General features: G+C 48.7%; 16 protein-coding genes, 1 long non-coding RNA gene and 1 pseudogene across 36 annotated transcripts; 7 read left to right on the top strand and 11 right to left on the bottom strand.

Moving 5' to 3' along the window:
* Positions 1-19,297: 19,297 nt before the first annotated feature.
* On the bottom strand, positions 19,298-25,508 carry Gins3 (GINS complex subunit 3). 2 transcript variants are annotated; one of them, XM_042672854.1, is made up of 3 exons: positions 25,247-25,508; positions 23,125-23,358; positions 19,298-20,377 (listed from the first exon to the last, which is right to left on the bottom strand). In XM_042672854.1, exons 1-3 carry the CDS (start codon positions 25,424-25,426, stop codon positions 20,147-20,149), a joined length of 645 nt encoding a protein of 214 aa, XP_042528788.1. In that variant the 5' UTR covers positions 25,427-25,508; the 3' UTR covers positions 19,298-20,146. The 2 variants fall into 2 exon arrangements, with proteins under 2 accessions (XP_042528788.1, XP_042528789.1); XM_042672855.1 differs by lacking the exon at positions 23,125-23,358.
* A 9,711-nt stretch (positions 25,509-35,219) lies between these two features.
* LOC122102246 (ATP synthase subunit g, mitochondrial-like) lies at positions 35,220-38,901 on the bottom strand. Its single transcript, XM_042672863.1, is given in 3 exon segments — positions 35,220-35,263; positions 35,266-35,520; positions 38,847-38,901. Coding segments are annotated over 3 exon segments (354 nt in total).
* A 21,384-nt stretch (positions 38,902-60,285) lies between these two features.
* Positions 60,286-60,985, bottom strand: LOC122102242 (annotated as a pseudogene).
* A 7,035-nt stretch (positions 60,986-68,020) lies between these two features.
* Prss54 (serine protease 54) lies at positions 68,021-84,173 on the top strand. The gene is made up of 5 exons (XM_042672857.1): positions 68,021-68,078; positions 70,324-70,495; positions 75,850-76,108; positions 77,034-77,165; positions 83,511-84,173. Exons 1-5 carry the CDS (start codon positions 68,021-68,023, stop codon positions 84,042-84,044), a joined length of 1,155 nt encoding a protein of 384 aa, XP_042528791.1. The 3' UTR covers positions 84,045-84,173.
* A 350-nt stretch (positions 84,174-84,523) lies between these two features.
* Positions 84,524-104,178, bottom strand: Ccdc113 (coiled-coil domain containing 113). The gene is made up of 9 exons (XM_042672858.1): positions 104,043-104,178; positions 101,332-101,458; positions 98,757-98,912; positions 96,554-96,709; positions 95,819-95,899; positions 94,333-94,488; positions 87,457-87,564; positions 85,832-85,987; positions 84,524-84,610 (listed from the first exon to the last, which is right to left on the bottom strand). The coding sequence occupies exons 1-9, from the start codon at positions 104,144-104,146 to the stop codon at positions 84,524-84,526; spliced, it is 1,131 nt and encodes a 376-aa protein (XP_042528792.1). The 5' UTR covers positions 104,147-104,178.
* Positions 104,179-136,397: 32,219 nt separating this feature from the next.
* Positions 136,398-179,254, top strand: Csnk2a2 (casein kinase 2 alpha 2). Its single transcript, XM_042672844.1, has 12 exons — positions 136,398-136,512; positions 137,425-137,536; positions 148,237-148,338; positions 150,818-150,868; positions 162,834-162,893; positions 166,031-166,114; positions 166,775-166,885; positions 167,153-167,254; positions 167,853-167,953; positions 170,481-170,629; positions 173,322-173,415; positions 178,817-179,254. The coding sequence occupies exons 1-11, from the start codon at positions 136,409-136,411 to the stop codon at positions 173,396-173,398; spliced, it is 1,053 nt and encodes a 350-aa protein (XP_042528778.1). The 5' UTR covers positions 136,398-136,408; the 3' UTR covers positions 173,399-173,415; positions 178,817-179,254.
* Positions 179,255-190,444: 11,190 nt separating this feature from the next.
* Positions 190,445-204,125, top strand: Cfap20 (cilia and flagella associated protein 20). The gene is made up of 6 exons (XM_042672840.1): positions 190,445-190,775; positions 200,155-200,234; positions 200,937-201,048; positions 202,138-202,326; positions 202,935-203,045; positions 203,698-204,125. Exons 1-6 carry the CDS (start codon positions 190,692-190,694, stop codon positions 203,701-203,703), a joined length of 582 nt encoding a protein of 193 aa, XP_042528774.1. The 5' UTR covers positions 190,445-190,691; the 3' UTR covers positions 203,704-204,125.
* A 29,239-nt stretch (positions 204,126-233,364) lies between these two features.
* Mmp15 (matrix metallopeptidase 15) lies at positions 233,365-252,372 on the bottom strand. Its single transcript, XM_042672822.1, has 10 exons — positions 252,185-252,372; positions 241,852-242,000; positions 241,125-241,253; positions 239,700-240,007; positions 239,217-239,378; positions 238,387-238,640; positions 237,901-238,039; positions 236,124-236,274; positions 235,874-235,989; positions 233,365-234,367 (listed from the first exon to the last, which is right to left on the bottom strand). The coding sequence occupies exons 1-10, from the start codon at positions 252,335-252,337 to the stop codon at positions 233,919-233,921; spliced, it is 2,010 nt and encodes a 669-aa protein (XP_042528756.1). The 5' UTR covers positions 252,338-252,372; the 3' UTR covers positions 233,365-233,918.
* A 4,657-nt stretch (positions 252,373-257,029) lies between these two features.
* Usb1 (U6 snRNA biogenesis phosphodiesterase 1) lies at positions 257,030-266,381 on the bottom strand. Of its 3 annotated transcripts, none has more exons than XM_042672827.1 (7): positions 266,173-266,377; positions 265,215-265,381; positions 262,321-262,504; positions 261,078-261,131; positions 260,116-260,221; positions 258,643-258,726; positions 257,030-258,157 (listed from the first exon to the last, which is right to left on the bottom strand). In XM_042672827.1, exons 1-7 carry the CDS (start codon positions 266,292-266,294, stop codon positions 258,053-258,055), a joined length of 822 nt encoding a protein of 273 aa, XP_042528761.1. In that variant the 5' UTR covers positions 266,295-266,377; the 3' UTR covers positions 257,030-258,052. The 3 variants fall into 3 exon arrangements, with proteins under 3 accessions (XP_042528761.1, XP_042528763.1, XP_042528762.1); XM_042672829.1 differs by having other exon boundaries at positions 266,243-266,331; XM_042672828.1 differs by having other exon boundaries at positions 258,145-258,204; positions 266,173-266,381.
* Positions 266,382-266,464: 83 nt separating this feature from the next.
* Cngb1 (cyclic nucleotide gated channel subunit beta 1) lies at positions 266,465-350,911 on the top strand. Its single transcript, XM_042672862.1, has 37 exons — positions 266,465-266,537; positions 287,845-288,058; positions 290,195-290,252; positions 290,507-290,579; positions 291,415-291,523; positions 291,609-291,651; positions 292,311-292,338; positions 293,467-293,542; positions 293,802-293,841; positions 294,285-294,432; positions 295,673-295,748; positions 296,148-296,184; positions 301,808-301,952; positions 302,577-302,666; positions 307,618-307,705; positions 308,180-308,216; positions 310,147-310,356; positions 314,009-314,171; positions 314,728-314,835; positions 317,253-317,410; positions 318,203-318,361; positions 320,109-320,317; positions 321,020-321,070; positions 321,416-321,502; positions 322,205-322,269; positions 323,410-323,532; positions 336,398-336,539; positions 337,239-337,398; positions 338,756-338,853; positions 338,953-339,036; positions 341,007-341,125; positions 341,332-341,478; positions 344,172-344,394; positions 346,946-347,163; positions 349,902-350,014; positions 350,114-350,181; positions 350,846-350,911. Exons 2-37 carry the CDS (start codon positions 287,855-287,857, stop codon positions 350,909-350,911), a joined length of 4,023 nt encoding a protein of 1,340 aa, XP_042528796.1. The 5' UTR covers positions 266,465-266,537; positions 287,845-287,854.
* Znf319 (zinc finger protein 319) lies at positions 266,878-272,528 on the top strand. 3 transcript variants are annotated; one of them, XM_042672823.1, is made up of 3 exons: positions 266,878-267,132; positions 267,730-267,905; positions 268,832-272,528. In XM_042672823.1, the coding sequence occupies exon 3, from the start codon at positions 269,086-269,088 to the stop codon at positions 270,841-270,843; it is 1,758 nt and encodes a 585-aa protein (XP_042528757.1). In that variant the 5' UTR covers positions 266,878-267,132; positions 267,730-267,905; positions 268,832-269,085; the 3' UTR covers positions 270,844-272,528. The 3 variants fall into 3 exon arrangements, with proteins under 3 accessions (XP_042528757.1, XP_042528759.1, XP_042528758.1); XM_042672824.1 differs by lacking the exon at positions 266,878-267,132 and adding an exon at positions 267,378-267,415; XM_042672825.1 differs by lacking the exon at positions 267,730-267,905.
* LOC122102227 (testis, prostate and placenta expressed) lies at positions 275,316-281,758 on the bottom strand. Of its 2 annotated transcripts, XM_042672830.1 has the most exons (8): positions 281,552-281,758; positions 277,959-278,020; positions 277,516-277,690; positions 276,803-276,888; positions 276,716-276,758; positions 276,564-276,651; positions 276,188-276,220; positions 275,316-275,386 (listed from the first exon to the last, which is right to left on the bottom strand). In XM_042672830.1, the coding sequence occupies exons 1-8, from the start codon at positions 281,754-281,756 to the stop codon at positions 275,356-275,358; spliced, it is 723 nt and encodes a 240-aa protein (XP_042528764.1). In that variant the 5' UTR covers positions 281,757-281,758; the 3' UTR covers positions 275,316-275,355. The 2 variants fall into 2 exon arrangements, with proteins under 2 accessions (XP_042528764.1, XP_042528765.1); XM_042672831.1 differs by lacking the exon at positions 276,716-276,758 and having other exon boundaries at positions 276,564-276,628; positions 276,827-276,888.
* Positions 350,912-359,579: 8,668 nt separating the features above from the next.
* On the top strand, positions 359,580-432,632 carry Kifc3 (kinesin family member C3). Of its 8 annotated transcripts, XM_042672814.1 has the most exons (22): positions 359,580-359,678; positions 404,333-404,537; positions 407,021-407,163; positions 411,122-411,263; positions 413,873-414,075; positions 422,820-422,885; positions 423,299-423,421; positions 423,524-423,763; positions 424,151-424,324; positions 424,757-424,904; positions 424,987-425,117; positions 426,686-426,797; positions 427,774-427,955; positions 428,552-428,656; positions 429,332-429,462; positions 429,767-429,890; positions 430,118-430,247; positions 430,345-430,574; positions 430,705-430,839; positions 431,217-431,325; positions 431,880-431,906; positions 432,118-432,632. In XM_042672814.1, exons 1-21 carry the CDS (start codon positions 359,580-359,582, stop codon positions 431,882-431,884), a joined length of 2,937 nt encoding a protein of 978 aa, XP_042528748.1. In that variant the 3' UTR covers positions 431,885-431,906; positions 432,118-432,632. The 8 variants fall into 8 exon arrangements, with proteins under 8 accessions (XP_042528748.1, XP_042528747.1, XP_042528746.1 ...); XM_042672813.1 differs by lacking the exon at positions 431,880-431,906 and having other exon boundaries at positions 411,122-411,254; XM_042672812.1 differs by lacking the exon at positions 431,880-431,906.
* Positions 432,633-433,260: 628 nt separating this feature from the next.
* On the bottom strand, positions 433,261-449,914 carry Katnb1 (katanin regulatory subunit B1). Its single transcript, XM_042672821.1, has 20 exons — positions 449,810-449,914; positions 448,602-448,916; positions 445,947-446,077; positions 443,537-443,654; positions 438,419-438,519; positions 438,138-438,179; positions 437,600-437,683; positions 437,374-437,489; positions 436,898-436,969; positions 436,544-436,694; positions 436,234-436,424; positions 435,993-436,123; positions 435,625-435,675; positions 435,057-435,124; positions 434,826-434,945; positions 434,594-434,743; positions 434,287-434,363; positions 434,141-434,215; positions 433,874-433,990; positions 433,261-433,687 (listed from the first exon to the last, which is right to left on the bottom strand). The coding sequence occupies exons 2-20, from the start codon at positions 448,639-448,641 to the stop codon at positions 433,555-433,557; spliced, it is 1,968 nt and encodes a 655-aa protein (XP_042528755.1). The 5' UTR covers positions 448,642-448,916; positions 449,810-449,914; the 3' UTR covers positions 433,261-433,554.
* A 2,969-nt stretch (positions 449,915-452,883) lies between these two features.
* On the bottom strand, positions 452,884-472,859 carry Drc7 (dynein regulatory complex subunit 7). Of its 2 annotated transcripts, XM_042672860.1 has the most exons (17): positions 472,657-472,859; positions 471,720-471,894; positions 470,589-470,714; positions 469,468-469,662; positions 468,468-468,626; positions 467,774-467,992; positions 463,325-463,453; positions 459,243-459,315; positions 458,999-459,127; positions 458,679-458,807; positions 458,246-458,466; positions 456,143-456,358; positions 455,278-455,388; positions 455,075-455,185; positions 453,982-454,176; positions 453,074-453,213; positions 452,884-452,987 (listed from the first exon to the last, which is right to left on the bottom strand). In XM_042672860.1, exons 1-17 carry the CDS (start codon positions 472,857-472,859, stop codon positions 452,894-452,896), a joined length of 2,625 nt encoding a protein of 874 aa, XP_042528794.1. In that variant the 3' UTR covers positions 452,884-452,893. The 2 variants fall into 2 exon arrangements, with proteins under 2 accessions (XP_042528794.1, XP_042528795.1); XM_042672861.1 differs by lacking the exon at positions 469,468-469,662.
* Positions 472,860-476,336: 3,477 nt separating this feature from the next.
* Positions 476,337-500,009, bottom strand: Adgrg3 (adhesion G protein-coupled receptor G3). The gene is made up of 12 exons (XM_042672856.1): positions 499,867-500,009; positions 497,920-498,070; positions 492,264-492,402; positions 483,289-483,435; positions 482,489-482,623; positions 481,828-481,867; positions 481,582-481,673; positions 481,336-481,448; positions 480,122-480,402; positions 479,767-479,860; positions 478,495-478,769; positions 476,337-477,186 (listed from the first exon to the last, which is right to left on the bottom strand). Exons 1-12 carry the CDS (start codon positions 499,946-499,948, stop codon positions 477,074-477,076), a joined length of 1,662 nt encoding a protein of 553 aa, XP_042528790.1. The 5' UTR covers positions 499,949-500,009; the 3' UTR covers positions 476,337-477,073.
* A 5,217-nt stretch (positions 500,010-505,226) lies between these two features.
* Adgrg1 (adhesion G protein-coupled receptor G1) lies at positions 505,227-547,701 on the bottom strand. Of its 6 annotated transcripts, XM_042672838.1 has the most exons (16): positions 547,391-547,701; positions 546,810-546,991; positions 540,618-540,667; positions 514,915-515,002; positions 513,958-514,377; positions 513,520-513,655; positions 513,174-513,321; positions 512,745-512,876; positions 512,014-512,130; positions 511,683-511,728; positions 511,374-511,477; positions 510,210-510,328; positions 509,600-509,871; positions 508,805-508,913; positions 507,848-508,116; positions 505,227-506,723 (listed from the first exon to the last, which is right to left on the bottom strand). In XM_042672838.1, exons 4-16 carry the CDS (start codon positions 514,976-514,978, stop codon positions 506,593-506,595), a joined length of 2,067 nt encoding a protein of 688 aa, XP_042528772.1. In that variant the 5' UTR covers positions 514,979-515,002; positions 540,618-540,667; positions 546,810-546,991; positions 547,391-547,701; the 3' UTR covers positions 505,227-506,592. The 6 variants fall into 6 exon arrangements, with proteins under 6 accessions (XP_042528772.1, XP_042528768.1, XP_042528771.1 ...); XM_042672834.1 differs by lacking the exon at positions 540,618-540,667; XM_042672837.1 differs by lacking the exon at positions 540,618-540,667 and having other exon boundaries at positions 546,810-546,983.
* Positions 515,449-522,441, top strand: LOC122102229. Its single transcript, XR_006146473.1, has 2 exons — positions 515,449-515,691; positions 521,352-522,441. It is a non-coding gene; the product is annotated as an uncharacterized LOC122102229 (long non-coding RNA).
* Positions 547,702-555,513: the final 7,812 nt, after the last annotated feature.

The raw sequence follows: 555,513 nt of genomic DNA, 5'->3' as shown, positions 1-555,513 counted from the left end.
GAGGGAGGGGAGGAGTATGGGAAGGGATGGGAAGGGGAAACGAGGAAGCAACAATGCTTGATAAGAAATGTACTCGTTAGCTTGCCCTTGTAATTGTAACTCCTCTGTACAGCATTCTCACATTAAAAAAAAAAAAATTGTTTACTATGGTGCTGTAGGCCTCACTACGCAGGAGGCTGCAATACAGAGGATCATGGTTTGAAACCAGCCCAGTCAGAGAAGTCTGTGAGACTCCATCTCCAAAATAACTAGCAAAAATCAGGCCTGGAGGCATGGTTCAAGTAATAGAGCACTAGCTGAGCAAGTAAGCTGAGCTAGTGTAAGGCACAGAGTTCAAACCCTAGTGCTAGAAAACAAAAGCTTAACAAGTTCATAAAAGCCAGGCTTATCTGAGATTTTGCCGGAAGGATTAGTTTCTTTTTATTGAACTGAAATAAGACTTCAGTTCTAGCTGGATGCTGGTGTCTCACAACTGTAATCCTAGCTACTCAGGAGGCTGAGGTCTGAGGATCATGGTTCAAAGACTGCCTAGGTAGGAAAGTCCATGACACTCTTATCTCCAATTAACCACTAAAAAATCTGGAAATGGCACTTTGGCTCAAAATGGCATAGCACTAGCCTTGAGCAGAAGAGCTCAGGGAGTGCCCAGGCCCTGAGATCAAGTCCCATGACCTACAAAAAAAAAAAAAAAAAGACTTCAGTTCTTTTACAAAGATAGGATGATGGGCCATTTCCCATCCCCTCAAGATAGGAGTAGATCAATATGCGAACTAGCATTTAGTCCTCCCCACACTATTTTTTAGAGAAGGTTTCACTATGTGGCCTCGGCTGGGCTCACAGTCACCATTCTCCTGCCTTAACCTCCTGAGTGCTGGGATTACCCCTGGCTCTGGTTCAGTTTTAGTTTTAAGTTTAGCTTTTCTGGAGAAGGTATATTAGCAGTTGTGCATTTAGCTTTTCTGGAAAGGTCTACTAGCAGTTTTGCATTTAGCTTTTCTGGAGAAGGTATATTAGCGGTTTTGCATTTATAGTTTAAATGCACATTTCTGTTGAATGATTATTTGTCCATAATGGCTGTGCATAGATTTTCATTTTTCTTTTCTTTTCTTTTTGTCAGCCATGGGGCTTGAACCCTGGGCACTGTCCCTCAACTCTTCAGCTCAAGGCTCTACCACTTGAGCCACAGCACCACTTCCAGTTTTCTGAGTGGTTTATTGGAGATAAGAGTCTCACAGACTTTCCTTCCCAGCCTGGCTTTGAACTGTGGTCCTCAGATCTCAGCCTGAGTAGCTAGGATTACAGGTGAGAGCCACCAGCACCCGGCTGCATAGATTTTCTTTTACAACTCTTCTATTCAAATCTTTGACTCATTTTTCATTGGAGAAGGTCAGCAGCATCTAGGCTTCCATTTTGTACAGTGTGGTCATTCCAACACTAATAAAATAAAATTTCCAACATGAGTTCAGGCCTTGTTCTGAGCTGTGAGGCTTTCTGTCTGCTATGAATCATTTCTTAGGCATTAAAGACCCTGAGGTTGAGCTATTTCTGATGTGGAGGCTTTTTGCCCAGTGCATTATTTATGACAATGTCAGTCTACTTCCATTCTCTCAGTATTTAAGAGGACAACTCCACCTGCTCTTTCCAGTCTCCAAAAGCACATGAGGCTGAATAGCCATGAAGAACCAGTCAGTAGCTTGATGTCCAAGGGTCTAATCTCACCATTTCCTTAGTCGAAGTGAAAGTCATCAGGGAGAAAAGGAAATAAAGCCCAAGATAAAAAATGAACCAATAGCACCAGAACGAGTCACAAGGTTATAGGCCTAAAACCGGGGCGCCGGTGGCTCATGCCTGTAATCCTAGCTACTCTGGAGGCTGAGTTCTGAGGATCACAGTCAAAGCCCGGGCAGGAAAGTCCATGAGACTCTTATCTCCAATAAACCACTAGAAAACTGGAAATGGCGCTGTGGCTTAAGCAGTAGAGCGCTTGCCTTGAGCTGAAGAGCATAGGGACAGTGCCCAAGCCCAGAGTTCAAGCCCCACGACCGACCAAAAAAAAAAAAAAGGTTATAGGCCTATAGAAGTCATGAGGGGGTAGGTAGGAGTGAATGACCACAGCAGATGCAGCCAGTGAATAGGGAAAACAAGTCCCCATTACCACCCCCTCCTTTCCCAGTGTCCATATTTTGAAAGCTACTCACCAAGATGATGGCATTAGAGGTAGAGCCTCTGAGGATGTGGTTTGGTTCTGAGAACAGAGCCTTACAATTGGGAACAGTGCCTACCAAAGAGACCTCAAGGCGCCAACTCACCCCTTTCAACATGCAAACAGACAGCGAGAAGGCACCGTCCATGAACCAGGACATGTGCCCTTAGCAGACAACACAGCCACACCTTGACCTTGGACTTCTTAGTTCCCAGAACGGGAAAAAAGTAGATTTCTCCCCCCTGCCCTCCCCTCCCCTGCCCCCACTGCCCCCTGCCATACTGTCATTTGTAAGCGCCTTACTTTTCAGTATTTTGTTATAGCAGCCTGAATGGAGTTAGATAACTAGCAATTAATTTATTTAATTTTTTTTTAGCTAGTAATGAGGCTTGAACTCAGAGCTTTGAGCACTTGCTCAGCTTTCTTGCTTGTGACTTGAGCCACACCTCTAGTCCAGCACTTCTCTGGTTAAATGGAGATGAAATTTTGAGGAATTTTCTGCTTCAGCTGACTTCAAACTGGGATCCTCCACTTCTCAGTATCTGGAGTTGCTGGAAGCCACCATCACCTGGCTGATAACCAGCCATTTTATCTTTAGGCTTTTGCTGTTCTTATTGTTTGTTCTTATTGCTGTTGTAAGCATATATATATATATATATATATATATATATATATATAAATGTATATATACATACACATATATGTTGTTTATATATATATATATATACATACATATATATGTTGTGTATATATATGAAAAACTAGTAACAACAGTATGTCTTGCATCTACATATTTCCCAGGTTCTGTAGTCATCTGAACAAAAACCTAGAGACAGCATATTCCATTCCAAAGAGAAAAAAGTAAATGTAACAAAATCTTGGAAACAGCAAAATTCCCTTACAGTTTTGGTACTTGGCACGATTAAAAATAAATAAATTAGCTTCTCAATTGCAATCTAAAAAGAAACCACTTTATTTATTTATTTATTTATTGGGTCCGGTCATGGGGCCTGAACTCTGGGCCTGGGCACTGTCCCTCAGCTCTTCAGCTCAAGGCTAGCACTCTTACCACTTAAGCCACAGCGCCACTTCTGGCTTTTTTTCTTTTTTGCTTATGTGGTACTGAGGAATCAAATCCAGGGCCTCAGGCATGCAAGGCAAGCGCTCTACCACTGAGCCACCTTCCCAGCCCCAAGAAACCACTTTAGAGTAACATCATAAAACCAGTCTAAGTGCAGTCACTATTGTGTGTGATAAAGCAGGTGCAAGGCACTCAGAGGTGCACCACAGCGCTCCCTGTACCTATACACTAGAGGATTCTGTGAGAACACTCGGTCAGACTTGATTCTGTTTTCCAGCAGAAAGCCCAAAGGACAGTATGACATACGAGCCTTAATTGAATCACAGCTGCAGCCCCCTCTGCCAAAAAATCAAGAAATTGACGGGTTCTTAGGATTAGGAATTGGGTGCCTGGGAGAGGCCACTAACACATCTACACACTTGCCTACAGAAATACATATATATGCTAGTATGCAGATATGGGAGCATAAAGACGGCAATAAGGCAGATGCTCTGTGGAATGGGACTCAGCCTTAGCAAGAGTGAAGTAGATGAGGAGGAGGATGTCTGCGCCTTGGTTTTTATGAGAGTCAAATTTCAGAAACTCACAATCATTTGTTCAACAAGTATCTTCCATGCATACATGGGCCAGGCCCAGGGAACACAGCAGAAAGCTAGACAGCTCATATTCTCTTCCTGTCTATAAAGACTACAGAAATTCATGCATGAAAAATGTCTTACCTGGAAAGGAAAAAGAAACTCAGTAGTGACAGAAGAAGAGCAGGAACAAAAGTGATGAGGACGTGCCCTTTCTGTTTGGATGTTTTCATATTGTCTTTACCTTTTCAACAAGCATTTACTGTTCCTGAAAAAAATGAAAACAAATTAGGATCCAGTGCCTAGGAAGAATGATATATTTATGTCAACTCCGGATCATAGTGAGAAAACTAGATAGAAAGAAGGAAAGGGGGGGGGGAGGGAAGAGGGGAAAGAGGGAGGGATGGAGAGAGGGAGGGAAGCAGAAAGGATGGAAGGAAGGAAGGAAGAAAGAAAGAAAGAAAGGAGGAAAAGATGAAAGAAGAGAAGGAAGGAAGGAAGGAAGGAAGGAAGGAAGGGGGAGAGAAAAAGAGGGGAAAATGAAATGAAGAAAGGACAGAGTAGAATGAGCTGACAAACATTCACTGGGAGGCAGGAAGGCCAAGGGGACTAAGCCAAGGTTCTCTCTGTATGAAATGTCCCTTCCTCCCCCACAGGAACTGGTAGCTCCTCCACGCACTTGGCCCAGTGCCTGTACACAGGAGGTGACTAGTGACATATTACTGATAAGCAAAGCATAAATGGGAGCTCAGAGCCAGGTGTAGATGACTCCATGGCGCCAGGGTTCATCTCTGACCCCGTGTCAACTACTAGCCTCCATTACATGCCTAGATTTGCCTCCACTCATGGGTAACTGTACACAGCCCAGGTCTGCTCCTTGCCTGGCTCCTGGCATGATCCAGTCTATTCCAGGTCCAGGTTCTCCAGTTGGAGAAGCAGGTGAAAGTTCCATACCACCTACCATGGTGGTCCCTGAGGACAATGTGCTATACTACAGGGAGCCTCCGTGTGTATCTCAGACTGGGGACCCCTACCCTGGGCCCTGTCATCTCAGACCTAAATTCCTCTCAAAGTCACTGTCTCAAGTTGCTGTCTAGGAACAAGATTCAGTAACCCCCACAAGGTCACACCTCATTTTACCCTTGCTTTACTGTTGTAGGAAAAATAACTGGTTTGATTTTCCTGCAATAGTACTCTCACTTCCTCTGGGTGGGGTGTGTGTGTGTGTGTGTGTGTGTGTGTGTGTGTGTGTGTGTGTGTGTGTGTGTGTGTGTGTGTGTGTGTGTGTGTGTTGTTTTTATTTTTGTGCCAGGGCGTTGGCACTGTCCCTGATCTTTTGTGCTCAAGGCTAGCACTCTACCATTTGAGCCACAGCTCTACTTTTGGCTTTTTTGGGGGTAGTTAATTGAAGATAAGTCTCACAGACTTTCCTGCCCAGACTGGCCTTGAACCATAATCCTCCGATCTCAGCTTCTGAGTAGCTAGTATTACAGGTGAGCCACCATGGCCTGGCTCTTCCTGGTTCTTTTAAATGTAGGTTAAACAAGGAAAACACATTTTAAGTTTGTTTTACTTGTCTCCCTTAATTTCTACTTCATCCTCTCCAGACTTGAACTTACAAAAATTAAAACTGCACCCAAAGCATAGTTTGATTCAGCCTGCCAATCCTTGATGGCATGCTTCCGTCCCCTTACTGACTCATCTGCCTTTCTCTGCTGTAACATCCTCCTCAAACTCCAGGCAAGTCTCTGCCTACCTAGAATATCTTTCCCAGGTGTGTATGTTCCCTTCTTGACGTGTTCACTATAATGCTATTTCCTTGAGGAGTTCTCCTCTCCTTAGAACTGCATGTTGTTCATGCTGTCCTAGTATTCCCAACCCCATCCCTTTTAGTTTCTTTCTTTTTTTGTTTTTGTTTTTCTGTAGCACTGGCCACTTCTGCATAGATCACTTGTTAATTTAGCTTACACTCTACTCCTTTCCAATGAAAACCCTGTGAGGGGGCTGGGGATGGAATTCAGTGGGGAATAGTAGATGTGAGGCCCTGGGTTTTGTCCTGAGCCCTGGAAAAATGCCACCACCAGCAAAACCAAAATGCTACCTGCCTTGAACGCCGTGAGTGGAAAGATTTGTGTTCCTTTTGTTTACCCCTAAAAACCAGTCCTGGGGCAGCTATTGAGTGTGAATCTTCAGAAAGGAGTTTTATACTATGCATTCAAAATCTTATAAATATGCTAATGACTCAACGTTGCTATTCCACCTCTAGGAATTTATCCCTCAGAAGTAATCACAGATGTGTGCAAAGAGATGGTTAGGGATGTTACAAAAGCCAAATACTGGAAATAATAAGAGCTGACATTTAATTACCACCTACCCCATGCCAGACCCAGTTCTAAACAGTTTATGCATGTGAATTCATTTAATCTAACAACAACCTAAAACCTACTTATTCGTCTCCCTTTGCAAGCCAGGAAACAGGCAGAAGGACAGGAGAAGACAAGAAGACATACTAGAGCCAGGATTTGAAGTTGTGGGTCTGAACCAGGAACCCAGGCTTAAACTGTTCTGTGTGTTCAACACTCCATGCTATAGTCACACAAAGGCCTTTGGCGTGACCGTGGTGTAGACAAGGGACTTTTGCACTTGAACATCTTTGTGGTACTGTGGGGTTGAATTCAGGGCTTTGCATTTGCTAGGAAGTGCTCTACCACATCTCCAGCTCTTCTTGTGTTGGGTTCATTTTTAGATAAGGTCCCGTGATTTTTTGCCTGGCTGGCCTTGGACCTTAATCCCCCAACCTATGCCTCCCACTGGGATTATTGGCAGGTGCCACACCCTGCAGTAACTCATATTCTTACAAATATACAAGGAAAACAAACAAGTTGGGTGTAGTGGCATCAGATGTAGCAGCTGTCAGATGAAGGTAGGAAGACTGAGTATTGGAGGTCAGCCTGAGCTATACGGTGAGACTTAATCCTAAACACACATATGCACATGCACACACTATTGACTATGAATTACCTTTGTACTTATCTATTTTTTAAAAAGGAAAAATGCAGCCCTTTGGAAACATAATTTGACAGTAGCATTTAAAAATTTTCAATGCACATTGCCTTTGAGACATTGATTCTACTCCAGGAGTCCTGCAGAAAATGCTTGCAGTCCAGCCACAGCCACTGTGGCAGCAGTTCCCAGGGCAAGCAGCAAGGCGCAGGAGGTTGCTCCATACCATGACAAATCCTGCCACCAATGGAAACCAGACCAAAGCAGGTGGCCAGGCCCCTGAGAAGACACTTTGTGAGGCCCCAGAACAGAACAAATACAAGATACAACGCAAGTTAGCCTATGTGTATGAGCAGAATGGTAGGGCAGGACTTCAAGGAAGCCACCTGCTGATGGGCATGTTACCTCCATGAGGGGGTGAGGGATGAGAAAAATCTGGAGGAGGAGGGGGAAAGGGAAAGGAAGAAATAATATGTGTGCTCCAAGGACTGAACTCTATTTCTAGTTAGCAACATCCAAAGTGTGATTTGGGAACACCTGGGTATTGCCCAAGCCTTTCTGCAAGCTCATCCTCTCACAGGGTGCTGGTGGTTTTCTAGAGGCTACAGGACATGTGAAAACACACTTGAATGAACACAGCTATCTTATGTGTGCTGGTGTTGTCCTTGAGCTTTATCTGCTTAAGGCCAGCACTCTACTACTTGATCCACAGCTCCACTTCTGGCATTTTGGGTAGTTAATTGGAGATAAGAGTCTCATGGACTTTCCTGCCCTGGGCTGGCTTTGAACCACAATCCTCAGATCTCAGCCTCCTGGGATTATAAGTGTGAGCCACAGGCACCCCACCCACAGCTATCTATTCACACTCACACGTGACACACATGAGCACCCACACATACATGTACACATGTCACTCACACTTGTATAACCAATCATACTTTCATTACCTCACACAACCACATCCACATTGACATACTTTCACAAACACACACTCATATACAATCATATACACTCAAACACACAGTCTCGCAGCTTCCAAACTCTGACATCCCTTGGCAAATTGACAGAAAATCTTGACCACTTGTCAGGATTACAAACAGGCTCAGTCCTCAGTGTGTAGATAAATGATATGTAAATAGCAATTTGATCTTCTGGAACATTCTACCTTATTTCTCAAGCAAGAACAATAATGTGAAGATCTTGGAGCAATGTGGAAGGTAGATGACAAAAGTAGAGTTGGATGTAGTGGCACACCCTATAATCCCAGCCTCTGAGGGGCTGAAACAGGAGGATCTTGAATTTGAGGTGGGCCTGGGCTACATGAAGACAACTCTGTCTCAAAAAAAAAGGAAGGGCTGGGAATGTGGCTTAGTGGTAGAGTGCTTGCCTAGCATGCATGAAGCCTTGAGTTGATTCCTCAGTACCACATAAACAGAAAAAGCTGGAAGTGGCACTGTGGCTCAACTGGTAGAGTGCTAGCCTTGAGCAAAAGAAGCTCAAGGACAGTGCCTAGGCCCTGAGTTCAATCCCCAGGACTGGCAAAAAAAAAAAACAAAAAAAAAGCAAAACAAACCCTGAGGATGAAGCTTGGTGGTAAGCACTTACCTAGAATACATGAAGGGGCTTGGGTTCAATCCCCAGCAGGGCCAAAAAAAGTCAAGTGGAAAACTGATCATACTTCTCTGGGCTAGCAGCCAGAGGGACCCCAGTGCAGCCAGAACACATGTGGGAGGGCCAGAGTGGCTCTATTAACCAGCTAGGATTTTATGACATTGGCCAAGACCTGCTCCTCTTTCTGCAGTTCCTATTCCACTTCTAAAGGCATTAGTAGTCCTCCAAGCTCTACAAAAGCACTGCAGTTCCAACTCCCACTTCTCAAATAAGGAGAATGAGACACAGAGGGATAATGCCAGCCCTCAGGTCACATGACTAATAAACAGGCAAAGCTGGGATTTGAACCCATGTACTCTCAGCCCCAAACCTGAGCCTTTAACTATGAACTGATTCTGCCTGGAACAACTAATGCACTAAAAAAAAAAATGACACCTTATTTACTGTCAAAGATTTAAGTTGGCTTGAGAAGCAGCAATGGACCCATCTCTCACACCAGGTATGGGAGCAGGGCCCAAAGGACCCTCTCCCCAAGTTTTACTGCCTGCTGTGACTAGAGCTGTTTTCTCCTGGCCCCACCACTGGCCAGCCTATAACTGATGGCAGTCTAATGCCTTCTGCCCCTTGGGCTCTGAATCCTTAAGCTCCCTTCAAAGTCATTCCCAGATGTACCAAGAGACCATCCTACCACCTGTGGAACTCAAACTCTACCAGGTCCTCTGGGTTGCAAAAAATAGGGGACTCAACGCCTATTTGGGTTCTATTTTTATTAAAACCCCATTAACTTGTTTCTAGCAGAGCAATTAAAGTGTCAGGCCTGCTGCTCTGCAGGCTGTGGAGGCAGCTGGATTGTGGGCTGTTCTCAGGGAGAACTTTCTATGTAGAAGGACCCCTGAGGCTGGAGTATTGGCTTATTCTCAGCACCAAGGTGCTGTTTTCTTAGCAGGTGATTGGCTAACACCCACAGCAGCTGGACTAAATTTACTGCGGTTGAAGATAACCTAACTCCACTCACCTTGTCTTTTTTTTTTTTTGTCAGTCGTGGGGCTTGACCTCAGGACCTAAGCGCTCTCCCTGAGCTTTTTTTTTGCTCAAGGCTAGCACTCTACCCCTTTGAGCCACAGCACCACTTCCAGTTTTCTGGTGGTTACCTGGAGATAAGAGTCTCATGAACTTTACTGCCCAGGCTTGCTGTGATACTCAGATCTCAGCCTCCTGAGTAGCTAGGAATACAGGTGTGAGCTGTTCATCAGTGCTGCTGGTTGTCTTTTTTGCTTAATTCATAACCATATTCAAGGTTTCTAACCTGCTGCAGGGAATATAAATTCCTTTCACACCTTGCCTAGAGCACGCAGGGCCCAGTGAAGTTTCACCATTTCTGCCTCTCCTTTCCCACCTTGAAATCAGCTCTTCCAGGTCCTCGATCTATGCCAGGGTGGGTGTGGTGTTCGGGTGTTGTCATACCCCACCACACATCTCTTCCTCTTGACACTGAGGCACATTCTGGAATGGGACAGCTAACAACTGGAGGCTCTGTGCTTGGTGCTCTGGGGACTCTGCAGGGCAGGCGTACAGTACTGGAAGTTGTGGTTCTAATAAATTCATAAATGGTGCCTTTCTGGGGGCCATATGATTGGAAGATGTTGTGTACAAGCATAGAAATGTCACAAAATGAAACCTCCCTGGTATAACTAATCTGTACTAATAACTAAAATAAGTCACTCCTCTGGCCATCCTCTTTAGATTGAAGGGTGAACTTGCCTTGGGCCAAGAGCTTGCCTGGGCTCCTGCCTTTCAGTCTCCTTAGATCTCTTCTGTCACCTCCTCTCCCTGATCGCCAGCTCCATCAGCTTTTCACCCCTCAAAGGATCTGGTCCCTACTTCCTTTCCCCTACCTCACCTGCCACTCTTGTACACACTCCTGCCAACCAGGCCTGCCATGTCACCAACTTCTCACATGCTAGGGCCTTGGCACGTGCTATCTTCCCTACCTGGAATGATGTCCTTCCTTGGGCTCTTCACCCAGCCAGCTCCTCACCCTTCCTTGGAGAACCCTTTCCTGAATTCATCACCTAAAGAAGCCCGTAGCTGCTGCTTTTCACAGTGTCTTTATTTAAATCACTGCCTGTTACATCTTGTTACAGTCCATTACCATCCATACTTAACAGTCGTTCCTTTCCCCACCTAGAACCGTGCACCCACCCCTGGCACTAGGCAGGCCTCACTGGGGGGTGGGGAGTGGGGGGGCAGATAGCTGTGGAAGTTGTTTCTGAACAGAAGAGGCCAGGAGTCAGCCAGTCATGCCTGCAGGAGCTAGTTGAGCCTTGCATGTTCTTCTTTCTACAAACAACCTGGAGACTTTTCTCAGAGGCCAACTATCAGGCAATCCTTATTTTGTTTTGTTCAAGGGACTGGAGGTGGAAGCAGAGGGAGGTGGAGGAGTTCTGGTAAAAGCCAGATTAGACACACACACACACACACACACACATACACACACAATCAAACCCAGAGGCCACTCAGTGTTCTGCCAATTGAGATACCCAGATTAAACAAGCCTGGGCCCCGGAGGCATGCCAAATAACTTTTCAAAAATAGCAACTTGCAATCTCAGGAATGAGCATGAATTGTCAATGACTTGAGCTGTGTTTTGAAATAAAAGACGAGTCCTAGTTACATTACAGACAATGGTTATGGGACATGGGTATTGCTTGGGCCACATTTGCCAAAGGAAACACACAGGAGAGGTGGCTGTGGTACTTCCAGTAGAAGTTGCCATGGAGGATTAAGACTGTGGCAAGATATGCCTTGTGGGTCATGGCATTGTGGGACAGGGCTTCCCTGGCCTGGCTCTGTGGCTAACTATCCAGTCAGTACAGGGACAGGTTAGGAACCTGACCCTCAGAATTGGCCCAATCTGGGTTCCAGGCCTGGCCAACTCTGGCTGATGTGTGACTGGACATTTTCCTAAACCCACTAAACCTTCCTTCTTTCTTTCTTTTACTCTTTTCTTTTTGTGCAAGTACTAGGGCTTAAACTCGGGGTCTGTGTGCTGTCGTTTAGCTTTTTCACTCAAGGTTGGCACTCTATCACTTAAGCCAGAGCCCTCCTTCTGGCTTTGTAGTGGTTAATTGGAGATAAGCGTCTCATGGTTTTTCCTGCCATGACTGGCTTCGAACCACAATCCTCAGGTCTCAGTCTCCTGAGTGTTTGGTGTTTTGGTTTGGTTAAGGGTTTGAGTTCACTTGACCCTTACCCTTCCACCAAGCTTACTGCTCCTCCACTCATTTATTCTAACGTCCCTTGCTAACAAGTTGCTGTCTCTCTTCACAGGCCCTGGAGATCTGACCATCTAGTATGTTTTGTTAGCAAAGATGTCTAAACATATTGTTTGTTGTCAAAAATTTTGGGTTTTGAGTTTAGCCTTTTTTTGTTTGGTGTTGTCTATTCTAGCACTGACCATGCAGTTCTAAAAATTGGGCAAAATAGTGTCATCTTACTGCTGGAATTCCAAAAGAGTTTACAGCCATCATTCATCTTTGCTCTCTATAAAATTTATGTGCATAGTGTAGGTATGTGTGTGTGCATGCACACCTACATGTGTGTATGTCTGTGTCTGTGTAAACTTGTTATCTGGCATTGTAATCAAGTTATTTGACTTAGCAAAATATAAGTTTCTTGAAGACTTAGGGGTTTTCTAATTTCAATCCTCCCCACTATTGAAGGTTTATTTTTGTCAAAAAAAAAGTTACCCAGGTGCCAGTAGCTCATGCCTGTAATGCTAGCTACTCAGGAGGCTGAGCTCTGAGGATCGCAGTTCAAAGCCAGCCTGGGCAGAAAAGTCCATGAGACTCTTATCTCCAATAAACCACCAGAAAACCAGAAGTGGTGCTGTGACTCAAGTGGTAGAGTGCTACTAGCCTTGAGCTGAAGAGCTAAGGGACAGCACCAAGGCCCAGAGTTCAAGCCCCACGACCGACAAAAAAAATAAATAAAAAAATAAAATAAAATTAATCTCTCTGTAATTTAACTTGGTATCAATGTAAGTTAGTATGTGTACCATGGCCTGAAATGGAACTTTAAATTTCAATACTATTTTTGCAATTACAGGTGTTATGTAAAAGAGAAAAAAAGGTCTGAGGGGCTAGGAATGTGGCTTAGTGGTAGAGTGCTTGCCTAGCAGACATGAAGCCCTTGGTTTGATTCCTCAGCAACACATAAACAGAAGAAGCCGGAAGTTATACTGTGGCTCAAGTGGTAGAGCGCTAGCCTTGAGCACAGAGAGGCTCAGGGACAGCACCTAGGTCCTCAGTTCAAGTCCCAAGACTGGCAAGAAAAATAAAAAGGTTTGAGATTGCTCAAATTTGCTCAGTTTGGTTAGTTCAGTGCTAGCCAGTCTACATGTGATGTTCCTGTTCTCCCTATTCTAAAACCAAATGGGAAATATTGGCTTGCAAAAATGTGTCTAATAATGGCAATAACCCATTACCCTACACTGAGTAACTAAGATTACAAGTAGGAGCCACCAGTACTTGGTCTGAGCCTTTTTCCTCTGTAAAATGCAGGTACCAGTAGTTTACTTCTTAGAGATCTTGTAAAGAGTAAATGATGCTGGTAACAAAGGTACTCTTTTAATAGTCTGGATGAGCTCATCTTTATGGGTCTCTCTGTTTATGATTTCTGAGATTGTATGTAGCAGCTATCTGTTTTAAAAGATCTAATAAACCATAACTCCACCATCTGGCTCTCAATACATTAGTTTTCTGATTTCTCAGCATTCATGGCCATCCTGAGGCACTGCAGCAGAACCTGGACGATCTGTTCATCAGCATGGATCCCCAAGGGATTTGGCCATCAGACAGACAACAGGGAGGGATCTTGGTTAGAAGCCAGCCTGGGCAGGAAAGTGCATGAGGCTCTTATCTCCATTAACAACCAAAAAGCCTGAAGTGGAGCTGTGGCTCAAGTGGTAGCATACCTGCCTTGAGTGAAAGAGCTAAGAGACTATGCTCAGGCCCCAATTTCAAGCCTCAATTCACAGCCCCCCCCCCCCCCCACACACACACCAGTGTGGCATTTGCCTGTAATACTAGCTACTCAAGAGGCTGTAACCCTGAGGAATTTGGAGACAGCCAGGGGGAAATTTTTTTGAGTGTCTCGATTACCAACTAACCAGCAAAAACTGGCCTGAAGTCACTAGGTGCCAATGGCTCATGCCTGTAATCCTAGCTACTCATAAGAGTGAAATCTGAGGATCTCAATTTGAAGTAAGACCTGACAGAAAGGTCTGTGAAACTCTTATCTCCAATTAACAATCCCAAAAAAGCTGGAAGTGGAACTGTGGCTCAAGTGTAGAGTGTGTGCTAACCTTGAGCACAAAAGCTCAGGGACAGTGCCCAGGCCCTGAGTTCAAGCCCCAGAACTGGCACACACACACACACAGAAAGAAAACCAGGCTGGAAGAGTGGCTCAAGTTGTAGAGTGCCAGCCATGAATTAGAGCTCTAAAGCCCTAGTACTGCCAAAAAGAAAAGAAAAAAAAAAATGAGAGCAAACAAAGAAGTGCTAAATTAGGAAATGAAGGTGTCCTTTTCAAACTTTTTTTTTTTTTTTTTTGGGTCCGGTCGTGGGGCCTGAACTCTGGGCTTGGGCACTGTCCCTCAGCTCTTCAGCTCAAGGCTAGCGCTCTACCACTTGAGCCACAGTGCCACTTCCGGCTTTTTTCTTTTTGCTTCTGTGGTGCTGAGGAATCGAACCCAGGGCCTCATGCATGCAAGGCAAACACTCTACCACTGAGCCACCTTCCCAGCCCCATCAAACTTTTTTTCAAATGTTCTGCTTCTGAACAGCGATAAGTGCCAGGCCCTCTTGGTTGCATTAAGATAAGGCCACACCGGAGTGATCATTGTCATTTTCTCCTTGGATCCTACTGCAAGAGATTTTCTGTCTCCAGTCTTTCTTCAAGCTTCAAAACAATCCTGCCACACTTTTCCTTCAGAGATCACAATATCCTTCACTCACCACCACTTGGGCTATATTCCTTAGCTAGTTATTTGCTTTTTTTGTGTGTCCAAAGGAGGGGGGAAAAGTTCTTAAGTAAGATTTTTAGTTGTGCAAAGTGAGACATGCAAATCATGTGGCAATCAGGCAAACTCTTTCAAGGGTGATATGGGAGCAGAAAATGTTCTAAGCCTTGTAAGGCTGGCTTGCTGTTGTAATTAGCCATGGTGGGAGTTTGCAAGATGAGCTGTGTCTGGGCTCCTTTATGAATTCTAAAACACGAGAGTCCCAGGCACTATTTTCAGAGCTGTGCTGACACTTGTTAATAATGTTGGTGTATAAAGTGGTGCTCGTTTTAAACTAATTTAGACACAAGGAAAATTAGCTCAAGGGTGTTGGGAGAGAAAGGGGGAGACAATCACGTTTCTGATTGTCAGAGAGAATAGTTTTAAGTTGAGCCACAGAGGCCTCTTTCTGTCAAATGCAGGTCCTAGGGAAAAAGTAAAAAATCTAGGGGAAAAGCACATTGTACCTTCTCTTCCTTCCTTATGAATCTGCTTGACTAAGCTGATTTTTCCTGGAATACAGCAATGACCTCAATGCTGGGCTTTAGTTATTTTTTGTTTTTTTTATTAGTACTGGGGATTTGAACTCAGGGCCTTATAAGTGCTAGGCAAGTGCTCTACCACTTGCGCTATGCCTCTAGCTCTTAGATGGTGTTTTACTTTAAAAAACGATTGTCTTCTAAATGCATTGTGGGACTTTGAAGCAAGAGAGGACATTAGTGGAAAATCTGGTAAAGTCTACATGAGTCTAAGTTGATGTATGTCATTGTTACAGTGCGTATGTACATGCCAGTTTTGGGGCTTGAACTCAGGACCTGGGTGCTGTTCCTTAGCTTTTTTTTTTTTTTTTTTCGTGCCAGTAATGGGACTTGAACTCAGAGCCTGGGCATTGTCCTTGAGCTTTTTTTGCTCAAGGCAAAAAAGCCACAGCACCACTTTCAGCTTTTTGTTTACGTTGTACTGAGGAATCAAATCCAGGGCTTCATGCATGCTAGGCAAGCACTCTACCATTAAGCCACATTCCCAGCCTTCCTTTAGCATTTTTGCTCGTCTACTGCCCTACCACTTGAGCCATAGCTCCACTTCCAGCTTTTTGGTAGTTAATTGGAGATACTTTCCTGTACATGCTGGCTTTGAACCATGATCCTCCAGAACTCAGCCTCCTAAATAGCTAGGATTACAGGCACCTGGCATAGAGTAATCCTTATATATGTATTATATGTGTAATGCATTTTGTTCGATCAGATCCTTGAAGTACAGACTTTCCTCTTGAACACAAAAACATCTACTTTCAGGAACATACATACATGACCTTGCACTTTGTTTTTTCACTGAAGGCAGTCTTGGTACAATTACAGCCCGTTGTTTCAACATAAAGATAACCGGTTCTAAGGGGTTTCTTGAAGGATGGTAAAATAAAAAAGATATGAAATAGCTTTTTTTTTAAAACAGTGCTTGGGATTGAACCTAGGGCCTCACCTCTGCTAGGCAAGTGCTCTAGCTATGCCTGCACCCTAGAAATGACCTCAGTATAGTTTGAATGAGTCGATTAACACTTCTTTATTACAGTTTACTTCAGAGCAATCTGGGCCTGTGGTGCCAAGTGCTTCAAGTCACTTTGTGAGGTGCTCAGAATTCTCTTAGGGAGAAGGTAGAATATTGATTCTGCTAAAGCAGATGAATGGATCAATGGAATAAAGTCACTTAAAAAAATAGGGCTACATATCTCTGTGAGCCCTCTTCTCAGAGATGGGAGGGCTTTGAGCAGAATGGACAACTTTCTTTTCTTGAAGTACCTGCATTTGAATACAGGGCCTTGTGCTTACTAGTTGGCACTATACCAGGAGCCAGCCCTCCAGCTGTTTTATAAGATTTTTAAAAATTATCTTTAATAGTTGTAAAAAGGAGTTTCAATTCAATTTATGAGTACAATCCATCTTGATCAGTGTCACCCCTTCCATAATTCTCCCCCCTGCCTATCCCTTCACTTGTTATTTTGAGAAAGGGGTGTTCATCTGAGCCTCAATCCTTTTAGGTTCTGGTTGTTGTTGGGGTCACCTACACACACCACCCTACTTCCCATGGACTCTTGTAGACTTTTCTACCTGGGCTGATCTGGAACAATTTTCTTGTTCTCAGTTTCCTACACCTGTTGGTGCACCTTTGCCCCCAGCTATGGGTTGAGAAAGGGTCTCATGAACTATTCTGCCTGGGCTGACATCAAACTGTGATCCTTTTCCTCCCAAGTAGCTAGGATTACAGGCATGAACCACCAGTGCCCAGCAAGATTTGATTTCTGCCCTAGCTTCATCTAAGCTAGCATGGTAACAATATGAAGGAGGGCTGGAGAGTAGATGTGGAGAGACAGATGATATCAGCAGTCCAGAAAGGAGCCTGGACCCACATGACAGCACTGGAGGGAATAAAAGATTGAGAGTCTATAAAGGATTTAAAGGTAAAATCCAAGAGAGGGAGTGAGAAGGTAGGTCTGGCAGGATGCTAAGGCTGTATGAGCAGAAGGAAAAATGGAGTTGTGAATGGAGGTGGTAACAATCAAAATGGCATACCCAAAAAACAAGAGAGCAATTATTAAAACAAGGATTTATTTGGGTATTATTGTCACAGGATCAAAGACAAAATTTTTGGATGGTTTGCAGAACACTTGCAGTCCTGGAGCTAGAAACAGTACTTGTATAGAATGAATTTGTAGGAAAACCTGATCATCTAAGCCCTAAAATTAAATCATAAAAACAACTTTATCCTAAAACAGGCATTTTAAACATGTCTGTCATTCTAAGCTTACATCTGTATGATCTAAATGCCTAAATCCTTGTAAAATTTCCAACAAAAGCAATTTCCTCCAAGTTGTAGCTATCAGGAGAGGGGGCACAGTAGTGTGGAGAAAGGGTCCACTGTTCAATATATCCCAGGAAATCCTGTTTCTTAGCCGGAAGCATTTGGTTTGGCTTAAACAGATTCCCAGTAAATGGTCAGGGTCCTCTATGCAGCAATATGCAGAACCTGGGGAACCTGTGCTTTTCCAGACACCTGGAACCCCAGCCAGCTGCAGGTTATCAAAGAGCAATGCTAACATGGTGAAGGGCAAAGAACCTGGAATGAAACTGGACACGACTTCTGGTATTGTTTATAACCAGTAGTGTGACATGCAGTGCTGATTGCTCTTCAATTTGGTTATTTGTTGTAGAATCTTCAACATGCAGACCTCTAGCTCTAGGTCTGTGCATCTGAGTGAATGGCAGAATTACTTTACAGTTACATCTGGTACTTGTACATCAAAACAGGTGCATACTATGTACAAGTGCTGCACATTCAATGTGCTTGGGCAAACTGAGATCTCCCAGGTCTGTGCTACTGAACTGTTCAAGTATGCCAAGAAATATTCTGCAATACTGATTCTGACAATGCTGAAACTGGCCTGAATAACTAGGCAGAAAACATCTTAGCTTTGGCAAGATCTCAGCAGACTAACAGTGAGAAGTGGCGACCTGGATTGTCAATAAATAATGGTGAATGTACAAGATATGCAAGCGGGCAAGAAAATGAAGGATTCGCTTCTGGACCCTGCTAAGGCTTCAATAGTACTCCATAAGGAGGCTGCTGTCTTTGATTTTCCCCAAGTTTAGTGTTTGTAGAGGTTCTAGAGGAGTTGACTTTTTATTCAGCTCAAGTCCTGACAGAAATTGGACCCAAGATAGTGCAGGAAGCAACTTTGGATGTATCCTGCCTAAGAATGCCCCACTGTCCAACACCACTAAGACTTGCTTACCTCCTGGCCATCCTTAGGTGAGTCCACCACTGCAAAATTCCACACCATGCCATTATTCAGAAACACCAAAAGCAAAATCACAACTCTCCTAAAGCCAATATAGGACTAAATATGTTCTTAATAGGTCTTTCTATGGTTCTGGTACTGTCGATGCCTTCTCTAATCCACCACTGAATAAGGCTTTTAGTAAAACGGAAGACAATGGCCATTACCTAAAAGCCTTATTCAGTGGTAGATTAGAGGAGCTTCAGCCAGGAAACAGATGGTAACCAGTCTGATGTTCAAGGAGCAGTGCTGCCTCAGTGAGGATAAAGTTGTACAGGTAGGCCAGCAGTTGGAAGGGTTCTCTGGAGCAGGCATGACTCAGCTTTGCTGGGAGGCTTCCCTGGGTCCCATTTAGTTTACACATGGCTGACATTGCTACCATGACACTAGATCAACTTTGACCCACAGCTTATGTGATTTTGAAAATACCTTTAGAACTGTGTATCCTTCTAGAGCTTTATGATAACTGGAACAAAACAATTGGCTGTGGAAAATGAGTGAGACACTTGAAAAGATGTTTTCCTTTAACTTAGGAAACTGGGGTTGTGTTAGTGACCATTTTTGGAATCTATTCTGAATTCCATAATGGACCTCAAACGAGTTGTTCAAAATAACAACTGTTTGACATATTAATATGTTGGATTTGCTTTCCAGTTATGATATACATAAGCCTATTTAAATGCAGAGAAAACAAAAAAAAATAATGCAGAACTTTCTGCAGGAAAAATATACCATCAAGGTCTCTTCCCTTATTCACTTAACATCTACCATACTAGGTTTCTCTTTTTTTTTTTTTTTTTTGGGTCCAGTCGTGGGGCTTGAACGGCCTGGGCACTGTCCCTCAGCTCTTCAGCTCAAGGCTAGCGCTCTACCACTGGAGCCACAGCGCCACTTCTGGCTTTTTTCTTTTTGCTTATGTGGTGCTGAGGAATTGAACCCAGGGCCTCATGCATGCAAGGCAAGCACTCTACCACTGAGCCACCTTCCCAGCCCCCGTACTAGGTTTCTCAAACAGGACTCTTCATAACCCATAACCTTCCAGTCCTGACTCGATGCAATTAACACCCTTTAATAAACTACTTTGAAATTCCAAATGATGGCCTGACAGTTTTTCTAGTCAGGGAATGGAATGTGTGGTGCCCCCAAGATCCTGGCGACAGCAGGGGCTGTTTCACAAGTCCCCCCTGGGTTGGTTGCAGCTGACTATAGACTCCAGGACCTGAGAGCAACATATTCTTTCCTGCCATGCCATTCATCTGTCTTTCCTTTGTCCTCCTTCATCCTGGGACTGTTTTGGAAACTGGGTAACTCCCCACTGGCAGGTTGCAGGAAATATTTTCAAGGCAGGACAGCATGCCAGGGATGCTATCCTTTGTTCGACCATGAGGAGGATGAACAAGCTCAAGAGAACATTTTGTGAACAGGTGAAAGCGACCCACTTTGTTTATGTCTACTGTAGCCAATGAAAGTGGCGTCTGAGGCTGTCCTACTTCCACACACAGGAAGCCCAGTTACAACTTGACTGGATTATTACTTAAGACAAATGGATTTCTCCTGGGTCCAAAGGTCTGGGCAGTGGGTCCAGTGGTATGAAAATCCTGGAAGACTTACAGGATCAGGGCACCCTTTAGATCATCCTCTTCCCACCAGACAATCCCAACTCTGGAGATTGCTGCAGGTTAGAAACTATAAAATGGAACATGATTTGATCTCAAGGTCATTCAAGTCTTATCACCCAAGGGATAAATCCCCTAAGAACAATTCTGTGCTCTTTAGATTTTCAGTCTTCCATGTCAGTGAATTTTCTCTTCTTGTAATTCTGAACAAGGTTGGAAGCTGTGATTTGAGAAGCCTGACCCTTTTCCCAACACTGAAAGTCATTTAGTCCTTTCTGTCCTATGTGAAATAAGCCCCTTTCCATCTCATCCAGCCTGGCTACCAGTGCTGAAGTATCTTCATTGTAGGCATTCTGCGAGGAGTCCATGATGCGGCGGAAACGTCCAATAAAAGTCTGAAGGGAAAGGCAGCGAGACAAATCAGGGTTGTTTTCCCATCTCATACAGACAAACCCATATATATGTTGGAACAGTTGCTACACACGCATTCTACCACTTGAGCCCTCTCCAGCCCATTATGCTGGCTCACTGAAATGGCACAAAGCAATCTAGTAGGAGGCCTAGATGCCCTTTACCATTCAGGAACATTCTCATACATTGCCAGGCCTTGGTATCCTTGACTCTGAAATGGGATTACTGAGGAGATCCAATGGGTGATAAGAAAACCAATGAATAGAAAACTAATGAATAGCACCTAGCAAATGGCTGACCCAAAGGAAGCTCCTCAAAAAGCATTATTCATTATCATTATTGGGGTTAGCAGCCATAATATTGTCCCATGATCACAGGCTGAAAGCTTCCAATCAGAATGGACTTCTGATTTAACTGAATGAAGTGTCTAGTTAGTCCAAGAGCAGGAAGGAGACACAAGACCCAGTGAGGTGATTTTATGAATACAAGCCCCTGCTGTACATTCTTCAACTGTCTCATGGAGATATCACCTTACCTGTGTCGGTTATGGGGCCTGAACTCTGGGCTTGAGCACTGTCTCTCAGCAATTCAGCTCAAGGCTAGCAATCTACCACTTGAGCCATAGTGCCACTTCCGGCTTTTTCTGCTTATGTGGTGCTGAGGAATTGAACCCAGGGCCTCATGCATGCAGGCAAATGCTCTACCACTGAGACACCTTCCCAGCCCCACCTGTGAGTACCTTTAAAGCACTTCAGAGCAATGACAAGAAAACATACAACTCATTAAAAGGCAGGACTCTAATTCAAGAACACGTCCTGGGGACATTGTAAGACAGATGGAATTTTGTTTTAGCTTCTGCTCCAGAGTTACATAAACTTGAATTTAAGCTTGTTGTCCATGTAGTTTGTGTCTGTAGTCTATAGTTGTGTCTGTAGTGACTTCTTTTCCTAAATGGAAAGCAATGTTGCTCCTTACCACCTACATCAAAAGCAGCAGCACTAGGAAAAGAGGAGACTGGAAGGGTCAGAGGGGGGAGAGCAAGAGATAAACCCTAATCTGATGGAGGATGCAGCCCAAGAGGAAATATGCATCCAGAGTCAACAGTTCTTATAAACTAACAATGAGGAAGTAAGCCTTGACTGTTTACATCCCAGGAGGCAAAGAGGATGGTTAGTTCTATTATGAACAGAACAAAAGATACATATGCATACTTCAAATAAGGTTCTACCCACAAAGGACAGTGATGGACAGCACTGTTTTATCCATGGAAAGAACAAGTACAGTGCTGGATGCAGCTCAGTGGTAGAACACTTACCTAGAAATTCAAAGCCCTAGGTTCCAGCCTGAGCACTTCAAAATTAAATGGCTTCCCCCACGGTATAACCCATTTTCACTGTATTTATTGTTGGTATAATTTGTGGAGGGGAAGGGAAAAAACAAATGGTTTAAATAGGGATGCAGGTAGATCCATTGCAACAATGAGATATACAAGACGTTATGTCGAAAAACGAACTTTATAACTTTGGAGGGGGCGGGGCACAGAAGGGGGGAGATGGGAAGGGACGGGAAGGAGAAACAAAGGAGGCAACAATGCTTGATAAGAAATGTACTCATTACCTTGCCCGTGTAATTGTAACCCCTCTGCACGGTATTTTCACAATTAAAAAAAGAAAAAAAAGAAAAAATATTAAATGGCTGTTTGTTTTTATGCTGGTCCTGGGGCTTGAACTCAGGGCTTGAGTGCTGTCCCTGAGTGTTTTCGTTCAAGGCTAGTGCTCTACTGCTTGAGTTACAATTCCGCTTCCAGCTTTTCAGTGGTTACCTGGAGATGAGTCTCAAGTATATTACAGCCCAGGCTGGTTTTGAACCTTGATCCTCAGATCTAATCCTCTTGAGTAGTAAGGATTAAGTGTGAGCCACCAGTGCCTGGCTTCTGCATGTTTTTTTTTATCTAACTCTGAAATTCTGACTCGATCATTATTTGACACCCAGCAAGGTCACAGTGCTTGAGCCAGTCATGTAGCTACTCATAGGGAGCCAAGTCAGCCCCAGAAGGAACAGACCAGATCATGAGTAATGACATAGTTTCCAACAGGAACTCTTGTGTAGGCCTGTGACAGGCTAGGACTGTGTATATATGTGCCTGTCACCTGTAGCCCACCATTTCTTGATCTGCCTGCTAGTCCCAATTCTCAGGAAGCAAACAGAGCAGCAGACAATCATATTAAACACATATTACACTCAGGAGGAAGACAGCTAAACAGGGTGACAATAATGACCCTGACAGTTAAAAAGGTAGTATTTAAAAAAAAAATTCACTGTAAAGAAATGGTTCACATTTGAGAAGAATGCAGTTCAATTGGACAAGAACAGAACACATATTTGCATGTATAGAAACATCACACAGCATCCTATGAATATGTACAACTTCCAAGTTTTTTGTTTTGTTTCATTATTTCTGTGGTGCTGGAGCTGGCTCAAACTTGGGGCTTCAAATGTGCCAGGCAAGCGATCTACTACTAATCTACATCCTCAGTTGAACTTTTATGTCTTCATATATCGGTTAAAAACTAAAGGAAATTTAAATTTAAAAAAAATCTAACTGGCAGACATAGTGTAATCAGACAGCAACTTAAATGAATGACAAACTAAGTTCATATGCTTCCCTAGAGAAAAGTGACGGTGGTGGCCAAACATGTTCAACGGCACCCATCCTTAGGGAAGTTCTTACCTGCAGCAGGGACTGGGAAATGTCCGGGTTCTCTGCACCATCAAAGTGCAGGAGCTGTGAACCGAATGCATAGAAATACGGCCCCATCTTGTGCAGGTCCACCACGTTGGCATCTGCACTGAACACAGTCCTCCAGCCTTCCTGATAGATCTTGGGAAGCTCCACAGAAAGGATGCGTCGTTTGTTGTCAAAAAGTCCCTTTGCCAGCCACAAGGGGAGTTCAAGCTTCGAGCCCTGCAGCACACAGGAATGCAGTTTCTATTTTTATTTCTTGTGCCATTACTGGGGCTTGAACTCAAGGCCTGAGCACTGTTCCTGAGCTTCTTCACTCAAGGATGGCGTTCCACTACTTAAGTCATAACTCTACTTTTTGCTGGTTAACTGGAGATAAGAGTCTCAATAGCTTTCCTGCTCAAGTTGCCTTCAGACCTTGATCCTCAAATCTCATCCTCCTGAGTAGCTAGGATTATAGGCATAAAATACCAATACCAGGCAGAATGGTGCTCTTATTATATTATGGCAGTATTGGGTTGGAACTCAAACCTCACACTTGCTGGGCAGGCGTTCTGCCAGTTGAGTCACACTTCCAGACCCCCTAACTTCTCAATAGAAACTCAGAATCCCCAAAACAACAGAAATGGAAAGACAACTTTTTCTTAAATGCTGAAAGAAAAATGCTAATGTAAAGCTTCTCACACCTTAAAAGCAAGGTGAACGGGCTGGGAAAGTGGTTCAGCAGTAGAGCGCTTGCCTTGTATGCATGAGGCCCTGGGTTCGATTCTTCAGCACCACATAAGCAAAAAAAGCTGCAACTGGTGCTGTGGCTCAAGTGGCAGAGCGCTAGCCTTAAGCTGAAGAGCTGAGGGACAGTGCCCAGGCCCAGAGTTCAGGCCCCAGGACAAACAAAAAAACAAAAAGGCAAAGGTGAACGAAAGGCATTTCCAGGGAGAAGGGTGAGGAAAAGTGTAGGTCTGACATGGTATCCTCGCCAGGCTGGGAACCTGGATGGATTTTGGAGGGCTTCTACCTGTCCTGGAACTGCTGACAGTACCGTACCGAACGAGATACAGAAACCGTGTGGTTGGCCCTCAGCCCCAGCTTTCCTGGGCTAGAAGGCGGGCAGTGCCTGGGTCTCCCCCACGTTTCACCCCACGCCTCCTTTCCCTCGCGGACATTGCTCAGCACACGATCATCCCGCACGAGAGATGCCTGTGTTACCCACGTTGATGCAAACGCTGTTGGTTAACAGACAAAGTGGGCAGCGGCTGAGGCGCGTGGACGAACGCAGCGAACACGCGCCAACCTCTATCCCTGCAAACCCACAACGCTGGCTTCTGCCCCTGCGTGGAATGGGGGCTGTGAAGATGACCGTGGGGCTGTTAGTTTTGGGGGAAGGGGAGAGGGACGAGAGGGCGGCGGAGAGGACGAGGGCCGAAGGGTGGAGGAGGACCACGCGGGACACGGCGTGTCAGGGGTGGCGATGGCACGCGGAGCCGCACCGAGGCCGCGAGGCAATGGCGGGGTGGCGGGGGAAGCAGGGGCTGCGGTAACGAGATGGGGTCCTCTACGCGAGTGTGGCCACCCGGACGCCAGGGGTGGAGACGGCGGAGCGAGCCCGCGGGGGGGGGGGGGGGGGGGGGGGGCGCCGGGGCCCGCAGCCCGCGGGGACGCGCGCCGCCCCGCCCGGGCCTCACCTGCGGGGGCGCGCGCCGGGGCCCACAGCCCGCGGGGACGCGCGCCGCCCCGCCCGGGCCTCACCTGCGGGGGCGCGCGCCAGGGCCCACAGCCCGCGGGGGAGGGGGGCGCGCGCCGGGGCCCGCAGCTCGCGGGGGCGCGCGCCGCCCCGCCCGGGCCTCACCTGCGGGGGCGCGCGCCGGGGCCCACAGCCCGCGGGGACGCGCGCCGCCCCGCCCGGGCCTCACCTGCGGGGGCGCGCGCCGGGGCCCACAGCCCGCGGGGACGCGCGCCGCCCCGCCCGGGCCTCACCTGCGGGGGCGCGCGCCGGGGCCCACAGCCCGCGGGGGAGGGGGACGCGCGCCGGGGCCCGCAGCCCGCGGGGGGGGGGGGCGCGCGCCGGGGCCCGCAGCCCGCGGGGACGCGCGCCGCCCCGCCAGGGCCTCACCTGCGGGAGCGCGCGCTCGGGCTCGGCGCCCCGGTCCAGGAAGAAGGCGCCCAGGCGCGGCAGCGGGGCCTCCGTCAGCACCGGCAGCTTCTCCTGGGACATGAGGATGTCGTCTAAGGATAGAAAGTTCTCCTCGGAGCTCAGCGCGCCCGACTCCACACGGAAATAAGCCTCGGACATGGCGGCGGGACGAGGGCCTCCGCTCCGGGAGACTCCGCCGAGGAAAAGCCCGAGCCCCCGCCCGACCGCGGCAAACGCATTTTCCCGCGCTCTGGGAAGGGCTAGGCCCGAGCAGTCGATCGGTCGGGGGCTGGCCTTGCCGTGGGCCCAGGCAGAAGCAATCGATCGCGTCTGCCGATCTGGTTCGGCGGGAGCGCGGACGCGGTGGCTCTGCGGAGTCGGAGGGAAAGTTTTCCGTGGAGCGGGGAGGGTGGCGCCGTGCCGCCGCTTCCCCGGGAGCTGCACCTGTTCTGGGTTCTATTCGTGCGCTCGTTGAAATGTCACACACACACCCGCACATTTAGGGGCTTCACATACAGTCATCATGTTCCACACCCGCTCTCGGCCTGTCTAGAAGTCACTTTTGACCCGTTTTCACAGTATTTCTGTCAATCTTGGTCCTTGGAAAAAATTAACAAACAACCCCCGTCAGGCAGCCCCGCCCCGCCCTCTCACATTTCCCACTTTTTGTTCTCTCTCTTCATTTTATTTTTCTGGCAGGGGCTTGGGTCTTGCGTTTGCAAATGCAATCCCTGAGCCGAGATCCTCCACATCTCCACCCCCTGACGAGCTGGGATTACAACTGTGAGCCACAGGGCCTGGCCTGAGAGTTTGTTTTGAAAGGTGCCTACAACCAGTGGCAGAAATCGCAGAACTCCGGACGATCTCGAGTCGGAGGCCAGCCTGGATTACATTAGGGAGGCCCTATCTCAAAATGAGAAAACAAATGAGATACCCAGAATGTCTTTGGTGACGTAAATCATAGAGCTAGAAGCACAGCCAGAGTGAGCTAGGCGTGTCAACTTCCTTTATGTGTGTCCCCAGCTAATGTATAAATGGTTCCCAATTTACAGCACATCACTTGTGATTTCTCACTGTGGCTCAAAAGCACACCAATACAAGCATTCTGTTTTACACTTTCAGTACAGTATTTAATAAATTACATGAGGTATCTAACCTTTTAAGATAACACGTTAAGGTATATTAGATGCTTTGCCCACATAGGCTAATGGATTCTGAGGATTATTTAAGGTGGGCTAGGCTAAACTAGGATATCCTATAGGTTAATTTCTATTAAATGTGTATTAAATGCATTTTTACTGGTAACCCCACTGTAAACTGAAGAGCATCTGTATTTAGTGAAAGGTTGTTTAGAGACAGAAGTGATGAAATGGTTGCCATTCATTTTGTAACTCGTTTTCAAGCAGTGATTTAGAATAGCTTACCACGTTTTAAATACCAGAATTCTCTTTACCCTTGGTAATGGAAAACCAAGGAAATTAAAACCTCACAGTCATCCCTCCCCCCCTCAAGAGCTATAAAAGTACATTTTTTTCCTTGTGCAAAAATTACATAAAATTTTGGGCTGGGAATGTTTGATTCCTCAGTACCACACAAGCAGAAAAAAGCTGGAAATGGTGCTGTGGCTCAAGTGGTAGAGCACTAGCCTTAAGCACAGAGAGGCTCAGGGACAGAGCCCAGGCCTTGAGCTCAAGACCCAGGACCAGCAATAATAATAATATAAAATCTGGATTACAGAACTGCTTAAAATTTAATACAATGTCCATAGAGCTATAGATGTTCTTTACCAATAAGGTCACAGCTGGTGTAATCACTTTGTCCCTATGACTGAAGTCCATGGACTGAAATATTGTTGAGGTCTTCAAAGAAAGAACAGAACCTGCCAGTTTCTGTGAGTTTTACTTGTGGTACTGGGGTTTGAACTCAGGGTCTTGCAGTTACTCAGCTGGTGCTCTACCACTTGAACCATATCTGTAGCCCTGGTGTTTGCTGGTTATTGGGGATAGAATCTAGCAAACTTTTCTGTTTGGGCTAGTTTCAAACCTGGATCCTCCAGATCTCAGCTTTCTGATTAGCCAAGATTATAGACCAAAAGTTCCAAGCTGTGAATTCTTTTGTAAAACAAAGACTCAAGGTCACAGAAATGAAAACTAGTCAATTTTTAGGGCTACCTACTTCACTGTGAAATCTAAGCACCCATAGCTAGTTAACAGCAGCTTCCTTTTCTCTCTGAATGTGGTCCTTAGAGTTTGAAGTCCTCACCACAAGACAGTTTCAATGAATTGAATAAGTTGGATGAACTTTTTCAACTAATTGCTTTTCATGGTGTATTTTTGCTCTGATCTCCATAAAAATTGTGTCATTATGGCTATGTTGCCCTGCAGATGTCAGAATCTCCCTTAAATCTCACTGTAATTTCTCCTATATTCCTTAATTGCCAGGTACAATATTAGACAGGCCATGTTGTCCAAGCTCTTTTACCCAATCTTTTCATGTTGGAAATGTCTCTCCTTTAGTAAAATCATAAACAAGTAAAACTGCAGGTTTACATTGGTGCCAAAGCACAAACAATCCTGGTCTAGCTACATTCCAGATTAGGAAATTATGACCTCATTTTGGCACAAGGCAATCTTGGTAGAAAAGATGCCTTATTGTGGAGCTGTGTGGCTCCAGTGGTAGAGCATCAACCTTGAGTAAAAAAATCCAAGGGACAACACTCAAGGGATAAGGATAGTAGCTCCTGGAAAGGTTGTGTGGGTGGAATAATCAACCGGTTTGCACAGAGCTCTGAGCTCAGCACTGGCCCACAGCAAGCACTCAATAAGTACACCTTCATCATCATCATTTATTTATTGAACTCAGTATCTTCAGCATCTCAAAGGAAACCTGTCTTATGGCAAGCACCCAATGAACAGTTAAGTGTCCTACATCGTTCATTATCATCATTAGTCTGGGCTTGGCATACCTATATTTTTCTTCAAGTTTCGAAATGAACTTGAAGGTGATAAATTCTTCCTTTGCAATTGAACTTATTCTTGCAAAAACATCAGAGAGGATTTATCACCTCTGAGATCTAATTACTGTATTGTATTTTGAAATTACAGTACTATGTTTAAAAATCCTATTATGTAAGGTTAATGGATTAAAATGACTGGGGTTCATTTTTACATAATTAGAATGTTCTTTTGGTTGAGCTATTTCTTGAGCCCTGCTCCAAAACGCCTTCCACGAGATCAGAATAATTTGATGGGCATAATTCGACCTTATATGTAGGCAGTGCTGATTTTAGACTCTTCCCACAGGCCTCAGCAGTGTAACAAATTTGTAAAGCCATCTTATTTATTCAGAGAGATCCTGTGTGTCACACTCTTAACTTGGCAAAGCAGCCACCAGTGCATTATTATAATAGAGGTACTTGTTAATCCAACTCTTCTTTTTCTGTGATCCCAGCTCCACAAAAATCCCTTTTTCTATCATTCTTATACTTTTCCCTTTGAGTGGTAATTTATTATGTGGTGGTTTGGTGACCAGGGCAGCTCTCAGTCCAAAGTTGGTGGAGTAATGAGCAGGTTCATTCATCTGAAAAGAAAATGATGGAGAAGAACTATCTTTTGCTCAATTGTTCAAGTGCTTGTTACATGTCCTGAGATTTATAGATGTGGGCACAAAGATGGATGGGACAAATTCTGGACTTTGGAGGAATTTTTCAGCTTTCTATTACTATAAAATAAAAATCATAAGCTATGAACAAATGCAGTAGGGGAACTCGCTAGACACGATGTTGAAAATGGACTATACAACTTATGAGTGAGGACAGGAGACAAAAACTGGGAGAGAGTGAGGGAAGGGTGACATTGTCCAAAAAGAAATGTACTCTTTACGATGTAACTATAAGCCCTCTGAACATCACCTTTAAATAATAATAAAAAGTTAAAAAGTGAACATAAAAATCAATTTAAAATCCTGAGATAGCCAGATGCTGGTGGCTCACGCCTGTAATCCTAGCTATTCAGGAAGTTGAGATCTGAGAATCACAGTTCAAAACCAGCTTTGGGCAGGAAAGTCCATGAGACTCTTATCTCCAATAAACCAACAGAAATAAGAAGTGGTGGGGCTGGGAAGGTGGCTCAGTGGTAGAGCGCTTGCCTTGCATGCCTGAGGCCCTGGGTTCGATTCCTCAGCACCACATAAGCAAAAAGAAAAAAGCTGGAAGTGGCGCTGTGGCTCAAGTGGTAGAGCGCTAGCCTTGAGCTGAAGAGCTGAGGGACAGCGCCCAGGCCCAGAGTTCAGGCCCCACGACCGGACCAAAAAAAAAACAAAAAAAAAGTGGCGCTGTGGCTCAAGTGGTAGAGCTCTAGCCTTGAGCTGAAGAGCTGAGGGACAATGCCCAGGCCCAGAGTTCAAGCCCCACAACTGACAAAAAAAAAAATCTTGAGATAATCAAGTTAGAACAAGATGAAGGTTTCAGCTTATAACTAGTAGGCCCCAGTGATTTGGGCTTGTTGTGGCAACGCAAAATAAATGTAGCATGTAATAGAGGAAAGCTGCTCACCTCGTGACCAGGACATGAAAGAGAGGAAGAGGAAGGGTCTGAGGTCCCACTGTTTCCTCAAGGGAACGCCCCAGTAATTTTCCACTAGGTCCTACCTAGATAAGTACCATAACTTCTTAATAGTGTGAAGGCCTTTGAGAGACACATCCAGACTATATCAAAGAGTCTTAGGAAAAGGTGGTTATTTTGCACATGAGTGAAAGGCATATTATTTGTGGACAGAGTTGGGCCATAGTAGTTTAAAGATGATAGCTGTGCCAGGTGCCAGTGGCTCATGCCTGTATTCCTAGCTACTTAGGAGACTGAGATCTGAGGATTGTGGTTGAAAGACATCCTGGACAACAAAGTCCTTGAGACTCTTATCTCCAATTAACCACCAGAAAATTGGAAGTGGCGCTGTGGCTCAAGTGGTAGAATGCTAGCCTTGAACTGAAGAGCTGAGGGACAGTACCCAGGCCCAGAGTTCAAGCTCTATGACTACCCCCCCCCCCCCAAAAAAAAAGCTGCAAATTCTGTGACGTTGGGGTGAGGTGTGTTTTTATGACCATTTCAAGCAATGGACATGATGCTGTGTGACTTTTTTTTTCAGGTAAGGAGTAGGTTTATTCATTGTTCCGGCTGGCACCAGGCCATCCTGGTCCTCCACGCGGTGGAGAAAGGCCTGGGAAAGAGAGCTGGGAGATCTGGGAAAGAGAAGGAGCTGGGAAAGAGAGAGCTGGGAAAGAGAGAGAAAAGAGCTAGAAAAGAGAGCATCTGGGAAAGAGGTGGGAAAGAGCAAGCTAGGAAAGAGAAGAGAGCTGGGAAAGAGAAGAGAAGGAAAGAGCTGAGAAAGAGCTAGAAAAGAGAAGAGCTAGAAAAGAGCTGAGCTAGAAAAGAGCTAGAGAAGAGCAGAGAGAGCATAAAGAGAGCTGCTGTGTGACTTTTGAAGCAAGATCAGAAAAAGTAAGCAGGCCAGCACCAGTAACTCATCCCTGTAGTCCTACCTACGCAGGCAATTGAGATCTGATGATCAATATTCAAAGCCAGGCTAGGCAGGAAAGTTCACGAGACTCTTAACTCCAATTAAGTACCAAAAAGGTGGAAGAGAAGTTGTGACTCATGTGGTAGAGGACCAACGTCGAGTGAAAATGCTAAGGGACAGTGCCCAGGCCCTGAGTTCAAGTCCCAGGACTAGCAAGAGAAAAAAGAAAAAAAAAAGAGAGAAAGAAACCTGGCTACTCTGAGGCTGCCAGAATATAGGGTATGCTCTGGTGGGCAGGCCCAGCTCATCCAGGCCTTTCAACCATCCCTGTCTAATGTGACAGGGAAACCATCTTGGACTCTGACAGCTCAACCACACGGTCTGTGTCAATGTCTTGTGACACAGACAATTGTTTGACGTGGCCATGCCAGAATTTGTGATTCACCAAATTAGAAAATGCTGTTTAAAGCCACTAAAGTTTTGGAAGATTAAAAAAAAAAAATGTTTCGGTAGAGAACTGGAATAGACCTTGGCTCTTCAAAAGGTTAGTCTTGGGTAGAGAGGGGGTTGTTTAAAGGGCTATAATAGGGCTGGGAAGGTGGCTCAGTGGTAGAGCGCTTGCCTTGCAAGCATGAGGCCCTGGGTTCGATTCCTCAGCACCATATAAGCAAAAAGAAAAAAGCTGGAAGTGGCGCTGTGGCTCAAGTGGTAGAGCACTAGCCTTGAGCTGAAGAGCTGAGGGACAGCGCCCAGGCCCAGAGTTCAGGCCCCACGACCGGACCCAAAAAAAAAAAAAAAAAAAAAAAAAAATAAAGGGCTATAATAATCAGATGCAATGAGCCAGGCTTCTTTGATTCTGGCTCAAAAAGGGGGCATTATAAGTACTTTGGGGATAAATGGAGCTATTTGAGAATAGATTATTAGATGATATCTTTAGGAAATCACTAATTTTGTTAGCTATGACCATGATTTTGAGGTTTTTGTATTGAAGACATACTTCCCTTGAGTTGAACATCATTATGATTAAAACTTAGCTACCAATGGGCCGGTAGAATATTTACACACACACACACACACACACACACACACACACACACACACACAAACACAAATACACACATGCACACTGTAAATAAAGGGGGGAAAAGTTAAGTAGTATTTGAATCTAGATACTGGGTAGATGATGCTCATTATGTAACCTTTTCAACTTTTCTGTATGTAAGAATCTTCACAATAAAAAACAGAGAAAAAAAAAAAAAAGAGATCAAAGCTGGGCACCTGTGGCTCATGCCTGTAATCTTAGCTACTCAGGAGGCTTGGATCTGAGGATCGCTGTTCAAAGCCAGCCCGGGCAGAAAAGTCTGTGAGACTCTGATCTCCAATAAACCACCAGAAAACCAGAAGTGGTGCTGTGGCTCAAGAGGTAGCGCGCTCTCCTTGAGCTGAAGAGCTCAGGGACAGAGCCCAGGCCCAGAGTTCAGGCCCCACGACCCACTAAAATAAAATAAAAATAAAAAAGAGATCAGGGACAAATAACTTACCAAAACATTTCTAACATCATTAGTCATCAAGAAAATACGAATTAAAGCTAACATGCTAGGCCAGGGATGTAGTGCTTGCCTGGCTTGTGTGAGGCCCTGGTCTTGGGCCTCAGCACTGAAAAGGAAAAAGGAACAAAAGGCAATACCACTCACAAGAAGGACAAAGGTGAAGAAGACAGAAAAGGACTGGCAAAGACCAAAGAAGCATAGGTCCCATGGTTTCCCTTATTTGCAATAACAAGTATACATCTAGGATAATCCTACCAGACAAGCAGAAAAGGTCAAAAGCTATGTACATATGACCATATAAGATGATGCTAAGCAAAATGAACCCCAAGACATGGACACAAGAGCTTTTTATATTTGTTGCTGTTGTCTTCAATGTACTAGGTGATTTTTTTTGTTTCTTTTGTATGTTCTTCCCCTGTGTTATCGCCCCTATTGTCACTGTATTTGATTCTGGTGCCCTGCATCTTGTATACATTTTTCTGATTTGGGGAGGGGAAGGGGAATAACAAAATGCTTGAAACAAGGATACAGGTTGACCCATTGTAACAATGAGATGTACAAGACACTATGTTGAAAACAAACTTTACAACTTGGTAAGGGGGTGGTGGTGGTGTTGGGGAGATGGGGATGGAAGGGATAGTAGGGGAAAAACAAAGGAGGGGGTAACAATGCCCAATAAGAAATGTACTCATTACCTTACTTATGTAACTGTAACTCCTCTGTAGAGTATCTTCACAATAAAAAATATTTTTAAAAAAGAAAATAATTAGCAAAGCTTTGAGGCAAGTAGAACTACCTCACAGCCTGCTGGAGAAAGTATACGATGAGCCAATCACTTTAGAAAGCCATTGGGGTATCTGTAAAGCCAACGTACTGATGAGCTTCAGCAAATCCTTTCCCTGGAGCCACCACAAATGTACCTATCCATCAAAAGATATGTGTAAGCACTGCTGCAAATGGCTTCAACCTGAAAGCCATAAAAAGATGTGCAGAGAAATCTATATTTGTAATAAGGTGGACAAATTGCATTGATGTCACTATGCTGTTTCTAATATTATTCAAAAGTTTTGCACAATAGTTACCATTGGGAGAAACTGGGTAAAGGGTATAGAAATCTCTTTGCATTATTTCTTAGGAATGTGTATAAGCCAATAAATATCTTTCAAAAAAGTTTAATTAAAGCCAGCGTTGGTGGCTCATGCCTGTAATCGCTACTCAGGAGGCTGAGATCTGAGGATCATGGTTCAAAGCCAGCCCAGGCAGGAAAGTCCATGAGACTCCAATTAACCACCAGAAAATCAGAAGTGGTGCTGTGGCTCAAGTGGTAGAGCACTTGACTTCAGCTGAAGAGCTCAAGGACAGCGCACAGGCCCAGAGTTCAAGCCCCATGACTGACAAAAAAAAAAAAAAATATGAAGAAGAAGTTTAGTTAAAAAAAAAAAAAAAAAGAGCTGGGCACTAGTGGCTCATGCCTGTAATCCTAGTTACACAGGAGGCTGAGATCTGAGGATTATGGTTCAAAACCAGCCCAGGCAAATAAGTCCCTGAGACTCTTATGCCCAATTAACTAAAAAAGAAAAAAAGCCAGAAGTGGAGCTGTGGCTCAAGTGAAGACAGCCATCCTTGAGCAAAAAAAACAAAAAACAAAACAACAACAACAAAAACCCTCAGGGATAGTGTCCAGGCCCTGAGCTCAAGCCCCAGAACAGGTAAAAAACAAAAACAAAAAAAACCCCAAAACCAAAACCAGCAAGATACAGTGGAGCATGCTGCCACTTTTTTTTTTTAAAGGGGTTTATAATTTATAAATATGCTTGGTTTTGCATAGGATATTTCTAGGAAGATATGAATAGACACAAGACCAGTGGATTTTCTCAGAGAGAAGTAGAAGTCAGGAGATCAAAAGAGATCGCGATTTACTTTTCACTGTGTGTCTTCTCTTTTGCTTTTTCTTTTCTTTTTTCTTTCTTTTTCCTTTTTCTTTTTTCTTTTGGTTGGTTGTGGGGCTTGAACTCTGGGCCTGGGCACTATCCCTCAATTCTTCAGCTCTAGGTGAGCACTCTACTACTTGAGCCACAGCGTCACTTCCAGTTTTCTTAATGGTTTATTGGAGATAAGAGTCTCACAGACTTTCTGCCTGGGCTGGCTTTGAACTGTGATCCTCAGATCTCAGCCTCCTGATTAGCTAGGATTACAGGCGTGAGCTACCGACTCCTGACTGTGTGTCTTTTCATATGGTTTGAAGTTTTGTATCTGTATTACTTTCACATTAAAAACCCCTAAGAAATGGGCCAGGTGCTGATGGTTGACAATTGTAATCCTAGCTTCTCTGAGGCTGAGAGTTGAGAATTAACTTTCAACCCAGCCTAGACGGACAAATTCTTGAGACTCTTACCTCCAATTAACCAGCATAAAGTAAAAGTGGAACTGTGGCTCAAGTGATAATGCTCCTTAAGTGGAAAAAAAAAAAAAAGAAAACCTAAATGAGGGCAAGAAGACTTGAGTTAAAGAGCCAGTACCTGCTCACATAAAATAAACAATCCCTAAGAAATTTAAAAATAAAACAAGTGTGAAATTGAAACAATTTTAGGCTCATTTTATTCAGATAACACTTTTATTTTTATTTTGTCAGTCATGGGGCTTGAACTCTGGGCCTGGGCGCTGTCCCTCAGTTATTCAGCTCAAGGCTAGAGCTCTACCACGTGAGTCACAGCGCCACTTCTGGTTTTTTCTGCTTATGTGGTGCTAAGACTCGAACCCAGGCCCTCATGCATGCAAAGCAAGCGCTCTACCACTGAGCCACATTCCCAGTCTCAGATAACACTCTTAACACATGTCCAAAAACACTCAAGTAATGAATCAGATAAAATCAGACATTAAGATTGGTCTTCAAACATCATGACCAATGATGCTATGTTTGCCTATGATCTCTTGATATGAAACCACATCTACACCTCAGTGGCTACCAGACCATTCAGCATAGCTTCCTGAACTGTGAGCTGTTTGAAGCTACCAGTCTGAGCACTATGAATTATTTTTCCCAGGCTCTGAATAGCTGTAGGGATTTCATCAGGGGTTGGAGGAACCAGCTCAACCCTAGTGTAGTGCCAAAATGGTTCCAATTGTGTTTTGGAGTAAGTCAGAGCAGCATTTACCAGCATCAGGGTCTTCTCCACAGGTTTCAGATGAACTAGGCCATGGCCAGTATGGTTTGTCCCTCTCCATTGATGGTCCGTTGAATATCACTCTACAATATTCTTATAGTGAAAGCAATGATGGCTTACAAACCATCAATTTATTTGCCATAAGAATTCTATACTCAAGTTGGTGCCAGTGGCTCATGCCTGTAATCCTAGCTACTCAAGAGGCTGAGATCTGAGGATCACGGTTCAAAGCCAGCCTGGGCAGGAAAGTCTGTGAGACTCCAAGAAATCACTGGGAAACTGGAAGTGGTTCTGTGACTCAAGTGGTAGAGCATTAGCCTAGGGCTGAAGAGCTGAGGGACAGTGCCCAGATTCAAGCCCCATGACTGACAAAACAACAACAACAAAATAATTCTATACTCCTTTCATTGGGGGAAATGGACTGTGAGCAAATCTTATCTAATGCATGCCCCCTTGGAAAGCTACCCAAGTCTCCTGACTTACAAGTCTGGGGTAAATTCTTTTTTTTGTTGTTTTTTTTTTTGGTCCGGTCATGGGGCATGAACTCTGGGCCTGGGCGCTGTCCCTCAGCTCTTCAGCTCAAGGCTAGCGCTCTACCACTTGAGCCACAGGGCCACTTCCAGCTTTTTTTCTTTTTGCTTATGTGGTGTTGAGGAATTGAACCCAGGGCCTCAGGCATGCAAGGCAAATGCTCTACCACTGAGCCACCTTCCCAGCCCCAGGTCTGGGGTAAATTCTAACTTCACTGCACCCTGTGAACTGACAAGACACTGCTTCCCAGCCTTGAGCTGTTAGGTGTGTAGACAACCTGTAACTTGCTTGAAGCTACCTTGATTCTGTCTCAGGGGAGTTTTTATCTTCTGAAACATCATTACACATAATTTGAACTTTTAAATCATTCATTACTCCCCGCCAGGTGGGTGTTCCCATGTGTTAGCATACTGATTTGGAAGGATTGCCAAAAGTAAAGTCGACTCACACTGCAGAGGGAACCAGGAACACCAATTCTTACCTGCCCACAGAATGGAGCCACCTAGAGCTGTTCAATCTTTGGGAACTGGAACCCCACTACCTGTTTAGTTTGTTTACAAAGATCAATATCATAGTATCACTATGGAGTTCTTCTAACATCCTTAGAACTTATCTGTTCTCCTATACTTGTAGGAAAAGTCACTTGGGAGGAGATAAAGATGATTATGTAATGAAAATAGATGAACTGAAGTGTCTGGAAAAATGCACGTTTTAAACTCCTATATCCCCAAGAAATGGGAACAAGAGGTTTTAACTTGTCCTGCTTGCGGTTCTTTTTTTTTTTCCTGTCCCCCTCCCCCATTTTGTTGCTGGTTTTTTTTTTTTTTTTAAGGAAGTAGTATTTTTTTATTCCTATCTTTTTTTAACAAGTTTTTTTTTTATTGTGAAAATACTGTACAGAGGGGTTACAATTACATGAGCAAGGTAATGAGTATATTTCTTATCAGTTGTTGCTGTTTTTTTTTTTTATTTCTGTACCCTTTATCTTGTATGTAAGTTTATCTGATTTGGGGAGTGGAAGGAGAGGCAAAGAAACACTGGAACAAAGGGCAAACCAATTCAGCAATGATACCCACTAGACACTATGTTGGAAATGAGCTACAACTTGTTGGAAGGAAAAAAAAACTGGAGAAAATGAGGGAGGGAGTGACACTGTTCAAAAAGAAATATACTCCTTACCTGACTTATGTAACTGTAACCCTCTGTACATCATCTTTACAATAAAAAAATTTAAACACACACAGCTCCATACAACCAGTTCACAAAAGGACAGTATCACACAGTTGAAATTTAAAAGCTGAGATCTAAGCCAGGTGCTGGTGCCTCGTGACTATAATCCTAGCTACTCAGAAGGTTGAGATCTGAGGATCATGGTTTGAAGCCAGCCTGGGCAGGAAAGTCTGTGAGATTCTTATATCCAATAAACTATTAAAAAAGCTAGAAGTAGAGCTGTGGCTCCAATGGTAGAGCACTATCCTTGAGCACAAAGAGGCTCAGAGACAGTGTCCATGCCCTGAGTTGAATCCCCAGGACCATCAAAAGTAAAATGAAATGAAATGAAATAAAATAAAAGCTGAGATCTAAAAAGCAAAAGTCACACTGTAATTCCAAGACAAACAGATTATGTACTTAAAAAAATCCCTTCTCTCCACCCATCTCCAACACCACCAAAGATCTAAAATATTTCAGGCCTGAAAGTTGTTCAAATCTGTCAGCACTAGCAGTTGGTAAACCAATGCAAATAGAACATTACACCTCCCCAAAACCTACTGTTCCTGATCTTACCACACAACAAGCCACATTACAGACTGAGAGAAACAGAAGCCTGGCCCATTAGACTGACAGCAAAACCAAAACCTCACGTTGAATGCCAGAAACTGAGCATTCTGTTTTCTTGCAAGTAATGCAGTGTGAATATATAAAAGTAGAACCTTTGGCAACTAGCATAGTTTAGAAATAATGCACAAAAGCATGAGGAAAGAAACCTCTTAGACATAGTACTGCATGTTTTGTAAAATTAAGTTTCATGTTAATGAAAAACCCCTTCAGTTTTGTAGGAGTCAGATTTTTTGATGAAATTAGTATTTATGAATAAGGAGGTTTGGGCAAAAATAAATTGTGTGTGTGTGTGTGTCTGTGTGTGTGTGGTGGGAGGGGGGGGAATGGGACAGGGAGATCTTCAGTGTCTTGGGCAATGGATTCTGTCACTGAGACCCGGGGACCACTGAAACCATCTTTCTTCAGCCTGCTCTGTCCTCAGTGGCTATGCAGAAAGAGGCACCCTTCTTGGGTCAACGAGACATACTTTGTGCAGGAAGAACTCCTCTGGTGGTAATTGTTCCTGCTTGTTTGGATGTGCTAGTGGTCTATGTTTCAGATGGCCAACTGTCCCAGTTTTCCCAGGACTTAATGTCACTTGAGACACAGGTCTTTCAGTGTTAAAAATAAATCAAGCATGAGGCCCTGAGTTCAAATCCAACTATGCTAAAAATAAGAAAATAAAAAAAGAAAGCCATGGAGGAAGAGGAGGGAGGGAAAAAGGGAGGGAGGGAGGGAAGGAGGAGGAAAGAAGGAAGGAAGGAAGGAAGGAAGGAAGGAAGGCAGGAAGGAAGGAAAGAAGAAAGGAATGAAAGGATTTTTATATATCTACAGGAGCCAGAATCAACACAAGTGTACATTGACAAATGGATAAACAAAATAAAATATGAAGTATTATTCTGCGCTCAAAAAGAATGACACTCTGACACATGTTTCAGTAAGAGTGGACCTTGAAGCCATTTGTGCTTAGTCAAAGAAGACACACACTATGAGAGCTACTTACCAGTCATCAGATTTCTAGACAGGAAAGTGGGCTGGTTGCTATGGGCCAGAGCCATGCTGGGGGGGGGGGGGGAGGGGAGAGAAGAGGGAGTTGTTTAATGTGTGGGAACCTTCAATTTGAGAGAATGAAAACGTTCTGGGGCTGGGAACACATCAATATCATGGAACTGTCTGATTAAAAACAATTAAAATGGCAAAAATTTGATGAGTGAATTATATAACACTTTTTTAAAAAATTTTTTTTGGGGTCTGGTCATGGGGTCTGAACTCTGGGCCTGGGTACTGTCCCTCAGCTCTTCAGCTCAAGGCTAGCACTCTACCACTTGAGCCACAGCGCCACTTCCGGCTTTTTTCTTTTTGCTTATGTGGTGCTGAGGAATTGAACCCAGGGCCTCAGGCATGTAAGGAATGCGCTCTACCACTGAGCCACCTTCCAAGCCCCTATATAACACTTTTATACTGGCATATTTTACTAGTATACAAACAAAAAAAAATGCAAGGCAGGGGTGTAGCTCAGTGGGATAGCCCTTGCCTTGCACTCACAGGATTCTGGATTAGATCCTCTGATAACACAAAAACTAAATTAAATTTCAAAATAAACCCCCAAATCCATAGGACTTAGTGACATTCAAACCCCTTCTGCTCCTCCATTGTGTAGATGTACCTTAGGACTCCTGTGCACTCACAACGAGGTCCCAGTTGTGAAAGAACCCCTGGTTTTGTAGTTAAGGCTTCAGAGATTTTTTTTTACTCCGGGGTGGGGGGTGGGGGACGTATTATCATTCCTCTCCATCCTCCATTTGAAGAGCTGAGTAATGGCGGAGGGTAGAGAAAGGAGGTTTATACCACAGGAAGAGGGAGAATAAGCATCTCAGCCCACCTGGAGGCTGCAGACTGTGAGCTGTATTTAAATAGGGAAAGAATCGGGACAGGATGTCCAGGTCTGCATAATGAATCAGTCCTGGTCAAACTGTGGTCCTGTGGATTATTATCTCAGTTCTGGTCTTAAAAGTGGCTCTTTACTGCTTGAGGGGGACAATCTGGTCCCCAGAGGATGATTGATCCTGTTTTCTAGGCTGCAGCCTCATCAATATAGGTAATTGCCCTCATTTGCTTGGGGAGGGGGGGGGCATAGTTTTACTCCATCATCATAAAAGATAGATGTTGTCTGTCAATCCTGTCTTCTCAGGATCCAAGGTGACTGCAGGAGAAAATGACAGAGCAAAGCAGAGTTAGAAGCTGGCATGCCAGACTTTTTTCCTGCTTTTAGTTAACTTGTGGACCCAAGTGAGGAATTAATGCTTCTTACTGACATGATTTGGAAAGATGAGCTGGACCATACAAACTTCTTCTCTTCAATATTTGCACAAGTTGCAGCTGGCCCTGGACATAGAGTGGAGAAACAGAAACAGAGAGGTGGTTGACAGGGACCCTTTCTGGGACCTGTCTGTCAGACATTCTCCGGATTGCACAGGGACTTGGTGCATTTATGACCTTTCATGTGAGCTACTTTGAAGAATTTCTTTCTCTACTCCCCAAAAGCAGCTCTATCGCTGAAACCTTTTCATGGTTAGAATCACTTGATAAAACTTGATTCTACATGCATAACTACAAAAAAAGAACCCAACACCCAATCACCTAACTTCCTAACTTAAAAAAAGCCAACACCCAACACCCAAACATCTAACTTAAGCAGATGCTTTTCAACCACCGTAGGAGTGACTTGGTTCCCCAAAAGGGAGACTTTTTGGCCACCAAGCCCTGGGAGAAGGTTGAAGCAAGGTTGATGCTAAAGAGCAGAAGGGGCCCTGGACTGTTGGTTGACACAGGGAATTAATTACTCATCATAAGCTGAGAATTAAGTTGAGTTTGAAAATCCTATTCTGGGGGAATTGAGGGCTTTAAAACCCTCACCATAATAATTTATTCAGACTCTGGAGACAGAGGTGATGGCTCATGCCTGAGATCCCAAGAGAAAGCTGGAGTGGAAGCAAGAGGAGCAGGAGTCTCTACCAGCCTGGACTCCATAGTGGCCAGAGATGGTGGTGAACACCTTTAATCCTACCTAGTTATGAGTTGAGGTGAAGATAGTAGGATGGTCTGAGGCTAGTCCAGGCAAAAGCTGGAGATTCTGTCTGGAAAAAAAAGAAAAGAAAAAGAACTTCCAGGGCATGGCCCTGGAATTGGTAGAGTGCTAGCAAGCACAAGGCCCTGAATTCAGCCCCAGTTCTACCAGAAAAAAATAAATAAAAATTTATTCAGATACTTACTTTTTAAAATCTAAAATTGTTTCCAAGATAGGTGATGAAGGACATGAGTAGCTCTGCTTGATCAGGATCTCTTCACAATTTATTATTTTTTTCCTTAGGGGAAACACTCCTCCTCCATTCTTAGTCCACATGGATTCTGAGAGGCTGAGCCTCCTAACCAATCACAATACAGCACCTCTCCTGTCAGTCATGATGGAGGACAGGAGATGGGTAGGAGATCGAAACTCTACATGATTGGGATGGGGAGGTCATTGTGAAGGTCACAGGGTAGCTGAGCTGCTGGCCACACACAAGGAAGCCCAGGCCTAACCTGGGAGCCTGCAGAGATACACAATGGGGCTAATGATGCCGGGTTGGGGTTCTCGTGAAGACCCAGGATCCAGCCATGTCAAAGCCTTTCCTTTAGTTTTCACGGAGGTGAGTGAATACATTCCAATTGTGGCTTAAAATTAAGTTTCTGTCATTTGATATTGAGTGACATGGTGCTTTCATAATATTTCTGTCATAGGTTTGGCAAAGCCTAAGAAAGACTCCAGTGGAAATATAGCATATGTGTGCATATATATATATATATATATATATACATACACACTTATATTCAGATATATAACCTCATATGTATTCCTGTGTGTTTATAGGAAACAGTACTATTTAGGGTCTTATTTCTCCTACCCTCTCTATCTTACTTCCTGTTGGGACGTGATGCCATCTCTCCAAATGGGTCTCCATCATTATTATTATCATTAGCATCCTTTTTCACAGCTGGTGCTCTCTCACTTGAGCCACACATCCAGTCTGGCTTTTTGCTGATTACTTTGGAGATGAGTCTCTTGGACTGTTCCTCCTGGTCTTGAACCTCAATCCTCAGATCTCAGCCTCCTGAGAGGCTGAGATGCCAGGTGTGAACCACCAGTACCTGTCAAGTCTCAGCTGTTTGTGCCTATGGCTCCCTTCTGACTGGAGTCTACCAGAACCAGAGATCGGCGCATGCTTACCAAACTCTTACCAGGTTTCCTGGCCTGTGCGAAGCACTACATACTCATGGCCTCACTTCACCTGACAGCAACCATACACCCCTCCATAGAAGGTCCTATTCTCATTTTATGAGTTAGGTACTTAGCTAAGATCGCAAAGCTCATAAGAGGTTAGCATAGTATTCAAAAAACAAACTGCTCTTAAATACTACAGCACATCACCATCTGTTTTGCTTTTCTTTTTTTCTTTTAGAAAAAATAATTACTCAAGCCAGAAAGAGATTATGAAGAATTGAATCAATACATATCTGAGTGATTTTCTCCTATAGAGATTTAAATATGAAGAAAGCTGTATACATTTTTATATCTACTGATTAGAGTTTATAATCGCAAAGTATTTTTTAATCAAGTATAGATTCTCCGAAGTTCCACCAAGGGAAATATAAGTCCTATAGTTCTAGGCTATTCTGCCAGCAGTATATGCCTACTGTGTAATCTAATTCTTTAATTTTTTTTTTTTAAAGACAGAGTCAGGCTAGCCTTGAAATCATGTAGCTTGGGCTGGTTTCAAATTTGCAATCTTCCTGCCTCCACCACCCAGCCCCCTGTGCTATGATTACAGGCATTTGCAACCATATTCAGCTATAATCTTTTAAATCACGGCTTGACAATGCATAGGTCTGCTTAGAAATATATAGCAACACATAGCTCTTTGTCAGCATTTCTGAGTCATGGCTGGCTACCTATAACTGCCACGTAACGTATGCACTAATGGGGTCTGACTCATTGTGGAAACTCCATTAACTCAACAAGCTTGATATTACAGAACTCTCTGAACCTTTGAGTTTGTCTCTTCACATAACAGTGATACAAGTTTAAAATTATTCCTGTGACTCCAGATGGCCTTAAGTGTTGCTCATTCCTCTCCTTTGCCTTGAGTGAAATGCCTCTGAAGTTCATCCTGGCTGGATCTGCCTTGGGCTCCATACCCAACTTTCTGTTCCTTCCAGCCTGCTCTCCCACCTCTATACCTCTATACCTTTGCTACCATTAAACTTACCCAAGACCTCTCCAGCAGTCCCAAAGGCTGGCTCCCAGCAGCATTTGATGCTATTTGCCGCTCCATTTTCCATTCTACTGCTTCTCTTCCTGAGTTCTAGGATGGCATTTTCCCCTGGGCTTGCTTTCCCTGTCTACTAAAAGTGTGGAGACTCCTTGTTGGTCCCATTTCCTCTTCTCTTTCCATGGGCATATTCTGTCCTTGCTCATCCTGCCTTTCTAGTCATCCCATCATCCTTGGATGAACTTGTCCACTGCTGTAGACTCCAAGAGGTGGTTGATGTCTGCTGAGTTCCAACTCTAATCTGTGGAACTCTACTAGGAGGTAATGACCGGGATCCAAAATTGAGTGCAACATCTTTCTTTATTCTTGGCTCCATGAGTGGAGCCTCCTTAGAATAATTTCAACAGGGGCTGGGACTGTGGCTTAGTGGTAGAGTGTTTGCCCTGGGTAGAGTAAAGCCCTGGGTTCAATACCTCAGCACCACATAAACTGAAAAAGCCGGAAGTGGCGCTGTGGCTCAAGGGGTAGGGTGCTAGCCTTGAGTAAAAAGCAGCTCAGGAACAGTATTCAGGCCCTGAGTTCAAGCCCAGGACTGGCAAAAAAAAGAATTTCAACAGATTTCAATGTTCTAGTTTCATGTACCATCATTCATAGTCACTCCATTCGTTCTGTCCACTCATGTTCCCATCCCTCTTGTACCTACCCCTGCACACACACAAAAAGACTTCTGATATTCATTTTTTAGAGTTTATGTATATATAGTGCTAAGATGATTTGCTATGATATTTCACAGGTGTGTATGGCACATTTAAATCAGGATAACCCCTTTCTTGCTCTCGTTTATCCCTCCTCTAGTGTTCAACAGCTTTCAGTAGGGTTTCTTGTGGGATCTTCACACATGCACATACTGTATATTCCCCACTATTCCCTGCATTCTTCACCTCCACCATTGTCTTCCCCAACCTTCCTCCTCCTCATCTCCCCAAACAGTTGCAACATTGTGTGTGTGTGTGTGTGTGTGTGTGTGTGTGTGTGTGTGTGTGTGTGTGTATGTCTTTCAGGTCTATATTCCATAAATGGGATATTTGTCTTTTTGTCCTTGGCTTTTCTCATGCAGCATAATGATCTCCAGCTTTTTAGTTGAAGAAAAATATGTTTGTTACATACAGCCTTTATTATATTCAGATAATTTCTTCTATTGCTAGTTTCTTCATAGCTTTTATCATAAAAAGATGTCATATTTTGTCAAATAATTTTCCTGTAGTCAATTGAGATGGTCATGTGATTTGTTGTTGTTGTTGTTGTTTTTGTTGGTCGTGGGGCCTGAACTCTGGGCCTGGGTGCAGTCCCTCAGCTCTTCAGCTCAAGGCTAGAGCTCTACCACTTGAGCCACAGCACCACTTCTAGCTTTTTCTGCTTATGTGGTGCTGAGGAATCGAACCCAGGGCCTCATGCATGCAAGGCAAGCGCTCTACCACTGAGCCACCTTCCCAACCTGGTCATGTGCTGTATCTCACTTACTTGATTTATGAATGTATGAATGTTGAACCATTCTTGAATCCCTGGAATGAAACTAACTTGATTATGGTATCTGATCTTTTTAATGTGTTGCTGAATGTGGTTTGCAATTCTTTGATTGAGAACTTTTTAACATCTATGTTCATCAAAAAGATTGGTCTAATTCTCTCTCTCTCTCTCTCTCTCTCCTTTTGTTTTGGTCATTCATGGGGTTTGAACCCAAGGCCTAGGCATGATCCCTGAACTTTTTTGCTCAAGGCTAGCATTGTACCATTTTGAGCTATAGCTCTACTTCCAGTTTTTAGATAGTTAATTTGAGATGAGTCTCATAGACATTCCTGCCACAACTGGTTTCAAACGGTGATCCTTAGGTCTTAGCCTTCTGATTAGCTAGGATTACAACTGTGAGCCACCAATGCTCTGCTATAACTCTCTCTCTCTCTCTCTCTCTCTCTTTTGGGTCCGGTCGTGGGGCCTGAACTCTGGGCCTGGGCACTGTCCCTCAGCTCTTCAGCTCAAGGCTAGCACTCTACCAACTTGAGCCACAGCACCACTTCCGGCTTTTTTTCTTTTTGCTTATGTGGTGCTTGGGAATCGAACCCAGGGCCTCAGGCATGCAAGGCAAGCGCTCTACCACTGAGCCACCTTCCCAGCCCCTCTCGCTCTCTCTTGAATGAGTGTAATACTAGCTTCACAGAATGAGTTTGGTAATATTGCTTCCCTTTCTATTTATTTTCTGTTCTATTTTTGTCAGTCAAAGGGCTTGGACTTAGGGCTGGGCGCTGTCCCTGAACCTCTTTGTGCTCAAGGTTAGTGCACTACCACTTGAGCCACAACACCAGTTCTGGATTTTTCTGAGCCCTTTGCTGGAGATAAGAGTCTCATGGACTTTCCTGCCTGGGCTGGCTTCAAACTGCTATCTCAGATCTCAGCCTCCTGAGTAGCTAGGTTTACAGGTATAAGCCACCAGTGCCTGGCTCCCTTTCTGTTTCATAATGGAGTCTGAGGAGTGTTGTTGCTAATTCTTCTATAAAGTTATGATAGAACTGGGTAGCACATCTGTGGGTCTTGAGCTTTTCCTTGTTGGGAGACTCTTCATTACTGCTTCAATCACATTGCTTGTCACAGATCTATTTAATTGCTTTGTATCTTCTTGGTTCAATTTTTGTAGATCAAATACCTCTAGAAATTAATCCATTTCTTCAAGATTTCCTAATTTATTGAATATAGGTTCTCAAAGTATTCCCTCAGGATCCTCTAGATTTCATTCTAAAATAAAAAATTTTAATTCTAAGTTCATCCAGGCATGGTATCACGCCTGTAATCCTAACCCTTGGGAGGAGGAGGCAGGAGGATTGAATCTCAGGCTAGACTAGGCTACATAGTGAGATCCTGTCTCAAGAAATAAAAATCTAAGTACAGATGATCCCTGACTTAAAATGCATATCTATCTATCTTTATTTATTATTTATTTTTGTACCTGTCCTTAGGCTTGAACTCAGGGTCTGGGCACTGTCCCTGAGTTTCTTGTGCTCAAGGCAAAAGACTCTACCATTTGAGCTACAGCTATACTTCCAGGTTTTGCAGCGGGTGGGGGTGGGGCATGGGGGTTGGTAGTATATTGGAGATGAGTCTCACAGACTTTCCTGCCCCGGCTGGCTTTGAACTGCAATCCTCATATCTCAGCCTCCTGAGTAGCTAGGATTACAGGTATGAGCCACCAGTACCTGGCACAATTTTCACTTAAGACAAGGTTTTTCTATGAAGCCCAGGCAGGACTTGAACTTTCAGTCTTCCTATCTCAGCCTCAAGTACCAAGATTATAGGTATACATCACCACATCTGACTGATGCATGTTTTTGTGTTTTTTGTTTTTTTTGGTCAGTTGTGAGGCTTGAACTTGGGGCCTGGGCACTGTCTCTGAGCTCTTCTCTGAAGGCTAGTGTTCTATCACTTGAGCCATAGCACCACTTCCAGTTTTTTGGTGGTTAATCGAGAGTCCCACAGGACTTTCTTGCTCGGGCTGTCTTTGAACCACAATCCTCACATCTCAGCTTCCTGAGTAGCTGGGATTACAGGAGTGAGCTACTAGCACCCAGCTGATGCATGTCTTTTTAGTTTGCAATGGTGCCAAATGGATTCACATTCAGTAGAAACCACATACAAAGTTTTGAATTTGAATGTTTTCTTGGGCTTCTGATAGGCAACATGACCCCGTGATGCTGTGAGTTTCACCCTAGTCATCCCATACACTAGGGGAGCTTCCTGTACTGCTAAACTCAGCATTAGGTTTGGTAGGGTCAGTGTAATCGATGGATTTTTGACCGTGATTGTTTCTATTAATAATGGCTCATCAGAATATAACCCCATTACTGTGTCTCTGATTTTCTAGAAGAAGAAGTAAAATGGGGCTTTTACATATTACTGAAGAGTTCTGACTTAGCACTAAACAAGACTAGCCCCCAGACTCTATGGGCCAATCTGTGACAAAATGAATCCTTAAATGTGAGTGGAATGCTTTGTGATACTTAGCACCATGTCCTCAGTCACTGAGTGTCTTTCAGTGGGATTCTTGCTTTCCTATTTCACAACACCGAGCTTCCAGTGGCTTAAAGAAACAGGAATGACCCCCCCCAGCCTCCCCAGAGGGAGCTGGATATGGGGCAGAGAACATACTAGAAACCAAGTCTTGGGGTCTTAAAGTTGCCTAAGTAGCTGGGCATCAGTGGCTCATGCGTATAATCCTAGCTACTCAGGAGGCTGAGATCTGAGGATCCTGGTTCAAAGCCAGCCCTGCCAGGAAAGTCTGTGAAACTTTTTTGTTTAAATTCCAGCAACGTATTTATTTTTTATATATAAGTTTTTTTAATTGTGAAAATGCTGTACAGAGGGGTTACAGTCACATGAGCAAGGTAATAAGTACATTTCTTATCAAGCATTGTTGCCTCCTCCTTTATTTTTCCCCTACCATCCCTGTTTTTCCCTCCCATCTCCACAACTACATTCCACCCTCCCCCTGCCCCTGCCAAAGTCTGTGAAACTCTTATCTCCAATAAACCACCAGAAAACTGGAAATGGTGCTGTGGCTCAAGTTGTAGAGTGCTTGCCTTGAGCTGAAGAGCTGAGGGTGAGCTCCCAGGCCCAGAGTTCAAGTCCCATGACCAACCAAAAAAAAAAAGTTGCCTATGTACAAAACTGCTCTGTTAAACATCATAGTGTGGTGTTTCTTTTCTTTCTTTCTTTCTTCCTTCCTTCCTTCCTTCCTTTCTTCTTTCTTTCTTCTTCTCCTCCTCCTTCTCCTCCTCCTCCTCCTCCTTCTTCTTTTTTTAGTAGCTGGCTAAGATAGGTAAAAAGGCACCTATTACCCAACCACCTAAAGTATCCAACCTTTTCTGTGTCATCAGGATGCTAGAATTTCTCAGATCTAGGTAAAACACACTGCACTTCTGAATTGTCCATGAACATACATCTTTAAAGAATTGCACATCACTGCCCTTGGCTCTCACGTGAGCTGTTGTTCAAGGGCAGCCCTCTAGAGAACCGCAGCTCTGGTCTCAAGGCCTGCAAGTCTGGGAGAATGAACAGCTGCCAGCTGATGGCCTGACAGTAGCTGGCTTTGTCTCCTGTAGGGGTGAACGTGGCTCTGAAAGGTGCTGGGTGAACTGAGCCTTTGTGATTTGTTTGGTGGCGCTCTGAAAATTTCTTGTCTCTGTTCCTAATTTTAGAGCCAGCAGCTGTCTCTGCTTTGTTCACCAAGTCGGTAATTTTCCATTCTCCTTTTGACGTTTACTCCCTCATGCTGCAAAAACTTCCAACTTGATCTTAATTCTTTTAACTCCAGGGACAGATGTGCATGTCATGTAATGATTGTGGATGCAATGTAGCAATCACTTTAAAAATTAAAACAACCACTTTTATTTTACCTGTGCACAGTCTACTAAAATCTTCTGACGTTATGTGATCTATGATGATGTGGCTTTCAATGCTTTTCAATTCCTTCCCTTAGCCCCCTTGCTTCCTTCCATTTTCCTTTCCTCCCTCCCTTCCTTTCCTTTCTTTCCTTTCTTCCTTTGTGCTGGTACTAGGACTTGAACTCAGGGCCTTAGTGTTGTCCCTTGCTCAAGGCTGGCTCTCTACCACTTGATCCACAGCTCTACTTCTAGCTTTTTGCTAATTAACTGGAGATAAGAGTCTCATTAACTTTCCTGCCAGGTTGGCTTGGAACCTCAACCCTTAGCTCTCAGCCACCTGAATAGCTATGATTACAGATGTGAGCCACAGCCACCCAAGCTTTACGTTTCTTGTTTTTATTTTTTTCTAAATTTAATTTTATTATTATTAAAGTGTTGTACCACTTCATAAGGCAGATCAGGAAAACATTTATTTTTGTGGATAATGTCACCCATTCCTTTACTTCTTCCCAGGTTCCCCTTCCTTTATATATTTTTTTAAGATTCCAGTGGTATCATCATACTTTCCGTTTAAATTTTGTAGTAATCTGGGATTTGTTTCAAAATAATCAGAGGGATGGAGGGGAACTGGGGTTGACAAGATTGTGACCCAACTCTGGACGTGGCTGGTGGCAACAACGGTGATTCCTTACCAGAGTCTTCCTACCTTGTGTACAACATTCCACAATGAGAAATTTTAGAAGGGTTTGCACGAGGATTGCTTCCAATAATCTCCTTTAGGTAAAGATGGTGTTGGTTATACAGAGATTGCCACCTATGGGTGGGAAATCTGTCACGCCTGTGGTTTTGTTTATAAGTTGCAACATACGGCGACAATTTTGTTTTCTCTCTAAATTTTCCTCTCCAATCTCTTAAGTTCCAACTCTGAAACATTTGTTATTATCATTGTGATAGTCTCAGAACTTTACTACGAATTTCTGGGTGTAATGGATATAAATTATATTACAATCTCTACATGCCAGGAAAACTTGAAAAAGGTCAAGTTGCATTTTATTTGACTCATGATTTTTCAAAGTTTCAAAGTTCTGAATCAGTATATAATTAAAATGTATTTCTAGCCCTTTTGATGATTTGAGAATGTGTCTCTATTTTAAGTGTTTGTGTTCACATGTGCCTGACATTTTCACACGAGCCCACAAAGAATAGAAAAGTACTGCTTTCAGATTTGGGGAAATCATAAGAGAGACTGCTTTAAATCATCTGGAGACTGAGGCCAGGCATTGTGGTGCACTCTTAGAATCCCCCAACTTGGGAGAGTGAGGTAGGAAGACTTACTTTGAAGTGAGTCTGGTCTACATCACAAAACCCTGTCTTTAAAAAAATTAATAATCGGGGCTGGGAAGGTGGCTCAGTGGTAGAGCACTTGTCTAGCATGCATGAGGCCCTGGGTTCGATTCCTCAGCACCACATAAGCAAAAAAGAGAAAAAAGCCGGAAGTGACGCTGTGGCTCAAGTGGTAGAGAGCTAGCCTTGAGCTGAAGAGCTGAGAGACAGAGCCCAGGCCCAGAGTTCAGGTCCCACGACTGGACCCCCAAAAAAGAAACTGGTAGTCACAGCAGCTGGCTAAAGCCAGAGTTGTCACAAGTTTTCAAGCCAGTTTGGGGGTGTGGGGGGGTGGGATCTGGAGTGGCAGGGAGCATTGGAGCAGGAGGACATATTGTCACTTGCCATATCCTAGATACATCAGATGGTATCTTGAGAAGAGGCCTATTGTTTGAGACTGAGTTACTCTGAACAAGGACCCATCGTAAGTTGTGGGACCTGGGGGCACCCTCTCTCAGTGTCTGGGTGGGAGAGCCATGAGAGGCGGTTGTGCGAGGGAGAGGGTTGCGTGTGGACCACTGAGAAGTTGAAGCAGCAGGGAGCTCAGGCTGTGGAGGGGGGCATGGCCGGGGGGCCTTCCCTCTGTCCTGAAGAGTGGGCCTCAGCACTGAGGAGCTAGCTCCCCTTACCACAGACAGGCAGTCGGAGCTTGAGCCCATGGCTGGTGGATTGCGCTGTTTCCAGAGCTGCCTCCCTGCCGCCAGTCTGCGATTTGCTGTGGGTGGGGCTGAGAGTTCTGAGTCCAGATCCAGGCGCCTCCGGCTCACAGGAGGTTTAGTACTGGGCTGAGTATGGAGTTCCCCTCTGCGTTCCCACTCTAGTGCTGATCTCAGCATCCTGTGTTGACCTCCCCCCCCCCAAACTTCTGCCCCTCTGATGCATTTGTGGGCACCCTAGGCTACAAGGACACTGATTTTGAAAGACAAGGATTCTCTGCAATAGGAGGAAGACAGTGGTGTCCCCCCCCATTAGTGGGGGGAGGTGTCGTGGGGAATGAGACATAGAACTGAGCCTGAAAACAAAACAAAACAAAACAAAACAAAAGAACATTTATTCAAACACTGAAATGGTGGCCGGACTGGTGGCAGAAAAGCCCATGAGACTCTATCCAGCAAAATGTCAGACTGGGGGTGTGGCTCAGGCTCAAGTGGTAAAGCACCAGTCCTGAGCATGAAAGCCACAGAACAGGAGGCCCTAAATTCAAGCCCCAGTGCTGGGGGAAGGGGAGGGGGGGGCTGGGGGGGATACAGCCAAGGAACTTCCAAAATTGAAACAATGTCTAACCTAAACAGTATATTTACCAACTGGATCAGACTACAATATTAAAAGGGTCTCATCAATTGGATTATGTCCATGAGGTTAAAAAACTCAGGATGTTCTCAAAATACCCTGTGGCCCATCAGAACAAGTTCAAGGCCACTGCCGACATGCCCTGTCCCACTGGCCCTCTGCTTCAGTAAAGATGCTGTGGGAAAACTAACTACACATCGCACCTGCCCCTCTTAGTCCCAATGTGGCTACCAAGGGCGGTGACATAGGTAAGTCACTAACCCTGCTTCCAGAAACCCAGGGTTGGACTCTAAGCACTGACCTTTCATTACCCACTACCCTACCAGAATACACAGTCTAAAACACCTGAACTCGATTGGTGACATTAATTTCCACCTTCCCAAACAGAAAAAGTCTGGAAAACCCAAAGAGACATGTGTCAGTCCTCTTTCAAAACTGTTGTGATTACAGTTTTCTACTCTGACGTTTCAATCTGTTGAACTTTCCACTTAGAATCCAGACTCACGAATACTGGCTTTTGAGAACACATTCAAGTTAATCACAACAAGGCTTTATCTTCCCTTATTTCTCTGGTGGGGACTTGGAATCTATCCCAGCTGCCTCTCTGTGCTATTTGACACCTCCAGGTGATTATAATGTGTGGAGAGTGCGTTAGTTTTTATACTAGTAGAGAATTTCCATCAAGTGAAATCTTACTGTTGAGCGGCAATGCAAAAACAGGGGCTGGGGCTGACAGGGGTTCCACTTAGATTTTGGGGTTCCTTTGATCTCAAAGATGCTGCAAACCCTAGGTGTCCAGCAGAAATAATATTCTAAGCACCACAGGATAACAGCCATGAATACTTTTTTTTACCAGGCAATCTGCTTTTGTGCTGAGACACAGGGCAGAGACATGCCATCTCACTGGCCTGTGAACGAGCCAGGAGACACCAATGAAGAGAGAAAAACACCTGCATTGTAACTAAAGTGTTGACATTTTCAGCACTTTTAACAAAACATGTCTTCCCCCCTCTCCACCCCCAAGCAGTTTCCCCTGAAAAAAAAAACAAACAGTGATCACAAATTAGAGGAAGCTTTGTTTGCTTTTGAGCATGTTTCTTTGTTTACAAACCGCAGCTTCTCTGGCAACAAGAATCACCAGGGCTGTAACCTTTTACCTTCCTTTTCTGGTCATTCTCCACTGCCCTTTGGAGGTTTGAGTGGGGCATGTTGCAGGCAAGATCACCACCTACTGGCTGCAATGATCATTGCACTAAACTGGAAAGGCTTTGCTTGTAGCAGCTGAACAACAGGATGAATGAATGAATGATATGAATGATAAAGTGTGTGAATGGATGGATGAGTGAGTGAGTGTGACGTTCACCTGTCCCTCATAGTGCTTTGTGCATGTACAAAGCAGGAATTGGAAATATCATTTGAAGGGCTCCTTTGGAACAGGACATGCAGTCCCCCTTGCAGTTTCTTCTTTGCTAATGTTTCCTATGCCAGCACCAGCCCAGCCCAGCCTCGGAAGGTGGAGGCCACTTGGGGAATTAGAAAGTCATAATCAGGCCAGACTCACATTGGTCTGGTGGTACCTGGAGTGTTTTTTTAAACCCAAGACCATGTGAAGACTCCAGACGACTCACATGCCAAGCCTTAATGCTTGCTTAGTTGCTATATTCTTGAATCTTTGGACTTTTAAACGCTGAAGCTGCTCCAGTGTTTCCTTACTTGGACACACTGGATGTTTACACGAGCCAGAGTGGCCTGTGGAATGGCTCTGGAGTTTGATATTACTTCTGGGGTGTTACCAACCCCACAGTGGAGACCATTTGCCCTGGCTGAAGGAGGCAGGGGGTCAAAAATTCAGCTGTACCCCAAAGCTGTTACATGCTCAACAGCCTCTGGATGTAGTCCAGTGTGCCCAAGAGAGATGTTTTAAGGACTTGAGAAGGCTGAACTATTATCATTATTTTCTTGTCTATAAATACATAAAAGGAGCATGGTAAAGCCAGCCTCAGGTCCCCTCCCACCCAGCCTCCCCATGTCATCCAATTTATTAAAGGGGTGCTTTCTCCAAACAAATATCCTGGACATTGCATTGTACCTGCATGTGGGTTCTCTGTTTGGGTATGGTTTGATTATTTGTAGTGCTAGGAATTGAACCTATGGCATTGCACATGCTAGGCAAACATTTCCCCACTGAGCTACAGTCCTAGCCTTTGACTTCTGGTTTAGCTACATTACAAGTGTGCATCATTGGGCTGGGAAGGTGGCTCAGTGGTAGAGAGCTTGCCTTGCATGCATGAGGCCCTGGGTTCGATTCTTCAGCACCACATAAGCAAAAAGAAAAAAAGCCAGAAGGGGCACTGTGGCTCAAGTGGTAGAGCGCTAGCCTTTATCTGAAGAGCTGAGGGACAGCGCTCAGGCCCAGAGTTCAAGCCCCAAGACCAGCAAAAAAAAAAAAAAAAAAAGTGTGCATCATCATGCTTAGTCTGTGTGTGTGTGTGTGTGTGTGTGTTTGTCTTCAAAATTAAAAAAGCAAGCTGCCCTGGCAAAGATTTTATTTGGTTCATACATCTAGAGATGGGTCAGCATATGGCAGTTGCTCAATAAACATGTGCTGAATGAAAGAAAACACGAATGTTTGTGGATGCTAGTGCCTAGCTAAATGTTCTCTAAGCCCCTCCAAAAGACTATCTTCTTCTTGCTCTCCCTATGCCCATTCCTTTTCTCTGTTCCTGCCTTGTACTTTTGTGCAATGTCTTGGGTTTGACCTTGAGAATGTAAAGGCAAACAGACACACAGCCCTCCCCTTCTTCCTCCTTCCTTCTCTCCCTCCCTTCAGGACCCTCCTGGTTTAGCACAGAGCAGCAGCTACACAGAAGTTCTACTGGCAGTTCAGTGGATCAGCACACAGACTGGAAGACTTGGAGTGACAGAGACCTGGGTTCAGTGCTTGGCTCTTCTCCTTTCTGAGCCTCCTTTGCAAAGTAGCAACAATAATAACACTATCATCCCTCAGGTTTGCTAAATCCATATCAGGATGGGTGACTGAGGCGAAGAAGGACTGAGATGCTAGACAGGCTGGCAGGAACTGGATGGCAGCAAACTTTGTGCCAAGGTGCTGAGGGCCTCCTGCCTGCAGTTGCACAGGTCAAATGCCCAGAAGCAGCAGGGAGAAAGGTGGCTGGAAGATACAGGACTCTCCCAGGGTGGCATAGGAAGGGCAGGGGTGGGAGAGCAGCTGAGAAGGCTGGAGCTCAAGCAGCAGGCTGAGGGCCAGCTACCTCGGGTCTCTCTTTGCCTTCCCCTATTGCCTGTGGAAGTGTTGCTGCTGGACTTTTCTTTCCCTCCGCCTGTCTCAGTAGGGCCACGTGGGTCCCCGTGAGGTCTATTTCTGCAAGGAGACAGAAAATCTTAGCAGCTAGACTGACAGATGGGTCCTTGGCCTCCTACATTGCTTTGTTCTGTAGTGAGGGACAGAGGAGGGACACGTGATGTCTGTCCTTCCTCAGCGGATCGGGTTAGATATCACGTTTCGTTCCCCACCCCCTCCCCAATGCCTCTCATTCTTGCTCTTTATCAGGAAGGGCTTGTTGGCTGATGAATGTTAAAGGCATCATGTATGTTTTGGAACACGATCAGCTCAATTGCTAGTTGTTTCTAGTAGAATGTTCTTTGAGCTGCTGTGAATACTGCAGGGTGGCTGCAGGATGGTGCCATCCCCATGTCCCTCACCAAGATAAAAAAGAACACTAGCTTATTAAAGAAAAAGTGCCCCCCTCATGAAATACAGCCCCAAGAAAAATCTCTATCTCTCCAGACCACCCCCGCACAGTAACCCATTCCTCAGAGGTGCGGATGTAACTGGTCAGACGGTCTTTTTATAATACATACTTTTACCATCCAGGATGGAGCACGCTTTGTTTCGCAGCTTGCTTTTCTCTACAGTACATGGCCCTCTAGAGGTGCACTTGTGAATTGCACCCCATTCTGTGTGTTGGCTGCAGAAGTGTCTTGAAGCTCAACAGCTGGAGGGAGCAGTAGAGATTGTTCCTAGGTTGGATTCTAATGTGGGAGATCGAGAGGGCCCCCACAGAATGTTTTCCACATCGTCCAGAGGTATGCTCATTGCCACGAGAAATGTAATGGCAAGCGGATTGACGGCCAGGGCGAGTTCCTCCAAAAGCTACAGGGTAGCCTTGAAACCATTGCAGCTGTGACAAGAGGGCGATTTAGGGACAGAAGCTGTCCAATAACTTGAAATTCTATTTATTAGATGTAAGGAAAAGGACACGAACAGAAGCAAAACAAACTTTCCCACACGCAGAGCTTTCTGGGGGCAGGAGGCTTACCGTGGAGTAGTGCCGTGTGTGAAGCCGGCGGAAGATGAAATGGCTGCCAGCAGCCTGTTTGGAAGCAGAAGAAGAGAAAAGGTGGGTCTGGACAAACTCAGCGCTTGGGAGAAACAAGGACTTCAGAGCTCAGATAGGAGCCATGACTCCCAACTGAGCCAGGAGAAAGCTTCATGAAAAAGGTGGCCTTGGACATGAACTTGAGGACTGAGTGGAACAGTTTGAGAAAAAAACATTTCTGTCTGGAGATGGCCAAGGGTGGGCAAACATAACAGCAGCTCAGTGGAGATATGTTCACCACAGGGTTCATGGAGCAAAAGGAAGAGAGAAACTTTGAAGGGGATTTTACTGAGACAGAGCGAGGTTGTCTGAGGCTTTGCTCACACAGAGCCTGTGAAAGAGGTTCTAACTCATTCTTCCATCAAAGCATTTAAACATGAATTGTAAGTGGGTGGATGTGCAAAATAATTGAAATGAGGAATCTGGACAGATAATTGTGCACCAAGGCTTATAGCAATATTTGCCACAACTCAGAAGGTGGAAAAGGCCCAAATGTATATCCCAAATGTATGTGTGTGTATATGTGTGTGTGTGTGTGTGTGTGTGTGTGTGTGTGTGTGTGTGTGTGTGTGTGTGTAGTTGTTGTTGGTCGTGGGGCCTAAACTCTGGGCCTGGGCGCTGTCCCTAAGCTCTAAAGCTCAAGGCTAGAGCTTTACCGCTTGAGCCACAGCGCCACTTCCAGCTTTTTTCCCCTGCTTATGTGGTGCTGAGGAATTGAACCCAGGGCCTCACGCATGCAAGGCAAGCACTCTACCACTGAGCCACCTTCCCAGCCCTGTACATGTATTTTTGTAAAATGGTGTGCTATTTAACTTTAAAAAGCAATGTATCTCTGCCACATGCCACAATGTTGTTGAACATTAGACAATATGCTAGCTGGGTGCTGGTGGCTCACATCTGTAATCCTAAGCTAATCAAGAGGCTTACATTTGGAAGACTGTAGTTTGAAGCTAAGCCTTGGCAGGAGAAAAAAGAAAAAGAAAAAGAAACATTCTTATCTCTAATTAACTAGCAAAGAGCTAGAAGCAGAAGTGTGCCCCAAGTGGTAGAATACCAGCCTGGAGTGAAAAAAGCTAAACCCCAGTACCAGCACATACACACAGACTTTTTCTCTAGCCCTGTCATTGGTGTTTAACACACACACATACACAGACACACACACACACACACACACACAGTTTTGCTCTCTCTCTATATATAATATATATTTCTATAATTGTCATTAGCCACTGTAGGGTATTTTATATTAAGTACTATCGTTTATATAACTGATGCCCTATTAATGGAACTATTAATGCTTATCAGTGGGTCATCCCCAATTTATTCCAATTTGTGATCAGATATTGTGGTCACATGCCTAAGAGGTGTTCCTGTCACCTTGGAACACAAAAGCTGTCCTACCTGACCTGTCTTGGTGTGGAGTGGCCCTAGGTTGGAGACTTGAGCTGATTGTCTATCAATATGGATAGGTAAACATTTACACTGGACTGCTGATACCAGGGAATTTGCTTTTGATTCAAACAGTATCATTTTGCTCAAACTCCATAGCAATAAAGAATGTTTGTATATTTGCCCAGACGAAAAATCCCATGGGGTTTTCATGATGCTGAGGAGCAAGAGGCTTCAGGTGGGTGCCATGGTGACGCTCTCATCTCCTTCATAGACCAGGCTTGGCATGGCACCAACCAGCCGGCTGGGTTCTTTTGCTCTACCCAGTTAGCACTTGTGGGTAGATGAGAAGCAACTCTAGTTATTCCAGGCCCTTGCAGGTGGTAGAGAGAACAGCAGTGGGTAGTGGCAGTCAGCCCTGGGGCCTTTGACAGGTAAGATGGCTCATGGGGCTCTAGGTCCTAGGTAGTGGGAAGGGCCTGCCAATCCCCTTCCCATCCTCCCCCCCTACCCCCAGTCAGTTTTCTCGGAGACCTCACAGCTTTCTGGCCTTACTGCCACCCTGATGCCTGGGTGGCTTCTGCTCTACCACCACCACATCTGCTGCTTTTTCTTCATGTTAACACTTCGCAAAGGTAGGCAAGACAACTTGAAAAACTTTCCTGGGACCTGATGTTATAAGACCAGAAGAGCAGCAAGGAGAACGACTCCCAACCACTCCCAAAGTGAATTGATCAGCCTGCCTATTATAGAGCCAGAAGAGGAGGGAGGTACAAAGGGGTCTGCACCAATAACAGCAGTCCCCTCTGTTTCCACCAGTTATGATACACTGTTATGCAAATGAAGGATTGAGTTTGGACCAATTGTAGGTCTACTAATGGGTCCCTCTGACCTTCCCCAGCTCCCTTGTGAAAGTGGCAGTTGTGATGGTCGGTTTTGTTTTGGGCTCTCAAGTCTTTGAACTCCTATTTCTGGAACACTGCAAGCCATATTTTGGGTATTGTCATGAGAACAGTCCTACCACCTTTGCTCACGCTGAGACCCTGGAAGAGGGTATAACAGATGTCAGTTGGAGAATTAAGTCTCCCTAACCCCCATCATCTCAACACATTTAAAGGAAAAATATAATGTTCTAGAAGTGTACTTAAAGGCTTGCCAGTAATGGTGTTTTAACAATGTTTAACAGTGCTCTAACAATGTTTACCTTCTGTCTCAGTGTTCCACAGAGACAGGCCCGTGGGTACCTCAGCATGCTATTATTTTTTTTATGTTGTATAAGAATATATTTTCTACTGACAGAGCAAAACATCTGGGCTGGGAAACTTGGCAGGTGCATTGTATTTGGCTCACCAGTTCAGAGGATGAGGCCCCACAGCATGTGTAAGCTCATCGCCCCCATGTCATCATGGTGTGTCATGAGAGAGATCACATGGAGACCAGAAGAAGCCAGAGACAGCACAAGAGCCAGTCTTGCTCTTTTATGTCAACCCCTCTCTCAAGAGCTGAGGTTCCACAAGAACTATATTAACCCTTGTCTGAAGACAATGCCCCACCCCTAAGGGTTCTGCCAGCTCCCAACATGGCCATACGGAAGGACCAAACTGTCAGCATATGTTCCAGGAGGACACGCTCAACCCATAGCCAGACCACAGCTTGTTGTCACAAAAAAATATATCATTCTGTATGAAGGAAATAGTTTTTTGCCAGGCACCATGGCTCACCTCTGTAATCCTGGCTCTTCAGGAGACTGCAAGGCAAGAGCTCTACCACTGAGCCACCTTCCCAGCCCTCTTCAGGAGACTGAAATCTGGGGATTACAGTTTGAAGCCAGCCTCAGCAAGAAAGACCATGACTCTTTTTTTTCTTTTCTTCTCTTCCTTCCTTCCTTCCTTCCTTCCTTCCTCCCTCCCTCCCTCCCCCCTCTCTTTCCTTCCTTTCTTTCATTCTCTTTCTTTCTTTCTTTCTTTCTTTCTTTCTTTCTTTCTTTCTTTCTTTCTTTCTTTCTTTCTTTCTTTCTTTCTTTCTTTCTTTCTTTCTTTCTTTCTTTCTTTCTTTCTTTCTTTCTTTCTTTCTTTCTTTTCTAGTCCTCAGGCTTTAACTCAAGGCCTGGGCACTGTCCCTGAGCTTCTTTTGCTAAAGGCTAGAACTCTACCACTTGAGCCATACAATACCACTTCCAGCTTTTTCTGTTTATGTGATACTGAGAAATTGAACCAGGGCTTCACGCATGCTAGACAAGAACTCTACCACTAAGTTACATTCCCAGCTCACATGAGACTCTTATTTCCAACTAACCACCAAAAACAAGGAGTGGAGCTGTGGCTCAAGTGGTAGAGTGCTAGCCTTAAGTGAAAAAACAGGGACAGCACTCAGGCACTGAGTTCAAACCCCAGTATCAGTGCATGTGCATGCTCACACACGTGTACACACACACACACACACACACACACACACACACACACTGATGAAAAATAAAAGCATAAATACTGTAACTTAGAAAAAATAGCTAGGGGGCTGGGAAGTTGGCTCAGTGGTAGAGCACTTGCCTTGCATGCATGAGGCCCTGGGTTCTATTCCTCAGCACCACATAAGCAAAAAGAAAAATGTTGGAAGTGGCACTGTGGCTCAAGTGGTATAGAGTGCTAGCCTTGAGCTGAAGAGCTGAGGGACAGCGCCCAGGCCCAGAGTTCAGGCCCCACAACCGGACCCCCCCCCCCAAAAAAAAGAAAAAATAGCTAGCACTCAAATGTGATTCATTTGTACTGAGACACATGAATCCAAGTGTATGATGAGTTCAAGCAAGTAGCCAAAAACTTGAGTGAAGAAGAACAAACTCTAGAAACCCCTAATCTTTTTTTTTGTTTTGTTTTTGGTTCAGTCGTGGGGCCTGAACTCTGAGCCTGGGCTCTGTCCCTTTTCAGCTCAAGGCTAGCACTCTACCACTTGAGCCACAGCCCCGCTTCCAGCTTTTTTCTTTTTGCTTATGTGGTGCTGAGGAATCGAACCCAGGGCCTCAGGCATGCAAGGCAAGCGCTCTACCACTGAGCCACCTTCCCAGCCCCTAGAAACACTAATCTAAAAATGTGAATTGGAGCTAGGAGACTGCCTGGTCTAGTGGGAGGCCATTAGTCCAGCTTCTGATGCATGGTTGCAAACTCAGGGTTGTTGTTGTTGTTGTTGTTTTTGTAAAAAACCATCAATTTATTCAATATTATAGTTTGAGAAGTGGAATATTTTTTCCCTTAAGAAATGAAAAACTAAGAAAATGCCACTTGACATGGTTGGGATATCAGAATAGTCAGCAGTGAAAAAATACCGCTATAACCTTGTCTCTGATACCAAGAAATTCTAGTCTGGGCTTTAATGGGCTTCCCAGGTTTTCATTCAGGCTTATTTTCCTGCTGTTCTTTGTTCTTTTCCACATTTCATAGAGGATTGGTACAAACTTTCAAATTCCATTCACAGGATTAAGTCCGGAGTTCACTGATTTCTTCTCAAAAGACCCTCTATCCCATCAGATAACCTGGCAGTTTCATTCTTATGAATAATAGAGCCATGAAAAAGCTCAACAGGACACAGACAAATCCAATGAATAACAGAAGAAATCTATTGAGTTTGGTGCATTGGATTGGTCCAGGATTATAAAACCTAAAGTGTCCATTGTAAACAGGAAGCTGGATGTGAGGCCTTCCATAATGTACTGTCTATTTATTCTGTAGACCAAGGCTACTGACCTCTGGTGTCCCTGTTCATCAGTCATAGAGCCAATACTTGGAGGTCCAACAATAACATCATACATTATTCCTCCAGTAATGAGGAAGTAGGCATGACCACCAGTGCATACACCATCATGGCCGACCGCATGTGTACCCAGGGCAGGTTCTTCAGCTTCAGGTTGGGACATTCGAGCACCAAGAACAGGACCTGGTACAAGGTTTCCATGTTGGTGGCAGCAGGACCAGCTGGAGGTCATTGCTTCTTGACCTTGAGCATCACCACGGACCAAGTAGTCTGAGAAGTCTTCTCATGCAAAGCAGACACCAAGTACAAAACACATGTGAAGTGGTTGAAAAGGAGAAAGATGTCATAACACAGATGAAAATCACAGAAAAGACAATCAGAAACAAATAGACTTAAAATGGATAATCTTAAAAAATTTCTTGGGGGTTGGAGGTGTGGCTCAGATGGTAGAGGAATGGCTAATGAGAGCAAAGACATCAGAATTTGCTGAATTTGCATCTCAGTCTTAGAATTAAAAAGGAAAATATGTTTCTTTGTTAAATTGAAAAAAAAAGTCCTCCAAAGGACAGCTAGACGAAAAACTAGACACAGATGAGTAGATTGATTAAACTGGAAGGTATATCACAGTAATCACCTAAAACACAATACAGAATGATAAAAGGGGGGGGGGGGAGACTACAAAATCAATAAAAGACATGAAGGATAAAATGAGAAAGTCTAACATGTAGCTCTATGGAGTCCCCAAAGGACAGAATAAAGAGCCCGAAGAAGAGAAAATGTTTGAAACACACTAGATGATTACTGTTCCAGAACCTACAGGAAAATATGAAGAACTGATGGCAAAAGTAGGAAACATGACATTTTCTAATAGAATAAAGAAAAGAAACTCACTCTTCAACTTATAATATAGGCCATCAGAAACCTCCTTACAAACAAATACCAAAGTTTTCCAAGGAGTTCTGCAGACTTTCGTTATTCCACAAGGCCAGAGTAACTGAGGAGAGCACAGAAGGGAATGGTAGGCTAATTCAAGCTACTTGCCAGTCACCCTACATGAGATTTATTAAGTAATAGTATGTGAAATAATAGAACATTAATTCTTGAAATTCAACAGCAATTTAGTTTAAGAAAGTCTAAAGTTTCATTACTCACACTAATAAAAGAACAAGCATATGATTACCTCAGTAGAGGCCAAAAAAGTTATTTGAAAAATTAAATCTCAGATTTTTATTAAAGCAAACAAAACCTAGAATTAAAAGGGGAATACCATAACCTGCTAACATAAATCAAGTTATCAACCTATATTATATATTATTTTAAACTAGGGAGTGTTGGATACTCATTTTTGACTAGAATAAAGTAAGAATGTCCTCTATTATTGACTATATTTGGCTTCGTTGTCTTGTCAAAACAATAAGACAAGAAAAAGAAATGAAAGATGTAACAATTGAAAAGGAAGAAACAATGTTTTCATTATTTAGTTTTTTCATAAAAAACCTGAAAAAACATAAAGATACAGCACTAGAAATAAAATATTTTATTATTCATAAAGATTATTATATACTAAAACAGAATTAAAAAGCATAATAGTAAGAGTCAAGATAACCTTCAATTGCAACCAAGAAATACAAGATACTTAAGAATGAATCATATGAAAAGATTAGCTGAGCACTGACTCTTATGTCTATAATCCTAGCTACTTTGGAGGCTGACGCAGGAGGATTTGTTATTTAAAGCTAGCCCGGGCAAAATAGCCAGACCCTGTCTATCAAAAGGTATATGAGAGCCAGGCACCAGTGGCTCACACCTGCAATCCTAGCTACTCAGGAGGCTGAAATCTGAGGATCACAGTTCAAAGCCAGCCTGGGCACAAAAGTCCGTGAGACTCTTACCTCAATAAACCACTAGAAAACTGGAAGTGGCTCTGTGGCTCAAGTAGTAGGGCGCTCACCTTGAGCTGAAAAGTACAAGAACAGCACCCAAGCACAGAGTTCAAGCCCCACCACTGACAAAAAACAAAAATAAAAAAAACACGGTATATTAGATCTGTGCAGAAAATCACAAAATTTTGGTGCAACGGTCTTGAAGGAGACCTACTTGAAAGGTACACTGTGCTTAAGAAGAAGTCACTGTTATAAAGATAATTAATTTGTTGACAAATTGGTCTGTTGATGCAATGGAATTGTAATGCAAGTCTTAGCACAGTTTTGGGTTATTGATTTGTGGAAGTTTCCAAGTTGTTTCTAAACTATTGAAAGTAAAAGGAGGCAAATATAATCAAGACACCCCTAGTGGGGGAAAATTAGGAACGTTCCCTGTTTGATATTATAACTGCTATGGAGCTGAACTTCAGATGGTATGCAACTAGCACAGAGAGATAGACAATTGGTGTTATAGGAGCGAGGTCTGGGCCACACTGGAGACCTATGGGCAAATCAGGCTGCAAGATGATGTCGCAAAACCATGAGAGCATATTCCTGGTTATAAATACTGCATGTCTTTTTCAGTTAGTAAGAAATAGCTCTTTGGGGCTGGGAAGGTAGCTCAGTGGTAGAGCGCTTGCCTTGCATGCTCAAGGCCCTGGGTTCGATTCCTCAGCACCACATAAGCAAAAAGAAAAAAGCCGGAAGTGGCGTTGTGGCTCAAGTGGTAGAGCGCTAGCCTTGAGCTGAAGAGCTGAGGGACAGCGCCCAGGCCCAGAGTTCAGGCCCCACGACCGGAGCCAAAAAAAAAAAAAAAAAGAAATAGCTCTTTTTTTCTAGAATGAGAACATTATAGTGTTTTATAATAAATTCTTTTGTGTGTATGTGTGCCAGTTCTGTGGCTTGAACTCAGGGCCTAGCACTGTCCCTTAGCATTTTACCTCAAGGCTGATGCTCTACTACTTGAGCCCACAGCTCCCCTTTTGGCTTTTTTGATGGTTAATTGGAGGTAAGAGTCTCATGGACTTTCCTGCCCAGGCTGGCTTCAAACCGTGATCCTCAGACCTTGATCATCTGAGGAGCTAGGACTACAGGTGTGAGCCTCAGTACCTGGCTTACAATAAATTCTTTGTTGGGGTAACAGGGGCGGGGGACAGTAAGAGAAGATCTCTAAAAGCAAAACCATGCTTCAAAGTCATGTTTCCTATAGTACACGTTGTACCAGTGCTGGAGACTTTAAGTGAGGGTATGGGTACAGGATTCCTTTGCAGACGAGTCCTTATGACGTTGCACCCATAGCAAAGGGTTAGCAGACATTTTGCCCCCCAACTCAGTAAACTAGTGATGAACAGGAGTCATGCTCACAAAATGTGGCATGCCTTGACCAGGGAGACAAGGATTCCTTTTTGTTCTGCTTGCCTCAGAAGTGAGGAGATTCTGAAATGTAGTAGAGCTATTATTGGCATGCTTGAAAATCAGTGTTGCAAGAGAACATGGGAAAATCTTTTTCCAGACAGAAAAGCAACCAAGTGGCCTAGAAACCTGCCCACCTCTCTCTCCAGGATGGAAGAGCTTTGCAGGGGAAATGCTTAGTCCTCACCCCAGATTTTGACTTTTACTGACAGTTCCCAAGTGCCTGGAGAAAGCAATTTTTTTTTTTTGTTGTCAGTTGTGGGGCTTGAACTCAGGGTCTGGGCACTGTCCCTGAGCTCTTTTGCTCAAGGCTAGCATTCAGCCTTTTTAATCCACAGCTCTATTTCCAGTTTTTTGAGTGGCTAATTAGAGATAAGAGTCTCATGGGGACTTTTCTTTTCAGGGCTGGCTTCAAACCACAATCCTCAAATCTCATCCTCCAGAGTGACTAGGATCACAGGCGTGAGCCATCAGCACCCAGCAGGAAAACAATTCCTTGTGAATAAAATCTTCGTTAGTGCAAAGCCTATGCTCAATCTGAATATCCAGAATGATCAGTTTGAACCTCCAAAACTTACTGTGATTTCCAATGTTCTTTAACTGGGAAGGTTTTCTAGTTTAATGAAAATACAGGGTAGAAATGGGAAGGTATAGCTAAGTGCCAGTGGCTCATGCCTGTAATCCTAGCTAGTCAGGAGGGCGAGACCTGAGGATCACACTTTGAAGGCAGCCCAGGCAGGAAAGTCCGGGAGACTCTGATCTCCAATACATTACTCAGAAAAAGCTGAAGTGGCACTGTGGCTTAAGTGGTAGAGCACTTGCCTTGAGCACAAAGAAGCTCAGAGACAGTGTCCAGGCTCTGAGTTCAAGCCCCAGGACTGGCAAAAAAGTAGGGGGGGGGTATGGAAGGGCTGGCTCAGAAAATGTGTATGTTTCATACTATCACTGTCCTGGGTGAGAATCCTGCTGTCCTTGGTGAGGTTATGACTTTCCTTTTAAAGATAAAAAACTATTATTATTGCTGTCCTTAATAACCTTAAAGAATGCCACCAGTGTTTTTAGAGCTAGGATCAATATTTTAAGAATTTACATAAAGTCCATGGATCAGAAATTTTAAGACCTGTCATAGAGAGGTCCTCTAAATTTGGCTGGATTCTGAGCCTTCTTTGCTGGATGTGATGCCAGCCATTCCAATAGGAAACAGAAAATGCTCTGACTGCCCCAGGTTCCTTTGAAGGGGGAAGGGGAGTTAGAGAGGAATCTGGAGAGAGTCAGGGTTACAAGTGTTCACCTCAGCCTCTGTGCCCCCTCCATCTCCGGCCCCATTGTTGAAGAACAGCTCCTGCTGTTCTGACTTCTGACTCTTGGAAAGGCAGCATATGAACTGGGTGCTGGTGGCTCATGCCTGTAATCCTAGCTACTCAGGAGGCTGAGATTTGAGGATTGTGGTTCAAAGCCACAAAGCTGGAAGGGGAACTGTGACTCAAGTGGTAGAGTACAAGCCTTGAGCAAAAGAAGTTCAGGCCCTGAGTTTAAGCCCTAAGACTGTCAAAAAAAGAAGGAAGGAAGGAAGGAAGGAAGGAAGGAAGGCAAGCAGGCAGGCAGCATATGGCTGAGGCTGACAAGTTACCTTGTGGTTGGATCTGAGTAGGACTTGTCCCTGTCTCTACCATGTCCACTGTAGGGCAGTGACATCCCCACTCTGGGTCACTGTGCTGTTATTTGGAAAGTTCTGTCTGCCCAGGTCTCCTCAAGACTTTGAACATGGACCAGATTCCAGAGTGGGATTCATGTCCCTTCTCCTACTGCTAAAAACTGTCCCTGTTCTTTTTCTCAGGGAAGCCATCCCCTGCACAGGATTAAAAGTGACGGAGGATGGCTGACATCAAGGAGGACCTAAAGGGTAAGAGATCCTTTCTGACTCAGGCTCCCCTTCCCATCCCACCATCTTGCCTTCCTTTGACCAACATTACCCATCCAGTAAGAGTTTCCTCTGTGCTTCAGCAGAATGACATGCCACCATGATGTCATCAACACTTTCCCAACTCGCTGCTCTCTGTGGCTGGAGCACAGCTCTCTAGCTGGCCCTGGGTTGGCAGAGCTGACCTGGTAAGTTTATTTTAGCCCTGCCAGCAGGTGGAGGAATCAGAAAACTGATCTGAGCCTCAAAGAAACCACACCGGAAGCATACAATGCTGACGGGGACTGGTGCGACCCACTTGTGCAGACCCAGGGTAGATGCTGACGGAGAGACACATCACAGTCTTCACCAAAGCGAACGTTATGAGTGTCACTCAGCCGGGCCTGGGGAATGCCTGGCTTCCAGAGTAGCACTGCCAAGGTTGGGTAATAACAACGGGCTTTTCATCCCAGCCCATCCACATCCCCATAGGCAGACATTTGCTTGGAGATGCCATGGCAACTACGATGCCACAATGGAACATTCTTTCCCAAGGTAGTCGGAGAAATTCCTCTGTTGAGCTCTGCTGTGGAAGGCCAGAGGGAGTTTGTTTCTCCCTCAGTGGAATCCGTTCTCAGAAAGACTCAAGGATACTATGAGGCGAGCATGGTGACTTAGCACTGACTTACTTCATGGGCTACTTAGGTCACTGTTCATGGTTTCAGGCAAGGATGGTGGCCTGGTGGTTTGGTCTGCGGTGAAGCACCCAAGGGCTTTGTATTCAGAGAGTCCTGAGCTCCAATTCCAACTTTCCACTTGGTAGCTGTTGGACCTTAGGCTAGTCCCTCAAGGTCTCTGTTTCTGAATCTGTAAAATGGGTCTGTGAAGGGTTCTGCCTCATTGCTGTAGCTACGCAAATGAGCAGAGCTAAATGTTGGGGTGTAGAAATACTGTTGTTTACCATCAAAAAGACACTCTGGTATTTTTCTTAAGCCAGCAGATTTTGGGGGAGGAGTAGAATAACAGTGTAGACAGAAAGCCTAGGGGTGCCCGTTCACCCAAACTCTGCCTTTTCTTCCAGTAGCATTTTGTGGCCACAGAATTAAAGCAAGGGTTGAATTCCATGAATCAAAACACAACCCTTCGTAGAGAGCCAGCTCTCTAGGCTGCATTGAGGAGCAAGTGGAAAACGTGGACTGCCTTCTCTCCTCTGGCCACCTTGCTAATTGCTAGCTCAGAGTGTGTGCGGGACAGCAGCTTCCTGCCTCTTTACTGCATATCCAAGCACTGAGGATGTGACAGGTTAGTTTTCCATGATCCAGACTTTTTTTTCTTTGTTTGTTGTGGGGCTTGAACTCAGGGCCTGGGCACTGTCCCTGAGCTCTTTTGCTCAAGGCTAATGCTCTACCACTTTGAGCCACAGTTCCACTTCCGTCTTTTGAGTGGTTAGTTAATTGGGGATAAGAGTCTCATGGGAACTTTTCTGCTGGGCTGCTTTGAACCTCCTGAGTAGCTAGGATTATAGGTGTGAACCACGGGTGCCCAGCTTTTCTTTTTTTAATGACAGTACAGTGATTTGAATTCAGGTCCTCCAGCTTGATGGGCAGGTATGCTACTTCTGAGCTGTGCTGCTGGCCCTTTTGGCTTTTAGTTATTTTCAGACAGTTTCTTATGCTTTTGAACCAGAGGCTGGCATTGGACTGCTATTCTCCTATTTCTACCTTACTAGTAGCTGGGATTACAGACAAACTGCAATGTTTGGCTTGTTTTTGTGAGACAGAGTTGGCCTCAAACCATAATCTTCCTATCTCTACTTCCCAAGTAGCTGGGGTTACAGGCATGAATCACCATGCTTGGATTCCAGTCATTTATGGGTAGCAAAGAAGAGGCATGATTTTGGACCTGGGGAAACCCAGGAATGTGGGTTTGCTAAGGTGATAGAGTCACTGGCTCTTCTGTCTTCCCAGCTGCCCATGGTGCCCGCTGCACTTCTCTCTGGGGATGGCGGAGCTGAGAGGGATGCTGTTGGTGCTGCTGTATGTGTCCCACACCGCTGCCAGTGAGTGTGAATCCTTCCCAGTTGGGGAGGGATGTGGTCCAGGAAAATGAAATGCCCTTTAATGCTCAGAGAAGGACTCCAGGGGGTAATGATCCCCAGCACTTTGGCTCTGGGCAGCATGTGTGAGTGACAGGAACTAGCCAATCCCTGGGCTGTGGATGTGGACACTGTCTTCAAAGCCTGATCAAGGCTGGTCTTGAGGGCAGAGAGGGCTGGAAAATCAGCTTTAGGTGACAGAGATGCCAGCTGGGCAGAGAGGTACTATGAGGCCTGCCTTCCTACCTTTAGCGGCACCCTGCCTGCCTGCCTGCCTGCCTGCTCTTCAGCTCAAGGCTAGGGCTCTACCACTTAAGCCACAGCACCACTTTTGGTTTTCTGAGTGGTTTATTGGAGATAAAAGTCTCACAGTGTTTTGTGCCTGGGCTGGCTTTTGAACAGTGTTCCTCAGATCTCAGCCTCCTGAGTAGCTAGGATTGTAGGAGTGAGCCACGGGGAACCTGGCTACTTCCAAGGATTTTTAAGGCCCATTGTGCTCACCAAGTAGAAATTTAGGCAAAGGAAAGTTCACACACACACACACACAGAGCTCCGCTAAGGCTTCTAGTGTAAGTCAATGTCCTGAGGTGGGGGTGGGTGAGGAAGGGGGCAAGGAAGCAGTCTACTGATTCCTGATGACTTCTAAATCACCAGGTAACTTCACAGGTGTCATTTTGCCAGCAATCAGCTTTGCTATTATTCTAGAAAAGTCCCCAATGATCCTGGAAAGGAGAGGTTTGATCACATGATGTGTCTGCTCAAGACAATGCTGTAGATGACAAAGGACTGGCTTATACCATGCTGTCTTTAGTGCTGACCCCAAATGTCAACAGCAGGGGGAGCCCTCCCAGGCTTACTGCACAGGGCAGAGCCTCCCTGCATGTGCCCAGGACCTTCCCTTTTGTCCCACTGTCTGTGTGATTCACATCATGATGATAAATGATCCCTGAATCCGGCCCCCAGGCCAGTGCCTGGCAAGGCTGTGTGTCGAGGGATGATGGGCTGAAGAAGCAGCCATTACTGGTCCCATCCACTCAGTGTGCTGGGCAGGGGAGGGGGGGAAATGATGTCCCATGTGACAATGTGGCATCCCTAATCTAAGGCCACTGTTTGGGAGTTACAGGGGCTAAGCGTGCAGTCAGCTCTGCTCTGGGAGTTCTAGTGTGTTTCATCACAGACTTTTAGTATGCCAGGCCTTTCCCACAATTCCACCTCCCAGAAGTGTGTACATCCACGATTATAACCCCCATATTTCAAACAGAAAACTGGGACCCAGAGAAGAGCAATGACTCATACCTAAGATTTCACAGCACACTGAGGGGCCAAGGTGACTTGAGACCATGCATCCAGGCCCTTCCTAAATACACCCCAGAATCTGCTCTGGGGTCTTTCACAAAGGCTGTGTCCGGAATTCTGATGGATGCAATGTACAGTCAGGTTTCAGAACCTCTGCACCCAGTCTGCTTCAGCAGGAAAGTCCCCCCAATCCCCCCCCCCCCGCCCCCCCCCCAGTCTAACAAGGCCATGAAGGACTCATCAAAGCAAGGTGTACTGACTGGGAGGGAGGATTGAGGCAGCAGGTTCAGCAGCTGGAAGAGCAAAACTATCAGCGGAGTTGCCATCTAATGAATGGTGCCTGGAAAGTGGGGTCAGCTTATCACATCTAAGACTTGAGAGACATGTTTCCCTCCCTCCCTCCTTCCCTCCCTCCCTCCCTCCCTCCCTCCCTTCCTCCCTCCCTTTTTCCTTCCTTCCTTCCTTCCTTCCTTCCTTCCTTCCTTCCTTCCTTCCTTCCTTCCTTCCTTCCTTCCTTCCTTCTTCTCTCCCTCTCTCCCTCCTCCTTTCCCTCCTCCTTTCCTTTCCCAAATCTGTTTTATTTTTAATAATTACACATTTCCCCCTTATTCATGATATGCTCCTTTCTAACCAGACAAGGGTCAAGGACCTTCCTTTTCTAACATCTTAACATTCTGTTTGATCTATGATCCCAGTACTGGTTGGAGGCAGGGATCTTTGAAACATTATCTGTTAGCATCTGTCTCCCCTGGGGCAAATATAGGCAGTTGGAGAGTTGGGAAAAGGGAGTCCAGTAGAACTGGGCTTCTCAGAAAAGCTAGGGTGACAGTCAGAGATGAGCAGGGGACAAGGGGTGAGGGCTGGTAAGGGCTGGTGAGGGCTGGTGCCCCCAGGTATCCTCTTCCCTCTACAGAGTGCGGTATCCAGAAAGCCACATTAGTGGACAAATCGGAGGAGAACCTGGTGAGCATCACCGAGTTCCCATGGGTGGTGTCCTTGCAGGACGCACAGTACACCCACCTGGCCTTTGGCTGCATCCTCAGCAACTTCTGGATCCTCAGCGCTGCATCTGCCTTACATAACAGGTCAGAGGGACAGAAGGGTGGAAGGGGGCGAGACATAGGAGGGGCACTTCTTGCTCTGACCTTGGGCTTGGGGTCCCAAATTGCCAGCTGCAGGACTCCTGAGTTCTGAGGACTACAGATACTCTGAACATGAAAGACATTTCTTTTTATCTTTCCCTCCCTCCCTCCCTCCCTCCCTCCCTCCCTCCCTCCCTTCCTTCCTTCCTTCCTTCCTTCATTCCTTCCTTCCTTCCTTCTGTTATTCTCTCCTTCTTTTATTCCTTCCTTTTCTTTCTTCTTTCCAGATAGTGTCTCCCTACGCAGCCCAGGGTGATGGGCTGTAAGGTGCCATTTGCCTCAGCTCTCCTAGGCTGGTATTACAGGAGTGCTCCATCCGAGTTCTGATTTTTCTACAACCATAGAGGTTTTGTTTGTTTGCTTGTTTCAATGTTTGGTTGAACCTAGGACCTTGCCCAGGCTAGACAATTGTTCCTCTTGGCCTTTTGTTTATATATTGTTCTTGTGACAATGTCTTGATAACTTTACCCCTTTTGACCTCAAATTTATGGTCCTCCTCCCTCCATTTCCCAAGTATTTGGGATTACAGGAATGTACCACCATGTCTGCTAGGCACTGAGTCTTAATCTCTGGCTGCCTTACCACTTATCCTGGTAGGACCTGGTAGGATTTATCCTAGTAGGACCTCTTTAAGGTACTTGCCTGGGCCTTACTAATGTCACCACCCCAGACATTGTAGGTTACACAAACAAGAAAAGGAACCCAGTGATTTTACTTTGTGGAGATAAAATGAAACAAAATAATTTCAGCTGAGCACTGGTGGCTCACACTTGCAATCCTAATTACTCAGGTGGCTGAGTGTATTACACAGTAAGAAGTATTTCCTCCATCCATTGTCTCTCACTACTTATCTTCCCCTGTCCTATCTTTGGGGATCCAAGGCTACTGTTTTGGCTTTGACTATCTTTCTTTCTTTCTTTCCTTCCTTCCTTCCTTCTTTCTTTCTTTCTCTCGTGGGGCTTGAACTCTGGGAACTGTCCCTCAGCTCTTTAGCTACAAGGCAAGCGCTCTACCACTTGAGCCACAGCTCCACTTCTGGTTTTCTGGCAGTTAATTGGAGACAAGTGTCTCACGGACTTTCCTGTCTGGGCTGGCTTTTTGAACTAAGATCCTTAGGTCTCAGCCTCCTGAGTAGCTAGGATTACAGGCATGAGCCACTGGCTCCCAGCTTTTGATTTTCTTTTAACTCAAGGGTTTTGTTAAAAGCAAAGTTTTAAAATATCCAGGTGTTAGAGTGTGTTAGTTTTCTAACATGATAAATTTTGAGTTATGGTGATCTAACTAGGACTTTGTTGAGGTGATTTTTGTGTTCTATTCTACATGGTCCATTCAATATTTCCCCTAGGTAACAGAAACGTCCCTGTGTTCTTGCATTTATATAGTTTAATTCATAAGATTGGGGGAAGAAGTCTACTTGATCTGTCCTAGACTGAGAGAGGTAAATTTTATAGCTTTAACTTCATGGACCAGTCATTTAGTATTGACATTGATGACTTAATGATGAAGTTCTGATCTTCATTAAGATCCTTTCTTGGTCTTTCCCTGGTGTCCCTCTGCTCTGCTTTGAGGTTCAGAATGTGTCTCCTGAGACTTTTTTGTATTTTAGGAATGCTTTGTGAATTTATTGTTCACAAAGTGACATTTGCTGTAGTTGTTTCTGATGACAGATGAATTAGAACATATTTGGAAAGTGTCCATTTTCATTCTGCTTTTTATTTTAGAGCTGTAATTTCATGTAAGACACCAAAGCCTCTGTTCTCCCTGGCTAGCCCTTTCTGGACTCACTATGGCCACCACCAGGAGTCATATCTTCTCATTTCTCTCCTCTTTCATCAACCAAATTCAAGGCATTATATATGGCCATGTGTTGGTGGCTCACACCTATTCTCCTAGCTATTCAAGAGGTTGATGGCTCAAAGCCAGCCAGGGCAAAAAGGTCCGTGAGAATCTTATATCCAACTTACCACCACAAAATCCAGAAGAGGAGCTATGACTCAAGTGGTTAAGCACCAGCCTTGGGCAAAAATGCTAAAGGACAATCCCTAGGCCTTGAGTTCATACCCCAGTACCAGCACACTCATAAAAAAATTGTTAAAGCACTTAATATAATTTTTAACATTCATCCTGATTCCTTTACATATTCACATGTATTCTTCATGTTAGCTATATATGTTAATCTTTTTATATGTGTAGATTTCTATAAAGATTAAGAAATTGGTCTACTAACATCTACCTCTGACTTTCCAACTTCGTTCCTACTATTTGATTATTGTGGGTTTTTTTTTTTCATTTTTACTCCAATCTATAACAGATTTACAGGTTTTTCCTTTTGTTCTAATTTTAGGCTAGTGTTATAATGAGGTTCACACTGCTTGACAGTCTTTTTGCTGGATTTGCTCCATTAGATTCTAAGTTTGACTAAGTTCGTCTTCAACTAGTTTTTGCAAAAAAACATTTCACGGGTCTTTGCACATATTCAGAAATGTGCTGACCTTTTACCTGAATGAGCATGCAGTTTATACCTCCCTTCTTTCTGAGAACTTTCTAGGTGTCACTGCACCCTACTCCTACTCCACTCCACCTTCCACCCACCCCTCTTGGCTTCTGGTATTCATCTTGCTGTGGGACAGTCTGATTGTGTGTGTGTGTGTGTGTGTGTGTGCGGGCACGCGCACACGCTGCTCCTGGGGCTTGAACTTGGGGCCTGGGTACTGTATTTGAATTTTTTTTGATCAACCTTAGTGCTTTATCACTTGAGCCCCAGCTCTACTTCTGGCTTTTTGGTGGTTAATTAGACATAAGAATCACAGACTTTCTTGCCCAGGCTGGCTTTGCACTGCAATCCTCAGATCTCAGCCTCCGGAGTAGTTAGGATTACAGCTGTGAGCCGCTAGCCCTAGCCCAATGTTATTCTTGTTTTCTCCCTTGGGGTAGGGTGACCATATAGCCTCATGTACCAGGAAAAGCCTGTTCAACATCTGCTGTCTCTCCCAGCTTCCTGCCACTAACACCCTCTCTCATTTGCATATGTTCACTGGCTTAGACAATACATGACATGGTCGAACTCTGGATGATTTAATTTTTGTTGGTCTGCATGCCCAAGGCTTCCTCCTTCATGTTGGATTGATCCGTCCAGATTCCCTCTCTACTCTTTCCCTCCTGCTAGGTCCCTGCAGGTTGACCTGTGTGAGATACACTAATGCTCTCTCTGGTTCTGGTTGGCTTTAGCCAATGGGAGTCCTGGATCAAAAGAAGAAGATTTTATTCCCTGGAGAGGTCCTGCAGAATGGCTTCCTCCTTTCCCCTGGAGCCCAGAGGCGGGTTCAGAACCCTGTTGTGACCTCTGCATCCTGCTATAATATTGCTCATGAGTCCCTTATTAGGTCCTTCTTGCTTCTGCTCACTACAAGGTGAAATAGCTTTTCCTCCACATGCTCCGGCTACCATCATGTGCTGTCCAGGCACACGGGGCCGGGCAAGCACGGACTCTGAAACCATGAGTTCTGGAATAAATAATCCCTCCCCTTAAAAAAAAAAGTTCTTATAAAAAAATTGAACTCCTCCAATCTACTGATTTGAGTGTGCCATCTGTTTCCAATTGGGACCTTACCAGGATATGTCTCAGTGTTGATTTTTCTGTAACATTTTAAATGTTTGCTGTGGTAGAATTAAGTGGTAGATTTAAGTTTTTTTGTAAGGAAAAACCTTTTGTAAGTTATATCCTTTTTTTTTTTTTTTTTTTAGTGGTACTGGGATTTGAACTTAGGGCCTTGTGCTTGTTAGGCAAGTCATACCCCCAAGCCCTTATTTGCTTTAAGTTTTTAGGGTTTCTTTTTTTCTTATTTTTGAGCTAGAGTTCTCCTGGCTTTGCTTGGGGATGACCTTGGACTATAATCCTAATTATGCCTGAAATACAAGTGTGACCCACCATTCCTATTCTCATCCATGGTTAAGATTGAATCTTGCTACCTTTTCTTTTTTTGTATTGGTCATGGGGCTTGAACTTAGGGCCTGGGTGCTGTCCCTGATCTCTTTGGCTCAAGGCCAGAACTCTACCATCTTGAGCCACATCACCACTTCCAGTTTTTGAGTGGTTAATTGGAGATAAGAGTCTCATGGACTTTTCTGCCTTAGCTGACTTTGAACCCAGATCCTCAGATCTCAGCCTCTTAAGTAGCTAAGATTACAGGCCTGTAAACCAAGTGCCTATCGAGTCTTGCTATCTTTATTCCAAAGCTGGCCTCAAACTATGACCCCATATCTCCAGTCTTGCTCTGTTTCTGCTTACTTGGAAATGAATTCAATGAATTATTTGAAGATTAATTGATTAATTGGGAAGTCTCACAGATGTTTCTGCCAGGCTGGCTTCAAACCACTATATTCAGATATCAGCTTCATAAAGATTATGGGCATGAGCAACTGGTGCCCAGCATCTATCTATCTATTTATCTATCTATCTATCTATCTATCTATCTATCTATCTATCTATCTATCTATCTATCTATCTACCTATCTAATATCTATCATCTCTATCTCTATCTCATCTCCATCTCTACACACACACACACACACACACACACACACACACACACACACACACACACACACACACACACTATTCTGCTGGGGACAGAAGCAGAGATCAGGAGAACAACAGTTTGAGGGTGGCCCAGGCAAAAAGTAAGAACTCCCTCCCCCAACCAATAGTTGGGCATGATGGAACACATTTGTCATTCAAGCTATGCATAAATAGCAGGATCATATTCCAGGCTGGCCTCTATAGAAAAGCAAGGCCTTGTCTCCAAAACAATTACATAGAAAACTACTGAGGGCATGGTTCAAAAGGTAGAGAGTCTGTCTGACAAGTGAGGGGCTCTGAGTCCAAAAGCCCTGCACCATCAAAAAACAAACAAACAAAAAAATCCAACATCAATCAAAAAGAAAAAGACAACCCAAAATATTCATAGAAAAGTTAACCCACGGCAACATGTGAACAGATTATCTTTGGGTAGTGAAATGAACAGTGTTAAGATAGAAGAATCCCCAAGGTCTCTTGGGAGTTTTCTTGCTGGGAGCAGGGGGTGCAAGTCTAAGGATTCCAAAAAAAAGGATTTCCTGAAGCTCAAGTTCAAAAGGGTGAGCAAAAATTTACCCAGGGAAGCTGAGTTGGATGAATAGATGGGTTGAAACAATGAGGAATGTGACAACAGGAACTTCTGGAGCCTTCTTGTTACCTTGAGTTCTCAAAATGCCTTTACTGTCTGTCTGTGTCTGTCTGTCTGTCCATCTGTCTCTAGGAAGAACGTTATTGCTGTGGTTGGTATAGCCAACATGGATCCCAAAATGGTTTCTCATACAGAATACCCTATCAATGTCATCATCATCCACGAAGACTTTGATAACCACTCAATGATTCATAACATAGCCTTGTTGAGGACAGACTCGGCGATGCATTTTGATGACCTGGTCCAATCCATCTGCTTCCTGAGTAGAAAACTGCATTTGCCGCCAGGCTTGCACAACTGCTGGGTGTCAGGATGGAACCCTACGTCTGCAGTTAATGCAATCCTTCTCCTAGAGGAGGCTGTGTGTGTGCTGCCTGTGTGTGTGTGTGTGTGTGTGTGTGTGTGTGTGTGTGTGTGTGTGTGTGTGTAGGGGTGAGAGTTGGATGAATTGTTTTGGGGGCACTGAAGATAATCATTCAGATTGCTTAAGGTTCTAGACTTGGGCTAGAAGCCTCATCCAATAGCCACGAGTCCCAGGGCTTTCCCTTTCCGTGGCTTTTCTGATATGTAGTACACTGGGCCTTTTATCACCAGGCCTATATCCATACCAGAAGTGCACAGACAAAGGACAGACCATATGAGAGGGGTGAAGGGAAGGGACATTATTCTCCAGACTAGAGCTTACTGTGGACAGAGGAGTGGAAACTATCTGTGTTTCTTGTCATTCTTAAAAGTTAAAGAGAAAAGGAAGGAAGAGAGAAAAGAAGAAGGAAAGAAGAGAGAGAGGGAGAAAAATATAAAGAAGCAGGGAAAGAGGAAGAGGAGGAAGGAAGGAAGAGAGGGAAAGAAGAAAGGAAGAAAGAGAAAAGAAAGAAAGAAAGAAAGAAAGAAAGAAAGAAAGAAAGAAAGAAAGAAAGAAAGAAAGAAAGAAAGAAAGAGAAAGAGGAGGGACTGAGGGGGGGAGGGAGGGAAGGGAGGGAAAGAGGGAGGGAGGAAGGAAGGAAGGAAGGAAGAGATCTAATCCAGATGTGGAGAAAGGGTGAATTGTTCTCCGCCTGTTGACTCAATCAAGGTCAAAGCAAAGGTAATTTTCAGGGAAAACTCAAATCTAGATTCTGATATCTCTGGAAGAGATTTCTTTTATAGGAACACTTGCTAGAACCTGATTCCCATTTGGATACATGAGTGGCAGCTGTGTTGACTCAAGAGACAAGCTTCTTGTTCATAATTCTTGGGCTCTCTGTTGCATGGTCCAGACAGGAAATCACATGACAATGAGTATCTTGAGGAGAATCTCCGTGAAAGACCTTGACCCCTGTCCCCTACACAAACCCCGGAAGACGGGATGCGGCAGTCACACAGAGCAGGAAACTGACACCGTCTGCTTGGTAAGAACGTGATAAATCCTGAGAGTAAGCATTGCTGTCAGGGAAGGGGCATGGCAGGGAGGGTTGGAACACCTCTTGGAAAAGTATTCCTGTGAAGACAAGGGCAGTGACAGAGGATTCATGATTATTTTTGGAATAGATAGGGGAGAACAATTACTTATTTAAAACAACTGAACGGTTAAATGTTGTAGTACACACCTGTAATTCCAGCATTTGAGAGACTGAGGCAGGAGGGTCATGAGTGCTGGGCTAGCCTGGGCTACTTAGTGAGACTCTTTTTGCTACTTTGACTCTGTAATGTAGTTTGAAATCAGATGTTACGATTTGCCCAGTGTTGGTCTTTTTTTGCTCAGGATTGCTTTGGCTATTCTGACTTTTTGTGTTTCTATATGACTTGTATTTCTATTCCTGTGAGGAATATCATTAGAAATTTGATGGAGTTTGCATTAAATTTGCATATCACTTTTTTATTCCGGTCGTGGAGCTTGAACTCTGGGCCTGGGTGCTGTCCCTCAGCTCTTCAACTCAAGGCTAGTGCTCTACCACTTGAGCCAAAGCGCCACTTCCGGTTTTCTGGTGGTTTATTGGAGATAAGAGTCTCACAGACTTTCCTGTCTGGGCTGGCTTTGAACCGAGATCCTCAGATCTCAGCCTCCTGAGTAGCTAGGATTACAGGCGTGAGCCACCCGCGCCCGGCTTACATATCACTTTTGTAGGGACATTTAAACCATTTATTCTGCTGATCCAGGAACATGAGGAGGTCTTTCCTTCTTCTAGGTCTTCTACAATTTCTTTTCTTCAGTGTTTTATAGTTTGCAGCATAGAGGCCTTTAACATCATTAAATTTATTATGTCTGGATGGATTTTTGGGGGGAGGCTATAGGAAACTGGATTGTTTTCCTGACTTCTTTTGCAGTGAACTTGTTGCTAGTGTATATATACCCTCCTACTTTGCTGAAAGTGTAAATCAGATCTAAAAATACTCTAGTAGAGTCTTTAGAGGCCTGCAGGATCATAATATCAGCCAATAGGGGAGATTTGGCTTTTTCCTCTCCTGTTTGTATCTCTTTTATTTCTTTATCTTGTCTTACTGCTCTGGCTAAGAATTCAAGTACTATGTTGAAAAAGTGGTGATACTGAGATTTGTTTCCTTACTGATCTTAGAGGAAATGCTATCAGGGTTTCCTCAGTATGATGTTGGCTATAGGGCTTCATATACCGTCTTTATAAACCTGGTGTGAGGTGCCTCTATTATACACATTCACTCTTTAGATATATGCCTGAGGGTGTTATCCTTGGAATGTACAGTAGTTTTACTTCTGGTTTTTTTGGAGGGACCTCCATGCTATTTTTTTTTTTTTTTGGTCTGGTCGTGGGGCCTGAACTCTGGGCCTGGGCGCTGTCCCTCAGCTCTTCAGCTCAAGGCTAGCGCTCTATCACTTGAGCCACAGCGCCACTTCTGGTTTTTTTCTTTTTGCTTATGGGTGCTGAGGAATCGAACCCAGGGCCTCAGGCATGCAAGGCAAGTGCTCTACCACTGAGCCACCTTCCCAGCCCCCTCCATGCTATTTTCCATGGTGGTTGCACTAGTTTATTCTCACCACCAGTGTCCAGAGTCCATTCTTCTCTGTACCCTCACTAGCATTTCTTGTTTGTATTCTTGATGATGGCCATTCTGATCACAATGAGAGGGAATCTCAGTGTTTTGTTGTTGTTGTTTTGTTTTTTGCCAGTCCTGGGGCTTGAACTCAGTGCCTGGGTATTATCTCTAAACCTCTTTGTGCCCAAGGTTAGAACTCTACAACTTGAGCCACAGCACTACTTCTGGCTTTTTCTGAATAGGTTGTTGGAAATAGGAGTCTGAAGGACTTTCCTGCCTGGGCTGGCTTCAAACTGCAATCCTCAGATCTCAGCCTCCTGAGTAGTTAGGATTACAGGCATGAGCCACCAGCACCTGGCCTTTTTGTTTTTGTTCCAGTTCTGGGGCTTGAACTCAGGGACTGAGTGCCATCCCTGAACTTTTGTGCACAAGGCTATCACTCTACCACTAGAGCAGCAATAGCTCCATCTTTTTTTTTTTTTTTTTTTTTTTTAGTGGTTAATGGAGATCAGAATCTCCTGGATTTTCCTGCCCAGGCTGGATTCAAACCATGATCCTCAGATATCAGCCTCTTGAGTAGCTAGGATTATAGGCAATAGTCAGCTGGAGCACAACTTCAGTGTTGTTTTGATCTGCATTTTTTTTTCTGGTTGTGGGGCTTGAACTCTGGGCCTGGGTGTTGTCCCACAACTCTTCAGCTCAAAGCTATTGCTCTACCACTTGAACCACAGCACCATTTTCTGGCTTTTTCTGAGTAGTTTATTGGAGATAAGAGTCTCATGAACTTTCCTGCCCAGGCTGGCTTCAAACTGTGATCCTTAGATCTCAGCCTGCTAAGTACCTAGGACTAAAGGAGTGAGCCACTAATACCCAGCTAGTGTGAATTTTTTTTTATTGTGAAAATTCTGTACAGAGGGGTTACAATTACATGGGCAAGGTAATGAGTACATTTCTTATCAAGCATTGTTGCCTCCTCCTTTTTTCGCCTTTCCATCTCCCCCCCCCATCCCCACCCCACCTCCAAATTTTGTTTTTAAAGTCAAAAATAAAATAAATTAGATATTAAGTGGATATATAGGGCATATCAAAGGGAAAACAGAAATTTTATAAGAAATGAGATGAAAAATATATATATATATTTAAACTAATCAATCTGGTTTTAAAATGGACAAAAAGAGAAAAATGAGAAAAAAATAAAAGCATTATTTTTTGCTAAGCAAAGGACAGGTTTCTGGTCCTCTAAGTATTTCAACAGTCTGGTCTCAGTGCTCTGCCCACTGGCTTTTTTCCCTCTGGCTTTGGTGGCCTGCTTCCCAACAGGAAAGGTTTGCTAGCTGCCTTCCTGTTTCCTTTGAGTTGTTTTGCCTAGCAACCTAAGGGCCTGTTTGGGACTAGGTGGCAGTTATTGCTTCTAAAACTGCAGGAGCATACTGGTGGAGATTTCTCCAGGCAGGTCCTAATCTCTGGGGCTTCAAGTGCCTCCTGCTTGGGAGAAGTAGAGAGTATGCAAGGGTCCCCAGGCTCTGTCCTCCCCACCATTCAGAGGGTAATTAATTGGCTTCTATCTACTATGTGAGTCCAAGTTATTTGGCTCCATGTCTCTGACTCAAGACGTCCCTCAGCAGGTAGGCCAGCTTTCCCAGCCGGCTCTCGGTGGACCAGGGTCTGAATCTTGTTGTATGCTCCCAGAGACTGGACAATACATGGACAATATTGGGTCAGCTAACCACTGCTCTGTCATGGCTCCCACCATCTTGCTGTGACCAAATGCTGGAGAGAAAGGAGAATTTTCCTCTTGCCTATGTCTCTGCAGTTTCCAACTTTGCCTGGCTAGACTACAAATCTCCATAGGATTGTGTCTAGTGTTAATTGTATTCTGTGTGTGTGTGTGTGTGTGTGTGTGTGTGTGTGTGTGTGTGTGTGTGTGTGAGTGAGCTCTGTACTAGGGCTTAAACTCAGAACATCAAGATCTTGATTGGCTTTTCACTCATAGCTGGTACTCTACCACATGAGCCATACCTCCAGTTCCAGCTTTTTGCTAGTTAATTGGAAATAAGAGTTTCTTGGTTTTCTCTGCTCTTCAATCCTCACATCTCAGCCTCCTGAGTAACTAGGATTATAGGCACAAGTCCTGTTTTCTGAGTTTTTGCATCTCATTTTTACCCAGAACTTGCACACGTTTTTTTTTAATTCTTCTACACCCACTTTATCCATTTTGCCTTCCAATGCTCTTGTTTTCTTTTCCTTGAGGGGAGGGACTGATGGTTCCTGGTTTTAAATTCACCACCTTGCTCTTGTTGGGCAAGTACTCTGCCACTTCAGCCATGCCCCATTCCTTTTGCTATTTTTACTTTGTTTTTCAGATAGAGTCTTTTTTTTTTTTTCTGGGGCCAACTCAGACTAAGATCCTCCTATCTCTGCCTCCTTCATAGCGGAGATTACATGTCATAATGCCTGCTTCCCACTCCTATTTTAAATAAGGTTCTGTCTGATCACAGTCCGTTTTCTAAAACTGCCTTTTTTCATTCTTTCTGTTGCCTCTTTGGATGTGTACCCTCTGCCAGGCTGGGCTCTCTGCCCATTGGAGCAGTCCTTCTGTTCAGCTTGCCAAAGTTGTCCATCTTCCTTATTAAAAGCTGCCTCTGCCCACTGCTGAACCTTCAGTGCTCTATCCCTCTCACCCACCTGGAAAATGAGTTGTTCTTCAGTTGCTCCCTTCCCTAGAGATGCTAGGTAGGTCGGCCATCTTCACCTCCTCCCAGATGTTTTTTAGTGAGCTCAAACACCAAATTGCACATGAAGATATGCATGCAAGTACAAAGCGTAGCATCTATGTTATTCAGACTTGTCTTGGATACTATTCTTTGTCAGATACTGAGTTTTTCTTCTGTAAGAAACCCTGCCTCCAGCCAGATGAGAACTGTATAGGTTTGGCTCTCCTTTGTATAGAATTCACAAACACCTGGTTTGAGTCAAAAATGTGGCTCACTTGGGCCAGCCAACAAATCATAAAGCAAAGATGGAACCTAGAGCAATCAGATCTCCAGGTACTCTCCCTTCTCTGTTCTAACCCTGTCCTTTAAGATGCCAATTACTTATTCCCCTCTAAGCAACTGCAGGACTTCTAATGCAGAAGTGTTTTCCTCCTGAGGACCTAGGAAGGCAAGAGAAATACATATCTATGAGGCAATTCTTTGTAAAAGTCTATTAATTACAAAAAGCACGAAGGACTGCCTCTCATGTACTTTTGCTCTTCCAAACTTGGTTAATATTTATCAAGTGCCTTATTGCTACGGGCCCATGACCAGGGGGAAGACCTTAGCAACTTCTGAAATTAGATGTGTGACCTTCCAGTAGAAGACAGAACCATTCAATAAAATTCTGTCCCTAACCATCCCCTCAATCCAGTATCACACTTCATCAAATATAAGATGCCACTAATTGTAGAATCTATCATGATTTTATCTAATGCTATTTAATCTCAGGTATCAACTGATTAAAGACACACCTTAGTTTCAGAGCTAAGCAGGCCACACAGTCAAGGACAGTGGAGTAGCCCCTTCCCTTTCCATTGAGGCTAAGAAAGACCACGTGTGGAATGAAGGTAGAGGTAGCTGTTCCTTTAAGAGGAGGCCTGGGGTGGGTGAGAGGCAGACCAGGTGGGCAACTCATACCTAGTACTTGTCTTGCTTCTTTCCCCCATTTCCCCTTAACTTTTGGAGAAAACTGATGATCTTTATAAACATCAGATGGTAGTAACTAAACCTTCATCGAGTGCCTATTGCATGGCAGGTAACATGTTAGGTTCTGCATGTGTCACAGACATTCACTGCATTACCACTCTGGCTCAGTGAGAATGATCACGTGGCCCAGGGGCACATATCTAGCTAGCTAAGCAGGCTGAGCTTCTACTCATTCACCTTGTAAGAGATGAGAGGTATGTGACAGAATCCTGAGTTCCCTGGGGAGAGGGAAAGGCCACTCAGGTGGAATAATCCCAGCCAACCACTTGCTCATACCTGTGATCCTAGCTACTTGGGAGGCTGAGACTTGAGGATCAAAGTTTGAAGACTGCCCCAGGAGAAAAGTCCATGAGACTCTTATCTCCAATTAACTTTCTCCACCCTCTCAAAAATCTAGAAGTGGTGATGTGGCTCAAGTGGTAGAACACTAGCCTTGAGGGAAAAAAAAAAGTTCAGGGACAGTGCCCAGGTCTTGAGTTCAAGCTCCAGTACCAACACAACAAACAGACAAGCAAAACTCCAGGTAGAAAAGCGGTGAACCCAGCCCAGGGTGTGCTCCCTGGGAACTCTCTCTCTCCCCTTCTATAGCCCCCACTTAGACGTGAAGGTGAGAAGAAGGGGGGCCTTAAAGGAAGGGTAGGAGCAACAAAGTGAGGAGAAGGGGAAGTGTGAGCAAGGCAAGCCATTTGCAAGGAGAGGCTGGCCAACACCTGAGGAATGAGGGAAGATTCAATCAAAGGTACACTTGGGGGTGAGAGTGGGGGTGGCAGCAAGAAGATGATGAGCCAGGAAGTTACAGGCAATGTGCAGACCTCCACAAGGAATTTGCATAATGAGAGGAAAATCACCCTTTTGGAATTTGTGGTGGCGGCCATCTAGTATTGAAACAGTATCCTATAATTTGTCCCATTTTCCAAGGAGAATCGACAGTGAGTCGCACAAGGATCTGGAAAGTGAACCAAGTGTTTTCCAGGCCCTAAAACCTTCTGTCCTTTGTTGCAGGGGGAGCCAGGGAACCCCATGATGTGCCAGCTCCAGGAGTTTGATCTGTGGGTCTTGAGAGGACTCTTGACTCCAGGAGGAGACCAGTGTCCCGGCCTATTCCTGTATACCAAAGTGGAAGATTACAGCGACTGGATCATGTCCAAGGCTAGGAAGGCTGGCCCTTCCCTGTTTTCACTCCATCCCTGGGAGAAGTTGATCCCAGCAACCTACCACCAGCCATCGGCCCTTTTCCCCCTGAGCACTTTTCCCCCTGCACCGCACCCCGTGGCCTGGTCCCACTCCCAAGAACCAGACAGGACCACTGTGTACTCAGTGCCAGCAAACGGCTCTGGAGATTCCAGTCAAGCCTTCAAGGTGAAGGGGATCCAGGATGCAGACAGACATTCCGAGGGAGCCTCTCAACCCGTGTACTATGACTACTATGGTGGTGAGGCTGGGGAGGAGACTACTGCAGGTCAGAGTAGGCTGCGTCAGCCCCAAGCAATGAGCTTCGTTTTCTCCGTGCTAGTTTTCTTTGGCAGCGGTGCCTAGTCTAGCTAACCCACCACCATATGGAAGAGGAAGCTCGGAGCACTGAGTGCCAGGCATTCACCAGGCCCTTTTGGTGTCTGTTTTTGATAGGTGCTCACCTGGGCTGTCATGGATTGGCATGCACCATGGGGCTGGCTCTCCTGCCTCACTCCTACTTTGGAAGGCCACTTCCATTTGTCCTTGTGAACTAAATGTGTGGGCTAACAAGTGTCAAACCATTCCAGTGCCCTGTGGTTCTTTCAATGGGAAATGGTTCCTGGGGCCAGGGTGCAAAGATACTTTCCATGGGTACTCGTAGCCCGGGAGGAGGTGATCGGCCTGGCTGGGGAGTTGGGGACACCAGTTAGCACAGAGAAAAGTCAGATGACCCTAGGACTAGAAAAGCACTGAGTGCTTTAATGGATCACTTGATCTGCAAGCTATTCCTTTCCAACCTCCCCGCCCCCACCGCTGCCTCCCATTCCCCCCCCCCCAATCCCTTATTTCGCAGGAGGGCCTGTCGCCTGCATCTGCTCATTGCTGGTTTTCATTTTATTCCAAGCCTTGCGATAGCCTTTTAAGGATATCTGTAAAACACACAAAGTGGGGAGAAGGAAAGGAGAGAAAACCTGAGTAAACTCAGTGTGCCTGTTTCTAATGCATCTACTTCTAGCCCCGCAGAGGGTACAGATGACGTGGGCTGGGGCGGGGGGTGGGGGGAGACAGCTGGGTAGAGGCTCCCAGGGGTCAGCTACCACCCCAAACCTAAAACCACATTGCCAGTTCCTGCAGCCTCTGGGGCTCAGATGTGACCAGACCCAAGTTGGGATCCTAAATTCCTCCCTGCCACAAAGCAGTCACAACAAAGACAGAAGGAAGTCACGTGAAAAATGTAGCTGGGACTCAGATGTGAAAACGCCCAGCTCCCAGTTTTCCAAGCAGCCCAACTGGGTTCTTAAGCCACAGTAATTCTGTCTTTGAAATGACCTCAGTGTTCGCAAGGGCTGTATGGTCCCAAGCTCTACTGTATAATCTGACAGCAGCATGTCATGGTCCCATTATCCAGAAGTTGACAAGGGACCAGGGGGCTTCCATGAACACTGCGCCATGCCCAGGGGCCGCAGGAGGACTCAAACACGCAAAGACCCTGGCAACTATGGAAAGGAATGCAGTCGAGTACCAAGTGACATTCAAAAATGCATTCTTGTCTCATTTTTAAGAATACTCCTCCATGTGCAAATCACTATTCAGAAGCTTCTAGAATTCATGATAGCAACAACTAAAAATACACTATTACTATAGTCTCTCCCTGATACCAAAACTAACAACAATAACAGTAAAAATAAAACATTTGTAAAAAGGAGTTTTAAAAGCCATTTCTCATTCTTCTTTTATAGCCGAAGCAATTGTTGAAATGTCTCATAGACAAAATACGTCCAGCCTGGTGCCGGTTGTTCACGCCTAGCTACTCAGAAGGCTGAGATCTAAGGATCATGATTCAAAGCCAGACCAGACAGGAAAGTCCATGAGATCCTTAGCTGCAATTAACCACCAAATAGCTGTGGCACTAGCCACAGGCTCAAGACACTAGTCTTGAGGAAAAAAAAAAAAAAAAAAAAGCTAAGTGATAGCACCCAGGCCCTGAGTTCAAGTCCTATGACCAGCATACATACAAAAAAAATTTTTCTCCAAATGTCTCTATTATTTTAGGCCAACAAAACAGACCCCTAAACAAAACTTTTGAGGAGCATGAAAGATTTGTCAAGCTGTAGAGAAGGTATCATCCCACCTTGGGTCCTCAGGCTCACCTCTGCAATCTCCACTTTCCTCTCCCACATCTTGATGGTCTTCTCTAGGTCCCCAATTAGGATCTTTTCCTTGACGTACATCATCACTGGTGGCGCCCGGAACTCAGCTAGCTGCTTCCTCAACTGCTTGTTCTGAGACTCAGCACTGGACCGGTCCTGAGTTGGGAAGGGCAGATTAGCTCCAGGGAAATCGGGAGGCTCCTGCTCAGAGGACGCTGTGGCCCTGGCATCTCTCTGCAGTCCTAGTGTAGTTCTAAAAACAGTGGGGTTTTTTTTGTTTGTTTCTGATATTCGTTTGTTTACAGATTATAACTTTTTTTTTGGTGGTACTGGGGATTAAAAACCACTTGCTTGCACTCCAAGCAAGCACTCCACTACTCAAACCATGTTTCCAGGCCTTTCATGTTTGTTGTTGTTTTGTTTTTTGTTTCCTCAGATAGGGTCTTATACTTCTTATACTTCTGATCTCACTACCATCAACTCCTGTGTAGGTGGCATTAAGGCTACCATGCCCAGTCAGATTGCAATGTTTTAAAGTCAATGAGAATCACCAGCTTTTTCTTTCTCTTCACTTCCTTTCCTATCTCTACTTCATCCCAACCTTGTTTTGGTTTTAGTTTGGGCTTTGGTTTTATTAAGATGGGGTCTTGCTACATAGCCCAGGCTGTCCTTGAATTTACTATGTGACCCAGATTGGCCTCAAACTCTTGACCCTCCTGTCTCTACCTCCTGAGGTTGGCCTCCGCTACCATACTCAGCTTCCCTTTCCTGCATTCTTTCTTCCCTTTCTCCTTTACTAAGGAATATGCTTTACTTACGATTTATTTGTAAGAAAAAATGTCTATTTAACTTCACTTTAACTTCAGACCCATAAAATTTGCTACTTTTTTTTGGTGTGTGCTGGTCCTGGGGCATGAATTCAGGGCCTTGTGTTCTTGCTTGGCCTTTTCAGTCAAGAATGGTACTCTACCACTTCAGCCACAGCTCTACTTCCAGCTTTTTGCTAGTTAATTGGAGATGAGTCTCACAGACTTTTCTGGGCTGGCTTCAAATTATGAGCTTCAGTCTCCCTCCCTTTCTCCCTCCCTTTCTCTCCGCCCCGCTTCCAGGAGGGCACCCATACTCTGTTAGAGTGTGCACCTGCCCTTCTGTTCGTCTGTTTGCCTGCCTGCTTGCTTACTCAATTAAGCTCTGCCAAGTTTTCTTACAAAAAAATTGTGATCTTCAGATCTCAGCCTCCTAGTGGCAAGGATTATAAGCATGAGTCACCAGCATCCGGCTACTTGAAACACTTTTAAACATTAAATACATTCACACTGTAGTATAATCCCCTTCACCGTGTGTCCCCAGAACTTTCCCTCTTCCCAAACTGCAACTCGGTCCTCATAAGCAATCCCATTCTCTACAGATCCCTTAAGGAACTTTTCAGAGCGTCAGCTATAGTGAACATAACATTACTAGGTTGTAAGTCCAGCTTCTGATCTGATGGCTCAGAGCTATTTTGACTTTTGTGATCTCAGCTTCTCTGGGGAAATCATCAAGAATCTAGGAGTTTGGTAGATATACATGCAAGTGCTGTGTGCAGGAGACAGACATCAGAAATGGCATGTTTTGCCCTCTCTTACGTCCTCGGCCTGTAGGGTTTCTTTTTCAATTTTTTCAAGTAGTTCAGTTCTCGTTATGATCTCCTTGTCCAGGTTGATGTTCAGTTCCATTGCCCGGTAAAGCTTGCTCTGAAACACAAAGCTTCCATTAAGAGCTTGAGAGACAAGTGTACCAGGGGCTCAACCTGCTACTCAAGAGGCTGAGATCTGAGGATCAAGGTTCCGAACCAACCTGAGTAGAAAAGTCTAAGAGACTCTATTGCTAATTAACCAGAAAAATGCTGGCCTGGAGGAGTGGCTCAAGTGGTAGAGCACCACCCATGAGCAGGCAAGCTGAGCAAGAACACAAGGCTCTGAGTTCAAGCCCCAGTAAAAGGATTAACAAATTTGCCAGGTGCTGATGGCTCATGCCTGTAATCCTAGCTACTCAGGAGGCTGAGATCTGGGGACTGCAGTTCAAAGCCAGGCCTGGCAGGAAAGTCCATGAGACTCTCATCTTCAATAAACCAGAGTGGAGCTGTGGCTTAAGTGGCAGAGCTCTAGTTGAGCACAAAGAAGCTCAGGGACAGTGCTCCAGCCCTGAGTTCAAGCCCCAAGACCAGCGCGCGCGCGCACACACACACACACACACACACACACACACACACACACACACAGAACTTGAAAAGGCACAGAGGAGTAGAGGGAGGAGAATCTAGGCCTGCCTATGCACAGGAACTTAGGTCTTTGGAATCTTGAGGACTGAGAACTAGAGTGGTTAGACACATGTAGACCAAAATCCTGCCTCACTCTTATTAAGGACAACTTTAGGCAAGTCCTAGAACTTTATTAATACTGGTGCAGCCACTGTCTGGTAGGATTGTGGCCCTTCTGGTAGAGAATTAGACACAGTGCCTGACACATGAACCCTCAGCAGGCGCCATGACCACCTCTAGAGGTGGAGATTGTGGTGAGAAGGACCACCACAGGGTGGATGAGAACCCTTGGTCCCTTTACAGGTGAGAAAACTGACCCTCAGGGAGGTGAATCAATCGTCCAAAGATCACACAGACAGTAGGAGCCAGGATTTGAAGCCAGGCAGTATGATTCTGCTGCCCATGGGTCCACCATGGGCCCAAGGCAGGGGCTGGAATTCCTCAGAAGCTGCCCTGAAGATTCTTTGTGCATCATCTGAAATTCCATTTCCCCCCCACCCCCACCCCCACCCCCACCGCCTTCTTACATGGGAAGCTGTCAGCCTGTATTGAGTTGGGATGTGCTCTGCTTAGCTGAGGAATGGGCCAGTAGAAGAAGCTAGAGATTTCAGGGGGTTCATTGGTCCAACAAACCTTGAACACTATCCCACCCTTTACCAGGCACTGGCTGGTGGAAAAATCTAGGCCTGTCTCCAGGAGGCCAGCCTCAGCCCAGAGGTGGGGAGGCTGGCAAATCACTGCAGAAAAATTGTAGCAGCCTTACTGTGCCAAGAAGAGACTATGCTAGGGCAGTGGAGGAGGAGAGAGCTATTCTGTCATGGAGAGAGGTGGGGGGGGTGGGTGGAGTCAAGGATGACTTTAGCACTTGGAGGTATGGCTCAGTTGGTAAAGTGCCATCCAATGAATGAATGAATTGGAGTCTCAGTCTCAGACAAAAAGAAAGAGGGGTGTGTGTGTGTGGGGGGGGGGGAAGTATGGGAAGAGGAAAGAGGAAGAGAAAGACCTTCCAAGCCAAGAGCCTAGGGGAAGAGGGGAAGAGCTACAGAGTCACAAAATGGAGGTGGGGGGGGCAGGAATGGAAGGGAAGGGGTGTGGTTATGGGGTGTCAGCCTGGAGCCACCTGGGAGGCCTCAGGCACCCAGGAGTCATTCTCCTCTCCACTTGTCCCTCTTTTTTGGGGGGGGAGGTGGAGCCTGGGGCTTGAACTCAGGGCCTGAGTACTGTTCCTGAACTTGAACTTCTTTTGCTGAAAGTTAGTGCTCTACTACTTGTGCCACAGCTCCACTTCTGGATTTTTGGTGGTTAATTGGAGATAAGAGTCTCATGGACTTCCTTGTCTGGGCTAACTTTGAACCTCAAAATCCTCAGATCTCAGCCTCCTGAACTGAGAAGATTACAAGCAGGCCATGAGCCACTGGTGCCCAACCACACCTCACTTCTTAAAAGCTCATTTCTTGCTCCATGTCTTGTGTGTGAATGAGACCAAACTGAAGAGGACAGTAGAGGCTGTGGGGGGGGAAGGGCAGGGCAAGGCGGGGCAGGAATTCTAGCAAACTAGCCAGGAGGTGTGGGGAGGGGAGGGGAAGGATGATGTTCACCCAAGCACTCAGGAAGTCAGGGAAGGAGGGATGGAACAGCCAGGACACAGAAAGGCAACCCCTGTCTCTGCTGGGGCCAGGTATCCATGAAGGCATGGTGGAGCCAGAATGTGATGCTGGGCAGAGGGGTCAGGCATCTGAGTAGGCCACCTCTGAAAAGGACCCAGTCTAGTAAACCACCACAGACTCTGTAGCTTAAAGCCACAGCCATTTCGCTTTTCTGTTGGTTCCCCCAGCCTCCCTTGTTTCTGGGGCTTGAACTCAGGGCCTGGGCACTGTCCCTGAACTGCTTTTTGCTCAAGGCTAGCACTCTGCCACTTGAGCCACAGCTCTACTTCCAGCCTTTTGGTGGGTTAATTGGAGATAAGGGTCTCACTGACTTTTCTGCTTGAGCTGTCTTCAAACCGCAATCCTCCACACTCAGCCTCTTGAGGAGCTAGGATTATAGGTGTGAGCCTCTGGCACCCAGCTCCATGGCCATTTCTTATCTCTTCTTCTCTATAAGGCAGAAGACTGGTTATACCAGCTTCTCTGGTCATGCCACCACCGGACTGAAACCAGTATTGACCAGGATGGTGGGTGTCATCTGAGACACAAGGTCCATCTCCAAGCTCACTGGCTGTTTGTTGGTAGAACTCACTTCCTTGCACTAAGGTGCTGTTTTCTTTCTGGCAGGTGTCTCTCAGCTCTTAGAGACCACTCTAAGACCCTTTCCGCGTGGCTTTCTCTATCTTCAAGTACTAACAGAGAACTTTTGACCCAGAAAAAAAATAGCATTTCTGCTTCACCTCTCTATCTCTTACAAAGGAATTCTACTTTCAATAGTTTCATGTGAGTAGGCCAGGCCCACCAGGATATTTTAGGATCAACTGTGCCACATAATGTTACCTATTCATGCAACAGACATAGCCTGATGGTAGAAGCTGTCATATCAGAGCTTTGGCTGGGATTATTCAGGGTATATGCACCAGGGGCAAGTGTCTGAGGACATCTTAAAATTCTACCTTCTTGGGGCTGGGAAGGTGGCTCAGTGGTAGAGCGCTTGCCTTGCATGCCTGAGGCCCTGGGTTCAATTCCTCAGTACCACATAAGCAAAAAAGAAAAAAAAAGCCGGAAGTGGCGCTGTGGCTCAAGTGGTAGAGCACTATCCTTGAGCTGAAGAGCTGAGGGACAGTGCCCAGGCCCAGAGTTCAGGTCATGACCAGACCCCCAAAAAAAAAAAAAATTCTACCTTCTTCCAGACACCCAGTCATTAGTCAAAAGTGACTCATGAGCTAGGGTCTGGGGACTCACACCTGTAATCCTAGCTACTCAAGAAGGTAAGCCCTGGAAGATCAATGTTCAAGGCCAGCCTAGGCAGCAAAATTCACTAGACTCCACCTCCAAAATAACCAGAAACAAGCAGAGCTGGAAGCGTGGGTTAGGTGGTAGAACACCAGCTGAGCAAGTGTGAAGCCCACAGTTCAAACTTCTGGGCTGCCCACCAAAACTTTATTTAGTCAATGAAAGAGCAGAATGATGTATGGCAGCTGTGCTAGCCCATCACACAGAAGAGGCTGTGTCTATCTGAGAGGTCTAACTGCTATCCCCTGAGCACTTGACCTTGTACCTGACATATAGGTTGATGTTTTTGCCAGTAGACGAGAATTATTCTATACATTGTTAATAAGGTGTCATAGTTAGGTGTTTGGCATTCATGTCGGTGTTTCTCCTGTCCCACACCCAAACCCACCAAACACACACCTGAATTCTCAGCAGGTCATTTGGCAGTCATAGCTGAACATACCTGCTCTGGCCAGCCTGTCTTTGGTGCTGATACAGCCCAGCCCAGATAAAAACCCTTAGACACAAGACCTCAGCTCTCCCTCAGCAGAACCACCATCGAATCCCTCCCCAGCCCGGGGGAAGGGGGTCCTGCTCCCCAAGCCACAGCTGCTCTGCCTCTGTTTCCTTGGGCAGAGCTGAGAACTGGAACCTGGAGGAAGTGTGCCTGATTTCTACCCTCACCTGTCACTTGGGTCCACCTTTAAATGCCTGTGGGTATCCCCTCACAAAGGCCCCCCCCCTCCCGCCCATCCCTGCTGCTATCAGGTGCAACAGGCTCTGGACCAGAATGGCTCCTTCAGCCCTCTGCGGCCTGTGCTGCTGCTGTAATCCACAGTGAGTTTAGGGATGCCCTGCAGAGCTCAGCTGAGCACCTGGCAGCTTCCCTGCATAAATCGATAGCAAGACCAGACAGGTCCCACATTATTTCAGTGACTTTACGGGTTAAGATGGAGGTCCCACATGATCTGAGCATGTGCTTCCGGCTTGATGCAGTCCCAGGGACTGACTTGGTGTGATGCCATGATCAGATACCCAGCGCTGATGCGATAAGCTCCGCGGGTGACCTGCTGGATGGCTGGATGCTTATGACACATCCATTTCCAAGTGCTTGCACAGTATGTCCTGCATATTCTATGGAGGAGGAGAGGCAAATGAATGGGTCACAGTGGGCTGGGAGTCCAGCCCCAGCTCTGTCTCCAACCTGAGTCCTGAATCTGGCAAATATTCTATATCTTTGAACCTTGGGTTTTTATTTATTAAAGAAAAATATTTAACAAACATAAGCCTGGTCCGAATATATTCAAGTTACTTTTTTTTAAAAACCAGGGCTTGAACTCACATGATCACTGTTGCAATTAACTAGCCTGGACTGGCTTCAAACCTCGATCATCCTATTTCAGCTTTCTTTGTGGCTAAGATTACAAGCATGAATTACTAGATGTCTGCTGACCAACTCAAATTAACTTTGTGTGTATGTGCGTGTGAATGCATGTGTGTGTGTGTGTGTGTGTGTGTGTGTGTGGTGTGTGTGCTGTTCCTGGCTCTTGGACTCAGAACCTAGGTGCTGTATCTTCGCTTCATTGCTAAGGTTTAGTGCTCTACTACTTGAGTGTCAGCTCCAATCCCAGCTTTTCTGGTGGTTAACTGGAGATTAGAATTCCATTGGCTTTCTGGCTGACTTCAAACTACAATCCTCAGATTTCAGCCTCCTGAGTAGCTAGGATTACAGGCATGAGCTACCAGCACCCAGCTTCAAATGTACTCCTCTCCTCTCCTTTCCTCCTTTCCTCTTTTCCTCCTTTCCTTCTTTCCTTCCTTCCTTCCTTCCCTTCCCTTCCCTTCCCTTCCCCTTCCTTCCTTCCTTCCTCCCTCCCTCCCTCCCTCCCTCCCTCCCTCCCTCCCTTCCTTCCTTCCTTCCTTCCTTCCTCTCTGTCCAAGGCTAGGAATCCAACTCAGTACTTGTGGCTTTCACTCATCGGTTAGCACTCTATTAACTGAGACAATCCTTCAGACTTACATTTTAAAACAATACTGTGTGGGTCAAAAGACACCGCAGAGTGAGTGCCTATAGCCACCATTGTTATTTGGGCACTAGGCCAGGAAGCAGTAGACTTTTTCCATAAAGAATCAGATACTAAATAGTTTAAGTTTTTGTAGGTCAAGAGGCAAATATCACATATACTATGTAATTATTTATATTAGCAAGAGAAAAAAATCCCTAAATTCCAATATTATATTGATGAAATTAAAAGTGTAAGACTGAACTATAATATTTTAGAATTCAGGTCTGCTAATGAAAAGAGGGAATTTCTTGGGGAGAAGTCAGTTTTCCTTCTCTGGGTTTTGGAACTCCGAAAATGTTTTCTATCATCTAATTTCCTGCAAATGTTTTTCTGTAAAAGCCATTCTGAGCTCACAGGCCAGCGGGTAGAACACACTTGTTCAGCTTGCTAACCACTATGACAGTCAGACAAGAGTCACTCATAAGGTGGCCAGATGGCCTGGTGTGCCGGGGAGAGGCCCTAATCAGCCAATAGGCTCTACTTAATTATTAATAGTGCCTTCTTCTTTCCCTAGGACATTGTATTTGGGTGATAAATAATTTAGTCATTCCCTGATTTATAGCTGAGACTGTTTTCCTTTGTCACGTTTTAAGTAGGGAAGCACTTAATATATGCCTAAGTTAAACACAGACCTAAATGTGGTTAGCGTTTTTAAAAACATCATGCATAAAATTAACCTGGAGAGATGGGGACTGGTGGCTCACGCCTGTAATCCTAGCTACTCAGGAGGCTGAGATCTGAGGACTGAAGCAGGGCTGTTGCTCGAGTAGTAAAGTGCTAGCCTTGAGCAAAAAAAAGCTCAGGGACAGTGTCCAGCTCCCAGGACTGGTACACACAGGCAAAAATAAATAAATAAATAAAATCATCTGGAGAATTCAAAATGAAGTGTCAGACATGGGCTGTACCCCCTAATCCAACCAATATCTGTGGAGTAGGGCACTGTTTGTTGTTATTTTGTTTATTTACACATACACATACATATATCTACATGCATATACATGTAGATATATGTACACACACATGTATATGTTGGTCTCATGCTTCCAGAGTTGTGGAAGGAAATTTTAGGAGGCATGGTTTTGTTGAGAGAAGTCAGGAGGCAGTACTGGGTGAAATTGCACAAGAACTTCCCTATGGCTGGACAGTTGGGTGTGGGCATCAGTCAGGGGTGCTGCGTGTTGGGGTATGTAGGCTCTGGGGCAGGCTGAGTCTTACTTTGTATGCATTAAGGGTCTGCAGAGTGCTTCCAGCGGCCAGCTTCAGCTGGATCAGCTCTTGATTCCTCGCTTCAATTGTCTCTACATACTGAGCATTTTCAATCTTCAACTGCTGAAAATCAACATCGTGGAGGGCCTCGCCCACCTCTTCCTTCTACAACTCAGAAAGAAGGAAAGATGGTTCAAATATGATTTCTGAATGTAGCCTCCCACCTTGAAACTTCAGGATGAGAGTTTGGAGATCTGTTATCATTCAGTCATTCCACAAATGTCCTGGGCAACCGTGCTATGGTCTGGGGATGGATGTTTGAGCTAATACAATGCTCCTTGGCCCAGCTAAACTGTGGTGCTGGGAATGGGAAAAGGGACACATAGAAGTCCTGGGCGGGGCCAGGAAAGGATTCCCTCAAAGGGTGGTACCTAAACAAGGCTGTAAGGAAGAGTAGGGATCCAATCATTAAAAAGTCTTTTGTAGCTGGGCACTATTGGCTCACACCTGTAATCCTAGCTGCTCAAGAGGCCAAGATCTGAGGATTTTGATTTAAAGCAAGCCCAAGCAGGAAAGTCTGTGAGACTTTTATCCCCCACTAAACTACAAAAAAAAAAAAAAAAAAAAAAGCCAGAAATGGAGCTTTAGCTCACCTGGTAGAGCACTGGCCTTAAACAAAAGATCAGGTACAGTGCCCAGGCCCTGAGTTTAAGCCCCAGGACTGGCTCACACAAGTCGTTTGTAAACCTGGAAAACCCCTCCTTTGCTTCTAAGTTGCTCCTACAGGGTGGTGTGTAATAACATCAGGCTACCTACTTGATTTGCCCTCATACTGCCTGCCCAGCTAGACCTTTGCTATCTTAAATTTGGGGCTATATTTGTTCAACTTGGGGGTAGTTATAAAGTGCTTTTTCTTTCCTTCTTCTCAAACCATGATTTCTTTAAGCCCCAATATCACCAGTCTTCTAGCTCTCATACATTCCACCTGTTTTCTTGCCCTGTGGGCAATCCCTTTCTCCCTGATTTTTTTTTGCACAGTAGCTGAGTTTCTTATTAGCTGCTACAAGGTCAAAATTACCTAAAATAATGTGCTTTTTTTTGGTCTTACAGTTCTGGTCAGAAATCTAAAATGGGTTTGGGGGCTAAAACCAGGATACTGGCAGACCTTGAATCCTTCTGAAGCCTCTCAACACTTCCAGATTCTAGAAGTTTCCTGTATTCCTTGGCTTATGACCCCTTCCTGTATCTCATCACTTTGATCTCTGCTTCCCTTGTATCTTCTTTTACCCTCCCAACCGGCTCGCAGACAGAAGGAGATCACATTCAGTCCAAGATCACCTCCCCATCTCAACTTACTTCATCATGTCTGAAAAATCCTTTTGTTGCATAAAGTCACAGATCCCAAGAGTTAAGGCAGGAGCAGCTTTGGCGGGCATGAAAGCTATGATCCGATCTGCCTTTGAAAGGAAATATAGAGGGGGGAAAAGCCACATACCTGTCGCAATTGTAAAAGCATTTTTTTCCTCTGAACTTTGAGAGAAACATTTTTCAAACATAATTTATCCTTCATATTATCCTAAGGAAAAAAAAGTATATTATAATCAGTTTCTCTTCTTTTATCCCTGTTGGTTTGAAAAGTAGATGTGGAGCTGCCAACCAGACCTTGAACCTAACATCCCATCATTTATTTGAAGTCCTTTTACTTCCACCCTGGCCGGCACTGCAATGGTGTTTCACACGTGGGTAGCATGCAGAGGAAACTGGGTATGCTCCATGCAAATTGCTTTTCAACTCAAATTTATTTGGGTGTGGGGCTCCTGGAAGGGGGATTTCTTGACAAAAATGATCTTATGATTCTGTAGTTTCTTTCTTTCTTTTTTTTTTTTTTTTGCCAGTCATGGTGCCTGAACTCTGGGCCTGGGCACTGTCCCTCAGCTCTTCAGCTCGAGGCTAGTGCTCTACCACTTGAGCCACAGCACCACTTCCAGCTTTTTCTGCTTATGTGGTGCTGAGGAATCGAACCCAGGGCCTCATGCAAGCAAGGCAAGCACTCTACCACTGAGCCACCTTCCCAGCCCTGATTCTGTAGTTTCTTATTCTCACATGTTGGCTCACATGTTAGATGTAGTACAGGCTCCAGAGCTTCTCTGGAAATGAAGGCCTACTACATGTCTCCTCCCCCAAAATCCCCACTTCTCCCTTTCTAAGACCTAATCAGCAGCCAACTCACCCTCCGGCGGTTCATTTCCTCTATGTACTTCATTACTTTTTGAGTGGCCAAAATACTGCCTTTCTTCTTGGATATGGTTTTTAGAATATCTTTTTCAAAGTCATGCACTGCTCTCTGAACTTCAGTCCATCGAATTTCAGCTTCTTCGATGATGGCCTGGGAGAGTAAGAATAAGTGGGATGAGTTTCCCAAAATTCCCAAGGACACATTCCCTGGGGATACCGAAATTCCCAAGCTGTTTTATGCCCCAAAATATAAAACGTCTTAGTCTTAGAAAGACAGATACAAACCTGATTACATGAATATTATTTTATTGTTTAAGAACTAGGAGGCAGGGCTGGGAAGGTGGCTCAGCAGTAGATCGCTAGCCTTGAGCTGAAGAGCTGAGGGGCAGCGCCCAGGCCCAGAGTTCAGGCCCCACGACCAGACCCCCCCCCAAAAAAAAGGGTAGGACAAACAAACAAAAGCAAAGTCTTACCTATCTCTATAGATAGGTATTTGAAATATTATTTACCCATTAAAAATAATGTTATGTTAAATTATCTAGAAGGACATAAGGCAAAACCTTAATCATAGTTAAGTCTAGAGAATAAGTTTGTAAGGAAGTAAGACACTCATGCATTTCTGTACCTTCAAAAAGATGTTATAACAGAGAGGCCCATCAGCTACACATTAGATGAAAATGAACTAAGCAACCCAAGACAGCGATGGGAAGGGAGGAATGAGAGGGAAAGAGGGAACAGCCTACATTCAGCAAGAAGAAAGAAATGTAAATATCACCTGATGTGGAAGAAATAATTGTATTGTCCAAGCTCATAGACTTCACAAACTTTATGGACCATGATAATGACAATTTGCCTTGTGAAGGTTAAAATGTGTTTGTGACTTTAACTAAATATCACTATTCCACAATACTGTGATATGTGACATTTATGTAATCACCTAATCTCAATTAAAAAATTAATATTAAAAAAACAACAAAAAGATGTTATAAGTAAAAATATGTGTAAAAGTAAAAAAAAAAAAAAATGCCCGCAACCTAGCAGGTTAGGACAATGGTAGCATATTGGAGGCTCCTTTAACTTGCTGGAAGTGTCCATTTGGAAAGAGAAAAGAAGGGGAGAATGTCACAAGGATAGGGAGAGAGGGAAGGAGAAAGAAGTTCTGATGGTTCATTGATAGGAGATATGGATCAACTTGGCACATCCACTGGAAGCAACAAGTGTGATTTTACATGCGTTGGCCTTTCAGTAGAAAAACAGAAAGAGGTGTCTATTTGTCATATCACATGGTTCTCAAAGGCACTGTGAACAATCCAATCAATAGGGATGGTTCTCCCATCCCTGGAGGAGAAACAAACCACTGTGTTGTACTCACTGGGAGATACTGTTGGAATCCATCAGGGCTTGCACCATGACCATGCACACAATACACGAAGGACAACTTAGGGTTTTGTTTTTTTTAACCAATTACTCACTTAAACATCAAACTCCTTTTATTATTAAAGAATTGTAAACTTTTGAAGGTATGCTGTGGTTATGGGTTTTGTTTTAAAGAATCCATCTCTTAAATCCTTATGCTAAAATACTTAGATAAATAATATGACTAGGGTACACTTCCTAATAACCCTGGGAGTGAGGAAAAAATTGGGGCAATGATGACTGAAGAGCACCCCTCCATTGACCAGCGTTGCACTGGGGTATTGAGCACAGAGGGCTTCGTTGTGTTACTGTGCTACATTAGTGTGTTTTGGAAAAAATTTTTAAATTAAGATAGTTTTATTTTTGTTTGTGTTTTGTCGGTCGTGGGTCTTGAACTCTGGGCCTGGGCACTGTCCCTCAGCTCTTCAGCTCAAAGCAAGTGCTCTGCCACTTGAGCCACAGTGGCACTTCTGTTTTCTGGTGGTTAATTGGAGATCAGAGTCCAGCAGCCTTTCCTGTCTGGACTGGCTCTGAACCACAATCCTCAGATCTCAGCCTCCTGAGTAGCTAGGATTACAGGGGTGAGGCACTAGTGCCCAGCTATTAAGATAATTTTACATGTGTTGTCTGTCAAGTAAGTGGCAAGTTCTTTAAAGGTAAGGAGGGCCTCAATTTGTCTTATCCTGCCTGTGTTTCCTCTAAAACACCAACAGTAACACAGACATACCATAGGCACTCCCTGATGAGGTGTAAGTGGGGGCCCAGGAAGGACAAAGAGATACCTCCTGATCCTGCAGGTCCCGTTCAGCATTGGCTCTCATATGCCTTATTTCATCCTTTGTGTCTTCCAGCTCCCTTTGTACAAGCTCAAGTTTTTGGTCTACAGCCAGGCCTGCCAAGCGGTCCATGCGGGCCTTGGATTTCCGTCTGCTTCGAAACTATTAAACCCAAGAGAAACAAAGTCACTGTCAAAGAGGAATTGGTGGCATTTACCAGTGGCTCACACCTGTAATCCTAGCTACTTAGGAGTTTGAAATCTGAGGATTGAAGTTCAAAGCCAGCCTGAGCAAGAAAGTCTGTGAGCCCCTTCTGTACAATGAATTACCAAAAAAGCTAGAAGTGGAGCTATGGCTCAAGTTGGTAGAGTGCTAGCCTTGAGCAAAAAACCAAAACCAAAACAAAAAAAAAAAAAAACAACAAAAAAACCAAGGGACAATACCCAAGCCCAAAGTTCAAGCCTCAGAACCAGCACATACACTCAAAAACATCAGCCCAAGATGGATATCAAATGATCCCTAAGAACTGTCAGAAACCTCCCTGAATGAAGTTAGAGGGGATAAATGCCTGGTAAAGAGATGCTGTTATGCTTTGAGCCTGAAATGTTCCTGGAAGGTTCGTGGGTTGAAGGCCTGATTCCCAGTACAGCAGTCTTCAGAGATACAGCCTTTGAGAGGTGATCACAACATCTCTAACCTCATTAATGGCTTAATCCATTAGCAGGTGGGAGGTGATGGAAATTTGGGAGGTGGGATCTGTTGAAGGGAGTGGGTTCTTCCAAGTATGCCTTGGGGGCTGTATTTTGTCCCCAGCATCTTTTTCTCCATCTCTTTCTGAGTTCTGTTGCCATGAAGTGAGCAGGCTTCCCCAACACATATTCCCACCATAGTGATATGCCTCACTTCAAGTTCAAAGCCATGAAGCCAGTCAATGAACAAAGACCTCTGAAACCAGAGTCAAACTCAATCTGCCTTCTAAGTTGATTGCTCAGGTGTTTGTCACAACCACACCAAATTAGGCCAAAGGGGATTTTGATTTCCCAAGTCATCTAAGGCCTTGTACTAAGATCTATTTTGGACAATAATTTTTTTTCTATTTTTTTTTTTTTTTTGTCGGTTGTGAGGTTTGAACTCTGGGCCTGAGCACTGTCCCTCAGCTCTTCAGCTCAAGGTGAGCACTCTACCACTTGAGCTACAGCGCCACTTCTGGTTTTCTGGTGGTTTTTATTGGAGATAAGAGTTTCACGGACTTTCCTGCCCAGGCTGGCTTTGAACCAAGATCCTCAGATCTCAGCCTCCTGAGTAGCTAGGATTACAGGCGTGAGCCACCGGCGTCTGGCTAAATTAGGGAAATTTTTATTGGGGGAATGTAATCCCACTGTAGATCCATATTCAAGGTCGTGGGAAGCCTCAAGTTTAGGAAAAACTGGTTTAGAAAGTTTTAGCAAAATGGGGCTGGGAAGGCGGCTCAGTGGTAGAGCGCTTGCCTTGCATGCATGAGGCCCTGAGTTTGATTTCTCAGCACCACATGAGCAAAAAGAAAAAAGCTGGAAGTGGTGCTGTGGCTCAAGTGGTAGAACGCTAGCCTTGAGCTGAAGAGCTGAGGGACAGCGTCCAGGCCCAGAGTTCAGGCCCCATGACCGGACCCAAAAAAAGCAAAACAAAAAAAAACAAAAACAAAAAAACACGAAAGTTTTAGCAAAACAGATAAACAAAAATCTTTCATTTTTCTAGGTATGTGAGGCAAAGGTCACAAGTGGGTGGTCCAGGAAATGCGTGGGCCTCAAAGTTTGCTGCTCAAAGCAAAAGTCTATACACACACAGTCCCTTTGAGAGGTGGAGGCTGCTTCGCTCCTTAATGTGGCTAGACAGGCTTGTAAATAATTGCATCCCCAAACTTAAGGGAATTCTTTTATATAAACTAAGATATTCTGGGGCAGTCAAATCCATTACTAACCAAACCCAATTCTCTGACTTGAAAGAGAAACTCTGAGGGAAAGGAAGAACCAAAAGTAGAACAGGGAATCAGGTACCAGCGGCTCATACCTTTAATCCTTGCTGCTCAGGAGGCTGAGAAGCCAGTCCTAAACAGGGAAATCTCCAAGACTCTTATTTGGAATTAACCAGCAAAAAGCTAGAACTGGATAAGTGGCTCCAGAGAACTAGTCATAAGCAAAAAAACCAAGTAAGAGCATGAGAGCCTTAGTTCAAGCCCTAGTACCCTGAAAAACAAACTAAAAGCAAAAAGACTTAGGGGCATGACTCAAGTGATAATTCAGTTGCCTAGTAAGTAAAATGGTCCTGGGTGCAATCTCCAATACCACTATTTTTTTTTTTTTTGGCAGAGCACTAGCCAATAGGTAAAAATGGCATATACTAAGTTTGAGTCCTGGTCTTGGACCTAAAAAACAAACAAACAAATAAAACAAAGCAAAACAAAAACCAAAAAAGGAAAGGAAGGATGGAAAGAGTGATATGTCCCTTTGGCCAAAGAGGGAACATCAAAAGGCAGATAGAGCAATACTATTTACATTTAATGGGATAAACAGATTAAAATGATTTTCAGGTCTCCGTTGTGTACCTGTGCAAGATCGGCTGCAGAAATTTTGATGTCTGATAACCGGGGAGGCCGGTGATCCCCAGGCTCCAGTTTAGAGTAATATTTCTCAAACATCTCTGTCTCCGTTCTGAGAGCTGAATTCCCATAGCTGAAAGGCAGAGGAACCTAAGTAAGTTCTAACAGGAATTTATACCCCCAGCTAACCAGTTCTTAGTACTTACTAGCCACATTGGCTTGCTGAAGGTGTGGAACCTCTTACTGTCTTATTTTCTTCACCTATAAAATGGTGTTGCATTTTAGGGCTGCAACAAGGAATGCAAAGACTTTGGGCCAGATAGTTCCAGACCACCAGAATAAGTGCTAGTCAAGTGTTTGGTATCTTTGTTATTATGTTTAATGAGACATAAAATTCAGTGTACTGGTAGAACATTGAAAATGATTTTTATTGGTTGTATCTTCAAGTATCATTTAACTCATTTGTGAAATTCCTTCTGAGTTGCTACCTTCTTGAAGTTATACATGCCACCATCTTCAGATATTTTCTTTGGTTTATGTTTCTCAGCAGTCTTACATCTAGTACTGACAGATGAAAGAATAAACAATGGAAAACTTTAAACAACTAGAGATGAGAAATCAAGGCTGTTTTAAATATGCAAGATTGTGATCTTTTTGAGCTTCTTAACATCTCACATCTATGTAATTTAGCATATTTTGTATATATGTGGGTGCATATTGCACATACGTTAAGAAAGAATACTGCTGATTTGTTAGTGTTGTTTTGGCAGATACTGGAGTTTGAACTCCAAGACTTGCACTCACTCAGCTTGCTTGCTTGGCTGATGCTCTTCCACTTGAGCCATACTTTCAGCCCAGCTTTTTGCTGGTAATTTTGGAGATGAAGTCTTATAGACTTTAGTGCCTGCACTGGCTTCAAACTGGATCTCAGCATCCTGGGTAACTAGGATTACAGGCATGATTCACTGTTGCCCAGCTAGCATGGATGTTTTCATATATTATTGAGCTAATTCCTCTTTGGCTAATTTTTTGACAGTCCGGAGGCTTGAACTCAGGGCCTGGGATGTCCCTGAGCTTCTTTTGCTCAAGGATAGCACTGTACCACTTGGGCCACAGTGCCACTTCCAGCTTTTTCTATGTATATGGTACTGAGGAATCGAACCCAGGGCTTCATGCAAGCACTCTACCACTAAACCACATTCCCTGTATGACTAATTTTTAAGATTAGTGGAGAAGGCTCAATGGTAAACATAAAATAGCCAAGTATCTTGATTTTCCAGCATATATCATATTTGTGGTGTAGCCTGTGGAGTTGCTCCTGAGTCTGAAGCCCAGAACAAACATTCACTGGGTATGTGAACTTAGGGAAATGACCTCCCAGGATTTCTGATATTGCTTTAGGTCATCTATACAAAATGCATGTCAAATAATAAGCACTCAAAAACTGATAGCAACAGGCCAATTGTGGCCTATTTATAGATGTATAAATCAACATCTCCTTAGTTGCAGAAATCAGAATACTCTGCAAGACCACTGATTTATAGGATGAACCTACATCATGGAATCCTTGTATTCCATTTACTTTCTAGGGTAGATACAAGTCAGAGAGCTAACAATAGTCCTTCCTCGCTGTCTATAGTGATTCTTTTTTCTCTTTTCTCTTTCTTTTGTGTCGGTCCTAGGGCTTGAACTCAGGGCTAGAATGCTGTCCTTGAGCTTCTTTTGCTCAAGGCTAGTGTTCTACCCCTTGAGCCACAGCTCCACTTTCTATTGTTGTTGTTGTTGTTGTTGTTGTTGTTGTTGGTGGTGGTGGTGGTGGTGGTGGTGGTGGTGGTGGTGGTGGTGGTGGTGTGTGTGTGTGTGTGTGTGTGTGATTTAGTGGAGATAAGAGTCTTACAGGCACTGATGGCTCATGCCTGTAATCCTAGCTACTCAAGAGGGTGAGATTTGAGAATCACAGTTCAAAGCCATCCCTGCCAGGAAAGTCTGTGAGACTCTGATCTGCAATTGACACTAAATGCTGGAAGTGGAGCTATGGCTCAAAGTGGTAGAGCCCTAGCCTTAGGCAGAAAAGCTCAGGGACAGCTCCCAGGCCCTGAGTTCAAGCCCCACAAATGACAGAAAAGAAAAAAAAACGCTTTACAGACTTTCCCAGGCTTCAAGATGCAATCTTCAGATCTCATCCTCCTGAGTAGCTAAGATTACAGGCCCGAGCCACCAGCACCTGGCTCTATTGCCATTTTTATGCCCTGGTTCTGCAATGTTGCCTTAGAGGTAAATCATCCCAATTGCTTCCCTTCTGCCCTGCTGCCTTATTAATTTTATCACTAGCATTGGGAAGAGGCTTAGAGGTCACCTGAGGTAGGATTGGGAAGCTCCTGGGCACATAGCCTGGCACCAGTCAGATACCAGGGCCTCAAGTTCTAGCTTCACTAATAACCTTCACCAGTGACGCTTGGGGTTTCTGAGGGTTTTCCACTCTTTCACCCCGACCCTGGTTTCCTGGTTTTATCAACAGCTTGTTAGGTCTGGCGCTGGAGCCCCTGGGACCACCAAGCAAAGTTCTACTTGGAGGGGAGGGGGGGGAAAGGGGGAGGAGAGGCCTCAGTTTCCCCGCTGTTCACGGATGGTCTCCACGCTGGAGCCTAGGTTTTAGGCCTCTGGGGCAGAGGGTCCACGTTGAAGGGTGATGGCCCATAGAAGACACTGGCCGATACCTGAGTTCATCCACCAGCCCGCACAGCTGGATAACAGGCAGGTCGTTCTCCTCGCTCCCCTGGGAGTCCGTGAGGCCGCTGTCGCTCTCATCATCAGTCATCATGCTGCTCAAGCGGCCCTGGACCGCGTCTAGAGGGTCCCGCGAGTCCCTGGTGCTTCCAGCCATTTGTCACTCACAACGCGACCCTGCTGCTGCTACGCGTTGCTAGGATGACCGACCATGGGCGGGAGGGGCGGGAGGGGCGGGGCGGGAGGGGCGGGGCTTCCGTAGGGCACGCCCACCTCCCCAGCCTATCGCCGCGAGGGTGGATGAGGCTGCTGGCCCCGCCCCGACACCCAGACCTGGTCGATTTCCCTCCGAAAGTTGGTGGGAATGTTGCAGCGGGGGTTGCTTCAGCCCTCCTTATATCTGGCACGGTGCGAAGTTTCATTTATGAAAACCCTTGCAACAACCCTGCAATACTGTCTGTTATGCTGTCCGTTCTGATCACCAGGAACCCAGGCAGTTCACAAGGATTTCTGGGAGTGTCTTACGTTTCCTTCTCTTATTGTGAGATCCCCTACTCTGTACCTCACAGACCAACTGCTGTCTCCTTCAGAGACCCACGTCTTGCATTGCTGGAAGAAAACAACATGGCTATACATTTCCAGAGGGGTTGAAAGCAGCCCAGTTGACAGAGCGCTAGCCAATAAGAGAATGCGTTAGATACGAAGTTTGAGCCAAAAAAAAAAAAAAGAAAGAGATGCGCCTTCGTGAGGACTGGCTATCTATTATGTCCTGGTGGAAGGCATTTGAGAGTGACCAATCAAAAGGCTTCCAGTTAAATGAGGGAAATTGCCCCTAAATAAGCTGTTGTGGCCCGCTGTGATGATAGGGCCAGACCTAATGGTGCTGTACAATTAGGAGTGGTGAAGGTGGCAAATTTCAGTTTTGTAGTTTTTTGACTATCTATTTTTTATTTTCATTTTTTTGTTGTTGACCTAGGGTTTGAACTCAGGGTCGGGGTGCTGTCTTTGAGCTTCTTTTGCTCAAGAATAGTGCTCTACCACTTGACCTACAACTCCATGTCTGGTTTTCTTAGGGATGGTTAATTGGAGATAAGAGTGTCACAAATCTTCCTAGTGGGCTATCTTTGAATGGCAGTCCCCAAACCTCAGCCTCCTGAGTGGCTAGGATCACAGGTATGAGCCAGCAGTGCCAGGCTTTGACCATCATTGTAAAGCAGTGAAACAATGTGAACTTCAGGATATAATAATTTTGTTTGAAAAGAGCAAATTTTAGCCCCTTTCCTACATATGTTCCTAAATTTGAATACTACCTTTAATATTGAAATTTATATGGATGCAACTGGAGATTGTGTTGAGTGAGATAAAATAAAAAGCTAAATATCTCATACTTTTGCTAATATGTAGACTCTAGACCTAAAATGATGATGGTGGTGATTATGACAAATAATGAGATGTGAGTCTAAAAAGGGGATCACTGGGAAGAGGAGGATATAAGGAAAGGGTACTAGAGGAGGGTGGGAGAATATTAAAGACATGATAAGAAAGAAAATTACAAATAGACACCCCCCATCAATATAGACATAAAAAATATGTAGGAAATCCAATAAATTCTACAAAGAAAGCTACCAGAACTAACAAGTGAGTGTGGCAACACAATAGGATGCAGAATCAGTATACAAAAACATTTGCATTGCTAGAGCAATAAATAATTGGAAATTGAAATATAAATCAAGCACTGATGTGAATTGGACTAACATATTAATGGAACAGAATACAGTTTTGAAACAGACCTACATGGATATAAGTAAAATGACTTTGCACAAAGGTAGGAAAGCAATTATTGGAGAAAGGACAGTAGTGCTAGAACAATTGGATTTTCATTAAAAAATAAAATTCCATTCATATCTCATATCCTATGCAGAATTAAATAAAAATTTACTGTAGACTAAAGTATAAAATCTAAAACTATAAAAACTTACTGAAGAAAATACAGAAATTATTTTGGACATTTTTAGGCAAAGGATTAGGCAAAAGAAATCTTAAATACAACATCAAAAGCTCATGCATTTAAAAAAATCAGTAAAACTTCTCTTCAACAGGGGTTGATAGGAGGAGTGGTAAGGCTATCTGTCTAGCAAGAACAAGATCATGAGTTCAAACCTCAGTACCACCAAAAGGTCTTAAGAGAATGAAGAAACAAATTTCAGTTAAAGAGTAAATAATTTCAAATCACATATCTGAAAAATGACTTGTGTCTAGGATGCAAAAAAAAAAAAACAAAACAATCAGAAATCAATCACAAGTCGGCCGCTGGTGGCTCATACCTGTAATCCTAGCTACTCAGGAGGCTGAGATCTGAGGATCGAGGTTCAAAGCCAGCTGGGGCACAAAAGTCCTTGAGACTCTTATCTCCAATTAACCACCAGAAAACCAGAAGCGGCGCTGTAGCTTGCCTTGAGTTGAAGAACTCAAGGACAGCTCCCAGGCCCAGAGTTCAAGCCCCACAACCAACCAACCAACCAACCAAATCAATCAATCAATCAATCACAAGAACAGAAATAATCACTTCTTCAAATGGGCAAAAAATGTGAATTTTCTCTCCTCCCTCCCCACAGGAGACAGTGTCTTGATAAACTGATCTTAAACTGTATTCCTTATGCCACCCAAGTAGTTGGAACTATAAGTATGTACCACAGTACCAACTAGCATGCAACAGATTTAAGCAGACATTTCATTTCATTAAGAAGACAATCATACTGGTTGCCACTGGTTACACCTGTAATCCAAGCTACTCAAGAGGCTGAGATCTGCGGATGAAGATTTGAAGTCAGCCCTAGCTGGAATCTCTGATTAGCTTCCAAAAAACTGAAAGTGGAGCTGTAACTAAGTGGTAAAGTACTAGCCTTGAGCACAAAGACAGTATGTAGGCCCTGAATTCACGCCCAGCACTGGCACACACACACACACACACACACACACACACACACACACACACACACAGAGCTGTGCATCACTTAGCGGTAAGGATATAGTCTAAGAAATGGGTTGTTAGGTAATTTCAACATCATAGAGTATACTTATGTAAACCTAAGTGATATAGTCTGCTACACACCTATTCTATAAGGTGTATGTATAACATACACACCTACTGTGTAACATTTCTCTAGGGCTAAGATGATGCAAACAAGATTGAATTAGGAGAATATAACGCAAACCAAGATATGATGTAAGTGCAAAATGTAGGAAGCTGTTGCTAGGGGAACATGGCCTACTGATTTACAATCACCTTCTTATGTAAGTAGAAGTAATCCAGTCTAAAATAATGATAACGAGTAAATAAACCAGCAACATAGAGGTTTGGTGCAATTATGGAATAATTTTTTCCAATATACATGTGCTGTGATTCTTCTTTGCCCCTCCAAGTCACCACCCTACCTATCTTTGTGCCAGTGATGCCTCCTTCCCAGGCCCTTCTCCAAAACCTCACCCTGCCACTCTGTGCCCTGTCCTTTGTTTGGACCTAACTATTCTCCAAAGGCCCTGGTGGTGAAGGCTTGGTTCTCAGCGAGGCACCATTGGAAGGTGATGAGACCTTTTAAGAAGCCTAGTCAGAGGATTCGAGAGGACCCTAGTCGTTTCTCCTCTCACTCCCTGGTTTTGAACTTTGTTGCTATGCCACACCCTTCTTCCATAGGCCCAACCCCATGATCCCGGACTGAAAGCTCCAAAACTGTGAACCAAATCAAACCTCTTCTCTTTGTAAGTTGATTTTCTCCAGGCCTTTGCCATAGTGATGGAAAGCTGACACACACACTCCGGAAAGCTGGTTCCTGTGAATTCCCAAGCCCCCTTGCCAGCTGGCTTCTGGACTGTTTCAGCCTGCCTGCCTTCCCATCCTTGAGGGTTTCCTTTGCTTTGCTCATGTATGAAGAGTCCCTTGCAGTTGAGCATGGAGTATCGAGCCTGTAATCGTAATTACTTGGGAGGTGGAGATGAGGAGTGCCAGGACTAGCCCTGGGGAAAAACTGTTCTTGAGACTCCAGCTCATCCAATGGGCTGGAGCAGTTGCCTGTGTCTATTATCCCAGCTACAGGGGAAGCACAATGCCCTAGGAGCAGTAGCTTCATGCCTCACAGTATGAGAAGGGACAAATAGGAGGATCGCAATCCAGACTGGCCTAAGCATAAAATAAGGCCATCCTTGAAAATAACCAGCACAAAAAAGGGCTATAAATAAGCCTGGCTCAAATGGTGGAGTGCAAGCTCCAGGCTCTGGGTTTGATCCCAGTACCACCTAAATAAATAAATAGTCATTTACTGAGATCTCTTTGGTCACACTGGGTACAATTCAATTCTACTTCCTATGGGACTTTAAGTGATAAAATACACCTACACTCCCTGAGCAGGACTGGATAGAGAGGATTATGCTAGAGGCCTCTGGAAGAGAGAGCTGTTGAATATGCAGTCACTCCAAAGTATAGATCTATTCGGCTCAGGCCTACGTAGGGGGCAATACCTGGTGTCTAGAAGAATCAAGAAAGGATGTGAGGGACTCAGAATTAAATTGTTCCCATGGCCAGGATTCCAACCCTGGCTACTTAAAACTTACTGAATTCTCTCCATGTTTTCGTCCCCATTACCACCTGTATACATTGTAAGTGGACCACCTTAGGCATCTTATAAGGAGTTGGAGTAAGCAAAAGGGATGGTTTAGAAAGATGGGAGGAGCCATTGCTCCAGTTTGAAGTCAGATTATTTCATGAGGGATAATTGCCATTGTTGGTACTTTGTGTATTTACTCCCTGTGAGGTAATATTATTATTGCTTAATTCAAGAACTATGCCAACTGTTGTTTCAGTTACTATTGATTGAGTGCTGGCTGGATGATCAATGCTGTTGGAAGCATGTCCTTCGCACCCATGTGTTTCATCAGTATTGATGATTCTGTGACATACAGGTGACTCCATGGTCCCTGTTGTGTTCGTAAGAAGACTGAGCCCCAAAGAAGTTAAGCAACTTACCCAAGGCCACATAGCTCTTCTGGGTGCAGCTAAAAATTTAAATCCAGGTTCCCCTATCATTCTTCTCTGTCTTTTCATCCTGTAGGCTCTGTCAGAGTAGTGGCCCTCAGTGGGTGCTTGGGTGGGTAAGGATCCTCACCCCTATGGAATTGGGGGATACAACTGAGACATTTTTGTTTCTCCCGAGGATACTATTGGTGGGTAGCTATTCAGCTATACAGGTTGCCATAACAACCCCCAAAAGCAATAGACATTAGTTCTTTCATAGCTCTACAGGTTAGAAGCCCAGAATTAAGGTATCAGCAAGGTCATGCTCCCTCTGGGGGAGGCCAGCACCTGAGCACTCTCAGCATTCCTTGGCTTGTGGCTACATCATGCTAGTGTCTACCTCCTTCCCCATTTCTCTATGTGTCCTGTAATCTGGTTAGTCATCAGACATTTCTTTTTAACTGTACCTTTTGTGGAAAAAAACCCAATAACTATACGTGATTAGATTTACAGTCATCTCTAAATTCAGAATTATTTTTTATCTCTAGATTTCTGAAGTAATTACATCTAGAAGGCCTCTTACTCCAAATAAGATCACATTGAAGGTTCAAGTGGTCATGAATTGTAGGCTGTGGGGGAGGGGAGGAGAACTATTCATTCATACACTGTCAAACACCCTTCAAGGCATAAGACAGGCCCCCTCCAATAAAGATTTATCTGGTCCCAACTGTCAGTTGTACCGAGTCTGAGAAAGTCTGTTCTAGACAGGCAACTCTTTTCTGGAAAGCACGGAGAATGCATGCCTACAATTCTAGAGAGCAGCAAATGAGAGTATCAGAGTGAGTGACTGGAAGTTCAGAAGCCATGGCTACCTGTCCACTCTTTCTATCCACATTTCTGGGACCACTTCCTCTGATTTAGCTTCTCGTATCTCCATGTGAATGCTGCCCCCTGCCTGCATTTCTGTAGGATTTTAGATTTTGAACCATAAGGTCAGATCTACTCAATTATTAACAGTTAACCATAAACCAAATGCGCCTCCTCAAAGGGGAAGATGCACAGATGTCAGATAAAGAAACTTAGGGCTAGGAAGGTGGCTTAGTGGTAGAGTGCTTGCCTCGCATGCATTAGGCCCTTGGGTTCGATTCCTCAGCACCACATTAGCAGAAAAGGCCGGAAGTGGCACTGTGGCTCAAATGGTAGAGCACTAGACTTGAGCTGAAAGCTGAGGGATAGCGCCCAGGCCCAGAGTTCAGGCCCCACAACCAAAGAAAGAAAGAGAGAAAGAAAGAAAGAGAGAGAGAGAGAAAGAAAGAAAGAAAGAGAGAGAGGGAGAGAAAGAAAGAGAGAGAGAAAGAAAGAAGAGAGAAAGAAAGAAAGAAGAGAGAGAGAAAGAAAGAGAGAAAGACAGAGAGAGAGAGAGAGAAGAAATTCAGGCTCAGAGACAAGTGACTACATGCAATTGTAGAAACAGGACCAGTGTGTGAGGTGAAGCATTTGTCATCATTCTTGCAACAGATGATTATTGAGCACCCAGTGTGTGCATGGCCCTGCTCATTGCTGCACAGCAAAGTTGATGGGGTTGGGTTGTGCTGAGCTTCCAGTCTGATGTAAACAATTCCAATCCAGGGTAGTAAGTGTCCAGCAGGGAAGTGCAGGTGACTCAGATGTCAAGGCATCGGGGAAGATTTCCTGAGATGAGGAGACAATAGATTCAAATCCAGGTGATCCAGATTCTTAGCCTTAACTTGATTGTAACTTTAGCCCCAAAGCAGAATCCAAGGCAAAGTAAAACGCTTGTGCAAAGGGCCAGAGAGGAAAGAAAACATCAAGGTAGTTGAAGGAAAGTCAGTCAGTCTTTTCTAATTAATATCTATCTAGTCTTCCCCATGACTCCCATGACCCTGTCCTGTGTGAGCTGTTAGGAAGCTGTCTCCTGATGTGCACATTGAACTTGGCTCCCTTCTGCTCAGGTACAGGGGCCCTGACTGGCCAGGCCTGACCCATCTCCTGTTCCCTTGGGATAAGAGAGGGACAATGATTATGAGCTTGGGTTTTGGAACCAGTACATTCTAGGTTCAAATGCTGTCCTAGCCACTCACTAGTTGCATGACATGGAACAAGTCACCTCACCAAGCCTCACTGCTTACAACCCAAGTGCTGCCCCTAGGGGTGTGCGTGCATGTGTGCAATGGACAGGCCATGAAACATTCCCACCAGAGCTCAACTCAGGAGTTGGTACCTAAAAGATTGGCCAGTTCTTTGGACTTACTGCTTTCTCATCATTGATCATGAACCCAAGTCCAGCTACTCCCTCCATCCCATTTCCAGGAAAGCTCTCTGGACTGAGATGGGGGAGACAGGAAGTGAGCAAAGAAAGCAGTTTCTCTCTTAGGCTACACACTTCTTAAAGAATTGCATTCAGAGCCTGTAATCCTACCTATTCCTGAGGCTGAGATCTAAGATTGTGGTTCTAAGCCAGCCCAGGCAAGAAAGCCTGTGAGACTCTTATCTCTAATAAGCTACTCAGAAAAAGCTGGAAGTGGCACTGTGATGCAAGTGGTAGAGCACTAGCCTTGAGCACAAAGAGGCTCAGGGACGTGCACAGACCATGAGTTCAAGCCACAGACCGGAGAAAGAAAGGAAGGAAGAAAGAAAGAAAGAAAGAAAGGAAGGAAGAAAGAAAGAAGGAAGGAAGGAAGGAAGGAAAGAAGGGAGAGAGGGAGGAAGGAAGGAAGGAAGGAAGGAAGGAAGGAAGGAAGGAAGGAAGGAAGGGAGGGAGGGAGGGAGGGAGGGAGGGAGGGAGGGAGGAAGGAAGGAAGAAAGAAAGAAAGGAAGAAAGAAAGAAAGAAAGAAAGAAGGAAGGAAGGAAGGAAAGAAGGGAGAGAGGGAGGGAGGAAGGAAGGAAGGAAGGAAGGAAGGAAGGAAGGAAGGAAAGAAGGGAGGGAGGGAGGGGGAAAAAAAAGAATTGCATTCAGGAAAGCACACACAAATCCTAAGTATCCAACTTAACCCCGCCTTAGAACTGAAGACTTGTATAACCATAGCATCTCTGAATAGCTTCCCAGAGGCTCCAATGAGTCCTTAACTGCTACTGCTGTCCTCAAGGCTAACCTCCACCGTATCGCCAGTAATAAATGTGACCGTGCAATGCATGTTCCTTTGGGTCAGGATGTCTCAGCATGGGGAGGGTCGGCCCCCCATGGGTGATTTCACACTGTTCACTCTGGATGCTGCACCTTGCTCTCTAATTACCATTGAAGAGCGTGGGGGAGTGGATCCTGTTTGTGGCTCCTGTAGGAAATGCTTCTGTGAATCTTCTAGCCATCGCTTTGGAGAACAGCTGTATATATTTCTGTTAGGCACACTGCTGGGAGTGAAACTACTGGGTCACAGTATGTTCACACTGCTAAGGAATTTTCCTGAGTGCTCACACCAGACGTTCACTTTAAAAGATGATCAGTGTCTGGTGGGGGGCGGGGGGGGGAGGCGGAATGGCTATGCCTTCTTCCTCAACAGTCTGTGCCAGGTGCCAAGGAATTGTTTTAATGCCAAGGTGGAAAGGGCAGGGATTGTGCTGGCCTGTGTGTCTGGAGACTGATTCCTTGCCCTTCCTCGTGGGTGCATGTGTGTGTATACATTCGTGTGCATGTGTGGGGGGGGTTCATCTGTGTGCATGTGTGCACATATGGGTGTACATGGGTGGGTGGGTAGGGAGCAGGCACAGCATGAGATGGCACTAAGCCCTTTAGGCTGTATTTCCCAGGCTCCTGAGTAGCTGAAAACAGAAGAGGCCTAGGGGACCTCCACCCTATCCTTTCCACTCTGCCTCTGGCTGTAGTCATATCTCCAGCATGGGCTCCAGGCCCTTCACCTGCTCCCTCATCCCTCCTGCCAGAGGCAGCAGTGGTTTTCCTACCCCAACCCTTCCATAGATGCTTTAAGAAGGGTTCTTGTTCCCATTGAGCCCTTGTGGATGTGGCTGGGACCCCCAAGGCAGGGGAGGCAAGGCACCAGGGCCATTGTAATGATAGTGGCAAAAAAAAAAAAAAAAAATAGATGCGTGGTGTGAGAGTTGTCTGGGGGAGTTCAGTACAGGCAGCAATTCCTCCCAAATCAAGGACTAGTGTGGAAATGCCTCAGTGTCCCTCTGGCCAAATTGCCCTGTCAAAATATTCTTCTGTCTGGTTGCAAGGGACAGAGGTCCGCAGGCAGGTCCTCAATGTGAGCTGACTGTGGGAATGTGAGCTATGTGGGAATGTGCCCTGTCTTTCTGACATGGGGAGATAAAGTAATTGGAACCCAATATCACTTATTGATGACAGTACCACTAATAATTACCTTAACAGAGGCCTTAAAATATTGGCTTTGGAATTCAAAAGACAATGGTTTGGGACCAGGCAAAATAGCTCACACCTATAATGCCAGCTACTTGAGAGGTAGAAATAAGAGGACTGATGTTGGAGGCTAACTGAGCAAAAAGTTAGTAGGATTCTATATGAAAGAACAAGCAGGGGACAGTGGTGAAGTGAGGTGGAGGTGGTTAAGAAGAGCCAAGGTGGGGCTGGGAAGGTGGCTCAGTGGTAGAGCACTTGCCTTGCATGCCTGAGGCCCTGGGTTCGATTCCTCAGCACCACATAAGCAGAAAAAGCCGGAAGTGGCGCTGTGGCTCAAGTGGTAGAGTGCTAGCCTTGAGCTGAAGAGCTGAGGGACAGTGGCCAGGCCCAGAGTTCAGGCCCCACGACCGGACCTCCCCCCCCCCCACCACCAAAAAAAAAAAAAGAAGAGCCAAGGTTACCTGAGTTCAAATCTTGCTCTTATAAGCAACTTGACATCTCTATGTCCTGGTTCCTTCAGCACTGATATGTATCACTGGAATATAGGAGATGATGATATTTGATGTCTGTCAAACCTGGGGAACAGCCCTGGCATGTGAACTTTTGTTTGTTTGGGTTCTTTGGGGTGTGTGTGTGCGTGTGTGTGTGTGTGTGTGTGTGTGTGTGTGTGTGTGTGTGTGTGTGTGTGTGAGAGAGAGAGACATGCCCATACTGGGGCTTGAACTTTGTGAAATTTTTTTTTTTTTTGGGTCCAGTTGTGGGGCCTGAACTCTGGGCCTGGGCGCTGTCCCTCAGCTCTTCAGCTCAAGGCTAGTGCTCTACCACTTGAGCCACAGAGCCACTTCCAGCTTTCTTCATTTTTGCTTATGTGGTGCTGAGGAATCGAACCCAGGGCCTCAGGCATGCAAGGCAAGTGCTCTACCACTGAGCCATCTTCCCAGCCCCGGGGACTTGAACTTTGGACCTCAAGTTCTCACTTGACTTTTTTTCCTCTAGGCTAATGTTCTACCATTTAAGCCACACCTCCTCTTCCAGGTTTTTTGTTTGTTTGTTTGTTTTTTGGTTTGCTTTAGTTTTTGTGTTTTTTTTGTTTGTTTTTATTTTTGTTTTTATTTTGGTTGTAGGGCTTGAACTCTGGGCCTGGACGCTGTCCCTTAGCAGTTCAGGGCTAGTGCTCTACCATTTGAGACACAGTGCTACTTCCAGTTTTCTGGTGGTTAAATGGAGGTAAGAGTCTCACAGACTTTTCCTGCCTGGACTGGCTTTGAACTGCAATCCTCAAATCTCAGCCTCCTGAGTATCTAGGATTACAGGCGTGAGCCACTAGTGCTGGGCTCTTCCAGGTTTTTGCTGGTTAATTGGAGATAAGAGTCTCCAGGAGCCAGGCACTGGTGGCTCACGCCTGTAATCCTAGCTACTCAGGAGGCTGAGATCAAGGATCGTGGTTCAAAGCCAGCCTAGGCAGGAAAGTCTGTGAGACTCTTATCTCCAATTAACCACCAGAAAACCAGAAGTGGAGCTGTGGCTCAAGTGGTAGAGTGCTCGCCTTAAGCTGAAGAGCTGAGAGACAGCACCCAGGCCCAGAGTTCAAGCCTCATGACCTACCAAAAAAAAAAAAGTCTCCAGGACTTTCCTGCCTGAGCTGGCTTTGAACCTCCATCCTCGGATCTCAGCATCCTGACTCGCTAGGATTACAGGTGTGAGACACTGGTGTCCAGATGTGCTGTGTGGGAATTTTAAACGCAATATTGGTGGCTTGGGGGAGTTCATATAGAAACTAATTCTTTGGAGAAGAACTTCCCAATTTTCAGATTCATTGTTTAAATGGCTCTTGGGATGCCCTCAATGATTGCTGCTCATAAATATCTCTCTTGGCCTAGGACAGGGAGACCTGTACTTCAGCCTCACTTTAGTCCTAGATGTCTGTATGCACCGTAAGCAGCCAGGACTGTGATGCCAGGGACAAAATCTCAGCTCTTACCAGGTTGTCAGGTTACACAAAATGAAGACCTATTAGTTCCATCACCTCCTCTTCCTTCAAGTATGGATGGATCCAGAGTTCCAATTAATTATGCCACCAGGACATGAATTCCCTTGACTTCTCCTCTGTGTTGGATTCACCCCGTGACAGGCTTTTCTTACATGGCAGCAGGACAGCCAGTAGCCATAAGCTACCAGATCTGGTACAGGCTCTGAGCCGTATGCCATGCTAGTATCTACAGACTGCCCCTGCTCAGTGCTTTTCCCCTTTTCCACATTGTTCTGTGCCTTGGGAGTGGGACCCATTTAGAGGAGAAAGCAGGTGCCCTTGCCTCTGGGTGTAAGTTGGATTCAGCATGAGGACTGGAAGGCAGGAAGAGATTAAGACCCTGCAGTGTCCCTTCCAGGTCTTCGCAGGCTGGCTCTGTCCGCTGAAGGCCCCAGGTCCTACTAAGGCACCCTCACTGTGCACACCTCTTCCTGGGCCTCCTACTCCCTTCTTCCCCATGCCCCTCTGGGCTGGGGGCTACCGGCAGAACCTTGGTGCTGTACCTGCTCCAGTTGGTTCCCTGCATCCTTTGTGATGAGAGCATTCTTACACTCTACTTGCTGACCCAGTTGGAAATGCCACCTGTGTCCTGCAGTATGGGTGCGATCCATTTCAACTGGCCACTGAAAAGGGGACAGAATAATGCAATATGATGTAAGCGTAAGACTACAGAGTCTCTTTCAGTGATGGTTTTGTCCTCCTTCTGTTGAGTGCTACAGAATGGCAGGTGACCAATGGTACTGGATTTGCAGTCCAAAGCCACCCACCCATCCCTCTTTGATCTCCCATTAGCTGTGTGGCCTCCACAAGTTAGTCAGCTTTTCTGAGTCTTCCTTACATATAAGAACATTGCCTGCCTCCCTCAAAGTGTTGCTAACAAGATAAAATGATGTCTAAGCTGGGAGCCAGCTGTAATCACACTTGTAATCCTAGCTACTCAGGAGGCTGAGATCTGAGGATCGTGGTTCAAAGCCAGCCCAGGCAGAAAAGCCCCATGAGACCCTTATCTCCATTTAACTACCAGAAAACCGGAAGTGGTGCTGTGGCTCAAGTGGTAGAGCACTTGCCTTGAGCTGAAGAGCTGGGGGACAGTGCCCAGGCCCAGAGTTCAAGCCCCACAACTAATCAAAAAAAAAAAAAAAAAGAAGTGTCAATTGGGTGTGATGGCAACTGCCTGTAATCCTAGCATTCGGGAGGCTGAGTCAGGAAGATGATAGGTTCGAGTCCAGCATGGGCTGTCTAAAGGGAAAAAAATGGCTGTGAGCAAGAATTGCTGATATGTAGAGTTCTCCATCACTATGTGCTAAAGCCTCAGAAGTTTGGGGCACCCTCGGGCACTCCCTTCCCCCAGCTATGGTTTCATTTGTTTCCATTCATCCCTACAAGATCACCATCCTCTGATAGTCACTGTCTGCTACTTCAGTTATTAAAGCCACCAGCATATAGTGAGGATCAAGAATAACATTTACGGGCTGGGAAGGTGGCTCAGTGGTAGCCTTGCATGCCTGAGGCCCTAGTTTTGATTCCCCAGCACCACAGAAGCAAAAAGAAAAAAGCCAGAAGTGGCTCTATGGCTCAAGTGGTAGAGCGCTAGCCTTGAGCTGAAGAGCTGAGGGACAGCGCCCAGGCCCAGAGTTCAGGCCCCATGACCAGACCCCCTTCCCCCCCCCAAAAAAAAAGAATAACATTTATGATGTGAGAAGAGAGTCCCACCTCAACGCACAGGAAGAAGAAAGCTCTTTAGAGAAAGGGGTATCAAGTATGCCCTGTTCTTTGTCATGTCTCTGAGCCCAGGGATCAGCACAGAACAAGGGCTGAAAGAGAAAATGCTGAATAAACAGAAGCAGATGGGAATCCAGACAGACTTGATACACTATTGTTGTTAAAAAACAAAACAGGGCTGAGCACCAAAGGACCACACTTGTAATCCTAGAGACTCAGGAGGCTGAGACTTGAGGATCATGGTTTGAAACCAGCCTGGGCAGGAAAGGCTGTGAGACTCTTATCTCCAATAAACTACTCAGAAAATGCCCAAAGTGGTAATGTGGTTCAAGTGGTAGAGCACTATCCTTGAGCAAAAAGAAGCCCCGGACTGGGGAAAAAAAATAGGACTAGATGTAGTGGCATTACCTGCAACCCCAGCTACACAGGAGACAAAGGTAAGAGGATCCTAGTCAAAGCCCTGGGCAGAAGCTAGACCCTATTTGAAAAATAAACTAAAGCAAAAATGGCTAGAGGTATGGCTCAAGTTTTAGAGTGCTTGCCTAACAAACTCAAGGCCCTGAGTTCAAAGGCAGTAAAGAAAAGGAAGGAAGGAAGGAAGGGAGGAAGGAAGGGAGGAAGGAAGGGAGGAAGGAAGGGAGGAAGGAAGGGAGGAAGGAAGGGAGGAAGGAAGGGAGGAAGGAAGGGAGGGAGGAAGGGAGGGAGGAAGGGAGGGAAGGAGGGAGGGAGGGAGGGGGAAGGGAGGGAGGGAGGGAGGGATTAAAATGAAGCCAGAAGTGGTAGAATTACACTCCTGTAATCCCAGTTACTTGGGAAGAGTCTGAGGATCTCTATTGGAGGCCAGCCAGGGCAAAAAATTGGTAAGAGTCAGGCTGGGAAGGTGGCTCAGTGGTAGAGCGCTTGCCTTGCATGCATGAGGCCCTGGGTTCGATTCCTCAGTACCATATAAGCAAAAATGAAGAAAGCCAGAAGTGGCGCTGTGGCTCAAGTGGTAGAGCGCTAGCCTTGAGCTGAAGAGCTGAGGGACAGCGCCCCCAGAGTTCAGGCTCTACGACCGGACCCCCCGCAAAAAAAATTAGTAAGAGTCAGAGTGTGGCCTTGGGGGCCCTATGGCTGGTAAAAAGGCAAAAAGAGGAGGGCACCAGACTCAGCCACTAACTTGCCTCTCAGATAAATGGTCTTGAATTCTGGGCCTCAGTCTCTTCATTTGGATAAGTGGAGTGTTTACCCGAATTCCAATGGCTTCACTAGTGATCCTGAGGGCCCAATGGGACACGGCTAGAATATGGTGACTAAGGAAGCTACAGGGCTTATTTCAAACTTGCATTCCTCTAACTTCCACACACAGAGGCCCAGGGCTTCCCTAGATTCAAGCCTCTTTCCCCAGCTCCCTTCCTGTCTTATGCTGCTCTTGTTCAGTGAACCTTGCTCAATTTCCCCAGGCTGGGCAAGGCTAAGGGTGACCCAGGCCCTTTTTTCTGTGGATTGGGCAGGTCTCCTTCTCTGGCGTCATGGAAACAGAGCTCTCTGAATGGTCCCATCTCCAAGGGCGGCTAATGGGGACAGAGAGGAGGGAACCACCACCACTCCCAAACATGAGTCACCCTGTCAACATGCCCTCCTACCAGATGCCTCTGGAGCTGGGGCCTGCCCTGGCTCTCACCCTTGCTAAGCCAGAACCAGAACTACCTTACTCCACCCTCCTCCCATGCCAGACCACCAGGGCTCCCGGACCCCAGCCTAGATAAATTGGCTGACCAACACAATCTTTGCAAAGCAAAAACAATTGTTTTTGCATCACTAGACTAAAAAGAGGACATGCTCCCTCCCTGCCCTCCATCCCAGTCCATACCCCAAAAGAAAAACTGTATCAAGCCAATTACTCACACTGTATAATCCTAGCTTCTCAGGATCTTGAGATCTGAGGATTGCAGTTCAAAACCAACCTTAGGTAGGAAAGTCTGTGAAGCTTGTATTTCCAATTAACCAGCAAAAAGCCAGGCCCTGGTGGCTCAGGCCTGTAATCTTAGCTACTCAGGAGGCTGAGATCTCATGATCATGGTTCAATACCAGCCTGGACAGGAAAGTCTGTGAAACTCTTATCTCCAATAAACCACCAGAAAACCAGAAGTGGTCTGTGGCTCAAGTGGTAGAGCACTAGCCTTGAGCACAGAAGCTCAGGGACAGTGCCCAGGCCAAGTAATGCCACTAAGACAATCTGTTACCATCTCTCATCCACTGTGGTCCCTCTCTGTTCCTTAGGTTCTTTTATGGGTTTATATCTTTCAAGTCCTTTATGCTGATTTTGGGATGCAGCATACAATTCCTTGGTCTTGTTTTAACTGAAAGGGCTATTTTCCTTTTTTTCTGATATGTTTTCCCTTTTTTGATGTAGTGAGGCCACATTATGCACATAAGCAAGTGTTCATACTCCTTTGTGTAATTTCACTTTTACAAAAATGGATCATGCTATACTTATCGTTGGGCAAATTTGGGATTTTTTTTTCTTTTCATTTAATATATTCTAGGCATCGTTCAAAGTCAGTATATATAAATCTTTCTCATCCATTATTATAGCTGGGTAAGGACAAGAATTCTATTCCAGGGGAGGGAGAGAAAAATAGAAAAAAGCTGCACATCATCACATCCTTGGAGGGGGTGGGGGTGGGAGATGACAGAAGGAGGTGTACAGAGGTTGGGGGGCAGGGCTGGATGGGCAGGAAGAAGCTATATATAGCTTTTGCCATATCCAAGTCTCCTTAACTTAGTTTTATTACTATACTATACTATTACTATAGTATATTTCAATGTTAATCCTAATTTAATTTTATAGAAGGGCATCCAAGACATAGTACAGATGCCTATGTATGTATATATACGTGCATATATATATATATATATATATATTCATCTCCATTTGCTGACTTGTAGCTCTTAAAATCCTTGGAGTCTAAAATGACAATGGGAAAGGGATGAGGAAGGTATGTGTTGAGGCAATCAACTACCTCAGTCAAGCCTGCCTGACAGAAGTTTCAGAAAGATCCTAAAGGATGGCATTGTTGGAGCTTCTGGATGGCTGAACACATGATGGTGCAGGAGATGGGGTGGGCACGTAGGCTTACCTCTCCTCATCTCCTGGTCTGGGGAACATCAACAAGATTTATCAAGTCCATCATCTCTCTTCTTCCTCCCTCTACTCACTTTCTAGGAAGGTGAGCCCAGCCCCCACAGACCTAGATAATTTTAGTTAGTCACTGTACCTAGCCAAACTCCCTTTTCTTTCCTTTTTCTTTCTTTCTTTCTTTCTTTCTTTCTTTCTTTCTTTCTTTCTTTCTTTCTTTCTTTCTTTCTTTCTTTCTTTCTTTCTTTCTTTCTTTCTCCTTCTCTCTCTTTCTCCTTCCTTCCTTCCAAAAAAGTGTATTGGCATACAATTCATATACCCTATATCCACTTGAATTGTGTAATTCAAGTTTTAGTATATTCACACAGTTGTGTTAATTTTAGGACATTCTTATCCCCTAGAAAGAAACTCTAGCCGGGCACCGGTGGCTCCCACCTGTAATCCTAGCTACTCAGGAAGCTGAGATCTGAGGATCGAGGTTCAAAGCAAGCCCGGGCAGGAAAGTCCGTGAGACTCTTATCTCCAATAAACCACTAGAAAACCAGAAGTGGCGCTGTAGCAAAAGTGGTAGAGTGCTCGCCTTGAGCTGAAGAGCTGAGGGAAAGCACCCATGCCCAGAGTTCATGCCCCACGACTGACCAAAAAAAAAAAAAGAAAAAAGAAAAGAAACTATATACTTAAACCAAACATGGTGGTGCCTGCCTGTAATTCCAACAATTTGGTAGGTATAGGCAGGAAGATCATAGTCCAAAGCTAGTCCCAAGAGAAAAGGCAAGATTTTATCTGAAATATAAAACAAAAAAGGGGTGGAGCATGGCTTAAGTGGTAGAATGCTTGCCTAGCAAGCACCAGGTCCTGAGTTCAAAACCAAATGCTTCTCCCCCCAAAAACAACCCTATACTCATACAACTACTCCTCATTTCCCCCCTACTCTCTAGCAACCAGTATCCATATTCTGTCTCTATGGATTTGCCTACACAATATTTCTATAAATGGAGTCTTCTTTCAGTAACATGTTTTCAAGGTTTATTCCTGCTACAGCAAGTCAATATTTTATTCCTTTGGATAGCCAAGTAATATTTCACTGAAGAGATAGATACCCAACATTTTACTTGTCCATTCATCTGTTGATGACAATCAGTAAGTTGTTCCCACCTTCGGGCTATTATGAAAAATGCTGCTCTCCACATTCCTTACAAGTTTTTTGTGAACATATGTTTAATTTCTCTTGGGTACATACCTAGGAGTGGAATTTCTAGGTCACCAGGTAACTGTGTTTAGCCTTTTGGGAACTTTCAAGGTGTTTTCCAAATGGACTGTGACATTTTATCTTGCCATTAGTCATGTACAAGGGTTCTAACTTATTATCTCTCTGATTGCAGCCATCTTCGGCATTGTGGTGGGATGGGCTTACTTCTGAGCAAGAGTTCTGAGCAGGAGTCGATCTTGGAGACATCTTCGGCTACCAGAGCCAGATCTAGATATCTGAAGAATGAAGCCTGTCCAGCAGAGTCATCTCACAGACGATGGCTCAAACAAGGACAGGACTGTGACCTTTGGGCCACACAGGGATCCAGTTCTTGTGGGAAATCAAGAGGGTAAATGCCAGAGATTGCTGTCAGAGGCAGGGGAGAGAAGAATGCAGCCTTGCCCTGGGCTGACACCCTTCGAGGACATCCCAGACTTTGGTGAGGTGTCCATTGAGGATCTCCCAAATCAAAATGACCTTTACCACCCAGCCCAACTGGCAGTGATGTCTCTACATTCTCAGAAGTAAGTAAATAAGCTGCCGCCTTTTTGAAAAGTCATGAGTCCTTCGTGAGGGATGGGCATCTTGCAAGATGTTAATACTTCACTGTTAATTAGCTTATCAGATACGAACCCACACCCTGTGGGGACATCCTCCAGGGAAGTGGGTGTCCTGACTCACTGGGAAGGGAGGAGGGAAGAGCTCAGTGGCAGAGGATAGCTCTCCTCAAGAGACCAGGTTTGAGGGCCCTACAGGGGGCCAGATTGGAAACAAGGTAAAGTTCACATCTTGGTACATCAATGGACAGAGTGATAATGGATGCAGTGTATGATTATGAGCTACATCTCGGGCTGAGCACTTGGCATACAATCTTTCTAGTGTGTTTGTTTGCTTTTGTAGTTTGTTTTGGCAGTATTGGGAATTGAACTCAGCCCTACACTTGCCAGGCAAGTGCTCCTCCACTTCCTTCACACCCCAGTCCTTTTGTTTTAGTTAGGTGTTTTTTTTGTTTGTTTGTTTTTTCATATAGAGTCTCTCATGAGTTTTGCCTCTGCTTGCTGCAGCCTACTGAGTAGCTGGGATTACAGGAATACACCATCATACCCAGCCCTGTTCCTTATTCCTTTTTTGTTTGTTATGGTCTTCAAAAAAAAACACATAATTTCATCATTATTAGTAAGACATTGTACAGAGAGCTTACCATTTTATTTATTTATTTTCTTGGGGGGTCCGGTTGTGGGGCCTGAACTCTGGGCTTGAGCGCTGTCCCTCCGCTCTTCAGCTCAAGGCTAGCTCTACCACTTGAGCCACAGCACCACTTCTGGCTTTTTCTGTTTATGTGGTGCTGAGGAATCGAACCCAGGGCCTCAGGCATGCAAGGCAAGCGCTCTACCACTGAGCCACCTTCCCAGCCCCAAGCTTACCATTTTGTAAGTCAGATAATGAGTACATTTCTGTTTTTGGACAATGTCTCTCCTTATTTTGCTTTTCCCCCAGTTCCCCCCTCCCATCCCTGCCTACAAGTTGCCTAGGTCATTTTCCACATAGTATCCTAGTCCTTTTTTTTTTTTGATACTTACATAGCACCTATGAGACCACCTATTTCTCACCCCACCAAACTGATCACCTCTTATTGGTTAGCCTAAAAAGCTGATGCTGAAATCTGAGAATTCTCCCTATCTCCCTAACCATCCTTCTAATTTTTCTAATTTAAAGTGGATCCTCTGTTTCTACACTTTCTGTCAGAGTACTACTTATATATTTATTTAGTGCCAGTATTGGAGCTTGAACTCAGGGCATAGGAGTTGTTCCTTGGCTTTTTCTGCTAATGGCTAGTATTCTACCATTTGAGCTATATCTCCACTTCTGTTTTTGTTTGTTTGTTTGGGGTTTTTTTTTGGGGGGGGGGGGTTAATTGGAATAAGAGTCTCACAAACTTTTCTGCCTAGGCTGGCTCTGAATCTATCTCAGCCTCCTGAGTAGGTAGGATTGCAGGCATGAATCACTGGCACCTAGCCCACAGCAAGCTTTTTGTTGTTGTTGGTGGTGTTCATGGGCTTGGACTCTGGGTCTGAACACTGTCCCTCAGCTCTTCAGCTCAAGGCAAGCACTCTACCACTTAAGCCACTGTGCCACTTCCGGTTTTCTGAGTGGTTTATTGCAGAGTCTTATGGACTTTCCTGCCCGGGCTGGCTTTGAACCATGATCCTAAGATCTCAGACTTCTGAGTAGCTAGGATTACAGGTGTGAGCCACCAGTGCCTGGCTACAGCAAGCTTTTTAAATGTTGTATTTCTTCCCTGTTCATATTGCTCCAAGAACTTCCTGTCTTGCTCACTATAAAGTCCAGAGTGTTCACAATAGTGCATAAGGTACTACCTCCACTGCCCCCTCTTGCCTGCATGCTCTCAGTTGCCTGCTGGCTCAGCCATAAGACTCTGGCTGTCCATACCAGTGTACTTTTTCTCAGAGCATTTTAGCTACAGCCATATTCTACCCAGAACACTCTTGGCCCAGAATCTGCAGCGAGCTGTTCTCACTTCCTGCAAGTCTCAACTGAAATGTCCCCTCCTGAAGGGGCTTTTCCTAACACCTCTCCTCCTCCAGCTAAAGAGCCCCACACTGCCAGATTGTTCACTGTCAGAAAGACAGCAAGAGATACAAATATAGAAAGGAAGGAAAAACTAGCATGAATTCTATGGTGTTAGCTTGGAATTGGAAATAGAATGCACTCACAGCTTTAAATATATTAGACAGGTGCCAGTGGCTCACCCTTGTTATCCTAGCTTCTTAGGAGGCTGAGATCTGAGAATCCTTTGAAGCCAGCCCAGGCAGGAAAGTCTGTGAGACTCTTATCTCCAATGAACTACCAAAAAAAGTCTGAAGTGTGGCTATGGCTTAAGTGGTAGAGTGGTAGCCTTGAGCAAAAAAATAACCTAAGCGACAGCGCCCAGGCCCTAAGTTCAAATCTAGTCCTGGCACAAAGAAAGAAAGAAAGAAAGAAAGAGAGAGAGAGGGAGAGAGGGAAGAAGGGAGGAAGGGAGGGAGGGAGGGAGGGAGGGAGGGAGGGAGAGAGAGAAAGGAAGGAAGGAAGGAAGGAAGGGAGAAAGAAAGAGAGAGGGGGAGGGAGGGAGGGAGGAAGGAAGGAAAGAAAGAAAGAAAGAAGGAATAGTTAGATGGAGGTGTAATTATATGTGTATGTCCATATTTCAATCTAATTGAGAAAGGCTAGGAAAAGTAATAGCGATTAACGATGAACACATAGAGCTTGACTTCTAAACAACATTCTCCACAAAAAAGAACCAAGTCCCCTGCCTCTACCTTGAGCAATGGTTGATTCTGGAGTTGAAGCAAGAAAAGTACAAGATGAACCTGAAATATCTTTTGTGCTAAAGAAATAAAAATAGCTGGGTGTCGGTGGCTCATGCCTATAATCCTAACTACCTAGGAGGCTGAGATCTGAGGATCCCAGTTCAAAACCAGCCTATGCAGGAAAGTCTGTGAGATTCTTATCTCCAATAAACCACTCAGAAAACTAGAAGTGGTACTGTGGTTCAAGTGGTAGAGCACTTGCCTTAAGCTGAAGAGCTGAAGGATAGCACCCAGGCCCCAGAGTTCAAGCCCCACAACTGACAAAAAAAAAGGAATAAAAATATACACAAAGACATATCAAAGAACTATTTAAAGAGTTCAGAGGCTCCCACTAGTGAAAAAAGAACAGTAAGAGCACCAAAACAAATCCTGATAACATTTGATTATAACTCACTGAATAAAGAACCCATATGTCAATCAATCAATCAACTAATCCATCAATACATTCATATAAAGTCTGAGGAGGTCCAGGATAATACTTCCCCCAAGTAAGAATTCATTGTAAAGGTAACAAGAAGAAGGTCCCAATGGAGGAATGTGGAAGACAGCACCTTAACTGGTTGAGGTTACTGGCTCCCATAGTGAGACAAAAGTTGCTGTGTGGCCCCTGGCAGGATGCGATGAGAAGAATGCAACGCTCATTTATGTGGCATCTGGAAAGTATCTATGATGAGAATCAAATCATGAGGCAATGACAAGCGGCCTGGAATTGAGGAATAGTCTACCAAGTGACTGGTCTACAATCTTCCAGAACATAAAATAACTAAAAAAATAACAGAGAAACTGACAGAGCTTCAAGAACACAGGAGCTAAAGTTGCCTGTGATCTTGGAGGGATCCATTGATTTTGACTTGTAGGGGGCGGGGAGAGACAGGGTGGGGAGGGGCGTGCATCAGTGGCTAATACCTGCAATTCTAGGTACTCAGGAGGCTGAGATCTGGAGGACTGAGTTTTGAAGCCATTTCAAAAGACTCTCTCTCCAATTAACCAGAAAAATACTGGAATGGAGGTATAGCTTGAGTGATAGAATATCAACCTGAGCAAGCTGAGTTAGAGTTTGGGGCCCTGGGTTCAAGCCCTGGAACTGGCAAAAGAAAAACAAAAGATTGATTCAAATGACAAGTTCGAATGAGGGTCTAAGGATGAGGCAGTCCTGAGGTGCAGGTATTGGCAGAATGATACAACCTTCCACTGCAGGAGTGTTAGGGCGGGTCCCTGCCTGACACAGCGGTGGTTGGATGATGAGTCAATGTCTGGGGTGGTTGCAGTCAGCTGTCTGCTGCCCACCACTTTCTCCACTTTCTCAGTGGAAGAACTGGTCATCTCTTTATAGGCATGTGCAGTTTTGACTTGCTTCTAGGGCCCAGATTTGTGCTTCTGGTGTGGACAGTTTGTGTTACACTCTGCTCTTGTGGGCAGCACAGGGCAGGTTCAAGCCCTGTGCTTGAACTAGTATCTGTCATCACTAGTATTTGTCATCTTCCAGCCATTTGTGAAACCCAGCCAGCATCCAGATGGCATACTTTCTAAAGCAAGTAGGCTTACATGTGCATCATCTTTCAGTTTAGTTTGTCTTCAGAGCAGAGCAGCCAGTGTCTATCAGGGAAATAAAAAGCTATCAACTCTCAGACTTAACAGTCTTGACAGGTGCAGTAACTTGAGGAAGAGTGAGGGCTGGGATATAGGAGAAAGACTCACCCTAAAGGATCTCTCCTTGTCCTGTTTACAACAATTAGAGCAGCTGACCTTCTGGAGAAAAAAAAAAAAAACACCACCACCCTTAAAAGAGCACAAAGCCCGGCGTCAGTAGCTCATGCCTGTAATCCTGTATTCAGGAGACTGAGATCTGAGGATTGTGGTTCAAAGCCAGCTGGGCAGGAAAGTCGGTGAGACTCTTACTTCCAAATAAAACCACCAAAAAAACCCGGAAGTAGTGTTGTGGCTCAAGTCGTAGAGTGCTTGCCTTGAGCTGAAGAGCCGAGGGACAGCCTATAATCCTAGCCACTTAGGAGGTGGAGGTAAAAGGATTATGGTACAAGATCAGCCCTGGGCAAAAGTGTAAGGCTATAAAAAAAAAAACTACAGCAAAAGGTGCTGGAGGTATGGCTTAAGTAGTAGAGCACTTGCCTAGCAAGTGTGAGATTCTGAGGTCAAAACTCCAGTATCACAATCAACAAATAAAACCAACTGCAATATGACAAGCAAATATCTGTCATTTCCACAGACACTGCTACTACTACATCTTGGTGATCTTTCTTTTTAACTATATCCAGAATGAGAAGAAATACCAGATTTTATTTTTTTTTAATGATGAAATTTTATTTGGACCAAGTTCTCAAACCTGCTGATTTCCAGTTACTAATCCCAGTTAAAGGCAGGTAGGGGGGAGGTCAAGGGGAGGGGTCAGATGAATGGAGAAGAGAAGGGAGGGTGAATCAATAATAATATTCAATGTCTATATGTGAAAATGGAACCAGGTAACTTGGGAGATGGGCAGAGGGCTGGGAGAAATAAAGAAAAAGGATGGAGGGGATGACAATAATTAAAATACATTGTACTCATAAATTGACATGTTGAACTCCTTTGTACAACTACTTAGAGATGATCATGAAAAAAGGAAAACAAAAGACTCACAAGGAAGACAAGATGAATCAGAAAGTCCAGAGGTCACTGTAGAAAAGGACCCTTGCAGAAAGCCCATGGAGCAGAGTCGCTATGGCTAACAGTGGGAGCAAACGCCAGGGCACCAACAAGAGTGTGGGCGTGAGCAGCCATCTGGAGAGAAGGCCAGCTGGACGTGGTGATGGGTGGATGTGGGAGTTGGTGGTGACTCTGGGCTGAGGCATTCTGGGAAAGAGCAGTTTGGCAGGAAGACATTTAATGGCTTTGATGAAGGGCTGTGGGAATCTGCTACTGTACACTTCATCCCACTCCCCTCCAAGTTCCCACCCCAACCAAGTGGAGGGGATGCAGCCCATAAGGAAGTCCACCCCTTCCAAAAATACTCTCTTCAATTTCCAGGATCAAGGATGCATCTGCTAGACATCTTAGTCCTAGCCCTGTTTAAAATGCAAATCCCTTTGCAATCACAGCCACAGGTTGAATATCCTTTATCTGAAATATTTGAGACAAAAATTATTTTGATCTTTATCAGATTTTGGAATATTTGCATATGCATAATGAGATAGCTTGGAGTTAAGATCCAAGTCTAAACATAAAATTCATCTGCTTTACAGATACTCATGCACATACCCTGGAGGTTAATTTTATACAATATTTTTTCCTGAGCCTAGGTTTTGATCGTGATCCAAAATATAAAGTTGGATGTGAGATTTTATGCTTGTAGCATTATGGTGGCACTCAAAAGGTTTTGGAAATGAGAGAATTTAGGATTTCATATTTCTGAATTAGAGATGCTCAACCTTGATTTACATTTTAGTCTGAATGATTTTACCCAAATTTCCCTGGAGTTCAAGTTCATGAGTGGCTGGGAATAGATGGATGTTGGAGAGTAAGATGCTAAATATACATTCCCTTTTCCAGCTACATGAGCTGAAAACACCAGCAGAAACCCAACCTGGCCAGGCTATGCCATATCCCCTCCAGCCCCCTCACCAGCACTCTCTGGATGGAGGACACAGAGGATCACACTTAAGGATCATAGAAACAAAAAGAATCAGGGGTCTGGGATTATGGCTTGATGATAGAGTGCTTGCCTAGCACGCATGAAGCCCTGGGTTCAATTCCTCAGTACCACATTAATAATAATAACAAAGTCATTCAATAAAAATATCTTTTAAAAAGAAGCCAGACATTGGTGGCTTGTGCTTGTAATCCTAGGTACTCAGGAGGCTGAGAGCTGAGGATCATGGTTCAAAGCCAGCCCAGGCATAAAAGTCCATGAGACTCTTATCTCCAATTAACCACCAGAAAACTGGAAGTGGTGCCATGGCTCAAGTGATAGCCTTGAGCTGAAGAGCTGAGGGACAGTGCCAGACCCAGAGTCTAAGCCCCACGACTGACCAAAAAAAAAAAAATCGAACAGTGATACCACTAAGGGAAAACAAACTACAAAAACAAGCAAACAAACAAACAATAGAATTAGCCAGGTGCCTGTGGCCCACTCCAATAATTCTATCTACTCAGGAGACTGAGATCTGGAGGATTACAATTTGAGTCCAGCCCAAGCAGAAATGTCTTTGAGACTCTTATCTCCAAAATAACCAGTAAAACCAAGCAGTAGGTATGACTTAAGTGGTAAAGTGTCAACCCAGCAAGCATAAGGCCCTAAGTTCAACTCCACACACACACACACACACACACACACACACACACACACACACACACACACACACACACGCACCTAAGACCATTTACCAACTTCCTACTTCCAAACAAGGAAATCCCCCTGTTGGCTCACAAATTATTAGAAGGAGACGAATTGGCCCCAGCCTATAAATTTTAAAGGTTTTGTTTTCTGATTATAAAAGTAAACTCTTACCAATTCAGAACCAAAAAGTGTTTAATGTATTTCCTTCCAGTTCATTTGCTATGCATTTATCACATGCTGAGTCCTTATCTTTTACTCTGGGCCTGGCCACTGTCTCTGAGCTGGGTAGCTCAGTGGTAGCTGTGTCACTCACTACACTTGAGCTACAGCTCCACTTCTGGGTTTGGTGTGGGGTTTTGTGGTGGTATTTTGGAGATAAGAATCACAGACTTTTCTGCCCCAGCTGGCTTCAAATTGTGATCCTCAGATCTCAGCCTTCTGAATAGATGGGATTACAGGCATTAACTACCACAGCCCAGCTCTATCATCATATTTAATGACGCTTACCGTTTCACTGTTGGGAGCTACTCTAATGTGCTTAACTGGTTGTCTTATACTCCATGATTGAAGATGATGATTTTCATGGTGAGTACCTTTGGACCCTTTGGGTGATGTACTGGAAAAGGGGGTTAAGAAAACAGGCTTTGTGGGTTCAAATGCAGACTCTGCCTCCTTGTCATTGGAGCTTGAGTTCCCTCATCTGTAAAAAGATGAAAAAGTGGGGTAGGGTTCTTTACAGCAGCTTCAGTCTTTTGTGTTGATGGTGCTGGAGTTTGAATTCCAAGGCTAGTGCTTGCTAGGTAGGCACTCTACCACTTGAGACATACCACCAGTCCTTTTGCTTTCATTTGTTTTTCAGATAGACTTTCATACCTTTGCCCAAACTGACCTTACGCCATCATTATCTCTGCCTCCTGAGTAGCTGGGATTATAGATGTGCACATCTATGCCTGGCCTCCAGAACTTTTTTTTCTTAGCGGTTTCATTGAGATATAATTCACATATCATATAGTCTATCATCCAACATGCAAATTCGGCAATTTTTAACCTTTGTGATCGTTTTTATTTTTCCTGTGCTGGGACTAGAGCTTGAATTCAGGGACTCACATTCTCTCTTGGCTTTTTTCACTGGAGGCTGGTGCTCGACTACTTGAAGCACACCTCCATTGTTGGTGAAGTCTTTTTGCAGACTATATAAAACACAAATTGTCATCACAATAATTCTTTTTTCAGTTTTTTCATTATTCATTTTTTCATAATTTTGGGGGGAGATATACTTTTGTTTCTTTGCTTGCTTTGTTGTTTTCTTCTAGAGTAGGTCTATGTTGCTTGGGCTGGTCTCAAACTGCCGGACTCAAGCAAACTAATTCTCCCTCAGCCTCCTAAATAGCAGAGGTTACTACTACATCCCACCACATCTAGGTTTATAAGCAGCACAGAGTAAAATCATGTATCCTTTCAATAGTTTTGGAATAGGCCTTGTGAGATAAATGAGTTTACTATGGGTTTGATCTCTGATACTACCACCCCCATTCCCACCAAAAATAGGTCTTCAAAATGTGTGTTTTGTTGGTGCAGAGGGTTTGGGGTGTTTCGATAGAATGTGAGGGCATGAGAGGAGTGGAAGAAGTTGTTGGGCTTTTGTTTTTTAATTTTTTTTTTTGTCGGTCATGGGGCTTGAACTCTGGGCCTGGGCGCTGTCCCTCAGCTCTTCAGCTCAAGGCTAGAGCTCTACCACTTGAGCCACAGCACCACTTCCCGTTTTCTGCTGGTTTATTGGAGATAAGTGTCTCATGGACTTTCATGCCTGGGCTGGCTTTGAATCGTGTTCCTCAGATCTCAGCCTCCTGAGTAGCTAGGATTATAGGCATGAGCCACAGGCACCCAGCTTGTTGGGCTATTTGATTCAAGATACTCTCTTGCAATTCCCTAATGCACCCCTGGATTATACCTGTCATCAAATGAGCCACTCATACTTGCCTTGCCCCTTCACGAAGCCAAGGAGGACTCTTTCAGCTTAGGTTATACATCAGCTTAGGCTAGGCATCTCCAGGTGCCCATGGTGGCTGCCTGGCAGGCAATAGGTGTCTGCCAGTTCTGGGGTGTGTCCAACTTACCTCCCCACAAACCATAACAACATCTTCCGTTTGGCCGTGGGAGGGTTGACTGCAGGTTTCAGGGCTTAGTTAGTGTCTGGCAGCAGAGTGGTGTGTGGGTGGGAGGATCCTCAGGCAGCCCACAGCTGTGGGAGCAATTGTGTATGTGACATGGGTATAGGTTACATAGGAAGGAGGAGGAGCAGGGAGAATGAGCAGAAGTGGGCATGGGTGGAGGCAAAGAATAGGGCCCTAGCCCAGGCTGGCCAGAATAGCCACATCAATGTTTTGGAATCATATTTTGGGTCATGGCCTCCTTTTAGAATGTGATGTATGCAAAAGAAGAAAAGCCTGTGTGTGCACACACATATACACACACCACCCACACATGCACATACAACACACACACACACACAACACACATCATACATAACTCCCCCCTCCCACATACATACCACATACAATTTCAGTAATTTCTGGAACTCAGAAAGTTCATTCAAGGGTTGGATTAAGAATGTCTGGTCTTGGGGCTGGGAAGTTGGCTCAGTGGTAGAGTGCTTGCCTTGCATACCTAAGGCCCTGGGTTCGATTCCTCAGCACCACATAAGCAAAAAGAATAAAAGCCGGAAGTGGTGCTGTGGCTCAAGTGGTAGAGCGCTAGCCTTGAGCTGAAGAGCTGAAGGACAGCGCCCAGGCCCAGAGTTCAGGCCCCACAACCGGACCCAAAAAAAAAAAAAGAATGTCTGGTCTAAGCCAGGCACTGGTGGCTCATGCCTGTAATCCTAGCTACTCAGGAGGCTGAGATCTGAGGAGTGTGGTTCAAAGTCAGCTAGGGCAGGCAAGTACCAATTAACCACCAGAAAACTGAAAGTAGAGCTGTGGCTCAAAGTGGTAGAGCACTAGCCTTGAACAAAAAACCTCAGGGGTAGTGCCCAGGTCCTGAATTCAAGCCCAAGGCTGATTTTTTTTAATGGGGTGGGGGGAGATAAAAAGAATGTCTGGTCTGGAGCCAGGCGCCAGAAGCTCACACCTGTCATCCTAGCTACTCAGGAGGCTGAGATCTGAGGATTGTGATTTGAAGCCAGCTCAGACAGGAAAGTTCCTAAGCCTCTTGTCTCCAGTTAACCATCAAAAAACTGAAAATGGAGCTGTGGCTCAAGTGGTGGAGCATGAGCCTTGATTGAAAAAACATAAAGACAGTACCAGACCCTCAGTTCAAACCCCAGTGTTGGCACCAAAATATACATTCTCTAGGCTTGACAAGTTCCTATGGGCTGCTCAGGTTAAAAAATGCTAAAGTGCATTAAGATCTTAGAAATGTTTGTATCTTCTGCTATGAAAGAGATTTGGGAAGACTGGCAGGCTTGGGAATTAAATCCCAAAATCCACTTATTATATCAATGCTTTCTTTTCTTCCAGCCTTCATTTTGACAAACATTCAAATCTAACAAAATATTGCAAGCTTGTGTACTCATTACATTCTCTGTAAACCTTTCCCACCAGTGCCGCACCCCCTCCCATCCCTTTGGTGGTTATATGGTATACTCTTGGGAACCCATGCTTTCCTGAGAGCCATTTAAGAACAAGCTGCAGATCTTCTGACACCAAACACTTGAGAGGCAATTCCTATAGTCAATGGATATTCTTATATAACCACAGTACAGTGACTGCACTCACAAGATTGAACAATGATATACTATGCAACATATACTTTATATTCAAACTCCCCAACAGTGTCCATCACCTAGCCGCATCCTTGCTCCCTTCCTTGCTCCCCTTCTACATCCAGAATCTAGCAGAATCAAGCACCTTACTTACATCTTTTAGAAGCTAAAAGTATAAGAGTCCAAACTGCACATCCATGTTCACTGTTCACAATATCATGTTCACACATCCATGTTCACACTATTCACAATAGCTAAGATATGGAAACAACCCAGATGACCCACAATAGATGAGTGGATCCAAAAACGGTAGTATCTACATACAATGGGATTTTACACAGCCATTAGAAAGAATAAAATAATGCCATTCTCGGGAAAATAGATGGAATTAGAACAAATCATGTTAAGTGAGGTAAGCTAAGATCAGAGAAAGAAATGGTGCAGGTTTGGGCTGGGAAGGTGGCTCAGTGGTAGAGTGCTTGCCTTGCATGCATGAGGCCCTGGGTTCAATTCCTCAGCACCACATAACCAGAAAAAAGTGGTACTGTGGCTCATGTGGTAGAGCACTAACCTTGAGCTGAAGAGGTGAGGGACAGTGCCCAGACCTAGAGTTCAGGCCCCATGATCAACCAAAAACAAAACAAAAAAAAAATGGTGCAGGTTCTCCCTGATATGTGGAAGCTAGATCTAAAACACAATGGGACATGACACAGAACTCTATATAGTCACATGGAGTAAGACCAAAAGAGGATACATAAGAGAAAACCACCAAGGTGTAATACCCATGGGCCTCTTCATATGTATATAAGATACATACTGAAATGAACTCCAAAGATAGGGAAACAAAGGACTTTTTCTTATATTTTTTCTAATGACTGTATTCTTTACCTTGTATATGGCATATTCATGTGCATTTCTGTGGGAAGGTGAGGGGGCATAGAATCTGAGAAAAAAGGGTGGAAAAGTACAGTAGTGGAGCTCACTGGACATTGATGAAAATGATCTATGCAACTCATGGGTGGAGATCGGAGGGAGGGAGTGGGAACAGATGACACTATACAAAAGGAAATGTACTTATTATCTGCTGTATGTAAAGGTAACCTCACTGTATAACACCTCTAGAACAACAATGAGTAGGAAAAAGGAAGGGAAAAAAAGAATGTAAGAATCCAGGCAGTTTGGATGAATGTTTCCCCAATGTGGACGTGTGTGGTGTCCCCACCCCTTACCCCAATTAGATTAAACATTCTGAGTACAGGTGTGACCAGGTAGACAGGTGATGTGCGCTGTCTCAGTGAATCGCAGCAGAGGATCCTTTGGTTCTGTTTGATCCATGACTAAGATGGTAGTCCCCTTGGTAACCAACAAGGCATCTGTGGGACAGCTCTGTAGTCACAGAAGGTCTCCAACTGTGAGAATTGGTGGGTGAATCAGTGGTGAATATCCAGATTAAGTCTTTTTCTTATGCTCTTCTTACTAGGGAGGAGACAGTGAAAAGCCAAGCAGCAAACTGTGTTATGGAAGATGGGGGATAGAATGCTGAAATATGTCAACTCTAGGCCCTGCCTTGATTCACATCTGTAATCCCAGTTACTTGGGCAGTAGAGAAAGAAAGATTTCAGTTCAAAGTCATCCTGGTGGGGGGAGGAAGTGATCAAGATCCCATCTCAACCAATACACCAGATGTGGTGGCATGCATCTATAATTTTGCTCAGGAGGCAGAAGTAGGGGGATTGTAGGGCAAGGCTAGCCAGGGGGGAAATTACAAGACACTCCTTATCTGAAAAGTAACAAACAAAAAGGACTGGGCGTCTGTTGAGGGCTAGAGTGCTTGCTAAGCAAGCACAAGGTCCTGAGTTCAAGCTCCAATAACTCCAAGATGAAACAAAGTCAAGTATCAAATGTGCACAAAGTGACTTTCATGTGAGGAAAGGAAAAGGAAAGTAAGAGTCAGTTATAGGCAAATGGAAGTGTCTTCTGGCAAGCTTCTCAGCTTGGGCACAAAGCGATTCCCAGGAGGGAAAAGTGAAAGGCTCCAATAACTATATGAGCACTTAGTATCTTAATATTGAAGGCTGTTCTGAATGTTTCTTGTGGTTTATCTTAGTCGAATACCCACACCCTCTTGTGATTCAGATGCTATTCCAAGTTTTATGCCCTAAAATCTCAAGCACAGAGAGGTTGAGCTGTTGGTCCAAGTTCATACAGCTTGGAAGCTGCTGAGCTGGGATGGAAACTCAGATGGAGCCGTCTCCACAGTCTTTTGTTCTTGGCTGTATAAGGCCGTTGGGAAAAGAACGTGAAAGAGGATTTGGCCTCCGAGCCACCTGGGCTGGGAGAGAAAAGGTTCTGCTGATAAAGTTTGTGATCTGGGAGAAAAAAGAAAAAAAAAGCAAGACAAGAAGAGCGCTCCAGAAGATCAGAGAGGAGAGTGTTCAGGTCTGGAAGGCAAGTAGCTTTTGGGGGCCACTTTGGGGGTACACCCTCTGTCTGCCATCCATCCCCAACACCTCAAAGTATCTCCCGACTCATTACTTATTAGTTACAAAGGGAAAGACAGTAACTCACAGGGAGGCAACCTGGCCAGACTCGAGTTTAACCAAGCGACCCCCCCAGAGGACACTCAGGAGAGAATTCGGGGGCGGGGGTGTCGGGGGGAAGGAAGTCTCTGGATTCAGGGAGAATGAGCAATCTGGGGTTGAGGGGTCCGGGGGTGACCGGGCAGGGTCCCCAGGGGAACCTTGGGGAGGGAGGGGACATCCTGAAATGGGACAGGCTATGAGGCGGATGGGGAGGAGCTCGGTGGTACTGGTTAGGCTGCGGAGGCAAGGCTGGTGAGCACTGAGGGTCTGGGTGGGTGGGCTTGTCGGGGGGTCGCGGGGGACCCGGCGTTGGGGGAGCTGAGGCTGGGGCCGGGCGGGCCTGAGGCCTTGGGTCCCCCCGAACTGCAGGGGGCGCTGTGGGCCCGGGCGGCACGGAGCTGGGCGGCGGCCGCTCCTGGTGAGCGCGGCCCCTTTTCCGGGTTCCCTCCGCCTCTTCCTCCTCCTCCTCTTCGTCCTCCTCCTCCTCCTCCTCCTTCTTCTTCGCCGCCGCCGCCGCCGCTGCCCCTTTCCCGGCCGGTGGCCACCGTCGCCGCCGCCTCCGGGGGCCGCGAGCCGAGCGGAGGCCGCCGCGGAGCGCGAGCCCCGCCGCCCCGCCGGCCGCTGCAGGGCCGGGCCGGCTCGGCCGGCGCCCCCCGCGCCCCCCTTTGCTCGTCCACCCGCCCGTCCGTCGGTCCGTCCGTCCGTGCGCCCGCCCGCCCGCCGCGGGCCCGGCCTGGCGCGGCCGCCCGCCGCCGCGCTCGTCCTCCTCCTCCTCCGCCCGCCGCCCCGCGCCCCCAGCCGCGCCGTCGCCCTCGGCGCCCCGCGGCGCCCCCCGGTCCCGCCCGCCATGCCCGGCCCGGCCGCGGGCAGTCGGGCCCGGGTCTACGCCGAGGTGAACAGCCTGAGGAGCCGCGAGTACTGGGACTATGAGTCTCACGTCCCGAGCTGGGGGTAAAGCCGCCGCCGCCCTCCCCCCGCCAGCCCGCGCGACCCCCGGCCCCGGCCCCGCCGGCCACCCCGGCGCAAACCGCACTCGGCCCAGCGACCCGCCTCCTGCCGGCCTGCGGCTTCGGGTTCCCCGGGCCCGGGGGACCGGGAAGGCGGAGCCCCCACCCCCCCCCCCCCCGCCCCGGCCCCAAGTTGTCGCACATGTCGCTCCGTCTTCCTCTTCCCTACCCCCACCCCAGAGCTCGGCTTTGCACTGCCTTCTCCCCCTGGGGGAGACGTGGGGGGTCCGGGGGAAGGGGGAGCAGCCCCTTCCTTCCTTCCTTCCTTCCTTCCTTCCTTCCTTCCTTCCTTCCTTCCTTCCTTCCTTCCTCCCTTCCTCTTCCCTTCTTTTCCTTCCCTTCCTTCTCTCTCTCCGTCCCTCCCTCCCTCCCGAGAACTTTGGGGTTTCTGGTGGGGTGGGGAAGCCAACAGCTGTCCTCCGAAGCTATTAAAATTCTCGGCCTTTTTAGTTTTCTGACATGAGACCGGGTGGGAGGGAAATTTTTTAAAGACGTTGAGGTCTCCAAGTGGCTACAGCCTCCCTTCTGGGTGTGCGACGGGAGACAGGTGCGGGTGCAGCCACGCGGGCACTGGAGACACTCCTGCCTGGGCCAGCAGGACCTAGATGCTAGCTTGCTTCCCCAGATGAGTTCTCACGGTGGCGCTCCTGTCCCTTCTCCCCAAGTTAGGAGGGATCCAGGTAGGCCAGGAGCACTGTAGAGTGAAGGAAAGCAGTTTCCGGCCCGATTGTGGCAGGATGTCTAGACACTTGAACATGGGAGACTAGTGAAAGCTGCAGGGCTCCAGTGTTAAATGGGCATAGGGCTTGGTTAATCCCCAATCCTGGCACTGATGCATGACTCTTACCTTTCACAGTAATCAAGATGATTACCAACTGGTTCGAAAACTTGGTCGGGGAAAGTATAGTGAAGTATTTGAGGCCATTAACATCACCAACAATGAGAGAGTGGTTGTGAAAATCCTCAAGGTGAGTGTCCTATGAGTGGATGAATATCCCCCTCCCCCCACCCACCCAGGTTAAAGGCCGGCAGCTGCCCCAGCTGCCCTCCAGAACGAACAGTGCACACTCTGATTTTTTTCTATCTTATGCCAGATGTTCCTCCCTGCTCCCATTTTCCTCTGATCTTTGGAGAAAATACATAGACTGGCTTCAAACCTGAGCCAGATAGTTTCCGAATATTTTTGTTCTTAAGTGTAAATTATGGGCTTCCAAAACCAAAATCCCCCAAATCTCCACTTGTGACAGAATGAATAGGTATTTAAAAGAAAGAAAAGGCTCTTCATGAAGATTCTTTCTGTCCAAAGGCTCCTTGAGCATTCTATTTGTTACTTTTGGGGCTCTGAGCTATTGGAGAAAATTAGTTGTAGAAAAGTGAAGTGGCTGCAGAGATAAGCTTAAAGCCCAAAAGGAGGGAAGTGTAGTCAGTTATTTTCCATCCTCTGGCAATAGTTTCAGGTGGGATGGCTATGGAGAGCCATTAGTGCTAGGAAACCGTGTGGAGAAGTGAGTGAGCCAGTTTTTTGTTTGTTCATTTTTGTGCTGTCCTAGGACTTGAACTCAGGGCCTAGGTGCTCTCCCCTTTTTGCTAAACGCTGGCCCTCTACCACTTAAGCCACAGCTCCACTTTTGGCTTTTGGTGATTAATTGGAGGTAAGAGTCTCATGAGCTTCCTGCTTGTGTTGGCTTTGAACCGCAATCCTCAGATATCAGCCCTCTGAATAACTAGGATTACAGACATGACCCCTCAGTACCCAACAGGCCACTGTTTCTTATTAGTAAAAGTGAATTTTGGAGCCATACAAGCTTCTGATCTCTAAAATAATTGGAATGTAACTGTCTTAATGTTAGCCTTAGCAGTCTGAGTTTGATAATAGGCCTTTTGTTATCTCTCTGAGGAAGAGATGATCTTCATGAACATGATAAATAAGATACGTTTTCCTTCAGGTGACTGACTGAATAGGCATATAGGTATAATCATGTTTTACAGAGCGTATGAAAGGTAACCTTTAGAATCAGGTAGGTCCTCCTATTGCCAAGTCATTTACATGTCATTGAGTGGGAAGATTGGGAATACTAAAGTACGATGTATGTAATCTTACACATATATACTTTCCTCTGTGGCTCTTTTGCAGAGGTGCTGCAGAAGAATGTGCAATTAAATAGCTATGTAGAGAGTCCCTTGTTACTATGAGGGGGGTCAGGGTTATATGTTCTGTAAATCCACTTTCAGAAAAATGGCCAATACCATCACTGAGGGCTGTGCTAGCCAGGTGATAAAGGAGCAGGGTGACAGGAATGAGATAGGAGGTTCTGTCTGGGGACTAAGAGGCTGAGGATGAATTGAGAAGTGAGGATACAACTTGACTTGAAGATACGGACTTTGGCTCCTCTTTCATGTGAATTGTACCTAGAAAGTATAAAGCTGGGTACAGTGGCTCAGGTTTATAATCCCAGCTACTTGTGAGGTTAGGACCAATCTGGGCAAAGATACATAGGAAGCTTAAGTAGGAGGGTTGGAATCTAGGTGTGCCCAGGAAGGGACTCTACTTGGGAGGAAAAAAAAAAAAAAGATAAAAAAACTAAAAAGGGCTGGTGACATGGCTCAAATATAGATTATCTGTCTAGCAAGTAGAAGGACTTGAGTTCAAAATACCAGTACCAAGCCAAGTCCTGGTGAGCCTGCAAGTGGCTCCTACCTGTAATCCTAGCTACTCAAGAAGCTGAGATCTGAGATTTACAGCTTAAAGCCCGACTGGGCGGAAAAGTTCTTGAGACTCTCATCTCCAGAGAAACACCAAAAAGCTGGAAGTGGAGCTGTGGCTCAAGTGGTAGAGTGCTAATCTTCTTTTTTTGGGGGGGGGGCAAGGTCGGGGAGGTCTGGTCGTGGGGCCTTAACTCTGGGCCTGGGTGCTGTCCTTCAGCTCTTCAGCTCAAGGCTAGCACTCTACCACTTGAGCCACAGTGCCACTTCCGGCTTTTTTCTTTTTCTGCTTATGTAATGCTGAGGAATCGAACCCAGGGCCTCAGGCATGCAAGGCAAGTGCTCTACCACTGAGCCACCTTCCCAGCCCACTTCTGGCTTTTTTCTTTTTGCTTATGTGGTGCTGAGGAATCGAACACAGGGCTTCAGGCATGCAAGGCAAGCACTCTACCACTGAGCCATCTTCCCAGCCCTAGAGTGCTAATCTTGAGCAAAAAAAAGCTCAAGGGCAGTGTCCAGGCCCTGCATTCAAGTTCCAGAACTGTCACAAAAGAAAAGAAAAATTGCAGTTACTCTCCCCTCCTCCCTACTACCAACACACATACACAAATCAGTCATGCCTCAATAAAAAACTAAAGAAATGTTGTTTCCTCTCTGGGAAGTCCCTGAGGAAGCACAACAATTCTTGCATGTACATAAGTATAAATGTTCTTAATATATACTGAAGTTAGGAATATCCACATTCTACTGCTTGTACATTCAGAAGAATGAATTGTTGAATGTAAAGCAATTCTAAAACAATGTCTGAAATTTTGTGTAAAGGCAGCATTTTAAAAATAACTACAATTTCCTGCAATGTCTTTTTTTTTTTTTTTAGCATAGTATTAATGGCTAGATGTAGTGACTCAAGCCTGTAATCCTAGCTACTTGGGAAGCAGAGATCAAGGACCCTGGTTCAAGGCCAGTCTGAGTATATAAATTGAGTAGATTCCACCTCACTCAATGACTGGGCTTAGTTGTATGTGCATTGTTCTAGCAACTTGGAGAAGTAGAAGTAGAAGGAGCACAGCCAGGCCAGCCTGGGCATAAAGTGTGACCCTACCTCAAAAATAACCAGTGTACAAAGAGTGGCTCAAGGGTATCTGCTTTGCAAGCATAAGGCTCTGAATACAATCTCCTGTTCTACCCCAGAAGGAAAAAGAACAGCAGTGAGGCGTATGTATGAGTACCAGTGAGCATGTTCAGGAGAGCATCCCTTGTAAAGAACTTCCTAGGGTTAGTTGCTGGATAGTTTTCCCTCTGTTCTAGAGCTACAGCAGATGTTTAAGATGCCCAGTATAGAACAGCTGCAAGTTATTTTCACAAATGGGAGGACACCGGGGCACAAAGAAACTTCCCTGACACCATTATGTGAAATGACTCTTAGGCAGAGCTCTTTCCATTTCTTTACTGCTCTCTTGAGCACAGATTACAGTGGTTTAGTGTGGAGCACAGAATAAATTCCAATGTTCTGGTGTGAGACTTGGACCCTTTGAGTATGTCAGGTCAGTAAGCTACTTCATCTTCCTTTTGGACATGGTTTCTTCACCTGATGTATTCTGAACCACCATATTTTCACTGGTGAAATTACACTTCTTTTTTTTAAGTAAATATTTTTTGTTATTTTTATTATAAGAGTGATATACAGAGGGGGTACAGTTACATAAGGCAGGTTAAAAAAAATTATACTTCTTTGTATTTTTCAGAGTCCTGTGGCATTTCCATCCAGATTACATTTCTGTTAGGATTGGGGAAGAAACTGTTGTGGTCTTGTTGCTAAAATGGATTGAAAAACATCTCTCATAACTTTATATAAAGTTAAGCTTTATGCAGATAAGTTGCATATTAAGACTAATAGACTTCAGTGGTCTTGGTTATAGAAAACTGAGTCCATAACAGTACCAACTGCTTAGTTTGGAGGATTCTAGACAAGGCTTCCTTGTCATATAAGCCTACAGTGTTGCCGCTGCAGGAAGGAACTTGGTGTATCCATGTGCACAGAGAGACTGAGCCAGACTGGCATTCCCGAGGACGGGCTGGGCTCCCCTCTTCCTCAGTCAGTAATATCTCGTGTCAGTCTTTTCCAATTTATGAGGGTGGCTGGATGCTAAGTGACCCACAGAGGACGTCTGTTCCATTTAATTTGCTTCTAACATTTCTAAGTATTTTATTGATCGAAGTATATTGGGGCTTTTAAGAGGTTTTATGAATTTGAAACTGGTGAGGAAGTTCTTCATGTCTTATCAATGATATACTGAGCTAAAGTCTAGAAAGAAAACTTCCCAATCAGTGGAAAAAGTACTTCCTTTTCTCTTTTTACAAATTATTTTGAGAACAGAAAAAGAAGAGAAAGAAATGGCACCAGTTTCTATGACAGGGCTGAAAGCTACTTTAGTGTCAAAAGTTTCCTCTTGAATCTGGAAACTCAGTTCCATTGTAGCACATCTTAGAAAGGTCTGCACAAAAATCAGGGCTGCTGGCTGTTTTGGCCCATTTTATAAAGAGCCTGGCTACCTCCTATTCCCCAGGGATTAACTCTTGCACTTAAAACAAAGAATGGTGGTATTAAAATTTGCTTTGTAAGCATGTTTAGTGTATTTGTAGATTTCTTAAAATTTCTTAATAAAATTGTTGAGATTAAGGATTTAGCTCAGTGGTAGAGCACTTGCCTAACAACCGTGAGACCTTAGGTGAAGGAGGCTTTGTGGTGATTACAGATCCTTGTTAGTTACTTCCTGGTAAGTTGGTAGGCTTTCTGTGTTCTCCATATTGATAGAATGCTTTCTCCTGTATTTCTATTTCTCTACAGATAGATTTTTTGTTGTTGTTGTTAACTTTTCATTTAGGAACATGTACTAAAACATCTTCCTAAAACAACACAATAATGGCAGTTTATATATATTTTTTTTAATTGTAGTTTTTGTCTTTCTTCTTTTGGTACTGGGATCCCTGCCCTTTTTATGATCACTAGGCTTCATAAATGTTTCATGATACTGTAGTAGTTAAAGTAGTACTAAAGTCATAGTATGTATACAATGGGGGAAAATGAAAAGATTTGCTTTTTTGGTAATTAGAATGTAGTTCAGTAGTAGAATGCTTGCCTGGCATGCATGAGGCCCTGTATAATTTCCAGCACCAAAAAAGAAGAGTGTATTTCTGGACATTTCACCAATTCTGAATAAACATGCAGGAGCCACATTCAATATGAAGAATAATCATACTGAACCTTTGCAGTTGAGTGCAAAAGTAGTTTTGAAGTATAAGTAAAACACCGTTTGGAGGAAACAAAAAGTATTGGTAATATCAGTGCCAGAAGTGTGTGAACTAGGCAGTGCTGGTTCTAATGCTGAGGTTTTGCCATCACAGAGAGTACGCTTAACCTGAGTCCAGCAGAATCACACCAGGTTGGGGAGCTCAGAAACCACTAGACTCCCAAGCTACTTGGGCAGGTAGAGTAGTACCCAGAGAAAGGCAGAGGTCTGCTTAGGTTTATGTGGTGGGTGCAGGGCCTGTGTGTGGAACTCCACACCTGCCATGGAGGTTTGGAAGGTGTAAGGAACAATGATTTGGGTATTTATTGGATATCTGAAAGGATTGAAGACTAGTCACTAGAAGTCAAATAAAAGAACTTCCTAATGATTTTTGAAGTTACTCTTCTGGAAGGCAGTATTTGATTGGTGCATAGGCTGGTTGAAGTGTGGGCTAGTCACAAACCTAGAAAGACTGAGGCAGGCTTCTCTGCTTAGTACTTTGCCTGTTTGCAGAGTAGGGAAACATGACAGAAGCTTCAGCAAGCTTGTGCACTTTCTAACCCCTATTATTCCTTCAAGTTTCATCAAGATCACTTGCCCAATTTGAGGGTTTTACAGTCTTACCCTTTATATAATTGCTCAGAGTTGGTTAGAGAATAAACCATGTGTGAAGATGTCTTGACACAGCACCCATTCTCCTGTGCAGCAGGGCTTGGATGGTTTTCATGCTTAACTTCTAGGTCTGCCACAGTGTACTAGAGTCATATAGCATAGGCCTTCCTGTGAAAGGAGAACAGAACACTTGAGTTCTAGAACTAGCTTCTTTGACTTGTTTTTTCATCTGCAAAATGGGAAGAACATGTGAAGTATAGATGGATAGGCAGGCAGCCAATAGATGTTCAGTGCTTTTTTTTTGCTGAGAGTGGTGTGGAGGAAGTAAATGAATTCATATGTCAGGTCCACTTCTTAGGACACCTATGATATTGGACAGTTAGTAAATCCTCTGTGCCTCAGTATCCTCTAACTGTGTTAGTGGTACTCATCAGGGAGTATTTGATGTGCTTGAGACAGTGTGAAGTACCAAGAGGGCAGTACACCATATCTGTAATAACAGTTGTAGGCCTGGATCAGTGAACTAAACAGAGCCATAGTAGAAACAACTATTATATTCACAGCTCTGGTTTGGGCTTCGTCTCAAACTTTTTGTTATGGTCTAATTCATGTAACACAGAACTTAACCATTTTTAAGCGTGCAGTTTAGTGGCAGCAAATGTAAGTATAATGTTAAACAACCATTACCACTATACACCTGCATAATTCTTACCATCTTGTAAAACGGAAACTGTATTCATTGAGCAATAACTCCTCAATCTTTTCTCTCCCAGCTCCAGGCAGACACCATTCCTTGTCTATGGTTTTGACCATCCTAAGTACTTTATATATATGGAATTATAAAGCACTTGTTTTTTTGTGACTGACTGCATTTAGTATGATGTCCACAAGGGCATCCATGTTGTGAGATATGTCCAGATTTTCTTCCTTTTTAAGACTACGTAATTAATTTATGTGTACATGCCACACTTTCTTCATCTATCAATGACCATTTGGGTTGTTCCCACATTTTTGCTATTGTGAACTGTGCTGCTTCACACATGGGTGTATTTATATACCTATGTATCAGACCGCCTCACTTATTTTGGGTATATATTCAGAAGTGGTATGGCTGGATCATAAGGGAATTCTGGTTTGTTTGTTTTTTCCTTGAGGTGGCTTCTAGTTAGTTAGCCAGCCTGGCCTTGAACTCAGTGATTCTCCTGCCTCAGCCCCTGTAGTGCTGAAATTACAAGAATGTGCCAACACATCCAGCTTTTTGTGGGGGGTGGGGGGGCGGTCCAGTCGTGGGGCCTGAACTCTGGGCCTGGGCGCTGTCCCTCAGCTCTTCAGCTCAAGGCTAGCGCTCTACCACTTAATTGAAGATAAGAGTCTTACTTTCTTGCCCAGGCTGTATTTGAACCTCAGTCCTCAGGTCTCAGCCTCCTAAGTAGCTAGGATTACAAGCATGAGCCACCCAACCTCCAGCTATACCCACCTTTTTATTGGTTAAGATAGATTCTCCTTTTAACCTGGGCTGGCCCTGAAAAATAATCGTATTCTCTGCCTCTTCAGTGGCTAGGATTGTAGGTGTGAACCACCAGGTCCAGCTACTTTCCCTTTTTTTAACCGCCTCTTCTTCTGTCAGCATCTGAGGACTCTAGTTACTAACAGACTGCCTGTCAGAATTGCCCTACTAGCCAGGTATGGTGTTATACAACAGTAATTCCAGCACTCAAGGAAGGAGAATTGTGAGCTTGAAGTCAGCCTTGGTTACATAGTGAGACTCTATCTCAAAAAGAAAAAAAAATTTTTTTTGTCCTTTCTGGTTTAGGTAGTTGTTGGGCAAGCAGCAACTGGGCAGCAGAATTTGCTTCCATTTCTAAGTTCTCTTGAACTCATTGAAAGCTAGCTCAGTCTTCCCTGCATCGTCAGGAGGCATATGCCTTTCTTACCTGTTGCTGACCAATTGGAAAGCCACGTAGGTCATGACAAAGTGGCAGTGTGGTGAAAGCAGCTTGCTCAGTGGCTCAGCTCTCTGAGTAGTTAGGGCATTGTAGGTACAAAGGAGTCTCAGTGTACACAGGCTTCTGAATATAGGCTTTCCCCCTCTGTTTCTCTACCACAGATCTGGAGTTGCTTTAGTAGTGGATGACAATTCCAGGCTCTTATATTAAAGGAATTAAGGCTGGGCACAGTGGCTTGAACCTGTAATCCCAGCTATCTGGGAGGTGGAGATGGGGAGAATGAAAGTTTAAGCCCAGCTCAAGGGGAAAATGTAAGGGAGCCCCGCCCTCCTGTCTTAACGAATAAGTCAGATGTTTACAGCTATATGTCTGTAGGCCCAACTACACAGGAGGCATAGGTAGAAGGATAATGGTCTCAGGAAAACCCCAGGCAAAACCTCAAGAAAGACCTCATCTGAGAAATAAAGCAGAAAAGTTGAGTGTGAGTTAGTGGTAGAGCCTCTCCCTAGGAAGTCCAAGGCCCTGAGTTCTGACTCCAGTATTAATAACAACAAAACAAAAAAACAAGGAGGAAGAAGAAGGTAGAATACTGGTAGCATTGGCTGAGTTTATACATACATGATAGCCAGCTTTTCTTTGTCATTAAAATCTTTTTAAAATATTTTTGGAGCCCAGCACTAGTGGCTCATGCTTGTAATCCTAGTTACTCAGGAGGCTAAGATCTGAGGATCACAGTTCAAAGCCAGCCAAGACAGGAAAGTCCATGAGACTCTAACCTCCAGTTCACCACCAGAAAACCAAAAGTGGCACTGTGGCTCAAAGTGGTAGAGCGCTAGTCTTGAGCAAAAGAGTTTAGGGACAGTGTCTAGGCCCTGAGTTCAAGGCCCATGACCGACAGCACCCCCTCCCCCCCCCCCAAAAAAAAAAATATATATATATATATTTGGCAGTGCTTGGGGGCCTTACACTTGCTAGGCAAGTAATTGATCTGCCCCTTGAGTTGCTCCCTGCCCAGCTCTGTTCTGTAACTTCTTGACATAATGTCAGACCGAAAGGAAAGTTGCAAGAATTCTTCCCCCCAGATTCCTTACATATTAACATTTGCTTTGTCCTTTATTCTTTCTCTCATGTAAGTATTTTTTCTACATACTTACATATATGGGACTATGTACAGTATATTTATATATCTTTTTCTGAGGTGCTTGAGTAAATTGCCACCATCCTTATGGATTTCATATTGTGTGTTTTGGTTAAAAAAAAAAAGGCTAATTTTTTTTTTACATAATCCCAAGGGTTATATGCAGAATTAGTGCTGTAGGCTTCATTGACGCTTGCCATTTATCCATATAATGTTCTGTATTGCGAAAGAAAGTTTGAGGTCGTGTGTTACATTCAGTGGTTATACCTTGTAAATCTGGAAGAGTTGCTCATATATTTCATGACTGACCTTTTTGACACTATCAGGCTATTTATATAGTACTACTCACTAAATAGTAGATTCTTTCACTGGCTATGTTCTGGTTAAGATTCCTAGATGGAAATGGAAGCAAGACACAGCAGCCATATCTCCCTACTAGGAACCCAAGAAAGAATGATAGATATAGTTGTGTGCAAGCGCACAGCCAGGCTGCAGCCCTCACTTGAGCCCCATGCTAGAGATGATGCAGGTGCCCTGTTTCAATTCTTTTCCTGTCTTATAACTTACTGTAACTCAGTAACCAACAAAAGATGATGCTTTCTCTGGCACATATATGGTGTGTTCCCCATCCACTTATGATGCCTAGCAAACAGGTCTCCTGTCCCCTAAGCCATACCTGGGAACAAAGCACACCCATTCTACTGTTAGCTATGACCTTGGGCAAATAGCTCCACTCTGTTGACTAGTGCATAGAGGTTTTGTGAGGATTAAATATGACTTACTAAGTAAAAAATTGAAATCAATAGAGCTAACATACTGAATGCTTGCCATGTGCCAGTCACCCCTCTATGTTTACATGCCTTACAAAGTATATTTGATTATAATTTATTTTTTCAAAACTCCTTTTTTTGTGGAGTTGCTAATCTTGGGGCTTGAATTCAGAGCCTGGATTCTGTCCCTGAGCTTTCATGCTCAAGATTAGCGCTTTACCACTTGTGCCACATCTCCACTTGCACATTTTTTGGTGGTTAATGGGAGATAAGAGTGTCACAGACTTTGTGCCCAGGCTAGCTTCATACCTAAATCCTTAGATTTCAGCCCATTGAGTATCTAGGATTACAGCCAGTACCTGACTCAACTACTTTTATTCAAATTCTTTAGCCTATTTAGGACACAAAATGGTTGTAATAAAAGGTAGTTGGTTGATTGGTTTTTGAGACAGAGTCTTCAAAACGTAGACTAGACTGGCCTCTTAACTTTCCACCTTCCTGCCTCAGTGCTAAGATTACAGGTATGTACCACTACTCCCAGCCCTTATGAAAGTCTTAATTTTTCTCTCTGGCAGATGGATAAATAGCAGAGGTTTTTAATCACTGCTGTTATCAGATGAGTTTTTCCTTTTTTAATTCCACATCTTTTCTTTAGGAATGGGGTCTGTTGGGAAACATCACTGGCTCTGCTAATTTCAGATTCTGGATAGTAAGGAAGTGGGAGTGGTGGCAGGAAATGAGAGCCAGCAGCTGGGAAACAAGTGTGTAACTTGATGTCAGTGAACCAGTCCTCACTTCTAGAAGACAAATTACATGTAACTCATTGGAAGAGCAGGTGTCTTGCCATTTTGTTTTCAGTTTTTCCATTTGTGAGCCCATGGTACACAGCTGTTCAGAGCTATAATGCTTTGTATTTGGCAGGTATCTAGTAAGTAAGATTTTATTTTTAAAGTATGACATATGTTTTCAAAAATTTTAAGTATTCTCGATGTAACTACTTAAAAATCTTGTTATACACACTGTAGGAGTCTTTAAATTATTTAACTTACAGTTAAAGGTTTTTATAGACACCCCCATTACCCCCATTTTGTCCCCGTTTTTCTGTAAGTATGCTGTACCATGCACATGATTGGCTTACATTGTTTAAAGTGTATTTATTATTGTGACTTGAAAGGGAGTCTCACTTCTGATTACTCTTGTATATTTAAGCCAGTGAAGAAAAAGAAGATAAAACGAGAGGTTAAGATTCTGGAGAACCTTCGTGGTGGAACAAATATCATTAAGCTGATCGACACTGTGAAAGACCCTGTGGTAGGTACCTGGTAGCTGAGGGTGCTAGTGGGTGGGGGGCCAGGATGGTCAGTGTGCAGACCACACAGAATGGCACGTGGTAATGCTGAAAGGCTTGGAAACCCTGTCACAGCTCTGGTGCTTCGTTACTTTTATTCAGTCCACAAATGTTTACTGTGTCACTTCCTCCAAATTCTTGCTTATGCCAACCATTTTTGAGAGTTTACACCTAGCATTTGGAGCTGAGGGCTCACAGCCCACCAACTCTTGGGAACCTTTGCTGTTTCTTAGGCTGCTTTTTAGTTCCACATCCATCATGAGGGCTCACATTGTCTGTAGATACTACCAGAATGTTTCTTTCTTACTAGCATAAATAGTACAGGGAATTTCATTGGTATAATTCCATAGAGGTACACAAAGTGCTATGTACAGATTCACCCTCTCTGTTAAGTTCCCTTAACCAACCCCCCCCCCCCTTTTTTCACAAACACTGCTTGGTGGATTTCACTAGGCTGTCTTCATATGTGTGTCTATAGAATTTGTTTCCACCCTCTTCATTCCCAGAACACATTCCCTTGTACAACTAAAATAGGCCTAAAATGCTTATACTTTAGCTATTGTAGGTGGGTCCCTAAGTTTTCTCTCCCCTAAGAATAATTTAACCAGGTTTTTGCTGCTGTTGTTACTTTGTTTTGTTTTGCTGGTACCAGAGCTTGAATTCAGGGCCTTGTGCTTACTCAGCTTGCTTGCTTGCTCACAGCTGATATTCTACTACTTGAGCCATGCCTCCAGCCTTTCTTTTTTTTGGATTAATTGTAATCCTAGCTATTCAGAAAGCTAAGTTTAGAGGATTAAGGTTGAAAGCCAGCCTCATAGAAAAATCCAAGAGAGTCTTACTTTCAATTAAATAAGTAAAAAGCTATACTAGCTAAAGGCATAGTTCAAAAGATAAAGAACCAGCTGAGCAAGCATGCCAAAAAGTGTGATGTAACATTTAAAAAAAAAAAAAATAGAGATTTTTTTCAGAAGAAATTTTTGTGGTTTTTTTTTTGTTTGTTTTTGTTATTATTGTTTGGTTATGGGGCTTGAACTCAGGGCCTGGGGATGCTGTTCCTGAGCTTTTTTGTTCAAGGCTACCACTCTACCACTTAGAGTACTACTTTCGGTTTTCTGGTGGAGATCATCTCATAGACTTTCTTGCCTAGGCTGGCTGACTTTGAACCACGATCCTCAGATCTCAGCTTGAATAGCTAGGGTTACAGGTGGAAGCCACCCGTGCCCAGCTAATATCTGTGTGGGGGTGTTTTTTTGTTTTCTGGTTTTTTTTCTTTTGTTGAGTGTATGTGTATTTATTGGTTTTTGTTTTAAAATAGTCTTCCTCTGTGGCCTAGACTGGCTTTGAACTGTCGATCCTCTTGTATCAGCTTCTAAGTGAGGATCTTCCTTTTTAAAACTTAATTATGAAAAATGTCAGCCATTTTCAGAAGTAAAGTGAGTAATATGAATGATGGAGTGAAGAATATTGAACAACATGGAATACATAACACCCAACTTTAGTGGTTGATCAGCTTGTGACTAGCGGTTTTAGTCCTACACACTTAACCTCACTTCCACCCTAGTTGGTTTTTCGTTATTAGCACCAATTAGTTGCAGAAGAGCCTTTCATTTAACATGGCCCTTTATGTACATAATACATTTTGGTAAAAGTCACCCCATCCATCATTCTCCTCTTCCCAAACCAGTTGTATCAGGTTTTCTTGTTCCATTTTGACATACGTATATAAATTTTGATTTTATTTGCCCTCCCTTTTTTTCTCCATTTGTCTGCCCTCCCTCCCCTACCTCCCAGTACTTCCACCCCAAACAAGACATATTGTCAACTTCCTAGTGTTCTTTTTTGCTGAAGTGCATATTGTTCAAAAGGGTTTCATCATGATGTCTTACACATGAATACTGTCAGATTGATCATGTATATGTATCCATACACAAGTACGTAATCTGGTGTGTGTTTATAAACATATTTCTATTTTAGGGCTAACATCCATGAAGGAGGAAAACTTGTTCTGAGCCTAGTTTACTTCTCTTAATGTGATGGTCTCCAGACCCATCTATTTCCCTGCAGATGACTTCATTTTATTCTTCTTTATGACTATTCTGTTGTTTATAAGTACCACATTTTCTTGATCCCTTCATTAGTTGTAAGGCATCTGGGCTCTTTCCAAGGCTTGGCTACTGTGAATAATCTGCAGTGCACATGAGTGTGCAAGTGTCTTTTCATATCCTGACTCAGAGTCCTGCGGAGAGTTGCCCGAGAGTCATCCTGGTTGTTTTGAAGCAAATTCCAGACCTGATGAAAAAAATACTTTTTTTAGTAAGTTGTCTCTGATGAGTGAATTCCTTTTTCATCTAAGTAGGATTTAGGAACGGACCATTGGAGCAAAAGCAGATTCCATTTATCACTATCTGAGTCCCTAAAAAGCATTACTGTTCTCTCTTGCAGTCAAAGACACCAGCTTTGGTATTTGAATATATCAATAATACAGATTTTAAGGTGCGTATACTTTTTCTTTCTGGCATGGGGTTGATAAGAGGCTGGGGAGGTGATGATATGTAGGGTCAGAAATTGTTGGTGAGAGTGGGAAATAACAAGGTGGATTCTTTACAGCATGACTACTGGCTGGGGTTGTTGTGTTGGTGAAGTTACTTGTCTCCCTTCACTTACTCAGGGAGTAGCTCATCCCTCATCAGTTACACTGCTGTTTTAGACACATACATGCATAGGTGGATATTAACTTCATTTTCATAAGAAATCTTACATTGCTGATGGGAAGTGATACAGTGAAAATGGTGTAAAGGAAGCAGCTAACTGGGTGCTGGTGGCTCATACCCATAATCCTAGCTACAGGAACTGAGATCTAAGATCAAGGTTTGAAGCCATCCTGGGCAGAAAAGTCTGTGAGACTCTCGTTTCCAATTAAACACCAAAAAAATGGAAGTAAAGATGTGGGTGGCTCAAGTGATAAAGCGCTAGCCTTGAACAAGAGCTCTGATTCCAAGCCTCAGTACCAGCACCAAAAGAAAAGAAAAAGCCAGTTGGATTGGAGCTACCACATAATACTTTGTGTCTATACCATGTACAAAGGAAATGATACTAAAAGCCTGCTTTAAGGAAGAGCTACTGAGAGTTGCAAAACATTCTACAAGAATAATTTTTTAAAGTAAAATGAAAATGATGGTCTTAAAAAAAAGAAAAGTCACTGCTTTTAGAAGAGCCTGATTCTAGGGTATTAATGTGTTTTCATATACAACTATTGATGGTTTGTTGAATTGTCGGTTTTGAGACAGTCATACTCTATAACTCTGGCTGGCCTTTTAAAAAACAATTATAGTCATTACAAAGGTGATGTACAGAGAGGTTACAATTACATAAGTCAGGTAAAGAATATATTTCTTTTTGGAGAGTGTCACCTCTTCTCTTGCTCTCTTCTTTCCTTACCTTTCCTTACCCATAGGTTCTATAGTTTATTTTCGACATAATGTCCAGTGTATAATTGCTACATTTGTTTACCCTTTGTCCCTCCATTTCTGTGTCAGGTTGGCCTTTTACTCATGATTCTCCTGCCTTCAGCCTCCCAAGTGCTGGTATTACAGGTGTGCAACCACCATGCCAGTCCAGGTGTTCTTTTTTTTTTGTCCATTGTGGGGCTTGGCCTCAGGTCCTGGACACTGTACCTTTGTGCTCAAGGCTAGCACTTTACCACTTGAGCCACAGTGTCACTTTGGGCTTTTTCTGAGTAGCTTACTGGAGATAAGAGTCTCATGGAGCTGGGCGCTGGTGGCTCACACCTGTTAGCCTACCTACTCAGTATGCTGAGATCTGAGGATCAGGGTACAAAGCTGGCCTGGGCAGACCAGTCCCTGTGAATAGAGCTCAGGTTTTTTTCTGAGAACAATTTGGAACTCATTGTAGAAGACAAAACCATGGCAATGGCTTTTATAGGCATTGGTAGAGCTCATGGTGATGATGGAGTGGTAGTGGTGGTTTTCAAGGCCTTGGTGGGCCTCAGTAGTGGTGTGACTGGCAGTGCATCTGCCAGTTGACATGGTAGCTCAAGGGAAACCCAAGTGAACAAGATGCTACTATCAGACGTCATTCTTTGGGGAAAATGTAAGAGCTTGATCTTCACATTTAATTATCCTTATATGATCACTCTGAAGGTTAGAGAAAAATAAGTTTAAGATAAAAGGATATTGTTTATAAAATAGTAGCTCTGGGCACTGGTGGCTGTGTCTATAATCTTAGTAACTCAGGAGGCCTGAGCTCTGAGGATTGTGGTTGAAATGAGCCTGAGCAGGAAATTCAATGAGACTCTTATCTCCAATTAACCACCAAAAGCTGGAAGTAGAGCTACAGCTCAAAATGGTAGAGTACTAGCTTTGAGCAAAAAAGCTTAAGGACAGCACCCAGGCCCTACCAAGCTCAAGCCCCAGGACCAGCGTTTAAAAAAAAAAAATAGCAAGCATTATATATAGTCTTGAATTTCCCATGTAATAGATGTTCCTGTTAACATGAATTAGTTTTCTCATTTAGTAACCTAGTAGTGCTTAGGTACTCAAGCACTGTGCCTCTGAATCACTCAGGTTTACCCATTTTATCAAGGTATACATGATAAGCTTGTCTACCTTCTTCCTCCCTCCCTCCCTCCCTCCCTCCCTCCCTCCCTCCCTCCCTCCCTCCCTTCCTTCCTTCCTTCCATCCATCCATCCATCTTTTATATGTGTGCATGAACATGCTGGGGCTTGAACACATGGCCTGGGCACTGTCTTAGCTTTTTTTTTGTTTAAGGCTGTTACTTTACCAGATCTATTTCTGATTTTTTTGGTGGCTAACTGGAGATGGGTCTCATGGATTTTCCTGTCCAGGTTGACTTTGAACCTTGATCCTCAGACTCCTGAGTAGGTAGGATTGCAAGTGTGAGTCACTGGCACCAGGCTAATTAAAATGAAACCAAATATCTTCCTATGCACAAGTTTAAAAACTAGTCCCTTTCCTATAGAGAGTTGACATTTGAACTCAGGGCCTTGTACTTACTAGGCAGACACTCTACTACTTGAGTCCTTGAACCATGCTACTAGTCTCTCTTGCTTTCACTCATTTACAGGTAAGGTCACCAGAATTTTTCTTTCTCAGGACTGACCTCAGACAGTGATCTTCCTACCCAGCATAGCTGGGATTACAGGCTACTACACTCAGTTTATTGATTGAGGTGGTATCTCAATAACTTTTTGCCTGGGTTGCAATCATACTGCTTTCTTATCTCCTTCTCTTGAATAGCTAGGATTATAGGCATGAGCCTTGTCCAGCCTTTAAAAGCTGCTTTTATTGATCAAAGCATAATTCTTACCGCTGGAGGAATGGCTCAAGTAGTAAAGCACCTGGCTAGCAAGAGCAAGCTTTCTGAATTTAAATCCCAATAATACAAAAAATAGAAGTGTAGTTCTCCCATGTTTTAAATACCTGTGCTTTATTAATAACCAGTTATTGAACCACACGTAAAATTTTAGCTATTTTGTTTCAGAAAAGTGACATCTGTAGCTGGGTGCTGGTGGCTCATGCCTGTAATCCTAACTACTCAGGAGGCTGAGGTCTGAGGATTGTGGTTTGAAGGCAGCCTGGGCAGGAAACCCCATGAGACTTATCTCCAATAAACTACTCAAAGCCAGAAGTGGTGCTGTGGCTCAAGTGGTAGAGCTCTCACCTTGAGCAAAAGAAGCTCAGGGACAGAGCCCGGGGCCAGACTGGAACACACAAAATGTGACTTCTGTCTGTCAGGTTAATGTAATAAAATAATATGGATGAGTTGGCAAGATTTGAATGCCATATGTGTGGAATTATATTTCTGTAGGATTGTCCCTCAAAGGATTCTGAAGATGCTCACCCTCTCCTCTAGCTTTCTTTAAAAGGATTGAGAAAAACAGTGTTCCCAGGCTGACATTTGAACCCATCTTGATTTATCCTTCCAATTTATGTATTTGCCAGGGCATAGAATTTCTAGGTTACAGTTCAGAACTTCCTCCATTTTAGAGACTTATTCTGGTATTCCCACTGAAGCTGAAGCCGTTACAGTTTTATCTTATGTGGCTTTTTTTTTTTTTTCCTGTGAAAGCTTTCAGGGCTTTCTCTTCATCCTCAGTCTTGTGAGATTTCAGAGATGTGCCTTCCTGTGGGTTCCTTTCATCTTTTGTTCAGGGGACTGGCTGGGCTTTGTCAGCCTGCAGCTCTTGTCCTTGGATTTCTCTCCCCTTTCTTCTGCCTTTTCGCTCACTTTCTAGAATTCAATCAGATGTTAGACTTAATGTCTTAAAAGCCATTTTGGTCTCTGAAGTGTTAAAAATAGTGTTCTGTTCTTACATTGTTTATGTAATCGTTTCCTATTTTCTCAGTTTTATATATGCTCCCTTCCTGCTTTTTCTGTATCTTTCTCACAGATTCCTTTATGTTTGTCTCTGTGATCATTGTCTGAAATGCCGGGGTTCTGAGTGACACTCTGGAGAGCGGGCAGCTCCTGTCTGGAGGACAGCTTGCTGCTGGCATGGTCACTGTCACAAGTTGAGGAGAGCTGTTTTCACTGCTCATCGTTCATCTCTCTGAGGTCTGGGGTCATCCATTCCTGAGCCTTTCTGTGACTCTTCAGATTGAAATCTGCACCCCTTCACTGGTTAGCAGAAATTTCAGCTTTTGTGGTCTGTTAGGTCAGCTGGACAGTTTTTGGCTTCATCTTACTGTCTTTCCCACTCTCTCAGTTCATGAGTGTTATTGCCTTGCAGGCCTCTCATTGTTACTTAAAGAGGAGCTCTAGGTAGAAGCAGAGGAGTTTGATGTGCTACGTTTAACTGGAGGCCCCCATCATTTAGCCAACCTAAAAGATTGTTAAATGTCAGGTGCCAAGTGATTTGGGGTTTTGTTTTTGGGTTTTGGGTTTTTGTTGTTTGTTTGGTGCCAGTCCTAGTGCTTGACCTCAGGGCCTGTGCACTGTCCCTCAGATTTTATGCTCAAAGTTAGCACTCTGCCACTTTGAGCCATAGAACCATTTCCAGCTTTTTGGTGGTTAATTGGAGATGAGTCTCACTGACATTCCTGTCCAGACTGGCTTGGAACTGTCTTGGACAGTGCCCAGGCCCTGAGTTCAAGCCCCAGGACTGGCCAAAAACAGATAGGTCACAAACAGGGCAACCAGTTGGCTTAATGTTTCTGTATCCATCAGGCTTTTTTTCCCACCTTGCTTGCCTACTAAGAACATTTCAGTTCTTTATCCTTTATCCTAATATACTTTGTAAAGCATCTTAATAACTGGTTCTAACAGATCACCCAAAGAGTGTTTTGCCCCTGGCTGAGTAGTAGGGTAAGTCAAAAGTGTATTAATTGAGGCACAGCTGTGTGGTACAGCACTTCCTAGAGTAGGCAAGGCCCTGGATCCATCCCCAGCATAAAGTCAGAGCACAGAAGGCTGTTCAGTGTGTTATTAACATACTAACACAAGTACAGTTGATTTTGTTGGCTTTTGTAGGTGGTAGGGTTTGAACTCAGGGTCTTGGCTTGCTAGGCAGGTACTCTATTACTTATGTCATGCCTCCAGCCCAATATTTTTTTTTGGTGGGAGAGGGAGTTGCCTAGTACTCGGGCTTTGTGCTCTCACTTTGTGCTCTCTCTCTCTCTCTCTCACACACACACACATACACACACAAGATTAGTGCTCTATTACTTGAGCCACAGCTCCACTTCCAGCTTTTTGCTGGTTAATTGGAGATAAGCATCTCATGGACTTTTTCTTTCTCAGCTGGCTTTGGGCAGAGATCCCTTGTTCTCAGCTCCCTGAGTAACAGAGATTACATGTGTGAGCCACCATTACCAGGCACTGAATATTTGTTTGTTTTTATTTTGGGGTGGTTTTTTGTTGTTGTTGTTTTGGTCAGGGGGCCTGAACTCTAGGCCTGGACGCTGTCCCTGAGCTCTTCAGCTCAAGGCTAGCGCTCTTACCACTTAAGCCATGGCACCACTTCTCTTATTTGGTGCTGAGGAATTGAACCCAGGGTCTCATACATGCAAGGCAAGCACTGTACCACTGACCCACCTTCCCAGCCCCCAATATTAGTTTTTTTTTAAGACAAGATTTCACTGTTTAAAAAGGCCAGCCTCAAACTTGAGGTTCTCCTGCCTTAGCCTCACAAATTTTGGTATTACAGATTGTATCATCATACCTGTTGATAACTTTATTTTAATCATGGTGGTACTGGTGATTGAACCCAAGGTCTCTCACATACTAATAAGGAAAACACTCTACCACTGAGTTACATTCCTAGCAGGGTAGAGGAAGAGTTTAAACAGGTTTTCCTTTTTAAACAGCTTAAAGGGTTTTTGTTTTCTTTGGTTTTTGGGTTTTTTTTTTTTTTTTGTCAGTCATGGGGCTTGAACTCTGGGCCTCAACTCTTTAGCTCAAGGCTAGCACTCTACCACTTGAGCTAAAGTGCCAGTTCTGGTTTTCTGGTGGTTTATTGGAGATAAGAGTTTCACAGACTTTCCTGCCTTGGCTAGCTTTGAACCGCAATTCTCAGATCTCAGCCTCATGAGTAGCTAGGATTACAGGTGTGAGCCACCGGTGCCGGGCCTTTGAACAGTTTCTAAAATTACTCACTTTCAGTTTTATTGACATAAATCTGCAATGGTGCTTTCATTTACATTTTTTAAATATCTGTGCCTTTGTTCCCTTTTTAATAAAAAATTAACCATCATTGTTAGAGATCTCTTGATGTTTCCAAAGAATCAGCTTTTGTTCAGTTGGGTTTTTTTGCTACTTTTTTTTTTAATTTCATTGTTTCTGCTTGAGCCTTCTTTTTCTTCCTTCAGTTTTCTCAAAGTTTGACTGTTTTAGTCCCTAACTTCTTTAGATGAAGTCAGTTAATTTGATTTCCCTGTTGCTTAGTTGATAATTGTGTGCTTGATTCTTTTAAGATCCCAAGCACCATTTTAGCTACAAACTACATGGTTGTAAACTTAGTTCTACATAGTTTGTGAATTAGATCTAAGTGCAAATTTTAAATTTGTGGATTAGGGTTTTTCTCTACGAACTTTTTACCTGGAAATCTTAGACCAACTAAAAATGGTAGTGTGGTCACTAGGCATTGTTCCTCTACCTGGATGTCTCAGTTGTTAAAAGGTTTGCCACATAGGAAGCAGTCCTCTCTTCTCTCTCCCCCCATCCTCCCTCCTTCCCTCCCTCCTGTTGTCTCCCCCCCCCCCCCAACTTGGAGTTTTGCTGAGTCATCTTCAAGTAAGCAGCAGGCAGCACCCCCAGAGCTTCACTCCTGAGCTGCTGCCACATGCTCCACCCAGCCCTTCAGTGCAGCTGAGCAACTTACTATTTACACTGTCTTGCCATCTGACATAGAATTCGTAGTCCAGACTGCCAGTAGTCTCTATATTTTTGTGTGTTCATGAATATATGGCTCATGATCAATTGAGTTTTCTAAAAAAAAATCTCCTTTTTGGCGGGGGAGGGGAGTCCGGTCGTGGGGCCTGAACTCGGAGCCTGGGCGCTGTCCCTCAGCTCTTCAGCTCAAGGCTAGCACTCTACCACTTGAGCCACAGCGCCACTTCTGGCTTTTTTTCTTTTTGCTTATGTGGTGCTGAGGAATCGAACCCAGGGCCTCATGCGTGCAGGGCAAGCGCTCTACCACTGAGCCACCTTCCCAGCTCCTTTTTTGTTTTTTTTTGTCGTGGGGCTTGAACTCTGGGCCTGGGCACTGTCCCTCAACTCTTCAGCTCAAGGCTACTGCTCTACCACTTGAGCCACAGTGCCACCTCCAGTTTTCTATTGGTTTATTGGAGACAAGAGTCTCATGGACTTTCTTGCCTGGACTGGCTTTGAATTGTGATCCTCTGATCTCAGCCCCCTGAGTAGCTAGGATTACAGGAGTGAGCCACCACTGCCCGGCTTTAAAAATCTCTTCTTTTTATTGTTGATTTCTAAATTTGTTGTCACTGTGTCCAGAAAAAGATGATCTGTACAGATTGAACTAATCCAAAATCTAAAATGCTATATATAGTCCACTGTGACACCACAGTGGAAATTTGAAACAACCTTTTGAAATTTTGCTTTGGGCACATAACTATTGAATGTGTAGTACAACTTACTTTCAGGCACTGTGTATATGGTATATATGAAACATAAGTGAATTTTGTGTTCAATTCAAGGTATACTTCATTATGCATATGAAAATATTCTAAAACTGGATACCCAAAACACTTGATTCTAAATATTTCAAATAAGGGATACTTAAGACATTAGATAGATACATACATACACACACACACGCAGATACACATGGTTAGTTATTTGGAATTTGTTGATGTTTTCTTTGTGGTTTAGTGTATGATCAATATTTACTTATTTATTTGGCAATTGTGGAGCTTGAACTCAGAGCCTGGGCATTGTCTCTGAGCTCTTTTGCTCAAGGCTAGATCTCTGCCACTTTGAGCCACAGCTCTATTAGCAGTTTTTGGGTGGTTAATTGGGGTTAAGAGTCTCACAGGGACTTTTCTGCCCTGGCTAGCTTTGAACTGCAGTCCTCAGATCTCAGCCTCCTGAGTAGCTAGGGTTACAGGCCTGAGCTACAGCACCTGGTTCGATCAATTTTTAAATTACAATTTTTACTAATTTTCCCCTAGTTATAATAGAGAAGCAGGTTTTTTTTAAAAGGACCTGTATATCAGAGTTACAGAAAACAAAACATGGTAGACCTTAGAATAGAAAACATAACTTAAAACAAATTAATGGCAATAGAAACTCAAATCTCTTAAGGGGAAACATAAGTTTCTGTTGAGACATGCTTCTTGGCTTTCTATGCCTTTGGAACAGTCTATAAATACAAATGAATATGAGTGATTTGTTATAACTTGTTTTTTCAAAGATTTGTTCTAGTGGACATAGTGGTGCATGTCTATAATTCAGGTACTTAAGAGACAGAGGCAGAGGATCATGAGTTCAAGACTACCTTTGGCTACATACCAAGACCCTGTCTCAAAAAAAGAAGAAATTTTCTAAAAATGTTGACCTTGATTTTTTTTGGTTACCTTCTAGAAGTATCTAAACTGGTAACTGACATTTAAATACCTCTTTCACTTTATACCTCTTCTTCATTTTATCTTCTCTATGAAGAGCCCAGCCTGCAGTTCCTGGATTCAGATTGAGCTGTGTGTGTCAGAGCACATAACCTCAAGCATAGAGTCCTCTTGAATGGCAGTTGTTGGGGCTATGGTGTACATACCCACACATCTTGAATCTATTGAGGTTCTGTTGTTCATATAGCAGGAATAAGTTAGGCCTATCATGGCCATTGTATGAGGCAGCTTTGGACCCAGAATCCCCTGAGCCTGATGATGGTGAAGTATCTGCCATTCTCAGACATTTTTTAGTAAAAGATCCCAAGAGGCTGCTAGTGCCTCATGCCCATAATTCTAGCTACTTAGGAGGGTGAGAGCTGGAGAATCACCGTTCAGAGTCAGCCCAGGCAGAAAAGTCTATGAGATTTCCATGTCCTCTAGTAGCAGAAAAAAGCTGGGCTAGAGGTATGTCTCAACTGGTAGAGTACCAGCCAGCTGAGCAAGCTGAGTATGAGGTCGTGGATTCAAACCCCATTACCAAGATTTAAAAAACAAAAACCTTGACCCCAGGGCCCTTTAGAATCATCCTGTAGTTAAGCCAGTTTCTAGAGAAATACAGAGAAACTACAAGCAGTTTCTTCCTTACCACCTTTATAATCATCTGGGGAGCATAGCCTTGTTTTATTTTTGACAAGGACTGGTTTATGCAAATGTGAGCAAAGCTAACTTCCTGCTCATATTTTGCAGTTGTTTGGTTAATAATCTCCATGTAGCTGGAGGAAAAGTATGGTTCTTGTGAAGTTTCCATTTCTATGTTTTGTGGGCTTTTTGTTTCTTGGAAGACAGGTTGTTTCATTCCACTGACTGGTAAATGTTATTTAAAAAAACAACACACATTCATTCAGCAGAGGCCTCCCTACCTGGGCTAGAGTTCGTAGAGCGCATGCGATTTTGCTCTGCGAGGCTAGCGCAACCTGCAGGGCAAGCGGCAAGGGGCTCTGTATGGAAAGCAGTTTCATGTTCACAGTAGAGTCACTACCAGTTGCTGCATGAGGGCTGTTCTGGGGATGCTGCTGTTTTTGAGTCCTGGTGGTGAGCAAGTGGTCTAAGAGGTCCAAGAAGGGAAGGGGCTCTGGATAGGGAGGTGTGAATGAACAGAGGCAGGCTGGGGTGCTCAGATGGGGTGACTCGTGAGAACTTCGATGGAGATCAAACCTACAGAAACAAAAGTTAGAGCAAACCAAGCTGGGCCTTGGAGAGGTCTGACTTTTAGGCCCGGGGATTAAATGTTACAGATGCACTTTAGCCCCTCAACTCCAAAAAAAAAGGGGGGAGGGGGGAAGGAAAGGTGAATGGCAGCCAGTGATCCAGGTCTTTGAAATACATTAATTCAAGCACTTTTATATAGCTATTGTCCTTTATATTCAATAAAAGTGTTACTGGTTGGAGTTGCTATGTTTGAGGCCAAGGGCACTTATTTTTATACCTGTGGTCGATTTACACAGATGCCTCATATATATAGCACATGCTATAAGCTTTTCACAGATAAAAGACCAAATAAAATAGCCTGTATTAGTTTTCTGGAAGTAAAATATTCCAGCCCTCTGAGGGATAGAGAATTTGATCTTTTCTCTTTCACAAGCTATTTATTGACTTGGCATTCAGTTGAGCACACCCTCTGAGTGATCTCCTTAACCCAAGATAGTATCTGGAGCCTCCACCCGCACATTTTGGCTGTCAGTTGCAGCCAAGTGCTGGCTAAGAGGCCTGCCTCTCAGGGCAGGGCTTGGAGAACAGAGAACCCAGGCTTGAGTTGTTAGGGAGCTGAAGCTGCTTATTTGTACCATTGTGTTTCATTGCAATTCAGCTAAACCAGGGCAGCCACTAGCACTGAAGCAGCTTCAAGGCACTCAGTGCCCTGGCCTGGGCTGGGTCATGACAATGCCACGATCTAGCAGCTGTCTGAGGTCAGTGAAGCTGCGTATTCTATTTGAGCTGGAAGGGAAGAAGGAAGAGTGGCTAGTACTTTACACATGGTCAATGGAAGCATTTGCTATTAGTTTCTTTGAAGATAACCAGTATGAACGTCTGGTTTTTTTTTCCTCCTTTAACAGACACACTGTTTTTTCTTCCAACAGAGGAGGAAGGGAAGTTTAGTAAGGGATTTGACTAACTTTATAAAAGTTCTTTTAAAAGAAGGTGCTGCCTACATTGATGGGGAAAGAGATTTACTTGGAATTGTCTGAATACCAAAGGCAGTAGTGTAGGGTTTGGATGCTTTAAATGAACTTCATACTCTGACTCTTAGAAATTTCTATTTCTGGGCTGGGAAGGTGGCTCAGTAGTAGAGTGCTTGCTTTTGCATGCCAGAGGCCCTGGGCTCGATTCCTCAGCACCACATAAGAAAAAAGAAAAAAGCCAGAAGTGGCGCTGTGGCTCAAGTGGTAGAGCGCTAGCCTTGAGCTGAAGAGCTGAGGGACAGTGCCCAGGCCCAGAGTTCAGGCCCCACAACCGGACCCCCCAAAAAAAAAAGAAATTTCTATTTCTTTCAAATTCCCAATGGGTAGGTCTTTGGACTGTCAAGAATAGAGGTATTCTCCCAAAATGATGGTTTTCAGAGTCCAAACGCAAACCAGGCAGGATCAGAGACAAAGCTGCTCCTACCCAACAGAGAACAAGCAGCCTTGGAAGGAAGTAGAACAAATCTTGAACTGGAGTTTCAACCACGGAATCAAATTGATTAGGAAACCTGTAGAATGCTTAGGAACCCATATGATGTTGGTATAATTTGTGGAGGGGAAGGGAAAAAACAAAAAATAAAAAAAAAAAAAAAAAAAAAAAAAAAAAAAAAAAAGAATAGAGGTATTCGTGTGTATATATATCTACCCATCATCAATTGGGGTGCAGTAAATAGCAAAACTCCAAGATCTCTTGGAGTTCTTGTCTCTTTTTATATTCTCTTTCCAGAAAATTGAATTTTTGGGGGGGTCGGGGTCCGGTCCTGAGGCCTGAACTCTGGGCCTGGGCACTGTCCCTCAGCTCCTCAGCTCAAGGCTAGCGCTCTACCACTTGAGCCACAGCGCCACCTCCGTTTTCTTCATTTTTGCTTATGTGGTGCTGAGGAATTGAACCCAGGGCCTCAGGCATGCAAAGCAAGCGCTCTACCACTGAGCCACCTTCCTAGCCCCTGAAATTTTGGACTCCTCATCTTTACCTTTATTCCACATCAGGCAGTGAAGGTCTTAGATTTTCAGTAGAAACTGAAATGCTAATAAAGTTGACAGAAAATTCCAGCCCTTAGATAACAAAGTGCACTGGAGACTAGGCTAACTTTATTTTATAAAATCTGTTTCAGCAACTCTACCAGATCCTGACAGACTTTGATATCCGGTTTTATATGTATGAACTACTTAAAGTAAGTACTACTCATAAGAAATTGGGCTGTTCATTAAGAAGTTCTTGCTGCCGGGCGCTGGTGGCTCACGCCTGTAATCCTAGCTACTCAGGAGGCTGAGATCTGAGGATCGGGGTTCAAAGCCAGCCCGGGCAGGAGAGACCGTGAGACTCCTATCTCCAATAAACCACCAGAAAACCGGGAGTGGCGCTGTAGCTCAAGTGGTAGAGCGCTCGCCTTGAGCTGAAGAGCTGAGGGACAGCGCCCAGGCCCAGAGTTCAAGCCCCACGACCAACATGAAGCCCTGAGTTTAAAGTCATTATTGAAGAAAACTGCCTAGGTGAGATTTCAATAAAATTGTGAAATACTGATTGGAAAATAAAAAAAGAGGGTGAATCAAGACTGGACTGGGGTTTGATGAATAGGGTTTGAAGAACTAGCTCTGTGAAATTATTGTTTTCTCTTAGGAGCAGTTGCACAAGCCACCTGTCACTAGATCTGATGAGGTAGTAGGTTTGAGGTTTCATGTTATAGCTACTGACATGTCTACTTGTCAGTAAGAATAGGGAGATACAGCTTCACCCACCTACCTTTTTCCACATCGTCTCAGACTAGAGTCAAGCCTAGTGTAGGGGCATTTGTGGTGCCCTGTGAACCATCAGGTTGGCCCTTGCCCTAGAGGTCTAAATTCAATATTTTTTATTACTGACTAGGTACAGACTCACAACATAGCATATCATCCTCAGATTGGGTGAAGAATCCCAGCATTGCATCTTCAGAGTCTGATTATGCAAGTGTTTCTCAGTGCCTCATGTCCATCCTGCTTTCTGAAGGTAGCAGTGGATTGTAGGGGCAATATCTTTCTGCAATATAGCATAGAATGTTAGATAAAAGTTCAAAAATGTCTTTCATGCTTAATGGTGAGAAACTACTAGATTGAAGAGTAATTCCCAAAGGAATTAGTAACCACAGGGAGTCTGGCTAGCGAGCTCTACAAAAAAACAATGAATTACCTTACAGTATTTTTCCATCTTTGCTTTCATCCCAAGTATTATTTTATTCCTTTGGCAAAGACTAGGCAAAATGGCAAAAATCAACATTGCTAAGCCAGGTGTGGTGGCTCAAGCCTGTAGTTCTAGCCGCTTGGAAGGTGGAGATCAGGGATTTGTGGTTTAAGACTTGCCCAGAGATTCTAACTTAACCATTGGCTGGGTGCAGTAGTATATGCCTGTCATCCCAACCAGGGAAACCAGGGAAACACAGTGGCTGGACATAGTGGCACTTAGAAACACAGTGACACAGGGAGGTAGGATTGCAGCCCAGGCTGGCCTCTTCATAAAGCTAGACCCTGCCTTGAATATATCCAATGCAAAAAAAGGCTGCAGGTACCTGCCTAGCAAATAGGAGGTGCTGAGTTCAATCCTTAAAAACAACAACAAAAACAAGAAGAACTAAGTTTTATTTTGGGGGAAGAAGTAAGAAGAGAAAATACTTAACTTCATTGAAAATACAAACAAATCTGAGGCTCCTGAAGGTTCCACGCAATGGGCAGTGTCTCCCTGAGACTGTGACAACTTGATTGGATTCATGTCCAGTGATAAGGGCTTTCATGGCCCCAGGCCCTGTCATAAAAGATTCTGGAATCTTGCTGTCTCTGTTGTAAAGCAAAAATGATTAAATGCAAGTAGAACATGAGTGAAATAAATAAACTTAAGCACACATAACTTTAGATTTTAAAACCTTCACCCATTTATACATAGGCATCCCCTATCTAGTATGGTACAGTAGCTGCTGCCCACAGGAAGTTACTTAAATTCAGTAAAATGAAGACTTCACTTCCTTAGTCACATTCTCATATTCACATGCTCACTAGCCTCCTGTAGCTACTGGCTACCATTCTACATTACATTATAGTAAGTTCTGCTGGACAGATTTCCCTTATGTGCTTTTCTCACAGTAATCCTTCCTGGAGATTGTAATCTTCTCTGCCACCATGGTTTAGTAGGCCCATTCTTGCTCTAGAATTAAAAAGTATCCCATATTGTGTGTTTTTTTATATCTAGAGAGAACAAACACAATTTGAAACAGACTAAGGGAACACATTATTGGAGTGCTGACCTAAGGCTCATTGCTAGGCTTATGTATTTCCTCCAGTGTGAAGACTTCAATGCAGTGTCCTTCCAAGTCTAGTCCAGGGTTTCCCAACAAGGTCAAGTCTGCTCCTTCAGGGGCCATCTAGAACCATTTGGTGGTATTGTAATTGAAGAGTGCTTAGGGGCATGTAGTGAGTAGAGGCCAAGGATGCTGCTAAAAGAAGGCAAACAAAGGTCTATCCCTGTATATGATCATTTATGACTGTCCAGAAAAGGCAGATCTATAGCAACTGGGAGCCAGTCAGTGGTTGTAATAGGGATTGACGACAAATAAGCTCAAGGGAAATTTTGTGGGGGTGATAGTAATATTTGTACAGCTCTTACAAAAACCTATTGCCATTTACCTATGTATTGATTGTCTTTTAGGAAATAATTCTCACTCAGTAATAATAATATGACAATTTTTAAGGGCAAACTAGCATAGGAAATAAAGCTTCTTAAATCTGTAAAACCCACATGGGTCATTTACATGAAAGACTAGCCAGGTTGAAGGATATGTGTGAAAGTTGTTCTTTATATCCCAATAAATCTGGAATGTCCTTTGAACCACTATGAAAGATACCTCCACTGAGGTGGCAGAACCTGGTTTATTATTACTTCATTCTAAAGAAATCTTCAACATAACCCTCTGATGCCCCCCCCCCTTTTTTTTTTTTAACCAGCCACCAGTCAGAATGTGCACAGAGAGCACAGAGCATCTTCCAAAGCAGTTTTCTCTTTCTTTATAGGCAGTAAACTGCCCCTGGAAGACTGTGTGTATATGCAAGCCAAGGTGTAGCAAACAAATAATAAATGTGCTTATGCGGGATGTGGTGTACATCTATAATCTCAGTACTGGGGAGATGAAGGCAGGAAGATCAAAAGTTTTAGGCCAGGCCAAGCTGCATAGGAATACCTCATCTTTAAAAGAAAAAAGGAAGAAAGAAAGTGGAAAAAAAGAAAAATGTGCTTATACTAGGGGTGGTAGAGAGTTTGTTTACTTTTCTGTGCTTTCTTACCTAATAGGCTCTGGATTACTGCCACAGCAAGGGAATCATGCACAGGGACGTGAAACCTCACAATGTCATGATAGATCACCAACAGAAAAAGGTACCATTACAGCTAGGCAGCTGCAAACCTTTCTCCAATCTGCAGTGTTGGTTCTAACCAAGAAAATAGATAGATGAACCTAATTGTAGTCACTTGTTTTATTTTGGTCTCACCTTTCCAGAGGGCCTAAGAAAGAAAGTATACTGCTTCACACTTGTTAATTAATGATCCTCAGACCAATCTGCCTGGCCTTAAACGTACATGAGTCCCTCCTAATTTTGATATCCAACTCTGGTTGTCTTAATTGGTGAGTAAATGGGGCAGATAGTATTAGATTAATGACAAGCCAGAGCAATGCTTCAGCCGTGGAGTGGAGTGGGCGCACATCCCAGTGCCTGCAGTTATGCTAGGAGCCTGTAATGAGACCTGTGAATGAGAGAAGAATGAATGTGTAGGCAGTATGCAAGTAGGAAGGTAGAGCTCTGTTGACCTAAACGAAGTGACAAACCAGAATCATTTGTTTTTTTAAAAGGTATTCTGGGTACTCTGTTCCAGAAATGACCTCTTTTGCAATTGCTAAAAATCATTTTTTAAAATCGGTGCACCTACTTGTATTTTTTTGTGTGGCCAAATATCTGTAAATTAGCAACCTTGCATGGCCTTGTCTTGGTACAGACATCAAGAAACACTCTTTTCACATATCTTACTTTGTCATATTAGCTGCGGCTGATAGATTGGGGCTTGGCGGAGTTCTATCATCCTGCTCAGGAGTACAATGTTCGTGTAGCCTCAAGGTACTTCAAAGGACCAGAGCTCCTTGTGGATTATCAGGTAAACTTACTAGTTATTTTTATACCTCCTTAGGGCTATTCCTGGTTTGTTGTTTAGTCTATTTGGATACATTCAAAACCCAGTCATTTATCTACCCCAAAATTTTAATTGTGAGTTTTTTTCAGCTGCTTGTTCTAGGAAGAAAGAATAGTTTTTTGTTGTTTTTTTTTAATTCTGAAATATCTGTAGAAGTCAAATGAAGACCAGAACCTCAGGTCAGTAAAAGAGGTTCCTGACACCTTGACTGATTACCCTTATCTTCCTCAGATGTATGATTATAGCCTGGACATGTGGAGTTTAGGCTGTATGTTAGCAAGCATGATCTTTCGAAAGGAACCCTTCTTCCATGGACAGGACAACTATGACCAGGTAAGCAAATACCATCTGGCTTTTACTTATTTTGGAGATGGATGCTAAGAAAATAGCATCCTTAGATAGAAATTATTCTCCATAAGCCACTTAATCTCATTCACTGTCTGCACATAAGCTTACTTTGAAGAAGTTTAGCCAGACATGGTGATGAACACCAGAAAATATCCGTACTCACTAGGCTGAGACAGAAGGATTCAAGTTCAAGGGCAGCTTGGGTTACATAGCAAGATCCTAGCTCAAAAAGAATTCTTACGGTGTTATCAAAGATATGCAAAGACAGTATTGTCTATGCCAAATTTCAAAGTGAATTTCTAAAGAAGTCAGGCACTTCTAGTAAAACTAGACCCTGGCCTTTAATTGGTGACATCCCCATAATTGTTAATTCTGGATTATTGTCCTAAGTTTGCTCTTTAAAGGCAGTTTGGAAATTCTTAACTCATGTCTTTGAGTCTCTTTGCCCGTCCTAGGCTCAGAACTCTACCTTGTCCCTGGAGACTTAGTGATGTGATAGCTTCTGATTTCCAGGTCCAGCATCCTCACAGACTCACAGGGAGTTTTGTGCTCAGTAATTTGGGCAGTTTGTTTTGTGTTTCAGCTTGTTCGCATTGCCAAGGTTCTGGGAACAGACGAGTTGTATGGGTATCTGAAGAAGTATCACATAGACCTAGATCCACACTTCAATGATATCCTGGGACAGTAAGTAAGAAAAAAGAGAGAGAGGGCTTGCCTTACCCCATTTCAGAAGTGGGAAGGTTAGCCAAAATCACTTTCTTTCCTCTTTCTGAAAACTAAAGTAGTTGTCTTGGTTTTCATGTATTTTCTTTAGCTTATTTGGACATTAGTTGTGTCTTATAATCATTTCACTTCTCTATAAGATAACCTGTTTATTTTTTAAAATGGAAAACAGGCCAGAAGTATATGCACAAACCTGTAAATCCCAGCACTTAAGAGACTGAGGCAGGAGAATCACAAGCTTGATGCCAAGCTAGGCTATGTAAGATCCTGTCCATCAATTGATAAGAAAAGAATAGAAAAAAATCAGAAAGGAAAAAAAAAAACAGTCCTAAAATGTTACAGACTAAAAGCTTTCTGGGTAAAGTCTGTGCTTATTCTAAAGGCAAATCTTTGAAAAATTATAATTCTTTTTTTTTTTTTTTTAATATATTTAGTAGTACAAAGGAGTTACCATTCAAATCACTTGATCTCCCCATATGGTGGTTCTTTGGATTAAAAAATATTGATTTCTAAGCTGGGCGCTGGTGGCTCACGCCTATAATCCTAGCTACTCAGGAGGCTGAGATCTGAGAATCGCAGTTCAGAGCCAACCAGGGCAGAAAAGTCCCTGTGAGACTCTTATCTCCAGTTAACCACCAGAAAACTGGAAGTGGCACTGTGGCTCAAGTGGTAAAGCACTAGCCTTGAGCTGAAGAGCTGAGGGACAGCACCCAGGCCCAGAGTTCAAGCCCCACGACTGACAGAAAAAAAATAAGATAAAATATTACTTTCTTACTTTCCATAATGGGTTTCTATAAAGTAATAGGTATAAAATAATATTTGGGGGTTGGGAATGTGGCTTAGTGGTAGAGTGCTTGCCTAGCACTCATTAAGCCCTGGGTTCAATTCTTCAGAACCACATAAACATGAAAAAAAACAGAAGTGGCACTGTGGCTCCAGGGATATAGTGCTAGCCTTGAGCAAAAGAAGCTCAGGGACAGTGCCCAGGCTGAGTTCAAGTCCCAGGACTCGCAGTCAATCAATCAATCAGTAAATGTTTACCAGATGCTGGTGACTCACACCTATAATCTTAGCTACTCAGGAGGCTGAGATTGGAGAATTGGGGTTCAAAGCCAGCCTAAGCAGTAAAGTCTGTGAAACTCTCACCCCAATGAATCACCAGAAAACCAAAAGTGACGCCATGGCTCAAAATGTTAGAGTGCTAGCCTTGAACAAAAAGTTCAAGCCCTACAGCTGACAAAAAAAAAAAAAAAAAAAGTAAATGTTTATCTAGGTGCTGGTGATTCACAACTTGTAATCCTAGCTATTCAGGAGGCTGAGACTTAAAAGAATGGCAGTTTGAATCTAGTTATGACAGAAAAGTCCACGAGATTCCGTGTCCAGCTAACCCATCAGGAAGCTGAAATGGAGGCATGGCTTAAGTGATAGAGTACCAACCAGGCAAGCCTAGCAAGCTGGAGATCTCAAGTTCACCAGTATCTAGCTTAGTTGACTAATTTATTGGCAATACTAGGATTTGAACTCAAAGCTTTGTGCTTGCCAGTCAGATATTCTACCACTTGAGCCATGCCCTCAGCTAGTTGACGGTTTTAAAACATTGTTTTTTGAAACCATGTTTCTAAGGTTGGCCTTCTACATATATCTGTTGGTAATAAAATTATTCAGTGACCACCAGACCTTACTGAGGATTATCAGAAAGCATGAAGCATGAAAAATAATCTAGAAAGGTTATACAAATTCTGAATGTTGTAACTAATTCTGCTTCATCTAATCACATAGCACTTTTTTATCCCATAGTAACATGACTATGGGTGGGGAATAGGATGGAGAAGTAGAAATGCCTACCTCTTGAAGTGTGTACCACTAAGAATGAGATTTATAAGCCAAGTGTTGGTGGCTCATGCCTGTAATCCTAGCTACTAAGGAAGCTGAGAGCTGAGGTTTGCAATTTGAAGCCAGCCCAGACAGGAAAGTCCATGAGACTTTTATCTCCAATTAACCACCAGAAAAACTACAAGTGGAGCTATGACTCAAGTGTTCTACTCTAGTGGTAGAACACTAGCCTTGAACAGAAAAGCTCAGGGATAGTGGCTAGGCCCTGAGTTCAAGCCCTATAACTGACCAACAATTTTGGGCGGGGGGGAAAGGTGGGGGAAGTTGGTCATGGGGCCTGAACTCTGGGCCTGAGTGCTATCTCTCATATCTTCAGCTCAAGGCTAGTGCTCTACCACTTGAGCCACAGTGCCACTCCAGCCTTTTCTCCTTACGTGGTGCTGAGGAATTGAACCCAGGGCCTCATGCATTCAAGGCAAACGCCCTACCACTGAGCCCCCTTCCCAGCCCCTGACCAACAAATTTTTTAAAATGAGATTTGTCAAGTTGATAAAATCAGTGCAGTATTTTAAGGTGTTTTTGGCTTTAACCCGAATACAGGAAAATTCTTACTGAATGTATGCTCAGAATAATAATGTTTCACCTTTCTTTTCAGACATTCACGAAAACGCTGGGAAAACTTTATCCATAGTGAAAACAGACACCTTGTCAGCCCTGAGGCCCTAGATCTTCTGGACAAACTCCTGCGATACGACCATCAACAGAGACTGACTGCCAAAGAGGCCATGGAGCACCCCTACTTCTGTGAGTCTGCACAGCCTATTTTCAGGAATGCCGTTTATTAAAATTAAAAAAAAAAAGAAAGAAATCCTTCACCTTTTATCTTTGAAGCTAGTCAAAAGAACTCTTGAGGATGTGGATTGGATCTTCCTTAGAATATCTGTGTCCTCAAATTTCATTCATTCTTGATCACTGAAGTGATCCTGAACAGTCATTTAGTCCCCAACAAGGTCACTACATTTTTATTTATTTATTTATTTATTTTGGGTCCGGTCGTGGGGCCTGAACTCTGGGCCTGGGCGCTGTCCCTCAGCTCTTCAGCTCAAGGCTAGCTCTCTACCACTTGAGCCACAGCGCCATTCCAGCTTTTTTCTTATGGGGTGCTGAGGAATCAAACCCAGGGCCTCAGGCATGCAAGGCAAGCACTCTACCACTGAGCCACCTTCCCAGCCCCTGGTCACTGCATTTTTGAGGCCCAGCTCTTTGCCTACTTTTGTCACCCTGAGCTGATAGACCAAGAGTATCTAAGGTTTGCTTTCAAGTGTGTACATGTTTATGGAAACCTTGTCTAAGATTACTTTTACTCTCAAAAACAAATAGTTGACTGAAAGTTAAGCATCATGTGTTTCTAAAGAAGGTAGCAAGTGGACACAAGGGAACTGAGGAAAGGAACACAGGTGACCCCCAAATCCCACTGTACTGCCTTCACCCCCTCCCCACCACAGCCTGTGTGCATGCTTGTGATGCTGTGTGGGCACAGTTATTGCCATCAGTGAACTTTTCAAGTGCACTTTTCCTTTTGTTGTTGGCTCTGAAAGATGACTTAGAGCCAGACACCAGTGGCTTATGCCTATAATCCTAGCTGCTCTGGAGGCTGAGATCTGAGGCTCACAGTTCAAAGCCCAGCCAAGGCAGGAAGGGCCATGAGACTCATCTCCAATAAACTACTCAGATAAAACTAGAAGTAACACTGTGACTCAAGTGGTAAAGAAAAAAAGCTCAGGGACAGAGCCTAGGCCCAGAGTTCAAGCCCTAGGACTGGCTAAAAAAGAGAAAGATGACTTGCTCCAGTCATACTTAATCCTTAGTTTCTGTAAAACATGAGCAATGTAGGCATTTCAGAGAAAGTGAACAAAAAAAGCCTATCAAATTTAAGCAACAAATTTAGTTCTGGTTGTGAACCAGGTTTCAAATAAGCAGCACTAGGAACTGAACTCAGGGAGGTGGCTGGAGAAGCATTAGTGATTTGACAGTTCAAGGCCAGCTCAGGCAGTAGAATCTCAGTCTCAATGAAGGGAGCTAGGTACAGAGTTATAGCTGTCATCCCTGCAATGACTATAAGCCTAAAATAGGTGGATCTCAGTCCAAGCAAGCACCAAGACAGGAAATAAGATCCTATCAGAAATATCCAGCACAACCTCAATAATAACAATTAAATTATTTAAAAAACAAAAACACAAAATCCACAAAATGGCTGGAGGTATAGCTTAAGTGATACTACACTAAGGCCCTGAGTTTAATCTACCACCAAAAATAAATTAAAAAATTAAGTTATTCAGGAGTGGGAGTTGGGATAGGAGGATCAGAGTTTGAAACCAGCTTAGACAAAGTTAGACCTTATCTGAGAAACAAACTTAAAAAAAAGCAAAAAGATCACTTACCTATCTAGTGAGTTCAGTCCCCAGTGCTGCCTTTCTAACACAAGACCTTTCTGTTCACAACCATAGCTAAACTTGGGTTGCTTGAGATTAATAAGACTTCTCTCCCTTCTTTTGTTCACTTTTCTTGAAGTGCTTACCATTGTTCATGCTTTTAAACAATCAAGGATTCACCGGGCACTGGTAGCTCACACCTGTAATCCTAGCTACTCAGGAGGCTAAGATCTGAGCATCATGGTTCAAAGCCAGCCTAGGAGGAAAAGTCTATGCGACTCTTATCTCCAGTAAACCACCAGAAAACTGGAAGTGGTGCTGTGGCCCAAATGGTAGGGTGCTATCCTTGAGCTGAAGAGCTGAGGGACAGCGCCCAGGCCCAGAGTTGAAGCCCTGCGACTGACCAGAAAAAAAGGATTCGATGTGTTGGTACTAAAGGAAAATAGTACATAAAGTTAGTGGGAATTTGGAACTGTAGGAAATTATGGTTTCTGTACCTGTCCACAATGGAGCCTGTATGCTGAGGAAATAGAGTTATATGCAAGAATAGTTTCTTTAGCTGGGTATGGTGCTGCATACCTGTAGTCTCAACTTGTCTGCGGGGTAAGGCCAGAGAATCATGAAGACCAGGTCAGTTGGGCAATTAGCTAGGCCCTATCACAAAAAAAAATTTTAAGGGCTGAGGACATCATTCTGTGGAATATTTTGCTCCACATAGGTGAGGAGGCCCTGGGTTCAGTCCCTGGAGGGGGATATGGGGAGATAGCATTCCTTTTTCAGTGCCTTGTTTATATCTATTGTTTCTCTTGGTGGTTTTTTGTTATTTGTTTTTTTGTTTGGTTTTATGAAACAAGTTCTCACTATGTATCCTAGGCCAACCTGACACTACTGATCCTCCTGGTTCAATGAGAGATTACAGCATGAGTCACCATGCCTGGCTTGAATTTTGTGGTTTCTCTCTCCCTCTGCTGTCTTCTGTATGTCTATTTCCCTGCAGAAGGGGCAGGTTCATTCCATTGTGTGCTACACTGCAGCCCTGACTGCTCCTTCCTGCTTTCTTGCAGACCCAGTGGTGAAAGAACAGTCCCAGCCTGGTTCAGAGAACGCTGTGCTATCCAGTGGGCTTACAGCAGCGCGATGAAGCCTGGAGAGCGACGGGTAATGCAGCATTGATGCTTGCCAATAAAACCAACCAAACAAACACAAACTTGAAGGAAACTACAGTGTGATGAAATGAAATTCTAATCATTCCTTCTAAAGGCAAAGAAGAGTAAAACCTAAAACTGTCAGAACGAAAGAAACTCCAAGTACAGGGAGCTGCGGGGGCAGTGAGGATGCACGTAGTTGAGGATCTGGAATGCATGGGAGCTGAGACGCTCGGACTTGTTGTGCGCTTAGCCTGTGCTTAACAGGACACCAATGTTGAGTTACCTGTTTGGTCAACAAGCTCTGAATATCTGACTTCCTATCTATTCCATTGTGGTCTGGTTTCCTTTCATGAGAATTCAGGCTCAAGTTTAGAAAAGGTCAGTAGTCTATACTGACACGGTAGCCTCATTTACAAAAAAGATATTAAAACAATGACAGTATTTTTTTTAAACTTTTACAAATTCATGTTTATGTATTTTTTATGACATGAGCTCTTCAGGAAGTGTACCTCATCCTTGCAGTTTTCCTATTGTGTATTCATTCAAGCCACAGACCCTTTCACCGAGTCTGCTGACGTCAGGAGACATCACTTCCAGTCTCTCAAGAAGTTCCGAGCTACGTGCATAACTATGAGCTCATTGTACCTTTGTTGATTTGCCTAACCATAGAATCTTGTTGCTCTTCTTTTTCCTTTTTTTTTTTGTTCACAGCCTTGTAAGGAAAGCCTCACCATTTCCCAGTGCATCACCATATGTGCACCTGTTTTAACACACTTCTCTGAAACAGTAACCTTTTTTTTCATAACCATAGCTAAAACTGGAAAGTCCATTTTCAGGCAAGTCAAGAAGCAAAAATTTATCCTATTAGGATATATTCAGGAAAGACTTACTAAAAAATAGTAAGTTTTTCCACCTCTTTTTTCCCCCCCAAAACAAATAGCTTCTGGCTGCAATCAGGGTAATACGCATGTTTAAGCTCTGATATGTGATCAGTGAATGTGATGGCAACAGTGAATCTTTGTTGCTCACAAGCAGATGTTGGCATGTGGCAAGGCCGGGGGCGCGGGAAGGAAGGGCAGCTCCTGGAGCATGTGCAGACCTAGGCTTAAGTCCACTCCTGACCCTTTGCATTAGCAGAGAGCAATAGAGTCTGTTTGTTAAAATTTCATTTGCGGGCTTGTCACTGACATGGTTTGCTGGCAGTCTCCTCCCCTGGTGGCAGCGCCATGCCTCAGCTCTGGGCATCTCACAAGCCTACACTAGAGTGTCTGCTACCACGTCACACTTAGAATTTCTTTTATTAACTATTTAATAAATGCCATACCTTTTTTTTATGAGGTTAGATTGTTTGTTTGAAACATCTGTTTACATTCCATATTCCAATAAAATTGAGTTGATAGTAGGTCCTATCTCTAACTGTAGATTCTATTTATGTCGTTTGGTCTATGGGAATTTAAAAATGCAAATGAAACTCTTTATACTGCAGAGTTGAGTTTCCAGATTAAAAAATAAGATCTTGCTGTGTGCCGGTGGCTCATGCCTGTAATCCTGGCTGCTTAGAAGGCTGAGATATGAGGATCATGGTTCAAAATCAGCCCAGGCAGGAAAGTCCATGAAACTCTTATCTCCATTTAACCACCAGAAAACCAGAAGTAGAGCTGTGGCTTAAAGTGGTGGAGCACTAGCCTTGAGTGAAAAAGCTCAGGGACAGCACCCAGGCCTGATTTCAAGCCCCATAATCAACAATAAATAAAATAAAAATAATAAGATCTTAAAGCCAGGAAAATACTTAGTTAAGGGTCTTATCCAGTACTGTCCCCTTGCATTGTACATTGTTGTTTATTGATATATACATTTCTTCTGGCTAAAAATAAAAAATAAGACAGTAGCTCAGCTAAACTTCTATGCAGTATGTCAGGCAGCAGAACTCAGTATTCTGAACTATATACTTGCCAATGTGCCCTTAAGGCAGCCTGGACCGTTGGTTATCAGGGAGCTGTGCCTCCGTGTCTTTCCTGCTCCCCACCCCATCTCCTTGTCATCATGCCTCTCCCCTGCCTTTCTCTCCCGTTTTCAAGTTGTCTGACTGGACCAGGCAAGAGGAGCCACTGGTGTTCTTGGTAGTGCGGTAATCTTACTTGTTTCCTTTGTACCTCCCAGAGACATTGAAACCCCTCTAGCAGAAGAGTTGGGTGATGTGGCTCCGCCCTCTCTCGTTGGCCATGCTTTAGGAGGTGCTGAGAAAACACTCTGACCTGCTATCTTTGGATTGTAGCCACAGCTTTGACTCAGCTGTGTTCTTTATTTTTTTTTCTTAACATATAATTTACTTTCACAGCACCTGTACTTTGACCTCTCTTCATGCCTTAGACTTGGAGCATACCTGAGTTTGGAATGCTCACTCCCTTCTGGATCTGGACTTCATGCCAGGCTGTAACTTCCCAAGCTGAAGTGAATCTAGCCCAGACCTTCTCTCATCTCTCCTCAAATCTGCCTTGTGTGCTGGTGGAGCCAGCTCCCTTGACATTTTGGAGAGTTCCTAAAGGGTGTGAGTGTGTGTGGGAGTGAGAGTCTACTCTTACATTTTGACTAAACTGTAGTAAATTTACTCAATATCCTTTTCAGTAGCATATTCTTTCTTAAACTCATCTCAGTGATTTTCATTTGCATCACTTTACCTTGTAACAGGTTAAAAGTGCCTATGACAAGGACCTATTTCCTAAAGAAAAGCAAAAAACGTGGGGAACAGGGTAGTGTTCACTGTTACCTCTCAGGTAGAGCCTATGTTGAGGAATGTAGACCTCCCAAGTTTGTCCTGCCTGAGAGGAGCTAATGAAGCGCTAAAGGACATTCATGGGCATGCTGGGAGCTTGGTGGCAGTTAACTCTCTCCAGATTCCTGTCTGTTGACCCTGTTCCTGACCTATCCCTGTGGTATGTGGCTGGGTGGGTGAAGCCCTTGAGCACTTGATACAGCACAGGCTTTGCTGGGGCTTCTTTCCCACAAGTGACAGAGCCAGGCCCCTTGAGGGGCAGCCTCAGCCAGGCCTGCTCCTGGATATCCCCTAATACCTCAGGGCTCATCAGACTGAGTAGGGCATGTATGTTCCCTTGAAGGTGCTCAGACTAACTGCCCTGAGGAGACAGAAGAGCTCAAGGGAGCTTGACTAGGGGAGGGGCAGGTACTAAGAAAAATGGATGAAATTAGGTGACACTAAGTTCCAGGAGGACACATTCTTGGTCTGGGTCCAGTGGTGCTTTAAGGTAGTACGCATGAGCCCCGGAGAGCTGTGCCAGGAGACGTGGTGGGTGCTACTCAGGGAAGGTGCTTGGGTTCTCCCAGGCACTGTGTGGATGCAGATGGAAGAAGACTTACTTTGGGACACAATTGGAAATCTTTTTTTATATCAAAATAGGTCTAAGAGAGCCCAGTTAGCAGTTTCCATAATGCCAGTTCAGATTAGATGATTTGTGTAAAAACCTGTGTGACTGCTTGAACACCCTTCAAGCAGTGCAAAGAGCCTCCTGAAAGTAAATGAGTGAATGAGAACTGATGAGACAGTCCTTTCAACGCCATTCTTCCAGTGGTCCTGAGCATGGAAGAATCCCCTATTTGTCAGTAATCATAATGAGAACTGAAGAATGGGGACAGCGTGGTGGAGAGGTGCAGGGGAACTAGTCCTGACATCAGGCTTTTGAGCTGTGGAGATGTCTTAATGAAGACACCTGAGCAGGCTTTGTGGAGGCTGGAGACACGATGTTGTGGCCTTATACAGGTGATACGTACTTTTGTGTCAAGACTCAACAGTGTGCTACAAATGTGATAACCCTGAACTGCATGTATTGGGGATTGTTTTTACTTTTCCAACTTTGAATCAATAAATTAACAAGTTTTTCACTTGCTGGCTCTTCTTGCTGTAAATGGTGACTTTTTAAAGAGTTTGGGATAGAAATCTTGGATAATCTTCAAGAACCGTGGAGCCTTCTGTTTGCAGCTAAGCACACTGTCTGCGTGGCCATTCTTTTTTAAGTGATCGCCCCATACCAGTTGTCACTTCTGTGTGTGCCAGTGCGACTTCTGAATGTGACTCGTGTGCTGCTGCCCGTAGAGGGGACACAAGTGTTGTATGAAATCTGGTTTTCCTAAATAAAAGTGTTGATGGTACCCTGCCCTCCTTAGCAGGAGGCTCCCATTGCTCTCCTGAGGAGGGAGGACTCAACTTCGAACTGCCAAGACTGTGGTGGTGGGTCATCATCACCTTGCTGTGAATACTCGGCAGAAATGGGACTAGAGGTTTGATGGTGGGATTGTTGGAATCATGGTTGTGTCTCAGTTGTGATACCCCTCGCCACCACTGTGCCTGGCAGTGCACACTTAGGAACGTGTTAGTATTTGACAGATGTGGGATGTTTCTTCCATTTGGGTTTTTTTTTCTCACTGATCTCTCTAGACAAGGACCTTTGGGAGCTAGATGGGGTGCTTAAAGGCAGAAATAGTAATTTAATACACACATACATCCTTTTTCAAAAACCAAGTAGCCAGAAGAAGGTATCTTCTTTACCCAAAGAAGGTTTTCACCAAAGAGCAGTATGACACCTTTGCACATACAAAGCGTACGTGCATGCACCGCTCCAGGGGCTTGAACTTGGCCTGGGCACCGTTCCTGACTGAGCTTTTCCGCTCAAGACTAGCACTCTACCACTTGAGCTACTGCTCTACTTCTGGCTTTTTGGCGAATAATTGAAGATAAGAGTCATAGACCTTTCTCTGCCCTGGCTGGTTTCAAACCGCAATCCTCAGATCTCAAGCTTCCTGGGTAGCTAGGATTATAGGCATGAGCTACTGGTGCATAGCTACAAAGTATCTACTGTGATACCTGGAAGATACTTCTAGAATTCTGCCACTGGCCTCTCGTCACTCACTGTGCTGGACCTAGAAGTGAGCTATTTCAAGAGGGGTTGAAAATACTGAGTTCACTTTTTTGCTCTTAATTAAGTAGACCTGGCCTTTTCTAAGTAAAAATCAAGTCATCTTGTTCTTAGCCACAAGACATCCGTGATAAATTGGGTCAGATGGAGGGGTCTAGAGTTGGACCAATGGACCTGTAGCTTGGCTTGTACAGAATTACAAGACTTCCAGGCTTCCACACCAGTGTCCAGACCCCAGGAACTGTGTGGGAGAGCCAGTGGGACACTGTCCAGAGCTCTGCTCCCAGAGGGTCAGGCTGCACAGTGGGAAGTGCAGGAAGAGGGTAATATGTGAGGCCTGAGGTCACACAGCAGGTTCTCACTGTCCTGCTAGTGGCATGGACAAGCCAAGCTTGCATTCTGTCCACAGCTCTCTTCAAGAGACCCTGCGCTTTGGGTCAGATCGATTAATGGCGTCTTTCCCCTCCTCCCATCTCTCCCCAGGTCTGTTGCGGCTCCTCCCACTTTTCCATAAGCAGAACAAGAACCAAATCAAACGTCTTAACGTGTGTAGAGAGATCACGTTCCGTGAGCAGACACAAAACGGTGGCAGGCTTGGTGAGCACGAACTAGACCAGCTGAAGGGCAGCCCACCACCGTATATCAAACCTCACTTCCGAATGTAAAAGGTTCACATGCCTCTGGCTTCCTGTTGGCTTCCTCCCGACCCAGAAAGCATGGGAAATGTGAAGGGTATGCAGATGGTTGTTGGTTACTGTTGCTCCTCACGCCCCTGACTGTCCAGTGGCTGCCTGGTTTCCCAGAAAACCACCTTGACTAGCTGACCACAGACTCCACAGGGGGTAATGTATGGCATGATGGGCAGTTACATATTATTTTAAAAGTATATATTATTGAATAAAAGGTTTTAAAAGAAATGTATGGAGAGTTTTCAGTATGAAAGGGGCCATTGACCAAGACGTGGCCACAGACTGAACGACATAGAGAGCACGTTTGTGCCAAGTTTTTGTCTTTTGGGGTTTAGTTTTTTGTGGATTTTTTTTTTTAAGCAGTACTGGACACTGAACTCAGGGCCTCACGCTTTCTAGGCAGGTACTTTACCACTTGAGCCATGCCTCTAACCCTTTGTGTTAAGTTGTGACCAGACAGAAGACAGGGGAAGTCCCCTTACCCCACTCCCACATCTAAATGGGGAGAGTGGCCCAGCATTTTAGTGAGCTGGAGAAGATGCCTTAGCCCTTTCTTGCCATCTCGTTGCTTACGTTTTAATTCCATCTCCCACTCCTAGCCTCCCAACCCCCAACATCTCCGTCTGAAAAGCACCTTGTCCTGGAGGCAAGTCTTCTATCCAGAGGCAGCAGAGTAGCCAGGGGTCCAAGGCTGCTTCTGAGCACCTTTCTAGTGCTCCTAGGAACCAGAGGAAAAGGCTAGAGTGAATGCTTACATTTGTTTTTGCTTCTAGAGTCAGCCGTACCAGTAAAAGTGAAAACAATTGCCACAACCTGGTGGCCCTCAGGCCCTGCCACTGGCCAGGGTCCTTACACTGCCTGTGGAGAGCAGAGGCCTGGGCAGCTGGGTGGTGTGCCAGCCTGGTCTACACAAAGGCCATTTGCTCTGCATTTGTTCTGCCACTGGTTCTGAACAGCTGCAAGCCCCAGTGTGGCTGCTTGTAGTATTTGGAGCCATTATGGGGCAAAGCTAAGAGGCCCTTTCAGGCCCTTTTCATGGTACCTTGGTATCCTTTGGACCTGTTTCTGCCATATCCATCACTTCCTCAGGATGAGACCACATGCCTCTGAACAGCATGAGTGGAGCCCCAGGGCCACCGACCCCAGGTCAGTGGGAACAAGCAATTGGCTTGGCACCTCCTGGCCTGATTGCTGACCTAGTTTTTTCAAACTCAGGTTTCTGTTGGTCTTCAAGCTCTCTAGGATGACATTACAATACCTCATTTCTATGTCTGTCTACACACTGTGGACGTGTCACCACAATGCCAGGTTGAACAGTAGCTCTGTTGTCATCTCTGGACCTCCACCCTGCTTTGAACCACAACTGTCCCTAACTTTGCAGGGTGAGAGTCTTGATTTTCAGAAACTTCTGAAGCCTATCAGATAATCTTTTGTACATGGAAATGGTTGAGTGGGAGAGTGGTTGAAGGAAGAAGCAGAAGTTTTTTCTCTTAACTCAAAAAAGGAGACGGGCCTGCTAACCAGAGAACCACCTCTAGTTCCTCCACAACATGCTTGAAGGTTCAGAGCATCTGTTCATATCTTTCCACAGGCTGTGTAGTAGTTCAATATATGTTGCATTTTCATTAGTACTAAGTTAAAATAGATGTGGTAAATGGAGTTAATAGTGAAAACCCCACCTCCAATATTATCCCTCATGCATACGCACACACATACATTTTCCTCCCCTGGAGGAAGCCACTATTAATATTTGATGTTGACTACCAGTTTTAATTAGAATGATTTTCATAGTAATGGAAATATAATCAAACTACACATTCTTTTTCCAAGACTTGTATTTCACTTGATTGTGGCAATGTCTTTTTGCCAGCATGTGTACGTATACCTCGCCCCTTTTCATGGTTGCACGGTATTCCATTGTAGATGTGGCAGTTATATCAACTCCTTCAAGATGAGTCTTAGGGCTGTTTCTACTTGAATTTTGCTGCAGTGAATGCAACTGCCCATACATTTCTGGATGGGTTGTATTTGTTACAAAAATATAAACAAAAGTTGCCATCTGCAGTTTTTGTAGAAAGAGGATTGTTAGGATTCTTGAGAAAGCTGCCTTCAGTCCCCTTCCACACTAGTGCAGGTTGTATCCACGATGACTTTAATCATGAGATTCTTGCAGGACTGGCCCAGACACTCAGACCTGAAAATGTTTGAGACCCGGAAACGTGATGATGTTACATAAAGGTGAAAATAAAAATAAATGGAATTAAATGTCTTAAAATGTAGAATCCTATGAACTTCCCTTAGTTGTTAAAGTCAATATTTGCTTTTGAAAATGTTATTTCTCATGAGAGTCAAAAATCACAAAGTCAATTTCAAAAGCAAATGCTAAAGATTCTTCTGGAAATTTATAGGAAAACCTTAAATGAAAAATGGCTGGGGGACATTGCTCAAGCAGTAGTAGAGTGCTTGCCTAGCATGTTCAAAGCCCTGAGTCCCAACTCCTAGTACTGCCAAAACTATGAAAAAAAAAAATTGGTTGCATTTTGGTATGTTTGAAATGGGTGGGAAAGCCTTTGCAAGTAAGCATGCTGAGGGCCAGCAGTGTTTTAAAATAGCCCTGGCTTTGGGGAGGTAGAGGAGACATCAGAACAGACAAGCTGCCTGCTTCATAAAGTTCTTCCTGAAATGCGCTGCGTCGAGTGAAGAGGCCACGCTCACTCTCAGGTTCCAGACTAAATGACTGAATGATCCATTTGAGTAACGTTCTGGTAAAACAAACATAGATGGAGGACAGGTCCACGAGTGCCTAGGGTTAGAGGTGACCACAACAGGTAGTAAGAGGTCATTTGGGGGATGCTGCAATTGTCCTAAATGTGATGGATGATTATATGATTTGATGCCTTTGTCAAAACCACTCCAAAAAGTTTGTTTTACTACTTGTAACTTGAGAAGTCAGTTTTTAAAATGAACAATAATGTGCAGAAATCCAACAAAGTCCCACTTGGACTTCACTCAGATGAGCAGGAACCTTCTCTGCCCACCATGAACTCTTGCCGATGGTCTGTTTCGGATGAAACTACTGGCACCTGGGGTTCCCCACTTTGTCTGCCAGCTGGAGACAGCAGGTGTTCACCTCACTGCTATTCCTCCCTGCCATCCCCACAGCAGGGAGAGGCAGAAATAAGCACTGCCTTACGGTGGTGGCATGTCCCTTGTGTGCCCCAAGGGCAGGTGAGTTTCTAGACTTGGGCCAACCTGAATGGTTGCTGCCTTCTGGGTTTGGCCCTTAACCAGGGCTGTTATGCACTGAAAGGGGATGCTTACCAGTTACTTACTGTTTTAAATGATGTCTTAGTAATTAAAATTGTGCATTAAAAAAAAATCTAATGTGTCTGTGCCTTTAAGATTTATACATCAACTACAAATTAGTTGATATTATAGAGAGAGATGAACACTTTTATTATGGTATGGGGGTTTTAAACTCTGGGCCCTGTGCTTGCTAGGCAGACAATGTAACACTTGAGCCGTAGATACACATTTGAAAGAAAAAAAATTTTTTAACTGGTGCTGGGGCTTCACTTCAGGGCCTGGGCACTGTCCCTGGGCTTCTTTGTGCTCATGGCTAACACTCTACCACTTAGCCACAGTACCATTTCCAGCATTTTCTGAGTAGTTTATTGCAGATAAGAGTCTCATGGACTTTCCTGTCCCAGCTGACTCCAAACCACAATCCTCAAATCTCAGCCTCCTGAGTAGCTAGGATTATAGGTGTGAGCCACTGGCGCCTGGCACAGAGTTATATTTCTTTTTTTCTTCCTTTTTTTTTTTTTTCGGTTGGTCATGGGGCTTGAACTCAGAGCCTGGGCACTGTCCCTGAGCTTTTGTTGTTGTTGTTGTTTTTATTTTAACTTGAGTCACCTAATTCAAAACTTATTGAGCTGGGTCATTGGCAGGAGGTTAACGTGGAAGATCTGAAGTTTGAGACCAGCCTGAGTGATGGTGAGACATTTGTCCTGAGGGAGGGGGAAAGCAAAACACTATAAATGTTCCTTGTACATTTAATCTGGCTAATACTCAACATTTCAAACTTACTATACACATCACTTCCAATAGCTAATATGAAAAATGTATAAAATTCAAATACTATCAGTCCTGAATCTGAACTCCTAAATTTATTTAAATCAAAAATTTTTAAACATTCATTGTAAACTTAAATTTTCTTAGACATTGTAAACTTAAAGCTACTCTAATTTCAAATTCCTTTAGGCATTTCTAATTAAATTCAAAGCAAGGCTTATATACCTCAATATAAGTACTCTTAAAACTGTCACCAGAATCAGAAACTTACTCCTCAGTTGGACATTGTTTTTGCTGTTGTTTTGGTACTGATCTTGGGGCTTGAACTCAGGGCCTGGACACTCTCCCTTAGCTTTTTCTGCGCAAGACTGGTGCTCTACTTTAAGCCACACATCTACTTTTGGCTTTTTGTTGGTTAATTGGAGATAAGAGTCTCAGACTTTTCTGCCCAGGCTGGCTTTGAATTGCTGTCCACAGGTCTCAGCCTCTCGAGTAGCTAGGGTTACAGGTGTTGACTACTGATACCTAGCTGACAGGTTTAGTTTGCTTGCTCTACTTTCTGTATTGTTTGGGTTTTATTTATTGTTGTTTGTTTTTGTGTCAGGATTGAATTGCATTCATGCTAGAAAGGCAAGCACTCTACCACTTAATAATGCTCTGTTTTGATACTCACCTAGGTGAAAGCACTGTCTCAGCTCAGGATCCTGAAGTTAGTGGTCAGAGATGCCGGTTGTAACACAGAGCTAGGACTTCTGTTGGCCATTTACCCAAACTTCAAGTTAAGCTAAATTTCCCCAAAACACTTCATACCTTTTTCCCTGATGCAGTGTTACCTTTTTTTTTTCTTTTCTTCTTTTTTGGCTGGTCATGAAACTTGAACTCAGGGCCTGGGCGCTTTCCTGAGATTTTTCATACAAGGCTAGTGCTCTACCACTTTGAGCCACTGCACCACTTCCAATTTTCTGATAGTTAATTAATATGAGTCTCATGGATTTTTCTGCTCAGGCTGGCTTTGAACTGTGATTCTCAGATCTCAGCCTCCTGAGTAGCTAGGATTACAGGCATGAGCCAGTGACACCCAGTGCAATGTTACCTTTCTTTTCTTTTGGTTGGTCTTGACATTTGAACTCAGGCCCTGGGTTCTGTCATTGAGCTTTTGTCCTTAAGGCTAGCATTCTACCACTTTGAGACACAACTCCACTTCTGGCTTTTTCTATGATTAATTGGAGATGAGAGTTTCATGGATTTTCCTGCCAGGGCTGGCTTTGAACCACAATCCTCAGATCTCAGTCTCCTGAGTAGCTAGCATTATCAGCCTGAGCCACCATTGCCTGGTTGCAATATTACCTTTCACTCAAACTTTTTGTTAATCGTTGGCTGGTTGGTTGTGGGGCTTGAACTCAGGGCCTGAGCGCTATCCCTGAGCTCGTCTGCTCAAGGCCAGCGCTTAACCACTTTGAGCCACAATGCCACTTGCAGTTTTTTGGTGTTTTATTGGAAATGAATCTCACAGACTCTCCTGCTGGGGCTGGCTTTGAACCATGATCCTCAGATCTCAGCCTTCTGAGTAGCTAGGATTATATCCAGGAGCCCTCAGTGCCCAGCTCTTTCATTCAAACTTAATGGATTGATTTTGCATGACAATGTACTGCCTTTGAAATCTGACCCCCTCTTGCTAAGTACTGTTTTAACCTGACTACAATTCTAGTTGTGTAAGCCCACATCACTGACAACATATTTTGATAATGAGAATGCAATATACAAGAAGTACAGTATTTGATGCATCTATGTAAGAGATATTCTGATTTGGTTCTCTATTCATTCATGGAATGCCTACTATGGTTGGGACCAGCATAGGTCCTGAGATGCTGGCCTGGAGGAAGACATTCTACCTTGAGGAACCATGCGAAAACCAAGCCACAATAGGAGCAAACCCACTCCTGTTTCTGTTTCTCCCACCTTTGATTTTATAGTCCTCACTGTGGCCAAGACACACCACAATAAACCTCACACCCCACCATAAGAACCAAATGCAGCCGGGCGCTGGTGGCTCACGCCTGTAATCCTAGCTACTCAGGAGGCTGAGATCTGAGGATCGCGGTTCAAAGCCAGCCCAGGCAGGAGAGGCCGTGAGACTCCTATCTCCAATAAACCACCAGAAAACCAGAAGTGGCGCTGTAGCTCAAGTGGTAGAGTGCTCGCCTTGAGCTGAAGAGCTGAGGGACAGCACCCAGGCCCAGAGTTCAAGCCCCACAACCGACAAAAAAAAAAAAAAAAACCGAATGCAATTCAGGAAAACAATTACTAATGTGAGTAATTCAGAGAAGCTAGAATTTTCCTTGTCAACATTTTTTTTTTTTAATTTTCAAGGGCACACCCACACTTTAGTTGTTTTCATTTTACCTCAGGGCAATTTCATTTTTAATGAGAAAATTATTAGAGCAACCCAATACAGAAAGACTATATACTGTGTTCTGTGTGTGTTTGTTGGTGTCTGTATGTGTATGTGTGTGTGTGTGCCAGTCCTAGGACTTGAACTCAAGATCTGGGTGCTGCCCCTTAGTTTTTTTACTCAAGGCTGGCATTCTACCACTTGAGCCATGCCTCCACTTCCAGCTTTTTAGTGACAAGAGTCTTATGGGCTTTCCTGCCTGGGCTGGTTTCAAACCAAGATCCTCAGATTTTGGCTTCCTGAGTAGCTAGGATTATAGGCATGAACCACCAGCCCCAGGCTTTCACAGTGCTTTTGTAGGCAGCTGGGTGGTTTGGCCCTGATTATAAGCAGAATCTCATTTTTGTTTGGCTAAAGGGTTTAGAACTGCTGAGACCTAGAGAGACAGAGCCTATGCTGGCCCTACAGTGTCTAGGAGCCCCAAATCCATAACACATTCAACACATAATATATACTTACCTCATACCCACTTAAAAATTCAGGCACTGGGGCTGGGAAGTTGGCTCAAGGGTAGAGTGCTTGCCTTGAATTCATGAGGCCCTGGGTTCAATTCCTCAGCACCACATAAGCAGAAAAAAGCCGGAAGTGGTGCTGTGGCTCAAGTGGTAGGGTGCTAGCCTTGAGCTGAAGAGCGGAGGGAAAGCAGCGCCCAGGCCCAGAGTTCAGCCCCCATGACTGACCAAAAATAAAAATAAAAAAATAAATGCAGGCACTTTGGGCCTAGAATACAGCAAGACAGATGTATTTATTTATTTGTTTATTTATTTACTTATTTCGCCAGTCCCAGGCTTGAACTCAGGGCCTGGATGCTGTCCCTAAGCTCTTTTGCTCAAGGCTAGCATTCTACCACTTTGAGCCACAGTGGCACTTTCAGTTTTCTGATAGTTAATTGGAGATGAGTCTTATGGACTTTCTTGCCAGGGCTGGCTTTGCACTGCGATCCTCATATCTCAGCCTCCTAAGTAGCTATGATTGGACTGGGAAGGTGGCTCAGTGGTAGAGTGCTTGCCTTACATGCATGAGGCCCTGGATTCAGTTGCACCACATAAGCAGAAAAAGCTGGAAGTGGCGCTGTGGCTCTAGTGATAGAGTGCTAGCCTTGAGCTGAAGAGCTGAAGGACAACACCCAGGCCCAGAGTTCAAGCCCAACAACCGACAAAAAACAAACAAACAAACAAACTTAAGTAGCTAGGATTACAGCCAGTGGTGCAAGGCCAGATCAGATTCTTTATTCCAGATCAAAACTGTAGATAGGGGGAGACGGTAAATATTTAGACTGTCTAATGGTAATGCAAGAATAAAGCTGAATGCCAAGAAGTGTTTGCTAAAAATGTCTTCATAAATAGGGGAATGGATTACACAGTGTCCCTCTTTCCTGGATTCATGTTCAACTGGGACCTCAGAAAGTAAGCTTAATTGGAAAGAGGGGGTTTGCAGATATGATTAGTTAAGGATCTGAAAATTATACTGGATTTGGGATGTGCCCTAAATCCAATGACTGGTGTCCCCATAAGAAGAAGACAGGATGCTATGTGCAGAGAAATAGGTAGGAATCATGCTATCACCAGCCAAGGAATACCTGGAACCACCTAGAAGGACTCTCCTAGTGGATGGAAAATGGCTCTGAACAAACCCTGGCTTTGGACATCTGGCCTCCAGAACCCTGAGAGAAGAAATGTCCATTGTATTCAGCTGCCCTGTTTCTGAGAGCCTCAGAAAGTAGCCATGAGAAGCTAATACAGGAGTATGTGAGTGAATGGAGAGGAGCTGGCCAGCACAGCAGATCACCCTAGGAGAAGGGCCCAACAGGTGAAGGGCAAAGGTGAATGAAGAGAAGGCTGTGGGACAGGTCAGGGAGGGTTAGGGAACAAGCTAAAGCAGGTCAAAACAAAAATTGAGGGATTGTTCTTAGCAGAGTCAGTGGCTATTTAGAACACAGCCAGTAAGAAGATTCCCCTGGCTGGCACATGTAGGATGCCACTTTGGAGGGGCAACTTAGAGAAGGGAGAAGGCTGCCACAGGCAAACAGGAGTGACTGATGGTTTGGACCTGGCCAGTGCCCATATGGTAATACAATCCAATTGAGGAGGAATTGGTATGTATGTATGGTTCAAGTTGTGGAATGCCTGTCTAGCAAGAATGAATTTCTTGAGTTCAAACCCCAGTACCAACACTACCAAACAAACAAAAAGAACCACTTAATCAGATTATTTTTATGCATACATTGTGATCTAAAAATATTGGTACTGGGTGTGTATGCAAATGAGATTCTCACAAGGTCCTTAAGGGACAGGTATAGGACAACCATTTTCTAGAGTGGAGAAGTAGACAGATAAAATATGATGGAAGTGTGCCTGGGCAGGCTGTGCAGTTACAAGCAACATATTTGATGCATATAGGCTCAATGCTGTGTGGATTTAAAGCCATAGTGCTCAATAGCAAGTCTAGTATGTCTATTTTAGGCCAGACAAAACTCCTGTAGATATCTGCATATGTTTATTTATTCATGATTGGATGAGTCAGAGGGGTAGATTAATTCCAAGTGAGAAGGGTAGGACAAGGAGACATGAATAGACAATGTACAGATGCAGACAATTATTTCTGAATGTTAAGAGTATTAATGCTAGTTTTCAGTTTCTCAATAAACTATATTCATCAGAAGAACAACTGACAAAATAGAAGCTTCTGAAGCAGGGTGGATAGCTGCCTTTTTCCTTCTATAATTATTGGCTAGTTTTCTGCCTCTAGACTTGGAATTGGTATTTTTTTCTAGAAAATTATTTCATATACAATTTCAAATGGGTAAGGTAGTATGCAGTATTTGAATCATCACAACTTGCCTGATTATTTCTCTTTCTTAAATGTTTCATATTTTCTCTCTCTCCCTCTCTTTCCCTGCCCCCCCCGCCTTGTATATATATATATATATATATATGTATATATATATGTATATATATATATATGTATATATATATGTATATATATATATATATATATATATATGTACCAGACTTGGGGCTTGAACTTAGGGCCTGGGTGCTATCACTTAGTTTTTTCATTCAGAGCTGTGCTCTACGTCTTTTTTTTTTTTTTTGGGTACGGTCATGGGGCCTGAACTCTAGGCCTGGGCGCTGTCCTTCAGCTCTTCAGCTCAAGGCTAGCACTCTACCACTTGAGCCACAGCGCCACTTCTGGCTTTTTTCTTTTTGCTTTGTGGTGCTGAGGAATCAAACCCAGGGCCTCATGCATGCAAGGCAAGCGCTCTACCACTGAGCCACCTTGCCAGCCCCTGTGCTCTACTTCTTGAGCCACAGCTCCACTTCTGGCTTTAGGTGATTAATTGGACATGAGTCTCATGGGCTTTCCTGACTATGCTGGCTCTGAACCAGGATCCTCAGATTTCGGCCTCCTAAGTACCTAGGATTAAAGGCATGAGCCACTAACACCAACTCATCTTCTCTTCTTAAATTTTTTTTATCTTGCCCATGTAATTGTAACCCCTCTATACGATATTTTCACAATAAAATTTTTTTTTCTCGTGAGGGTATTTTGAACAACTTAGTAACAATCAAAGCATAAATGTTCACTAGCCTGAAGTATATAAACTCTCCAAAATTCACCAAAAAAAATTCATATTAAAAGCTTTAACTTTATACTGTAATACAATTTATGTGTTTTCTTTCCTTCTATGTCTCAAAATTCTGGCTGGGGCTGGGAATGTGACTTAGTGGTAGAGTGCTTGCCTAGCATTCATGAAGCCATCAGTACCACATAAACAGAAGAAGCCAGAAGTGGTGCTGTGGCTCAAGTGATAGCGTGCTAGCCTTGAGCAAAAGAAGCTCAGGGACAATGCCCAGGTCCTGATTTCAAGCCCCAGGACTGGCAAACAAACAAAATTCTGCTGGATTATTCAGAGGGTTGATGTGAAGATTTAATAAATTAATTAGGCCAAAGCATTGTTCAATTTACAACTATAGTGGTAACAACTACTACAATGATGGTGTTAGCTACAAACTATTTTTCTGTCAGGCATAATACCCAGTCCAGCCTAGGCATACAACATACTGTGTAAGTCGACACACACCAAATTTGGTGTGTGTGTGTGTGTGTGTGTGTGTGTGTGTGTGTGTGTGTGTGTATGTGTGTGTGTGGTGGGGGCGGGGGGGGGTTGTTCACATTAGAAATACTATGGCTTGTGTTCTTTCTTTCCTACAGTGTTCTAGGTATTAATTCCCCCCCTCCCAAAATTCATTATTTCAATTCAACCAAATCAACTTTAGTTTTTCAAGTTAATTTCTGTTGTTATCGCTTCTCAGGCTCTTTTTCTAAGCAATGCATTTAAGACCATATCGATTTTTCTCAGAGTAGTGGACTCCATCCATTCATAGGACTTTGTTCATAATTAAAGGCAATGATATATAGAAGGCACTTAGCTCAAAACTGGTAGCTCACAATGACTTTATCTTCTACTCAGCCAACAAGCATTTATTTTAATTCCTAGAATATCGGTAGGCACTTCCTTAGCAGAGAGCCATCTTCCCGGGTTCTCCCTAGTTCTTTTGCAGCTGTAGCTCCTCCCACAGGGGCGGAGCTTGATTGTCGCGCCTCCTCCTCGCCCTCGCTTGGTTCCCATGACAATACGTAGTACTACAACAACACGTCCATAATCCTGCCTCCTTCCGCTCTCTTGTAGCAAATTGAGACTTGGGTGGGAAAAAATAGTCCCTTGGCAACGAAGTTCTTTCCACCAGGGGGCGGTATTAGGGCGGGGCTTACGGGCGGAAGGAACCGGAAGTTCGAGATCCCCTTGACAGGGTTGGGTCTCGCTCTCCCGTAGGGCGGGATCTGGTGTGCGGAGGGATTCAGTTTAAGCTGAAGGAAGTGCTCCGCCTCCATTTAGGACTGAGAGAGCGGCGCGGCGGCAGTTGCTGTGGTTTCTGTCGTGAGGTGGCTTTTGCGGAAGCTGAGGGTTGCGGACCTAGCATCCTGCGTCCAAGTCCCGCGGTCGGTGGCTGCAGGTCGGGAGTTCGGCGTCTCTTCTTCGGACCAAGAGGTCCGTCCTTGGCCTTGGCTGTTCGTCGCTGCTATCCCCTGCGGGGCCTAGGGCGGCTCCGGGGCGGCCGCGGAGAAGGCCGCGGGCGAGATGTTCAAAAACACGTTCCAGAGCGGCTTCCTGTCCATCCTGTACAGCATCGGCAGCAAGCCCCTGCAGATCTGGGACAAAAAGGTCAGGCGCCGGGGGCAGCGGCGGAGCGGCGTGCAGGGGCAGCTCCAGGGCTTGGAAGGGGCGGGAGGCCGCTGCTGTGCCGGGTCCCCAGCCTTGGGGGGGCGGGGGGAGTCTGTGTGAGTCGGGGAGAGGGGTGCATGTGGGGTGGGTGTGGTTAAGGCATTTACACAATGCATAAAGTTAGGGGAAGAAAAGGGCCTGCTGGTTACGGATTCTGCCCATGTTTCCTGATGTCCTCTTTTGTGCCAGGCCCTGTGCTGATCACTACACACAGAGCCTTTGTTCAGGCAGAGCCAGGGACGAGCCAGGAATGTTTGGGTTCCATTCATTGATTCCCATCCTCGCAGGATCCCAAACAAGCCCGTATTCCGGGGCCCTTTTCACCTGGCTCTTTTACTGACTGTGACTTGGAGTCTGCACTGTTGCTTAGTGCTGGATTTCTCCATCGAGGAAACCGAAAGATGGTGTCAGAGTCTTAGTACAATAACAAGAAGCCTCAGGATTTCTATTCAGGCAACTTCAGTTTTCCCAACCCCAGGAGAGGATGACCCTGTCCACTATAAGTTAAGGTGAGCACTCATGTGGAAGCCAAGTGGTTTAGGGAATATGCCTTAGTTCTGCCCTCTGGGGAGAATGAAGTAGTATGCTGAGCAGTGTTTCTATGGAGGCACCTGTGGAATGATTTAAGTAGTTGACTAGTGATGAAGCCAGCAATTTTGGATTTTATCCTAGAACAAGTGTGTCTGGAGAGCTCAGAGCCACACAGAGTTTGGAAGAGCCCATGGACACCTGGCTGTCAAAGCTGAACAGTTCTCTGTCTGACATCCACCTTGAGGGAGTCTGTTTCTCTTGGTATTTGCAGAGATAATGAGGAGATCTCACTTCTCTTTCAAATTCTTTGATCCACAAGCCAGACGCTGAGGCCCAAGAGTATTACATAGAAAAGCATTACATAGACAAACTTCCTTTTATAACTATATTCCTGAGAGTTTTGTTCACCATGGAATAAACTATGACATTGCACCTCTGCAGAGATCCCAGAGTGAGCCTACCTGGGAACTTTGTAAGGAGACAGGTGAGCTGTGCTGCTTGCCTGGGATACTGGCAGTCAGAAGGCCTGGAGAGAGCAGCCCCGGGGGGCCACTTGAACTTGGGATGAAATTCTAGCAAGTGCTCACATAAAGCAGTTGAAATAGAGAATAAGACCTGATGTAAGAGGACAGGTGTTCAGAGCAGATCAGAGGATCACATTGAAAGAATTGCAGTGGGGACCCTCTGTTTTGACTAATTGGAACTTGTCAAGGTTGTCTTAATAGTTTTGGTTTTAATCTTCTGTGGTGCATGCTTTATTTCTCAAGTGCAGTTTTTTGACTAGTCAACATGTTTACACATGGACTATAGAAGCAAAGTAACCATGGAGCCCCGTGTCCCTCAACAACGCCACTAGAGGTCGATGGTACCCTGATGACATAAACGCATGAACACATTGTTAGTCCATTGGCAAAGAAAACCTCGGGGAACACTCATCTTTAAACAAAACCCTCAAATAGGAAAAGTTAAGTAAGTGTCAGGAATGTATTTAGACTAGACTGAAGAGTGTTTAGGAGAGATGTCTCTACCCTCACTCCATTTTGGCTACTTCAGAAAGTTCTTAGAAAGTAACTAGAATTCAGTCCAGTCAGGGAAACACTGGATTGGTACACTTAGCAAAGGTTTATTGAGCAACATCTAGTGGCAGGCATTGTGTATACTTTTTTTTTTTTTTTTTGGGTCCGGTCATGGGGCCTGAACTCTGGGCCTGGGCACTGTCCCTCAGCTCTTCAGCTCAAGGCTAGCGCTCTACCACTTGAGCCACAGTGCCACTTCTGGTTTTTTTCTTTTTGCTTATATGGTGCTGAGGAATTGAACCCAGGGCCTCATGCATGCAAGGCAAGCACTTTACCACTGAGCCACCTTCCCAGCCCCTGTGTATACTTTTGAGGCTAGAGTTAGAGAAGATAGAGTTTTTTTGGTTTGGTTTTTTTTTTTTAAAGAAGTTTCTTGGGGGCTAGCATGGGTGAGGCTGGCCACATTTACCTAGACATGGTACCAACCTTTGCCAGTGGTTATATATTGACTGAGGTATCTATTTTGAGTTAGCATTTTAATTTCACAAAACTTTCCTATTCTCCTTTTTTGAGTTTATACAGAGAGAACTGTTTGGTTTCTGTGTAGAGTATGCTTGATGTTCAGAGTCAGTGCCCTAGTCACGGTATGCATGAACTTGCAGCCTTGCCTTCTGTGAGCACTTGCCCACTAGTTATTTTTGTAACTCCAGCGACTTACCAGACACCCTTTGAGACTCAGGGCGCTCACCTCTCCATCTCCTCTCCCAGGCACAGCTTAGACATTATTTTACATGAGGTGTCATGTGGAGAGTTTCAGAAGCTCTGTAGTATCTTCTTAGGAAACTCCAGTGCTGGGCCGTCCCTGCACCTTGACTTGTTCCTGCTTAGACTATGTTCTGGCTGTGTGACTTTGGACAAGGGTTAAACCAATTTTCTAAACTGCTTCTCAGAGCTGTGAAGATTAAATGAAGATATGTGTAAAATGCTTAGTAACTAAGTATAGTTAGTATGGATTATAAGTTTGGCTTATAGTATTACATATGACAAGGAACTGAGGAGTTTGCTCTATACTAAGCATTTGAAGCCAGCATTTGAATGCCTAGAAATAGGAAATCCAGCCAAACCAGACTTCTGATATTATAATAGTGTAATCATTGCACTGTGGCTTCCCCACTTTAGACTCTTAATGTGCCTCTGAGGCCACATGGCCCATGGTCTGGCGCCAGCCTTACTAGCTCCCCAGGGTTGCTTTTCCAGGCCCTTCTCAGCAGCAGCCTCCTACCAAATGGCATCTTGTTCTCTTTCAAAGCTTTTGCACTTGCTAGTCCTGAAATGAGCTTAAGATCTGACTACAGCCGGGCGCTGGTGGCTCACGCCTGTAATCCTAACTACTCAGGAGGCTGAGATCTGAGGATCGCGGTTCAAAGCCAGCCCGGGCAGGAGAGACTGTGAGACTCTTATCTCCAATAAAACCACCAGAAAACCGGAAGTGGCGCTGTAGCTCAAGTGGTAGAGCGCTAGCCTTGAGCTGAAGAGCTGAGGGACAGTGCCCAGGCCCAGAGTTCAAGCCCCACGACCGACCAAAAAAAAAAAAAGATCTGACTACAAAATCGGACACTAACGGCTCTCGTCTATAATCCTAGCTACTCAGGAAGTTGAGACCTGAGCAGCTCAATTTGAAGCCAGCCCAGGCAGACAAATCCATGAGGCTCTTATCTCCAATTAACCAGCAAAAACCCAAAACCCAGCAAAAACCAGCTCAAGTGCTACAGGAGCCTCAGTACTGGAGTCTATGCATACACACAAACATATAGCCTAGCTAGCTGTGGTGGTGGTCACCTGTAATCCCAGCTACTCAATAAGCAAGAAGGGATCTATCTCATTCGTTTGAGGTCAGCTTGAGAAAAGTTACTAAGATCCTATTTCAGAAACAAAATAAAGAGTGCTATCACTGATATTTCTACATGTGCATGCAATGTACATTAGATAACATGCTGTATGATAAATTACAATATAAATAAAATTATAACGTATATTGCCTAATATGCATTATATGTATGTATGGAAATATCACATAGTAAAACCTCTTTGTAGAATTAATACGCTGATTAAAACTGATTTTTTTTTTTTGGTTCCAGTCATGGGGCCTAAACTCTGGGCCTGGGCACTGTCCCTCAGCTCTTCAGCTCAAGGCTAGCGTTCTACCACTTGAGCCACAGCACTTCTGGCTTTTTTCTTTTTGCTTATGTGGTGCTGAGGAATTGAACCCTGGGCCTCATGCATGCAAGGCAAGCGCTCTACCACTGAGCCACCTTCCCAGCCCTGAAACTGATTTTTAAACAACAAAAGGGTTAAGACATAACGTGAATAGTAGAGTGCTTGCCTAGTAAGCCAATCCCCTGTATCACTAATTAATTAATTAATTTGGCTACAGTTTCTTTGTACATTTTCAAGCCAAGAACTTGAAAAATTTTAGGGTATTCTTTAATGACCTCTTAACTTCCAGGACTAGCAGACCTTACATGAATAGATGTTATGTCTAGCGTAAGCATAGCTCTGGATTGTAAGGCGGGTACTGGGAAGTTCTGTCCCCACAAACTCCTGTAAAATAATGGGATAGGCTGGGTACTGGTGGCTCATGCCTGTTATCCTAACTACTCAGGAGGCTGAGATCTGAGGATCACAGTTCAAAGCCAACCCAGGCAGGAAAGTCTGTGAGACTCTTATCTCCAGCAAACCACCAGAAAACTGGAAGTGGTGCTGTGTCTCAAGTGGTAGAGTGCTAGCCTTGAGCTCAAGAGCTGAGAGACAGTACTCAGGCCCAAAGTTCAAGCCCCATGACTGACAAAAAAACAAACAAACAAAAAAACCAAAAACCAAAAAAAGAAAAAACAAAGCTGCTCTTCCTTTCTCCTTCCTCTCTCCTCTCTTCCTCCTTCCTCTGTACTTTCCCTCTCTCCCGCCCTTCCTCTCCTCTCTCATGACACTGCTGCTTCTACCCATTCCCCTATGACATAAATGTGAGTGGCTGTCTTCGGTTGATGTTACTGGATAGTGTTCAGTTTCCATTCCCTAGTTTTTTGTTAGCAGACTTTGCTGACCTATCATCAATGGACATGATTTCCACGGGTGGAAGTGAGTGTATTTGGACACAAAGGTAATGAAGTGATTCTTACTTCCCCAGGGCCAGTCTCTTGACGCTCTTCATTTTCATCAGTAATAACTTTGGCTATTAACTGGATAAGGGCATGAGCCCTGGTTACTCTTACCCTTTGAAAGCGTGTATTGCCCCTGTGTTAAGTAGAGGGGAGGGTATTGGGTATGTCTGTTGTCCTCTGTCTTCTAGGTAGTCCATGGAAAGTGTAGTGAAAGGAGAAAAAGAAGCCCTAGCCTCCTGCAGCCTGAGCCATGCCTGCTTCTCCCCACAGAGGGCTCCCTCTGCTTGTTTTCTCACAGACCAGACTCCTGTCTGCTGCAGTGGACAGACAGCTCTAATGGCTTAAGTACACCAGAACATGTGTCATTAAAAGGAGGATGCCAGATGGCTGAAGGTTCAGCTGCATGCCAGGATGAGTGGGTGGAGCCAGAAAATTGAAAGTGGGGTGGGGGAGGGGACAGACACAGCTCCTGGGTTATTTTTAAAGCCTTCTAGAAATGCAGAGTGTTGGCAGACTATGGGCACAGTGTTTTCTCCCTTCAGCCTGACCCTTTTCCCTGGGCTTAATGGAGTGGCCAGCAATGTTCTTTCTTAGTTGCCCCAGCAACCGGGGGAAGCCTGGGAGAATGAGGGAGAGACTGGGAGGTCTGCATGTGGAATCTCAGTGCTGAGGCAGATCTGCAGCCTGGCTTCTGAGGCATCACTTCCAGCCCCAGCTGGTGGGTGGGGGAGGGGAATTCATGAACTCATAAATTACAAATAAAGAGTTCCCCCCTTTTTTTGGGGGGGGGGCGGTGCTGGTCCTGAGACTTGAACTCAGGGCCGGGGTTCTATCCCTGAGCTTTTTTGCTCAAAACTAGTATTCTTGCACTTGAGCCACAGCTCCAATTTCACCTTTTTGAGATAAGTCGCTCTTGGATTTTCCTGCCTGGACTGACTTTGAACCTTAATCCTCAGATCTCAAACTCCTGAGTAGCTAGGATTGTAGGTGTGCACCATCAGTGTCTGGCCTCCTCTCTCCTCCCCACCCCACCCCCCCACCCCCATTTTAAGAATAAAACACTCAAAGGCCACACTTCGATTATGATAATATATCATGAATTTTTTTAATGAACCATAAAAAAATAAAACCTGTTTCCACACTGAGCAATAAATACTAAGCAGCCCCAAAGCCAGGCCTGCCCACTGCCTTCTGAACCAGAAGCAGCGAAGGAAAGGAAGTGCATATTTTGTGAGGCCATGCACCTTGTTCTGTGTGTTTGTGAGAAGCTGGTCTGAGGAAGGGGTCATCCTCGATAGTTCAGTATAAGGATTCATAGCTCAATGCAGGGATTTACAAGATGGTGGGGGCTTCGCCCCAAGCTTTCCCCCCTCTCCTTTGTTCCTGTTCTGCATTCAGCATTCCTACCTATCCTTCTCTCCAGTAAGGAGGCATTTGTGAAGGAGAAACAGCATAAATCACTAAAACACCCGCTTCATTTGGCTGCTGAACTCTGGAAACACTGCCAGTTTTCTTCTTTGGTTCCAAACTTTCTATAGGAGCAAAGGAAGTCTGGTTTTCATGAGCAAAGTGTAGTTTCTTACTACCAACCAGGTTAAAACTCTGGAGAAGACCAATCTATCAATGGCTTTGACTTCAAAAGAGCCAGCCTTTCCCCACTGGCTTGTCTTGTTAGATTAGTGTGCATTCATTCATTCTGTAAAGTTAAATTTGTGAGTACAGTTGGTATTTGTTAATACTGAAAGAAAGTCTAGAGAAATTAGCTGGCCCTGGGAGCAGGTGGAAGTCCAGGAATATCACTGCTCTACCCCTCCCCCATTCCTGCCTTTCTGCCTCCCCTGGCACACAGTGCTCCCTATTTTCCTCATGAATACCTGAATTGGAGACTCACTGGTGCTGGTGTTCTGGCCATCATCATCTACACTGAACCTGAGATGGACAGAAAGCACAACCCTGTGATGGGGCTGGTCTCTGGAGCAGGGAATCCTCTTGAGAGCTATCAGTTAAGGCTGTGCTTTAAAACAGCAACATGAAGCCGGGTGCCAGTGGCTCACGCCTGTAATCCTAGCTATTCAGGAAGCTGAGATCTGAGGATCATGGTTCAGAGCCAGGCTGGGCAATAAAGTCCATGAGACTCTTATTTCCAATTAACCACCAGAAAACCAGAAGTGGTGCTGTGGCTCAAGTGGTAGAGCACTAGCCTTGAGCTGAGGTACAGCGCCCAGGCCCAGGTTGAGATCTGAGAATCATGGTTTGAAGCCACCTTAGACAGGAAAGACTTTGACACACATCTCCAATCAGCCACCAAAAAGCTCTAAATGGAACTGTGGCTCAAAGTGATAGAGTATTAGTCTTGAACACGAAAGCTTAGGGACAGCATCCAGGTGTGAGTTGAAGCCCCTAGTACTGGTACCAAAAATAAGTAAGTACAATAGCAACATGTTGCTTTGTAGCATGAAGTATCTTTAGGCCCTCATTACTCCTTAGCCCTTGTAATTTAACTCTGTCTTCAGTATGTACCTTTTAAAGCATGCTTGTTATTGAGAACAATTTATGGTATGTTATCAAATTACTCTTTTGTGTGTGTGCACAATACCGGGGCTTGAACTCAAGGCCTGAGTGCAGTCCTTGAGCTCAAGGCTAGTGCTCTACCACTTGAGCCACAGCTTCATTTGGATTTTTTGGTGGTTAATCAGAGATAACAATTGCATGGAGTTTCCTGCCTCAGTTGGCTTTGAATTGTGATCCTTGGATCTCAGCGTCCTAAGATTGCTAGGATTACACATGTGAGCCACTGGCCCTCAGCTCATGTTTATAGTTCTTACCAATAAAACTGCATTATGTTATTTGGAAATAATTTCTTCAATAATTCCTCCTTCACCTAAAGCTGCCTAGTTTCCACAAAAAATGCAAGTCCTCCTGCATTTTGGGAGCATTTTGCATGCGGAATGAGGTGGGCCGTGTTGGTGTTTTCCATACAGACTTGAGCCTTTGTGCTCTTAATCTCCCTTGGAAAGAGGCCCAGCATTCAAAGCAGGAGGGCATTGAATGTCACCAGCTTTGTTTGAGAAGCATTTCAATGTGACATTTGTGTCTTGAGAAATGCTACATTGGTGGAGATTGGGGGCCTGGCTAGCCCAGCATTCCTCCTGTGACAGTGGGGCCAGAGGATGTTCTGTGGGAAGGCGTTCTTCATGCTGGAGGCCTCGTGGGCTCTGTGATGCTCCCAGTACCTGCAGCTTCCTGTGGCAATCCCTGGTGTGGTGTGTTGTCCAGGAATGTCTAAATCCCTCCCCCACCACCCTTAGGGTGACAGATTCCAGAAGTCAGCATGACTTTGAATGCTTAGCTGATGCCTGATACAGCACCAGGCCTTGTAGAAACAGAAATAGTGCCTGGTACTTGCTCACTACCCTTGGTGGCAGTCTTACTTATAGAGCAAGACAAGGAGTAACGTCAGATGTCACCTGAGGGAACTCCACACCATAAAGTGGATCACACTCAGTAACAGCTTTAAGAGGCTGTGGATCACAGAACACTTGTGTTGAAAATACAACTTATCATCCCTCCCCATATGCAGATCTAACAAGATAAAATGTTTTGGGTTTTTTGTTGTTGTTGTTTTGGTGCAGATCCTAGGGCTTGAACTTAGTGTGTGAGTGTCCAAACTGTCTCCAAGCTACATCGGCATGTCTCTGTGCCACCATAGTGAGTGCTTCAGAAATTAATGCTTGGAAATATTTGTTCCTAAACAAATCTCAACAGAGATTCCTCCTTTTGTACATCCCATATCTGAAACAAGCACTATTGTAAACATGGGACAGAGTGCTAAATCACGGAGACTAAGCAACATGAGCCAGGAAACCAGATTAGCTGGAAATGCCAAGAAAGATGACTAAGTGGTACAGGTGAGACTTGAGTTCCTATTTAAAAAGTAGCAGGTTAGGAAAGAAGATGCAGTCAGGCATCAGTGGCTCATGCCTATAATTCTAGCTACTAGGAAGCTGAGATCTGAGAATTGCTGATCAAAGCAGGAAAATCCATGAGACTCTTCTCTACAATTAACCACCAAAAAGCCAGAAGGTGAAAGGCAGCTCAAGTGGTAGAGTTCTAGCCTTGAGCAGAAGAGCTCAGGAACAGCACCCAGGCCCTGAGTTCAAACCCCAGGATTGGCAAAAAGGAAAAAAGAAAAGAAAAGAAAAGAAAATGCAGAAGGAAGTAAGTCATAGGTGTGATACTTTTTTTTGGCTGCCATGGGGTCTTACAATGTTGCTCAGACTGGCCTCAAACTCACAACCCACTTGCCTCAGCCTCCCTCCCAAGTGGCTAGGCTTACGGGCATACACCACTACGTGCAGCTGGGAATAATGCTGTCCCCCATGACACTCGGAAGTATCACGGTCAGCAGTTTGTTGACCTTTGTGGTCAAGGTTGGTAAATGAAGTCTTTGGGAAGATGGCACCTGTGGAAGGAATAGCAGGCCTTGACATCCTGTGTCACACGCTTCTGTGCTGAGCCCCTTGGGCTACGGTGCTGCTCCTTCAGTGCTCCATTTCAGCATCAGAGTCTACAAGGTTCTGGCCAGATATTCAGTCCTAACTTTCTTCCTTGCAGGTGCGGAATGGCCACATCAAAAGAATCACTGACAATGACATCCAGTCCCTGGTGCTAGAGATTGAAGGGACAAATGTCAGGTGAGTTGCTAGTTCTGTTCTCTAGACCAGGGAGGCAGGGCACCACCGAGCTTAATAGCACAGGCTGCTGCTTAGAGCTGCCCTCAGCAAGTTACTCACCTAATCCCCAGGCCTTAGTCTCCTTGCCTGTAAAGGGATGGGAACCTACATGGCCTCACAGGCTTACAATAGGGGTTAAGTAGCTATGGGTGACGTACTTGGACCATGCTTAGCACTCAGAAAGCACAGTGTGTTAGCCACATGCTTAATGTTCACCCAGAGCGTGAGAAGGGTATTGCTGGTCAGCCAGACAGGGCCAGTGCCACAATGACCTTTGTCTTGGTTTTCTCTCATTTCATAATTCTCTTGGACCATAATTGAAGTCCTCTTACAGTGGAAGAACTTCCTAAATTCCACTTGTCTGGTGTTTTTCCAGTATTTTGCTGGTAGTATCTAGTACTGTGTTAAGCTTTTATTTCTGAGTCTAGCATTTTTGGCTTTGGTTTGGGTTTTGAGGTAGGGTTTCCCTTTGTGGCCCAGGCTGGCTTCAAACTCCTGGGCTCAGTCTTCCTGCTTCAACTCCCTGAGTATCTGGTACTATGGCACTACAGGTACCTACCATCATGCGTGCATCAGGCCTTTTAAAGAACATTCTGTGGCTTAATAGTTGAGGGCTCTGTGGATAATTGTCTGCACCTTTTGTATCTGCCTTTCTCTCTATAGCACCACATACATCACATGTCCTGCAGACCCAAAGAAGACGCTGGGAATTAAACTTCCTTTTCTCGTTATGATTATCAAAAACCTGAAAAAATATTTTACCTTTGAGGTACAGGTGAGTGTGTGTACATCAGCTGTCCACCCTGGGCTATACCAAAGAGATGACAAGTACCCCAGAGCACCACTGCCCTACTGTGTGCATTTCCTCCCTCTGCTGTAAGCCACACGCAGCCCTCGTTAGTAGGGGGAAATTTTGGTGTTTGGAATCAAAAGTTAATGTCAGAGCCAACTGCTTGTGGTTCACGCCTATAGTCGTAGCTACTCAGGAGGCTAAGATCTGAGGATCACAGTTCAAAGCCAGCTTGGGTAGGAAAGTCTGTGAAACTCTTACCTCTACCTAACCACCAGAAAACTGGAAGTGGAGCTGTGTGGTTTAGAGTGGTAGAACCCTAGCCTTGAGAAAAAAGAACTCAGGGACAAGGCCCAGCCCCTGAGTTCCAGCCCCACAACCAACCAAGAAAAAAAGTTCATGTCAGGTCTTAAAACAGTAACCACCTAGAAAACTGTAACCAATATTATAAGATTTCAAAGCTTAAGGGTAGCACAATACTCATTGGAGAGTATACTGAGTTAGTGTTCTATTTTAGCATTTCTGATTTTTAAAAGAGCAGCATTTATGAAATAATATTACAGTCTGAAAGCCTGCTGTGTGTGTCATGTATTATAAGAAGATGGTGTTGTCTTGGCAACTAAGAAGATAACTTATTGCTTCCTGGCTATCTTCATCAGAATACAAGCTGTACCTGGTCTGCTTACCTTCCCAGGCTTCAGCCTTAGGAAAGCAGGCTGTAGGGGTTCAGGTTCTCCTCTTAACAAGGTGGAGTTGGCATGACCTCCTCCACATTGTGTGTGTGTGTGTGTGTGTGTGTGTGTGTGTGTGTGTGTGTGTGTGTGTGTGTGTGTGTGTGTGTGTGTGTGTGTGTGTGTGTGTGTGTGTGTGTGTGATGGGCGTGAACTCTGGGCCTGCACGCTGTCCCTCAGCTCTTCAGCTCAAGGCTAGCGCTCTACCACTTGAGCCACAGTGCAACTTCTGTTTTTTTCTGCTTATGTGGTGCTGAGGAATCAAACCCAGGGCCTCATGCATGCAAGGCAAGCACTCTACCACTGAGCCACCTTCTCAGCCCTCCTCCTCCACATTCTGCAGGTATTAGATGACAAGAATGTGCGCCGGCGGTTTCGAGCAAGTAACTACCAGAGCACCACCCGTGTGAAACCCTTCATCTGTACCATGCCCATGCGGCTGGATGATGGGTGGAACCAGATTCAGTTCAACCTATCCGACTTCACCCGGAGAGCATATGGCACAAACTACATCGAGACCCTGAGAGTGCAGGTACTTGCCACTCATGGATGCAGCCCCATGGTGGGGTACGCCCTATCTGAGGCTGCTGTGGCTCATGTGGCAGAACAACTGGGCTCTCTGGCCAAAGTTCCTGAGTTACTGTGCAAGAAGCTCTGGTCTCAAACAGGGCTGGGAAAGATGGAGATGTCTGCTCAGATCTAAGGGGTAAATTCAAGCCAGGTGCTGGTGGCTCACACCTGTAATCCTAGCAACTCAAGAGGCTAAGATCTGAGGATTGCAGTTCAAAGCCAGCCTGGCCAGGAACGTCCATGAGACTCTTATCTCCAGTTAACCTTGAAAAAAGAAAAGAAAAAGCTAGAAGCAGAGCTGTGGCTTAAGAGGTAGAGACTAGCCTTAAGCAAAAAAGCTCATGGACAGCTCCCAGGCCCTGAGTTCAAACCCCAAGACCAGCACAAAAAAAGATGCAGGTAAATTTAGGAAGCAAAACCCCCATTTTCCCTAATCTACCCTTAAGCAGGGCCAAGATGCTTGAGATGAGGTTTGACAGTGCTGTGGGAAGGCCATGGGAGAGCCTCTAGGAGAGCAGGAAGAGAGGAAAGCAGTGCTGTCAAGCCTGTCAACGAGTCTTGCTTCCACAGATCCACGCAAACTGCCGCATCCGCCGAGTGTACTTCTCAGACAGACTCTACTCAGAAGATGAGCTGCCAGCAGAGTTCAAACTGTATCTCCCAGTTCAGAACAAGGCAAAGGTAAGCAGCTTCCTCGGCGGAAGCCAGGAGCATGCTGACAGTGCTCCAGTCCGGGAGGTCAGCTGCTGGGCCTCCTAAATTGACAAGGATGGAGGAACCTTTCTTCAGCAGGAGCATGGAATCGGGGGAGCCTGCTGTCTCTACTACTACCAGCATTGCTCCTGGGCAGCCTGTGCTTCTGGCTCACAGGCTTCTTTCTTTGTTGTGGGGCTTGAACTCAGAGCTTGGGTACTGTTCCTGAGCTCTTGTGCTCAAGGCTAGCACTCTACCACTTTGAGCCACAGTCCCACTTCTGGTTTTCTGGTTGCTAATTTGGAGATGAGTCTCACAGACTGTCCTGCCCTGGGCTGGATTTAAACAGCAACCTTCAGATCTCAGCCTCCTGAGTAGCTAGGATTATAGGGGTGAACCACCATCACGCAGCTCACAGACCTTTTTGAAAACTGGCGTCCACTAAGTCTCTTTATTTGCCCCCAGCACTTAGATCAGTAGGTCTCGGGTCACTGATGGGTGCCTGCATGCATTCCTGCTTGCCACAGACGCAGGCCTTGCCCACAGCAAGGAGTCCATGCAGGCATCAGCAGAGACAACGCCTGCTGCACTGACCCTGTGTTTTCTAATAACTAATGCTTCTTTTCCGTCTTTTCTTCAGCAATAACTGGAATGCAACTCAAGGGAGCCGGACCCTGGACATGATTCTTAGTTTATAAAGGAAACTATCTGGAGGACAGTGCAAAAAATGATATATAATAATTCACCTTGCTGTGGTTTATTTACTACTTGGTGTCCGTTGTCATGGATACCAGGGACATGCCATGACTCAGCTAGTTGCATTGTAAGTACCGAGGGGAAAGCAGTGCTTTGAGTGACCTGCGATTGTGGGGGTCCTGCTGCTGCCTGCCTCAATATGGGGACCCCTCACCTTGAACTCACAGAACTAAGATGTCCTGCAAGGCAGCCTCACACCAATATTCCTTTCTATGCTTTATTCTTTATTTTATATATTATCGAAGTATATGTATATGCTGTGTGATACTCTAATCTGGAAATGAATAAAATACTATATTCTTGGTTTGTAAATTTGTTCTTAGTTTGCCTTTCTAAATGATAGTGTTCTCTTTCCTTTATGAAATGCGAGTTGAACTATTTCTAGCCTGCCATATACTTCATGCTGAGACATACTCTGCATGAAGCACAAGAACAAGATCTGTACTGATCTGGATGACTTCTTTGTGTATATTCTGGTACTGGAGCTTGAACTTAGTGGTTCATGCCCTCACATTGTTTTTTTGCTCAAGACTGGCACTTCTTACCACTTTAGCCAGCCTTGAGCATAAAGCCCTTGAAGTCAGAGTTTCTCAGGCTTTACTACTCAGCCTGGCTTTGAACCACAATCCTTAGATTTCAGCCTCCGGAGTAGGATTACAGAAATGCACCACTGTGGCCTGGCTTAAGCACTTGCATATATGCAATTCTGTGTGTGAGATTTGGTAGGGAAGCAGTTTGGGATAGCAGAGAATATATAGCTAGCCCTGGATAAAAACTCTCAAAAGGACAGAAATGGTACAGGGAGACCAAAATGGGTTCCATATCACCTATCACCTGTATAATTTTATACTAAGCAAGAGTTCTTTGGAAAGGTGGTATTTATGTAAAAAAAAATGTCCATGTCAAGGACAAAAGGCCATTCCAGATACTGTGCTACTGTTACCCCTTCAGGAGTTGGTGGTGGTATTCCTCAGGTTTGTCATTGCTTGTTTTCTGAGATGCTAAAGGGCAAGGAACACCCTTCAAACTCCTCTTCCTCCTCCCATGTGCTCTGGGTAAGCATGACCAGACCTCTGGCTTCATTGCCACTTTGTGACCATGCTGAGAGCTTGTTTCACACTGTTGGCCAGGCTTGGCATTTATGTGGCTCAATTAAGACAACATCCCCCTTTCTCTTCAAGTTCCAGGCGGACTTTAGCCACCATTCCTCTGTGATACCCCTGTTGTTCAAGAATCCCTGGCAGATAGCATCACAGAACACCTCAGCCCTGGTAACAGCTTCTCCAGGGCCGACCCTGGTCAAATCTGATTGGCTCTGCATGCTAGGTTCTAGCTTTCAAGGTTCAGTTAAAGTCTCCCACCCTGGGAGCACCCTGGGCCAGTGACTGCCATAGAGCTTCCTGTCTCTCCAGCCAAACTATAGTGCAATCTTCCTGCAATCTGTGCTCTTGTGGCGTGAAAGATGCCTTTGTGGGGCTGAGAAATCTGGGGTCAACCTCTCTTCTGGTGCTGGACACTGGCAAAATGTCCCGAGCTTCTGACAAACAGGCTTTCTCCTCACACAGAGCCCCTTTCACCAGGCACTTGTCAGACCTCGCATGGCCATTACCTCATCGCCCTCCTTGGCAGGCGGCAGCTGCCAGCTCCCTAGATGCTTCACATACCCATCTGAGAGGAAGCCAGAGGGGCTGCGGGTGATGTGTGTATTATCTAGTTGGAGCTAAGCCAGCGGGAATGACTGCAGCCACCATTACAGGGCCCCTTGCCTTCATCTTTCCAGCTCACTAGGGAGAGGCTGAGGGAGGAAGGCAGGGAAGAGCAGGCTGCTGGGGCCAGAGGCCTCCCTCGAGCCGCTTGTGCTGGGTGATCTTGGTAATTGGAGCAGGCAGAGCAGCCTTACCCAGCAGCTTGGAAGGCATGATGTGCTCCAGAAGGAATTACCTTCCGAGTGAGGGAGCACATTCATTGGTGTGAACTTTGCCAGAGCAGCAAGCAGCTGTTCCCACCAGGGCTCATGTGGGGAGGGCAGGCCCACCATGTCCCTCACTGCCTCTGGTCCAATGACTGCTTCCTCTATAGCCAGCCTTGGAGACGCTGGCACCAAGCCAATGTTTTCCTGCAGTGTTTCTGAGGGATACAAAGATGCCAGAGAACAGCCTAGGCTGCTTTCCCTGCGCCTCCATGGCTTCCGCCCAAAGTCCTGAGCAGCGGGGAATTTTCTGAAGAAAATCCTGAGGCTCTTACCTGTGTCTGTCTAGCCCCTTTTTTACTGATGGGGACGTGGGAGCCCAGAGACAAGCCAGCCCCTGTGATAGTGATCCAGTTCACTTGACACGTCATAGGCCATTCCTGGCCTCCTTTGCGTTGGTGTCCCCTTGGCTCAGGACTAGACTCCCGACTCACACCGGTATCCTAGCCACTCAAGAGGCTGAGATCTGAAAATCATGATTCAAAGCCACTGTAAGCAGGAAAGTCAAGATTTAAACCAGCAAAAAGACAGAAATGGAGCTGTGGCTCAAATGGTAGAGAGCCTTGAATGAAAAAAAAAAAAAAAAAGCCATAGCTCAGAGGCCCTGGGTTCAATTTTCAGGACCTCCCTCCCCCTACCCTCACCCCACACACCACATAAAAGACTGTATTGAACCAAAGAGTTTATAAACCCTAGTCGCCTAGTAAAGTTAAGTAGAGTATAATTGTATCCTTGATAAGCCCATTGAGCATACATCTTTATTTTTATTTATTTATTTTTGGTCTGTTGTGGGGCTTCAACTCTGGGCTTGGGTGCTGTCCCTCAGCTCTTCAGCTCAAGGCTAGTGCCCTACCACTTGAGCCATAGCCCCATTTCCCAGCTCGAGCATGCATCTTATTATTATTAGTGTGCATACAAATCACCTGGGGACTTTTTCGAAAATGCAAATTTTGGGCTGGGAGCCAGTGGCTCACACCTGGAATCCTAGCTACTCAAGAGGCTTGAGTTTTGGGGCTGGGAAGGTGGCTCAGTGGTAGAGTGCTTGCCTTGCATGCAGGAGGCCCTGGGTCCGATTCCTCAGTTCACATAAGCAGAAAAGGCTGGAAGTGGGGCTGTGGCTCAAGTGGTAGAGTGTTAGCCATGAGCTGTAGAGCTGAGGGACAGCGCGCGGGCCCAGAGTTCAGTCCCCACTACCGGCAAAAAAAAAAAAAAAAAAAGAGGCTGAGATCTGAGGATTGCGATTTGAACAGCCCAGACAGGAAAAGTCTGTAAGACACATCTAATTAACCACCAAAAAGCTGGAAGTGGAGCTTTGGCCCCAGTAATAAGAGCATTAATCGAGCAAAAAAGCACTGGAATGTGGGTTAGTAGCTGGAATGTGTGTTAATGATAGAGTGCATGCCTACCATGCATGAAGCCCTGAGTTCTATTCCTCAGTATGAACGGAAAAAGCCAGAATAATGCTGTGACTCAAGCGGTGGAGTGGTAGCCTTGAGAATAAGCTGAGGGACAGTGCCCAGGCCCTGAGTGTAAGCCCCGTATCCAACAATAACAAAAAAAATAGGAAGACTTTGTGCAAGAGGCCTTCGAAGGACTCGCAGCCTGGACACCAGGCTACAAGGAAGGGCTGGGGGATGAGCATGAGTTATCCAGGATCCCAAGAGTTCAGATCTCCCCAGCTCCTTTCCAGCTGCAGCCCCGGGCACCAAGGTGGCCCAGTGTGGGTCATACATGCTGGGATGCTGGTGAGACTACTTTGCAGATGCCCCTTTTACCTTCCCCAGTTCCTCTAAGAAAGGACCTTTTTCTCCGGGGTCAAGACAGCCCTGGACGCAGGGGTGGGGCAGCCCCTCATTCCCATAGTCCTGCCACCTGCTCTGTCCAGCTCTGTGGGTGGGGGCTCGCTTGTTCCGGTCCCCACCCAAATCCCTTGCAGCTGTCCTCCACCCAGAGAAGACACTTGTGTCAGAGGGAAGGGAAATGGTTATTTTTGTGGGTTATTGGCTTCTGACCAGGAAACATGGATGGCCATGTCAAGGGCTGGCAATGGTGTGGATGAGCTCAACTACAGCCAAACCCAGGGGATGATACCCAAACAGCCACCGTGGGAGCCATAGAGGAAGAGGACGGGCCATGGAGGAAACAGGCCAGAGGTGGGAGCAGAGAATGAAGTGCGTGTCCTATGAGTGGTCTATGGCAATGGTGGAGCCTGTGACAGGAACTAGGGCTACTAGGAAGGAGGTAGTAACCCCTTGTAAGAGACTAGGCTGCTGGGGTGACAGTCCCCCACTTCCAGCTCCTTCCTGTCAAAAGGCAGACTTGGTGGAGAACTTACACCTCGGTGGATGTCTGCCTTTCCTGCCAGGGTGGCTATTCCAGAGCAGTAAGCCAAGTCTACCTGATCCTCTGCACCTGGAGAAGCCAAGTGGCTCTGTGGTTAAGCCCTTTCCTGAGGGCTCGCCAATGCAGACCTGAGTCCTGGCTCTACTGCTCACAGCCAATCCTCGGCATGGCCACCTTCAGTGGCACACACCTCTGATCGACAAAGATGGGCATTCATCAAGAAAATGAATTTTTTTAATTTTTTTTTTGTTAAATGGCAGCCCCTTTGTACAATGACTTAAAGATAAAGATCAGTCATGGGGCTTGAACTCAGGGTATGGACACTGTTCCTGAGCTTTTTTGCTCAAGGGCAGTGCTCTATCGCTTGAGCCACAGCATCACTTCTGGTTTTCTGGTGGTTAATTGGAGATAAGAGTCTCATGGACTCTTTTCCTGGCTAGGCTGGCTCAGGTTTCAGCCTCCTCAGTAGCTACAATCACAGGCATGAGCTAACAACGCCCAGCTAAAGATAATTTCTTTACAAAACAAAAAAGAATCACAGACTACTTAGGGAAGGATTATCACATGGTGGGAGTTGTCATGGTGACAGTAGATGTCCCTGAGGTATGGCTTGCCTAGCGTCCCTCTTGGGCCATGACTGTCTTTACTTCCATGGAAAGAAGAAATGATGACATCTTCACAGGGGAGGAAGACTGAAGGTATTAGAAATGTAGGGAGGTCAAGACTACACTTGGCCATGCACCCCAAGAATGGACAGTCCCCCATCCTGGGACAGAGATGGTGCTCAAAGCAAATCTGAGGAACAACTGCAGTGAACGAATGAATGACGGTTTCTTGAGTGAAGACCTGCCTTGGCCCAGGCCCTGAATGAAGATGGCTGGAAGGTGGACTCCTCTGGCTGGGAAGTGGCAGGCCATGGCTGTCAGAGTGTTCTGGGCTTTGAACAGGGAAGCCGAGAAGGCAGGAGGAGCAGCAGGGGACTCAGGAGGGAAAAGTGATGGAACCGCCATCTCTGCAGGTGTTCAGGAATGATGGAGGTTCCAGGCAGCTTGAGTATGGATGTTGGGGGAGAGGGAGCAAGCGGCCCCACTCCACATCTGCCCAGGTCATAGGGTCCAACTGGCACAACAGGAGCCAGCTGTCCCTGAGTGACTCCTCTTCAGAGCAGAGTCAAGTGCCAGACCTGAGGCCAGGCAGAGTGGGGCTCCAAGTCGTCCAGCCCAGCTCTGCCCTGATGGCTTCATGACCCACTACACTGGGGCAGACCTCAGGTTCTGCAAGTAAATGACAAGGGGGCGGGGCCAGGTACCTGTGAGGATGCTGTGGGGGCAACAGACAGGAACGGGGTCTGGACTGCAAGTCCCCCATCCCCGGCTCTGCCCCTGCTGGATTCAAGACCCTGCAGCTCACAACTTTCCCCTTGTGCTGGGCCCCTAGGCCTCATCCTTGCCCCAAGGGGCCCTCGTCCATCTCATAGGAGATGGACAGGCTGACAAGCAGTTTGAAGGCAGGTAACCCCAAGAGGAGACTGAGCCCTCCAACCTCTCGCTTCCTGTGCAGCTTCTTTGCAGAGGGTTACGGGTCATATCTGTGGCTGAGGGTCATATCTGTACTTGTGGGCTTCCCTACACCACTGCTGTCCGGTGTTACAGGTGGGTGCTGAGGCTGAGGAAGGGTTAGGAGCCTCCTGATGAGACACAGCTGCACAGCTATGGTCAGCAAATGTGAGGCTTGGGGGCGTGGTGGAGCAAGTCCCCTGCTCTCAGCCTGGGAATCTGCCATTGGGATCCATCCAACCCACAAGAGAGGACCCATCATCCTGAGCACCAGAGCTGCCTCCCGAGGGTGCCAGCCCAGGCAGGGGTGTGGGGTGGGGTGGCCAACACGGGGAGGGAGGAAGCACATTGGTGGGTAACAGGCATGTTTGGGGGGTTAGAGCCGAGAGTGATGAGCAGCTCTCTGAATCCCTGTTTGACTTCTTCCTGTCTACAAACTTGAAAATATCTCCCAGTTCTCAGAGACTCAGTCTATAAATGGAACCATTGTGCCTCCCTCTTGGGTGGGAAAATGACTTAAATGAAGATGATTTATTTGTTGATTCAAATGAATACTCTCTGTGCACCTATTGGGTGTCAGGCTCTGGGCCAGGGAGCAAATGAATGGGAATTCTTCAGCCAAACATCTATTCTACTGGGGAAAGGGGCAGCAGAACCATCCACATGGCACGTGCTGGTGAGATGGGAGCTGGTGAGAGTGATGGGCTGAGGCCAGAGAGGAGAAGTGGGAAAGGAAAAGAAGGGGAGAGTGGAAGAAGGGGAGGCCACAGTCCCAGAAGCCTGAACATAGTGGTGCAAGCCAGGCACTGGTGGTTCACACCTGTCATCCTAGCTACTCAGGAGGCTGAGATCTGAGGATCTAAGTTTGAAGCCAGCCCAGGCAGGAAAGTTCATTAGACTCTAATCTCCAACAAACCAGCAAAATGCCAGAAGTAGAAGAGTGGCTCAAGTGGTAAAGTGCCAGCCTTGAGCAGAAAAAGCAAAGCAAGTATTTGAGTTCCTGAGTTCGAGCCTGGGCACATGCACTTTGTGCGCACACACACACACACACACACACACACACACACACACAAGATGGTGGTGAGTGATGAGCAGGTCTCAGGCCTCTCGGGGAAGCATCAAGCTCGAGGAACCACATTGCAAATCTGGGATAAGCAAGTAACTCAAGAGTCAAAAGCAGAGCCAGGGGGAGGGCAGGTAAGGGGGGGGGGGTCTCCTCCGTGCAGGTTCCACCGGGAAGTGTTTCTGAGCAGCGCGGCAAAGCAGGCCTGTGTGGCACAGGACACAGGGACTCCAATCCCACCCTTTCAGGCTCTGATTTGTATCTCCTCTCACTTCCGGTCATCAGATAGCCTCTTCCTCCAATCCTAGGATCAAGGCTTCTCCCCCTTCCCTGTGGCCTCTGACCCCCCATGCAGAGCAGGACCCTGAGTTGGCAGCCACCACCTCCTAAGTGGGGAGTGGGTAGCCCTGGCTAGCCTTAGGAACATCACAAAGGGTCTTTTCACCAGAGGGCATTTGTAAGTGGCCCTCTTGCTTGTGGGCATAAAGACCCTCTTTCTCTATCGCCAGAGGGCAGGGATTGGGGCAGGAGATTCTGTCCTTCCCTTTCAACGTAGGGTTGAAACTGGGGCCAGGACAGACAATGGCAGTGATTTAATCTGCCTGGCGGCAGAGTGGCTGCTGAGGGGGCATGCACCAGCCAGCGGCTCCTCAGCTGCAGGGAACCCACCAGCTCAGAGGCCTCCATGAAGGGATATGGAGTGCCTGTCTCAGACCCCAGGGCAATTGTTGCGCCTCCCTAGTTGTGGACAAAGAGTTGGACTTGCACAGATGCCCTACAATGGATGAGTGGATCCAAAAACTGTGGTACCTATGCACAATGGAATTATACAGCCATTAGAAAGAGTAAGATTAAGTCATCTGCAGGGAAATGGATGGACCTAGAACAAATCATGTTAATTGAGGTAAGCCAAGCTCAGAGAGCCCGATGGTGCATATTTTCTCTCATATGCAGAAGGTAGATCTAATATACACTGGAACGTGGTAACTGATACAGGACCCTAAACATTCACACACACAATGAGACTGTAGGAGGAGACTCTTCGGGGAGGAACACAAAGGCACATTGCCTCTTTGCATCTAAAATAATATTTTAATAAATAGAAAATAATATTTATCAAAATGAACTCTAGGAAATGGTGAAACAAGAAGCTTTTTTCCCCTTGTTGATGTTTTTGTTTTGTTTATCTGTCTTTGGGAGGGTAAAGGACACAGAAATGGGGGGACAATTGGTCAACAAATGCAGCAGGGGTACTCACTGGACACTTATAGGTGGGGATGAGTGGGGAAAACTGAGAGAGGAAAAGGATGACATTGTCCAAAAAGAAATGAACCCATTACCTGATTTATATAACTGTAACCCCTCTGTACATCACCTTTATAATAACAATTTAAAAAAAAATAAAAAAGAGTTGGGCTTGCAGTTTCGGGAAGCCTCTGGCCTGCTGTCCTGGTGTGCTTGGCATGTGTGACAGTCCTAGTTGGCCATCAGGATGGCCCTCACTGCAGCACTGTACTGGACAGAGGTGGAGGCCGGCTGGAGTTGGGGAGCGCACAGAGGTGCGCCTGGAGCCTGACGGAAAGGGGCACTCATGGTCAGAAGCTAGGTTGCCTGGGGGAGAGTGGGTGCATGGGGCTGGCACAGGAGGAGCGACCGCAGGTGTCAAGGCCTAGGGAGAAGGAACCATAATAGAGATGGAGCTGTAGAAAATGTCTCCAGACAGCCAGGCATCAGTGGCTCACACCTGTAACCCTAGCTATTCAGGAGGCTGAGATCTGAGGATCGCTAGAAGCCAGCCGGGGCAGAGAAGCTCTCACGAGGCTCTTATCTCCAATTAACTACTTGAAAGAACTGGAAGTGGCGCTGTGGCTCCAAGTGGTAGAGTGCTAGCCTTGAGCAAAAGAGCTCAGAGACAGCGCCCAGGCCCAGAGTTCAAGCGCCACAACCAACCGAAAAAGAAAGAAAAAGAAAGAAGGAAAGAAGGAAAAGAGAAAGAAGAAAGAAGGAAAGAAAGAAAGGAAGGAAGGAAGGAAAGAAGGAAATTCTCCAGATATTAGGATGTGATGACACCAACTGGCAAGAAGCCAAGTAAGCAGGTGCTGGTGGGGAAGTCCATGGCGTTTAATCTCTAACACATGACTGCTCCTCATTCTGATAGGCTCACCATTCTTGACTGGTTGGCTACTTTGAAAGGGGTTAACAGTTTTTCCGAGCAATCAACCCAAACCAGGACACCTGGCCAAAGAAAAGATGCAGCTTTGGGTAAGATGGCTGCCACCCTTAAAATGGTGGTGCTTATATCAGGCAACCACTTTGACAGAAAAGACCCTAACTTTCATAGAACAGAAGGTGGAAGGTGCCAGGCCAGGGGCCAAAGGGCCAGCTGGTCCCTCATGAGAACAGGAGCATCCTCCAGAAGCAGAGGTCCAGCCTCAGCACCCACCTATAACACCGGACAGCAGTGGGTATAGCAAAGCCTGCAAGTACAGACATGACTCTCAACCTTCTGTGAAGAAGCTGCTCAGGAAGCGAGAGGTTGGAGGGACACCAGAGAGGGCTCAGTCTGCTCTCCACCCCAGCGGGAGGAAGAACTGAGTATGGTACTGCCATGGCTGGGAGTCAGCCCCCCTGTAAAGCTGGCAGGGACGGAGGGCAGGAGGCCCAGTACTCCACTATGGGTGGGAGGATCTTTGAGAAAGGATCTACTGCCTAAGAGCCTGGCTGATGGAAGGATCTGGAGTGATAGCAGCTCCCTGGTGGCCGCTCTGGACCATATGGAAGCCTTGGGCATTCTCCTCTTCGGGTTACCTGCCTTCAGACTGCTTGTCAGCCTGCCCATTTCCTGTGAGATGGACGAGGGCCCCTGGGAGGCAAGGATGGGGCCTGGGGGGGGGGGGGCAGAGGGGAAAGTGCCCAGGGAGAAGCATGAACTGTGGGGTCATGAATCTAGCAGAGCTGGGGATGGGAGACTTATAGTCCAGGCCCCTTTCCTGTCTGTTGCTCCCACAGCATCCTCACAGGTACCTGGACCCACCCCAGGTATTTATTTGCAGAACCTAAGGTCCCAGGGTAGCGTTTAAGTGTGGGTAGGCAGAGTGGAGGCCCAGTTTCCTGCCTGAGGGAGTCCCTTATTCCTCCTTCAAACGCACTTCCCATCTCTACCACAATTTTCCTGACCCTTGGGGAACTCAGCTGAATAGGGGTCCAGGGCTTCTTGCCACTGCCCCACCCCCATTCCTGGGCATGGTCCCCTCCTCACAAACTGGTCAAAAGGACCTGATCCTTTCCCAGGACCACCAGCAGGGGGCAGAAGCAGTGAGAACTGGGGCTCTCCTCTTTGTCTTTGCCTGAGTCCCCCTAATACTCTTCATCTCCAGAGGACTGGTCTTCTCCTCTCTATGTGGGCCGTACCCACAGCCTAGGGGTTATATTGCAGGGTTGGGGTGACATGGAGAGATAAAGAAGGGCCTGAATCCATTGATAGATCCTGTTCTGCCACTTGTGACCTTGAGCACAAGCCATACTTGTCTCCATCACTTCTTGGAACCTTAGTTTCTCCATCTGTAAAACAGGGACCCATCCATTCATAGAAATGCATTCATTTATCCACCATCCACCTATCTACCCACCTACCCAACAACACATCCATCTATCTGTCTACCCACCTATTCATCTACCTTTTCACTCATCCACTTATTGACTCATCTATCCACCCACCCATTTATCCATCCATCCATCCATCCGTTTGTCCATCCACACACACACACACACACATACATACCTGTGTCCCTCACCCATCCATGGATATGTATGACGTTTCAGCCCTGGCACAGGGACACTGAAGCTTTTTCGTGGCTCATGAAGAACAGATCTGTTACCAATTAGTTTCTATCTTATAGCTACCATATTTCTGAGTTTTTGAGACCTTGAGTTCAAATGAGTCCTGGGGAAATACACGAAGGCAGCTCTTTAACCAGTACTACATCCTCCCCAACCCTGCCCTCCCCCGTATAGCATGCAGTCCACAGACCTTACCCAGCCAGGCCCCAGACAACTCCCCAGCATCACACCAGGGTTTCTTACTGCCACCAAGGGACATAAACCATAGTGACAGCATGGTGGCATGACTTGGGCAGACCAGCCTCACTGCCTGGCATGGTGTATGATTATAAAACCAGGTGACCAAAACAAGTCCTTTTTGCAAAACTATTTTGAAGCTTTGAACATTTTGACTCAAGTAAATCAGCCTAGCTGGGCACTGATGGCTCACGCCTGTAATCCTAGCTACTCAGGAGGCTGAGATCTGAGGATCATGGTTTGAAGTCAGCCTGCACAGGAAAGGACTTGAGACTTTTGTTTCCAATTAACCTCCTCCCCCGAAAATTGGAAGTGGAGCAATGGTTCAAGTGGCAGAGTGCTAACCTTGAGCAAAACAGTTCAGACAGTGCCTATTCCCTGAGTTCAAGCCCCATGACTAATGAAGAAGAAGATGGAGGAGGAGGAAGAGGAGGGGGAGGAGGAGGAGGAAGAAGTTGTTGTTGGGGCCAGAGCAGCACACTATCACACTGCTGTGAGCCAGGGCTGTGAGTCTAGGCCTGTATCTTGTCCACACATGGTCTCTTATGGGCTCTCATGATTAGAGCCTCAGTACCATCTAGCAATCTATCACAGCACATCAAATGACATCTATTTATTGTTCTTGTCATGGGCCAAACCCAGGCTGGACCTAACCTATGTGCATTGAGTCCAGAGCCCTCCATTGATTGGGTCTGAGTACAGTAGATGAGTCCCCAGGGAAGGAGCCATTGTGGCCCATAAATAGGTTAGGCGGTCAGGAAACAGGAAACTCTGCAACACAATGAAGCCTGGCGTGCAGGGGTTTCCTCCAGGCCGAGTGCTGGCCTGAGGATGCTGCTTGGGCCAAACACCTCGCTGAAGCAAGACGCCAAGCTGTTGGCCGCAGTCACCTCTCTCCCCACAGCCTTCAGGGGCACTTAGGGCCCAGCCTTACCACTAAGCCCTGAGCTCAGGACAGAGCAGGAAAAGCCTGGACTGGCGGGCGATAGCTGAGGGGACAATGATTATAGGCCAGCACTCAGCCCAGCCTTGGCACCAGGCATAGAGTTGGGGGGAGGCGGGGAGACCAGGCTTGGTCCAGGAATAGGTGGTCCTCCCTCAATTGGTAGGTTCTCCACCCACTCCACGACCCCACTGGGGCATCTTCAGAAACACAGCATACACCAGACTGATTCTATCTGGACCCCAACAATGGGGTCATCAGAGAACCAGGCAAGCTGTAAATGCATGCTCCTGAAGAATTTTATGAAAGAAAGCGAGCTGGGTCTGTGGGCCAGGTTGCTTAAGTGGTAGAGGGCCTGTAATCCCAGCACTCAGGAGGCTGAGGTAGAAGGATCGAGAGACCAAAGCTAGCCTGGGCTACATACTGAGACCATCTTAAAACACACACACAACAAACAGGAAAAGGAAATAGCAATGCAATGTCATATAAGACCCCAGTGTTGTTAAGACACACACAAACACAATCAGTGTGCACACAGAAAAGACAGGCAGGAGGGCCCACAAAACAGCAAGTTGGAAAGTTGCTGGTGTTTTTACTTTCTCCTTTTTCCTTATCAGTGCTAAGTTCTCTTCAGTGAATTTTGTAATCATTAAAAAAAAAAAAAACCTCTCCCACAAACAATACCAGTTTTCTTTATGTGTTGTCTTTTTTCTTCTTTTTCATGCTAATCCTGGGGCTTGAACTCTGGGCCTAGGCACAGTCCCTGAGCTTCTTTTTGCTCAAGGCTAGCACTTTACCAGTTGAGCCACAGCACCACTTCCAGTTTCTTGGTGGTTAATTGGAGATAAGAGGCTTAAAGACTAGGCAAAGTGGAGTATATTGTATGTCGGATGGTGATAAGTGCAGGCCATGAGGACAAGGGGCAGAAGGTAAACCAGTAGGATCTTCTCTACACCATGAGGAAATGTTAAAGCAAAGACTTGAAGGAATAGGAGGCAATAGACAATGGGAACAGCCAGTACAAAGTTTCTGAGGCTGAAGCCTACCTAGCTTGATGGATGGAGGAGTGAGCTCAGAAGAACTAAGGCAGAATGAGGTAATGAGGGACCAGTACCTCCTAAAGAATGGGCTTTTCCAGTCTGGAGGGTCCTTAGAAAGCTAAAGATTGACCTCCCTTACGACCCAGTCATACCACTTCTAGGCATCTACCCTGAACAACAGGAACCAATATACAAAGACACGTGCACCTCCATGTTTATTGCAGCACTGTTCGCAATAGCTAGGATATGGAAACAACCTAGGTGCCCCACCACAGATGAATGGATCCAAAAATTATGGTATCTATACACAATGGAATATTATGCAGCCATTAGAAATGACAAAATAATGGTATTTGCAGGGAAATGGATGGAGCTAGAAGGAATCATGTTGAGCGAGGTAAGCCAAGAACGAAGAGACAAACGGTACATGGTCTCCCTGATAAGTGGATGCTAAATCCAAAAGGTTAGGTGATACGACAAAACTAACAGGACTTAAGAAACAAAGAACTCCCGCTCATCTGGTTGAACCACTACTAAATATCCTCATGCTGCTGATCACAAATATGGTATATAACATGTGAACACTGTTATATATTACAGACTGTGGTAGACAATTTGCTCCAGGGAAGTTAGAATGAACTTGTGACTTTGAAATTATGTAATCATTTAATCACAATCAAAAAAAAAAAAAAAAAAAAGAACCTCGGGGAAGGGAGGGAGGGAGGGGATGGTAGGGGGAAAACAATGGAGGGGGTAACAATGTTCAAGAGGAAGTGTACTCATTACCTCACTCATGTAACTGTAACCCTCTGTATAGTAGCTTTACAATAAAAAAAACAAACAAAAAAAAAAACCAGCAAGTTGGAAAGTTGCTGGTGTTTTTACTTTCTCCTTTTTCCTTATCAGTGCTAAGTTCTCTTCAGTGAATTTTGTAATCATTAAAAAAAAAAAAAAACCTCTCCCACAAACAATACCAGTTTTCTTTATGTGTTGTCTTTTTTCTTCTTTTTCATGCTAATCCTGGGGCTTGAACTCTGGGCCTAGGCACAGTCCCTGAGCTTCTTTTGCTCAAGGCTAGCACTTTACCAGTTGAGCCACAGCACCACTTCCAGTTTCTTGGTGGTTAATTGGAGATAAGAGGCTTAAAGACTTTCTGGCCCAGACTAACTTTGAACCTTGATTCTTAGATCTCAGCCTCCTGAGTAGCTAGGAATATAGGTGTGAGCCACTGATGCCTAGCTCAGTTTTCTTTTAAGTACAGTGTTTATGAGTGTTTTAAGAATCAGGGAAATGGGGAGAGGTGAAGGCTGGGGGGGAATAGAGGATCTGACCCTGTGTATGTCTATGTAGAGGTTGAGACTGTGGAAGGAAGCATGCAGTATACTGGCATGGCTTTGCACAGGATGGTAATGCCCTGCAATGGAGAGTCTGGTTGTAACTGCACCTATTTGGCCATGAAGCCTCTCTGTTTTTGTAGTATTGTGGTTTGAACTTGTATTGCTAAGCAAGTACTATACCACTTAAACCATACTCACTCATAGCCCTAATTTTCAGATATGGTTGTGTATTTTTTGCCTAAACTAGGTTTAGACTTGTTTTCCTTCCTATGCCTAAATAGAATGATACCTCTACACCACGACATCCAGCTTGCTGGTTGAGATGAGGTCTCACAAACCTTTTGCCTAAACTGGTCTTGAATATCTATCGATCCTCCTGATGTCTACCTCTAGTGTGTCTAGGCACACACTCTCCTGCCTAGCCCTGCCAACACTTTATTTTAAAAAATTTCAACAAAATAGAAGACATTATATCCTCATTGCCCATCTACCCACCATTTAGGTTCTGCAATTAACATTTTACTCCATATGCTTGAACACCTATTGATTTAGCTGCCTATTACTATATATAGTATATATAGGGTATATACTATACTATATATACATATATATGTATACATATACATATATATATAGTAATAGGCAGATTAAAAAAATGTATTTTCTGGGCTGGGAAGGTGGCTTAGTGGTAGAGTGCTTGCCTAGCATGCATGAAGGTCTGGGTTCAACTCTTCAGTACCACATCAACAGAAAAAGCTGGAAGTGGTACTGTGGCTCAAGTAGTAGAGTTCTAGCCTTGAGCAAAAAGCTCAGGGACAATGTCCAGGCCCTGAGTTCAAGCCCCAGGACTGGCAAAAAAAAAAAAAAGTATTTTCTTTTATGCATTTCAAAGAAAGTTACAGATATTGAAACTGGGTTTCCTGGCCCAAATTTCCAGTTAGGTCAAACCACTCAATCCCATATGTCAAATAAAGAGATATGACGAAGGACAAAAAATAGTAGACTTACAAATTGGGCCCTGGTAGTTCACGCCTGCAATCCTAGCTACTCAGGAGGCTGAGATCTGAGGATCAAGGTTCAAAGCCAGCCCAGGCAGAAAAGTCCCCATGAGACTCTTATCTCCAATTAACCACTCAGGAACTGGAAGTGACACTGTAGCTCAAAGTGGTAGATTGCTACCCATGAGCAAGAAAGCTCAGGGACAAGGCCGAGGCCCTGAGTTCAAGCCCTGTAACAACAACAACAACAAAAAGCAGACGTATTATGTAGCAATCATGGGGAGACAGCACTTCAGTGTCTCTTAATCCATCTTTGGAGATACAGACATTGCCTTCACCAGTTTAAACAGGAAGAATGAGTGGGCGGCAGGGAGTGAGAAAAGTGGGTGTGTTAAAACAACCAAGATAGTAGTTGTCACTTGCTACCTTTATTCTTTTTGAGCTGGGTTGTTGAGCATTAGACAGTATTTCTGGGTGGCCTAGATGGTAATAGTTATGGATATGACTCTTGGCTCACTGGCCAATAGGAGAAATTTAGGACTTCCTTTCCTCAGATAAACTTCTTTTTTTATGATCTCTTTTTTTATGGTTTCCAAGTTTTCACTATTTCAAACTTTTAGATAGCTAGCCCCATCTTGATTTCTCAGACCTTGGAATTTATCTTTTAAGAGGAGAGAAGCTTAGCTACTTTTTTTTTTTCTAGTCCTGGGGTTTGAACTCAGGGACGGCACTGTCCCTGAGATTTTGTGCTCAGGGCTAGGGGTCTACCACTTTGAGCCACCGCTCCATTTCTGGCTTTTTGGTAGGTAATTGGAGGTAAGAGTCTCATGGACTTTCTTGTCTGGGCTGGCTTTGAACCATAATCCCCAGATCTCCACCTCTTGAGTAGACAGAATTACAGATCTGAATAACCAGGGCCAGGCTACTTAACTGCTTTGTTAGTTGATTCCTCAAATCAAGTTCTGAATCAACTTCTAGCCCTTTTTTTTTTTTTTTTTAACTATAATAATTTATGCTGGGTAACAGTAGCTCATGCCTGCAACCATAGCTCTCGGGAAGCTGAGATCTGAGGACCGTGGTTCCAAGTAATTCTGAGCAAGAAAGTCCATGAGACTCTTATCTCTAATTAACCACCAAAAGGCTGGAAGTGGAGCTGTGGCTCAGGTGGCAGAGAACCAGCCTTAAGTAAAACAAAAGAACAACAAAAAAAGCAAAAACAAAAAAGAAGCCAAAACTAAGGGATAGAGTTCAAACCCCAGTATTATTTTATTTCCTATATAGTAATAGACTTTCCTAGTCTCCTTACCTATCTCTCTTGCCTCATTTGAAATGGTTCTCAGGACTTATGGAAGTTTATTGCTTAAAGATTCTGTGTTCTACACAACACCTGGCTTTTAAAATACCATTTATTGGTTTATTTGTGTATATGTGTGTATGTGTAGATGTGTGCTTTGAACTCAGGGCCCCGCACTTGCTAGTCAGGCACTGTACTACTTGAGCCTCACCTCATGGGGATTGAACTCTGGGCTTGGGTGCTGTCCCTAAGCTCTTCAGCTCAAGGTGAGTACTTTACCACTTGAGCCAAAGTGCTACTTCCAGTTTTCTGGAGGTTTATTGGAGATAAGCGCCAGACTTTCCTGCCTAGGCTGGCTTTGAACTGTGATCCTCGGATCTCAGCCTCCTGAGTAGGTAGGATTACAGGCATGAGCCACAGGCGCCTGGCTTCTTATTTCTTTAATGGTGTCAGCTAAATGGCAGTTCTTAATTTTAAGGCAGTTTTTTCTTTTCTTTATTTCTTTTTTTAATGTCAGTGAGGGGTCTTGAACTCAGGGCCTGGGGTGCTGTACCTGAGCTTTTTTTGTTCCAGGCTAGTGCTCTACCACTTTGAGCCACAGCACCACTTCCAAATTTTGGTGGTTAATTGGAGATAAGAGTCTCATGGACTTTCTTACCCAGGCTGGCTTTGAACTTGATCCTCAGATCTTAGCTTCCTGAGTAGCTAGGATTCTAGGTGTGAGCCCCCAGCACCTGGCTTGAAGCAGTCTTTAATAAGTTTGTTTACAGCATTATGTAACACTAGCAATTGTGAAGTCATATCCTCCATTTTTTCCCCAAGGAATTCTGTGGGTGGCCACCACAAACATCCCCAATTGGGATTCAGTGAGGTTATTTCAAGCTATTGTGTCTTCCACAAATAGCACTTCCTGGTTGAAAGTAAAGGAGATGGAAAGTATCAGGTAATGGGGAGTCTTTTGGAGACCTTTTAGGGTCTCCTCTTCTAAGAATGGAAGAAAAAAATGTACTTGATATTCAGGCAAGGTTGTTTTGCGTAGAAGAACTCATTCCCTGTGCCAATAGAAGAAGGTTGGAATTGTCCCGATGTCCTAATTGGGTACATTCACTCAGTGGAAAGCTAAATAATCATTAAAAAAAAAAAAACAGCAACAAGGTGCAGTCAGGCACCAGTGGCTCCTGCCTGCAATCTTAGATACTCAGGGGATTGAGTTCTAAGGATTGAGGTTTGAAAGCTTCTGAGACTCTTATCTCCAATTAATCAGCAAAAAATAACAACAACACAAAACAACACCAGAAGTTGAGGTGTGTCTCAAGTGGTAGAGCACCAGCCAATTGTTAGGCCCTGAGTTCAAGCCCCAGGAATGTCATAAACAACCAAATAAATAACAATTCGTAGAAAAGTAAGAACACTGCCTAGACTAGGTTATTTCTGGTTTTACATTAATATGGTCATAAAATAAAAGTTTATGCACATCTACAAAATTACACATATAATAATAAAATAATTTTTTGTTGGTCATGGGGCTTGAACTCAGGACCTGGGCACTGTCTCTGAGCTCTTTTTCTCAAGGGTAGTACTCTACCACTTGGAGCCATAGCGACATTTTCAGTTTTCTGGTGGTTAATTGAAGATCAAAGTCTCATGGGTTTTCCTGCCCAGGTTGGCTTTGAACCATGTTCCTCAGATCTCAGACTCCTGAGTAGCTGGGATTATAGGTGTGAGCCACTGGTGCCTACTAGGTGTATAATTTTAAAATTATAGACAAATCTATTTTTGCTAGGCAGAGGCTTATGAACACAGATGTATCCAGGGAGTCACAGCAAGCTTCTGTGACGAATCAGGCAGCAAATGGTTCAGGCCAGGAAGCCTCAGGATCTCTGTGTGACTGACCAACCAGAGACAGGACACAAATGGACCAGGTAACCATGCTTTCACAGAGCTTTACAAAAATAGATGGTGAGGATGAGTATGGTAGTGCATGCTTATAGTGCATAGCTACTTGAGAGGCAGAGATAAGAGAATCTCAGTTTGAGGTCAGCTTGAGCAAAAGCTCCAGATCCTATTTGAAAAATAAACCAAAGGATTAGAGATGTGGCTCAAGTATGTACCTGACAAGTGCAGGCCCGGTGTTCAAATCCCCAAAAACAAACAAAAAAGCAAGCTGGGCACTGGTGGCTCCTGCCTGTAATCCTAGCTACCCAGGAGGCTGAGATCTGAGGACTGAGGTTCAAAGCAAGAATGGACCGAAAAGTCCATGAAACTCTTATCACCAATTAACCAGAAGAGGATAGGAGTGGAGCTGTGGCTCAAGTAGTACAGTGCTAGCCTTGAGCAAAAAAGTTCAGAGACAGTGCCCAGGTCCTGAGTTCAAGGCCCAGTACTGGTAAACAAGCAAACAAAGCACAACAAAAACAGAAAGTGGGGGAAAATACAAAAAGAATGGTGGGCCTGGGTAGGCCCAGAGGGCTAGATTTGTAACCCTAGCTACAGTTGGTGCTCAGTCAGTGCCAGTGTTTGCTGAGCGAATAAATGCAATGAAGGGGCTTGCTAGTAAGCAGGCCTTCCCCACGCCCAGCAGTGGAGTTGAGGCAAGGGTCAGTTTTCTTGTTATCTCAGCCTCTCATTGGCTGTGCGGCCTTGGGCCAGCCGGACTTGGCTTCCTGTCAGTAAGAAGGGGGAAGAAGAGTAACAGGCTTTGGAAGTGCCTGGAACCGGAACAGGAGATTCCCACTGGGCAGCTCAGGGCAGAACTGCCACTTCTGGGAGGCCTCGCAGGCTGGGGAATGTCAACTTGGCCCATAAAAGAAAGAAGGGGTGGGGCCAGCTGATACTGTGACCCGAAACACAAACAGTCCCCAGAGTGGGACCGAAACTCTCAGGTTGATGAAAACACGCTTGTCAGGTTTCCGTCCTGTCTCTGAACAGAGCAGGGGAAGGCGGTCAGGGCAAGAACTATTATGGGTTGGCCTCTCTCCTCAGTGTGTGTCCAGCCAGAAGTGGACCGGGGTGCCCAGGTAAGATATATGGCTGGGCCAGCGTGCTCCCTCAGAGCCAGAGGCCGCCCCCCTATCCTGGATACAAGGCTCCACATCATCTTACAGTAGTTCTGTCCATTGCCAGGTCAGGCTGGCTCCATGCAGATGAGGCTCTGCCGGCCTGGGCTGGATTCAAGGAGGGTGCATCCAGGCTAGGCTCCTCAATGAAGCAGGAGGAGGAACTTTTTTTCTCCTAGTCCCCTGTCTCCTGTCAGCGCCTCCCACTAGTGCAATCCAGTCTGGAGCCAGAGGGCACGGGGTACCCCTGGGAAGGTTGGTCCATGGAGCCAGGTTGGAACGTGCAAGTAGCCAAGAGTGATATGGGAAGAGTAGAGACAGTGGCTGTAATCCTAGCTACTCAGGAAGCTGAGATCTGAGGATCACAGTTCAAAGCCAGCCTGAGCAGGAAAATCTGCAACACTTTTATCTCCAATTAACCACCCGAAAACCAGAAGTGGTGCTGTGGCTGAAAGTGGTAGAGTGCTAGCCTTGAGCAAAAAAGCCCAGAGACAGCATCCAGGCCCTGAGTTCAAGCCCCACAATGGGCATATGGAGAAAAACCTCAGGAAATGTTCAGCAGACCACAAGAGGTCATGCTTGGGAATGAATGGCAGCTTATGAAGGATTGTTGGAAATCTCTTACATCTATCCTGTGCCAGCCACCATCTGCAACTCTAAGCTACAGGAAAGACTCAGAATCGACGTCTGTGTAGGTATCTGTGGCAGGTTAGGGTCCTCTGGTCCACACAGCCACTCCTGGACTGTGGGGGCGGAGATCTCTTCCTTTACTATACCTGCTGTCCCAATGATAGGCCAGGGAATTGTTAATAGGCCATAGAGGAGAAAGAGGGTGCAGGCCTACCTTTATTTTACCTGCCTCTCGCTACAGGTGGCCCTGGTCATCTCTGTTCACAGTCACAGTTTATCCACCTGCTCCCCACCACTACCAAAGGCGGTAGGGCAAGAGGCCTTTCTCTTGTTCTCAGAGGACCTGAGAACCTGTGGTTTTTCTCCTAGTAAGATTTTATTTTTAATTAAAGTAATGTGTGTGTGTGTTTGCAACACGCATGGGGCTTAAACTCAGAGTCTGGTTACTGTCCCTGAACTTTTTTGCTCAACGCTAGTGCTCTACTACTGGAACCACAGCTCCACTTCCAGCATTTTTGGTGGTTAATTGAAGATAAGCATCTCACAGACGCTTCTGCCACGACTGGCTTTGAACCATGATCCTCGGATCTCAGCCTCCTGAGTAGCTAGGATTATAGGTGTGAGCCACAGCATTTGGCTTTAAGATTTTTCATTAGTACATATTGGTTGTACAAAGGGAAGAGTTCATTGTGACACTTCCATATAAACATACAATGTACCCCATTAACTTCACCCTTCTAACATTTTCTCTTGTCCATTCTGCTGCTTCTTAAGACAACTGCAACAAGTTTCAGTGTCCTTCCTTCCTTCCTTCCTTCTTTCCTTCCTTTCTTCTTTCCTTCTCATACAGACCTTTAGTTGTTGTTGTTGTTTTTTGCTCAAGGCTGGCACTCTACCACTCAAGCCATAGCTCCACTTCTGACTTTTTGGTACTTAATTGGAGATGAGTCTCATGGGCTTTTCTGCCTAGGCTGGCTTCAAACCGAGATCCTTACATCTTAGCTTCCTGAGTAGTTAGGATTACAGGCATAATATTTAACAGGCTTTTAGGGCTGACACAAAAGGATGCTCACCATGCGGGATTGGACACCAAGCTGAAGAACCTGTGAGAAAAATGTATTCTTTTCTGACCAACTAAAGTGTATTTGGTATTGTGTATTGATATTTCCTGTAATTATTTGCTTTATTTACTTCAGTTGTAACTATTATATGTACGGCTTGTTACCAGCTAGTGATGTTAGGGAGATAAATCTTGTGTTGAAGAAGTTAAAAGAATAAACTATAATTGCTAAATGAAGAAAAAAAAAACAGAGAAAAGTAGAACTTTGACAGGAATTAAAGAATAGTCCCCTTTCTAACTTTGGTAACCAATTGCACTTAGACTGTGAGCCTAACTCCTTGAGAAGGAGGAGGGACAGTTTGGACTGGGACAAAGGCCTAGCAAACTGCACTGCCAGGTGTGCCTGCCCAGCCCTGGGTAGAGTAACGGCATTGCACCCTTTGTGCAAAAGTAAATTGCCACGATGAAATCTCCTGTATCTCTTGTGTGTCCATTCATTTCTGACACAGGGGAGTTGAGCATTTCTAACACCCCCCCCCCCCAACACTCACACATTGTGATGGGCTTTGTGGTAAACAAACAAACCAGCCAGCCAACAAGCCAGTAAACTGGGGTTTGCTCACTGTCCCTATCACCCAGCTCTGGGGAGTGAATCCCATATCACACACAGCTGAGGCCAGGAAGCTGAGAGCTCAGGTAAGATGCTTGAGCCAGAGGCTCCGACTGGGTAGGTAAATGACTGCAAACACCTCCAACAAGTATCATTCATTTCAGCAAGGCACATTACTAAGGAAAGAAGAGGGAGGAAAACGTACCCATGACCCCATTGCTCTGGACCTGGTTTCAGTCAGCTTTCCATTATGAGAGCAAACAGCTGACAAACACAATGCATACAGAGAAAAGGTGTGTCTGGAGGTTCATGTTCATGATTGGTTGTCCAAGTTGGGGTGGTGTCAGGTTGGGTACAAACTCATGTCCATTCCCTGTGGCCAGGCTTTGCTCTCTCTCTTCACCACCTCCTTTTCCTCATTCTGGTCCTTACACATGTCAGCCTGGTTCAGTTTAAGGGACTATTTTTTTTTCCTCCTAGTTCCAGGGCTTGAGCTCCAGGCTTCACACTTGTTCATTTGTGTACAGCTAGCATTCTACCACTTGAGTCATGCCTTCAGCCTTGCTTTTTGCTAGTTAATTGGAGATGGAGTCTCAAGTGAGCTGCAGGCACCTGGCCTCAGCCTCAGGGTCTCTCTGCTGTTCTCGCTGCTTGGGGTGTGAGCCCATGAGTGGCTCTCTGTGCTGTCCATAGCTGACTGTCTGGCCTAAGCACCTGAGCACAGATGTTCTTTCAGTAAATGAGAAGGGCTATGGCCTAGTTTAGTGACTCTTGCAAAGGTCCACATGCGAAAGGTTTGGTCCCAGGTGGTGGTGATGGAAGGTTGTAGGGCCTGTAGGTGATGGGCCCTCAGAGGAGGGCCAAAGGGCATTATGGGAACTCAGCTGCTTCCTCTCCCTGGCTCCAGAGGAGGGGGATGTGCCACCACAGGGCCAGTTCAATAGTGCCAACTGGTCATGAACTTGAACCTCCAGAATGGTAAACTCAAACAAGCCTTTTCTAAGTTGTGCGTGTCAGGTATTGACTGTAGTGATGGAAAGCAGACAGACACAGGCTGGGAACATGAGAAGGAGGAGCTGGGCCCAGGGTATAGCACTCGCCCCAGGGCCCTGAGCCAGTGCTTTTACTCCTCTGAAATGAGAGTCTTCCGCTATGAAAATATAGAGCTAGCCTTGGACCTGTTTGTGATAGCCTCATATGATCTGTGATGGTCTTGATGGGGGCTGAGGGAACTTGGGGATATCCATAAAGTGCACCCTCCAAAGGAGGTTGATGGTAACAATTTGGGGGTTCCAATGGAGGCTCAGGTCTCCTGCAGCCATGTGGTTCATCCTTGTGGACATTGAATGCAGGTTCATAGAGACTCAAGCAGCAAAGAATGGCAAAACGGAAGTCTGTCCCAGCCTGCCACTTCCCACCTAAATTTCATGCTCAGTCACATGAGGAAAGGCAAGGAGACATCATGCTTGTATGAACTGACCTGCCCAAAGTGCACCATTAACACACAATGGAGGAAACACCTAGAAGGTTTACATGAAGCTGCAAAGTATGGGCAAGTGCAGTGGCTCATGGGAATCCCAGCTACAGAGGAGGGAGAAATAGGAGGACTGTAATTCAAGGCCAGCCAAGGCAAAAGTCTTGAGACCCCCCCTATTTGACAAACAAAGCAAAAAGGACTGGAGGTGTAGACTACCTGCCTAGCAAGCTCAACGTCCTGAGTTCAAAACCCCACTACCACACACATGTACACACAAAAAGATAGGGTATGTTTGGGAGGAAGGTAGAGATTTCTGGTGTTCTCAGTGATTTTTTTTTTCAATCTAAAAAGGCTGTCAATGTGTTTGTGACTTTAACTAAGCATCACTATCCCACAATACTGTGAAATCTAAGAAATTACCACTTAATTACAATAAAAAATTTGGAAAAATAAATAAAAAGGCTGTCATACAACAGCCACTCTCTACGATTTGATTCCCAGGGATGCTTAGGAAGATCCAGATGTCTCTGCTGTCTTAGGCAGCATTATCAAGGGGGGGGGGGTGATTGTTTCAGGATTCCTAGAGCAAATCTTGGTTCTCAGCACTTGAGAGTTCAGGATCAGGTGCCTGTGATCCTGCGATTTGGTGAGATGCTATGGATTCTATATGACCAAGAACGCATTCAACCAAGTACAGATCTAGAACTCACAGAGCCCTAGGACAAAACCTAGCCATTCAGTGTTATAAGAAAACGGAGTGGGGGAGGGGGGCTGGGAAGGTGGCTCAGTGGTAGAGCGCTTGCCTTGCATGCATGAGGCCCTGGGTTCGATTCCTCAGCACCACATAAGCAAAAAGAAAAAAGCCAGAATCGGCTCTGTGGTTCAAGTGGTAGAGTGCTAGCCTTGAGCTGAAGAGCTGAGGGACAGCGCCCAGGCCCAGAGTTCAGGCCCACGACCTGACCCCCCCCCAAAAAAAAAAAAAAAAAAGAAAAGAAAACAGGGGAATGGGGCTGGGAAGGTGGCTCAGTGGTAGAGAGCTTGCCTTGCATGCATAGGCCCTGGGTTCAATTCCTCAGCACCACATAAGCAAAAAAAGCTGGAAGTGGCACTGTGGCTCAAATGGTAGAGTGTTAGCCTTGAGCTGAAGAGCTGAGGGACAGCACCCAGGCCCAGAGTTCAGGCCCCACAACTGGCAAACAAAAGAAAGAAAGAAAGAAAAAGAAACTGGAGGAGTTAGCTCCCCGGTGGCTCACTCCTGCAATACTAGCTACTCAGGAGGCTGAAATCTGAGGATCGTGGTTTGACGTTAGCCCAGGCAAAGTTTGTGAGACCCTTTTTTCCAATTACCCACCAAAGCAGGGTGCGGGGGAGGGGTGGGGGAGGAGCCAGAAGTGAAGCTGTAGCTCAAGTGGTAGAGGACTGGCCTTGAGTACAAGAGCTAAGGGACAGCATCCAGGCCATGAGTTCAAGCCCCAGGATAGCACAAAAAAAAAAAAAAAGTAAAGAAAAAGAAAAAAAAAAGAAATCAGGGGAGTTTATTGACAAGGAAGTGGTGAAGGGAGAAGAGGGAGAGATCAGGGCCATGTTACATGGTATGGCTTTGAATTTGTTCCAAGTCTGATGACACACTCTATACTATTTTAAGGAGCCAGGAGGAAGCCAACACGACCTCATTTACGATGTTAAGACTTTCTCTACTGCATGCTTTGTTAAGCCACCTTTGCACAGCTGGGGACTGTTGGTCATCTGAGCCTAGAGCACCTGAGCTTCAGATATGACTGGATCGATGTTAAAATGATGCCTTAGTGGCCGCCAGTGTCTCACCCTTGCAATCCTAGCTACTCAAGGAGCTGAGATCTGAGGATCATGGTTCAAAGCCGGCCCAAGCAGGAAAATCTGTGAGACTCTTACCTCTAATCAACCACCAGAAAACCAGAAGTGGCACTGTGGCTCTAAGTGGTAGAGTTCTAACCTTGAGCACCCAGGCCCTGAGTTCAAGTTCCACGACGAACAACAAGAACAAAAAAGAAGCCTTTCAGAACCTCTTTGTCCCTTCAAGGCTGTTCCCTTGGTGCTGGCCTCACTCCGAGGCAGGATGTCTGTGTGCCAAGATGGCCTATCTGTGGTTTAACTCACCTCGGATGCTCAGCAATCCCAGCAGGGAGGGTTCTACTTTCCCAGGGGTGCCAGAAAAAGTCACAAGAAGGTCTTGACTAGCTACATATGAATTTCCTCTTGTGCACACTTAAAACATATTTTGGTGGCTGCTTTTGCTTTAGGTCATTTTTCAGATATAGTTTTATAACCTACATTGTACTCAAAACCATGACATCCCCCCACCCTTGCCTCCAGTGTAGCTGGGATTATAGACATGTACCTCACATCTGGCTTATTGGTTGACATAGCATACTTCACTTATTTTTTGTCTGTCATGGTGCTTGAACTCAGGGCCTGGGTGCTACCTCTGAGCTTTTTGTTGTTCAAGGCTAGCTCCTACCACTTTGAGCCACAGCTCCACTTCTGGTTTTCAGGTGGTTATCTGGAGAAGTCTTATAGCTTTTCTTGCCTAGGCTGGCTTTGAACTGCAGTCCTCCTGTCTCAGCCTTCTGAGTAGCTAGGATTATAAGCATGAGCCACCAGCACCTGGCTCACTTAACTTTTTGTCCAGGTTGGCTACCAATCTCTGCCTCCCAAGCAGCTTGAATGACAGACTTGTGTCACTTCACCCAACATGTTTTTGTCTACTTTGACCCACACCCTGGGATGCTGATAGTCTGTCCAGTTACTAAGGATACAGTCACGTCTACCAGATGTTATGCATGGAGCGGAAGTGTCCTTTTAGAGAGGGGTCTCCTGTTAGAGACTGCCTAAGAGCATTCCTTTGTGCCTGCCAGTGTGGCACACAACTGCCCTTCCTCAGAAAGCCTGGGCTGCTTACAGCTCTGCCCTTAGTACATTAATTTATTCTACTGTTGGTTGCAGTAGGCAGAACCTGTTCACTCCACAGCTGGCAGAGGCTGCTAGGTTGTAGCCTGTAGCAGGCATCACTTGCTTAGTGTTACAGCTCAGCAGCAGACAACGCTTGCCAGTGTTGAAGCTCCACTGTGAACATTGCCATTGGGGCCTTCTCGGGTTCTTGTCTTCAGAGAATGAAGTCCAAGACAATGGAGGATGAGGAGGAAGACTTTCATTCACAGAAGTATGTCAGTAAAGGCCACTGCTGCTCTGTGTGTCTTCTTACCCAATCCATTGTGTAATCTGTGTCCAGGGGTTGGTGATTGGTTGCCCCTACGAAGTTGAGGTATAGATCTGATCAATCAGAGAAGACCTGCAGTCACTGTGGGTCTGCAGACCTGAATAGATCTCAGTTAGGACTATGAAGAGCTAGGAAGGATGGTGGTGGGACATTCTATTCTTTATAACTGGGATTAAAAAAAGAATCTTGCATTGTCCATAGCCTGGTCTCAGCCAGACTATGGTCCCTGCCAAGCCAGCAATGCCTTCCACTGCAAGATGTCCTCCAGGGGCCTTCGCCCCTGACTAATCTACTGAACCTTTTAGCTTTTTCAGCTAAATCTGTCTTTTTTCCTCTCAGATCTTCCCAAGAAGTAGATTTGAGAGAGGCTGCTGTCTGGGGATGGGAAGTATAGTTGAAAGGTCTACTCTGGGATCTTTGGCTAGCTTCCCCAACCTAGGTGGCTGCCTAGGTTTAGGTAAGTCCTGACTGGACAGGTTGGTTGCTCTGGCCTGAAACCATAGGTTTAGGGTGCAGCAGGCCTGTCCTGTCTGTGAGCTGAGAATGACTTCACGGCTGGCCATCTACCTCTGTGATGGCACCAGGGTGTGGAGGTGTGGGGTTGTGGGTAGTCCTGTGAGCCTGGGACTGACAGGGATGGAGGTGTGGGTCTTTTGCAGGGGAGACTAGGGTGGGGCCTGGATCCCAGGGGCAGAAATGCCCTTCCCCCAGAGAGGAGGTGACACTGCCCAGCGGGTGCCTGCATGACCACAGAGATGTTAAGACACCAGCGGCTCCAGCCATAGCTTCTCTACCTGTCAAAGTGTCAGTCTAGTGAAGCCTCAGCACTGTTGTGAACAAGGCATACCTCTCAGCCCTGTTCTGTAGACTTTTGAGTTCAGAGAGGTGAAGTTACCCACCCAAGGACACATCTTGTGCCTGGAGCCACCTAGGCTTCTGTAGCTGTGGGCAGGCTGGGCTCAGGCCTGTTTAGGCAGGGTGGCAATCTGGAAAAGGCAGGCTGCAATTTGAAAAACCTGTGCAGTGTGGACAGAATGAAAAGTGCATGGAAGGGTTTTCTCTGGAGAAGGAACCAAAAGAAGAAGAAGCAAAACCCTAAAGGCAAGTGCGGGGGACATTTGGGATAGGGCTGGCAGCCTGGCAGGGGGCCTCAGCCCTGAGAGGTGTGCTGAGGGACAGACCATACCATCTTTTGGGGCTCAGGACTCCCAGTGTTTGCTAGGATAGCTGGGAAATGACCATCTCCTGCTGCCTTCTGGGATTGGGAGGGCCAAGATGGGGGATATAAAGTCTGATAGCCCAGGGCCCCAGAGGCAGGACTGGAGGACACAGAAGCACAGGAAGCTCTTCCTCTGGGACCTACATGAGGGTCCCACTGGGCCAGGGCGGCTATGATGGACAGGAAGCCAGCCATTCCTTCCGTGGGCTGGCCAGAGAATGGGCTCTGTGTGCACCACAACAAAAGGCTTTTCTGCCAAATGGAGGGGGAGGAAGAGGCCTGGCCAGCTCAGCCTGAAAGGAGGCTCTATTGGAGACCCAGGGGTCTCAGATCCAAGAATGTTTCTGTCCTCCTCTTGGCGGCCCCAGTAGTGCAGGACTCCTGCAGATCCACCTGGGTCTGGTCCCAGCAATGGGGTTTCCTAGCTCTGTGACCCTGGCTAAGTCACTACCTTCTCTGAGGCCCATAAAACGTAAGTGAAGAACATGCTGGTTGGCTGGGGCCAGCACCACACAGCATGTGTCGAGCATCCTCTGTTCATCCCCATAGCTGACCACCCTCTAAGGCCACTGTACTAGCACAGGACTGGGCTAAACCCAGGTGTCAGAGGCTTTGAAGCACCAAGCTGCACAAATGAGAGAAAAGGCTGGAAGGAAATGCTCAGCTGGGGGAGTTGTGGTCACACTGTTTTTGGTTTCCTTTTAATGCTTTCATTCTCTCTCTCTCTCTTTGGTGGTACCAGGATTGAACTTGGGGCCTCACACCTTAATTCTTTTACTTGGAGATTAGTGAAATGTAAAGGAGGGGAAAAAAGATGTGGAAGGGACAGGGGCCCTAGTGAATTTATAATCATATTCAAAAATAGAACAAAAACACTGTAAACCCAGTTACTAGCCAGATGGAGACTGGGAGGATCATGGATTCAGAACAGCCTGAGTAGAAAGCTAGCATGACCATCTCAAAAACAAGCCAGGTATGTTGGGTCACACCTGTAATCTCAGCTACAGGGAGGTACAGGTAGGATACCATATAAGGCCAGCACAGGCCTTACAGAGAGGGTTTCAAACCCTCTCTGTAAAACAACTGAAAAAGCAAGAAGAGCTTGGGGCGTGGATCAGGTGGTAGAGAGCTTGCCTACCAAGTGGAAAGCCCTGAATTCAAATCCCAGTAGTGTACAAACAAACCATTGAATCAAGAACTAGTGGCTCCTCATGCCTGTAATCCTAGCTACTCAGGAGTCTGAGATCTGAGGAGTATGGTTCAAAGCTAGGCTGGGAAGGAAAGTCCGTGAGATCCATATCTCCAATAAACTCCAAAATAAAAATAAAGAATCCAAAAGTGGAGCTGTGGCTCAAATGATAGAGTACTAGTCTTGAGCAAGAAAAAGCACCCAGGCCTTGAGTTCAAGCTTCAGGATGGACACACACACACACACACACACACACACACACACACACACACACACACACACAGACTCCTGTGGAATGTGGCTTGGGGTCTCTGGGCATGAGGGAGGCAGGACTCAGCTTTCCACCCTTGCTGAGATCCCTTCCACCAGAGGGCCTGGGAAGACCTGGACCTGGGAAGGGTCTGAACCTTTTGCTCTAGGGAAGTGCTTCAAATACTTTCCCGAGGAGCAGAGGTGCTCCTCCAGGATGGGACAGAGCCTCACCACTCAGAGGCCAGTGAATACTGCTGTGGCTCCGGTGTCCCTGGGTAACAGGCTCTTCCTAAGGCAGATCCAAAAGTATGGGGGCCCTATTTGGGCCCCTTCAAGACAAACGCAGGCATCTATGATAGCCCTGTGGCTCAGGGTGAGGAGCAGCCAGGGCAGGAAGACGCTGCACAGCCCTGGGTGGGCTTCTGTCCTCTGTCCTCTGTTTCTCTGGCTGTGTCCGTGCCACAGGTACTTCCCTGTGTGCTACAGACAGAAGTACATCGAGAGAACTCTAAGCAGCAACCTTCCCCGGGTCAGGAAAGCAGAAACACACTCAGTTAAGGTGCCACAAAGAAAGGAGATACCTGGGCATAAATAAACAAGGAGGGTAGGACTGACAGAGGACTGTGTGGCTGGGAGATGGCCAGCCCTGAGCACCAGGTGGGAAGGAGGAGCGATGGGCAGGGGGCAGAGTCAGTCAGGCCCAGGGGGTGGAGCCAGTCAGGCCTAGGGGGTGGAGTCATACCCACTCCTGCAGGGAGCGCTTGCAGTAGAGCAGCACGCGAGGCGCACCTTTGCGCTGCAACTGTACCAGTGCAAAGGCCAAGCCCAGCACGCACAGCAGCAGCAGCAGAGGTACCAGCACCATGACCACATTCACCGTCCGAGCCACCTCCTCCATCTGCACCACGACTCGAGTACCCCCCTCCTTGTCCTTGTCCCTGTCTCTGTCCTCACCAGCCCCACCGCCCACAGTGCCATCTGTGCTGTCACCATCCACCCCAGGCTGTGCATCTCCGTCGGGGTTGAAAGGTGGACGTGCCACATCGGGCCATCGGGGTCCAGTGTCCACGTGTTCCTGGCAGCCCATGAAATCTCTCAGGATGGACTTGGGGTAGCCGGGTTCCATCCTCAGGCGCTCGTTGTCAAATTTCCAGTATTTGGTGCCCTTGTAGAAGTAGGTGTAGGCTGTGGGGACAAACAGGCCCAAGTGGCTTCAGGTCTGGCCCAGCCCACCAGCCAGAGACCCTCCCCAACTAGGTCCAACAGAAAGGGCCCCAGCTTTAAGGACCCTCCTTGGGACTGAGGCTGTTTGTAGCCTAGTGATAGATGGCTTGCTTAATGTATACAACCCTGGGTTCCAGCATCAAAACTAAAATGAAACAAAAAGGTGGGCATGGTGGTCCAAGCCTGTAATCCTAGTTACTTGGGAGATAGAGGCTGGAGGATCAGGAATTTGAGGTCGGCCTGCAAAAGTTAGCAAGATCCTATCTCAAAAATGAAAGGGAGCTGGGTGCTGGTGGCTCATGCCTGTAATCCTAGCTACTCAGGAGGCTGAGATCTGAGAATCACGGTTCAAAGCCAGCCCGGGCAGGAAAGTTTATGAGATTCTTATCTCCAATAAACCACCAGAAAACTGGAAGTGGTGCTGTGTCTCAAGTGGCGGAGTGCTAGCCTTGAGCTGAAGAGCTGAGGGACAGTGCCCACACCCAGAGTTCAAGCCCCATGACCGACATTAAAACAAAGGGGGGTTAGGGCTATGGCTCAAGTTGTAGAACACTTGCCAAACAAGGGACCCTGGGTTCAATATCCAGCATTGCAAAACACACAAAAACACACCCCCTTTCTACTTGTTTCTCTGAGTAGTTTGAAATCTGCCTCTTTGCAACTTATAGAAGAGGTCTAGCTCCAGGGTGACAGGGCACAGAAGGGACCTGCAGCTGCTGGTTTAAGGCTGCCATCAGGTAGCCCTGCGGCCTGGCCTGGGATTAGCTTCTTCCCACAGAGCAGGAGTCGTGCTGGCTGTGCAGCCTGGAGCCCACGTGGACCTGGGGTGCAACTTGACACTACCTTGGCCTGGCTCTGTGTCCTTGGGCCTCTGGCCTGCATCCCATTGACACTGAGAAGGGCCAGGTTCAAAGCAAGGGGTGAACTCTGTGCCCTGCTGAGCATGTGACCAGAGCAGCTGCACACTGACTTGCCCACACACGGAAGCCTATGACTAGCGGGGCACTGGCAAAGCAGGCTCTCCCCGGAGCCTATCCAACCAGAATCAAGACCTGGGGTGAATGGTTTTCTTAATTGCCCTAGGCATCCTGACTGAGAAATAAAAGAGCCATGGCTCTCTGTAGCTCAATTATAATGACAGAGACCAGGCTTCTATTCCGGGCTAACAGGAGATGCCCAGAGAGGGGGCCCGGTCCATCACACATTGAGCCATGCCCACCTCCCAGACACTGGGACGCAGAGCTGCTGTGCTGTGTGGGCAGCAGGGCATTCTGAGCATCTAGCTATGCATGTGAGTCACCCTGAGCTGGCATTTGTCCCCCCCACTCCCAACCCCTGAGCCCTTTGCTCACATTCTCTGTAATAATGCAGGGAGGGCCAGAATGGCCTGACAGGCCTGGGTGTCCCAGGCATACCCAGGCAAGAACTGTCTCCCATATGTATGTGGAGGAGAGGCTGGCTTGGTACCTGCATCACTGCTCAGGAAGGCTCCTTTTGGGGAGATGGGGACTCCCTGCCAGACGCTGATGGGCTTGGGGTAGCCAGGGTCTCCATGCTGCGTCTCCTCATTGAAGCGCCAATACCTGTGACCAGAAGCACCAGGCTGTGGACTTACAAGTCCCGCTTGGCTGGGCCCATCTCCCTCAGGCAGCAGGCTCTGGCTAGGTAGGCCAGAGGGTGTTACCTCCTATCATTAGAGAAGGGGAGCTCTGCTAACCTGTCCTCCTGGAAGAAAAACGTGTGGCCCGTGGGCTCCCACCAGATGGCCGTGTCAATGCGGTCATACGGGATGCCCAGGCCATAGCTGGTCAATGGCTGGGGGTAGCCAGGCTCCAGGTTCGCTTCTCGGAAGAGCCAATAGCGGTCACCTGCAGGAAGAATCAGAGAGGAAGGGCCGAGGTTGAGGGTATACATGGTGAGGGCCGGGCACAGGAAATGCTCTTCTGGGCCCAAAGACCATTCATACAAAAACTTGCAACTGGGTGCTACTCAGGAGGCTGAGGATCATGGTTCAACGTCAACCCAAACAGAAAAGTCTGTGACACTCTTATCTCTAATACTATTCAGAAAAAGCCAGAAGTGGCACTGTGGCTCAAGGGGTAGAAAGCTGGTCTTGAGCAAAAGAAGCTCAGGGATAGTGTCCAGGCCCAGAGTTCAAGCCCTAGGACCAGCAAAACAAACCAAAAAACTTGCCCATCTCAACACACACATGCACACAGCATGCTTGACCTTCATACACTCAGGACAATATAACATAACACAGCTCACTTATGTCTACACAGAAGGTACTAAACTAATGCCTGACACTCCTACCAACAGGCTACACATGGGGTCTCTTCCTGACCTCAGAGGTTCAGAGGAATCAACCTATCTTTCTTTCCTTCCGTCCCTCCCTCCTTTCCTCCCTCCCCCCCTCTCTGTGAGTGTCTCTCTCTCCTCTCAGTTACTAGGGCTTACTTTTTTTTCAAGGCTGGTGCTTTACCACCTGAACCACAACTCCACTTGCAGTTTTTGCTAGTTAATTTTAGATAAGAGTCTATACAGGGCTGGGAAGGTAGCTCAGTGGTAGAGCGCTTGCCTTGCATGCATGAGGCCCTGGGTTCGATTCCTCAGCACCACATAAACAAAAAGAAAAAAGCCGGAAGTGGCTCTGTGATTCAAGTGGTAGAGCGTTAGCCTTGAGCTGAAGAGCTGAGGGACAGCGCCCAGGCCCAGAGTTCAGGCCCCACGACCGGACCCCCACCCCCCAAAAAAAAAAGTCTATACAGACTTTCTCACCTGGGCTGACTGAATCTTGATCCTCACATCTCAGCGTCCTGAGTAATTAGGATTATACATGTGAGCCCTCCGCATGCCTGACACAACCTGCTTTTAGTGTGAACTGAATCCTGTCTTCAGGGAACTCTGCCTGAAGGCTCAAGCTAGCAGGGGCTGGAGACCATGGATCCATTGAGGGGGCTTCTCCTCAATGTTCTGCAGACACACTATAAAATTCCTGCCCAGTGGGCTTAAGGACTTGGTTAGGAGGGCCAGGCTACTCTTAAAAGAACCCATTCTTTTTTGTTGACTTGTCTTATTTTGGGGGATCTTAAGACATAGTTGCACTGGACAGCCCAAGCTAGCCTCAAAGTCTCCATCCTCCAGCTTTAGTACTAGGATTACAGATGTGAGCAATCAAGCCCAGCCAGGAACCCATTCTTAGGAAGGAAGAGGGAGGAGGGAGGGAAATGAGGCTAAGCCTCTGTGCTCAAGATGATACACTGTTACTCATTCCAAACTACATGGCCTCTGGATTTCAGGGCCGGAGGTCAGCCAACTCCCAGGCTTGTATCTCTCCACCCTCACCTGGCTGCCAGGCTCTCAGCGTCCCCGTCTCTTCCTCCTAGAGTGAGTCCACAGTGTGGACACAGGACCACACATAAACTATAGCCCTTTACCTTTCTCTTCTCTAACTCCAAAGATCAGGTCTTGAAGGCTACCTAGCCTCCACTTACCTTTGAAAAAGACAAAACGCCCATCCTGGCGTTCGTAGGCTGCACTGATGTCACTGGGCAAACCACGCCAGAAATGGCCAATGGGCATAGGATAGTTGTCCAGGACACGGTTGTGCCGGACTCGCCAGAACCAGCGTCCCTGGTGGGGGGGAGATGGATGTTGGTGGGCAGCATATACAAGCTTCCTTGGTTGGGGGACCTCCACCCCCATAGAAGGCAGGGATGGAGAGGGGAGGGTTACTAAGGCACCACACAGTGTAAGGAGAGCCGGGGCAGTCCTGGGGAAACCCTCTGGGCTAGAAGAAGGCACTTGGACTTGCTACATGACCTTTCCAACTGGAAAGGGTCTGATGGCCCCCAGGGGCTGCTGAGGGGTGGCAGGCAGTGCCCAGGCAGCCAGGCAGGCAAAGGCCTGGGTGGGCTGAGCAGGAGCAGTCCTGCTCTAAGCCAGGGACTGAGGGAGGCAGCTGGAGGCTGGGGCCACACCTTGAACACGAACATCTCTCCTCGAAGCATGGCCACTGTGTCAAAGTTCCCATCACAGATGTTGGGGCCGTACTGGTCTGGTCGCTCTGTGGCTCGGGGCTGGACAGGGGGGCCTGGCCTGGGGGGCCGGTCTGGCTTCCCTCCTGGAGGTGGTGGCTGTGGGGGTCGAGGGGGCCTCTGATCTGGCCGGCCTGGTTGTCGGGGTGTCACAGTGGGAAGAGGCCGGGTGGGATGTGGTTGACCATCTGGGGTGCCTGCAGAAAGAGGTGGGGAGGAGCAAGAAATGAGAACAGCCCAACCCCAGAAACCAGGCCAAATGCAATGTTCTCCTACTCAGAGTCTGTGGCCCCAGGGTCCCTGGACCATCTGGCACACACAAAGGTAAAGGTCCTGTCTGTTCACAGCAGCCCCTCGCTCACCCAATATCATCCTGAGGGGGTCCTGACACCTCCTTTGTGCAACCTCCTCATCAATCTTCCCACTGGACCCCAGTCTCTGCTTTCCCTAAGGGAGTTCAGGGTTCATGCAGAGCCCAGGCCTTGACCCTCAGAACTGGGCCTCGCGGAAGTGTAGCGGGAAAGATGGCACCTGGGACGGCAGGACCCCTATGGTCTAGAAGGAACATGGCAAAGGCTGAAGAAAAAAAGCCCTGTCACCTGTGTCATCTGCCCATGTGGCTCTGAGTGAGGCCCAGGCCATCGCCAGCCCTGGGTTTGACACCATCAGTTACTGAGGGGCCCAGGCAAGTGGTCATCTACAGAAGGGGTCAGCAGCACAGCCTGTCTTGTAGGGCTGGGAGGTGAGATTGGCGGGGAACAAAGGCCTCTTACCATAGAGCTGCTGGATGCCTCTCAGGTCATCCTCAGGCAGTTGGAAGTTGTCTGTGTCCATCCACTGGTAGAATGGTGCCATGATGGCATTGGGGTTGCTTGAGTGCTCCAGCCCTAGTGCATGGCCCAGCTCATGCACCGCCACCAAGAAGAGGCTGTTTCCTGTGATGGGGCAGGCAGCATAGTCACTCTGGGTTGGTCCAGGATCTGGCCACCCACTCTGGATGGAGGCTGACACAAGATCCTGCCCTTGCTTCTGATGTTAGCCTATCTGAGACATGGGTTCAACTAACCCTTATTTTCCCACCTGGCCTAGACTGAGGCCAAGTTCAGGGCTCCAGAGACCTGAACAGGGGGACATGCTCCCCTCCTGAACCAGTAACTGCTGAGCCCGCTAGCAGGGACTGAGCCTACTTGCAGGGGCTGGGCCCTGCTCCAGCGTTGCCTGCCTGCCCTGCCCCTACCCTAGCCAGCTGTCCTTACCATGCAGGTCGGTGCTGGAGTAAGTCCAGGGTTCATCTGCATCAAAATGGGTGTCCCCACCTAGGCCAGGGCCGGGGAAATAGGCATGAGCCAGAAAGCCACCTGTGCCATCAAATGGTGAGCTGTCACCGTGGAAGCCAGAGGCAAAGAGTACCATGATGTCAGCCTCCTTCTGCCTCCGTAGCTGGATGTCATCGTAGGGCACCTCTTCGAAGGCCAGGGGGGTGGCCTGCTCCCATACTTGGAAGGCCCTGCGCACCGCCTCCAGCGAGTGGTACCAGCCCAGCTTCTCCGTGTAGTTCTGAATGCTGCAGGTGGGAGGGGGGGAGATGTGAGGATGTGAGTGGATGCACAGCCCTCAGGCTACTGTCCTCTCTGTCCAATGCCAGCATGTTCTCTGGCAGCACACCAGGCCGTCACTGCTGTTACCGTACTTTGACGTGTACTAGGACTTCTCAAACCCCATAGCTCATTAAAAGATCACTGAGTAGGCTTGCATTGGGGCAGATAAGGCAGGAAGTAAATGAACGTAGGGAAGGGCCTAGGAAATGGGGTACAGGTGGCTGAGGTTTGGGAAATAGGCCAAGGAGTTCTAAATGCTAACCCATGTTCAAGGCCTGGTTCCAATTTATCTCTGGGGTTGAATGCAAGTGACTTAAATCTCTGAATTTCAGTTTCTTCATCTGCAAGACAGAGGGCAAGGAGTGGTCATTTCTCTCTAGCCTGAAGGCCAGGTGGCCCGGAGTCTGCCCATGATGGGGAGCTCAAGTCAGATGGAGTATGCTGCTGCAGATTCTTCCAGAAAATGTGAAAGGAAGTTTGACTGGTGTGCCACAAGTTAACTCCAGGACCTGAGCTCCAAATGATCATGAGAGCTGGGGAGTTCGTTGTTGTGGTTGTTTATTTTGAGACAGGGTCTCAGTATGTAGCCCATGCTGACCTTAAATCACAAAAAATCCTCCTGCCTGAACTTCCTGGTGGGATTACAGGTGTATATCATCATGCCTGCTCTTCCTTAGGAGATAGAGCTCAGGGAAGGGCTGTGCCTGGAAGGGAACTGTTGGGGACTACCACTTTAGGCTAGAGTTGCTCAAGGATTTAACAGAAAGGAAGAGGCTTGCTGCTTGGCATTTAATGGATACCTGAACCCAAACCTGGCTTTCCACCCAGACCTTACTGATGCAGGAGCGCACAGGGTCTGAGCCCACAGCTCAGACTGCTGGCCAGCAAGGGGCAGGGAAGGACAAGGCAGAAGAAGCTTAGTGAGTCCTAGCCCTCCCTGGACGGATGCTGCGTAGATCGCAGTTGGATATGTCAGCATGGCAGCGGATGGGACCATCTACAATGGGCCCCTGTGGTGGTTGATGGGAGAGGAAGCCTGGGGCTCAGCCCTGACTTAGGCCAGCTCCCTGGGACAGTTGTTACCTGAAGGTCAGGTGGCGGTTGTTCCACTTCCTCCCAGTGAGGGCATAGCGTTTCCGCCGCCTTCGCAGATTGGCTTTCACATGCACCCCGAACTGGTCTGGCACCCCACAGCGGGGCCGCTTCATCCACCTGGGCCGTGGGTATGGAGGGGTGAGTTTGGAGCCTTCCCAGCACACATGCTTGCTAATAAGGCTCCACCTCTTCCAGGCAGTCCATCTCTTTCCAGATCCCCCCCCCCCCACATCCCACCCCAAATCAGGCTCCATCACAGGGATGTGATAGGGAGACTGTAAGTATGAGTTACATAGGCACAGTGGTCCTGTGTTAGAAGACAGGGCCCACAAGTGGCTCAATAAAGATGCCACCCAGGCACTGGAGGGGTGTTCTAGAGGCCTCCTGTCCCTAGTTAGTCACACTGTTTCTAAAGGTATCATCACCTCCATTAGAATCAGAGCAAGGCTTTGTGGGATAGAGCTTATGTACTGGGCCTCCCTATTGTATGCCTGTGGCAGACATCACTAATCAATCACTACATTCTTGCTGCCAACCCTGGATTCTGCCTCTGGAGATTTCTCAACACAAGGCTTCAGGCAACCACTTGGAACTGGCATGGAGGGCCAAATCATTTCTTATCTAGGCCACTCTTTTTCTGGAAACACCACACATGGAGCCCTCCTGAAAGCAGGTGTTGTGGGGGTCCCGGAGGGAGCAGGTGGAAGGGACTCACTCCTTGGTCTCTTCATCCAGCACACCCGTGACGGGGATCCCATAGAAGCGTTGCATCTCTGCAAGGGCGGAGGCCAGGATCTGAGCCGAGCGCATGGTGGACATGTGGCGGCTGGGCTGGGGCAGGTAGCCATAGAGCCGCAGCCAGTTCTGCAAAGAAGTATCATTCTATCAGCCAGTCCTGGCTCTAATACCTCCAAATAGGCACAGCCAGCCTCAACCAACCCTCACCACCTCCACTCTCAGCCTGGAAGAGCTGCCATCATTTCCTGCCTGGGCCCATGTGAACCTCTGTACTGTTCTCACCCAACCTGCAAGGCAGGTTTTGCTCAATCCTATTTATAACCCTTAAGTCTCCCCCCCTCAGAGGAAAAGCCCATTCTTTTTTTTTTTTAATTTTTTATTGTAAAGATACTATACAGAGGGTTACAGTTACATGAGCAAGGTAATGAGTACACTTCCTAACTAGCATTGTTACCCCCTCCATTGTTTTCCTCCTACCATCCCCTCCCTCCCTACCTTCCCCGAGGTTCTTTTTTTTTTAATTGTGATTAAGTGATTACATAATTTCCCAAATTTCACAGTATTGTGGAATAATGATGCTCATTTAAAGTCACAAGTTCATTCTAACTTTCCTGGAGCAAATTGTCTATCACAGTCTATAACATATAATGGTGTACACATATACACCATACATGTGATCAGCAGCATAGGGGTATTTAGTAGTGGTTCGACCAGATAAGTGGGAGTTCTTTGTTTCTTAAGTCCTGTCAATTTTGTCGTATCACCTAACATTTTGGATTTAGCATCCACTTATCAGGGAGACCATGTACCGTTTGTCTCTTTGCTCTTAGCTTACCTCGCTCAACCTGATTCCTTCTAGCTCCATCCATTTCCCTGCAAATGCCATTATTTTGTCATTTTTAATGGCTGCATAATATTCCATTGTGTATAGATACCACAATTTTTGTATCCATTCATCTGTGGTGGGGCATCTGGGTTGTTTCCATATCCTAGCTATTGCGAACAGTGCTGCAATAAACATGGAGGTGCACGTATCCTTGTATATTGGTTCCTGTTGTTCAGGGTAGATGCCTAGAAGTGGTATGACTGGGTCGTAAGGGAGGTCAATCTTTAGCTTTCTAAGGACCCTCCAGACTGGAAAAAGCCCGTTCTTTAGGAGGTACTGGTCCCTCATTACCTCATTCTGCCTTAGTTCTTCTGAGCTCACTCCTCCATCCATCAAGCTAGGTAGGCTTCAGCCTCAGAAACTTTGTACTGGCTGTTCCCATTGTCTATTGCCTCCTATTCCTTCAAGTCTTTGCTTTAACATTTCCTCATGGTGTAGAGAAGATCCTACTGGTTTACCTTCTGCCCCTTGTCCTCATGGCCTGCACTTATCACCATCCGACATACAATATACTCCACTTTGCCTAGCTACTCAGGAGGCTGAGATCTGAGGATTGCAATTTGAAGCCAGCCTAGGCAGGAAAGTCTGTGTGAGACTATCTCCAATCAACTTCTCTGAAAAAGCCGGAAGTGGTGCTGTGGCCCAAGTGGTAGAGTGCTAGCCTTAAGCACAAAGAGACTTAGGGACAGTACCTAGGCCCTGAGTTCAAACCCCAAGGTCAACAAAACAATTAAAATTGAAGAAAACATTCTCCACTTAGGTGATTATGGTTCACTGTCCCCATTAGAACGAAGCTGTGTCCATGAGCACAGTCTATAGTAGCGGCCCTCATTACTACACTGGCCCCTCCAGAGGGAATCCCTATGGCTTCAAACAGGCTGCTAAGGACCCTCATGGATTCAGAATCTTTCAAGATTCTAGCCTCTCACCATGCAGGAAAACCAGCCCTGACATTGCTGCCAGCAGACCCTGACATTTCCAGGAGGAAGGAGAGAGGGTCAGGCACCATCCATGCCTAAGAGGATGGGACAACGGCTTGAGGCCCAATCCTTCCTCTGCTACAAACTCTTTGGTGTGTCTGGGACTCTGTTTCGTCATCTGCCAAACAAGGAACACTGTGAGATGTGAGGGCCACAGCATCTAGCAAACAATGGGGGATGCACATCTCTTTGCAGAGCTGGCTGGGAAAATCTTAGTCACTGTTCATCTATTAGCCAGTCTGTCCATCTATCTGCTCACCCATTCTTCCTACCAGTGCTTCTGAGTACCTTATCCCTACCAGGTAACATGCCAGCTGGGAGTTGGGCTGGGGGACACAGCCAAAGTATTCTGTCCTCTAAGGCTTATGGAGCCCACAGAGGAGACTTTTAAGTTTTGCAAGTCTTGGAGCAGATGAGTTACTTGAAGACACAGAACTGTGAGCCTGGCTGAGTAATGGTAAGAAGGAGCCTTTGGTCCTGCCCGCCTGTGCCCTTGAGGCTAAGAACATGGTATTCATGTGGGAGGTGGGGAACAGAGGCCAGAGGCTGCTAAGGGCCTTTGGCCACATGCAAGCCTGTCCTTCCTACCTTTCTTGATCACCAGAAGGCCTGCTCTGAGTGATTCTGAAACGGAAGAGGTGTCTATCCCAAACCCTGAGGCAAGATAAAAGCTAGACACAGTGGCTGCCCTGGGCGGGGCTCATGCCCACACATCTGCCTGCCGCCAATTGTCACATCCAACTCCTCAGGCAATTGCTTCCTCTGTGTGTCTGCCCAGTCCGAGCCAGCCCAGCCCTGCCCAGGCCCAGGCATGGTGAGCAGAGTGTCTGAGCTAGTCATAGGTTGGGTGTGCAGGCACCTCTCCGGAGCAGGAAGGCAGAGTCACAGCAAGGCAGAGGCTTGAGCTGAGATGCCCAGAAAGCTGGGCAAGTTGGACCTGGCCACATGGAGATGTGACTCCATGCTTCTATGCTCCAGCCCGGCCTCACTAAGAGGCTGATTAGGGCCTGTTGCAATCCTAGCAAAGTGCCCAGTAAGTGTACAAATGGCAGAGGCCAGGGACCTATCTGATTGTCTCTAGTGCTGGCAGATTTCTGCCTCTCTCAATAAGACTGGAAGATCCCCTCAACTGGCCAGGCTCCAACAGAGCCATTGTACAGGGCAGCTGGAGAGGAGCAGCCCCTCCCCCTTCCACCACTCTCCTTGTCTCTGTCAGCTGCTGGCCTTGTCCTTCTTAAGCTCTGAATCCCACCCTCTACCCCCTCCCACTCCCTATGATGGGTGGTTGTGGACCCCCTTGTGAATGTGGTTTTCCTGGAGAGGTGTGGGGAGGCCAGAGGGCATGCCCACAGGCTTGGCCAGCTCTTGACAAAAGGCATCCAGCTGGAGGTGGGATGGGGGGGGCTGGCTGCTGACAGATGAGGGCACCTCTGCATCACCTATTTGCATAAGGTAAAAATATCTCGGGAGCGCAATCACAGGCCACCCGAGGAGCTGATTAGCTTGTCTGCAGAACTACAGGGGAGATGGGGGAAGGGACCTGTCTGCAGCAGAGAGCTCCGGGGACCAGTGGGGGGACAGGCCCGTGCCAGCTCAGGGACACCAGGAAGTTCCCAAGGGTGTGCGTGAACCCTCCTTTGCACAGACAAGCCCCCCGTTGAGTCCCCAGGAAGCATGCTGGTGACAAGCCTCTCTGCCGGGTGGGAGGGAGGCTGAGGGACTCTGGTATCTTCCATGGTGGTGGGGGACAAAGCAGAACTGCGGCCTTGGCATAGACTGCACAAACCTCCGACGCCATGGTGAAGCTAGACTAGAGCAAGCATGTGCTCAGAGTAGCTGAATGCCAAGTGCCAATAAATCTGCCAGGCGGCCGCAGACACTACCCATAGGGGCTTTTCCTCCTTCCTGCCACTCTACCTCATGGTCAGTGTGGGAAGCTTAGGCATGGAGGCCATGCTGGTGGGACCCCAGCTGGGTGTGGGGCTGGCACAGGGCCTGGGCTCCACTACCCGCAGGGCAAAGGAAGGGAACAAGTCTGAGGTTGTGACCAGCCAGTCCCAGAGAGGGAGAGGGGAGGCTGTGTTCAGCTGTTGTACCTGGCTGTAAAAACTGCCCCTTTTCATGTCACAGGAAGGGTGAGTTACATAGGCGAAGCAATGTTTCTCAAGCAGGGAAACTGAGGCTCAGGGCAGTCAGTAACGGGCAGAAGAGTAGGAAGAGTGAACCAGGGCATGTTGGTCACTATCCATTGAGATGAGGGGAGGAGGATGGGATGGGGGGGGTACTCTGGGGCCACTGGGCCCATTCCATCAGCAGCCTGAGTTTGGTTGCTGCAGGAGACCCTAACAATGCGACTCCCAGCCATTGCTTTCTTGAGCTCCAGACCCCATCCTATAAGTCATTACTGACACCACATTTAATGCTCACCACCCTCTCTGAGAGAGTAGTGAGCATTCCCATTATACAGATAGCAAGGTTCAGAGAGGGTGCATTGCCCACAGAGGGCCAACACAGCTGATCTAGACTAGAACTAAACCAGTCAGCCTAGGCTGTTTCTGAAGTGCCACTCAGACTCCTCTTGGCCCGAGGCAGGGACACTGGTCCTTCTCAGAGCACTGGGGGAGGGTATCTAATCCTCTCGGGCTGGGTCTGGGCACCGAGCCACATCAACCCTCTCCCAAGACTGCTGAGATAGTACTGGACAAAGCAGGCCGGCAGGGAGAGCTGGTCTGAGAGAGATCGATATCGTGCCATAAGCAGCTGTGGGGGCAGGGCAAGGGGCCAGCTCCTCTGGCCTCTTATCAGACCCTGGGTGATCATGGCCTTGAACGGGCCACACCATGCCATCCCCTGCCTCATATTGCTGCTGTGGAGCACTTGTGGGCCAAGGCTCTGCACGCCAACTCATGCTGCTGACAGAACAGAGGCGGGAGACACCCTCCCACCAAAGGGAACCCAGAGAGACTATCGTGGTTAATTGGAGATTCGTCTCACAGTCCCATTCTTACTCACAGTCTTTTAAAGCTGTCAGCCCAGCTAGAGCCACTCTGAGGCCTCCAGGGACCACAGCTGGGCCAAGGATTCATCCAGCCCAACCTCCCAGAGACAGGCTCCAGCTCCACACCAGGCAGGCTAAAACCACCGGAGAAGAGCCACCCTGGAAAGCTCTTTCCCAGGCAGAGCTGTCTGTCCACCTAACAGACCTCTGGGAAATGGACTGTGACTAAAACAACTCCTTCCCTCCTCTGCAAATGGGGTCACCAAGGGCAGGGCTGAAAGCCCAAATGACCAGGCCACCCATCCTTAGGGCTTGCTTCTCTATCCTTTAGGACAGCATGGTCCATAGGTAAGGGGCTCCGGAACCTTTGCTGACTTGGGGCCTGGAGTTGTCTGCCATTATGCATCTAAAGACCCTTCCAGGGTTAGCCGGCTGGGACTCTGGTGGTGGGGACATCCAGCCAGGGAAGTAGGAAGGAGGCATCCGCCCAGGCCAGCCCTTCCCCCACCCACCCCCAGCCTTAACCTGGAGGAAAAACAAATGAGTCCTTTGGCCAGTGGGCGGGAAGGGGTGGAGAGAGAAGGGCGGGCCTCTGTTTGCAAGGAGTTTCTAGGTTAGCTGGGGGCCAGGCTTTGGGATTTCACCTGGAAATCACTCTGTAGGTGACACTCCTAACAGGGCTGCCAATAGGGTAGGCCTGGGTGCTGGGGGGGTGGGGGTGGGGGATGGGGATGGGGGTAGGGAGGGGGGAGGCTAGGCTCCCACAGCTCAGGCAGTTCAGGCCTTACCACAGGAACCCTCTTTTTCACTGGCTCAGGCCCAGCTGGCTCCTGCCTGAAGGCAGAAGGGCGGGCCAACTTTGGTTTGAACCTGCAGCCTTTAACTCAGCCTGGGGCGTGAAGCTCCAAATAAACCAGACTGATCTGGATTCAAATCCCAGTTCTTTAGTCCCATATAAACAGAATCTTCTTGGTTGCCTTTTTTTTTTTTTTTTTTTTTTTTGTGCCAGTCTTGGGGCTCAGGACTGTCCCTGGGCATTTTTTACTCAAAGCTAGCCCTCTACCACTTGAGCCACAGTTCTACTTCCAGCTTTTATCTATCTATCTATCTATCTATCTATCTATCTATCTATCTATCTATCTATCATGTTTAATTGAAGATTAGTCTCATTGGCTTTCTTGCCCAGGCTGGCTTGAAGCCTCAATATTCAGATCTCAACTTCCTGCATAGTTAGGAGCCTGTAATATTGATTTTTCAAGGGCTTCCTATGTACCCGGTGCTGGAGTTTGAGGTATGGAATACAGAGCTGGCATCTTCACACCTCCATGACACAACTGTTTCTGGGGAATGGACAAGGCAATGTCCAGAACCACAGGTCAGCCCTGGAGAGCTGATGGAGACTTTGGCCTCCAGGCTTGAAAGTTCTGGCAGCTCAACCAGAGTGGCACCTCCAGGAGCTAGCTTGTGGCTGTACCTAGGTCCTCACCCATCTATCTTGTCTACCCTGACCTCTGAGGAGAAGAGGCTGGGCCTTCTGTTCATTCCTCCTGTTTCTTCAAGGGGAATAGAGTCTGGTAAGTAGCATCGTGCTATGTTTCTCTGAGCCAGGCCTAGCTCACATGCCTCTACCCCTCTTTGTAAAATTATGTTGTATTATCTTTATTCAGCTTCTCTTGCAGCAAAACCTGTCCCTTTCTTTTGAGGGTCCAGTCCTACGGCTGTTGGGTCTCCAGGCACCCTCAGTTCCAATGTCCTGAGAAGCAGCCCCTAGAAGAGTTGATTCCCCACCCCTTAGGGGTGGTCTTATCCAGACAGAGGTTTCTCTTTGTGTATCTCAGCTGCCCTCAGGGGTGCATGGACCTTACATTTATCTTTAGGTTCTCCCAGGGGTTCCCCCAGCCTCTCTCTGCTTCTGCTCAGATCACACATCTCTGATCCAAAGCAGTGCTGGCTATATGATTTGCCCCAACTGATTGCCCAACAGTGTGAGCCTTTTATGGTCTCACTTGAGATGATACCAAGATGTTACTTTGTTCTGAGCTAGGAGGCAGTGATGCCCCCCACAGGGACCACCACACCTAGCCTCAGCCAGAAACGAATCCCACAGGTAGGCAGAGGTGGCAATAGCTAGAGACATTTGGATCAAATAACAAGGGCATAGAGGTGCTTTTCTGTGCCCACAGCATTGTTGGCTGGCATCAGGGATCTGGGCGGCGGCAGCTGGCTTTTAGGAGGAAGTCTTCTTGAAGGGGTGAGGATGGGGGTGGATTATTTACCTGCGATTTTCTGTCCACATTTGGGAATGTCTTTTAAAGGTCTCTCTACTCCTTGTGTAGGACAAAAGCAATGTTTGTGTCGAGATGTGACAGTGGCCTGTATCTTCTCTGAGCAAAGCACAGGGTGGCAGCTGGTAGGGCCAACAGGGTAACCCAAACCCAGAGACAAGGATAGGGGTGGAATGAAAGGCATGGCCCCATCAGATCCCAGTGCCTAGGTTTGCCATTCACAGCAGGTCTCCTGGGTCTTAACAGAGTACATGGTGCTAGGTGCCAGTGGCTTCACAAATTAGAAGCAAGAGATCTGAGGATTTCAGTTCAAACCCAGCCTGGGAAGGAAAGTCCGCAAGACTTGCTTGCGTGTACACACACAAAAGCTGGAAGTGGAACTGTGGCTCAAATGGTAGAGTGCTCGCCTTGAGCAAAAAAGCCTAGGGATAGTTCCTAGGCCCTGAGTTCAAGTCCCAGGACAGGCACAAGAAAACCTTCAACACAACAAAATAACCCAGACTGCATAGAGTGGGGCAGGGCCTATATATTAGCAGCAAAGAGAGCTGAGAAGATTCAGTCTCAGTTGGTTCCAGGAATGTGACCCTTGCCATGATCCTCTTCTCAAGGGTGAGCATGGGGCCTCTGCAGTTTCTTCTGCATAGTTAAGAAAGAGTATTAACACCAGGGGACAGGGAGGCCCCCAGAGACCAGCAGTGAAATGCTGTAGTGATGGACACAGAAAAGCTGGGGGCTGTGGATCTCCAGTCAGCTCTTGAACGTCAAAATTAAGAACTCACACTGATCCCACAGCTCCTTTTGCGTGTCCCTCTCAGTGGCCAGCTTTTGGCAGAAAGACATTTGGGTCTGTTCCAGGGAAGTGGGTCTGTTTGTGTCTTGGTGCTGGTGGCACCACACTTGTGAACTCTAGCAGCCTGAGTCACCACCACAGGGCAGGTTGAGAGCCTGAAGTTATGCCTAGTGGACAGGGAAGGAAGACAGAGCTCTGAGGTAAACTAAAGGTACGAAAGTTGACCAAGTGTAAGCCAGACAGAGACCTGACGGGGGACAAGCTCTGGCCACAATAGCTGAAGACTGAGACTTGATATCAGGCAGGGGAGACCAGGCAGAGTAGCTCTGACTGGGCCTCTGGGAGCTGGGCCTGGAAAGCTGCAGGTGAGCCTGCCCTCTCCTAGCACAGGCCAGCCTTCCTGACCCCCTCATCCCAGCTAGGACAAAACAGAGAGGCAGGGGTTGGCCTTGGTTTAGGAGCCAAAGTGTTCGAAGAAGGTCCTGGTCATGAGCTGCCTGGGGGTCAGTTGTGGCCACTCTGGAGTGAGACCCTTGTGCAGGAGGCTGTCTGGACTTGGTACAGCTGGACCTAGGAGTCTCTGAGAAGATGGACTGGCTGCTGAGACCACTGGACCCTTTGGACCCAGATCTGGCCAGATGGCTAGGCCTTCCTCAGCAACATATACACCAAAGCTAACTCTAGGACCTAGAACAGCCCAACCTATCTCCAGCACTCTATCCACTGTGTTTCCAACCTCATCATCCCCAGTCCATAGCCCAGGCCTAACCCAAACTGTCTCCCAAGAGTAGGGCTACACACAGACACAATGCCTAGCCAAGGCCACAACAGGCTTAGGGCCATGGCTTGTGGCCTTAATGCTATCAGGACTCTCTTTCCAGGAGGCACTGAGCTGTGGGGACTTCCTCTGTGGAGAGGAGGTGTGTGTGTGTGTGTGTGTGTGTGTGTGTGTGTAGTGATAGAATTGAAGCAAAAGAAAGAGCTGGAAGCCCCCTGAATCACAGGTCCAGCCCTTCAGCTTCTGCCTGGCACACTCAGAGGCCCTCACAATGCAGACACAGAAGCCTAGACTGGTCTGTTCACTGCTCTGAGTGGGGTTGCCGCCCCTAAACAGATGATGAACTCCTTAAAGGTGAGTTTTCCAATGTCAGTCAACCCCCACAACCTCCTCTAGCACTCAGTGCTTGGAGCACAGGCAATTCCTGTAAGCTATGCGCTGGGCTGGGCTCCTGGGGCCTGCTCCAGGAGGAAGAGCAGAGCAGGTGGGAGAACTGTTTTGGAGATGTGATAGGAGTCTGGGAGGAATTCCCTGCCCTTTCCTCACATTTTATATTAAAGCAGGGTGGCGAAGCATTAGGCTTCCATTGGAAAATGTTCTCAGGCAGACTAGGGAGGTGGGGAAGCCGCGGGAGCTGGGAGGGAGCTCAGCCGGACTGCAAATAGAAACAGCTCTGGCTTGAGCCCGCAGCCTGGGCAGCCCAAGGGCACCCAGGCCGGGAGTCTACCGGAGCCAGGCGCAAAGGCAGCTCCAGAGTGGTCCTGTGCCCCTATTCCTCACCCAGCCCTCTCATCTACTGGGCAGGGAGCAAGGCCTTAGAAAGTCGGGGAAGAACGGACCCTGGCTTTGCTCTGGGGCTGTGGCGCTGGGGTACCCCCAGGAGCTGGAGGCGCTGATTGGACCCCGATCGGTGATGGTCACTCGTGGGACCCCTCCCCCCTTCCAAAAAGAAAAGGCGTGGAGTCTACTCTGTCTACACCCGCCTGGGCGTAGGAGCGCTGGTGGGAAGAAGTGGGGCGGCGGAGGAAGGGAGATAAGGTCTCTCTCCCTTGGACCCTATCCGGGTATGGGGAGGCTTCCGCGCAAGAACGCAACAAAGTCGCCAAAGCGCCGCTGCAACCCGAATCTGGTGCCTCGGCGGGTCACCCCCGCCCCGCGCCCCGGCCCGCGGCGCCACCAGACTAAGGGCTCTGAGAGCGGGAGCGCTGCCCAGCCCCAGCTCCGCCCGAGCGCCCCCACCGCAGCCCCCTCCCCACTCGCGAAGAGCGCCGTGCGAGGCCAGTGAGGCTCTCGAGGAATCGGCTGCAGAAGAAGAAAGGAAGGAAGGATCAGAGTCCGGGGTTGGGGGCGGCGGAAGCCGCTCCTGGGACTCAGGCTGGGCGGGTCAATGCCCGGGGCAGCTGCAGGGTGGAGGGCGAGCGCGAAGCCCCGGGGCTGGGAAGCGGGTCGCTGCAGAGCGCGGGCTGGGTAGGGCGCCGACCAGCTCCTTTCTTCCCGATCCTTCTCCCCCACCAAGTCCCACCTAGAACAGGGGGCGCGGCTCCCCTCCCCCCGCCCGGGCCCCCGGCGAGCGCGCGGGGCAGGGGTCCTCACCTCCGCGTGGACTTCGGCGTCCTCCGCCACGGTGCGGCGGCTCAGGCAGCCCAGGAGCACCAGGAGCAGCGGCAGCAGCCGGGGTCGCGCCGCCGCCTCCCGGCCGCCTCGGAAGCCGCCCGGCCGTGCGGGCGCGCCTCGATCGCTGCTCATGTTCCCGGCTGCACCCCGGGGTTCGCCCGCTCGCGGGCACCGAGCGGGTGCCCACGCTCGTGTGGCAAACTTGCGACGGTCCTTGGTTCCTTGGTCCTTGGTTCCACCGCACGGTGGAACTCAGGCTCCGGGTCCCCTCGGCAAATCCTCAAGCCCGAGGAGAAGCGGGCAGGGCCCGGCCGGGGCTGTCCACCGCACAGCCCCTCGCTCTCTGCGCCCGGCGCAACTCCGGAGCCTTTGTCTGGCTCAGCGCTCCGGCCGCCCGGTCCCGCGGCGCCCCCTGCGTGCCCAGCTCCCTCTGTCCATTCCCAGGGCCGGGCGCTGCCCGGAGCGTGCGCCTCCCGCCTCGGGACTCTGCTCGCCGCCGTGCCCTACCGGGCCTGGGTCCCCAGGCAATCCCGGGAGGAGCGCAGGGGTCCGGCCCGGGAGAGCGAGCGATCGGGAGCGAGCGAGAGCCAGGGAGCCGGCGCCAGACGTCCCTGGCGAGTTCGGCGTGGCTCCCGGCGCTCCCAGCCTTCCCCTCCGCTCCCGGCGGCCTTTAAAGGGCCAGTGCGCTCCCGGCGCGCGGACCCGAGCGGGGGCTGGGGGCGGTACTCTAACCCAAGTCTTCCTAGTGGCAGGTGCCGGCAGTGGGGTTGCCCTGGCAGGTGGGTCGTCCTTTTACTCTTCCTTAAGTGTAGCAACACCTACCCCCGCGTTACTCTCATTCCAGCTTCCAGAGAGCGAGGATGGGCCCCCCAACTCTACCCCACGCGAAGAGAGGGTGTAAGGAAGGCGTGGTCTTCGTTGAAGGGCAAGAATGAAGATCCCTCCTTCTCCCATCGGTTGGTTTGGGTATTGAAAACCCTGGGGCAGAGGTAGGCTTGCAGGAGGGCTGGGGGACATACCCCAAGTGCCTACTTTTAAGCATAAGCACATACATGCATGCATACATGCATATACACATGCATGCATGCATGCATACATACACACATACACACACACAAATACATACATACACGCGCACGCGTTTAGAAGTTGGTTGTCCAGGGTCCTCCATTAAAAAAGCCCCAGAGTCTTTGTCTCTTCAAATAACTTTCCTTAGGCGCAAGGTTGGGCGGGCAGAGGGCAGGTTTACAGGTTCCAGAGGGGCACGGTTGCAGTCCCGCATCCCCACTTCCCTGCCTTTCGGATGTGGGCATAGTTCTGAATCTGAGTCTCCAGTTCTCAACGAGCTGGGGGTGAGGGTTGCGTAAGGAATCTGGTTCCTGGTCTACATACACAAATTAGATTTCCAAGCAGAAGACAGTCACTCCTTGCCATTATTATGTCTGACAAAACAGTCCGACAAAGCACAGGGGCAAAGCTTCCTGCGGAGTTTATGTCCCAGATTTAAGTTTATTCCGGGAGCAGCTTGAGATCTGATGGGTGTGGATGCAGGACGCCAAGGCCCCTGGTCGAAGGCGTGGGGAGACCCTGGATTGGCAGGTGGGGTCACAGGTGAAGGCAGAGCTCGTTGGAGCGAGGGGAGGGGATGGTGCAGATCCGGAAATGGTAGCTTTTCTTAGGGTGGTTTTCTCTAGTTGGCTATGCAGACGCCCCCAACCACTCTCGTTCCCCGGAAGTGGGACCTGGCAGGGCGCCTTAGAAAAGGTCTATTGGAATACACCTGCTAGGTGAAGAAAAAGCACCAACCTGGCACTGTACCAGGTGGCTTGGCAGAGATTACCTGGGAAAGGAGCTTGGAGAAGAGGGAGGGAATGAAACCCATTTCCACCAACTTCGGGGGCTGAGGTGTATGAGGATACAGGAAAGGGAAATGGGATTCTAAATTCTCTACTTTGAAATTTGCTTTTGGGGAAGGTACAGTGGTCTTCATCTATGGACCACAGGGCTCAGTCATAGAACAACACACACACACACACACGCACGCACACACACACACACGCACACACACACACACACACACACACGAGTTGCCCTGTTTAACCAGAACACATTGCAATTTTATTTTCTATAGTAAGAAAGGAGTCCAGGAACTTGGGCAACTTTTGTAGAGGCCTTGTGTTCAGACAAGTCTGGTAATTGTTTTCATTCCCTTTAGAGAGATGCCTTCCTGTTGTCAGTCCTGCTTTAAGGAAATGGCTTCCTCTACAACTATATCATATACAACTATCCATTGTAAGGTGACTAGGTTTCTACCCTGTCAACTAGCCACTAAAATCTGAGTAGGACGTGCAGGACAGAGGGGGAGCATCTAGTATTAAACATTACCCACATTTTCTAATATCCTTTCATCTATACCAGGACTCCTCCATGTCCTTCCCCTTGTTTTATTCTTAGAGTATTTTGCATCAAAGCCTAGCTAGACACAGCATTTGATAGCAGTTTCATTTTGAGACCCTGGTGTGTGGCAGGAGGTTTGTACAGAAAGCCTTGCATTAGAAGTCAATCACTAGCCGGGCGTCAGTGGCTCAAGCCTATAATCCTAGCTACTCAGGAGGCTGAAATCTGAGGATTGCAGTTCAAAGCCAGCCCAGGCAGAAAAGTCCGTGAGACTCTTATCTCCAGGAAACCAGAAGTGGCGCTGTGGCTCAAGTAGTAGAGCGCTAGCCTTGAGCTGAAGAGCTGATGGACAGTGCCCAGGCCCGGAGTTCAAGCCCTACAACTGACCAAAAAAAAAAAAAAAAAAAAGTGAATCACTGGGTGATTGCCCTATTTCCAGGGCAGCCTAATGCATGCTATTCATCTCTCAGGGTTTGCTTCCTTATTTATAAAAGGAGGGCTCTGGCCCAGCTAATAGGTGAGGTTCTTCTATGCATGAAAGTTGTGGGGAGCTACAATGAGACCCAAGACCCCATTCTGCCAGGGATCAATGGGATCCTCAGGCATTTAAATAAAACCAAAGCCAAATCTACAAAAACTTTGCAGCTTCATTCACTTTTAGCTGCTTGCTTTTATACCAGTCTTGAAGGGGTTACCCAGGTAGTCAGTGCTCTCATTAGCTTTGAGATAGATTACCCACAGGTGTATGGGCCACGAAGGCAATGGCTGTTTCAGACTTTGGAGGAACTCAAACCAGTTGAAACCATTTGACTGGGCCTATGTGGATTCCCAATACGTCATGTACATGGAGGTCTCGAACGATTCCACTTTTCCTTTTGTCTAGTCACCTCAGATCACCCTGTTTCTTTACCCCAAAAACATTGCTAACCCCTATCCCTATGGCGGTGGATTTGAGACTTGGGGCTCCTGCCTTCACACACTTGGCTGCCTGGTGAATAAACTTTCTCTTTGGCAAAACTCTTTTAGTGATTAGCACAAGGTGAGGCAGGCAAAAGGGCCTGGTAACAAGGCAGTCCTTGGGGCTTCTGGTGCCAAGACGAAGTATAAACAAACAAATGGAGGTAATTCCTCTCTCCTTTGGAAACAACGTTGGGGTGGTCTGGAGAGGTGATGGAAAGGGCCAGACTGTCAGGTGGAACTCAGCCAGTAAGGCCTTGAGATGACCATTCTCTGCCCTGCAGGGAACATCAGAATGAGGCCAGATGGGTTGATTTGCACACTCCCTGGTGTAATAAATGCTCATCAAGAGCATTTCTTCCATGCATACCACCCACTCAGGGGCAGACCCTAATCCACTTGGGTCTCTTGTCTATCACTCAATTGTCTACTAGGTTTCTGGGGGCACATCTCGTATGGAAGAACCCAGTGGCTTCTGCAGTGTGGTGCTGGCTGAGTGTGCTCGGCTCTGGAGGCACACTCCTGGTCTGGGTACCTGCCAAGCCCCAGTGCCCAGCCCCTCCCCCTCAGCAAGCTCGGCTTCCTTCCCCCATCACCACCTTTCATTCTCCATTGAAGAGCCGCTTATTGATCTTGGCCCATTTCTCAAAGTGGCTGTACTCTTGATTCCATCCTTAGCCCAGCCCGCCTCCCCCAGGGGAGCAGCCCCAGCCAGTCATTTGGGAAGTGGAAGGTTGGGAATGAGGATTCTTCTCAGCACACCTCGCCTGTTTTTCCCACTAAGCAGAGGGGGCCAGACCTGGGCTGATTCAGCCAAGCATCCAATCAAGGCCTGGCACAGAGCAGGTCTAAGGTGGTTGTACAGCCAGTATCATCATGTGACTTGTAAGGCAGGAAACATGCCTTCCCTGCTTCTCCTCTCCAGTATGACCTCCATTGCCAGAGCCATCAAGCAAATGACCAGTGAGTTAATCAGTGTAATGGTGCTGGGGGAACAGGCATCAGATTTCTTGGGCCAGAAAAGGGAATCAGAGCTGCAAGATCATGAGGTTAGGGTGTGGGAAGTGGAGAGCAATGGGCCTAAGCTGGAGGTCTGTGTCTGGGCTGCACCAGAGCAGGTGAGTTCTCCTACCCCAGACAAGGTACACTTAACTTGCTCTTCTGTAAAACTTAATATTCCCACCCCTTCCCTTTTCCGAGTGTGGTTAGAAGAACAGATGAGAAAGTCCTAGAAAGGCCTTGAGTAAGGAAGCAGAATAGTGTGTCTGGGCTTTTGCCTATGAAGGATGGGATGCCACATGCCAAGCCTGGACGGCTAGTGATCGATCCCACTCTCCCTTTACTAAGACAGCGTTAATATCTCTCTCGCCCACCTTGGATGTCTGAAGAGCCCCTTAAACAGGAGAACAACTGGAGAGAGTAGGAGAGTAGGGGCAAAGGAAAATCCTCTCACCTTGGTGAAAACACAAGTGAGAAAAAAAGAGAAAAATGCATTTTTTAATTTTTAACATAATTTAAAACTGTAACAAAAATAACTTCATCCATCATCAGAAACCCAAATGATAACTGGTAAGGACTGGGCCTCATCCTCTTGAGGCGTTGATAACAGTAATTCTCTGGGCACCTCTTAGAAGGCTCTTCCACAAACAGCAGGTGGAGGACTTTGCAGGGAGGTACCTCTCTGCCTCTTTGGGAAAGTTGATGGGGGAAGCCAGAGGTCAGAGTGTTGGAGGCCTGGCTTCCAGCCATGGCCAAGCCAAAATGAAACATCTGTTCAAGACTCCCTAGGCACCTGGGGAGTGGGAGGAAGGAATGGAGAAAGCTGCTGCCTACCACAAGTTAGCACCCGGTGCCTAGTCCTGAAATGGCCTCTACTGGTGCAGAATGGGGAGACAAACGTAGATAAATAGTGGTGGCACACTTCCAGATCTGTGTCTGGGCTACACTGGAGCAGGTGAGTTCTCCTAACCCAGGCAAGGTACACTTAACTTGCTCTTCTATAAAACTTACCATTCCCATGCTTCCCTTCCCTCCTGTCACCGAGGTGACAGTCCCACTGAAGCCCCTAAGTCCTAGCTTCATAAGGTATGATGACTTGAAAAAAAAAAATTGGCTGAGTCCTATGGAACCACAATGCAAGCTGAGGCAGAGCCTGCGTTAGTGGGCCTAGAGGGACTTCAGTTGGGGTTCTGGCTAGATGTGGATGGAATCCCCTAGTGACCCTCATTTTTTTCTTTGTAACACTACCACAGAGCAAGAATGACAAAGTCCAGGCTTCCCTCTACTGGTGATTTCTGGGAATGACTGCCACACAGTAGCATCCAACCTGTAAATCCCAGAGACCAGGTTCTCTCTAGCCAGCTCCCAGGAAGAGTCAGGAATGGAGCTGGGGCCTCCTAGAGGAAGGCCGGAGCATCTCCACGGGTATTGATAGGCTCCCCTAGCTGCAGCCTGGCCTGCAGAGTGGCCTGAGTCCAGGAAAGCATCTGTGGCTCACTTCAAAGGCACGGAGAAGAACTTGTTCCCAGACTTGCAGCGGATCTGTTCAGCTAGCACTCGCAGCAGCAGTTCAGAGTCTTCAAACTCATCCACGATCTCCTTCAGCCAGCAGCCAGCAGGGAGGGGACAGTCACGTTAGGGGGAATCTGAGGCCCAGAGGCACAGCAAACATAACCAGTATCACAAAGTCTTTCAGAGGCTAGGCAACGCTGAGGGGTCCTGGGCCATGAAGGCTTCAGGCTTCTCTGATCTTGACTAATCACCCCTCAGCCTTGTGAGGTCAGGCTTATGACCCCTCTTACAGGTGAGATTCCCTAGCTCTCATTTACAGTAACCAGTGAAACTAGGATTGGGACCTGGGTCAGGAGAGGGAGTTGGGAGGAGCAAAGCATCCGAATTGCTAACACACTCCAGGTCTTCCTGACCCAGGGATCACAATTCTGGCAAGGTCAGGGGTGGGGGCTCTCCTGCCACGTCCTTGGTTTCCCAAGTACTTGGGATTAGATGCCTAGTTTGTCCTCCCCCAGTTTCTACTCCATCACATCTGGAGTTTAGGTCCTCTATGTTCCCTCCTGGGAATTCACCTGTAGTTCCTGGAGGCACTGCCCTTCTAGCTGCAGATGTGCGTCACCCACGGACCAGGCCAGACTGACATGGAATGAAGGGTCCTGTAGAAGAAGGCAAGGAGGTGGTTGTTCCCCAGATGCTAGGCCCAAGGCACCACTATCAGGGTCTCCTTGTAGTATCCTGGCCTGTTTTTACACAAGACTGGATCCTCAGGGCTGATCCTAAGAACCTGGCACACACAGACAAATAGCCTGCTTGGTTCTTGCTATGAGCAGAACTACACCCCAGCCCCTACAGCCCCCAGTGTGATGGCATTTGGAGGAGCCACGGGAAGGTGATAGGGATGGATAAAGCCCTGAGGGTTTGGTTCTTAGACTTAGAAGATGAGAACTCTTTGAGAGCTTGTTTGCGCCTTCCTTTCTTTCTACCAGGGATGACACCTCAGGAAGACAGGGGTCAGAATTCAGCCTTGATGTTGGATTTCCAGACTCCAGAATGTGAGAAGATAAATTTCTGTTCTTTAAGCCCCTACTCTGTGGTATTTTATTGTGGCAGCCTGAGTCAACTCAGACTGTCTCAGGGCCTTTTACATTCTCAAGGTATCATTAGATGTAGTGCATGGAAGTTTCTCATCTGAAACATCCTAGCACAGGCCACACTTGTCAGATGAAATGAACAAAACCTAGAATGTCTTACTATTTTGAAGCAACAATAGCGATCTCCATTTTGTCATTCTTTAGAGCTAGGATGTTTTCTTAAAGATTTTTTTTTTAAAGTAAAAACCAATGGTTCTTTAAAGCCTTGGTATTCAGCCAGCTGCCGGTGGCTTATACCTGTAATCCTAGCTTCTTAGGAAGCTGAGATCTGAGGATTGCAGTTCCAAGCCAGGCTGGGCAGAAAAGTCGGTGAGACTCCTATCTCCACTAAACTACCAAAATAGCTGAAAGTAGAGCTGTGGCTCAAGTAGTAGAACAATAGCCTTGAGCACAAGAGCTCAGGGACAGAGCCCAGGCCCTGAGGTTAAGCATCAGGACCAACTAGCACCAAAAGAAAAAACAAAGCAACAAAAAACCTTGATACTCAAGCTGGACTCCAAGTATGACTGAAGGACACAGGGCAGGAGCATTAAGTCATGACAAGCAACAGAACTCCCTGAAGGGTTGATTTTTACTGGTGCTGGGGACAATGACTTCTTAAGAAACAAGAAGCAAGCATGGATACATTATGGAGTGGAAGGCACAAATCTTGAGTATACTTACGTTACAGGAAATCTTACATGCTGGATTTTGGATGGGCTACACCTGGCTAAGCCTCAGACACCAGGGTTGTGTGCTCTTTGTGGACAAGTAGAAGACAGCCCTTTAGTTTGCCTCTGATAAGGGCTTCTTAAAGGATGGTATTGTTCTAGTTATTAGTGAGTGGAGAAGAATCAGCTTTGTTGGAGAAACAATAGCTGTGTGCATGCATTATCTGTACTGTTTGTGCATTACCTGGTAGAAAGTGGCAAGGCCGAACTCTTCCATGACTCTGTCCACCTCTGAAACTAGGTCCAGGAACTGGGCATGCCCTGAGGTAACCTCAAACCCAATAAAGGTCCTGGGGAGAGGCAGCAGTAGAGACAACATGGGAATGATACATGTCTCTGAGATCATAAACCATCTGAGCAGGAGCCTAGGGCCCAGTGGGAGGTCTAGTGGCCTGGGCCATGGCAGACCTCACTTCCTTAGTGCTCCACGTGCTGGCTTTCTCTCTCCCTCCTCCCATTTTCAAGCTTCCTCTGCCAGTTGTGACCTCGTGTTTTCTCCTCCCCGGTGTCTAAGAACCTTCCTAGAGGACTCCACCCACCATGTGGACCTCCTTGCCTCTACTGCCTCACCTTCCATCTCCAACTTCCTTTCACCAGCTTCTACGACACCAAAGCCCCACCTCCTCCTCTCCTCATACAGCAGAATCTTTCACAGCTCACTCTGCCCTCCTTGAAACGCTGTAGCCTAATGAGTTTGTGCAGCAGGGAATGAAAGAAGGCATGGGCCTTTTCCGTCACATAAGTGCACTGGATTAGTTGCTTGCCTTGAAGCCTTGGTAACAATAATGTCCTCTTTATGGTCACTTAACTCTTTCGTACTTTCCACCTTTCAAAACCCACTGGGCTTATTTGAGCCTTGAAACTGCCCAACAGGGGATGAATCAAGGAAACAAGAGGCCATGGAGACTGTACAAACTTACGACTGGGATCAGAGTTTGGTAGAAACAGGTTTCCGACCTTCACAGGTTTTTCCCTACCTCTATGCTCCTCTCAATGCTCCCCTAGTTCTTTTCTGGAAAAAAAAATACTCCAATTTTGGAATAGTGGCTCTGTAGTCATAGACTTGGTTAAAAAAAAAAAAAAAAACCTTCAATCTTTGTTTCAAAGAAACTTCTGGTAGTGACTCTGGCTCAGGTGGACACACACCTGGTTTTCTCTTGATTGGTATAAATCTTTACTTGGTTGGCAGTAAAGAAGAATCTGAAATTTAGAAGAAGAAAGACCATTAAGGGAAAAAACCCAGAATAATTAGCTTATGATAAAATACACACATACACCACCACCACCACCACCACCACCACCAAAAAACAACCCCCAGTACTTTTAGCTGGGTGTGGTAGCATATGCTGGTACCCCAAAGCTCAGGAAGCTGCAGATCTTGAGTTCAAGGACAGCTCATGCTCCTTTCTCCTTTTGCTCTTCATTTCTACTAGTGGCCATGTTGAATTGGCCCCTATCCAGGAATTATATCCCCTGGATGGAGGAGGACATTTACTTCTGAATCATAACATTACAGTTTTCATAACTTTTTTTTTTGGTTGTGGGGCTTGAACTCTGGGCCTGGGCATTGTCCCTCAGCTCTTCAGCTCAAGGCTAGTGCTCTACCACTTGAGCCACAGTGCCACTTCTAGTTTTCTGGTGGTTTATTGGAGATAAGAGTCTCACAGACTTTCCTGCCTGGGCTGGCTTTGAACTACAATCCTCAGATCTCTGTCTCCTGAGTAGCTAGGATTACAGGCGTGAGCCACTGGCACGTGGCCAGTTTTTGTAACTTTCAAAGGTTATACAATCATGAAAAAAATCAGGCAAACCATAAGGTAACACCATTTTCTTTCTTCCTTTCCTGCTTTTTTTCCTTCCTTCCTTCCTTCCTTTTTCTTTCTTTCTTTTTGTGGTGCCAGTAATGTAGCTTGAACCCTGGGCCTGGGCTCTATTCCTGAGCAATTTTGCTTAAGGATAGCTCTCTACCACTTGATCCACGATACACTTCCAGCGTTTTGGGTCCTTAATTGGAGACAAGCGACTCAGACTTTCCTACCCTGGTTGGCTTCAAACCGTGATCCTCAGATCTCAGCCTCCTGAGTAGCTAAGATTATAGGTGTGAGCCACCAGCACCCAACTTATTATACCTATTTTTAAAAATACTCTTTGTAAAATTAAGTTTTCTTTTTAAATTAAAAAAGAGAAAAAGTACAAGCTTTCATGGAATACCCAAGGTCACACCAAGATGAATGGCATGGCACACACCCCAGGAGATGGGCCTCATTCTATCCTTTAGAGCCAGACTGTTTTCTGGATTAATGCACTGCATGCTCTAAGCCCAAAGCACCTCAGGAAAGGAGGAGGAGCCTTGAGAGGAGAAGAGCAGGAAAGTAGAGGGAGCACTCACTTTTGAAAGGAGGTCATATGGTGTTTCAGGGCCTGTACAAAGGGGAGGATCCAGTGGTGGCGCAGGACCACACTCTGAGACAGGCTGAGGTGGAATTCCTCCATCCTTACCAGCCGGGGCTCATAGGTCTGGGCGTGGGACAGCAACACATCAAGCAGGTCCAGGAATTCTTCCCTAGCTTCATCTGGAGGGAAGAGGAGAGGAGAGGCCCTTGCCTTAGCCAAGGGGTCATGGTTGGATGAAGAACCCAAGGGCAGAGAGAAGCCTTAGGTACTCTGGTTCTGAGAGTAGTCTATGTCTATTTGGTCTAATAATATTTTAATATTAATTTCTGGCTAGAGAAGTGTATTAAATGCTCATTCTAAAGGACTTGAGTAAAAAAAAGAAATATACAGGGGACTTCTTGTTTCCAGTCAAACAAGTATGAAGCTTGGAAGTTGTCATACTACCCTGATGAGGCATAAAATGCTCAATAAACTGAGAAAGCAACCAGCTCTTCTCAGATCTGTAAGACAGGAGAGACACCCAGAGGTGAACAGAGTTCATAAATGACAAATGAGGGGAAACTTCTCTGGGAACAAGGATCAGGGTAAGGAAACCTAAATGGTCATGAACAAATTGCTGGATCCACATCTTGTACCAATCCCCAGGAGAACTCATGGGGAAGGGTACATACTTTGAGGAAGTTTCTTTCTTGGCACACTGCCAGGTTCTCAGTTTTGTGGAGAATATGTACTTCTGGAATGGGATAAACAAGAAACAGTTTAGAAACATGTGGAACTTTGTTTTTTTTTCTCAAAATGGTCTGCCCTTAGAAGAAGTGATTAATCAGATCCTAACCAGCTGAGGCATAAAATCTACCAGATTGCAGAAGGGAAATCCTATGCCAGCCAAAGTAAACAGAAGAAAAGATGAAATTTGGAAGCCAGGATCAGGTGGCTAATGCTAATTACTTCAGAAGCTGAGACCTGGAGGATCTTAGTCCAAAGCCAGCTCAGGCAGAGAAGTCTAAGAGACTTTATCTTTAAAATAACCAGCAAAAAGCTGGGTGGAGGGTTAGCTCCAGTGGGAGAATATCTCCCATGAGCGAGGAAGTTGAGGGAGAGTGCAAGGTCCTGGGTTCAAACCCAGAATCAGAAGAGAAAAAAAAAATAGAGCAGATATAAATAAAATTGAAGCTGGGTGTAGTGAGTTAGTCCTATGATCCCAGTCCTGGGGAAGTTGAGGCAGGATTGTGAGTTTGAAGCTAGGCTAGGCTATATATTGACATCCCATCTCAATAATCAGAGAGAGAACGAGAGATCAAGAAAACCAATGTCTATATTCAGATTGTTATATCCCTTATTAGTTATTAGGACTAGTAAGATGTATTTCATTAAACTTCATTAAATAGAATTTTTGCCCTATGATAAAAATACAGAAAATACTGGGTGTTGATGGTGCACACCTATGATCCTAGTTACTTGAGGAGGCTGAGATCTGAGAACTGAGGTTTGAAGCTATCCCTGGCAGACAAATCCCAAGACTCTTATCTTCAATTAACCAAACTGGAAGTAGAGGTGTGGCTCAATGGTAGAGTACCAGTCTTGAATAAAAAAAGCTGAACAAGAGCATGAAGCTCTAGTATAAGTCCCTATTCCCCCAAAAAGAAAAAAAAAACTATACAACTCTTGAAATCAAACCATCTGATTAGAAACAGGCCAAAAACATTTACTATACATCCTAGGAAAGACATACAGATAGCAGAAAGCAAATGTCATCAGATGTCATTACGGAAACAAAACAATGAGGCAGCACTGTATATCTACATAAGGACCAAGTCCAGAACACTGGCAGCACCAAACACTTGCTGAGGATGTAGATCAACAGGAACTCTTGTTGCTGGTAGGGATGTAAAATGGGACAGCACTGTAGAAGACAGCTGGTTGTTTCTCATAAAACCAAACATATTGTTAGTATATAACCCAGCCATCATTCTCCCTAGTATTTACCCAAAGGAGGTGAAAACGTATCCATACAAAAGCCTGCACACAGACATCTGAAGCAACTTTGCCAATATTGAAAGCACTACATGTGGGAGATAGAGATGAAAAGGTATCCCACAATTAGGATACTGAAACCATTGTATATGATGATATATGGTATATACATTTTTTTTCTTTTCTTTTTCTTTTTGTCAATCCTGGGGCTTGAACTCTGGGCCTGGGCTCTCTCCCTGAGCTCTTCAGCTCAAGGTGAGTGTTCTACCACTTGAGCCACACTACTTCCAGTTTTCTGGTGGTTAACTAGAGATAAGAGTCTCATGGGCATTTCTGCCTGGGCTAGCTTTGAGCCATGATTCTCAGATCTCAGCCTCCTGAGTAGCTAGGATTATAGGCATGAACCACTGGTGCCTGGCATATTTTTTCTTTTTCAGGTTTGTCTAAGCCTATAGAATGTTCATCATGAAGAGGAAGCCCTAATACAAATTATGGTCTCTGAGTGATTATCATGTGCCAATGTAGGCTTATCAATTGTGACAAATGTACTAGTTGAGGGATGTTGGTAACAGGAGAGGCTACAGAAAATAAAAATAAGAGCCATCACTCTGTATGCTGTGTACTTATCCTGTGTACTTAACATAGATGATTTAACTTTTCTAGATGACAGGTATTACTATTAGTCCCACTTTAGAGGGGAGAAAACAGAGATTCCAACAAGTCCTAAAGGATATCAGAGCAGTAGGTAGTAGAGTGCTATCTTTAACTCAGAAGCCTGGACTTTTTGCTTATCATCTGTTCATCAGCACTGGGGGAAGAGGGAGAACTAGTACATGGGACCCCTCTTTCTTCCTCCTAGTTGTAGCTAGGAACCACCTATTGGTCCCAGCCATTTGCCTTCCATATGTAACTCACATGGTATGTAGATGTGGGTGGCCCAGTTGCCCCGCTCATGGGGAAATGTGCGAATCCGTCCCCCATGTTTTGTACAATCATCCTCAGGCCCTTCCGCTGTGCTGGGAAACATGTTCAGCACACTCTCAGGTACTGGAAGCCTCTCACAGGGCAGGGGGCTCTGGCTTCTGCAAGAGAAAAACAAACAAACAAGCACAATTATCCTTGGCACTCTACCTCTGTACATCCAACAAAAGTTGTAATCACTTATACACAGTGGCTGGGTGTGGATTTCCAGGCAACTTCTGGACAGCCACAAAGCCCTCTTCCCACTACTTGTCTCCCAACAACGTGGGGAACAGACAGAGTGCTTGGTCTTCATGGGAAACATTGGGGTGCGCAGCAGTGAGTGGTTGGTAGGTCAATTACCTAACTGGTTTGTCGTGGGCTGGATGGCATATTCTAGCTGTGTAATAATCTTGGGCAAACGTTCTCTTTTGGGAGTACAACAGTTTCCTCACGTGTAAAGCATATTGCTACCTGATGGATCAACTGAGATAATGCTAGCAACAAGAACAGGTTTTTAAGAACTGAAGACCCAAGAAGCGAAGAGACTCTGATGGCTTTTATTCATTGGAGTTCTCAGTCTCGACTGGCTCAGAATGGGTTCGATGAACATTCATTGCGCCTTGCCTGCTACTATCTCCGCAATTATGTTCCAATGAGCCAACACACCTAGGCTAGTGCAATGCTGTGCAGATGCGAGTGTGGACCTCATCTCGTGTTCCTGCCTCCCAGCCTTGTCCTAGCAGGTGGTGGTACTCTGGGGCTGTGTCCACAGCTGTCCTCTGGCTCCTCGGTTCCCTCTGCACTCCGCTTTTCCATCCCTAGGAGCTACGTGGCCCTCCCCGCCGCCCCAGACCCTCAAATCCCAGTGGGGGAATGGCGCCCTCGCGCGCGACACTAATTAGGTCCTCACCGACGGCGCCGTCCATTCCCGGGCCCGATCCACCCCGTGGCCGCAGACGCGGCCTCCGCTTCGGCCTCACCCTCATCCTCCGAGCCGCTGCTGCTGTAGCCCACCAGGGGCGCCACGCTCATGGGGCCGCGTCCGAGACTACCGGGCGGGTCCCGCGGGCAACCTCACGGCGCATCCGGAGTTCCGTGGAGCCGGAAGTGCTCCCGGGGGCGGGACCTGGTGTAGCACCGCCTCCGGGCCGGGCGGGGCGGGAGCGGGTTGGGCCGTGCGCGCTGACCGCCCGGGGCCGCACGCTGCCGGCTCGCTGTCTGCGCGCGGAGGCCTGCCTGTTGGAGCTCCTCAGCTTCGGCGTTCCCGTCGCACAGGTTCCACAGTCCCCTCTTTAAACGGGCCCGTAATCTGGAGTCCCGGGGTCCCGCTCTCCACAGCCAAACCAGACGTTCCGCGAGGCCCCTCGCGGTCAGGTGCAGGCATCGCGCCCGGCCCGGGCGCCTCCTCCCCGGAAGCGGAGTGGGAGGGAACTGGGCGCCCTCCCCCTGTCAGCCGTAGCGCGGCGGGCTGTCGGCCGGAGCACCGCCCTCGGTGCGGGCCGGGCCGCAGGGCTCCCGGTAGGGGGCGCCTTCGCCTCGCCGCCACCGCCGCCCAGCCGCTCCTCCCCGGCCCCGCCTCCCTGGCCCCGCGCCGCCCGCCCGTGCGTCCGCCGGTCTCTGCAAGGCCATCCGTCGGTCCACTCGCCCTCCCGGCGCTCCTCCGCCCCAGCCCCTCTACCCCCGTTGCCGCGCTTCGCTTCCTCTGTTCCGGCCGCTGCAAGCCCGTCCGCGGGCCGCCGCTACGCGAGGCCGTGGATTGGCAGCGTGCATAGGCCGCGCCGCTGCCGCTGGAGCCGGAATAAAGGGACGGCCGAGACAGCAGCTGGTCGCCGCTAGCCCCGCGCCTTGCCCCGCGGGCGGTCTGGAGCAGGTGAGCGGCGGAGCACCCGGGGCTGCGTCTTCGGGGATACTTCCGCTCCCGCCGCCCCCCTTCTCCTAGCCGGCCCAGCCGTTCCCCCGCCCCTCAGGCCCGACCCACCGGCCGCTTTCCGGGTCGGGCCTGCGGCTCTGGGCCCTTCTCGGGCCCGGCCACCCCACTCTCGGGCCACGGCGGCCCGGCCATCCTGCGCCAAGGCTGACAGGAGGCAGCTCAGTTGCACGGCCCGGGAGGGCCAGGTAGAGTGTGATCGGTTTTCATTCGGTTTCCCAGCGAGGTAGGGCTGAGGTGGGGCGCAGGTGGGTCTGGCCTCCCCTCCCATTTGCCGAGTGACCAGAAAGAATTCTTGGCTGCACCTTTTCCTGGTTGAAGACTGGAGTGGGCAGTGGGATTGCTGCAGGGAGGGGGTGGGGCTGGCAGCCATTGCCAGGAAGAAAACATACACTTGGATTGGCTCAGCTAGATCTAGACGGCGCTCCGAGCAGCCCACCTTTCCGCCTCTCTGCCCCACTAAAGGCTTAATATACCTGCCCCTCTCCCTGAAAGATGCTGAGGATGACAGCTCTTAGCTTGACATTTGTTTCTTTGCAGAACAGTTGGAAGCCAGTCTGGCCCACGGGGGCATCCTCTACCTTTCTTCCTTTCAAGAGCAAACATATACAAACTTTTAAATGCAAGAGGCAACAGAGCTGGGAGCCTGGAAGTAGGCTGTCTCTGACATTAAGTACCTCCCTCTTTCTGGCATTACCTGCTGCTGCCACAAAGTGGTGAGTTAGAGGGTTGCCTGGGTTGGGTGGGCTTTGCCTTGCATTGATGCCTGGAATGTTATGGACTCAGAGCAGAAAGCCTCTGTGGTTAGATTGCTACACCCTAGTTTCTGAGGGAGAGCAGTGCAGTTTCCTCTGTTCTCCTGATGGCCTATGGAGACACTTGGAGAATTTAGAACTTTTTTTTCTTGGTGGTGTGCTAGGAAACAACTAGAGTAAGGAAGTTCTGCTTTGTGGCCATCCAGGCTGGGTGGGACTGTGAATTTGTCATCTAATGCCTATTGTCTATGGCTGCATATCCCAGCAACACCAACAGTCCTATTATATGGAGAGAGAATAGGCATGTGGCTAGGGTGGAGGGCAGTGTAGGCAGGATTGTCACACAGGAGAAGGGTTTTGAAATGGTGCGTGGCTCATGTAGTTGGCCTAACTTCCTTGGATTAACAAGCAGTTCCTCTGAATAGTGATGTCTTTTTTTTTTTTTTTTAAATTGTGAGAATACCTTACAGAGGAGTTACAATTACGTGGGCAAGAATAGTGATGTCTTGCATTTGGACTTAGAGTGAAATGGGAACAAGGCTGTCAGGCCTCAGGGACAGAGCACTCCAGATTCTAACATGTGAGATATCTTACTGAGCAGCGTTTTCAGGAAGCTAGAAGGGGACTCATGGGGGTTGGGGTTAGTTCAGGGATGAGGAACTAAGGTGGGTGGGAGTGGAGACAGCTCCCCTCCCCTTTGCCTGGATGAGCTGATGTGCCCTCAGTCTTCTTTGGTAGCATGTGAAGAAAGGCAGATTTTGCCCCTGACATCTGCCTTCCCTGATGGGGCTGATGTTTGAGTGGCACGTGTGGGCAGCACAGGGAGAGGAGCCAGGGAAAGGTTGTTTGTTCTTATCTCAAGTTCACAATGTCTTTCTTCCCTACAGAACTGATCACTGGGAAAGGCAGAGCCTCCCTGCCATTGCTGGGACCCTGCCTTGAAGAGCCCCCTGCCCTGTAAACACAGCCTTTAGTCTGTCTCCTTACTTAGTGACGGAGGCTGTTTGATCAGTCCTCTGCTGTGCCTTGTCTGAGGTCCTTGTCCATCCTTGAGATTGGACATCTTCTCTCTCTAGGTTGTGTCACCTTAAGCAGGAAACTGAAGCCGTTACTCTCCAAACCCTGTTTCATCTTCCCAAGCATGTCAGAAAGCTGGCAGCAGCCCCCACAGACGCAACCTCAGCAGCCCCAGCCACCGCAGCCTCAGCACCATGCGGAGCCACCACCAGCGCTGGCTGACCACACGCTGCCCCCTGGTACAGCTGAGAACCCTCTGGGCTGTGCTGTCTATGGCATCCTCCTGCAGCCAGATCCCGGCCTACAGCCTCCTCAACATGCACCCCCGCTTCAGGCAGCAGGGGAGCCAGGCCCTAAATGTGGGGTGTGTGGTCATGACCTGGCACACCTGTCCAGCCCCCACGAGCACCAGTGTCTAGTGGGCCACGACAGGTCATTCCAGTGCACACAGTGTCTCAAGATCTTCCACCAAGCCACTGACCTGCTGGAGCACCAATGTGTGCAGGCTGAGCAGAAGCCTTTCGTTTGTGGAGTCTGCAAGATGGGTTTCTCATTGCTCACCTCGCTGGCTCAGCACCACAGTGCCCACACTGGCCTGGTGAAGTGCTCCATCTGTGAGAAGACCTACAAGCCAGCCGAGTCAGCTGAGCCAGCTGCTAGTACGGGGACCCCATCGCTCCAGGTGGCACCCCCTCCTCCTCCAGCTGGGACTGCTGCAGAACAGCCTGAAAAGCCCTACAGCTGCCCCATCTGCCAGAAGCCCTTCAAGCACCTGTCAGAGCTCTCTCGGCATGAGCGGATCCACACTGGGGAGAAGCCGTACAAGTGCACGCTGTGTGACAAGAGCTTCAGCCAGTCATCCCACCTGGTGCACCACAAGCGCACACACAGCTCAGAGCGGCCCTACAAGTGTGCCGTCTGTGAGAAGACCTTCAAGCACCGCTCACACCTGGTGCGCCACATGTATGCACACTCCGGCGAACACCACCTGTTCCGCTGCAACGTGTGCGAGTTGCACTTCAAGGAATCCTCGGAGCTGCTGCAGCACCCTTGCACCCCGAGTGGTGAACGGCCCTTCCGCTGTGGTGAATGCCAGAAAGCATTCAAGCGGCCTTCTGACCTGCGGCAGCACGAGCGCACACATAGTGCCGAGCGGCCCTTCAAATGCGACCTGTGCCCCATGGGCTTCAAGCAGCAGTATGCACTCATGCGGCACCGGCGCACGCACAAGACTGAGGAGCCCTTCAAATGTGGCCTGTGTGAGAAGGGCTTTGGGCAGCCCAGCCATCTGCTTTACCACCAGCATGTGCACACCCTTGAGACTCTCTTCAAGTGCCCCGTATGCCAGAAGGGCTTTGACCAGTCAGCCGAACTGCTGCGGCACAAGTGTCTGCCAGGCTCCACTGAGCGGCCCTTCAAATGCCCAGTGTGCAACAAGGCCTACAAGCGGGCATCGGCCCTGCAGAAGCACCAGCTAACGCACTGTGCAGCAGCTGAGAAGCCCCTGCGCTGCACCCTGTGTGAGCGCCGCTTCTTCTCTTCGTCTGAGTTTGTGCAGCACCGCTGCGACCCGGCACGCGAGAAGCCGCTCAAGTGCCCAGACTGCGAGAAGCGCTTCAAGTACGCATCAGACCTGCAGCGCCACCGCCGGGTGCACACAGGTGAGAAGCCCTATAAGTGTCCCAACTGCGACAAGGCCTTCAAGCAACGTGAGCATCTCAACAAGCACCAGGGCGTGCATGCCCGAGAGCAGCAGTTCAAGTGTGTGTGGTGTGGTGAGCGCTTCCTGGACATGGCCCTACTACAGGAGCACAGTGCCCAGCATAGTGCAGCCGCTGCTGCTGCTGAGGGTGCCTACCAGGTAGCTGCATGCCTCCCCTAAGGCTGGGCACCACCCACCTGGCCTGGCCCAGCCTCACCTCCTTGCGGCTGCATGGCACCATCCCACACCTAGCTCTATGTCCTGTGGCCCCCGAGAGAGGACAGAAGGGTCCCATGCAGGTGGGCAGTGTACCTGCTCAGTCACCCTGGCACCAGCCTGGCAGCAGAGGACCCAGATTGCTGTGGCCAGTCCTAAGTCCATAAACCCTTTTCCCATCATGGGATTTACCCTCTGAGAGTATCTACCTCTCTCATCTCTGGGAGCCTGGAGTCCTAGGGGCAGTCAGGTGGCCCCTGTCTACTCCAGGGGTGGAGGTAACAAGTCAGCCTCCCCAAAACTTTCAGCTTCTTAGAAGCCAGATAGTCTGGAAGGAGGAGAGGGGTATGGCAGTACCTGGGACCCAGAGGTGGGCAGGTAAGGCATCTCCTTCAAGTTGCTGTCTGGGGGAAGGAGGGCAGATTGAAAGCTACAACCCTGTGTCCCAGCCAGGTTTTCTAATAAAGATGTACAGGGTAGGGATCTCTGTTGCCTGGAGAGCAGGGGACTCATAACAGGAGGTGCAAGCAGGTATGACACCCTCAATTAGGGACAGTGCAGTCCATGGGAAAAGGAGAACAAAGTGGTTTGTGCCTGGGGCTAACCAGGTACAGGTGCTTTGGAAGTACCCCCGCCACTTGGTCAGTATGGGTCCAGTCTGTGGTGGGGGACATGTCCCTTGCCACGTAGAGCTGTCCATGTGAAAGGTGAAGTTGGGAAGAGGTAGGGCCAAGCCCATAATCTCCCCAGCAGACATAAATACATGTCCTCTTCCACATTGTATGAACCAAAGTGTTCAGGCTCAGAGGTGCCACAATGCCAAGGCCAGGCCTGGGTACCCATGGTGGGTGGGGGTACCCTCTCTGACTTCACAGTGTTCTCCTAGCCTGTGGTAACACCATCCCTCTGTTAGTCTGGCTGTTGGCTTGACCTGACCTGAAGGATCTCTGTTGCCAAAATGCTCTCCCATTATCTGGTTGCTTCAAAGCCAGAACATTCTCCTTTGAGTCTTCCTAGAGTCCCCCAAGGACTCTGGCTGTCTACAGGGTCCTTAGAGAAGCAAATATCCAGGGTGTAGGGAACAGAAGCAAGATGATTTTAGAGTCCCATAGGCAGTGTTCCTGGCAAGTGCATGGTCAACCAACATTGCTGGACAGCCAGGGCCCTCCCCAGGAGTTCAGCCAACCTGCAGACCATTCTAAACCCAGCTCTACCCCCAGCGCCAATCCTCCCTGGTTGTGAAGAGTACACAGCATGGGTGCAGTGGGATGGGAAGATGTGCCACTTCACCCGTAACTTCAGGAAGTCTGAACAGTCACATCCACCTTTTCTGAGTTCTCTCCTGGGCCTGCAGAGGCGCTAGCTCTTCCTCAGCGCAGGTTCTTGTTCACAATGCCTCAAAAGACTGGAATCTAGGCTTGCAACAGTTCCAACAGCTAATTTTTTTTCTTTCATTTTGCTTTCTAAAAGCAGTTTGTTATACTATTCATAACATTGTATAGTTTAATTTCATGTCATTTTGGATCTTATACATAAATGTGAATATTGGGATTTTTTAAAAATATGACTCCATTTTAGGTAGCCACTTTTGATGTTAATATATAGTGAGTCCAATGTATGCTTTAGAAGTAAAGACATTGACCATCATAGGCCAGACCTCTGTTTGTCTGCTCATTCTTTCTAGGAAAGGCGGGCCTTGGGGGGAGCGAGCTATGTGGACCAGAGTGGCGGGTTGGGACTAGACATGGGATAGGTTTAAATCCTAAGTTTTGACTGCTCTGGCTGCATAGCCTTGGCCAAGATCTTTTGGGACTTACTTCAAAGGTATATAAAAAAAGTTGGAGAGGATGATTAATCCTTGCTTTGACCAGATATTATGAGAGATAAATAGAGTCATTGTTGAAGCTTTGGTGGGATGTCTGGGAGGATGTCTACAGGACACCTGGGGCCCTCAGGAATAGATGTGTCCTTAGGGTTTAGGAGTGTATGCTAGTAAGGAAGGTACACAGCACTATACCCAGCTTCTCCCCATTAAGATGGAATCTTACGATCTTTCTGCCTAGACTGGCCTTAAGCCACTATCCTCACATTCATAGCCTCCCAAGTAGCTAGGATTAGAGATGTGAGCCACCAAAGTCTGGCTTCTTCCTAGAGCTCTGCCCGCCACCCCTGCACTCCTCATTTGAGACAGTCTTGTTATGTTGTCCTAGATTGTCCCAAACTCCCAGGCTCAAGCAATCTTTTCCTCAGCTTCTAAGTAGCTGGGACTACAAGATGCCCCCGGACTCCTACAATTGCTTGCTACTGGATTTTTAACTTCTGAGAGCTTTCTGATGAGATATCCTATCCTCATAAGCCCTAGTTGGATGACCTCAGCCCCAGGAAACTCCACCTTCACCCCTGGTTTCTTCCTTGCTCTGGGCTTGTCTCTGTGAGCAGGGAAGCAAAGCATCAAAATATAGTATAGCAGACTCAGGGACAAGACAGGTTGGCTTCAATTTCCAGCTCTGCCAGTCACCTAATCTCCCCAGGCCTACATCACCATCTGTAAGATGGGTTTAAAATTACCTACCTTCTATACCAGGCCTGCTTTTTCTTTCTACTCTATGCTGTCTTTGTTCTTAGGCACAATTTCCTATGTTAAATTGTTGGTAAGGATTGGTATCCAGGATGCCCTGAGCCAGAATAATATGGTTTTAGGTTCGAGTAAGCTATGCCTGCTTCTCTGTCCCAGTGGACCAGGAACACCTCCAAAGCAGTTTCTGGTTAGCCACCCAGCACTAGCCCAGGCAAAGGCCTCAGATGTTTCATGGGTTGCATTCTGGGATGGACTTTGCCAGTCATACATTCCCTTCTACACATACAAGAAAATACTTTCCTGTACAATGTGGCAGGAGGTGAGATACTCCCAAGGGACTTTGTGATCCCCTACTACTTCCTGTCTGTTTTCTAAGCCCAGGCTTCTGCCCTGTCTGTCATCAGCAGAGATGGATACCATTTCCCCTCTTCTCTGTCCTTAAATGACAAATCAGTGAGGCAGATCTTACTGTGTTATCAAGCCACAACACAACACCTTAATTAGCTCTTAAACTGAGCAGCAACAACACTATCTGGGAATTTTTTTCTACATTATGTGCACAATGCCATGTGGTGTCATGAGACTTGAGACCTAGGTTCTAGGTTTGGCCTGAAGCTAGCCAGGGTTTGATTCAGCCTCTGTTTCCCCAGCTGTGAAAGGGAACACTGGTTCTGCTCACTTCTTGGGAATGCTAGTGAGACCTAGAGGAAACTCTCCAGAAGGTGGTAATGTTTCCAATTGTATAACAAAGCTGGAAGGGAGGAGTTTAAATTCCTTCCTCCAGATACTCTGGCCTTGTGTACTGTAAGTTCTCAGTAGATATTAGTAAATGGGAAAGACAGGGCATGAACTAGAATTTCCAACCTCAGTGGACACAGACTCAGGTGGAAACACTGAGCCTTTCCACAGTAAATACACATGCAGGTGGACACACAACTTGGCATGTGATTGACTGATTGATCAACATGATTTCAGATTGCCTAGGACCGAAAGATTTTCATGTGGGGTTCTTGAGCTTAGTGGTTCTTTGTTCCAATATAAACTTGTTATGGAAACCTCTTCCCTCAAGGGCCAAGAATAAAGGTCCTACCCCTATGCCAGGCAAAGGATTTCTGCCCTAGGACTACCTGGTCTGACCAGGCTGTCATACCTGCCTTTCACATAAAGGATGCAGGACTGGGAGGTTAGGGACAGATGAAGTTTAGTCCTGCTTCCTCATGGATAGGACAGATGAGATTTGCTTACTGTGTTTATTGGTGATACCTCAGGGAACAGGATGTTTTCATCTCAGGGATCTTACACAAGTTTATGTTCTATATTATGCTGCTCCATGAGAAGTAGAGGCTACAGGACTAGGCAGATTCTCAGAGCCCACCTTTGTCTCTTCAGGGAAATTTTGGGGGCCAGGAAGCTCCCAGAGTATACTAATGTGAGGGTTTCAGAGATTCCCATAAGTCATTTTCTAGCCCCCCCCCCAACTCCACTTTCTCCATGGGGCTCAAGTTCAGGCTCTGATGGGTAGGAGTGGGGATGTGGTCGCAAGCATGAGACAAGTACACAAGGAAGCCCTGGCTTCCAGACCTACCCTGGCCAGGCTTGAGGCTTAGACCGTGGCACTCCTCCCAAGGGCACCAAGTATCCTTCACCAGTCCTCAAGGAGAGTGGGCAGGGGACAGACAAGGGTGAAAAAACATGCTATGGTCTTGACCTTCTAGACACACAGACACACACACACACACACACATACACACACACACACACACACACACACACACACACACACACACACACACACACACACACACACCATTCCCCACACACATACCCCTGAGGACCAATTAGATTTATTTGTAGGCAGGCTGAATTGAATTTTTGGGAGTCATTCTCCTTTCCACAGATTAATGCCAGGGAGTCAGGTAGTTGGCACGACTGTGGAGAAAAAAAGATGCAAGAAATCCTGAGGAGAAATCAAGGCCTTCCCCAGTCCTTTCCTGTGTAGCCAGATTTCTACCCTCAAAGCTTTAAAAACACAGTTTTATTTCAGCCCATGTGTAGTCAGGAGCCTTCCATGGCTCCCAATTTCCTTTTATATGTTTGTGGCTGTTCTTGGCTTTCAGGCTCCTCCCCCTACCCCTTACCTCAGCCTTACTTCCACTGATCTCCAACCATGAACTACTTCACTCAATTTTTCTTTTAGTGAACCTCCTCTGTCAGGAGTAAATCCAAAGTTTTCTCTTGTGTGTGTACATAAGGAAAGCACCTTCCCCATCAACAATGATAATAAAATAATCTGGGTGCCATATGCTAGGGATGCACAGGTGATAATGGAATGCGAGGTGGTCTTTCTTCCCTGAGCAGAGAGCCAGGGAAGACTTCATGGAGGAATAGGAAATCTGGGTTAGCTTGGAAGAGTGAAGAGGCGTTTTCCATGCTGAGGAGGAAGGACTATTTAGTGCAAAAACAGTGCACGGTTGTGCTGGGGTGCCTGGCAAGCACCAAGAGTTTGGTATTGCTGAAGTGTGCAAGTAGGGCTAGGAAGGTGTGAGATGGGCAGATTATGAAGATGCTTGAAGATCTCACAGTACTCTTCCTCCTTTACATTTGAGGACCTTTGCTCTAGGGTGACCCTGAGAGTACCAACCTCTCCTCCCAGGGCAGCCTTAAGCAAGCCCCAAGACCAGATGGGGTCATGGTCAGCCTTTGGGAGACAAGGGACAGGTCATTCCTTACCTGTAATGGGATCCAAAGGTTCTGAAAGCATTCCTGGAAAAAACAAAAAACAAAAACCAACAACAACAACAAAAACCATGGAGAGAGGACCTCAAGTGGGAAGGGGCCTCCACCACCAAGGGATCACAAGCAACCTTCTCCGTTTAATGCCTCCATTCCCAAAGCAGAGAGACACCAAGGACTGGACAACAAGGTGCTTGGTTGGGTAGGAATTCGGTATTTTTGAAATAGCAATTTCCTGTGCTATATTGGGACTAATGGATACTTCTCAGGCTTTCTATTTGCAAAGAGCATTGGACATGTGCCCGGGGAAGTGGCCAAGACCCCACCTTCCCTCCTCCGGACATGGGGTCCTGGGGTGCCTGGCGTCACTTACAGCGCGTTGTAGGGCAAGGGCTTCTGTCCGAAGCGGTCTACATTGGGGCTCTGATTGAGACAGTACTGAACCGGGCCACAGGGAGAGGCTAATAAGATGGGGGATCCAGACCCCCATCCGCGCCTCCCCCGCCCCCCCCCCCCCCGCGGCACTCCCTACTGGAGATCTTGGCCCTGGGGACCAGAGAACCCAGGCCTCAGCCTCCTCTGTCCCCCAACTTAGCCATTTCCCACCAGAACCCCCGGGAGGATATCCTTCCCTACCCGCCAGTTCTGGGTCACTTCGGGCTTTAAGCGTCGCACCCCGTAGCCGCAGAAATGCTCCACTGCGGAGAGAGCCCACCTTGGAGGACCCCACATTCCCAGCAAGCCCCGCCTCCACACACAAGCCCCGCCCACAAGCCCCGCCCCGACGCCAAGCCCCGCCCAGCACGGAGACTGGCCAAAGCCCCGCCCCACCTTCGTTCTGCTCCCAGCGCAGCGCGCTCTTCACTGAAGCCCGGGGCAAGCCCAGTATCAGACCCGGTTCCTCCCGTTCTAGAACCGTCTGAGCGCCCAGTATCAGACGCAGGGCTCACTGGACCAGGCCCTGGCCCCCTCCCCGCGACGAGCGCCTCCGAACCCACAGCAGGTCTCCGCCTCTCCTGCAGGTGGCCCAGCGGCGCCGGCCTCGCAGGTCTCCGCTCCCCCGGGGCCGTCTGGCTGTCCCCGCCCCTCCTCGCTGTCCTGGGCTTCCCCTCCCCCTGCCATCCCCCCCCCCCCCACACACAGTCCCCGGCCTCCTCCCCGCTGTTCACCTCCCCCCCCCCCACCGGCACCCCTCCCCGCTGTTCACCTCCCCCCCCCCCACCGGCACCCCTCCCCGCTGTTCACCTCCCCCCCCCCACCGGCACCCCTCCCCGCTGTCCCCGCTCTCCTTCCCGCCCTTCTTCCGCCCCAGAGCATCCTCTGACCCTTCTTGCTTGGGCAGGGCCTCTTGAACTTCTCGCCTGAGCTCAGGAAGCGGGACCAGTCCTCAATGGCGTGCTTGTAGGAGGGCCACCTCACGCAGTTGATGCCTGGAGCGATGGGCTGCAGCTTTCCCTCTCGGTACTTATCGTGGAGCTTCTGGCCGCTTTGTGTGATGCCCTGCCGGGGTGGTAGGGGTCAGAACCACTGCAGGTGGCGAGACTCGTGGGCCGGTAGGGGGCGGGGGGGGGGGCTGAGTTGGCATTTGACCTGTTGGTCTGAGTTGGTGCCCCAGGTCAAGGGCTTGGGGGGTGGGGGATGGGGGTGGGGTCCAGGCAGGCCGCTGAGGGCAGTCTTTAGGGGTAGAGCCCAGGACCAGAGGGGGCTTGGGACCAAGTGGAGGCTGGTGTCCTGGAGCAAATCCAGGACCAGGGCAAAGGGCACTCACCAAGCACTGCAGAGGCTTGTTGGGGACCCCCAGGAGTGAGAACCGGACATTGTCAAACTCATCTGTGGAGAGAAGATAAAAGGAGAAGAGGTGTTCCCCCCACACAAGAGAGGTTTACTCACACTACGCTTTAAACTTAGAATTAAAAATGCTGGCTTTTCATCATCTAAAATGGCATCATATTTCATCTTTTACAATAGAGTAGATTCCATACAGATCAATGTAAATAAAAAAATGAAGCCATAGAATTACTAGAGGAAAATGTGGGCATATTCCCTTATAAATAAGGAGCGTCATTGTAAATAGAAGCCAAATACTTACAAGATTAATAACTTTGATTGCATAAACATACACTTCTGCATGACAAAATATAAGTTAAAAGATAAATGAAAAAATAGTTCTACCAATTTTACATGAGGCAATTCCTCTAATATTTGCAAGAGCTCCTAGAAATCAAGACTGAAAAAGAAGCAAAAGGCTACACAACATTGTATAGATAGCTCAACTTTATTTCCTAAGAAGAATGTATATTTATTTGTTTTGTTTATTTTTGTGCTGGTACTGGGGCTTGAACTCAGGGCTTAGGTACCATCCCTTAAGCTTTTTCACTCAAGGCTAGGACTCTACTACCCAAGCTACAGCTCTACTTCGTTTTTTGTTTGTTTGTTTGTTTTGTGTGTGTGTGGTTAATTGGAGATAAGAATCTTACAAACTTTTCTTCTTTGGCTGAATTAAAACTATGACTTACAAAGTTTGAATAGCTATACAGCTTCCTAAATAGCTATGATTACAAGTGTGAACCACTGGTGCCTGGCAAAAATGTTTTTGCTGAAAAGCACTGATTCCTTACTTGGGCCCACAAATCAACCAAAGGCAGGAAAGAAGTTTGGCATCCCTACCTCCATTTTTGTAACTGTCTTTGAGCCATTCTTTTGTTTTTTGTTTGTCAGTTGTAGAGCTTGAACTCAGGGCCTGGGCACTGTCCCTGAGCTCTTTTGCTCAAGGCTAGTGATCTATCACTTTGAGCTACAGCTCCACTTTCTTTTTTTTTTTTTTTTCCACTTTCAGTTTTTGAGTGGTTAACTGGAAATAAGAGTCTCATGGGGACTTTTCTGCTTTGAACCAGGATCCTGAGATCACAGCCTTCTGGTGTAGCTAAGATTATAGGTGTGAACCTCCGGAGCCCAGCTTGAGCCATTAATCTTGCAGTCCTTGCAATCTAGGAAGGACAGGACTGAGGATAACCTGTCAGCAAGGAGGAAACAGCTCCCAAGGAAAGGAACAGCAGAGCGCTGGGAAGATAGCTCAGTGGAAGAGTGCTTGCCTTGCATGCATGAGGCCCTGGGTTCAATTCCTCAGCACCACATATAAGAAGAAAAAGCCAGAAGTGGCACTATGGCTCAAGTGTAGAGCGCTAGCCGTAAGCTGAAGAGCTGAGGGACAGCCCCCAGGTCCAGAGTTCAGGCCCCATGACCGACAAAAAAAAAAGAAAGAGAAAGGAACAGCAGAGCCTCCTAGTACAGACCACTCACCAGGCAACAATGTCTTGCATATTCTGAGCAGTTGCTCTCTTCAAATGATGACAGTGATAACCCCTTCTTCATGATCCCTTCAGGACCAACCAGCCACACTTTGACCTGGAGTGTTTAATAAAATCTTTTGTCTATTGAAACCTAAAGGTAATGTCTGTACCTGGAAGATGGACTGAAGTACTTTCATCCCGAGGCGTGCCTATGCCTTGTAATAAATCTTTCTCTGCTCTTCACCACTATTCTTTATTTGGTGTGTTGGGGCCAGTGGCTGAATCTAACATGAGGAATCCCAGGCGTCTGAGATCGGAACCTAAATCTCTAGTTTCATTTTGGTCCTGTGGTCCTATATGGACACAAGTGTTAGTGTGGGATGAAGACCCGTTGCAGTGTTGTGATAGTAAATGACTGGGAACAACTCTAATTTCTATCATTAAAGGACTGGTTAAATAAATCATACCACATCTGTACTGTGCAGTTCTTAAAGATAATGTGAGAGCCAGCTATAGTGGCACACACCTGTAATTTCAGGATTCAGGAGGTAGAGGCAGGAAGATTGTGAGTTTGAGGCCAGTCTGTACTACATGGCAAGGTCAAGGTCTGCCTGAGCTATACCTTGAGACCCTGTCTCAAAAACCAAGGCTAGGGGATGCTGAGAGCCAGTAGTTTACACCTGTAATCCCAACTACTCAGGAGGCTGAGATCTGAGGCTTGTGGTTCAAAACCAGCCAGGGCAGAAAAGTCCCCATGAAACTCTTAACTCTAATTAACCACTCAATAACTGGAAGTGGTACTGTTTGCTCAAGTGGTAGAGAGCTACCCTTGAGCACAAAGAGGCTCAGGGACAGCACCCAGTCCCTGAGTTCAAGCCCCACAACCAACAAAACAAAACAAAACAAAAACTAAGGCTGGGGATGTAGCTCAGTGGTAGAATACTGACCTATCATGGCACACGCTAAGGCCCTGGGTCCCATCAGTAGTATCACATACACAAACACACAAGTGATAACTTGATATCACTTGTTTAGAATTTGAAGCTTAAGATTACTGGAGGCAGAAAACAATATATGTTTAGGTCACTTCCTTAGCCAAGTTTTTAAACACAGCAGCATGCACAGTAGGTGGCCCAGTTCCCCTCTTGCTGTATTAGGGCCAACATGGCCTCTGTCACTTGTTGAAGACTCTAGCCAGCATTGTTTACCTGACTGATCAGGACTCCACATGCGACCCATATCTTCTCCCTCATTCATGGGACAGGCCTTTGGGTATGCTTAGGAGGAGTTCAGGGATGAACTCCTAAAGGGGTGCTTAGGAGAGATCCAGAGGTTCCGGGGTGACTAGTCACAAGTTCTTGTTACAATTTTTATTTTTCCTACTATAGCAATCTCCTCACAGTTCTCTCTCCATTAATAAGACAAGAAAGACGCACTTGTCCATACAAGATACTTTTTTTTTTTTTTTGGGTCCAGTCGTGGGGCCTGAACTCTGGGCCTGGGTGCTGTCCTTCAGCTCTTCAGCTCAAGGCTAGCGCTCTACCACTTGAGCTACAGCGCCACTTCTGGCTTGTTTCTTTTTGCATATGTGGTGCTGAGGAATCGAACCCAGGGCCTCATGCATGCAAGGCAAGCGCTCTACCACTGAGCCACCTTCCCAGCCCCCATACAAGATTCTTGTCTCTTACCATGGGAGAATTTGCTGTGACCAGGCCATCACCAGCTGGGTGTGGTGGTGCACCGCTGTAATCCCAGCACTCAGGAGACTAAGGCAGAATGATCAAGGCCAGCCTGGCCTTGAGACCTTAGCTCAATAACTCACACAAGTCAGGTGCCAGTGGCTCACACCTGTAATCTTAGTTTCTCAGGGAACTGAGATCCAAGGATTACATTTTGAAGCCAGAAAGAAACAGAAGACCATGCCAGGGCAAGAAAGTCGATGAAACTCTTATCTTCCAACAAAACGCTGGAGGTGGAGGTGTGGCTCAAGTGGCAGAGTACCAGACCAACTAGTGGCAGACAAACAAAAGACCCAAAGGGGCCTGGTGCCAGTGCATGGCGAGGTGCCGACCTTTGCTGCAATAGGTGGAGGACTGGCAGTGTGTGTCGGGGAGGCAGGCCTTGACTGAGTCCATGTCCATGCGGCGCAGGGTGGGCAGGGCTGGGTGGTAGAGCTGATGCTTCACGCCGGCCAGCTGGTTGCGCTGCCGCTCCAGTGGGAGTAGGATGGCTGCAGAACCGTCGTCACAAGGCACCACGTCAATGATGTGGGCCATAGCTGGGTAACGGGGTAAAGAGCATTCAGTTTAGGCTCCTGCTGGTCAGAGACCTTCCACACAGGGACACACCTTTAGCCTATGAGTCAAGCACTTATTGACTCTGATCACACACACACACACACACACACACACACACACACACACACACACACACACACAGACTGCACCCAGGGCTGTGAAGGAGTCAGTATAGGAGGAGAGGTCTGGCAGTGTGGGAAGGCTCGTATTGGGGGTTCAGGGAATGGATTAAGAGAGGTGGCATTTGAGTCTTGTAAGGAATAAACAGGAAAAGGAAGCCACATACCAGTTGAAAAGGAGCTCAAATCTAATTGTGGATATGACTTTGCTTAAGACATCTGGCCTTTTCCCAAGACTCTCCAGAGAGATAGTTGTTTTCAAGAAAGGGAAGAGGCATAGTAGATTTGAACTGGAGGAACATGGCTAGAGATGTACTGTCTGCTTTTTAGTGTATGGTCTGTTTTAGCTTGAATTGAAACAAACTCCTTTTTCTTTTTCTCTTTCTTTTGTGGTGCTGGGGATGAAAGCCAGGGCCTTTGGCATGTTAAGGAAATGCTATGCCACAGAGCTACATCCACAACTCTTAGTGTCTCCCCTTTAAAAAGCAGATATTCCCAGGACCTCCTTCCAGTCATTTACACTTTAGTAGGAATTAGACTATGTTTACTATCTTCCCTACTTCACGTTGGAGATGAGAGATGGAGAAGGGGCTGGGTGAGTAGAAAGGAAGATGGCTTTAGACTATGGAGGGTGACAAGGCCTGAGGAAAGTGCCTAGGGGTGCAGAGGTAGGGGATGGAACTTGATGGGGGTAGAGCAGGGAAGGAAGAAAGGCTTCTCTGCTTCTACCCACCAACAATGCTACCTTGTTTTCAGGACACAGATCCAGGTACACAGGCTTTTAAGGACCTTGTGTTCCTCCACCATTCGGTGGGCAGGAGGGGGAGGGGAAGGACTGGGCTGATGCACAGCCAGAAGGGAACACTGTACGGAGACAATGCCCGTTGCAGCTGGATTGTGAGGGCGCTGCGCTTAGCAACGTCGCTACGGTACCCAGACACTGGGCCACTCCCCTTCAGCCTTCTTAAAGACCAGGCTTGGGTGGGCCAGGGGCAGCTGCTGAGCTGACCTCAAGCTGTGTGATGCTGGATTAATAGACCTCTCTCTAGGCCACAAGGATCCCAGGCCCTGCATTAAGGCTGTCCCCTCCCGCAAACCTCAGGGAGGAGCATGTTGCTACTGCACTGTCTGCTGGCCCTTGGGGCTCTAGGGCTGGAGATTAGCTGTAGCCAGAATCCAGGGTCAGTGCAGGGATAAGGGAGAGTGGTGGCCTCAGCAGGCCAAGGATTAGGAGCTGATACTCATCCCCACCCGCCGCCTGCAGGACCCCAGGCCTCCTTTCTCCCAGGAAAGTCAGGCTATGGTGCCTGAGTGCTGGGATTGGAGGCAGATCTCCCTGGCTCCCTCCCCCACAGATGAAACAAACAAACAAACAAATCCTGGGAGAGCTTGGCTCATTTGCATATATTGGGATATGCTTTGCATCTATCCTTCCAAGTACTCAGCCACTACCAGAGACCTGGTAGGACTTGGTTCCTAGTTGTTCCTTTCCTTGTCCTTCATGGGAAACCTGAATAGCATCCCCAAGTCCTGCTCTGAGCAGAAAACCTTCCCTGAGATTCCACTATCACACTATCATAGCCCCAGCTTAGTTTTTAACTCTTAAAGTTATATAATAGATAAAAATACAGAAAGCACATAGACATTACTAGTAATTTGTAAATCAAGACCCTCCACTACTTAGGACCTGCAAAACAGTAGCATTTTCTTACAAAGGAGGCCGGGTGCTGGTGGTTCACACCTGTAATCCTCGCTACTCAGAAGGCTGAGATATGAGAATCACAGTTTGAAGCCAGCCCAAATAGGAAAGTCCGTGAGACTCTCATCTCAAACTAACTACTAGGAAACTGGAAGTGGTGCTGTGGCTCAAAGTGGTAAAGCACTAGCCTTGAACAGAAAAGCTCAAGGATAGTTCCCAGGCCTTGACTTCAAGCTCTACAATTGACAAAATCATTTAAAAAGTAAAACATGAGGGTTGGAGATGTGGGTCAGTTGGTAGAGCACTAGTCAATGAGCAAAAGTGGCATGTCCCAAGTTTGAGTCCTGGTCTCAAACCTAAAAAAAAAAAAAAAGTAAAAAAGCATGAAGCTGGATGTGGTGGTAATGCACTGTTAAATTACCAACACTTGAGCTTAAGGCCAAGCTTACAGCAAGAACCATTCTCAGAAACCAAAGGAACAAAGGCACAATGCTTATGTGCATCTGATCCTATACAATAATATTCATCAAAAGGAACTTCAGGATATGAAAACAAGAGGGTTTTTGGTTGCTGTTTTTGTTTTCTTTCTGTCTTGTTTATCTGTCTGTGGGAGGGTAAAGGGGGCACAGAAATGGAGGGACTAAGGGTGAAAAAATGCACCGGTGGTACTCACTAGACACTGTTGAAAGTGAACTGTACAACTTGTGAGTAGGGATGGGAGGGAAAAACTGGGAGTGAGGGAAGGGGTGACATTGGCCAAAAAGAAATGTACTCTTTACCTGACTTATGTAAATATAACCCCTCTGTACATCATCTTTATAATAACAATAAAAACGAACAAGAACACCTGGGAAAGGTGGCTCCTGCCTCTGGAGTATCATGGTTCAAGGCCAGCCTGGGCATCACTGTTATTGTGGCATGGAGATCCTCTGGAATCTGACCCTACCCACCTCTCAGCCTCATCTCTCCCTTCCCTGAATCCATCGAGATCTTCCCCCTCCATCCCCCTATTTCCCTTTTTGGTCCCCAAGGCTCATTCCAGCCTAGGGATTCTACTCTAGCACTGCCCTCTGTGGCTTGGAGCACTGTCCCCTGGATCTTGGCAGCTGAGTCTTATTGCATTTCTGGTCTCAGCCCCTTTCCTTGGGCTTCTCCTAGGCCTGCCTGCCCTTTGCCCATCACCCACGTCTCTGTCCTGTTGCTTTCTTTCCTGATTCTTCCAATACTGTGCAATGGTTGTTTATTTCCTTTTTGACTTCTTCCTTTCTGCCTCTGCCCTTGCCCTCAGGGCAGGTACTAAATCTGTCTTGTTCAAAATGCCAAGATCAGCCTGCGTCCAGGCACACAGGAAGAGCTCCAAAAATGTCAGCTGGTCATGTCCAGCCCCTACATCTTTGTGAATACCCCTTGGAGGCATCCCTCATCCTGTTCCTGCTACTCTCTGAGCCCTTTTCCCCTAGGCCTCTGCTCCTTGTACACCTTCTGCAGAGGTCTCTGTCTCCTTTTGAGGAGAAGCAGTTTCTGGGTGCAGTCAGTCACCTGAGAGGACTTAGGTTCTGAGATGGGTAATGTAGTGTGTCAATTTGACCTGACTGAGGGATGTTCAGAGAACTATAGTGTGTTATGGGTGAGTCTATGAGGGGTCTTTCTAGAGAAGATTGGCAGCTCATTAAGTGTGGAAGACCCACCCCTAATGAGGGCACCATCCAATCATCTGGGACCAGATGGAACCCACTGAAACTGGAAGGTGAACAATGGGAAGGAATCCTCTCTGGTTCTCTTTCCTCCAGTGGCTGCCTGGGCTCTTTGTTTCTTAAACTCTGGGACTTGTACCAGGCGCCCTTGGGGGGCTGTAAAGGTCACGGCTGTACTGTCATTGTTTTTTTTTCTATGGAGAGTCCTGGGTAATACAGATTTGAGCTAAATGGTCCACCGGGGCGAGGGGCCGCTTTGTCAGAGGTCAAACTATTGAAGACTATTATCGGCAAAGAGCCTACTGAGCCCCAGCATTGGGACTGGAGAATTGGGGTACACCTTCTGCATTGCTCACTGAGCTGCAGAGCCGTTGATGTCTGTGGTATCTTCCAGAACACACAGGGCTCCAAGCAGTTGCTCTCTCAGGAGCTTCTCTGTGGCTTGGCCCTGATATGTGAGGAGTCAGGTCCTGGGACCTGGGCAGGTTCTCTGGTAAGCCAGGGAAGGGGCCCATATCTAGGACCTAGCTTCCTACTGGACACCACAGTGGAGAGGTGCTGCTTGCTCCCCAGATGTCAATTGCCTCCCCCCCTTCCCATACCCGCTAATCCTTTGCACACGACCTGTCTAGCTATTGCCAATTAATCCCTCCTGTGTTGGAGAGGCCAGCTTTGAGCAGCAGTAAAAAGACAACTCCCAGCCGGCAGCTGGCATCAGACCAGGTAACTCAGTTGGAGGTTGAGGGGGTGCCCTAGGGAGACCCCATGCTTAGCGTCTTGCCAGGCATTTAGCACCATGAAATCGTGCAGGTGGGAGACCTGGCATTTTAGGGACTATAGCATGCATTATAATCACCAGCTTGTGAAATGCAGGTTCCAGGAACCTCTGGAGGGTGGGAGTGGGGACCTAGGAAACTGTATTCTCTCCAGCTCATCAAAGCTTCTTCATCAAGGCTGCTTGGCACCATAGTCTTCCTGGCCATCTTGCCAGAAGGTTCCCTTCTGGCCTGAACCTCTCTCATCAAAGTGGAATCAGCAGAGCCAGGGAAGCAAGATGTGTGAGGGTGGGGGTGGGGAGGGGAAAGAAGAAAAGCTGTTCTTGGAGGCGGCTTGTTTGGTCATTTCTAGAAGGCTTAGAAATGCAAGACAGGATTGTTGCCACTGAGCAAATGTCAAGATCCTGTACCCGCCCCTTCCCCTTCCCCTCGCAGATGTGCAGCAGCTGGAATTGGGCAGACTTGCATGTAAACAGGGCTTGATCACTTGCTGACCTGTTTGTGCTCCAGAGATGAGAGTATGTCCCTTGCTGGGGGCGGGGCAGGCGTGGGGAGAGTGATCAAGGTGGGGAGGGGGGATTCAGCTCACTTCATGCTCATGGGACTGCTATGGGCTGGCTGGGGTTCATGGAATCTGAGCTCCCAAGTGTGTGACCTTGGAAATCTCTGTGCCTACCTCTGCCACACACATGCACGCTCACCAGGAAAGGGGAAAAGAGGGGTCATATCTGGCTCAAGTTCATATTTTTTGGAGGCTGATCTGACTCCCCATTGAACTTCACTTCTACCACAACCTCTTGGGAGAAAGGCTGCATGCATGGCTGAGGTCAGAATAGGGTCAGAGGTCAGGGCGGCAGGTAGGTGGGGCAGCATGGCCTGGAGCTCCGGGAAGCTGGCACTGTGGATGGATGGTAGGGACCCAGGTCATCGTCCTGCCCTTTCATCTGGGGCTGGCATTTCTAGCAGAAAGCAGTGGTAAGCAGAGTGTGGTTTGGTGTGTGCCTGTGTCCAGTGTGGTTGTGGAGGGGCTTGTCCTGGGCTGAGAGTTTGTACTCATTGTCTTGGATGGTGCCAGCTGGGCCGGGTCATCCTGCAGGGACTCAGTTCCACTGGCCAGTCCCTGAAGGTCAGCGGACTAGATTTTGAAGAGGTCCAAGATAAGATTGAAGTGTCACTGAAAACCATAAAAAAGAGTTTCGGTTGGCATTGTAAATACCTTATGAATTAAAAAAATACAAGAGCATAGGTTGACATTGTGGTCTCATAATGTACTTAAAAAAAATTGACTATGAGATTCTATGGTACATGAAGTTCCACAGTTAGTGTGTTCATTTAATGTCTCACCGAAGTTGGCCATGGCCAATTTTTGTGAAACCCTCAGCAGGTGCCTATCTCTGGCAATTTCATTTTCTGCTCACAATCTGCCTGTGCGGTAGGTACCAAGCAATACCGCCATTTTACAGACAAGCAAACTGAGGCCTGGACTGTCTCACAAGAGCCCTAGAGTACATATATCTCCTTAGTTTAAGGACATTTACTTCTTTTAGATAGGTTCATGTATTCAATTATTGAGTACTTTAACTTACTTAACATATTTCCCTCTACCAACTTCTTTCTGCGTGTAGGTTTCTGGCCTCGAGTATTTCAATGAGATAAATACATACTTGGGGACATAGTTGCAGAAATATTTTTAAAGATGATGAGTCAAAAAGAAAATGTGATAACTCAGAGAAGTGACCCCCATGCTCGGCACAGCCATGAGCTCTCTGGCCCTTACAGGTGTGTCAAGATGATGTTGGGCTGGGTCCAGAAGGTACTGCCTCAGCCCCCAGGAACTCCCCAGAAAACCAAGTTGGAGGAAGAGGAAATAACAGAACCACAGCCAGAGCCGCAGGGAGAGCTGCAGCCAGAGCTGGACTTACAGCCAGAACCACAGTCACAGCCTGAGCCTGAAGCAGCTCCTAAGGAGGCAGTACCAGAGGATGAGGCCCTGGTAAGAGGTGGAGGGTGAGGAGGAGGAGGAGGTGAGGCAGGCTGGCTTTGCTGCTCAGTGACTTCCCAGTTTGGGCCACTTGTTCCCCATGAATCTTCTACAGCAGAGAAAGTTGGAGCTGGAAGGAAATGTGGTGGTTGTCTGGTCTAGTGATTGTACTAATGAGGCCACAAAGGCTCAGAGATTGGACAGGAACACCAGAGTTGTATCTTTAAATAGATCTGAAGGAAGTACTTTAGGCTTTGTAGGCCATGACATTAGTTACTAAGCTCTGCCACATAATATGAAAGATGCTGGGCTAAACAAATGAGCATTGCTGTGTGCCAATAAACTTTATAAAAACAAACAAAATGCCGACTAAGACTCAGGAATCATATTTTGCCATCCTCTAAAGTGCAACAGTCCTGCAAAGTAGCCAGTCCATGATCTGTTATCTTCCATGATGAGATTAGAGCATTATTCTAGAATGTATTCTAGAACTAAGCGAGCACACCATTTAATTCCAACTCAATGTTGAAAGCAAGGAGTTAATACACACTCTGGTACAACCTATTTAGCCATCACGGACCACTGACAGTTTGCAGACTAGCACTAGTCCATGTGCCACATATTGAGGAGCATTTTTCTAGAATTTTCCTTTAAGCATATCAAAACTTGCCAGATCTGCATCTCATTCATTCAGGAGCCTGATGACAAGTAATTTAGGAGACTCAGTTAAGCAGATTTCATTCAGTGTATCTGACTGAGAATCATGGGAGTTCAGAGGAGAGCAAAATCTTAAGTTTAGAGCTGGGAAGCTGTCGGCAGTTCATCCTAGACACAGGTCTGGGCAGGGTTTTAACTGAGGGAGACACAGAAGCCAGCATTTCTAGAGGAGGAGAGGCCATTACTGAGAGCATGTTTAGGAAGAGGCACAGGGTTTGTGTGTGTCTATACCTATGGGCATACAAGTGCAGGTTGGCATGTCTGTGGCATTATATCTGTGTGTATGCATCTGTATTTGCAAAATAGGCATGATGCCAATATATGCGTGCTTTCATATCCATGTGTCTTAATTATGTGTCTGTGTTAGTGTTTCTATAGTTCCATGTGTATGTGTGCCATGCTTCTGTGTGCATATGTGTATATGTTTCTGAGTATGCAAATATATCCAGATGTTGGTGTGTGAACAGGTATGTGTACATATTTTTATGTGTCTGTGTGCATAAATATATAGACACATTTTGTGTGTCTATGTATGCTCAGGTATGGTTTTAGATACAGAAGTTTGTATCTAAGCAAGTACACTTATGTGACTTACATGTAAATCTGCATGCACACAGGTATGTACAGTAGCATGTTTGTGTGCCTGTATGAACATGCACATATCATTGTGCCTGTTTCTGTGACTAAGCATATATATGTATGTGTATACCATCTTTCTATGTCTATGTAAATATACAAATGTGTCTACACAATCTGTACATACTAGCAAGTCTATGCATCTGTGCGTGTATACACAATGGGTGTATTGCCAGTGTGTACATGCATTTGTATATGTACAAAAGTATACTTTGTGTCTAGACATGTGTTCACGTGTATGTGTGCTGATGCACTTAGCATGTGCACACATACATATGCTTATGTTTGTGTGCCACTATTGTATGGGTGTAGATGTGTGCATGCTTCTATTTGTGTATCTATATAAATCTATGTGACTTACGCTTAATCTGTGTGCACACAGGTATGCACAATAGCAGGTGGTGTGGCTGCAGAGGCAGAGGAGCAGATGGCAGAAACGGGACCCTCCCAGTTGCTAGGGAGGAAGGAAAGTTTGGGCCAGAAGAGGGAGAGGCTTGGGTCTACAGCTCCTTCCCTTTCTCCTTTCCCTTCACATGTCCTAATCCTCTGTAACTCTGTTTCCCCCTCTCTTTGGCCACTGAAGTTAGGAGCTTCCCGGGGCCCCTCTTGGGGTATGAGCCCCCACTCTGGGTGAGAGGACCCTGGGCTGGGAGGAAGGATGTGATGCAAGTGGAAGATGAAGCCCCTAGGACTTGCAGAGATGATAGTGAGAGGGGGCTTCGGGGCTGGGGTTCCCTTGTGGAGGAGTCAGGCAGGTCTCACCTGGACTCACCTGGTACTGTTTGAACCCACCAGCCTCATGAAGAGCCAGCTGATGTGGAGGGAGTGGCTGAGGCAGACCCAGGCTTCCAGGGTGAGTGCTGGGATGCAGACCAAGAGGGGGATGAGTCCTCTCCTCAGAGCCTCACAGCAGCCTGGTTCATGGGTGGGGAAACCGAGGCTCAGGGACGCAAGGCTCCTGAACGCTGTTCAGCTTCCCTCTCCTTGGGGGGTGTATTCCTCCCTGCCTCTGACTTGCTCTCCCCAGCAGGGTGGAAGTAGGCTTTTCTGGGGGGCCTAGATCTGAAGGCTGGGGGACTTTTATCTTTTAAAATTTTTTTTTTTCAGAGACCCAGGAAGCTGTTCCTTCTCTACCCACAGCTCTCCAGACACAGGTCGCTGTGACTCCTGGAGAGAACAGGTACTCCCCCTCCTCTCCCTAGGGTCAGTGTCCCCACTTCCTGACAACCAGGGAAATTCCCAGGGAACGTAGGGTCTCCTAGGCCAGAGGAAAGGGAGGGTGGGGTTATGGCTGATGAGCTTCCTTACTATGGGGGCCAGAGGCATCTCAGGCCCAAGTCAGTGCTTCAGAGTTTTCCCAAGGAAGCCAGAAATCCCACCTCGTATGGCCTTCCTACTGGCCAAGGTGCTTGTCAAACCTTGCACATGTGATGCTGGGGCTGGCATTGGGCAGGGGGCTTGGGGCCCTCCAGGGGAGCTGACCAGCGGGGCACACCTCAACTCTTCTAGAGCACCAAGTATGAGAGTGCAGGGCAGGACATGGTGGTTCACTGGGCTGCACTATGCTGACCAGCCATAGGGTGGACCCCAAACAGCAGGGGGCATACCAGGCCTCACCAGAGACTGGTGTCTCCCATTTATACAAGACTCTGGTGGGGGACCTGGGAAGGTGGCTCAGTGGTAGAGCGCTTGCCTTGCATGCATGAGGCCCTGGGTTCGATTCCTCAGCACCATATAGGCAGAAAAAGCTGGAAGTGGCGCTGTGGCTCAAGTGGTAGAGTGCTAGCCTTGAGCTGAAGAGCTGAGGAACAGCGCCCAGGCCCAGAGTTCAGGCCCTAGGACCAACAAAAGAGAGAGAGTGAGAGAGAGAGAGAGAGAGAGAGAGAGAGAGAGACTCAGGTGGGAGGTGTCGCATCTGAAGTCTCACAGAGAGGTGACAGTCAAGCCAAGTCCTTCAGGCTACTTTGCTCATGGAGCAGGGTTGAGGATGGACTGGTGGCTTTGTCCCTTGGCAGTCCCAGCAGCTGGGTGCTAGCCTGGCTCTGGAAGGGCATGGAGAAGGTGGTGCCACAGCCGGTCTGCAGTAGCAGGGCAGCCGCTGCCGGAGCAGAGGACACAGCTCAGGTACTGTGGTGCTGCAGGTGGACTGGGGGGCAGGTTGGGAGGCTGTCCCCAGCTCCCTGCCATGTCTGCTGTCTGCATCCGGCAGGATGGAGAACACATCAAGGGGCCCTGCGATGCTGGAGACACAGGTACGACCAAGAGGCAGGACGGCTTTTCAGAAGGGAGCTGAGGGGCTGCTTGGGATGGGCCCTGCCCTAGGATGTCTGCATGGCTGGAGCTTCCCACTGATTTTCTGGTTGGAAAGATGGTGCCTGCTCCAGATTTGCTGGGCTCTGTGCCTTCTCTTGCAGCTAACTACCTCTTTGAATCCATTCTTTTCCTTCCTTCCTTCCTTCCTTCCTTCCTTCCTTCCTTCCTTCCTTCCTTCCTTCCTTCCTTCCTTCCTTCCTTCCTTCCTCTTCTTCTTCTCCTTCCCCCTCCCTTCCCCACTCCTTTCCTTCTTTCCTCATTGTTTTTATGGTTTTATTTGCAATTTGTCAATTCTTCTTTTTTTTTCATTGCATTTGTTTCAACTGATACATAAACACAAAAGCTGTATGTGTTAATGGGGTGCCATGTCATTTCACTACAAGTAGACATTGTATAATTGGGTCACATCTATCCATCTCCTCAGACAAAAGCAAAAGCACTCAAAATTCTTCTTTGAACCTTTTTGAGCTGGACAGCCCTCAGTGACAGTACGCAGTCACCCCACTGTGGGGTTGCACAGTAGAACTTCTGACATCTGTCTAACTACAGCTTAACACCCATTGAACAGCCTTGTCCTCCTCCTGCTTTTCATCTGCAGATGGGGCCCTTGGGGATCAGGATTCTGGGTAAGTCTATGTCACCGAGTGTCACCATTGTGTGGGGTGCGTGGTCCAGAGCTGACAGCCTGGGTCAAGGCCAGAGTCTAATGCTGCCACCTCCATGTGTGGCCTTGAGCAGCCTCTGCCCTCTTCTGGATCTTGCTTTTTTTCTTCCATCAAATGGGACAATGCACATGTGCTATCCATGTGTCACCTTCTGAGAATGGACAGGCGCACGGGTCAGCTCCTCACAGATGGGATGGGCTTCATGCAGGCGCTCTCGTGTGGAGCCCGGAAGGGCATGCGGATCACAGACAGAGTCAGTGGCTGTCCCCTCAGTGAGGGTGGCAGGCCGGGTGGGGACAGTGACAGATGAAAATCCTATACCCCACTCTACCAAGGAGCCCTGCTCAGATCCAGCTGCCTCTGCCTGGTGCCAGGCAGGCCCAGTGTGGTTAGAGCCTCCAGCCTTTTAAGAAAAGCCAGAAGCTGGGTGCTGGTGGCTTACATCTATAATCCTAGCTCCTCAGGAGGGCTGATCGTCAAAGGATCAAGGTTTGAAGCCAGCCTGGGCAAAAAAGTCTGTGAGGCTCTGTCTCCAAGTAACCAGCAAATGCCAGACTGGTGGCATGGCTCAAGTGGTAGAGTGCATCTGAGATCCTGAGTTGAACTTCCAATACCAGCAAACAAACAACACCCAAAAGAAAAGCCAGAAATCAATCCAAACATGGTATACACCTATTATCCCAGCTCTTAGGGAGGCTGAGGCAGGAGGATCCTGAGGTGGAGGCCAGTCTGGGCTACATCATGAAACTCTGTGTTGTGACAAAACAGCAAACACATAAGTCAAAAATCCAGGTTTTTGTCTGAAGCCCTTCATTTGTAGATGTTGCCAATCAATGGAGAAGGTTTTCAGGATGCTGTGGGCCTCCAAAGTAAGCCTGAAACGTCCACTTTGGGATTTATGCCAGAAATCCAGTCATGTATTCCACTGGACCAGTCATCTGGGCCACTCATTCCTTCACTCATTTGTTTGCTGCCTCCTTGCTGCAGCAAGGAAGGCTGGTGTGGCCTAGAGCCCCAGCAGGCAGTCAGGGTAGTATGGTAGGTCCCTCTTATAGGGCACCTCTCAGCTGACCACTAGCCCCTCCACAGACCCGGTCCATGGCTGATCAGGTGGCTGGAGCAGAATCTGGAGAAGGTGCTGCCTCAGCCCCCGAAACCCACGGAGGTAAGTGGTGAGTAGAAGAGGTGACATCTGACCTCCTGGTGGGGGGGGTCAGAACCCTGGAAGGGGGGGTGCATACTCCAACAGCCTATTCCCCTCTGAAACCCAGGGCCCACTGAGGGGTTGAGGGGTGGGGAAGAATGACTGCCCTGTGGCTATGGGAATTGAGAGCCCTCCTGCAAAGGCCTCCGGCTGGGGCACAACTGGGGGTGTGCTCAGGACTTGCTGTGATGCATTACCTGTCCCCTCGCTTGTTATCCAGGCCTGGAAAGCTGAGCCTGTGGATGCTGTCTTGGCCCCAGGTACTGGGAGGGCTGCCTGGGGGGGGGGGGGTGGTTACAGCCTAGGCTGGGGGCAAACTAGGAACTAGGGATCTCTGGGAAAGCCCTTAGCCTGCACTAAGGGTTTGGCAGGAGTATGATTGCCTGATTGCTGGTGGGGAGTGGGGGGTGGGGAGGGGAGACTGGAACCACTTTCCTAGCCTGCACTTAAGGTTGCATAAGGCTTGGTGGGCATGGCTTCTTTTGGGGGCAGTGGAACCTTCTCCCTAGTTTGAGCTGGGAAGCTGCAGGCCAGAGATAGACTTGGAAGATTTTGTGCACTCCCCATCCCTGGTGGGTTTGATGCTAAAGTTGTTTGGGGGCCCCAAGGGCTCCCCAGCAGCAATGCTAGTGCTTCCAATCTGGCTTCTGTACCCTGATGCCTTGCCACAGGGTCTTTGACTACTTGTCTCCCTGCTGCCTAGAGCTCCCAGAACCATCGCTGGAGATGGAGCTCACAGAGAGCCCCGCCCTGCCCAACCCGGGTCCCCTGGAGCCCGAGGAGGAGCTGTGTCCAGAACCCCAGCCTGGCTTTCAGGCATCCTCCCTGCCTCCACCCGGAGACCCTGCTAAGTAAGCGCCCCCTGCCCCTCACAACCCCAAAAGTGCCACACCACCCTCAGAGAGCTGGATTTTCTTAGCCCCAGGCCCTGACCTTCACAAAACTATTTTCTTAAGTTATAAATGAACACGTGTATCCGAGAGAAGATTCAGCCACTCTCTAGAAGCTTCCCCAGGCAACCACATCAGCAACTTCTCACCCCACCTCCTTGTTTCCTCCATCTGCCAAGCTGGTGACTGCACTTTTCCTTTGAACACACCTAGAGCATGCACACCTGAGATCCCAAGCATCAGGAGGCTGAGGCTGGAGGATCCTGAGTTTAAGGCCAGTCAGGGCTGCATAGAGAACCTCTATCCTAAGCCAAGAAAAACTAAGTCAAACGCTACACTTAGTGAGAGCAAACTATATGCATTCTTGTCGGGGTTTTTTGGTTGTTGTTTTTTACTTACAAATGTACCTTAAGGTAATTTCATGCACTTAACCTCTGTTCCATGGTTTTACTAGCTGCAAACAGCCATACACTGTCCCAGTCCATTGGAAACATGGGCTTTTGTTTATCCACTGAGTGGACACTTGGGTCCTTTCCACACTTTGGCTGTAGTCGGTACCATTGTATGCACATCCTCTGGCTTGTCATAAGTAAATCTGTGAATATACAAGTTGAATCAGATTTGCTTGGGCAGATTCTACATACATTTAAAAGTATGATGAGCTAGGTGCTGGTAGCTGAGGCCTATAATCCTAGCTACTCAGGAGGATTATACTCAGATCTGAGGATCAAGGTTTGAAGACAGCTTGGGCAGAAAAGTGAGTGAGACCTTTATCCCCACTTAACCAGCAAAACGCCAGAAGTAGAGCTGTGGCTCAAGTTGTAGAGTGCCAACCTTGAGTGAAAAAGCTAAGCAACCCACTAGATCCTGAGTTCAATACCAAGTACCAGCACACATGTGTGCATGCATGCATGCACACACAAGGAGGGATTTTCCAAGTGCACTGAGCATGCACATGAGAGGCCCGATATGCAGTTCTGGAGGAGAGAGGCAGCATGGAGAACCAGACACGCAGCCTGGTGGAGCCTGAGCTGAAGCCAGAACTTACCTGGGAGGGGTGGGGACAGGAGGGCTTGGCAGTCAGGGGTTGAGAAGTGGGGTCTGCTCTGGCAGGCTTGTTATCTACTTGCCGCGAGTGACTCTGGCCACAGTTACCCTCCAGCCTTTCCACTGGGAATCAGCCCCTTCCCTCTCATCACAGGCTGATGGCGTGGCTCCTACGCAGGCTGGAGATGGCCCTTCCACAGCCTGTGCTCCATGAGAAGGCTGGGGAGCAGGTAAGTGCTGCACCCGGGGGCTGGAAGCCCTAGGTTGCAGGAAGAGGGGCATCTTGGGAGCTCAGGTAGGGGGCAATAGCGAGCCCAGGACATGGGGAATCAGCCTTGCCTCTTGCCCCTCTTTACACACACATTGATTCCATGTACATCTACTGAGGTTGGGGCCACAGGGCAGTCCACCTGTGAACAGCGTAGGTCCAGCAGAGAGGAAGGAAGGCCTGACCAAGTCCTGGGCCTCTTGGTCCCTCAACAGTAGGACCTGGCCCGCTGAGCAGGTGACTTGCTGTGGTTCTCTTATAGCACCCCCACTTTGACTCCCAGGTGAGCCAAGGGGGTGGGTTGGGGAAGCTGATGAGGCAGTCATGGACTTTCCCCCCTTTTTTTTTCCTTCTGCAGCAGCAGCCTGGCTCCTTAGAGACGTGTGATGTGCAGACCAGTAAGTGAGATGTTAGTGGGTCCTCGTGTGCATCTCCTGAGGGCTGCTGGGTATTCTTGGGTCTGAGTTTGGGACACAATTGGCATCCCTGGAGCTGAGCATCCTTCCTGCTCTATCTCCTTTCTCATCAGCCCACCTAGGTAGCCAGAGCCAGATGGTGGACAGGGCTGCCACTCAGGCTGGGCTTCCAGCTTCTAGCCAAAGGAGTCCTAAGGTCAAGTGAATACCCTCTTCTTGTTGGCAGCATCCCCAGATATCTGGCTCCAGCCCTTTGCAGCAGGACAAGTGGTTTTGGCTGAGCCAAGCCCTGGTGATGGGGAAAGGAAAGGAATGGGTGTCCCTAGGGATCAGATCTGTGGGCTCCAACACTCCTGAGCTGGGAGGGGTCCCTCTCCTGCAGCTGGGTTAGGGAGGTATGTGCTGCTTTCTATTTCAGTTCTGAGCCAGGACTGGAGGACAGGGGATTGAGGCCGGGTAGCATAGGTGATGGGCAGAGCCTGCTCTTTCTTTACTTCGTGTGTCTCCCCCCCCAAAAAAAAATTGTAGACAATCATGTTTTCATTCAACAATTACCGATGGACAGCCCCGCTGCATGCAAGCCTGTGATGGGTTCTCGTGGTGAACAAAGCAGCCTGTGGCCTGTGGGTGTGGCAGCCCCTTTTCCATCCTGGACACATGACGTTACTCTGAGTGTCAGTCTTCCCAGTGATGCTCCCCACTGAGTCTGCAAAGCTGTGTCCAACCCCAGCCCCATGGGGTCAATGGTCTTCATGAGTACTCTGAAGCCAGTGGATGGCCAGGCACACAAGCCAGCAGCTGACTGTAGGCCTTGGTCTTGACAGAAAAGCCAGGAGAGAGGTGTTAGGGTTCACAGTTGCCATAACAACAACATGAGAAGGAGAGCCTTCCACCTCAGGGAGGGACACACTGGTCTCTCATGGGGCTCACTGCCATCGTGGAGGGTGCAGAGTAGAGCTGTCCGGAGCTCAGAGAGCTAAAGGCCCCACCTACAGTCACAGTGCAAATCTCATGGGGGTGAGGGGTAACAACTCTGTAATGTTGGCAATCGTGGCTTGGTCAGCAAAGTTAAGGGAGCCAAAGGGGCCTTCAGAGGCTGCAGAGGACTCAGGACAGGGCCCCTGTGCCTCCTGTCTTCCTCTCCACTGTCTTCAAAGGACTCAGGATTCTTAGCTCATTGACATCAGGGCTCGTTCCTGGGGCTGCCAGGATGAAGGAGCACACACAAGATGTCTCAAGACAGCAGGGCTGTATTCTCTCATAATTTGGAAGCCAGAGGTGGAGAGCCAAGGTGCTGGCAAGGCCTGGTTCTTCCCAAGGTTCTGTGGGTGACACCATTCCACCATTCTCCTGGCCACCCTTGGTCTCTGTTATCCCGCCTGTGTTCTACCTGGCCTTGTCCATATCTCTGCCTGTCACATCTCCCCTTCCTCTCCTTTTGCTAAATCAAGGCTGATCTTATCTCCAGATCCTTAATTTAATATACCTGCCAAGACCCTGTTTCCAAATAAGGCCAAATTCCAATGTGTCAAGGTTAGGACTTAGGCATATCTTTTGGAAGACACTATTAACTCACTCCATAGGTGACTGTGAGTCTTGAGGATGAGTGTCCCTCTCCTTCCCCTGTGCAGCTTCCTGGCCTGCCCACCCACCCATCCATCCATCCATTCATCCATCCAATGTTCAGTCTCTCCCTCCAACATTCCATTTCCCATTCCCATGTTCCATCCATCCATCCAACATTATATCCATTTATTTATCCAGTGCTCTGTATCCTCCAACATTCCATCCATACCTCCCATCCACCCATCCATCCATCCATCCATCCATCCATCCATCCATCCATCCATCCATCCATCCCAGTGTTCCATCTATCTATTCAGTGCTCAGCATCTTTCATCATGATTCCATCCATCCATCCATCCATCCCACCACAGTTGCACTCATCAATCTAATATTATATCCATCTATATATCCAGTGCTTACCATCCTCCAACATTCATCCATCCATCCATCCATATCTTCCATCCACCCAATATTCCAGCCATCCCTCCAATATCCCATCCCTCCAACGTTCTACCTGCATCCATCCTTCCAAAGTTCTATCCATTCACCCTTCTTTCCAACATTCCATCCATCCTCCTCCCCACCTTCCAACCATTCATCCCTCCCTCCCCACAGCTGCCCACCCTCTGTCTTCTTTGTTTCAGGGGTGGCGGCAGCGGAAGGCCTCTGAAACAAAGGAGAAGGGGATCTGGGGAGCACGGATGGACAAACGGATGGATGGATGAAGGACAAAAGGATGCCCTGAGAAGAAGACCTTCTGGGGGAGGGGGAGGAAGTGGATACTGACCCACACCCCAGTGGAACAATGAACTCCTGGCCTCTCCACACTCCTAGGCTGGACAATGAAAACCAGTAGCATCCACAATAGCCCTAGAACCTCCTTTCAGGATGCTGGGCCAGGGAGCAGCACCCAGACCAGCAAAGACAAGGTTAGCCAAGAGCAACCTAGAGATGTAGGCTAGACAGGAGGAGGACTTACTCATTGGAAGCCTTCCAGGTTGATCATCTCTGCGACCAGAAGTTCTCAGCCCTCATGATGCAACATGCTCAGTACCCCCATGGGACTAGTTCGCCTCGAAGGAGTTCTCCCCAGGGCTGACCCCACTTTCTTTTTCAAAGTGTTGAGGACCAAAAAAAACAAAGCAAAAACAAAAACCAAAGTGTTGAGGACCACCAGTGACAGTAGCAAACATTGAAATTTACATTAAAAGCATGACTTAGTACCTCGATGCTGTCGTGGCATGATATTCTCGGTTAGGATAGTATGGAAACAGTGTTAATTTAAAAAGGGTGGACAGAGTGAAGAGGCTCTGGCCTCAGAATCAGGGCCGCAGGAAGACAGAAGACAGGAATTAGCCCGTGTTCCTGGGCTCCCAGCTGCCCCCGCATGTCTTTATTTAGGCCAGGGAGAGAGTTTTAAAATTAGACTTAGTTGCTGACACTTGACAAGTCAGGTAGTTTTACACAGAGAAGCCTGCTTTCTCTCAGAACCTGCTGTCACAGGCCACACTCCACACACAGGCTGAGGAGCAGCTGCTGCTTGCCCTTTCATTCACAGCCACTGTTTGAGTTTGAGGCTCTTGGTGTCTAAAACTGGGCAGCCAGCCCTGGTAGAGGAAGTAAAGTGAGGCAAATGTCTGGAGGTAAGAGAGGGAGGGGGTAGTGGAGAGTGATGGACATTTCAGCTCATCTGGAGACCGCCTCCTTGATGTGGAAGATAAGACTAGAATGTTGGGTCTGACTTCAGGGGATGAAGGCGCTGGGCAAGAGGAAGCCACCAAAGGTGGTTGAGCAGGGGAGGGATTCCACAAAAGATTACTTGGTGGCTGAACAAGCATTAGAGGCAGGGAAAGCAATTGAACCAGGGCTGTAGTGAAAAATATCCTGCTTTCCTCATGAGTGGGTGCACTGCCTGTGAATCTCCTTTTCTCAGATGATTCTGGGACCATTATTAGCAAAGCTAATAGTGAGGGAGGGTCAGTGCTCCAGAGCCAGGTGGGAGATGTCACTTACCTGCACTAAGAAAAAGCAACTGCACAGATGCCCGGGCCTTCCAGAGAGGATGGCTTGGAGCCATCAACCTTGGGCTGCAGCTACTCCCCCTCCCCCCCCACTTTGTTCTGCCTGGGGCCATATGCAGAGCCCCCACCCCTTCCCTTCTTGGCTGGTGATCCAAGCCCTCCTCTTCTCAGAGCTCAGACATCTTTGTAATAGGGGCAGTCTGAGGCCTGCTGATGGGGTAAAAGGCAGAGTTTGTGAGGCATTGATCCCTGAATACCACCTAGATAGTTAATGCAAGCAGGAATCAAGGACAACACCCACTGTAAGGGCAGTGCCCTGTGTGGAGAGGCTCCAGTGCCAGGGAGCGCCCATCTGGGCCCTGTTATCACCTGGTATGGAGCCCAGGAGCCTTGGCCCTCCTGTTAACTTCCTACATGGCCTTGGGAGAAGTTACTCACCTTTCTAAGCTCCCTCTTTTGTCTGTAGAAAGAGGGACAATATCATTCTCACTCTTTGGGCTCTCTGTTCCCTCAATGACTCCTGCTATGCCCAGGCATGGCACCCCAAAGATGTAGAGATATAGAAATGACACACAGCATGTCCAGCTCTGGATTTCATATCTGGATTTGGGGGATCCCCAAATGTAGGTCTAGGAGAACCAAGAGCAACTACAGGGAAGGATAGTTTAGCATAGGACAGAGCAGCTTCCCGGGGCATTCTCCATGGAAAGCACCCCATGAAAGAAGGGGTTTGCTAGGCACTAGTGGCTCACGCCTGTAATCCCAGCTACTCAGCAAACTCCATCTGAGGACTGAGATTCAGAGCTAGTCCTTGCAAATAAAACCTTGCAACTCTTACCTCCAATTAACCAGCAAAAAGCTGAAGTGGGAAGTGTAACCAAAATGGTAGAGTGTCAGCCTTGAGTAAAAAAAGCCAAGCAAGAGTCCAAGGCCCTGAATTCAAACCCTAGTACTAGCATAAAATAAAGCAAGCATCTATACCTCAGTTTGCCCATTTGTAACATGGGAACAGAATCTGAAAGAGAGGATAATAGTTGGTGTGAGGATGGACTAAGTTGATCCACGTAAAGCACTCTGCACACAGGAAGCACTCAGGAATGTGCTGTTACTATTATGGTAATTATGATAGTCATGAGGCCTATGAACTCAACTATGTTATTGGATGTCCCAGGAAAGGCTGTCTCCATTTAAATTGCCTCTTTGGGATGGAGGTATGGCTCGAGTGGTTGAGTACTTGCCTAACAAAGCACAAGGCCCTGAGTTCAATCCCCATTTCTTCCAAGAAATAAAAAGTCTATTAAAGTTACTATTATTATTTGTTGGCCCAAGGACCACCCAGCCCCTGGAGCTTTTGGACAATACCTGGAAGGTGCCCAGAATGTTTCTATTTTCTCCTTGACACCCCAGGGGAGTTTCTGGTGATTCCTCTGTACTCACATACTGTTAGGGATCAGGGGACCTAGCCAAGGGCAGACCTCCATGATCCTTTTCCTACCCAGCAGTCAGTTTCCTGGGAGGGTGGGGTGGCTGGGGGGGGGGGGGGGAGGGGGAGGACCGGTGAGGAGGACTTCCAGAGTGCTAAGCTGTCAGCAAGGGGTGGTATCTAGAAAACAGACTGTAGGCAGTCTCCCCCTGAACCCCACAGGACCACCCAGGCCATCTGAAGGTAGCAGAGCCCTGGCCTTACACACAATACTGGGTTAGAAGCAATCTTTCTGCTCTGGTGATCCATCCACTGCAATCAAAGCTCTGTTTCATGAGGAAAAGAAGGGCGGAAGTAATAGAAAAGGGCAGGCGAATGGCCGGGGCTTTAGCTTGTTCCTGGAGCCCTGCTCTGTTGGTTGACGGTGCCTCTGAGTGTTGAAGCTTAGAGATGAAATGCTGTGGGGTGGCCAAGGTTCTCTTGGCGGGCAGGGGCCCAAGCCTACCCGTCTCACCTCACCAGCAGCTCCACCTGTGTCTATCCCCCCTCCACGTGCCCCTCCCCCCCTCCCCCCCCCCCCCCGCCCCCACCACAGTCAGCATCCTCCCCATGGAGCAAGTAGAGCCTGACCTAGTCCTGGAAGAGGTTGATCCACACTGGGAGGACCCGCAGCAGCACAGCAGCCCCAGCCCTGTTCTAGCTTTTGAAGAGGAGATGGAAGTTATAGTGGAGATGCCCAGGTAAGGAGCCAGAGCAATCCCAGGGCGGGAGAGTAACAGGCCTGTCATGTGGAATCCTAAATGTATGAAAGGGTGTGGGGCAGAACCAAGCCAATCTCCCCCAGGCAAGCTGCCCTCTCCCCATGGGTACATCAGCTTCTGTGCTGTGTTCTAAGACAGTCTGGATACATGTGGGCATACCTCTCTCTCTCTCTTTTTTTTCTCTAGAAAAGATAGCATGTTACATGTGCCTATCTGCACCTCCTTGTTTTCACTGCTGCATTGTATTCCATGGTAGACAGAAGCCAAATTACCTTCCAGGGGAATCTCAGGATCTCTATTCTCACAGTTGATTCTTAGTGACAGCTACTCAAGCTGGGAGGTTTGGGGCTCTCAGTCCCATGAGCTGCATTACTAAGATGGGGAAACTGAGGCCCAGAGAGGCTTAGGATTGACCTAGATTACCACCCAACAGTGCAGAAGGCTGCAGAGAGCCTGGGGCTGCTCCGGTGGGACTCCCCAGATCCAGCTTTGGTGGGGAATTCAGGTCAGGTCCCCGGCATCAATGACATGCTATAGAGAATGCTGTAAGCAGTGGCTGTGTTTGCTTGCGGGTGCTCACTTCCTGAACTCACCCTGACTCAGGGAGCTGCCCCGGATTCAGGAGGAGAAGGAAGAGGAAGAGGAAGCAGAGGAGGAGGAAGAGGAGGAGGAAGAGGAGTTGATGGAGCCTGTGTGAGTCACTTGTCCACCTGGCTAAGGGGTGTGGGGTGGGGACAGGGTGTTACGGTCAGGGCTTCAGGCTTCTAGGTAGCACTGCTGCTTATATGATTGATTGATTGATTGATTTGTCAGTCGTGGGCTTGAACTCTGGGCCTGGGTGCTGTTCCTCAGCTCTTCAGCTCAAGGCTAGTGCTCTACCACTTGAGCCATAGCGCCACTTCTGGTTTTCTGAGCAGTTTATTAGAGATAAGAGTCTCACAGACTTTCGTGCCAGGGCTAGCTTTGAATTGTGATCCTCAGATCTCAGCTTCCTGAGTGGTTAGGATTACAGGCGTGAACCACTGGTGACTGGCTATATGATTTTTTTTTGTACTGAACTCCTGTCCTTGGTTTTGTGCTCTGTATGCCAAGCACTGGCCTAGAGCCACAGTACCTCCAACACACACACGCACACCCCTATACTGACTACATACATGTTCTCAGATCAGTGCACACAGGTGCAAGATCTCCATGTATACCAGCTCACAGATACAGATGTGCAACATACCCTGCATGTACACATGTGTGCATGCACACGGCTACTCATGTATACACTAGCATGTATCTGCAGGCTCCACCCTTGCCCTGTGCTTGGGTCCCGGAGCACATGTATACACTTTTCCACAAATTTTCAGGCACACATGTTCAGGCAAAAGTTCCTGAGTTTAAAACTGAGGGAACTATGGAGCCCCAGGCCCAGAAGGAACAAGATGCTGTGGGGACAGAGCCAGCATTCCTGGGCCACTGCCAGAGGGCATGAGGCATGGGGCAAGCTGGGCTGGGCTGCTTCTGCCTGGGGAAGGATGCTCTTGGCCAGCTTTGCAGAGGTGCAGGTTACTGATGACGTCAGGGCCCTGGTAACGCCACTGGTCACCTAGCAACCTTGTCTCTGCAGGCCGCAGCTGGGCTTTTCCTAGCAACCACAGCCTTGTGGTCCCCACCTGGCCTCCCTGGGGGCGGTTCTGCCGTTCCCTGCACATCCCCTCAGTGAGATTAGAAGCAGGAAGGATTGATGGCTCGGCTGCCATCTGAGCCACACTGGCTTAGGAGCTGCTTTCCTGGTTAAGCTGGGGTTGTCCAAGTCTCCACTTGTATGTGCCGACCCTGGGCTTGGGGTGAATGTCTGGGCCCCCAGGTGAAGTCCTGCAACATGGGCATCCTTGCCGGCAGAGACAGAGATACCCAAGTAGGTGGTTGCTTCTGCCTATGGCCTGCCTGCCTGCTTGCCTGCCTTTCCCCCTTCCTCCTTCCCTCTCCCCTTCTTTCTTCTTTCCTTCCCTTCTTTCCCTTCTTCCTTCCCTCCCTCCCTTCCTTCCTCTCCCCTCTGTCCTCCTTCTCCCCTGCTCCTTTTGTCTTTTCTTCTCTCCCTTCTTCTCTTCCTCCTTCCCTCTCTCCCTCCCTCCCGCCTTCCCTTGGGCTCTAGGGCTAGAACCTACTGAAGGTATGTGGGAATTTAGTGGGGGCACAGTGTACTGGGACTATGGAGGGAATAGACTGGAAATGGTCACAAGCTGGCTACAGCTAACCCCAGCTTCAACCCAGGAGCTACAAAGCCTCCAGGAAGCCCTGGACCCAGTTTCTGTCTGCTGCTGTTTGAACATCCCTAGGACTTGGGAATTCTCTAGAAGCTGATAGGCTGCTGGGCTGAGGGAGGGTAACAGACCTTGGGGATATTGACCAGGACAGTGCTGGGCTTAAGTACCTTGCTATTTGAGACTGAGATGTCCCATCCCTGTTACCGCCCCCCTTCCATCGGTCAGGTGCTAGCCCTGTGGATTGCTGCCTTCTCTGGGATTAATAATGATGAGACCAATAATAAAAATAGCTGATCAGGCTATGCACCAGTGGCTCATGCTTGTAATCCTAGCCACTCAAGAGGCTGAGATATGAGGATCACCGTTCAAAGCCAGCCTGGGCAGGAAAGTCCATGTATCTCCAATAAACCACCAGAAAACTGTGATTCAAGTGGTAGAGTGCTAGCCTTGAGCTGAAGAGCTCAGGGACAGTGCTCAGGCCCAAAGTTCAAGCCCCATGACCACCAACAATAAAAAAAGTAGCTTATCATCAAAGAGTTACTTGGAAGACTCATCAGAAAGTCAGAATGGTAGGTTCGGTTACAGACCCCCACTTCACAGATGAGAAGACTGAGGCTCAGAGTTGATGCTCTGCAGGTCAAGGGCTGCCCTGCCAGGAAGGATGGACCTCAGGTTTTGTCCCAAATCATGTTGGCTCCAAAGTAAACAGTTGGTATTGCACATAGGAAGTGGCTTCCAGTGTTAGGAGAATCCAGAACAATCCATCCTGGTGTTTTTGTGGACTTTCCCACTCAATTTCACTGGTCCCTCTGCTCTCATTGAAATAAACCAGGCTGCTCAGGCTGGGGAATCCTGCCATCCTAGGAGATAGGGCAGCCTTTGGTGCCCAGAGGACTTGCCCAAAACCATGTGGTGTGCCTTGCTGGCCGGATACTGGGGAAAAGAGGGTGCTGGGGATCCTCTAGCAGGGCTGCCATCTGGGCCTGTGGCAGCAGGCTGAGCTAGGGAGCACACTGTATTAGTTTAGGCCTCTTCATGATTACTGTCTGTGGAGGACAAGTTCTTTTTGTTGTTGTTGTTGTTGGTTGTGGGGCTTGAACTCTGGGCCTGGGCACTGTTCCTGAGCTCTTTAGCTCAAAGCTAGTGCTCTACCACTTGAGCCACAGCGCCACTTCTGGTTTTCTATTGGTTTATTGGCGACAAGAGTCTTTCTTGCCTGGGCTGGCTTTGAACTGCGATCCTTAGATCTCAGCCTCCTGAGTAGCTAGGATTACTTGCGTGAGCCACCGGCGCCTGGCAAAGATAAGTTCTTGATAGTAAACACAGTGCCTCAAATGTCTCAGGTCCCCATGAGAATGTTTGTTTCTTTGCTTGTTGTTTTTCATGGTGCTAAGGATCAAACCCAGGGCCTCATGCATGCAGGGCAAGTATTCTAATTTCTTTTCCAATCGGACACCAAAGAAACACTTTTAGATTAAAGAAAATATTGCAAGATAACAATATTAACATGTTGACCTATCAATCTTCATAGAAAGTCAGTTGTAAACATGATTGGGAATTTATATTTTTAGGGAGAAAAGGACCCAGGAATTATGCAAGGCATAAATGTGACCTGTTTTTGTGAGTGAATCTTTTAGAAGATTGGGTGGGGCCTATTTCCCTGAAAACCCTGGCCCCCTGCAGAGCCATGTCTATAGAAGAGAGCTAAGAGGAGTCAGGCACTTGGATCATTAGCCCCTCATGTCATGTGGGATGAAGCAGCAGCACAGAACCGCAAGCCCACAGCCTTGAGCCCTGAGATGCCAGTGTCTTACCCAGCTTCATTTGCCTGGGCTGTGTGGCTCAGGACCCACCATTAGACCTCTCCAAGCCTCTGTTTTCTAAGCTGACATGCGTTTGGCTGCAGCCCTCATCTCTCAGGGTTGCTTGGATGAAGTCAGATCCAAGGGTAGCCTGGTGGGCACAATGCCTGGCACACAGCCCCCCTGAGAGACCGTGAGTTTGGGAGCATTCTGTTCCCAGTCAGCAGGTTGCAATCCATGCAGACTACACTTCCATCTCCACCTGCTCACCCACTTCAGCAGGGGACGGAGCCTTGGCACTGTCCGAGAGGATAGACAGGTCAGATGTTCTAGCAGACGTGAATATTCCTCCATGACCCCCTTGGTGACAAGAGTCTGAGGTGGGTGGGAGCTGGGGCTGTTAGGTAGTAGGCCTCAACCTAACTCCAGAAGTCACAGGAAATTCAAGTATGGTGGTACATACCTGTAACCCAAATATTCCAGAGGCCGAGACAAGAAGATTGTGAATTCAAGGCCAGTACCTAGAGATATAGACTCTTTTTTTTTTACAGTTACATGGTAATACAGAGACATGAATCAGAATGATCAACATTCAAATATCAGAAACTTCCATTTCAAAAAAAAATGTACAGTGAGCCAGGCACCAGTGTCTCATGTCTATAATCCTAGCTATTCGTGAGGCTGTGATCTGAGGATTGAGGTTCGAAACCAGCCAGGGCAGAAAAGCCTGTGAGACTCTTATCTTCAATAAATCACTCAGGAAAAAGCTGGGAGTGGTGCTATGGCTCAAAGCGGTAGAGTGTTAGCCTTAAGCACAAAGAATCTCAGGGACAGTGCCTAGGTCCTGAGTTCAAGCCCCAAGACCAGTTCCTCCCCCCCAAAAAAAACCCCACAAAAACTACAGTTCAGGCTTCTCTGGAAAGTCAGAAGATATGACCCTTCCCTCAAAGCCCCGTTCAAAGTAGGTCAGATGCCACCTTCAGGTGGGCACAGCTCTCTATTCGCCCCAGTCCTTGCCCTGCCCCTCCTCATCTCTCCTGTATACTGGCAGGGGTTAGGAAAACTTCAGCAATTATAGTGTGGCTCTGATTTATTTCCTGGCATTAAAAACAACCAAAGCTTTGGCCCAAGGTTTGTGTGGCTTAGGACAATTTTTGGTGTGACTTTGGCCTGATCAGTTCACCTCTCTGAGCCTTGTTTTTCTTACATTCCCTGTCCTATCTGTCAAAGATGGTCGCCTGGAGACTATGGGAGGAGATGAGATATATTCTGAACATCTATGGTGATCTATGGACAGCACCCCCCCCCCACTGCCACCCACACTCCTCCTGGCACAGGCCATGCCCCTGATCCATTCCATGTTTTCAAATTGTCATCTTTGAGATCCAGCTCACAGGCCACCTCCTCTGGGAAGTCCTCCTTCCTCACAGCTCTGTAGCTGTGAGTGGGATCCAGCCCTGTGCACTGGATATGGCTTGGGCCTGGTTTTGGGCATCTCTAGGCCCAGCTCCTGGCCAGAGCTCAACCTTAGCAGAACTCAGGCAATGTCAAGCACTCTAACCCTTTCCTCTACCCCTGGCGTGACAGTGTCCTGCTGGATAGCTGCTTGCTGGTACAGGCGAGTGTGGACCAGAGTGGAGTAGACGGGACAGAGCTTCAGACAGCATCACTGCAGGTAGGAGAGCCGGGGCACTGGGTACCAGGTATCCACATCAGCTCTGCCCCACACACTGCGGTTACAGGGGAATTTCAGATGCCCACAGGACAGAAGCAGGGTGGAGGGTCCTGCCGTGTCAGGGGTCAGACAGTCAGGAAGGACATTGGCCATGGCGGGTATCAGGCAAGCTGGCCTTGATTCCACTCCCTCCCTTCCCTACTCTGGGCCTCTGTAGCTACTGGTGTCAAAACGTGCTGCAAACACCTCCCAAGGGTGCAAGAGGGCCCCAGAGGGCCAGTGCACTATGGGGTTCTCTTCTGGGGGCCCAGGTCTGGCTGAATGGGGAGTCCGACAGGGGTCAGGGCAGGAGTGGCCTGGCAGGGCCTGAGGGGCTGGGCGGGGCAGGAGCAGAGCTAGGGGTGGACACCTTGAAGCACGGGATCTGAGTGGGCAGGTGGCAAAGGTCCAGCTTCCTAACTTGTGTCTCTGCAGGAGCTGCAGGAGGAGTCTCAGGCCAACAGCTCGGCAGGTAGGTGGGGCTGGGGAGGACTTCCAGGCTGAAGGCCACCTCTCCTTCCTCCTCCTCCCAGTCTATGTGCGCTCCCCAATCCCCCATCCTCAGTGAAGCCAATCCTCCGTGCCCTGGGGCCACGTGATCATAGCCACACATGTCTTTCACGGGTCCTGGGGGGAAGGGCTGAGGCCCGAACTCTTGGCCGGGGAGCCCCACTGTTCTGGCCCTCAGTGCAGCCTCTTCTTCTGGGGGAAGCAGCTTTAGGTACTGGCCCAGTGAGGTTCCATTCAGCCATCTCCTGAGGGGCAGCGGGACCAGAAGCTGTGTACAATGGGGCTGTCCACCAAGGCTGTGCCTTAGTCCTGTTTCTGTGAGCTAGATGTGGCTTCTGGGCCCTCTAGGCTGCTTTCAATGGTGAACTTGGCTCCTTGGGCCAAGTCTACCCAATCCTGAGAATTTCAGGAATGGTGGCAGGGTGTGGAGGGGAGGTGGGAGAGCATTGTGGGGTGGAGGGTGGTTACAGGGCAGCCAAACAATGGCTGGGTATTTACACTCCATTGGATGTCAAGCCCTGGTCTGGTTTGGAGTCCCTTATACTACTTGTACCCCATTTTTCAGATGGGAAAAGCTGAGGCTTGGCCAAGAAGTCAAGAAAGATCTGTTTCATTCTTGGCCCCTCTCCTTCTTCATAGCTAATCCGGTGTCTTCTCTGAATCATGGCTCCCAAATCTAGAGAAAGGCAGCACAGTATCCCTCTCCAGAGCAGGGGAGACAATGTATCCCAGGTCCCCAGCCTGGGGCTGGTCCTGAGCCAGTTGTCCTGACCCTGAGTGTCCTGAGCTTGTTCCTGGTTTGTTTGTTTTGTCTGTGTGCTAGTAGTACTGGGACTTGAACTCAGGGCCTCACAGTCTCAAGTGAGTATTTTTTTTTTTTTGGCTCGCTACCACTTGAGCCACAACTCCACTTTCAGATTTTTGGCTGAGCTGTCTTTAACCCAGATCCTCAGTTCTTAGTTTCCTGAATTTTTAGGATTACAGGTATGAGGCCAACTGGGTTTTTGGAAAGTGTTCTCTGTTAGCTTGAAGATTTATCTGTATGAACCTACCAGGTCTGTGACCTGATGCTGGGCCTCCATGTAGATGGGGCAGGCTGAGGTCTGACCCGCTGTGGTGGAGCTGCCTCTGCATGCTTCTCCTTCCCAGGTGATTTAGAAACAGGTGGTTGGAGCATCTCCCCAAGGAATGCTGAGACAGCCATTTGTCCATCGCTATTCAAGGCACGGGTCTCATCCGGCTGCTTCAGCATCCTCTGGGAGCTGGTTAGAGACAGGGAATCCTAGCTCCCACCAGCACCAGCTGGTTTGGAAAATGGAGTTCACTCTGTGACCATCTACGTGTCCTTCTCTCTCTCTCTCTCTCTCCCCCCCCCTCTCTATTTGTGCCAGTCCTGGGGCTTGAACTCAAGGCCTAGGCACTGTCCCCGAGCCTCATTGGGCTCAAAGCTAGAATTCTACCACTTGAGCCACAGCACCACTTCCAGCTTTTTCTGAGTCTCACAACTTTCCTGCCTCAGCTGGCTTTGAACTGCAGTCCTCAGATCTCAGCCTCATGAGTAGCTAGGATGATAGGTGTGAGCCACTGGCATCCGGCTGGGTGACATTTTCCATGCTGTGTTCCAGGGATGGCAGTGATTCTTCAAGCTGGGCTTAATGGTGCATGCCTGTAGTCCCAGCATTTGGGAGCCAGCCTGGGCTACATAGTGAGACCCTGTCTCACAAACCAATAAAAATAAGCAATGCTTTAGACCTTGGCAGGGCTGCTCTGTGTGAGCACTGGAAAGGAGCCCCACTCATGCCACTTTTCCACCTCTGCTCCTGACTGCAGCCCCCAGGGTCACACCTCTGCCTGCCTGCAACCTTCTGGCCCCAGCACCATGGCTAACTCAGGCCGAGATATGCAGCTGAACCGTCTAGTGCAGGACCAACCTCCTGGCCAGGTGGCCCCCAGGCCTGCCCCCCCAAATCTGGCAGAGCATCTCCCCAATGTGCCCAGCTACCGCCCCCCAATCACGCGTATCCCTGTCCTCGTCTCCCGGAGAACGGCCTTGTCCAGCTCCAGCTTCGCCAAGGAGAACAGGAGCTCCATCCGGCGCCTCGGTAGTGTGAGCCCACCCCACCCCACGCCCTGCGCTTCTGCATGGCTTGAGCTGACTTCCTGCATGGCAGCACGGTCACGGTGGAGGATCTGGCCTTGTGCTCAGGGAAAACCTGCTCTCTTCCTCAGGCCTTCTTCTTGTTTTCTGGTGGTGACCTAAGGGGCTTGGGCCCCCTTTTCCTTGTGCCTCAACTCCCACCACTAGCAATTCAGTATTTGATTTACACTTTGCTTTCTGTGAGTCATCAGTTTTTAAAATAAGGCAGTCCCTCACACTCTAGTTTAAATAAGCCACTCAGATCTTCAGTCCATGAAACTAGGCCAAGGAGCTGGTAGAGGGTCAAGGCAATGAAAGAAGGGAAATAGTGGAACAATATGGTGCCCGCTGCAGATAGAATCTCCTGACCTGAGCTTATGAGTTTGCTGGGGGCTAGACTTTGTGCTTGACAACTCAGTTTCAGGACAGTGAGAAGTCCCTGGTACAGGCAGGAGGGCCGGAAGGGGCAGATCCTCAGATTCACAGGGCCAAAGGAGGGCATATCCCAGTGGTCCCAGATGGCCTTGAGGCTGCTGCTACTGCTGCTCACGAGGGGTTCCAGCCTCTCTCTGCCTTCACTCCAGTCAGCCCTGTGTACTGTTCCCTTTGGGACTGGCCGTTAGTTTCCTCTGGCCTTGGGCAGGGCTGGCCTCTCAGGTAAAGCAGAGAAAGGAAGAGACCCAGGGCTGTCTTCTCTTCCTACCTCTCAGTGGTCATGGAGTTGGGGTAAGGTGACATTTGGACTAAGTGAGGATGCCCATCAGGTCTCCATTTCCTGGGGGGCAAGCCTTAAATCTCCATTCGCCCCTGCAGACCACTCTCGCTTTTCAGGACCAACTCTACCTTCATTTGCTTGCTGCTCTGAGACACTTTTTAAAATCACTAATTGAATGGGAAACTAGAATTTATTGCCACAAATAGAGGGCCTACATAGAAATGGTGGTAAACACAGAGCTGAGAATCCAGGTGAGGTACAAGGGGCCTGCCAGGGGTTCCTAGCCTTAAGGGGGCTTTGGCTGTAACTCAGGGCCCCTAGTGAAGGCCCTGGGGCCCTGAGCTGAGACCTCACTGTGGCTCTGAGGATCCAGAAGAATTAGCAGGTGAGTCAGGGTCTCAGTCTGCTACCCTTTGTACCTGGTCTATGTGGCTAAAATCTTCCATGTCCTCCCTGGCCCTGGGGCTCCCCACATTGGGGGCCAGTGACTCACCGAGGCAGTGGCTGATGGGACATACAGGATTGTAGGTACCCCAGGCAAGGACATGAAGAACAAGGAGGCCATTCCCGCTTCGGTGACATCGCCTGGCACCTGTGGAGTCGGGGCAGGGGGACATTTCCAGTGATCTCAAGGTGTCCCTTTCCCTCTCCCTTGGTGTCCTCCAGACCTGCGCCTGGCTGCTCCTGGGTAGCTGGGAGGAGAGGCACTGACCCAATCTTGGTGCTATAGCAGGCTTCTCAACATCCCTGTGCCTCAGTTTCCTTATCCACACCATGGGAACAAGAATAGCTGGGAAGGTCAAAGAGTTAATATAGACTAGCATAGAGGTACATACCTATTGTCCCAACCAATCAGGTAGCTGAGGCAGGAGGATCTGCTAGGTTCATGAGTTTGAGAGCAACTTGGGCAATATAATGAGACCATGTTTCAAAAATAAATAATAGGGCCAGGCATTAGTGGCTCACACTGGTAACCCGAGCTACTTAGAAGGCTGAGATCTGAGGATTGCAGCTCCAAGCTGGTCCAGGCAGAAAAGTCCCTGTAAGACTCTGATCTCCAGTTAACCACTCAAAAACCAGAAGTGAAGCTGTGGCTCTAAGTAGTAGAGTGCTAGCCTTGAGCAGAACAGCTCAGGGACAGTGCCAAGGCCCTGAGTTCAAACCCCACGACTGACAAAATAAAATAAGCATAATTAACATCTATAAATTACTTAGAGTTTAGTAAAACAAATCCCATCCTTCAGATATATTGGAAGTGCTTAATCATAGAAACATTAGTCTCTAAGGTAATTTAATAATGCATTACTGTTCTTTATGTTCCTAATGACTTTATTCTGTCTGTAAATCAGTATAATAATAATAATAATCTCATTTCTATATTGAGCTCTTTATAGGGTGGGGAAATGAGAACCAGTCCTGGGGGCTTTTCTCTCCCTCTCCTGGGGGTGGGGGTAGGAGGGAGGTTGCAGGCCTAACCCAGGTGGAGGAATGGGTGGGTAGAGGAGCACTCTCCCCCTCCCCCAGGCTCCTAGACAAACTTGCAGCCCATAACACTTCCTGTGTCTGGGACCATGCATCCCTTCCTGGAGGCTCTCCTGGAGCCTATGTGAGAAACTGCTGTGGCCTCTGGCCTCCCCTTCCAGCTCATTCTCTCCATGGCTGCAGGGCTGCCAGGTGAGGGCTCTTCTGTCTTATGTCCTCCTCAGAGCCTGGAGTCTCTCTCTCTCTTTTGGCCTGAAACTAGAACTTGAACTCAGTACTTGACACTTTTGCTCATTGGCTGGCGCTCTACCAATGGAGCTACTTTTCCAACCCCATGTCCCTTAACATTAAAAAAAAAGTCTTTATTGGGCTAGGAAGGTGGTTCAGTGGTAGAGTGCTTGCCTTGCATGCACGAGGCCCTGGGTTTGATTTCTCAGCACCACATAAGCAGAAAAAGTCAGAAGTGGGGCTGTGGCTCAAGTGGTAGAGTGCTAGCCTTGAGCTGAAGAGCTGAGGGACAGCACCCAGGCCCAGAGGTCAGGCCCCCTGACTGCAAAAAAAAAAAAAAAAGTCTTTATTGCTACTCATCCTCTTCCCCAGAGGGCTTAGCGTTCAGTAAACAAGAGCCTAGAGTCTTGAGGCCCCTACTCATCAAACTAGAAAATAATAAGCAACTCTATAAACTGCTGGTTCCTCCCTGAGAAAAATCCCAGATGCAGCGATTTCCATGTGCTGTGCCAGGCCTGTGCTGGCTGCCACTGGGTGGTCCTGCCTAGGTGGGGTGGGGGGTAGGGGCGCCTGCCCAGCCCCCAGCATCCTCTGAGCTTGGACTTGAGGGCCTGTCCCATGGTCCTGAGGTGCCACCAGGCACAGGCTCCCCGGGAAGGCCTTGATTCTCAGGGAGGTCTCAGAGGTCAGGACCGGACTGGCTGATGAATTCTGGGGGCTCCAAGTATACAAATTGGGAGTAATACATATTGCTAAAACAGGCTATTATGCTTAATAGGAGGAAACCTTGAATGTCTAATTGAGACTTTGCTCTCTCCTATAATAGGGAAACTGAGGCTCAGGGAGGGGAAGCAGCTGGCCCAGGCTGTGCTAAGCCAGGCCCAACCTTTGCCCCTACCTGCTCCTCATGCCTTCTGTGCCTGCAGCTCACTGCTGGTCTGCATTCTTCTAGTCCAGGCAGGACTTTGAAGCAATTTCAGTGTCATCCTGGCTTCTCTGTGGCTTGTGGTCGTTGGGGTGTGGTGGCACTCAGGGGCCTGTGTATGGCATCCTGCACCCCTGCATGCAGCTCTCCCGTGGGTTTCCTTAGCAAACAATGCCACCAGAGGCCTTCCACACGTGTGCCTGCCTCCACCAGGCCCCAGACCTGGCTTCTCTCTCTCTCTGACTCTTCCTCCTTCCTCTCTCCCAGTGCCGGCCACAAATGAGCACCCAGAGGTGCAGGTGGAAGACACTGATGCTGACAACCACCCCCTCATCGCTGAGGAGAAGCCCCCCTCCCCTGAACAGTTGCCACCTTCGCCTGCCAAGTCCGACACCCTTGCTGTCCCTGGATTGGCTGCGAGCACTCACAGGTCACCCTCCCGCTCCCTGCTCTCTTGGGCTTTTCTTGGGCAGGGCTTGGAAACCATGCTGATGAATGAAAGCACTAAGATAGTCTTCATTGTATTAGATGGATAACCAAACCTGGAGCTCAATTTGGGACGCGCCCAAGCTCATACCATGAGCTGGAGCCTGGGTGCCAAGGCCTTGCTCCGCGTGTGATAGAGAAGGGGGCAGGTGTGACTTCAGGCTGGAAGTAGAGGGTTGGGATGTTCAAGCTAAGACCTGACTCAGTGATAAGCACCCCATTATTTAGTGAGCTGGAATCAGTCCCATTTTACACAGGGGGAAATGGAGGTGGCTCAGAGAGTTTCAGTGATCTTTGAAGATCCAGGGTGCAACCCCCCCAGAGTCTGCCTGAAGCAAACCACAGAATGTGAGACTGAGGTCCCCAGAGTGCTGCACCCCACTCTTTTTCTGGCCTCTCCCCTCCCCTTCTTCCTAGGCTCTAGGTGACCTTCAGGGTCAAGGTCAATCCTGGCCTGCCCTTGCCGCAGCTGAAGGCCCCTGGATGCCTGCATCCTGCAGGAAGAAGCTGCCTTCTCCGGATGATGAGGCCGAAGAGCTCAAAGCACTGTCACCAGTTGAGTCCCCGGTGGTCGCCTGGTCGGACCCCACCACCCCACAGGAGGCAGAGTGAGTAGGAGCCCAGGGTAGGAGGGGGTGATGGTCTGGAGAGGGGGCAGACAGGGGAGGAGAAGGGATTGTGGAAGTTTTAGAATTCCACACAAGGCAGACAGTCAAGGGCTTTGGAGCGGTCCATCTGGGTGTTCTATGCAGGCTATTCCTGCTTGGCCAGGAGTCCTAACACTTATCAGCTGGGTATAGACTCAGCCAGCTTGGTCCACACCAGCAGTGATCCTGTGGGGTCTCAGGCAGATGACTCCCTGTAATCAGCAAGATTACAGGGACCCAGTGGGTCCCAACTTTTTGGGGGAGAAGGGTAGTACTGGAGTTTAAATTCAGGGCTTTGTACTTACTAGACAGAGGCATTACCATATATTCCTAATCTTTTCTGCGTTAGTTAAATTTTCAGATAAGTTCTCATGGCTTTTTTTTTTTTTTGGCTGAGACCAAGACCCCCCCATCCTCCACCTCCTACTAGCTGGGATGACAGCTGTGAACCCCACAGCTGACTTATTGTTGAGCTAGAAGCTGTTGGTTTTTTGGAGGGAGGGCAGTACTAGGATTAGAACTCAGGTCCTCATGCTTTTGAGACACATGCTCTGACCACTATGCCACATCTCTAGTCTTGTTTTCTACTGGTTCTTTTTGAGGTAGGGTCTTTCTTTCTTCCTGTCTAATATATTCCTGGGTCCAAGCCAATCCACCTGTTTTAAGCTCTATGTCATAGCAAATAGGAGCATACCATCGAGTCTAGCTCTCCATTAAGAAAGACTCCCCAAAACTTCCTTCCCTGGGGTGGTCTTGAATCATAATCCTCCCCCATTTCAGTCTCCCAAGTAGCTGGGATTATAGGTCTGAGCCACAGGCACCTAGCTAAGGTCTTACTCCCTCCTACACCCCTTTCCTCCTGCCCCATGATTGTCTGGATCTCTATCAGGAGCTTGTTTAGAATGCAGAATCCCAAGCCCCACCCGGCAGGACTGGATCAGAGTCCCAGCTAGTGACCCAGGGGAATCCACATTCCTGCCTACTCTCCTGCAGGTTCCAACCAAGGCCATGTGTTGGCCCAGTGGTTAGAAACCACGGCAATGGCATTGGGACCTGGGTCTCTGACAGCTTCCCAGACTGGGCCAGTGGGGAGGGGTTTTTCTGAAGGGTGTGAGTAACCTCGTTGACATCCCCGTCATGGAAGCCGGCCTGGACATCCTGTCATACTGCCCAGCCATGTCGCCTGCATCAGCCACAGGAGACGGCACTTCTGCCCTCATCCTTCTAGTCTTTTCTTCTCTCCTTAATTTTATGTACTTGTGTTCAACAGAGGCATAGACAGTTCAGAAAAGAAAGAAGCAAGAAACCCCTTAGCCTCAGATAGTTCAGTTGTCCTGTTAGCACGTGGGGGTCACGTGTTATGCAGTAGGCTAGGGGCCAGGGTTTGGATTTATCACCAGAAAATGTGTCAGGAATCAAGTACAATAATAAAAATACCCTTGAGATTGCATAAGGAGGTCAATAGGGAGGCCATACGTTCACCAGCTAAGCTAAGCTGCCATCACAAATAGACCCTAAAGGGCCAACAATAAGGTGTTTCCAATGGCATGGCATGTAGTAATTGTTCATTTAGACAGTGGAAGGCACTGACTGCTCCATAGGGTCATTTAGGATCCCAGGTGATGGTGATCCCACTGGCGACTGACTACTAGGAGAGGAGATTCCAGGCCTCTCTTCATTAAGAAGGCCGGAAGTTGTACATCTCCTGTCTCCCCACCCTCTCTGCTCCCCACAATGTCAGTACTAGGATTTGGACTCAGAGTCTTGTATTTCCCAGGCAAGCACTCTACTATTTGAGGCGTACTCCAGCCTTTTTCGCTTTCGTTCTTTTTCTGGTAGGGTCTTACACTTTCGCCTCACATATATCTGAGATTATAAGGGTGAACCACCTTGCCTTTCCCGGTCTCTTCTCTCTTCTTCAGCCTATGCATAAACGTTAACGCATGTGAATTAGGACCTACAGTGTGTCTGTGCACTTTTTCTGCCAGCCATTTCCTAAATTCTAAAGCTCCGGTTTCCCTCTCTGTTCTGCCCCAGATGTGCATCTCATGAGAACCTCAGACCAAGTGCCCCAGTCCCGTTTCACTGCACTCTCGGCAGTGTTCAAGAGTTTCCCCCTGAATTACCAGCGGGGCAAATGTGTTCTGGGAACTGCCCATCCGACCAGGCGATGTGGCACATTTTCTAAGAACAAGGCTAGAGCAGCTGGGCGTGATTTCCCTCCACTGACAGTAGAGCGAGTGGGTCAACAGTATCAGCAGAGGCAGAGACAGGATTGTGTCCTTCAAGCTTGGATAGAAGCTGAGGCCCAGCTCTGGCTGGGGCAGGGGGTCCTCTCCCCACCCAGTTGCTGAGAGAGGTGGGCCTTGTCCTCACAGTGGACAGGACCGCGCAGCCTCCTCGGCCAGCCAGAACAGTGCCATCATCAACGACCGGCTGCAGGAGCTGGTGAAGCTCTTCAAGGAGCGGACGGAGAAGGTGAAGGAGAAGCTCATCGATCCCGATGTCACCTCGGATGAGGACAGCCCCAAGCCCTGTGAGTGGGGGTGGGCGCCCATGGTGAGGTTGCCTGAGGGAAGGCCCTACTCCCATACTGGCCCAGCACCTTATGGACCCGTCTGCCCTTTCCCCTGGTGGTGGGTGGGGCTCCTGGCCTTGCACGTAGTGTGTCCCCAGCCTGCTCTGGACATGGCAGTCTCATTGTTTAGAAGCATCAGTGCCTTGATGGGGCCCCCTGAGCATTGCATTTCTTCTGTCGTTGCCTTCTGAGACAGAATCCCTAGATAGCTCAGCTCATCTCCAACTCTGGCTCCTCCTGCCTCAGCCTTCCTAGTGCTAGTATTACAGGAGGGTGGCACCGTGCCTCAGGGAAATGCTTCCTTTCATTCAGGAAATGGGGAAGAAATAAGAAAATAAGCTCACTTGTCAGAGACCTTTTAAGTCTTTCCAAAGAAGTACGGGGCCCGGGAGCTCACAGTGCCCTCGGTGGGTCTAGCAGATCTGATTTACAGTCCTAAAATATAAACATCATGAGGAACTGTGGAGAGCAGCCCTTATAACCAAGCACCAGCATCATAACATGCAGGGATCCTAGCCAGGTCCACGTGGAGCCAAGATTCTAGCCCCACCAAGAACTAGGTCCAGGTTGATCACACCTATGTACAGCAAAAGAAACTGAGGCACAGTCTGGGTCTCTCCCAGGTAACACGTAGGCTTCTGCACATGGAACTCATGGCTGGTTGAGGGTGAGTCCCTTGGTTCTGGCTCTGTAGGCAGGACCTTGGTCCCTGTAACCTCCACCCTGGGCCTCCCCAATGTCATCCCATAGCTCCAGCCAAGAAAGCCCCCGAGCCAACTGCCGTGGCAAAGCCCACTGAGCCGGAACAGCCTGAGGAAGAGGAGCATTACTGTGACATGCTGTGCTGCAAGTTCAAGCGCAGGCCCTGGAAGAAGTACCAGTTCCCTGAGAGCATCGACCCGCTGACCAGTAAGGATTCCCCCCCGCCCCCGCCCGCCCCAAGGCAGCAAAGCAGGAGGGCAGGGGTGTGAGGGCGGGGTCTAGGAGGCCTTCGGCTCATCACCTCTTGGAGTTTGGTTGGTTTTTTTGTTTTTTTTTCAAAGCACTTGTACATCTTCTTACTTGATTCTTAAAACAGCACCAATGAAAGTCCCTGGAGTTACAGTGTAAGATCGCACCCATCTTACAGATGCAGAAACCGAGGCACAAAAAACTTTGCCAAGTCTTCTCTATTACCACACTTTCTAGACCCCTGATCTGAGTAGGGGAGGGGGTGGATTCTACTTAGAGCCCCTTCTCCTCTTCCTCAGGAGTCATTTTATAGGTGAGCAACACCTTGCAGTTCAGACCTGCTGCCCTTACCTGGCAGTTTCCTGTGACTTTGGAGAAGACCCCGGCAAGCACCCCACAGGGACCTTCTCAAGGTCATACAGGAAGTCATTTAGGGGGCAGGACTGGTATTGGTGGGCTTCTAAAATGACAAGTGACCCAAAGTATCCATCCACAGACCTATCCATCCATCACCTGTCTGTCCATCCATGTCTCCATCCTCTGTGTATGACTTAACACTCTATTTACTAAGACAAGAGATACATTGTTAGAAAATCTTCAAAGAAGCTGGGTATAATGGCTCACGTTTGCAATCCTAGCTACTTGAGAAGTGGAAATCAAGGGATTGTGATTCAAGGCCAATCTGGGCATGAAAGTTCACAAAAGAGTCCATCTCAGCCAATGGCTGTGCGGAGTGGTACACTTGTGTACCAGCCCAAAGAAAAGCACAGGTAAGAAGATTGAAGGCCAGGCTGATCCAGGCATAAAGCCAAACAACAAAAGGGGGCTGGAAATATGGCTCAAGTAGTAGAGTACCTACCTAATAAACGTAAGGCCATAAGTTCAATTCCCACGATGATCAAAAACAGAAAGAAAAACTTCAAAACAAGTGAAAGTAAAAGGGTTTCTACCTCACTGTCTTTTGTCTAATAATAATGTCACCATACTGAGAATTAGAGTCTAATGGTGACTTACAGTGTCCATCTATCCATTGTTATAAATATGCTCTCCAAGAACCTTTGGAGTCAAGATGATAGACATGAAAATAAAGAATTGTCTCAGCAAAATTGACTTCTGCAGAAGGGTGAGCCATCAGCCAAAAATCTGGCAAGCAAGCACACAGAGCAGGCAGGCTGTTCCCCTATTTATCCCTAACACAGCAAGCACCTCTGCTCGATTGGTTGAGCTCAGGTTCACAATACACTCATGATTGGCTCATTTGAATAGAGTAAAATGTATTTATATAAGGTGACTTTGAAATAAGATTAGCAGTATACAAGTAATCTCAAAATATATCTGCCTCCTCTGCTATTAAGATTAGCAGTATACAAGTAATCTCAAAATATATCTGCCTCCTCTGCTATTTCTTGAACAATCTGAGGTTTGTCTTCTGAAGTCTTAATTCCATCTTGGGGAAAAAATAGTTTAAAACCTTATATTTCAAAAATCCTTCCTTATTCCAAAGCAGTTCCTCTTTTCCTTAACAAGAGCCATGCCACTAGGCCAAAGCAGGAATTTTTAAGCAACACACGTTGTTAGAAAAGCTTTTTCTCATACCATTCATCCATCCATCCGCCTGTCTTCCATGTGACAAAGTTCCACTGATGGTACGGGAGAAGAGCCCTTGTCTGGTGGACCTTCTAGCACATTCTTGCTCTCCCTTCAGACCTGATGTACATCCTGTGGCTGTTCTTCGTGGTGCTGGCCTGGAACTGGAACTGCTGGCTGATCCCCGTGCGCTGGGCCTTCCCCTACCAGACGCCGGACAACATCCACCTGTGGCTGCTGATGGACTACCTGTGTGACCTCATCTACTTCCTGGACATCACCGTCTTCCAGATGCGCCTGCAGTTTGTCAGAGGCGGGGACATCATTGTAAGTCACGTCCAGGCAGCGGGGCGGGGGTGGGGGTGGGGGGAGGTATAGACCTCTGGAGCTGTGACAATATCAGTGAGTGGGGATATTGCAAAAGGAGTTTCTTTGTGGCTTATTTTTGTCTTACATCTTCCTGTTCAAATCACACACATAAAATACAGTCACAAATGAACTGGCTTTGGGAATTACCTGAGAGAATGAAAGATAGGAAAGTGGTCCAGAGACTGGCCTTTAACACAGGGGTACCTGGTTCAGATCTCAGCTGCACACTCAGTTGAATGAGACTTCTCTGAGCCTCGGTTTGCCTATCTGTAGAGTGGGGGTCGGTAGGGTTCCCCACACTGTGCAGCCTTGCTGTGAGAACCAACATGGGATGTTGGTGGCTGCTCAGCTCAGCTGCCCAGCTGTATGTAGACAGGTGAGGAAGCCTCTAAAATGACTTAGAGGAAAGAGGATTCTTTGGCCAGCCTTGGTCCTGGCCTGATAGAAGTGTGGCCCCAGTGGCCTGTGGTCCAGAGAGGAGCTGCGTGCTGAGCGTTAGCATAGTGCCCTGCAAGACGTGAGCATCTAGATAGCTGGTGACCAGGTACCTTCGTGGGTGGACTGTGACTCTGGTGGGAAGGGGATTCTGCAAGGAATTTCATCATGGTTCTCCTAGGCCAGGCTCGAACACATTCACCACCATTCTTCCATTCCTTCCAGATGGACAAGAAGGAGATGCGGAATAACTACCGGAAGTCTCGCCGGTTTAGGGTATGTGCTGGATATGTGGGTGTCACACCTCTGGGGAAGTTGGGGGGTCTAGAGGGGCCCATGTGATATGATGCTTATATATGAAGGAATGTTGGGCTAACTCCCTGGGGCTGCCCTCCAGCCTCCAAGTCCCCGCAGGTGGTGTGGCCCTCAGAGGCCACTGCTGTGTGTCACCTCAGTTTCCCCTGTGGGCCACACAAGGCCGTGTTGGTGGGATGCCTTGTCTGAGGTCTCCTGGGGCATCCAGTTTTCCATGGAAGGTGCCCTCCCCCATCCTTCCCGCCTCTCCCCCTCAACCATGGGGTTCTGGTGGTGACACACTGTGGTGTCCCATGGGGATTTCAGATGGATCTGTTGTCCCTGCTGCCCTTGGATTTTCTGTACTTGAAGTTTGGCGTGAACCCCCTCCTTCGCCTGCCTCGCTGTTTGAAGGTAAGGGGGATGTGGGGCACAATGTCCCCAGTGGGTGGTTCCATGCATTAGTGGGAGTTTCTGGGGTATGTACCTCAGGCTTGTTGACACACAGGGGCTGTTGTCACCTAGTAGGCCCTGGCCTCCATCCCTAGCCCTGGGGGAAAAAAGGTGGGAGGGGGGACAACTCCTACTTCCAAAGTAAATAAGGAATAAGGTAATTACATAAAGTGACCATCGTATGGGAGGAGCTTGGGAAAGAAGAGTAATTATTAGTATACTTTTATTATCAGGAGTAAGACTTTGAAGGGCACAAGGGAGAAGCATTAGGGCTGCTGTTTCTCTAGAACATGTGTTTATTTTAATTTCAATTAGTTAATTAACTTCTTTATTTATCTAAATAAACATTCAAAACAAGGCCTGGGACCCAGGTACCACTGAAAGCTTCGTGACAGTATTGGGAAGGTCTCAGGGTCTCCAGGCTCTGCAAACTGAAGCCATCACGTGCGTGTCATTTCTGAGGAGCCGTCAGAGGAGTGTCCATGTCCCCCTCCCACCTCTTCCCTCCAAGGGCTGAGGGCCTCCGGTTTGAGCAGTCATTGTCCAGCTGCTGCCCCCTAGGGAGGAAGGGCTTTAGTCCTGCCATGGTTAGGACCAGCTGGGAAGTTGAGGGCAGCGCCACCCACAGACGAGGCTACCCCTGATGCCTTCCTCTTCCTCCAGTACATGGCCTTCTTTGAGTTTAACAACCGTCTGGAAGCCATCCTCAGCAAAGCCTATGTTTACAGGTAAGACAGAACCCTCCACCACCTCCCCTGCCATGTATACACATGTGTGCATAGCCCCCCCCCCACATACACACACATGCACACACAACACAACAGCATCCAGCATTTTCCACCCCCTGGCCTCCCCTTCTGGCTCCCCTGCCTCTACCACCGGAAGCCGGGCCTATTCCTAGCCAGGATGTTTGTTTTCAGAGAACCAGAAGGTCCTGTTTCCCCCCATTGTAAGAGGACACAGGCAACTTGACCTGAATTGCTCCCAGCATTGGTGTCAGCCCAGAGAGCTGACAATCCTAACAGGGGAGGGGGGGGTCTGTAAGAACACAGAGGCCACACTCAGGAAACAGGCTCCTTGTGCCTCTCCTCTGGCCCAGTGGCCTCAGTGTCATCTCCCTGCATGGAGCTCTCTCCCAGCTGCGCCCCTCACCACAGGCATTCGTCCACAGGGGCAGCTCAGCTATCCCAGGCCTAGTCCACCCTGACTCCTGACAATATTTTGATCAAATACTACTATCTCTAACTAGCACAACCTGAAGTATAAAGAGCATCTGGGGGCAGGGCATGGTGGCCCACACCTATAATCTCAGCTACTCAGGAGCTACAGCTGGATTTTGGTTTGAAGCCACCCTGAGCAAAAGTTAGCGAGACCCTATCTAGTTGTTCACACTTGTAATCCCAAGTACATAGGGAACACTAGTAAGAAGATGGAAACCCAAGGCCAGCCAATGATCAAGATCCTATATGAGGGATTGGAGGTGAGACTCAGTGGGTAGAGTGGCAGCCAATGAGCAAAGTGTCAGGTACCGAGTTCAAGTCTTAATCTCAGAACAAAAAAATCCGATATGAAAAATAGCTAAAGCAAAACAGTAGAGTCGTGGCTCGAGTGGTAGAATGTCTGTCTACCAAAGGTGAAGTCCTGAGTTCAAACCTCACTACTGCCAAAAAACAAAAGGCACCTGCTAAGGCCTTTCTAGTCCTTCCTTAGTTCCACTAGCTGGGTGTCTACCCCCCTGGGAGGCTGGGCAGAACTACACAGCTCCAGCAGGGGAAAGCTGTGAGTGGCTGGTCTCACAGTCCTTCCCCTGGGGTGAGCCATCCTAACAAGGCCTCTCACCACTGCCTTTGTACTCCGCCCCCTCCCAGGGTCATCAGAACCACCGCCTACTTGCTGTACAGCTTGCACCTGAACTCCTGTCTTTACTACTGGGCATCAGCCTACCAGGGCATTGGCTCCACTCACTGGGTGTACGATGGTGTGGGAAACAGGTGAGCTGGCCGGATGCTCTTGTGTGCCATATGCCAGGGCTGAAAGGGTCCTGGGGAGGAATCTCAGTTGCCAAGGCAACTTTGCTCCAAAGGAGTTGCTGACACATTAAGGTTCAAGGGCTTGGTCTCCACATCTTCCTATGCTAAATTTCCCGAGCCTATGCTATTTGCCACACAGCAGGTTCATCCCTGAAGGAGACCTGCTAGAAAAATCCATTCCACACCCCAAAGTCTAGAAAGCATGGCAAGTACACTGTCCAAAGTGGTGAGGGGACAAAGGTTTACATTTTTCAGGTGTCCTTGAGCCATGATGAAATGGGTGGCTACCAAAGCTATGGCTAGAAAAGTTTAATGATGAAGTTGGGTGAGGTTATTCACATCTGTAACCTCAGACCTTGGGAAGGAGAGGCAAGAAAAAACATTGAGTTAGAGACCAGCCTGGAGGGCTGGGAAGGTGGCTCAGTGGTAGAGCACTTGCCTTGCATGCATGAGGCCCTGGGTTCGATTCCTCAGCACCACATAAGCAAAAAGAAAAAAGCTGGAAGTGGCGCTGTGGCTCAAGTGGTAGAGCGCTAGCCTTGAGCTGAAGAGCTGAGGGACAGCACCCAGGCCCAGAGTTCAGGCTCACTACTGGACCCCCCTGAAAAAGAAAAAGAGACCAGCCTGGACTATATAGCAAAATCCTATCCTCCCCCCCCCAAAAAAAAGCTATCGGTGACAAAAATCTATATAATAAGACATTCTTTTTTTTCCAGATTGGTACCTTTTTTCAGATTTCTAAAATTAGAACGTATGTTATAATCCATGTGCACGTTTAAGTTAATACCTAGTTTTCATTTTTTGATGGTACTGGCATTTGAACTCTGCAACTCAGCCTTGTACTTGCTAGGTAGGAGCTCTACTACTTGAACCATGCCCACAGTCCCAGTTATAGTTCCAGAAGAGTCTCACAGTTTTTTGCATGGGGCTGGCCTTGAACTGATCTTCCTATAGCCTTTGTAGCTAGGGCCACTATACCTGGCTAATTTTTTTCCCTAATTGTTTTTTGAAACTGCAATCCTTCTAATTTCCACCTCCAAGGAGCTGGGTGTAAGCCACTATCTGGCTTTAATACTTACTTTTGTAAGTAAGGGCCCCTCAATCCCCTTCAAGGACATGCCCCAATGACGGGAGGACTTCCTATGAGGATCCACCTGGGGGCCAAGGCTTTAACACAAGGGCCTTTGAAGGACATTTCAGGTCCCAACCACAGCATCACTTCAAGTGGGCCTGGGCTGTCCCTACTAGTGACATAAAGTGCCTGGACCACCTGTCCACACTCTGTCTACCTCCAAGTGCTTGCTTCCAGCTGCATGGGAGACAATGCATCCTTCACAGCCAAGGTGACTTTCTTTTCGGAGTGGTCATTCACCAGAATGGCCCCTTCTCAGGACCAATGCCCAGCCCGGCCACATGGCCACAGCTATCACTTCTGTACTGGGCCTGCAGCCTAAGGGAACTTATGTAAAGGACACACATATGGAGATATCCCCGGGATCTGTAGATCCCAGGCAGGCATGAGGTGAGTTCCTGACATCTACAGCAGGTGGAAGCTGTCTGGGATGGGGCCAGTGTCTAATACTTCTCATCACCAATGTTCTGTTCCCTGTTCCCCTCTACTGAATCCATCCCAATTCCTGATCCCTGGCTTTTCTAGACTATCCACCCATCTGTCCATCCATCCACTCATGCACTCATCATCCATCCATCCATCCATCCATCCATCCATCTATCCATCCATCCATCCACCCACCCACCTGTCCATCCATCCATCCACCCACCCACCTGTCCATCATCCATCCTTCATCCATCATCCATCCGTACATCCATCTATCTGTTCATTATCCATCCATCCATCCATCCATCCATCCATCCATCCATCCATCCATCCGCCTATCCACTCATCCACTGAGCCCCTCACATGATAGCAGAGAGGATATAAAGTCCCTTCTACGTGAAGGGCTGAGCACCAGTTCCGTGTCAAATCTACCCTGTTGAGCTTGGTGGAGAACTTATTCTTTTGAGACTCAGTTTTCTCTTCTACAAAGTAGGGGATAACACCACATTCAGGATTCTTTGTCAGGAGGGAGAGGGACTGAGACACAGTTTCACTGTGTAGCCCAGGCTGGTGTTGAATTTGAAATCCTCCTGCCTTACCTTAGCCTCCTGAATGCTAGGACGACAGGCACTTCACATTCAAGATAAGCTTTCCAGTGTGTGCCTAGACACTGGCCAGTCCTCTCCCCTCCCACCAGCTGTGGATATGGTGTAGCCAGCAAGGCAGGCAAGGGTTATTATTTGGTAGCCAGCATGCCAGAGAAGGGCTTCATAACCTCTGGTCCAGAAATTTCAACATCCGGTAGTGCGAAATTTAGAAAATGTAGTTCTTTTTCAAAAGTTGTGTTTTTTTTTATTTTGCTTTAAGTGGTACTTGGGTTTGAATTCAGGGCTTTGAGCTTGCTAGGCAGGTGTTCTACCACTTGAGCCATGTCCCTAGTCCTTTTTGTTTTAGGTTATTTTTCAGATAAGGTCTCAAGCTTTTTGCCTAGGTCAGCCTCCAACTGCAATCCTCCTATCTATCCTATGCCTCCAGCACAGCAGAGACCATTGGTACATACTACCATACCTGGAATGACACTGGCTGTGTGTGTGTGTGTGTGTGTGTGTGTGTGTGTGTGTGTGTGTTGTGGGGCTTGAACTCTGGCTTGGGTGCTGTCCGTGTGCGCTTCAGCTCAAGGCAAGCGCTCTACCGCTTGAGCCACAGCACCACTTCTGGTTTATTGGTTTAGTGGTTTATTGGAGATAAGGGTCTCACAGAGTTTCCTGCCCGGGCTGGCTTTGAACCATGATCCTCAGATCTCAGCATCCTGAGTAGCTAGGATTACAGGCATGAGCCACCGGTGCCCGGCTACTGGCTTATTTTTAAACTACAATTCTCCCCAGTTTCCATCTCACAATTAGCTGGGATTACAGGTGGGAGTCATCACACTTGGCCAAAGAATTTAGCTTTTCAAAGGGCCAGTTCCTGGTTTTGCTTCAATTCTCATGGGGATTCACATCCAGGTACTCTAAGAACCTGCTTTCCTGGATAGCGACAGGGCTGGCAGCCCTGGGGAAAGCTGACAAGGAGGGAGGGGAAGGAGGATGGAGCTGCACTCTGGGCTCATCTTGGGAGTTCTAGGTGCTTTGCCTTGGGAAGGGCACACCTCACTGGCAGCAGCCTTCTTCCCCTATTGTTCATCAATGAAGTATAAACAGGGAGAGGAAATACCTCAACAGAGCTGAGAGTGCAAGTAATAACTTTAAAATGAATGACCATTGCTTGTTGGGTGCTTGCTGTGGGCCTCAGTTTCTGCAAATGCTGCAAACTCTTCAGCTTTGACTTTGCCTGGCCTGAAGCATGTAGGGAGGAACTCACAGGTGCAGCACTCTAAGGGGACTCTAAGGTGGGCCACCCAGTACAACAGTCCTCCAACTAGGAGTGGTAAAGGGAAGCCAGCGTTTGAGGACACAGCTCCTATGCTTTCTCTGTTCATGGCCTTGCTATAGTCCAGTCCTGCTGTGAGCCCGTGGCTCACCCCTTTCATCCTAGCTAAGCAAGAAGCTAAGATCTGGAGGACTGAGGTTAGAAGCCAATCTGGGCAGAAATGTCCCTGAGATTTGATCTTCAAAATAACTAGTAAAAAGTAGGTGTGTGGCTCAAAGCACCCACTAAGAAAGCAAGCTGAACAAGTATGAGGCCTTGAGTTCAAATCCCAGTTCAAACCCCAGTTCAATGCCTCAAACACACAAACACCTAGACTCCCATGCCCCGTCCAATGGTTAGGAAGATCAAAGACGGCTCTGTTCAGCTAAAGGTTATTCTCTACGCCCTCTGCTGGCCAGAAGCAGTATGACAGGGACCTGACCATCAGGCTGGCCTGTTGTCCTGCAATGTCCAGGCAACAGATGACCCTCAGGTGTAGGAAGGCCGATAGCCCTGACCAAAGCCTTGTATGCAGAGCCCCCCACCCCAGCCTCTAACAACTGCTTCTTCTGGGGCACTCAGTGCACATCTCCTTCCTGTCCCCATAGACCCCCAATCTTCCTGAGGACATAGGCCAGGCTGTTCACTGCAAGTACACGGAAGGCAACTGGCTCTGTCCTAGCAACTCCTGCTTTTCTTCCAGTCACTTGTGGAGGGCATTCCACTTAATTCCTTATTAGAGGAGAAGGCTTAGAATAGTGGAGAAATGGGTCCAGGCTATGTAGTTAGACAGTGACTTTGATCCCAGGCAGCCTGGCTATAGGGCCCAAATGCATAGTTATCTGGTAGATGGAGCCCAGGAAGGCCAGGAAAGCTGACCATCACTGCCTGGCTGCCCTCCTGCTTTGCTGACTGCTGGGAGGGCTGACAGTGTGGACAGCGGTTCAAGGAGCTTTGTGATCATCAGCCACTGGAGGACCCTATTATCCATACTTCCTGTTCTGTTGGATTACCAGTCTGTGTTGGTAACTAATTGATAGTAATAAGACATCTCAGAGAATCAGTGTCCAACATTCCTGTTCCAGCTCCAGGACTTGCCAGCTGGTTCCCTTTGCCTTCAGGAGCCACAGTTTCACTATCTGGAAAATGGATGGGGAAGGGGAGCATCAGAAAAGATGGGCCTAGGTTTGAACTTGTGGTAGATCACCTACCTAGTAAGCACAAAGCTCCAAGTTCAAACTCCAGTAGTACTGAGAGCGAGAGACAGAGACAGAGACAGAGAGAAACAAAGAGAGGGCCAGAAGGTTATCTTCAAGATATAGTTGTCCCTCAGTATTCATGAATATTGGCTCTATGATCCCAGGGGATAACAAAATCTATGGATGCCCAAGCCCTTTTATGAAGTGCAAATACACACACACACACACACACACACACACACACACACACACCACAACACACACACACACACACACACACACACACACACACACACACACAGCCTCCTGAATTCTTTAAATCAACTCAAGATTCATTATAATACCCAATACAAATGCTATGTCATTAGTTGTTATACTGTGCTATTTAGGAAACAACGAGCTGAACAAAGTCTATTCGTATTCAGTGCAAACCCAATTCTCCAAGTGTTTTCCACTTGTGATTGGTTGACCCTGTAGATGGAGGGCCGACAGTATCTTCCACCTTTAATGCTGCTCTGGCTTTCCATTAGCCAACACAAAAGCAAAAGAAAATTTTGTAGACCTTGGAGGGCCCAGCCATCAGGGCCAGTCTCTCCTCCCACCCAGCCTTCCTGATCTACTGGAGCCTTGGGGAGTTAGTGTGCCACATACTTGTAAGAACACCTTAAGGAACCGCTCAAGATGGCGACGGGGCAGTAGGGAAACGCCACAGCTCTCTCCAACCAAAAAGAGAGTTCGAGTTCCAACCTTTAATCTCCCCAAGAGACCGACAACAACAAAAAGACGAACACTCAGAGAAAAACCAGAGGTGGAAAATAACAAAAAAAGAAAGAGAGGAAAAGAAGAATTTCAGAACAGAGAAGAGCGAAGACCCCTCCCCCAACCTTTACTGGCCGCGCGGCAGTGCGCCAAGCCGCCGGCCAGCCGGCCCGGCGGGGGCTGCCGGAGCCACAGAGACACAGGGGGCTGCTTGCAGATCACCAGGTACCGGATTGGGATTGCAGAACAGCGGATCGCCAGGAACAGAGAAACCTACCAGCCGGGAGTCTCCAGGAGGATCCCACCCCACCCATCACTCTCCACCGGAGCGGAGAGGCTCCATCCCGCCAAAGCCGCCCGGCACCAGCAGCGCCACAAAGGGACCTGTCCGCCGACCACCCGTCCAATCGCGATCGCAACGACCCGGCGGGGGGCCGCCCAACCCAGCCCGCAACCACCCCAACTGAACTCGGACTGCAACAACAACTGACGGACTGCAACAACAACTGACGACCTACAGGGTGAGTACCCATCAGGGGACAGGGAATCCATCAAGGGAGACCAGAGCTGGAGGGAATCCCCAGACCCTGACCTAGACTCCCTACCCCAACACCCGGACCACAGGACCCACTAAAACTGGGAACTGTTCGAGAGCCCCACCAGCCGGTGGAGCACACTCTGCTGGCCAGGCCAGAGCAAGAGCGCCCCGGGAAGGGAGCTTAAATGCTCAAGCCAGGAACAGTGCCCCTGGGTCAAGACTACCAACAGTAGAAGAAATTTGAACTGTGTCCTCCAGGCTGCATAACCAAGGTGGTATACACATTAGCACAGGCCTAACGAGCGCGCTCCAGGCTGGGGCCGGAACCAGGCCAGGGGACCGGCGCCTGAACAAAGCAAAAAGGGTCAGAAGTGGGGCTGTGGCTCAAATGGTAGGGTGCCAGCCCTGAGCTGAAGAGCTGAGGGACAGCACCCAAACCTAGAGTTCAAGCCCACAACCAGCCCAAAACAAACAAACAAAAACACATCAGGAGCCCATAGCAGACTCCAGTATTTGGGAGAGTGCATCCAGAGCATCTGATCTTCCCAAGAGCACCCGCAGGAGCAAACACAAGCAGTCTAGGCTGCTCAACCCTTCCAAAGGCGGGAATTGCTACAGCAGAGAGCTGAGAATCCTAAGTGAATAGCAGCTGGAAATAGGCTCCCAACAGAATCCAGATCAGACACAGACTCTCTCTACCAATAGAGAATCAGCAACCAAGCAAAGACAGACACACCAAAACAAGATTGAAGAGCAGTCTCCTGAACCCCCATGCGAAAATCACAGAGAAAAATCACAAGGTTTACCACTACCCAGGACAGCAAGCTCACCTCAAAAGCCAGCAGCCACGCAGGGGAGAGCCCCAGTGGGAGCAAAGCAGGAATGGAAGACAAAAACTACATCCAAGGGTTGCTGGAGGCAATGACTCAAGAAATAAAGCGAGAAATGGATCAGAAATTGAAAGAGCACAAGGATGAACTATCAAAAGATATACAGGATATCAAACAAAAATTGGATGCAAAAATAGAAGCTGCACAAACCTCAGTAAGAAGTGAGATAAACGCCAAATTAGAGGTAATGCATACTGATATCACCTCATTGAGAGGTGAGATCAGTACTCTGAGAACCAACATTGAATCCATAAAGGGATCCATTTCCACCATGCAAACCACAATAGAAGCCACGGTCAACAGAGTGAATGAAATGGAAGGTAGAGTGTCAGATACAGAAGACAGAATACACCAACTGGACCAAAAAGTGACAGATATGGAAAAATCACTCAAATTAAACCAAAGGGAAATTCAAGAGCAAGCAGATAATGCTAAAAAATTTAACCTTCGCATAATCGGAGTGGACGAAGGTGAGGAATTCCAGAGCAAGGGAATGCAACACCTATTTAACAAGATAGTCAATGAAAATTTTCCCCACCTCAAAAACGACCATCTTAACTACATCACAAAAGCTTATCGAACACCCAACAAGCAAGATCCCAGGAGAAACACTTCTAGGCACATAATAGTAACAATGATGGATCTGAATAATAAGGAAACAATCCTGCATGCAGCAAAAATGAAGAAGGAGCTATACTACAACGGGAAAAAAATTAGAATCACTGCAGATCTCTCCACACAAACAATGAATGCAAGAAAAGCCTGGGAAAGCACCATACGAGCCCTGAGAGCTAATAACTGCCAACCCAGACTGATATACCCGGCAAAGCTAGCATTCACATTCGATGGAGAACTGAAAACTTTTAATAGCAAAGAAAAACTAAATGAATACATAAACATTAAGCCAGCATTACAAAGAATTCTAAGAGGGGGGACACAACCTGAAGAAAGCAACCAGGAACTGGGACCTGCCCCAAACAGGCATTACTCAAAGTCTAACTGAGCAAGCACAGGAGGAAAGGAAAGAAGAAAAACTTAGGAAAACGGAATGGCAGGGACAACAATGCATCTCTCTATACTTTCTCTTAATATAAATGGGCTGAATTCGCCAATTAAAAGAAAACGAACTGAGGACTGGATCAGAAAACAAGACCCATCCATCTGTTGCCTTCAGGAGACCCACCTCTCAGCCAAACATACAAACAAACTCAGAGTGAAGGGGTGGAAAAGGATCTACCAATCAAATTCCCCCAATAAGAAAGCAGGTGTAGCTATCCTGATATCTGACAAAATAAACTTTTCATTAAAATCAGTACAGAAAGACAAGGACGGACATTACATATTAATAAAGGGAACAATCCAAGAGGAGGATATAACCATCATCAACTTATATGCCCCAAATATCGGTGCACCCAGATATGTTAAACAAATGCTCTCAAACTTACAGAATAAAATAGATCCCAATACGATAATACTAGGAGACTTTAACACGCCACTCTCACCAAAGGACAGGTCTACCAACCAGAGGATTGGCAAAGAAGCTACCGAATTAAGTGAGGCCATACTTCAAGCGGAATTAACTGACATCTACCGAGTATTTCACCCTAAAACAACACAGTACACATTCTTCTCAGCAGCTCATGGAACTTTCTCCAAAATAGACCATATCATAGTTCATTCAAGGAACTTAAGCAAATACAAAGGGATCGACATAATCCCCTGTATCCTATCTGACCACAGTGGAATCAAGCTAGCTCTCAATAACAAAGCATACCGCAGAAATTTCTCTAATACATGGAAATTGAACAGCACACTCCTTAACAAGGCCTGGGTAACAGAAGAGATCAGAGAAGAAATAAAGCATTTCCTAGAACTCAATGAAAATGAAAACACCTCACAAAGAAACTTGTGGGACACAGCAAAAGCAGTCCTGAGGGGCAAATTTATTGCCCTCAGTGCCCACATCAAGAGAATGGAGACAGACCAAGTAAATAATCTCATGTTGCAACTAAAACAGCTAGAAAAACAAGAAAAAATGGGACCTAAAGCTACTAGACGAAGCCAGATAACCAAATTGAGAGCAGAGATTAACCAATTAGAAAATCAGAAAACCATAACCAAAATAAACCAAACAAAAAGCTGGTTCTTTGAAAAAATAAACAAAATTGATGGCCCGTTGGCAAGATTAATTAAAAAAAGAAGAGAGGAAACCCATATTAATAGGATTAGGGATGCCACGGGAAACATCACAACACGTACCCAAGATATCCAAACAATTCTAACAGACTACTTTCAAAAGCTATACTCTCTAAAGGAAGAAAATCTGGCGGAAATGGATGCATTTTTAGAGAAATACAAGTTACCCAAACTGAGCAAAGAAGAAGTTAACCAATTAAATAAGCCAATATCCTATAATGAGATACAGGAAGCTATCAAAAGTCTTCCAACAAAAAAAAGCCCAGGACCAGATGGATTCACAGCAGAATTCTATAAGACCTTTAAAGAAGAACTAATACCCATACTCCTCAAGCTCTTCAGAGAAACAGAGAAGGAGGGAGCTATCCCAAACTCATTCTACGAAGCCAATATCACACTCATCCCCAAACCAGGCAAAGACCCAACCAAAAAGGAGAATTACAGGCCAATCTCCTTGATGAACACAGATGCAAAGATCCTTAACAAGATTCTAGCTAACAGAATCCAGAAACACATAAAAAAAATAATACACTATGATCAGGTAGGCTTCATCCCAGAGACACAGGGATGGTTTAACATACGTAAGTCAATAAATGTAATCCAGCATATCAACAGAGCCAAGGTCAAGAATCACATGATTATCGCCACAGATGCAGAAAAGGCCTTTGATAAAATTCAACATTCATTCATGCTAAAAGCTCTGGAGAAAATAGGAATAGAAGGAACATTTCTAAAAACAATAAAAGCCATTTATGACAGACCAATAGCCAATATTATACTTAATGGGGAAAAGCTACAACCAATCCTCCTAAAAACAGGAACAAGGCAAGGATGTCCACTGTCTCCACTCCTCTTCAACATAGTCCTAGAACCCTTAGCCAGGGCAATAAGGCAAGAAAAAGACATTAAAGGGATCCGCATAGGGAAAGAAGAAGTGAAACTATCCCTTTTTGCAGACGACATGATACTATACCTCCACGATCCCAAAAACTCCATCCCCAAACTTTTAGAAATCATAAGTCACTTCGGCAAAATAGCAGGATACAAAATAAACCCACAAAAATCAGTTGCCTTCCTATACACTGATAACGCACAGGAAGAGAGGGAAATAAAGGGAGCAACCCCATTCACAATAACCTCCCAAAAAATAAAATATTTAGGAATTAACCTAACCAAAGATGTAAAAGAACTATTTAATGAGAACTATAAAAAGTTAAAGAAAGAAATTGCAGAAGACACTAGGAAATGGAAAGACCTCCCATGCTCCTGGATAGGCCGACTTAATATAGTAAAGATGGTGATACTTCCAAAATTAATATACAAATTCAATGCAATTCCTATTAAAATCCCAATGACGTACATCACTGAAATACAGAAAACAGTCCAAAAATTTATATGGAACAACAAAAGACCTAGAATAGCCAAAACAATTCTAGGGGATAAAGACAATATGGGAGGGCTATCCATGCCGAACTTCAAACTCTACTACAGAGCTATAATCACAAAGACAGCATGGTACTGGCACAAAAACAGACCCGAAGACCAATGGAACAGAATAGAAGATCCAGATATAAATCCACAGGCCTACAGCCAGCTGATATTCGACAAAGGAGCCAAAGACATACAATGGAAGAAACACAGCCTCTTCAACCGCTGGTGCTGGGAAAACTGGGCAGCCACATGCAGAAAACTAAAAGTGGACCCCAGCCTATCACCATGCACCAACATCAACTCAAAATGGATTAAAGACCTTAACATTAAACCTGAATCTCTGAAACTACTGCAGGACAGAGTAGGAGAGACACTTGAACTAATAGGCACAGGAAGGAACTTCCTGAACAGAGTCCCAGGGTCACAACAAGTTGGAGAGAGACTCGACAAATGGGACTACCTTAAAATAAAAAGCTTCTGCACAGCTAAATCTATCGCAACTAAGCTAGAAAGACAACCAACTAATTGGGAAAAAATATTTACCAGCAATATATCAGACAAGGGGTTAACATCCTGTATATACAGGGAACTCAAGAAACTAATCCCTCCCAAACCTAACAAACCAATTACTAAATGGGCAAGGGAACTAAAGAGGGACTTCTCAAATGAAGAAATAAAAATGGCAAAGAAACACATGAGGAAATGTTCATCATCCCTGGTGGTGAAGGAAATGCAAATAAAGACAACCCTGAGATACCACCTTACCCCAGTCAGAATGTCCCACATCCACAAATCAGCCAACGACAAATGCTGGAGGGGATGTGGAGAAAGAGGAACCCTATTACACTGCTGGTGGGAATGTACACTTATACAACCCCTTTGGAAAGCAGTCTGGAGGGTCCTTAGAAAGCTAAAGATTGACCTCCCTTACGACCCAGTCATACCACTTCTAGGCATCTACCCTGAACAACAGGAACCAATATACAAGGACACGTGCACCTCCATGTTTATTGCAGCACTGTTCGCAATAGCTAGGATATGGAAACAACCTAGGTGCCCCACCACAGATGAATGGATCCAAAAATTGTGGTATCTATACACAATGGAATATTATGCAGCCATTAGAAATGACAAAATAATGGCATTTGCAGGGAAATGGATGGAGCTAGAAGGAATCATGTTGAGCGAGGTAAGCCAAGAACGAAGAGACAAACGGTACATGGTCTCCCTCATAAGTGGATGCTAAATCCAAAAGGTTAGTGATACGACAAAACTAACAGGACTTAAGAAACAAAGAACTCCCGCTCATCTGGTTGAACCACTACTAAATATCCTCATGCTGCTGATCACAAATATGGTATATAACATGTGAACACTGTTATATATTACAGACTGTGGTAGACAATTTGCTCCAGGGAAGTTAGAATGAACTTGTGACTTTGAAATTATGTAATCATTTAATCACAATCAAAAAAAAAAAAAAAAAAAAAGAACCTCGGGGAAGGGAGGGAGGGAGGGGATGGTAGGGGGAAAACAATGGAGGGGGTAACAAGGTTCAAGAGGAAGTGTACTCATAACCTCACTCATGTAACTGTGACCCTCTGTATAGTAGCTTTACAATAAAAAAAATAAAATAAAATAAAAAAAAAAAAGAACACCTTAAAGGTTTATTTTGGTTCACAACTTCAGAGGTTACAGTCCATTGTCAGCTGGTTCTGTTGTTTGGGGGCCTGTGAGGCAGCACTTCATGGCGGCAGGTTGGAGTCTAGCAGAGCAGCTTACCTTATGGCAGCCAGCAAGCAGAGAGAGGAACAGACAGGAAGGGGCAGGGAACAAGGTAGATCCTTCACAGGCATAGCACCCAGTGACCCACTTCCTCCATCCAGGCCCTGCCACTAAGTCCCCATCACCACCTCCCAATATTACCATCAAACTATGAGTCCATCCATGGACTTATCCACTGATGAGGACAGAGCCTTCCTGATCTGGTCACATCCCCAAAGAGCCATTCTCACAAATCGTGCCTGCCTCAGAGACCAGGCCTTGGATATGTGAGCTTTTGGGGGTGGGAGAGGCATATCCAAATGGTATCACTGTGTGAGTGGGTGACCACAGGTCCCTGCAGAGTTGGCATAGAGCCATGTCTGAACTAGACCTTATCTTCAGACCTGCTTTGCAAACCTCTGCACCCTCTGCCTGGACTGGAGGCTGTTTTTGTGTATCCAGGTACTGTAACAGTACCCCCATTTTGCATCATGCAAAAGGATCAGGAGGTGTCTGAGCCACACCCCCAAGGGTGGCAAAGCGAGTCCTGTGATAACCAGGGTTCCTTTTTTTCTCTTTCTAGTTACATTCGCTGCTACTACTGGGCCGTGAAGACTCTCATCACCATCGGGGGGTTGCCTGATCCCCAGACGCTCTTTGAAATTGTCTTCCAGCTGCTGAACTATTTCACTGGTGTCTTTGCTTTCTCTGTGATGATTGGACAGGTAGCTGGGACCCCACCCAAGCATCCTGGCCCCTCCCATGGGCCCGCCTCCCACCACAGGCCCCTCCCATCTATAGACTCTCCCATCACAGACCCCTCCTACCTATAGACACTCCCACTGCAGGTCCCCCACCCCCATCTCTGTCAGAAGCATCCTCCTCTACACCCATGGCCCTGGCATGGGCACTGGACTACAAAAGGAGCCCAGAGTTCTGCGGGAGGGGAGGAGAGCCCTCTCTGGATAGTGATATGAGTATGGAGGGGGGCCAAGAGGGGAGGCTGCATAGTTTTCTGTAAGACTGAGGCCTTGGGCTGTGTGGTCCTTTCTAACAGGTAGGGCAGGAGGGAGGTCGTACATTCTAGTCCATGAGGTGACAATTAGAGTCCTCAAGCAATGTTTGGAGGGCAGCACCCTGAAAACAGAACTTGGGGCTCCTATTTCCTCCAGCACAGGGCCGTGCATAGCTCCAGAATCATCCCAGCCCAATGAGGCACTCCCCACCTGGAAGAGCCCCTTCACCTGAGGCCAGCCTGAGTCAGCCCGGCTTTCTCTTCCCACATCCCTGCAGAAGGCCGGCTTCCTCCCCCAGTAAAGCCTCCAATGTGTGGACTTCACTGTGAAATGACACCTCCAAACCCCTTCCATACTACCCCTGCTGTGGCCCAGCACCTCCTTCACCTCCTGCAAACCCTGTTGTAGATGAGAGATGTGGTAGGTGCTGCCACCGCTGGCCAGACCTATTATCGCAGCTGCATGGACAGCACCGTGAAGTACATGAACTTCTACAAGATCCCCAGGTCCGTGCAGAACCGTGTCAAGACCTGGTACGAATACACCTGGCACTCCCAAGGCATGCTGGGTAAGCTGGCCATGCTCTGGAGGCCAACAGCCTCCCCCAGACAACCCTTGACACCTGGCACCCCATCTTGGGGCTCCTCCCTCATCCTCTGACTCTGAGGTCCTGACCCCTGGAGCCTCCTTGGCTGTGACCCCAATATTGGTGTGAGAGGCCCTAGCAAGGCCTGTGAGGTGAACGAAGCTGGACTGTCCTGCATTCCCAAAGCCTGAAGGCTTTGTCTCTGGATGCCCTTTCTCTACACCCGACCTGCCTTGAGACACAGCTCTATCAAAGGTCAACGTACAGATTAACCAGGGAAGCAATCAGGCATGATAGTCCACTCAAGGGGCTGGGGCAGGCAGATGGCAAGTTCAAGGCCAACCCGGGCTACAAAGTGAGACCTGTGTCATAAAAATAAATAAATAAATAAAAATCAGCCAGGTGCTGATGGCTTATGCCTGTAAGCCTAGCTACTCAGGAAGATGAGATCTGAGGATTGTGGTTTGAAGCCAGCCTGGGCAAGAAAGTCTATGAGATTCTTGCCTCCAATTAACCACCAAAAAGCTGGAAGTAGAGTTGTGGCTCAAGAGGTAGAGCACTAGCCTTGAGCACAAAAGCTCAGGGACAGTGTCCAGGCCCTGAATTCAAGCCCCACGACTAGCGTGCACGCACACGCACACACACACACACACACACACACACACACACACACACACACACACACACACGAAAGCAAAAAGGGCCAAAGGAGTATAAAACATAAAAATCAGAGAAGGAGGAGGTCTCCTGTCCGTCCATCTCCTCCCCCCACCCTCCTTCCTCGCCTGTGTTCTGCAGCTACTCCAGTGAGCCTGTTCTGGCTACAGCCTACCTCCACTCTGACCTGTGGCTGTGTGGCCCCGTCGAGGCATTGCTGCTCAGGATGACAGCTTTTACCCATCTGCCTCTATTGGGGCTGGGAGGGCTGAGCGCAATGATCTTGGAAAATGCGCTCTAAACCCTGGCACATGGTCAGCCAGTTCTAACATCTGGTCTGAGGGGAACAGCCCATAAACAATTGCAGTTTGGGGGTGAGAGGTGCTATGGCACACAGACTGCTAACATAGAAGCAGAGGGGGGTGTGGGCAGGCTTTCCTGGAGGAGGTGACATTGGTGCTGGATTTTGAGGAGTAACTAGGAGTTAGGGACGTTGTCAGCGGGACTGGTGTGGACAAAAGCTCAGAGAGGAGATGTCACTCTTGGGAGCTGGAATGGCCGCGTGTGGCGGGGGAAGGTGTGAATGTGCGTTATCTGTGCGGGTGAGCCGGTTGTGGAAGCTCAGCCTGGGTGTGTGGGGCCGGCCTGGCCCTGCTCTGACCCCTCGGGGTCCCCTTCACAGATGAGTCGGAGCTGATGGTGCAGCTTCCAGACAAGATGCGGCTGGACCTGGCCATCGACGTGAACTATGACATCGTCAGCAAAGTGGCACTCTTTCAGGTACCCCTCCCCAGGCACCCTCATCCTCAGGAGTGGGGCACCCCAAACCCAAACCTTCCTCTAAAGGGACTCCTCCCTCTCCTCCCTTCCCCGCGGCAGGGCTGTGACCGGCAGATGATCTTCGACATGCTCAAGAGACTTCGCTCGGTGGTCTACCTGCCCAATGACTACGTGTGCAAGAAGGTGAGGCTGGGCGCTGCCTGGGAGCCCGGGTGGCTCAGGGTCTGCAAGTCGGGCAGAGCCAGGCTCCTGGGGAGCTGCTGGCCTGGGAATGGGAGGCTGTGTCCAGCTGTGGATGTGAATGCAGATGTGCACAGGTCTGCCAGGCATTTCCCGCTTTCTCTCCCTGGGGATGTGGTAGCTGGGGTGAGGGGTGAAGAGCCTGCCCTACAAGGGTGGAGGAGCCTGAAAGGGGTCCTGCCTGTGTCTCCAGAGAGGCTTCCAAGGCCTCAGTCTTCCCATCACAAAAATGGGGCCAGAAGGGAGGCAGCTCCCCGAGGCTACCACCTCAGCCTCTCCATTAGATAGTAGTAGCCTTCTGGTCCTACATCCTGGGATCCAGGACAGAGACGTGTTGATAGATGTTTTCTGATCTTTTTAAGTCGAACTATTCCCTAACCTTTAAAAATTGGAAGATTTAGGCCTGGCATTGTGGTATATGCCTATAATCCCATCACTCGGGAGGCTGAGGCAGGAGAATTGCACATTGTAGGTTGGCCTAGGCTACCTGGTGAGACTCTTAAACAAAACAAAACACAAAGGCAATATCACACTAAAGTCCAGATGAGTAATTGAAAAATAGAATAAATGCCCATTCAGGGTCCCCTTCCCACAACATCCATAGAGGAGGGGCTTCCCTAGCGTGGGGACACTTGTGTCCTCTCTGGATGCCCCAGGCCCCATTCCCCAGTTTCCTCCCAGGGAAAACATGGCTTTAAACCTGGGGAAACAGTGTCCACAGCCCTTTCTGCTCCCTGCCTTTGGGATTCAAGGTCACTGAGGTCAAGGGGACAGAAACCTAGGTCTCAGTTCTCTTGGTTAGAGCTGTTAATAAGGCTGAGTGCGCATACCAGGGTGAAAATATTGCCCAAGCAGGCACTGTAAGATTGAGGACCCCAGGAAGACCCCTGTCTCTAGGTGGGTAGTGTGCCACCTAGCGTTGAACTTTCTGGAGGCAGAGAACCAGGGAAGAGGAAGAAAAGGGTGCTGCAGAGGGCTGAGATTTCTTTGTTTGTTTGTTGTAATAGGATCTCATTGTGTAGCCCTCCTGGCCTCTAAGTCTCCATGCTCCAGTCTCAGATTTCCCAATGATTGGATCATAGGCCTGTACTACAATGTCCAGCCCAATGGCTGGGAATTTAAAGCTGCGACCTTAGAGACGATTCAGTGTATTGGAATAGTAGAGAAATTTGCCTGACATTGAAGTGACTTCTCAGCTGCGCAGCCTTGGGCAGGTGGCTTATCCTCTCTGAGATCTGTCTCAGGGAGGAAGTAGGGCTTTCCGTAGTGTCTCCCTCGTGAGGGAGTTGTCAGGATTGGATAAGCAGGGCACCGTGCCTGGCACAGAGTGGGCATGATTGCTGCTGTTCTTGTCTGTGCGGTGATGTAATTTTCTGTGGGGGAGAGGAGGCCATTGTGGTGCTGGGGAAACTGTAGTTGAGTTAAAGTGGATGCCGGGTGAGCACTGTGCCCTCTGCTTCCCTGGTCAGCACTGACATTCTCTCTGGAACATTGGTAGGCTGGTGGTGAGTGGGGAGCCCTCACACCTTGATTCTGTGTCAGACCAAACACAGAAACAAGGAAATTCAGCTCTCTTCCTTCCCACAGAGAGGTAGAGGTAAGATGTGTGTGTGTGTGTGTGTGTGTGTGTGTGTGTGTGTGTGTGTGTGTGATGACCAGGAAACATTTGTTGAAAAAAATAAAGTAACAGAGGACCAAGTGTAATCCCAGCACTCTGGAGGCTAAGCCCATTCCTGATGCTACAATTTGTCTGTTATATGGATGGGGGAGACAAGGGTTCTGTCCCCAGTGCACAGAGGAAGTGATCGGCCCCCACCTTGGGGGTGGTGGTGCAGGGCTTGGATGAGCCTCAATGTTTCCTTACTGGGTCTCTGTGAGGGACAGCAGAGGGGCTCAGTAGTCCTCTGTTCCAGGGGGAGATTGGCCGTGAAATGTACATCATCCAGGCTGGGCAGGTGCAGGTGCTGGGCGGCCCGGACGGGAAGGCTGTGCTGGTGACGCTCAAAGCCGGATCTGTGTTTGGAGAGATAAGGTCAGAGGGGCGAGGGTAAAGCGTGGGCTCTGAACAAAGGCTGGAGGGTTTCTGGAACTTTGGGGGACTGGCCCCTGCTGGAAAGCACAAGGCTGGGACTCTCACGGGCCTTGGGGTGTGGCTCTGAGAGGGTAGGGGTTGACAGAGCTGAATGTGGTCAGGACTACAGCCTCGGAGTGGCCTCACCTCCTTCTTCTTCGCCCCAGCTTGCTGGCGGTGGGAGGAGGGAACCGGCGCACAGCCAATGTCGTGGCTCACGGCTTCACCAACCTCTTCATTCTGGACAAGAAGGACTTGAATGAAATTTTAGTGCATTATCCTGAATCTCAGAAGTTACTCCGGAAGAAGGCCAGGTACAGAATTGACTTTTGTGTGTGTGTGTGTGTGTGTGTGTGTGTGTGTGTGTACACTTGTGTGCCAAGTGCCAGTGGCTCATGGTTTATGGCTGTAATCCTAGCTAGTCAGGAGGTTGAGATCTGAGGATTAAGATTCAAAGTTGGGCTGGGAAGGTGGCTCAGTGGTAGAGTGTTTGCCTCTCATGCATGAGACCCTGGTTTGGTTCCTCGGCACCACATAAGCAGAAAAAGCTGGAAGTAGAGCTGTGGCTCAAGTGGTAGAGCGCTAGCCTTGAGCTGAAGAGCTGAGGGATAGCACCCAAACACCTAGGCCCAGAGTTCAAGCCCCACAACCAGAAGAAAAAGATTCAAAGTCAACTTGAACAAGAAAGTCAGCTAGACTCTCCAATTATCCACCAAAAAGCCAGAAGTGGAGCTGTGGCTCAAGTGCTAGAGCACTAACCTTGAACAAAAAAGCTAAGGGAGAGTGCCCGGCCCTCAGATCAAGCCCCAGGATCAATACACACACACACACACACACACACACACACACACACACACACACACACACAGATGTTAAACTGGTATTATGGTATATGCTGGGGCAGGAAGATTACAAGTTTAAGGCCAGCCTGGGCTCCATGATGAGACCCCCCCACCAGCCCTCCAATCTCAAAAAATTAACAACAACAACATTCCCAGCAACAATTAAAAAAAAAAAAAAGAAGCTAAGAAGCTGGGCACTGGTGGCTCACAGCTGTAATCCTAGCTACTCAGGAGAGTGAGATCTGAGGATCGCAGTTCAAAGCCAGCCTAGGCAGGAAAGTCTGTGAGATTCTTATCTCCACTTAACCACGAGAAAACTGGAAGTGGCGCTGTGGCTCAAGTGGTGCAGGGCTAGCCTTGAGCTGAAGAGCTGAGGCCCAGCGCCCGGGCCAGAGCTCAGGCCTGAGATTACTACAGCACCTTTATCAAAATCAGGACCTTTATGCTGGAGTCAGAGCTATTACCTCATCAGTAATCCATAGGCAAATTTTCCTAATTGTCCCAAAAGTATCACTTATAGTTTTTGCTTTTCTTCTTTTCTTCCGGATCAAGTCTGGGGTCTTGCACTGCATGACGATACCCCATATCCTTGTCCCCACGACCTGGGATGGTTCCTCAGTAGGTTGGGGGCTTGGCAATCCACTGGGGCCCCCTAGGGCCCTCCCACAGATAGCCCTTATTCTTAGCAGTGTTCCCAAGCCTGTGCTCAGGCTGTAGAGGACCTGAGGCACCACAGAGGTGAGGTACTCAGGTCTCAGGTCTCTGGCTGGCCGGTCACCCCATGAAAGGAGATGAACTGTCCCCTGTGGGGGCCATTGCTGGGATCCTGGCTCTAGAAACGCTGTCTCATCATCTGAAAAGGGGCATTAACTGTCCTCCTCTAGAATGTCCAGAAGCCGGCCTGGCCTTCTGAGCTGGCCAGCACAGCATAGCTTGCAGCAGTTCCTGGGGATCATTGTTTTGTGCTATTTTGCACCAGAGTGAGCCTTCCTGAATTATGGACTCAAATAACACAGGTGGCAGGGCAGGGCTGGGGCCTGTGAGGCCTCTGATGAATTATCCTGTTTGTATTCTCTGGCTGAGTGAGGAGGTGGGGGGGGGGCAGGGAGAAAATGCAAATCTTGGTCAATTAATATCACTATGCACAATTTAAACCCATTGCCTCTGATTAGATAAGCAGCCAGTAATGGCCTCATTTTTAAACAAACAAGTTATGCTGGCAGCCTGATGAATGAATTTGCCAATTAGTAGTCTAGACCCGCAAGATTGCAGGCGAAATTCATTTGTTCTTGGGCCAAGTTGCTCATCACACATTCCCAGCACGCGGAGTCCCACAGAAAGACAGGGCTTCTGTGTGATGGGAAATTCTGCATGTACTGAGAGACACTGGGTGCTCCACTGCAGTCGATCAGGGCTATGATGCTGCCTGTACCACTTACTGGCAACCTCAGCCATGTGGCTCCCACACCCACTCTGAGTCTCAGTTTTGTCCAACTGTCAGGGGCACAAGAATCAGCCTGGGCTAGAGGCATGGCTCAAGTGGTAGAGTGCCCACTGTGAGCAGACAAAGCTTTGAGAGAGCAAGAAGTCCTGAGTTCAACCCTGGTACACACACACACACACACACACACACACACACATACACACACACACACACACACACACACACACGTACCTAGGGCTGGAGGTGTAGCTCAGTGGTGGAACAACTTTCCAAACATTCCAGAGGCCTTGGGAAAATAATTATGCAAACAACCACAAAACACCTTTTCAAAGCTATCAGAATGCCTGATAATTGTGCAGAAGGGAAGAATCCATGAACACGCATTTGGTTAGCATGTGCAAGGCCCCAGCTCCCATCCCAACCCCTCAAAACCAGAGTTCTCAGCTGGGCACCGATGGCTCATGTCTGTAATCTGAGCTACTCAAGAGGCTGAGATTGACCATCCAGTCTCAAGGCTAGCCCAGGCAAGAAAGTCTGTGTGACTCATCTCTAGTTAACCACCCAAAAGCCAGAAGTGGAGCTGTGGCTCAAGTAGTAGAGTACTAGCCTTGAGCAGAAACGCTAAGGGACAATGCCCAAGACCTAGTACCCCTCCACATTCTCCCCCCTCCAAAAACCTACCCAGAGCTCTTGCCCTATAAAGAGTATGGCTCTCTTTCAGGCGTATGCTGAGGAGTAACAACAAGCCCAAAGAACAGAAGAGTGTACTCATCCTCCCCCCACGTGCGGGCACCCCTAAACTCTTCAATGCGGCTCTGGCTGCAGCAGGAAAGATGGGGGCCAAGGGAGCCAAAGGCGGTGGCAAGCTCGCCCACCTCCGGGCCCGGCTCAAGGAGCTGGCGGCGCTGGAGGCAGCAGCAAGACAGCAGCAGTTGCTGGAACAGGTAACTGGGGTGGGGGCCCAGTCACAGATTTGCACCAGGGAGAGTTTGAGACCCCTGAGCAAGGGCCATTCAGTGGTAAGGACTGCTTGCTTGCAAATGACAGAAGGCAAGGAAGTTCAAATTAGCTTGAGAATATAGAGAAATTTGGGATCCACTAATTGACAAGTTCTGCTAAGACTCCATCCAAAAGCCCAGGGCAGCCAGGTACCCGTGGCTTCTGCCTATAATCCTAGCTACTTGGGATGCTGAGATCTGAGGATTGTGGCTCAAAGCTAGCCTGGGCAGGAAAGTCTTATTGCCAATCAATCATCAAAAAGCTGCAAGTGGAGCTATGGCTCAAGTGGTAGAGCACTAGCCTTGAGCACAAAAGTTCAAGGACAGTGCCCAGGCTCTGAGTTCAAGCCCCAGTACTGTCATCACACACACACACACACACACACACACACACACACACACACACACACACACACACGGCCCAGCTTAGCCTATGGAACTAGTTTTCCCAGGTAGATGGCTATGTGTGGGAACTCACCCTCCTTGGGGCAGCCCCAATAGGAAGCACAGCCATCCTAGCAAAAGTACCAGGACAGAACCAGAACGCATGCAAGTTCCGAGGAATGTTCAGTAAGCTGGGATGGGGTTGGGAGACCTGGGTCACACACGTGCCCAGTCCTGGACCAAGAATGGGGGGAAGGTGAGCCCCAAGGGGAACCCCTGGCACTCTTGCCGGGTCTGAGGACGGAGGCTGACCTCCTCAGGTGACAGTGGTGATCTTCTCTGCTCCACACTGCGTCTGTGACAGCTGAAACTATTTGAAAGGAAAAATCCCACAGACAGGCACAGGCCACTGCCCCCCATTCTCAGAAATGTAAAGGAAATATTCAAATGAGCTCTGGGACTTTTTTTTTTCTCTGTGACTAAAGCCAAGAATGTCAAGTAGAATAATTGCACTAATTATGTCTGTTCATACCTATCCTTTGGGAAGGCTACTTAGTGAACGAGGATTGGGGGAGGCCGGGGGAGACAGGCAACACGGGAGCGACCGAGCTCAGAGGGGACCCAATAAATTCAGCCTCAATCCAGGCTACTGTGAGTCAGAGGATCCACCCTGGGGGTCATTTGGCAGCCAGAGTCTGTCACGTGACATCCAAGCTACGTGGCTCTAAGACACTCTCCAGACACAGCCATCAAATGGTGCCACCCTGGCAGCGATGAGTGGCTGTCCAGCTGGCCAGGTACAGGAGGATCTGATATGTGGGCTGCTGTGAGGGCTGAAGGCCGGGAACCTGACATCAAAATGGTTCCTTGCTCCTGCGTGTCAGCTAGCTGCTCAGAGGCGAATGCGATGTGCATGCGTGTGCTAATAAAGGCTTTCTCCTGCACTTGACAACAGCCAGGGCTAAATAGCGGGAGCTCAAGGCAAATCCCAGCGCTGTCACTGTGAACCAGGGAGGTCCCCCAGCTCTCTGAGACCCACGTGCTCATGGTAGCCATGCGGGCTGTAAAGATGAAGCATGTGGCTTCGAAAGCCTTTGGTGACAGCTCTTCCTCAGCCTTCCCATGGTTCTCCTGGCTCTGGCCTGAGTTCCGCAAGTTCAAAATCCTGTCTGAGCGTCCCATCCTAGAAGGGCATCGGCAGGGCTTAGCATGAACAGAGCAGGGTGCAACCGGGCGCTAAAGCACCCAGGAACAGTGAGACAGAGGGAGCAGCAGGTCACCAAAGCCACCGTGGTGCCTTGGCTTCTAGAAGAATCCTGTCCCCTCCTACTGCCATCATCCCCTTCCCGCAAAGCCTTACTGTTGAGCAAATCTTCGGGGAACTCTAGTCCTCATAGCCACTCTTCTTCAGGGGTGCTGAGCAGCTGAGGGCCCCCCTCGAGACGCACACGCTGGGATCTGTTCCCTCTCCAGTTTCCTTCCCTGTACTGATAGGGTCAGAGAGAGCCACAGGGCAACACAGGCATTCATAAAGGCTTGTTCCTTATACCCAGCTACAGCTCTGCCAGTGTCTGTTGAGGCAGACAGGGTAGAGGCTGTAGGCACCCACCAAGTCCCCAAACAAGGGTCAGTTCGGCCCAATGGCGGGCCTCAGAAGGGTGGCCAGGCTGCAGGTCCCCTGCTTGCATTACCTTTACCCAGGTCTTAGATTTCCTCACTGCCCCGGGACTGGCTATCCAAAGTAACAGGGGAGGGGAGGGGAGGGGGCAGGCAGGATGGCTCAGCCTTTTGAGGCCCTTGATGGCCCTCCCTCATGGGCATCACCTCACCTCCATGCATGGGACAGGGCCTAGCTCTGCACCTGAACTAAAGCCTGAACCCGGGCTTGCAGCCTACGACCCAAGAATTAAAAATGCCCCCAAGGCTTTCCATGAAATGTCACTGGGCCATTCATCCTTCAGTGTTCTGGTGATCCATTCTGTGCCTCCCAAATGCCGGTGATGCTCAGCTCCAGAACCCGGTCAGGCTGCCCAGGGCCTGTCTGGTGTCCTGGGAAGTGGGAACAGGAGCCCCCGGAGGAGATGCCTCACCACACACCCTTACTGGATTTCAGGCCAAGAGCGCGCAAGAAGCCGCTGGAGAGGGAGAGGCAGGCTCGGCCCCTGCAGATCAGCCGGCTCCCCCAGAACCCCAGGAAGAGCCCACAACCATTCAGCCTCCACCCCCACCAGCATCCAAGCCTGAAGGAGGCAGCGAGGAAGAGGCAGAGGCGGCCAGGCCCTCGCAGCTGTCTGTGGAGGTGACGGAAGAGAAGAAGGAGGAGGAGGCAGAGTGAGGTGCCAAGTGTGCCCCGCTTCTTCCCTGCCTGCTGAGCCCGTGTGTCCCCATCTGTGTAGGTCCCCCCTGGAATCCCAGGACACCTTGGGTCAGGCCGAGGCGTGGAAATCAAATGTCACCACATGATGTCCCTAAGCTCCTGCGGTCCCTGGGGACCCCTGGCTCCTCCCTTCTCCCCACCCTGCCAGTTATGGAACAAGCTGACTTTCCACTTTGAACGTTGCTGGGCAGAGGTCAGAATGGGGTGTGGACACCAAGGGAAGTTGGAGAAGGGAACCCATGGCAATAGGGTCCTGCAGAAATAGCCTCTCTGTTCCAAGGCTACAAAACAAGCCAGGTGTGGTGGGCCACACCTGTAACCCTAGTACTAGGAGCTGAGGCAGGAGGGTCTGAGTTCAAGTCCAGCCTGGGCTACATAGTATCTCAAAACAAGCAAGCAAACAAGCAAACAAAAAGTAGAAAACACTGCAGGAGAGAGGGGGCAGCTGTGCTGGTTAGCAGCACAGGAGTGCTGGCATCCTGGCCTGTGCATGGGGCGGGCATGCCCTTGCTGGATGGTCCCTTCGGAAGGGCCAGGCAGCCCAGCAGGTGTCAGGCTGGGCTCCTTGGATCAGCCTCCCTGGGTAGCTGTGACTACAGGCACACTTGACCACATTCAGCTCCTTTTGTTTTGTTTCTGAAATCTAAACTGTTGTTTCCAATTTTGTTTTGGAATTTGTTCCTCATCAGTAGATACAGGGTATGCTGATAGCTTTGGGATAGTAGTGCATGCCTGTAATCCCAGCACTCAGGAAACTGAGGCAGGAGGACCATGAGTTAGAAGCTAGCCTGGGCTATATAGCAAGACTTTTGTCAAAAACTGAAACAAACAAAAAAAATCCAGGAGCTGGTGGCTCACGCCTGTAATCCTAGCTACTCAGGAGGCTGAGATCTGAGGATCATAGTTCAAAGCCACCTCAGGCAGAAAAGTCCATGAGACTCTTATCTCCAGTAAACTACTCAGAAACAGCCGGAAGTGGCACTGTGGCTCAAGTGGTAGAGTGTTAGCCTTGAGCAAAAAGAGGCTTGGGGACAGTATCCAGGCCCTGAGTTCAAGCCTCAGGACCAACAAAGAAAAACAAAACACAAACAGAAAACAGAAAAGCTGGGTGCTCATAGCTCGTGCCTGTAATCTGAGGATCACAGCAAAACTAGCAAGAACATACAAATCTTATCTCCAATTAACCAGCAAAAAGCAGAAGTGGAATGCGGTGCAAGTAGTAGAGCACCAGCCCTGAGCAGAAAAAAAAACAACAAACAATGAGGCTGGCATGCCTGTTTGTTCAGTTCTCAGTGCTGGCATACGTACATACGTGTGTGTACACACAACGTACACTCATTTACTCATGGGAATCTATTTGCGTGGTATGAACGTATTGTGACATCAAAACCACTCTTAACTGCAATGTTTCCAAACTTACATTGTCAATATTATTGCTACAATAAAAAAAAAAAAAATCTTGTCCAGGGCCTGGAGGGTAGAGTGCTTGCCAAGCATGCATGAAGCTCTGGATTCCACCCCATTCTATACTTCAAATACTTGCTACTCTTTCTAACTGCGGGGAGTCTTGGAGTTGGGGAAAATCTTTTCACCCTTACCATCTGCATTTGTCATTCACAAATTTGTATCATCTCTTTGAAGATTGAGCACAGAGTTGCTAAAATACTTTAGCAAGAATTTCAGATATTACTATAAAATAAACATAGCTTCCAGTAGATGGCAAAATGTTCCAACAGCACCTTTACACTGTGAGATCCTATTTTATAAGGAGTCTTTTTTTTTTTACATGAATGTACTTAATCTTTTAGATGTCAGCCCTGGAATATCTAGTGCTTATTATATAAAGTAAGAGATTCATACATTTCTTAAGGATTGTCCAGGACGGAAAAATTCATTGGAAACGAGATTAGCTGAGTCTCAGATAAATTGAGTTGGAGACGAGTTATTCTCCAAATGATTCGGACTGATTGGTTGCAGAGGCGTGAATGGTACAGTTGCAACATTTTGCAAGTCTCCTGTGAAAGCAGAATGTGTATGGATGTATCTGCCTCACTGCTGAGTAAAATGCCTCGGTGTTTCTGCCTCTTTCTAGAAAATGAATAGCAAGATATTTTTTTAAACTATGTAGATACTTTAAGCCAAGAAGCTGCTTAAAATTTTATTCTCAAAATGTTCAGTACTGGGACTATTTAAATAGGTTTTCTTAGTCATCATGAACACTTTATGTATACTCAGGCTTTCCTATTACAATGCATTTTAATTAAAATATTTAGAAAAATAGTCTGGGCTAGTGGATTCATTTTGAAAAAAAAGTTGAAGAGGGTGGGGGAAGAACAGGGGGCCGGTGGCTCACGCCTGTAATCCTAGCTACTCAAGAGGCTGAGATATGAGGATTGAGGTTCAAAGCCAGTCTGGGCAGAAAAATCCCCAAGACACTTATTTCCAATGAACCAGTAAAAAGCTGAAAGTGGAAGTGTGGGTTAAGTGGTAGAGCACTAGCCAGTCTTGAATGAAAAAGCTCAGAGAAAGCATGAGGTTCCAGTACACACACACACACACACACACACACACACACACACACACACACACACACACACACACACACACACACACGAGTGATGTGTGATAATACCTTTGTAGAACTACTGAGTCTCCTGTCCCCTTGATAAAGCTCAGGGGTCATCTCCCATAGACATCCTTGGGCCTTGACTCTATCCTGTACCCCTGCAGCTGAGTATGTCCTCAGCAAACCTCCACGCTCTCTAGGACTCCAAGCCCCTCCGATCATCACCCCCTTCAAGTCTGGTTTGTAAGCTGACTGTCCACAACTTCCAGGTCATTCCATGACATAGAGCACTAGTGCACATGGGCTCTGGATTCACACTTCCAGGCTTCCACTCTCAGTCTGGTCAGGGACCACGGACCTGCCTGTGCCCGGGAGCCCTCATCTGCAAGCTGGAGAGAATGACAAGGTACCATATAGGAGGACTTCAATGGTCAAATGGCAGACAGCTATTGCCACATTCTGAACTGGTATGTGAGCAAAGGCAGCTTGCATGCCCTTTGTTCTGCCAGGTTCTGCCTGGAACAATGACTTCTCTGATGTCGGCGTCTGCCCAGGGTCATACCCTCAGAATAGATGGGATCATCCCTTCCCTGGCTTTCTATCTTGTCTAGCTTTCTCTACCATAGACCCGGCAGCATAATGACAGGCCTACTTGCCTGGGACATTCACTCTGTGCTGGGACAGACCCAGGACAGGCATCATGGGCATGGGATCTGGGAAGCCACCAGGGCCCTGTACTCAAAAGGACATTGTAGTTTAAATTCTTAATGATCCCTGAACCAGGGTCTTTACATTTTTATTTGTATTGAGCTCCCACCAATGAGAGAGCCTGTCCTGGTTGGGTTGGGTTAGCATCAGATCTAAAAAGACTGAGTGTGTGTGGGGGGTGCTTCAAGATGTCTTCTCTGCACTCAACTTCTACCCCTCCCTCCAGTCCAGGGATCCTTCTGGCAGATTGCCTTTGGGTCAGGCCTGGTGACTCAGACAGGGTGAGCTCAGCCAGGCCCTTCAGCTCTCTTCACTGGGAAGTGGAAGCTTGAGAGCCTTTGCCTCCGTCTCCTTGCTAACAGAACACTGAATTAGTGACGGGCATCAACACGCCCAGCCCAGGAGATGAAGATGAAGCCCTGGTCTAGACTGACTCCTGTTCACTCTTCTCTTGTCTGATACTTGCCTTCCTGGTCTTCCCTGTAGTTGGCTCGGCCATTTGGCTCAGTTCAATCAATTAATTACAAAGGAAGGATGGCAGGAAGCCTTCACTGCTGTCCTCTCCTCTGCTTGTGACAGTGTCCTGAGAATATATTTAGAGCTGCGGCAGCCATCTGGTTTCTGAACAGCCAGATATTAAGGCTAGGCCCAGAGCTCAGTAGCAGAGCATTTGTTCAGTATTAAAAGCCCCCTGGGTTTGATCACTAGCCCTGCAAAGCAAAGCAAAACTAAACAGGGTCAAGTGTGATAGTACATACCCGAAATTGCAACAACTCAGAGGCCAAGATAGAAGGATCTTGGCCTGAGGCCAGTCTGGGCAAACGTGTGAGACCTTATCTGAAAAATAAACGCAAAACGACTGAGTTGTGTCTTTTGTGGTGGACTGCTTGCTTAACAATTTTTGAGCCCTGAGTTCAATCCTAGTCTCCCCATCTTTTTTTACCCCTTTCAAAAAAAAAAAAAGGAGGAAAGAAATAAAAAAAATAAACAAAAAAGATTCAGATCGTGACACGTTTGTGTCATCAAACCAACCCCAAGACTCCAGACTACTTATTATAGGAGGTTTATTCTATTGTTATTTAAGCCACTCTCTGAGTTTCATATCAATAATAAATGGACAAGAAAGGAAGGAAGGAAGGAAAAAAGGAAAGAAAGAAAATGGGAACAGATGTATCACGATCCCCACCTACCCCTTCCTCCCCCATCTGGCTGGACAGTAACTACAGGAACCACAGGAAATACTGTTCCTGCTTGCCGCCCTGGGTTCCTGTCCTTCTAGGCTGCTCTTCAGCCTTCCTTGAATGATTTGAATCATGTTGTTCGCTTTGCATACACTCCCCTTCTGCTTCAGTTGGTCAGATTTGGTTTCTGTTGTCACCAGGAGGAGGAAATTGGGATTTTTCCGGATGATTTAAGCCTCAAGTTGCAGACCACCCACTCTGGGTGGGTCCTTTCAGTTTAGCACAGGTACCTGATTTGAGTTTCAAACCTGTTTACAAACAGGTCTTGGTTCCTAAATATAAACCCCAGGAAGAGGGCACTCTGAGAATGAAAGGAGGAAGGGCTGGGGAGGAGACAGGAAGCTGAGCGCCCAGATGTGTTTCCCATCAGCTTTCCCCACTCCCTCTCAAGTGGAGGAGGGACTCACGGCAAAAGCCCATGGTGATCCTGAAGACCCACCCTGCCCTCTGTAAGTGCCGATTACAAAGGTGACTGGGCTCTGGACATGTGGTTGGTCCTGTCCACGGCTCTGCCAAGTGGTCAGGAAGGAAATGGGAACTACATTATAGATGAGAAACTTCAAACTTAAGACAGGCAAAGGAAGCAGGCGTGCATGGTGGTGCACAACTGTAATCCTAGTACTGAGAGGCTGAGGCAGGAGCATTGTGAGTTTGGGCCATCCTGAGCCACATACCTTTCCAAGGACTGGGAGTATGGCTCGAGTGCTTGAGCGCCTGCCTAGCAAGCATGAGGTCCTGAGTTCAGTCCTGAGTGCCATGAAAAATCTTGGGGCCAAACATTGTTCTGCTTATCTTCTGGATCTCAGAGGTAACACAGAAGCGATGGAGCAGTTCCCTCCAGACTGCGTAAGAACATTCAAAGGTTGTTTGATAACATAGCCAAAATCTACGGCTGTGAGCATGCTGGGAAGATTTGCTGGATGCCAGATCCTGGGTGTTACCCTTCCATCAACCCAGAAACAAAGGGCAAGCTGGCCTGATGGCCCTTCCTACTTCAGTCTTTCTGTGGGCATGTGCTGTGTGCATGTCCAGGAGTCTTCCCTGGTCATGGTGGTGCCGGATTCAGAAAATCAAACACAGGATGTCCAGTTCGTTTGAATTTCAGATAAACAATGAATTAAAAAAAAATGTCTTACTTAAAAATCTCATAGGGGATATGCTATGCTAAAAACAAATTATGGGGTGGATACTGGTGGCTCATTCCTATAATCGTAGTTACTCAGGAGGCTGAGATCTGAGGATCAGGTTGGAAGCCAGCCTGGGCAGGAAAGTTCATGAGTCTCTTATCTCCAATTACCCACCAGAAAACTGGAAGTGGAGCTATGGCTCTAGTGGTAGAGCTCTAGCCTTGAGCAAAAAAGCCCAAGGGCAGCATCTAGGCCCCGAGTTCAAGCCCTACAACTGACAAAAAATTAAAACAATTATATGTGGCTAATATGAACTTGAATTGGGGTGGGTGTATTTTGTCTACTCCCAGTGGAGACCAGTGTCTCCTGCTCTGCAGAAAAAAAAATATACAACCTGGGTTATCAACCTGGGCACAGAGGCACTTATACCCACAGGACTAGGCTTTTGATTGGATGTCTCAACCCCCCACCTCCCACACACACCTTCTCCAGAGCCAGTTCTGATTGGTGGAGGAGGAAGGAAAATCTCCCTCCCACCCCCCAGTCTGTAGTCAGTGTTCGATGCTTAACATTTATCTAAATTAATGTTCTGAGTGCACACACACGAGCTGTTCTGAATCTGTAACCAATTGCCCGTTAATAACCTTCAAGGAACAAATACCTCCCCACTGCGCGCTCCATGCCACAGGCCTTACTGCTGGCCAGGGAATGTCCAGTACGATAGCCAGCCACTCCATAGGGGAAGGACCAGGAAAAATGTTTCTCTGCCAAAAAAGTGAAAGGGGGTTGACATCTCACCCCACCCCTTTGGTGGGTAAAGTCTCCTGGGTGCTGACTAACTAGGCCTCAGGTGACTCCTAAGATCTGGTCGTGTTAACTGCCCAGCGAGCTAGCTCTGGAATCTTCCCTGCACCTTGGCCAGCTGCAGCCATTTGCACACCCACACCACCCCCAGACTTTGCATGCGGTTTGTTTGTCTTTCAGATGAAAGCAATTAACGAGATGCCTGGCCGCAGCGGGTGGCAGCCCCTCCTCCTCTTCTCATTCCTGAGGTCTAAAATCGAAAGGGTTGATTCTTGAAGAAGAATCAGACAGATTCGAAAGAGTAATTCCCAAACGGCTGGCAACTTCCGAGGAACTTGCTGGAACTCTAAAATAAAGTCTACGGTTTTAAAAATCAGATTGACCTCGGTTCAGTGGAGGGCAGTACCCTGATTTTGCCTGCTTTCCCAATCAACACTTACTTGAAGGTACAGAAGTTGAAGCCATGGGAAGTTGGGGTGTGGGGAGTTGGGGTGTGGCTCCAGGCACGGAGGAAAAGAACTAGAGGTGGAGATCAGACCTTTCTTCTGATTCCCCCCAGGAGTAATTATTTGATGACCATAGAGAAGACATTTTAAAAGAAAGGCTGGGGTTGGGGGTGCGGGTGGGGAAGAGGTGAGGCCCTTCATATGATTCAGACCTGAAGAATCCACAGTGGTGGGCAATGATTGTCCCAGATGTGAGTCATGGCTCCAAACAATGGATGAAACAGAGGCAAATACTGTTGACTCACAGGATCTCTCAGCCTTGCTTAGAAGGAGATCACAGGGCACCCGCCCAAGTCTAATGAGTGGAGCCCTAAAAATATCTGCTCGATGTTGCTGATGGGAAGACGTAGGACTCTCACGTCAGCCAGTGATGACACTCAGCCTGGCACAGTCAACAACACCCAAAGCTCTGGGCGCTGGAGGATTCTGAGTTGGTTTTCCTTGTTGGTTTGGATATTTGCAGAATTCCTAGCACGAGTCACTATAGAATTATATGAGACAATTTTTTTAGGCCAATATAGCAAGAGGAAGAAGTCGATCAGCTGTGGACCCTGTGTGCTTTAATGATTAATTTCATTGCCATCTCTGTGTGTGTGTGTGTGTGTGTGTGTGTGTGTGTACTAGGACTTGAATTCAGGGCTTGGGTGCTGTCTCAGCTTTTTTGCTCAAGGCTGGCATACCTCCACTTCTGGCTTTTTGGAAATAAGAGTCTCATGCACTTTCCTTGCAGGGATGAGGATCTCAGCCACCTGAGTAGCTGGGGATACAGGCATGAACTACAGGTACCCGGCAACAAGCTGTCATTTTTGAGGTAGGTGATCAGAGAACGGGAGGATGGGAAACGAGCCAGGATTTTAGAGACAAAACTATATTCATGAGCAACTTGGTTAAAAGCACTCAGGCACGGTTTGCTTTGCTTTAAGTCTAATTCATGTCTCCCCCCCCCCCCCCCCCCCCCCGCAACCTGCAACACTCAGTAAAAATGTAAGAAACAGCCTCTCTCTCCTTCTGACCCCGCCTGCTTACAAGGCAAATAATCCATGTTCTCTGGGAACTGAGCAAGGATGTCTTAAAGACTTTTTCCGGTGGGGGATGGGGTGGGGAAGAGGTCTGGGGACACGTGGGAAAATGACTCCTGTAGGGTCTAGCCACAAAAAGATTTGCAAAGGAAAATACTTATTTCAAGGATGGACGTCTGTCTTCAAGGTCTGGCAGAACTCCATCCTTTGTTTAAAGGAACACTCAAAAATCTGTCAAAGTGACCCAAGGTTAGTCAGTAGGTCAACCTTGAACTTTCTAGGCCCAATTTCTACAACTACAAGAATGACAGAATGTACCAGATGTCAGAACACAGGGGAGTGCTCATCCTGAGGTAAATTTGGGCAGAACCGCAACTTGCTTTTTCCCCATAAATACGCGCAGTGCTAGAGATGTCACTGTACCATTCCCAGCTGTGCCCGCGCGGTGCCTGCGGTGTATGCCAGCTCTCCACCGTTCCTTTGCTTTACTGGTGAGCTTGCTTGGTCTGTACCTCGCAGTGTCCTCCAATTCTCTTCTGCAAGCGTCTTCCTGAAGCATCACTGGTTCGGATAATGGCTGTTTGGTGGCCACTTCTGCTGAGCGCTTGCTTAAGTCCATTTGTCCCCCTTCGGTGGCCCTGGTAGTGTGGCGTGTGTGTGTGTGTGTGTGTGTGTGTGTGTGTGTGTGTGTGTGTGTGTGTGTGGTACCCTCAGGGAACTGTCAAATATCCCATTCTGTTTATCTGCAGTTCTGGTCACTGGAATGTTTCTGGATGAGGTCTCTAACGGTCCTGTGGTTCAAGTATGTGAGTCAGTTGTGAGACTTGAACTCAGAGCCTGGGTGCTGTCACTGAGTTTTTTTGCTCAAGGCTCTACCTCTTTGAGCCACAACACTACTTCTGGTTTTCTGGTAGTTAGAGATAATAGTCTCATGGATTTTCCTGCCTAGGCTGGCTTCAAACCACCATCCTCAGATCTCAGCCCCCTAAATAGCTAGGATTATAGATGTGAGCCACCAATGCCTGGCCTTTCTTTTTGTTTTTTTTATACCATTGGAGGTTTTATGGTTCTGGAAATGATGTGTACATGTATCCAATAGACGGAGACTTCTATTTTGTACCTATGCACCCAGGCACAGAAGTGGGGTTTGTTTAGTTTGTAAGACAGGGCTGTGTGTGTGTGTGTGTGTGTGTGTGTGCGTGTGTGTGCGCGCACGCGCATGTGTTGTTGTGATGTTAGGGATCAAATGCAGGGCCTCCCAACATTCTAGGCAGGTACTCTACCACTGAGCTATATCCCAACCCTGTTTGACTCATTAAAACAAAATAAATACTCTCACTCAATGACTTTTCTCCATTCAAAATGACTCTATTATTGAAAGCCTTTTTCTCCAGGCAGAATCTAGAGGGGAAAAAAAAAAAGTAGTGTGTGGAGACAGATCTATACATTGATTTCAATGGCTGGGTTGCAGTAGAGCTGTCAGGAGTGAAAAATGGCAAAGGAAACCCACTCGCCCATCATAGGAAGCTCATTATTTGAACCAAAGAAATTCTTTCTAGTGAATTAAATAATTTCAATGACCGATTCAATTTGTTAACAATAAGGCATCCCTTTGTTATTACCAAAACCCCCAAAGGAATGCTAGGTACATCTGGAAGGTTCATACAGCTTATCAGACAAAAGGGCTGGGACGGCCAGGATAAGAAGGGCCATTTTCCCGGCTGAGCCTTTGTTGGATGATATCAGCTCAAGGCTGTGGCAGGCCCATTCATCAAGGTCCGCTCACATCTAGCAGGCTGTAAGGAGAGGCAGGATTGTGCAGTGTCATTGCAGGAAAACAAACTCTTAGGAAGAGCTGGACTTTGAGACAAAGCATACTTATTAAAGAGCAAAAAGGCGATAAGGGGCCATCTGTGGGCAGACAGAATTTCCTAATGGAATTGAGGGACCCAGGCATTAAGGGAAATATACAACAACATTTACATTTCAATGGCGGTGAATATAGAAAGGTCATTTTCACCTGAACTTGATGTGTTCTGAAGGAAGTGGGATTCATTTGCAGGTGTCTTTCTTGTCAGACAATATGCTTGGGGCATCGATCTTAAGCATTGGGAGAATTTTCATTGCTTCTTTATTTAAAGTTTGGTTTTCAGACTGGTGCAGTGGTGCACAGGAGGCCTGGATACTGTCTCTGAGCTTTTTTGTTCAAGGCTAGCAATCTACCACTTCCAATTCTCTGGTGGTTAATTGAAGAGAAGAGTCTTAGACTTTTCTGCCCGGGCTGGCTTTTAACCTTGATTCTCAGATCTCAGCCTCCTGAGTAGCTAGGATTATAGGCATGAGCCACTCACACCTGGCTGAAACTCTTTTTGCATTTGTCAACTAAAACCAAGCCAATCCAAATGGGACGTATTGTCTTTATGTGTATATGAGCCACAAAAAAAAACTCTCGCAGAGGCCTGCTTCTGTCACCTATATACATGTGTTCTTTGATGTCTGACTGGTATCTGACACACAGGGGCCCAGAGCTACTCACAGGATTCCAGCCCCAACCATAAGCATGCTGACTCATTTTCCCTGCTGGCAGTTCCTTCTTGTTTTACCCAAGGCCTTATGATGTAGGTAAGTGTTCTTCTACCAAGCCGCATCTCCAGCCCTCTGTTTCTTGCTCTTTCAAGCAAGTTTACATGGACCAAGTAGGAAGCCATCTGTAGGTGCCTTTTCCCTCCGTTGCTAAATATTCACATTCTTGTCAGTTCAATTGGCTTTATTTGGGCTTGGAAAATACCATACTATTTGTGATAGTATATGTTCCCAGGTTATGCATTATTACATGTACAGTAATACTGAATGAGAATCTAGCAGAAGCCAATGAGAGAGATGAATAACAACAGATTTAGAATGTAATATGCATATAGATATAGGTTATTGTTTGGAATTGTGTAATGCAATGAAATCTCACTTTAGTGTTTCTTTATATGTAGGGCTGATTTGTCTTGCTTCCATTTATGTGCCCTTATTATTATTTAAGGGCCTATAAAGTACCTACTTTCACAATGTCTGTTTTGCCCATAAAAAGTGTCAGAACATGGCTCTGAGGACAGAGTATGCAAAGCTTTCATGTATGTTCATTAAATTGTCTAGGCTTAAATTCATTTTATTTGTTCAGTTGGCTGTTTGAATAATGCAGAGTTGGGTGTGGTAGCACATGCCAATAATCCCAGCACACAGGAGGCTAAGGATCAAGAGTTTGAGGCAGGCATGGGCTATTTAGAGAAACCTTGTCTCAAAGAAAAGTCCCAAAACTTGTACTTAAGCATTGGGATAGATAGCAATAACTATCAAAAATGTTCTTAATTTGTAGTAGTTGAATCATTGCAGTTCAAAGTTATAGCTCCTTGGAAAGTATGTTTTCCGGGCTGGGAGTGTGACTCACATAGTAACTCTGCTAGAATTTAAAAAGTACATTTCTTCCTAAGGAAATTGTTTCATTAAAGTAAACTGATCAAAGAAGAAGAGACCCTCAGTGCCCAGGCGTCCTTTGGTGGCTTCATCACGTCCCATTCAGGTGTTAGAAGTTAATCAGTCATTCTCTCACCTGGACGAAAGTTGTCTCCCTCCCAGGTTTCCCTTCCTCTTAGCAGATTTGGCCTAAGTTTTTGACTGTGTCACAGTGTAATAGCACCCGGCTCTTCCTCCCTTGCCCGCCACCCCCTTCCTAGTGGTCCTGCTTGCTGTGCATGCAGATGACCACTAGGTGGTGCTAAAAGTCGGGTTATCGCAATGGGAGACTAGGAGGCGGTGGCCCAGGGCCCAGCAGGCTGGAGGGGAGATCTGGAAGGCGCTACAAGGCTCACTGGATGGAACTCTGATTTTCCAAATGGGCAACAGAAACCCAGGGAAAATAGGCAATTGCCAGAGTCCCCACACACACTCCTTTTCCCCCTCATTATTTGTTAAAAGATGAGCTTTGTCATCCAGAAGCAGATGTTGATCAAAAACATGAGATGGAGGGTCCTAAGAAATCAAGAAATATAGAAACAACAGCAACTACAAAGAAAACAACAACAACAACAAACCTATGTAGGCCGGGCACAGGTGTCTCACACCTGTAATCCTAGCTACTTAGCAAGCTGAGAGCTAAGAATCTGTAACCCTGAGCTTCAGCCCCAGCCCTGGCAGGAAGGAGGGTTTTTGAGGCAGCATTGGACATCTGGGATCTGCAAATGGGAGGCAGTGTCCTGGGAGGGCCAGGCCAGGCTCAGCTGGGGAGCAGCGGGTTGTGGCTGGTCTAAGGGCACAGGACACAGGGACAGAGGTGTCCTGAGGAGGAGTCCCAGGACTGTGGACTTTAGTCTGAAGACTCTGGAGCCGCCCAGGAAGGAAGAGGACTCAGGGAATGGCCTGGGTGGAAACGCTCCTTGGGAAGGCTGCCTCCTGGAGACCCAGAGACCAGAACAAGTATGAATTGAAAGCTGGGGTGGCGGAGCAGTGTGAGGTGAGGACCAGACCTGGGCTGGGGGCCGTGTGTGGTGCTGGTGCTGGTGGTGTGCATGCTGAAGAGAGAGTTCCTAATTCACCAGTTTCCCTGGGACACAGAGACTGGCCTTGTGCATAAGTGCCTTCGAGAGTTCTTAGAACTCTGTGGCCTGAATTACTTACCAGGCATTGAAGGGAAGGGATTGTAATGAAATGTACTTCATCTCCTTAGATTAAAAATTTGAAATTGTTTTTGTTAATGCAGTTGTAATAGCATTCTAAATGCCCCCTTTAGGCCAGTCCCACTGCACTACAAGGGACCACACAAGAAAATGCTTCCCTCCCTGGCTGCGATCTAGGGAGCTCTAGATCCCTCTTTGCATCATTATGTGCACCCCCCCTTTTTTGGGGGACTCACCCTGACATTTTCCTTTCAATGGTCAGAAATCTGCTTCCAGCAGAGCCCTGTCACCCATGCCCACCACTACTGTGCCTGTCTCCTGGACCTACTGTCACCAAGGGCAGCCGGAAGTGGCCTTGTTGGTGGCAGCCTTTGTGTCAGGAGAAAGGGGGTTGGTCCGGGAAAGCCCAGGATGTAGGGGATCCTTTCCATGGAGAATCTTGTCTTTTGAAGAATTTCTCAGTGCAGAGACACGCCATTTCCCTGTGGCTGGCTAACGCACTAACTGTACCTTCTTATTACTACAATATACCGGCTACCAGATTCAAAGTTCTGCACACTAGGTGGGTTGTATGTCCAGTGAATCTGGGGGGCTGTGATTCAAAAGAGGTAAAGTCTGGATCCTTGGGGGGTGGTGTTTGAGGCTCATTTTACAAGCCTTTTTTATTTTATTTCATTTTTTGTCAGTTGTGGGGCTCGAACTCAGGGCCTGGGAGCTATCCCCAAACTTTCGAACTCAAAGCTAGTACTCTATCACAGACCCACTTCTGGTTTTCTTTATCTTTTTGTTGCTGTTGTTGTTGGTTGTGGGTCTGAATTCTGGGCCTGGGTGCTGTCCCTCAGCCCTTCAGCTCATGGCTAGCGCTCTACTACTTGAGCCACAGCACCACTTCCGGCTTTTTCTGCTTGTGTGGTGCTGAGGAATCGAACCCAGAGCCTCTTGCATGCAAGGCAAGCCCTCTACCACTGAGCCACCTTCCCAGCCCCCACTTCTGATTTTCTTGTGGTTAATTGGAGCCTGGACTGGCTTCGAACTGTCATCCTCAGATCTCAACCTCCTCGGTAGCTAGGATTACTGTGGGCACCCAGCAGCTCCGTTTCTTTATTCTGAGACTGGAGGACAGGAAGGAGAGCCAGTGTGAGATGGGCCAATCCTGGAGCTTCTGGGTGCAGAGAGGAAGTCAACTCCCCTGCCCCCACGTGCTGGGATTTGTTCCCAGCAGCCCATCTTCATTTCCTGATGGTGTATACACACTGCTGATCAATACTCGACTCCCCGGCCTTGAAAATACTTTACCTGCTGGGAAAGCTATTTCGGTCATACACACCCTCTGCCCTCCTGGATTCCACTGTGCACAGCACTTTATCAGCGTCCACTGGGAACGCCCAGCTGCCTGGCTCAGTCCTTCCAGCTGCCTACAGTGTCTCCTGGGGAACTTTCCGGAATGCTTGCCCTGGTCAGCTGCATTTGATTTATGAGAGAGAGAAATCATCTCAGTCTTCACAGTGACACGGTGGTAGGGAAGGACAGGCCATAAGAGTGAGTGGGGACGAATGGAAATATGTAAGCTATTTCATTTGAGAGTCCAGCATGGCTTGTGAAACCGTACTCTGCCTTTCCATCGTTTCCTAGCAGGGATTAAGAGGTGGTCATCTGAGCCCAGTGTGGTAGAGCACACCAGTAATCCTAGCACTCAGGTGGTGAAGGCACTGCACATTTGCCCTCTCTCCCTCAGTGTAACTGTAGTATTACTTCAGGGTATAGGAAGAGAATTAGATGAGTGAATTGTATGTGTGTGTGTGTGTGTGTGCACATGCACACACACACACACACCCATGCCAGTTGTGGGGCTTGAACTCAGGGTCTCAAGATCTTGATTAGCTTTTTCACTCAAGGCTGGTGTTCTACCACTTGAGCCACACTTCCATTCCTAGCTGCTTTTTTGCTGGTTTATGGTTGATAAGAACCTAGATCCTCTGATCTTAGCCTTCTGAGCAGTTAGTATTATAGGCGTGAGCCAGTGCCTGGCTATATGAGGGGGAAATGTTAAGATCAGTGAAGATGGCAGAGGTGTGGCAGAGCCAGTACAGCTTCTTTGGGAGTGTGAGACCCCGGGGGAGAGGGGTTCTCAGAGGTTATTGGGATCAACCATAATTAGTACCTTTTAAGTGACACCCTTTTACTCTGCTTTGTGTGTGTGTGTGTGTGTGTGTGTGTGTGTGTGTGTGTGTGTTGGTTCTGGGGCTTAAACTCAGAGCCTGGCTTCTATCCCTGAACTTCTTTTTGCTCAAGGCTAGTGTTCTATCACTTGAGCCACAGCTCCACTTCTGATTTTCTGGTGGTTAATTAGAGGTAAGAGTCTCATTGACTATCCTGTCCAGGCTGGCTTTGAACCACAATCCTCAGATCTCAGCCTCCTGAGTAGCTAGGATTACAGGTATGCGTCACCTGCACCTGGCTTGTTTTGTGTTTTACTTTTGGTGTTCACTGAGCCATACCCTAGCCCTTTCTGTACTTGGAACTACAACCATTTCGGTGGTGTTACCCAAATCTTTGGAGGAGGGGGGTGAGCAATGCAGATTAAATGTGGAAGCGGAAACAAGGAAAACAAAACTACATGAGCAGAGTGCATACATCAGTCAACTATCTATTTTTGGTCTGTGGGAAGCAAGCGTTCTTAGTGTAGACATTTCTGGAAGGGCTTCATGTCTGCCCTGGCAATCAGGGAAACTATCACCCTTGTTTCCTGATAGTATAAAGTCATGGGACAGACACAGATAATAAATCAACTCTAATTTCCTCAGAATAGAAACTGCTCTGAAATAAGAAGGGGAATGCAGCCTTACAGCCCTATATTAAGTCACAAAAGAGTGCAAAGTAAAAGCCTCATGTTATTTAAGCTTTTTGTGTGTGGTGCTGGTGGTACTATAATTTGAACTCATATCCTTGCCCTTGCTAGGCAAGCGCTTTACCACTCTCACCACACCCCCGACCTTAATTTACCTTCTTTTTCATAAAGCCAGAGCATATGTCTGCAGAATATTTTTCTATTCATTTGTCTTGACACACATGGAACTCAAGTCTCTTTTGAGAATTCAACTATGTGTTTTCATTTAAATTTGTCAAAGGACAGGAAGGTTTTTGTTTGTTTTTAAAGGCATGCCTGTGAATTACTGAGGTAAAGAAAGTCAATGACCCCGAATTATACAACCTGGAGCAAAAACAAAACAAAACAAAACAGCAAAAGGCAACATTAGCTAAGCGTGCTAGTCTGGGTCTTACACTTGAGACGGAAGCTAGAAGCTGGAGAGTTAGAGGCCAGGCTGCTCTATAGTGAGACCTTGTGTCCAAACCAACCCCCCAAAAAACTAACCAAGTAAAAAAAGGCAACCCAGGCCGTTATAATGCCTGTTTATATTTTCTGTGAGCAAATCATGGGTCTTTCAATAGGCATCTTTCTGCTATTATTATTTTTTTTTTTTAGCAGTACTAGAGTTTGAACTCTGGCCCTCAAAATTGATAAGGAGGTCTTCTATCACTAGAGACCGAGACAGTAGAGTATTAAGGAATAAGAAAAGACTATTAGCCAGGCACTGGTGGCTCATACCTATAATCCTAGCTACTCAGGAGGCTGAGATCTGAGGATCATAGTTTGAAGTCAGTCCAGGCAGGAAAGTCTATGAGATTCTTATCTCTAATTAACTTCCAGAAAATCAGAAGTGGTGGGTGGCTCGAAGTGATAGAGCCCCCTAGAGTACTAGCCTTGAGCGAAAGAGCTCAGGGACAGCACCCCAGGCCCTGAGTTCAAGCACTGCCCCTCCACCACCACCACCACAACAAAGAATGGAGAAGAGGGAGCTGAGTTCATAAATCAACTTGTATCTTATTAGGATAAGAATAATGAGGGAGAGAAATAAGGTAATAAGGGGGAGGACCGTGCATGTCTTCTGGGAATGGGTGGAGACCTTCCAGGACCTCAGTTAGGTGTCCCCTCCTTCCACTTCTTTCATGGCTCACATTTCCAGTCATGGTAGCCCAGGATGTGATGTCAGCCTCCAAGGCGGGGAGAGCAACTTGGCAAATCTAGGTCAATTTAACCCTATTTTATAATGTTGGTCAGAACTTCTCCAGTGTCTGTGTGTAGTGATGGATAAAGTCTGACCCCAGAGGTAAGGCAACAGGATAAACACACAATATGGAGTCAGGGATGCCCCATACCTCCTCTTTCCATCCAGTTGCCATCATACCTCTGCAAGTGAAGAGTATCTTTCAACCAGAGTGGCCTTTGAGTCCTTGCAAAGTACCCCGAGTGGCATTGTTATAGGCATCCAACACAGTGGGCTCTAGCACAAAGTTAGGAGGAAACTTAAGTGTGGCCCAATTGTGTGACCTCTAAGATCAGTGATCTTGCAGTCAACTAAGAGCTGACCTAGAAGCTGGATCACCCCCAGGGAGGGGGACTGGACATGAAGGGCCTGGGATTCTCTCCGATGGACGGCGTGACATGGGAGTCACTGAGGGTGCTGCTGAATTTGCCTAGGTCAGGTCACAGGACAAAGTTTTCTCTCGCAAGACGTTATGTAGCGCCCCCCTTCACCCCTTGCTGGGCTGGTTATTCTGATGTTAACAGCCACTTCAGCCTTTTGTTTCCATGGTCTCTATTTTCCAGTCTTTCCATTTCTAACCTATAGAGGGCGCTAACTTCAGCTCAGCCCGCACAGACTTTCAGATTTCCAGCCGCGTGCCCCCTGCACACGCGGAGCTCTTAATAAGAATTTCAAAATAATTAATCCTGTAAGGATAAAGTGAGCACACACAACCTCTGCCCCTCCCCTGCAGCGTAACTCAATGAATCTGCTAGTGTAAGTTTGCATCATCATCTAGATTCTAGAAGGCAATTGATCTGTTAAACTGGTGTGTAGTGGATACATTGACCTGTGGAATCTGGGCTTTGTGGCTTTGCTTCTGTACAACTCACCCCAACACTGCGGTCACAGAGCTGCAGGTCCAAGCCCACCACACTTGCCTTGGCCCCATGGCTGAGCCCTATGCCCCATGGCTGAGACACAGGAATGTGTTGCTTAGCCTGGCACAGGCGGGAAGAACATTCGACCCCAGGATTCATGTTTAGTAGAGCAGGAGAAGAGAAAGGAATTTAAATCATCCTAGAAATTCCCTGCCAAAGCCATGTTTTTTGTGGGCTTTTTTTTTTTTTCATGAATATTTTCCACCTTGGACACAAAACAAACTTGAATGTCACATACTGCAGGGAATCTAGAGTCTCTAGATTTTCCTTTTCTAACAGAAACTGTACTACCTTGGAAATGTGAACCTCTACAGTTTTTCTTTCCAGCTGCCTAGAGACATCACAGGTGTCTAGTGGTTAAAAATATCATGCAGCTGGCTGGGAATGTGGCTTAGTGGTAGAGTGCTTGCCTAGCATGCATGAAGCTCTGGGTTCGATTCCTCAGTAGTACATACACAGAAAAAGCTGAAAGTGGTGCTGTGGCTCAAGTGGTAGAGTGCTAGCTTTGAACAAAAGAAGCTCAGGGACAGTGCCCAGATCCTGAGTTCAAGCCCCAAGACTAGCAAACAACAACAACAACAAATCATGCAGAGTCGGGAGCCAGTGGCTCATGCCTGTCATCCTAGCTGCTTAGGAAGCTCAGATCCAGACCACATAGTTTGAGGCCAGATGGGTCACAAAAGTCTGAGACTTCATTATCAGAAAGTGGCCCAAGTGGCCTGGCTCCTTGGCAAAAATCTATGTTTAGCATGTGTGAGGACCTAGATTTGATGCCCAGCACCATGTAAATTTAAAACACAAGGCTAGAGCTGGGAAGGTGGCTCAGTGGTAGAGTGCTTGCTTGCCTTGCATGCATGAGGCTCTGGGTTCGATTCCTCAGCACCACATAATCAGAAAAAGCTGGAAGTGGTGCTGTGGCTCAAGTAGTAGAGCACTAGCCTTGAGCTGAAGAGCTGAGGGACAGCGCCCAGGCCCAGAGTTCAGGCCCCACTACCGACACAAAAACAAAAACAAGCAAGCAAAACAACAACAACAACAACAAAAAAACAAAAACAAAAAAAAACTCCACAAGGCTGAGGGGTGTAGCTCAGCAGAATTCCTGTCTAGCAAGTGCAAAGTCCTGAGTTCAAATTCCAGTGCTGAAAAAAATAAAAGCAGTCATCCTTAGGTCTTTTGTTTAGCAGGCAAGACAGTGTAGTAGTTTCCACATCGAATTGGAAATTAGCTTCCTAAGATTGTTTTTTTGGGGAGGGGTAAGAGAGGCTGGGAATCACCCCAGATCCTTGCACATGCTAAACAGGTGCTCTAATATGTAAGGCACCTTGAAGCTGGTCCCAAACTCAGCTCTTAAGGTCCTTCCTCTATCACTGAAGTCACTCTTGGTTCCCTTCCAGCTTTATGCTAAAGAAACAACCATTAAATAACAAAGCCACCCCGACTTGGACATCCCCAGGGCATCACAGAAACACACGGGTCCCCATCTGGGCAAAATGAGCTGAGAGTTTTAACTGACTCCCCCAAAATGTATGACAGTTTCCAGGCAGTTAGACAGGAAAGAATGATTTACTAACAAAACCTTGGCTTCTGATTTTTCTAGTTAACAGCAAAGATGTTCCAACTGTAATTGCTCAGAGTATTTTTAAATTGTTTTGCAATGGACTCTTTAAGCATCTAAACTCAATCTAAAAATATAACTTCTGTGGCCTGGGTGGTAGCTATGAGGTAGACTGCATGCTGGAGGCCAAAGATAAACTCTTAGCCAAGCACTGGTGGCTCACACCTGTAATTCTGACTACTAAGGAACATGGTTCAAAGCTAACCCAGGCAAGAAAGTTTGTGAGATTTTTTTTTTTTTTTTGGGCTGGTCGTGGGGCCTGAACTCTGGGCCTGGGCACTGTCCCTCAGCTCTTCATCTCAAAGTTAGCGCTCTACCACTTGAGCCACAGCCCCACTTCCAGCTTTTCCTGCTTACGGGGTGCTAAGGAATCAAACCCAGTGCCTCATGCATGCAAGGCAAGCACTCTACCACTGAGCCACCCATTTGTGAGATTTTGTTATCTCTAATTAACAACCCCAAAAGCCAGAAGCAGAGCTGTGGCTCAAATAGTAGAGTGCAAAAGCTCAGGGACAGCACCCAGGCCCAGAGTTCAAATCCCAGGACCAGCAAAAGTAAGCAAACAAACAACAACCAAATCCCAGTACTTAAGTATTTAAGATAGAGCTTGGAACCAACATAGACTGCTGACACAGCTCTAAACTTGCCACGTGGGTGACGTTTCTAATCTGCTTTGTGCATTTCTCATTAACAACCAGATGGAGAGAGAGAGGAGAGGGCTGGGCTGGGTGGTCCAGTGCAGGAAGTGCTTGACCAGAGAGTTTACACCTATGTGTGCTGCACAGCATGGCCCCCAGGGGCTCAGGTGGGCGGGTTTCCTTGGGCATGCTCAGTCTAGTACCTGCAGCTGCGGCTGGCTTTCAGTATTTAGTCTTGCCATTTAACAGCTGTAAGGCTATTTATCTGTACCAGAGGCCGCAGGGTCACCTTACAGCTCAAGAGCTGGTCTCTGAGGGTCCCAGGACTCCGGGTGGTGATCATCACAAGTCCCATCCAGAGACAGAGTGGCCCCTCTAGTGTTTGTCTGGTGGGGCGAGGGCTCTGAACTGGAGAGCAATAGGAATTGTCTTCAATTTGAACATGGTCACGCTGGCTGCTGAGGTAAGAAAAGGTTACGTGGGGTCACTGTGTTATAGAAGTCCAGGTGAATGGTGGGAGCTGTAAGAGGTGGTGAGAATGGCCAGATTCTGGGTTACATTTAAAGGCAGAGTCCATGGGATTGTGAATGATAGGCTGCCCAGCGTGGTAGCTCATGCCTGTAATCCTAGCACTCAGGAATCTAAGGCCAGAGGATTGAGAGTTCAAGGCCAGTCTGTGCTACATGGTGAGGGTTTTGGATGCCTTCATTTCCACTCGGAAGCCAGAAGCCCGTCACTATTTCTCTCCCCTCTTGTAACAATTCTAATTCTTCTCAAAGCTGCATGGGTACCAGCTGGCTAAGTACTCTAGAGTCACGTCTTCAGGCCCATGCTAGTGACCCGTGTCATTTTGTGGAAGGGGGGGTGGGAAGCCAGTCACCCAAAGACTTTTAATTGCTGGGCTAAAGACTGAATGCTTGCCTTGTTCAACACGGTCATCTCTGAGTCCAGAGAGAAATTGGGGAATCAAGCAGAAAATTCCAGGCCATGGGCTGCTGAGGGCTCCAGACTGGAGGGAGACAGGCCGGACTTAGAGCATCATGTTTGTAGTCCCAGCTTTGGTGTGGCTGAGTTGGAACAGCTGGGGCTCAAGGAGGGGAGATTGCCAGAGAGACTCCCGCCCAGACCCAGAGGAGGCCCCTGGCAGGGGCTGGTCAGGCCCTGGGCCCTCCAACCATGTTTCTACCAGGCTCCAAACCCCTTTCCCAGGAGGCGGCCTGGGCTCTGAGATCCCAGGCCCTGGCCTACAGGTAAGGAGTCAGCATTACCCAAGGGGGTTATGTGGTCTTTAGCTAAAGGGAGCACCTTCTCGGGGTGGAAGATGATGTTTTAACTCTCGTCAGCGTGTCGAAAATGTACTATATTGAGGTATTTCTAGCATTTTCTACTCAAACTCTTGCCCAGCTGTAACTCTCAGAGGTGTACCAGGTGTCTCTAATGAGTACGGAGGTTCTTCAAGAAGGCTAGAATTACCAGCGCCAGCACTGGTAATTGAGTCAAGCCTGATTTGCCCTCTACCCAGGGTGCCAACCACTGAGGATGAGTTTTGCAATAGGAAAGCAGTTTATACAGGAGGCAGTTAATTTAGGGAGTTGGAAGAACCAGCCTCAAATCTGTCTCTGAGAGGAGACAGCAAAGAGCAGGGCAGTGTGAGGCCCCGAGAGAACTCTCCGCAGGCTGCTCCACGGATTTAGCACTTCAGTAGAATCTCTGTCGGGCGAATGGCAGCCTCTTCCTATCTGAGGGTGGAGTTTTGTCCACTGGATGGCCGAAGAGCCTCCACTGGACATGGGCGCAGGTGTAGGGTCAGGGATTTCAACCCGTTAAAAGATGGACAAATGGCCTCTGCATATCTTCAGCAGCTTGGGGCCTTTGCTGTTCCACAGCAAAGCTTGCCTAGAGACCTCTTAATTTGGTGAGGGCTGGGGATGGAGCTGAGCGAGAGTGCTCTGGGCACAGCCCCGGGCTCCACACAGGGGTTCTTCTGGGTCAGGCCAGCATCCCCATTGGTGAGATGGGGTGGTCACAGGAAGCCTTGTGAGTGTGTAATCCTAGCCTTGTGCACAGCCACTGGAGGGTCACACCTGTCACCCTAGCTCCTCAGGAGGCTGAGATCTGTGGATGGTGGTTTGAAATCAGCCCAGGCAGGAAAGTCTGTGAGACTTTGTATCTCCAATGAACCACCAAATTTTTTTAAAAGGCAGAAATGGAGCTGTGGCTCAATTGGTGGAGTACCAGCCTTGAACAAAAAAGCTGGGGAAGCTGGGTGCTGGAGGGTCACACCTGTAATCCTAGCTACTCAGGGGGCTGAGATCTGAGGATCACAGTTTGAAGCCAGCCCAGATAAGGAAGTCCTTGAGACTCGTATCTCCAATTAACTACCAAAAAATCTGGAAGTGGAGCTGTGATAGAGTGTTAGCTTTGTGCAAAAAAGCTTAGGGATAGTGCCCAGGCCCTGAGTTCAAGCCCCATGACTGACAAAAAAAAAAAAAAAAAAAAAAACAAACTTGGGGACAGTACCCAGATCCTAAGGTCAAGCCCCAATCCTTTCCCTTCCCCATAAAAAGGAGCATTTAAGATTTCCACTCTGAGACCATGGTCGAATCGTTAACAAGTGCTTCTGAATTTGTTGGAAGTCTTGTTATCCAAAACTTGACTCCTGTTTTGCCTGGGATTGAACACGTGTTTGAAATCAGTGCTTACACAATGGAAGCACGCAGTAGCTAAGCTACTTACTTGGAGGATGCAGTGGGGGATTGCAGGCAAGCTCTGCCCAGCTGCCTACCGTGATCTTGGGCAAGAAGAATAGGTCTGCTGGATCTCCACTGCCAGTCTGTTAACCAGGAAGTCGCGTCCACCCCCTCCCTGGGCTGTGCAGGGAAAGCTACCAGGGCAGGGGCTTAAATATCAAATTATTAGTGCCGTGGACAATAACTGAACAGAATTTGTGACTTGCCTTCTTGTTACATTGTTTGTCTTGCTATTGTTCTTAGAGACAAAAAAAAAGGTAGTCTGCAATGGGGGTTGGCTAGGTTTTGAGTGATGGCAGCCTTGCTGTACCAGATTGCATGAATTATTTACAAGTTGGTTATCTAGCTCTGTTTGATTGATTGAGTCCTGCACCCCATAAATATGCATTGGAATGTTTGCTAGTACTGGGGTGGAGGGGGGCACAGTGTTCCTGGCCTGAGGGATGCTAACCTTGGACAGGATGATGCTGGACTGACCCTCCCTGGGAGTCTGTGTTCTGGTGGGTGGGTGAGAAAGAAAAGATCCTTTTAAGTGGGTGCCGGTGAGGATCTGGCTTGGGCTGTCATCTGTCTTGCAGGGTAGGTCCCCTGGACTTGATGATGGCTTAGCGGGTGTGGGGGGGGGGAGGGGGGCGGCTGGGGATGGAACCCAGGGCCTTGTGCATGCTAGACAAACACTTGGCAAGCAAGCTATGTTTTTAGCCTTAGCACTAGGTTTTTTGTTTTTGGTTCAGAGTAACTGGGAAGGGACCATCCAATGAGGGTGTGAATTAGAGCAGCGTTGTCAGTAGAAAAAGATGGCAATGAGAAGAGAAGTGTGCTTAAAATAAGAGAGAAACTGTCAAACTGACAAACGTGAGCGGCTCATGTATAAATTTTTGATTCCAGGGGGAAAAAAAAATCCCTGCGCCTAAACCTGACATGTACTGTATTCAAGTGCAAATAAAAGCACTGAACAATACTGTGTGTCAATATGCTGACATTTTTCAAGTTATAGGAAATTCTGTAAGGTAAATTTCAATGACATAGAAAACAAAATGAAGGAATGAGAATGGAAGGAGCCTCCAGCTTATAGGAGTTTTTGCTTGTTTTTATTTTGGTGGTGTTTTTTGGAGAGGGAGGGGGCATTTCAGTTAAGAGACATTTCAAATGAATTTTAGGGCTAGGTATGGTAGCTCACTAATGTAATTCCAGCTATTTAGAAATTAGAGGGTAGGAGAAGAGCGCAGGCAAAAAGTTAGAGTCCTCCTTTCAAACAAGAAGTCAGAAGAATAAATATATCCCTGTTAGCCCAGCTATCTGGGAAGAATAGGTAAGAGAATTACAGTTTCGGGCTGGTCTGGGCAAACATGGGCAAAAGTAAGCCAGGTACTGCCTTGAAATGAGGTCTCTAATTTTTTTTGCCTGAGCATGCATCTGTATCTGGTGCTGCCTTGTTTATTTTTGCACAGATTCTATAGACTTTATTTTTTTGAGATTTGTAGTGACTTTAAGAGCAAAGTCCATGAAGAAATGGGGGTGAAGCCAAGCCATAATGGAGCTCCACAGCCTGAACATCAAGTGTTTGGGAACACTTAGCAACTTTGCAGCCTGCTCTTTCCCTCCCAGTGAAGTCACAAAAGCCATATTTTCCACTTAAAAAATGTTTCCTATCCCTCACAAAACTTGATATGCTGACAGGTCCTATTTTCCCACCCCGATCTGTGCTTTCTGAACACAGTCTCGCCTACGTTCGCTTGGTAACAGACATGCACCAAGCCAGACAAGCGCAGGCAGGGCTGTAACCAAACAGCCGTGTCGGCAACTCCCTGGGCTGTGTTTAGTATTGCCTGTGCGTAGTCCTCCAATCCCACGTGGCTTTGAGGACCAAGCCAGAGCTGCCAGGGCACAGGGATGCTTGGATTTGCCCTGGCAGGTAAAGCCAAGTGTTAACTGTTCCCCCTTGCTGAGTCTCCTCCTGTCCATTTTCCTGTTTTAGCAATGGGAGATCTAGTGCAGAAGAATGAGAATGTTGGGAAGATAAAAGGGGGTTCCTACATTCTTTTTTAAAATGCATTTTTATTGCTCTTAAAGAGTTGTACAAAGGGGTTACGATTCCATCAGTCCGGTCTTGGATGTCATCCCTTCCTTTGCTTGATTCCTGAATTCTTGATGAATGCCACACTGCCTTTTCACCCCATTTTTCCCAACTCTCCCTACATAACTTGGCTCACCAAACTAGTGTGGAACAGCCCACCAAATGTCACCAGGCTGTATGGTGGCCACTCTGTGTGGCCCTGTACTGAGCCACTGTCCCATCCATGCAATGGGCGAGGAAGGTCAAGCCTTTACACGGTGGATGCTGCTCATGGTGGAGGCTGAGATGGGTTCTCTGTGCACTGACTAATGAATCCCCCCACTGGAGCCTTCTCGGAATCAGTGAGGAACACAGGCAGGGGGAAACGGGGACATGCTCACCGCCCCCCCCCCCCCCAAGAACACATGTCTGCCCCACCTGCCCAGAACAAATAGCTGGGGAAATGGAAAAAAAAAAATGTCAACTAAGCAGTTGCTATGGCAACGTCATCTCACACTGGCTGCTACTTTTGTCACTTAAAGAAAAAAATCACACACCACTGCTCACCTTGGTGCATAAAGATTAACACAGCTGATGAGGTTTTTTTTGTTTTTTCCCCCCCTATATTGGCAGTGTTGGACTTTGAACTTGGGACCTTGTACTTGCGAGGCTGGCTTCTCTCCAACCCAGTCTTTTGCTGGTTAATTTTGAGATGGGGTCTCACATGTGCCTGAGCCTCCAGCCCCCTGCTTTAGGCTCCTCATTGTCCCTGGGATCACAGGCACCACCACTGTGTGCGTCCAGCTTCTCCCCACTGAGATGCAGTCTCCTGGACAGGCCTGGAACTGTCATCCTCCCATTTTCAGCCTCCAATGTAGCTGGGGTGACAGGCACCATGGCTAGAGGTTAAGAAGAGGGTCTCATGAAATTTTCTGCCCAGGCTGGCCTTGAACTGTGATTGTCCCGTTCTCACCACTTAGGGAACTAGATTATAGGTATGACTGTGCCTGGCTTCCATGATGCTTTCCACCCCCTACACCCTGGTATGGCTCACTGGGCTTGCTTGCTTGTTTGCTTGCTTCTAGCACTTGAGCCACACCTTCAGTCTACCTTTGTTACTGGTTATTTTGGAGATAGACTCTCTCAAACCTGTTTAAGCCCAGACTGGCTTCAAACCATGTGATCTTCAGACATCAGTCTCCTGATGCCTATTCAGTGGGGCATTTTCAAGGGCTGGAATACAAGCTAGGAGAAAGGTCTTCCTGCCAGCCTTGCTGCTCCCAGCTCATCCCTTCCTGCATCCATCCTGAGCTCCCCAGAGGAATGGCTTGAAGGTCTGACTTATGCTGGAGCCTAGCATACCTGGGGTTAGAAACAAGGGCCAAAGGACAGCCTGGGCTTGTATAGACTTTGGTTAAGCACAAAGCTTTGGTCCTAGTGTATGAAATGGGCTGATCAGAGTACTTAACTGCTTCCCAGGTGGGGAGTGTGGGAGACTCAGCGTAGAGCACTTGCCTTGAATGCCCAAGGCCCTGGCTTCCATCCCTAGCAATGGCTAAAAAAGGAAGTACTACTTCTCTTGTGGGGTGACAACAAAATTTATCATCAGACAATTCTGCTTCATGTTAAGTACTCTGTAGATGTTAGTACTTTATTAAAATGAGTCCAGCCAGGTGCTGATTGCTCATACCTATAATCCTAGCTATTCAGGAGGCTGAGCTCTGAGGATCCCAGTTCAAAGCCAGCCCAGGCAGGAAAGTCCATGAGACTCTTATCTCTAACCGGAAAACTGGAAGTAGAGCTATGGCTCAAAGTGATAGAGTGCTAGCTCAGGTATAGCACCAGGCCCCAAGTTTAAGACCCATGAGCGACTACACACACACATACAAAAATCAGTTCCTGAAGAAAATCCACAGAAAAGCACACTGTAATGAATGGAAGGGATGCACTTTAATTTTCTGTAAGGTGGTGTTGCTGCCTTTTCTCCTGTCTGGTGCTGAGGATGGAACTTAGGGCCTCATGCATACTAGTCGAACACTCTTCCACTAAACTGTATCACTAGTCCTTTCCTCCTTTATCTTTTTTTTTTAGCCCATACTAGGGCTTGAACTCAGGGTCTGAACACTGTCCCTGCATTCTTCAGCTCAAGGCTAGACCTCTACCACTTGAGCCAAAGTGTCACTTCTGGCTTTTTATGATTAGTTGGAGATCAGAGTCTCACAGACTTGTCCTGCCTGGGCTGACTTGGAACAGTGATCCTCAGATCTCCGCCTCCTGAGTAGCTAGGATTATAGGGGTGAGCCACCAGCACCAGGCCTCATCCTTCAGAGCAAGCTGAGATATTGTAGGAAAACATTTCCTCTTGTCTCCCTGTGGATAAATGAGCTGACCGCTTCTGAGCCTCTCTTCCCCCTCTCCCCAGCCCCAGTTCTGACAGTGGAACCCAAAACCTCACACATAGTAAGCACACTCTATACCTCTGAGCTACACCCCCACCTCCAATACATTCTAAAGTTTTCTATTAAAAGAAGGCTTAGAGCTGAGTGAGGGTGTGGCTCAGGGCTCAGTGGTAGAGGGCTTATGCTGGGTTTGGTCCCCAGCACCATAAAACAGTTTTCTTTCTTCCTGATGAAGTCACCTGTCACAATTTCTCCCAGATTAGCCCTGAAACCCCTTGGGGACAGAGGCAGGATCTCTCCCATGACTGTCCCAGCAACCAAGGATGGAACCTTCCTTACTCACAGGGCGGAGGCCCGCAGGGAGTCAGCCTTGGCAAAGAGGAACGCCGTGAGAAAACCGTATTGCTTATTCCTCCCGACGATTACAGTCATACCCCTGTATTTCCCCCAGCCCCCAGATCTACCCCTGGGGAACAGCTCTGCAGTAGTGACACCAACCAAGGTTGGAGCCTGGCTAATGAATCATTGCTATGTCGCATGAGCCAAAGGGAGAGGCCAATAGGTGACACTCATCTAGATGCTTCAGAGTTCTAGCATTCTAAAAAAAGGGTCAGACAGGCACTGGTGGCTCATGCCTATAATCCTAGCTGAGATCTGAGGATTACGGTTCAAAGCCAGCCTGGGGAAGGAAAGTCTGAGACAAGATCTTATCTTGAATTACCCAGCAAAAAGCTCGAAGTGGAGGTGTACCTCAAGTGCTAGAGCATCAGCCTTGAGGGGAAAAAAGCTCAGGAATGAGCCAGGTGCTGGTGGCTCACGCCTGTAATCCTAGCTACTCAGGAGGCTGAGATCTGAGAATCACAGTTCAAAGCCAGCCTGGGCAGGAAAATCTGGGAGACTCTTTATCGCCAATAAACCACTAGAAAACTGGAAGTGACACTGAGGCTCAAGTGGTAAAGTGCTTGCCTTGAGCTGAAGACCTGAGGAACAGTGCCCAGGCCCAGAGTTCAAGCCCCACGACCGACCCAAAAAAAAAAAAAAAAAGCTCAGGGACAGTGCTCAGGCTCTGAGTTCAAGTCCTATGTATCAGCACACACACAAAAATCAAGGTGATAATGCTAGTGACTAACAAATGAGCTATTATTACGTATACTACCTTTGTCATCATTTACATTTAATGGTAAAAAAAAATTCCAGGGATGGGGAGCACCTGTGGATCACACCTGTGATTCTCGTTACTCAAGAGGCAGATTAGGAGGATTGCAGTTCTAGAACAGCCCAGACCAAAAAAAAAAAGTTTGCAAGACTCCATTTCAGCAGTAAAAGCTGGAGATGGTGGGTTTTGCCTGTTATCCTAGCTATGGAGTGAAATACAAATAGGAGGACTGAGGTCCAGGCTGGACTAGATAGGAAGTGAGATCCTACCTTAAAAATAACCAGAGCAGGACCTGTGCTGGTGGCTCACCACTGTAATCCTAGTGACTCAGGAGGCTGAGATCTTGTGAGAACCTTCGGGGCGGGACATCCTGCCCCACTCCGACATCACCACCACCCATGGCAGGCAGAGGGAGGGGGCAGTCAAAGGGCAGCTTGGGGGGGGGCACCAGAGGAGTGGGCTCTGGGGAGTGGAGATAAAGAAGAGGAAAAAAACACCGCAAGAAACACGCAGCAAGGGAAGCACCTCCCTGAGCGGAGCAGTGTCCCCAGGTCGCTTGAGAAGAGCCTGAGCTGGCCTGAGGGGAGACCCAGGCAGGTGGAAAGGCCTAGCTAGCAGAGAGGCCCATGCCGGAAGAGACGCTGGGCGGAGAGGCGTGCTCAGGACCGAGAAGTGTGCAGAGCTGAGAGGCCTGTGGAAAGGCCTGTAGAGAGTGGAGAGGCCTGCAGAGATCAGAGAGGCTTGTACCAGAGGCCTGTGGAAATCAGAGAGGTCTGTGAAGTGTGGAGAGGCCTGAAGAGAGCCAAAAGGCTTGTGAAGAGGCCAGTGGCCTGCGGGGATTGGACAAGCCTGCGGCAATCAGAGAGTTGGAGAGGCCCATAGAGAGCAGAAGGGCCCCTGAAGAGCTGAGAGGCCTGTGGGGAGGAGGAAAAAGGGAGGAAAAAACTTGCCCCCTAAGAGATTGCTAGGCCTAGTTCTGAGGTAAGCCAGGACAGGGTTGCTGACCAACTAATAAAACTCCTTTGTCACCTTTAACTGTGCCTCCGTGGATTTTCTCACTGGTTATTACAATCTGGGGATCACAGTTCAAAGCCAGCCTGAGACCCCAATCTCCAATTAACCACTCAAAATCCAGAAGTAGAGCTGTGGCGCTAATAGAACTAACCTTGAACAAAAGAACTCAAGGACAGTGCCCGGGCACTGAATTCAAGCCCCTCAACTGTGGAGGGGGGCCAGGGCGGGGAGGGGCCAGGCACTGTTGGCTCATGCCTATTATCCTAGCTACTCAAAAGGCTGAGCTCTATGGCTTCATGATTCAAAGCCAGCCTGGGCAGAAAAATCCACAATACTCTTATCTCCAAAATAACCAGCAAAAACCTGGGATTGGGGTGTGATTCAATTAGTAGAGTAGCAACCAATACAAGCACACCTAGAATGAGCCTGTTTAAACCCCTGTACTGGCGAAAGAGAGAAAGAGAGAAAGAAGAAAGAGAGAAAGAGAGGGGCTGGGAAGGTGGCTCAGTAGTAGAGCGCTTGCCTTGCATGCTCGAGGCCCTGGGTTCGATTCCTCAGCACCACATAAGCAAAAAGAAAAAAGCCGGGAGTGGCGCTGTGGCTCAAGTGGTAGAGCGCTAGCCTTGAGCTGAAGAGCTGAGGGACAGCGCCCAGGCCCAGAGTTCAAGCCCCACGACCGGACCAAAAAAAAAAGAGAGAAAGAAAGAAGTTTGTTACTTTTTTTTTTTTTGGTTCCGTTCATGGGCCTGAACTCTGGGCCTGGGCGCCGTCTCTCAGCTCTTCAGCTCAAGGCTAGCGCTCTACCACTTGAACCACAGCACCACTTCTGGCTTTTTTCTTTTTGCTTATGTGGTGCTGGGGAATCAAACCCAGGGCCTCAGGCATGCAAGGCAAGCGCTCTACCACTGAGCCACCTTCCCAGCGAAGGAAGGAAGGAAGGAAGGAAGGAAGGAAGGAAGGAAGGAAGGAAGGAAGGAAGGAAGGAAGGAAGGAAGGAAGGAAGGAAGGAAGGAAGGAAGGAAGGAAGGAAGGAAGGAAGGAAGGAAGGAAGGAAGGAAGGAAGGAAGGAAGGAAGGAAGGAAGGAAGGAAGGAAGGAAGGAAGGGAAAGAAAAGGGAAAGAAAAGGGAAAGAAAAAAAGCAAGTGTTATGGGGTCAGGAGAAAAGAGTCCACCACATAAAGCTCAAAGATCAAAATTAAGCTTTATTATAGAGGAGCTCAGCTGACTGGCCAGGGATGCAGCACAGAGGAAAACATAGTCTTTCAACAAATTACATTGCCACAGATGTTAACATTCAATTTATTTTTATCCACTATGCCCTCCCCCTCCCCAGTTCCTGTGGGATCTAGTTGATACTGGTAGTTCACTTAGGGGGAAGGGCACCCCAAGATTTCACTGGGACAGGAGGAATGTCAAGGGCACGCTGAGTTTTAGGTCCTCCCTGGGGACCAGGTGCTAGCACTGTCCCAGGTAATGCGCACGCGCATTACAGTCTACAGAGAGCAGCCAGGGGATGGCGTGACGGGGGTGGGGGGGTGGGGGGGGGCTGTCATGGGAGGAGGCTGCCACAGCCACAGGCTTGGGGACTCCTGGAGAAGCTTCCAGTTAGCAAGATTCAGCCTGGGGTGGCAGATGGAGTTCCTGGTATGACAGGCTCACCTGCTGAGCCCTGGGGTGTGCTGGTTTCTCAGCTTTTGTCTCGTTTCACAGTTTCTGTGTTGGTGGATTGAGTAACCTGGGGCTTGCCAGGCTCAAGTGTGGTTTAGGTCACCTGAGCTGAGTGCATTTCCGGCTCTGCTGCCTTGATTGAGGCCAGCTTCCCTTTCATCCACAAGATCACTACCTCCCTTCTCTACTGTCCTCTGGAAGGCCTGGGGGGATAGAAAGGCTGAGTCCAGGTGTGGCCCAGTTTATATGGCTTGGTGACCTCTCCAAATTTGTCGTTTGTCTCCTGCAAGCCCAATTACTCCAAGCCCTAGGGATGATGGGATTAACTTATTTTTTCTTTCCTAAACAAATGAATATGCTGGCTTTTACTCATCGTAATGACTTTTTTTCTCTACAAAGGAAGTATTTTATTTCAGCTTCCTCTGACTCTCACCTTATGGGGCTCTGGGTTATCATGCTCACTTGATAAAAAGAAGAAAGGAATCGGGCTGAGTAGCTTTCATTTAAAGCCATCTAAACAGCAGAATGAAAATCAAATCCAAGTCTGTTTGCCTTGAAAACCAATTTCTCTGATCATCTGGACTTCCTTTTTTTCCCCTCCTTTGGAGGTACTGTAATTTGAACCCACTAGGCCAGTGCTCTGCCGCTTGAATCATGCCCTCAGCTTCTTTTGCTTTAGTTGATTTTACATAAGGTCTGCTTTTTGCCTGGGGCCAGCTAGCCTCAGACCAACATCCTTCTACCTCTGCCTCCTGCAGCATGTAATTGTGATTTCAGATGCTGTGTACCATCATGCCCAGCTTGTTTGTTGGGATGTGGGGGTGAGGGGGAAGGTAGTCTTATTTTTTTTTTTTTATCCTCCTCCTTCTGTATAGCCAGAAAGTCTAGGCATGCTACCTGGACTTTCAAAGTCCGGTGGTGGAAGCTGGCTGTTGTATTTTTTGTATGTATATACTGAAGCCTTGTGCTAATTCAGCTTGCTTGCTTTGTGCTCTACCATTTAAGCCATGTTTCAGTCCTGCCTTTTTTTTTTTCCAGTAGTGGGTTTGAATTTAGGGCCTGTCCCTGAGCTTTCTGTCTCAAGGCTAGTGCTCTACCATTTTGAGTCACAATGACACTTCTGGTAGTTCATTCGGGATAAGAGTCTCACAGACTTTCCTGCACAGGCTGGTTTTGAACACCGCAACCCCCAGATCTCAGCCACTTGAGTAGCTGGGATTATGGGCATGAGCCACCTACTCCTAGCTCCTCTTGATTTTAAGTGAACTTCAAACATTTTCTTGCTACATAGCCCAACCTGACCTTGATCTTCCTGCTTTAGCCTCTTGAATGCTGGGCCTATAGACATGAGCCACTATACCTAGCCAAATAAAAAACATTTTCATTTGCCCCTAAAACTAATCTAGTCCTAAGCATTGTGCCTAGAACTATAGTTCCTACTGGAGAGACCGGACCTGTGGTTACCTTGTGGTAACCCCTCCTCTGACCTCTGGAATTGAACCCAGGGACTCCTGTATGCCAGGCAAGTGCTCTACTACTGGGCCAGCTAGATTGACTCTTTCAAACCTGTTTTGTTATCTGTAAAATGGGTGAAATGATCCATCAGCTTTAAAAGGAGAGAGCATGGAGATGTGACACTATGACCCCGTCCTCTGTGGGGTCTCAGGGGTGTGTGCGTGTGTGTGTGTGTGTGTGCGTGTGTGTGTGTGTGTGTGTGTGTGTGTGTGTGTGCGTGATTGGACTTAGTGGAAAGGAACATCTAGAGAAAGGGTGGGTGCTCTGGAATTCACTTTCCTGTCTCCCACTCTGCATCACCAAGTATTAAGGCCAGAAGGTCACCAAGGCCCACTCCCGAGCCTGCCTTGCAGAGCCTGGACTTACCAGGCAGAAAGCTAGGACCAGCAGCCAGGCTGTCACTCAAATGTGCCTGGCTGTCTCAGGGTGCCACCCTCAGGGTGACCTTGGCAAGCAGACCTTGACAAGGACAGAGGCGAGACTTTTGCCATCAGCCTCCCTTCCCCCTCCCTCCTCCCACAGTGCCCTCCCCTGCCCGCTCTGTTTTCCCAGGCCACGTGTGCACATGGGCGGCCACGTGCCATGCCCAGCGAGGACTAGAACAATGGCGCAGCCCTGGGCCTGTCTGAGTTCTGGTCGTGACTTGCTGGGCAGGCTGCTTCATGCCCGAGTCATACTGGGGCCTCACACAGGTGATACTAGGTGGCCACTGTGAGGGCGAGGAGCCCCAAGAATGGCCCTGAGGGAGACCCCAAAAGCAGTAAGCTGCCTGGGTGACAGATCCCCTGCCCCTTACTAGTGGTTGACTGAGCCAGTGTTTTACCTTTCTATGTTTGCTTACTCACCTGGAAACTGAGGATACTCACCCGTGCCACTCAAGGTGTGGCTGGGAGGGTCCACAGGAGCACATTAGTGCAGTGCCCGGCCTTTTTGCTTTTCCTTGCCCTGACATTTTAACGTTGATTAGTAGGGCAAGGGGTTTTATCTTGACATGCCTGGATATATACCACAGACCTTAAGCGAATTCATGCCTCTGTCCTTTTCCCTCATCCTCCTTTCCCCAAACCAATTTGTTTTTCTTAGTATACATCAGTTCTACAAAGGAAGTGGTCCTTTATTTTGTGCCAGTACTGGGACTTGAACTCAGGACCTCCCAGCTCTTGCTTAATCTTTTCTGCTCAAGGTTGGTGTTCTATCTCTTGAGCCTCACATTCACTTCTGGTTTTTGCTGGTTAATTGGAGATAAGAATGTCAAGGTCTTCTTAGCCTGGGACTGACTTTGAACTTTGATCCTCAGATCTCAGCCTCCCTAGTAGCCAGGATTATAGGAGTGAGCCACCAGCCGCCCAGCTCAAACGGGTTTTTATTGTGACATGTCCACACATGTAAATAATGTAGCCTGATCAACCTCACCCCCTCACTGTCCCTTATCCCACACCCTTTTTTTTTTTTTAATCTTTGAAGAATTTTTGTTTGTTTTTGTTGGTCGTGGGGCCTGAACTCTGGGCTTGGGCACTGTCCCTGGGCTCTTCAGCTCAAGGCAAGCGCTCTACCACTTGATCCACAGCACCACTTCTAGTTTTCTAGTGGTTTATTGGAGATAAGAGTCTCACGGACTTTCCTGCCCAGGCTGGCTTGGAACCATGATCCTCAGATCTCAGCCTCCTGAGTAGCTAGGATTACAACGTGAGCCACCAATGTCCAGCTGTCTTGTGTGTGTGCATTAATAGTAGCAAAGGGTTTCACCAAGGCATTTCAGATAAGTGTATGTTTTGCTCACAAGTAGCCCCCTCTTGATTTCTCCTTCCCTCTGCTTTCCCTGAGGTTCTTTATGCTGTCAAGATACCATTTGTGATGTATTTGGATTTTTCACCCTCCATCTTTTTCCCTCCCTCCTCCTTTCATCCTCCTCAGCAATGGCACCATTAGAATCATATTCTATGTATGTGTGTGTATATATATTACAGCTAGATGTAGTATATATAATATAGGCATAGATACATAATGTACCTAAGTATGATGTTTAGGTCTAACTTCACTGTTCCATTTTTACACAGGCACATAAAATATTTTGGCCATATTCACCCTCCCCTGGATCTTTCCCTCCTTCCTTCCTTTCTTTCTTGGCACAAATTATAAGTGGGAAAATGACAGAACCTTCTAGAACTGGCAGCGGTTCCAGGAATGGGAATCTTCAGCCCCTTCCTTTCTGAGGTGGGAGAGATCTGATCTCCAGCCACTTGAAGGGCTGGGGCTCAGGGAAATTCCTGGCTGCTCAAGGCTTTGTGGTCGCTAAAGCTTCAGAGGTGCTGTCCTCAGGGGGACCAGGGCAAGGGGAAGGCCACAGCATGGGTCCAAATAGAACTTTCTCCAACTCTGGAGAAAGTTCTAGTCTCAGGAATATAGAAGGAAAGGAAGAAGACAGGAAAGGGGAACAAATATCCAATGTCCAAGCTATCCTGGCCTAGGAACAGGCGGCTCTTTGCTTGGGCACCTGGCCATCTGCCTAGCAGGTGGTAGCCAAGATCCTTGACTCTCCAGCCTCCACTCTTACCAGGTCTCCCTGATGGGCTGCACCCACAGACATGCAGCCTGCTGGACACCACGATGTGGCCAAAGGTGGCTTCAGGGGTCCTAAGACTGCAGTCAGACTGAGCCATGGATGCCAGGCTCTGAGCAGCAAGGGCTCTTCACAGCATGGCTTCCTCTTAGCTCTGCTGGGCGCCCGGCACTGGAGCTGATGGGTCTGTGCATTCCATGCTTTCCTGAAGCGGCTTGTTACCCTGAGTCCTTATAAAATATTAACGCCTGGCTGAGGGTGTGAGCTCTGGAGCCTTCCTCCAGCAGGGTCTGGTTTCACAGTCTGAGGCAGCAGCTGTTGTCCGGTCTAAGATAAACCCCAAGGCTTTGTACCTCGGGACCAAGTGGGGTGCCTTGAGGGACAGTCACATCCTGGGAGTTGGAGGCTGGGGTGCATGGCGTAGAGGACAGGTAGGGGTACTCTGGTGGTGTTGGTGAGGGTGATGTAAATGCTGACTCTGGAGCTGAGTTCCCATCCTGTTGGCAGAACAAGCTGGTGACTTCCTGAGTAATGACCAAACCGAAACATGTTCCCCCTCCCCGAGTGAGAGTTGAATGGGACTCTGCTGTATGTATTGTCGTTCCCTGTTCCACGATTTTTGTGTACATATGTGTCGGGGGTGTGAGCTGGTTTGGGGGCTTGGATCAGAATCTAGGTGCTGTTCTTTAGCTTTTCATTCATGGCTGGCTCTCCTACCACTTGAGCCACAGCTCTACTTTTGGCTTTTTGGTGGTTAATTGTTGAGTCTCATGGATTTTCTTGCCCAGGCTGGCTTTGAACCTTGGTCCTCAGATCTCAGGCTCCTGAGTAGGTAGTTAGGATTACAGGCATGAGCCATCAGCTTCTGACTACTCCTAAGGTTTTGTTGTTGTTGTCAGTCATGGGGCTTGAATTCAGTGTAGGTGCTATCCCTGAGCTCCTTTGCTCAAGGCTAGTGTTCTACCACTTTGAGCTACAGTACCACTTCTGGTTTTCTGGTGGTTAATTGAAGATAAGGATCTCATCATGTATTTTCCTGCCCAGACTGACTTTGAACCAGGATCCTCAGATCTCAGCCTCCTGAGCAGCTAGGATTACAGGTGTGAGACACCAGAGCCCTGGCCCAAGACTCTTGTTGTTTGGGTTTTTTTTAACTGTATTTTTTTGTCTTTTCTTTTTTGGTACTGGGGATCGAACCCAGGACGTTGCACTTGCTAGGCAAGCGCTTTGCCACTGAGCTACATCCCAGCCCGGCCCAAGACTCTTAATGTGAACCCTGAGCCTCCATCTAGCCATCGAATGCAAACTAAATGACTGTGGGCTTTTTCTTTTCATTAGGCTCTCACAGGGGGAGACGGTTTTTGCCTATAATTTAAAAAGGATTAATACTGAAATGGGGAGCAAAGCTTAGCAAGCATGAGGTCCTGGCTTTGATCCCCAGCTCTAAAACAAATCTGAGAAATAGGGAAATATTAAGGCTAGCCACACTGTCTCTGCAGATCCCTCCGCCGGTAGGTGAGTGTGGAGCCGGGGTGTAAGGCCATTCCTATTAACAACATGGTTGGAAACAACTCAATCAGCTGAAATGGGTTGGTGGGCACCCTGCCACAGGGGGTGGGGGGACAAGGCTGTGTGTGGTGTCAGGAGCTTCTGGAGAGAGTTAAGTACAGAAACCAAGCAGGAAAGGATGAGTACTGGACTCTTATTTGTGGAGTCAGGAGATCGTTTTTTAAATGAGGACATTCTGGACAAGAAGATCCCACAAGCCTTCATGACAGTGATCGTCTCAGAAGAGGGGGGTGGGGAGGGGAAGGGGGGGGGGAGACAGACTTTCACTATAGTTTACTGTTTGCACTTGAGTAGCTTGAAAGCAGTCAGACAAGAAAACAGCCTCTTGGTGGTGTGCTAACTTGTTTCTTTCTCCCCCTCACATCTTTATTAGTGCACATGAATTGTACAGTGTGGGGCGTTTCATTGTGGTATTTCCATAATCTCATGGAAATAATATCCTGTGCCTCTAATCTACTTGGTTCACACTGGTCCTTCTCTTTCCTCTCTGTCTCCTATCCCCCCCTTTCCCCCCCACCCCACTTGCTTTTCCAAAGAAGCAAAGTAGCAGGACCAAGGCGGTGCAGGTGCGGCTAATTTGGGTGGGCAGCTGCCGCCTCTCTAAATTAAGCAGGCGACAGAGGCCAGAAAGTTTGACTCACAGCTGGCCCCACGTGGCTGGGAGTTACGCAGAGTGGCGTCCTCTTGCCCTGGTGTTTACCAGCTTGTGGCTCATGGCTTGCTTGTTGTGGTCACAGACACCCCAGCTTTCATGAATGGAGCTCAAAGCTGCTGGCACACCCCATTCCATCCGGGGAGTCCTTCCAAGCTAGGGCCTAGCCAGTGGCCTACAGCCCAGCACCAGGCCTCTGGGGGTGGGGTGGCGCTGAGGCAGGAAGGGACGCACAAGCCTTATTATGAGGGGAGGTCTCCCAGGAGTCATCTGAGTTGGGAGCAGCCTGATACTGCCCACAGGCTGGGCAGTCCCTCTGCTGAGCCGGCTGGGCTGCATCAGGCTGTAGGTCACATTCCTTGGACACCAAGTGGCCTGTCCACAGCCACGCATCCTCCACCATGGGTCCCAGCCTTAGTGTGGCTTGAATAGGTTTGAAAGGCAGGGTAGCTGTTTGCCGGCATTCCTCCCACAGGACCTCCATGGTTATACAGGAAATGGGCTGCCCAGGCAGCCTGGAAATCTCCCTCTGTGCAGGGAATTGATCTGATTTGTCCTGTCCCCAGTTTGTCCCCCCCCCCCCGCCCCCCCCCCCCCCCCCCCGCCCCGTGTCAGCCCTGCAGGTACTGCCTGAGCTGATGGAGATACAAGCCTATAGTTTCCATGGACTGGTTGGGTAGATCTTGTCTGAAATGCTTGGACTCAGAAGTACTTCAGGGTTGTTGTTTTTTATCTCCTCGATTTTGGAGTATTTGTATATACACAGTGAGAGGTCTTGGGATGAGCCCCAAGCCTAGATAGGAAACCCATTCCTGTCATATGCACCTCGTGCACATAGCCAGAAGGTAATTTTGTAAGTGTTTGGGCAGTGACCTGTCCGTGAGGCCTTGTGTGGGATTTCCCAGTTGTGACTTCAGACAGCTGATCCAAAAGTCTCAGCAAAGCCGGGTCTGGGAGTGGTGGTCACACCTGTAATCCCTGCATTGCGGAAGGAGGTTGAGGTAGGAGGATCTTGAGTTCTAGCCAGCATGACCTAGATACCCAGACCTCATCTCCACAGACCTTGTTTCAGTTTATGGAGGATTTGGGGTGGCTTAATCTGATAAAGTTTTCCTGGAAGCAGGTATGCACAGGGCTAAGGGCCTTCCTAGGCTGGATGGGGCATGGCTGGTGATCAGGATGGTTCCAGGCAAACATGGATGGCAATCTCTTCCATGGAAACTGGCACCGAAATACTCTGCCCACTTCAGGGACAGAGACCAGGACCGTGCATTTCTGCTCCCTTTTTATCTTTCATAATTACAGCTTTTTGATGTTTTGTCATTACAAGTAGTTTCCAGATGTTGAGTATAGTGGTACACACTTGTAATCCCAGTCTTTGGGAGACTAAGGGAGGAGTTCACAAATTCAAGACAGTATGGACTATATCAATATCCTGTGTTTCTCTGCCCCAAGAAATAAGGAATTCCCAGAAACATCTATTTTGTTGTTTTTGTTTGTGTGGCTGTGTAAACAGTGTTGGGTCTTGAACTTAGGGATTCAGGCTCTTCTTTCATTTTTTCCACTCAAGGGTGGTGTTCTACCACTTGAGCTCCACTTCTAGCTTTTTTGCTGATTAATGGGAGATAAGAGACTCTTGGATTTGTCTGCGTGGGCTGGCTTCTGGGATCCTCAGATCTCCTGAGTAGCTAGGATTACAGGCATGAGCCACCAGGACTTGGCTTTGTTTTATTTTTGAGACAGTCTCATGTTGTATAGTTCTCTAGGCTGGCCTGGAACTTGTGATCCTCCTGCTTCCATGCTGGGATTACAAGTGTGCCCCTCCACGCCCAGTGCCCTCTGTACTGTTTTAAGAAGTCTCGGGCCTAGTGCCTCTTTCCCCTTCACTGCCTCAATAGGTACTTTCTTAAAACAAGAGATTCTCATTTATAACCAATGTCCAGCAATTAGAATCAGGACACTGATGCTGACACAACGCCATTATCTAATCTACAACTATAAGGGATCTTTGCCAATTGTTGTAAGAGGCAAAAGGAACAGTGTCCTTTGTGCCCTCCACCTGGAACAGCCCTTGAGGGTTTCTGTGTAGCTTTGACTTGGACATTGGTGAAGAGGCCAGGCCAGCTACTTTGTAGAACCAGGGAACCTCTGGCAGCACCTGGCACATAATGGCCCCGAAGCACTGCCACCATGTGTGTGTGTGTGTGTGTGTGTGTGTGTGTGTGTGTGTGTGTGTGTGTGTGTGTGTGTGTGTGTGTGTGTGTAGGGGGATGTTCATCATTCCAGGCTTCTTTTTTTAAAAATAATTTTTATTGAGATTAAGTGATTACATGAATTTCACAAATTTCACAGTATTGTGGGATAGTGATACTTAGTTAAAGTCACACCCACATTTCCTTCCAGGCCTCTTTGAGGAGCTCAGAGAGGCCAAGAGGCCTCCTGAGGTCATTCAGCCAGACATGGGCCTGATTTTTTTTTTGGGGGTGGGTCTGGTCGTGGGCCTGAACTCTGGGCCTGGGCGCTGTCCCTCAGCTCTTCAGCTCAAGGCTAGCACTCTACCACTTGAGCCACAGCGCTACTTCCGGCTTTTTTTTTTCTTTTTGCTTATGTGGTGCTAAGGAATCGAACTCAGGGCCTCAGGCATGCAAGGCAAGCGCTCTACCACTGAGCCACCTTCCCAGCCCCATGGGCCTGATTTTTTATTCCACAGAATTTTTTCTCTTAATTGCTAGGCCACTGTGCCCTGGACAGCCTTTTCTTGGTTTTTCAGTTGCAGGTTTTGTGGGGGTTTTGTTGTTGTTGTTTGGTGGTGGTGGTTTTTTTTTTTTTTTTTTTTTTTGGTGCTGGTACTGGCTGGAGCCTGAACTTGGGGCCTTGGGATCTTGTTTGGCTTTGTGGCTCAAAGCTGGCTCTCTACCATTTGAGCCACGCTTCCACTTTAGGCTTTTTGCTGGCTAACTGGAGATAAGAGTCTCATAAACTTCTCTTCCCTGGGCTGGTTTTTAAGCCATGGTCCTCAGATCTCAGCCTCCAGAGCAGTTAGAATTACAGGCCTGAGCTCCCAGCTCCCAGTGTGAGGTACTGTGACAGGGGCTGGGGGTTTAATGGGAACAAAACTGGGTCCTTAGGTCATGGGAGAAAGACGATTCCAGAGTAGGGCCCAAAAGCACAGGGTAATTGCAAGTAGGGGTAACGGCAATGAAGAAATTAGAGAAAAGATGGGGCTGTGGGGATGGGGGCCACTGACTGAGATCCTAAGGCTGAGAAACCAGCCTTCGGGGTGTGAGATATGGCATTCCAGATATAGGGAACAGTAGGTACAAAGGCCCAGTGGCATGTTTGAGGGTCTGGAGTTGAGCTGTGGTGGGAGAGGGCGTTGGGCCAGCCCTGTAGTGCTTGGTTGACCACAGGGAGGAGTTGGGATTCTCTTGGAAGCTCCATGGAAGCTATGGGATCCTAAATGGCTCTTGTGATATAGCCTAGGCTGGCCTTGAAGTTGAAATCCTCCTGACTCAGCCTCCCAAGTGCTGGCATTACAGATGTGTACAACTATGCCTGGCTCTCATAGATTCTTGACCCTGTCCTCCTCCACTGTGAAACCCTCCTGGGGCTGGCTTTCAGAGCATAGCAGGGGCAAGGCTGAGGCCAACTGGGAGGAAGATTAGCAACACCTTTTTGAGCTTGGCAGGAGTTGTAGGAGTGAGTGTTTTCTGTAAGCGGAGCAGTGCCATTGATCAGAATGACGTAGCAAAGCCTGGGAATGTCCACGCACAGGACCTACGTGGTAGAGTGCCAGGAGGGGCTTTGTGAATGGTGACTGCCAGGCCCCTGTGAGGAGATCGTGATGACGGCCATGGAGGACAGTGTAGTTTGGGGTCCCAGGCCTGGCTGTGTGACCTCTGGAAAGCTGCTTCTCTACTCTGAGTTTATTTGTAAGGTAGAGAGGCAAAGGAAGGATCAGGCTTGTTGAGAAGATAACATGGGATGTATTGGGTTGAATAAAGTCTATCTGGGACCTGCAAATCCGATCTTATTTGGTAATAGGGTCTTTGTAGATGAATGCAGAGGGCAATTTGGGTAAGAGACATTATGTGTAATACAAGTATCTTGTGTGTGTGTGTGTGTGTGTGTGTGTGTGTGTGTGTGTGTGTGTGTGTGTGTGTGTGTGTGTAAATACTGGGGCTTAAACTCAGGGCCTGGTGTTCTTACTTATCTTTTTCTGCTCAAAGGTGATGTTGTACCACTTGAACCACAGATCTACTTCTGGCTTTTTTTGCTGGTTAATTAGAGATAAGAGTCACTTGGTTAGGGCTGGGAAGGTGGCTCAGTGGTAGAGCGCTTGCCTTGCATGCCTGAGGCCCTGGGTTCGATTCCTCAGCACCACATAAGCAGAAAGAAAAAGAACAGAGGTCTTAGTATCAGATATCCTTGGGCTGGGAAGGTGGCTCAGTGGTAGAGCACTTGCCTTGCATGCCAGAGGCCCTGAGTTTGATTCCTCAGCACCACATAAGCAAAAAAAAGCCAGAAGTGGCGTTGTGGCTCAAGTGATAGAACGCTAGCCTTGAGCTGAAGAGCTGAGGGACAGTGCCCAGGCCCAGAGTTCAGGCCCCACAACCGGACCCCAAAAAAAAAAAAAAGAGTCGCTTGGTTTTGCTCTGAACCCCAGGCTGGTTTTTAACCCAAACCTCAGATCTCAGCCTCCTGAGCAGCTAGGATTGCAGGTATGAGCCACCAGCAGCTACAAGTGACTAAGTAGAGGGAAATTGGGGCAGAGACTTATAGAGAGAACACTGTGTGGGAAAGCCAGTGACAGGAGAGCTCTGTTCATAAGCTGAAGAAAACCAAAGATGCTTAGTAGCCCCAGGAGCTGGAAGAGGAAAGCAAGGATGCTCTCCCCCTCAGACCTGCCAGGGGCAGCGTGGCCCTGCAGTAACCTCAAGTTTAGACTCCCAGCCTCTGGACCTGTTGGATAGTACATTTCCATTGCAGCCATCTGGTTTGTGTTGTTTTGTTACAGCAGCCACAGTGAACCTCATACACACAATGGCTCTGCACCACCCCCAGCAAGAGTAGGCATTGTGAGTTCTATGAAGCCTGGCTGTTGGAACTATTCCTCCTGTCCTTGTCTTTAGGGCTCAAGATGGGCTATCATAGCAGCAGCTGTGGGGGAGAGAGCAGCTTCTATCCCCCCTGGTCTCAATCTCATTGAGGGTGAGGTAGGGTAGCGGCCCCGCGCATGGCCTCTGCTTTGTCCTGCTGGGAGGAGGTGGCAGCTGTGGGCACAGTGGCTGGGTCCTGAGCCCTGGAGCTTCCTCCATGCATGTTGGTTGTGAGGCAAGTAGGGGCTGCTCCCCCTGGCCTTCCCCTCCCCATGTGCCATGCCTCCTGCGCCTCCTGGTGTGGTAACAGCCCAGCCTGGTTTCAGAGCAGCTCGCCGTGCCCCATAAACCTGTCTGGCAGCGGCATTCCTCTGGCATGGAACAGAGCAGCCGGCTGTGGTTTTGTAAGGCAGATGGGGATGTCAGCTGCTCCCTGGAAGGGTGTGACTCACACCAGCAGAGTGGAGCCCAGGTTTCCCCAGTAGCATCAAAACCCAGCTGTTCGGAGCCCGTGGGTGGGTGGGACTCCCAAAGCCTTCCTCCAAAGGAGGGAAGAAGACCAACTGTGTGCCCCAAGATGCTGCAGGAGGGAGGATGGGCGTCTACTTCCTGACTTCCTCCATGGCTTGTGGGCTAGGGGAGTGGAGAGTCATGGGTGGCCTCTGTCCACTTGAGCAGGAGACAGAAGCAGCCTCAGAATACCTGGCTCTGGCGGGGTGTGGTAGTGCACGTCTGTAATCCCAGTTATGTAGGAAGCATAGGTAAGAGGATAGTCGTTCAAGGCCAGCCTGGGCAAAAATTAGACTTCATCTCAAGGAAAAAGCTGGGGCATCGTGATTCCTGCCTGTGATCTATGGGAGGCCATGGGTAGGAGGTACTGGCCCTGGGTAAGAACAAAAGTAAGACTAGAGAGGATGGGAAGTGGGGGGCTGGAGGTACTGCTGGTAGAATGCCAGCCTAGCAGGTACAAAGCCCTGATCAAACCCAGTACTGCGTAAAACAAAACCGAAACCCGGCCCTGGGCTTTACTTCAGGCTGACCATTTCATCTTTAAGGCATGCTTTTAAGGCCTTAAGCTACCCTTTCTTCCCTGCTTCCTGACCTCTAGGGCATATTTGTTGAATACTTCCAAATAGCAGGTCTAAGGTCTCAGATCCATTGGCTAGAGGGCTGGGCAGCAGCCTTTCCTCTTCCATGTGTACCAGTTATGGTCACTAATTTATACCAGAATGGAGGTGGCTAGACCTTAGGCAGAAGTGGGCAGAATTCGCCCCAGCTGAAGTTCAAGGACGGAGGTCTGTGTTTTGCAGAGGTGCATACCTGCATCCAGGGCACAAGTAGCTATCTGCCAGAGGCCTGGGCAGCCCTTGCCACAAGGCACAGACTTCAGATAGGTGCTAGGCACTGCATGTGTGTGTATGCTGGGCCTGGGCACAAATAGAGGATCTGAGGATGTTTGGGGGTATAGGCATAAGTAGGCGAATTCAGTGTTACCACAGACAGCTTTGCTGCAGTGTGAGCCACAGCTGGCCAGAGTTAGAGCAGACTGATCTTGTCTCCCCATCTTGTCTGCCAGGCCCCCAGGGTGGGCTCCGTATGGTGCGTCACCTCCTTTTTACTTTGAAGTCTGTGTCTCCCACCTCAGAGACAACACCCACTGGGGCTCCCTCAGCCTGGCTGGGGAGGGGCTCAGGTTTCACCTTGGTTTTGGAAGGGCTTCTACAGGAGAGATGAGACGGGTATTGATGCTGTCCCAGCTCAGCCTGGTTTGGCAGATAGAACCTTAGCAAACAGTCCCCAGGGCATATGGAAGATGTTTGGAAAAGGCAAGAGAGCACTAATTGGTTGGAGCCCCCAAATGTGGGCCATTCTGCCCTTGTGGCCTTAAGCTATGGAGATTCCAGATGTGTAGCCTCCTGGGATCCCAGCCTGGTCACCACTGACCCTGCCAGCCTGTTTACTGCAGGGTACCTCCTGTCATGGGGGGGATTGGTCACGCTCTGTGCCTGACGGGGGGAAAATGGGAACAAGTGACAACCCCCCCCCAAATTCCTGGCCACCACTTTTTGCCAGCACAGGCTCCAGAGATGATACTTGCCCTCATCAGGACAGAGCTGGAGCTCGGCAGCTAAACCTCAGCATTCTAGGGACCCTGTTTCTATAATTCCTTTCCCCCCAAGCCCTGCCCATGTATGTCTACATTTGTGTTCAACAGACTCTGAGTGGCTGCTGTATGCTAGGCATTGTGGCAGGCAGAAAAAAGCAAATAATGATAATGGTGTTAGTCTCCACTGAGATAATATATGCATCTGTCATGTAGATACTACGGTACTTGCTTCTTGGGTATTGGAAGGATTTAAGAAGCTTGCGCACATAAAGTGCTTAGCATGTAGTACCTGGTACATTGTAAGTGCCTAATGAATATTGCCCATTGATAAGGTGTCCCCATAATCCCCATTCTAGCACTAGGGGAGCTGAGGGAAGGGAAGGCTTCTGATGTGGAGATGTCAGATGGATCTAGACTACAGATGAGGGCTGTTGCCATGGAGATTAAATGTAAGGACCAAAGGCAACGTGGAAGGAACAAATAAACTCAAGCACCCAAGAGAGGGTGTCTTAGGCAGGGTGGCTGTGGGTCAGACATGCAAGAACCCTTGGTGACCGACCTCATGGATGACCCTTGAGGTATATACAGCAGGTGTTCAAGCCCTGGGCTGGAGTCAGCCTGCTGGAGGCTGAGTGCACAGGTAGAGGCTGTTTGCCCCACACGCACCTCATGACAAGGAGAATGAGGCTGGAGTGCCCAGAGCCCTCTACCTGGTGCTGGCAAGTGTGCCCTCTGCCAGCCACCTGCCAGACACCAATGTGGCTTTTCTGCCCTGGAAATCATCAGGTCCTGTGGCTTGGCCTCGAGTCTCCTGGCCCTGGCTGTCTTCCCTCTGGGCACATGTTGCAGAGCAGGGAAAGCACTGAGCTGGCCTTGAGCAGAGCTTGGGTGCAGGGAATTGCCAACAGTGAGCAGGACATAGGCTGCAAGTAGCTTAAACTCGAAATATTGCCACCCTTGGCAGGCCCACAGGGAAGGACCCAACACTGTGTCCCCAGAGATAGCTGGGCACCGGGAGGTCTTACACAGGAAGCGGTACTTCTAGTACCCTGTGGTTCTTTCAACAGCAGGTGTCCCTAACAGAGGAGCCTCATGAAGTCTGCCTCTTATTGGTCAAGTCTATCCTGTACCTGTGCCCTGGCTCACAGTCAGGTCTGGCTTGTCATGGCCTCAGGGAGGACTGTGCTTGTCTGGGTCCCTGGGCTGTCCCTGAATTATGGCTGTGCTAGCTGGTAGCATACCCAGGAGCACAGGTACTAGGTATTCCTCACCCCAACTTCTGGGATTGCGCTGTGTGCACCTTGGCTAGCTGGGCTTCCCAGCCTGTGCTAAGTAGTCCTGGCCTTGAATGACCAGGTTCCTCTTGTGCAGATTCCATCCATTTCCCCCAGTCTCCCCAGCTCCACACACACCCAGGACAATGAGTGACAGAAGACAGGCGCTCTCTCTGTCCCAGCCAGCAGTGAGTCCTGGCATCTGCTCCATAGGTGTCTCCTTCCTCCTATCCCTATTTCTGGAGTAGGGGTTCCCAGGGAGATGACTGAGAAGGGGCTGGATGCTAAACTTCTCTCACATGAATTCCTGGGCAGGACCCTCTCTCTCATGACCGTGGTGCTGGGAAGGCCGTCAACCACTCATTTACCCAGAGAAAGGCAAAGGAGGTAACACAGAGGATCGGGGACATGGTTCCTGCCACTATTCCACAACAACTCCCAATGTAAACATGTATGGGCCTCCCCTTTGCCATTCTCCTAATCTTGTGCCTCAGTGTTTCCACTGAGAGGATGTTAGCACTGATGCGCATGGCCTGGTGAGGATGAGTGGAGAGGCAGACATGCAGGTAGGGTACAGTCCAGGCTGGGCACATGGTGGTCTCCAGGAGGAGAGAGCTAGGCTGGGCAAATCTTCATGCTGGCGTCCATGGCCCCGCCCATTCTGGATGTGTGGGACAGGGAACAGACAAATCCATGAACATGGGATGGATTTTTGGTCCCTTCTGCCCGGTCGCCTGGACTCGGGCAAAGTCACATGCAGAAGGTTGAGACTTGCAAGGATGACTAATAGCCCAGAGCCGTGGGAGCCCGGTTAATCAGCAGCATCAAAACTTGCCTTGCTGTTTGCAAACAAGAGCCACCCCCAGAGGAGGAGCTCAGGCAGGGGAGAGGCCCTGGGTGCCACACAGCCTGGCAGCCTGGTGTGTAGAAGGACAATTGCAGGAGGGGGGGTGACAGGCTGCTCAGGGGCCACTCCTGTCCCCCAGCCCCTGAGGAATTTCCTTCTCAGGAGTGACTGACATATAGCAAGAAGCCAGGGCGGAGCCAGGACAGGAAGGCCAATGGTAGGCCCAACAGAACTGTCCATCTGGGATTTCCCAGTGCGTGGTAGAACTCAAGATGGTGGGACCACCTGGCTGGGGATAGGGAGCCTGAGCCAGTGCAGGCCAGCTCACCTGCCTCAGCACGCTGCCATCCTCTCTCTCAGATCTACCTTTCTCTTGAAAGACACCTTTCAGACATCTCTTAATGGGTGTTGCAGGAGAGCCAGCCAGGATGGGAATTCCAGCCTAAGAGAAGTACTGTAAATTAGTGTAAAAAGTAGTTCTCATTTAAAACAACAACAACTGCCAAGCACATTTAGTGCAGGCTTTCTAAGGGCAACCTGACAGCTTGCGCTGATGTGAACACCAAATGCTAAGGCTCTATGCAGAAAGATCTCGTAGAATTGACAGCCCTTTCCCCACTCCAACCCCCCCATTCTCCTACCCCTGTCCTGGGCAGCACAGACTTGTGGGAGCTGGAGGCATGAAGCAAGGCTGTGTGGAAAAGTGGAACTATGCAGATTTGATCCTCACCAAATGTTTGACTCAACCAGGGCCCAGCCATTCAGTGAAATATTAATGCAGCTATTTAAAACACGGTTCTTGGGCTAGGATCACAGGCAATCCTCAGATCTCAGCCCCCTGAGTAACTAGGATCTGAGGATTTCGGTTCAAAGCCAGCCTGGGCAGCAAAGTTCATGAGACTCTTTATTTCTAATTAACTAGCAAAACTCTGGAGCTGTGATTCAAGTAGTGGAGTGCCAGCCTTGAGTGTAAAAGCTAAAAGAGATGGCCTAGGTGCTAAATTCAAGCCCCAGTACCAAACAAAACAAAAACAACCCAGTCATTTAGATACTACCCCAATGCTAACAGGAGGAAACTGAGGTCCAGAGGTCCAGACTTGAAACCAACATCTGCCAAACCCACTTCTTTTTTGGTGGTATTGAGGTTTGAACTCAGGGCCTTGTGCTTGCTGCACAAGTGCTCTGCCTCTTCAGCCATAACCCCAAGTCCCGTTTGCCCTCAATATTTTTCAGATTCTCCTTTGTATGCCTGGGAAGGTCTGGACCTTTATTCTCCTCTGATCTCAGCCTCCTATGTAGCTGGAATGAAAGGCACACCCCGTCATATTCAAGTATTGACTGAGATAGGGTCTGGAGTTTATTTCTGGGATAGCCTTGAATGAAGATCCTCCTGATCTCTGCCTCCTGAGTAGCTAGGCTTACAGATATGAGCTACTAGGCCTCTAAACCTCCTCCTAACCAGCACTCTCTTCTCTTTACTGTAGAAATGGTGTGTGCTCAAGGTTGGTTACCAGGAAGAAAATCCAGATGAATGATATAAAAGTGGGATTTGGGGGGCTTTTTCCTCTCTTGGTTTCTATAAATATATATATATTTTTCTACACAAAGTCTTTTGCAAGTGATTATAGTCCCAGCTACTTGGGAGGCTAAGGCAGGAGAGAATACCTTGAGTCTGGGAGGTCAAGATTAGCCTGGGCCAACAGGGCAACACAGTGAGTCTGTCTCCAAATAAGAAAACCAAAATTACTGCTGGGAGTGTAGCTCAGTGGTAAAGCACGGTGTAAAGTGGTAAAGCCACTGTGCAGTTGATTTAGAGGCAATGAAGGCTGATGAGGGACAGAGCATGCGGGAGGAGCTGGTAGCTTCTGACTGCCTGGGAAGGTTGAGATGGAAGGGCCAGGACAGACTTAACTGACTGGCTTCTCCCACGGTCATTCTTGCTCAATCATTTCATTACCTGGTGCTTAAGCACATTATCTCCCGAACGCTCGCATTCCTCTCATTTTTTTTAGACTACAGGAAATGATAAAGCAGAAAAAGTGAGTGCTCCCTTATCACCCAGGGAGTGCAGGAGGGCATCTGCCAAATTCCTCAAGGGATCATAACAGGTCTTTATTTCGCCCCACCTGAGAATCCAGTAAGTAGCATGGGATTCTGGAGCAATGCAGAAAAGTGGCCATTGAGGATTTTTAAAGCCAGGTGGCCTGGCTAACGGGAGCTCAGCCTTAGATCCTGCAGACAGAGGTGAAACGTGCTACTGATTCAAACATCTAGGACATTCCCCTTCCCGCCCCTGTGCTTACTGAGATTACAGCAGACAGTGTTAGAGGAATTTATAGTCCAGCCAAGGGTGGTCCAAGATCCCTGCTTTTCATGGCCAGAGGAGCCTGGATTGCTTCCTGTACTCAGAGGCTGAGTGATATTAATCCTGCAGCTGGTGAGGGGCAAAGCTGAGAATCCAACACCTGTTCTTGGGGCTGGGGCCAGACTGCCCTCACCTCACCCAGTTCCACCTCTTTGCTCTGTGTTCAGGATAGATGGTGACAGGGTTGTTGGCTACTTAGCCAACAGCTAAGAGTCCAGATTACTTAGCACAAAGCTCCTGTCCTCCATAGTCTCTTCCAGAAACTTAGCAGGGAACAATGGCACACGCAGGTAGTCTCAGTTACCCAGGAAGGCTGAGGCAGGAAGATCTGTTGAGACTATCCTGGGAAACATAAACGAGAACACATTAGCCAGGCTGGGCAGATGACAGAGCTTCACACAGCTGTGGGCACTCTCTGTGGGGATGTTTCACGGATTCGCTTCTGTCCTGAATCCAACATGCCATGTACATCGTGGTGAATGTGTGTGACCACAGACCCCAGGACTGAGACTATTGGGCCAGAAAAGGACTCTGTCCTCTGGAAAGACTGAGACCTCTATAATCCAGTAAGGGGGGAGGGGAGGGCTCTTGCTGGTACCAGGGAGGTGTCGTGGAAGGTGGAAGGTGATCACTTAGCTTGCTAGACCTGTAACACAGCTTCTACTGGTCAGAGAAAGGTTAGTGGAGGCAGGTGGGAGTTGGGGGAGGGAAGAGGCTTTTGGGCAGGGAGGACATACATTTGCAAAAGCCAGAGGTCATTAACTCACAGGGTAAATCATTGCAACTGGAAAATCCCGTGTTGCTTATCTGTACTGGGCTCTGGGCTGCTAGGAGAGTCAGACCAAGAACAATGTATTTTTCCCCCCTTTTGAAAAAAACTGTTCTCAGGCCCTGGATTTTTTCTTCAGTGGATGCAGAGGTTAGGCATGTCAGGCCCTCCGATGGGGTTGTGGACCCCTCCTTGGGGGCCCTGGTGGAGCTTGGGTATGGAGTGGCAATGTCTGGCCCTCCCTGAGTCAGCTCAGCCTCTGTTGGAAGTGGGCCACGAAGGTCAATACTCAGGTTGGGCTGGCCAGCTTGCTGGCAAATCCTCCACCTTCCCCTTGGCCAGGGGAAGTGGGGGGAGTTGGCAGGCTGTCTAGAAACCACCAGTGAAATTTCTGGGATAGAAATGACCTTGGTATTGGCATTTAGTTCCCGGTGATATCATGCAATCGTAAATGCTAGTCATTGAGTGATTTCTTTTTATATTCATTTCAATCTTTTACTAGAATTTAAAAAGTGCTTCCTCATAATACCTCACTTTTCTTTTTCCTTCATTAGTGCCTTGATTTCAATGAAGTCTTAAATTGATTTACATATAGTAGTGTTGTGTGTGTGTGTGTATCTGTATCTGCATGTTTGCATACCCGCTGTTGAACTCAGCTCCATTCTGACACAAACTGGGCTTGTGAATGAACTCTGAGGTCCAGTCTGCTCACCTGAACAAATTGGGATAGGATGGTGCCCACCTCGTAGAGTGATCAGAGTTAAATAAGATTGCATTTGTAAAGAGCTTATGCTGTGCCTGGCACTCTGTTAAATGAATAAATGGCATTTATTATGCACACAAAAGAAAAAAAAGGAGGGCCATTTCAAAGTGTTGGCAGCATTTATCTCCAGGGGATGGGATTACAATGAGCATCTATTACTTCTGTACTTAGAAGAAAAAAAAAAGAACAATAAGTGGCATTATTAATTTAAAAATTCTGCCTTTGGCTTTACTGGAAGGAACGTGTAGTTAATGTCGTGGCGCAATCCTCAAGCAAGACAAAGCCTCTGATCTTTGTTCTCAAAAACGTTAAAGACCAAACCCTTTTCTGCTCCAATCAATCAATAGGGATTTTTTTTCCTTTATTATCCCAGTTCTGGGGCTTGAACTCAGGACCTGGGTGTTGCTCCTGCGCTTTTTTTTTTTTTTTTTGGGTCGGGTCGTGGGGCCTGAACTCTGGGCCTGGGCGCTGTCCCTCAGCTCTTCAGCCTCAAGGCTAGCACTCTACCACTTGAGCCACATTGCCACTTCCGGCTTTTTTCTTTTTTGCTTATGTGGTGCTGAGGAATCGAACCCAGGGCCTCATGCATGCAAGGCAAGCGCTCTACCACTGAGCCACCATCCCAGCCCCTGCGCTTTTGTTCTCAAGGACAGTACTCTACCACTTGAGCCACAGTGCCACGTCTAGCTTTTTGGTGGTTAATTGGCAGTAAGAGTTCTATGAACTTTCCTACCAGGACTGGCTTTGAACTGTAATCCTCAATCTCAGTCTCCTGAATAGCTAGGATTACAGGCATGAGCCACCAGCATCTGGCTCAACAAATAGAGATTCTTGTTTAGAAATCCCAACCAATTCTTGGTTACAAATGTCAAATAATTATGCCTTCATCCAGCCTTGCAGGATTCTTGAAGAAAGGGTAGGAATCTAGAGAGAAAGAAACTTTCCAATGGCTTTCCTCACCGCTGGGAGGGCTCCAAACCTTAGCTGGAATTAGAACTCTCCAGGGGCCAAATTCCAGGAAAGCTGAATTTCTAGTCTATTGGCCTTAGGAATCTCAGAAAATAGCACCGGGCAGCTGGGGGATCCTGACTGACCTGGCATCCAGAACAATGATGCCCAAGCCCTTGGCTCTTCTCTGGTCCAGATTCTCCACCACCAGCAACTGAAGGTTCGGCAGCCAGCAGAAGACAGGCCCACCTGGAGATGTACCACCCTCCAGTGCCTCCGGCTCCTGGGCTCCATCCTCTGCCAAGCAAAAAGGGGCAGACTAGGGGCCCCCCCACCTCCTTATCTGGGGATCATCAAATTGAGCTGTGCTGGCTGCAGAGTTACTTCTTTGCCCTTCTTCCGCTGGGGGACAAACCCAGGCTGAGTCAGTGCAGAACTAAATGCCTCCACTGTTCAGGAGACAAAGAACAGAGTGGCTCCTCTTGGTCAGCTGTGTCTCTTGGCTGGCTGGGCCTGCTCTCCCCCATGCCTCTTCGGAGCCACGTGAGGAGGTTTTTAACGACAGGCTGGGAGCTGCTGCAATCCAGCCGTGTTTTCACAGGAGCTTGAAGGAATGTGTTACCTTATCCCCATCCCAGCTCTGGAAGATGGTCATTGGCTGGGGTAGGGGTTGGTGGGGGGGAGGGAGCAGGAGCTGGGTGTCACCGAGGGTGAGCGCACGTGTGCGCAGTGGGAGTGCGTGTGCACGGGAGCTTGTGACAGCGCGAGCACGTGACCGTGCACGGTGTGCACCGGGACTACCCGGTGTGCTGGCCCAGGTGTGCTTAGAATGGGAAGCAAGCATGGAGGCCAGCGTCTATGAGCCTGCGTGCCAAACACACGTGCCAAGAGCCGCTGGAGTGCGTGAAAGTTTTGTACTCGGGTTTAAGGCCGCGCACTAGTGAGTGCACGGCGTTTCCCGCTGGATCGGCCCGGGTGGGACGCGTGTGCAGGCGTGCGCCGCGCTGCGGGGCTGCGCCGTGCGGTGAATGGGGCGTGAGCCGGTTCTGGGTTCCGGTGCGCGCGTGCACCAGCCGGGAGCGCACGCACGTGCGCGCCGTGTACGCGCCGGGGAGGTGGGGGTGTCCCGCCACCCCGGCCGGCTCGCGCCCGCGCGTGCGCGCGCCCCGTGCCCCGCTCGGTTGCCATGGGAACGCGCCGCGGCTGGAGTTAATCATTTCCTGTGGAAAGTGTGCGGGAGGGGCGGGGAGCGGGGCGGGGCGGCGAGGCGGAGGCGGAGGCGGCGGCGTGGAGCGGCCTCCCGCCAGGCGGGCCGGGCGGGCCGAGCCCCGGGCGGCGCAGCGGGGACGCCGGGATCCTGCCTGCACCGGGCGGTGAGTCGAGCCTGGGGCCGGCGGGGGCTGGCTGGGCAGCCGGGCCCCGCCGGGCCTGCTGTTCCCCTCGCCGCGTTCGGGACGGCCCTGCCCGCGGGACCCCTCTGTGTGGACCGGCGGGGGACACGGATCCGGCCGGGACCCCCAGACCGAGTCCCCACCCCTGGGCGTCGTCCAGCCCAAGCCGAGGACCTGCCTGGGAGCTGGGCATGGGGGCGGCGCGTCCCCCGCGATCGCGGGAGCGGCCGAGGACCGGGTTCGGCTCCTCCGGCGGGGGAGGGGAGCGTAGCCCCCAGCTGGGGGGCCGCGTGTCCTCGGCGCCGCCCGCGCACCCCCACCCCCCGCCTGCCGGGGTCTCCACCTGGGAGGCTCACCACGCTCCTGGGGGTCGTTTGGCCTCTTCCAGCCCAGCGCTGGGGTGTGCCAGCCCCAAGGTTAGGAGGGAGGGCCTGGTCCTGACAGTGAGGAATTGAGCATTGACAGCTGCACCTGGGGGAGGGGGTCCGTGAAGGGGGGCGAGCCCGGAAGCCACCCCTTCCTCCCCTTGCGAGTTAGGGCAGAACTCTGGCTGGCCCTGTGCAAGGGCCTGGTCCTGGGAGATTTTAAGGAGCTAGCTCTAGTCTCAAGCACTCTGCCAAGCCCTTCTCCCCCCCACCCCCACCCCCAAATAAAGCATCTCAGGCTTGGGGGTTGTGACCATGGCTGGTCTTGTACATTCTCTGATTTTTCCTCTGCCCCCAGGCTGGCCTTGCTGGGACTGCTGCATTTCTCCTGTCCTTGATGAAGTAGCCTCTCCTTGGCCAGGGACAGTCATTTGCTAGGAATGCAGCCTCAGAACTGAGGCTGTGTATTTGCAGCGTTTGGATGTTAGGGACATGGGGTGGTGAGTTCTGCCTGCACGGGCACCAGAGAACAGAGGGCTTGAAATGGTAGGTGCCCTGCAAAAGCCAGGACGTGTGACTGCATGCCAGAGAAGTCTCAGCCCATACTGTCTAGCCTTCTCCCCCTCTCCCCCTCCACTGCCCTCCCAGTAGCAATCTTTGGGTAACTTGTCTGTTCCCACTTTTTGCAATGTCTCTAGTCTCAGGTGCTGGTGTTGATTACAGCTCTTCCATCCTCTCCTAAACCCTTGGAGGCAATTGCCCTCTGTATTCTACCAGCACTCGAGTGGAGGCACAAATTGAGTTCCATGTATATCCCAGCATTGTTCTGAACAGAACAGGCATTGCCTAATCTTTATACCAGCTTGTAAGGTGGAGTTCTTCCCATTTTATAGACAGAGATAATGAGACCCAGAGCTGCAAAGGAATTCTCCCAAGCTCACACTTACCAGCAGAGCCAGATTCTGGACCAGTCCCATGAATCCTAGGTCGGTAAAAGTCCTAGGATAGCAGGCTTGGTGTCAAAAACTCATGCAGCAGAGAGAGGGTGTCCCACTCTCTTGGACTAGAACCCTGAGCTTGAGATCCCGTGATACTTTTGACCTTCACGGTCTTCCAGTAGCTAAATTCAGCAGCTTTTTCCTCTCTGGAATCTTACACACCCTTCCTCTTTCTTCTGGACATCTTCCTGGCTGTGTCTGCAACTTCCGTTTCTGATAGTACAGAAACATGGTTGCCCCCTGCTCCTGTCTACCCCACTGGACTGAGCTGCTTTCTCCCCAAATCTCCTCTGTGTGCCACTGAGCACCCCTGCCAGGAGCTGGGCCTGCAGGGGACCTGTCTTTCTTGTGCTTGTCCTTTGGTCTGCAAGGTTGATTCTCAATTCAGCTCTGGGTCTCTCCCTTCTGTTTTTCCACACCACTCCATTTCTTTGTGTTGGTGGTGCTGGGCCACATATTTGGATTAGACTCTGCCCAATCCTATAGCCTATTTTCCTGTCCCCTTTCTCACCTCCTTCAAGCTGCCTTCCTTAGTTAAGGAAGAGACCATAACCCCATCCTCCCAGGCTCAGCCTTGTAAGCTTCAGGCCTTCTCACCCAGACTTTGCCTTTCTGTGCTTCGTTCATTCTTATCCCTCTGCCCATTATGTCACCTCTACCTGTTCTAAATAGCAGATCCTGGGGGCTGGGATGGTGGCTCAGTGGTAGAGTGCTTGCTTTGCACGCCTGAGGCCCTGGGTTCGATTCCTCAGCATCACATAAGCAAAAAGAAAAAAGCCGGAAGTGGCGCTGTGGCTCAAGTGGTAGAGTGCTAGCCTTGAGCTGAAGAGCTGAGGGACAGTGCCCAGGCCCAGAGTTCAGGCCCCATGGCCGGACCCAAAAAATTAAAAAAAAAAATAAATAGCAGATCCTCTCCGTTGTTCCCCTCCTTCCCATGCTAGCCAAACTTCCCCAAAGAGAACAGAAGTGGCTGCTTCCTTTGGCTCTCACCCCACTTTACAGCTTTTTTGAACTTTCCTGAACCAAGAAGCCTTTGGCTTGCTTGGAATCCTTCACCTCTCTTAAAGGGTCCCAGGGTTTTCTGTGTGTGTGTGCACACGAGATGGTACTAGGGCTTGAATTTAGGACCCTGAGTTATTTTACTCAAGGCTGGTGCTCTTTGAGTCACAGTTCCATTTCTGGCTTTTTGGTAGTTAATTGCCGTGGCTGACTTTGAACCATGAGCCTCAGATCTCAGCCTCCTGAATAGGATTATAGGCATGAGCCACTTGTGCCTGGCTTTCTTCCTGGCTTACATTTTGATATGACCACCTGACCATCCTCCCCTTTCCACCTGCCCTCTGGTGACTTCTGAGGACTCTGCATGTGCCTGGGCACCTGCTACCTTCCTGACCTTCCTTCTCCAGCGTCTCTTCCCACGCAGGGCAGAGAGCCCTCCCCTTGCTCAACCTTTGGTGATTGCATTCTTAACCTTTGACAGTGCTTTTGCACCCAGCCTTTAGCTCTAAGTCTTGATGTCTAACCCTTGACCTCTCTTCTAGCCCTGACCTCTTTTCTGGGCATCAGTCAGAGCTTTTGTATGTTTAGTTCAGGACTTTCATCTAATAAGCCTCTGGTGTGGGTGTACCTCCAGGCTGTGGGCTAGGGGGCTACAGAAATAGGTAATAGGTGTGGTGAGCCTCACTCTCCGGAGCCTGAGCAGGTCAGGGGAGGTAGGTCCTGTTCAAGTAGATGTTTTTGCTGGCAGACAGGAAGCGCTCACCTCAATGAGCAATGAGGAGAGTAGTTCACAACCTAGAAAGTTCCAGAGAAAGCATTTGGCTACCCCCAATTTGGTCTTTTCTGCTGCTGTCTCACCATATAGCTCAGGCTAGGCTAGGCTGTCCTCAAACTCATGATCTTCCTGAAGCCCAGCTTTCTGACTGCTGGGATTCTAAACATGTGCCACCGGGACCAGCTCCAACTCACCATGAAAACCAAAGTCCGTGTTGCCTCTCCCACCTGACTTCATTTCTGTTGTTGGTACCACTGGCCGATAGGGGATAATAGCTCGGTTACTTTGAATGCTCTCAGACCTGCTCTGCATACAGTGGGTGCTCAATAAAGACTTGTGCAAGAAGGGAGAGGATTGTGATTTGAGGCCAGTGAGACACTGTCTTAGAAAACAAACTACAAACAAAACACAACCCCTCCCCCGCCCCCTCAAAAACATCTTGTGCAGCGAATACAAGCTCCCACAGGGCTTTCTACTCCTAAAACCTCACCTCCATTTCTGCACCACCTGCTGGTGCCTGGCACACACCTCCAGTCTCCCTGCTTTCTATTCACATTGTGAGGGTTTGCTGATGCTCACGTGTAGCTCTCTTTTCTGACCTGGTGGGTTCCTAGAATGAAAGAATGTTTGCATCTCACACCTGGCAGGGTGTCTACCTCACTCAGGGTTCAGAGTGGAGGTTACTCCAGTGTGAGACGGAGCTGCCTGTCAGAATTGGCTGTGTATAAACCCAGTTTATCACAGCTACGGTCCCTAAGGAGCCCCTCCTCAGGGCAAGCTAATGGAGCATTCTCCTTTGGGCCAGAGGCCTGGGTCAGAGGAGCGTAGAGGCTAAGGGTTAATTAAGCACACCGCAGAGTACAATTAGAAAATGCGATGTCGTAGAGAACAAGAATTTAGACTTACCACTGGGGTGCTGTGGGCGCCTGGCGCTTTCTCTGTGTGGGGCTCTGACCTGGCACGTGCCCCTCCCCGCACTCAGGGCTCAGGGAGAAGGACTGAGAGTAAGATCTCCATAGTACATGGCAGACCCTCCCTAAGTCCACCTCAGGGCTTAGTAACCAGCACCCTCAAAATGAAGATAGGACCCATTTCCCTCTCTTGAGCCAGGGGCTCCTAGGTGACGCTGGCCAGGTCTTCTTCAAGCTCGTCTCCTCTTGCTCTGTTCCACAGGCTGCCCGGACCCCAGAGGAGGCCTCCGTGCCCCGGGCCATGGTCCCCTCTCGCAGGACGTGGAACCTGGGAGCCACGCCCTCACTGCGGGGCCTGTGGAGAGTGGGCCGAGCCCCGGAGCCCGAGCTGGGGATGGCTCGCCCCGCCCCAGCCAGCCCAGCTGCCCGCCCTTTCCCACACACCGGCCCGGGGAGGTTGAGAACTGGTGAGTCCGCATTTTTAAAATGCCTCTTTATTTCCCTTCCTTCCTCCAGATCCCAAAGATGAGACTGAGGTTTCTCGGTTCCTAAACTCAGAGCTGTCAGGTAATTACAGGGTAGCTGGCAGCCCAGGGCCGGGCGGGCGTCAATCTGGCAGAGCTCCTTCCCTGCATCCTGCCCGGGAGGAGGGCAAGGCTCGGCAGCGGGTTAAACTTTTAACAGTCTGCAGTACAAGGGAAGCAGCCACGTTCTCCCTGGCTTAGCCAGGTTGGGGCAGGGGGTGGAACTCTGCGATCTTGCCAGGGGCTCACCGGTCTCTACCAGAGGCTGGTAAACAAGGTAGGTGAAGTGGCCGCCGGGCTGGGCACCCTGTGTGGTACTGACACCTGATCCTGTCCAGACTTACCCTGGGTTGGTGCGAGGTGTGGACTCCGGCGGGATGTGGGTGCCCTGTGCCCCAGATTATCCCTGCCACAGCCTGTGGTGCCTTCTGTAGAGACCTAGACAGCAGGTGTGCAGGGAGAGGGTCCCTCTGTGTGGGTCCCTGCTGTCCCCTGGGGAGCTGTCAGTGCCAGCTCCCCTTTCTGGGTCATGTCCCAGGTACTGTGAAGGTGGAGGAGGGAACAGCATCTCCGATTGTGGGTGAGGGCTGGATTGCCCAGATTACCCTCTCCTGCCTCTTTCTCTCTCTTGGGCAGATGGCCCTGGTTGTGTGGGGAGATGGCTTTCCAGGTCAGCTGGACTTCAGGAGTTTGCTGTCTGATCTATAGGGAGAGAGGTTCAGATTACCAGTCTGACCCTCTGGGCCATTATTGGGTCTAAACCCATCTGTACAGAAAGGGAAACTGAGGCACAGCACACTTCTGTCTTCTTCCTCCACATTTGCTCCTTCAGTGGTGGCCACAACAGTGCCTTCCAAGGTCTCCCAGCTCCTGGGGTTGCCTGAGGCTGGCACTGGCTTCTCCCAACACCAGAGCTGTTCTGGGGGAGGGATCCCTCCAGGGACGGCTGGGGCTTGTGATAGGGAGACCTGGTCATCTGAAAGGGGCAGATGGTCTCCCCCCAATGATCTCTACTGAGGGGTGTATAAATGTGATATGAGTGTGGCATCTCTGGCTAAAAAATAAAGCAATAGCATTTCTTCTTGGAAAACTTTAAAAGCCTACAGAAAAATAGATGTCATTGCGCATTTTGCGCACTTCTTTCTGGTTGTATTTATGTGTATGTGTGTGCATGTATAGGTCTTTGAAATCAGTGGAATGACATAAACTTTTGTCTATTTTTTTTTTTGGTCAGTTGTGGGGCTTGAATTCAGGGCCTGGATGCTGTCCCTGAGCTCTTTTTCTCAAGGCTAGCACTTACCACTTTGAGCCTCGGCGCCACTTCCAGTTTTCTGGTGCTTAATTGGAGATAAGTGCCTTATGGACTTTCCTGCCTGGGCTGTTTTTGAACCATGATCCTCAGATCTCAGCCTCCTGAGTAGCTAGGATTACAGCGCCCAGCTGTTTTTTGTCTACTTTAAAAACTTAAATGAAGGTCAAATAAAATACCCTGTATGGAATGCAGGTCCAGAGCCTGGCATAGGGTGGGGGTGGGAGGGGGGAGGGAGGGAGGGTCTCAGCCTTGAGCCCTCTGAGGCCCCTCCCACGCTCTCCCTTATTGCCATCCTGAGCAGGGTAGATTGGAAGGGTCAGTTGGTACAGGGAATTTGAGTGCTGGCTCTGACTGAGCACTTTGTTGATCTTGTGATTCTTTACCTGTGAAAGAGAAGAATGTTCTCCTCCCTCCTCAGTGGTCATGATGAGCACATTAGCTCGTCACCTTGATGGCCTGTGCTGGTCATTTCCTGTGTACTTGACACCAAGTAGGCACTTAGTCTTGGTACTGAGTAGGCACCGTCTGTGTTTGATCTCATTCAAGCCTCAACCGAGGGCTATGTAGTTGGTTTGTTGTCCCCAACTTCCAGACAAACACACTGAGGATCCAGAAAGCGCTGGGCCCAGAGCTTGGCCCTCAGAACCTAGGTCTGCCCCTGGGGCCGTGGCCCTGCAGTTTGCCCACTTCCCTGCCCTGTCCTGGCTGCAGTGGGATGTCACGTCCCGAGGGGACTCAGTTTAGCTGGCTCTCTTAAGTGTGCTTTTGGTGAGAACAGGAACCAGGCCATCCAGTGTGGGCTTTGGTCTTAATAAAGGCTGGGTAGAAATTGCCACCTAGAGGCAGCTTGGGTAATGAAGCCACAGCCCTGGGGCGCACCTCACTGCTGGCATTGACTGCTGGCATTGGCTTCTGGCTGCTTTCCACAGAGCGCTTCTAATCAAGAGCCTGCCTCAGTGCCTTTGTGCATGACAGACATATGAGGCGAGTGGGATCCTGCTGGTCAGGGTGCCTGGGCTACAGCAGGGTACAAAAGCTGGACTCAGCGCGGCCCTGGCCAATGGTCCGTAGCCAGCTGTCCCAGAGTCTCACTTATCTCTCTGTGCTGGGACAGGGCGTGGAAAAGACACCCCGGTCAGTGGTGACGAGGACCCCAGCACTCGGATTGCAGCCCGCCCGGCCCTGGCACAGTGCAGAGCCCTCAGCGTGGACTGGGCTGGCCCGGGGAGTCCCCACAGGCTCTACCTGACAGTGCAGGTAAGCACAGGGTCTCTCAGCAAGTGTGTGTGGGGGGGGGGTATCAACTGGAAGGTGCTGACTCCCCCCAGCACCATCCCCCCCTTGTGCATGCGTATGTGGAGCCTTGTGTCCCATCCTGTGTGCCGAAGTTGGCTTCCTCAGCTATCACGCCGCTGATCTCTGGGGAGGTGACCTGGCCTTCCAGCCACGCCCAGGCTGAGGTGTTGAAGTGGGAAGATGAGATGGGCCCGAAGGGAGGAGGTGCTGGGAGGACAGGCTGGTGTGGGGTAGCTGTTTGTGTCGGCTGCGGCTCCCGCCTGTGAGTCTGAGGACCATTGCTCACATTTCCTTGTTTGAAGCGCGAGAATCACATCTAGACAGTCTTTACCAGAACCCCAGTTCCTTCCCCTTACAGTTGCCACTGACTCTTTGAATGTCTGTGCTGGTGTAAGGGCTCAAACTCCTCTGGGCCTCTGGATTGGCTTTTGTTGTTGTTGATGATGGCTGCTGCCCTACCATTTGAGCCAGGCCTCTGATTATTTTTTTTGTTTTTTTTTGGATATTTTTTGTTGAGTGTTTTTGCTGGTGATTGGAGATAAGCATCTCTCTGATTGTGTCTGTGCAGCTGGCTGTGAACTGGGATCCTTTTATCTCAGCTTCCTGGGTAGCTAGGATTACAGGCATAAGCCCCCAAGCTCAGCTTATCATTGACTTTTACTAGGCATATCGTAGAGATCTATGTGTGTGCTTGGTTGTAAAAAATAGCACATAAAAATAGTCACAATGATTACTATTCGCTGATTGCTGTCCCTGAATACAGGCATTGAGCATCTCATTGGTTCTCTTCATCTCCTAAATCTCAAGATAAAGGTACTGTTTTTTTCTGAGTTGTGTGAGTAAAAGAATGGAAACCCAAAGAGGTGAAGTAATGTGCTGCTGCTGGTCACACAGTGAACCAGAACCTAAACCCCGGAACACAACTAACTTTATAACACATGGTATGAAAAACTCACTGTGCAGCAATACAATCTCTACAAAATGAATGCTCTCAGTTGTGGTCTTCTATCTTTGAAAAATCTCTCATGAAGGGTTTGGTGTTTGTGCTTTCAAGACAACCTCTTAATTACGTTTGTATGATTTTGTATGACTATGTTTGTGTTATTTCTACATACTATTCTGTGATTGGCTCTTTCCCCTAAGAGCTGTCTTTACGTCAGTGTATAGAAAACTAACTCATGCTTTTGAAATACTGTATAATATTCTACTTGAGGATTAACCATAAGTTACTGTTGGGTTGTGCATATAGCATGATAATGGAGGGACCACCTAGCATTCTTGAGACCCTGGGTTCTATCCCTAGCACTGCAAAAATATTTTTTCCTTCCTGCTCCTCTGTGCTGTTCCTGACTACAGCGAGCTCCTTAAACTTGAGCACCCAGTAGCTTTGGATGTTTTGGGGACAGCCCAGTTTTCAACAGTACTCACAAAGTCCCTACTGTGTGCCAGTGTCTGGAGCACAGGTACAGTCATACAGGGAAGGAGAGAAATGACCGAGGCTGTCTGGTGGGGGCGCCAGAGAGTCACCTGATGATCACAAATCAGTGGCCAAGGGTGAAGTGCCAGGGTTATTTGGGGTGTGGCTATGAGGGCCCACCATCCGCACGCACAGATCTGCATGGCAGAGCACTTCCACGCGGGCAGGATCAGTGCACCCTGACTGGAGCAAACCAAGGTCTTGGGGCCCCTGATCTGGGTAGGGTCACACATGGATGTTTCTGGAGAAACTCTTGTATTTCATAGCGTTTCCTGGGCCTTCGCACGTGCTTCTTCTGTAAACAAGAGGGTCTTCCTCATGTGATCGGAAAGGTCTGGGAAGAGAGTGGTGCAGGCGAGCAGAGGGTTAAAGAGCTGTTCTTAGCCCTGACTGGAGCCACTGGTAGTTAAATCGGGAGGCTGCGGTCAGAAGCCTCCAGCCCGGAGCTGGGTGGTGGCCCTGTTCTTGAGTTTTGATTACGGGGTGTTGGGCTGGGGCTATAGCCAAAGCCTGGGGTCAGCAGATCTGCTAAGGATTCATCTCAGAGGCTGCCGCCAGCTACCGCTTCCAAGCTCACACCCTCCCAGGCTTCTGTTTACAGGTGTGGCAGGGCCGGGGCTGTAGAGCCAATGAGGTGACCTGGGGGGGGGTCACACTTGGGGACCCCAGCCTCTGCTCTAGTAGCTAAAACCTGCCATGCTGCCTTGTCCCAGACTCTCTGCAGAAATTTTCAGCCTCCCAGGCCACTCACCCTTCCGGTCCCTCGGCCCACAGCCCAGAAATAGTGTAACCTTTGCTCCGGTTAGTTTTGGCAAATGGAAACTTCCAGATGCTGCTGTCACTGCCACCTCCAGCCAGCATGGTTGTGATAGGGTGGCAGTTGGTTGAAGGGTGAGGACAAAATAAAGTCAGGGGGAAATGACTTAAATACAAGAGAGGAAGGAGGGCCAAGAAGAGAGGAGGGCGGACTCAGTGGGCTGCTCGGGGCACTTTTCCATTCTTTGCAACTTTTGATTGGCTTTTTAATGTGCAAAGTAATAAGGAAGATGACAGAAACGTTATGATGGTCACAGCCACATGTCACCTCTTCCTGTGTGCAGTGCTTGTCCTGTGGTTCCTCTGCCCACTAGGGCTAAGAGGTAGAGATTCTTATTATTTCTACATAAGAGAAAGAGCTGCAGGGGTGGCAGATCCCTTGGTCACAGCCACATAATACAAGGGACAAGCTAGGACAAGCTATCTTCCTGGTTAGCTCCCATCCAAAGCTGAGTTCTTCCCCCCCCCCCCCGCCCCCCGTACTGAGGGTTTGCTTGCTTGATAGGTGCCTTACCACTTGAGCCATGCCTCCGGCCCTGCTTCTTGCTGGCTAGTTTGAAGTGTCTAGTGAACTTCGTTGCCCTCAAATTGAGATCCTCCAGATCTCGGCCTCCTGAGTAGCTACACTTACAGACGTGAGCCACTGGTGCCTGGGTTGTGTCTTTTTAAGAAACGTAATGCTTCTCTCCTGGTTTTGAAAATAGAGGTTACAAAGCCACATAAAACCTGTCTTCTGCCTCTTATCCCAGACACCTCCCAGGACTTTAAATGACAAACAAAATGAGATTGTTGTATAAAAAGAAAAATCCAAATGCTGAAAGTGGCTGATGTGGAGGGAGGGGCCACCTTTTCTCTTCTCCCCTTCCTGTCTTGAAGTTACTTTCTGGTCCCTAGAGTTGAAATGGTGCTGGGTTCTGCTCCTAGACACTCTCATCACCTCAGCCCCTGCAGAACACCTACCTCTTACTCTGGGTGACTCTGTTAGCTCTTCCCTGGTGACTTCCATGGACTGCCCTTCCCAGGCCATTCTCCTGCTTTCCTAGCGTCATCTTGGGTGAGCTGTGCTGATGTCTCTGGACGAAGCCCGTCCACCCCCTCTTTTGTGCACTGGGCAGCAGCTCCCCAGCCTCCTTTGGTTCGGTCCCTCCTTGGCCAGGGTCAGGTTCTATAGTCTTTGGATAGCCCCATGGGACGGGGACTAAAGAAGGAAGGGGTGGGCTGGGGCTGCCATCTGCAGGCTGGGCCATTTTCCAAGGGGTAGCAGCAGCTACATTGGGAGTTGTCCTGTGATTGGGGGTAGTGGTGGAGGACAATATTGAACAAGTGTCTCTGGTTGAACGTGAAGCCAAGCATGTTTTTGCATTGGTGTTTCCCATTCCATGGAACCCAGGGACGGCAGAGGGTCCCTGGGGCTCTTTAGGCAGTGCCGAGGGCTGGGACTGTGCCGCCACTGGCTTGCTGTGGAATCTCAGACTCGGGGCCTGTGGTCCCCTCCCTGCACAATGGAGGGCTTGGCCGAGTGGGCTCCTGCCCGCTGTGGCTCCACAAGGAGCCTCATCCCTGCTGGAGAGGGTCCCCCCTCCAGCTCTGACCCTTCATGTGAGGATTCTGATTGTGTCTTGGCAGCAGGCCCTGCAGGACAAGGGGTGCGAGAGCAAGAGTCAGGGGACAAAAGAAGACAAGCTCCTGAAGAGGCCGGCCCCCAGGCGGGACCGCGAGGCCCCGGAAGCTGGTGGCAGAATGAATATAGAGAAAACAGGTAAAGGAGGTCAGTCCACGGGCCTGGAATCACCCTGGTCAAGCCAGCACCCAAGGGAGGCTCCTGCAGAATCCCAGCTGTCCCCAAGCCCTGTCTTCCCCAGCCAGACTGTCCACCTGACGAATTTGAGGTCCTGGCCTCCTGCTCGCTGGTCAGGGACAGTGTGGTCTGTCCCTCTCTCACCCCCCTGCCCCTGCCAGGGCCACCAGGGCCCCACCCAGTGATAAGAGGCCTTGGCCAGCAGGGGCTGGAGTTGGATTTCCCTACTTTTTTTTGTCTTTTCCGGGTGCCTGTCAAAAGCAGGGCACGGATGGCAGCCTCCCAGACGCCACCACGGTCTGCAGCGAGGCCTGGCTCGCTTGCTCTCTCTGTGTCTTGGCCCGGGGGGGTCCAGAGGCACCCCCAGCCCCCCAGGACAGAGCGTTGATTCTGCTGCCCAAAGACTAAGGAAAAGGAGCTGGAGGCTCTGCTGTTCCCTGGCAGTGCTGCACTGTTCTGGAAAAGCTGCCTTGGCTCCCAGAGGCTTCCTGGTCCTGGAAGATTCTGTGGACGCCTTTGTAGTTTAGAGGATCTGGGCCAGGAGTCCTCTAAGCCCAGTGACCTCTGGGAGGGAGCATCCTGGGGCATCCGGGGAGACCAGGGCGCACAGAGGAAAGCACTGGTCTCGTGATGTGTGAACTTGCTGGCTGCTGAATGTGGCCACTCCCTCTTCTAGGCTGAACCCCAGTTGTGTCCTCCAGCTTGTTCCCTCCTGTGTTCAGGGCAGGTGTGGGGGTCTGGCTGAGGGACACCCTAAAAGTGAAGGTCAGCTCTCCTTAGCAGGGAGGCCTGGCCTGCTTGCCCCTCCTGAGCCTGAGTTCTGTGATGGCTGGCATCTTGGAGCATGGCCCTCTGGGGTGGTGTGTGGCACTGTCTGCCCGAGTCCCTTGGGTCTCACTTTGTCCTCCTCCCCCCTTTCCCTTCCTAGTTTCTTCTGGATCTTTCCTCCCTTCTAGGACCCACAGGCCCCTTTCAGCTCCGGGTGTCTGGGCCAGCCACGATGCTGAGGTTCCGTTGAGCCCCACTGGGATGGGGTCCAGGTTGGGTCAGAGCCTCTTGCCTTAGGAGTTGAGTCCTGAATGACAGGGCTTCCTGAGGCCTGTGTGTCTGTCCCCTGGCTGGCCACCCAGGCTTCTTTCCCAGGGCTGACTTGTGGATCGGACACACTGTTCCCATTTCCCATAGGACGCCCCTGCCTACAGGCCTCTTGGGGGACAGAGGCAGCGCTCTCTCGGGTGCAGTCCAGGACGTTCTGTTCTACACCGCAGCAGTCTGTGGAGGGCCACACTGGTCACACAGCACCCGTGGCAGCCCCGTGTGGGGGCCTGGAAGCATCTGTCTGCCCTCACACTCTCTAGAACAGATCACCGAAGCTCAGCCAGCTGTGTGTGACTAGTATGCCAGGTCACATGCAGGCCACACAGCCAGGGTCACTGTCCAAGCAGAGGGCTCACTGGTCAGCAGGTGTCCTGTCCCCTCTCCACTCTGGGGGAGCTTTGTGGGGCCAGCCCCCAGCTCTCTGGAAGTGGAGGCAGCTGGCCCCCAGGTGTTCCTCCTGTCCCTCCCACCCCTCCCAGCCCCTGCTGGGACTGTCCCGGCCTTTCCCGCTGCAGCCACTACTCCTGCTGCCCTCTGCTGCTGGCCACGGGGCTCTGCAGGCCCAGGTCCCACTTGCTGCCGGCCATTGGCCACAGGCAGTCCCTTATCACTCCCGAGAAAACCAGGTGGGTAGGCTCACTGAACAGCAGCCACTCCCTGGGAAACTTTGAGGGACCACCCTTGTCCCTCTCCCCCCGCCCCATTCCCTTGAACTGCTGTTAGCTCCACTGCCCACAGGGGCCCAGGCTCATTCTTGGCACTCAGGGAGCAGGCTGTGACAAGCACCCCAGGCCCCAGGAGCAGGTCATGGGGCCTTGATTCCGTGTCTTCGTCCTTTGTCCACCTGTCTGTCTTCTCTCTTGCCCCTGGTGACAGGACAGTGGAAGGCGTGGGAGGAGGAGGACTCAGGCTGAGGCCCCGCCCGGCTCCCCGGTATTTACCCCATTCCTTGTGCCTGTGTGGTTCCCACGTGCAGGCGTGTCACCCCCGGAGCTGGCCTGGCTGCTCCTGCCCCACGGGCTGGTCTGTCTGTCCTGGTCTGTTGCGCTTGCACACGCTCCCCTAGTTCCCTCTCTGGGCACAGGTGACCACTTCCTTCAGGGGGGCATCTGGGGAGTCTCTCCTCTCCTCTTAGGGCTCCCCAAGCCTGTGTTTTCTGTGTGGAATGCCTTTTGCCAAAGGCAGTTGCCTTCAGCCATCCATGGCCAAGGGGGTCCAGCCCCTCCGTCCTGGAATTCATTCTGAGAGGAATCAGTCTTGGTTTGGGATAGTTCTCTCTCTCCTGAGTGCTTCCTCTGAGGCAAACATGGAGGTCCCCGCTGACCGCCCCCCTTGCCCCCCATTGCTGCTGCCTCCAGCCCCCACTCCCTGCTTGCATTCCTCCCTATCCCCCAACAGTCTGCCCTGCTGTGATGGGCCCTCCGCCCACCCACCCGTGCAGGACCTCAGGCCCTGCTCATCGGCGGCTCCTTTGCTTGTAGGTGGGCGGCTCTTTGGCAGCGGGAGGTGCTCCAGCCTGTCGGGGTCACCAGGTGCGGCCCCTGTGGTACACAGGATGGTGGAGGCCATGTCCCAGCTTCAGGAGGAGAAATCCCAGCTTCAGGAGGAGCTGGTGGTCCTGCGGGAGAGGCTGGCCCTCCATGACAGTGACCAGCACGCCACATCCACCCAGCTGCAGAACCAGGTACCGGGAGGCAGGGATGGGCAGAGCAGGTCAGAGGCGACTGCCCGGCTGCCAGGGCCCCACCAGGCCATTGGCATAATGGAAGTAGATTGGGGGCTCCTGTCCTCTTGGAAGGTGCTAGAGCTTGGCCCCTGATTCCTGCCACAGACCAGGTCTCCCCTCCTGCCTCTCCTGCTTCCTGTTACTTGGGCCTGTACCTGCCCCTCGGAAGCGCAGTCCAAGGCCATTGTTTGTCTCTGTGGCTGGCTAAGTCTCCTCCACATGCCCTGGGGTCCCCAACACCATCAGCCAAATCATCCTCATGAGGGCTCTGGTGCCGTGGCCAGGCCACAGGGTCCCTGAGCAGGGCCCTCTGTGGATGGTTCTTCTGTGAGCAGCGCTCAGTCTCTGTCCCGTGAGCCAGCAAAGGGACCCCATGGATACTGTGGCTTGACCTCAGCTCAGCAGGCAGAATGTGTTTCGTTTTTTCTTTTTTCTTCGCTGGTCCTGGGGCTCGAACTCTGGGCTGGGGCACGATCTCTGAGCTCCTTTTTGCTCAAGGCTGGCACTCTACCACTTGAGCCACAGCACCACTTCTGGCTTTTTCTGTGATTAACTGAAGATAAAAGTCTTACTGTTCTGCCCGAGCTGGCTTCGAACCCGTAATCCTTAGATTTCAGCCTCCTGAGTAGCTAGGATTACAGGTGGGAGCCACCAGCTCTGGCTTCTTCTGGCTCTTCTCCAGAGCTGCTCCCCATGTTCCTCCCCTTCCCCCAGTACTTTACCATCACCCCACTGACTGGGGTCAGCTCTGTCTTCCTCCTGCCTGCCCCAGGCCTGCTTCCGGTTTGCGTATCTCTAGACCAGGGCATGGAGCTGGGCACCAGGGACATCCAGGAGTTCGGGTGGCTCCTGCCCTGTGGAGGCTCTAATCTGGGGGAGATTGGGAGGATCTGTTGCAGCCATGTAAAGGAGGGAGAAGGACAGGGCTCTGCCCGACGGGCACGCGTATGCCCTGAGGCCAGTACTGGAGCTAAGTTCTAGTGCACCGCAGAGGGGAAGGTATTCTGAGCCCGAGGAACAGCCAGTGTGTGGGGATGGTATGAGTAGAAATGGTGGTGAGTGCAGGCCCCAGGTGCTTCTCCAGGGGGCTGGGTTGGTCCAGGGCCTGCCCCGCAGCTCACCCTTGGCCCAAGGCTGCTCTGTCCTTCCTGGAGTGGGCTCCCAAGATACGGCCTGGAAGCAAGAGTGTGTTTCCATTGTTGTTTTGACACAGGGCTTCACCACGTAGCCCAGGCTGGTTTCATGCTCAGTGATTCCCCCTCCCTCACCCCGAGAGCTGGGATTACAGGAGTGCACCACCATATTTGGCTCTAGTTTATTGCTGCTTTGAAGAGCTTTGTTGAGGTAGAATTCACATGACCATAAAATTCACCCTTTTAGGCAGACCAGTGTTCATAAGAATATTAAGATAGGAAGCACCTATTGCTTTATCTAATTTTAGGCTGTTTCTTATCACTTCAGTTTAATGTTTTTACATAATTTTTGTTATTTAAAAGTTAAATAATTTTATTCGTATTTAATTTTAAACCTGTAATGCACTCTTCCCCTGACCTCTCTCCCCAGGCCCTGGCATCTGATAATCTACTTGGTATTTTTTTTTGCCAGTCCTAGGGCTTAGACTCAGGGCCTGAGCACTGTCTCTGAGCTTCTTTTTGCTCAAGGCTAGGGCTCTACCACTTGAGCCACAGGCCACTTCCACCTTTTTCTGTGTATGTGGTACCGAGGAATCGAACCCAGAGTGCGTGCTAGGCAAGCACTCTACCACTATGCCACATTCCCAGCCCATCTACTTGGTATCTTTATGGATTTCTTTCTGATGTTTCATATAAATGAGATCTCATCACACGTGAGTGGCCATTTACAACTTCAACTGAGGGGAAGGCAAAGGTAGAACACCAGTTTTACCTGGCACCCTGGTCTTTGTTCAAGTTTTAGCCAGGAACTTTCTGACTGCTAGCTCTCTTCTAGAAAGTTGTCAAAATGTGGTCCCTGAAGCTCCAAGTCTCTGAACTGCTCTCTTAGTTCCTTCCCTGTGGCTATATAGCCAACCCCATGGGCCTGGACCATGGGGCTACTGCTCTGTGCCTCAGTTTCCACATGTGTGCAGTGATAAACCAGACGAGTCCCTGGTGCTGCTGCCGAGCCTTTTGCCATCCCCAGGAAGACTTTGGGATCCAAACCTGGGAACAGAGTTTAGTTCTGGCTGGGCCACTGGCCAGAGACCCAACCATAGGATGTCAACTCTGAGCCTCGTTTCCGAGTCCTTAATCCTGTGACTAATAACTGTGGCTTTGTGGTTATTAGGGCATGGCCAGGAACACAGATGGCAAACTGCAAAGTGTGGTGCCTCATGGGGTGGCACTCCTGGGGTGGTACTTGCAGTGTGACACTTGTGGGTCCTCTGGTCTCCTGGAGCCACACAGCAGTTTGAGGCTGATGTTGATGTACCAGGTGTTCTGAATTTGCTTTGCTCAGCAGCCCCCACATCGGGCACATCCCACTTTGTGTTCCTGGTGCCTGGGTGCTGACCTTGTCCAAATGTGCCTGCGTCCGGTGGCTGCCTTCCTGCCCCCAAAAGGCCATGAGGCCTAGCACAGGGCCAGGGCTCAGCAAGGGGCAGCCGGACTTGTCTCTCTCTAGTTCAAGGCCCATCACTCAGCAGCCAGGTGACCACAGGGAAGTTGCTCAGTCAAGGCTTCCCCTCCAGGAACCCTGGCTTTTCTCCCTACCCAGTGAGACCTGAGCACCTGCTTCTTGGGACAGGGGGTCAAAGGTGAGCGTCTCCAGAAGCCTCCTGCCCCAGGCAGAGCTGGAAGGGTGGATGGAGCTGTGCTGCCACGGTTGGAATCTGGGCTTGGGAACTTTTGCAGGCATCTCACTAATGGCACAGGGAGCCCTGGCACAACGGTCTGCATGTCAGGCACCTGGGGAACCCAGGCCACAGGGCCACAATGGGCCCTGGTAGGAGGGGGCCTCAGCCCCGGGGCCATGCAGGTGGCTTTGAGCTCCCCTGTGCCCTTGAGTCTCCAGGTTCCTAAGATCCTGTCAGGGCTACCTGCTGCTCAGGTGCACCCACTCCTTCCCCCCCTGCACTAAAGGTGGAACTTGATAGCTGATTCTCAGTTCTGGAAACCAGAGGACTGGCCTCTTATCTATGAGATTGTATAGTATGAGCCCTTTCATGATTGGCTAATTTCACTTCAAATAACAGCATCAAGGCTCCTCTGAGTTGTAGCAGTTGACAAGATATTATGTGTGTATGTGTTTAAATTTTAAAGTGCTGGGGCTCAAACACAGAGCTTTACATGTGCTAGGCAAGCAAGCTCTCTGCCACTAAACCACATTCCATCCTGTTTATTGTTTTAATTTCTTTGAGATAGGTTTTTCTGTATAGTTCAAGCTGGCCTCTAACTTGGGATCTTTCCTCCTCTACCTCCCAATGCTGGATGACAGGTGTAACCACCACTCCACATCGTTTTTAAAAATTTTTGTTGTTGTTGTTTCTTTTTGTTTGTTTGTTTGTCGGTTGTGGGTCTTGAACCTCATGATCTAGGTGCTGTCTGTGAGCTCATTTGCTCAAAGCTAGCACTCTACCACTTTGAGCCACAGCACCACTTCTGGTTTTTGGAGTGGTTCATTAGAGATAAGAATTTCATGGGAACTTCCCTGCTATAGCTGGCTTCAAACTATGATACTCAGATCTCAGCCTCCTGAGTAGCTAGGATTACAGGCATGAACCACTGGCACCTGGCATTTGTTTCTTTTATTTCTTGTGTTTTGGAGGTCATATCTGGGACATTGCTGCCAAATTCAATGTTACAAAGATTCCCCCTATTTATTTTTTATTCTTTTATATTTAAGAGTTGGAGTTTCATGTCTGACATTTAGGTTTGTGATGCAATTTGAGTGAATTTTGGTCTCTTGCTTAAGGGTCCAGCTGATTGCTTTGAGGGTATTCAGTTTTCCCAGCACCAAATGGCACCTTGTCAAGGGCCATTTGAATGTCCACGTGGGGTTTATGGCTGTGTTATGCCAGTACCGCACCGCTTTGGTTACTGTAGCCTCGTAAGTTGTGAAGTCAGAAGTGAGACTTCTTCAGTTTTCTTTTTCAGAGTCATTTGTCCACTTAGTATTCCTTGAGATTTAATGGGAATTTTAGGATGGATTTTAAATTTCTTCAGAAAATGGCAGTATTGTGGTTTGCGTTCAGGGTCTTGCACTTGGTAGGCAGGCACTCTACTGCTTGGGCCATACCTTATCCCCTTTGGGCATTTAGGTTATGAATCCCAGAGAATGTCTCCCTTTTTTGCTCAGGGTCAGGCTCAGACCCTGCCCGCACCTCCCCCTACACACAAACACACCTCCTGAGAGGCTAAGACCTCTTGTGTATGCCTCCATGTCTGGCTTGTGTTTTTGAGAGGGAAATCTCTGTATCTTTTGTCTGGGCCAGCCTTGGACCATGATCTTCCCGATCTACATTCCTATGTAGCTGAGCAGGCATAAGCCACCATGTATTACTGAAATCTTAGCACTGCTGTGAAGGCTGAAACCTAGGGCTCTGTGCATGCTTGACCACTGAGCTACCACTGAGCCACACCCCCAGCCCTGACAACAGTAACTTCAGCACATGCCCATAGATGTCTCCCACTCACTGGCCTTCCAGCCATGCTCTCTAGTTGTCAGTGTGTAAGTTTTTAAACTTCTTAAATTTATTCCTAACCTTTTTACTCTTTTGCTTGCAATTGTAAGTGGGATTATTTTATTTCTCTTTTACTGATATAAAAATAGTTGGTTTTTGTGTGCTGATCTAATATCTCACACCTTAGTACAATTTCTTAGCTCTAACTGGCTTACCTTTAAAAATCAAATTAGTTGCCAGCATTTATATGTGTGTATATATAGGTGTGTATGGGAGAGGGTACTGGTACTTGGGCTTGAATTCAGGGATTGGGCACTGTCCTTTAGGTTTTTCTGCTCAAGGCTAGTTCTCTACTACTTGAGCCACAGCTCCACCTCCAGTTTTCTGGTGGTTTAATTGGAGGTAAGAGTCTCAAGGTGCGCTGATGGCTCATGCCTGTAATCTTAGCTGCTCAGGAGGCTGAGATCTGAGGATCGTGGTTGAAAGCCAGCTCAGGCAGGAAAGGCTGTGAAACTCTTATCTCCAGTTAACTGCCAGAAAACCAGAAGTTGAGTTGTGGTTCAAAGTGGTAGAATGGGCTGGGAATGTGGCTTAGTGCTAGAATGCTTGCTAGCATGCATGAAGTCCTGGGTTCAATTCCTCAATGCCACATAAACAGAAAAAAACTGGAAGTGCTGCTGTGGGTCAAGTGGTAGAGCACTAGCCTTAAGAAAAGAAAGGCTCAGGGACAGAGCCCAGACCCTGAGTTCAAGCCCGAGGACCAGCAAAACAAAAACATCATCACAGTGGTAAAGTGCTAGCCCTGAGCAAAAGAGCTCTGGAGCAGTGCCCGGGCCCTGAGTTCAAGCCCCATGACTGACAGGAAAAAAAAAGTCTCAAGGACTTTCCTGCCTAGGCTGGCTTTGAACCAAGATCCTCATATCTCACTCTCCCAGGAAGGTAGGATTATAGGTTTTGCGAACACTTAAATCTGTTAACGTTCACACAAAAATTGGGATGACTTTTTATTACCAACAGTTGGCCTTCCCACGTGGCAGCCATCGGCTGGACTTGAGTGGGGTGAAGGTCATGAGCATACTGCAGCCCGCATTCCTCCTGCTGCCACACCCTGTGCCAGCCTCCCCCACAGACCCTGCCGCTGCACCCTCAGCCACCCAGCACTCATCCTGCACGCACTGATTAAGCACCTTTGCTGCCAGGCACTGGGAGCACAGCCCTGCATGGCCCTGCTATTCTAGTGCACACTGGGGAGCCCTCATCCCAAATCCTAAACAAGCTCCACGCGATGTGCTGGGTTAGAAGGCTGGGGATGCACAGAGTACTTCATGCACAAGATGACTAAAGTATCATTGAAAGTTACAATATTTTGCCATTCAGCCCGTGTGTGTGTGTGTGTGTGTGTGTGTGTGTGTGTGTGTGTGTGAAATACAAATGAAATTTGTACTTACACTTGGGTCCTATCCCTGAGAATACTCCAAAATCTTTAAAACAACCCTGAAATACAAAAGCAGTTTCTGGTCCCAAGCACTTCAGCTAAGGGAGACTTGTTGTTTAATAGAATATATTAGAAATGCAGGCCCCTCCTGTACAGTTATGCATATCGGCTCATTTAATCCTCAAGACAGCTGGATCGAGGTAGCCCCATTACATGAGGCAATCGAGAGGCACAGAGAGGTGAGGAGACTTGTCCAAGGTTACCAGTGGATAAGCTGAGGCCGTGATCAACCTGGGCAGTCACTGCCAATTGGCAATCTCAGTGCTGTTCCTGCCCATTAGTATCGGAAGGACCCAATGTGATCCCTTGGTGGTAGAGACGTCTGTGTGGCAGTGGCTGGTCAGTCCAGGCCAGCAGGCACCTGGGCAGGATGGGGATGGGTGGCTGTAAAAGGGGTGTTCTCCTGGCCCCCTCAGTTTCTTGTGCTGACTCAGCAAGGCTCAGCAGTGCTGTTGGGAGAGCCCCGTCCCCTGCCCCCCCCTTTCCCCAGGCTGCTGACTGCACTGGCTGGGCGTGGTGGGAGGTAGGGAGTAATAGGCAGGTTGGCTCAAGAGGCCACCCTGGAGCAGACAAGCAGACTTGAGCAGGCGTACCCCACCCCTGGGGCGTGTAAATATAAATGTAGGTTTGTGTCAGATCAGCAAACAGGCAGGCCTCGGCTCCCTCCACCCCCAGTAGGGCAGGGCCTCAGTGTCTTTAGCTTGAGCTGGGGGTGGGGAGGGTTGTCACCCCAGCCCTGGCCAGCAGACTTCTCACCTCTGCGTTGTCCTCTGTGCCCTCCAGGGACAGGAGGCTGCTGTCACCTGCTCGCTGATGCTGGAGCATGCATTGCGGCCCCCTTGGTTGCCACTGTGGTATTTATTGAGCATCTATTGTGTGTTGGCTCATGGGCACAGGCCTATGGCTGGGTCAGCTGTGGTGGTCGCAGGGAGATTGTAGGGCTGGAGAGCTATTTTTTTCTGCCCAGGGCCAAGTGGGTATTTATACCATCCTTCGCGGGCCTTACAAAATGACCAGTTCAGGCACACAGCCGCAGCAACTGGTACGCAGCCCAGGAACATACCTGTCTGCCTGTGCCAAATGATTTTGAAGGGCTTATATACCCGTCACCCCTCTGCTCACCACCCCTGCGGAGGAAGACCCTTCTTCTGGCCCCTGTCTTTTCTACCCTTACCGCTCCTAGCCCTGTCTGTCTCTGTCCAGTTCTCTGGACATTTTGTTCGTTTCTAACTTCTTTCCTGCTGGCTCTCAGGGGCTCCAATGAGTAGCATAGTGGGACAGGCATGATGGGGACACGGTCACCTTGGCCCAGATGCCCTGTGGCGTCCATCCGCCTCTCAGCTGGGCTCCCCTGTCTGTTGCCCAAGATGCACCCCAAAGGTGTGCTCAGGATTTGACATCTCCGACCGGAAGGCCTTTTACCATCTCTTCCTCAGCACCCCCCCCTCCCCATGGCCAGCTCACCCTTAGTAGCAGCACCTTTGCAAGGGTGCCTCACAGAGTTTCAGCAGAGCAGAGCACCCGGGGTCCCCATTGTGATGTGAGAAGGGGGTCTAGCTGGTTATCGGCTGGGTAGGGGAAGTGGTGGCTCCAGCAAGCACCAAACCCCACTGGAGACGGTCCCAGGAAGTTGGGGCCTGGCATCATCCTAAGCAGGAAGAGCCCCTCTTCTTTCAGGGTGGGAGGAACAGTCTTTGAGACTTAGCCATTACTGGACAGCGTGGAGAATTTGCCAGCTCTCAGTGCAGCTTGTTTTTATTATACTCAGTGTTCTCCCTGGTTTTGGTTTGTTTTTAGTGCAAGTACTGGAGCTTAAACTCAGGACCTCACACTCTTTATGACTATGGACTGAGAGGCTGCCTCTCGTGAGCCTCTCTTCTTCCCTCCAGCCCACAGCACCCCTCACTCCAGGCTCTCAGTCAGATTAGGCATTAGTCCTGGGCACTTGGGTCCACTGGTCCAAGTTTGTCCCTACCTGCTCAGCCCATGGCCCAGTGCTCTCTAAGGAAGGAGTGTAGGCCAAGGTAAATGGTTGCAGGTGACCATGCAGGACCCTCCCTTGTTACCTGCTCAGCCTCCAAGAGGCCATGAGCCACTGTTCCACCTTGGGGGATCCAGGCTGGCACTGCTGGCCTGAGCCTTTGCCTGGAAGTAGGGACGGATTCCTGGCCCACTTCCTTGCCAACCCCACTCTAATGTAGGGTAGCCAGCTCAGGGCTTGTGGGGCCTGCAGTCCGTACAAGTTGGAGGCTCTTTGTTAAGATAATGTGAAATTATAGATAGGGACCTCAGATGGGGCATGTGCCACGAGGAGGCCCAAGTCTCCCTGGGCACTGCTCCTGGGGCGGCCAGGCCAGCGGGCTGGGCTCCCCTCCAGCCCTCCCTGAGAAGCACAGGCTGGCTCTGTTCCTGCGGGAAGAGTGCACGGACTGCGCTGTTGGGAGCAGACTGACTTTCTCTTATCTGGAGTGCCAGGCACAGTCTGGTGCTGAGGTTGTGGGTCACAGGTCACTGGAGCCACCCCCAGGCTCCCAGTGCCCCTTAACCCACCCTGCTCTGTGCCCGCAGGTGGAGAATCTGAAGGAGAAGCTCATTAGCCAGGCCCAGGAAGTGAGCCGACTGCGATCGGAGCTGGTGAGGCTTCCTTCTGGTTCCAGCCCGAGGAGGGGGCAGGTGCCCGGTCTCTTCACCCCATCACTGACCCCTCCCACCTCGGCTCTGCCTTGAATCCCTGCCTGGCCAGCACCTCAGTGGGCATGTGCATCCCAAGGGCAGGAGGTTGGATCTGATTCGCTGATGTACAATAGGAGTGTGAACTCTGCATAAATGTGACTTCTTGTTATTTTCACACTCAGGAAAATAGACCCAGAGGGGCGGGGGCAAGCAGGGAGCGAGCTCCAGCCTCCCCCTCCTGCCTCCCTTCCGCTGTCTGTCTCCCTGAGCTCCTGCCTTCTTCCCTCTCCGCTCCTCACCTTCCTTGTCTCTCCGCACTGCTCCTTTCTCCCTGCCCTTGCCCCATGCCCCCGCTGGGCCCCGGCTCTCCGCAGGGAGGCACAGACTTGGAGAAGCACCGGGACCGGCTGATGGTGGAGAATGAGCGGCTGAGGCAGGAGCTGCAGGAGCTACGGGCGCAGCCTGCGGCGCCCTGCCGGGGCTGTGAGCACAGTCAGGTGAGCTGGTGGGGTGAGCCCTGACCCTAGGTCCCTAAGGCTGTGTCCCTCACACTGCCCCTGCCCCTCCCTCTGTCCCCTGGGCCTCCTGATTGTCTGCAGGAAAGCACCCAGCTCCGAGACAAGCTGTCCCAGCTGCAGCTGGAGGTGGCAGAGAACAAAGGCATGCTGTCAGAACTGAACTTGGAGGTCCAGCAGAAGACGGACCGGCTGGCCGAGGTAGAGCTGCGGCTCAAGGACTGCTTGGCTGAGAAGGCACAGGAGGAAGAGCGGCTCAGCCGGCGCCTGCGGGACAGCCACGAGACCATCGCCAGCCTGCGGGCCCAGTCACCACCAGTCAAGGTGAGCCACAGCTGGGCAGCCTTGAGCAAGTGCCCCGAGCAAGCCCTGGACTCAGCTCAGGACTGGCACAGAAGAGGGGCTTGTGGCGAATCACCTGGTCTAAATGGTTCCTTTGGGTTCTTTCCTGTTTTGCTCTGCCTAGAGCCAGGCAGAGGGAACTAGCACCTCGAAAGGGATGTTCATGCCAGATCCAGGTGCACCAAAGCTTCTAGATTCTGCCCTGCCTATCAGTGGTGCCCAGGCTGGGCTGCAGCCGACGCCCAGCAAGCTCTCATTAAGATGAGAGGCTCCTGTAGTTTTCAGCAGGGTTTCTTTGTGGGTGATTCTTGGAATGTGGCTGCTGGCATCAGAGGGCGCCCATGGTGACATCCTTCCTACATCCTGTAGTACGTCATCAAGACAGTGGAGGTGGAGTCATCGAAAACCAAGCAAGCCCTCAGCGAGTCCCAGGCTCGGAACCAGCACCTGCAGGAGCAGGTGGCCATGCAGCGGCAGGTGCTGAAGGAGATGGAACAGCAGCTTCATAGCTCACATCAGCTGACAGCCCAGCTCCGGGCTCAGGTGTGCAAGCCACTGTGGGGAGTCGACAGGCTGGGTGAAAGCCAGAGGCGAAGCATTTGGGGAACCCACAGGCCCAGGGTCCAGTCCTTCTTCCACTTCCTGTCTATAGGACCAAGGGAAGGTTTTGCTCAAGTCTCTGTTTCCTCATCTCTAACATGATCTGGTCACAGGAACCTCTTTCCAGGGCGGGCTCAGGTGCATCACAGGATATGCTCTCTTCCTGGGGCACGCGGCTTAGATGCCTGCTCTGTGCCTGGGACAGACTGGGCTGGTGCCAGAGAATGGCTAGGAGGTGGTGGGACAGAGAAGGCCATTCCACCCTTTTACTCCAGTGTGTGGTAATGGGCCTTGTAGCACTGGGAGGACTTGCAGCAGGAGGGCGGGACTTCCTTCTGCACCCAACCCTGAGCTTTCTCTTGTCCTGGCCACCAGATTGCCATGTATGAGGCAGAGCTAGAGCGAGCACACGGACAGATGCTGGAGGAGATGCAGTCCCTGGAAGAGGACAAGAACCGGGCCATCGAGGAGGCCTTTGCCCGAGCCCAGGTGGAGATGAAGGCTGTGCACGAGAACCTGGCAGGTGAGCCTGCCAGCTGGGCTCTGCCTACCCAAGCCAGGCCTTATAGCCGGTTCACATCACAGCTCACCCTGTGTTTCCACAGGCGTCCGGACCAACCTGTTGACACTGCAGCCAGCCCTGCGGACCCTCACCAATGACTACAATGGGCTTAAGAGGCAGGTTCGAGGCTTCCCAATGCTGCTGCAGGAGGCGCTCAGGAGTGTCAAGGCCGAGGTGAGCAGGGAGTGTGTGAGCTGGACCACAGAAGCCCTGGAGCCATCAACCTGAGGCTTTCTGCCCCAGCTCCCAAGCTACAGCCCCATCTGGCTCCCAACACATGGACACGCCTGTTTAGAAATAGATTGGGACAAGATTTGTATGTTTGTCTTACTATGATTGCTTATTCCCCCCACCCCCTTTTTGGAGACAGGGTCTCATTTGTAGCTCAGACTGACCTTGAACTAAAGATCTTCCTGAGGGCAGGGATTGTAGGCATGTACCATCATGCCTGGCTCTGTGTGTCTGCACACGGACACCCATACACCAATAATGGAGCTTGAACTCTATCCCTGAGCTTTTTCACCCAAGGCTCGTTAGTGTTCTGTAACTTCAGCCACAGCTATACTTCTGGGTCTTTTGGTGGATAATCAGGGATAAGAATCTCCTGGACCACTCCTGCCTGGGTTGGCTTCAAACCATGATCCTCAGATCACTATGATTATAGGTATGAGCCATTAGTGCCTGGCTTATAACTAGCTTTTCTTTTTTATCATGGGGCCTGAACTCTGGACTTGGGTGCTGTCCCTCAGCTCAAGGCTAGTGCTCTACCACTTGAGTCACAATGCCACTTCTGGTTTTCTGGATCCTCAGATCTCAGCCTCCTGAGTAGCTAGGATTACAGGTGTGAGCCACCAGTGCCTGGCTTGTGTCTCACTTTTTAGTTATCTTTTAAACCAAACATGTTCACATAGTACAGCCATGCTACACATAGCCTTAAGTTTGAGTTTAATTCCTTTTTTTTTTTTTGAGATAGATTCTCACTATATAGCAAAGGCTGGACTCAACCTTTCAGTTTTGTTGCCTTAGCCCCCAAGTGCTGGTATTCTAGACAGGCATATCATAGCCCAGATTTCTGTGTTTAATTTTTCCCCACCTTTGATGCTAAGATGGAGCCAGAGGCTCATGCATACCAGACAAGCCTGGTGCCATGTTCCCAGCCCCTCATTTAGTTTTCTAGAGCTGTAGTTACACAGTATAAGAACAGCCGGTGTTACTTGCCTCTTATGTGTCTCCCCTGTGCTGAGCTTTATACCTGATGGCTCCTTGAGTTTGTGTGACTGCTCTTCAGAGACTTAATCTTTTCAGAGAACAGAAAATAGTTCTTGGCTGGGTACCAGTGGCTCATTCCTGTAATCCTAGCTACTCAGGAGGCTGAGACCTGGAGGATACCAGTTTGAAGCCAGCCTGGAGAGGAAAGTCTTGGCTAATCTACAATTAGCCAGCAAAATAATGGATTGGAGGCATGGCTCAAGTGGTAGAGCACCAGCTGTGCATTTGAGTCCAGCTGAGTTGTGTAATCAAGTGTTTGTGCTGTGCAGTGAAGGCTGAGCCCTACTCTTTGCTTGTTCTCGGTTGCTGGCACTCCGTTTCCCCCTCTGTAAAATGGGTGTTCTTTGAGAAAATGCTGAGGTAATGTATGCCAAGTACTCAGCTTGGGCAGGAGACAGCACCTGTGGTGGTTAAGGGGAGGCTGTGGAGCCAGCCCCTTGGTGGCTTTGTCATCAGAGTGTGCATGCCCCCAGATTGGCCAGGCTATTGAGGAGGTCAACAACAACAACCAGGAGTTGCTGCGCAAGTACCGCCGGGAGCTGCAGCTGCGCAAGAAGTGCCACAACGAGCTCGTGCGGCTGAAAGGTGAGTGCAGGTGGCCCAGCAGGGCTTGTACCAGCTCCTCCCCGCCTGTGCACCAGGCATCCTCAGAGAAATATCCCAGTCCTCTGTCCACAAGGGAACCGGCCCAGAGAAGTCAAGGAGCTTGGCCCAGGGCCAATGTGTGGCTGGTCATGATCCATCTTGCTCTTGAACTTGAGTCAGTGGTCAAGTTTCTTCCCATGGCAGTTATTCCTAGGCCTTACATGGCTGAGGGGCAGGGCAGGGCAGTGCTGTGTGGTGGCTGACCTGGAGCCCCCTCAAGCCTGAAGCTCACAAGCTCTGAGAAGCATCTGCACCTGCCCAGTGCTCGGTCTATGGCAGATAAAAACGCCCTTGCCTTCTTCATGCTCATTTTAGTTGGAGTAAGGGTGATCACTAGTCACCCTGAGAACCCCAAGGGTTCCCCCAGGGTTGAAGGGAGCCCTGAGAGCCATCCCCTGGGTGGGAGGGCGTTGGGAGCGTTTCACGTAGCTACAGACAGAACTGGAGGGGACAGGTGGACAGGGAGGGAAGGCAGGGCCCTGCTGGCTTGGAACCATCTTGTGCCACCAAGCACTCCTGTGCTGCCCCACTGTCAGTGCCCATCACCATCAGTTCTCTACCTCCTGGCTGGTCCTGTTTGCTCATCAGGTGCCCAGGCCCTGTACTGGCATTCAGTGCCCTTTAGATCAAGTCCTGTTGCTCAAGGAGGAGACTGAGTCCATGGAGGAGAAAGTGCCTGAACCCTACCAGTGGCCTGTCCTTTCCTCCAAAGGCACAGCACCCTGCACCCCCCCCCCCCCCCCGACACCTGAGTGAATCCATTCTGTGTGAGACTTACTAGTTAGGGCTTGGCGGGCCATCTTGCCCTGGTGAACTTTTCTTTAAAGACAGGGGCCTCCTGTGGCTGCTGATGGGCCCCGGGTGACAGAGTGGAGGCAGTCTGTTCTTGACCCAGCTCCATCTCCATCCATCCCAGGAAACATCCGGGTGATTGCTCGTGTCCGGCCAGTCACCAAAGAGGATGGGGAAGGACCCGAGGCGACCAATGCTGTGACCTTCGATCCTGATGATGACTCCATCATCCACCTGCTACACAAGGGCAAGCCTGTGTCCTTCGAGCTGGACAAGGTCTTCTCCCCAGGGGCCTCACAGCAGGACGTAAGTCTCACCCTATGGGGGTGAGGGAAGAACAGATGCCCGAGGAGAGGGGGCAGAGCTAACAACGAAGTATAAGAGTGGGGAGCAGGATGAAGTGTGGAACTAAGTCTCCCCAACTAGCAGCTTCCTCCTGCAGCCATCACCCTGGAAGCCCAGTGGTGAGCCTCAACCATGATAGCACCGTGGGGTCACATCTCTGCTCAGGGCTAGCCTGCCAGGCCCATCTGGCCTGTGTCCTCCTTTCCCTGGGTCTGGCTTTCCCTTTGCTGTTCACTGGCAGGCAGGCAGGCCGGCAGGCCGGCCCAGGCCTAGGCCTGAGGTGGTGCCAGGCACATAGTAACCTCTTTTTGTTTTCTTTCACCCCTCCTTGACAGCAGAGGAGCCAAGGGTGGGCCCTAAACTCCATGATGCCATCGGTGGGCAGCAGCCAGGCTGCCCACTGCTGTCCAAGGCAATGACTTCAGTATGAGCTAGTTGAAGTACCACATGCTGTTACCAGTGAAGGAGACTGTGGGCTGGAAGGTGGCAGGGCCTGGGGGGGGCCCTGGTCCCAGCAGCCTTGGAAGCTAAGTTCCTCACTGACTCGTGTCCTCCAGGTGTTCCAGGAGGTGCAGGCCCTGATCACCTCTTGCATTGATGGCTTCAACGTCTGCATCTTTGCCTATGGCCAGACAGGTGCAGGCAAGACATATACAATGGAGGTATGGAGGTGGGCGCCTGCTGAAGGGGTGGGGTTCTGAGCACGTGGACCAGTCCCCACTGCCACAGGGGCACAGTGCCACCCTGGGGAGGTGGCATTGGGGTCCCAAGGGAGCTGATGGACCCACCCTTGGCATCTGGATAGTTCTGTGGTAGAGGGAGCACTGGGCCTCAATCATGCTAGGTAGTTGCACGCTTAGACTAGAAGAATCAGGCCCCCAGGCAGGACTGGGAGTGGGGAGGGCTGTGAGAGGGGGAGGTGGGGCTTCTAGGGCCCAGGCAGGGACCCTGAATTTCTTCTAGAAAGGCAGGTGAGCCCATGGCTCTGTGGGCACATCTCCACCTCTACTACCCTTCCACACCCAGAGCCTAAGTCATGGCTACCTGACATTGAGCCTGAGAGAACAGTGGGAAGGAATTAAGAGCAGCCCAGGAGGGCCACAGAGTCTGTGATGCTCAGCTGTGTGCAGGCCGCGCCAGGCCCACCCCCTGCTCCGTGACGTGTCAGGGCTGAGCTCTCAGAGTGGTAGTGGTGAAGTCAGATGGAATGGGTACAGGGCACTTGGCACCAGCATGTAGATGGGAGCCTGAGGCCAGGAGGCTGGCCAGTGAGGACATGGGGTGAGGGGTGACATGCTGTGTGAGCATGAGCAGGGTCATGCAGGATTTCCTTCCAGGGAACCCTCGAGAACCCCGGCATCAACCAGCGGGCCCTGCAGCTGCTCTTCTCTGAAGTGCAAGAGAAGGCCTCCGACTGGCAGTACACCATCACTGTCAGTGCAGCCGAGATCTACAACGAGGTCCTCAGGTGAGCCTTGGGCCCTGGCCACTGGGGGGCCGTGGTGTGGGGAGGGCAGCAGAACCTTCTTGGTGGAGTCAGGTTCTTTGCCACAAGTAGGGCTGACTCAGCTCAAGAGGGCATGGTGTTGGTGTTGGCGGTGGCAAGAGTGGGCAGAAGGCCTTGCCCAAGGGCACCTCCCTTGGGCTCCATAGGGCTAGAGAAGAGGCCAGCCTGGCCCTTCTGTGAAGGTGTGATGGGGTACGGGAGGGGCACCTTCTAGGCTGGGGTCTGGTGCAGGTCCAGCAGAGGCCAGATGTTCCCACCTATCCAGGGATCTGCTGGGAAGAGAGCCTCAGGAGAAACTGGAGATCCGGCTGTGTCCGGATGGCAGCGGGCAGCTGTATGTGCCAGGGTTGACAGAGTTCCAGGTGCAGAGCGTGGAGGACATCAACAAGGTGAGGGAGGGCCTGGGGAGGGGTGGTTCTAGGAGTTGGGGAAGTGCTGCAGGAGAGCTGCCCTAGAGCAAGACAGAGCACCAATGGTGGGCCTGACATAGCCCTCAGCCCCTGAGCCTGCTTCCTCATCTAAAAGGCATAGAGCAGCGTGTTAGCCTTCAGAGAGGAGCTCAGGAGTGGGGTGATTCTGAGGCCCCCTACTTCCAAGCCTGCACTCCTCCCCCCAGGTGTTTGAGTTTGGCCACACAAACCGCACCACGGAGTTTACCAACCTGAATGAGCACAGCTCCCGCTCGCACGCCCTGCTCATCGTGACCGTGCGAGGCGTGGACTGCAGCACAGGCCTCCGTACCATCGGTGAGGAACAAGGACAACCTGGCCTGAGGACCCCGAGGTTGCCCCCCCCACCCCAAGGCCTCCAGCGGTTTTGACCCACCCCACACCCTCCCCACAGGGAAGTTGAACCTGGTAGACCTGGCTGGGTCTGAGCGCGTGGGCAAGTCGGGGGCTGAGGGCCACCGCCTGCGGGAGGCACAGCACATCAACAAGTCCCTGTCGGCCTTGGGGGACGTCATTGCTGCCCTCCGCTCCCGCCAGGGCCACGTGCCCTTCCGCAACTCCAAGCTCACCTACCTCCTGCAGGACTCGCTCAGTGGAGACAGCAAGACACTCATGGTGGTACAGGTGAGGGGTGGGGAGCAGGCGCCCCGGCCCAAGTTCACCCCTCTGCGCCTTGGGCTTTTCTGCCACGTTTGGCCCTAGAACTCCTGGCCCCTCCATCATCCCCAGGGGTGGCAGCTCTTCTGTCCCCTAGGTGTCCCCTGTGGAGAAGAACGCCAGCGAGACACTGTATTCCCTCAAGTTTGCTGAGCGGGTGCGCTCCGTGGAACTGGGCCCTGGGTCTCGCCGCACAGAGCTCGGGTCCTGGTCAAGCCAAGAACATCTGGAGGTGTGGGGGCAAATGCAGGACTGTCCCTAAGGGGAGGACAGTGGGGGGGGGGGGAATCGGCCCAGAGGTGGTTGAGTTAGAACTTGAACCCAAACCCATCAACCTCAGTCATCTTTCCTCTTGGTCTTAGAGGTATGATGGGGGTGTTGTATTCGAGGTAAGTTTGCAGCCTGGGACATGGTGAAAACTAGTTTCCTTCTTTGTATGACTGCATTTGATGCATGCAGCAACTTCTCCACGAATGAGGGGTCTTCTTCATATGCCCATTTTGCAGATGAGCAAACTGAACTTGAAGAGTGGAGGGAGGCCCAGTGGGGTGGGAGGGGAGGAGCCAGGGCAGCCTGGGCCCCCAGCCCACCCCTCCTTCCTGTTCACAGTGGGAGCCAGCTTGCCAGACACCACAGCCCTCAGCACGGGCCCATTCAGCCCCCACTTCTGGAACCAGTAGCCGCCCTGGCTCCATCCGGAGGAAGCTGCAGCCCTCAGGTGAGCCCGGTGGGGAGTGTGCCTTCCCCTCACAATCACAGCCATAGGGTTGCCCATACCTAGTTGAGCTATTTCTTTACCTCATAAATTAACATGGTGGCACATACCTATAATCCCAGCAGATCACAACTTTTGAGACAAGGTCTAGGTTACAGAGCCAGCCTAGGTAACCTAGACCTTGTCTCAAAGTAAAAATTCCAGAGGACTAGGAAAGTCGTTCAGTGGCAAAGGGTTGCCTGGTAAGTTCATGGTGCCGAGTTCAGTCCCCAGAATCAGAAAAGAAAAAACGAAACAGGAAACTTGAGACCTTCTCCTACCACCCTGTCCTGCCTGCCTGCCTGCCAATACTGTGGAGAGGATTCTCACTGCCTCCTCCAGCATTCCCCATGCCACACTGGGCTGGGTGTACCCATGTTCTAGAGAGGGTTTATAGTCTAGGGCAGACGCACCTGACTGGGCTCCTCAGAAGAGGGCCTGAGTCTAAAGGGCCAGGGGCAGCAGTGTCCTGTGTGGGAACAAGCCCCCCAGTGAGACGCCTGTTGCTTTGATTTCAGCCTGACGGCTGGGGCTGATGTCTCCAGGTGAGTGGGGCCAGGGGCCTGGGCTGCCTGCCTGCCACCCACTGCCACCCGGCTTAGGTTGCAGGGTTCTGTGGGAGCTCACCTGCTCCGGGCTGGGCTGCCTTTCGCTGCCTGCTGTCTGTGTGCTTCTGCCAGCCTTGGTTGCTCTTGCACCTCCTTTGGGCATGTCTACCATGCCAGGAGGCAGCCGACGGTTTGCCTTTCCTTACAGGGAGGTCGAGGCCAGTGCCTGTTTGAGGATGCATCATCCTGCTGGGCCTGGAGCTAGGCCCATAGACCTTGCCACCTGTTCCTGCTATAGCACCGGGACAGCAGGAAACAGGCCCGTGGATGAGAGTTCGCCCACCATGACTGCTCAGATGAAGAATACGCGCAGAAGGAAAGCAGTGTCTATGTGTGGCTGTAGGCATGCGTGGCAGGGTCTGGAGGGCCCAGGAACCATGGGAATGGGGTTGGGCTGGTGGCACCTTGGCTCTTTCACAGAAGGGGAACCTCCCACACATCCCCAGTGGGGCATGTACATAGTGTTCCTAGGTGTACATAGAGCCTGGCTCTGCCCAGGGCTGGGCTGTATTTATAGACGCAGAGGCCAGTGGGTGGGGTTCTGTGTCCCCTCGTCTGCCTGGCACCACTGGCTTCTTGACATGCTGCTCTTCCCTCCACAATCCTATTTAAGAACTTTTGGAAGCTTAGCCATTTTTGTTAAAATAAAAGCTTTTTTACACACATGGAGTCTGGCTTGGTCACCCCTGTGGTACCCTCACTTCCCACAGCTGGCTAGTCACCAAGCCCTGCAGGACCTGGACTGCCAGGAGTCCTCATGGCCTCCACCACCTGGGTAGGTGCCTTCTGCTGTCTAGTGTCCCTAATGACCAGATGTCTACAGTAACCTTCCCATCCTGCAGTGGTGTCAAATCCAGGGAGCTTCAATGAGGGGCTGATAGTCCTGGCCTCCTGTGCTGGGGACCTGGACAGGGGCTACCTTCAGGGATGGCATCTAGCCAGCCAGCTCCTGCAGGAAGTGAAAGTTAGGGACCCCGTGGAGGACAGGCAGGTGTCCCAGAGGCCTGAGATTAGGGTCTTGGCACCCAGTGGTGGGCAGCTGATGTCTTTTCAAGGGTCTACACTAGGAGCATGTGAGACCACATTGGCTCACCTGGCCTAGGAGCTTGCTGCCTTCCCTAGAAGACTGTATGAGCCCTTTCCTGCACCACTGTCACTGCTGCTCCCTCTCCCCGCTCCCCCCCAACCAGGGTTTGGAGGGCCTTGGGCTCAATTCTTCAGCGTGGGAGGCCCACGCTGGCCTGAGGAGAGCCTTTTGGCCAGAGATATCCCTCTTACATGAAAGACAGGGAATAGTTACAAATTTAATAAATTTCACCTTATAAATTACAGCAGCAGCCCCAGAGCTCGGTTTGCTGTCCCAAAAAGCAAGAGTTGGGCAAAGCTGGGCAGCCATCGCTGGAGAGGAAGTTGTCTCAGTTCAGGGCTGTGGAGGTGCCAGTGGCCTGTGCTGTCGCCTCGAGTCTAGCCCCAGGAGCAGCCAAGGGCACCGGGCAGAGGCTCACTGCCAGTGGCACACAGGGAACAGGAGTGTAGTAGCAGACACTGGGGGCTGCCAGGCGCCCCCCTACCCCTGCAGGGCTCCTCAGTCCAAACTGGCCATGAGCAAGTGCAGCTCCCGGAAGGCACTGCCATGGCGGCCGCTCAGGCTTGACTTGGTCTTGACGAGGCCACTGATACTCTTGAGTTGCTTGTAGCAGAGCCGGCACTTGTGCAGCCTGGAGACCGAGGGGCAGCATCTGAGGCTGCGGCCCCAGGGCCACCATGACTGCACCAGGCTTGGGCAACCTCTGCCATGCAGCCCCTCCCACCAAGGGTCTGCAGCCTAGAACATGGGGGGACTCAGCCAGACTCTGCCACAGGTTGTGGGGACAAGGCTACCACCCAGGGAGGCCCAGCCTTACCTCTCCTCGCGGCTGATGTCAACCCCCACTGAGGGCGGGGCTGCCAGTATGTCAGTGATGAGGGGCAGAAACCGCTGCAGGATCAGCTTCAGGGAGGTGCAGCCGGTCTGGACGTAGCTGAGGAAAGCCATAGAGAAACAGTGAGGTGTGGCCACAGCACAGTGGGGTGCAGATACGTGAGCCATTATGAGTTCCATGATGGCCACGGGAGGGGAGAGGGGTACTAATACTCCTTACAGGACGCCTGAAAGAGCTGCACCTCCTTACCTCTCATACTTGCTCTGCAGGAGCTTCTCGATCTGGGGCAGCACTGTAGTGCACAGGTCCAGCTTCCACAGGGAGCTGGGGAGAGGTGGAGTGTGATGCAGTCAGGCTGGCCCCACCCACCCTCGCCCTCCTGCACAGCCACTTACGCCTTCTGGTTGACGATGTTCAGGAGGTCCACGACCACAGACAGGTCATTGATGGCTACTGCAGAGTCCACCGACGTCTGCAAACAGAGCTCAGTCAGGAGGAGGGGCAAAGGTGAGGGTTAAAGAGTGCAGGTCTAGCCTGGAGAGGGGTGGTCAATAAATGTCAGCTTGGGATGAAAATGCAGAGCTGTGCGTGATTCAACCACTGGCTGCCTATTTTCCCCCCAAGCCCGTATCTCTGCGTTCACCCCCAAGTCTGGGTGAAAGGGTGGGAAGGAGGCCAGGCCTCGGCAGATGGGGCACTTGCCTTGATGTCACCTGTGGTCCACACGGCCCGCACTGTGTCCAGGTTCTTGTGGCGGCTGGTAAGCACCACACACATGGTGTCGTGGCCTTTGCGAATCTGGGACATGGCATCCTCATCCACCAGCTCGGCCTGCTGAGGGATCTTCACAGCCTGCGTGGATGGCACAGATACTGGCATAGGAAGGGGCTGCAGATATGCCCTCCCCCATCCCTCAGCTAGGGTCCCCACTCACCGGCAGGAAGTCAGAGGCCTTCAGCCCAATGGGCTCATTCCTCGTGGCAGGGATGATGGCAGGCTCACTTTTGGGAGCTGGTGTGGGGGTGATGACTGGGGGCCGTGATGGGACCTCAAGCTGAAGGGTTAAAAGCTCAGCAGATGCCAACATGAGGCCCTCTACCTCCCATTGGAGGCACTGGCCTCCACCTGGAGCTCCAGCCCCCACCATGCCTCCACTTGGACCTACATTTGGCACCGGAACCTGCACGTCCATGGGAGGGCTGGGCTTTGAGGCCTCCTTTGCCGTGGCCGTGTCTGGGGGCAGAGGAAAAGCTCATTGGTTCAGGGGAGGCTGAGGAGGGTTTCCTCCTGTCCTCAGGGAGTAGAGTAGGCATGGGAGGTGAAGAGGTGAATGGGTAGTAAGTAGAGAGAGGGAAGAAGGTAGAGGCTTAGGAAACCCAGCCTCCAGAGAAGGGAAGAGAGGATACCTATGCCTAGAGAAGTCAGGAGAGGCTATGGTAGACAAAGTGGCCCAGCCCTGCCCCTTCTCCCAGTCACAGCCCATTGGCTCCAGTCCCTGGGCCCAACCTTTTTCCACCTCTTTCCCAGGCCCCCTCAATGTGCCTCACTGTCCCAGGGCAGGCCCCCCTACAGGACTGTCTACCGTTCCTCTCCCCACCTTGGCTACTGGCTCATGCTCAGGGCTTGGAACGTAGTGGAGGCTTTTAGGCAGGCGCGGGGAAAGCCAGAGATCATGCCTGGGAGACCTAATGGAGCCAGGGCTCCTACAGGCAAGGGGCCTCTGTGTGACTCACCGTCCTCCGGGGGTGCTGGGAAGGGCTCACTCCTCCGGGGTGGTGTCCGGCCTGCTGAGGCAAAGGGAGCTAAAGCCTCAGGTGCCATCATGAGTCCTTGCTGGATGGCCTGTGGCCCGGGCCCGAGCACATGTAAACCTCCTCTGGCCTCATGGAGCCCTTGGGCCTGCTCGGTGCTCCCGTGGCCCCTCTGTTAAGGGCAGTGGCTGCAGGCCGCTGAGCCTATGCCAGGGACTCCTGCCATCCCTTAGTCCCATGGGAGCACAAGAACAGTGTGTGGCCACACATTGCCATAGGGATGTCACCCACACCTCAGGCCTGAGCAGACCTTCCACTGGGAGGTTGGGGGAGGGGGAGAGGAGGCTCACTGATGCTGTTTTTGGGCTGGAAGATCTCGTTGTAGTCCTCGGCATTCTGGATCTCAGCCTGGGACTCGCGCTCCTCCCGCTCCTCCTCACTGCTCGGGCTACGCCGCTCACTCTCTGAGTTGTGCTTCACCCTGTGGGTGCCCAGACCAGCAGAAGGAAGCCAGTGTCCTCAGGGGGGCCAGAGTGCTCCAGAGCAGTCCCATGACCCACCATTTGCACCTTCCTAGAGCCAAGCACCCACCTCTGAGGCTTGCTGCAGGTCGTGCTGGGCCGCTCGTAGATGCGACGGAGAGGGATGCTGGGGTTGGGCAGCTGCTGGGTCAGGTTCCGGCTGTCCTGCACAGGGTCCTGGGCCACCGTGCCTGTCCTGGTGACACGCGTCAGGTCCACCACGTAAGAGGAGACGTTGCTCTGGGAGAAGGCCACACCTATCTGCAGGAAGCAGCAGAGCTTGGTGGGGCTGGGGGCTGAGAAATGGGGGACCAAACTCCAGCATGGAGGTTGGGAACAGAGGGGCACGAGGTAGAGGGCGGGTGCCTCAGCACTCTTACCAGCTGGTCATTGCAGATGGCTAGGTCAGCCACCTTGCCCCAGTTGACGAGGACCACGTCAAAGCAGCGCTCGGGCTCCCAGCCGTACACCCGCAGCGAGTCCTGGCAGCCACTGTACAGGCAGCAGCCATCGGGGTTGAAGAGCACACTCCTGGGCCAGGGGAGAGCTAGCTGTAAGTCCTGCAGCACTGACCTGACCCCTCACACCCCAGGGCTCAAGACAGAGAAGGTGGAAGTGGAGATGGGAAAGGCCACCTTCAACTCATCCCGCTGCCCAGAGCAAAAGAGCAGGGAGACAGCAACCACCCCACCAGGCAGTTCATGTGCTGGGACAGGCCCAAGTGGCCCACATACCTTACAGGCCCCGGCTCCCCTTCAATGCAGCTCACTACCTGGAATTTCTCTAGGTCCCAAAAGCGGATTGTCCTGCAAAGGAGCCATGTTGTGTTGGCAGTCAATCCCCAGGCTGCCTCTCGCCACACTCAAGGCCTGGGAAGTGAGCCGCTTTCCAGAATCCTCTCCCCCGCAGCCAGAGCTACAGGAGCCACGTGCAGGGCAAGGGTGGCCACACTGGCGGAGGGAGAGCAGACACGGCCTAAGGCAACAGGATGGGACAGCAAAGGCTCCCTTGTCCTGAGCTCCGCAGGGCTTGGATCCTGACATGCCCAGGCCAGCACAGGCCCATGACAGTGGGGCTGGGGAGCCAGAGCTGGAAAGGCACAGGCCCACGGTCCAATCTGCGTAATATAGGCCCACACAGGTGTGCACCACACAACAGACACACAGGACAGAGAGGAGGGATGGAAGTCCCAGGTGTGGTGCCCTGCTACCTGTCAGAGCTGCCAGAGGCCAGGAGATACTCGTTGGGGTGAAATTCCACCACATTGACAGGCCCTGTGTGACCAGGGAACTCGGACATCATCTTGCCAGCAGTCAGGTCCCAGAGCTAGGGCAGGGCAAAAGGTGGTCAGGGCCAGGCTGGCACCTGATTAGGAGCTCGACAGGGTATAGCCTACATGTGATCAGAACCCAGCCCCTGACCCTTGGCGCAGGTACCTTCACTGTGTGGTCGTCTGCAGCTGATGCCAACCACTTCCCATCAGGGCTGAACCTCAGACACCGCACAGCCTGGCTGTGTCCCTGTGGACAGAGCACCGAGTTCACCCAAGGGGCCTGGACAAAGCTCCACCATGCTTCCCAACGTATGTCCTCTCTCTACTGAGGAGCAGCTGCACAAGGGGCAGAAGTCATGGCTAGAGGTTTCTCCATGTCCTCCTGGAGGACTCCAGGAAATCAAGGATACATGCTCCTATCATTTGAAAACCACATATTTCACACCCTCTTTTAATGTCAGAGGCTCTGAAAGCCTTCTAACATACTGTACTCAGCAGAGTGCTCCTCTGAACAGGTGCCCTTCAATGATGTCAGTCACACACCTGCAGAACCTCAGCGCGGGGCAGTGATAAACATGGCTAAGCAGGGCTATGGGGAGATGGGGGTCCAGGTCTCAATCCACCTATAATGGACTGTAGCCTCCCACCCCTAGGGGATGTCAAGTGGTGCCTGTGATGATGGGCAAGGGGGCTGTCCTTACCCTGTACCGGAAGACACAGCCTTTTCTCCTGATGTCCCAGAGCTGTGGGGAAAGGAGCCAAGGGGCTGTGTCAAGAGTGTACCTTCTCAATGCCCAAAGGCCAGGCCAGAGGGCAGTGTGAAGGCAGAGCGCTTGCCTGGACACTTCCACATCACCACAGCCACAAAGACAGAAGTCAGGACACTGCTCAAATGACCCACATAACCCCATCCTGAGGAGTGTACCCCAGACAGATGGCAGACCACCCCTCATGCAGGCCGGCTGCTGTCAGCCCACCTCACCTTGATATTTGTGTCCTGGGAACCGGAGGCTACAAACTCGCCATAAGGGTGGAAATCCAGGCTGCAGATGTTGGCTTTGTGTCCCATGAGTGTGCGCAGAACTGCCAAGAGAAGACAGAAGTGATGGGGGGACAGAGATGGCATGCAGAGGTAGGCCACTGGGCACACCTGTCAGTATTCATAGGGAGCAGGGACACCGCTTTAAAAATGGAGGAACCAACTAGAGCCTTGCCACTCCAATGAACTGCTTTTTTCTTGCTAGGACAGTCATGTCCGCTGTTTCTCACAGCTCTGGAAAAGGCACTGTGCTTCCCCATGATTTGTGTGAAGGTCAAGGAACGATGTATGTCACCATATGGCTGTGGGGCCTTCTGTGCAGGACAAAAAACCTGGGGAATGTCAAGAAGAGAGTGGAGAGAGGCCACTTGGTTGAAAAAGAACCCAGGAAGGAGGCGGACATGGTGGCTCATGCTTGTAATTCCAGTTATCAAGAGGAAGAGATGGAGAGGATTGTTGTTCAAGACCAGCCCAGGTAAAAAGTGTGTAAGACTCCATCTCAACTAACAAAAAGCTAGGTGCAATGGTGTGTGCCTGTCGTGCCAGCTGTAAACAGGAGGATCGTAGTCCAGGCCAACCTCAGCACAAAAGTCAAACTTTACTAGAAAAATAACTAAGGGTATGCCTTTAGTGTAAAGTGCCTGCCTAGTAAGCAAGTACAAGGACCTGAATTCAAACCCCAGTACTGGAAAAAAAATAATCCAGGAGGGCTTTTGGGAGGTGGGGTGTCTGGACAAGAATCGGAGGGTGAAGTATGGGACAACTGCTATTGGATGGACAGCATGGGGGGACAGGGGAGCAGGCCCGGGAGTTCCACACTCCCTCTGGGGTGATATCTATCAGGGGATCTTGTGGAAGACCTTGAGAACGGAAAGGACACAGGAGGACACAGCCAGGGAAGGACAGGTCACCAGCCTAGCGGTCCGAGGACCAGGTTTCCCATCCGTGAACGTGGGGTGGCAGCTCTAAGCACAGGCTGGAGGCAAGTGGGTCTCAGTGAATTCTCTGGAACCATACAAACCTGTTTCCTATCTCTCAATATAAGATTTATACTTGAGCTGTTTGGAGGAAACCAAGCAGCTCATGAGTGCTGGGGCTGTTGGATGTGGGAGCCCAGCCAATCTTAGGTTTGAGCCATGGTGACTTGTGAGGTAGTGAACTCTCTGCTGCAGAGGTGTTCAAGACTCCAGATTCGCCGGGCGCCAGTGGCTCACACCTGTAATCCTAGCTAATCAGGAGGCTGAGGTCAGAGGATGGTGGTTCAAAGCCAGCCTGGGTAGGAAAGTCTGGGAGATTCTTATCTCCAATAAACCATCAGAAAACCGGAAGTGGCACAGTGGCTTAAGTGGTAGAGTGCTAGCCTTGAGCTGGAAAGCTCAGAGACAGCAGCTAGGCCCAGAGTTCAAGCCCCATAACTGACAAAAACAAACAAAAAACTCCAGGTCTATCTAAGCACAGGTGAATGAATCTTGGCTTGTGATTTTCACCTATCCACATCAGGCTGTGGGCTCAGGAGACAGACAGAACCAGAGTCAGTCCTGGCTCTCCTAGATTTCTAGGTGACAGGACAATCACTTGCCCTCTGAGCCTAATGTTGGGAGGTGGTAAGAACTAAGAAACTGAATATTGTCCAGCATGGTCCTGACATAGTAGTCAACAAGGGCCAGTTGTAAATTATTCCCTTCTCGTTTCTCCCTGCACAAGGCCAGTCTTCATCCTTCCTGTGTGTCCCCGGCTGGCCTTTGCTTCCTCCTCTTCAGGCCTCAGTGGTGACTATGGCCATGAGCACCTCCTGTGTCCCCAGATGCATTCTGACCAGTTCTGGTGACTGGTGGGCTGGGAATTTTCCCACACTAGACCACAGCCCGTGCTGGTGGTAGGCAGTGACTCAAGAGTGAAGTGGTCAGACAGAGGCCACAACATAGGTGCAAGTGAGACCAGACTCTGCCTTCTGGGCAGCAGCTGTTGCAGCCGGGGCTGAGGGAGAAAGTCTGGGTCACAGTTGCTGGCACAGGTAAAAGCAGCAGAAAGGGAGCTGGTATCAGCCTGGGTGAGGAGGCCAGAATCACGGCTCTACTCAGCCCAAGTGCCTTTGGCGGCAGGCTCTGTCAGCGCTACAGCTGGGATCACGTGTCCCATACCTGAGGAGGCTGCCAAGGCCCTACCATCTATGTTGGTGAAAACCCAAATTCGCCAGCAGCCCTTGTTGCTGTCCAGTGTCCTGTGCTGCTGGGCCTGGCACATGCTGATCAGCCCCATGTTAACTCCTGCCCCCATCCTCTCCTTTGTAGCCTTTCTGTGGGATCTGCTGGGTGGAACACCCTCACCCACTGGCTGTACTGTGGGAAGCTGGCAGGACCACATTCCTTCTGCCCTTGCTCATCCAGACCAGAGATGCAGTGAGGGGCACCAGCTGCCTGTGCATGCAGGGCCAGTAACACCCAGCCACTCAGCCCCTCCAGCATCCTCCAGCGCTGGCTCCACCTGCACCCTGGCAAGTGGGAAAGAAGCGGGCCTGGATCCCCTATCTGGGCAGCAATAGCAGCAGAAGAGTCCTGCCAGCAGTCCTGATACAAGTCCCAGACTAGGCCACCTGCACCTAACAAGTCTTCACCAAGCACTGCACCTTCCTTGGCCTCCATTTTCCCCACCTTTCAAATCAGGGAGCCCTGCCAACCTGGTTCTGTATCCGAAGTACCTGGAAGCCCAACCACTCTTGGGTTTGGCTCTTGGGGTGAGGTTCCCCACAAGCTGTGTGTGGGAACAGCCCCAGAGCCCAGTGGCCATCCACTCCTACGCCTCAACACAAGGAACTGCTCGCATTTCCCTGTAACAGAGTGGCTGAGGAGGCCTGGGTGGAGGTGTGCACACTTGGGTCTCCCTTTGCTCTGCACTATGGTGTCTGATAATGACAAACAGGGCAGATGGCACTGTCCTCAAGCAAAGTGAACTTCAGACTGGGCACATGTGGCCAAAGGCTGCCATCCACAAAGCATGTCCCCGGAGGGCCTCTCTCTGGAAAAAGGGGTGAAAGCTGTACTCTGAAGCTGTGGTGATGTCCGCCTGCCTGGCTCACTGAAGGTGGAGACTGGAGGCTGCCAAGCAGCAGCAGGCAAAGAGCCTCAGCCTGGATCTCCAGGGGCACACCTGCTCCCGTGTATGCAAAACACAAATGAGTACTCCATACTGAAAAATGGGTGCTTCCAGGTCAACTTCTGGATTTCTAGTTTCGTTGTTAACTGTCAAATTGGGAGCACTGCACCACTTCAGCCACGTGGTGGCAGCTCAGAGCCAGGGAGGCAACTCACCTGCAGACTCCCATGTAGCTGAGGGCTCAAACTTCCAGATAAAGGACCCCACAACAACCCAGCTAGGGATGAGAACCAACCACTGGGAAAGGTTGGAAAGGTAGGACAGAGATCCTATGAGCTTGCGGAGAAAAGAGATGGGGGGGAAACACATTCCCCAGGAAGGATCCAGCCTAGAAGCACTGACAACAGCAACCCTGATCCAAAATAGTGATGGAACGAGGGAGTGGATAGATGGCCAGATGGGGCAGCACCTTCAAAATCCCGAGGGTAAATACCTCAACTACAAAACCAAGGATGGGGAAGGGGACTTTCTTCCATAGCACACAGCTTGCTGCAGCACACCTTTCCCAGCCACAGGAGAAACAAGATCCATCCCACAAGGCAAAAACCAAAGAAAACCAAGAAAGAGGACACCATGGGACCCAGTTCAACACAAGGAGAGAGGTGGCCTGCAGGCCAAAGTGCTCCCATGCATCAGGTCTTGGGGACAGAGACTCTGAGAAGAGAGCTGGATTATGGGATGTGCTTGAGGGAAAAGGAAGCTTTCTCTTCCGGTAGAACATTTGGGATGTGCGGGGTCAGAGCTATAGAAGGCAGAGGTGGAAAAAGGAAAGTGAGCTATAGAAAACAATCTAATCAGTTCTGGGTAACATCCAGGTGGTCCTGACCACAGAAATGTTGAGTGATGGGGTGGGTGTGGCTCTAAGTGCCAAATCCTTGTCTTGCATAGTATGAAATCAGTGTTTAATGCAGGCAATTTTTAAGAGAAAAGAGAGAAGTTACAGTGTCATCATGTTGTTTAGAAAACTGGAGAAGTAGCCCAGGGAAGAATGTAGTGAGATACTATCTCAACCACCAAGCTGGGTATGGTGGTGCATACCTGTCCATCCCAGCTACATGGTAGGCAAAGGTTACAGCACTAGGATCCTGACCAGCTCCAGGCAAAAAATGGGAGGCCCTGAGTTCAAAATCCCAATACTACTAAAACCAGAAAAACAAAACAAAACAAAAAACCAAACAGGAGTGAAGCAGAGGCTTTCTTGATCCATCATGATTAATTCTATAACTACGATTTTTTTTCCAGGTGCCTGCTAGGCAGTCACTATGCCACTGAGCCACGCCTCCAGCCCTTTTTTGTACTGGTTATTTCTTAGATAAGGTTGCACTTCCTGTGTGGACACGCCTGAGCTGGGATCTGCCCATTTCCAGCTTCTGGTCCTAGCTAGGTAACGGTCACCAGCTCTGAGTTGAGAAGGGGGTCTTGTGAACTTTTTTGTCCATCTGGCCTTAAAACAATCTTTCCAATCTCAGCTTCCCAGGTAGCTAGGTTTGAGAAACCAGCATCCAGCTAGTAAGTTTTGAACTGTGTGTTACTTCCATAAAGATGAGCGCTAAACAAAAACAAGCAAATAGAAGATCTGGCTACTCCAGGCCTGCCCTGGGTTTGGTACAACATGGTGACCCCACTTTTCCAGGTGCCCTGCAGGGCCCCTCCCAACATGTGACTTCCTTCTAGATTCTGAATCCACACCATTGTTCACTGAGATATTTCCTGGGAACCACCTCAGGGCCAGCTACTTGGGACAGCAGTACCCACTGCAGCAGGCAGATGGGCACAGGATGGGTGCTGTACCACCTGCTCACGTCTCCAGCAGCAAAGCACAAGCTTCCTGGAGGAAGCAGTAGGGTACACAAGGACAAGCCAGCATGCACACAGTGGGGAATTGGGGAAAAGCAAACAGAGGCCTACTTTTGGCAGCTTCCAGGTCCCAGACGCGGATGGAGCCTGACTGGGAACCAGCCACGATGAGCTCCTCAGGAGTGTTGAGGCGAACACTCTCCACAGGGGATGTGTGACCTGTGAGGCTCTGTGGAGAGAAGGTGGCGGCTTCAGTGTAGCATGGACACCCCTAGCTGCTACCCCAATTCAGGGTTCCTGGGCCAGGCTTCAGCAAGCAGCAACTAAGTGGAGAGGCTGGTCCTGGGGCCACATCTGTTCCTTCGGCAATCAGGGCTGACAATAAGCCAAACCTGTCACCTTTCAACAACCTTCATTTCCCATGATGCTCCTGATGTGGATGGCACCTGCAGAAATGGCCCTTGGTCCCTTGGAGAGATCAGTGGACCAAGATAAGCACACAGGACTGAGAGACACACAAAAGATAAGGAGGTGGAGGTGCTGACTCATTAGTCTCAAGTTCACATTGGAGCCACATCTCCAGTCCTGCAGCCAATTTTTTTTTAACAAGAGACTGGAGACAAGTTAAATGCCCCTTCACAGGAATGTAGTAAGGGGAGCAGGGGTCCCCAGGGTTCCCCATGCAACAGAAAACCATTCAGCCACAGAAGTGGATGAGACTGATCTTCAAACATGAGACTGATCTCAGCGTGGCTCAGTGATCGAGCACCTGCCTAACATCAGCACCTGTCTTGAGTTCAATCCCCAGTATAGCAAAAATAAAAAAAAAAAAAAAGAGCACCTTTTGCACTCTGAGGTTAAAAATAGGATGGAAGACTGTGTACACAGCATGACACACGTGTGAATAGTGGGAGAAAGGAACGGATGTGCACATTTTCTCACCTATTCACAAATAATTCTAGAGAGACACAGAAAGCATTTGGAACTGTGGTTGCCTGAGGAAAGGATGTAGAAGTCAGGGGAGGAAAGGAACTTCCGGAGGTTGAGCCATATATGTGTATCCTATACTCCATAAATAAATAAATAATAAACAGAAGTGGACTGCCAAAAGAGGTACCCATTCCCAGGCAAGAGAGAACTTGGCAGGCTTACAGCATTGAAAGGCCTGGGGGCAGGGAGTGGTGGCATCTGTGGTGAGTGAGGCTGAGGTCAGATAGAGGCTGGAAAACTGAACCCAACATCCTAGAAGTCTGAAGCCAGCCCCAACACCCAGGGCTGCTCTGGGAGGCAAGATGGGTTGGATCATGTCCTGTGTTTTGTTGCTTTATACTGATCTGTTTTCAATTTGTGTATGTTAATTTGTATTTTGAGGGAAAAGGAAACAAATGAACCCTTACACCTAGAGTAAAACAAAACCCCTTGGATTCTACTCTTCCGGAGCCCTGGCCCAGAAGCTGCTATCTAGGTACATCTTGGTTCTTCTCTGGATCTCACCAACAACGTGTCTAAGTTTCTGCTAGTAGACTCACCTCCCACCCATTTCTTCTTTGTCTATTTGAGCAAGAGTGAAAAGCTGTGGTGGTGAAGGAAGAGGGCTGAGGGACAGCACAGGCTCTTATGCAATGGAGGAGAATGGAAACTGGTTCCTGGAGGGTACTCTGACACTACATTTTGAATGCTTTAAACAGTGCGCACCCATAGGTTAGACACGACATCCACACATTTGCTCAAAGGTTTGGGAGGATGAAACTGTCCATTGCAGTATGGCTTAGCAGGGCCCAACAGGCTCCAGGCAGAGGGCAGGGCGTGGCTACACAGCTAATTGCAGTTCAGACCTGCAATGCACACCAGGGAACTAGTAAAATGCATGTTGTAAGAGCCTTATTTTTGACAGGGGAAATCCTCATGATATTATTATTCTAAAAAACTAGGTAACACAAGAGTAAAAGCATATGCCAATACATTTTATAGAGATTTGTGTGTGCACTTGCATCTGCATTTTCATGTGCACACATGCATGTACAGCCATGCGCACTCATCCCATTATCTAGAAACACACAGACCAGATACCAATGGTAATAGCTTTTGGAAAACAGAACATCTTTATGAACTTCTTGTGTCTCCCTTCCTTGGAGAGCAGTCAGTATCCAGCCTGGAAGATGGCTGTGTAACACAGGAAACTGCTAAATCTGAACTAGCTCCTAACCAGCTCCAGCTGGTCCTCTCAAATTCTTTTTTGTGTCCCATGCTAGGAATAAATTACAATAAACACCCATGTGTAGATGGCAGGCAAGTAGATGGTCAGGTGGAAAAGGTACAAGCTTTCTGGTCAACCACAGGGCTCATTGGAACAATCCCAGTAAACTCTAGTCCAGTCCATTGTAGGAACCCCATTCCTGGGGGCTGTTGTCCTAGCCATCCTGGGCTGCCCGCACCTGCTTACCATGTCCTCAACCCCAGCCTTTGCTGTTGCAGGGCCCTCCCAGCCCATGCCTGGTCCCCACTGCTAGCCCAGACTCACCATGATACAGTTGGGTTTGTTGATAGACCACAGGTTGACGCGACAGTCATCCCCTCCCGTGGCCAGCAGTCGCCCAGAGGCCTTTCCCAGCACCAGAGAGGACACATTGCTGGCATGGGCGACAATCTCCTCTATGTGGGGAAGGAAAGAGAGAAAAGGCAGTTAGGGGGCTGGGATGAAGACATCAGAGAAGGGTGGCCCTGTTCAGACTGGAAGCTGAAACTACCCTCATGGGTTACAGGACCAACACCAGGATGTGGGCCTGACACTTAAATGACCATATCTCAACTTCAGTTCTCCCCATGGGCTTCCTGAGTTTTTCCTCTTTCCACACATCCACTGGTAGTATGGACTGACTACACAGTTGGCCCTCCACATGCAGATACAACCAAGCACCAATGGAAAATACGGGAAGAAATGCATCTGTAATGCCGGCTGTGGTGGCACAGGCTTGTGATCTCAGCACTCAGGAGGCTGAAGCAAGGGGATGGCAAGTTCAAGGCCACCCTGGGATACATAGTGAGACCCTGTCAAAATGTATCTGTACTTAGCTGCACAGGAACAGTTTTATCTTGTCTGACAGTATTCCACAAATGTGCAATAATATTCTAGAGCATACAGACTGCTGGGTGGTGTATGGAATCTAGAGGTGATTTAAAGCACAAGAAAGATGCACCTGCTTTCTGTACGGCCACATTAGATAGAAGGGATTTGAATATCCACAGATATTCATATCCTTGAACAGGGGTCCTGGAGACAATCCAGTGTAGATATGGGTGTTTAAACTCAATTGTTTACATTGACTTGCTATTTTTAGCCAACTTTGTCTTAAGTACTAATATTCTCTAGATTCAAAAACCTTTGTCTATGACACAGAAAGAATAAAAACAGTCACTAAAATAAAGTGGCCAAGCACAGGTGTGTCATACCTATAACCCTAGCAGAAACATGAAGAACTGTGGTTCAAAGCCGAACCAGGCAAAAAAGCCTGAAAGACTACATTTCCAAAACAAAGCAGAGTTAACTAGGCACCAGTGGTTCACACCTAAAATTCTAACTACTTGGGAGGCTGAGATGTGAGGACTGCAGTCAAAGCCAGCCCAGCCAGGAAAAGATTGTGAGACTCTTATCTCCAGTTAATGAGCAAAAAGCCAGAAGTGGAGCTGTGGATCAAATGGTAGAGTACCAGCCGTAACAAAAACGCTGAAGGATAGTGCTCCGACCTAAGTTCAAGCCCCAGTTTGGGCACGTTCCCAACCCACGCACACACGCAGGCACACACACAAGCAGTTAGAAGCATGGCTCAAGTCATAGAGCACCAGTCCTGAGCAAGAAAAACCAGTGACTGCCGAGGCCCTGAGTTCAAACCCCCTAATAACTGAAAAAACAAAATTGAGTAATGAGTAATTTAACTCCAAAGTACTTCTCAGCTGATGCTAAGTCTACAGGAAGCCTGACTAGGGACACACTTTCAGAATAACTCAAGTCAATGAACTCCAGGTGGTTTTTCCCAGGAGCTCTTGCAACTCAGAACACCAACCAGGTGTGGGTTTGAGCTTTGCTAGCTGCTGTTGTGGGGCCTCAGACAAGGCACTGTCTTGGGGCGGGGGGTTATCTGGTGAATGAGATCACAACATGGTCTACCATGTGGGCTTACTCAGGGGTGGCTGGGCATAGGCCCCGGGCTGCCAAGTAGGGAGCAAGTGCTGGTAATTATTAGGTAGACTAAGGAGCAGGTCACGGGGGAGACAGTGGCCATGGGGGCCTCAGGCTGAGTTGGCTCTGTGAGAGAACACAGAAGGCCACAGATTAAGTGGGTGAGCTGACCAGACAAAATGAAAGATAAGACATGTGGAGAAAAGGTACAGGGCTCTTCAAGAGCCCCTGCTTTGACTCAGCTTGAAGGATATCAACTAGCAATGCCCATATCTAAGTGCTGATATTACTGTTGTTATTATTTTAGACAGCATTCTACTGTGCAGCCCAGGCTGGCCTTGAACTCACAGCTTTCTTGCTTCAGCTTCCTGAGTCCTGAGACTCTAACTCCAATTGACCAACAAAAGAGCTGGAATAGATGCCTGGCTCAAGTGGTAGAGCACCAATCATAAGGAAAAAAACTCAAGCAAGAGCTGGAAGCTCTGAGTTCAAGTCCTAGTAGCAACACACACACATACACAAAAAAGAGTCTTGGACTGGACATTCAGAATAGTGAGTGTAGAGTAATGGTGGTGGGAGGGGGGAGTGGTCAGTGTTCCTGCTCAGTTATATTCCAGAGCCCAGTAGGCGACCTTCTCCCTCCCTTTCCCTCCACCATCCATCCCAAGATGCTTTCATCTGACAGAGGAGGTCTGACTTGTAAGATATTGGAAATGCCTTGAACATCTTTCAGGCTTTCCTATTCCATTCTGTCCATTGCCCACCTAGAGATCCGGCACAGGGTGTGATGTGTTCACAGTCTCACTAGATCTCACAGCAACTAGAGAAGGCAATCTCATCTTTTGGAGGAAACAGAGAGAGATGAAGTCACCTGCCCACCTAAGAAGTGCCACAGTCATGACTTATAATAAATCTCCTGCACCAAGAAGAGACAAAGTTGCCCGCCAACAAGCAGCTAACAAAATAACAAGAGACATACAGAAAAAAATAAGTACTCACGCAACTTCCAAGCCGTCTTGGTGACCACAGGAGTGGCCATCCTTCAGGGACTGGCACCTGAAGCTCTACCCACAAAATGGGTATTTTCCTCTTGGGGTGGGGGTGGATCCCCCCCCAGACCCACCAATCAAGTTGGCAGGGAGTTCCCACACATCCAGGCAGAGGGAGTGCCTCTCCTGGCCCTGGACTGCCAGGTGGCTTAAATCATCCACAGTAGTAGTAGTAGTGGTAGCAGCAACAGCAGCAGCAGCAGCAGATGATGTAGGATCCTGGATCATGAATGTCAGGCTTGGGCCATCTCAGCTCAACAATGGGCTAAAATACAAATAAAAGCGATGGCTTGTTAGGAAGCTGAGGTAAGAACGCCAGCTCCCTAAGTCACCAAGGTCACTTGATAAAGGATCAACATCCATCCGTCACCACTGCCAGAAGCTGCAGTGCAAACGGGGAGGGGGAGGGCACCCCTTCAGGTAGGATGACTTGGAGGAAAGAAGATTCCAGAAGCCGAGATAATGGGGAAACGGACACGGCTTCGGGAAGGACCCTGCGCTTGGAATTGACATGGAGCTCGGCGAGTCATTCCAGTCACCTCACTTGGGATGAGAACTCAGAGGCTAAGCTTTGGGGTCCATAAGAAGCACTCCAGAGATAAGCCAGTGAAGTCCTCTCTCTGGGGGAGAATCTCCAAGAGTCTGAGGGTCCAACCCATATTTCTCCTGGCAGAGTTGTCAAGCACAAGAGCAGGGAACGAGGCCTCAGGTGTGGGTATGAGGTCATCTAAAAAGCCACCTCTCACCCTTTCCCGCGACCCCCTGCGCGTTCCCCGGGCCTCCCTTCCCGTGCACACCTCATCTCCCGAGTCGGCTGCGGCCCTATCGGACTCCCTTTACCCCCTTTCCTTGCGGCTACCGGGTTTTCATTCATTCTCTCCCCGGCTACAAGCGCCGTCCTCCCGCAGACCCTCAGCTCTGCTTCCGGCCTCCACGGTCTCCCCAGTCCCGCTCCGCCTCCACGCCGGCTCCGCGGGCCCCAGGGCCGGTCCCTCCGCCGCGCTCATCCTCCCGTCCCTCGGGCTGGCTGGACACCGGCGGTACCCTCCCCGCGTCCGGAACCCGTTCCCCAAAGCCTGGTCGGCCCTTGCAGCCCGGCCCAATTCCGGGGCCATCTTCGCCCGTCCTCCCCGCCTCCTCGCCCCCAAGCCCACTCACCTGCAGCCGCGGCTCCCGAGGCCGAGGCTCCGCTCCCGGGCGCGACCCTTACTTGCCTCCATCCCCTGCCCTGATTGGCCGCTGCCTGACAACCGACCCTCACAACAAAACCTCCGGCCCAGAATCCCGCCCACATCACCTCGGGCACCAATCAGTCGCCGCAGACACTGTGCCTCTCGCCAGGATTGGCCAATGGAAGCATGCATTTCTGCCGCTTTGGGTTAATTACCCGCCCTCCTAGTCTTGAAGCGGACTAATCACGAGGAAGAAGCGTTCTAAGAACCACCCTTCCGTCTCTAATGAATCCACGCGGGCTGCCAATTTTTTTTTTGTTTATTGTTGGTCTATGCGCCTCGAACTTTCCCTTCCCTCCCTCGTCCCTTCTCTTCCTAGGTCAGTCATTATTTGAAACATTTGCTAATCGCTCTCCAATGGCGGCTGCGCCAATCGCTTTAGCAACTGTCCTGGATGGGCCAATCAGCGTTCTCCTTATTGGAGAACCAATTCCTAGCTATCCAATGGGAAGGGGACTTCTGGAGCAGCGTGAAGCCGCGGATCTTCCATCTTGGAACCGGGCAAGTGGGGGGGAAAAAAAGCCTTCGCTTACGTTTTGCCGTAGTTCCTGAATCCCTTTGCCTGACTGAGGACGACGCTGCCGCGGGGGTCTCTGGACGAGGCTTCTCTTCTTCGATCTGGACGCCGTCTTGAGTTCCCGAGGGAGGCTTAGAGGACAAATGGATTCCCGGGCCGAGTTGGGCGTGGCACCCTCTAGTGCCACGGGAGAAAGGATGAAAGGGCGAATGGCTGCAGCTGTGCGGGGGTCTGGGGTTCCCCCTACTCAACACGAGGGGAGGCCCCGGTGCCCGGGCTGCTCCGAGGGACTTGGTCTGCAGCTGTGCGGGGCCTGGGATTCCCCTTTACCCACCACCATGGGAGCCCCCCCCTCCCCCGCCCCAGTGCCTGGGCTGCCCAGTAGCAACTCGGCCTTAGCCTTGGAGCCCGGAACTGCGCGGGCCTGCTTGGTCTCGCACCTCGCTCAGCACACCGCTAAGGAACACTTTCCGGGTACTGATGAGGAAACTGAGGCCCCGGTGTAGGTGCTTACAAAAGACCTGGGGACAGAAAAAACAAATGGCTTGAGTCCTCAAACACTTGTTCTTAAAGGCAAAGCCTGGGCAATTCCCAACTGAACGGCAGCCCCTTTTGCCAGCAACAAGAAGCAAAGGTCCGTTGTTAGCTGGCATATTGGGGAAACAGCTCCAGAAGGGCCTTTTTAACAGAGGGCTGGATTAGGAGAACATCGGATCAAAACTGTCCAGCCTGTGTCCCCTCAACTTTTAATATAAAAACTTAGGGAAATCTTACGAATGTATTGATCAACTAGACTTTTTTTCTATGTATTCCTCACCCCTATTTATAAATTATAGACATCATGATATTTCTATCTTGACGCTAATGACCCTGTAGCTCTTTAAAACAAGGCCCTTAGGCCCATACCATCATTACTACCCCTAAGAAAACTTAATTTTCTAACATCCAGATCATAATCAAATGTCTTCAATCATTTCCAAAATATTTAATAAAATTGTTTTGCTAAGTAGAACACGGGCTACAGGTGTAGCTGATCTAGTATAGAGGCAGCCCTAGATTCAAACTCAAGCAGTAAGCGGGTAGAGGAAAGGAAGAGCTCCTAGGTCGGGGCTGGGAAGGTGCCTCAGTGGCAGAGTGCTTGCCTTGCGTGCATGAGGCCCTGGGTTTGATTCCTCAGCACCACAGAAACAGAAAGTGCTGGAAGTGGTGCTTGGCTTAAGTGGTACAGTGCTAGCCTTGAGCTGAAGAGCTAAGGGACAGTACCCAGGCCCAGAGTTCAGGTCCCATGGCCCACAAAAAAAAAAAAAAAAGCTTCTAGCTAGGCACCAATCTGGGTTTAGCACAGCTTTTGTTTGATGTTACTGATCTCTTGAAGAAACAAAGCCATTTGTGGATTGGCCTAATGATGAATTTGTCTGTTGCCATTTGGATTTGAAATATGGCCTCCAGGTTCAAGTGTTCAAGGCCTGGTCTGTAGCTGAAGGTGGCTACTGAGAGGTGATTGGATCATGAGTTCATAGCTAGGTAGGCTCTGAAGTGGTACAACTTAGCTGGAGTAGCTCACTGGAGGCATGCCTTCCAGGATATATCTTGTCCCCTGCCCTTTTTCTGACTCTCTGCTTCCTGTCTGCCATAAGACAACAGTTTTGCACTCCTATGTCCTCCCTCCTATGGTTTATTGTCTGCCAGTCCTGGTTGCTATCCCAGAGTTGTTTTATTTATTTATTTTTGGGGGTTGGTCATGGAGCCTGGGCGCTGTCCCTCAGCTCTTCAGCTCAAGTCTAGTGCTCTACCACTTGAGCCACTGCTCCACTTCTGGCTTTTTTCTGCTTATGTGGTGCTGAGGAATCAAACCTATGGTTTCATGCATGCATGTTAAGTACTCTACCACTGAGCCACCTTCCCAGCCCCCATAGCTTTTTTGCTTAAGGTTAGTACTCTACAATTTGAGTCACAGCTCCACTTCCAGCTTAATTGATTCATTGCAGATAGCCTGCTCAGGCTGGCTTTGAACCCCAATCCTCAGATCTCAGCATCCTGAATAGCTAGGATTACAGGTGTAAACTACTAGCACCCAGCCCGGCCATTGATGTTTTTACCTGGCCATAGGTCAAAGCAATGGAGCTTGACCACAAGCTAGACTAAAACTTGAAACTATGAGCTAAAATAAATCTTTGCTCCTTTGGGTTTTTTTGGTTTTCTGGTTTTTTGGTCAGAGCAGTAAAAAGCTACTACTGTCAGTTTCCTGGGAGAAATGGGTAGCCCCAGGCTATAGATAAAGAAGCAAAGGAGGAAAAGATTAGGGCTAGAACTTGGGAAGTCTGTAGCACAGATGGCAAATTAAATGAAAGTATGTTTATTTAAAGGGAAAATGAGAGAAGGGGGAGTAGCAGTGAAGCTGGGCACCCTTGTGGGTAGTGTTAGGTAGGTGTGGTAAATATGAGAGCAGGTTTGTGATCTCTGGCAGCTTCCACGATAGTCCTATGAGAGGTGTCAACCATAGACTTTCACCAGATCCATCAGCCGTGGGTCCTTGTACAGCTTTTCCTCCAGCGCCAAGTACTTGAGTGGGGCCAGCTCCTTGTGCCTAAGGTGGAAGGAGAGGAGTGAGGGGTTTCACAGTAGCAGCCAGATGAACTCCAGACGCTCTTCCTGGATCCCACCTCCCCTTACCTGTTGAGCCGTTGCTCTAGGATGCGGATGCGGAACATGGCCTGGGAGCAGTAGCTCAGGTACAAGTCTTCGTCCTCGGGTGTCAAGGTCACCTGGTTCTCCTGGTACCACTGCTGCTTCTTCTGAAGCTCTTGAGTCTCCTAGAAGATGGGTTTGTGGGGGGGGGGGGGAGGATAACAAGAGCTAACTGTCCCCAGAATGCAGGCTGTCATTCTACAGGTCAGCAGACAGTCCCCACCCACACAAGGAGAGGAGCAGAGGAAAGGGTCACAAAGGGTGGGAGCCTCTGGGGTCATATTTAGAGGGACTATGTCCCTGAGGTCAGAGTAGGGCTAAAACAGACAACCAGCGAGGGGGATGTGGCAGAGTGCTTGCTTCATTGCATAAGCCCTGGGTTTGATCCCTAGCACCGTAGAAAAACCAAACCAACAAACAAAAACCATGACTGGACAAGCTAGTGGCATTTCCAGAGCCTTTGAATTGAGGAAAATTATAGAGCTCTGTGGGTTCTAAGTGCGGAACTACACTACATAGAAGCTACCTAGTGTGTGCTTATCCTACAGAAACAGGGCAAGAAGGAGGAGTTGTTATAATGCACCATCTACCTATCCATTCATTCCTCTGCCCACCCCTCCATCTACACACCTATTTACCATCTGCTTATCCATCCTCCCATTTACCCATCTACCCACCCATCCATCTGTCCATCTACTCACCCAGCCATCCACCCACCTACTCATCCGTTCCCACCTCCACAACCATCCGGGAATAACACTGGAGAAAGAACACTGACATACTTATCTGTCCACCAATCCCTCACAGATCTGTGAGATGCTGGGCAGGGAGTCCCAAGACCATTTTCTGGAGAAAATACCAAGACCCCCTCCCCTGCCAGGCTCTGGGCTCACCTTCTCGAAGCGGGCCTGGATGAGGTTGGCCTTGTCGATGAGCCGCTGCTTGAAGTCGCTGAGACACTCGTCCTTGAGACGTATTGCCTGCCACCGTGTCAGCTTCTCACCCGGGGGAAGCTGGGCCAGGAATGGGGCCAGGTAGTCCAGCTGGGTCTCCACCTGCCGCAGGTGCTCCTCGTGCAACACACGCTCCTAGGGAGGGCCCGCTGAGTCAGGAGGGCCTTCAGGACACCTCCATCGGCTCTGCATCAACAGTAGTCCACCACCAGGCCAGCTCCCCACCCAGCGTCCCATGCAGGCACCTCAAACAGGGCTGGCCATGCTGATGGCCAAACTATTCAAGACATCTACCTCCCCAAACCTGTTTGCTCCTCCTCAGACAGGATCAGATCTATAAAGCACATAACAGGTGCCCGACAGTCCATAGGAGATGCTTACTCAGTAATGGCAAAGGTTAAGTATAATAAAACTTCATTTTTTTTTTAACATCTTGGGGCCTTATGCCCTGCATAGGTAGAGAAGATGGAGATCTGAGCCAAGGCCCTGTGCTAGGGATCTGAGAACAGTCATGGGACTGGGCTTCCAGCTCCAGCCACAGCCTTGATGGTAGCCTTGTGGAGGTGGGCATACCATTCACATTCTTTCCCCATTTGCCCAGCCCTGGGTGGGGAACCTGGCCTGAGTACTTTGGGAGGGACCCTAGCAAGACTGATCACCCAGCATCATGACATCATCCTCTTTCCTGCCAAGTGCTGATGGCTCACACCTATAATTCCACTCAGGAGGCTGAGATCTGAGGATGGTGGTTCAAAGCCAGCCCAGACAGAAAAGTCTATAGGACTACCCAGAAAAAGCTAAAAGTGGTGCTGTGGCTCAAATGGTAGAATGCTAGCCTTGAGCACAAGCTCAGGAACAGCACCCAGGCCCTGAGTTCAAGCCCTGGGACCAGCAAAAATAAGTAAAGATTTTCCTAGCTGAATCCCAGTGGTTTTCCCTATGCTGGAGGCCTGGGGAGGGGGGAGGGGGTGGGCAGGGGGAGTCCAGAGAAAGCCAGCCCTGGGAAAATTGGTGATTCAACCATAAGGCTCACCATGGCCTCCCGATATTCCCTGCTCTTCTCATTGCGCTTCGTGTCATAGATGGAGATGGTCAGCGTGTGCTCTTCATCCTCCTCCTCTCGAAGCTTTAGGATCTCCAGCACCTGAATTGTCAATCAATGGAGGCCATGACCAAGGCCCCCACCCCCACCCCAGCCCTGCCATTGCCGACCCGCCCATCTCCATGGGGACTTGCCTCCAGCTCTGACTCCCAGGCCTGATGACGGGACACCTTTTCGGCAGCCTTCAGTTGCATCATGGTCTCATACTGGTAGAGAAGCTTCTTGGTGTGCTCCATAGGCTCCACCTGGGACCAGAACCACCACAGTGACAGACAGACTGCCACACTTGAAGCAGTGACACTGCTCCACTCCAATTACTCCCACCTCTTTCTAGCTACAAGGCAGTTTCCTCGTCTATTACAATTCAGGTAGACAGTGGCTCGCACCTGGAATCCTAGCAACTCAAGAGGTTGAGATCTGAGGATTGCAGTTTGAAGCCAGCCTGGGCAGGAAAAATTATGATACTCCTATCTCCAATTTGCCAGAAAAAAAGCCAGAAGTAGAGCTGAGGCTTAAGTGATAGAGCACTAGCCTTCAGCAATAAAACTAAAGGGACAGCACTCAAGCCCCAGACTAGCATCATAGATATAGATGATAGATCAATTGATTGATTGATCAATCAGTAGATAGATAGGAAACTGAAGATGAAGAGGGGTTATGGAATGCAGGGATTTCACTAGAGAAGTGAACTCCTCAAAGGAAGTAAGAATCTCCTCCCTCCTACATAGATCCCAGAGACCTGGGGTCTGCTGACTAGAGATGGGGGAGGGGAAGGCAGGGACCTCAGCCTGCTAGATTCTCATTCTGATGGGAAAGGGAGGATTTTCGGAGGAACTACAAAAAAGAGAAGGACCCATGGGCGTACTGGATTCTCAGGAGAGGTCCAGATGGGTTGTTTTCATGGTTAGGCTTCAAGTGCCCCATTGTGGGTCCCCCCCCCCAAGGTTGCCAGAAGGGGTCACAGGGCACAGTTCCCTCCCTGCACGTGCCACTGCCCACCTCGAAGCTGATGCACATGTCCGGGGTCATGATGACCTTGTTGCCCTTGCTGTCCACCTCTGTGCGCCGCAGGAACTCCCGCTTGGACGTGGTGATGTGATCCTCGCGACAGTGATAGCGCAGCTGGATGCGTTCCTCGTTGATGAGAAACACGCGCTCAGCCACATCCTCATCCGCGGACTTCGCGGGGTTTCGGTGGAAGCACTCTGTGATTTTCTGCACGGCCAGAAGGACAACAATGTATGGGTGCATTCCAGGCACAGGCTGGTCATGGCCCTGAGCTCAGAGGTCCTTGGGAGGAGCGGGTGGTTTGTGATGGCAGTGGACTCTCAGGGCCAAGCCTCTGCAGCCCAGATGACTCTGGACACCTTCTCTAGCTCCCTCTACCAGGCTGCCTGCTTAACCCCGGTGGGTGGAGAGCTCACCATCCTGCCTACCCCATCTCTAGAAGTCTGCTAGCAAGGACTTTTTGGTGCATGTAGCCTGTAAGCACAGTTGCAAAATAATTTGTAGTGACTTGGAGAGGGGGGAAATGGGTTTACTGTACAATAGGTAACAGAAGGAATTGAACTCCCAATCTGCCTTGGATATTCACTTAGAAGAAGCCTCTCAGAACCAAATCTATGACTCCTCAGTTAATATTTGAGAGATATCATTCTGAGATTTTTTTTTTTTTTTTTTTTTGTCGGTCGTGGGGCTTGAACTCTGGGCCTGGGCGCTGTCCCTCAGCTCTTTAGCTCAAGGCGAGCGCTCTACCACTTGAGCTACAGCGCCACTTCCAGTTTTCTGGTGGTTTATTGGAGATAGGAGTCTCACGGTCTCTCCTGCCCGGGCTGGCTTTGAACCGAGATCCTCAGATCTCAGCCTCCTGAGTAGCTAGGATTACAGGCGTGAGCCACCAGCGCCCGGCCATTCTGAGATATTTTTACATTTCTCAATTTTCAAGATTGATTGATGATTTATTTTTAGTACAAAGAGTTAAAACCAGGGCTTTGTTGCATGCGAGGCAAGCACTACCTTGAGCTATATCCTCAACCCTTTTATTTTATTTTTTTTTTAAATTTTTTTGCCAGTCATAGGACCTGAACTCTGAGCCTGGGCACTATCCCTCAGCTCTTCAGCTCAAGTCTAGTGCTCTACCACTTGAGCCACAGCACCACTTCCAGCTTTTTCTGCTTATGTGGTGCTGAGGAATTGAACCCAGGGCCTCATGCATTCAAGGCAAGCATTCTACCACTGAGCCACCTTCCTAGCCCCTTTTATTTTTATTTTGTGCTGGTCCTGGGGCTTGAACTCAGGGCCTGGACACTGTCCCTGCACTTTTTTGTTCAAGGTTAGCACTCTACCACTTGAGCTGCAGCTCCACGTTCAGTTTTCTGGTGGTTAGTTAGAGATAACAGTCTCACGGGAGTGAGGCAGGACTTTCCTGCCCTGGCTGGCTTTGAACTTCAGTCCTCAGATCTCCAGCCTCCTGCGTAGGTAGGATTACAGGTGTCAACCACCTTGGCTTATGTTTTGTTTTTGAGCCAGGATCTTACTACCTTTTGCCCGAGCTGGCCTCAAATTTGAGGGCCTCTTGCTTCTGCCTCCTGAGCAGCTGGAATTTTAGGCATGTACCACAATGCCTGACTTTTCCAGATGATTAGCCAGGAGTGTGAATTCATATGTAAAAACAAGCTATGAAGTCGGGTGCTGGTAGCCCATGCCTATAATCCTAACTACTCAGGAGGCTGAGATCAGAGGATCGTGGTTCAAAGCCAGCCCGGGCAAGAAAGCCCAAGAGATACTTATCTCCAATAAACCATCAGAAAACTGGAAGTGGCGCTATGGCTTAATTGGTAGAGCACTTGCCTTGAGCCGAAGAGCTGAAGGACAGCACCTAGGCGCAGAGTTCAAGCCCCATGACCAACGAAACAAACATACAAGCTGTGACACTTGGTTCTTGCTTCAAGGCACATCTAGCACCATTTGGTATATAGTTAAGTCTTCTGGCAATATCACACACCTCAATGCCACCAGAGATCAAGGGCTGTATCCACCCAGGTGACCTCTGTCTGCCAGAGAAGGTGGGCACCCTGGTGCCCAGGGCGGGCACACTCTTACCACAATGGGCCTTGGGTTTGATTCCGCGGTGCACTGAGTGGGCTTCTTCACTCTGGGCCCGAAATTGATGTGGCGGTAGGAGAGGAAGTCAGAGCGCCCGGTGTAATACTCAGTCATCGTCTTGGGAGTCTCCTCCCGCTTGATCAGGCCATCCACACGGGCTGACTCGTAGAACTCCATGACCCGGTCCATCTCAGGCTGCATGGACTTGTAGGAATGTACTGGGATGGCAGGTGGGGGAGAGAGAGAGAGAGGGAGACGATGGTGGGGTGCTGTAGCTGTGACTGCTGGTAGCCACCCAACTCTGGCTTTCTTTGGGAGGCAGTGTCTGGCTTGCCGCCCAAGGACCCTGTCCAAAGCCAATGTTGCTTCCTCTATCATACTTATCCCCCCCAGCTCCTGGCTAGCCCAGCAATGGGGTTCATGCACATACCACAAAGAGCCTGGGGGTGGCCAGGCTTGAAGTAGTCAATACATAAGCCCGTGGTCTTGTTCATATGCTTTAGCTCCAACATGTCTTCCCGATTCTGGTACCATTCCTTGATCTCCAAAATCTTGGTACCTGAGGTGAGGTGGGGGTTGGGGAGGGTGTCTACTGCAGCCAGGCCAGATGCCCCGGCCTCCCACCCACTGTACCCAGCAACAGGGACCAGTGATGACACACACACACACTGAGGGTACGGGCATATTGAGGGTCACGGCTCTCCCTACAGCTCCCCACCGGCGGCCCCGCAGCGGGAGCTGCACCCTTACACTCCAGGTCCTGGTAGGTGGTAAGGCGACACATGAGGCCGTTGTTGTTGAGGTACGGGGCCCACTTCTCCACCTGGGCCTTCTTGTACTGTATCACCTTCTTCCCATTAGGGCAGCGGGTCTCGAACGCTGTGGACACAGAGCGGGCTGGGCTCTCCTCTCCTTCTAGACTGCAGAGCGAGTCTGTATACCCTGTCCCCCAGGCCCCAAGGAGAGAAGAGCTGGGGCAGTGCTGGGCAGAGACCTTCTGGAGAGATTTGGATTTGCATCACCCACGAGGATGGCATATCAAAGCTCTTTTCTTCGTCTTCCTTTCCCTGTGGGAGAGAGGGGTGCTAGCCAGGTCCTGGAGGAGACCCTGGCAAAGTCTCTTCCTCCCTTCAGAGCCCAGTCAGGGGGGTGTGAGGGTTTGGAGGGGGTGGGGATGGTGGTGGCACATGTCAGGAGCACAAGCCCCTCCCCCAGCAGTACCAGCCCCCAGGCCCATCCTCCCCTTCTGGTCAAGGCTTCTTGTGGTTAGGGTCCTTTCACCAGCAAAGCTCCTGGAGTCTGGTAGAGCCCATTCACCAGCAGCTAAGGCAAGTCCTCCACTCTGAACCAGCTAGGAGCCTGGGGATGGCTCCCACAATGTCAGACTCCCTGGACAGCGGCTGTTCTGGGCCTCGTAGCCAGCAGGGGGCGCCCATGCTCAGCAATGAGAAGGTTGTTCCTGCGCTGGCCACAGCTCATCAAGCCACCGCTCACTAGGCCATGGCCGAGAAGGTAAACCAGAATCACTGCTGAGATTAGAGCTACTATTTCAGCTCAGACCCCGGCTCTGGATATGCCCATTGGGTGAGTGACTTCACCCCTCTGTGCAAGTCGTCCACTCTGTACCAGGGGACAATACCTCACTGGGTGGTGGTGATTTTATTTTATTTATTTATTATTTACCTAAGGCCTCTAAGTAGATAGGATTACAGGAGTGACCCACTAGCGCCTGGCTTATAGTTTTGTTGTTGTTAGTGGTGGTGGAGATCATGGGGCTTGAACTTGGAGCCTAGGTGCTATTCCTATCTCAAGGCTAGCACACTGTCACTTTGAGCCACAGCTCCACTTCTGGTTTTATGGAGGTTAGTTCGAGATAAGAGTCTCATGGACTTTCTTGCCCGACTGGCTTTGAGCTGTGATCCTCATATCTCAGCCTCCTGAGTAGCTAGGATTACAGGCGTGAGCTTCCAGCTTGGTGGTGGTGATTTAAATGAGTGAACTCAGGCTTGACACCTGTTATGGAGCCTGGTGCTCAGAGAGGCCATGTCATACAGGTTTTGCTTTGTTCTTTTTTTTTTTTTTTTTTTTTTTTTATTTTTTTATTTTTTTATTTTTTTTTATTGTAAAGCTACTATACAGAGGGTTACAGTTACATGAGTGAGGTTATGAGTACACTTCCTCTTGAACATTGTTACCCCCTCCATTGTTTTCCCCCTACCATCCCCTCCCTCCCTCCCTTCCCCGAGGTTCTTTTTTTTTTTTTTGATTGTGATTAAATGATTACATAATTTCAAAGTCACAAGTTCATTCTAACTTCCCTGGAGCAAATTGTCTACCACAGTCTGTAATATATAACAGTGTTCACATGTTATATACCATATTTGTGATCAGCAGCATGAGGATATTTAGTAGTGGTTCAACCAGATGAGCGGGAGTTCTTTGTTTCTTAAATCCTGTTAGTTTTGTCGTATCACCTAACCTTTTGGATTTAGCATCCACTTATGAGGGAGACCATGTACCGTTTGTCTCTTCGTTCTTGGCTTACCTCGCTCAACATGATTCCTTCTAGCTCCATCCATTTCCCTGCAAATGCCATTATTTTGTCATTTCTAATGGCTGCATAATATTCCATTGTGTATAGATACCACAATTTTTGGATCCATTCATCTGTGGTGGGGCACCTAGGTTGTTTCCATATCCTAGCTATTGCGAACAGTGCTGCAATAAACATGGAGGTGCACGTGTCCTTGTATATTGGTTCCTGTTGTTCAGGGTAGATGCCTAGAAGTGGTATGACTGGGTCGTAAGGGAGGTCAATCTTTAGCTTTCTAAGGACCCTCCAGACTGCTTTCCAAAGTGGTTGTATAAGTGTACATTCCCACCAGCAGTGTAATAGGGTTCCTCTTTCTCCACATCCCCTCCAGCATTTGTCGTTGGCTGATTTGTGGATGTGGGACATTCTGACTGGGGTAAGGTGGTATCTCAGGGTTGTCTTTATTTGCATTTCCTTCACCACCAGGGATGATGAACATTTCCTCATGTGTTTCTTTGCCATTTTTATTTCTTCATTTGAGAAGTCCCTCTTTAGTTCCCTTGCCCATTTAGTAATTGGTTTGTTAGGTTTGGGAGGGATTAGTTTCTTGAGTTCCCTGTATATACAGGATGTTAACCCCTTGTCTGATATATTGCTGGTAAATATTTTTTCCCAATTAGTTGGTTGTCTTTCTAGCTTAGTTGCGATAGATTTAGCTGTGCAGAAGCTTTTTATTTTAAGGTAGTCCCATTTGTCGAGTCTCTCTCCAACTTGTTGTGACCCTGGGACTCTGTTCAGGAAGTTCCTTCCTGTGCCTATTAGTTCAAGTGTCTCTCCTACTCTGTCCTGCAGTAGTTTCAGAGATTCAGGTTTAATGTTAAGGTCTTTAATCCATTTTGAGTTGATGTTGGTGCATGGTGATAGGCTGGGGTCCACTTTTAGTTTTCTGCATGTGGCTGCCCAGTTTTCCCAGCACCAGCGGTTGAAGAGGCTGTGTTTCTTCCATTGTATGTCTTTGGCTCCTTTGTCGAATATCAGCTGGCTGTAGGCCTGTGGATTTATATCTGGATCTTCTATTCTGTTCCATTGGTCTTCGGGTCTGTTTTTGTGCCAGTACCATGCTGTCTTTGTGATTATAGCTCTGTAGTAGAGTTTGAAGTTCGGCATGGATAGCCCTCCCATATTGTCTTTATCCCCTAGAATTGTTTTGGCTATTCTAGGTCTTTTGTTGTTCCATATAAATTTTTGGACTGTTTTCTGTATTTCAGTGATGTACGTCATTGGGATTTTAATAGGAATTGCATTGAATTTGTATATTAGTTTTGGAAGTATCACCATCTTTACTATATTAAGTCGGCCTATCCAGGAGCATGGGAGGTCTTTCCATTTCCTAGTGTCTTCTGCAATTTCTTTCTTTAACTTTTTATAGTTCTCATTAAATAGTTCTTTTACATCTTTGGTTAGGTTAATTCCTAAATATTTTATTTTTTGGGAGGTTATTGTGAATGGGGTTGCTCCCTTTATTTCCCTCTCTTCCTGTACATTATCAGTGTATAGGAAGGCAACTGATTTTTGTGGGTTTATTTTGTATCCTGCTATTTTGCCGAAGTGACTTATGATTTCTAAAAGTTTGGGGATGGAGTTTTTGGGATCGTGGAGGTATAGTATCATGTCGTCTGCAAAAAGGGATAGTTTCACTTCTTCTTTCCCTATGCGGATCCCTTTAATGTCTTTTTCTTGCCTTATTGCCCTGGCTTTGCTTTGTTCTTATATCCCTCCAAACTCCAAACACAGGTGTCCTGGCTCCCAGTGCCTTGGAGAAAATGGCTATATTTGGAACTGGGATCATTAAAGAGGTAATGAAGTTTGAGTGTGGTCCTTAGGAGGTCCTTAATCCAGCCTCCAGAACTGGGATACAAACCGCTGTTATGTAAATCCCAGCCTGTGGTCACACAGTTAGGCCAACACGTCTGTTCCATTTGCTCTGCTATGACCATGACCCCTCCCTCATTTCTGTGCAAGTGAGGGAAGTTCCCAAAGACCCCAACACTTGTCCAAGGGCACACTGACACACCTTCGGTCCCAGGGGCAGGGGAGGGGCTGACTTCATGTCTGGAAGGCCTTGGCTTGGGAGAAGAGGGCGGCTGACACCATGAAGCCATTCTGCCAATAGTCTTTAGAATACCTGACAGAAATCTGAAGATGAGAGTGACCAGCCTTGGGGCTCCCCCAGGCTTGAAGAAAGGGTCTTCAGACCCAACTCCCTGGAGCATATACTCTAAAGGAACAGGAAAACCCCTGAACCCCTGAATTCAAGTTTCAGCTCTCCCCTAACTCACTGCAAGAGTATGGGCCTCTGTTTACATATTCATAAAATGAAGGCAGAGTCCAGACTTTGAAGAACTTATAATTGGTGCACTTGGTCCCCTCCCCTGCATGGCATACACATGCTTTTAGGGGTGTTTGTCAGGCATCCTGAAGCAAGACAGGGTACACATTTTTCTCACTCCAACCCCACTGCCTCCCATGCCACTGAGGCTCACCAGATCTTCAACATCATCTTCATCATTCAGTGTCTCGTCGTCTTCCTCGGACAAGGCCAGGCGGTGCTTCTCTGGCCCCGGAAGCATATACTCCCACTTCACAGGGTCACCCAGATCAAAGATCAAGTCCTGTTGGGGAAGGGGAGTCAGTCAAGTGAACCTCATGTTCCCCCACCTCCAACCTGCTCTGTAGTGATGGGAAATAGCTGCTCCCAGAGGCCCGCAGGGGCCTGGGCAGAATGACAGTTCCAGCAGGCCTGGAACTTGCAACCCTCCTGTCTCAACATCTTGAGTGATATATATAAAACAATGGAAGCTGGGCACCAGTGACTCATGCCTATAATCCTAGCTACTCAGTGTAAGGTCCGATCCTGGATGGTGAGCAGACAGCAAAGTCTCCGCCCAGTACCTGCATTACCTAGGCAAGTGGGACACCTGGAAGAGGTCACATCAGCATCCACTGAGGTCACATCTGAATTTGATGTGGCTACACCTTTCTCCACCCATACCCTAGAAAAGGCCTAGCCCAGGCCCAGATGCCCTCTTTTTCCCAGCTCTCTCTCTTTCCCAGTTCTTTCCCAGCTCTTTCCTAGGCCTTTCCCCTCCAAGTGGAGGGCCAACATGGACTGGTGCCAGCCAGAACAATGAATAAACCTACCCCTTACCATGTGCATGGTGCTGTTCTTACTTGGCTACCTCTTTTTCAAAACCTAACATAAATGGTGCCAAAACCCAGGAAGGGCTTAAAGCCAGGATAGGTGGGATTCTTCTCTGCTTTTTTTCCTTTTTCTTTTTCCCTTTTTTGCTCTGAGGAATACCCACAGTTCTGACGGCCTTTTGCGAACCAGTCTGTCTGCTGCGGACACAGCACATCGATACCATTGCTGGCCTTCACATCCATGTCCACACCACTTCTCTACTCTGGTGAGTGAAACTACTCTCTACAGTTCTCTGTTGCTCAGTCTCTGTCCAGACGTGGTGCCACACCAGAGAGCTCCTATGGCCTTTAGCTGAAAGGCTGGTCACCTCTGAAGCCAAGGACGCTTGGCTTTGGGGGCTTGGCCATTTCTCTCTAGAGGGCTCTGGGGGAAGTCGGGACGCCGCTTCTGCCTGGTCAGCTCTCCTTCACTCACCAGACTGACTCTCCTACACATTTAATGGGGTGCTGCGAGTCATGCCTGAGCCATGAAACCCCTTTGAAATGCCACCTGCGCTCCCTGGAAAGCCAGAGCGCCTCATTTTTATGCCATTCTCAGAAGTACACAGTTTTTGCCACTGCAATGGTAAATGGTCAGAAGTCTGTTTACTTTCAGGCTCTCTTTGCTCTCTCTCTGCCATTCATGTCCAATTTTTCTTATCTCTCCCTTTCTCTTTTCTACAACATTTTGGATTGTGCCCTGAAGAGTGCAATGCAGGCTGGGTCCCGGGGACCTCCCTCTAGGTTCCCTCTCAAAGGCTAGCCAAACTAGGCTTGATCTATTTGTTCAGGCTTTCTTTGCATTTTTTTCAGGAATTTGCTGTCTTGAGTTTGCCATCTTGGCCACATGGTGGGTTAAGGGTTTGGCCTCATCTGACCCTTAACCTTCCACCAAGCTTACTACTCCTCCATCCATCTATTCTAAGATGCTTTGCTAACAAGTTGCTCTTTTCACAGACCCTGGTAACTGAGGCCCAACCATCTGATGTGCTTTGTTAGCAAAGATGTCTAAACATTGTTGTCAAAATTTTAGGTTTTGAGTTTTGTCTTTTTGTTTTGAGGTGTATATTCTAGTACTAACTATGTGACTCTAAAATATTGGACATATCTATGCTAAGATTCTCATACCTAATGAGTTTTGTCATTTCAGAATATTTGTTGGCCATTCTTGATAAGGACCAGGTAAGCTCTACTTATTCTATTTGATCTCCTTGTTGCTTTAATTAGAAATAATAAAGGTTTTTTTTGTGGCAAAAATTGCAGTTCAAAGCCAGCCTGGGCCGAAAAATCTCTAAGACTCCATCTCCCAACTAACCTGCAAAGAGCCAGGCTGGAAACATGGCTCAAGACCCTTATCTCTAACCAGCAAATACTGCAAGTGGTACTATAACTCAAAGTGGTAGAGTGCTAGCCTTGAGCAGAAGTGCTCAGGGACAGTGCCCAGGCCTTGAGTTCAATCCTCCTTGAATACCAACTGGGACAAGCCATCCCAGCAACGAGCACCTAGACTCAGCCAGTCTGGGGAACAAGGGAACATGGAGAGGAGTAAGAGGAGATGATGTCACATCAGCAACTTTGTGCCTGCCCTTTCAAAATTAACCAGAGCCGGGAGGTCAATAGAAGTAAGAAGCCTGCCCATCTAGTGTTCATACCTGTCTACCTATTAACTGGACAGGAATTTATATTCTTGCCTTTGTAACCTGACTTCTCTACCTAGTCGCCAGATGTCAGAAGTAGCTAGGGACATTTCTACCAACATTTTTCAGCCCCAAGCCCTTCCTCTTGCCATTTATTTGCTCTCTAGTATTTTTTTTTCCAGCCCCTCAATGCCTCATGAGACTTCTCCAGACTTCATCTAAGGACTCACGCCACCAAGGGACAGCTGCTGCTCGCTGCCTTCTCTGGGAGGGGACCAAATTCCAGCCTTTTACCCCTAATGTCAAGGCCCCTTGTCAGCAGGAAGTAGCCAGAGAGAATCCACGCCTTATTCCATGATTATTAAAAGGCTGGAATGTAAGGTCCGATCCTGGATGGTGAGCAGACTCCACCCTCCTCACAGCAAGGTCTCTGCCCAGTACTTGTGTTACCTAGGCAACTGGGATACTCGGAAGAGGTCACATCCGCATCTGCTGAGGTCACATCTGGATCTGATGTGGCTATACCTGGTCCCACCTGCTCTTACCTGGTCCCCCCTCCCTTTACCTGGCCACATTCCCGCCCTACCCTAGATAAAGCCTAGCCCAGGGTCAGACGCCCTCTTTGCCAGCCACATGGAGTGCCAATCTGGCCTGGTCCCAGCAGGTCTACTGAATAAACCTACCCCTACCTGAATACCATGTGTGTGGTGCTGTTCTTACTCAGCTACCTCCTTTTAAAAACCTAACACTCAGGAGGCTGAGATCAGAGGATCATGGTTCAAAGACAACCTATAAAGGAAAGTCTGTGAGACTCTGATCTCCAATAAACCATCAAAAACCTGGAAGTGGTGCTGTGTCTGAAGTGGTAGAGTACTAGCCTTGAGCTGAAGAGCTCAGGGACAGACAGCATCCAGGCCTAGAGTTCAAGCCCTACTACTGACAAAAAAAAAAAAATTACAATGGAGTATAATTATATATTGTAGGGAATAGGTAAAATAAAAAATACCCAGGAGTGGGCATGACTTCTGGAACTCTGCTATACTGACAATAAGAGTGCACATCGAAGCAATCATTTTGGGAAATAGGCTCTACTAGAATGGAACATGTACTTTTCCCAAGTATACACCCAACAGACACAACTATATGTTTGCTGTGTAGCTGCAGGATGGACAAGTTCTGGTGTGTTCTAAAATAACCAGAAATGAATAAACAATGCATGTGAACCACCATGACTGTACCTAGGTCATGAGTGAATCTTAGGAGCATGGTGATGGTAGAAGAACTCAGGTGTGAAGGATGTGTACTGGGCTGGGCACCCATAGCTCACTCCTGTCATCCTAGCTACTTAAAAGGCTGAGAGCCAGGGACTGGGTATGTGGCTTAGTGATAGAGTGCTTGCCTAGCATGAATGAAGCTCTGGGTTTGATTTCTCAGTACCATATAGCAATAAATACATTAAACTTCTTTTTTTAAGGCTGAGATCAAGAGGTTTGAGAGTTGAAGCCAGCTTAGGCAGTCAAAACTTCATCTCCAAAATAACCATCAAAAAGCCAGGGTGGGGCATGAATTAAGTGGCAGGGTACCTCCTTTGAGCAAGTACAAGGCCCTTCATCTGACAGTGAGTACAGGCCCAGCACTGACAGGTCAGGATGGCTCACACCTGTAATACTAGCTACTCGGGAGGATGAGATCTGAGGGTTGTGGCCAGCAGCAAGAAAGCCTGCAAGACTTTCTATCTTCAATTAACTACCAAAAAGTAAGGGCGGGGGACTGGGAGTGGAGCTATGGCTCAAGTGGTAGAGCACTATCCTCGAGCAAACAAGCTCAGGAACAGCACCCAGGTCCAAAAATAAAGAAATACACAGTACTACCAAAAATAAGTCAATAAATAATGACACTTGGAGTTGGGGTGGAAAGACAGTTGGAAAGTGGAATAAGGCTGCCATAGGTCAAGGCTGTAGTGATTGCTTGGAGCAGAGCTAGATCAACATGCGTTAACATTTTCAGCTACAGGGGCCATGCAGCACTCTCCTGGTTCAGTGGCCCCCTCTCCAAGGCCCCCATCCCTACCCCAACCCCCCCCCCCCCCCTCAGCACCCATCCACCCTCTGGCACCTTGCAGCAATTCCAGCAGTCCTGCATGTTAATCCAGTAGTTCCTGTGGTTCCAGAGGCTCTCGATGCCCAGGAAGTGATCATCCTGGGTGGGATAGCTGCGGCCCGTGAGCGGGTCGATGAAGAAGCTCTCGGGTACCTCTCGCTTCCCGGACAGCACCAGGACCCAGCAGTGCACCCGCAGGCCGTACAGGGGGTCGGGCTTCTCCTTCACTTCCTCCTGCAGTGGAAGGCCAGGAGATGACTACCAAGTTGCTGCAGAGGGGTGAGAGAGAGAGGCGGCCAAGACCGTCCCTCTGGGCTGAAGTGCTGCAGGAGAGCTCTGATTACAAGGCCATCTCTGAATCCCAGGTTTCAATCAATAAACTGCCAAGATCTGCGAGATCCGAGGGCTGGGGGCATGGCTCAGGTGGCAGAGCACCTGCCTAGGAAGCATGAAGCCATGAAGTTCAAATCCCAGTACCACCAACTAACTAAATACATGGACTCTGTTGGTCCATGTAGGGGATTTATTGGCAGTGTGTGACAGTCAGGAAAAAAGTCCTTGGTAAATCTGAAGAGAAGATCAGATGAGCTCCCTTATCTCATCCTGGGGAGCTGTGACCGTGATGCTAGCTACGGTGCCCTTCAGTCTTTCTCCTCCCCTCGCCCCCCCAACATGGTGGAACATATAGACTCAGGCCTGCTGGACTCACCACGAGTTTTTCCTCCTCCTCCCGTCGTCGCTTCTCCTCCTCTGCCTTCAGCTGCAGCTGCTTCTTGAGCTCCTGATCCTGCTCAAACTTGCTGTTAAGGTCTCGGGGCGGTTTGATGGCATACTTCTTAGGTGGTTGCTTCTCCTCACTCTTGATTATCTGTCACCCAGCAAGAGAGAATGGGCCAGTGGCCGGGCCTATGTACAGGCCCAGGCTGGAGAGGCACAGTCAGGCTCAACCAGCCAGGCTTGGGACCTCCAGCTTGTGGGCCTGCAGATCTGCAGCCCTGACAGCAGAGGGCACTGCAGCACCAGTGCCAGCACTTCAGCACCCGCCCTTTCCTGTCTGCAGCTCAGCTGTATCAACCCAGAACCACGCAGATCTGAGCCAGAAAGTGGGGCAAATTGTGAGGGGCTGGCTGTAGGGCTTATTTCCAGGCCCCTGGGTCCCCATTCCTGTGCTGCAGACAGAGCCCTGGAATTCATCTTGTTCCTGGGAAATGCTTTCTGTCTGTAGTATAACCATTTTGCAAATCTAGAGATGCTTTTCCCAGAAATGTGTTATCAATTTCCAACAGTTTCTTGTGTCTGCACCAGTGTGGGCTACCGCGGAGCTCAACAAACCTGTGCAAGGCTTGACACCACCCACCGAGGGAGCCTTTGTACCTGGGTAAGGGAGGGTTGAGACTCAGGGTCTGTTCACTTTATACTCATCTATTATTTCCTTGGATGCAAATAGCTGCAGAACCTTTATCAAACACTCAGGGGACACATCAAATAGGGTGACTTTATATAGAAGCCCTGTGTGTGTACTATTTGGCACCAGGAGGGCACAGGGACTTAAACTGAGCTTAAGCCAGTGTGATGCTGATGATAGAGAAGTCATTGTGGTTTGGCATGGTGACATCCTCCACGGCCCTGGGGGATAGGGCTGCAAGCCTACCTCCCCAACTTGGGGAAGCCCATCCTTTGGACGTGCTATGGGCAGTATGTGTATGTACCTCCTTGGGCTTCATGGTGAGCGGGCACACCTCCCGGGACAGGTCCATGTGGCACAGGTCCTGGGAGCCATAACCGTTGACACAGTAGGCATCGTAGCCAGCGCCGATGAGCATGGAGCAGAGCAGCATGCTGAAGTCGAATGAGTTTCCCTTCTGGTACCGCAGCACCGTGGTGGAGGAGTACAGGTGCGAGGGCTGTGCCCAGGCCACGCCATTCAGCATGGGGTCTCTGGGACGTCTCGCTGCCCTCCCCTCCCACAGTTGCCTCAGGGGGGCAAGCAAGCTGCGCCCCCTAGGGCCCCCCAACTCTTAACCTGACCCTGTGCAATCCAAATGTGCCTGTGACTTTAAGGGGCTGGACAACTTCTTATAGGACCATGGGACGCTAGAACCTTCTAGTCTAATTCCCCTTCTCCCTTTCCCTCCCTTCCTCCTTCCCTCTCCCCCCCCACCTCGGTAATTTCTATTATTTTCCTGCAACTTTCTCATCTCCTATTCATGTCCTTTATGAAGTTCTCCAAGTTAACCCTTTCTTCTTCTCTCCGTCTGTTGTTCTCAGTGAAAAGCTGACCAGGCTGTCCAGAGGCCCAGAGATGGCTGTGGGACACACACCAGTAATGCCAGCTACTTGAGAAGTGGAGATAAGAGGATCGCAGTTCAAGGCCAGCCTGCATCGAGAGACCCCTGGCTCAACCAACAGGCTGGGTGTGGTGGGGCATGCATGGTTGTGATCCCAGCTCCTTGGGAGGCTATAGGTAGAGGATCAAAGTCCACAGTGAAAAATAACTGAAGAAAAATGGAGGCTGGAGACATGGCTCAAGTGGTAGAGCACCTGTCTCGTAAGTACAAGGGCCTGAGTTCAAACCCCATACCATAAAACATAATAATGAAATAAAAGCAAAAGATAGGGCTGAAGGCCACAGGCAGCTGAGCACCTGAAGTCATGAAAGGGAAACTGAGGCAGAAAAAGGCAGGAGCCAAGGGGATGGTGTTGCTGTGTGTTATCAGTTACGTGGTTTTCCCTCACTGGGCCTGTGGCCTGGGCTTGGCTAAGCCTCTTTCCCAGATCTTGCCTAGCTTATGATCTTAGATCTTAGATGCCGCCTGTGAGTGGCACTTACTGGCTTGAGGGGGTCAGGCAGGAGCACCATGGTGAGGAAATCAGAGACAAACTGGGCACACGTGTCCCAGTTGTAGAGTTCAGGGTAGGGCATCAGCGTGGGCCGGATGGTGGTGCTTACAAACTTCTGCAAGGGGAGAGATATTGGGGGGAAGGAAGCATGCACAGTTAGGCCCTGAGCTGGAGGTGGGGTAGGGGGGTGGAGGGTAGAGGGGGAGGGGGGAGGAGGGCAGGGAGCAGAGCAGTGCTTGCTGTGAACATGGCCATAACTAGTGGGGCTGGTGGTGGCTGGGATGCCCCTGTCTCATCACCACTCATGATGGCGCAGGCCTGCTGTGGGCTGGGTCGGGCACCTGAGGTCCAGAGTGGCCAAGCTAGCTGCCCAGGAAGCCAGGGCTGAGAAAGGAGACCAGAGCCTCTTGCAGGTGTGAGGGTCTTCCAGCCCAATCTAGTCAGGGGCACCTCATGCTGTCCTGGTTAGAGACGGGGCCATCTCTAGCCCTAGATGTAGCTTCTACCCCAGAGACATAGGAAGAGTGGACCAGGACTGACTCCCCCTGACCCCCCACATGCACACAGTGGATTCTCCCTTTCAGTCATCTTTCAGGCACCTCCTGGAGTGGGCCTCAATTTCCCAACTATCGATGGGGGCTGCGGGATTAATCCAAAAGGTTGTAAACTAGCCAACCCCCAGGCTGAGAGCGTCCTAAACCTACAGCTCACCAAGCGACTTCTTGCATTTGTGTTATACTGCTGCCTGCTAGGTGCTCATGGTTCATGCCTGTAATCCTAGCTACTCAGGAGGCTGAGATCTGAGAAACATGGTTCAAAGCCAGCCTGGACAGGAAAGTCTATGAGACTCATCTCCAATTAACCACTAGAAAACCAGAAGTAGGGCTGTAGCTCAAAGTGGTAGAGCACTCGCCTTGAGCAAAAGGAACTCAGGACAGCAGCGGGGTTCCAAATTCAAGCCTGGCAACCACCACCACCACCACCACCAATAAAGTCAGCTCCTATTCAAATTCTAGTGCTTGGTCTGCTAACTCTCCACCTGTGATTGGCTCAGGGACCTTGGAGGACCCTCCCTCCATTTTACTCTCCTTCACCCCTGCCTCCACATCCCCACCCTTACCGGAACATCACACTCATTCAGGGGGTACAAGAAGAGAGGCACGCGGTCGGGGCACAGATGGCTGTACTGGTGGGAGTAGTTGTCCGCCACCTGCAGCAGGTGCTCCTCCTTGGTCGAGTTGGTTTTGTAGGAAGGGGGCAGGTTGGAGGTGTCGATGAGGTCCTGTGTTAAGATCCTGTGCAGGAGGCAGTAATGGTGTCAGCCCAGGTCTGCCTGGAATCTCTAGGCCCACCTGAGCTGCCTTTGGCTCTGCCCCTTCCTCGGGTAATCTTGAGAGGCAGGTGTTGATCAGTGCCTGTATTTTTCCACAGAGAGATCAAGTGATTTGCCCAAAAGTCACACACACAGAGCTGGAGGGAAGCAATCAGGAGAGGAGGTGTCTCGGAACCATGCAGCCTCTCGCCCAGAGTCCTCATTCTGGAGGGGAGGTTTGAACTCAAAACCTCTCACTTGCTAGGCAAGTGCTCTACTGCTTAGTCATACCTCCAGCCCTATTTTTTGCTGGTTATGTTTGAGATGGGGTCTTGTTTCCCACCCAGATGCCTGCCTGGACCACAGTCTGCCTATTTTAGGCTTCTTGCTGTTGCTGGGATGACAGATGTGTTGGGATGGAGTCTCACAGACTTTTCCGCCTAGGCGGACCAACAATCTCAGCCTCCTGAGTAGCTTAGGATGACAGCTCTGGGTTGAGAAGGGGGGTCTCGCAAGCTTTCCTGGGCTGCCCTCAAAACTTGATCCTCCCAGATTCTCAGTCCTCCAACTAGTTCAGATTTCAGATGTGAGCCACTGGCCTCTAGCTCAGAGCCCTCCCTTCTAACCACCTCCCTCTGTGTCCTGGCTCCTTTCTCAGCCCAGGTACCATCTTGCCTGGCTCTTGCTGTACCCAGCCCTCTGCCTGAGCCATCACCAGGCAGGAAGCCCCCACTCCCACACTCACAAGGGCTCTTCCACACTGGGGATCACAATCTCCGACACCTTCTTCTCCAGATCTCGGAGCATCTCCTGCGTCATAAAGCTTTCATCCCTCCTTGGCTCTCCCGGCCTCATCATTTTCTCCGTCTTAGCCCGTTCGGCTCGCTCAGCAGCCTCCTCCCGCTCAGCTGCCTCCTCCTCCTCCACTTTCTCCTTCAGGACCTCCATCCTGGCGTCTCTGGCTATCTAGGAACTGACGTTTCTGTGAGGAAGGGAAAAGGGGATCACTTTGCAATCATCACAAGCTTCCATCACTTGGGGAAGGGACGGCCTCTTCGACTCCCCTCAGTGACTGGAGCCAGATCTGAACCACTGTATTCTCCTGGACCTCATTCTCCATTCAGATTGTCTTATGTGAGTGTGCATGTGTGTGTGTGTGTGTGTGTGTTGGGGCAGGGTGGGGGAGGACACAGTCTAGTCTGGGGGAGAGCAATCCTACCTCCAACTCCTGGGACCCTGCACCACCCCCAGGCCTGTCCCTGAAGCTGCTCCCATCACTAAACAACACCCATAAACCTCCCTGGAAAGGCTAAGGCTGGAGCCCAACCTCCCACACCCAGGCCCTTGCTCCCTTCCTCACCCTCCAGGGACAGCCTTAGTAGCTGTTTGTCATCTCCATGGTAACGGCCGAGGGCAGGTCTTAGGAGAAGAGGCCTCTGGGAAATGTAGTCTTCTGTGAGTACCCAAGTAGCGGTCCACAGTTTTTTGAGACCTGCAGAGCAAGTCTCCTCAAGAGCTGATTGCTAAGGCATTCAGGAAGTTCTTATAAGCCAGCTGCCAAATATAGCTTTATTACAAATTAAACAGTAAAACCTCCTAGGTAGTAATTTTAGTAAAAGCGAATGCAACCCCAAACTCCTCACTTACTAATGATTTGACTCTATTTACTGCCATACATGGAGTGACTTTCCCTTGGTATTGCAATCCTTTGGCAACACTACATGAGGATAAGCTGCTCTGCATCTCTTCCCAACTTCCCATCAGCCTAAAATGGGCCAGGAGATTATTCACAACTCAGAAATGGGCAAAGGCTGCAGACCAGGGAAGCCAGTGGCCAGAAATATGTGTCACACTGCCTGTGCTGAGGAGGGAGGCGGGGGGGGGGGGAAGATGTGGGGGAGGGCACCATGTGGCCTTCACCAAGATGGAAAAGCAGTGTGGGTCCTGGGGGCCGCTGGCCATGAAGCAGAGTCAGGTTTCCTGAGCAAGCTCTGGGCCTCTGATTGAGTGGATAATCTCACAGAACAGGAAAAGCTTTCAAAATTCAGAAGGGGGTTGGGGATATAGGTCAGTGGAAGAACCAAGCTTGCCTAGCTTGTGCAAGACCCTGAGTCTGATATCCAGGAATGCACGCACATGCACCCACGCAAACACAATCAGAAGAAAATAATAGAACACTGAGTGTAGCATTATGAGTTTTCTCTGGATTATATTCAGAGACTATATTTGTGCTAATACAGCCATGTACTTTGTGAGTGTGTGTGCGTTACTATTGCTCAGGCTCTTGAGCGTAGTAGGCAGGCACTCAACAACTTAAGCCCCAGCTCTACTTGTTTTAGAGAAAGAGGCCCATAAAAGTCATCATGTGACCCTGGGAAGACTTCAGACAACACTGATGAGTTAGACAGGGCGGGGGAGCTCATGAAATGGGAGAGGCCAGAGAGCACAGGCATTGTGTAGAGCGAGGGGCTGGAGGAATAAGTGACAGGTGTCGCTCCTCTCAAGTATTCATTTACACCTCTCTACCCATTCCCTGTCCCTTCCCTAAAGACAACCATTCTGATATGTTCTTTTTTCAGTGTGTATTTTGCTGGCAGGTGGGTGTGGGGTCTATGGCCAATACTGCTGAGTGGGTCCATGCCAACGACCCCTCATTCTCCCAGTGATTGAGACCCAGCATACAGCCCTCCCTGTCACCAAGTTTTCTTTTCCTGGGGCTTGAACTCAGGGCCTGGGCACTGTCCCTGAGCTTCTTTTGCTCAAGGCTAATACTCTACCACTTGAGCCCCAGTGCCACATCCAGCTTTTTCTGTGTATTTACCTTCTTTAAAAAAAAACAACTGAAAAACACAAAGAGTGCTCCAACTTCTCTCTGACCCACAGCTGCATGCTTTCTTTCTTCCCACAGGCTGAAACCCAGGGAAGGGTGTGGAATATTTCCAGACCTGGGTAAAGTTGTTTGGGTTGCTGTCTGCAATCATTTCCTATCTTTTAATATTAAGTTGCCTAAAGTGAGATCCTAGAGCAAATATGTTTTATTTCTTGTATATTTGTTATGCTGTAATGAAAAGATACTAGGTGTGAAGAAACTGAGGCAGAACAGAGAACCAGTCAGGATGCCATTGGGATATATCAAGGCCTGCTTTGCCTCGGCTTATGGGCTGGGGTGGGGGGTGCTGGGAGTCACTCCTACCTTGCCCTCAGGCAGGGAAAGGACTCAGCCCCTCAGCCCAGGCATGGCCCTGGGCTGGGGTGGGTAGGTCTTTAGATAAGGAGAGTCACTCATGTTGATCTTGCCTCTTACCTGTGCCAGGAAACAGCCACCAGCGTGTGGGTAGACAGCCTATTGAGTCTGCCTGGGAAAAACTACTGGAGTAGGAACAAGGTGTCAGATTCTTCTTTTTCCCAGAGAAGGAATCAGCAGCCCAGAAGGAATCAGCACCCCAGGGAAGCCCAGACTTGGCTTCAGTCCAGCCTGTGTTGGGCAGGTGTCTGGGACCCCTCCCCACCAGCCCAACATCCTTGGCGTATCTTTGTGTAAGTCAGGTGGATGAGGGGACAGTCAACTAATCCTGAATTGGTGCTGGACACAAATTTCCTTACCTTGTTCTCAAGATAAGGCAAGGACTTTAACGCCCAGTTTATGGAGAAGGAAGTGGGTCTCAGAAAGGTGGCTTACTCCTGAATAGCAGTCAGAATTGAAACCCTGCCCAGCAGGCCTGAGCAGATGTTTCTGGGATTACTTAGCTCTCCAACTTGGAGAGACTTTGGGGTAAGGGAGCCCTGAGACTTTCCATCTGAGAAACAGATGTCTGAGAAGATAGAACCACCCTCACCCACCCCAGTCTGTCCACAAGAAAAAACAACACCAGACTGCGGCTCAACGGACAGTGTTCACAGTCCAGATGTCCCTTCTGAGAACACAGTACTTGCATGAAGTGTGGCCTTCCTGTCTGTTGATGTGGGGGAGGGGAGAGGCCCCGGCCTTTGGGCTGGGGGGGGGGGGGAAGGGGTGGTGAAGAGGGCATGAGCACCCAGTTAGTGGGGGAAGCGGACTGGTAAGCCACAGCTTATCAAAGGATTTGATAAGGACTCTGACTCCCCATCTTGAGAGAGGCTGTGAGGGTGTGTGTGGTTAATGGGGTGGGGAGGGGGACAGGAAACTTTGGAGGCTGTGGACCCAGGGGAGGGGAGGGACATGGTGTATCTCTGCTGCCACCTGCCTGTGCAGACACAGAGGAGACTCCTCCTCTCCCTTCTCCTCTCCTCCTCTTCCCCATTGGCATTTCTGCTGCCTTTGGCTTCCAGCCTGTGACTGGAAAAGGAGGCCCAGCCACTGGAAATGACCTAACCCAGATGGATCCGGCCTGAGGTGCACGCCTTGACATGAGAGCCTGCCAGCCCGGGGCCAAACTCATGCACCCATCTGCTCAGCCAACAGGTATTTATTGAAATCTTTGTGCTGGTATTTGGTTGGGGTGGTAGTCGTGGTGAGGCAGGTGGTCCAGGAGCCCTGATGCTGGGGCCTCAGCTCACCCTTTCCTCACTTGCCCCTTGGCCCCACACACTGACCAGCCAGGAGAAGAGGGCTGGCCCAGGACCCCTGCTTCTGTCCACACCCCTGGCAGCCAGGGAGGGAGGGAGAGCTGGCTCCAAATAGCATTGGCACTGAGTGGTATTCTCAGAAACTCAGTTCCCCGGGCCACACTGGAGGGGCCACTGCCACTGGGGGTGGGGTCTTTTTGAGGGGGCAGGCAGAGATCTGAACAGACCACCCCAGAGCACACCTTCAGGCCACAACAAATCCAATGTCCCAGAGCATCATGGCCCCTGCTTGGCCCTGGCGTGGGAGCAAGTGATGGGGGAGTAAGGGGCACTGGGATCCTCTTGGGGCTCAAAGCCCCTCTTGCGACCAAAGTAAGGAGATCACAGGAGGAAGGCTGCTGTGCTTTGGAAATAGGACAGGTGGTAAATGTGACTTCAGAAACTTTAGCTTCTTGGACCCACAGACCTATCTGGATGGGGCCTTTGAAGCCATATGATCTAACCTGGACCTCATCTTCTCCCTCTCCAGGCATACTGTCCAGAGAAGGCTCAAAAGGAGGCAGGGAACTGCCCAAGGTCACACAGTAAATCAGAGTTGAGAGCTGGGCTGCAGCCTCCTATTCCTGAGACATGGAGTGGGCCTGGTCCAGGCGGGCGGTCCCAGAGGTTGAGGACACGGTGCTCTGAGTTGGGAAGTAGAGGACGGTGAACCAGCAAAAGATGAAGACACCTGTCATGGAGAGAGAGCTTCCGTGAGCCTGGGGCAGCCACAAGAAGGAGACACGCAAGAGCCCATGAAAAATATTTAGGCAAAAAAAATGCGCCTACTCCTTAGAGACAATCTTAGAAATGAGAAAAACAAATACACAAAAAAATCACCTTGAAATAAAATAGCTACATGTATCTAGAAAAGGCAAATTAAAGGCATTTCTAGACCCACAAAATAACCACTATCACTCTAGAGGGTTCTCACACTATCTTTCTATAAAAGATTACTACAGGGTGCATTTAGCAAGAAGAGGGAAGATGTGGAGTGGAGGAAATTAGAAGAGGCACAGAAATTGAGAAATACAAATTTTGTGTGTTTGAAGAGAATTTATAATTAAAAAAAATACTACACAGGGGCTGTGAATGTGGGTTAGTGGTAAAGTGCTAGCCTTGAGCAAATGAAGCTCAGGGACAATGCCCAGGCCCTGGGTTCAAGCCCCAGGATTGGCAAAAAAAACAAAAACAAAACAAAAAACCACCACTACACACAATAGTAAAAATATTGAGAAGAGTCCAATGGGAAGCTGAAATGTCCCACGGGTTCTGTTGTCTAAAGGAGGAAGAGAGAAACACTGAATAACTCAGACTCTGATGAAATGAAACTCAGCAAAGTGAGGTGTGTAGACTTAGATATTACCATAACTTACATGAGAATAATGATATTATATATGATTTCAAGATATGTTTCTCCCTGGCCCTTAACCTTTGTGATTTTTCTAAATGAGACAGCCTTAGATGGCCCCAAAGTAATAACTTCTATTGCTATTAATTTAGATCTCCTCTTCAGAAGGAAAGACCTAGCTGGGTTAAGCACCAGATACAACAGTCATTGCATTCCTTCTGGGAAGGCTCCCGAGACTGTGTGTCATGTGCCCATCAAGTCACCTGACCTTGCCCATATGACTGAATCACACAGTGCTCTGATTGGGCCAGAGATGGTCACCTGATAGGTCCTGGAGTGCTGAGGGAGCCATATTGGGTAGTCATTTGGGGCCATAATCTTCATGGGCAGACAGAATAATTCAAGAGTTTCTACAGATGGTAGCAGAGACAACATCCAACTCCAGAATGAAAGATAGGGGAAAGCATTGCTTTGGTTTGAGTGGCTTTACCTGACCCAGTTAACAGCCTCTCTTGCTGCCCTGGATCCTAAGAGAGCCCTGGGTATTTCAAATCAGTATTTTGGGATTGAGCTCATCCGAGTGGGATCCTGTTTCCTGTAACGCCTCCTCTCTCCCATCTCCTGGGACCTCTCTACTGGGAGCCTTACCTTGTAGAGAGTTGAAAAGGGCAAAGACATAGATGGTGGACAGGCCCAGGGGCGTGAGGATGGCCAGTCCCCAGGTCATGCCCACCAGGCTTGAGAGGCCCAGCACGGTGAGGACAGCCTTCCAGCTCTGCCCTGGTTCCTTGCCAGCTGTGACACTGGACAGACTGAAGATTTTCCAAGCCGCCAGGGCTAGCACCCCAGCGTTGAAGAGGAAGGTGATAAGGAAGTAGCTGTGGACGGTGACATAAAGGGCCACTTCTTTCTGGAACCAGCACCTGGAGGGGGTGGGTGGCCACTGTGACTCAGGGAGGTAACCCCTGCGCAGCAAGCTCCAGACATCTCCCCTGACTAACCTTTCATACCAAGGTGGTTCTTCCCACACCCCTGCTTTCCCACCCGGCCATCCTCGCCTGCTTTCCTGCTGGGTACAAGCCATCCACAGGTCTAGCCACCCTTGGTGTGAAAGGACCAAGTCAGCCCCAAAGGCCATTTTATTACTGAAAAAAACCCTGAACTAGCTGTCACCCTGTAAGTCAAACGGTTTGGCATAAACATCCCACCTTCTGCTCAACCTGAGGAACCCTCCTGGAGGAGCGCCAGGGCAGCTCTTCCATGGAAAGTGACTCCCCATCCCCTGTAGTCCCCCCAAGACACACATGCATTTAAGGCCCCAGGCTCCACCAGACCAGCCTAGTACAGAGCCCTGGCCCAGGGGTGGCTACCATGAGAATTCATCAGTGGGCATCCAGGTGGGCCCAGCTGCCCTGCTCCCTGGACTGCAGGAGACCTGAAGGGCATCTACTTCCCATTGTACAGATGGTGAGACTGAGGCTTGACAGGCTTGCCCAAGGTCCTACCCATGGTACCCAGCAGCAGGGCCTGGCTCCATCTAGGCTGCTCAGACTTGTGGGCAGGTGGTGCCTTGCACCAGGGCCCCTAAGTGACAGGCAGGTGGTTGAAATCCCAGTCTCTCCTTACCAAGCTGAGGTCTGGGCATGGGGCGTCACAGGAGGTAGGGGTGGCCCCAGCTAGAGAAAGGCATTCTGCCTCCTGGTTCAATCCCCTCTCCCTGCCCAGAGCCCCCTCTCCCATTTCATTTTTCTTTTCAGTTTACCCAGCTAGGCCACAGCCAGCAGGATGTGAGGATCCTGTCCGCCTGGACAAACTTACCCTCTCTTCCTAGGATTCCCTCCTTGCCAGCCTTGAGACATGAAGCTAGGGTCTGACAGCCCCCCCTCCCCACCACCCCCACTCCCCACCACCCCCTCTCACAGCTCCAGTGTGGTTCGGTTTTCCTGGTCACGGATGGTGTAAAGCCCATAGCTGTTGGCACTCCCAGTGCCAAGGACCACAAGGGCAGGCAGGCCTGGGTGTAAAAGGAAGAACACGTGACATTGTCTGGGCCCCCGTGGCATATGCCCCTCTGATCCTCTCCAGCCATCCAAGAGAACATTTCTCTGTCTCTCTGTCTCTGTCTCTCTGTCTCTGTCTCTCTCTCTCTCTCAGCAGTCTACCCTCTCCCTGAGCAGTCTACCCTCTCTGTCTACTCCCTGTCTACTCTCTGTCTGCTCCCTGAGCAATCTACCCTCTAGTTCCACCCCCCCCCCCCAACCCCTGCAGCTCCTACCCCAGCCTAGCAGGCCCAGCTTCAGGAAGTAGTGTCCAAAGTAAGTGTTGAACACCCGGATGGTGAGCAGGTAGAGGTGGAAGGCTTCTAGGCCCATCCAGGTGAACGTACAGAGTAGGAAATAATGAAAAATGGCAGCCCGGACCCAACAGGAAGCAGGGGAGCCTTGGGAGCCACTCCCCGAATTGACCAGGAAGGCTAGATTCAGGAGGAACAGGCTGCTGCTCAGGGCCACGTGGATCTTGGGGGCATCTTCTGACTTGAACCTTTGCAGGGAGAGCCTGAGGTGAGAAAGGGTAATTAGAGACACCAAGGAATGGCAGCTTCTGGGGGAGAGCCCAAGTCCAGCTACCTCACCATCTTGGATCCATCTTCACAATCCTGGCTCTTATCCCAATGGCCAGATTGTGCCATGCCAATGCCCCTTCCGATTTTCTGTACTAAGTTTTGCCCCATAGCAGGTAGTTAGAGAAAGGGACCACACACTGCAATTTTTTCAATCTCTGGTTAGTCTATAATTATTTTGGAATGAACTGTTCTTAAAGAAAGACCTCAGTTTGGGGGCTTTATTTCTGTCTGAGCATCTATGTCACCACCACATGCGTTGCGGAGCTCCTGATGCTCTGAATGGGGCTTTTATGGCATGGGTGATAGGAAATTGTGAGAGGCAGAGAAAATCAAGTCCTGGGGTGGGGTGGCTCGCTTGAACTCCTGGATCTAACCCTGCCTGAAGGCCTCACAACTTGGGTTTTTTAGTTATATGAACCATACAGGCTTTATTGTGATTATGTCAATGTAGGTTGAGTTTCTGCCACATGTAACTGAAATGACTGACAGGTGTCCACCCCTCTAGCCCTACTTTGTCATGGAGACTCAAGGACAGGAGGGCTGGGCGCTAGTGCCTCATGGTTGTAATCCTAGGGTGAGAGGCAAGGACCTCAGTTCAAAGCCAGCCTAGGCATGAAAAGTTTATGAGATTCTTATCTCCAATTAATCACCAGAACATCAGAAGTGGTACTGTGGCTCAAAGCGAGAGAGCACTGGCCTTGAGCAAAAGCACTCAGGAACAGCACCCAGGCAGGAGTTCAAGACCCACAATCAAAAAAGGGGGGGAGGAAAGGGGGTGTCAGAGACAGCCCATCAGGGCTCCTTTTACTCTAGCTTCTGTCTCCCTGGGGAAGGAGGGAGCTGTGGGTGGCACAGGGGTCACCCACCTCAGGATAACATAGAGAAGCATGGTGAAGGCCAGGAAGATCATGGAGACGCCACAGCCTGCTTGGGAGATGCGTGTGAGGACCTGCACGGTGGCCATATCCAAAACTGGCCTCTGTGGATGACCCCAAACCCAGTCTACATTAGTGAAAGGCTGGGCCCATCACCCCCAAAGGCTGTATGGGGCAGCCTCCTCAGGATACCGCAGGCCTTGAGGAGTCCTGAGGCAGAGCAGAGCAGGCAGTTACCAGCAGCAGGGCGAAGAAGGTCAGGTGGTCACAGCGGCAGACAGTCCCCTCAGCCCCCAGCTCCGTGGAGCAGCCCTTGGAGTTCCAGTCTCCTGTGGGACACACACACACACACACACACACACACACACACACACACACACACACACACACACACACGGGAGGTGAAGGGAGAGGCAGGGAACAAGACAAAGGGTTGGTGAGGCCTCCCACTCAGCTTACCCCAGAGGGTCATCCAGGCCCTACCTTTACTCCCATCCCAGAACACACAGGTAAGGATCATGTTCTGAAACCAGAGAGTTGGGGTCAAGAGAGGAAGGAGGGGGGTTCCCAAGAGTGTAGCCCACATATGCATTAGGTAGAAGGTGCTTGGGTGGTTTGCATGGGAAGACTGACTCAGGGCCTGAGCAATGTCCCTGAGTTTTGTTGCTTAGAGCTGGTGCTCTGCCACTTGAGCCACAGCCCCCCTTCTGGCTTTTTGTTGGTTCATTGGAGATAAGAACCTCATGGATTTTCCTACCTGGGCTGACTTCAAACTATGATCCTCAGGTCTCAGCCTCCTGAGTAGCTAGGATTACAGGTGTGAGCCACCAGCACCTGACTGACAGCATTGTTTGCGGGACCCTGGACTAGCATGTGAAGGGTGCAATCATGCTGAGCTGTGAGTGGGGGATGGCCTGTCTGCACATGGGCTCTTGGGGAGTGGTGGATGGGTGCCCACAGATGGGAGTGTGGGCCTGTGAGCACCAGAGCGGGAGGGGACACAGCTGCATGTGCACGCATGTTCCTGGTCACAGTGTGTATGTGGCCCTAATGGCTGCTCTTGGGTTCGGGGCTCCATGTTTGCTCTGAACTCATGTGAATGTGTGGGCTCATCATCCTGGCCAGCTCCAGGTAGAGGACTTACAGGGGGCTGACGCTGGTGTGAGAAGGTGATCTCCAGAGGCTCTGACAGTCCTGTGACGGGTGTGTGGCCCACACTCAAACCCACCACGTGACTGTTCAGCACACGACTACCATTGTCCAGGAGGAGCCGGGGGCCCTGTGAGGGAGACAGGGGAGGCCAGGCTGCAGGAGATGCTATGCCAGCCCATCCCGGAAGCTCCAGGACTTGGCCTGGAGGGGGACAGGGGACGTGAACCACCTGCTACTCTCTGTCATCTTGCTTGCACTGGCCTGGGTTCTATGGGCCAAATCACCTGTGCCAAGCCGTGCACCTGACAGCTCTCCATTGCTGAACTTCAGAGCTCCTCTGCCCTCTTAGCTGGAAGGGCACAGGCTAAGATTAGCCTAGAAGTAAGTACTAGGGGGCATCTCCAGGTGGGCGAGTATACTCATATCTGGGGATATACACATGTATCTGCTTATAGGTGGACAAACACCCACTTCTGGGTCCACACACCTGGCACACACCTGCAGAGTTGCATCTGAGCATCAGAGTTGCATGTTGTACACAAGGATTTGTGAATACCTGAACCCCATTCACTAGTGGGGGCACTGGAGTAGGGGGTGCCAGCATGAGTCTGGAGTCCATAAACTCTAGAGACCTGGCTGCATTAGAGATGCTAGGCGGGCATGGGGGTGGAGGGAGCACTCACTCCTTTCCTCCATTGATGCCCTGCAGTGAGGGCAGGCTGGGACCTGGGACCCCTGGAAAAGCTAGCATTGAACTTGGCATCTACCCAGAGTCTTCAGCAGACCTCCTACCTTGAAGACATCTCCCATGCTGATGTCCAGGACAGTTATGGCCAACCAGACCGTAGACCCATTGCTGGGCAGGACTGCAAAAAGGCTCTTGGGAAGGCGGACTCGGTCAGGGGGCTCATCCTCATCCTTGGCCACCTGCCTCGGAACCTATAACCACACACCCAGTGGATGTCATCTTACCCCAGCGATTCCAGCCTCCAACACTGGCCCTGCCACCACTGCAGGTTGGGAAGGGCATTGAAACAGATGAGTGGCCACAGGACCTGGGGACTGACAGCCCTGACAGGCTGGATGCCAGGGCTCAGACCAGCTCCTCTTCCCAGAGCCTGTGAAGAGGGGCTGAAGACTCCTGGTCAAGCATCATCTGTTGTCCCATGACAGACAGCATGAACACCTGCCAAGCCAAAAGCCAGTATGGAGACGCATCCATCCAGCTGGGTTGGCCAGTATGGGAAGCGGGCCATGGTCTTCCACCAACACACAGCCCTGCACCTACACACAGCTTGACAGTGACTGTGTCTGCTTCTGACTCATAGAGAAAACAAGGCCATCAGGAAGGGAATGCAGGAGGGGAGCAAGGGCAGAGGTGAAGGACACTGAAGTCATAAGATTGCATTCCTGTTTGCCCAGCACATTAAAAATAAATCTAAGAATGGTCAACATATTCAAAACTTCAGTGGCAATCACAAGGCGTGATTTTTTGTTTCCATTCTCTGAGTTCCTGGTGCCCTGGGGCTGCAGTGTGGTGGCCCCTGGTTCAGCCTCCAAAAACACCAAGGATCATTGGAACAGGGAAGGCAAGGGTGGAGGCTGATGGTGCTAATGTCTCTAAATCTCATGAAAAGGACAGGTGGGCCAGGCTCTGGGGGGATGGCAAGGCGGGATTCACACCTGTAATCCTAGCTACTCAGGAGGCTGAGATCTGAGGATTATGGTTTGAAGCCAGCCCCTTCAGGAAAAGTCTGTGAGACCCTTATCTCCAATTAACCACTGGAAGCAGAGCTGTGGCTCAAGTGGTAGAGTGTTAGTCTTGAGCACAAAAGCTCAGGAACAAAAGCCCAGGCCCTGAATTCAAGCCCCAGGACTGGACAGAATAAAAAGAACATGTTGGACAGAGACACAGGGGGCTGCTTGCAGATCACCAGGTACCGGATTGCAGAACAGCGGATCGCCAGGAACAGAGAAACCTACCAGCCGGGAGTCTCCAGGAGGATCCCACCCCACCCATCACTCTCCACTGGAGCGGAGAGGCTCCATCCCGCCAAAGCCGCCCGGCACCAGCAGCGCCACAAAGGGACCTGTCCGCAGACCACCCGCCCAATCGCGATCGCAACGACCCGGCGGGGGGCCGCCCAACCCAGCCCGCAACCACCCCAACTGAACTCGGACTGCAACAACAACTGACGGACTGCAACAACAACTGACGACCTACAGGGTGAGTACCCATCAGGGGACAGGGAATCCATCAAGGGAGACCAGAGCTGGAGGGAATCCCCAGACCCTGACCTAGACTCCCTACCCCAACACCCGGACCACAGGACCCACTAAAACTGGGAACTGTTCGAGAGCCCCACCAGCCGGTGGAGCACACTCTGCTGGCCAGGCCAGAGCAAGAGCGCCCCGGGAAGGGAGCTTAAATGCTCAAGCCAGGAACAGTGCCCCTGGGTCAAGACTACCAACAGTAGAAGAAATTTGAACTGTGTCCTCCAGGCTGCATAACCAAGGTGGTATACACATTAGCACAGGCCTAACGAGCGCGCTCCAGGCTGGGGCCGGAACCAGGCCAGGGGACCGGCGCCTGAACAAAGCAAAAAGGGTCAGAAGTGGGGCTGTGGCTCAAATGGTAGGGTGCCAGCCCTGAGCTGAAGAGCTGAGGGACAGCACCCAAACCTAGAGTTCAAGCCCACAACCAGCCCAAAACAAACAAACAAAAACACATCAGGAGCCCATAGCAGACTCCAGTATTTGGGAGAGTGCATCCAGAGCATCTGATCTTCCCAAGAGCACCCGCAGGAGCAAACACAAGCAGTCTAGGCTGCTCAACCCTTCCAAAGGCGGGAATTGCTACAGCAGAGAGCTGAGAATCCTAAGTGAATAGCAGCTGGAAATAGGCTCCCAACAGAATCCAGATCAGACACAGACTCTCTCTACCAATAGAGAATCAGCAACCAAGCAAAGACAGACACACCAAAACAAGATTGAAGAGCAGTCTCCTGAACCCCCATGCGAAAATCACAGAGAAAAATCACAAGGTTTACCACTACCCAGGACAGCAAGCTCACCTCAAAAGCCAGCAGCCACGCAGGGGAGAGCCCCAGTGGGAGCAAAGCAGGAATGGAAGACAAAAACTACATCCAAGGGTTGCTGGAGGCAATGACTCAAGAAATAAAGCGAGAAATGGATCAGAAATTGAAAGAGCACAAGGATGAACTATCAAAAGATATACAGGATATCAAACAAAAATTGGATGCAAAAATAGAAGCTGCACAAACCTCAGTAAGAAGTGAGATAAACGCCAAATTAGAGGTAATGCATACTGATATCACCTCATTGAGAGGTGAGACCAGTACTCTGAGAACCAACATTGAATCCATAAAGGGATCCATTTCCACCATGCAAACCACAATAGAAGCCACGGTCAACAGAGTGAATGAAATGGAAGGTAGAGTGTCAGATACAGAAGACAGAATACACCAACTGGACCAAAAAGTGACAGATATGGAAAAATCACTCAAATTAAACCAAAGGGAAATTCAAGAGCAAGCAGATAATGCTAAAAAATTTAACCTTCGCATAATCGGAGTGGACGAAGGTGAGGAATTCCAGAGCAAGGGAATGCAACACCTATTTAACAAGATAGTCAATGAAAATTTTCCCCACCTCAAAAACGACCATCTTAACTACATCACAAAAGCTTATCGAACACCCAACAAGCAAGATCCCAGGAGAAACACTTCTAGGCACATAATAGTAACAATGATGGATCTGAATAATAAGGAAACAATCCTGCATGCAGCAAAAATGAAGAAGGAGCTATACTACAACGGGAAAAAAATTAGAATCACTGCAGATCTCTCCACACAAACAATGAATGCAAGAAAAGCCTGGGAAAGCACCATACGAGCCCTGAGAGCCAATAACTGCCAACCCAGACTGATATACCCGGCAAAGCTAGCATTCACATTCGATGGAGAACTGAAAACTTTTAATAGCAAAGAAAAACTAAATGAATACATAAACATTAAGCCAGCATTACAAAGAATTCTAAGAGGGGGGACACAACCTGAAGAAAGCAACCAGGAACTGGGACCTGCCCCAAACAGGCATTACTCAAAGTCTAACTGAGCAAGCACAGGAGGAAAGGAAAGAAGAAAAACTTAGGAAAACGGAATGGCAGGGACAACAATGCATCTCTCTATACTTTCTCTTAATATAAATGGGCTGAATTCGCCAATTAAAAGAAAACGAACTGAGGACTGGATCAGAAAACAAGACCCATCCATCTGTTGCCTTCAGGAGACCCACCTCTCAGCCAAACATACAAACAAACTCAGAGTGAAGGGGTGGAAAAGGATCTACCAATCAAATTCCCCCAATAAGAAAGCAGGTGTAGCTATCCTGATATCTGACAAAATAAACTTTTCATTAAAATCAGTACAGAAAGACAAGGACGGACATTACATATTAATAAAGGGAACAATCCAAGAGGAGGATATAACCATCATCAACTTATATGCCCCAAATATCGGTGCACCCAGATATGTTAAACAAATGCTCTCAAACTTACAGAATAAAATAGATCCCAATACGATAATACTAGGAGACTTTAACACGCCACTCTCACCAAAGGACAGGTCTACCAACCAGAGGATTGGCAAAGAAGCTACCGAATTAAGTGAGGCCATACTTCAAGCGGAATTAACTGACATCTACCGAGTATTTCACCCTAAAACAACACAGTACACATTCTTCTCAGCAGCTCATGGAACTTTCTCCAAAATAGACCATATCATAGTTCATTCAAGGAACTTAAGCAAATACAAAGGGATCGACATAATCCCCTGTATCCTATCTGACCACAGTGGAATCAAGCTAGCTCTCAATAACAAAGCATACCGCAGAAATTTCTCTAATACATGGAAATTGAACAGCACACTCCTTAACAAGGCCTGGGTAACAGAAGAGATCAGAGAAGAAATAAAGCATTTCCTAGAACTCAATGAAAATGAAAACACCTCACAAAGAAACTTGTGGGACACAGCAAAAGCAGTCCTGAGGGGCAAATTTATTGCCCTCAGTGCCCACATCAAGAGAATGGAGACAGACCAAGTAAATAATCTCATGTTGCAACTAAAACAGCTAGAAAAACAAGAAAAAATGGGACCTAAAGCTACTAGACGAAGCCAGATAACCAAACTGAGAGCAGAGATTAACCAATTAGAAAATCAGAAAACCATAACCAAAATAAACCAAACAAAAAGCTGGTTCTTTGAAAAAATAAACAAAATTGATGGCCCGTTGGCAAGATTAATTAAAAAAAGAAGAGAGGAAATCCATATTAATAGGATTAGGGATGCCACGGGAAACATCACAACACGTACCCAAGATATCCAAACAATTCTAACAGACTACTTTCAAAAGCTATACTCTCTAAAGGAAGAAAATCTGGCGGAAATGGATGCATTTTTAGAGAAATACAAGTTACCCAAACTGAGCAAAGAAGAAGTTAACCAATTAAATAAGCCAATATCCTATAATGAGATACAGGAAGCTATCAAAAGTCTTCCAACAAAAAAAAGCCCAGGACCAGATGGATTCACAGCAGAATTCTATAAGACCTTTAAAGAAGAACTAATACCCATACTCCTCAAGCTCTTCAGAGAAACAGAGAAGGAGGGAGCTATCCCAAACTCATTCTACGAAGCCAATATCACACTCATCCCCAAACCAGGCAAAGACCCAACCAAAAAGGAGAATTACAGGCCAATCTCCTTGATGAACACAGATGCAAAGATCCTTAACAAGATTCTAGCTAACAGAATCCAGAAACACATAAAAAAAATAATACACTATGATCAGGTAGGCTTCATCCCAGAGACACAGGGATGGTTTAACATACGTAAGTCAATAAATGTAATCCAGCATATCAACAGAGCCAAGGTCAAGAATCACATGATTATCGCCACAGATGCAGAAAAGGCCTTTGATAAAATTCAACATTCATTCATGCTAAAAGCTCTGGAGAAAATAGGAATAGAAGGAACATTTCTAAAAACAATAAAAGCCATTTATGACAGACCAATAGCCAATATTATACTTAATGGGGAAAAGCTACAACCAATCCTCCTAAAAACAGGAACAAGGCAAGGATGTCCACTGTCTCCACTCCTCTTCAACATAGTCCTAGAACCCTTAGCCAGGGCAATAAGGCAAGAAAAAGACATTAAAGGGATCCGCATAGGGAAAGAAGAAGTGAAACTATCCCTTTTTGCAGACGACATGATACTATACCTCCACGATCCCAAAAACTCCATCCCCAAACTTTTAGAAATCATAAGTCACTTCGGCAAAATAGCAGGATACAAAATAAACCCACAAAAATCAGTTGCCTTCCTATACACTGATAACGCACAGGAAGAGAGGGAAATAAAGGGAGCAACCCCATTCACAATAACCTCCCAAAAAATAAAATATTTAGGAATTAACCTAACCAAAGATGTAAAAGAACTATTTAATGAGAACTATAAAAAGTTAAAGAAAGAAATTGCAGAAGACACTAGGAAATGGAAAGACCTCCCATGCTCCTGGATAGGCCGACTTAATATAGTAAAGATGGTGATACTTCCAAAATTAATATACAAATTCAATGCAATTCCTATTAAAATCCCAATGACGTACATCACTGAAATACAGAAAACAGTCCAAAAATTTATATGGAACAACAAAAGACCTAGAATAGCCAAAACAATTCTAGGGGATAAAGACAATATGGGAGGGCTATCCATGCCGAACTTCAAACTCTACTACAGAGCTATAATCACAAAGACAGCATGGTACTGGCACAAAAACAGACCCGAAGACCAATGGAACAGAATAGAAGATCCAGATATAAATCCACAGGCCTACAGCCAGCTGATATTCGACAAAGGAGCCAAAGACATACAATGGAAGAAACACAGCCTCTTCAACCGCTGGTGCTGGGAAAACTGGGCAGCCACATGCAGAAAACTAAAAGTGGACCCCAGCCTATCACCATGCACCAACATCAACTCAAAATGGATTAAAGACCTTAACATTAAACCTGAATCTCTGAAACTACTGCAGGACAGAGTAGGAGAGACACTTGAACTAATAGGCACAGGAAGGAACTTCCTGAACAGAGTCCCAGGGTCACAACAAGTTGGAGAGAGACTCGACAAATGGGACTACCTTAAAATAAAAAGCTTCTGCACAGCTAAATCTATCGCAACTAAGCTAGAAAGACAACCAACTAATTGGGAAAAAATATTTACCAGCAATATATCAGACAAGGGGTTAACATCCTGTATATACAGGGAACTCAAGAAACTAATCCCTCCCAAACCTAACAAACCAATTACTAAATGGGCAAGGGAACTAAAGAGGGACTTCTCAAATGAAGAAATAAAAATGGCAAAGAAACACATGAGGAAATGTTCATCATCCCTGGTGGTGAAGGAAATGCAAATAAAGACAACCCTGAGATACCACCTTACCCCAGTCAGAATGTCCCACATCCACAAATCAGCCAACGACAAATGCTGGAGGGGATGTGGAGAAAGAGGAACCCTATTACACTGCTGGTGGGAATGTACACTTATACAACCACTTTGGAAAGCAGTCTGGAGGGTCCTTAGAAAGCTAAAGATTGACCTCCCTTACGACCCAGTCATACCACTTCTAGGCATCTACCCTGAACAACAGGAACCAATATACAAGGACACGTGCACCTCCATGTTTATTGCAGCACTGTTCGCAATAGCTAGGATATGGAAACAACCTAGGTGCCCCACCACAGATGAATGGATCCAAAAATTGTGGTATCTATACACAATGGAATATTATGCAGCCATTAGAAATGACAAAATAATGGCATTTGCAGGGAAATGGATGGAGCTAGAAGGAATCATGTTGAGCGAGGTAAGCCAAGAACGAAGAGACAAACGGTACATGGTCTCCCTCATAAGTGGATGCTAAATCCAAAAGGTTAGTGATACGACAAAACTAACAGGACTTAAGAAACAAAGAACTCCCGCTCATCTGGTTGAACCACTACTAAATATCCTCATGCTGCTGATCACAAATATGGTATATAACATGTGAACACTGTTATATATTACAGACTGTGGTAGACAATTTGCTCCAGGGAAGTTAGAATGAACTTGTGACTTTGAAATTATGTAATCATTTAATCACAATCAAAAAAAAAAAAAAAGAACCTCGGGGAAGGGAGGGAGGGAGGGGATGGTAGGGGGAAAACAATGGAGGGGGTAACAATGTTCAAGAGGAAGTGTACTCATAACCTCACTCATGTAACTGTGACCCTCTGTATAGTAGCTTTACAATAAAAAAATAAAATAAAAAAAAAAAAAAATCAGTGACACACAATAAATTAAATTTAAAGAAAACATACTCATGTAACTGTAACCCCTCCTCTGTACAGTATTCTCACAATAAAAAACTTATTAAAAAAAATCATAAAAAAAAAAAAGAACATGTTGGGAGATTCTGAGGTCCATGTGCACCCCACACTCAGCAGCTTGGGTAACATAATGAAGGATTGGAGAAGACCCCCTCAGCTTACCACTCCCCCTCTCCAGATGGAAGAAACCCCTGATGACGAGCAGCTTGCCTGCTGCCTGGGCCTTTACCTTCCCCTCACTGGGAACTGCTACTGAGCCCTCCTCACTCCAAGAATTCCCCAGGTTTTATCTCATTTATTTCTCCCTAGGGCCATAAACACCTTCATCACTTTACAGATGAAGAAACAGACACTTGGAAAGGTAATTTGCTACCAGGTGCTGTGGTGCCTGCCTTTAATCCTAGCTACTCAGGCCGGGCGCTGGTGGCTCACGCCTATAATCCTAGCTACTCAGGAGGCTGAGATTTGAGGATCACGGTTCAAAGCCAGCCCGGGCAGGAGAGACCATGAGACTCTTATCTCCAATAAAACCACCAGAAAAAAAACCGGAAGTGGCGCTGTAGCTCAAGTGGTGGAGCGCTCGCCTTGAGCTGAAGAGCTGAGGGACAGCGCCCAAGCCTAGAGTTCAAGCCCCACGACCAACCAAAAAAAAAAAAAATCCTAGCTACTCAGGAGGCAGAGAGCAGGAGGATCCCAGTTTGAGGCCAGCCATGACAAAAAGTTAACAAGATATCTTGACAAATAAGCTGGGTATGATGATTTACACCTGTGATCCTAAGTAGGTGGAAGGCTGAGGTAGGAGGATCTCCGTTTGAGGCCAGTGGGGTATGGGAGGGGAGATATCTGAAGACAGGACATAAGCAGTGATCCTGAACTTAACACCCCCCCCACACACACATGGTAATTTTAATTTGCTCATGATTTGCACTTAGACCAGAATAAATCAGAGTCCTCCCCCGCAGCCCTCGAGTGCTGGCTCCAGATATGCCTGGGAGAAAACTCCCAGGCATTTTGGACTTGGAGGAGGCTGAGGACTCCTCTTCCAGATGTGAGCTGTGGGGTTCAGAGAGGGAGAGGAAGTATTGCAGGAAGTTCTGCAGGCAGTGGTGGGAGGCCCATGCTCAGAGCCCAGGTCCCCAGCCTCCACCCCAGCCCCCAGCCCCAGCATCGTGCAAAGCTCTCCAGAAGGGACCCGCCAGAGCTAAGCTCTGCTGGCTTTCTCTGGTGGCTGAAATGCAGGCCAAGGATAATAGAGTCCCAGCCAGCCAGCTGAGGGGTCTGGGGGCCTCCTCTGCTGACTGGGGGGTCTTCTTACCTGAGAGGACTTGTGAGAGAAAAGCAGGTCTTCTGAGACATCAGTGCTGACATTCTGGACCAAAGCCTTCACAAAAGGCATATCCACTGTCCCCACAATATTCTTCTCCAGAAGGTAGGACTCGTAGCGCAGCCAGTACCTGCAAAGGGTCAGGGGTCAGCGGAGTGAAGTTCTTGCAGGCTGAGTTGCCCATTCATCCGATTCTTGGATGACAGCTGCTCACTCAGAATATCAAAGACTCGATGGGTGCTGGTGGCTAATCCTAGCTACTCAGGAGGCTGAGATCTAGGATTTCAGTTCAAAGCCAGCTCAGGCAGGAAAGATCATGAGACTCTTACCTCCAATTAACTACCAGAAAACCAGAAGTAGAGTTGTGGCTTAAAGTGGTAGGGTGCAAGCCTAAGAGCTCAGCAACAGAGCCTAGGCCCTGAGTTCAAACCCCACAAGCTACAAAAAAAAAAAAAAAAAAGGAAAAAACAGAGAGAGAATATCAAAGGCTCTGGGATTACCAGGGAGGAGAAGGATGGCTTGGGAACAGCCAGTCTGGCCTTGGGGAATTTCAACTATGGCTTCCACAAGAGTTTTGTACATTCGTCCCTTATGGTAAATACCTAAAACATTACATTTACCATTGTAGCCATAAGTGTCTTCACATGTTGCGCACCACCACCACTATCTAGGTCCAGGATGTTTTCTTCCCCACAAATGCAAACCCCATGCTCATGAAGCAGCTACCCCTGCAGTCTGTCAATCTGCTAGATGTCTCTGTACGTTTGCCCATTCTGAATATCTCATGCATGAGGAATCATACACTATATGGCCTTTCATATCCAGCTTCTTTCACCCAGAAGAGTGTTTTCAAAGCTCATCTGTTAAAGCACCCGTTGTCGTGTGTGTGTGTGTGTGTGTGTGTGTGTGTGTGTGTGTGTGTGTGTATGTGTGTGTGCGCGCGCGCGTGCACGCACGTGCGTGTATGTTTCTGCCAGGGCTAAGGATAGAACTCAGGGCCTGGGCACTGTCCCTTAGCTTTCATTTTGCTCAAGGCTGGCACTCTACTGCTTGAGCCACAGCTCCACTTCTGAATTTTGGGTAATTCATTGAAGAATAGCGTTCACAGATTTTACTTCCCAGGCTGGCTTGGAACTGCAATCCTCAACTCTCAGCCTCCTGAGTAGCTAGGCTTACAAGCTCTTGGCCTGAGTTTAGATTCTTCTCCCTGCCCTCCATTTCCTGGAATTCATTTTGATAAATATTTTAAATGATCAGAGACACAGAGGCTTTGGGCCTTCGGGTTCCTCCCCTAAGACTGGGTTTAGATTCTTGAGCTGCCAAACTGTTTTCAGTAATGGCCACATCAGTTTCGGTTCCTCCCACCCTACTGACTCACCCTCTCTGTTTTATTTTCTCTGTTTTATTATTTATGATAGCCACCCTTACAGGTGAGAAGTGATTTTCTATGGAGTTTTTCATTGCATTTCCTTAATGACCAATGATATCGAATATCTTTTCATGGACTTGGTGGCCTTGTATATATTATTTGATTAACCTCTCAGAACATATCAGCACAGTTATTGAGTGCTGTATACTAGGAACTCTGCCTTTGTACCAGTACTGGGGCTTGAACTCAAGGCCTCACTCTCATGGGTTTTTTTCTCAAGCCTTGTATTCTACCCTATGAGCCACAGAGCCGTTTCGGGAGCTCTGCTTTTGAAGCTGAGCTGTGTAGGAATGGACTGGTTGGGAACCCATTGGAAGCAGGAAACAAAGCCAGTGGCTCTCTCCATGGTGCTGAAACCTCACTGCCCTCTGGCCTCCTTGTCCCAGGCTGCTACCTTACCCTTGCAGGTAATCCTGACTGGATGAGGGCCAAAGTAGCAAAGGAGAGAAGGGGAAGTACACCTGGACTAAGGCTATTGGAAAGGAGCAGCTGTAGAGGCAAAGGGTGCTTTTTACTTGCAGCAATAAGGATCAAACCTAGGACCTTGTGCATGTCAGGTAAGGCCTACCATGGAGATATACCTCTAGCCTCTTGTCGTGTGTGTGTGTGTGTGTGTGTGTGTGTGTGTGTGTGTGTGTGTGTGTGTACATACTGGGGCTTGAACTCAGGGACAGAGCACTCTCTTTTAGCTTTTTCACTCCTGAACTAAGATTATAGGCATGAGCCATCAGTGCCCACCTCCCTGGACATTTTTGAACAGTCAAATTAAGGAAAAAGAAAAGAAATCCCAAAAGGACTACAGAAAATGCATTGTCAAGGGGTTGGGAATGTGGCTTAGTGGTAGAATGCTTGCCTAGCATGCATGAAGCCCTGGGTTCTATTCCTCAGCACCACATTAAAAAAAAAAAAGCCAGAAGTGGTACTATGGCTCACATGGTAGAGTGCTAGCCTTGAGCAAAAGAAGTTCAGGGACAGTGCTCAGGCCTTGAGTACAAGCTCCAAGACTGGCCAAAAAAGAACAAGAAAAAGAAAAGAAAAATAAAACGCATTGTCAAATGGAGAGCAAGTTGTGTAAATACCCAAATATATATAAACATGCTGGGTGGAGAGAATCTAAACAAACCACGCAGCCAGAATTGGATTGTCCCAATCCATTGCCTATTGAGCCTAGCTTTTATTTGCCTTCAATTATCTAGTCAAAGCAATAATGTGATTTTTTTTTTAGATCATGGGTCCTGAACTCTGGGCCTAGGCGCTGTCCCTCAGCTCTTCAGCTCAAGGCTAGTGCTCTACCACTTGAGCCACAGTGCCACTTCTGGCTTTTTCTGCTTATGTGGTACTGAGGAATCAAACCCAGGGACTCATGCATGTGAGGTAAGCACTCTACCACTGAGCCAACTTCCCAGCCCCAATAATGTAATTTTTATTGTTGCCAAGTAAGATAACAAACAGTGAACAGAAGACGTGTATTTTTTTCCTACTTCATGCACTTGAAAATATGCCTGATAGGTGTGCTGTGGCAGGCTTATAATTCCAGCACTAAGGAGACAGAAGCAGGAAGATTTAGCATTCGAAGGCAGCCCGAGTTACACAGTCATATTTGTGTGTGTTTGTAAAACAACCCAATTCACTTGCCTGAGGAAATACTGCCTCATCTGGTCCTCAGGTCTAGATAATCCTTACAATTTTCTCTTGTCTTGGCACCTATGTTGTTTGTTTTTTTGAGGCAAGGTTTCACTTATGCAGCCCAGGCTGACCTCAAACACTCCATCCTCCTGTCTCTGGGATTACAGGCATAGGCCATGACAAGCACCACATACGTCTTCCTAAATCATTTTAAGGACTTGCTACTTCCTGTTTCCTGGATAGGATTCAACAATGGGCTGGACTACGGGTGCTTCATAGAGCAGTGACATTAGCAAGGTCTCAGAACTTGCTTTACCTGGTAAAGCCCCAGGAAAACGCTGGCAGGATACAGTTGGCTCTACCAGATGACAGTCAGCCATTTACTTGAAAATTGGTAAGGACGAACAAACACTAACCATGGAATCAGCATACCAATTGCCAGAGTCTGGGCGGATTTGTGGAACAATCCCCCCCATCCGATTCATTGTTTCATCTTACCATCACCCAGACTCCTTCTCTAAGCTGCACCCCACCGCAGGAGCACCCCACATTCAGTCTCTGTAGCAGCATTAGCCCTGAGACTTCCCCAGGGATGGGGTTTCCCTCTTTGTGACTCTTCAATGAATGCACCCCAAGGCACTTCAACAGTTCAAGGGTGACCATCCACCCAAAACACTAGATAGCCCAATGGAAGATTAGTATGAATAGCAATAATAATAAAGGTGAAATTAGACATTTACAGCTTGGCATGCTTGTAATCCTAGCTACTCGGGAGGTTGGGATCTAAGGATCAAGGTTCAAAGCCAGCCTAAGCAGGAAGTCTGAGGGATTTTTATCTCCAATGAACCACCAAAAAGTCTGAAGTGGAGCTGTGGCTCACAGTGGTAGAGCATAAGCCTTGAGCAAAAAAGCTCAAGGACAGTGCCTAGGCCCTGAGTTCAAGCCTCAGGACTGACACCCAGAAGAAAAAAAATAGATATTTACCTATTGTAATTGTTAACCCAAGTAGAAGAGCTAAAATTCTACTCCTACAGAAGGAAACTTAGGAGAAAAATCTGGGTCATCTGCTCTAGGTAAGTGCTTCTTTGATATGATATTAAACACACACATATGAATTTAAATTGGGCTGCCTCAAAACTAAATGCTTTTGATCTTCAGGAGATAGGGTTTAGAAAGTGGAGAAAAAGACAAATATTTGCAAATTGTAATCTGATAAAGGACATGTTCATACTCAATAATAAGAAGACAAAGTCTTAAGGAGAACAAAGAAACCAATTTTAGAAGAAGAAAAAAAGACAAGAGAAAGGTTTCAATAGTATTTCACCAAAGAAAGGTTGCAAGTGGTTCCTGAAGGGATGCATGGTAGCTTCATTATGTATTTATGAGATGCAAATTAAAGCCAGAGCCAGAGCACCCTGCACACTCAATGTAACTGCAGAGATTGCGATATTGCAAGTGTGCGTTGAAAGGGACCCTCCTTCCATTCTTCATGAGAGAGCAAATAGCAGCCTTTCAGGAAGCTAGCCACATAAACCATACAGCTTGGCAATTTCTTTCCTGCAGATCTACTCCAAAGAAATGAAAACACACCCCCAAGGACTTGGATTTCAGTGTCGTTATCAACATTATCCATTAGTGTCTAGCAGTGGAATGGATTCAAACATCCATCCATTGGCAAATGAACGAGCACAATGTAATACACACAGGGAAATATTACATGCTAAAACAGGAGTAACACTGGGTGCGGGTGGCTCATGCCTGTAATCCTAGTTGCTCAGGAGGCTGAGAATCTTGGTTCAAAGCCAGCCCAGGCAGGAAAGTCCATGAGACTCTTATCTCCAATTAAGCACCAGAAAAGAGGGAAGTGGTGCTATGGCTCAAAGTGATACAGTGCCAGCCTTGAGCAGAAAAAGTTCAGGACAGCATCTAGGCCCTGAATTCAAGCCCCAGGACCGATAAAGAAAAAATAAAAAATAAAGGAAAAGTATTGATTTTAGCTCATGGTTTCAGAGGTTTTAGTCAATGATTGGTTCTGTTGTTTCTGAGTCATGGAGAGACAAGGCATCGTGGCGATAACTTGCGGTAGATCAAAGCTGATCACTTTGCCACAGCTAAGAAGCAGAGATAAATAGGAAGGGCCAGGAACAAGACACATCCCTCAAAGACAGGCTCTCATCTGCCACTTCCTCCATTCAAACCCCACCTCCCACAGCTCCACTGCCTCCCAGTAGCCTCTACAGTCTTTTCTTTGCAGGATAAAGGGAAAATCCACCCAACTACTGTGGCAAACTATTTGGTAAGTTTGTCATATGCCTCTCCAATGACTCATTGATTCTCTATCTTACAGAAATACTTATGTGCACTAAAAGAATACATTCATAGCAGATCTTATGTGCACTAAAAGAATTCATGCATAGCAGATCAGGTAAGGCACCTCAGGTCTCATGAAAGAGGCAGAGATAAGAGGATCACGATTGGAGGCTACCTCCGTGAGATCTTATTTGTCCGTGTCCCATGGGTAAGTTGGACCTCTGGCTACCAGGGACAGGGCAAGGTTTTCTGGGTTCTCCCTCCCCAATCAGAAGGCCTCACCTCTGCAGATTTTCCACGTTACAGGGGTCGCTTCCGGACTGACTGCATTTGGTGAAGCAGTTAGAAATGTCCTTCACAGAGAAGGGGTCATACTGGTACCCCTTGGTGAGCAGGCAGGAGTCTCTGCGCTGTTCATGGGTCTTCTCTTCCCCTAGGGAGGGTGCAGAGCATGGATAGGAGCCATGAAAGGAGCGACGAGCTCAGGGGAAGGCTGGTGGTACAGATCGATCCCAGCTGCTTCCAGCCACACGCATTGCCCATCGAGGCAGGACTCAAACCCCACCTTCCACCCCCACCCCAAACCTTGGTTTCTCAGGTGAAAGAAGGCACTTCTCTGTGGGGAAAACAGGGCCTATGATTCTGTAGATAAAAGGTTTCCTATGTTAGTGCTCAGTAGAAGGTTCCACAGCCAGGCTGTTCACACCTGTAATCCCAGCTTCTGTGGTGCCAGATGTAACAAGATTGTAATCCAAGCAGGCCTGGGCAAAGAGCTAAAACCCTATCTAAAGATTAAACTAAAAAGCTGGGCCACTGGTTGTTCACACCTGTAATCCTAGCTACTCAGGAGGCTGAGATCTGAGGACTGCAGTTTGAAACCAGCTTAGTCAGAAAAGTCAAGTCCGTGAGACTTTTATCTCTAATAAACTACTCAGAAAAGACTGGAAGTGGTTGGGGCTGGGAAGGTGGCTCAGTGGTAGAGCGCTTGCCTTGCATGCCTGAGGCCCTGGGTTTGATTCCTCAGCACCACATAAGCAAAAAGAAAAAAGCCGGAAGTGGCGCTGTGGCTCAAGTGGTAGAGCGCTAGCCTTGAGCTGAAGAACTGAGGGACAGCGCCCAGGCCCAGAGTTCAGGTCCCACGACCGGACCCCCCCCCCCCCCCAAAAAAAAAAGACTGGAAGTGGTGCTGTGGCTCAAGTGGTAAAGTGCTAGCTTTGAGCAAAAGAAGCTCAGGGACAGCGCCCAGACCCTGAGTTCAAGCCCCAGGAACAGAAAAAACAAACAAACAAACAAAAAACAAAACACCAAAACCATGAAAAACTAAAGCAAAAAAAGCTGGGGAATTGGCTCAAGTAGCAGAATGCTTGCCTAGCAAACATAGGGCCCTGAATTCAAATCCCAGTAAGGCTCAGTCTGTCAGTGCTGTTGCTCCTTTACTGCCTCCTCCAGGGAATCTGCCTCACTTTTCACCTCTGCTCCATATCCATCACACTGGCTCCTGGGTTCTGTGTTGTTTTTTGTGACCCTCACAGCCACCTCCTAGGGAAAGCAGAGACCACATGGAACTATAGCTGCTAGACCACCATGACCCAGGCAAGGCCACCAGTTCCCATACTATACCAGCATTCTGGAGGCACCCATGGGTGCTGAGTTGGGGGCCTGAGGGGGTAGCAGAGCTAGGAGAAGGGCTCAGAGCTGGCCAGGTGGGGTGAGGTGGGGTGAATGGGACAGGGGAGAAGCCAGACCAAGGCCAAGCCCTTCAGCTGCCCCTGGGACCTCTAGATCCCCAAGGGGTGGGGGGAGGGAGGGGAACGGGAGCCTGGCTCTGTCACTGTAGACTGTGGGGTCATCACTGAGGGAGTGACAGGGGGAGAGGGAGGGGTGGGGATGAGGCAGGTGCAAGCCCTGCCTGGCCTCATTTCCAGAGGCCCCCAACTCTGCCCCCAGGGGCCCAAAAGCCAGCTAAAAAGCTTGTCAGGCCTATGTCTCAGAGTCGGGCCACAGGGAGCCTTGGGCCAGGGTATCATGGAGCTGCCTCTGTCTTCCCCATCCATAAAACACTGCCAAGGGGCCAAGGGACCCTGGACTGGCCCTAAGGGACAGACCTCTTGTAGGACGACACCCTGACTCCTTATCTCCTGCTTCTGTCCCTGGCTCTCTGCCCAGTCCCGGGCCCCTTGGCAGGACAGGGTCTCTTGGGTAAGGCAGGGATGGCAAGGAGCAACTCACCTGAGGCCAGCAGCAGCAGCAGAAGCAGGGCTCCCAGGCCCCTGAGGGTCACCATTTGTGGCTGGCCCAGCCCTGTGGCCATCTGGTTCTCTGGTCCCAAGCTCTGACTGTTCTACTGGCCTGCCTTATGCCTCCACCCCCCCCCCCCACCACTTCCTGCGGCCTCTTCCTCCCCCTTCCTGCCCAATGGCGCCATCGGATGGTGATGAAAGGCAGGTGTGGGGAACTGGGCGAGGCTCCACCTTCAGAGAAAGCTGGGCTGGACCCACCGGAGAGGGAGGGGGAGCTCCCGTGGCCCTGCAGGGTGGGCACAGGACAGCCTTGGGGACCAGGCTTTAAGGACAAAGTGATGAGGACTCTGAGCCCCACTCCAGCCTCTGTGCACAGTCCCGGACCCCCTCGAGCTGGGTGGAGATGAGAAGAGACCTGACAGAGCTGGGCCATGGGGGACAGGTCAACAACTCTGGTGGTGCCTTGAATTAAAGAGAGCAACAGGTACCCCACCCCTGCAGGGGGCCCGGGAGGACAGAAGGACTGACTTCTGGGACACTGAGCCTCTCCCACAGGATGGGATGACAGGAAAGACAGAAGGCAGGAAGGTGAGGGGACAGGAGCGTGGGCCCTGGGAGTGGTCAGGTCTGAGCAGCTTCCTGGCTAAGTGACCCTGTATGATCTGTCGCAGAATCTCTCATGGTGTGTGGAGACGCCAGGGGAGTGGGGGACATTGTCCCAGTATCATTTGATGCTAATCAGTACTGTGAAATTATGTCACCCTTCCCCAGACATGGCGGGAAGTGAGGGCAGCAAACATAGGAGGGGAGGGAGAGGGCGGCTGCTGGGGCTCCAACTCTGCTGGCCCTGAGGATACTGTGGACGAGGCCTGGCTCTTGATGGACTCCTAGGGCCATTAGGGGATCAGAAGGTGAGATGTGCCCTCTCACCATCTTCCCCTCCCCCATCAGGCCCCAAAAGCCACCCCCCCACAGGGTCTAAGGATTCCCAGCTGGCCTGTAGTTCCCCTTCCTCTCACATGGTCCCCTGCTGGGCCCTCTGGGACTCAGTGGGGGTGAGGGAGGAATGTTGGGATCACTCAGGGGCTGTGGGAGACTAGAGGAAATCTGGTATGGAGGTCAGACTCCAGGGGTTTCTGAGCCCCTGACCTTCTTTCCAGCTTCAGTGAGGAGAGATGTAGGCAGTGACAAAGCCTGCCCTGGAGCTCTGTCCTGGTGACAGGAGGGCCTGGTGGGCCCCAGAAGGAGAGGGCCCACCTCCCATGGAGGTAGCAGGGGAGGGTCAGGCAAGTCAGAGGGCCACACGCTACAGCTCTTCTCTGGAAGACCTCACAGGAACAGGAGAGCTGGCCTGTGGCCATTCTCAAAGCTCTGGGGCTCCCACACCCCAGGGCCAACAGAACTGTAGTGTTGGGCTGGGAAGGTGGCTCGGTGGTAGAGCGCTTGCCTTGCATGTATGAGGCCCTGGGTTCAATTCCTCAACACCACATAAGCAGAAAAAGCCAGAAGTGACGCTGTGGCTCAAGTAGTAGAGCACTTGCCTTGAGCTGAAGAGCTGAGGGACAGCACCCAGGCCCAGAGTTCAGGCCCCATGACTGGAAAAAAAAAAAAAAAAAGAACTGTAGTGTCAACTTGTGCCACTTCCTACCCCCCTCAAAAAAAAACCCTCCAGTGGGCAAGGCCTCAAACCTGCTTAGACCTGACCCCCATGCACCCCTGGGCTGTTCCATCCATGTCTAGATGCACCCCTGGTCCTGTGCTGGTGGGGAGGGTGGTCCTGTCATCTACAGCCATTGCCCCAGTCCAGGGAGAGCCACCAAGTCCCAGGGACCCCCTCACAGAAGAGTCATGTGCTTATCCAGGGCCTACAAGGAAAATGGATCCAACCCTAGACTCCATCCCTTTACCTGAGCCTGCTGGAAACCAAGCCATTCAAGAGAGAGAAACTGAAGGCTGGGCGCTGGTAGCTCACACTTGTAATCCTAGCTATTTAGGAAGCTGAGATCTGAGAATCATGTATCTTAGCTAACCCAGATAGGAAAGTCCATGAGACTTATCTCTAATTAACCAGCAAAAAGCTGGAAGTGGACCTATGGCTCAAGTGATAGAATGCCAGCCTTGAGGGAAAAAGCTAAAGGACAGTACCTAAGCCCTAAGTTCAAGCCCCAGTACCAACACACATACACACACACTGTAGGTCCCTAAAGATCTCAAACTTGTAGCCCACCATGAGTACTGTCAGTCAGCCCTTGGGCTGTCGAGACAGCTCTGACTCACCGTATCCAACCCCAGAAGCCCCAGCTTCTTTCCTTGTCCCAAGAGTCCCTGGAGCAATCAGAGAGGAAGGAGGAGAGGGCAGAGTCCTCAAGTAGACCTAGACTGAGCATCTAAGAGCTGAGATTACCAGGCAGTGGTGGCTCACACCTGTAATCCTAGCTACTCAGGAGGCTGAGTTCTGAGGATTGAGGTTCAAAGCCAGCCAATAAACCACTAGAAAACCAGAAGTGGTGCTGTGGCTCAAGCGCAGAGTACTAGCCTTGAACTGAAGAGCTGAGGACAGTGCCCAGGCCCAGAGTTCAAGCCCCGCAACTGACCAAAAAAAAAGAGCTGAGATTACAGGCCTGAACAGCCAGCCCAGAAGTGGAACTTGACACCTAAACACAAACAGTGATGGTCAAATGTGATCAGACAGAATCTAGCAGAGCTGCCTAATCTGTCACAGGATGGTGAGGAACAGGCTGAAGGCAAGGACGGAAGAGAAATCGTCATTTCATTATTTACAACACTGCTGAACTCATTCAGCTCAGGGATGAATTCAGCCTTCACATGTCATCATTTGGCTAGGGATTTCTTTTTTTAGTTTTTTTGAAAATTTTTATTTAAAAAAAAAACACAAAACACAGACTTACTCCACTTCAATATGTGGTCTGTTGCATTTTCTAGTTTGTTCAATGCTTTAAAGCTCATTGATGCCTCTGCTTTCAATTGTACATGGGCCTGAAGCATCCCAGCTTTTGGCAAGCAGGCAGGAGACTCAACAAGAATCAAAATAGGAATAAGGCAGACTAAATGCAGGGCACATCTGTAAACATATTATACATTGAAAAATTACAATATATCAGTAAAAGTGATACTGTTTACAGGTGAAATGAAGACTATCTGAAACTGGCCTACCACAAGTTTCTGAACCTGGACTGATTTTATATATATATATATATATTTAAAAGTTTTGTTTACATCAAGTGGAATTGGCAATCCATGCTTATACTTTTTTTAAAATCTAATCAGGGCAGAAATCCAGACTAAAAAGATATTTTACCTATGTTCAGTCCAATAACTTCTTTTGTAAATTACTTGTTAAAAGTCTCAGTCAACAAGAAAACTCATTCATACTACAATCGCTCAAAAATTAGACATTTCTTAAGCAAAATGATAGAGCAAAAAATAGTTACTTTCTCTCCAAATATGAAGGGATCCAGTCTATTTTTATTAGAAGACTACAACTCTCTCTATATAAATACCCTGCTGTTTTACCTGTATTTGACATACATGGATATACTAATTTCTCTGCATGTATGTGTGTGATGTGATGCTATGTCAGGCCAGAAAACTTATTATATCACCAACATCACCAATCTTAGAATTGGACCCTTAGTTTTTCTTTTTTTTTTTGTCAGTTGTGGGGCTTGAACTCTGGGCCTGGGCGCTGTCCCTCAGCTCTTCAGCTCAAGGCGAGCGCTCTACCACTTGAGCTACAGCGCCACTTCCGGTTTTTTTTCTGGTGGTTTTATTGGAGATAGGAGTCTCATGGTCTCTCCTGCCCGGGCTGGCTTTGAACCGCGATCCTCAGATCTCAGCCTCCTGAGTAGCTAGGATTACAGGTGTGAGCCACCAGCGCCCAGCTGACCCTTAGTTTTTCTGCACACACACACACACACACACACACACACACACACACACACACACAATTTATTTTTAGCATGCTATACAACAGGATGGCAATGTGATGATAAGACAGGGCTAATGGCTCTTCTCTGCCCAAAATAAAATTTCCAAAATTTCACACTATTTTCCTTAAAAACCCATTTTGCTCTAATAATAAAATACATTTATTAAGATATAATTCAAAGCTAATAAGCTTAGAAGTATAATTTGCATGAAAGCAGCTTCTATAAGCAGGGTTTATTACCTCCTTACTGGCTAAAAACATGAGAAGTTTTCCTGGGCTCTTTTCCTCTCCTTTTAGATTTTGCTCAGAAATTAAAGAGAATTTAAAGAAATGTAACGTTGATGAAAAACAAGAAACTGCACATTTAGTGTTAGAGACAGAGAGCAAGTCTGGAGAACCTACAATTGAAAAGCAGAATATATGTTTGCTCCCAGTTACACAATTACATTAAAATATGGGCACAGGAGTACTTTTTCCATATCGAAGCTAATTGCTTGTTCTGCAACTGTTCTTTAAATGGTACTCAATATATTCTTCAGTTACCAAAGTTTAACATGTAACCAAAGCTAGTTAACTATATATCCATCAACTATTCCAGAATTGTAGAACTTGTATGCCCTCCCCTATCCTCCCCTACCACCCCCAAAAAAAAAAGAAAATGAAAGATTTCTCCAACACCCCACAGAGGCTGCTTAACTTCTGGCAAGAAATGCAAATTATATTTGCTAAAAAAATATATATATATACCCTGCAAACTTCAAGGCATTTATCCAGCATTCTAGCAGAACTTAAAAGTAAAACCAAAAGATCAGGGAGAAGTAGGGGAAAATGTTGAATCATTGTTAAAGAATATTTTGAGTTTACCAATAGTTTTTGTTTGTTTGTTTTTTGGTCAGTTGTGGGGCCTGAACTCGAGCTCTTCAGCTCAAGGCCAGCACTCTACCACTTGAGCCACAGTGCCACTTCTGCCTTTTTCTGCTTATGTGGTGTTGAGGACTTGAATCCCGGGCCTCATGCATGTGAGGCAAGCACTCTACCACTGAGCCACCTTCCCAATCCCTACCAATAGTTTTAAACCATGGATTCTTCATGCCAACCTGGGTTTCTACATGGGTTGTTTTCCTGCATCCTAGACCTGATGCTAGAGCTGTCACTCAGCATGGGGTTTTAATTCTCACTTTGCCACAGACCTCACTTCTCATTACATCTCCAACATGAATGCCAGCTTGCCATTTGTGTTCTCAGTTGCCTGGCATCAGCTGTTGGCATTTTCCCTCACCCAGGGTCCTCTTCTCTTTCCTGAGACACTGGCATCCTTGATGTTTTCAATAACACAAGAAACATCTCTGGAGGAAATGCTCCAAACGTTTGTTAGGCAAAGAAAACTGATTTTTATTTTCCCTCTTGACAATCTTCTACAGTTTCCAGATTCTCTACAATAAACACATACTCCTTTTTAATATCAAAAGACAAATGAGTGCTGAGCATGGTGGTCAACACCTATAATCCCAGCTCTCAGAAGGCAGAGGCAAGAGGGATCAGCCTGAGGCTCTATAGCTCTGTTTCCCCTCTCCCCCCACCAAAAAAAAAAACCACATCAAAATAAGATGAACAAACTGACACTTAAAAAGAACAGTCTTCATCTTGAAGGCTGAGGTCAAGATGAAATGCTGCCTCTTCCAGGAAGATTTCCTAAATGCCCATCAAAGAGTATTGGCTCCTACCTTGTACCTATAGCCCCAGGGCCTTGTATTCTAAGCTGAGTTTGCAGGAAGAGCCCACCAGGTCTGTCTATCTGTGTCCCTGCCACCCTAACACAGGCTGGTGAGTGGTGAATAAGTGTTGGGCAGAGTCCCCCATGACAGGCAGCCATCTGCAGGGATTTGAAGACCACCTTATAGGTGAGAAGTCTGGCTCAAACTAGGGTCAGCAGAAGGAATGTGCCAGTCTTCTAGAGTGCCAGGACTGTCCCATAGTTCTTGCCACAGGAGGGCTCCTCTGAGGGGTGATCAAGGACAGCACTGACACACAGGCCACATGGCCCCGCCCAGGTGTCCATACGAGAGACATCCAAAGCTCATGAAGCCACGGTAGTTTACAGCAGGCACCAGGAGGCTGGGTGGGAATAGCTTCCCAAAGTAACAGCATTGGAACTGGAGGCCCCAGGCTGTGGGCAGAGGGTAGGGGAAGCTCAGGAGGGGAGCAGGGAAAAAAGGGGCTCTGGGAATCTGGTGGAGGGAGAGGCTCTGGGCTCTGAGGTAGCCTTTGAAGGAGGGCCTCACCACCTGCAGGACTCCAGCCCAACTCTCTGTCCAGCTCTACATGTCCTTGCTGCTGCCCAAATTAAAAGGACCAGGGCTGCAGAATGCTGTGTGGTGACTGGTTCAGAGTAGTAACAGCCTGGGTAGCTGTGTCTGGGCATCTAACATCCAAGCCTGGCCCTGATGCTGTGGAGTCAGCTGAGCTCAGGGAAGTCAGGAGAAACAAGGCCTGAGTCCTAGGTTTGATCAGTCGTGGGGACATCCTTCCCACCAGCATGGCAGCATAGTCCTGAATCCTTGGAAGTTGGAACTGGGAGCTGAGTGGTCCTCAAGGCCAGGTGGGCATCTGGTTACCATGGCAACTGCTCCATCCATCCATTCATCCATCCAGGGAACAGGGCCTTCTCCAGTCTGCCACTGCCCAGTGGTAGGCTGAGCCCAGCGGTGGCTGTAGACAATGGGGGAGCCATGTCTCTGCCCTCACACAGGGTGGACGCTGGGGTGTTTAGGCGCGGCTGGACGAGGTGCTGCCGGAGCTGATGGGGAGCCGGGCGCTGTCTGAGCTGTTTTTCAGAGGAGAAGGACCTCCCCGGGCCTGCAGCCGCATGGACCAGTACCAGAGGAAGATGAGGAAGCCTGCAAGCAGGAGAGAGAGGCGGGAGTGAACAGGCATGCAGCCACCTGGCCCTCCCTACTCCAACTCCCAGTCACCTCACCAACACAGGCCCAACATACTTCTGGCTCAGGCACTAGACAGTGCTGCTGGGATTTATTTTTTAATATAATGGGGTTTGAACCCGAACCTTGTACTTGCTAGGCAGATGCTCTACTACTTGAGTCATGCCCTAGTGCTGCTGATTTATTGCATTCAGTGTGTGTGTGTGTGTGTGTGTGTGTGTGTGTGTGTGTGTGTGTGTGTGTGTGTGAGTGTGTGTGTGTGTGTGTGTGCGTACATCACTTAAGATCCTCAGCTTTAGAAGATTAAGACTTTAAATTTGAGCTGGGTGCAGGTGGCTCATGTCTCTAATCCTAGCTATTCTGAGGAGCGTGGTTCAAAGCCTTCAAGAAAGTATGTGATTATCTCCAATTAACCACCAAAAAGCCGGAAGTAGAGCTGTGGCTCAAGTAGTAGTGCATTAGCCATGAGCTATAAAAAGCTCAGGGTAAACACAAAAAATGAAAAGCTCAAGGACAGTGCTCAGGCCCTGAGTTCAAGTCCCAAGCCTGGCAAATAAACAAAAACAGCGATCCTTGTAGAAAGCTGAGACCCCATGTAAACTCCTGGCCTGGCCACACAACCAGCCTACAAATCTGCACAGCCCACATGGAAGCATATGTGTACTTGTACATGTCTGAATGTGGGGATACACGTATGATCCTTTGGGCCTCAAACCAAGATCCTTCCCTCTGCCCTGCCTCTCACTGGCTACCCTGTAGCCACACACTTCCTCCCAACACATAAGTCATTCTGACCTCAGAGCCTTTGCTCTTGCCTTCTCTGTAGGGCCCACCCTGACATCCCTACTGAGATTGCCTGGTGGCTGTGAGCTGGCTTTGTGCATGATCAGTCTCTCTGCCCCCCCCCCCCCATGAGCTCAGGACTGTAACCCCAGGGACAGCACAGGACCTGCAATGCAGGTGCTCCATAGAACTGAGGCCTGGAGGGTGCGCCCAGGTCTGGATTAGGAAGACTGAGCCCAGAGAAGGGAAACCCCAGGCTTTCCTACACCATCGCCAGGGGCGGCTCTTCCCATGCTTACCTTGGAAGGAGGTGATGATGCTGAAGAGATAGAGAACCACAAGTTGGAAGGTGCCAGAAGCAAAGGAGAAGAAGACCAAGGCCCAGGGCAGGCCAAGGACCAGGCTGAGGCCCAGCAGGGTCAGCACGTGGGGCCACTTCTGGTTGTGTGGCCGCAGCCGCAGGATCTGCACCACCATGGTGATCAGCATGGCCATGTTGAACAGGAACACCAGGCTGAAGAGGCCCAGGTTGGTGATGTAGCTGACCAGGGAGTCACGGATCCAGCACCTGGTGGGGGAAGGGAGGAGTCAACACACGGCTGGGTGGAGTAGCATGTCCCCCATTGAATTCTCAGTTTATGGAAAGTAGGGTTGGTGCCATTTCTTTGTAAAATGCATTCAATGAACAAGTCAGACAATTTAAAGTACTACGTAAATATATCAAGGGAGATGTTGGCAGTTCACACCTATAGTCCTAGCTACTCAGAAGGCTGAGATCCAGAGGATCATGGTTCAAAGCCAGCCCTGGGAGGAAAAGTCTGTAAGACTCCATCTCCAAAATAATGAGGAAAAAGCCAGGGTGAAGGCATGGTTCAAGTGGTAGAACACCAACCAAGCAAGCTGGAGGTCCTGAGTTCAAAACCTAGTACAGTCAAAGAATAAAAATTTTAAATGCTATCAAGCTGGAGACATAGCTCAAGTGGCAGAGCGTTTGCCTAAGTGTGAGGTCCTGAGTTCAAACTGAAGTGTAAATAATAATAAATATGATGATGGGAGCAGTGAGTCGCATGACCAGGCGTGTGGCTCTCCAGGATTCCAGCTTCCGGCTTCCCATATCCATGGGAGCCAGCATGCTGCAGTCCAGATCCGCCTCCCACAAGGAAATGGAGGCTCAGAGAAGAGCAGGTGCAAGGTCAGCTGGGCAGGAATAGGAACCGACCCAGGCCCCTGTCACCCCATCCCTTCCCCACACTCACATGGAAGGGTAGCTGACCCGCTCTGGAGTCCGGTGCACTGCCAGGATGATGGGGCCGTAGTTGTTCACGTCCACCAGAGCCACCAGCGTCACCAGGAAGACGGGAAAGCCTGAGGGTAGCAGAGGCTCATCATGCCCTCTCCTGAGGGAGGTCAGGGGAGGCAGGGAGGACCCTCTGGGGCCAGGGCTCCAAGTTGAAGGTTGAACCACCTTCCCCATTCCAGTGTGGCTGTCCCATAAAGGGAGGTCCTCCCCTAACTTTGTTCCCACCTCCATCCTAGAGGCCCAAGACAAAGGGCCTGAGATCCCTGCTGAGGTGGGAGGCAGACAGGACAGTTGGGGGTGGGGGGGAGAAGCGGGGAAATAGAGGAGGACAAATAGAGGAGGAAATAGAGGAGTTCTGAATAAGAAGCTGTCTGGGGTCAGACCTGGTCTATCAGGAGGGGAGAGGGGAGGCTCCCTGAAGGGGTCCCGCCTCCCACCTTGGGCCAGGCCCAGCCAATGAAGGAGCTCCCAGGACCTGCAGGGAGGTGAGCTGGGTGAAGTCAGAGTCCACGCTATGTCCCAAATGGCTCAAGTGTGAGTGCCTGGACATCATGGCTCAACCCCAGCTGGGTGCTCTTGTACAGTGGTGCCCAGCCAGAGCCCTTCTCAAAGAGGCAGCAGTGGGAGTACTTGAAAGTGTGTCTTGGGGCCAGGCCTGGCCCAGCCCAGGTGTGGGACCCCTGGGGACCGGTGGATGAAGGAAGCAAGGCGGCAGAGGAAGTTCTCGGGGGAGCCTCCTCCCCTCACTCACCCCAGCCCACGGCGCTCAGCTTGAGCAGGTAGCCAGGGACGTAGGTGCCGAAGACCTCGATGACGAGGCGGTAGAGGTTGTAGCCCTCCAAGCCCATCCAGGCCAGGCAGGCCAGCAGGGAGAAGTGCAGGAAGATGGCGCTGGCTCGGCAGGCAGCCTGGGAGCCTGACAGCGCGACCGGCTCACTAAGCAGGAAGCTCACGTCCAGCAGGAAGACAGCCAGGAGCAGGTTCATGTGCACCTTGATGGTGTAGTCTCTAGGTTTCCTCCTGCTGGGGGGGGGGAGTAAGGAAGATCAGGGGTGGGGTCAACTCCTCCTCCTCATCCCCCTTCTCATTCTCCTCACTCCTCATTCTCCTACTCCACTTCCTCTCCATCCCTCCTCCTCCTTACTCTTCATTGCTTCCTCCTCCTCTTCTTCCTCCTCCTCCTCCTCCTCCTTCTCCTTCTCCTCCTCTCCTCTTCCTCCTCCTTCTCCTCCTCCTCCTCTCTCCTTTCTTCTTCCTCTTCTCCCTCCTCTCTTTTCCTCCTCCCTCTTCTTCTTTCTCCATCTCTTTTTTTCCTTTCCCCTTCTTCATTTCAGGACCTGCCCAAGGCCCAGCAGGCCTACCTGGAGCACAGGTAGGCAGCAATGGTGAAGACGCAGGCCAGGGCAGAGATGACGCAGCCCACGTAGGACAGGAGCGTGAGGTAGTGCTTGTGGGTGGCGTCCACCTCCACTGAGGACACCTGGGCAGGGACAGGGGCATCTCAGCATCCCACCTCCATGGGGGTCTCCCTGGAGAGAGGCCTTTGTGCCCTCTTGGGTGAGGGGCCCTCTTACCACATGCATTCTTCTGGAAAGATCTGGGGCCCAAGTGTGACCTACACATATCCCCCCCCCCCATTTCACCAAAAGACCACTGCTCAGCCTGAATTACATTCCCCTTGACACTGGTTCCACTTAGGAGTTTCCAAGATCATATTGGTACAAGGGCCATAGGCAAGAGACAGAGACCATGTTTGGAACTTGAACTTGGCTTTTCTTAGCTACTAATGTCTCACTGCACTCACTTGAGGTGCTAGGCAGTGAGCCACAGCTGTGTTCCACCTACAAAAGCCACTGACACTGCCCCCACTTTTTATTGGCTCATTTTTTTTTGTGTGTGTGTGTGTGTGTGTGTGTGTGTGTGTGTGTGTGTGTGTGTGTGTGTGTGTATGTATTGGTCTGGAATTTGCAATCCTCTTGCCTCAGCCTCTAAAATTCTGGGATTACAGGCATACACCATCATACCTGGATGATGCACTTAAAATGGATGTTCAATTCACAATAGGTTCACCAGAATACAGCCCCATTATGAGTGGAGCAGTGTCTGCATGTTTCTATGACACCCAGCATGAAGATTGGTTTTCCGTGACAGAATGAGCTTCCCATGCCCAGAGGACTCTGGGAACATGAAGTTAGAGCAGGAGTTTCAGAGCTCCCAGAAACAATGGAGCCCACCTGAAGGGCCTCCATGCCGGGCCTCAGCCTCCAGGCAGGGGCCTATTAAAATCTCCCTGCCCCAGCCCTTGTAGTTAGGAGCAGGTGCCTGCATTTTTAATGTCAAAAATCTAGGAATAAGGAGCAACAGCCTTACAAACCAGCTCTTTCATTAACTATAAAATGGGACAAGGGGGTGAGCTCAGAGGAAAACATGGATTCAGAAGGAAGTTACTGCCTGAGTTGCTAAGCACAGGCCTGGCAGATACAAAGCCTGTGGGAGGTGGGGTGGGGGTGGGGGAAGGGACCCACCATCAGCACTGCGAAGTAGGTCAAGTGGCTGCAGAGACAGGACGTCTGAGTTTCTCCCCTGACAGTCTCACACCCATCGCTGCTCCAGCTCCCGGGGCTGCCGGCTGAGGGGACAGGGGGTACGGGCCCTGATCAGCTCACCTCCCAGGGTATCTCCCAGGGTAGGTCTTTGCATATCTGCCCACTGCCCCTCCCTCCACCAAGCCCAGCCCTCCAGGAAACCCCTGGGGGAGCCTCGCCTCTCCCATCCCCCTCTCAGGACCCTATTTCTCCAGACACTTGTGCACCCAGAGATCCCTCCAGACTCACGTGCTGCATCTTCAACCCAGAAAACGCACTGGAGGGTGATGTTGTTCTGTGGGGACCAAAGAGAAGGGGTATAAGCCCCTGTGGCTGCACCCCCTACTCACATGGGGAGGTCCAAGCCTCAGCCAGCAGGCAGCCTTACACTGAGAACATGTCAGCTGGGATGGGAGGCCCCGCCCCATTCTCAGGGACCCACCCACAAATAGAGGCCCTGCCTGTTCTGCGGCCCCGCCCCCTTGGAAGGAGGCCCTGCCCATTTCCAGGGCCCCTCCCCTAACCAGAGGCCCAGACTCTTGTCTGGACGCACTGTACCCAGGCTGCTGCCCATACTCACTGGCTGGGGCTGGTGCTGGAAGGTGAGCACCACCGGCTCTGAGAGGTTGGAGACTTTGGTGTCCTGAACAACGATGCCCAAGACCTTCTCGCCCAAGACTTGGCTGGAATTTTTGTCCTAGACATGCAGAGTTGGGGAAAGAAGACAGGGAAGGGCAGGGCTCAGCCTGACATCTGTGCTCAGCCTTGTCCCTCCTTTCCTTGGCACCTGCCGTGACTGAGGAGCCTCGGGCTTGGGGCACACAGGCCCTGGGCCCCACATGGTGGCCTGTAGCCCAGGGTTTCATGGGCCAGCTCTGTCTGTGGGAGACAGCTCCAGGGAGACCCCAGTGGAGAAAAGTCCAGAAGATTCCCTTGCCTCTCTAGACTCTTGTCATTCCCAGCATTCTCTGAGCGCCTGAGTCTCCCTCTGGAGCCAGTTTTGAGGTCCTGGGGCTTGCAGACAGGGCCTAGGCAATGTCACTGAGTTTTTATTTTGCTCAAGGTGAGCGCTCTACCACTTAAGCCACAACACCACTTCCAGCTTCTTTGGTGATTATTTGGAGATAAGAGTCCTACAGAATTTTCTACCCAGGCTGGCTTCAAACCCCAATCCTCAAATCTCAACCAAACTGCTGGCAAGATTTTCCTAGGACAGGCTAGGAGAGGAAGGCGGGCGGCAGGATCTTCCCGCATCTCTTCACCAGAGAAAAACTGACTCCAGGGAACGCAGCAAGGGAGGCACCCCAGTACCTGAAACAGAGCCTGGCTGCTGAAGTCCACCATGAGCAGTCTCTTGGCCGCCTCTCCGCGCCGGCCTTTGGTCTGCTGAAAGAGGGCGCGGGGCAGCAGCACGGAGTACTCCCGGACCTCACTCTGCTCCTCCTGTGCACGAGGGTTCTGTTAGGGCCCAGCCCAGAGCAGACTCTGGATCCAGCCTTTCCTGAGCTCCTTCTCCAGGAAACCAAGCCTGACATCTGCGCTCAGCCTTGTCCCTCTTTTCTTTGGCACCTGCTGTAACTGAGGAGCCTTGGGCTTGGGCCACACAGGCCCTGGGTCCCACATGGTAGCCTGTGACCCAGGGCTTCATGGGCCAGCTCTGTCTGTGGGCCATAAACTTTGCAGGGAGACCCCAGTAGAGACCCTGGAGCATGCCTCTCCTCTCCCCCACCAACAACCCACCTCCTGCCGGGAGTGGATGTGGAGGTCCTGGAGGCCGGCGGAAGGCCACAGCTTCCATATGGTGGCGTTGACTCGGTCCTCCTCAAAGGACACCTTGTCCCCCGGGAAGCTCACAGCGGCCAGCTTTGACTCCAGGCTCTGCAGCTGCCTGGTGGGAGGGCAGCACGGTGGATGATGGGGGGAGAGTGAGGCAGGAAGCTGGGCCTCAGGCAGGTACAGGGGTAGGACAGGCAGGGACAAGAGAAGGGGCAGCCTGGGCGGGATGAGGCAGCTAGGAGGCACACCCTGGGACTCAGCATGGACTCGTGGGGTGGTGATGGTCCCCCAGCCCTGGGGCGACACTTACTTGCTGGCCAGGGTGGCCGAGGGCCTCCTGGAGGCCTTGTGTGGCTGCTGCAGGAGCTGGCTGAGCCGTAGGAGGACACTCTTCAGCTCGCACATGTCCACTGAGGCTGATGTGTTGTGGGAGGCGTGATGGGGCTCTGCAGAGGGGAGAGAGACAGGCTGAGATCGTGACCGAGGGCCTTGCCCCCCCCCCCCGCCCCCTGATCTGCAGCAACTCTGTGCTCTGCCCCGCTTTGCCTGAGACCAAGGGTCCCAGGGGGCACACTGACTTCCCACGAGGCCTGCCAGGCAAGGCTCTGCCTAAGGGGTCCCTGAAGCAGCATCTGCCCCTCCTAGGGCCCTTCCCAACCTACCCGCCATCTGCCTCTAGCCTCCCTGCCTCAGCCTCCCCACCTCAGCCTCCTCCAGCCCCTGCTCCTCCCCCTGGGAAGCTCCTTACTATGGAAGGCGAAGGTGAAGCTGGAAGCCCCAGGCAGGCTGGTGTTCTCGGGGTTCCTCCAGGAGCTGATGGAGGTAGCCAGCAGTGGGGGCCCCTGCGCCTGGCTCTCCTGATGCCGGAAGCAGAGGAGGCTGGAGGCCTGGTCACTGAGCAGAAAATCATTCTTGCCATAACGCAGGTGGAACTTCCCAGACTGACGGCTCCAGTACAGGCAGAAGTGGTAGATGCCCCTGGGCTCTGGGAAGGCCCGAGAGGCCTCAGGGGCAGCGGGAAAGGGGGCCCGGATGGTGAGGGCCTCTTCTGAGTTGCTGATGGTGATCCGCAGCTCCGGCGTCTGCTCATACTGGAGGTCGCTCTTCTGGGTCTGGTTCCGCTGGCCACAGAAGCGGAAGTCTTCCCGGGGACCGCCACCGTGGGCACCTGAGGAGGCAGAGGCTGCAGGTGGGCTGTGGCAGGGACCGGCAGGGGCCAGGGGAGGGAACAGAATTTGAGCTTAAGAGTCTGTGAACCTAAAGCTTAGGACATGGTCTTATGGCCTCCCGTTCAAAAGCTCCACAGACATTTGTGTAAATCCTGCTATCAAAAAATATCCTGGATTCAAACTATGTCAAGAAAAAAATTAAAAAGAAAGCTATGATTCCAAAGGCAATGTATACTTTAGTAGCAATCAAGTATTTAATGAGGTAGGACGGCCATGGACAGTTGCACAGGCCGTGCACACCGACAGAGAATGCTTACCACAAGGCAAACTGGGCTGAAACCCAGTTCATGTTCCTCACCCCAACCAGCTCTCCATCACCAAGAAGAGGTAGGTGCCTTTCTAATTTTCTCCACGGTTCCCTTCACCTGCTAAGCTGTGTCTGCACCCCTGCGCCTGCCCAAAGGCTGGCAACAGCTGCCTAGATATAAGGGTGTTTGCCGAAAGTCACAACAGCCCCAGGCCCCAGGAAATGCTACCTTGCACCAGGAAGAGCAGACTCAGTAGGAACAGCGCCGCCTGCTGAAGCACCTGGACAGCCATGGTTGTCCCCAGAGATGTCACCACCTGGAAGAGACCTAAGCGTTAGCTGGAGCCTGGAAAGCAGGGTGGCTAGGCTAGCCCAGCAGCTGACAAGAATGGCCAGAGGCTAAAAATCAAGAGGTTGTGCCAGCACTGGTGGCTCACGCCTGTAATGCTGTCAGACACTGGCTTCCGTGAGCCATCTGAGGACTTATGTGCTGTGAGGTTGAGTATGCCAGCATGCATAGCCTCGAGGAGAAGGAGAAAAACTCCTTAACAGTCTGGGCAACAGTCTGGATGCCTGACCATAAGCCTCTTGGTGCTCCTCTGAATAACCCCATAGACAATGCCTCCCTTTGTGTGTCTAAGATAGCTCACCTGCACTTTGCTTGTTCTTCGTAACCTTTGATCACGTAAAACTGCTTCATATTTGTTGACAAAGATTAACTTCTCCTGTTTACTGACTACAGATTAACTCCCATTGTCTGCACATATGTAAGACTGTTTAAGATTAACTTTCTGTCTCCTGACTGAAGATTTACTTGCCTTGCCTGTATGCTGTATATAAGCATGTGGTGCTTTTAATAAATTTTGTCTATACCCGCATGGTGTGGTCCACTCTCTGCCTACCAGACATTGGATTCCTGGGTCTCGCTGTGTGAAAAGCAACAAGTGGTGAACAACCAGGACTTGGAGCAGTTCTACTAGAAAGATGTGGTGTCCCATAGAAAGAGGTAAGTGGGAATTTTTTTCATTATGGGACAGTCAGGAAGCCGAGCTCAGCCTTTTGTTGATTTAGTACACCACCTTCTTAAGAAAAGGGGGGCAAAATTGTCCAAGACACAACTTCTGGAATATAAACCATGGCTCCCCAACAAGGGAACTTTGGAAAAAGAAATATGACGGAGAATTAAAACCAATGTAAGAAGAGCTCCTAGGCCAGGAGAACATATAGAAATATTAAAAGATGAAAAAGAAACTGTAGATCAGGAACAAAGTGTAAAAAGATTACTGCATCATTTTAAAGAGAAAACTTAGCTAAAAGGATTTCTGTTCTGGTTATGGCATGTCACATGTCTCTGTGTTCCTGTCCTGTTTCCTGTCTACTGAAAAGTTTTTTGTTGTTGACAAAGGTTTGTTTTTATAACTGACCACATGGTTCCATCATAATTTGGCAAAATAATGCTGCTAAAGTTCCCCCCCCCAAAAAAAACCTTAAATGGCCAATATTAAAATCTAAGCATGCTCTATGATTTGTACAAAACATAACTGTCTGTCTATTTGTGAAATAGGTAAAAGGGTCATGGTTTCAAAGTTATCAAATATTCTGCTTGCTAAAAGATCTTTGTTAATGGGAGCTATGATTTACTTTGAGTTGCCTTGAAAAGTCTGAGATTGCCTGACTACAAGCCTCAGGCTGCATTTTCTCCCTGTGGATGCTGCGGGAAGGGAGAGTGTAAGATGGCTGTGAACTTGGTTCAGACATTTGGCTGGTCATGGCAGTGTAAATAGTTGTAAGGTGCTCTTGTTTAAGATTGGACAGAGTCAGGCCAGTTTAGTTTCAAGTGACCCTCACCCAGCCTTCACCAGCTGAAGGTATTCAAAAGGCCAGTTGGTAAAATGCCTGGCAAAACAAGCAAGCCTTGGAAAAAATAAAATTATGGCCTGGAAAAGGCACTTTGTTAAAAGGTATCACCTTAAATTTTTATCATCTGGAATAGTAAGATAGGAAAAAGGTCTCTTGTCACTGAAGATTTCAGAAAGCGTATGTACAATTGATTTTCCTTTTTTGTGCGCTTTAATATCTGTGTGTGTGTTTGAATGTGTGTGAACATATTTAAGATGGAAAACTGTCAGCATGCTATAAATATTTAAGTGAATTAAAGTTTAAAATTCACAAAGGTTATGAAGTTTGGATGCTGCCACAAGTTTTAAAGAATTATTGCATTGTTTTAAAGGCTTTCTAGGAATTTTTAAATTTGAGAATTAGAAAAATCTGGTATTTTAAAATCTGGTGTTTTAAAATGCCTAAGGTGGTTTACACTGTAATCACATTATCTTGCTTAGCAAAGAGGCATTGGAGATTTGGGATTTATTTCCCTCGGCTAAAATTTGGGGTATTAGAATTTAAATGTGATGGTTTACTTAGCACTGCTAAAGACTTCACCTGTTCTGATTGTCTAAAACTGCTTGGTATTTCAGTTAAGAACCAAAAGAAAAGGAAAGGGAATACTTAGGATGAGCCCATAGAAAACCTGTTGGTGAGGGGTGACCAGGCAGAAGTGCAGCTCAGAGATCCCATGCATGGTGGGAGAGGGCAAGCTGGCACAAAGGCAGTTCATCTAATACTAACGGGTCAGATGAGTATCAGTCCATTCCATAGGAGGGACCAAGTAGCTTATCTTTGTCCCGTCTCTTTCCCTTGCAGCTGGACACTAGAAACCTGGTGGTAAAGTGAGTGATGTGATGATGTGATTGGTGTTGCTAGAACTGCCCCTCAGATATATTAAAAAATAGGGGAAAAAAGGAGGGGTAAAAGATTATTTGTGTGATAGAATTTGGTTTTAATGCTATTTTGCAGTTGGATATGTGTTTTAAAGGACAAAAAAGTATTGAGTCTAGATTTTTGGTATTGTGCTGGTGATTGTAATTTTTGCATTAAGGAAAAAACTGTTGTCTGAATTCAAAGGGTTTCTAAAAGGGAATTTAGATTGAAAAATAAATAAATAAAATATATTTGCTGTAAAACAGGCAGTCCAAAAGAAATGGGTGTTACTAAGCCCCTCAAGATTTCAAGAGGTTCTTTAAATGGAAATGAAAACTGAAGTATAAAGTGCTAAAGCAGAGGTTAGTCAAAGGCTTTTAAAAATCAAGAATGGATTCTGGGATATGAAATTTGGAAGTAAAATTGTCTTAAATGTTTCAAAGCGGAAAAAGAAAACATTAGGACTATTAAAATGATAGTTTAATTGCTATTTTAGTTTGCCCTTATAAACTTTTGGTAAGTTTCCAGAAGGCTCACAGAGAACAGAGGAATCTTACAGATTTGTCAGATGTAACTTTAGCCCTTAATAAGTTCCCGGTAAGAACATGCTTAAAAAAACTACTTCCAAGCTGGGCACCAGTGGCTCTCACCTGTAATCCTAGCTACTCAGGAGGCTGAGATCTGAGGATTGCCACTCAAAGCCAGCCTGGACAGGAAAGTCTGTGAGACTCTTATCTCCAATAAACCACCAGAAAACCGAAAGTGGTGCTGTGGCTCAAGTGGTAGAGCATTAGCCTTGAGCTGAAGAGCTGAAGGACAGTGCCCAGACCTAGAGTTCAAGCCCCGTAACTGACAAAACAAAAACAAAACAAAAAACAAACAAAAAAAAACTACTTCTATGTTGACCATCTTTCTTGCTTTTAATTGCAGTAAAGTGGCTTGTATAAGACCCATTGATCTGAAAACTGCAGTTCAAAGCCAACCTGGGCAGAGAAAGGCCCCTGTGAGATTGTCATCCCTAACTGGCCAGCAGAGCACTGAAAAAGCAGGCAGAGTTTCTTTGGAGCTCAAAGTGGCAGAGTGCTAGCCTTGAGCTGGAGAGCTGAGGGACAGTGCTCAGGCCCTGAGTTCAAGTCCAGTGACCCACCAAGGAAAATGCTAACGTTATATAAAGTAAGCTAAGGTTATAGGTTCCTAGCATCCCTGAGTCAATTTGAAGAAGTTACAGAAGATGGACTTTTGCCCATCAGCCCCTTTTTAAGATCAAGGGACCAGAGTCATTTCTTTGAAAAAAATGAGGCAGGATAAAAAAAAAAAAAAGCGGTATAGAAATAGTGATAACAAGTGTGTAAGAATAAAGGATTACAGGCCCAAGACTTCTATGTCTGCCTAGGAAATCCTAGCCTTATTTAAAAGAAATCTGGTTAGTAAAAAGCTGATAAGTTACCTGATTAATTACTTTGGGGCCACTGCCTAAAAGGTAGCCTTAAAAGCCAGTGGGATGCCAGCCTATAGAAGCAGGAAAGTACCAGAGGATTTTACTACAGTCAGGCCCTGGATAAAACTTCTTTAATGAGTCTATGTAGAAATTTACAGACTACCCAGCAAGAATGTGACTTATTGCATACTAATGCCAAGCATTTACACGCTTATTACCATATTTCCTTTCACCAAGCCCAGGCCATTGTTCAACACTATGATGTTTGTGCCCCATTACATTGTTCTTCCCACTCAGCCAGTGCAAACCCACGAGCAGGTTCCAGTAACGTTTTGTGGCAACTGGATGTTACTCATACTGCTGTATTTCCAAAGCAACCTTATTTACATGTTGTTGTAGATACCTTCTCTTCCTTCATATGGGCAGTGCCCATGTCCTCAGAATCAGCCAAAGCAACAATTACCACATTTAAACTTACTTTTCCTGTCATGGGACTTCCTCGTGCTATAAAAACAGATAATGGTCCCACTTATACAAGTAAGGGCTTTGCTGCCTTTTGCAAGGAATGGCAAATTAAACATATCATTGGCATTCCGTATAATCCTCAAGGCCAGGATATTGTGGAACAAGCCCATAAAACACTTAAGCTTCAATGATTAAAAAACAAAAAAAGGGGGAATCCCAAGGGAACTTCTTGCCTGAACCTTATTTACTTTAAACTTTTTAAGTTTACCTCCAGGTGATCCTTATACTAGAGCTGAAAAGCATTTTACCTCTCCAGCTCCATCTCAATAGCATATTCCCATATGGTTTAAAGAATTTGATCAGGGCTGGGAAGGTGGCTCAGTGGTAGAGCACTTGCCTTGCATGCCTGAGGCCCTGGGTTTGATTCCTCAGCATCACATAAGCAAAAAGAAAAAAGCCGGAAGTGGTACTGTGGCTCAAGTGGTAGAGCGCTAGCCTTGAGCTGAAGAGCTGAGGGACAGCGCCCAGGCCCAGAGTTCAGGCCCCACGACCGGACCCCCCCCCCCCCAAAAAAAAAGAATTTGATCAATGGAAACCAGGACTAATGACCCATAGTTGGAAAGGGTATGCTTCTAGCATTCCAGATGGATTCACCAACAACATATAGCTTCCTCTTTGGCTCATCTGACCCCAGAGAGATGAGAACAGTATAACCTAAACCTGAGAAAGAAGAATTAGCATGCCATTTTGTAGGCCTAAACGTGAAGACCCAATACCGCCATCATCCTTATCACAAGAAAACTAGCCAGACACTGCCACACCAACAGATTAAGGCATTGTCAGACAAGGGAGAAGCCATTCTGGTCAGTGCTAAAAGCCCTAGAATACCTGAACATCTGTTTTTGACCATAGATGCACTGCTTACCTGTAGTGAACATGTGTATCGGGCCTACATCCCTCACCCACCATTGTTAAGATTAGTGGATTGGCTAGATCAAGGCTCAGTGATATATACTAATGACAGTGTGTATTTTCCCTTTCTGTGGGACTTTGGAGGTCCTACTCATCCAGCTGAGGAAGGAACACACTAAAACATATGCTTAGGATTTGAGTCTTTACCACTGTGTTTGGGGGTACTCCCTTGTTTACAATCAAAAGACAGGTATAGGTATACATTTTGCCTGACGATAAGATCACTGATCATATGGGGCTATTCAGTACACTTTCCTTAGATTTTATTGGTCATCATTCTCATACAAATAACACTGGATGACCTGCCAACCCTGTATGTCAGGGCATTAAATATTGGAATTAGGTTTACATTCCTATTCAGTGGCCTCAGTGCTGTAGCCCTAGAGGAAAAAATTACACAGCATAATAATAATATTTCATTTATAGCTTGGGGCCCCCACGGGCATTTCATCGCCAATTGTTCTGAAAGACACGTTGATGATCGGTGTACCAGTAATTCTTCTTTCGATGGTGCTGATACAATGGAATGATAAATCATGTGGAACCCACTGGTTTGCTTACCTGGCATGATGGAGGCCTTGCATCTCCTAGGCCACGTATAAATTTTAAGGGATGTTTGGGCCCTGAACAGTGGCATTTATGGAAACTTGCGGCCCCATTTCAAATAACTCAAAGTTGGATTGGTCATTTTATTAGAACCTGCCTGGCAAACTATACGTTTTATAGGAATCACTTTTTTTTTTTTTTTTGTACAGGCTTGTGTTAAACTTCCTTATGTATTAGCCATAGGAACTGTGTCAATTAATGAAACTTTGTGTAGCTTGGATTGTTTGGTCAGCTCTTTACATGTTTAAATCACACTATTCCTTTCAACATGTCTTCTCAATCCCTCCTGGTATTACAATCTCCCTTAGGGGTCTGGGCACCTGTTAACCTCACCCAACCTTGGCCAGAGAGCCCTGCTATAGGTTTACTGACAGGAGTTTTCCAGCGACTGTTGAAAAGAACTAAGAGGTTTCTGGGCATGATTATAGCCGCAGTGATGGACGGATTGCTATAACCGTGGCTGCTGCAACCGCTGGAGTGACTGCATACCACCGTCCAAACCAAGGACTTCGTAGAGAAGTGGCAGCGGGATTCTCCTCAGCTGTGGACTCATCAGATAGATACTGAACAGGACATTGAATCCCGCTTAAACACCTTACAACACGCAGTCCAGTGGCTGGGAGGCCAGCTAATTGAGGTACAGAAACTAACCTTTAAATGTGACTGGAGTTCAACAAAGCTGTGTTACACCCGCCCACTTCAACACTACTAACTTCACTTGGCAGGGACTTTGACACCACCTGCAGGACTTGTGGGGAAATTTGTCTTGGGTCATACATCCACAGCAACAAGTCACTGAGACTTTCTCGGCACAGCTCCCTGAGGTGGGATATGATGGCTTAGCTGAAGGCATAGTATCTGTATTAAATCAACTAGATCCTCATACCTGGTGGCAGAGTTTTACCCATCGCGCTTTTACAGGATTGATTGTATTGTGTCTTACGAAGTTTGTGCTCTTTGCACACCGCTGTCTCCATTCCAAAATAGCTAAAGCATCCCTTTCACAAAAGAACCTCATGCTTGCTGTACTACATTTAACAAAACAAAAAACAAAAAAGGGGGAGATGTCAGAGACCCCAGCTCCCATGATCCCATCTGAGGACTTACGTGCTGTGAGGTTGTGTATGCTGACATGCACAGCCTTAGGGAGGAAAAAAAAAAACCTTCAAAGTCTGGGCAACATCTGGATGCCCAGCCATAAGCCTCAAGGATGGCATGCAGAACGTGATCTCCAGGCTCCGCTGAATAATCCCATAGACAATGCCTCGAAACTCCCTTTGTGTGTCTGATAGCTCACCTGGACTTTGCTTGTTCTTTGTAACCTTTGATCACTTAACACTGCTTCACTTTTGTTGACAAAGATTAACTTCTCCTGTTTACTGATTACAGATTAACTCCCATTGTCTGCACATACGTAAGACTGTTTAAAATTAACTTTGTCTCCTGAAGATTTACTTGCCTTGCCTGTATGCTGTATATAAGCATGTGGTACTTTTAATAAATTTTGTCTATACTGCATGGTGTGGTCCACTCTCTGCCTACCAGACACTGTGTTCCCAGGTCTCGCTATGTGAACAGCAACAATTACCCAGGAGGCTGAGATCTGAGGATCAAGGTTTGAGGCCAGCCTGGGCAGGAAAGTCTGTACAAACTCTAATTTCCAATTAGCTACCAAAAAGCTGGACGTGGAGCTACAGCTCAAGTGGTAGAGTACCAGCCAAGAGTGACAAAGCTAAGTGTCAACACCCAGGCCCTGAGTTCAAGCCCCAGTACTGGCACAAAAAGAAAAGAACCAAGCAACCAAGGCTGTCCAGAGTTCACTGAGTAAGAACTATAGCTTTCTCTCTCTTTTCTACTGCAAGGTGTGGGGTCAGTTGCTCAGTGTAGGGGCCAGAAGTGGTGGGAAACTTGTCCAGCATCCACCTGGCCCTACCCCTGCGAGGTCTGGAGAAGACACCAAACAAGTTCTCCCCTAAGATTACACCCCATCATCCCTGAGACAAGGATTGGCCACGGGTCCTGTCAAGTCAGCCAGGGAGCTTCTGGCCACCTCTAAGGTCAACACTCTCTATGGGAACCATAGGGAAGTGTGCTTCCCATTAGAACCACTAGGGGGAGCCATTGGCCAGGGCCTGCAGATGAGGACCAGGGGGCGTGGCCAGGGGGGCCAGGCCCAGGGAGGCGTGGCCAGGCCAGGGAGGCCCCTCTCGCCCTGCTGCCTGGCTAAGTGGCACCTCTGTTCTCAACCTCTGCCATCAGGAGCACCTGTGTTTACCAGGCTGCCCCTGCCTGGTAAAGGACTGACTTTCCCCGCGGCGCTTGGTGCTCCACAGACATGCCAGTGGCTCCATCCTCCCTAGCATCGCGTCCACAGTAACCAACCTGGGTGCTGACAGTTTAGAACAGCCACCCTCATCTTGTGGGCAGCTGGGGCTCGCCGTGGAGACAGATGCAGTCATCTGCTACAAGCCAGGCAAAGGGAAGCCTGGCAACCCCAGGACACGCAAGGATCCAAGTGTGGAAGAAATCGAGGTGGGCTTCCCGGAAGAGGTGGCTTCTGAACTTCGTATTTGAGGGTGGCAGTAAAGGGGGACCCAAGCAGGACCTCGCTGGCCCAGGACTCCCTCCAACCAACCTGGCCTCTACACATCCCAACATGAAGAATGGAGCCTTGGAGTCCACTCACAGGTGGATGGGGCCTGGCCCTGCTCTGGTGGCATGCTAGGCCCTCTAAGGAGCACATGAAGGCGTTTTAGGGAAGGGCGCTGTTTCCTGTGCTGTGATTTTAAGGTTTCACTATGTCTCCTCTCTCAGTGTTGGGGGTCCCTGTCAGACTGCTTCCCGCCACCTCGGATCAGCGGAAGGAAGCCCAGCATTGGGCATGGGGGTGTCTCACACAGCCCCTCCTTCCTTTTCTTTCCGCAGCCCATCACTAGCCACCTCTGCGCCACAGCCCAGACGTCACTTCTTCCAGACAGTTCCCCTCCTGCGTCCTTGCTCTATGTCTGGGAACTTGTCTGGGAGGTCATTGGGAGAATCTGCTCCACTGGCCCAGCGAGGGCCAGGGACCGCCTTAAGTCACACAGCAAGCAGCAGGAAGTGACTAGAACCCGTGGATCAACCTCGCCCACTGACCTTCACTGAGTCACTAGGGTTGACAGACACGGCCTCAGGATAGGGCTGAGGTTATCTATCTGCCTTGTACCAACCCTCCTGGGTTACCCCTAAACAAAACAGGGTATGGAGTGAGATCCTCATCACAGGCCACCATGGAGCACCAAGGAAGGAATTCAAGCACACACAGGGGCCTCCTTCTGTTCCCCTGGCTGTGTGAGCAGCCAGTCCAAGGGCAACTCTGCCCATTAGTAACGAGGGGCCACCAGGAGCCTCAGCCCAACCTTAGTGATGAGGAGTCTGGGGACAGACTGCCCAAGTTCAAATTCCCCATTTGCTAGCTGTATGTCCTTGGGCTAGTTGCTCACCCTCTCTGGGCCTGATTTGCCTCACCTATAGAGAGGAATGAAATTGAGTCCAGCTCCAGCTGAGGTCCCTGTGGGAATTTGGGGACAGGAAAGGGCTTCAGCGGGGCCTGGCCCTGCCCGCCATGGCCCCCTTCCACGCGGCCCGCGGCCGTGGCCAGCTCAGCCCCTGGGGGGAAATTCCTGGAGCATGAGGCCTACCTTCCGGTGCTGGGGAAGATGTTGACCCCACCCAGAAAACTTCCCTCCTCAGATGCCCCAAGTGGCCACGGACCCAGGTGGGGACGGGGAACGCCATGCAGGGGACACGGGGGTGGGGGGAGCACTTTTAGCACCCCAGGCCGGGCAGTGTCACCTATGGAGCCCCCCTCCCCCTCCCAGGGTCTGCCACCTGGCCCAGCGCAAAGGAGGGGGCTGTGCTCTGGAGACTGAACCCTAGAACCAGGAATTCAAGGTGAGCCCTGGCCTCTGGCACAGGACCGGGGGACCGGGGGGGGGGGGGGGGGAAGGCATCCATGGGGCCACATCACAGCTTCACGGACCTGGACCCAGGACACTTGTTTGGGAGGATTGTTGGGGCTCAGCAGCACCCCAACAATCACAGCAGCAGTCACTTCTACAGAGGTTCCAGCAAGACCATTTCACTGGCGGGGAAACTGAGGCAGGGAAGGTCACACAGGGATGGTGCCTCCCTCCTGGTTGGCCTTGGCAAAGGTCCTTAAGGAGCATGATGCTGATTTGGGGGGATCTCTTTAAAGACAAGTGGGGAGCAGTGACAATTATAGGCACATGGAACCGGCTGGGGGGCAAGGCCAAGCCCCTCAGAGGCCCCCGGGCCCCCCTTTCCGGGGGAGAGCCACCCCTGACCTCGGCCTTCCGTAAACACGCACAAAGAACAGAACGGGCTGTCCAGTCGGATACAATGGGACCTGCCGGGGATCCCCAAGGGCTCCACAGGCCGGAGGAGAGGGAGGAAGGGGCCGGCCAGGCCGAGCCGCCCCTGTCCCCACCCCAAGCTGGGGCCCGGGAAAGGCCTCGGCTCTGGGCTCTGCGTGGTGGGCAGGGAACCCGGCCTGGGCTCACTGCGCCCCCCCCCCCCAACATTGACCTGAGCCACTTCCTCTGCCATCCTGCACAGAGCCCCAGTCACCGGCCACCAAGTCACGGCTGGCTCAGGAGCAAGCGCGAGCCTGGAAAAGCCATTTCCTTGCGGATGGAGGTGGAAGGGGAGCGGCTGGGCCGGACCCGGAGGGCTCTGGGTGACCCTCCCTGGAGGGGGAAGGGCTCTCCTGGGTCCAGCCAGACCTGCTCCCCTGTTCCTTCCCGCTCTGCCCCACGCATGCACGCGTTGCCTGGTGTGGTGGCAGGCAGCCCTGAAGGTCTTGAAGAGCTGAGCTCCAAGCCCCCAGTCTACCCCACCACCACCAGGAGAGTCCAGCAGGGGCCCCAGAACACAGCAGCACCCACAGTCTGGTGGGTAGGTTGTGGGAGCAGAGTTCACAGCTGGGGAGACGCCAGTGGCAGAGGGGAGAAGAGAGGGGCCCTGCCAGGACACAGAGCTCTAAAGGCCGGAGCCTGGGCCAGGCCCAGCTGCCCCCTTGGCCTGCTCCAGTCCCACTGAAGGACAAGGACCCCAGTCTCTCTGGCCTCCAGCATGGGGCTGCTCACTGGGCACTGAGGTCATCTCAGGAAAGAGGGAAGAGAGTCCAGGAAGGGAGGAGAAGGGAACCCCAAAAGCATGTGAACACGCTCAGGATGATCCAGGCACACAGGGGCCTGCAGGGAACCACAGGAAGGGAGCAGGCTAGCGCTCAGGGGCCAGGCAAGGGGGCCGCGAGGCAGGCATGGAGTGGGATCCAGCAGGTGCTTCCTGCAGGAGGGGGTGAGAGGAGCACCCTCCCTCCAGCGGTTTCCAGAGGTGGTTATCAGAGTGTTCCATTCTTGGAAACACCACATACCCAACAGCTTGGAGGAGATGCCCACCGCACCAGGCGGGACCAGGGCCAAACCTCTTCCGGCATAACCCAGCACCCAGCCCAACATTCACACCCCCCCCCCCCCCGCAACTCAGCACAGCACTCGGCTTGCAAATGCCAAGCCTCATTCTCCCCGATGTCCCCCCCCCACAACTGATGACTAATGCCCAAGCAAGGTGACCCCAGAGAGCCGGCCCCCACGGAGCACGATGCTCTGCCCACTCCTCGCCCCCACCCCGAACCACTGACCTCAGGGCTTAGGAATTTCTCTACACTAATAGATAATAAAAATCAAACCCGCACCCTCCCCGGACGCTGGCGGTGCCCCTGTCTGCATTCTTATGCTAACCATCTACTGGGCACCCCGCCAGCACGGGCTTCATGTCCCAGTGCCAAATCCCAGGATGTGCTCCACCTGCCCAGGCAGGCCCTGGCCTGTGGGGAGCCTGAGGAAGGGAGGAGAGATGGAAGCCATACCTTTACCCCCTCCACCCAGGACCTGGCACGGAGAAGAGCCAGGCTGAGTTCTGGCAGTGCCACCAATGAGCTTCGGGTCTCCTGGGGACTTGTCCAGCACCGCAGAAAGAGTCACAGGCCACCTTGGCAAACGCCAGCCAGTGTCCAGCACAGCACAGTCCACACATGGCCCAGCCAGTCCAAAGCAGCTCACGATCGCCCAGCAACTGTTAGCCATGATTCTGCCCAAGGGTGCCTAACCTCAGAGCCCATGAGCCCAGCCACTGTGGTCCACTGAGTTCCTTCCCCTTGTGGGGGCCAGTCTCCCCATCTTTACCATGAGGGAAGTGCCACTACTCCAGAGTAATACTTCAGGCCTTACTTTCTCTTGCAAAGGCTCTGATAAAGCCTGCAACAAGGAACCATGCAGAGCTTGGATGGGCTGTCTCCCAGCCCACTGTAATGAATGCATAGACACCCAGCATCCACGTGAATAAACAGCCTCTCAGATACCAATGGATAGAAGCCTGCCCTCCACTCTGAGCTATCCCTGAGGCTGCTAGCCAGCTGATAGGGGCCACAGGAGCCATTGAGGTGGCAGTGTCCCCTGGGCCTTTCCCCGCCATCTTTGACACTTGCAGGCGAGAGGCTCCTGGTGAGCTTGGGTATTGAGGCCCAGCCACCTCCTTGGACCTGACATGGGAATGGGGCCCTACCAGGCCCGTCACCAAGTGGGCTGCTCTACCTGAGCCAGCCCTGTCTGGGGGAGGGGGGGAAGAGGGAAAGGAGGGGAGGTTGTCTGCCTGCAGCAGCTGAGACACTGGGAATGCTGGAAATGGCAGGCTAGGGGGAAACTGAGCACACAAGCACTTGGAGGCGCTGAGACTTTGAATGTGGGAATTTTGGAGCCAACTGAAGAGCTCCGGAGAGACAGGAAGAAAGGTGCTCAGCCCAGAGGCCCCAGACCTGCCTTCAGCCACTGGGGTTCTTATGAGCAGCCCTCACTTGAGAGCCAGCCGTGGTCAGCTCTGCGCGTTGGGCAGCCTCTGCTCAGAAGGAAGCTGTAGGCAAGCCTCCAGGACCTGAGTCTCTGGCTTTTTTCTAGGCACCTGCCAGCCAGCACCTGCCCAGGAAACAGCCTACCCAGAGTGGTGGTGGTGAGGTGCTGGCCCGAGACCCAGGCAGGCCTCACCAGTCCCCTCTCTGAGCTTCGGCCGCTTCCTCTCTTAAGAGGGACTTACGGCCCAGCGCCAGCCAGCGCTTCACACCTATCATCCTAGCTACTCAGGAGACTAAGATCTGAGGATCAAGGTTGAAAGCCATCCTGGGAAGAAAAGGCCGTGAGATTTTTTTTTTTTTCTGGCAGTCCTACGACTTGAACTCAGGGCCTGGGTTCTGTCCCTACACTTCTTCTACCCAGGGCTAGCACTCGAGAGCCAAAGTGCCACTTCCAGCTTTTTCTATTTATGTGATACTGAGACGCTGAACCCAGGGCTTTATGCATGCTAGGCAAGCACTCTACCACCAAGCCACATTCCCAGCCTCCATGAGATTTTTGTCTCCAATGAACCACCTAAAAGCTGGAAAGGGCGGTGTGGCTGAAGTGGTAAAACATCAGCCTTGAGCAAAGAAGCCATACAAGAGCGAGAGGAGGCCCTGAGATCAAGCCTCAGTATTGGCAGGTGCGTGCATGTGCGTGCGCATGCGCATGCCACACACACACACACACACACACACACACACACACACACACACACACACACACACACACAACACACACAGCACAAAGAGGATGATTATAATCTGTCCCCATCCATCTCTGTCTCCCCCTTCTGTCCCCTCCAGAGTCTCTGGGGTGACAGGCAGGACCTACCTCTGAGCTGGCCAGGCGGGACAAAGGATGCTGAGCCCTCTTCACCCTGGGTAGACCCTTCCCTTGCCAACCACAGCCCACCTCCACTGTCTGGCCGAGGTTCCTCTTCCCCAGCTGTGTCCTGTGCTGCCCAAGGCCAGGCCGCAAGGCCAGCCCAGTGCCCTCCCTTCTGGGTTTCTGGGGGCTGCAGTTCAGCTTGCCTGGGCCAGGCAAAATGCCCATCTGGGTTGTATAGAATCTTCCTGTTCTCAAGGTCGGCCAACAATCCTCCCTTCTCTCCTCTTCCCCTGCCTCCTCCAGGTCGTGGAGGCCTGGCTCTGGGTGGAGGGGACACAGCACTGACCAGAGCCCCCCCTCTCGGCTCGTTAAACTCACGGTTCCGTGGGCCCCCCGGGACCCCAGCCACCCTGCAAGGCTCAAAGGCAGGGTGCCCACCAATGGCAATATCTCAGTGAGCAGCCATGAAGCAAAGCTCTTACACCTAGTACCACTCTTCATGTCGTGAGTCGAGGTCTTCCTAGGTAGCCCAAGCTGGCCTCCAACTCTCGATCCCCCTGCCTCAGACCCCTGAGTGCTGGGGTTACAGGTGTGCACCACCACATGCTATATTAGCATACTTAGTCCTCTCAACTAACCAGAGACAAGGACCATTATACACACTGAACAAATGACAACAAATGAGCTCCCCCCGCACCCCAAGATCAAGTTGCCTGTCACTCCAAGAGCTGCAGCTCTTGCCTTTAAGGCTCTTTGCAAGAACTTCCCTATTACAAAGGACTTCTCTTTTAAAGGGATTGATGCTTCCTTGGGTTGAGCTGACCACTGTCCCCACAAAGGTCCAGACCAGGAGGCTGTGGGAGCTGGTAGCCCCAGCACCAGGAGGCCTTTCCAGCCCCACTCCCGTGCCCCCACCACCCCGTCTCAGACACTTCCCCCTGAACACTGAAGCCGCAGGGGCGGGGGCTGGAGGTCAGAAATGAGCCCCAGTCCGGCTCTGAGGAGGAGAGGGTGTGGAGGCCCCCCCCACCACATCCTTGCTGTTCTAGAGGATGCTGACCAATGAGATCCCCTTCGAGGACCTGCTCGGATTCCCCCACGCTGACCACCTCACCCCTGCAAACACACATTGTTGAAGAGGAGGGGGAGGATGAAGGAGGGAAGGGGGTTACAGAAGAATAAAGGAAGATAGGAGGAGGGGATGAAGGAGCAAGGAGGGGGGGGGAACACAGGGAGCAGAAAACGGTACCTGGACCCCTCCTGCAAGCGAACCCCAGCACAAGGGACAGGCCTCCCCGCGTTAGCAGGCCAGTGAGAGACGGGTCTCCCAGCTCAAGGGCCAAGGGCCCATGGAAGCCAAGCCCCCAGCCGCCACCAGCTCAAAGGAGTCTCAAACAAAGGGGGTAGCCAGGAAAGAGAAGCCGGGCCCCCAGCACCAGAGGGGGGAAGGGGCGCAGGTGACAGAAGCCCCTGGCAACCGTTTCCCTGGCAACCGTTGGCAGCTGCAGGGACTACGTCACTGGGCTCAGAACCAGCAGAACAGCGCGGGCTCACTGGCTTCTCCGTTGCTCAAGCCCTCTCCTCACAGAGGCTGCCCAGGCGTTCCAGAAGGGGCTGAAGTTATAACAGCAAGATTATCAGGGAGGGAGAGAGGCACCTGCTTATGTTGAGGTAACCTCGGAGAGCCAGTGCCCAAGTTCTCAAAAGAAGCAGAGCCCCAGTTCATTGACAGCAACTTTACAAGCAAATCTTTGGCCAGGCATAGTAGCTCATGCCTATAATTCTAGTGCTGGAGGCTGTAGTTGGAGGTAGGAGGGAGAGTGGTTTGGATCCTGTCTTCCCATCTGGGGAGGCACAGGGACAGAGGCCTGGCTGCTGACCCTTCATTGCATGCTTGACACTACGCTGAACGTTCGTAGATCTATTTCCAGCCCTCTGTAAGGAGGTCCTGTTGCCCCATGGGGAAACTGAGGTATGGAGGGGTGATGAGACTTGCTCGAGCCCACCTAGCTGGGAAAGGCAGGGTATAGCATGAAAACACAGATCTTCCCTGAGACAGAAAGACATCAGGCCAAACGTCCATTGGACCTTGACAGACCTCTCCCCTAAACTTTGTTCACCTCTGCGGCAGGAGGCTCACTTTCTCCAGCAGGGCTCAGCCCCTGGGCCTCTAAGTCCTTGACCTCCACTGAGCCAAAGGGAAGACACAAAACCACCGGGCACCCTCGGCTCCAGACAGGACACTGACACGAATCAGGAAGGGGCCACCACTGCCTCAGACTCCAGAGCAGATGGGGACGTGATAGGGGCTGCACAGGGCCCTTTTCCCAGAGTGGAGTGGGAATGGAGGGGCCATGGGAACAGCAGAGAGGGGAGGGAGCCCTGGGCCCCCAGCTTTGCACCCACCGGCCCGCCCGCCTGACTGTCCCATGGAGCAGGGCCAGGAGGCCCCTATTGTCTGGCTGCCGCCAGAAAGCTCAGGCTCATTCAGGCACTATTTTGAGAGGGAGGAAGAGGAAAAGAAAGCGAAGAAAGAAACTGCTGTCCTAAGAGGGACCTTCGCCCGCCTGCCGGAAAGGGTTCCAGGGCCTGCTGGGCTGGGAAGGCAGCCGCTGCAGATCTGAGACTCAGAACCAAGACGCCACTGGCCCAGGGAGCTGGTAAAACTGGATCCAGCCTGCGCCCTCCTCCACCGGTGCCAGCTCCCTTTCCTGTGTGCCACTCACTCCTGCCCAGGCGGTTCACAAGCACCGAGACTCACCCACACCAGCCTCCTTGTGGAGGGGGGTGGCTGTGGAGGCCCAGAGAGGCTGAGCCAAAGTCCCGAAGCCACACAGATTTGGGATGGGAGCAGACCACCCTCCCCACGTGCATGTGGCCTGCAAACACTGCTGACCTCCCTGGACCACGTCCCTGTAGCTGCTGACAGGGGTTCCCCACACCCAAGTCGGAGGGATGACAGAGATAGACAACTGTTTGTAGTGACACGGGCTGTCCTCCCCCACCACAGCTGGCCATGGGTGCTGTGCCTGGTCCCCAACTCAGGGACCCAGAAACGAAGCAGTTGAGGAACTGGAGATCAGAAGGCTGCCATGGGGCCTCAGGTGTGTGCCTGAGGCAGAGCCTGACGGAGGCATGGCAGGTGCAGCCAACAGTGTGGGTGGGAGGAGACAAGTAGCTGATTGCCCAGGACTCTAGCAGGTGGTGGGGAGGGGTTAGGGTCCAGATCACCCGCCCAGGCTTAGATCTATTGGATAAGCACAAACAAGAGTCTGTGTGGACTTAGATTGGTGTCCCACCCCTTCCCACCCCCTCAGCTCTGAGCCTACCTGCAAGCACCCTCCTGAGGCTGCCACTGGGGGGCGCTCATGGGAGACGCTCTCAGGGTGACCTGCACGCCCCAGGTTCAGTTTGAAAATACCCCTTGCCTACAACACTGTCCTACGCCACCGGGACCCCCAGTCCTTGGACCCCCAACAACAACAGGGAGCCAGGCTGTCATGCTGGAGAAGCTCAGGAGCTGGGAGCTGCAGCCTCCCCTTTCCTGAAAAACCTGAACACCTCTGGCCAGGTGAGGTGTGAGGAGGCAAGGCAGTACACAAGCCTGGTTGGTCTGTGTGCTCAGCTCAGAAATGGGGGTACAGATATAAACCCTAGGGGACCAAGTGAGGGTCTCTGTGGGAGGCCACATGGAGACATGGGAGGCGGGGCCCACGCCCTCACCCTCTGGCACAGGCCCAGCCACACAGCAGAAGGCAGTCGGCAGGACACATGGCCGGCATGACTCAGTGGCTCCTGCCAGGCTCCCCCTCACATTTGTCACCATGAAGGCAGGTGGGTCTGGGCAGGTCCCCCACTGCCCCCAGGATGCCAAAATCCCCCGGTGCCAGGCACAGAGCCACACCCTGAGGGCCAGTCCCAGCCAGAGACCCACAAGTGTGAGCCTGGCCCCCAAGGGCCACAGGAGCCCAGCCCAATAGCCACAGAGCTAGAGTGTGGCCCGGGCCACCAGCCCAGCCTCAGGCCTTCCCGCTAGACCTGGGGTAGTAGCCAAGCAAGTCAGGCTCAGCTTCTTTGGGAGTCATCCTTTACAAGGTGACATCCTCTTCCTTTGCCCAGGTTTCTAAATTCTAAACACACACACACACACCTTTGCCCGTTATTCTTTTTTGTTGTTGTTGTCAGTTGTGGGGCTTGAACTAGAGGCCTGGGCACTGTCCCTAAGCTTTCTGGCTCAAGGCTAGTACTCTATCACTTTGAGCCACAGCACCACTTCTGGTGGTTAATTGGAGATAGGAGTGTCATGTACTTTCCTGCCTGGCTGGCTTTGAACTGCAATTCTCAGATCTCAGCCTCCTGAGTAGCTAGGATTCCAAGTATGAGCCACTGGCACCTGGCCTCTTATTTTGTGTGTGTGTGTGTGTGTGTGTGTGTGAGAGAGAGAGAGAGAGAGAGAGAGACAGAGAGAGAGAGAGAAAGAGAGAGACAGAGAGAGACAGACAGACAGAGACAGAGACAGAGAGACAGAGAGTGCACTCAGGACCTAAGTATTGTCTCTTAGCTTTTTTCCTCAAGGCTGATGCTCTAATACTTGAACCACAGCTTCACTTCTTGCTCTTTGGTAGTTAATTGGAGATAAGAGTCTCATAGACTTTCATGCCCAGGCTGGCTTCAAACTGTGATTCTCAGATCTCAGCCTCCCAAGTAGCTAGGATTACAGGTGTAAGCCCAGCCCTTTTGTTATTCTTCAACTGTTTCTCAACTCACACAGAAAGTATAAAATGCTAGAGAGCCTTCACTGGCAGAAAATTACGTCTGTCTAAAGAAAGAACTACAGGACTGGAGGTCAAGATCAAAGGCCATGCATGGTCCAGTCACAAAAATAGAGAAATGCACACCCTAAATGACAAAACCCTGCTCAGCACACAGCCTCCTGGAACCCTCAGATCTTCCTGGTCAAAGCTGTTCCAGGTGTTGGAGGCCCCCTGGGCAGAGTTTGGAGGCCGAGAGTGCCTCCTACTTCAGGCTGTTGGGTTGAGCCTTAAGTGAACTGGCTTTCCTCCCAGCAGCTCTGGCTCCTGAGAACTGGTTTTGAGGCAGTGACCAGCAGACCTCGGCCCAGTAACAAAGCCTCAGATCTTGGGGAGCAGGAGGGAGCCCCAAGCTGGACAACTCCTCAGACTGGCAGACCAAGACCCCTGGGATGGGATGGGTCCAGGGACAGTGATCAATCAGGCTTAAAAACTCCTAAAGTTGAGTAGATCCTTTCTCTCTCAAGGTGCCAGCGCTACCCTGGATTTGTCTTAGTTTATTTGGTTCTGACACAGGCTCTCACTATGTAGCTCAAGCCAGCCTCAGACTCGTGATTTTCCTGCTTCCACTTGCTGCATGTGTCCCCCCACCTCTTTCCTTTTTCTTTTCTTTTCTTTCTTTTTTTTTTTTTTTTTTTTTGCCAGTACTGAAGTTTAACCCAGGATCTTATGATCTCACTCAGCGTCTTCACTCATATTTGGAGCTCTACCATTTGAGACAAAACCTCCACTTCTGCTTTTTCCTGCTTATTTGAATATATGAATCTCTCAGATTTGTCTACCCAGGCTGTCTTTGAACCATGATTCTCAGATCTCAGCCTCCTGAGTAGCCAGGATTGCAAGTAAAAGCTACCGGCACCCTTTCCCCCCATCCTCGTTTTTTAAAATTATGAAAACAAGGCTCAGAGAAATTAACATACGTGTCTAAGTTCACACAGCTGGGACAGAACACCTCCCCCCAAACCACTTACTGGTGCTGCCTGTTACAGGGGGCTTCTTGACTGGGAGATGGAGAAGCAAAGGTCCTGAGGTAGCTTGGGATGGGATCTCTTCTCATCAGTCCCTACCACGAGTCTCCTAAATCCCTAGCTGCAGATATCTCCTTTAGATATCAGAGATTTAGGTACCTTTATCTTCCTTGGGCTGGAGCAGAGCTCAGTGGTAGAGTACCTGCCTCATAAGCACAAAGCCTAGTTCAAACCCCCGTACTATTACTACTTTAAAAACGAAACAAAGAAGACATATTCCTTGTTTTACAGCACACATTAAGAGGCTTACAGCCACTTGCACAGCTCACTGTTCAAGGACTTGAACATCCTTCTAATTCAACCACCCCATGATCCTGCAGATTAAACCATGAGCAGGTTCACAGAAGACTCTAGAAGCCATCTGTCAAGCTAAGAGCATGCTTTGCAGCCAGGTATGCTCCTAAGTTTCAATAACAATGCTGCATGGAGTAGAAGAAGGACATTACCTCAATGCACAGGTAGGGAAACAGAGGACCAGAGAAGCTGGAGCCTGTGGTTTGTGAGCTGCAAATGTCCAGTGCCTATCATCCCAGCCCAAACCCTGAAAATCCAGGCCCAGGTCATGGAGAGGAGGCTGGGAGGAGTGGGAAGGGCTCCGAGAAGCAGCCACAGTGGTATGCTATCTCATTGTGGCCTGTTTTAGAGTTAAAAAGTGGCCCTGAGCCTGGGAGCCAGGCTGGAGCCATTAGCTACAGAACCACAGAGCCGTTGGGGACCAGAGCTGGCTGGTTCCCAGATGGTGAGCCCTTTACCCCCAGGCTACCGCCACCTCCCACTAATGCAGCGCTGCCTGGAAGCTCAGCCAGCTCCCCAGGCTGAGCCCTGTGGAAATGCCAAGTGAGCACACTCAGGCCACGTAAGCCGGCACAGGCCGGGAGCCTGCTGTCCAACACCCTGGCCTGCCAGAGCCCATCAGGCTACCAGACAGGGGGTGGCATCCATGAGTATCCAAGTCTCCCCATGGTAGTAGGGATGGGAAGATGTGCGTCTGTTATACGCTGTCTCGGGCTCAGGGTGTCCATCTGCCCAGTGGGAGAGAGAATGCCAAAGGCAAACATTTCCACCGGGCGAGGGGCTGTCCTAAACGCTTCTAATCTTGTAATAGACTAATCCCATATACTTCTATCCCATAATAGGTCAATCCTCTACACTTCTATCTCATAATTGGTCAATCTTATACACTTCTATCCCATAATAGGTCAATTTCATACACTTCTATCCCATAATAGGTCAATCTCATACACTTCTATCCCATAATAGGTCAATCCCGTACACTACTATGCCATAATAGATCAATCCCATTACACTTCTATCCCATAATAGGCCAATCCCAAACGTTTCCATCCTATAATAGATCAGTCCTACAATGCTCACCACAGTGGTCGAACATGACAGTCATCAGCCACAACTTACAGAGAAGGAAAATGAGGCATGTGTCTCAGCCCGCACAACCAGAGAACAAGGCTGGCCTGGCTCTCTCTCTAGGCTCGAACATCTTAGGGTAAGGGGGGTATAGCAGCAGCAGGAGTGGGGGAGAGGGTCAAGAGGAACCCCTCCCTGCCCAAGAAAGGCAGAAGAGTACAGCATATGGGAATCCTAAAGCCCCTAAGACTCAGGGGTCCCCATGGGGGAAACCACTAAGTGGACAAAGAAGGCCAGGCATTCACCAGCACCCAGCAGTGAGGCCCTAGAAGGTTCAGGATTGTTCCAAGCCACCAGGGACCTCTTGAGTTTGGCGCATGAAGAGCCTGGGAAAGTGTTTCAGCCATCTCATGCCAGGTAGAGCCACACTGGACAGAAAGTTTGTCCCAAGCTTTTCTCCCCTGCCCTTGGCAGCCCCCAAAGTTGTTTCCTCAGGAAACCCAGGAGGACCAGAGCCTGGGGCAGGGGCCAGCTCTCCGTGAGGGATGGGAACCCCGGCGCCAGGGCCTGCCTACCCAGCTGAGAGGCCCCTTTGTGCCAGCCCTGCCCCACCCCCACGTGCCATCTGCCTGGTCCCTGGAGGCTGGTCACCCTCGGGCTGCCGACTGGGCTCACGTGATGCCCCCATCTGCTGTGAGTCAGAAGGCGGGGCCCGCAGGGACCGGACGCTCTGACTCCAGGGGTGGTGGGGGGGGGGGGTGTGGACCCCAGCTCGGGTTGGGGAGACAGCGGCACTGGGGTTTGGGAGGTGTTGTGACATTTGTTTGGTCTCTGCCCATCACTGCCATCCTTGGCTTCCTCCTCTAGGGCCTCCCAGAGCCCCGCCCCTCCTCCTGCCATCTCTGAGATGGCATTGCACATGGCACTTGCCCAGGAGAAGTGATATCCATGGTGATGTCAATATCCATGTCTGCCCCTGCCTACCCTCCTCCTGTCCTTGTCACTCCTGGTCCTATAGGAAGGCCACCTTTCTCCCTACCAAGGCTGGGCTGTCCCCTCCACATCTTTACCCAAGTTCATGACACAGCCCCTATCCTCTCTACCCTGCTGATACTTGCCAGTCTCCTTACCCCTGCGGCCCCCATAGGACAGCCGTGGACCTGCCTGCCTGCCACCACAGGTCCTCAGAAGCCCAGGCCAGCCCCCAGCGCCCCCGCCCACCCATGCCCCCCCTTCCTCAAACCTTTCCCTCCTGCCCCTACTCCCACTGCTCCAGCCTCTGACTTCCCTCCCTTGCCATCTCCCTCCTACTTCTCACCAGACCTGTTTGTGCCCCTGACAGCCTGGGGGTGTCATGCGAGCTAATGGCCCAGTGGAGGACACCCACAGTGTGGGCTGTGCTGCACAGATCACACAGGAAATTTTCCCCACCCAGCTCTCTGAAAACCAAACCCCAGACCCGATGATAACACAGCTGGAATCACCTCTGGATGACCAGCTGCTCAGCAGCTGGGGCAACTGAGACCAAGAGATCAGGCCAGGACAATTGGTCAGTGGTGCCTGGACCAAGGCAGGACTACATCTCAGTTCCCTGGGGTCCCTGCTGCAAATTGAGGTCAGGTTGGGCCCCAGAGTTAGTGACCTCCCTGGACAGGGCAGGAAACCCCCAGAGGAGCTCTAGCCTCATTCTAGGGAGCAGCCTGTGACCCCCACTGACCCAAGTTGCCCCTGTACCAAGGCACCAACCCTCTGCCCACAGGGGACTCATAAGCTCCAATAGACCCCAAAGCACACAGTAGGTGCTCAATAAATGTCCCTATAAATAACTTCCTTGGCTCACTGAAGGGCTTGTCCTCTCTACTTACCCAGACCCCAGCTATTCCAGAAGGAAAGGGAAGATAAGATGACCCCCCTCAGGAAAATGAACCACTAGAAACTCCAACCCAATACCAGCAGCTGGCTGGGGAGCAAGGAGGACAGGAACCCCCATTTCCTACCCCAAGAGGCAGGCTAGGAGGGTCCTATCAGTCCCACACAGTTGGTGCCCTGAGCTCCGGTGGTTAACAGGGTGGAGGGGCTGGCAGGGGCCTGAGCGGTCAGCTCTCAGCCTGGTGTCCCCCGCTATCTGCCCCAGGGAAAGATCCCTGCTCCTGCCCGCCAGGGTGACAGAGAGAGGCATGGCTTCAGTCATGCCCACTCCCCCCCCCCACCAGGACAGTGGCAGGAGAAGCTGCCTCCAGGTCTCCATACTAGCCCCTTACAGGACACTGTCCTCCCAGATGAGTCCCTGGAGTTGCAGTGTGACCCGGGGTGAGCCGGCAGCCCTCTCAGAACCTCCAGCCTCCCTGGGGCACAGGGCAGCAGTGATCAAGGCTCACTTTGAGCCTGTGTCCCCAGCTCCCAAATGACAAGTGGCTTCAAAGTGTTCCCCATCCTCTGATCCCCAGCTCCACCTTCACTACTATCTGGGGTAGTCTGTAGAGATCCAAGACCCCCGGGGTCCCCCACACACCCCTTTTAAGCCTACACTCCCCCCCCAACAGCCACACGCCCCCCCATCCCTCCTCCTACCCCCTCTCACACCCCGGGTCCGGTACCTGGCACCAGGCAGAGGGTCCTGTGGAGGACAAGGCGCTGGACCCCCTTTCGGGACCCACCTCGGAGGATCCACCTGCCCGGGCCGTCCCGCAGCTGTCTGCCAGGCTACGAGTAGGCTGGGGAGCGGGCGTGGGAGGCCCTCTCCTGCGCGCAGCCCGGCCGGCCGCAGCCAGTGCGGAGCCAGGGGGTGGGGCTGGTTGTGTTGTGTTGCGGGGGACACTGTCCTGCCCCAGCGGGGCTCCTCCCAGACCGAGATCTCTGGAGGTGTGACTCATGGATTTCTCAGAGGGAGGCTGGGAGGAGGCAGGGCTGACAGAGCTGGGGGGGGGGGCGATGCTTATGACTCAGGCTGGACAAAGAGGGGGACCTTGGATTCAGCTCTCAGCAACACTGCATACAGGTGCCAGGCTTCAGAGCTGGATGTGGGCCGGGGTACCTGTCACCTCACCCTCCATCCTTGGGAGTTCCTGCAGAGGTCAGAGTTGCCATAACAATGGGCCACTCAGATGATGCTCCTCCTCCCCCACCTCCCCCCCCCACACCAAGCCAACTGCCCCTTCCTGAAGCCGCATCCAGCCTCCTTGGCGGCAGTCAAGGGCTGGCGCTGACCGGCAGAGCGGAAGGCAGCCAGGAGGAAGGGGGGGGGGGTCAGGCAGCCTGGCACGGGGCCACACACTTTGGACCTCCAGTCCTCTTAAACCTTGGTCTTCCGGGCAAGGGAGCCACAGGGGAGGGCCGCCCCTCCCCCGTGCCACACTTCCAACATTCCAAGCCCCAAGTCCTGGCACTGAATCCTACAGGCACCTGGAAGTGCCTCCTTTAGTCTAGCCTTCAAGCCAAAGGGGAAACTGAGACCCGCACAAACAGTCCTACCCAAGGATTCCAACAGCTCAAGGGCAGCAATTTGGAAATGGCCAACATTACCAGCCTCCTTCTGGCTACTGTGTTGGTCACAGTCCCTCACAAGGCCTGGGGAGTTGGGGGGGGGGGAGAGAAGGGAGCCAACTTGCCCAGGGGTTGGGCACCCAGTGGCCTGGGGAATGCCACCTTCCCCAGGCTTCGGGCAGAGGGCTGGAGGCCAAGGGTGCCGGGGGACTTGGTGCCCCCTCTCTCTTGCAGCTGTCTGTATTCTAGAAGTGGGGGCAGAAAAAGCAGGCCGCACCAGGTGGCCAGGGCTGCTGGAGGTGAACTGTACCTCTCCTGTCCACCCCCAGATTAAGCTTGAGGAAGAATTGGCAAAGCAGCCCCAAGGGATATGGCTTTCAGAAAGCCCTGCTGTGCTGGCTGCAATGTCAGGCTGGGGGCAGATGACCACATGGTGCCACACTGCCTCCTGCCAGCCTTGCTGCTCCTGCCCAGGCCCATGGTGGACACTGCCTTGTTGCCAGGGTGAAAGGGGCTGGTAGGCAAAGGAGCAGAAGTGAGTTTTCTAGGAAAGGTTTAGAAAGTCCCCAACATGCCTTATCCCAGGGCAATTCGGCATCTCGAAGCCTCCGTTTCCTCAAGGTTGGTCCTTCAAGGTCCAGCTAGCTGAGGCCATTTCTGCCATCCCTGAGGGTCCTAGCCAGCAGGATCTGGATAGAGAAAGCAAAGCACCACCCAAGCCTGCAGCTAGTCATACCAGAAAAGCCCTGGGAGCTAGGCAGTGGCTCACCCTGGAGCCTGCAATCAGGATTGCAGCTCAAGGCCAGGCTGGGCAAAAAGTTCACCCCCTCCCCAACTCAACCAATAGAAAGTTGGTAGTATACACCTCATCCCAGCTATGTGGTTAGCATAAACAGGAGAAATGCGGTCCAGGATAGCCTGAGCAAAAAGTGAGATCCCATTTCAAACATAACAAAGATGTAAAGGGCTGGGAATATGAGTGGTAGAGCACCTGCCTGGCAAACGCAAATCCCTGAGTTCAAACCCCAGCATGACTAAAAGGGAAAAAAGGAATGAAAGGAAGAAGGGAGGGAGGAAGGAAGGGATGGAGGGAGGGAGGAAAGAAGGAAGGAAGGTTGAGCTAGAGCAGTCAGGGCAGGACAGGAGTGAGCTCGCCAAGCCCTGCTGCTCTTCTCATCACTCAGCATTTCAGAGAACTATTATGTGCTGGGCACTGGGGGTAGGCAAACCTGGTTCTCATCTGTGGCATCTGGGGTGGGTCATCATCACCACTGGATGCCTAGAAGGAGAGAACACAACCACCTGTTGCTGGCTTCTGCACCAGGAGGACAGGTGACTTGTAGCGGCTGTTCTGCTTTGTGTGTACAAGGCCCATGCCACCACAGCAACTCAGGCAGGTGGCCACCAGCGAGGGGAGACAGTCAGAGACAAACAAGGCCACTTAGCTGGGATGTGACTGAGCCTTGGATAAGTGGATAAGGTCCTTCTGGGTACCGTATCTCCATCATGCTCATTTTGTAGAACAGGCCCTGAGCACGGAGAAGGTGAAGAATTTGCCCACGCCCCTTAGTGTGGCCAAGTATATTGGACCCAGAGATAGGCCTGTGTGTGTGTGTGTGTGTGTGTGTGTGTGTGTACTAAGGCTTGAACTCAGGACTCAGCTCCCACTTAGCTTTTTGATGCAAGGCTACTGCTCTTGAGCCACACCTCCACTCTCAGCTTTGTTGGTTAATTGGAAATAAAAGTCCCACAAACTTTTCTACCTGGGCTGGCTTTGACCAAAGATCCTCAAATCTCAGCCTCCTGAGGGCACAGACGGGGAAGGGCATTCCAGGTAGCCAGACAGCTCCACCAGGAGAAAAGGTGAGAAAGGAGTTGTTTGGGGAAGGAAGTGAGATCTGTGTTGTGGTGGGGGGTGGGGTGGCAGGTTCTGGAAGATTTTTTTTTTTTTGGTCGGTTGTGGGGCCTGAACTCTGGGCCTGGGCGCTGTCCCTCAGCTCTTCAGCTCAAGGCTAGCGCCCTACCACTTGAGCTACAGCGCCACTTCCGGCTTTTTTCTTTTTGCTTATGTGGTGCTGAGGAATTGAACCCAGGGCCTCAGGCATGCAAGGCAAGCGCTCTACCACTGAGCCACCTTCCCAGCCCCAGGTTCTGGAAGATTTTGAAAGCATGGAGTCTGGGGTTAATCAAAGGAACTGGGAGTCACAGAAGGTATTTGGGTACGGGAAGACAGCATGGATGGAGAACTGACTGGGAATCCAGATCCTGGGTGTGGCTTAGGCCTACCCAATCAGAACCTGGAGCTTCAGATGCCCGGATGGCTCTGGTAACATGGAAAGACATAGGGAGCCCTGGGCTTGCCCAATTCTACAAATCTGAACAACCCTGTGGGGTGGGGTGGGGTGGGATGAGTCAGCATGGGGTAGAGGAGGGAGACAGCTAGCTATCGAGGGTCCAGGTGGAGCCTTAAAAATGGAGACAGAGAAGTCTGAGAAGGCTCTGGTTCAAGAGTTCATTTCCAGGGCTGGGCCTTGGTCCTGACCCCCTCCCCACAAATCTCACCCAGGACAGTAGTGGGGTAGAAACATCCCTGAAGTGTAGGGGAGCAGATCTGGCAGGCAGGAATAAGGGAGCTCTGTGGCACAGTGGTAGGGGACCAGTCCTGAGGCATATGGGGGACCCATGTGTCCCCTACCCCCCCCTGCTTCCAAAAGATTCAGGAGAGACCTTGCCAGGGCTTGGCAGTGAAAGGCTGGGTTCCAGAAAAAAATGATAGAGGCAGAGACAGGGAGGAAAGCAGAGAGAGCTGAAGTTGTCCTTTCATTCCAAGGGACAGAGGAGAGCAACCAGTGCCATCTCTGAGAGCCCAGGCCAACTGGCCTCCACCCCAGCTCTGCCAGCAGGCCACCTGCCTGAGTCTCTCTGCCCACCCATCCATCCTCACTGCCAAGAGAGGCCGATGAATGAGAGCCGGCACGGGTGACACTCACAGCCCAGGCCTGGCACAGAAGGGGCACCTGTTGTCCTGTCTGTGACAGGATGATTCAGAGCTACCCGCAAAGCCACAGGACTGGGCTGCCACGGGGGAGAGAGGAGGGAAGGGTAGATCATCTGTAACACTTGGACCCCAGGACAGGGGTGGCACAATGACTGCTGCCACAATGACTGAGGCCTGGGGTGAAGCCTGAGCGCAGAGGGCTTGGTGGGGCTGAGGGGCCCTCGGATCCTTGCCCTTCTCCACCCTGCTGGTCAGAGCCACAGTGCTTATGAACCAGCCTAGAGGGTGTGACTGGGCTTGAGCAACCATGGGTAGTTCTGTGTGTGTGTTGTTAGTTTGATTTGTGTGTGTGTGAGTGCAATTACACTGGGGTTTCAACTCAGAGCCTCAATGTTCTCACTTGGCTTTTTTCTTTTTCTTTTTTTGGTGCCAGTCCTCTGAACTCAGAGCCTGAGTGTTCTCAGAGCTTTTTTTTTGCTCAAGGCTAGTGTTCTATCACTTGAGCCATACCTCCACTGCCAACTTTTTGCTGGTTAACTGGAGATAAGAGGCTCATGGACTTTTCTGTCTGGGCTGGCTTTGAATGAAGATCCTCAGATGTCAGCCTTCCAAGCATCTAGGATGTGGGCATAAACCACAGCGCCCAGCCATGAGTGAGGGTGTTTGTTGTTGTTGTTTGTTTTGGTTGTTGTTCACTGTTTGTGTGTGCTGGTCCTGTGGCTTGAACTTGGGGCCTAGGTACTATCCTTGAGCTTCGTTTTATTCAAGGCTAGCTCTCGACCACTCGGGGCCACAACGCCACTTCCATCTTTTCCTGAGTAGTTTATTGCAGATAAAAGTCTCACAGACTTTCTCTTATCCAGGCTGACTTTGAACCACAATCCTCAGATCTCAGCCTCTTAAGTAGCTAGGATTACAGGTGTGAGCCACCAGTGCCCAGCTCTATGAGTTAGTTTTTATTGGATAAGAATTTTCAAATCCAGGCTTCTCTTCTTACAAGCTGAGAGACTGTAAACCCTTGAATGTACTGACCAGCACACAGTATGCATCAGCAATGTCACCAATCATCATTTTTACACAGGGCCCAAAAGACTAGCATCCCCCCACACACCCAGTTTGTAGAATCCCTTCCCAGCCAGAGATGATAGTCCCCCTTGGACAGAACCAGAAACTGAGGCCCAAGATCCCACTGTCTTAGCCACCAGCTACCCAGACCTGTGCTCGGTGCCCCCAGTCACCTCTCTGCATATTCCCGTGGGAAAGCCTCCTGGCTGAAGTGTGGGGGTGGCCCAGCCCCATGATAACACCATCTCCAGTCACATCCCCCCAGGGCCCAGCAGGATGGTGGCGCCATGTGACTCAGCTGGCTCACAAAGGCAGCTGTGTGCCCCAGCACCCTGGGGCCCGCCTCCCCCATCCTCAGCCACCTTCGACCTAGCAGAAGCCTGACATGCCAGGGAGAACCAGGAATGGCTCTTAGTCCTTACAACGGGCTGAGTCTTGTGGGGATTCAAGCCTGGACTTGGGGGCTCAAGAAGCTGATGCCAGCTCATGCCGTGGAAAGGAAAGCCTGGCAAACAAGAGAGGCAGACAGTCCAGGTCCACTAAGCTGGGGTCTTGAGACCTTATTTGGAACTTCAAGGCCAGCCTCCACGGGGCAGTTCTGACAGCTTCTCCGCCCATATACTGTATCAGGTTTCAAGCGCTAGCCAAGTCCCTGTGTCCACGCTCCCCCAGAGCTTCCCTATTGCACACCTATCCCATGCCAGGAAAGTGACTTGGTTTTCTCCCACAACTCTAGTAAGGAGACTTTGTCCATTCTCTAGAGAGGTAGGAAGACCAGCCAAGTGTCACACAGTATTGGAGGCAGGATCTGTGTGTATGCGAATGTGCGTACATGTGCATGCACATGCATGCCAATCCTGGGGCTTGAACTCAGGGATGTGAGGTTTCCCTTAGCTTTTACATTCAAAGCCGGTATTCTACCACTTGAGCCACAGCTCCACTTCCCAGAATCTGTTGCTTCTTCCAGTCTCCTCTTCCTGGTGCCAACCATGTCTTGACCACATGCCAACAAGAAGTAGCTTTGGGCTGGTGCAGGCAGAGACCTTGTTCCTGCTTGCAGAGTGGGGGCTGCTCCTAAATGTTGTTCCTTAGAGGAATGCGGGCTGGCTAGCTTCTGAGTGCCACCCCACTGACCTTCCCTGGAGGTAGGCACGCCTGGGTACCCAGCTTCCCAAGACAGAAGGGAGTCATGGCGTGACGGAATGTCTGACCCCCCAGTCCAACACCCTCCACTTGGCCAGAGGACTGGAACCAGCCAGAACTGGGCCTTTAAGGTCATTTGGCCTCACCCTGCCTCTAAGCCCAGGACGAAGCCACCTCAACAGGCTGTCTTCACCCAGGCCACATGCCTGCCAGCCCGGGCCCCACTTTGATGTGCAGAACCGGGCATCCAGAAGCCTCAGTGCCTCCCATGCGATTCCACCTGTCTCTGGACACCAGTCCCCTGTGCAGCTCAGGGGACTGGAGTGGACTGGTCAGGATGGGGATCTTCCTGTTTTGTCTCTGGAGCCAACAGTAAGTACATCCACTCCTGGGGCTGTGACCCTGCCCAGCACCCTGCTCTGAAGCAGCCTGGGCCACAGAAGCCCCAGGAAGGGGGCTGGAGGTGGAGGGGGATCCAAACCATTCCTCACCCATCTGAGAACCTCCTAGTGTTGTCCCAAAGCCCTCCTGTAGCTGGTCACAGAACCTGGCATCAAACTGTCCTAGTTTGACCTTTCTGTGCTTCCATTTCTCAAGAGTGAAATGGGGAGAGCTGCCTACATCCAGGACCTCTGGAAAGGCCAACAATAGCCAGTGTTCTGTCTGCAATCTTCCTCCCTACTATGTTTTCTTTTTAAATAAGAATGTCCCAGACCATAATCCTAGCTACTCAGGAGGCTCAGATCAGAAGATCAAGATTCAAAACCAGCCAGGGCAGAAAACCCTGCAAGACTCTTACCTGCAATAAACCATCCAAAAGCAAGATATAGAGGTGTGGCTCCGGTGGTAGAGTGCCAGCCTTGAGCAAAACGGCCAAGTGAGAACTTGGCCTTAGTGCATGGGACCCAAGACACTTCTGAGTTCTCTCTAGAGCGTCTCCTCTTTGGCTGACCTGGCCTGGGGTCAGCAGCATCCACCCAACTAAGGCCATCTCAGCTGCTGCTGAGGTCTCCACAGTAGTGCCCCTCCCTAGGCACTGGCTGGTGAGGTTTGAGTGACAGCCGCTCAGATGACAGATGAGGGCCAGCTGCCTCTGATCAAGCCACAAGGGATTATCACACTTGTGCCAAGGGAGGCCTAGGAAGCCCAGATAGATTTAGTGACTACTTGCAAGGCAGCACAGCAGTGTGCAAAGATAGCAAGCCTTGCTGCATTGTGTGTGTGTGTGGGTGGGGGGGGGCGGGGTGCCATCTCACTCACTGCCAGGTTAGAATCTTGGCTCTGATTTCCCCATGGGCCCACCTCCACCCACCCAGCTAGGACTGGTGCCCAGCTTGGGCATGTTGTGAAGGTGTTGGCTGTGGGAGACTCACTTGGGAAGAAGTCCCGGGAGGCACCTTTGATTGCTCCCCCTGGAAACCCAGCTACCCACTCCTATTCTGGCAAAAATGAAGATTAGGAATTGTAATTACTGTGTGGAAATCTCCACCCCACCCCCAGGCTCAGGAGACCCCCTCCTCCAAATCTGCTAATGAGCCTCTGCGCAGCAGCCCCCCCCCCCCATCTACCCTTAAGAGCAGGGGCACAGATGGCTCAGGAGGTATAATGGAGTGGTGATGACAGCCACTCATTAGCTGGGCTCACCTCATTCACACAGAGAGCATGGGGGGCCCCCATTCCACTGCCCACATGCCCCAGGGGGGCAGGTTGCTAGACAGGAGAAGGCAGGCACCAGGCCTTCTGACTGACACCACCCACCTCCGACTGGCTGGGTGTGGGCCAAGAGACTCAGGGGTGGGAAGGCCTGGGTAATGCTCCAGCCTCAAAGTGTGTTTTAGAACCCCTTCTCCACCCCTTCTCTCAAGGCATGATGGGAAATGGACCCAGAGAGAAGGAAAGCCTGTGGCAGTCCTGGCTTTTATTTTTTTGAACTCTGGGCCTGGGCACTGTCCTTCAGCTCAAGGCTCAAGGCTAGCACTCTGCCACTTGAGCCACAGCACCACTTCTGGTTTTCTTTGTGGCTTATTGGAGATAAGATTCTCACAGCTTTTCCTGCCTGGGCTGGCTTTGAACCGTGATCCTCAGATCTCAGCCTCCTGAGTAGCGAGGATTACGGGCGTGAGCCACCAGCGCCCGACAGTCCTGGCCTTTTCTTGCCTGTCCAGGTGTGTCTGGAGGGCTCAGGGTGGGGGCCTACTTGACCTTCAGCTCCTACCTTGTTGCAGCCAGGGCAGGAGGGCCACGTTGCCAGGGAACTGGGCTGGGGAGAGGCAAGTGTCCTTCCTCCAGTCTCCTCCAGGACGGACTGCCTTTTCCTTGTCAGAAGTCAAACACCCAGGGCCAACCTGCTCCTGAACCGGTTCCTCATAGGAAGCTGGGGGAAATAGGCCTGAGGCACTGGGAGAAACAGGTGTGAGAACTCGGGGTGAGTGGGGTCCACGCCTACCTGCCCCCCCCCATCCCTGTTCAGCCTGGCCTTCACTGTCTATAGTCTGTAATCTCCTCCAAGCAAGGGAACACGCCCCATACCCTGCCAGGGGCCCAGTACCATAGACTACTAGATAAGCAAGCGGCCACCACCCCTACCCCCCCCCCCCCCACAGCAGCCTGGGGTGAGCCCAGAACACGGAGGGCCTCTAACTCCCCTTGGTGACACCCAGAACCTTGAACAGAGGAAGAGCCAGGCACACACAGGCATGGAGCTAGATCCCAGGGACGGCCAAGGTCAAGTGGGCCAGGCAGACCACCCCACGGCCCTTCACCCTTGTCCCCCCATGGTAAACAGCAGTTTCTTACCTCCAAGGCTGGCAAGAGCCCTGCAGTCTGCTGCCTGCGCCCGCCTGCCTTCCTTCCTCCTCCCAGGCCAGCTTGTTGGGACAGGTGAGCCTCAGCCCAGGTGAGGCTCCGCCTGCTTGTGATCACCCAAGAGTCTTGTTCAGAGGCTGTTAGGAGCTGTGCTGCACCTACCTGCAATCTGCCAGCTCTTCTGCTTTTCTCCCCGCCACCTCCCTGAGCTGGGGCCCCTGCTGCAGCCTGGGTCAGGCCCACCTGCTCACATTAAAAACCAGTCACTCTCGCAGCTGGCCAAAGGCGGGAGAGTCAGCTAATGCCAGGTTGAGTGGGGGTGGGGGAGGGGTGGCTGCGGGCCCCAGGTGTCTTGGAAGTGGGGGGGGGGGCTTGGAAGCTCCGCCCACCTCCAAGTGGCAGGGTCCCAGCAGGCTCCACACCGCGTTGGAGGGGCGCGGTCCAGGCAGGCTCCGCCCTGCGGCCGAGGGGCGGGACATTGCGGCTGCTGCTGGCCTGCACCGGCGCAGCTGGCAGAGGTGCTGTGTGTACAGACGGACACCTGGGCATTTTCGCTACCACACCGCCCCTGGGACCAGTTCCTCAGTGCCTCGATTATTTCCTTTCTCATATTCCATCCCCCTTCATCCCCTTGCTTCCGCCAGATCACCAAACCCAAACCACAAAGCAGGGCCTGGTCTGGAAGAGTGCTGAGTGGGGAAAGAAGGAATGAAGGATGGACAGAAGCCACTGGCCTCGTTGAGGGCCTACTGTGAGCCAGGTACATACTTAGCACCGGGGAGACAGCTGAAAGCCAAACACAAACATCTTAACCTGCTTAGAGGGGTAGGGAGACAGACAAATTAATAAGCAATGAACGTGAAATCTATCCAGAACCACAATAAGACACATGGGACAAAATAAAGCAAGCAGAGTCGGACACCAGTGGCTCACACCTGTAATCCTAGCTACTCAGAAGGCTGAGATCTGAGGACTACAGTACAAGGCCAGCCAGGACAGGGAAGTCTGCTAGACTCACCACCAATCAACCACCAGAAAACCAGAAGCAGCACTGTGGCTCCAAGTGGTAGAGCTCTAGACTTGAGCAAGAAAGCTCAGGGACAGTGCTGGGACCCTGAGTTCAAGCCCCATGATGGCTAGCAAGGTGGCTGCCCCTTGGCTCTGTGGGTTAAGCAGTTGAGGCCCAGCAGGACCAGGGAGCAGAATGAGGTCCCACTGTGAACTCCAACATTCACCCAGAACCCTGGGTCAGGCCAGCCTTCACCATTTACCCCACCCTGCTTTGTAGGGGTGCAGGGAAAACAGACCCCCCCCCTCCCTGGCTGGACACACGGGAATGCGGGACTACCTAGCTCTGTGCCCCTGGGCTCTGCTCCTGTGCCCCTCTGAGGCCTGGCCCTGCCCAGTCCAGGTGTGAGTGCCAGTGGCTGAGGGAAGCTCACATTCCTGCTTCGTTGCCTTGGCAACACTTTCCCTCCTTCCTGAGTTCATCCACTAAGTTAATATTTGCTCCGCAAGTACTGGGTGCCTTGGACAATGGAGTTATGGGGCCCTCTGGCAGACTCCCAGAAGGCCCTGGATCCACATACACAAACTGACTATGCAAAGTGAAGATTCGGTGGCAGAATGCTAAAGCTCCCAGCCATGGCTGGCACAGGGTGACGTGTGCAGGGATGGGGCCTTTGGAAGCCCTTCCCATGTTAGGTGTTCCTTTTCCTCCCCACCACAGGACAGAAGCCTTTCTCCCTTCTGGCTGCTGTGGCTAAGTGGGGTTCCTCGGGACTGTGTAGCAGGAGAGACTTGGAGAGATGAGAGCCTGTTTACTGTCTGCCTTGAGACACTTGCTCATGATGACTTCTACCTACACCCTTCCTCCAGTTCCAGCTGCCTTCCTGGGGATTTTGTTTTGTTTTGCTTTTTTGGTTTGTTTTTCCTTGTGCAGGTCCTAGGGCTTGAACCCAGGCCTGGGCCCTGTCTCTGAGCTGTTGTACTCTACTATTTTGACCTACAACACCATTTCTGGCTTCTTGGTGGTTAATTGGAGATAAGAATCTCATAGCCGAGCTCCTGTGGCTCACATCTGTAATCCTAGCTACTCAGGAGGCTGAGATCTGAGGATCACAGTTCACAGCCATCCTAGACAGGAAAGTCTGTTAGACTCTTATCTCCAATTAACTACCAGAAAACCAGAAGTGGCACTGTGGCTCAAAGTGGTGGAGCACTAGCCTTGGGTGAAAGAGCTCAGGGCCAGAACCCAGGCCCTGAGTTCAAGCCCCACAATGGACCAAAAAAAAAAAAAAAGGTGTCTCATGGACTTTCCTACCTGGGCTGGCTTCAAACCATGACCCTTAGATCTTAGCCTCCTGAGTAGCTAGGACTACAGGTGTGAGCCACTGGGTTCTGATGACATGTAGTGGCCCTTGGCTGCTCTGGCGGGCACGAGGAGATGTGCTGCCTGGCCTGGGTCTGCCACATAGCACTATGGCGCTGAGCAATAGGGCCTTCTCTGAGCTCAGCCTCCTTCATGGCTAAAATGGGGGTACTAGGACCACCTGTCCTGCGGGGACTTCAGTAACTCTCCGCAGGGGCTGGAACAGGGAACCCTGGAGAAAGTGAGCTGGGCTTTTCCAGCAGCAGTGAGCTGTGTCTGTCCCATTTTGGGACGGGAAGGAGCAGGGCCACCAGAAGTGATGCACAAAGCCACATCCTCCACCTCCTCAGAGCTTAATGATGTATTCGTGGGCGGGGGGGGGAGGAGATTCTCACAATCTGCCCCATCCCATCTCAAATTTATATCCTCCTTTGGGGGTCAATGTCAAGGTGACTGAATCACCGTTTGCTGGGGCATTTTCAGCCATGTTCCCCAGGCCTGGAGGCAATGCTCTTTGAGTACACGAAACACAGGAAACAGGTGGCAACCCATGTCAAGGCTTCAGGACACCCACCTGCTGCCTGACGGGCTGGGAGAAACCCCAGGGCTGCCTGCCCCACTTTATGGCATCCGGTCCCCAATGCCCCCTCTTCCACACAGCCCTCTTGGAGCTCCCTTGCCCCCCTGTGGAAGTCAGCCTCTAAACCCCAGAGCCCTAAAAGCCTGCATCACTTTTCCTACAAGGGTAGTCACCTCCTGGCTGGATATGGGGATGCACACCTGTAATCCCAACAGCCCGGGCTGCACTGTGAGACACTGGTGCATGACACCTTCACCCTGGAGTGTCACATCTCTCTGGCTGCCAGGGAGTTCCGAACATGGCATGGTATGACATAGTTAATCCTCATAACAACCCCATGAAGGAGATTGCAAAAGGGGCCAGTGGATGGGGAGGGGTCCACAGAAAGGCAGAAACAGGTCCCAGAGCTAATCACCAATCAGTGCCAGTGGCAGAATTTGAATCAGCATCACTGCTGAGCCACAGGTCTCCATGCAGCTTCCCAACCAAAGCATTTCAGTCATTCTACAAACCTCTTCCAAGTGCCAGGCAGGCCTGAGGATTGTCTCCGTGACCACGAGGCAGACACTATCCCTGCCTCCGTGCTGCGGATAGCTTATGAGATGCTGAACTTAAAAAAAAAAAAATCAATGAAACAATTAATCCAGTAATCCCATAAATAGGAAGACAATAAACACTTGATGTAAGAGCCATGAGTGATCTGGGAGGGCTTCTTGAATCTGGGAGGGTTTCTTACTGGGCCCTGATGAGTTAGAAAGAGCTAGTCTCAAGGACAGAGGCTGGAGGGCCTAGCCTTGAAGCAAGGGGAACAGCTTGTGAAGGGCTAAAAGTGGGGGTGGGGATGGAGGGAGGGGCTCCAAGTGTGGAGAACCTGCCCATGGTGCATATAGCAAGACCATAGAGGAAGATATTGACTTTAGTCCAGCCAGAGCAGCAAGAAGGCAAGCATCAGTTCACAGGCTTCTGCAGGTTTGATCCCAGAGGTCTGGAGCAGCTTGGAGCTCACCATTCCTGCCCCTCAACAGCAGCGTGTTAACAAATGCTAAACAGTCACTCTGAGTGTTGTCCTGATGTGAATACTCATGTTTTCACGCACTTTAAATAAGAGGGACACAGGCTGGGAAGGTGGCTCAGTGGTAGAGTTCTTGCCTTGCATGTATGAGGCCCTGGGTTCAATTCCTCAGCACCAAATAAGCAGAAAAAGCTGGAAGTGGTGCTGTGGTTCAAGTGGCAGAGCGCTAGCCTAGAGCTGAAGAGCTGAGAGACAGCGCCCAGGCCCAGAGTTCAGGCCCCACAAATGACAAAATAAATAAATAAGTAAATAAATAGGAGGGTCACAAAACAAAGAGGGTATGTATGGAGCTTGTAGTGTTCCAGGGCTGCAACAAGGAGTTTGCTCAACTGGAGAACAGAGCTCAAAGTCCCAGAACCCTTGCTGAATCGAATCATCATTTTCCACAATCCTCTTTTTTCTTTTTGTCAATTGTGGGGCTTGAACCCTGGGCCTAGGAATTGTCCCTGAGCTTTTCAGCTCGAAGTGAGCATACTCCAACACTTGAGCCACAGTGCCACTTCTGGCTTTTTCTGTTTCTGAGGTACTGAGGAATCCAACTCAGGGCTTCATGCATGCTAGGCAAGCGCTCTACCACTGAGCCACCTTCCCAGCCCTACAGTCTTCTTAGGTATGATGCAATGACTACAGAATTGACACATTTGCTAATTAGCATCATATCACTTCCTCAGGTCTACCCAAACAATCAAGAAAATGAAGTCTGATTGATATCACTTGCAGATTTCTGTGATGCAAATATTCACACTACAGTCAATTTCAAAATATCAAACATTGCTGGGCACTGGTAATTCACATTTGTAATCCTAGCTATTCAAAGGCTGAGATCCGAGGATCAAGAGTTAAAGACAGCCTGCACAGGAAAGTCTATGAGCCCTTTGTCTCTAACCAGCAACAACAACAACAACAAAACAAAAATGGATGTAGAGCTGTGGCTCAAGCAGTACAGCAACAGCCTTGATTGAAAAAAGCTAAGGGATAGTACTCAGGCCCTCAGTTCAAACCCCAGTACCTGGGCACACACACAATACCAAACAATAAATACAGAATCAGAGAAAGATGCTCAGTGGCTCAGCATTGCATTGCATTTTATACCAAGGCAATAAATGTCAGTCACCCCCCAGAGTGTAGATATAATTTAGTCAGCTAAGGCTGCTGTAACAAAAAGTACCATGGACTATAACAAAGTACCGCACACTGGGTGGCTTAAACAACAGAAAGGTACTGTCTTACCATTCTGGAAGCCAGAAGTCCAAGATCAGGATATCAGCAGGGTTGATTTCTCTGTGACCTATGCTCCCCATCAGGTAGCTGCCATCTTTGCATCCTTTGGCATGTAGAAGCAACATTCTATCTCTGCTCCATCCTCAGGCCAACCTCAGAAGATCCAGTTACCTTGATTACCAGTGTCTCCAATGAGCTCCCCTCCAAAGATGCCCAGAGAGCGGAGCCGAGACCATTAAGACTGGAGCCTACGGTTTGGGGGTAAGGAGAGACACAATTTAACTGGTAACAAGACTCTAGCCAAAAGTGATCGGGAAGTGGCACCTTTGGGTTTTCTGTTGCCTTGTAAAATGCAATTTAAATTTGCATTTGTAATAATGTGTGTTTTAACAACCCACTCACAAAATGGCTATACTTGAGTTCTTTGAAGCCACTGCAAGCAGGTTCTAACACACTACTGCCCCTCACCCCACCCCAAGCTCTGCACAGGGTCCCCAGCCTGCTTGCTGCAGGCTTAGAGTAACGACAGATTAGGAAAAATCTCAAAAACAAGAGCCCAGCTCTGACCCTGGGACATTTTTGCTTCATTTTACCTGGATTGTCTCAACTTTAGCCTGGGAAGTTCTTCACTAAAAGTCCTGGAAACCCACTGCAGTCTTAGGAAAATCAGGGCCTCCAGCCTCCACCTCACAGTCTGTTCTGTTTACTAGGCCTGGAATCTTAGCTATGCTACACGGAAGGGAGACTAAGGTAGGAGGGTCACCATGGATTGGAAGCCACCCGGGGCAAAAGCACAAGACCTCATTAGAAAAACTACAAGGGAAAGAACAGGGGCTGGGGCTCAGGTGGGAGGCCCCAAGTTCAATCAAGACTACTAGAAAAGAAAAGAATATTCTGTGAAAATAGCAGACCATGAAGAGGCTCTGGTCTCTGGGATCTGTCTCCCAAGACAGAGCTGGCACATGGCCACCGCACAGAGCCAGCCGTGTTGAGGGTGGAGCCTGTGTTTCGGGGTCAAGCGGAAGATGACAGGGATACGGGACACGCAGTGGTGACCCCAAGAATGGGGAAAGCCAGCTTCGGTGAGGTTGATGTGCAGGCCCCAGCCTGTCACAAGCACTAGACAATGCCTTCAGGAGGCTGAGCCAGTGGTGAAGATTGTGGATCCTCCCCTCCCCCAGCTTGAGAATTATTTCTACTCTTGCTCCTTTAATGTTCACATACTCAGAACAAAAACCATGCGCTTCTCGGTACATAGACACTGTAAACAGAGACTGAAACCCAATATGTGAGGTTGTGGTAGCAGTCTGGTGAGGGTTGTATCTGGCAGGGCCTCCAAACATGGGCCCCCAACGCATGCCATTCCTGGAGGTGCATTCTTCCAACAGCTGGCCAGAGAGGTGGCTCTGCCCAGCCATGGAGCACTGAACCCCTGGCAGGCAGCTCCAAGGCCCAGGGAGAGAGGAGGCTGCTGGGCGTAGTTCCCAGCTCAGCAAAGGTGTCTGTGCTTGCAGGGTAACCTAGCACCTCTGAGCCACAGAGTGCCGTGCGGCCTCAGCGCCTTGGGGTGCCACAGCCCCCAGAGGAAAAACTGTCTCATTGTACAGAAGGGGTAGCCGCAGCCCCTCCCTATTGCGTGGGAACAAAGTCTGTGGTCCTGCGGGGCCAGCTGGGCAGGGGGACCGAGCACAGAACTGCAGCCGGGGCTCGCTGCCCAGTGCCCACCGCCCTCGCATGTGGAACTTGGAGATCCTGTTGCTCTCCATCTCATCCCAAAGTTGAAAACCAAGAAGGGGCTCAGAAAGCGGATATCCTTCACATGGCAGACTGTCTTCTCTACCCCTGCTCCCCGCCCCGCCGCCGCTGCACCCCAGACTCCAATCTAAACCCTGCTGGTCCCTTGGCCTCCAAGGGGACAGGCAGCTGGCCACCTCCTGCAGCCTCCCTTCTCCTGACCTCAGTGTCCTTCCTTGCCATACTGGAGCCCAGGTTACAGGCTGCAATGACTACAGATGAACCAGGAGGGGAAGGGTGCAGTAGGAAGTGGGGGGCCCTGGTGAAGGGGAGATAGCCCCCTGTTGCGGGGCTCTGCCAGGCTCAGGGAATGGTGACCGCAGGGACCATGAGTTGATTACACTGTGACATCGCCACACAGGTATACGGTGGACTGACCCACCTCCTTACCTGTCATGCTGTCCCTGAAATGATTTGAACAGGTGTCACTGTGCAGGAAGCATCCATCCTGCCTCGTTCACCCCATCTCCCCCTTTCGTTCGAGCCAGCTGGTCAGCCCACCCGCTGTTTTACTTTCCTGGGTGTGTGTGTGTGTGTGTGTGTGTGTGTGTGTGTGTTTATACCCAGGCTTGAACTCAGGGCCCTGGGTAAGGAATCTTCTACAGGGTTCATGATTGATTGGTTGGTTGGTTGGTTGGCTGTGGTGCCAGGGATGGCCTCAGCACCTTGCTCATGCGAGGCAAGCACTCCACCATTGAGCCACCACAAGTTTAAAACCAGGATCCTCAACTCCCCGCAGCCCCGTTCCTCTCGCCCACGCACCCAGCTATAAAATGTATAGCTGGGAAGACTGAGGTTGGTTAGAGAGTAGAACTGTCCATCTCCTTGAGTAAAAGCCTCACTGAATACAGACGCGGCAAAACAGGGTAGACTCAACAATGCCGTGAGGACTTCACTATCTAGGGGTACACAGGCCAGGGGCAGAGTCTCCCAGGAGTCACTATGTGATGGCAAGACCTTCCTACCCCCCCGCCACACTACCAGGGTCCTGAAGAGCCCCTGGTTGACCCCTCAACCTTGCGAGGAGACAGAGGGCCGTGGTGGTCATGAAAGCCAGTTGCTGAAGGCCAAGATGT

The sequence above is a fragment of the Dipodomys spectabilis genome, unplaced genomic scaffold (assembly GCF_019054845.1).
Source record: "Dipodomys spectabilis isolate Male_0828 unplaced genomic scaffold, ASM1905484v1 ptg000773l, whole genome shotgun sequence".
Lineage (NCBI taxonomy): Eukaryota > Metazoa > Chordata > Mammalia > Rodentia > Heteromyidae > Dipodomys > Dipodomys spectabilis.
This window is presented reverse-complemented; position numbering and strand designations above follow the sequence as displayed.

What these genes read in the sequence shown, in the direction of transcription:
- Gins3 (XM_042672854.1), bottom strand. Translation starts at nt 25,426, where the DNA reads ATGTCCGAGGCTTATTTCCGTGTGGAGTCGGGCGCGCTGAGCTCCGAG. An exon ending in CCGAGCGCGCGCTCCCGCAG is followed by an intron (nt 23,359 to 25,246) that starts GTGAGGCCCTGG and finishes TGTGTGCTGCAG; the next exon opens with GGCTCGAAGCTTGAACTCCC. An exon ending in TTTCCCAGTCCCTGCTGCAG is followed by an intron (nt 20,378 to 23,124) that starts GTAAGAACTTCC and finishes CTTTCCCTTCAG; the next exon opens with ACTTTTATTGGACGTTTCCG.
- Prss54 (XM_042672857.1), top strand. Translation starts at nt 68,021, where the DNA reads ATGGCGGAGCTGAGAGGGATGCTGTTGGTGCTGCTGTATGTGTCCCAC. An exon ending in TGTGTCCCACACCGCTGCCA is followed by an intron (nt 68,079 to 70,323) that starts GTGAGTGTGAAT and finishes TTCCCTCTACAG; the next exon opens with AGTGCGGTATCCAGAAAGCC. An exon ending in GCATCTGCCTTACATAACAG is followed by an intron (nt 70,496 to 75,849) that starts GTCAGAGGGACA and finishes ATCTGTCTCTAG; the next exon opens with GAAGAACGTTATTGCTGTGG.
- Ccdc113 (XM_042672858.1), bottom strand. Translation starts at nt 104,146, where the DNA reads ATGATGACTGATGATGAGAGCGACAGCGGCCTCACGGACTCCCAGGGG. An exon ending in GGGACCTGCAGGATCAGGAG is followed by an intron (nt 96,710 to 98,756) that starts GTATCTCTTTGT and finishes TTACTCTCCCAG; the next exon opens with GCCATCATCGAAGAAGCTGA. An exon ending in TGCTTTTACAATTGCGACAG is followed by an intron (nt 94,489 to 95,818) that starts GTATGTGGCTTT and finishes TCTGAGTTGTAG; the next exon opens with AAGGAAGAGGTGGGCGAGGC.
- Csnk2a2 (XM_042672844.1), top strand. Translation starts at nt 136,409, where the DNA reads ATGCCCGGCCCGGCCGCGGGCAGTCGGGCCCGGGTCTACGCCGAGGTG. An exon ending in ACACTGTGAAAGACCCTGTG is followed by an intron (nt 148,339 to 150,817) that starts GTAGGTACCTGG and finishes TCTCTCTTGCAG; the next exon opens with TCAAAGACACCAGCTTTGGT. An exon ending in TCAATAATACAGATTTTAAG is followed by an intron (nt 150,869 to 162,833) that starts GTGCGTATACTT and finishes AATCTGTTTCAG; the next exon opens with CAACTCTACCAGATCCTGAC.
- Cfap20 (XM_042672840.1), top strand. Translation starts at nt 190,692, where the DNA reads ATGTTCAAAAACACGTTCCAGAGCGGCTTCCTGTCCATCCTGTACAGC. An exon ending in TGCAGATCTGGGACAAAAAG is followed by an intron (nt 190,776 to 200,154) that starts GTCAGGCGCCGG and finishes TCTTCCTTGCAG; the next exon opens with GTGCGGAATGGCCACATCAA. An exon ending in ATTGAAGGGACAAATGTCAG is followed by an intron (nt 200,235 to 200,936) that starts GTGAGTTGCTAG and finishes TTCTCTCTATAG; the next exon opens with CACCACATACATCACATGTC.
- Mmp15 (XM_042672822.1), bottom strand. Translation starts at nt 252,337, where the DNA reads ATGAGCAGCGATCGAGGCGCGCCCGCACGGCCGGGCGGCTTCCGAGGC. An exon ending in AGGCATCCAGCAGCTCTATG is followed by an intron (nt 238,641 to 239,216) that starts GTAAGAGGCCTT and finishes CTCTTTCTGCAG; the next exon opens with GCACCCCAGATGGTCAACCA. An exon ending in CTTCCTGAGCAGTGATGCAG is followed by an intron (nt 234,368 to 235,873) that starts GTACCAAGCCAG and finishes TTGTCCCCACAG; the next exon opens with CCTACACCTACTTCTACAAG.
- Usb1 (XM_042672827.1), bottom strand. Translation starts at nt 266,294, where the DNA reads ATGAGCGTGGCGCCCCTGGTGGGCTACAGCAGCAGCGGCTCGGAGGAT. An exon ending in CACCCACATCTACATACCAT is followed by an intron (nt 262,505 to 265,214) that starts GTGAGTTACATA and finishes TCTTCCCTCCAG; the next exon opens with ATGAAGCTAGGGAAGAATTC. An exon ending in AGTGCCTCCAGGAACTACAG is followed by an intron (nt 258,158 to 258,642) that starts GTGAATTCCCAG and finishes TGCTGGCTGAAG; the next exon opens with GAGATCGTGGATGAGTTTGA.
- Znf319 (XM_042672825.1), top strand. Translation starts at nt 269,086, where the DNA reads ATGTCAGAAAGCTGGCAGCAGCCCCCACAGACGCAACCTCAGCAGCCC.
- LOC122102227 (XM_042672830.1), bottom strand. Translation starts at nt 281,756, where the DNA reads ATGGCCCACATCATTGACGTGGTGCCTTGTGACGACGGTTCTGCAGCC. An exon ending in ACAAGCCTCTGCAGTGCTTG is followed by an intron (nt 277,691 to 277,958) that starts GTGAGTGCCCTT and finishes CCACCCCGGCAG; the next exon opens with GGCATCACACAAAGCGGCCA. An exon ending in CCCTTGCCCTACAACGCGCT is followed by an intron (nt 276,221 to 276,563) that starts GTAAGTGACGCC and finishes TGTTTTTTCCAG; the next exon opens with GAATGCTTTCAGAACCTTTG.
- Cngb1 (XM_042672862.1), top strand. Translation starts at nt 287,855, where the DNA reads ATGATGTTGGGCTGGGTCCAGAAGGTACTGCCTCAGCCCCCAGGAACT. An exon ending in GGATGCTGTCTTGGCCCCAG is followed by an intron (nt 293,842 to 294,284) that starts GTACTGGGAGGG and finishes CCTGCTGCCTAG; the next exon opens with AGCTCCCAGAACCATCGCTG. An exon ending in ATGACTACGTGTGCAAGAAG is followed by an intron (nt 339,037 to 341,006) that starts GTGAGGCTGGGC and finishes CCTCTGTTCCAG; the next exon opens with GGGGAGATTGGCCGTGAAAT.
- Kifc3 (XM_042672812.1), top strand. Translation starts at nt 359,580, where the DNA reads ATGGCCTGGGTGGAAACGCTCCTTGGGAAGGCTGCCTCCTGGAGACCC. An exon ending in GCCGACTGCGATCGGAGCTG is followed by an intron (nt 422,886 to 423,298) that starts GTGAGGCTTCCT and finishes GGCTCTCCGCAG; the next exon opens with GGAGGCACAGACTTGGAGAA. An exon ending in TGTGCACGAGAACCTGGCAG is followed by an intron (nt 424,905 to 424,986) that starts GTGAGCCTGCCA and finishes GTGTTTCCACAG; the next exon opens with GCGTCCGGACCAACCTGTTG.
- Katnb1 (XM_042672821.1), bottom strand. Translation starts at nt 448,641, where the DNA reads ATGGCCACTCCTGTGGTCACCAAGACGGCTTGGAAGTTGC. An exon ending in ACAAACCCAACTGTATCATG is followed by an intron (nt 443,655 to 445,946) that starts GTGAGTCTGGGC and finishes TTCTCTCCACAG; the next exon opens with AGCCTCACAGGTCACACATC. An exon ending in CAGACGACCACACAGTGAAG is followed by an intron (nt 437,490 to 437,599) that starts GTACCTGCGCCA and finishes GCCCTGCCCTAG; the next exon opens with CTCTGGGACCTGACTGCTGG.
- Drc7 (XM_042672860.1), bottom strand. Translation starts at nt 472,859, where the DNA reads ATGGAGGTCCTGAAGGAGAAAGTGGAGGAGGAGGAGGCAGCTGAGCGG. An exon ending in CCACCCCCAGGCTCTTTGTG is followed by an intron (nt 458,467 to 458,678) that starts GTATGTGCATGA and finishes CTGCCATCCCAG; the next exon opens with TACATTCCTACAAGTCCATG. An exon ending in ACATGTGCATCAGCTTCGAG is followed by an intron (nt 455,389 to 456,142) that starts GTGGGCAGTGGC and finishes TTCTGGTCCCAG; the next exon opens with GTGGAGCCTATGGAGCACAC.
- Adgrg3 (XM_042672856.1), bottom strand. Translation starts at nt 499,948, where the DNA reads ATGGCCACAGGGCTGGGCCAGCCACAAATGGTGACCCTCAGGGGCCTG. An exon ending in AACGTGGAAAATCTGCAGAG is followed by an intron (nt 492,403 to 497,919) that starts GTGAGGCCTTCT and finishes GACCCTTTGCAG; the next exon opens with GTACTGGCTGCGCTACGAGT. An exon ending in TCTCTCACAAGTCCTCTCAG is followed by an intron (nt 483,436 to 492,263) that starts GTAAGAAGACCC and finishes GTGTGGTTATAG; the next exon opens with GTTCCGAGGCAGGTGGCCAA.
- Adgrg1 (XM_042672838.1), bottom strand. Translation starts at nt 514,978, where the DNA reads ATGGCTGTCCAGGTGCTTCAGCAGGCGGCGCTGTTCCTACTGAGTCTG. An exon ending in TCTGCTCTTCCTGGTGCAAG is followed by an intron (nt 514,378 to 514,914) that starts GTAGCATTTCCT and finishes CTGCCTCCTCAG; the next exon opens with GTGCCCACGGTGGCGGTCCC. An exon ending in CTGGGTTGAAGATGCAGCAC is followed by an intron (nt 511,478 to 511,682) that starts GTGAGTCTGGAG and finishes CTGTCCCCTCAG; the next exon opens with CCGGCAGCCCCGGGAGCTGG.